This window comes from Bufo bufo, chromosome 2 (genome assembly GCF_905171765.1).
Source record: "Bufo bufo chromosome 2, aBufBuf1.1, whole genome shotgun sequence".
Taxonomy (NCBI): domain Eukaryota; kingdom Metazoa; phylum Chordata; class Amphibia; order Anura; family Bufonidae; genus Bufo; species Bufo bufo.
Window position 1 is genome coordinate 81,712,037 of NC_053390.1, and position 576,716 is coordinate 82,288,752.

At 43.1% G+C, this 576,716-nt stretch overlaps 1 protein-coding gene across 1 annotated transcript; it reads right to left on the reverse strand.

Moving 5' to 3' along the window:
• Positions 1 to 396,244: 396,244 nt before the first annotated feature.
• ISL1 (ISL LIM homeobox 1) lies at positions 396,245 to 404,478 on the reverse strand. The gene is made up of 6 exons (XM_040420168.1): positions 404,361 to 404,478; positions 403,016 to 403,205; positions 401,710 to 401,972; positions 399,023 to 399,309; positions 396,921 to 397,088; positions 396,245 to 396,487 (listed from the first exon to the last, which is right to left on the reverse strand). Exons 1-6 carry the CDS (start codon positions 404,386 to 404,388, stop codon positions 396,371 to 396,373), a joined length of 1,053 nt encoding a protein of 350 aa, XP_040276102.1. The 5' UTR covers positions 404,389 to 404,478; the 3' UTR covers positions 396,245 to 396,370.
• Positions 404,479 to 576,716: the final 172,238 nt, after the last annotated feature.

A 576,716-nucleotide genomic window follows, 5' to 3' on the forward strand; every position in this document is an offset into this window, starting at 1 on the left:
TCACTCATGTGTGCCAGGCTGCCCAGAGGTAAGGACCAGCTGTCCTCTGTGGGAGGCGTATCGTCATCGTCCTGTGTTTCCCCCCAGCCACGCACCAGTGATGGGCCCGAGCTGCTTTGGGTGCCACCCCGCTGTGAACATGCTTCATCCTCATCCTCCTCCACCTCCTCCTCATCCTCGTCCTCCAGTAGTGGGCCCTGTCTGGCCACATTTTTACCTGGCCTCTGGTGTTGCAAAAAACCTCCCTCTGAGTCACTTTGAAGAGACTGGCCTGAAAGTGCTAAAAATGACCCCTCTTCCTCCTCTTCCTCCTGGGCCACCTCCTCTTCCATCATCGCCCTAAGTGTTTTCTCAAGGAGACATAGAAGTGGTATTGTAACGCTGATAACGGCGTCATCGCCACTGGCCATGTTGGTGGAGTACTCGAAACAGCGCAACAGGGCACACAGGTCTCGCATGGAGGCCCAGTCATTGGTGGTGAAGTGGGTCTGATCCACAGTGCGACTGACCCGTGCGTGCTGCAGCTGAAACTCCACTATGGCCTGCTGCTGCTCGCACAGTCTGTCCAGCATATGCAAGGTGGAGTTCCACCTGGTGGGCACGTCGTTTATATGAGGCGGTGAGCGGGAAGGCCGAAGTTACGCTGTAGCGCAGACAGGCGAGCAGCGGCAGGGTGTGAACGCCGGAAGCGCGAACAGACGGCCCGCACTTTATGCAGCAGCTCTGACATGTCGGGGTAGTTGCGAATGAACTTCTGCACCACCAAATTCAGCACATGCGCCAGGCAAGGGATGTGCGTCAAACCGGCTAGTCCCAGAGCTGCAACGAGATTTCGCCCATTATCGCACACCACCAGGCCGGGCTTGAGGCTCACCGGCAGCAACCACTCGTCGGTCTGTTGTTCTATACCCCGCCACAACTCCTGTGCGGTGTGGGGCCTGTCCCCCAAACATTTGAGTTTCAGAATGGCCTGCTGACGTTTACCCCGTGCTGTGCTGAAGTTGGTGGTGAAGGTGTGTGGCTGACTGTATGAGCAGGTGGAAGAAGAGGAGGAGGAAGCTGAGGAGGAGGAGGAGACAGGAGGCAAAGAATGTTGCCCTGCGATCCTTGGCGGCGGAAGGACGTGCGCCAAACAGCTCTCCGCCTGGGGCCCAGCCGCCACTACATTTACCCAGTGTGCAGTTAGGGAGATATAGCGTCCCTGGCCGTGCTTACTGGTCCACGTATCTGTGGTTAGGTGGACCTTGCCACAGATGGCGTTGCGCAGTGCACACTTGATTTTATCGGACACTTGTTTGTGCAGGGAAGGCACGGCTCTCTTGGAGAAGTAGTGGCGGCTGGGAACAACATACTGTGGGACAGCAAGTGACATGAGCTGTTTGAAGCTGTGTGTGTCCACCAGCCTAAATGACAGCATTTCATAGGCCAGTAGTTTAGAAATTCTGGCATTCAGGGCCAGGGATCGAGGTTGGCTAGGTGGGAATTTACGCTTTCTCTCAAATGTTTGTGAGATGGAGAGCTGAATTCTGCCGTGTGACATGGTTGAGATGCTTGGTGACGCAGGTGGTGGTGTTGGTAGTACATCCCATGTTTGCTGGGCGGCAGGTGCCAACGTTCCTCCAGAGGCAGAGGAAGAGGCCGAGGCGGCGGCAGCAGCAGCAGAAGAGGCCGAGGCGGCAGCAGCAGAAGAGGTAGCAGGGGGAGCCTGAGTGAGTTCCTTGTTTTTAAGGTGTTTACTCCACTGCAGTTCATGCTTTGCATGCAGGTGCCTGGTCATGCAGGTTGTGCTAAGGTTCAGAACGTTAATGCCTCGCTTCAGGCTCTGATGGCACAGCGTGCAAACCACTCGGGTCTTGTCGTCAGCACATTGTTTGAAGAAGTGCCATGCCAGTGAACTCCTTGAAGCTGCCTTTGGGGTGCTCGGTCCCAGATGGCGGCGGTCAGTAGCAGGCGGAGTCTCTTGGCGGCGGGTGTTCTGATTTTGCCCACTGCTCCCTCTTTTGCTACGCTGTTGGCTCGGTCTCACCACTGCCTCTTCCTCCGAACTGTGAAAGTCAGTGGCACGACCTTCATTCCATGTGGGGTCTAGGACCTCATCGTCCACCCAGTCTTCATCCCTGACCTCCTGTTCAGTCTGCACACTGCAGAAAGACGCAGCAGTTGGCACCTGTGTTTCGTCATCATCAGAGACGTGCTGAGGTGGTATTCCCATGTCCTCATCATCAGGAAAAATAAGTGGTTGTGCGTTAGTGCATTCTATCTCTTCCACCCCTGGGGAAGGGCTAGGTGGATGCCCTTCGGAAACCCTGGCAGCAGAGTCTTCAAACAGCATAAGAGACTGCTGCATAACTTGAGGCTCAGACAGTTTCCCTGATATGCATGGGGGTGATGTGACAGACCGATGGGCTTGGTTTGCATGCGCCATCTGTGCGCTTTCTGCAAAAGACTGGGTGGGAGATAATGTGAACGTGCTGGATCCACTGTCGGCCACCCAATTGACTAATGCCTGTACCTGCTCAGGCCTTACCATCCTTAGAACGGCATTGGGCCCCACCAAATATCGCTGTAAATTCTGCTGGCTACTGGGACCTGAGGTAGTTGGTTCACTAGGACGTGTGGCTGTGGCAGAACGGCCACGTCCTCTCCCAGCACCAGAGGGTCCACTAACACCACCACGACCATGTCCACGTCCGCGTCCGCGTCCCTTATTAGATGTTTTCCTCATTGTTCCCGTTCACCACAATTTTGAGAATGGCAAATTTGGGAATGCTTTTTCAACCCAGAACAAAAAGTCTGCTTTGACGGTCACTACAAATAACTTGACCAGCTAAAACTGTGCAGATTTGGTTGAATAGAGATGTGAGACCTGTTTTTTTTTGCGCTGTGTGACAGTTATAGGTTTAATCACAGAATGACACTTCTATCAGCACGCTAGCGTGTGTCTTAGGTTTTTCTGAATGACACTATCAATAACTTCAATGTAAGATTTTCTTTTTGGGATAGATTTCAAGTAGGCCTGAAATACCACAAACTAGTTATTTTCAGAATGGCAAATTTGGGAATGCTTTTTCAACCCAGAACAAAAAGTCTGCTTTGACGGTCACTACAAATAACTTGACCAGCTAAAACTGTGCAGATTTGGTTGAATAGAGATGTGAGACCTGTTTTTTTTTGCGCTGTGTGACAGTTATAGGTTTAATCACAGAATGACACTTCTATCAGCACGCTAGCGTGTGTCTTAGGTTTTTTTGAATGACACTATCAATAACTTCAATGTAAGATTTTCTTTTTGGGATAGATTTCAAGTAGGCCTCAAATACCACAAACTAGTTATTTTCAGAATGGCAAATTTGGGAATGCTTTTTCAACCCAGAACAAAAAGTCTGCTTTTACGGTCACTACAAATAACTTGACCAGCTAAAACTGTGCAGATTTGGTTGAATAGAAATGTCAGGTCTATTTTTTAGGCGCTGGGTGACAGGCTCAACTTGCCCCTGATGTAATATATGGCCAAAAAATAACCAGACTGTTGATGGTTAAATGCACTTGGGTGACACAGGCTCAGCCTGCAGCTGATGTAGTATATGGCCAAAAAATAATCAGACTGTTGATGGTTAAATGCACTTGGGTGAAACAGGCTCAGCCTGCAGCTGATGTAGTATATGGCCAAAAAATAACCAGACTGTTGATGGTTAAATGCACTTCGGTGACACAGGCTCAGCCTGCAGCTGATGTAGGATATAGCACAAAATAACCACACTATCGATGGTTAAATACACTTGGTGATAGCTCGTGCTGGCGCACCACAAGTCACAAAATGGCCGCCGATCACCCCAGAAAAAAAGTGATCTAAAAACGCTCTGGGCAGCCTCAAAAAAGTGAGCAAGTCAATAATAGCACTTCAATGATCCACAGCTGCAGATCAATCACAGAATGAAGTCTTTTGGAGGAGTTAATCTGCCTAATCTCGCCTTAACGTCGCAGCTGCAACCTCTCCCTATGCTTGAATCAGCAGAGTGACGTGCAGCGCTACGTGACCCAAGCTTATATAGAGGATGGGTCACATGCTGCACTGGCCAATCACAGCCATGCCAATAGTAGGCAAGGCTGTGATGGCCTCTTGGGGCAAGTAGTATGACGCTTGTTGATTGGCTGCTTTGCAGCCTTTCAAAAAGCGCCAAGAAAGCGCCGAACACCGAACCCGAACCCGGACTTTTACGAAAATGTTCGGGTTCGGGTTCGTGTCACGGACACCCCAAAATTCGGTACGAACCCGAACTATACAGTTCGGGTTCGCTCATCCCTACTTACCAACAATCATTCATCCCTCTTACAGTTTGTATCATCCTGTGTAGATGCCGCAAGCCTCGGAGGAGCAGAGGGGAGGATGGGAATGGTAGTGGCTCTGATGGCAATAATTATTTACAGTGGCAATCCTCACACCGATGCTCCCAGGGCAGTGATAAGAGGGCACAACCTTTCTTCCCTCAGGGCACACCCTAATGTTAGGCTTCCAGCTTGGTGGTAGTTTGGGTGCCTTTGGTGTTGTGGGTTTGGTGCGGACGCAAGGTAGGAGATGTAGGTGCAGTGGCCAGCATATGGTGCTGGAGTCAGTAACCAGACCACTTGTAGAAGACACCGCGCAACAATGATTTTGCTACTGAGAGAAAAACATGTGATTTTTACTAAAATGAGCGCGCTGATTCCAAATATGAACTCGGAATTTGCCTGACACGTCTAGATTTTAACCCCTTAAGGACCCTGGTATTTTCCATTTTTGCGTTATCGTTTTTCACTCCCCGCCTTCCCATAGTCCTAACTTTTTTATTTTTCCATTCAAATAGCCTTATGAGGGATTATTTTTTGTGGGACAATCTGTTTGTTTCAGTGATACCAATTTGAAGTGTGTGCGACTTTTTGATTACTTTTTAATAAAAAAAAATATTGGGTAGTTGAAGTGACAAAAAATGGCAAATTGGCTGTTTTTATTTTTTCCCCGTTATGCCATTAATATTGTTATATTTTAATAGTATGGACATTTTCGCATGCGGCAATGCCTATGATGTTCATTTTTTTATTGTTTAAGTATTTTTATTTTTATTTTGAGGAAAGGGGGGTGATTTGAATTTTTTTTTTTTTTTTATATTTGCAAAAACTTTTTACTTTTAGTTTACTTTTTTTAAGTCACCTTGGGTGACAATAACTGTCAATCATTAGATTGCCTATTGTATTCATTGATGTCTATATAGACACCATTGAACACTTCATTTGCACTATACCAATACAATGCTGCCACCTAGTGGCCTGTATTGGTATAGTCATCTAATAGGCTTCGAAGCCCGCTTGAGGCTTCAGCCTATTAGATCAATGTAACAGGTTCCCCGATCTCAGCCGGGGAACGCTGTTACCAGAGCGGAAGTACGCAACTTCAGCTTCCGGACTGCGCAGATGCCGTGGTCACATTTGACCATGGCATCTGAAAGGGAAAATGTATGCGATCAGCCTTATGTGCCATGGGTCTCTGCTATTTAAAATAGCAGAAACCCGGCTGCTAAGGCGCCATGTTTGGGGACCGCATGTCCGCCATACATGTACGGCGGGGGTCCTTAAAGGGTTAAGTTATACATGCAAAGCCTATTCAGGTTTATTACTAATGCATTATGTTGGAGATATTCCAATGGACATTTCCAGACCTGTTCGGACAACTCAGGCTGATGTCAGCAGTAAGTATATAAGGCAAGCGGGACAGATTTTGATAAAGTGATCTGTCATAGTGCTATCAGCTTGGAAACTTAAGATGGATAAACGCAAATGTGTTATCGATCTAGACAATTTCTCCTACATATGTGGCAAATACACTAATTATGATCAGTGCAAGAATCTGACAAAGCGAGTGTGTCGCAAAGATCCGTTTTCTAATTGTGCCAGATTGTGTCAGTGAAAACAGATCTGTTCCCATTGACTTACATTGTGTGTCAGGACGGATCCGTTTGGCTCAGTTTCGTCAGACGGACACCAAAGCAGAATGGAGGCGAAAAGGAGCCAAACTGAGCCAAACTGATGCATTCTGAGCGGATCCTTATCCATTTAGAATGCATTAAGGGCAAAACTGATCAGTTTTGGACTGCTTGTGAGAGCCCTGAACGGATCTCACAAACGGAAACTAAAATGCCAGTGTGAAAGTAGCCTTACAGTGCCCTATTGACTATTACACTGGTCTCCTTATAAGGGACATAGAGTACTTAGGATACATAGGGTGCCTAGATATGATGGAAAACTCTGCACCTGCTAGGGTAACACCCCTGAGGTCTTGACTTCACAGGAATATCATGCACTGTGATTATCACACGGTCAGACTGAGATAGACTGCAGTAGAATATCACTCGTTATTAACTGTAATATTAGACTATCTTGGTCATGTGATGTTGCATTCATATGGGCGTCAACAAGTTTACGCTCACAAAAACTCTTGCAAGTAGACATTTCATGTATCCCCAACAGATTAATATTACAAGCAGTCATGCAGTGAGGAGAAATAGAGGACATGGGTCTCCCACTGTCATGATCGGTGGGGTACCAGCCGCCATCGAACACTATCCTGTAGATTAGATTAGAACTGCTAGCAGTTCATTAGATTAGTGATGAATTCAATTAGGCAACTTTGGCAAAGTTAGCCAAAAATTTGATTTATTGAAAATTAATTTGTCACAAATCGCTATAAATCAGGCATAATCAGGCCACTCTGCCTCAGGGTACCGCCACACAGAGTGGCTGTGCTGCGGGCTGGTTTCAACCATACCTTCTTAATTGTTAATAGCCGCGCGGCACCTTTAAACAGGGGCTGTTGCTGGTATAGGGTTTGACTGGTTAGGTGGGGGCACAATATGCATATTATTGCTGTTCTCGCCTGTAATCTCCTGCAGGTTATTTGACAGTAAATGCTGAATATTAATCAGCTCTGGCATACCCACTTCTCCAACCCCAGCACTCTCCTGTCCTACAGGTGGGAGCCCTTCTTCTGCCATCTGCTTCTCCTCCTTTTCCACATCTTCTGATATTGATGAGAATATGTCATCAGGAACATCCAGCTCCTCCTCTCTCTCCATTTTGCTGACTTTTCTAGGACATGGAGACTTTGAGGGATGATTTGGAAGAAGTAAAGCCAGTAAAAGATGAGGATGGTCATCATGAAGACCTGGCACTAAGGGGTGCAGACTCGATGGTATTGGCTGGCCCACAGGTACCCAAATAATAAAGGTTTCCATCTTATTTGCATTGAATTACATTTGCGGCTGATGTAGGAATAAGTAAATGTAGAAATAAATAAATAAAACTGACTCCCTGACATAAGTCTCCTTGCAGTCTCTCTCTCTCCAATATTCTTTTATCAATCATTTTCAGCAACATTGTCCTTAGCTCACATGACAATTGTGGAGACCACGGGGATGAGGGTTTTATAGGGCTGTGACATCACAGGGGCTGGCTATCTGCGGATTGGCTGGCTGCACGGCATTATGGGTGATCTCGCGTTCCCGGGTTTCTTACTTTCACTTTGTAACACATGCAACTGTTATTTTAGGAAAAACCCATTTGCTACCGCAAAGAGTGAGGAAATTCGAATTTTCCCTACTCTTCGGAACAAATTCTGCTTAGAATGCTTCACTTTGCTCAACAGCACTGTAGGTAGGTGATAAATTTTGATTCTGGTGAAAAATAGCCCTCCTTAATCCATGTGTAGAGTATCAGTAGCTGTGTGCAATGTGCTAGCTGTTTATGTTTTTGCTGGCTTCATATATGGAAAAGGCAGTGAAATAATGATTTCTTCCTATTCCTGATGGATTTGCCTATTGCAGATTCTATCTGTATGAACATAACCTGTGTTTTTTTCTTTTTACTCTGAGCAATGATTTTGTGAATGATTTTGTGAATAGTATGATGATTCTCTCCGTGCAAAAGGCCTTTACAAAATGCGAACTACAACAAACAAGTGAATTATTTATCATTTATCGCTTAATCGATGGACATGTTAGTTACAGTCAGCAATGAATGATCGTTTGAGTGATCATCACGACATGTCAAAGGCTAAGCAGCGCCCAGTGCCAAGCAGCAGCTGCAAAAGCTATGATTCTATTTTTGAGTTTTAAGGCACATTCAGCATTTGTGGGCATCACATGCTAAAATGGATAAGGATGACCTGAGTCTTAACCACCACAGGACCGCCGTACGCAGGATTGCGTCTTTGCGGCGGCCCTGTTATTCCGAGTGGACGCGCCGGCGTGTCATCTCGCGAGACGCGAGATTTCCTGTGAACGCGCGCACACAGGCGCGCGCGTTCACAGGAACTGCAGGTAATCGAGTGGATCTGCAGCCTGCCAGCGGCGATCATTCGCTGGCAGGCTGTAGATCCGATTTTTTTAACCCATTAAAGGTATATTAGAAGCTGTTTTGATAACAGCGTCTAATATACCTGCTACCTGGTCCTCTGGTGGTCCCATTTGCTTGGATCGACCACCAGAGGACACAGGCAGCTCTGTAAAGTAGCACCAAACATCACCACCCCCCTGTCACTTATTAACCCCTTATTAACCCCTGATCACCCCATATAGACTCCCTGATCACCCCCCTGTCACTGATCACCCCCTGTCATTGATCACCCCCCTGTAAGTCTCCATTCAGACGTCCATATGTGTTTTGCGGATCCACGGATCTGCGGATCCACAAAACACATACGGACGTCTGAATGGAGCCTGACAGGGGGGTGATCAATGACAGGGGGGTGATCACCCCATATTAGACTCCTTGATCACCCCCCCTGTCATTGATCACCCCCCTGTAAGGCTCCATTCAGACGTCCGTATGTGTTTTGCGCATCCACGGATCCGCGGATCCGCAAAACACATACGGACGTCTGAATGGAGCCTTACAGGGGGGTGATCACCCCATATAGACTCCCTGATCACCCCCATGTAAGGCTCCATTCAGACGTCCGTATGTGTTTTGCGGATCTGCGGATCCGCAAAACACATACGGACGTCTGAATGGAGCCTTACAGGGGGGTGATCACCCCATATAGACTCCCTGATCACCCCCATGTAAGGCTCCATTCAGACGTCCGTATGTGTTTTGCGGATCTGCGGATCCGCAAAACACATACGGACGTCTGAATGGAGCCTTACAGGGGGGTGATCACCCCATATAGACTCCCTGATCACCCCCATGTAAGGCTCCATTCAGACGTCCGTATGTGTTTTGCGGATCTGCGGATCCGCAAAACACATACGGACGTCTGAATGGAGCCTTACAGGGGGGTGATCAGGGAGTCTATATGGGGTGATCACCCCCCTGTAAGGCTCCATTCAGACGTCCGTATGTGTTTTGCGGATCCGCAGATCCGCAAAACACATACGGACGTCTGAATGGAGCCTTACATGGGGGTGATCAGGGAGTCTATATGGGGTGATCACCCCCCTGTAAGGCTCCATTCAGTAGATATATAAGTAGATATATGGGGAATGTAAAGTAATAACTATTTTTGGAGGTATTACTATGTATTATAAAAGTAGAGAAATTGAAACTTGGAAATTTGCAATTTTTTACAAATTTTTGTTAAATTTGGTATTTTTTTATGAATAAAAATGAACTTTTTTTACTTCATTTTACCAGTGTCATGAAGTACAATATGTGACGAAAAAACAAGTGACACTGGTCAGATTTGCAAAAAATGGCCAAGTCCTTAAGGTTAAATAGGGCTGAGTCCTTAAGGCGTTAAGCAACCGACAGGGTGAAATCTGCCGTGTTCGCATCAAGGATGTTCAGACTATTAGACTCCAGCCTGGAGCATAGACCCTGATATGGTGCGAGGCTTGCATCTGTGTCCGAGGTCAGGATTACCCGGCCCTCATGGAACCCCTGCATCTACAAGATCATCCCCTTGTCCTAGCCGCTAGGAGCTTGGTCACTGTGTCACACGGAAATGTACTTATACGCTTGGTCAATCTAAGTGATAAAAACTGTAGAATTAAATATAGTACTATTCAGTGGCGAGTCTATATCACGTAAGTCTGCAAGATGTCCTGGATCACCTTACTGCTGCTGCACAACAATCGCTTCAAACAGCAGATGCAGCCAAAGACCCACCTGAGCAGTCCTGGTGGGCCTAACTACATATTGGAGATGCCACAACCTCTTCCGAACAGATCAAAGGTGTGCTGGATTTAGCCAAGGAACACCACCAAGTCTTCAGCAAACACCCCCTGGACTATGGTCAAACTAGCCTAAAACAGCACACTATTCCAACCGGCACTCATCCTCCAATCAAAAAGAGATATAGGCCAGTGCCTCCAGCCCTATACAAGCAGGTGAAGAAGATGGTTCAGGATATGACAATTTTACTGTTGGCCAGTTAGATTACAGGCCCCAAAAATTATTAATTCACCGTACAGAAAAGAACAAGTGATTATGTGGCTGGAGGTATAGTAGACAGTCATTGGATATCAATTTTACTGCAGGCCAGTGGAGTACAGGCCCCAAACATTAGGCATTCACCTGACAGAAAAGATCAAGTGATTATGTGGCTGGATGTATATTAGGCGGTCACCATATAACAATTTTACTGTTGGCCAGTTAGATTACAGGCCCTAAAAATTATGCATTCACCGTACAGAAAAGATCAAGTGATTATGTGGCTGGAGGTATATTAGATGGTCATTGGATATCAATTTTACTGCAGGCCAGTGGAGTACCGGCCCCAAACATTAGGCATTCACCGGACAGAAACGATCAAGTAATTATGTGGCTGGAGGTATATTAGACAGTCATTGGATAACAATTTTACTGCAGGCCAGTGGAGTACAGGCCCCAAACATTGGTATTAACTAGGGATGAGCGAACCCGAACTGTATAGTTTTGGGGTGTTCGTGACAAGAACTCGAACCCGAACTTTTTCGTAAAAGTCCGGGTACGGGTTCGGTGTTCGGCGCTTTCTTGGCGCTTTTTGAAAGGCTACAAAGCAGCCAATCAACAAGCGTCATACTACTTGCCCCAAGAGGACATCACAGCCATGCCTGCTATTGGCATGGCTCTGATTGGCCAGTGCAGCATGTGACCCAGCCTCTATTTAAGCTGGAGTCACGTAGCGCCGCACGTCACTCTGCTCTGATCAGTGTAGGGATAGGATGCAGCTGCTGCTGTTAGGGCGAGATTAGGCAGTGATTTACTTACTGAAGTGATCGATGTACAGCTATGTATCATACAACCTCTGCTATTCAATTGCTCACTGTTTTAAGGCTGCCCAGAGCGTTTTTCAGTCACTTTTTTTTGGGGTGATCGGCAGCCATTTTGTGTATTGTGGTGCGCCAGCACAAGCTGCCACCAAGTCCATTTTTAACCATCAATAGTGTTGTTTTTTTTGTTGCTATATCCTACATCAGGGGCTTGGCTGTGCTTGCTATTTTATTGAGGGGTAAAATACAATTGCCAAAATAGCAGTACCCTAAATCTGGTGTTTCAGCTGTGGCTAGCCAATTGTAATACTGCCTGCTGTCTGCCGAAGCACAGTTTTTGTTCTGGGTTGAATACAATTCCCAACTTAGCAATTCCCTAAATAATAGTTTTCTGCTGTATCAGGCCAAGTTTAAATCTATCCATAAAAGGGTATATTAGATTGAAGGTGCGGATAGGGTCATTCTCAATAACTTCAAACGCTACCATGCATCACTAAGTCTAATTCTGTCCGTAAACGTATACCTGTCATCCACCACCTAAATACTTGGCCTAAAATTTATATTCAGCTAAATCTGTGGTTACTGCTGTGCCTGGCAAAGTTATTTAGTGTCTGCAAAAGCACAGTTTTTGTTCTGGGTTGAATACAATTCCCAACTTAGCAATTCCCTAAATAATTGTTTTCTGCTGTATCAGGCCAAGTTTAAATCTATCCATAAAAAAGTATATTAGATTGAAGGTGCGGATAGGGTCATTCTCAATAACTTCAAACACTACCGTGCATCACCAAGTCTAATTCTGTCCGTAAACGTATACCTGTCATCCACCGCCTAAATACTAGGCCTACAATTTATATTCAGCTAAATCTGTGGTTACTGCTGTGCCTGTATTAGTGTAATACGGTACCTAAGTAGATAGCTAGATAGATAGCTAGTGTTAGGTGCCTGTAAAAAAAAGGCCTGAATTTGAATTCAATACATTGGGCCAAATCATATTTTTCTTATTGTGGTGAACGGTAACAATGAGGAAAACATCTAGTAAGGGACGCGGACGCGGACATGGTCGTGGTGGTGTTAGTGGACCCTCTGGTGCTGGGAGAGGACGTGGCCGTTCTGCCACAGCCACGCGTCCTACTGAAGCTACTACCTCAGGTCCCAGTAGACGCCAGAATTTTACAGCGATATTTGGTGGGGCCCAATACCGTTCTAAGGATGGTAAGGCCTGAGCAAGTACAGGCATTAGTCAATTGGGTGGCCGACAGTGGATCCAGCACGTTCACATTATCTCCCACCCAGACTTCTGCAGAAAGATGGCGCCTGAAAGCCAAGCCCATCAGTCTGTCACATCACCCCCATGCATATCAGGGAAACTGTCTGACCCTCAACTTATGCAGCAGTCTCTTATGCTGTTTGAAGACTCTGCTGGCAGGGTTTCCCAAGGGCATCCACCTAGCCCTTCCCCAGCGGTGGAAGACATAGAATGCACTGACGCACAACCACTTATGTTTCCTGATGATGAGGACATGGGAATACCACCTCAGCACGTCTCTGATGATGAAACACAGGTGCCAACTGCTGCGTCTTTCTGCAGTGTGCAGACTGAACAGGAGGTCAGGGATGAAGACTGGGTGGACGATGAGGTCCTAGACCCCACATGGAATGAAGGTCGTGCCACTGACTTTCAGAGTTCGGAGGAAGAGGCAGTGGTGAGACCGAGCCAACAGCGTAGCAAAAGAGGGAGCAGTGGGCAAAAGCAGAACACCCGCCGCCAAGAGAGTCCGCCTGCTACTGGCCACCGCCATCTGGGACCGAGCACCCCAAAGGCAGCTTCAAGGAGTTCCCTGGCATGGCAGTTCTTCAAACAATGTGCTCACGACAAGACCCGAGTGGTTTGCACGCTGTGCCATCAGAGCCTGAAGCGAGGCATTAACGTTCTGAACCTTAGCACAACCTGCATGACCAGGCACCTGCATGCAAAGCATGAACTGCAGTGGAGTAAACACCGTAAAAACAAGGAACTCACTCAGGCTCCCCCTGCTACCTCTTCTGCTTCTGCCTCTTCCTCCGCCTCTGGAGGAACGTTGACGCCTGCCGCCCAGCAAACAGAGGATGTAGCACCAACACCACCACCTCCGTCACCAAGCATCTCCACCATGTCACACGGCAGCGTTCAGCTCTCCATCTCACAAACATTTGAGAGAAAGCGTAAATTCCCACCTAGCCACCCTCGATCCCTGGCCCTGAATGCCAGCATTTCTAAACTACTGGCCTATAAAATGCTGTCATTCAGGCTGGTGAACACAGACAGCTTCAAACAGCTCATGTCGCTTGCTGTCCCACAGTATGTTGTTCCCAGCCGCCACTACTTCTCCAAGAGAGCCGTGCCTTCCCTGCACAACCAAGTATCCGATAAAATCAAGTGTGCACTGCGCAACACCATCTGTGGCAAGGTCCACCTAACCACAGATATGTGGACCAGTAAGCACGGCCAGGGACGCTATATCTCCCTAACTGCACACTGGGTAAATGTAGTGGCGGCTGGGCCCCAGGCGGAGAGCAGTTTGGCGCACGTCCTTCCGCCGCCAAGGATCGCAGGGCAACATTCTTTGCCTCCTGTAGCCTCCTCCTCCTACTCGGCTTCCTCCTCCTCTTCTTCCACCTGCTCATCCAGTCAGCCACACACCTTCACCACCAACTTCAGCACAGCCCGGGGTAAACGTCAGCAGGCCATTCTGAAACTCATATGTTTGGGGGACATGCCCCACACCGCACAGGAGTTGTGGCGGGGTATAGAACAACAGACCGACGAGTGGTTGCTGCCGGTGAGCCTCAAGCCCGGCCTGGTGGTGTGCGATAATGGGCGAAATCTCATCGCAGCTCTGGGACTAGCCGGTTTGACGCACATCCCTTGCCTGGCGCATGTGCTGAATTTGGTGGTGCAGAAGTTCATTCACAACTACCCCGACATGTCAGAGCTGCGGCATAAAGTGCGGTCCGTCTGTGCGCGCTTCCGGCGTTCACATCCTGCCGCTGCTCGTCTGTCTGCGCTACAGCGTAACTTCGGCCTTCCCGCTCACCGCCTCATATGCGAAGTGCCCACCAGGTGGAACTCCACCTTGCACATGCTGGACAGACTGTGCGAGCAGCAGCAGGCCATAGTGGAGTTTCAGCTGTAGCACGCACGGGTCAGTCGCACTGCGGAACAGCATCACTTCACCACCAATGACTGGGCCTCCATGCGAGACCTGTGTGCCCTGTTGCGCTGTTTCGAGTACTCCACCAACATGGCCAGTGACGCCGTTATCAGCGTTACAATACCACTTCTATGTCTCCTTGAGAAAACACTTAGGGCGATGATGGAAGAGGAGGTGGCCCAGGAGGAGGAGGAGGAAGAGGGGTCATTTTTAGCACTTTCAGGCCAGTCTCTTAGAAGTGACTCAGAGTGAGGTTTTTTGCAACAGCAGAGGCCAGGTACAAATGTGGCCAGACAGGGCCCACTACTGGAGGACGAGGAGGACGAGGATGAGGAGGAGGTGGAGGAGGATGAGGATGAAGCATGTTCACAGCGGGGTGGCACCCAACGCAGCTTGGGCCCATCACTGGTGCGTGGCTGGGGGGAAACGCAGGAAGATGACTATACGCCTCCCACAGAGGACAGCTTGTCCTTACCTCTGGGCAGCCTGGCACACATGAGCGACTACATGCTACAGTGCCTGCGCAATGACAGCAGGGTTGCCCACATTTTAACGTGTGCGGACTACTGGGTTGCCACCCTGCTGGATCCCCGGTACAAAGACAATGTGCCCACCTTACTTCCTGCACTGGAGCGTGATAGGAAGATGCGCGAGTACAAGCGCACGTTGGTAGACGCGCTACTGAGAGCATTCCCAAATGTCACAGGGGAACAAGTGGAAGCCCAAGGCGAAGGCAGAGGAGGAGCGAGAGTTCGCCAACGCAGCTGTGTCACGGTCAGCTCCTCTGAGGGCAGGGTTAGCATGGCAGAGATGTGGAAAAGTTTGTCAACACACCACAGCTAACTGCACCACCACCTGATACGGAACGTGTTAGCAGGAGGCAACATTTCACTAACATGGTGGAACAGTACGTGTGCACACCTCTCCACGTACTGACTGATGGTTCGGCCCCATTCAACTTCTGGGTCTCCAAATTGTCCACGTGGCCAGAGCTAGCCTTTTATGCTTTGGAGGTGCTGGCCTGCCCGGCGGCCAGCATTTTGTCTGAACGTGTATTCAGCACGGCAGGGGCCGTCCTTACAGACAAACGCAGCTGCCTGTCTACAGCCAATGTGGACAAGCTGACGTTCATAAAAATGAACCAGGCATGGATCCCACAGGACCAGTCCATCCCTTGTGCAGATTAGACATTTATAACTACCTCCCCTTAACCATATATTATTGTACTCCAGGGCACTTCCTCATTCAATCCTCTTTTTTTAATTTTACCATTATATTGCGGGGCAACCCAAAGTTGAATGAACCTCTCCTCTGTCTGGGTGCCGGGGCCTAAAAATATCTGACAATGGCCTGTTCCAGTGGTGTGTGACATGAAGCCTGATTCTCTGCTATGACATGAAGCCTGATTCTCTGCTATGGGTCCTCTCTCCTCTGTCTGGGTGCTGGGGCCTAAAAATATCTGACAATGGCCTGTTCCAGTGGTGGGTGACATGAAGCCTGATTCTCTGCTATGACATGAGGCCTGAATCTCTGCTATGGGACCTCTCTCCTCTGTCTGGGTGCCGGGGCCTAAAAATATCTGACAATGGCCTGTTCCAGTGGTGGGTGACGTGAAGCCTGATTCTCTGCTATGACATGAAGCCTGAATCTCTGCTATGGGACCTCTCTCCTCTCTCTGGGTGCCGGGGCCTAAAAATATCTGACAATGGCCTGTTCCAGTGGTGGGTGACATGAAGCCTGATTCTCTGCTATGACATGAAGCGTGATTCTCTGCTATGGGACCTCTCTCCTCTGTCTGGGTGCCGGGGCCTAAAAATATCTGACAATGGCCTGTTCCAGTGGTGGGTGACATGAAGCATGATTCTCTACTATGACATGAAGCCTGATTCTCTGCTATGGGACCTCTCTCCTCTGTCTGGGTGCCGGGGCCTAAAAATATCTGACAATGGCCTGTTCCAGTGGTGGGTGACATGAAGCCTGATTCTCTGCTATGAAATGAAGCCTGATTCTCTGCTATGGGACCTCTCTCCTCTGTCTGGGTGCCGGGGCCTAAAAATATCTGACAATGGCCTGTTCCAGTGGTGGGTGATATGAAGCATGATTCTCTGCTATGACATGAAGCCTGATTCTCTGCTATGGGACCTCTCTCCTCTGTCTGGGTGCCGGGGCCTAAAAATATCTGACAATGGCCTGTTCCAGTGGTGGGTGACATGAAGCCTGATTCTCTGCTATGAAATGAAGCCTGAATCTCTGCTATGGGACCTCTCTCCTCTGTCTGGGTGCCGGGGCCTAAAAATATCTGACAATGGCCTGTTCCAGTGGTGGGTGACATGAAGCCTGATTCTCTGCTATGAAATGAAGCCTGATTCTCTGCTATGGGACCTCTCTCCTCTGTCTGGGTGCCGGGGCCTAAAAATATCTGACAATGGCCTGTTCCAGTGGTGGGTGATATGAAGCATGATTCTCTGCTATGACATGAAGCCTGATTCTCTGCTATGGGACCTCTCTCCTCTGTCTGGGTGCCGGGGCCTAAAAATATCTGACAGTGGCCTGTTCCAGTGGTGGGTGACATGAAGCATGATTCTCCGCTATGACATGAAGCCCGATTCTCTGCTATGGGACCTCTCTCCTCTGTCTGGGTGCCGGGGCCTAAAAATATCTGACAATGGCCTATTCCAGTGGTGGGCGACATGAAGCATGATTCTCTGCTATGACATGAAGCCTGATTCTCTGCTATGGGACCTCTCTCCTCCGTCTGGGTGACGGGGCCTATAAATATCTGACAATGGCCTGTTCCAGTGGTGGGTGACATGAAGCATGATTCTCTGCTATGACATGAAGCCTGATTCTCTGCTATGGGACCTCTCTCCAATTGATATTGGTTAATTTTTATTTATTTTATTTTTATTTTAATTCATTTCCCTATCCACATTTGTTTGCAGGGGATTTAACTACATTTTGCTGCCCTTTGCAGCCCTCTAGCCCTTTCCTGGGCTGTTTTACAGCCTTTTTAGTGCTGAAAAGTTTGTGTCCCCATTGACTGTTAATGGGGTTCGGGACGAAGTTCGGGTCGAGTTTGGATCCTGAACCCGAACATTTCCGGGAAGTTCGGCCGAACTTCTCGAACATCCAGGTGTTCGCTCAACTATAGTATTAACCGGACAAAAAAGATCAAGTGATTATGTGGCTAGAGGTATATTAAACGGTCATTGGATAACAATTTTACTGTAGGCCAGTACAAATACATGTCTTATACATATGTTTAAAAGCACTAAAAATATAAAATTGGATTAAAAACATGTCTAACAAAATCCCCCTTCTTGAATAAATTCCAAATGATAATAGGTGAAATTTAATAACACGTGGTCGTCACAGGTGTTGAATTTCTCCGAGGCCCCAACAATTGGGCATTCACCGTACAAAAAATATCAAGTGATTATGTGGCTGGAGGTATATTATATGGTCATTGGATAACAATTTTACTGCAGGCCAGAGGAGTACAGGCCCCAAACATTAGGCATTCACCGGACAGAAAAGGCCTTTTATGCCGCTATATTTACATAAGACAGGGACCATTTTTTGTTCTGTGTGGTGGCGGATATGTAAGGGCTGGCAGGAAATGTAATTAAACGTGGTCGTCACAGGTGTTGAATTCCTCCGAGATTCATGCCTCATTTTTAGAAATGTGAGGTAGTCCACACTATCGTGAGCTAGGCGAGTGCGCTTATCGGTCACAATCCCTCCTGCTGCGCTGAACGTCCTTTCGGACAGGACACCCAATGAGAAGCAAGCCAAGAGTTCCATGGCAAATTGTGCCAGCTCTGGCCACAGGTCAAGCCTGCACACCCAGTAGTCCAGGGGTTCCTTGCTTCTCAGAGTGTCCAAATCGTCCGTTAACCCGATGTAGTCGGACACCTGTCAGTTTAGGCGTTCCTTGAGGCTGGATCCGGAGGGTGGCTGTCGATGGGTTGGTTGCAAGAATGATCTCATATTCGAAGTGACCAACACATCTTCAAACCGCTCTCTTCTTGCATGCGCGGTAGTATTGGTACCCGCACCTGTTTCTCTGTGAATGGAAATTCCTCTGCCAGCGCCCGCAACAGCAAAATGCAGCATCTCTTGCAGCATGGCCTGGAAATGCTGCATTCTGACAGCCCTCTGTGATGCTGGTAACATGTTCACCATTTTTTGTATGTACCGGGGGTCTAAGTACGTTGCCATCCAGTACTGGTACTTGCCCTTTATGCTTTTTATACGGGGATCCCTCTTCAAACACTGGAGAATTAGGGCCCCAATTTGCACTAAATTGGAAGCGGTGGAGCGCTTGGCTCCTGCTCATCGCCTAGGAGAATGTCATCCTCGGTCTCCTCCCCCCAGCAACGGACAACACCAAGGATCCACGAAAAGTTTAATGCCTGCTCTTCTTGCTCCTCCTCCTCCCCCCAGCCACCATCCTCCTCTGACTCCTCTTCAGACTCCTGCTGACTTTACTCAGATGGAGTAGCCCCCCCTGGAAATTCAATCAGCATTGCGATTTCCTTATCTTCCAGCTCCAGCTCCTCGACGGCTTGATCAATAACACAATGCAATGCACGCTCCAGAAAGAAGGCGTAAGGTACGATGTTGCCTTAGCTGCGACTGACCGGTTTGGTGATTTCATTAAATGGCCACAGAAGTCTGCATGTGTCGCACATGAGCAGCCACTGCCGCGGTGAAAAGAAACCAAGCTCCCCATAACCTGTCCTGCTGCAGAGTTCGTACAGGTAGTCGTTAATGTCTGGTTGCTGCTGAAGCAGCCTATCAAGCATATACAAGGTGGAGTTTCAGCACGTCGGGCTGTCACAAATCAGACGTCTGACGGACAGGTGATGTCGCCGCTGAACGTCAGCAAGGCGAGCCATGGCCGTGTAAGATCTTCTAAAATGGCCAGAGATTTTCATGGCCTGCCGCAAGACTTCCTGGACACCGGGGTATTTGACAATGAATCGCTGCATGACTAAGTTCAGGACATGTGCCATGCACGGCACGTGTGTCATTTTACCCTGTTTCAGCGCGCTCAGCAGATTGGCACCATTGTCGCACACCACTTTACCAACTGTGAAATTAAGCAGGGTTAGCCACTTATCGGCCTTTGACCGCAGAGCTGAAAGCAGTGCAGGACCGGTGTTGCTCTTGACTTCCAGGTACAACAGCCGCAGCACAGCATGGCAACGTCTCACCTGGCATGTCGAATAGGTTCTGGGGAGCTTGGGGGGTGCAGCGGAAGAGGAGGTAGCAGTGCAAAAAGAAGGAGTCCGCCGAGGAGGAGACGGAGGATGGAGTAGGAGGGGGAGAAGAAGAGGCAGGCCTGCATGCAATACGTGGTGGTAACACCAAATCCACACGGGTGCCATGGGTTGCATGCTTGACAGCCAGTGGGCAGTAAAAGTTATGTGCCTTACCTGCCCATGTTTGCAAGACCACATGTCTGTGGTCAGATGTATCTTGGCATCGACACTGTGGGCCAGAGATACATTCACTTGCCGCTGAACGTGGCCATATAGCTCCGGGATGCCCTTCTGGGAGAAATATTTTCTTCTGTGTGCCTTCCATTGCGGTGTGCCAATGGCCACAAATTTTCTAAAGGCCTCCGAGTCCACCAATTTATATGGCAGTGTTACAACCAGAGGATGTGGATCCTCTGTGTCAGCTGATAGAGGACTGGGAATTAGTCCAATATTGCTGACTGCTGACTCTCAGAGACAGGACCCTGGTGTCTGCACTGGTTACCTTGAATGCAGCTACCTGCAGTAGTGTGAACAGAGTCCAACAAAGGCAGAATAAAGGAACAGATTGTCTTTACTGGCAGACAGTATTCAAAAGTCACTTGACAGATACAGGCAACACAAAGTTCAGAGCAATATAGCATGCAGATATAAGCAGTCTCATAGGCAGCGCAGGGTCTGGATCCAGGCAGACTTACAGGAGGAGATGGGCAGATGCGTAGTCAGGTAGTGCAGATATAAGCAGTCTCATAGGCAGTGCAGGATCTGGATCCAGGCAGACTTACAGGAGGAGATGGGCAGATGCGTAGTCAGGCAGTGCAGAGGTCTATAATCCAGGTGATCCAATAAACAGACAGCAGGCAGATGCGTAGTCAAACGAAGCAGAGGTCAGAATCCAGGAAATCCAATAAACAGACACAGAGGAATGCTTCAGCGGCAGTCAAGAGGTACAACAACCACGCTTGGGCACTTCATGATGAGTGAAGCTGCCTTAAATACAAATAGTCCCGCCTCCGGGTGGGGATGATAATCAGGAACCAGCTGCCTACTTCTATAAGAAAGGGAGAGGTGTGCGAGCGCATGCTATAGCACATCAGATGACACCTGGCAAAGAGGACGGATGCGGCGGTATGCTGGCGGGCACCTGCGTCTCCTACAAGGTAAGCCAGTACTGGGACCCATAGTGCTGCAATGTGTAGACAGCGATCTGCCACCCTGCAGTGGAGATGCAGATCCCATACTGACAGTACCCCCCTCTTACGCCCCCTCCTCCACACGGCTGACCTGGAGAGGAATTTCTTCAGCAACAGAGGGGCATGAATATTCTCTGCAGATTCCCATGACCTTTCTTCAGGCCCGTAGCCCTTCCAGTCCACCAAATAGAAGGTCTTACCTCTGATAATCCTCATGTCTAGAATGTCCTTAACTTCAAACTCATCATCCATAGTGACAGGAGGAGGGTTCTGTGAAGTGCCTTTGCAAAACCTGTTAAAGACAGCTGTCTTAAGTAACGAAACATGAAATGAGTTGGGAATCCGCAAGGTAGCAGGTAATTTGAGCTTGTAGGCAACAGGATTAATTTTCTTGATCACAGAAAAAGGTCCCAAGAATCGCAGAGCCAGTTTGTAAGAGGGAAGTCTGAGACGGATATTCTTAGAAGAAAGCCATGCCTTGTCTCCAATGGCAAACTGAGGAGGAGGTCTGCGCCTCTTATCCGCAGACCTTTTCATCTGGTCCGCTGCTCTCCGAAGCGATACTTTAGTGTCAGACCAGACCTGAGACAGCTGCTCCACACAGGAATCTGCCGCAGGAACTCCAGAAGAAGGCCGCACGGGAAGAGGAACACTTGGATGTCGTCCATAGACCACAAAAAATGGAGATTTACCTGTGGCTTGGTTGACTCTATTGTTATGAGCAAATTCCGCCTAGGGAAGATGCTTCACCCAGTCATCCTGATGGGCATTGGTGAAATGTCGCAGGAAGCTGACCAATATTTGGTTCATGCGTTCCACCTGGCCGTTAGACTGTGGATGATAGGCAGAGGAAAAGTCCAAAGAGACATTCAGAGACTTACATAAAGATCTCCAGAACCGGGAGGTGAATTGTACTCCTCTATCCGAGACGATATGGAGGGGAAATCCATGAAGGCGGAAGATATGTAAAATGAATAGCTCAGCCAGACGAGGAGCAGATGGCAGACCTGGAAGCGGAATAAAGTGCGACATCTTAGAAAAACGGTCAACGACAACCCAAATGACTGTACAGCCCTCTGAGACAGGTAAATCAGTTATGAAGTCTATACCAATATGCTGCCAGGGGACCTCAGGCACCGGAAGAGGCAATAATAAACCTGCAGGTTTCAGTCTGGGAGACTTATTCTGAGCACACAAGGTACAGAAAGCCACAAAGTCTACAATATCCGCGGTTATGGATGGCCACCAGTAATGTCTGGAGATGAGATTCAAGGTCCCCCATTGACCTGGATGGCCAGCAATCTTGGATGAATGCCCCCACCATAAAACCTTCCTTCGTTTAGATTCCGGAACAAAGATCTTACCTGGGGGAACCTTGGACAGGTTAACTGGAGCCACTGGGACTACTTTAGTTGGTTCAATGATGAACTGGGGTTCGTCTTCTGAATCTGTGGTTTCAAAGGACCTCGAGAGAGCGTCCGCTTTGATATTTTTGTCAGCGGACCGAAAATGCAATTGAAAATTAAATCGGGCAAAGAAGAGAGACCAACGGGCCTGACGAGGATTAAGTCGTTGAGCTATCTGCAAATAGGTGAGGTTCTTATGATCGGTGTAAATTATGACCGGTAGGCTAGAACCTTCCAGAAGATATCTCCATTCCTCTAGAACCAACTTAATTGCTAGGAGTTCCCTGTCCCCAATAGAATAGTTTTTTTCGGCAGTGGAAAATGACTTAGAAAAAAAACCACAAGGAGACATACGACCTGAGGCATTCTTCTGTGACAGGACTGCCCTGGCTCCCACGGAGGATGCGTCCACCTCCAAGAAGAACTGTTTGTTGGGTTCTGGGCGTCTAAGGACTGGAGCTGAAGAAAAGGCTTGCTTGAGGGAGGAAAATGCCGTCTCTGCTTCAGGGGACCATTGTTTGGGATTGGCACCCTTCTTGGTCAGACCAGAAATAGGAGCTGTCAGGGTAGAAAAATTACGGATGAATTGACGATAATAATTGGCAAAACCCAAGAACCTTTGTATTGCCTTCAGGCCTGAGGGACGGGGCTAGTCGAGCACTGCTGCCACCTTTCCAGGATCCATTTTGAGACCATGATCCGAGATGATGTACCCCAGGAAGGGCAGGGACGACTTTTCAAAGACACACTTTTCCAATTTAGCGTACAGACGATTCTCTCGTAAGCGTTGTAAGACCATCTGCACATGCCTGCGATGAGTTCTGATGTCACTGGAAAAAATAAGAATATCATCCAAATAGACAACAACACAAGAATAGAGGAGATCTCGAAAAATGTCATTGACAAACTCCTGGAAGACAGCAGGGGCATTACTGAGCCTGAAGGGCATCACGAGGTATTCATAGTGGCCATCCCTGGTATTAAAAGCTGTCTTCCATTCGTCACCCTCACGAATCCGTATTAAATTATATGCCCCCCGCAAGTCCAGCTTAGAGAAGATCCGAGCCCCACGGAGTCTATCAAATAATTCAGAAATTAACGGTAAAGGGTATTTATTCTTGATGGTGATCTTATTCAGACCACGGTAGTCTATGCAGGGGCGAAGAGACCCATCTTTCTTTTTCACAAAAAAGAATCCTGCCCCTGCAGGTGAGGAAGACTTCCTGATGAAACCCTTCTCAAGGTTATCCTTAATGTAATCTGCTGTTGCCTGCGATTCAGCAGGAGACAGAGGATAAACACGACCCCGAGGAGGAGAAGTCCCAGGTAGTAAATCAATTGGGCAGTCATAGGGGCGATGGGGAGGTAGTGTCTCAGCCTCTTTTTTATCGAACACATCCGCAAAGGAATGATAGACCACCGGCAAGGCCTCCAGGTTTTTAGGGAGGGATATAGAGACCCTTCGTTGAATAGAACATAAGCACTTGCCTTGGCACAGCTGACCCCATTGAAGAACCTCTCCAGAGCTCCATTCGATTACTGGATTGTGCATCCTAAGCCAGGGCAACCCCAGCAAAAGAGAATGGGACAGTTCAGGGAGCACATATAGAGAAATCTTTTCAACATGTAACCACCCTACCTGCAGTTCCAACGGCTCAGTGATGAACCGGACTGGATCCGTCAGTACTTGTCCACTGACGGCAGTCACCAGCAGGGGATTTTTAAGCATGCGTACAGGAATGTGGTATTGACTCACCATAGCTTGGTGTATGAAGCTCCCCGCAGACCCGGAATCTAAGGAAGCAGATATGGAGACCTTGATGCCCCCAAGAACCAGAGTCACAGGAATTTGGAGAGTGGAACAGTTTTCGCCTAGGGCCGCCTCTCCCAAAGACCCTAAGCATTGGAGTTTCCCGACTTCTGGGGACAGTTTCGGACACGGTGACCCGGACCACCACAGTAGAGGCAGAGTCCAGAAGACATGCGAAGACGACGTTCCTCATCCGAGAGCCGAGTGGAATTCACCTGCATGGGTTCAGGATCCGAAAAGGAGGTGCGTAATGGAGGTTGAGACGTATTAGACTTAAACAGTTGTTGTGGAAGTCTTTTTTCTCGACAGGCCTCCCGAGCTCGCTCCGAAAACCGTATGTCGATTTTAATAGCCAGAGAGATCAGAGCCTCAAGGGAGGTAGGCACATCACGACCTGCAAGTTCATCCTTAATACGTCCAGACAAACCTTCCCAAAAGGCCGCCACCAAAGCCTCCTCATTCCACAAAACTTCAGACGCTAAGGTGCGGAACTGAATCGCATATTGGCCCACCGACCAGCTTCCTTGACAGACGTGCAGCAGAGAGGAGGCCGCAGAAGAAGCTCGACCTGGCTCCTCAAACACCCTCTTAAAAGAGTCCATAAATAGTGCCACATTATTGGTGATAGGACCAGATCTCTCCCATATTGGATTCGCCCAGGCCAGAGCCTCACCCTCGAGATGAGAGATAATGAACGCCACTTTAGCGCGGTCTGATTGAAAGTGATGAGGAAGCAGTTAAAAGTGAATTGTACACTGGTTAAGAAACCCACGACAGACTTTCGGGTTGCCGCTGTAACGGGGCGGAGCAGATAATCGTGGTCCGGAAACGCTTGGCTGTGCTGCAGCCGCAACAGGGACAGCAGAAGCAGTAGGAGCCTGTGCAGACTGTGCTGTAGAAAGGGAGTCCAGGCGAGCAGCTACATGCTGCAAGTAATTTATCACTTGTTTCTGGGTGGTACGCTGTTGTTCAAGTTCATGTAGTAGTTCAGACATTCCTGGTTTAGAGCCAGCGGAATCCATGGCCCAAGCGTACTGTTACAACCAGAGGATGTGGATCCTCTGTGTCAGCTGATAGAGGACTGGGAATTAGTCCAATATTGCTGACTGCTGACTCTCAGAGACAGGACCCTGGTGTCTGCACTGGTTACCTTGAATGCAGCTACCTGCAGTAGTGTGAACAGAGTCCAACAAAGGCAGAATAAAGGAACAGATGGTCTTTACTGGCAGACAGTATTCAAAAGTCACTTGACAGATACAGGCAACACAAAGTTCAGAGCAATATAGCATGCAGATATAAGCAGTCTCATAGGCAGCGCAGGGTCTGGATCCAGGCAGACTTACAGGAGGAGATGGGCAGATGCGTAGTCAGGTAGTGCAGATATAAGCAGTCTCGTTGTCAGGCAGTGCAGATATAAGCAGTCTCATAGGCAGTGCAGGATCTGGATCCAGGCAGACTTACAGGAGGAGATGGGCAGATGCGTAGTCAGGCAGTGCAGAGGTCTATAATCCAGGTGATCCAATAAACAGACAGCAGGCAGATGCGTAGTCAAACGAAGCAGAGGTCAGAATCCAGGAAATCCAATAAACAGACACAGAGGAATGCTTCAGCGGCAGTCAAGAGGTACAACAACCACGCTTGGGCACTTCATGATGAGTGAAGCTGCCTTAAATACAAATAGTCCCGCCTCCGGGTGGGGATGGTAATCAGGAACCAGCTGCCTACTCCTATAAGAAAGGGAGAGGTGTGCGAGCGCATGCTATAGCACATCAGATGACACCTGGCAAAGAGGACGGATGCGGCGGTATGCTGGCGGGCACCTGCGTCTCCTACAAGGTAAGCCAGTACTGGGACCCATAGTGCTGCAATGTGTAGACAGCGATCTGCCACCCTGCAGTGGAGATGCAGATCCCATACTGACAGGCAGTAGTTGGGGGGCTAGCAGTTCCGACAAGCCGACGGTCAGCCGTTGGGCAACAGGGTTATCCAGCGTCATGATCTTTTTTCTCTCAAACAATTGGGCCACAGAAGCCTGCCTTTTGCCAGATGAACGACACAACAGCACTGTGGAAAGTGGAGTGGAGAACAAATGGGAGGAGAGAGGAGAAGGAGAAGAGGCAGGACGTGGAGCACCGGGAGTGTGGCTTTGTGGGTTCTGATGGTGTTGCTCCCAGTGGGCTCGGTAATGGGAGGCCAGGTGCCTTCTTAAGGCAGTCGACCCCTACCACCACTGCGGAATGTCCTGCCTCTTCCTCTGCCTGTCATTTTTAAAATGACCCCGTGGTCCCTATAAAAGAGCAGTATTTGTTTAAGCATGTATCTCGCAGGCCTCAATCAATATTTGGTGAAAGCTGGTATATCAATCCCCTCTATCAGTATTTTGTGGAAACAGGTATATAGAACCCCTTAATGAGTATTTGGTGGATGCTGGTATATCAAACCCCTTAATCAATATTTGGTGGAAGCTGTTGTATCGCAGGCCTCAATCAATATTTGGTGGAAGCCGGTATATCAATCCCCTCTATCAGTATTTTGTGGAAACAGGTATATAGAACCCCTTAATGAGTATTTGCTGGAAGCCGTTATATCAAACCTCTTAATCAATGTTTGGTGGAAGCCGGTGTATCGCAGGCCTCAATCAATATTTGGTGGAAGCAGGTATATCAATCCCCTCTATCATTATTTTGTGGAAAAAGGTATATAGAACTCCTTAATGAGTATTTGCTAGAAACTTTTATATCAAACCCCTTAATCAATATTTGGTGGAAGCTGTTGTATCGCAGGCCTCAATCAATATTTGGTGGAAGCCGGTATATCAATCCCCTCTATCAGTATTTTGTGGAAAAATTTATGTAGAACCCCTTAATGAAAATTTGCTGGAGGCTGGTATATCAAACCCCTTAATCAATATTTGGTGGCAGCTGGTGTATCGCAGGCCTCAATCAATAATTGGTGGAAGACGGTATATCAATCCCCTCTATCAGTACTTTGTGTGAACAGTTATATAGACCCCTTAAAAAGATTCTGTCATGACATTTGAGGCCTATAACCTAAACATATGGCCAGGTCCCTACTAATAACCTGTATCCGAAACTGTCCTTATTAAATGTGCCTGTGGCTCTATTAGCTCATAAAACAGGTTTTTATAACCTGTCATTCACCTACCTAAGGTGTCCAAGGGGACGTCGCTTCATACAGGGTGCCCGGCTGCAGCCATCCCCGTCTGGTGCCCAGAGCCGCCTTCCCACTAGAAATCGCCGCCCTCCCTTTCTATAGAGCCGATTTCCTCACCTCAGCGCCGCCTCCCTCACCTCAGCACCGCCTCTGAAATCGTCCGCTCCCTCAGCCAGATCCCGTGCGGCTGTGAGAGGATGGCTGCAATAGGGCGGTCAAGGCAGGTTTGAACGAAGTGCGCCGGACGGCGCATACGCACTTCGCTCAACGAGGCCGCTGCCAGGAGTCTGCACGGGGCGCATCAGGTTATACCTAGTGCGCACGCGCGGGATCTGGCTGAGGGAGGCGGCGCTGAGGTGAGCAAGGCGGCTCTATAGAAAGGGAGGGCGTCGATTTCTAGTGGGAAGGTGGCGCTGGACACCAGACAGGGATGGCTGCAGCCGGGCACCCTGTATGAAGCGACATCTCCTTGGACACCTTAGGTAGGTGAATGACAGGTTATAAAAACCTGTTTTATGAGCTAATAGAGCCACAGGCACATTTAATAAGGACAGTTTCGGATTCAGGTTATTAGTAGGGACCTGGCCATATGTTTAGGTTATAGGCCTCAAATATCATGACAGAATTTTTTTAAGGAGTATTAGGTGGAAACTGGTATATCAAACCCCTTAATCAATATTTGGTGAAAGCTGTTGTAACGCAGGCCTCAATCAATATTTGGTGGAAGCCGGTATATCAATCCCCTCTATCAGTATTTTGTAAAAATGGGTATATAGAACCCCTTAATGAGTATTTTCCGTAAGCTGTTATATCGAACCCCTTATTCGATATTTGGTGGAAGCCGGTGTATCGCAGGCCTCAATCAATATTTGGTGGAAGCCGGTATATCAATCCCCTCTATAAGTATTTTGTGGAAACAGGTATATAGAACCCCTTAATAAATATTTGCTGTAAGCCGTTATATCAAACCCCTTATTCAATATTTTATGGAAGCCGGTGTATCGCAGGCCTCAATCAATATTTGGTGGAAGCCAGTATATCAATCCCCTCTATCAGTATTTTGTCTAAACAGTTATATAGAACCCCTTAATTAGTATTTGGTGGAAGCTGGTATATCAAACCCCTTAATCAATATTTTGTGGAAGCCGCTGTATCGCAGTCCTCAATCAATATTTTGTGGAAGCCGGTGTATCACATCCCTCAATCAATATTTTGTGGAAGGTGGTGTATCACACCCTTCAATCAGTATTTTGTGGAAGCAGGTATAACAAACCCCTTAATCAGTTTTTTTGGGGGCAACAGATATATTACACCAGTTGCAATTAGTTTTTCCAATAGCGTTTTTCCCTTTGTATAGCTGCGGTATCTCAGCAGAACTGCACACAACTGCTTCACAATACAAATGCACTATAATATAATTTCTATGTTAGAAGGTATATTATAGGCATCTCACACCCCTCAATCATTTTTTTGGGGGGGGCAACAGGTATATCACACCAGTTGCAATTAGTTATTCCAATAGCGTTTGTCCCTCTATGTAGCTACGGTATCTCAGCAGAACCGCACACAACTGCTGCACAATACAAATGCACTATAATATACTTTCTATGTTAGAAAGTATATAATACGTATATCACATTTCGCAGTATGTCACACCTATCGATAGCATGCCTATACTAGTCCTTAAAAGGACTTTTGTGGCCTTACTAGCTAGCGTTTGGTGTCCCTAACAGTCTGTTCCTTCTCCACAAAGCAACCTCTCCCTTCAGTGGCAAAAAACAAAATGTAAAATGGATGCCAGATCGGGTTTATTTATAGGGTAAGGTGAGTCCATGTGCTGAAACGTCTCAATTGGCTGTCCTGTCACACCTGATGGATGTGTCATGGGTCAAAGTTGTGCACAATGCAAAAGAATATGGCGCCGGCGGACATCGCCATATGTTCGCATGTTCGTCGAACCTCAAAGTTTGTCGCGAAATGACCGCCGGGCGAACCACTAGGCCATCTCTATCTCCCACTAACTATCTGCATCATATATATAAGGTAACTAATAGGGTTGAGTGAACCCATGGTCAATGGAGACCCGAACTTCACTTAATTATAGGTCCTTCTATCTTTATTTAGCAGGATCTGCGGTGATGTCAGCGCAGGTCCTTTTGCAGGTCCTGAAGTAAAGAAGATACCGGCTGCACGAAGAAGTGGATGAGGTGAGTTTTTTGGTTTTTTTAACCCCTCAATAGACATTTTTTTTAGCATTCTGTTTTAAGAATGCTATTATTTTTTGTTATAACCATGTTTAACGGAAAATAATAAAATCAACCGAACACCGAACCCAAACCCGAACTTCAGTGAAAAAGTCCAGGTTCGGGGCCGGGTACCCAAACTCGCAAAGTTTGGTACGAACCCGAACTTTGCAGTTCGGGTTCGCTCAACCCTACTAACTATCTAATGTAATTAAACAGTAAAGCACAGAGCACAGCAATGACACTGCTGTCTCTCTCAGAACTCCATAAAACTATAGAAAATGGCTGCTGGGGAGGATCTTATATAGTAAGGGGTGGGCAACTTTCCTATTGGTTGCTAGGGATGTTGCTAAGCTCAGACAAAGACATTGTAGCCTTCTCATTGGCCCACAAGCAAGAAGGGAGGTTACTGAGGAAAACAAAATCTAGAATATTCGAGAATTAGAATATATAGCACTATATTCAAAACTTTTGCAAATTCTCGAAGTGGCGATATTCGCGATTAAAATTTGCGATTCGAATATTCGCGCCCAACACTAGTTATTACTGAGGGACAACTGTGAATGGACACCCTACTCATACGGGCAGAGACCTGTGGTAGCCATTGCTGTATGAGTCTACGTATACAGTAATAGTAAATAGTCTCATGCAGCATAAAGCAGAGTTGAGTGCAGCATAAAGAAGGAATAAAAGTTACTAAGCTAGTCTGTCAGTACAGCAGAAAGAAAGAGATAAAGCAGAGTTGAGTTTTCCTGCCAGTTCCTGCTAAAGCCTACTGGAACCAAGACAAAGCCTGAAAACTGTTTGAAGAAACGTTTATTCAAGTAAAGCTGCCATTGAACTTCATCTCAAGGTCTGGACTCAAGTAATTCTTTCAAATCCCTCAATTATTCCCTCTTTTTATTGCTACAGAGCCAAAGCCTGGTGTCCAGTGGTATCCAGGTAGGAGCACCGTGACACACATAAAGAGACATTTAGGCCGCACTACACCACTCAGCATTCCTGCTAAACCTGGGAGACGATATAGAGGGCCCTAGGGGGAGGCACACGTTTCACTTTTGCCCCAACTGCCACTGTCGCTGCCCCCACTGCCAATGCTGTTGCTACATGTACCACTATTATCACCACTATCAACACAGCTATGCATGCTGTCCCCAGCCTCCTCCTGAACATCAGGGCAGTCCAAACTATTGCTCCTCTCACACAAGTCATTATCAGTGAGACTCTATTGTCTGTCGTAGGGCATGGTGGGATTTTCTTGCTCCTTCTTAGAAAAAAGGTGCCCCACTAGGAAAGGACAGTGAAGACGGATAGGACTCCACCAAAAGCTTTCTTTGGGGCTGCAAGGAGGAGGAGCAGGAGGAAAGATTTGACCTCTGGCTCCATGGCAAGGTGTCAGACTCTGAATTCAATAAAACCCCCCAAAAAAATTGGAACTGTGTAGAGATAGAAATAAATGGATTTAGGCCTAATATTACTCCCTGGCATGGAGTTCAAATGAGTATTTCAAGTGTTTTCATTAAGATTTCAAATGCTACATTGATGGTAAAACATGTGTTGTACGGGTTTGCACTTATTATCCCCCTCCCACACCCTCCAAAAAAAAAAAAAGGATTTCTGTTAAAATGGGAAGCAAATGAAATAAATATCACAGCCCAGCACAGAATGCTAGGGCACCTCCCTGTCTGCTTCAGCACTGATTGGCTCATCCAGGCTGTTTGTCGACCTGTGAGCCAATCATGGAAGTCCTCCTCCATTTCCTATCAGGGTCATGTGAGCATCCTTCTTCTTCCTCCTTAATGCTTTTTCCATGAGCAGTAAAATGGTGCTACGTGCCATTTTACTGGATTTGTCCGAAATAAACCTAAACTATTATTTAAGGGGGATGTTTTTGTCAACTCATTGGAAGAAGTTATAGAAGATGCTGGAGTTTCAAGATACAATACTTTGTAAGTGCAGTAACATTTCCTACATTCAGCATTAAAAGGGTTGTCTATATATCACCGTAAATGGAGAATGTATACAACAGGGTAATAATTAACCAATTCACCATAATATTAATAACTCCCGCATTAAAACATAACTTTTACTAGGCTCATAAAAAGCACAACAATATATGTGACAAAATAATATATAAGATGATATAGTTCAAGTAGGCACAGAGGGGAAATTTATTTTGTAGCAGTTGGGGCCACTGTACTCAATCGTACATTGTCCGTCTTACGACCCATAATCATAGTAGGGATCGTCCATCGATTGCGGGTGGTGCAATAGAGAAGTGGGGACACAGATGTTGATTCCAAGAAGGGATCTCAAGACTATCCCCACAGTCCCACTTCCACTATCCCTGCCTACAGGGAAAGCACCCACCCCAAAAGTGCCAACCCCACCTCTCCATGGCTAAGCCCTCAACTGCTCCTCCAATGTCCCTACTCGTCTTCTCGGGTGTCCAGATACGTTTCCCCAACCATAATTCAGTTCATCGGGGACCAAAAAGATGAATTCCAAAATAGGAATGATGAGTCACTACAGTGCACAATGGCACACTTGATACAGGTGCTACATATGATTTGGAAGTGCATCTGGTTTCAAATCCTGCGCTCCTAAATACTCTTCCTGCCTACTTGGACACTACCACTTCCTATATTGTGCGTTCAACCATGGAATGTATGCCAAAATTTCGATTACAGCTAAGGATAGTGTATCCAAACACCCAGAACCGGGTGAAATCCTCCTCTCACTCAAGATCTGTTGTGTGACTCAAATCACGTGCATATGCCTACAGTTAAAGATTAAAATGTTGCCGTTAGGTTGAGCTTTGGAGCTTACTGCATACTGTTTACAAATTGAACTCAATTATAAAACAGTATGCAGTAGGCTCTTAAGCGCCCTCTTGTGGTGGCTGGCGGCAAATGGAATGTTTTGATTTAGCTCTGTGCCTAAATAGGGGATTTTGAGCTCTTTATGAAAATAGTGGAGTGAAAATATATTAGGAAATTAATGAGTAAAAGCAATAGATGTGAAAACAACGTGTTGTTAAAAAGTGGGCATTTATTTTAAAATGAATGCTATCCTTCCTTTACATCAGATTTGCTGCTACAAAACAAATAGAACTGTATTGAAAATAGTCAAATGCAATTCTAAGATTTTCCTTTCTTGTTTTTCTTAATTTTAATTCAATTTATTTTTCTTTTCTTCCTTGCCAATGCATTTGAGAAAATCTGACTGGCATAAAGCTGCCTACAGAAGGCTCTTGCCACTTCTTAATACACAATCATAATGCTGTGTTTCTATGGAAACTGAAGCTGCATAGATTTTAAGCTTGGCTAGCATTCCTAGGCAAGGTCAGGGCACAGACGTCGCCCAAAATGTGTTAGTGTTAGTGTGGGCATGAAAGTAAAATGCATTAAAAGTGCATTCAGCAAGGTTTATCCAATGTCTGAATATTTTCTGCCGCTTTAAAATTGCTCAGAATTGATTTATCAGATGTCTCTCGATATTTGAATAAATATTCTTTATTTTTGAGCGAATTATATCATTTCAGTGCTGTTTTTGTTCTAGTGACTTGAAATTCTGAATTTCAATAAGACAATACTCTCATATCTCTTCATGTTACTTTTGTGAAACCGCTACGATCCTACCTTATTATTCTGCAGTAACATAAGCACAATGCGTACCTACCTAGTAATTGACTACAATTTCATAATCCAGATCTTGAAGACTCTTTGAAAATGTCCTCCCTCTGAGTCAACGGAGCAGTACATTTATTCTGTCTTGTTTTGCATAAAAAATGATGCTCTCATTTTGCGTGTTTTTAGTTTGTATTCATTAATGAAAAAGCATTTAAAACATAAAAGGGAAATGACAATGCGATCAAGGTCAGTAGATTTATTACAGCGGGGATTGAATTATACAGAACACTCTTCAACAGTACTATTCATGGAATAAAAAAAAAACATGTTCATGAGCAAAATGGCCTTAAAATTATTTTCAAAAGTTTGTAAACTAATGAGCACAACAAGCTATTGTAGGTGAAATATATTAAATGGTACACCAAGAGTTCTACAAGGTCAGTTTGCTCCCTACCGGCTATTTTTGGTTTCACACCAGCTTTCAGGAGATCCGGCAGGCCAGTATTTGTCTGGCCGATTCTTGACATTTTTGCCGGGTTGCGGCCATATCTCTGCTGGTCCCCATTAGTGTTGAGCGTGAATATTCAAATCGCAAATTTTAATCGCGAATATCGCCACTTTGAGAATTTGCAAATATTTAGAATATTGTGCTATATATTGGAGATCACAAATTCTCTAATTTGGAAATTTATGGCGAATATTCGGCCAAAAATTTGTGAAATGTCGCGAATTTGAATATTGTCTATGCCTCTCATCACTAGTCCCATTATGGTTCATGGGGCCAGACAGCATTCATGTAGCTTCCTACAATGCTGGATACAGAGGGGTCAGGGAGCAGCCTCCTGGATCTTTGCCAACGCTGTGAAACTAGCCTTAGGCCTTTATCAGGAGTCCACGATGACACCTGTGACAAGATAGTCAGTGGTTCATCAGTCATGATGTCCATGAAGGATTCGTGTTTTGTCTGTGTGTCTGTTTTTTGCCCTCAGTGTGTCATCCATATTCCACGAACACTGCTAGGCTGAAAAATAATTTCCAAAGCATCTCCTAACAATGGTCCATAAAAAAAACACGGACCAAACACAGATTGTGTTTGTGTTGTGTGTGTTTTGTTTTCACAGACCTATAAGCTGTAATGTGCTTAAGGGACCCGTAATCTTGGACAAAAAAGGGCATGCTTCCATGTTGTCACCACTGACCCAAGGTCCATGAATGCACACATTAAAGTCAATGGATACATGAAAAGTCCTTGGAGATTACAGAAAGTGCATGTCCGCAATTCACTGATGTGTGAAAAAGGCCTTATTACTGTATATTTGATTTTGTGTATTCAGATTACTACCTAGGTGTAGAGTAAGTCATCTTGATAACTCCTTTCCATGTGCATATAGATATCATAAAGGATCCCCCTTTGGCATGGGATCTTAGTCATAGTCACTGACAAGCAGTGTTTCTCATTATGGCCAACCCAGTCCATCCATGTCATGCATGTACAGTGATTGGAATGGCAATATGTAATACCATATTAATCCTGTTCTGACCACCGCAGGGAAAAAGATGATACAGTGTCGGAAATTAACCATTTGCAGGTGGGCTCGGTGTATTGAGGTTCGTTATGATGAGACAATATATCACCGCCTTAAGCTGGTAGAATTAAAGGGAATCTGTCACCAGTTTTATGATGTCCTAACTAAGTGCAACATAAATCTAATTCTCCATTTATCCATACTATTCTATCTGCTCACTTACCTGTGAATACCTGCTTTCCAAGATATTCCGTGCTTCACAGTTGGGATGAGGTTTTTTTGTTGGTGTAAAGTGTTCTTTTTCCTCCGAGCATAGCATTGTCCAAAACTGAGATGGATTCAGTGTTTTGTTTTTTGGGGACAGCAGTGGCTTCCTTCATGATGCCCTTCCATAAACTTCATTGTTGGTCATTGTTTTTCTAGTAGTGGACAAGTAAATGAAGGGTTTTTACAGTTTGTAGTGCCTACTATAGGTCTTTTGCTGTTACTCTTGTGTTCTTTCTTACTGTACATCTTTCAGGATTGCCCATGTGCTCTTGAACAGATCTTAACAGAATGCCCACTCATAGAGAGAATAGCAACAGACTTGAGTTTCCTACTACATTTAAAGTTAAATTGTCTTACTGTGGATTGATGTTCACCAAGGTCTTTAGCAATATTTTTGTAGCTGTTTCTTGTTTCATGAGACTCTATAACACTACTGAAGTATTCTGAAAGTTTGAGACATGCTTCACACTATGGAAGCTTTCTTGAGAACAACAGATGTGTTAGTAAATAGGCTTTGTGTGCTTTCATGTCATGTACTTTGTTGGAACAGCTTTGGCCAGTTAGCTCTTGAAAAAGTCATTAACATAAAATCGTTCCTACATTATCCTAATAGATTATTTCAAAAACAAAAATTCTTTATATTTTTGAAATTTTTTGAATAATAAAGATACAACTCTTTTCTTTAGAAAATGAGGTTTCACCACAGTTGTTACTCTATCCACCAACAAATGTTAGCCAAAATAGAACTGCCAGTGACATTGCATGCCCATTGCCTGTGACACTGGCCTGTAAAGGCCTGTGCTCAGACCCACTAATTTATATAGTAGCTCTCCCCTGCCATAATGAATCCATAAAATTAAAATAAATCTATGAAATATCAAAAAATAATAAATAAAATTAATAAATGTAAATTATCGGTATTATAAAATAGTAATTCATTTTATTTGTAAAGGTAAATGCACCATTAATGAGCCACAAATATCAGGGGAAAGGTGGTGGGCAACAGCTCTTCTGAGCAGGAGATTCAGAGGGAAAGAGGAACTTCTATGATAAGATATTCACCATGTTAAAATGGGAAAACACAACCACTTATAACCAATAACCTGTGGGTCTCACCTCTCCCCCTAAATTAATCTATTCACCACATTCCCAGAAGATATAAAGCATCCAGGGCCGGTCTTAGGGGCGTGCGACCGCATCAGCCCGGACTCTAGAAGAGGGGCACCAGTCTGTCCCTTTTGTTAGGCACCAGGTCACCAGGTTAATTCACCTGGCTTCTGGGCACCCCTACATTCAATTGTATCTGAATCCACAGACTGCAGATATGATTAAGCAGTATGTTCAGGGCTGAGATGAGTGGTAGGCAAGCTAGCAGTGCAGAAAAGATACCAAGTGAAGAAGGACCTCAGTGATTTAATCATCACGTGATCAGTGCAGGAAGAGAGAGCTCAGCAGCACAGAAAAGAACTGGTGAAGGACCTGTAGGATGTCATGATGTGAGGTTGCAGAACTCTTGTGCTGGAGGTGAGGTTAGTGTTTTCTCTTTGTTCTGTCTTCATACACGTTCACACAGTGTGCAGTCTGACATTCAGCATAAACCATTCCAGTCTTCCAAATAAGAGGAATGTTCTTTGTAGTCTAACTTTTTTATTGGTAAAACAGAATTGTTTGATTGGTAAAACTACAAGAATACAGATAGCAGGTATAAGTATAAAGTATAGATAGCATGTACTCATCGCGTAGTAGGTAAAGAAAGAAGGGTAGCACTCACCGCTGTTGTAGCAAAACTACCGCCCCATTCATTTGACTCTATTTGGACATAGAGAGCATGTACTATACCATTTGCATTAACACTGAAGCACATAGTAAAATGGCTGTCTGTATATAAGATTAAATGTCTAGCTAACAGTAGTTACAGTTAGCTGAACAGATCTGCATAACACAATATCCCTGAAACAAAGGTAGATCTCTCACCAGATATGCATTTACAACGATGGTGTTGTAAGTTTAAGAAGGAGATTTGCAAAAAGACAGCTCTGCTGATGTGTTCTGGAGACTGGAGACTTCTCTTTCCCAGGATGCTTTGTACTCCCACAATGCAGTGCACCACCCACAATGCAGCAGTCTTTGTAACAGGAAAAACAATGTGTAATACAACTTGACACTGCTAGATGGTGCTATAACCACACCAAACACTTGAGAAATACCATGACTCTGGCAGAATGAACTTGTCACGACCGGCGTGCCGATCACATACGTGACGCAAAGGGAGGGAAAAGGAAGGCCCTGTCCAAAGGAGAGGAAAAGATGGTGACCCTTAACTCACCTTGAGGCTGGCACCTGACTGCCCTGACGTCCCTAGACGGGTTTCTCACCCGTACGCCGATCACGTGCCTAAACACTGGCTTTCCCTAAGATGAGCCCTATGTAGTGAATAGGGCGGTGGGAACACTAGTCCGCACCACTAACACTAAAGGGAGAAGACAGACAATACTGACAAAACATATAGTCCCAGGTGAGCGACAACAAACAACCAACAGGGATCCGGAGGGTAATGCTCTGGTACGACAACCAGGGATAACAGCTACACAGCTCCAGTGGGTCAGTATAGAAGTCCAGGCAGGAAGCTCTATATCTGGCAACCAGAGAAGTAGGAGAGGGGAATATAAGGAGGTTGGAAGTGCCGGACAAGAAACAGCTGAGGAGAAGAAGCTACGGATCCCTGAGTGAGACAAAAAGGATTGCAAGGCAAACCCAGAAAGCTATTGTCTGCTATTAAGTAACAGCGCTATCTTTAGACATAGAGCGCGCAGCCACCCGCTGCGACTTCCTGACCCCGGGTATAACGGAGTCAGACGTGGCTCTTGGGAAGAACACTCTTCCTTAATAAGTTGTCAAATACTAGATATTGTAGTTTGTTCCTTATATTGACTCCCTGTAATTTCCTCTGATAGCCCATAATAACATCCTAGAAATACTGGGAGTTGTAGTTATCTCCTATTATATCCCTCTTCATGTAATGTCCATTGATGCCTTATCATAGCAGTCTGTACATGCAAGTTGTAGTTCTCTCCTCTTTTACTCTTCTACATTTAATGTCCACTGGTAATCAGAGATGTAATCAAAGCCTTATGGGTTCTGGAGCATCAGATTATCGTGTTCTTCAGCAGCTGAGGTGTGTTTTATGACGTTCTGTAGCAGCTGTGATGTGTATTATGATATTCTGCAGCTGCTGAGGTGTGTATTACTATGCTGTTCTGCAGCTGATGTGTGTATTATGATGTTCTGCAGCAGTTGAGGTGTGTATTATGAGGTTCTGCAGCAGCTGAGGTGTGTATCATGGTGTTTTGCAGCGGCTGAGGTTTGTATTATGTTGCTCTGCATCAGTTGAGATGTGTATTATGATGCTCTGCAACAGGTGGGTTGTGTATTATATCAATATTCTGTGTCTGCAGCTTGTAAAATGTTTTATAATTATTTTTTAGCAAGTATGGTAGTTTTAATTAATTCTACAAAGGGGACACCACTTGCATAATCTGCTTAGGGCACCAAAATATCTTGTCCTGGTCCTGAGTATGAGTACTTTCACACTAACGTTAAAGTTTTCCGGTTTTGAGTTCCGTCCTAGGGGCTCAAAACCGGAAAAAAATGTTTCAGTTTTATCTTAATGCATTCTGAATGGAAAGAATTCCTTTCAGTATGCATCAGGGTGTCTTCAGTTCAGTCACTCTTACGGTATTTGGCGGGAGAAAATACCACAACATGCTGCGGTATTTTCTCCTGCCAAAATTCCGGAACACTTGCCGGAATGTCGGATCCGGCATTAATTTCCATTAAAATGTATTAATGCCGGATCTGGTACCAAGTGTTCCAGAAACCAGAGAGACGGATCCGGTGTTTCAATGCAGTTGTCAGCCGGATCCGCATCTGGATCCGGAAACAAATGCTATCCATTTCCATACAGATTTCCGGATCCAGCAGGCAGTTCCGCCAATGGAACTGCCTGCCGGAATTCTCTAACGCAAGTATGAAAGTACCCTTAGTTCCAATTTTGACTCTATCTGTGTCCTGATGACGCAGATGCAGTTGAAGGCTAGTGTGAATCATAGAGCCGTCTGCTTCCTGCTCCACCATTCACCTGGCTCTGCTCTCTCCAGCAGCAGAAGCATTGCAGTGACATTATCACACCTGCTGAACTGGGTCAGGCACAGAATCATTTCCCAGCCAGGGAATTAGCCTGTACGCTCTCAGCGCAATCAGCTTAGCAGGAGCGTTGACGTCACCACATTGCACCTGCTGCTGTCACAAGCATGATGTTCTCCATTCTCAATTATTACTTTTTTTTTTTAACTTATGAGCACTAAGGGACAAGCACTGCTGTTTGGGGGCACCATGTGGGCTTTCTACTATGTGGGGCATAACTACTGTGTCCGGGCATTATGGAGGCATTTTACTGTGACGGGGGCACAACTACTGTGTAGGGGTACTGTATGGGCATTTTACTGTGTAGAGGTACTATGGGGCCATTTTACTGTGAAGGAGGCACTAAATGAGCATTAACTGTGGGGTCACTAGGGAGGCATAGCTACTGTTTGAGGGCACAAATGAGGCATTACTGTGGGGACACCAACAGGGCATTCTTACAGAGCGCAAAGCATGAGGCACTATAGGGGGCACACAGTATAAGTCACTATAGGGGGCATAGAGCATGTGGCACTACACAGAGTCATAGAGCATATGGGGCTATAAGGGGCACATACAGTAGCATGAGACACTATAAGGAGCACTGAGGAAAAGGCAGAATATAGAGGCACCCAGATCTATGGCACTATATTAACCGCCTCAGGACCGCCGAATGCAGGATTGCGTCCTGGCGGCGGCCCTGTTATTCATCCTGGACGCGCTGATGCGTCCTCTCGCGAGATTTCCTGTGAACGCGCGCACACAGGAGCGCGCGTTCACAGGAACCGGAGATAAACGAGTGGATCTACAGCCTGCCTGTGGCGATCATTCGCTGGCAGGCTGTAGATGCGATTTTTTTAACCCCAAAAAGGTATATTAGACGTTGTTTTGTTAAAAGCGTCTAATATACCTGCTACCTGGTCCTCTGGTGGTTCCTTTTTCTTGGATCAACCACCAGAGGACACAGGCAGCTCTGTAAGTAGCACCAAACACCACTACACTACACCCCCCTGTCACTTATTAACCCCTTATTAACCCCTGATCACCCTATATAGACTCCCTGATCACCCCCCTGTCATTGATCACCCCCCTGTAAGGCTCCATTCAGATGTCCGTATGTGTTTTGCGGATCCACGGATCCGCGGATCCACGGATCCGCAAAACACATACGGACGTCTGAATGGACCCTTACAGGGGGGTGATCAATGACAGGGGGGTGATCACCCCATATAGACTCCCTGATCACCAGAGAGAGATTTCTCTCACCCAGCATGGGTATATGTAAAAATACACCCCAAAACACATTGCCCTACTTCTTCTGAGTATGGCGATACCACATGTGTGACACTTTTTTGCAGCCTAGGTGCCCAAAGGGGCCCAAATTCTAAAGAGCACCTTTAGGATTTCACAGGGCATTTTTTAGGCATTTGGATTCCAGACTTCTTCTCACGCTTTAGGTCCCCTAAAATGCCAGGGCAGTATAAATACCACACAAGTGACCCCATTTTGGAAAGAAGACACCCCAAGGTATTTTGTGATGGGCATAGTGAGTTCATGGAAGTATTTATTTTTTGTCGAAAGTTTGTGGAATATGAGACTTTGTAAGAAAAAATAAATAAATCATCATTTTCCGCTAACTTGTGACAAAAAATAAAAACTTCCATGAACTCACTATGCCCATCAGCGAATACCTTAGGGTGTCTACTTTCCGAAATGGGGTCATTTGTGGGGTGTTTCTACTGTCTGGGCATTGTAGAACCTCAGGAAACATGACAGGTGCTCAGAAAGTCAGAGCTGCTTCAAAATGCGGAAATTCACATTTTTGTACCATAGTTTGTAAACGCTATAACTTTTGTGCAAACCAATACATATACACTTATTGCATTTTTTTTTATCAAAGACATGTAGAACAATAAATGTAGAGAAAAAAATATATAGAAATGTAGTTTTATTTGAAAAATTTTACAACTGAAAGTGAAAAATTTCATTTTTTGCAAAAAATTCGGTCAATTTCGATTAATAGCAAAAAAAGTAAAAATGTCAGCAGCAATGAAATACCACCAAATTAAAGCTCTATTAGTGAAAAGAAAAGGAGGTAAAATTAATTTGGGTGGTAAGTTGTATGACCGAGCAATAAACCGTGAAAGTAGTGTAGTGCAGAATTGTAAAAAGTGGTCTGGTCATTAAGGGGGTTTAAACTAGGGGAGCTGAGGTGGTTAAAGAGGCACAGAATATGACACCATATTCAGAGGATCCAGAGCAAAAGGAGCTATTATATAGGGGACAAAGATCCTGGCACTAGTGATGAACAGCATAGGCAATATTCGTTTTTGCGATATTTAGCTAATTTTTGGCCTATATTCTCTATAAATACTCAAATTCTAGAATTCGTGGTCTCCAGTTATTATTTTCCTGATTGTGAAAATCAGCAATGTAATATGCACATATTGCGCGCGCAATACAGGCGTGGGTCACTTTTGCTACATTTTTCAAGCTGCTAGAAGTTTCCTGAGACTGGAGGAATCTAATCCATATGACAGCACAGTAATTCCTATCACACTACCTAACACCCTGCACTGGAACCTATCAGCTACACTATATCACTATCTAACCTACACTGACTATCTCCCACTAACTCTCTGTAATATATATAATATATATATATATAGAGAGAGAAAAATGGCGGCACTGGCTGCAAGGGAGAGGTACGGGTGCACGTCTCAAGGGGAATAGACTTGTAGCCCCGATGAATAAGTCCAGAAAAAAGAGCGGCACTCCGGTAGGTAAAAGCAAGTGAACCCTTTATTAATAAGTGGTATTTCTTGCCTTATAAATGGGGTTGGGATCATCAGTTGCGTTGAGGAGAAGTCAGGTGGATACACAGCTGATAGTCCTACTGAATAGACTGTTAGAATTTGTATTATGGCAAGAAAAAAGCAGCTAAGTAAAGAAAAACGAGTGGCCATCATTACGTTAAGAAATGAAGGTCAGTCAGTCAGCCGAAAAATTGGGAAAACTTTGAAAGTAAGGGCTATTTGACCATGAAGGAGAGTCATGGGGTGCTGCGCCAGATGACCTGGCCTCCACAGTCACCGGACCTGAACCCAATCGAGATGATTTGGGGTGAGCTGGACCGCAGAGTGAAGGCAAAAGGGCTAACAAGTGCTAAGCATCTCTGGGAACTCCTTCAAGACTGTTGGAGGACCATTTCAGGGGACTACCTCTTGAAGCTCATCAAGAGAATGCCAAGAGTGTGCAAAGCAGTAATCAAAGCAAAAGGTGGCTACTTTGAAGAACCTAGAATATGACATATTTTCAGTTGTTTCACACTTGTTTGTTATGTATATAATTCCACATGTGTTAATTCATAGTTTTGATGCCTTCATAGTCATGAAAATAAAGAAAACTCTTTGAATGAGAAGGTGTGTCCAAACTTTTGGTCTGTACTGTATATATATATATATATATATATATATATATATATATATATATACTAACTAACTAACTAAATATCTAATGTAATGACACAGGAAAGCACAGAGCACAGCAATGACACTGCTCTCTCTGTCAGAACTGCAAAAAACAGCAGAAAATGGTTATTGGTTGCTAGGGATGTTGCTAAGCTCAGACAAAGATATTGCAGCCTTCTCATTGGCCCACAAGCAAAAAGCAGGAGGGTACTGATGAAAAAAAAAACTTGAATATTTGCGATTACGAAGATATAGCACTATATTCTAGATCTTGGCGAATTCTCAAAGTACCGATATTCGCAATAAAAATTCATGATTAGAATATTCACAATCAACACTACCTGGCACTATATAACGGTTGCACAAAACCTAGTACTATATACAGTGGAAAAAAATGTGTGTGGTGCTAAATATAGGGGGCATAGAGCAAGAGGCTATATTTACATGGGGCATAGAGTAGTAGGCACTGTATATGGGTCACAGAGTTTGTGACAATTCCTGTAGGAAGCACTAACATTAAGAGCACTGTGTATGGGGGGCTTTATTTTCAGGACTCATAGTATGTGATCTGAGTGTATTGACTATACTATTATATTCAGGACAGAGTGTGTGGCACAAAACTAAGCTTGTGTTAGTATATAGGGTACTGATTTGTTGGTAAAACAAGAAGCTGTAGACATCTGGATGGAAAAATCTGCATAGACAAGTTGTCTCAGGGAGAAGCCATCATGGTGGTCTGAACAGAAGACTCAGGAAAAAACATAATCTGTAAGTCACTAAATCTAAATATTTAATTTGCCACTGACTGATGAGAGCATGAAGAACTAGTCACTTGTATGGTCTACACCGTGATAAGGGATGGTAGCTTTCTCTTTCATGGGACAACTCCCTGCATACCTTTATAACTGTTCAAGCCATACTGAGACAAATACAGTCACACTTTAGAAACTTCTGTGGAAGGGCTATCCTGACTATGCAAATGATATCTGTATTGAGTTGATTTTGAGCTGGTGATGTGTATATGTACCGTACTTAGTTATTATGCTTGCACTTATGTAATGGGCTTGGTTCTAGTGCTGTATGTATGTAATGAGCTTGGTTATGGTGCTATATTTATGTAACAAGTCTGCTTTTGGTGCTGCATTTATGTACCATTTGTGGTTCTGATGCTGGATTTATGTACTGTTCTTGGTTTTAGTGCTGTATTTATGTAATGAGCTTAATTCTTGATTTATGTTCTGTACTTGGTTCTGGTACTGTGTTTATGTAATGAGCTTGGTATGGCACGACTACTCAGTCATGTGCATGCACAACATCCTTTTCATTAACTGCTATATAACTTCTGAATATAGCCAAGTCAGCACTCGGCTAATATCGGAAGTCACATAGCAGTGAATGGAGGAGTGGTCGCACATGTGTGGCTTACTCTCCATTAACTTTTGGGCTCCATTCTTAAGGTAGGAGTGGCTCTCAGAGGCCGGACTTGCACTTTCAGACATTTATGACATATCCTATCAATATGCCATAAATGTACCAGGTGCCTGGGACAACCCCTTTAAGCATTAGCTGTGCATTCTTTTCTTCATAAAATTGTAATTGATGCCACAATTTAGTGTATTTCATGCCCTATAATGGTTGCAGAGATGTGAATGTGTGTGTTGGACGAGGTCCCGAAAAGACTTGTCGCACAGGGTGCCATGTAACCTGAGGCCGTCCCTAAAAGCATCCCACCAGTCAGGTGTGGCCCCATCACACTATGTACATGAAAGAGCATCAAATATTTCAAATTGAGCTTTGAATAAAAGAAGTAGAAAAAAAGCAGGAGAAATTTTCGGGATGTGAAAAAGCAGGAGGACTATTTGAAAGCAGGAAATCAAGAGAAATGTTGGGAAGTGGAAAAGTAGGAGAAATGTTGGGAAACATAACATGTTTTTGTGGAGAAATCTTTAGGAACATATTTACAAATTGAATATAGTTGAAAACATCTAATAATTACTTAATAAAACTTTGGAGTAGTATGAAACATTAAATTCTGTAGAGAAAAAACAATGAATCCAACAGGGATGATCTGGAAATTGAACTGGCGAACAAAAAAAGTGTCATTTTATGAGGCATGTCATGTTAGGAAAGAACGGTCATGCATCAAACTAAGAAATTACTGGTCTGCACCAGGTACAGACACCATATGTCATCGACATTTTACATTGTACAGAAGTTGTGAGTCATTTGGCAGTTTGCATTTATTAAAAAAAATATCCTTTTTTTTTTTCTTACTGAGTGGTTGAATTTTTGGATAAAATAGAAAAAGAACATCTAAAAAAAATACTCAGATCATACACTAATAAACAAATGAAGCACATGTTTCAGATGTTTTAAAATGACTCTTATCAATGTGGATCAGGCACATTGGATGAGTGTTAGTGACAAATGAGTTCAGGTCGTAGCTCATGTAATGAGCATAATGCTATTTTAACCACAAATGATCCATTAACAGGACAACCCTAGCCGAAGTTCCAAAAACTGAACAAAGCGCTGCATTGTGGTGAAAAAAAAAATGAATGAAGGCCAGAAGTCATTTCGTAAAGGTGAAAATTGGATCAGCCTGGCAAACCTTAACTTCCACATAAGAAGCTTCTGAATTAAAATAATATTATGAAAGGACACCGCAAGGCACAGCAAAAGAGTTTTATAACTTTTTATTGGATTTAACCATGTGCAACCATCAAGGCAGCTGCAATGAAAATTGACTAGTCTATGGCAAATTTTGGAATGAAAAGTTCAAAGCAATTTCCTCTGAAATTGTAGGTTCAGTGTACATCAAATCTTTTGGGGAACCCCCACTGTCCCATTGAGGTAGTATTTGACAAATATTTTAAAAAATATATATAAAAAGCCATAAAAATCTACCTAATACTGTTACAAAGGGTGTTCAAGTCATGCAACATCTGCTTGTAGTTGTTGGATACAACTTCCAAGAGAGCATGGCAGGTGACACAATAACAAGCCCCCAAGTTAATTTTTTGGTGTTACCCAATAATAAGAAAGGGCACAATTGTTTTTGTGTTTTTTTATGGTGCACTGACAGTAAAATGTCCAGAGCTTTAGCTTCTGGAATGTGGGTTGAAGGACATAAATACCAAAGAATCAGCCCTAATGACTGCCATGGAGGCATTAAAAATAGAGACCTAGTCTGGTTAGAACAGTCCATTTGGAAATCTGTAAAGCATTCATCTCCACATAAAATAGCAATGCTGGCAGTTGGACCAAGATTCATAAAAAGGGCATAGAGGAGAAGCAAGCACCAGGACCTTCTACTCAAAACCCTGTCCTATAATGATAGGCCCAGCTGGATTCTTCATATGGTGCCCCCATCTCTTCTGTGTACACCATTAATGGGGATAGGTTCTTTTTAATTCATTACCTGTAGAGCTGAGAAAATAAAAGATGATATAACTAGGGTTGAGCGAACCCGAACTGTAAAGTTCGGGTTCGGGTTCGATGTTCGCCGCTTCCTTGGCGCTTTTTGAAAGGCTGCACAGCAGCCAATCAACAAGCGTCATACTACTCGCCCCAAGAGGCCATCACAGCCATGCCTACTAATGGCATGGCTGTGATTGGCCAGAGCAGCATGTGACCCAGGCTGTATATAAGCTTAAGTCACGTAGCGCTGCACGTCACTCTGCTGTTACAAGTGTAGGGAGAGGATGCTGCTGGACTTGTGATTTCAGGGAAAGCATAGGAGAGAATCTAACTCAGCGATCTACAGACAAATAGTTGTGTGGGTGCAGGGCACTATCGTTTTACCCTGCCCTGAGCTCATTGACCAAAAATACTAACTTTTAGAATTCTGTTAGTTAGGTGGGTGGCGGCGGCCATTTTATGCATGCTCAGTGCACCAGCACTGCGTCTGAGCTTTTGGGACATTGCAAATCACTACAACATCTGGATTAGTCAGTGGGCAATTTAAGCTAGAAATACACCCATCATTTTCTGGGGTTTGAAAAACACATTTAAAAAAAAAACAAAAAACAGTATTTGCCAGATCTGCAAGTGTTAAATTCAAGTTAAATATATACAGCATTCATATTCTGTTAGCAAAAAAAGACTTTTTGGGCAATCTACAACATCTGTATTAGTCAGTGTGCAATTTAAGCTAGAAATACGCCCATCATTTTCTGGGGTTTGAAAAACACACTTATTTGACAAAAAACACTATTTTCAGGCCTTGCAGCATCAGCACGCGTGAAATTACAGGCTTATATACTGCTGTCAAATTCAGTTGTTAAACAAACAGTCGTTTGGGCTCCAAAAATTTAGTTGGCAGCCTTTGATGCAAATGTCATTGTGAGATACACCCTTAATACATTTGGGTTACATTCAGAGATTTAAATTTGAATTAGGCATTTGAAATACAGCCTTTTTGTGCAAAGATATATTTACTTCAGGCCTACACTGATTCAGGGCGTTTGTAAATCCCCACTATACATACAGGGGTTTTAATTAGGCATTTGAAATACAGTCATTTAAAATGCAGCCTTTTTGTGCAAAGATATATTTACTTCAGGCCTACACAGGTTCAGACCGTGTGAGATACCCCCTACATACAGGGGTTTGAATCAGGCATTTGAAATACAGCCATTTTAAATACTGACTTTTTGTGCAAAGATATATTTACTTCAGGCCTACACAGGTTCAGACCGTGTGAGATACCCCCCTATATACAGGGGTTTGAATCAGGCATTTGAAATACAGCCATTTGAAATACAGCCTTTTTGTGCAAAGATATATTTACTTCAGGCCTACACAGGTTCGGATCATGTGAGATCCCGTCTATACATACAAGGGTTTGAATTAGGCATTTGAAATGCAGCCATTTTAAATACCGCCTTTTTGTGCAAAGATATATTTACTTCAGGCCTACACTGATTCAGGACGTGTGTGATCCCCCCTATACATACAGGGTTTTGAATCAGGCATTTGAAATACAGCTATTTGAAATACTGCCATTTGGTGCAAATAAATCTTTAATTCAGGCCTACACTGATTCAGGGTGTGTGTGATCCCCCCTATACATACAGGGGTTTAAATTAGGCATTTGAAATACAGTCATTTGAAATACAGCCTTTTTGTGCACAGATATATTTACTTCAGGCCTTCACTGATTCAGGGTGTGTGTGATCCCCCTATACATACAGGGTTTTGAATCAGGCATTTGAAATACAGCCATTTGGTGCAAATACTTCTTTAATTCAGGCCTACACTGATTCAGGGCATGTGCGATCCCCCCTATACATACAGGGGTTTGATTCAGCCATTTGAAATACAGCCATTTGAAATACAGCCATTTTGTGCAAAGAAATCTTTAATTGAGGCCTAGTCTGGTTCAGGCCGTGTGAGATACACCCTTTACATACTGTCGTTTTTTTTTTACTATTAATTAAACACCCATTTAGGGCAAGATCCTAAATTAAAAAAATATGAGGAGAGCTTCAAATAAGGGACGTGGCCCAGGTCGTGGTGCTGCTGGTGGAGCTCCTGTTGCAGGGAGAGGACGTGGTCGATCTGTGCCAGCTACACGCACAAGTGAAACCCCTTCCTCAGGTGCGATTAGGCGACAAAACCTGCAGCGGTATTTGGTCGGGCCTAATGCTGCTCTACGAATGGTGAGACCTGAACAAGTACAGGCGATAGTAGATTGGGTTGCTGAAAGTGGATCCAGTTCCTTCACATTGTCTCCCACCCAGTCTCCTGCTGAAAGACCACAGTTGGCACCTGCAGCCGATGTCCATCAGTCTTTCACCTCACCCCCTTGCAAATCAGCCAAGCAGTCTGAGCCCCAAGTCATGCAGCAGTCTCTTCTGCTTTTTGATGACTCTGTTAGCAGGGTTTCCCAGGGCCATCCACCTAGCCCTGCCCCAGAAGTGGAAGAGATTGAGTGCACCGATGCCCAACCACTTATTTTTCAAGATGAGTACATAGGAGGACCATCGCAGCACGTCTCGGATGATGACGAAACACAGGTGCCAACTGGGGCTTTCAAAAGCTTGCAGACCGACAAGGAAGTCAGGGGTGAAGACTGGGTGGAAGATGATGTGGAGGACGATGAGGTCCTCGACCCCACATGGAATCAAGGTCATGCGAGTGACCGATGTAGTTCGGAGGAAGAGGCGGTGGTCGCACAGAGCCACCAGCACAGCAGAAGAGGGAGCATGGTGCAAAAGTGGAGCGGCCGTCCTCTAGACAGTATGCCTCCTACTGCCGACCGCAGCAAGGGACCGAGCACACCAAAGCCAGCTCCAAGGAGTTCCCTGGCGTGGCAGTTCTTCAGACAATGTGCTGACGACAAGACACGAGTAGTTTGCACGCTGTGCAATCAGAGCCTGAAGCGAGGCATAAACGTTCTCAACCTGAGCACAACCTGCATTACCAGGCATTTAAGTGCAAAGCACGAGCTGCAGTGGAGTAGACACCTCAAAAACCAAGAAAGGTCTCTGGCTTCCCCTGCTTCCTCTTCTGCTGCAGTCGCAGCCTCTTCATCCTCCTCTGGAGTGACAGTGCCACCTGGCACCCCACAAACAGAGGATCTGCCAGCAACACCAACACCTGGGTCACCAAGCATCTCCACTATGTCACACGGAAGCGTTCAGCTCTCCATATCCCAAACGCTGGAGAGGAAGAGGCAGTACCCTTCTACCCACCCGCCATCCCTAGCCCTGAATGCCAGCATTTCTAAATGCTGTCATTCCGTCTGGTGGAGACGGATAGTTTTAAAGGCCTTATGGTGGTGGCTGTCCCACAGTACGTCCTGCCCAGCCGCCACTACTTTTCAAGGCGAGCCACCCCTTCGCTTCACAACCAAGTAGGGGACAAAATCAGGTGTGCACTGTGCAACGACATCTGTGGCAAGGTGCACCTGACTATGGATACGTGGACCAGTAAGGGCCGTTATATCTCCATAACAGCACACTGGGTAAATGCAGTGGCGGCTGGGCCTGAGGCGGATAGCAGTTTGGCGCATGTCCTTCCACCACCGAGGATTGCAGGGCGCTTAAATTTGCCTCCTGTTGCTTCCTCCTCCTACTCCGCTTCCTCATCCTCTACCAGCTCCTCATCCGGTCAGCGTAACACCTTCATCACCAACTTCAGCACAGCCAGGGGTAAACGACAGCAGGCAGTTTTAAAACTTATCTGTTGTTGGACAAACCCCACACCGCGCAGGAGCTGTGAACGGGCCTTGAACAACAGACCGATGAGTGGTTTGTGCCAGTCAGCCTCAAGCCCGGCCTGGTGGTGTACGATAATGGGCGAAATCTCGTAGCAGGTCTGGGACTACCGGTTTGACGCACATCCCTTGCCTGCCGCATGTGCTGAATTTGGTGGTGCAGAGATTCCTTAAAAATTACCCCGACATGTTAGAGCTGCTGCATAAAGTGCGGGCCGTCTGTGCGCGCTTTCGGCGTTCTCACCCTGCTGCTGCTCGCTTGTCAGTGCTGCAGCATAACTTCGGCCTTCCCGCTCACCGCCTCATATGCGACGTGCCCACAAGGTGGAACTCCACCTTGCACATGCTGGCCAGACTGTGGAAGCAGCAGCAGGCGATAGTGGAGTTTCAGCTGCAGCACGCACGGGTGAGTCACTCGGCGGAACAGCACCACTTCACCACCAATGACTGGGCCTCTGTCACGGCTGAAGATGGGGGAAACCCTCAGCCGTGTGATGCCAGGAGATGGTAGATCGCTACTTGGCCAGGACCACAGAATTAGGGAGCAGGTCACCTCCTATCGCATCCCTAATCTGACCCTGACTCCTAGCTGCATGAGCCGACCTTGATAGTAGGAGGGCTCATGCTCCGGAACCTCAGATCCCTACTAACCCTCCGCAGATCCCTGAGCTAGGAGCTGGGTAGACAGCCCGTTCCTCCTGGACACGGAGAAACAGGAGTCTAAAGTGGCCAAGCTGCAAGGGGATAGGAACAAGAACAGCCTATGGATATGGCAGGAGAACTCTACACTAGTTCACACCTACCTGCCACAGCCTGGCTGTCTACCCAGCTCCTAGCTCAGGGATCTGCGGAGGGTTAGTAGGGATCCGAGGTTCCGGAGCATGAGCCCTCCTACCATCAAGGTCGGCTCATGCAGCTAGGAGTCAGGGTCAGATTAGGGATGCGATAGGAGGTGACCTGCGCCCTAATTCTGTGGTCCTGGCCAAGTAGCGACCTACCATTTCCTGGCATCGCACGGCTGAGGGTTTCCCCCACCCTCAGCCATGACAGTATGACCACAAGGGTGGCCCTCACTGGCAGATGGTATAAGGGACCAGGAGGGTGCCTCCAGCTTACAAACAAGGCTGGAGTACCCCTCAGACATCAGGTCTCAACTGAGGCTATATAGCCCAAAGTGGCCACACCCACACAGAGGAAAGGGAATTAACCCTTCCAACACCAAGGAGGGAAGTGAAACCACTTAAATGGAAAGTGCATACATAACTAAACCTCACACACCATAAAGGAAAGTGCACACATAAAAATCACACCGCACCAGTTACCGCTGGCAACGGCATGCGTGGCAATCATGTCCTGGGAATCAGCCAGCAGGCCGAGACACTGCCACACACGCACACAATACTACACGTTGCCACGGGCAACCACAAGTGACGGAAGGTGTAACAGTGCATACCATACAACCAAACCAGGAGCAACCACATGCACTTGGCAGCAAGCTGCCTAGCAACCGCTCAGGATGCTATACCGCCAAACACAACCTTGTTGCCAGTGGCAACCACACGTGAGGCAACAAACAAGTAGCCCTCACCATGTAGTTGACAACTACCAAACCGCAGGCAACCACATGCGGGTCCAGAGTCACGACCATGAGACCATGACCATGGTCGTGACAGCCTCCATGCGAGACCTGTGTTCCTTGTTGCGCTGTTTCGAGTACTCCACCAACATGGCCAGTGCCAATAACGCTGTTCTCAGCGTTACTATCCCACTTCTATGCCTCCTTGAAAAAACGCTCCTAACGATGATGGAAGAGGATGTGGCACAGGAGGAGGAGGAAAAGGGATCATTTCGTAGGGTTTCCGGCCAGTCATTCCCAAGTGGCTCCGAGGGTGGGTTCCTGCACCCACAAACCCAAGGTACACAATTGTCCAGCTAGGGCACAGTTCATGAGGATGAGGAGGTGGAGGATGAGGAGGAGGAGATGCAGGAGGAGGAACCATGTTCACAGCAGGGTGGCACCCAGACCAGCTCATGGCCATCACTGGTGCCTGGATGGGGGGATACAGAGGACACAGACGATACACCTCTCACAGAGGACAGATTTTGGTTGCCTCTGGGCAGCCTTGCACACATGAGCGATTACATGCTGCAGTGTCTCCGCAACGACCGCAGAGTTTCCCACATTCTAACTTGTGCTGATTACTGGGTGGCCACGCTGCTGGATCCCTGTTACAAGGACAACGTACCATCCTTAATTCCGTCACTGGAGCGTGATCGTAAGATGAGCGAGTACAAGCGCACGCTGGTAGATGCGCTGCTGGTGGCATTCGCACCTGACAGCGGGGGCACAGTGTAAGCACAAGGCGAAGGCAGAGGAAGAGGTCGCCAACGCAGCTGGGGCACCGCCAGCACCTCAGAAGGCAGGGTTAGCATGGCCGACATGTGGAAAAGCTTTGTCAGCATGCCACAACAACCAGCACCACCAGCTAATATGGAACGTCTTAGCAGGAGGCAGCATTTCACCAACATGGTGGAGCATTATGTGTGCACACGCCTACACGTACTGAATGATGGGTCTGCCCCCTTCAGCTTCTGGGTCTCCAAATTGGCCACATGGCCTGAGCTTGCCCTTTACGCCTTGGAGGTGCTGGCCTGCCCTGCAGTCAGTGTATTATCTGAACGTGTGTTCAGCACGGCAGGGGGCGTCATCACAGACAAGCGCAGCCGCCTATCCACAGCCAACGTGGACAAGCTCACGTTCATTAAAATGAACGAGGATTGGATCCCACAAGACTTGTCTGTACCTTGTGCAGAATAGACATTTATACCACCATCAAACATACATTCTTGTACTCAAGTCAAGTGCAATGATTCTTTGTTTTCTTTCTTTTTTTTTTTCACAATATTTTGGGGGCTACCTACCCCAATAAAAAAATTAAAAAAACATTGTTGGCTACCTCCTCCTCCTCCATTGCTGCCTCCACCTACAACACCACATTCACCGCCTCCTCAACCTCTGACTCCATATCCACCTCCTTCTCTGAGTTGCAGGTTAATAATTTGTAATTTTTTGTTATTTTATTTCATTTTAAGTTATTTCCCTATCCACATTTGTTTGCAGAGCAGTTGCCATGCTCTTAAGCACATTTTACTGCCTTTTACATCCTTCTAGCCAAGGACTATTTTATAGCCATTTTAATGCAAAAAAGTGCCAATTTTAGTGCCCTAAATTGAAAAAAATCTTATTTTCAATTGTCGGGTGATATTTTACCATTTTTGGCGTGCCTGGTTGACAGGGGCCTAAATCTCTCAAAATCCTCTGTTCTATTGCTGGGTGACATGTACTCCCTTTTGCCGTGAATAAACCCCTGATGTGCCTGGGTGACAGGGGCCTAAATCTCTCAAAATCCTCTGATCTATTGCTGGGTGACATGAACCCCCTTTTGCCGTGAATGAAGCCCTGCTGTGCCTGGTTGACAGGGGCCTAAATCTCTCAAAATCCTCTGTTCTATTGCTAGGTGACATGAATCCCCTTTTGCCGTGAATAAACCCCTGATGTGCCTGGGTGACAGGGGCCTAAATCTCTCAAAATCCTCTTGTCACGAGTTGGAGGTCCCAGGAGAGACCACCGCGTCGTCAAGCAATAAACAAACAGAAATCAGGTACAGACACATAAGAGTTTATTGCACAAACAAAAACCAGGGAAGGCAGCACAGACAAAACATGAGCTCTATGTACCGTCAGCACAGTGGGAGAAAACCCCCACTGCGCCACTGTCTAGTAATACTCCAGAGGGGCGTGACTAAGCAACTCCTGGTATTCACTAGGGCCCCAGAAGGTAGGGTTAGGCTTTGCCGCAGGAAGTTGCCAGGGTCCACTCTGGAGCGTGAACTAGACAGTGACAGCAGGAACGAATGGACAACAGGTACCAGAAGGTACCGACGGCACATAGGCAAACATAACAGACAGGCAAATACAAAACAGGGCAACTAATAACACAAGCAGAAATACATAGCAAGGAAACAGGAGTGACAATGAGCAGAGAAGGACTTGCTCCACCAGTGGTATACTGCGTGGCCTTGCGCATAGCACTCTGCAGCTAGGCGCTTGCTGAACCGAGACATATGAATACACACAAAGTAACTAAAACATAACTGGCAGAACAGATAACAGAAAGACAGGAAAGAGGACGTCAATGAACAAGTAGGGAAACCCACAGAGCACAGACAGACACGGACCCCATGGGTCAGCAGCATGGGAGAGAGAGTACAAACCAGGAGCAGGACAGGACAAGACAACACACACCTGGAGAGCTGACCCAGAACTGAGGAAACCTCAGCCTTAGGCTTATTGCACACGACAGTATATTTTCACGGTCCGCAAAACGGGGTCCCGTTTTTCCGTGATCCGTGACCGTTTTTTCGTCCGTGGGTCTTCCTTGATTTTTGGAGGATCCACGGACATGAAAAAAAGTCGTTTTGGTGTCCGCCTGGCCGTGCGGAGCCAAACGGATCCGTCCTGAATTACAATGCAAGTCAATGGGGACGGATCCGTTTGACGTTGACACAATATGGTGCCATTTCAAACGGATCCGTCCCTATTGACTTTCAATGTAAAGTCTGGAGTCCCTTTTATACCATCGGATCGGAGTTTTCTCCAATCCGATGGTATATTTTAACTTGAAGCGTCCCCATCACCATGGGAACGCCTCTATGTTAGAATATACTGTCGGATATGAGTTAGATCGTGAAACCTCATTTCCGACAGTATATTCTAACACAGAGGCATTCCCATGGTGATGGGGACGCTTCTAGTTAGAATATACTACAAACTGTATACATGACTGCATCCGATCTCTTACAGGGGGCCGTGATCAGCACAATTAACCCCTCAGGTGCTGCACCTGAAGGGGTTAATTGTACTATCATATCCCCGTGTAAGAGATCAGGGCTGCCAGGCAGCAGGGGGCAGACCCCCCCCCTCCCCAGTTTGAATATCATTGGTGGCCAGTGCGGCCCCCCCCCTTCCTCCCTCTATTGTAATAATTCGTTGGTGGCACAGTGTGCGCCCCCCCCTTCCTCCCTCTATTGTAATAATTCGTTGGTGGCACAGTGTGCGCTCCCCCCCCTTCCTCCCTCTATTGTAATAATTCGTTGGTGGCACAGTGTGCGCCCCCCCTTCCTCCCTCTATTGTAATAATTCGTTGGTGGCACAGTGTGCGCCCCCCCCTTCCTCCCTCTATTGTAATAAATCGTTGGTGGCACAGTGTGCGCCCCCCATCGGCCCCCCCTCCCTCTATAGCATTAACAACATTGGTGGCCAGTGTGCGGCCTCCTATCTCCCCCCCCCCCCCGATCATTGGTGGCAGCGGGTTACTAGCAATAGTACAATAGTAAAAGATTCATACTTACCTGGGAGCTGCGATGTCTGTGTCCGGCCGGGAGCTCCTCCTACTGGTAAGTGACAGTTCATTTAGCAATGCGCCGCACAGACCTGTCACTTACCAGTAGGTGGAGCTCCCGGCCGGTCACGAACATCGCAGCAGCCACCAGCAGGTAAGTATGAATCTTCTACTATTGTACTATTGCTAAGTAACCATGGCAACCAGGACTGTAGTAGCGTCCTGGTTGCCATGGTTACCGATAGGAGCCCCAGCGATTAAACTGGGACTCCGATCGGAACTCCGCTGCCACCAATGATGGGGGGGGGGAGATGGGAGGCCGCACACTGGCCACCAATGTTGTTAATGCTATAGAGGGAGGGGGGGCCGATGGGGGGCGCACACTGTGCCACCAACGAATTATTACAATAGAGGGAGGGGGGGGGCGCACACTGTGCCACCAACGAATAATTACAATAGAGGGAGGGGGGGCGCACTGGCCACCAACCTATTATTACAATAGAGGGGGGGGGGGGCCGCACTGGCCACCAATGATATTCAAACTGGGGAGGGGGGGAGGGTCTGCCCCCTGCTGCCTGGCAGCCCTGATCTCTTACAGGGGGATATGATAGTACAATTAACCCCTTCAGGTGCCGCACCTGAAGGGGTTAATTGTGCTGATCACGGCCCCCTGTAAGAGATCGGGTGCTGCCAGGCAGCAGGGGGCAGTCTTGTACACAGTTTGTAGTGTATTCTAACTAGAAGCGTCCCCATCACCATGGGGACGCCTCTGTGTTAGAATATACTGTCGGTTCTGAGTTTTCACGAAGTGAAAACTCAGCTATGAAAAAGCTTTTATGCAGACGGATCTTCGGATCCGTCTGTATAAAAAGTAACCTACGGACACGGATGCCAATCTTGTGTGCATCCGTGTTCTTTCACGGACCCATTGACTTGGATGGGTCCGTGAACCGTTGGCCGTGAAAAAAATAGGACAGGTCATATTTTTTTCACGGCCAGGAAACACGGATCTCGGATGCGGCTGCAAAACGGTACATTTTCCGTTTTTTCCAAGGACCCATTGAAAGTCAATGGGTCCGGGAAAAAAAAAGGAAAACGGCACAACGGCCACAGGTGCACACAACGGTCGTGTGAAAGAGGCCTTATATACAGGTTCCATGGGTGCAGCAGAGAGACCACACCCATGGAGCAGACAGAGAGGATTAACTCCTAATAGACACACAGGGGAGTTAACCCATAAAGAACCACAAATGACACACAGGAACGGAGCTGCAGCGAGAGCATAGACAGAAGGTCACAGCCAGCGGTAATGACTGTGACACCTCTGTTCTATTGCTGGGTGACATGAACCCCCTTTTGCCGTGAATAAACCCCTGCTGTGCCTGGTTGACAGGGGCCTAAATCTCTCAAAATCCTCTGTTCTATTGCTGGGTGACATGATCCCCCTTTTGCCGTGAATGAACCCCTGCTGTGCCTGGGTGACAGGGGCCTAAATCTCTCAAAATCCTCTGTTCTATTACTGGGTGACATGATCCCCCTTTTGCCGTGAATGAACCCCTGCTGTGCCTGGGTGACAGGGGCCTAAATCTCTCCAAATCCTCTGTTCTATTGCTGGGTGACATGAACCCCCTTTTGCCGTGAATAAACCCCTGATGTGCCTGGGTGACAGGGGCCTAAATCTCTCAAAATCCTCTGTTCTATTGCTGGGTGACATGAATCCCCTTTTGCCGTGAATGAACCCCTGCTGTGCCTGGGTGACAGGGGCCTAAATCTCTCAAAATCCTCTGTTCTATTGCTGGGTGACATGAACCCCCTTTTGCCGTGAATAAACCCCTGATGTGCCTGGGTGACAGGGGCCTAAATCTCTCAAAATCCTCTGTTCTATTGCTGGGTGACATGAATCCCCTTTTGCCGTGAATGAACCCCTGCTGTGCCTGGGTGACAGGGGCCTAAATCTCTCAAAATCCTCTGTTCTGTTGCTGGGTGACATGAACCCCCTTTTGCCGTGAATGAACCCCTGCTGTGCCTGGGTGACAGGGGCCTAAATCTCTCCAAATCCTCTGTTCTATTGCTGGGTGACATAAACCCCCTTTCGCCATGAATAAACCCCTGCTGTGCCTGGGTGACAGGGGCCTAAATCTCTCAAAATCCTCTGTTCTATTGCTGGGTGACATGAACCCCCTTTTGCCGTGAATGAACCCCTGCTGTGCCTGGGTGACAGGGGCCTAAATCTCTCAAAATCCTCTGTTCTATTGCTGGGTGACATGAACCCCCTTTTGCCGTGAATGAACCCCTGCTGTGCCTGGGTGACAAGGGCCTAAATCTCTCAAAATCCTCTGTTCTATTGCTGGGTGACATGGACCCCCTTTTGCCGTGAATGAACCCCTGCTCTGCATTGCTGACAGGGGCCTAAATCTCTCAAAATCCTCTGTTCTATTGCTGGGTGACATGAAACCCCTTTTGCCGTGAATGAACCCCTGCTCTGCATTGCTGACAGGGGCCTAAATCTCTCAAAATCCTCTGTTCTATTGCTGGGTGACATGAACCCCCTTTTGCTGTGAATGAACCCCTGCTGTGCTTGGGGGACAGGGGCCTAAATCTCTCAAAATCCTCTGTTGTATTGCTGGGTGACATGAACCCCCATTTGCCGTGAATGAACCCCTGCTCTGCATTGCTGACAGGGAACTAAATTTAGTGAAAACATCTTTTACTGATCGGAAGATGCGCGACTACAAGCGCACGCTGATGATAGCATTCTTACCTGACAGCGGGGGCACAGTGGAAGCGCAAAGCGAAGGCAGAGGAGGAGGAAGAGGTCGCCAACGCAGCTGGGGCACCACCAGCACCTGAGAAGGCAGGGTTAGCATGGCCAAAATGTGGAAAAGCTTTGTCAGCCTTGGAGGTGCTGACCTGCACTGCAGCCAGTGTATGGTGTGAACGTGTGTTTAGCATGGCAGAGAGCATTATCACAGGCCACAGCCAATGTGGACAAGCTTACGTTTATTAAAATGAACCAGGCATGGATCCCACAGGACTTGTCCGTACCTTGTGCAGAATAGACATTTATACCAGCCTCAACCATCCATTCTTGTACTCAAGTGCACTTATTCTTTGTTTTATTTTGTTATATGTCCCAATATTTTGGGGGATACCCCAATTTAAAAATAAAAAATAACACAAATCAGTGTTGGCTACCTATTCCTCCTTCACCGCCGCTTCCACCTACACCGCCACGTCAACCTACACCGCGACATCCACCCATCCACTGCCTCCTCAACCTCCTACTCCTAGACCCAGATTGTTATTTTTAATTTTTCTGTATTTTATGTTATTTTAAGTCATTTCCCTATCCACATTTGTTTGCAGAACAGTTGCCATGCCTTTGATGCCTTTTGCAGCCCTCTAGCCCTTCCCGGGACTATTTTAAAGCCATTTTAGTGCCCAAAAGTTCGGGTCCCCATTGACTTCAAGTTCGGGTCAAGTTTCGGTCCCGAACCTGAACTTTTTTTTCACGTTCGGCCGAACTCGTCGAACCCGAACATCCAGGTGTCCGCTCAACTCTAGATATAACGCATAAAGAGATCGAAAATATACCTGAATTAGTATTTCTCTAAAGGTTCAATAGTCTATATAAAAGTAATTTAACACTGACAATGGATTATTAATGATAGACTCTCTTAAGGGGAATCTGTCACCAGTTTTAGGCTGCCCTAACTCCTAAATACAAACAGCTCCAGTGCAAACCGATGAGTTCTTATATTCATATTTAGTGTTGATCACGAATATTCAAATTTAGAATTTTTATCGCGAATATAGGTACTTCGAAAATTTGCGAATATTTCGAATATAGTGGTATATACCGTATTTTTTGCCCCATAAGACGCACTTTTTCCTCCCCAAAAATGGGAGGAAAATGCCCCTGCGTCTTATGGGGCGAATGCTGGCAGTTTAGCATCGCTGGACGCGATGTACGGAGCGGGGGCCGGGGGAGGGACTGGGAGGAGGAGCTGGGGGCCGGCAATAGCGGTGGGGCGGTGCGGTCACTGTACTTTAGCCCCGCCCCACCGTATATCCTAATTTCTCCTGTATAATGCCGGCAGGCAGGACGGGCGGGCGGCAGCGTAACTCCCTGATGTCACGTGCCTGCGCCGCCTGCTTTATGAATGAAGCAGGCGGCGCAGACAAGTGACGTCACTGAGGGACGCGCCGGCCGCCCGGCCCGCCTGCCGGCATTATACAGAAGAAATTCGGATATACGGTACTATTAGGAGTGAGGGGGGCATGTTTAATAACTTTTAATCCAATAATACATTTTATATTTGTATGCGGCGGCGGCGGCGGGGGGGGGGGCACACGGAATCTGTGGATGGCACAGTTAAGGGGTGGGGGTCTGTGGATGGCACTGTTATGGGCTGGGGGGGCACTGTGGATGGCACTGTTATGGGGTGGGGGGTCTGTGGATGGCACATATATAACAGTGCCATCCACAGATCCCCCCCCTGTAATAGTGCCAGCCACAGATCCCCCACCTGTAACAGTGTCCGTCATCCACAGATCCCCCCATAAGTGTCCGTCATCCACAGATCCCCCCCATTAGTGTCCGTCATCCACAGATCCCCCATAAGTGTCCGTCATCCACAGATCCCCCCATAAGTGTCTGTCATCCACAGATCCCCCCATAAGTGTCCATCATCCACAGATCCCCCCATAAGTGTCCGTCATCCACAGATCCCCCCCATAAGTGTCCGTCATCCACAGATCCCCCCCATAAGTGTCCGTCATCCACAGATCCCCCCCATAAGTGTCCGTCATCCACAGATCCCCCCCATAAGTGTCCGTCATCCACAGATCCCCCCATAAGTGTCCGTCATCCACAGATCCCCCCCATAAGTGTCCGTCATCCACAGATCCCCCCCATAAGTGTCCGTCATCCACAGATCCCCCCATACCAGTGTCCGTCATCCACAGATCCCCCCATAACAGTGTCCGTCATCCACAGATCCCCCCATAAGTGTCCGTCATCCACAAATCCCCCCATAAGTGTCCGTCATCCACAGATCCCCCCCAAAAGTGTCCGTCATCCACAGATCCCCCCATAAGTGTCCGTCATCCACAGATCCCTCCATAACAGTGTCCGTCATCCACAGATCCCCCCATAACAGTGTCCATCATCCACAGACCACCATTAGTTCCAAACCCACCAAAAGCATACCTTTTGGGTAAAAAAAAATTTTTTCTTATTTTCCTCCCCAAAAACCTAGGTGCGTCTTATGGGCCGGTGCCTCTTATAGGGCGAAAAATACGGTATAAAATTTTTTATTTTTTTATTTTTTTATATTCGATTTTTTTTTTTTTAATCAGTACACATGATCCCTCCCTGCTTCTAACTTGTGGGCCAATAAGAAGGCTGCAATATACTTGACTTTAGGAGTAGTGTTGTTTGCGAATTTTGCTCTATATTCTTTTTTTTTCGAATATTCGCTATATTGCTATATATTCTTGTTTTAGCAATATAGCGAATATTTTTAAAAAAAAACGAATATAGAGCAATTTAGCTAATATAGTGCTATAATCTTTTTTTTTATAGTTGTAATTTTTTTCCAATCTGAACTTCAGATGAAAAAAAAATTACAACTATTAGACAAAGAAGATTATAGCACTATATTAGCTAAATTGCTCTATATTCATTTTTTTCGAATATTCGTTATATTGCTATATATTCTTGTTTTAGAATATTACGAATATTCGAAAAAATGAAGTTATAGCAATATAGTAAATATTCGAGAGAAAAAACTAATATAGAGCAATTTAGCTAATATAGTGCTATAATATTCTTTGTCTAAAAGTTGAAAAATTCGCAATAAAAATTTGAAAATTCGCATATTACACGATCATTAATTTGCTGATTTTTGGAGTAAAAAAAATCATAGAATATAACGAATATTCGAATTTGCGAATATTCAACGAATATTCTACGAAATATTCGCGAAATATCGCGAATTCGAATATGACCCCTGCCGCTCATCACTATTCATATTCATGAGGCTCTTCCCCACTGTTGATTGACAGTTTCCCACTGCAATCCACGGACGGGGGTGCAGAGAGAATCATCAGCTCATGAATATTGTTATGGATCAGTGATTATGGACCCACTGTGCCAACCCTCCGGTTTGACTTTGGGCTAAACTTCAAAGGGTGTTATTCTGGTGCTCCCCTAGTATTCAACCTTTAAACTCTGTACAGGGATCTGGACTTATCTGTGGGGGAGCAACCAGACCGCTACCTCCTGGGATAGTCCCAGAGGGACTCTGGTGCAAGCATAAGGAGCTCAGCATACAGAAAACACAGCAAAACAGCAGGAAAACCAAACAAGCAGTAGGAACAGGCACCAAGGCGTGAATACAGGATTAGAGATCCAGATTGCAGTCTTGTAGCCTAGCTGGTAGGAGATATGCCATAAGCTGGCAGGCAGGGTGATAGTGGAGACACAGATGAGGTAAGAAAGCTGGATGCTTGACAAAAATACAGACAAGAAAGGCAGACATGGTTCAACTTAAACATGAATAGAGCTGAAACTGAAGCTGAAAGTGCAGGCAGCGCGGGTACAGGACTGGGGGACAAACAGAAACAAAGGAAGGAATAACACAGGATAAACACAGGTAAAACATAGGAGGATTGCACATGTATAAGACGTCAAACACCTTTGCTGATCACCAGGGAATCATAAAGTTCAAACACCTTCTCCCTGGAGAGGGTGCCTTATTTACCCAAGGGCCCCTAACCATTGGCTAGGGAAGGATTCTGAAGCACCCACAGTGGTCACTTACATAGTCTCTGTCACCAGGATCAACCCTATTAGGGCAGTCATGTACACAGTTCGTAGTATATTCTAACTAGAAGCGTCCCCATCACTATGGGAACGCCTCTGTGTTAGAATATACTGTCGGTTCTGAGTTTTCACGAAGTGAAAACTCAGCTCTGAAAAAGCTTTTATGCAGACGGATCTTCGGATCCGTCTGTATGAAAGTAACCTACGGCCACGGATCACGGACGCGGATGCCAATCTTGTGTGCATCCGTGTTCTTTCACGGACCCATTGACTTGAATGGGTCCGTGAACCGTTGTCCGTCAAAAAAAATAGGATAGGTCCTATTTTTTTGACGGACAGGAAACACGGATCACGGATGCGGTTGCATTTTCCGATTTTTCCACGGACCCATTGAAAGTCAATGGGTCCGCGAAAAAAAAAACGGAAAATGGCACAACGGCCACGGATGCACACAACGGGCGTGTGCATGAGGCCTAAGTAGCACGGATTCCATGTCCACAAAGGAAATCAGAACAGCAGCCGTCATGGACAGCTGTCCCAACAAATATCACCCCTCGTGCTTCGTGGTAGTGAATTGATTTTCCCTGAATGGCGGTAAAAATTATTTAAAACTCATACTTACCTCATCCATTTGAGACCGAAGAGACGGTTGCTGCCACCTTGATTAAAGATCTCGCACAAAATCCCTTGAGTGGTGAAGTATGATGTCACCACACCGGCTGACGTGATGACGTCATCAAGGGCTGAATGAGATTTTGTGCTAATTCTTCAATCAAGATGGTGGCAGCTGGCTCTTCGCGATCAGATAGATAAAGTAAGTATTATTTTTTTTGTTGATGTTACACTGTAATATTGCTGTCAGATGCCACGATCAGCTATGAACATGGCATCTGAGGGGTACAATGACGGGGGATGGGCGAAGTAATTCGTCACAAAGCAAATTTTTTTGTAAAATTCAGCAAAGTAGCCGAATAGAATTTTTTAATACTTCTCTTATCTTTACTTATTAGTATGTGCTGCAGCTGGTCAATACAAGATTTTAGCCAAAGATCGAGGTCAATTAAAGAAAGTGACATTTTACAAGGAAATTCTGGCACTAGTTTATGCTGCCCTTAGAAGGAACTCCAATGAACATTTTATTCTCTTAGAAAGGTAAATTATGTAAATTACAATAGAGGTAATCTTCTTACCGGTGGCTGTGAGTTATCTCCTCCCTTCTGACTCTCAACTGTGCCATGTGGGCAGGAAGTCAGTTTCTCTATTCATTCCTATGAGTAGGGGCGTTGCTAGGTTAAAACATTTGGGGCCTGGGCCCCTGATGTTTTGGCCAGGCCCCGAATGTACTGCCTGCCAGATAGATCCAACTGTATTGCCGTCCTCAGGACGGCAATACAATTGAATCTAATGCCTTGCAAGAGCTGAAGGACCTGTGATGACATCACAGTCCATGTGATCGGTCCTAAATGCAGTAGCTGAAAAGGACCTGCGTTGATGTCACCATCATGTGACCAGTGCAGCAGAGGATGGCTCAGCAGTGAAGAGAAGTCCTGGGAAGAAGCTGTGGTGAGGTCTGCTACATGAGGAGAGGTAAGTTAAGGAGTAGATTACTCAGTGTGAGAGGTAGAGCAATGTTGGGAGTTGTAGTTATTTAACTGGGACTGTATGTTAGGGCTGAAGTTATTTACGTGGGACAGTGGGGTGAAGAGATGTTAGTTATTTGGGACTGAATATTGAGTGGTGATGTTATTTACATGGGACTGTATGTTGAAGGGGGCTGGGAATGGGGTGATGTTATTTACGTGGGACTGTATTTTGGAGGGGGCTGTAGATAGAGAGTAATGTTATTTACATGGGACAGTATATTGGAGGGGGCTAAGAAGATGGTGTGATGGTATTTACATGGGACTCTATGGCGGAGGAGGGAAATAATATTATTTACTGTATGGTGGAGGGGCTAAGGAATTATATATTCTGAGGACAGTAAACTGAGGAATATAACTACAGGGGGCACTTCAGGGGGCATTATAAATACTGGGGGCACTGTGTGGGCATTATAACAGTAGGGGGCGATATAAATACTGGGGATCTTCAGGGTGAGCATTATAACAGTAGGGGGAATTATAAATACTAGGGGCACTGTGAGGACATTTTAAATCCAGGGGACATTAAGCGTTCTTAGTACTACTGGGGGCTCTATAGGAGAGACTTATACATCCACATTATTTCTATTAAGAGCATTGTGGGGGGCCTTATTACTACTGAGGGGTCTGTAGAGAGCTTTATTACCACTGGGATAACAATAGGGGGGCCTTATTTCTACTAGGGGCTCTGTAAGGACATTATTAATAGCAATATAGTGAATATTCAAAAAAAACACGAATTTAGAGCAATTTAGCTAATAGCTAATAGCTAATATAGTACTATAATCTTTTTTTTTTAATAGTTGTCATTTTTTTGACTGAACTTCAGATGAGAAAAAAATTACAACTATTAGACAAAGAAGATTATAGCACTATATTAGCTAAATTGCTCTAAATTCGTTTTTTTTTCGAATATTCACTATATTGCTATATATTCTTGTTTTAGAATATTACGAATATTCGAAAAAACAAAGTTATAGCCATATAGCAAATATTCGGAAAAAAAACGAATATAGAGCAATTTAGCTAATATAGTGCTATAATCTTCTTTGTCTAATAGTTGTAAGTTGAAAAAAATCGCAATAAAAATTTCGAAAATTCGCAAACAACACTACTCCTAAAGTCAAATATACTGCAGCCTTCTCATTGGCCCACAAGCTAGAAGCAGGGAGGGATCATGTGTACTGATTTAAAAAAAAATTGAATATTTGAAATTACGAATATATATCACTATATTCGAAATATTCGCGAATTTTCGAAGTACCTATATTCGCAATAAAAATTTGAAATTTGAATATTCGTGATCAACACTATTGGTCACATGACACAACTGAGAACCATAAGATTCATTAATTTTTATCTATCTTTAGTGCAAGACAATTTACCAAAATTACGCTACTTTCACGTTAGCGTTTTTTGCGTATCAATCATGGATCTGCAAAAACGCTTTTGTTACCATAATACAACCGCATGCATCCGTCATGAACGGTTCCGGTTGTATTATGTCTTCTATAGTCATGACGAATCCGTCTTAAACACCATTGAAAGTCAATGGGGACGGATCCGTTTTCTATTGACTAACATTGTGTGTAAGGACGGATCCATCTTGCTATGCACCACATCACGGACAGAAAACGCTGCTTGCAGCGTTTTTCTGTCCGTGATGGGGACGCTACAAAATGGAACAGAATGCATTTTGGTGCAATACGTTTCGTTCAGTTCAGTTTTGTCCCCATTGACAATGAATGGGGACAAAACTAAAGCGTTTTCTTCTGCTATTGAGATCCTATGACGGATCTCAATAGCAGAATTGAAAACGCTAGTGTGAAAGTAGCCTTAGACTAAAATGTACAGAACTTAAAGAGGACCTTTCACCAGAAGAAAGTATGTAAACTGACTATACAGACGTGTAGAGCGGCGCCCAGGGATCCCCCTGCACTTACTGTTATCCCCGGGCGCCGCTCCGTTCTCCGGTTATAGCCTCCGGTATGTTCGTAGTTAGGCTCCACCCAGTTGAGCCTGCCGCAGTCTCCTTCTCCTATGCTGTAGCGCTGGCCAATCGCAGCGCTCAGCTCATAGCCGGGCTATGGAGCCTAACTGGGTGGAGCCTAACTACGAACATACCGGAGGCTATAACCGGAGAACGGAGCGGCGCCCGGGGATAACAGTAAGTGCAGGGGGATCCCTGGGCGCCGCTCTACACGTCTGTATAGTCAGTTTACATACTTTCTTCTGGTGAAAGGTCCTCTTTAAAGAGGAGGTGAAGGTTTTCATTTTTAGAAACAGGTTGCACTTTGATATCAATGAAATACCTGTCAGTAATGAATAGGAAAAAAAAAATGCCAAGTCCTAATAAAAATAAGACATGAGCCTAGCCTTCAGTAGTTTTTTTTAATTCTGTTTATGTTCCTTTTTTTGCGTTCCGTATACGGAACCATTCATTTCAATGGATCCGCAAAAAACACTGAAGGAAATCCGTATGCCTTCCGTTTCCGTATTTCCGTTCCGTTCCATTCAAAGATAGAACATGACCTTATATTGTCCGCATAACGGACAAGGATAGTACTGTTCTATCAGGGGCCAGCTGTTCCGTTCAGCAAAATACTGAAAAAGCCATACGGTCGTGTGCAAGAGGACTGAGAGACATGTGACCCCAGAGTGAACTTCCTGTCTGCCAGAAGAACTGGGGACAAGGGCCTTGGTGGTGGAATAGAGTAGAACCCAATAAGGAAAAATTATATTTTTTTCCTCTCTTTCAGTTTTTCTGTCTTTATTAGATTTTTTGAGGTTGGAAACCCCTCAAAGGACCAAGATTTTTTTTTTGTTTTCCCTGCTTGCATTTCAAGACATTTTCCAGGGTTGTTATTTCCCCATCTGTTGCTGCACTCTCTCACAGAGCTTGTCACTAGTGTTGAACGAATCGAAGCTGATGAAGCAGAATTCAATACAAATTTCAGGAAAATTTTGATTTGCCGCGAAGCCTAATTTCCTCATGCTTCATGGTACCGAATCAATTTTCCCTGAAATAATGGTAAAAAAAAAATCTTCCTCATCCATTTCAGAGCAAAGAGGATGCTGCTGCCATCTTGCTTGAAGATCCCGCTCCAAATCTTGTGCACCGTGACGTATGACGTCACCACGCTGGCCGACGTGATGTCATCATGTGCAGTGCGAGCTTTCACGCTGGATCTTCAAGCAAGATGGCTGCGGCGCCCTCTTCACACTCAAATGGATGAGGGTAAGTATGATTTAATTATTTATTTATTTATTTTTTGCTGATCAACTCCTGAAAGGTCTTAATATTAATCTCAGATGCCGCTATCGATGATGAATGCGGCATCTGAGAGGTTCAAAGACGGGGGGCGGCACAATCACCGCTCCCTGTCATTGCACCCGCTATTTACAAAGAAATGCACTTCGTGGCGAAATAATTAATCACGAAGCAAACTTTTTTGTAAAATTCAGCAAAGCAGCCAAATCAAATTTTCTGAGAACTTTGCTCATCTCTAGTCACAGCACCTGTCCCTCACACTGACTCAGAGGCCTCCCAGCTAGAGGGGTAGAACCAGTCATGCCCAATTACTGTAACTAGGGCCCTTTCATTAACCCTCTACTCTCCTCTACACAACCCCTGAGTCACATTGCATTAACCCCTTTTGCAGTATGCTTCCAGGACACTGCATGGTGACTTACTGATTGGCAGTCCATCATGTACAGGTACATCATGGTGCACTAATGACTTAAAGGGGTTGCTTGCTTCCAAAAACCCTTTATTTATTTTTTTAAATCAGAAGGGATGTCATACTATAGTCAGCTGTAATATACTGTATAAGGAACTCTAACAGCAAGTGGTCAATGTCTCCTCAGTTTTTACGGATATGAAAGGTTTACAATACACAGATGAATTGGGGCTTTCTAAGTGAGAGATGCTCCTTGTAACTTCTTTCCATCTTGTCTAATATAAAAATGTGCATGCTTGAGAATTTAAAAAATGATCCTTCTTGTGTTGTAATGTGAAATAGTCCAGTTCCAAAATGCATTATTTGCCATAACAAAATAAAAAATTGGTCTTCAAAAAGATTACTGCCAGTAATTTGGGAGCTACTCCAGAAAAGATCAACTTTGTGTTTTTCAAAACCAGAACTAGTTTTGAGAAATAAGGTAATTAGATTGTAAGCCCCCGGGAGAGGGAGTCAGAGATTAACCTAAGTGACGGCGATCTCTGTACATTTCTGCAGAACGTGCTGGTGCATAATAAGCAAAAATAAAAGAGGACCTGTCACCACAAAATATAGTTCAATCTTCAGGCAGCATTTTATAGAGCAGGAGGAGCTGAGCAGATTAATATATGTTTTTATGGGAGAAAATTCTATAAAACTTGCGATTTATACATTGATATATCTGCTATTAAGTTAGTCCACCCCCGTGAACAACCCTCAGGACATATGGGAGATGTTATCAGTGATTGATAGCATTCTTTGTGTAAGTATGTATACAGAGATAGCTGTCAGTCACTGATAGCTATACACGGGACTGGTCTTAAGTTGAGAAAAGGTAGAGATATAAATGTATAAATCACAAGTTTTACTGAATCTTTTACAACAAAACTATATATCAATCTACTCACCTTCTTCTGCTCTATATCATACTGCACATTGCATTGTACTTTGAGGTCCTCTTTAACCCCTTAAAGACTGGGCCTATTTTCTTTTTTGCTTTTTTTATTTTTCCTACCCACGTTCCAATAGCCATAAGTTTTTTATTTTTCATTTCACATAGCCATATGAGGGCTTATTTTTTGTGGGGCAAGATGCATTTTTTAATGCCACCATTTAATTTAACATGTCTTGTATTGGAAAACAGGAAAAAAAAAATTGTGGGGTAAAATTGAAAACAAAAAACACATTTACAACAAGGTTTTTGGGGTTTTGACATCATGGTGTACATTGTGGTCTAAAAATGACATATATTCTGCAGCTCAATACAATTACGGCTTGTATAGTTTTTATTTTGTTTAATTTTTTTTTTTTTAAACTAAAAACCTTTGAAAAAAAATAAAAATTTTCTTTGGATCTAAAAATGACATATATTCTGCAGCTCAATACAATTACGGCTTGTATAGTTTTTATTTTGTTTAATTTTTTTTTTTTTAAACTAAAAACCTTTGAAAAAAAATAAAAATTTTCTTTGGATCAACATTTTCTGACAGCCATAACTTTTTTATTTATTTTTCAGTCCACAGAGCTGTATGAGTAACAAACTTTATTTTTTATTGGTACCATTTTTGTTGTATGTACGACTTTTTGATCAGCGTTATTCAATTTTTTGGGGAACAAGATGACTAAAAATTGGCAAATGGCGTGTTTTTCTTTTTTGTCCATTATGGAGTTCACCGCATAGGAAATTTTTTTAAATATTTTAATAGTTCTGACATTTTTGGACATTAGGATACCTAATATGTTTATTTTTTTTATTGTTCGTATTTTTATATACAAAATTGGGAAAAGGGGTGAGTTAAATTTTTTATATTTCAGTGTGGGGGTGTGAATAGGATTCTAACTCTCTCACTGCTGAGCTGTGTCTCATGCGCAGTGCTGCAAGGGAACTTACCATGGCTGGCTTGAAAGGCTTCAGCAGCATCCAGGCTGCCATGGTAACCGATCAGAGCCCCTCAATTTCACTGCGGGTGCTTCGATCAGAAGGCAGTGGGAGCCACATCCCTTTGCCTTACCTCACAGTTGCCACAATCGGCATTGAACGCGACATCTGAGGGGTTAAATGGCTCGGTTCAGCGGGTTTGCCACCTCTTGTCATTGCGGCCAGGTGCCTGTTGTATTATACAGCCAGCACCCGCCGCATATGGAGCTGGCTCACTGCAGTAGTCCACTCCATACAAATGGGAGCTCATAATGCTGTGTATATACAGCTTTATGCATTAATGGGTTAAGGTTATAGGCGGAGCCAATAGGATTGCTGGTTTGCAAACTAGTTGACATCTTTAAAGGGATCCTGTCATCAGGGGCTGGGTGGTAACAGCAATTTTTAACAGAATTGTCACCATGTCCCTGTTATTTTCCCTTGATTTTACTTTGTTTAGAAAAATAAATGTTATCCCTGTGTGTGATGAAAAATAAATGTGATACCTGGAGTGATGTGAGTGGGGCAAAAGCAATTCTTGTAGGCTTGCCTATGCCTTCTTGATTGACATACCCCTTGGTAGGATTCAAGAGCCATTACCACTGTTGTCAAAGGTGAGGGGGTATCAATTATTAGGAACACTTCATCACTGCCCACTTGACTCCTGATTTTGAGTTTTCTATACACCACAGAATTAAAATTATTTTTCCAAACAAAGGGAAATCAACAGGAAGTAACGGGCATACCCAAAAGCCTGATGACAGGTTCCCTTCAAGTAAAAAAAAAAAAAGTAAATGAAAAGTAGCAATAAGTAATAGAAAGTAGTACTTCTAAAGCCCCCTATAGACATAGAAAGCAATGATCTTGCCAATGACTGCAGACCAGGTGACTATATAGTGTGTATGGAGGGTCTCCTAGTTCCTCCTTCATTGATAATGTTGGGGAAAAGAAGGCATTTGGAATTTTTGCACCAATCCTTTTGTTTTCTGGGCAGATAAGCCACTGCCTTAGGTATCCTGCAGCGGATTACTCCCCTCCCCTCTTTGACAACACATTCACGCTCAGGCAAACTGAGTATTGATTTATATGGGTAGTCAGGAGAACCAACTGATGTTGAAGGTATATGGGTACCTTAACAGTAGAAATAAAAGTCGACCACATTCAGCTTTTAATATTTGATCAATATTTTTCATTAATCCAAATCAGGAGAACATTCCCAATTATATTTTCTCCTAATTTTTATTCCTGATTTTGAAGGATAAAAAAATACTGATTATATACTAGGTAAATAAGCTTGTATACAATTACACTTCTCTAAAAGTTCACCTATTTGAGAAGACCATTTCTTATCCCAATCAAATCTTTTCTACATCTATTGGCTTCTTCTTTGTGAAGTTCAGCCCCTTAAAAGACCATTCTTCAATGTAATTTTCAGATCTTTCACTGTATATCTGTTGATAGCACAAATACACTGCTGTTTTTTATTTTATTTTAGTGGGTAGATATTTTGTGCCATTTAGTGACACAATGCTCTAAATTCTTGTTGACCACTGAACAGTTGAGTATCTGGAGACAGCAGAATTTCTTCTCATTACAAGACTGTGCCCTGTTGCCTCCAGAGGTAGCCTGCATTTTATTGGCAGCAATTACGGTGACTGAGCAGCAGACCAGTGATCCTCTTTTACGTTACACTCAGTTAAACAGAGCAGTTCCATAAAAGAAACACAATAGGCAGACCAGTAAAGGCAATTCACTGTTTATGGTTTAGTGTGCTCTCTATGAAACCTGTCATCCTTTTGATCTATAAAGTTGGAGACAGGACCCGTTTCTCAGGGAGCTATGGGTGATTAAATTTATAGCAATATCATAAAGTTAATTCTCATAGCATAAACTAGCTATACTCTCGTCTCTATCGTTTACCATTTCACCAGCGAGCAAGTGGATTTAGACTTCTCCAGTGAAACCATAATTATACCCTCTAAATGAGCTGAGGAGCCAAACCTTGTTATTAACTTTCCTGACATCCATGGGCTGATGATGCTGCAAAATAAATTGTTCTGCAAGTCCTACTGTTGTATCTATGCAATTACAAGAGGTAAATGTATGTTATTACAAATTATTCTGCACCGGCACAGAGTCAGGTACTGTTGGTCCACTATACGTAGCCAAATCAGTAGGATGAAAAAAGTCCAGAAAGTGGGGTCTTCACAAAGAGATGTTACATTGTCTACTTGTCTAGAGGATATTTTTAAGACAAGGGCCTAGATCAGTGTTCTCCAACCTGTAGTTCTCTGTCTGCTACATAACAACGACTACCCTGACAGCTACATGCTGGGAGTTGTAGTTTTGCAACAGTTGGAGAGCCTCGGGTTGAGATGCAATGGTCTTAATAAGCATTTTTTTGATTGATAGTAAGGGCTCATGCACATGAACATATTTTATGTTCGTGTCCGTTTTATTTTCTTTGCGGCCCATATGGGGAACCATTCACTTCTATGGGGCCGCAAAAAAAAAGGAAATGATTCTGTGTGTATTCTGTGTCCATATGTCCGCATGGCCGTTCCACCAAAAAATAGAACATGTCCTATTATTGTCCACATTACATTCAAGGATAGAACTGTTCTATTAGGGCCCGGCTGTTCCGTTCCACAAAATGCAAAAATGAACACAACCGGTATCCGTGTTTTGCGGATCTGCAATTTGCGGACTGCAAAACACCAACAGTTGGGTGCTTGAGCCCTAAAAAGGAGTAGTTAGGGCTGACTGTATGTGGGTAAGTAACTGGCTCAGTGATGAAAAACAGATGGTGGTTAGTAATGGTACACACTCAGATTGGGTCACTGTCACAAATAGGGTACCACAGGGATCCGTATTGGGCCCTATTCTTTTCAATATATTTATTAATGATCTTGTAGAAGGCTTGCACAGTAAAATATCAATTTTTGCAGATGACACTAAACTGTGTAAAGTAATTAACGCGGAAGAGGACAGTATACTGCTATAAATAGATCTGGATAGATTGGACACTTGGGCAGATAAGTGGCAGATGAGGTTTAACACTAACAAATGTAAGGTTATGGGAAGGAATAATGCAATTCACCAGTACATACTAAATGGTAAACACTGGTTAACACTGACATGGAAAAGGATCTAGGAATTTTAGTGGACAGGAAAACTGTAGAAAAAAGTGTCAGGCAGCTGCTGCCAAGGCCAATAAGATAATAGGTTGCATCAAAAGGGGCATAGATGCCCGTGATGAGAACATAGTGTCACGGTAAGTGGAGATAAGAGGACCCCCAAATAAACAAACAGCAACAGGAAAACAGATTAGGCCCCAAAGCTAGGGAGGAGGGAATTGTAACCTCCTAACAATCCCTGAGCCTCTCCCTAAATGCTGACAGTATTAGCAAGTCCTGATGGTGAACAAATTCATATGTTGGAACCTAAGCCCTGCTGACACTGTCGTAAACCCTAACTAAGGGAGCGGGGAATAAGACAGCTGGTACCCTGAGACCTAGAAGCAACACACACACACACACACCAAGGAGAAAACAGGAGAACTTAGCTTGAGACGAGCAGGAAGTATAAGATCCACAAACAACCAGTATTGAACTCCAGAAGGAAAATATCAACCGCAAAGTCAGCAGTAAGAGGCAGACTAAAATAGAGCCTCTTAACAGCTAACGAGCAGAACCTGTGGAGAGGTAGGATCCTGCCCACAACAACAAACAGAAAGTAAACACAGAAAGACCTGTCAGATAGACTCACGTGCTGCAAGTCTATCCAATCTTCTCAAATCTCTCACAGGGCAGGCAGTGACACATAGTCCTGCCACTTTACAAATCACTAGTCAGACCACACATGGAGTACTGTGTACAGTTATGGGCTCCTGTGAACAAAGCAGACATTGCAGAGCTGAAGAGGGTTCAGAGGAGGGCAACTAAAGTAATAACTGGAATGGGTGGACTACAGTACTGAGGGGCAATTTAATAACCATGTATAAATATATCAGGGGTCAGTACAGAGATCTCTCCCATCATCTATTTAACCCCAGGACTGACGAGGAGACATCCTCTGCGTTGAAAGAAGGTTTGTACACAAACATAGAAGAGCATTCTTCATGGTAAGAGAAGTGAGACTGCTGATGCTGATGGTGAATTCACTAAGGCCCCTTTCACATGGGCGAGTATTCCACGCGGATGCGATGCGTGAGTTGAACGCATTGCACCCGCACTGAATACCGACCCATTCATTTCTATGGGGCTGTTCACATGAGCGGTGATTTTCACGCATCACTTGTGCGTTGCGTGAAAATCGCAGCATGCTCTATATTCAGCGTTTTTCACGCAACGCAGGCCCCATAGAAATGAATGGGGTTGCGTGAAAATCGCAAGCATCCGCAAGCAAGTGCGGATGCGGTGCGATTTTCACGCATGGTTGCTAGGAGACAATCGGGATGGAGACCCGATCATTATTATTTTCCCTTATAACATGGTTATAAGGGAAAATAATAGCATTCTAAATACAGAATGCTTAGTAAAACAGAGCTGGAGGGGTTAAAAAAAAATAAAAAATCATTTAACTCACCTTAATCCACTTGATCGCGTAGCCCGGCATCTGCTTCTTTCCCCTTTACTGAATCCCTTTACTGAATTACCATGGTAAAAGATCATGTGACGTACCATGTGATGACCGGAGTGATGTCATCACAGGTCCTTGAACTATAATTAATGCTCACCACAGGTCCTATTCAGTAAAGGGGAAAGAAGCAGATGCCGGGCTACGCGATCAAGTGGATTAAGGTGAGTTAAATGATTTTTAATTTTTTTTAACACCTCCAGCGCTGTTTTACTATGCATTCTGTATTTAGAATGCTATTATTTTCCCTTATAACCATGTTATAAGGGAAAATAATACAATTTACAGAACACCGATCCCAAGCCCGAACCTCTGTGAAGAGGTTTGGGTACCAAACATGTGCGATTTTTCTCACGCGAGTGCAAAACGCATTACAATGTTTTGCACTCGCGCGGAAAAATCGCGGGTGTTCCCGCAACGCACCCGCACATTTTCCCGCAACGCCCGTGTGAAAGGGGCCTAAAAGAGTTCAAGAGAGGCCTGGATGTATTTATGGAGAGTGATAATATTACAGGCTATAGTTAGATTAGATTTCTGGAGAAGGGTTGTTGATCCCGGGAGTTATTCTGATTGCCTGATTGGAATGTACGGAACTTATATCCCCTAAATTGAAGAATATTGGCTTCTACCTTATGGGGGGTTTGTCTTCCTCTGGATCAACTTTCAGGATAACAGGCTGAACTAGATGGAGAGATGTCTTTTTTTAGCCTAACAAATTATGTTACTATGTATTTGTATATGTAAAATTGTAAAAAAATATTTTTTTATTTAAAAAATGTTTTAATTCTCTTAGAGGATTTGAGCATGCAATCATTTGATTGCTTTTACCATAGACTGCAATAGTATACTATTCCAGTCTATCAGATTTCTGCTGGCTTAATAGGCAGCTTGCTATGGCAGACCTGGGAGCTTTCACATAACCCAGGCTGCCATAACAATTGATGGTTATCCTGTGATGTGACATGAGGGTGCCAAGCAGGGGGTATGAAGGAGCCTCCTCCATCTGACTAACTTTTCTGATGGTTACTATTGATCACAGCAGTGTAGGGGTTAAAGGACTGGGATCTTGGATGACAGGAGAGGAGCCCTGGAATTGACAGATCTGCAGATAAAGAGAATAAAAATAGGGCACCATGTAAGTGTTCTGTCTGTTCCCCAGCAAATATGTTTTGTTTTTTTCTTAAAATAGTTTTTTCATGACTTGCATTTTAGTCTTCTTTTTATCTAGGTAATTATGTACCCCCTGTAATGTAACTTCCCCCTTAGAGCAATAGGCAAAAATGCATAAAAGGTACACCAATTTGCCATAACATTAAAACCGACATAGTGAATATTAGCATTGATTATCTGATGACAATGGGGTATTTTGAGGGCTGGAATATATAAACCACTTGCCACTTGCCATACTGGGCTCTTCTAATGTGGCAGAGGGGCCTTTGGACCCCCTTAGAAACTACCATTGGATCAGACCGTTACCCCTGCAATCCCTATAGCTGCGCCCCCTGAGTGTAGCATCTACTGTAGCTACATTCAGCTTTGAATAAATGAATGTGTAATATGACAAGGTGAATTTACTACAAACCTTTACGGCCCATTAGTAATTTATGTTAACGACATAACTTACGGAGCAGGAAAACTGCTTTTCCACGAACCCAGTAATATTAAGCGAAAGATATATCTACAAGTTCAAAAAATAACACTAATAAAACATATCAGGAATCTAACACAGGCTTAGAGCGGTGAATGCTGGATGCGTGTGATATCTTCTTGACACTTTTATTTGGTTCAAAGATTTTCAAGTAAGTGTGTTAACCAAAATAGTGGCTGCTATCGTGTTACACAGTACAGGTCTGAAACTTTAGCTTATTCATACATTCAGTTAGGCCTGCAACCGCAGCGGTATCTACCTTCGATCTATACAAACATATCTTTAACATTCCAAACAAACAATTATCTGCAGTTTTATCTACACGCCATACTTGCTCACTTCATGAGAGACTTCATGTTATTTTAATTACTGGATTATACTATCCCGCCTTCCATATGTCATTAAGTGCAGTTTCTGCTCCACGATTTTGGCTATATCTTTATTTTGCATAAATTTTAACTCAATTTTTTCTTTTTTTTTTATCCCTGCCTTCCAAGAGCCACTTCATTTTTGTTTATACTTCAATGTAGCTGTATATTTATATATATTTTTTGTAAATAACTAGAGATGAGCGAATCGAATCCTACGAAGTGGAATTCAATCCGAATTTCAGGATAAATTAGATTCTCCTCGAAGCTGAATTTCCTCGTGCTTCGTTTTAGCAAATGGATTTAACCTGAAATAGTGTTAAAAAAAAATATATATATATATTTTGCGCCAGATCTTCAAGCAAGATGGCGGCGGCCGGCCCGTCGCAAGCAAATGGAGGCGTTAAGTTTGATTTAATTTTTTTATGTCAATTTTACACTGTTTTTAAACTCAGATGCTGTGATCATGTATGAATGAGGCATCTGAGGGGTACAACGACGGGGGCAGTGTTATCGCAGCTCCCTGTCATTGCACCCGCTACTTGCAAAAATTTGTAAAATTTGGCGAATCAGCCGAATCAAACTTTTCAATAATTCGCTTATCTCTATAAATAACACATTTATATTTTGTGTCTATATACTTACAAGTTTTATCTTTTAATGGCTCCACATATTGTTTTGAGAAACTTGGATAAATTTTTTGGGTGGAGGGGGTAATAAAACAGCAATTCTGCACATTTTTAGAGTCTTCCTTTTGAATTTTGTTTCATAGCATTTACAGTAAATAAGTTATTATTTTTATTTAAAATAACATGTTAATTTTATTCTGTGGATCACTATGTTTATGGAAGTGCCAAACATATAGAACTTTTTATGTTTTTCGACTTTCGCTAACCACTGAGCACACTGGGGTCCTGAGTTTAAATCCGACCAGGGACAACATCTGCATGGAGTTTGCCAAAACAATGAAGATGGCAGCTATTCTTCTGCACTGAAGTGCTGCCTTCTTTGTTGTTTTTGTGGAGTAGTGAGAATTTGGATCTGATCTCCCTGGAGGCGTGCATCCATTTTTCTATATCTTTGAAAGTTTTTTTCACAGTGCTGCTTCACATGTTGTTTGTTAATTTTATTCTGTGGATCATTATGTTTATGGAAGTGCCAAACATATAGAACTTTTTATGTTTTTTGACTTTTGCTAACCACTGAGCACACTGGGTTCCTGGGTTTAAATCCGACCAGGGACAACATCTGCATGGAGTTTGCCAAAACAATAAAGAAGGCAGCTATTCTTCTACACTGGAGTGCTGCCTTCTTTGTTGTTTTTGTGGAGTAGTGAGAATTTGGATCTGATCTCCCTGGAGGCGTGCATCCATTTTTCTATATCTTTGAAAGTTTTTTTCACAGTGCTGCTTCACGTGTTGTTTGTTACATGGAGTTTGTATGTTCTCCTTATGTTTGCGTGGCTTTCCCCTGGGTACTTTGGTTTCCTCCCTCACTCCAAAAACATGCAAATTCACTTCCTACTAAATTGACTCTGGTGTGCATTGGAAATTGTGTGCCTATATGGCTGCCACTGACTTCCCAGGTAGTTGCCACACAACTATCCCTGCACTTTGAGTCTTTTTTTTTTTTTTCAGGAAGAGTTGACATTTTTATTGATACTATTTTGGAGTTCATAAAACTTTTTGATAATTATTTTTTACATTTTTTCTGGGAGATGAAGAGACCAAAAAACATAGGAACTAATGTGCAGTAGCCTCTTATTACTCAGGAATACAAAAGATGCCTTACATACACTCCGGCTACCTCAATCCCGGTTTTTGTGCTCTCGGATGCCGTGGTCACATGTGACCATGAAATTTGAGGGGTTAAGCATATGCAATTGATATTATCATCGTTCACTTACATTAGTCCTGGGTGTCTGCTGTATAAAACAGCAGGCACCCAGCAGCTATGGCACCCCCATGCTCGCCAGTGGGTGCCTTCTTTAAAGTTTCAACGAGCACTGTACATGTATGGCGCTGGTCGGGAAGGGATTAAGATGCATCTCTTAACAGTTGTAGTGCATATTGGGTGCTCTGTGTGCCAGAACTGAAATCTACTGTAGCCAGAAGCTGAAGCAGACTTCTAGTGTAATATTGGTCATTTTTCTGGAGCATATGTTGCTAACCCCTTACTGACATCATTTGTAAATGTATCGTGGATATTGGCTCCCGATGGCACCTGCTCAGTGGCGTAGCGTGGGGGGTGATGGGGGGTCCTTTGCCCCAGGCGCAAAATTTTAAGGGGCACTTTTTACTGGCACATTTTTGGGTAGCACTATGGGGGCACTTCTTACTGGTACATTATTGGGGGCCTCTACTGAGGCCACAAAGAAGGAGTATTTTATATGGTGGGCTCTGTATAGGGGCATTTTATACTGGGACACATTATGGTGGGTACTATGGAGAAGGGGGAGAGGAGTACTATGGGGTCATCTTTGGGGCACTAAGAAGGGGTGTTTTATACTTGCAAATTATGGGGGAAACTGAGGGAATCTACTGGGGCACTATATATGGGGAATTTTATACTGGTACATTATTGGGGGCAAAAGAAGGAAGGGGGAGAGGAGCATTATGAGGGCATTTACTAGGGGCACTATATAGGGATATTTTATACTGGCACACTATGGGGGCACTATGGGGACATTAGCTCAACTGGGGAATTAAAAGGGGGTATTTTTTTGCACTGTCACATTATAAGGAGAATTATTACTACTGGGGGGCATTATGGTGGGCTTTATTACTACTGGGGGTCTAGGGGGAACATGATTACTAGTATGGGCACTATGGGAGCATTGTTACTTCTGGAGCACAGTGGGGACATGTTGGGGGCACTGTAGGAGCACTATTACTATCATGTGTGCTCTAGTAGAGAATTATTCCTATTGGTGGGACTTTTGGGAGCACTATTACTGTGGGGCCAGCTTGGCACAGTACAAGCTTACCACAATTATTTTTGGGGGACGTTATGTTTACACTATTATTGTTATTTTAGGGCACTGTGTGCCAATAATTATTGAAGGGCACTATCTGCATGGTACTAGTATTACCAGGAATTTAATCTGTTTCTGCAGTATAGTATTGGGGAGCACAGTAGGCAGAGTATTGGGGATGGTAGGATGATTTGTCCAGAAGATGGGAGGATGATAGAAAAGTAGTAAACTAAGATTTTTTTTTGTCAAACTGCAGAGATGAAAAATGGCTGAAAAATGGTGGTCTGCTCTGAAGGTCTGAAAGGAGAAGAAAAAAGAAAACCCATAAAACTGTGGCCGAATTATATTTTTATCCTATTCTACCCCATTTGGAATTTTCTTTTCTGCTTCCCAGTTGTGCTGGTCCAATCATGAAATGAAAGAGAGAACATTTTTGATGGAGAGCCATCGCCTTATAGGAATGGGCAGCCATAGCAATACCTAGGGATGACAATTTTCACAGGCATATAATAAGTCAGGCGCCATTCAGAACTTTCATAAGACAAATCCAACACAGCATTATAGCTTCCATCATAAATTGAAACCATAGCTGAGGGGAACAGGGATTACATTTACCATTAATTAACCATTGAGTATGCACACTGTATGCAAGGTAACAAACTGAGCTCTTTAATATTGACTAATTCAATTCTGCAACAACAACAAGAAATCCCCCATTGATCCCATGAACCACAAACGTTCATATGAAACAGTGAATATTTTATTGCAAAAGATACCAGATGATTTATTTTTTCATTTTAAATACCAGGCGGCATTTCTTTGTGAAGAGCAAAACCGTGAATAAGTCTATTTTGTTAAATATCGATGAATGATTCATTAAGAAAAGGAAAAGAGATCAAACAAAAACACACAATCAGTAACCCCAAATGAATCTATTACGTTAATACTTTAATGCTACCTGCAGTGGTAGTGCAATTAGTTGGGTACCTAATTATTTCGGTGATTACTTCGAAACTCTGGAATTACCGCTGTTACTTACAAAGAGCTCTCATTCAATGATTTTTTTTATTGCTGGATTAGAGCAGCGGCGATACAGCGAACATGACAGGTATTTAAAAAGAAATTGCTTTGTTAAAAAATAGTATAAAAAAGGAAAGCTGAATTCTTCGCGCTTGTACAAGAATAATTCTGTGTTTGTATTCGCGGCTGAAGTGAAAACTTGTTAATTAAAAATGGAACTGCATGAATGGGACACCAAAAAACACAAAATTATGCATAGACTTCCTTTTTCATTTTTTAGAGTTCGGTGCACTGGTCTGTCCCCTTGTGAAGAATGTGCCTGATTCTGGCAATACACTGTGGTAGGCTTCTCAAGTGTGTGGAGCATAATTCTATAGAAAGTATATTGGGCTTCCACACGCTCAAAAAAGCCAAGGAGAACTGATTAAAGTAGAAGGGAAAGAGAAGCACTTCTGCCCCATTTATTTTGTTTCAACAAACGTTTAATTACCCTTTACAACAAGGCCAGGTCTGGTCTGACTTGGTTAGTCTCTGTAGCTACATTTTTGAAGACATTTATGTGTGTTTAAAAAGGTTGTGAGAAGCTTCAAAAATACACCTCACATTGCCATACATTGAAGCAGTTGTGCAGCCAGTAATATTGGTCATATCAGGATAGGTCATCAATATCTGATCAGTGGGGCACAACACCTGATACCCATCAGCTGTATGGGTCATCATCAATATTTCTGGCTGCACACGTTTTACAACAGAAAACTGTGTTAAATTACCCTAGTGTCTTTTTGTTTGTTGGACCCTTTGGACTCTGTGGCATTTTTCCCAAACTTTTCATAAATTTGGAGCAGGTGCTCAGCACAAATCCAATCTAAAAACTAACCTAAAATACACTGCGTGCAGAATTATTAGGCAAATGAGTATTTTGACCACATCATCCTCTTTATGCATGTTGTCTTACTCCAAGCTGTATAGGCTCGAAAGCCTACTACCAATTAAGCATATTAGGTGATGTGCATCTCTGTAATGAGAAGGGGTGTGGTCTAATGACATCAACACCCTATATTAGGTGTGCATAATTATTAGGCAACTTCCTTTCCTTTGGCAAAATGGGTCAAAAGAAGGACTTGACAGGCTCAGAAAAGTCAAAAATAGTGAGATATCTTGCAGAGGGATGCAGCACTCTTAAAATTGCAAAGCTTCTGAAGCGTGATCATCGAACAATCAAGCGTTTCATTCAAAATAGTCAACAGGGTCGCAAGAAGCGTGTGGAAAAACCAAGGCGCAAAATATATGCCCATGAACTGAGAAAAGTCAAGCGTGCAGCTGCCAAGATGCCACTTGCCACCAGTTTGGCCATATTTCAGAGCTGCAACATCACTGGAGTGCCCAAAAGCACAAGGTGTGCAATACTCAGAGACATGGCCAAGGTAAGAAAGGCTGAAAGACGACCACCACTGAACAAGACACACAAGCTGAAACGTCAAGACTGGGCCAAGAAATATCTCAAGACTGATTTTTCTAAGGTTTTATGGACTGATGAAATGAGAGTGAGTCTTGATGGGCCAGATGGATGGGCCCGTGGCTGGATTGGTAAAGGGCAGAGAGCTCCAGTCCGACTCAGACGTCAGCAAGGTGGAGGTGGAGTACTGGTTTTGGCTGGTATCATCAAAGATGAGCTTGTGGGGCCTTTTCGGGTTGAGGATGGAGTCAAGCTCAACTCCCAGTCCTACTGCCAGTTTCTGGAAGACACCTTCTTCAAGCAGTGGTACAGGAAGAAGTCTGCATCGTTCAAGAAAAACATGATTTTCATGCAGGACAATGCTCCATCACACGCGTCCAAGTACTCCACAGCGTGGCTGGCAAGAAAGGGTATAAAAGAAGAAAATCGAATGACATGGCCTCCTTGTTCACTGATCTGAACCCCATTGAGAACCTGTGGTCCATCATCAAATGTGAGATTTACAAGGAGGGAAAACAGTACACCTCTCTGAACAGTGTCTGGGAGGCTGTGGTTGCTGCTGCACGCAATGTTGATGGTGAACAGATCAAAACACTGACAGAATCCATGGATAGCAGGCTTTTGAGTGTCCTTGCAAAGAAAGGTGGCTATCTTGGTCACTGATTTGTTTTTGTTTTGTTTTTGAATGTCAGAAATGTATATTTGTGAATGTTGAGATGTTATATTGGTTTCACTGGTAAAAATAAATAATTGAAATGGGTATATATTTGTTTTTTGTTAAGTTACCTAATAATTATGCACAGTAATAGTCACCTGCACACACAGATATCCCCCTAAAATAGCTAAAACTAAAAACTACTTCCAAAAATATTCAGCTTTGATATTAATGAGTTTTTTGGGTTCATTGAGAACATGGTTGTTGTTCAATAATAAAATTAATCCTCAAAAATACAACTTGCCTAATAATTCTGCACTCCCTGTATACCTACAATGATAAATTCCCCCCACAGTTTGCATATCTACATTTCATTCAATGAGCTGTCCATGTGTACATTTTGATCAAACAATTTTAACCAACTTGTCAATCTCTCAGAGACTTCTATCAAGTGGATCCCTGTGCTATTAGGTGCATCATGGTATGGTGACCACAGCTGCCACAACACAGCACCCACAAAGGGAGCATGCCTTAGCCCAAGAGCATCTCTGCTGCGAGGCTAAGGCCCTGTTCATAGGGCATCTTTTGCAATTGGATAGCTTGGATCAGGCACCAAAAGTCAGAATCTGCCTTGCATTGTTTTCAATGGGGGACAGTGCTGCTGTTCATGCATCCATAATTGACGGTGGCTTTTTGGTGTGGAAGCCACACCAAAATTCTGATGACAAAAGCCATAGTAAAAGAGGTCTAAGTCTTCTTGGCTTGGAACTGAAAAACATCCCACAGGCACAGCACCACAGCAACAGCTGCCATGCAGCACTGTACCATTTGAAGAGATCACAAAAGCTGAACTTTCCATGTGGTCCCAGACAGCAAAACAAGACCAAGTAGGTGTTAACACTTTGGGTGATTGCACGTGGTGAGGTAAACAAATCTGGGTTATCAAAAATGAGTGGGTTGCACCTGTACTTAAACCATTGAAAGTACAGATTCAGCCTAGCAAGTAACAGTAAACCACATGTGGTCACCCATGTTACACCCTTGGGCACCATTTCCTGCTAATTAAAAACATCTGAGCCAAAAGTGATGGCATGCTGGTACCAAGAAGTGAATAAAATGAGGTTCTTTTCTTAGTATACATTTTGGTCAAATTTTTTAGCCATAGACTTTCAGCAAAGACGCACTTCAAGTACTTTAAGGCAAAAAATGGAAATACAGTAACTTCAGGTTAAGTGCATTTCATTACTGAACCATATTGTGAAACATATTTAAAGGGGTTGTCTCGCTAAGACAACCCCTTTTCATATGTCCAAATAGGGCACAGATAGTGAAGAATTGTTCCTCTATGAGCCAGAGTGGAGAGACCAGGTGGAGCTGGATCATTTACCTATCACAAGAGTAGCTATTCAGATTCAATAACCACTTGGCAACAACCAATAAGGTCACTATCATCCCATATTTTTGGGGTATCTGGCTCAAAAATCCAAAGGTGAACTACAGTGGTGACCATAGTGGTTGTCCCCTAGATTTCTTAGTAGGCCATATAGGTTTGATCAGAACTGAATAATACATAATTATTTTTACAATTTGACAATTCTTTTTTTATTTAAAGAGAAATAAATTTAAAACGCTTAAAAAAAATATAAGATTTAGATTCACCTGGAGTTTTCTATGTAATAGTACATGCCGCAAGTTTTCATAACTTTTTATTTGTGACATTTTGTTCCTTTTGTCTATGATTTTTTTTTATCTCTAAACATATTCACTCACAGATGCTTCTTACTGACCTCACACTATGTTTAAATTGTAATTGTAAATCTTGCACTTATTTAGAAGTCCCAGTATATTTTTCACTTTTGTTCCACTTTTCTATCACAGGTTGGGAACTTCTATCTGGAAGATTTAACCTCAATTTATTTATTGGTAACTTCATATTTTCTAATTTTTCCCCCCTTTATAAGATGTGAAAACATTTGGGAAACATTTATTATGATATTTATGCCACTATTATACACTATTGTGGTGTAAAAAAAGTCTCAAAATCTGTTAAGGGTGGGAGGGCGCAGCACCAGCAGGCCAAGCATATTTAATATTTATCTGCATTCACGCCAGTTTCTGCCATGAATTAAGACATAAATCTATAGCACTTAGGAGGCTGCCATAGATTCGGTCTGTCATATGAAGAGGCCTGCACGTCTCAATAAATTTGGTGCATCCTTTGTCTGTAAAGGGGAAATCAAGAGGGGAATCAAGACCAACCATAAAAACACAGGTCTTGATAAATGTCCCCTTTAGGGTTTTTAACTCTCAGATTTCTGCCTGCCATGTTGGCCTCAGATGATCTTCTTACATCGCTGTAACTTAGGGACATAATTTAGGAACATAAAATCAACCATTTTGTTGGGAAGAGGAAGTACAGGTTTCCTGTAAGGATAATCAGGTGTGGCTAATTATGAAACACATTTGTGGATTTTCAATATACTGTAACTTTAATAGCTTGATGTAAAATATCATGAATATTAATGAACATCAGTTAAAATGATATGTTTAGTAGAGTTGAAGAGTTTAAATGAGCAAAAAATACTAAACTATAAAGTAATCTTATATTTTATATTCAAAATGTAAAATAATTATATTAACTGGAAAGAAAAATTTAAGACAGAATCAGAGTTCATCTTTCTGATGAAAATATTGGTTTGTGAAAGTGTAGGCTACTAGGCTAGATGACTTTTACTACATTATAGTCCAAAGCAAAAGCAAGGATTGCAGAAGTAGCATTCATATTCATGCCCTGGATGTCAAGGGGGTCTACAGGTGCCTTTGCTAACTAGAAAGAGAACATTATTATAAATGGCACATGGTAGGTAGTGGCCCTGCTAAATAAGAAGACACCCGTGTCATAAATGACACATGGTAGGTGGGTAGGCGCTTCCAATCATTGGTACCCAAGAGATTTAAATCACACCTCTGGGAAAGGGCTATTACCAGAGATGGACTAATTATTCTGTATTTTCCATTTCCCACAGTTGACAGGGCTCTATCAATAATAATGGGGAATATACCCAACACAACATCTCACCATCCCAGTTGGGGAGCAATGCGATACAATACATTTAGGAGATTTTCAAAGCAACTTTAGAGATAAATCCCTTGCTCATTCCAAGCTTTCATCTGCCTCCTATATTTTCAATTCTGCAGAAATAGATATTATGTTCAATGGCATTTAGTCTTTTATTTGTAACAGAATTAGTCAGTCTAATTGTAAAATCCATGTGCTGCTAAATGAAACCAATGAGTTGTCTGTCATCATATAGATAATTGTCCTACAGGCAGACCTGGGATCGGCTAGAGAAGGATTGTAGTTACCACAAACATAGTTAAGGAGCACTTAAGTTGAGTTTGAGACTTCAGCTAATTATCCAGTGATTGCTATGTTGAATTTTTACAAAAGGCACAGGTTGTTGCGGTGACAAATTGTTTAAGCTAAGGTGACCAGACTTGCTCTTTTAATGCGGTGAGCTTACAGCAAAGCACATTACTTATGGGAGTACTTTTCTTGAAATTCTTTTCCTAATCATGAAACATTGCAAAAACACAATGGAAAAATGTTAACAATGGTGATTAAAAGGCACCCATAGACAAAGCATAATAAAACAAGCTATGTTTGTATTTAGCTAAAAATAACTTCATGAATAAATGTGTAAATAACTAAATAAAATTATAAAATAATAGAGTTGAGCGAACCCGAACTGTAAAGTTCGGGTTCGTACTGAACTTTAGGGTTTTTGGCACCCGGACCCGAACCCGAACATTTCCGTAAAAGTTTGGGTTCGGGTTAGGTGTTCGGCGATTTTTATGGCGCTTTTTGAAGGGCTGCAAAGCAGCCAATCAACAAGCGTCATACTACTTGCCCCAAAAGGCCATCACAGCCATGCCTACTATTGGCATGGCTGTGATTGGCCAACTGCAGCATGTGACCCAGCCTCTATTTAAGCTGGAGTCACGTAGCGCCGCCCGTCACTCTGCTCGGATTAGTGTAGGGAGAGGCTGCAGCTGCTGTGAGGGAGAGATCAGGGAGAAATCTCATCAAGAACTGGTTTATGTACTCAGCGATCTACAGAAAAAGTGTTTTGTGGGTGCAGTGCACCATTTTTTTAAGCCTGCACTGAGCCAACTACTGCTGAAAACGAACTTTTTTTTCTTCAGTTAGTCAATATCAATACATGATCGGCAGCCATTTTATGCAACGATAGTGCACCAGCATAGGCTATCTGCAAGTCCAGAAATACAGCTTTGGCATACTGGGGTGAAAAAACCCTCTAATATACTGCACATCTGGGATTAGACAAGCATAAGTGACTGTCACATTTAGGCCATAAATACGGCTTTTTGGTTAGGGTGAAAAAACCCTCTAATATACTGCACATCTAGGATTACACGTGCATAAGTGACTGTCACATTTAGGCCATAAATACGGCTTTTTGGTTAGGGTGAAAAAACCCTCTAATATACTGCACATCTGGGATTACACGTGCATAAGTGACTGTCACATTTAGGCCATAAATACGACTTTTTGGGTACTGGGGTGAAAAAATCCTCTAATATATTGCACATCTGGGATTACACGTGCATAAGTGACTGTCACATTTAGGACAGAAATACAGCTTTTTGGTTAGGGTGAAAAAACCCTCTAATATACTGCACATCTGGTATTAGACAAGCATAAGTGACTGTCACATTTAGGCCATAAATACGGCTTTTTGGTTACTGGGGTGAAAAAAGCCTCTAATATACTGCACATCTGGAATTACACATGCATAAGTGACTGTCACATTTAGCCCATAAATATAGCTTTTTGGTTACTGGGGTGAAAAAAGCCTCTGATATACTGCACATCTGGGATAAGACATGCATATGTGAGTGTCACATTCAGGACACAAATACTGCTGTCATATAGAGTTAAAAAAAAATAGAGTGCAGTACCCTACATCAGGGTTTATATTTGCGGTTAATTATTTTTAACATACTTAACCTTTTTTTTACTTTGCTTTGTGAATGCTAACTATGAGGCAAACATCTAATAAGGGACGCGGTCATGGTCGTGGTGGTGGTGTTGGTGGAGCCTCTGGTGCAGGGAGAGGACGTGGCCGTTCCTCCACAGCTACACGTCCTACTGAACCTACTACCTCAGGTCCCAGTAGCCGCCAGAATCTACAGCGATATTTGTTCGGGCCTAATGCCGTTCTAAGGATGGTAAAGCCTGAGCAAGTACAGGCGCTAGTCAATTGGGTGGCCGACAGTGGATCCAGCACGTTCACATTATCTCCCACCAGGTCTTCTGCAGAAAGTGCACATGTGGCGTCTGAAACCTATGCCCATCAGTCTGTCACATCACCCCCGTGCATATCGGGGAACCTGTCTGAGCCTCAAGTCATGCAGCAGTCTCTTATGCTGTTTGAAGACTCTGCTGGCAGGGTTTCCCAAGGGCATCCACCTAGCCCTTCCCCAGGGGTGGAAGACATAGAATGCACTGACGCACAAGCACTTATGTTTCCTGATGAGGACATGGGAATACCACCTCAGCACGTCTCTGATGATGACGAAACACAGGTGCCAACTGCTGCATCTTTCTGCAGTGTGCAGACCAAAAAGGAGGTCAGGGAGGAAGACTGGGTTGAAGACGATGCAGGAAACGATGAGGTCCTAGACCCCACATGGAATGAAGGTCGTGCCAGTGACTTTCAGAGTTCGGAGGAAGAGGCAGTGGTGAGACCGAGCCAACAGCGTAGCAAAAGTGGGAGCAGGGTGCAAAAGCAGAGCAGCCGTCGCCAAAACAGTTCGCCTGCTACTGGCCACTGTCACCAGGGACCGAGCACACCAAAGGCAGCTTCAAGGAGTTCCCTGGCATGGCACTTCTTCACACAATCTGCTGACGACGAGACCCGAGTGGTTTGCACGCTGTGCCATCAGAGCCTGAAGCGAGGCATTAACGTTCTGAATCTTAGCACAACCTGCATGGCCAGGCATCTACAGGGTGGGCCATTTATATGGATACACCTTAATAAAATGGGAATGGTTGGTGATATTAACTTCCTGTTTGTGGCACATTAGTATATGTGAGGGGGGAAACTTTTCAAGATGGATGGTGACCATGGTGGCCATTTTAAAGTCGGACATTTTGAATTCAACTTTAGTTTTTTCAATAGGAAGAGGGTCATGTGACACATCAAACTTATTGGGAATTGCACAATGGTGTGCTTGGTTTTAACGTAACTTTATTATTTTTTGAGTTATTTACAAGTTTCTGACCACTTATAAAATGTGTTCAATGTGCTGCCCATTGTGTTGGATTATCAATGTAACCCTCTTCTCCCACTCTTCACAGACTGATAGCAACACCGCAGGAGAAATGCTAGCACAGGCTTCCAGTATCCGTAGTTTCAGGTGCTGCACATCTAGTATATTCACAGCATAGACGATTGCCTTCCGATGATACAAGATGTGCAGCACCTGAAACTACGGATACTGGAAGCCACTGCTAGCATTTCTCCTGCGGTGTTGCTATCAGTCTGTGAAGAGTGGGAGAAGAGGGTTGCATTGACAATCCAACACAATGGGCAGCACATTGAACACATTTTATAAGTGGTCAGAAATGACCCTCTTCCTATTGAAAAAACAAAAGTTGGATTCAAAATGGCCGACTTCAAAATGGCCACCATGGTCACCACCCTTCTTGAAAAGTTTCCCCCCTCACATATACTAATGTGCCACAAACAGGAAGTTAATATCACCAACCATTCCCATTTTATTAAGGTGTATCCATATAAATGGCCCACCCTGTACATGCGAGACACGGGCTGCAGTGGTGTAAGCACCTTCAAAACCAAGAAAGGGCTCAGGCCCCTCCTGCTCCCTCTTCTGCTGCGGCCTTGGCCTCTTCCTCCGCCTCTGGAGGAACGTTGGTACCTGCCGCCCAGCAAACAAAGGATGTGCCACCAACAACACCCCCTCCGTCACCAAGCATCTCCACCATGTCACACGGAAGCGTTCAGCTCTCCATCTCACAAACATTTGAGAGAAAGTGTAAATTCCCACCTAGCCACCCTTGATCCCTGGCCCTGAATGCCAGAATTTCTAAACTGCTGGCCTTTGAAATGCTGTCATTCAGGCTGGTGGAGACGGACAGCTTGAAACAGCTCATGTCACTTGCTGTCCCACAGTACGTCGTTCCCAGCCGCCACTACTTTTCCAGGAGAGCCGTGCCCTCCCTGCACAACCAAGTATCGGATAAAATCAAGTGTGCACTGCGCAACGCCATCTGTGGCAAGGTCCACCTAACCACAGATATGTGGACCAGTAAGCACGGCCAGGGACGCTATATCTCCCTAACTGCACACTGGGTAAATGTAGTGGCGGCTGGGCCCCAGGCGGAGAGCTGTTTGGCGCACGTCCTTCCGCCGCCAAGGATCGCAGGGCATCATTCTTTGCCTCCTGTTGCCTCCTCTTCCTACTCGGCTTCCTCCTCCTCTTCTACCACCTCCTCATCCGGTCAGCGACAGACCTTCACCACCAACTTTAGCACAGCCAGGGGTAAACGTCAGCAGGCCATTCTGAAACTGATGTGTTTGGGGGACAGGCCCCAGACCGCGTAGGAGTTGTGGCGGGGTATAGAACAACAGACCAACGAGTGGTTGCTGCCAGTGGACCTTAAGCCCGGCCTGGTGGTGTGCGATAATGGGCGAAATCTCGTTGCAGCTCTGGGACTAGCTGGTTTGACGCACATCCCATGCCTGGCGCATGTGCTGAATTTGGTGGTGCAGAAATTCATTCACAACTACCCCAACATGTCTAAGCTGCTGCATAAAGTGCGGGCCGTCTGTGCGCGCTTCCAGCGCTCTCATCCTGCCGCCGCTCGGCTGTCTGCTCTACAGCGTAACTTCTGCCTTCCCGCTCACCGCCTCATATGCGACGTGCCCACCAGGTGGAACTCCACCTTGCACATGCTGGAGAGACTGTGCGAGCAGCAGCAAGTTATAGTGGAGTTTCAGCTGCAGAACGCACGGGTGAGTCGCACTGCGGAACAGCACCACTTCATCACCAATGACTGGGCCTCCATGCGAGACCTGTGTGCCCTGTTGCGCTTCGAGTACTCCACCAACATGGCCAGTGGCGATGACGCCGTTATCAGCGTTACAATCAGGGCCGTCTTTACCAAGGGGCAAAAGGGGCAGCTGCCCCGTGCCCAGTTGCTCCTGGGGGGCCCAAGGCAGCTGCCTCTTGAGTCCTGCTAGCCACTGCCCCGGGTGTCAGGCTGTCAGCTGTGATCTAAGACCTTAGCTGTGATCTAGGACCTTAGATGACATCATCACCATGTGACCAGTAACCTAGCAATATTACTGGTCACATGGCTATGAGGTCATCAAGGTCCTATCAGGAGTGTTGCAGGAGAAGTTTGCCTTAACTGTGGAGCTTTTTTGTGAAGATTACATCAGAAAAAGGTGACAGGGGCTGTTATGCTAATATACAGTAAACTACTGTATAGTGGGGTGCTGTATACTGTGGGGGGCTGTATACTGTGTGGGGCTGTATACTGTGGGGGGCCTGTATACTGTGGGGGGCCTTAATACTGTTGGGGAGCCTGTATACTGTGGGGGTGATGTATACTGTGGTGAGCCTGTATAGTGTGGGGGGCCTGTATAGTGTGGGGGGCCTGTATACTGTGGGGGGGGGCTGTATACTGTGGGGAGGGCTGAATACTGTGTGGGGGGGCTGTATACTGTGTGGGGGGGCTGTATACTATGTGGGAGGGGATGTATACTGTGTGGGGGGACTGTATACTGTGTGGGGGGGCTGTATACTGTGTGGGGGGGCTGTATACTGTGTGGGGGCCTGTATACTGTAGGGGCTTGTATACAGTGTGGGGGCCTGTATAGTGTGGGGGGCTGTATAGTGTGGGGGGCTGTATACTGTATACTGTGGGTGCTGTATAGTGTGGAGTGCTATACTGCTGTACTGTATAGTGTGGGGGGCTGTATAGTGTGGGGTGCTGTATCGTGTATAGTTCGGGGTGCTGTATACGGTGAGGTGCTATACTGCTCTACTGTATACTGTGAGGTGTTGTATACTGTGGGGTGCTGTATACTGTGGACTGCTATACTGTTCTACTATATACTGTGGGGTACTGTATAGTGTAAGGTGCTATACTGCATACTGTGTGGTGCTGTATACTATAGGGTGCTATACTGCACACTGTGGGTTGCTGTATACTATAGGGTGCTATACTGCATACTGTGGGGTGCTGGGGTGCACTGTAACATTAGGGTGAGCTGAGCCCTGGTCTCCTTCCTGCAGAGCGGTGCCCACTTCCAGCCTGAGCCCAGCTGCCCAGAGCACTGATCCTGAGCTGCTGGAGTCTTCAGAACTGGAAGTATTTACAGTCATGTGTGGATTTTTTCTGTGTGTGTTGTGGTGGAGTGCGTGATTGCCTGCTAAGGTGTGGGAAGGCGGGATCCAGGGGGCCCAAGTAAATTTTTGCCCGGGGTCCAATCAATATTAAAGACGGCCCTGGTTACAATACCACTTCTATGTCTCCTTGAGAAAACACTTAGGGCGATGATGGAAGAGGCTGTGGCCCAGGATGAGGAGGAGGAAGAGGGGTCATCTCTAACACTTTCAGGCCAGTCTTTTAGAAGTGGCTCAGAAAGAGGATTTTTGCAACAGCAGAGGCCAGGTAAAAATTTGGCCAGCCAGGGCCCACTACTGAAGGACGAGGAGGAGGCGAATGAGGAGGAGGAGGAGGATGGGATGAAGCATGTTCACAGTGGGGTGGTATCCAACGCAGCTCGGGCCCATCACTGGTGCGTGTCTGGGGGGATACGGAGGACGCAGACGATATGCCTCCCACAGAGGACAGCTTGTCCTTACCTCTGGGCAGCCTGGCACACATGAGTGACTACATGCTGCAGTGCCTGCGCAACGACTGCAGAGTTGCCCACATTTTAACGTGTGGTGACTACTGGGTGGCCATCCTGCTGGATCCCCGTTACAAAGACAATGTGCCATCCTTAATTCCCTCACTGGAGCGTGATCAGAAGATGCGCGACTACAGGCGCACGCTGGTAGACGCACTCCTAAGAGCATTCCTGACTGACGCCGGGGGACAAGTGGAATCACAAGGTGAGGGCAGGGGAGGAGGAAGAGGTCGCCAACGCAGCTGTGTCAGCGCCAGCACCTCAGAAGGCAGGGTTAGCATGGCCGACATGTGGAAAAGCTTTGTCACCTCGCCGCAACAACCAGCCCCAACTGCTGATGTGGAGCGTGTTAGCAGGAGGCAGCATTTGAACAACATGGCGGAACAGTACCTGTGCACAGGCCTACACGTACTGACTGATGGTTCTGCCCCATTCAACTTCTGGGTCTCCAAATTGTCCACATGGGCAGAGTTTGCTCTGCATGCCTTGGAGGTGCTGGCCTGCCCTTCAGCCAGTGTACTCTCTGAACGTGTATTTAGCACGGCAGGAGGCGTCATTACAGACAGACGCAGCTGCCTGTCCACAGCCAACGTGGACAAGCTCACGTTCATTAAAATGAACCAGGCTTGGATCCCACAAGACTTGTCTGTACCTTGTGCAGAATAGACATTTATACCACCATCAAACATACATTCTTGTACTCAAGTCAAGTGCAATGATTCTTTGTTTTAATTTTTTTTAATTTGTCCCAAAATTTTGGGGGCTACCTACCCCAATAGAAAATAAAAAAAAACATTGTTGGCTACCTGTTCCTCCTCCATTGCTGCCTCCACCTACAACACCACATTCACCGCCTCCTCAACCTCCGACTCCATATCCACCTCCTTCTCTGAGTTGCAGGTTAATAATTTGTAATTTTTAGTTATTTTATTTCATTTTAAGTTATTTCCCTATCTACATTTGTTTGCAGAGCAGTTGCCATGCTCTTAAGCACATTTTACTGCCTTTTACATCCCTCTAGCCTTTTCAAGGACTATTTTAGAGCCATTTTAATAAAAAAAAAGTGCCAATTTTAGTGCCCTAAATTGAAAAAATTCTTATTTTCAATTGTCGGGTGACATTTTACCATTTTTGGCGTAAACAAACCCCTGCTGTGCCTGGGTGACAGGGGCCTAAATCTCTCAAAATCCTCTGTTCTATTGCTGGGTGACAAGATCTCCCTTTTGCCGTGAATGAACCCCTGCTGTGCCTGGATGACAGGGGCCTAAATCTCTCAAAATCCACTGTTCTATTGCTGGGTGACATGAACCCCGTTTTGCCGTGAATGAACCCCTGCTCTGCATTGCTGACAGGGGCTTAAATCTCTCAAAAACCTCAGTTCTATTGCTGGGTGACATGAACCCCCCTTTGCCGTGAATGAACCCCTGCTCTGCATTGCTGACAGGGGCCTAAATCTCTCAAAATCCTCTGTTCTATTGCTGGGTGACATGAACCCCCTTTTGCCGTGAATGAACCCCTGCTCTGCATTGCTGACAGGGGCCTAAATCTCTCAAAATCCTCTGTTCTATTGCTGGGTGACATGATCCCCCTTTTGCCGTGAATGAACCCCTGCTGTGCCTGGGTGACAGGGGCCTAAATCTCTTAAAATCGTCTGTTCTATTGCTGGGTGACATGGACCCCCTTTCGCCGTGAATGAACCCCTGCTCTGCATTGCTGACAGGGGCCTAAATCTCTCAAAATCCTCTGTTCTATTGCTGGGTGACATGAACCCCCTTTTGCCGTGAATGAACCCCTGCTGTGCCTGGGTGACAGGGGCCTAAATCTCTCAAATGCCTCTATTGTATTGCTGGGTGACATGAACCCCCTTTTGCCGTGAATGAACCCCTGCTGTGCCTGGGTGACAGGGGCCTAAATCTCTCAAAATCGTCTGTTCTATTGCTGGGTGACATGGACCCCCTTTTGCCGTGAATGAACCCCTGCTCTGCATTGCTGACAGGGGCCTAAATCTCTCAAAATCCTCTGTTCTATTGCTGGGTGACATGAACCCCCTTTTGCCGTGAATGAACCCCTGCTGTGCCTGGGTGACAGGGGCCTAAATCTCTCAAAATCCTCTGTTCTATTGCTGGGTGACATGAACCCCCTTTTGCCGTGAATGAACCCCTGCTCTGCATTGCTGACAGGGAACTAAATTTAGTGAAAACATCTGTTACTGATCAGAAGATGCGCGACTACAAGCGCACGCTGATGATAGCATTCCCATCTGACAGCGGGGGCACAGTGGAAGCACAAGGTGAAGGCAGAGGAGGAGGGAGAGGTCGCCAACGCAGCTGGGGCACCACCAGCACCTGAGAAGACAGGGTTAGCATGGCCAAAATGTGGAAAAGCTATGTCAGCCTTGGAGGTGCTGACCTGCCCTGCAGCCAGTGTATTGTGTGAACGTGTGTTTAGCATGGCAGAGAGCATTATCACAGGCCGCAGCCAATGTGGACAAGCTTACGTTTATTAAAATGCACCAGGCATGGATCCCACAGGACTTGTCCGTACCTTGTGCAGAATAGACATTTATACCAGCCTCAACCATCCATTCTTGTACTCAAGTGGACTTATTCTTTGTTTTAAAAATAAAAAATAACAAAAATCAGTGTTGGCTACCTACTCCTCCTTCACCGCCGCTTCCACCTACATCGCCACATCAACCTACACCGCCACATCCACCCATCCACCGCCTCCTCAACCTCCTACTCCTATATCCAGATTGTTATTTTTTTTCTTCTGTATTTTATGTTATTTTAAGTCATTTCCCTATCCACATTTGTTTGCAGAACAGTTGTCATGCTCTTAAGCACATTTTGATGCCTTTTGCAGCCCTCTAGCCCTTTCCAGGACTATTTTAGTGCCATTTTAGTGCTTAAAAGTTCGGGTCCCCATTGACTTCAATGGTGTTCAGGTTTGGGGTGAAGTTCGGGTCAAGTTCGGGTCCCGAACCCGAACTTTTTTTTCAAGTTCGGCCGAACCTGCCAAACCCAAACATCCAGGTGTCCGCTCAACTGTATTAAATAAATAAAGTTACATTAAAGGAGTTGCGCACCTTTGGTGGGGTTTTTGAACCCACCATCCTCCTGGGCAGACCTGCAAAGAGAATCATAGTTAACTGTTTCCCGAGGCCAGCTCCCAGCATCTTTACTTCCCAGCTTTGGCTGCTCCACTGCTCCAATGAATGCTTCAATTTAAACTTCCTGTTTGACGCCTCTGCATCCAATTGCTGGGATGACTAGCTATCCTTATGTCACATGATCATTTGTCATAATGCAAGGGGCACAGATCACTGCTGAAGACAGTTATTGAGATCCCAACAGAGAAGCAGAGGTCAAGTAGGGAAGGAACTGGGGGCCATTGCTGGGCAGGTTGGTATGCTTCACTTGAAGGTCTGCTCAGCTTCTGTGGTCCAGTATTTGAGCCTTGTTAAATCAAAATTGTCCTATGTTTGAGCCTTGTTTAATCAAAATTTCCAACTAAAGAAATTAAAAACTTGACAAAAATTTGACAGACAGATTTTTTGGTACATAATTTGTATAGAATTTTCAGCATAAAAGTTGCAAGTAGATGACTTGACAAATAAATAAAACAGGTATTGGTATAGCGATCTCATGTATTACTCATCTTCATAAAACATATGAACCAGTAAAGAACTTTCAAAAAGGGGATAACCAGGAAAACTTTATGTGAAAACAAGAAAAAGTGCAGCCATATTGACTGTTACTTTTGAATTAGCCTTTGAGAAACTGAAATGTATGATTTACTGACAATATCTGTAAGCAAAAAATACATAATGGTTACTGGTACCAGGTACCAGGGTGCACTCCTAAGGCCTGAAGCAACTATACATGTGTACTGCACACTGAAGACCTTTAGGAGGGACTAGGAGGAGACTAGAAGCTAGAAAACATCTAGGCATTTAACAAAGAGGTTATCTCCACTGATGTCAATGATCAGGTAAGATGTCTTGTTATTACCACCTTTTTTTGTACCATTTGAGCTTCAGCCAGATGCCATGTTGGAAACTGGGCTATGGGGAGCTCGCTCATTTGTTCTCAGCATAGGTAACCATTACTTACTTTACTATATATATATATATATATATACACTGCTCAAAAAAATAAAGGGAACACTTAAACAACATAATGTAACTACAAGTCAATCACACTTCTGTGAAATCAAACTGTCCACTTAGGAAAAAACACTGAGTGACAATCAATTTCACATGCTGGTGTGCAAATGGGATAGACAACAGGTGGAAACTATAGGCAAATAGCAAGACACCCTCAATAAAGGAGTAGTTCTGCAGGCGGTGACCACAGACCACTTCTCAGTTCCTATGCTTCCTGGCTGATGTTTTGGTCACTTTTGAATGCTGGCGGCGCTTTCACTCTAGTGGTAGCATGAGACGGAGTCTACAACCCACACAAGTGGCTCAGGTAGTGCAGCTTATCCAGGATGGCACATCAATGCGAGCTGTGGCAAGAAGGTTTGCTGTGTCTGTCAGCGTAGTGTCCAGAGCATGGAGGCGCTACCAGGAGACATGCCAGTACATCAGGAGATGTGGAGGAGGCCCTAGGAGGGCAATAACCCAGCAGCAGGACCGCTACTTCTGCCTTTGTGCAAGGAGGAACAGGAGGAGCACTGCCAGAGCCCTGCAAAATGACCTCCAGCAGGCCACAAATGTGCATGTGTCTGCTCAAATGGTCAGAAACAGACTCCATGAGGGTGGTATGAGGGCCCGACGTCCACAGGTGGGGGTTGTGCTTACAGCCCAACACTGTGCAGGACGTTTGGCATTTGCCAGAGAACACCAAGATTGGCAAATTCGCCACTGGCGCCCCGTGCTCTTCACAGATGAAAGCAGGTTCACACTGAGCACATGTGACAGACGTGACAGAGTCTTGAGACACCGTGGAGAACGTTCTGCTGCCTGCAACATCCTCCAGCATGACCGGTTTGGCATTGGGTCAGTAATGGTGTGGGGTGGCATTTCTTTGGAGGGCCGCACAGCCCTCCATGTGCTCACCAGAGGTAGCCTGACTGCCATTAGGTACCGAGATGAGATCCTGAGACCCCTTGTGAGACCATATGCTGGTGCGGTTGGCCCTGGGCGCCAGGCTCCGTAAAGGGGGGCTCGTTCAGGGCCGGCCTTTGGGGTGTGCGAATTTCTTCTGTATAATGCCGGCAGGCAGGCGGGCGGCCGGCGCGTCCCTCAGTGATGTCACGTGCCTGCGCCGCCTGCTTTATGAATGAAGCAGGCGGCGCAGACAAGTGACGTCACTGAGGGACGCGCCGGCCGCCTGGCCCGCCTGCCGGCATTATACAGAAGAAATTCGGATATACGGTACTATTAGGAGTGAGGGGGGCATGTTTAATAACTTTAAATGGCGGCGGCGGGCATACGGAATCTGTGGATGGCACAGTTAAGGGGTGGGTGTCTGTGGATGGCACTGTTATGGGCTGGGGGGGCACTGTGGATGGCACTGTTATGGGGTGGGGGGTCTGTGGATGGACATATATAACAGTGCAGTGGCGTTGCTAGGGCTGGTGTCACCCGGTGCGGTAGAAAATGGTGTCACCCCAACCTGCCCCGCAGCTCACCTGGTGTCACCCCAACCTGCCAACCGCAGCTCACCTGGTCCTGGTTCTGTCTGCAGCAGCTGTCTTCTCCTCTGTGTGGTCCTGATATCTTCTCTCTGCTTCAATCTGGTTTGAGGACTGTACTTTTCGCCCTATAAGATGCACATAGGTTTTAGAGGAGTATAATAAGAAACAAAATTTTCCATTATACCTCAGGTCAGACCCCCATATCAGCCGTCAGCACCCCATCCATCATGCCCATGTCAGCCGTCAGCACCCCATCATGCCCATGTCAGCCCCCATCCATCATTACCCCCCATGTCAGCCATCAGCCCCCCATGTCAGCCATCATGCCCCCCATGTCAGCCATCATGCCCCCATGTCAGCCGTCAGCACCCCATCCATCATGCCCATGTCAGCCGTCAGCCACCATCCATCATGCCCCCCATGTCAGCCATCATGACCTTATGTCAGCCGTCAGCACCCCATGTCAGCAGTCAGCCATCAGCCCCCCATGTCAGCACCCCATCCATCATGCCCATGTCAGCCGTCAGCACCCATCCATCATTACTCCCATGTCAGCCATCAGCCCCCCATGTCAGCCATCATGCCCCCCATGACAGCCGTCAGCCCCCATCCATTATGCTCCCTAATGGGGGACAATGTTGGAGTCTGCACCATCAGGGGGGGGTGACATGATGAGGGACAATGTTGGAGTCGGTGGCACAGACATTTCTTCTCTTCCCCTCCAGGCTCCATGGCACAGACATGTTTGTACATTTTGTCCCCCATCTCCCCCTCTCTGTTACAATTACAATACATTTACAGTGTCAGTACCTGATATATCACTGGGGTCTGGCTGGAGTGGGGTCAGTCTGGTCCTGGCTCCAATCTCAGCTGGCTCTGCCTTAAGGTGTCTTCTCCAACAGTCGTGCCACTGTGTTCTTCTGCTGCCAGCCTGGAGGGGCAGCTTTTACAGGCCACAGCAGACAGAGGCAGAGCAGCTCCGCCTCCTCTCCTCCCTCCGCCGCGGCCCCACTGACAGTCAGTGACGCCTCCTTTGGCCTGAGCCGGCACACATGTAGGCAGGATAGCCGCAGGCCCGCTGCCGCTGCCCGCACTGTAAGTAAAATTTAAATAGTATGTAAGGCCCCCGGACTTACTGCCGAAGTGCAATTTCAATGTGTTACACAAGCATGTCAAACTCAAAGGCTAACATGGGCCAAAAAAACAAAATTTTAGTTTATGTGGGCCGCATAAAAAAAATAATAATTTTTTTTTACAATATAATGCAGACGGATCCGTTCTGAACGGATCCACCGTCTGCATTATATGAGCGGATCCGTCTCAGACGGATCCGCTTTGAACGCAAGTGTGAAAGTAGCCTTAGGGGCGAGAACCTGGGATCTTTCATCCCTTGTCCTATTCAGCTCTATCAGGGTGAATAGGACTTCACACTGTCCCTGCTGCTCTGTGCCTTGTGCACACAGCATCAGGGATGTTACCATGGCAACCAGGGCTTCTGTAGCGTCCTGGCTGCCATGGTAACTGATCGGAGCCCCAGGCTTACACAGCTGGGGCTCCGATCAGAAGCTGCCACTGCACCACCAATGAGGGGGAGGGGAGAGGTCCCTGTGGCCACTGCCACCAATGATTTTAATACTGGGGGGGGGGGGGTTGAGAGGGGCTGGCGCACTGTGCCACCAATGATTTTAATGGGATGGGGGGTTGAGGGGGGGGGGGCACACTGCACCACCAATGATAAATTACCCCTTTATACAGGAGGCTGGTACTGGCAGATCAGCAGTTAACCCCTCAGGTGCGGCACCTAAGGGGTTAACTGCCTCTGATCGCAGCTCCCTGTCAGCGGAAGGGTGCCGGCAATGCGATTCTGCTGCCGGCACCCGCCTCCTGTATTGTGTTAAAGACTGACTTTCACTATCAGGCCACACAGAGCGGTGCCCAGCGATGTCTCAGCACTCACCATTAGTCCTGGGCGCCGCTCCGTTCGCCTTCAGTGCTCCATTACTGTCTCCTCTCCTGCTCCACATGCTGCTGATTACTATCGGAGCGATGGGAGGAGACATCAGCTTCACTAGTGGGCGTTCCTTCTTCCTGGCTGTAGCGCTGTCCAATCGCAGCGCAGGGAGAAGGAACGCCCACTAGTGAAGCTGATGTCTCCTCCCATCGCTCCGATAGTAATCAGCAGCATGTGGAGCAGGAGAGGAGACAGTAATGGAGCACTGCAGGCGAACGGAGCGGCGCCCAGGACTAATGGTGAGTGCTGAGACATCGCTGGGCGCCGCTCTGTGTGGGAAATGGGAATAGTCCTATCATTGGTGGCTCAGTGCGCCCGCCCCTCCTCCCCCCCCTCTCTTCTCATTGGTGGCAGCGGCAGCAGCACAGGGGGAGGGAGGACAGCTTCCTTCTCCCCGTGCTGCTGAGAGAACATGAGCGCGCCGATAGTAGCGCGCTCATGTTCAGAGATACTAGACTGCCGGGCCGCAAAGATATTCATTGCGGGCCGCATGTTTGACACCCATGGCAGCCAGACCTACCAAGGTGATTAATGAAATGATGTAACACATTGAAATTGCACTTCGGCAGTAAGTCAGTCCGGGCCTCAGGCGGCCGGGTGACACCCCATCAGACTGGTGTCACCCGGTGCGGCCCGCACCCCCCTTGCAACGCCACTGTATAACAGTGCCAGCCACAGATCCCCCCTCATAAGTGTCCGTCATCCACAGATCCCCCCATAAGTGTCCGTCATCCACAGATCCCCCCATAAGTGTCCGTCATCCACAGATCCCCCCATAAGTGTCCGTCATCCACAGATCCCCCCATAAGTGTCCGTCATCCACAGATCCCCCATAAGTGTCCGTCATCCACAGATCCCCCCATAAGTGTGTGTCCGATCCACATTTCTTTCTTTTTTTATTCTCTTATACGTTAATAAGGATACAGTGTTATGCAGAGGTGTACTTATAACAATTTTATAGACAAATGATGCTATTTACAGTCGCGCGGGGGGCGCGAAATGTTTTCTTCTTCCTAGGGGGGGCATGACAGAAAATAATTGAGAAGCACTGTCCTAATGCAAGACAATGCTAGACCTCATGTGGCTGGAGTGTGTCAGCAGTTCCTGCAAGACGAAGGCATTGATGCTATGGACTGGCCCGCCCGTTCCCCAGACCTGAATCCAATTGAGCACATCTGGGACATCATGTCTCGCTCTATCCACCAAAATGACATTCACACAGAAATGAAGTGGCAATTCTAGAGGAGCTGCTCAGCCCCTGACACTGTGGCGTGTCTTTTATTGGGGGAGCAGCCCCACCGCATGTGGACCGCAATAATCGACTAACCCCAGCAAAATATGCATACAATGGAGGATGTCGACGCGGTCCACATGCACCACAAGATTCGTCATATTCGCTAATTCTACCAAGCCAACCATAGTAAACCAGGTCCAAGTTGAAATAGCAATTCGATTAATTCAAGTTATAATAATCAAATTTCGATTTTAACTTAGCACTGCTATATTCCATATTCGTTAATTCTAGCCTAATATGGAATATAGCAGTGCTAAGTTAAAATCGAAATTCGATTATTATAACTTGAATTAATCGAATTGCTATTTCAATTTGGACCTGGTTTACTATGGTTGGCTTGGTAGAATTAGCGAATATGACGAATGTATTCGTCATATTCCTCAAAACGAAGTTAACAAAGTATTCTACATCTTCGTTTTAGCTACCTATTCGTCAACTTCGCTAATTCTAGCAATCAAATAGGAAGGTTGACTATAGAGACAGCTGTGTTTAATTCGCTATGCGATTATATTACTTTGCTTTTTTTTATTTTTTATAAATAGAATCATTATAATAATCAAGTATTTAACTATTCAATAAAAAAAAGCAAAGTAATATAATCGCATAGCGAATTAAACTTAGCTGTCTCTATAGTCAACTTTCCTATTTGATTGCTAGAATTAGCGAAGTTGACGAATAGGTAGCTAAAACGAAGATGTAGAATACTTCGTTATCTTCGTTTTGAGGAATATGACGAATACATTCGTCATATTCGTCATCTTCGCTAATTCTAGATATCAAACCAATAGGAAAGTAGACTTAAGTTAAAATCGCAATACGCGATTATTTAAATCGCATAATAATCGCGATAACTAGAATAATGACGAATATTCGATTTCGACGAATATTAAAACTAATATTCTAACGAATATTCGCGAATTTCGTCGAAATCGAATATGGCACCTGCCTCTCATCACTATACATAACAAACAAGTGTGAAACAACTGAAAATATGTCATATTCTAGGTTCTTCAAAGTAGCCACCTTTTGCTTTGATTACTGCTTTGCACACTCTTGGCATTCTCTTGATGAGCTTCAAGAGGTAGTCCCCTGAAATGGTTTTCACTTCACAGGTGTGCCCTGTCAGGTTTAATAAGTTGGATTTCTTGCCTTATAAATGGGGTTGGGAACATCAGTTGTGTTGAGGAGAAGTCAGGTGGATACACAGCTGATAGTCCTACTGAATAGACTGTTAGAATTGGTATTATGGCAAGAAAAAAGCAGCTAAGTAAAGAAAAACGAGTGGCCATCATTACTTTAAGAAATGAAGGTCAGTTAGTCAGCCGAAAAATTGGGAAAACTTTGAAAGTAAGGGCTATTTGACCATGAAGGAGAGTGATGGGGTGCTGCGCCAGATGACCTGGCCTCCACAGTCACCGGACCTGAACCCAATCGAGATGGTTTGGGGTGAGCTGGACCGCAGAGTGAAGGCAAAAGGGCCAACAAGTGCTAAGCATCTCTGGGAACTCCTTCAAGACTGTTGGAAGACCATTTCAGGTGACTACCTCTTGAAGCTCATCAAGAGAATGCCAAGAGTGTGCAAAGCAGTAATCAAAGCAAAAGGTGGCTACTTTGAAGAACCTAGAATATGACATATTTTCAGTTGTTTCACACTTGTTTGTGGGTTCAGGTCCGGTGACTGTGGAGGCCAGGTCATCTGGCGCAGCACCCCATCACTCTCCTTCATGGTCAAATAGCCCTTACTTTCAAAGTTTTCCCAATTTTTCGGCTGACTAACTGACCTTCATTTCTTAAAGTAATGATGGCCACTCGTTTTTCTTTACTTAGCTGCTTTTTTCTTGCCATAATACAAATTCTAACAGTCTAGTCAGTAGGACTATCAGCTGTGTATCCACCTGACTTCTCCTCAACACAACTGATGGTCCCAACCCCATTTATAAGGCAAGAAATCCAACTTATTAAACCTGACAGGGCACACCTGTGAAGTGAAAAACATTTCAGGGGACTACCTCTTGAAGCTCATCAAGAGAATGCCAAGAGTGTGCAAAGCAGTAATCAAAGCAAAAGGTGGCTACTTTGAAGAACCTAGAATATGACATATTTTCAGTTGTTTCACACTTGTTTGTTATGTATATAATTCCACATGTGTTGATTCATAGTTTTGATGCCTTCATAGTCATGAAAATAACGAAAACTCTTTGAATGAGAAGGTGTGTCCAAACTTTTGGTCTGTACTGTATATTTTATGTATTTTATCATAGTGTAGTAACGTTTTTATGCACTTAAGCCTTGTCAAGCCTATTTTATTCCTGGATCTCAGAATTAATTGTAAAACAATAACCTTTATAGGCTGATCTCTACAGCCATCTATCTATATCCATCTATCTATTCTCACATTCACATACCTAGCAGCTATAAACCACTGACAAAGATATAGAAATAAAATAAAATAAATGTATCTACAGACTTTAAGGTGCTTTCATGTCTATGACATTTGTTATGCCTATTGGTGTCATAAACACCTTGAGACCAATTGTCCTCAGGGAAAACCATGATTGTCCAATAAGTGATTTACTTTTGGCCAAACACCAAACGATTAAAGGGGTTCTGCACTTTGTTTAAAGTGATGATCTATCCTCTGGATAGATCATCAGCATCTGATCGGCGGGGGTCCAACACCTGGGACCCCCGCTGATCAGCTGTTGGAGAAGGCAGCGGCGCTCCAGCAGCGCCGCAGCCTTCTGACTGTTTACCGCAGGCCCAGTGACGTCACGACTAGTATCACTGGCCTGGGCGGGGCTAAGCTCCATCTAAGTGAACAGTGAGAAGGCAGCAGCACTGCTGGAGTGCCGCTGCCTTCTCAAACAGCTGATCGGCGGGGGTCCCGAGTGTCGGACCCCCGCCGATCAGATGCTGATGATCTATCCAGAGGATAGATCATCACTTTAAACAAAGTGCAGAACCCCTTTAATGAAACATTAATGTTCAAGAGCTCTTTCACTATGCACACCTGCATAGACCTGAAAATGTATGTTCATGCTTATGGTTGGAGCATGGAGCATATAGAGACCACTAATGGATGCGACTGATCACATAGTCCTCAAATAGAAACCATCAAGAGCAAGTAGGTAACACAGACATGCAAGCAAACATAAATAAGTCTTTCATTGATTTGTCATTTTTAATGGATTAAATAAATGCTCACGATTTTAGCAGCTGGATTTGGACTTTACTTGTTATTGTCATTGTTATTGATTTATTGTCATAAATCAATCTTATTAAGCCATCGAACATTGTCACCAATGGTTTAATTATGCCTATTACTAGTTGCATATTTGTGCACCAAATATAGGCATTTTAGTGCTTATTACAAATTTAGAAAGCCCCTACCAGGGCTGGAATGACCAGTGGAAGTGGCAGTAAGATTAAAATAAAATACAATAAAATGGAATCCACTGGGGTCGTGGTGAAGAGTAGTGATGAGCGGCAGGGGCAATATTCGAATTCGCGATATTTCGCGAATATTTGAGTGAATATTCGCCATATATTCGAGAATTTGCGAATTTGTGAAAATTCGCATAAAATTAGCATAAACATTTTCGCATAAAAATTCACATTAACTGGTATTTAAAAAAAAAAAAGAATATTCGCAATTACGAATATATTTTGCAATATTCTAAATATTCGCGAATTCTCGAAGTGCCGATATTCGCAATTAAAATTCGCAATTCGAATATTCGTGAACAACACTAGTGAAGAGGACTTTTCTGGTAACCCCACAGATGTTACCTTTGTCAGAGGTTTTATACCAATTAAGGAACACACAAGGATGGAATTACTGCCACAGCAGCCATAGCGACTGCTATGGAGTCTGCAGTGGCAGGGGGCCCCAAGCCTTAATGGATGTCTGTCATCCATTACAGCCTGGGAAGGGGCATAGCTATAAGGGAAGTAGGGAAAGCGGCTGTTTTTGGGCCTGAACTTAGAAGGGGCTCACCCAGAAGGAGGACTAAAAGACTTTAACTTCAGTATTATAAAATTACATTATATATAGTGTTGAGCATGAATATTGTAATCGCAGATTTTTATCGCGAATATCAGCACTTCGAGAATATGTGCGAAGATCTAGAATATATTGCTATATCTTCATAAAAGCAAATATTCTAGATTTTTTTATCACTAGATAAACCTATAATCTTTTATCACTTATTGTATATAACTACTCTTAAATCTTTATTTTTATTTTTTTTTACATATCATCAATTAACTTTTATTATAAGTATTTTCCGACCTATCATTAATAATTGTATTTTTTTATAGGTGCTATATTATTTTAAAAATAAATAATTACCTATAACTCGCAATAAAAAACATTTAACAGACAATTACACAAAGGCTGTATGCCAAAAGCCAGGTATGTGCAAGCCAACAACCTATTCATAAGACAGGTACAGTCAACATACATTACAATGGCAGCCTTGTGTGCAATGAGACATTCAAAACAAGCTTCTTTTTTTTGTCTTCAGAACATTGCTTGATTTTTGTTGGATGGCTTGGGGGCCTGCGCACCTAGATCATTATCATTAGGGTGACAAAAAAATTATATATATTTTTTTTAATGCAAGCTAACTTTTCTTTCACTGCTTAGGAGGGCTTCATAAAAATTTTCAGTTTTCTAATTGTCCTAACATTTATATTCAATAACCTTTCCATACTGTTTTGTCATGTAAACTCATTTGCATAAACATGGGAATATGGGAAAGACATGCAAATAGTGTTTCAGCCGGAAAACAAGGCAGATTCTGCAAATTTGCATGTCTTTCCCATATGCCCATGTTTATGTAAATGAGTTTACATGATAAAACAGTATAGAAAGGTTATTGAATATAAATGTTAGGACAATTAGAAAACTGAAATTTTTTTATGCAGCCCTCCTAAGCAGTGAGAGAAGAGTTAGCTGGCATCCCAATTTTTTATTTTTTTTGTCACCCTAATTATAATGATCTAGGTGCACAGGTCCCCCAAGCCATCCAACAAAAGTCAAGTAACTTTGAGGCTCATTGGCTCTCAAGTCTGTGTGAATAGAGTGTTGGTCTTGAATGTGTCATGGATAGGTTGTCAGCTTGCACAAACCCAGCTTTTGGCATATAGCCTTTGTATGATTGTTTGTTATAGGTACTGAAATTGCAATACGTGAATATAACTTTGGCAATTTTTGCAATTGCAAATTTATGGAATATTGCCTATGCTGCTCATCACTAATTATATACAGTGACACTGTAGGAAACGGACAGAGCAGCTGACGGGCCTTGTCTGAGAGAGCTATCTTGACTAGCCACAAGAGTGGGGGTTGCATGGGAGGAGGAGGTTGCCAAGAAGTTGCTTGGGGGGAGGACAGTTCAAAAATCTGCCATGGGACCCAGTCATTTCTAGCTACACCACTGGGCATGGGCCTTATTCTCCATCCATGTTTTTCCCAGCAGGCACAATGCAGTGACATAAGTGCACTTGCTTTGCTACCAGGGACAGGCTGGGGAATTATCTTTGCCCCATGCACTCTTCTATTTATTACCTGATCTTTCGCCGGCCCATCTGGTCTCTCAGCACAGAAAATGCAATGACATCACTGCATCACGCCTGCAGGTGAGAGTGGAATGTTCTCTGTTCAGGGGCAAGGTGAGTTTTTATTTTATTTTATTAATATAAATGGGGCAGAACTACTGTAAGGGGGGCACTAAGGGAGAGCATTACTGTGTGGGGGCACTAAATGAGGCCAAGCTACTGTGAAGGGGGCAGTAAGTGGACAAAACTGCTGTGAAGGGGACACTAATTGGGAATGCTACTGTGAAGGGGGCATCACTACTTATGGGCACACTAAGGGGCATAACTATGGTGAAGGGGCACTAAGCGGGCAAAACTACGGTGAAAGGGCAAAACTGCTGTTAAGGGGGCAAGCTACTGAGAAGGGGATACCAAGGGGAACATTACTACTGTGTTGGGGAACTAAGGTGGCAAAGCTACTGTGAAGGGAGCAGTAAGTGGACAAAACTACTGTGAAGGGGACACTAATGGGGAATGCTACTGTGAAGGGGGCATCACTACTTATGGGCACACTAAGGGGCATAACTATGGTGAAGGGGCACTAAGGGGGAAAAACTACGGTGAAAGGGCAAAAATGCTGTTAAGGGGGCAAGCTACTGTGAAGGATACCAAGGGGGACATTACTACTGTGTTGGGGAACTAAGGGGGCAAAGCTACTGTAAAGAGGGCACTAAGGAAGCATAACTACTGTGAATAGGCACTAAGGGGGCATTACTACTATGAAGGGGCACTAAGGGGGCTTCATTACTTTGTGCATGCAGTAGGGGGGCATAACTACTGTGAATGGGCACTAAGGTGCATAGCTACTGTGAAGAAGGCACTAAGGGGACATAACTATTGTGTGGGGACACAAAAGCAGCATGACTACTGTGTGGAGGCACTAATAGGACATAACTGCTGTGAAGGGGGCACTATGAGGGCAAAGCTACTGTGAAGGGGCACTAAGGTGGCATAACTGCTGTAAAGGGGGCAGTAAAAAGCATAACTACTGTGAACGTTCAGCACAGTGGCTCGCACTGGTGCCTTGCAGCACTGGGGTCCTAGGTTCAATTCCGCCCAAGGACAACATCTGCATGGAGTTTGTATGTTCTCCCCATGTTTGCTATGGTTTCCACCAGGCACTCTGGTTTCCTCCCAAACTTCAAAGACATAGTGATAGGGAACTTAGATTGTGATGAGGACAGCTTAATGCTAATGTCTGTAAGGAGTTACGAAATATAGTAGCGCTATATAAGTGAGCTGAATAAATAGCTACTGTAAGAGGGCATAAAGAGGGCATAACTACTGTGTGCAAGCACTAAGGGAGCATAACTACTGTAAAGGGAGCACCAAGGTGTCATCACTAGTGTTGATCACGAATATTCAAATTGCGATATTTTATCGCGAATATCGGAACTTCGAGAATTCATAAATATTTAGAATATAGTGATATATATTCGTAATTTCGAATATTCGAGATTTTTTTTTAATCAGTACACATTATCCCTCCCTGCTTTTAGCTTGTGGGCCAATGAGAAGGCTGCAATAACTTTGACTTTAGGAGTAGTGTTGATTGCGAATTTTCGTAATGGCGAATTTTCGTAATGAGAATTTTCGGAATGCGAATTTGCGGAATGAAAATCAATGAGTTTGTGAAAACTCAGATCGGATGGTATATTCTAACCCCCAGGCGTTCCCATGGTGACGGGGACTCTTGTCGTGGATGAGTATGTCAAAGTGGAACAACTGTACAGTTTTTTCTTTAAAAGACGAATATTCTAGAAAACGAATATATTTGTTTTTTAGAATATTCGTAATATTCAAAAATAAGAATATATAGCAATATAGCGAATATTCGAAAAAAAACGAATATAGAGCAATTTAGCTAATATACTGCTATAATCTTTGTCTAATAGTTGTAATTTTTTCCTCATCTGAAGTTCAGATTGGAAAAAAATTACAACTATTAAAAAAAATGATTATAGCACTATATTAGCTAAATTGTTCTACATTCGTTTTTTTTTTATATTCGCTATATTGCTATATATTCTTGTTTTAGAATATTATGAATATTCGAAAAAACGAATATATAGCACTATATCGAATATACAAAACGGATTACAAAAAAGTTGGGACACTAAACAAATTGTGAATAAAAACTGAATGCAATGATGTGGAGATGGCAAATGTCAATATTTTATTTGTAATAGAACGTAGATGACAGATCAAACGTTTAATCCGAGTAAATGTATCATTTTAAAGGAAAAATACGTTGATTCAAAATTTCACGGTGTCAACAAATCCCAAAAAAGTTGGGACAAGTAGTAATAAGAGGCTGGAAAAAGTGAATTTGAGCATAACGAAGAGCTGGAAGACCAATTAACACTAATTAGGTCAATTGGCAACATGATTGGGTATAAAAAGAGCTTCTCAGAGTGGCAGTGTCTCTAAGAAGCCAAGATGGGTAGAGGATCACCAATTCCCACAATGTTGCGCAGAAAGATAGTGGAGCAATATCAGAAAGGTGTTACCCAGCGAAAAATTGCAAAGACTTTGCATCTATTATCATCAACTGTGCATAACATCATCCGAAGATTCAGAGAATCTGGAACAATCTCTGTGCGTAAGGGTCAAGGCCGTAAAACCATACTGGATGCCCGTGATCTCCGGGCCCTTAAACGACACTGCACCACAAACAGGAATGCTACTGTAAAGGAAATCACAGAATGGGCTCAGGAATACTTCCAGAAACCATTGTCAGTGAACACAATCCACCGTGCCATCCGCAGTTGCCAGCTGAAACTCTACAGTGCAAAGAAGAAGCCATTTCTAAGCAAGATCCACAAGCTCAGGCGTTTTCACTGCGCCAGGGATCATTTAAAATGGAGTGTGGCAAAATGGAAGACTGTTCTGTGGTCAGACGAGTCACGATTCAAAGTTCTTTTTGGAAATCTGGGGCGCCATGTCATCCGGACCAAAGAGGACAAGGACAACTCAAGTTGTTATCAACGCTCAGTTCAGAAGCCTGCATCTCTGATGGTATGGGGTTGCATGAGTGCATGTGGCATGGGCAGCTTGCATGTCTGGAAAGGTACCATCAATGCAGAAAAATATATTCAGGTTCTAGAACAACATATGCTCCCATCCAGACGTCATCTCTTTCAGGGAAGACCCTGCATTTTTCAACAAGATAATGCCAGACCACATTCTGCATCAATCACAACATCATGGCTGAGTAGGAGAAGGATCCGGGTACTGAAATGGCCAGTCTGCAGTCCAGATCTTTCACCTATAGAGAACATTTGGCGCATCATAAAGAGGAAAGTGCAACAAAGAAGGCCCAAGACAATTGAACAGTTAGAGGCCTGTATTAGACAAGAATGGGAGAGCATTCCTATTTCTAAACTTGAGAAACTGGTCTCCTCGGTCCCCAGACGTCTGTTGAGTGTTGTAAGAAGAAGGGGAGATGCCACACAGTGGTGAAAATGGCCTTGTCCCAACTTTTTGGGGATTTGTTGACACCATGAAATTCTGATTCAACATATTTTTCCCTTAAAATGGTACATTTTCTCAGTTTAAACTTTTGTTCCGTGATTTATGTTCTATTCTGTATAAAATATTAGAAGTTGGCACCTCCACATCATTGCATTCAGTTTTTATTCACGATTTGTATAGTGTCCCAACTTTTTTGGAATCCGGTTTGTATTAGTTTTTTAGAATATTCGTCTTTTTTTGATCCAAGCAGGGAGGAATCATGACTTCAGATGGAAAAAAAGACAAATATCCTAAAAAATGAATATATTTGATATAGTGCAATATATTCGTTTTTCGAATATTCGTAATATTCTGAATTGAATTTTCACAATGTCATTGATTCTCATTACGAAAATTCTCATTACAAAAATTTGCATTACGAAAATTCGCAATCAGCACTACTCCTAACGAATATTCTAATTTGCGAATATTCGACGAATGTTCTACAAAATATTGCGAATTCGAATATGACCCCTGCCGCTCATCACTAGTCATCACTACTGTGTGTGGTAGTAAGGGGGCATAACTACTGTGTGGGGTTGTATGGAGGCGGTTGCGGCGGTCTTGACTAGTCGGGGAGAGTGCAGGGAAGTTACTAGACATGGGGTATAAACACTACAAAATAAATTATTTGCATTTTCAGCTGGAGTATTCCTCTAAACGAATTAAAGGGTTTCTATCACTTCGTTTCACCTATTTAGCTTTCAGACACTAGCGATCCGCTAGTGTCTGCTTTATCTAACCATCCTAATATAAGAGCTTATTGTCCTGCCGTTTAGCTAAAAAAATAACTTATATAGATATGCAAATGAGCCTCTAGGTGCTATGGGGGCGTGATTAGCACCTAGAGGCTCCGTCTACCTTAACAAACTGCCGCCGCCCAGCGCGTCCCTCCAGCCCGCCTATCTCCTCCGGAATGCGATGCTCCTCGTATTCGGCGCATGCGCAGTGAATGTCTGATCGCTTCCCTGCTCAGACATCTCCACTGCGCCTGCGCCGATGACGTCATAGTGCTCCGAGGAACAGGCGCAGTGGAGATGTCTGAGCAGGGAAGCGATCAGACATTCACTGCGCATGCGCAGAACAGAGACGCGCACGGAGAGGATCGCTTCAGCTGGAGATGGGCGGGCTGGAGGGACGCGCTGGGCGGCGGCAGTTTGTTAAGGTAGACGGAGCCTCTAGGTGCTAATCACGCCCCCATAGCACCTAGAGGCTCATTTGCATATCTATATAAGTTATTTTTTTAGCTAAACGGCAGGACAATAAGCTCTTATATTAGGATGGTTAGATAAAGCAGACACTAGCGGATCGCTAGTGTCTGAAAGCTAAATAGGTGAAACAAAGTGATAGAAACCCTTTAACAAAATTATTCCTCATTCCCTAATTAAAATGTTGCAAAAAAATATTTCACATCCCTCTATAGAGCTTAACAACCTGATAGGCTGAACTGGAAAGCAAGTTGGTCTGGTACATAAAATGTCTTCTTTCACTCCATGATAGTGTTATTTTAATTTATAATATTATAAAGTGAATATTCTGTTATTTTGCCATACCATGTTTAAACGTCTAGTAGAAAAACAAATGACGGCATCTCTGTTATATCCTGTGCATTAACAGTCATGTTATTGGGGGAAAATGAAGTTCCTTACATAGTTTAGGTAGAAATAAAGTGGAGGATTAAAGATTTTACTTGGTTACAGTCTAGAATAAACTTAGGTCCAGAAATAAAACTAGACCTGTGGATGGCTGCCAAAAAGTTGTGGTTGAGGTAAAAGTAAGGTTATCACACCATAAAATTTATAGAGAAAGAGCAACCGCTCTCATCTGCTACACATTACAGAAAAAAATAAAAATTAATAATTGTGTTTTCTAATATATTTACATAATTGTAATAAAAATGCATTACAATAATATTAAACAAATTATATAATTATTACATTTAGAAATAAATGTAACAGATTTACAGAAAAATTTACATAATTTGCACTATATTTATTATTACTATTATTATTATTATATTAATTATTATCATTTTAATCTACAAAGTATTTATACAGCACCAGAATATTCATTTTACAGAGATTGCTCTCACTTACTTTGGTACTTTCAGTATTGGGGCTCACAACCTAACCTAAATTAATCCTATCAGTATGTTTTGGAGTGTGGGAGGAAACGAGTTCCTAGAGGAAACCCACGCAAATACAGGGAGAACATACAGTCCATACAGATGTTTTATTTGGTTGGTGACCAAAAGTGCCAATTTGGACCATTTTCTGCTAATTGTTGGTACCTTCACATGACACAAACATAGATATTTGTGGAAACCTCCAAAATCTTGTTGGATTTATCAGTCATTGCCAAAATTGATGGTTCATTCATGAAAAGCAACAGATTACACCTTGGAGTATGCTCAAGTCAACTGCGTCATGGACCAGGTCACGCTGCAAAGCCCAGACTGAACTTCAAATAATAAGTGATATGTTATTGTACATTATGGCATTGTCATCCAGTGGTATTGCAACAGTCCCATTTAAGTGACTGAGTACCTAAATGCTAATTGGTTGTAGCTCTGACCTTATGTCTGATCATATTTTCATGGACCGACCCAAAGTTAGGCCATCAATATTGAAGCCCTTTCATAAAGTTCTAAAGTTAAGACTGTGAAGTTCGGGTTCAGACTGAACTTTAGAATTTCAGTAAAAGTTTGGGTTCAGGTTCGGTGTTCGCCGCTTTCTTGGTGCTTTTTGAAAGGCTGCAGAGCAGCCAATCAACAAGCGGTTAACTGTCTGACCTTAGAAGCCATCACAGCCATGCCTACTAATGGCATGGCTGTGATTGGCCAGTGTAGCATGTGACCCAGCCTCTACAGTATATAAGCTGGAGTCACGTAGCGCTGCACGTCACTCTGCTGTGCTTAGTGTAGGCGAGGATGCTGCTAGTGATTTCAGGGAGAGAATAGGAGAGAGTCTTTGCTCAAAATCTGAATCTAACTCAGCGATATTCATATATTGTGTTTTGTGGGTGCAGGGCACACATTTTTTATCCTGCCCTGAGCCCAGTGACCGAAAAAAAAAAAACTTTAATAAGTCAGTTAGGTGGGCGGCAGCAGCGGCCATTTTATGCAAGCTCAGTGCACCAGCACTGCATCTGAGCTTTTGGGACATTGAAAATCCCAATTTTTTGGGCAATTTACAACATCTGGTGCATTTGCAGGCTTAGTCAGTGTGCAATTTAAGCTAGAAATACAGACATCATTTTCTGGGGTTTTAAAAACACACTTTTTTTTGCCAAAAAACACTATTTTCCTGATCTGCAAGTGTTAAATTCAAGTTTAATATATACAGCTTTCATATTCTGTTACCAAAAAAACACTTTTTTGGCAATATACAACATCTGGATTAGTCAGTGTGCAATTTAAGCTAGAAATACAGGCATCATTTTCTGGAGTTTTAAAAACACTTTTTTGCCAATAAACAATATTTTCCTGATCTGCAAGTGTTAAATTCAAGTTTAATATATACAGCTTTCATATTCTGTTACCAAAAAAATACTTTTTGGCAATATACAACATCTGGATTAGTCAGTGTGCAATTTAAGCTAGAAATACAGCCATCATTTTCTGGGGTATTAAAAACACACTTCTTTGCCAAAAAACACTATTTTCCTGATCTGCAAGTGTTAAATTCAAGTTTAATATGTACAGCTTTCATATTCTGGTACCAAAAAAACACTTTTTTGGCAATATACAACATCTTGATTAGTCAGTGTGCAATTTAAGCTAGAAATACAGCCATCATTTTCTGGGGTTTTAAAAACACACTTTTTTTTTGCCAAAAAACACTATTTTCCTGATCTGCAAGTGTTAAATTCAAGTGTAATATATACAGCTTTCATATTCTGTTAAAAAAAAAAACTTTTTGGGCAATATGCAACATCTGGATTAGTCAGTGTGAAATTTAACCTAGAAATACAGCCATCATTTTCTGGGGTTTTAAAAACACACTTTTTTGCCAAAAACCAAAATTTTCAGGCCTTGCAGCATCAGCACGAGTAAAATTACAGGCTTATATACTGCTGTCAAATTCGGTAATTAAACAAACACCCGTTTGGGCAAAAAAAATGTAGTTGCCAGCCTTTGATGCAGATGTCATTGTAAGATACACCCTTTATACATTTGGGTTAGATTCAGATATTTGAAATACCGCCATTTGGTGCACAAATCTTTAATTGAGGCCTACTGTGGGTCAGGCCGTGTGAGATACACCATGTATATACAGGGCTTATATTCTATCATTAATAAAACACCCTTTTTGGGGCAAAATACACAATATTTCAGGCCTTGCAGCATCTTGACGTTTGAAATTCCTGGTTTATATACTGCTGCCATATTGAGTTATTAAACAAACACCCGTTTGGGCAAAAAAAGTTTATTTGTCAGCCTTTGCTGCATATATCATTGGGAGATACACCCTTTATACATTTGGGTTATATTCAGATATTTGAAATACCGCCATTTGGTGCACAAATCTTTAATTCAGGCCTACTGTGGGTCAGGCCGTGTGAGATAAACCCTTTACATACAGGGGTTTGATTCAGGTATTTGAAATACATCCATTTTGGGCAAAGAAATCTTTAATTGAGGCCTACTGTGGGTCAGGCCGTGTGAGATACACGCTTTAAATACAGGGGTTTGATTCAGGTATTTGAAATACAGCCATTCTGGGCAAACAAATGTTTAATTGAGGCCTAATGTGGGCCAGGCCGTGTGAGATACACCCTTTACATACTAAGGTTTGATTCAGGTATTTGAATTACAGCCATTTTGGGCAAAAAAATCTTTAATTGAGGCCTACTGTGGGTCAGGCCGTGTGAGATACACCCTTTACATACAGGGGTTTGATTCAGGTATTTGAAATACAGCCATTTTGTGCAAAGCAATCTTTAATTGAGGCCTACTGTGGGTCAAGCCGTGTGAGATACACCCTTTACATACAGGGGTTTGATTCAGGTATTTAAAATACAGCCATTTTGGGCAAAGAAATCTTTAATTGAGGCCTACTGTGGGTCAGGCCTTGTGAGATACACCCTTCAAATACAGGGGTTTGATTCAGGTATTGAAAATACATCCATTTTGGGCAAAGAAATCTTTAATTGAGGCCTACTGTGGGTCAGGCCGTGTGAGATACACCCTTTAAATACAGGGTTTTAATTCAGGTATTTGAAATACAGCCATTTTGGGCAAAAACATCTTTAATTGAGGCCTACTGTGGGTCAGGCCGTGTGAGATACACGCTTTAAAAACAGGGGTTTGATTCAGGTATTTGAAATACAGCCATTTTGGGCAAACAAATGTTTAATTGAGGCCTAATGTGGGCCAGGCCGTGTGAGATACACCCTTTACATACTGGGGTTTGATTCAGGTATTTGAATTACAGCCATTTTGGGCAAAGAAATCTTTAATTGAGGCCTACTGTGGGTCAGGCCGTGTGAGATACACGCTTTAAATACAGGGGTTTGATTCAGGTATTTGAAATACAGCCATTTTGGGCAAACAAATGTTTAATTGAGGCCTAATGTGGGCCAGGCCGTGTGAGATACACCCTTTACATACTAAGGTTTGATTCAGGTATTTGAATTACAGCCATTTTGGGTAAAAAAAATCTTTAATTGAGGCCTACTGTGGGTCAGGCCGTGTGAGATACACCCTTTACATACAGGGGTTTGATTCAGGTATTTGAAATACAGCCATTTTGTGCAAAGCAATCTTTAATTGAGGCCTACTGTGGGTCAAGCCGTGTGAGATACACCCTTTACATACAGGGGTTTGATTCAGGTATTTAAAATACAGCCATTTTGGGCAAAGAAATCTTTAATTGAGGCCTACTGTGGGTCAGGCCTTGTGAGATACACCCTTCAAATACAGGGGTTTGATTCAGGTATTTAAAATACATCCATTTTGGGCAAAGAAATCTTTAATTGAGGCCTACTGTGGGTCAGGCCGTGTGAGATACACCCTTTAAATACAGGGTTTTAATTCAGGTATTTGAAATACAGCCATTTTGGGCAAAAACATTTTTAATTGAGGCCTACTGTGGGTCAGGCCGTGTGAGATACACACTTTAAAAACAGGGGTTTGATTCAGGTATTTGAAATACAGCCATTTTGGGCAAACAAATGTTTAATTGAGGCCTAATGTGGGCCAGGCCGTGTGAGATACACCCTTTACATACTGGGGTTTGATTCAGGTATTTGAATTACAGCCATTTTGGGCAAATAAATCTTTAATTGAGGCCTACTGTGGGTCAGGCCGTGTGAGATACACCCTTTACATACAGGGGTTTGATTCAGGTATTTGAAATACAGCCATTTTGTGCAAGGCAATCTTTAATTGAGGCCTACTGTGGGTCAAGCCGTGTGAGATACACCCTTTACATACAGGGGTTTGATTCAGGTATTTAAAATACAGCCATTTTGGGAAAAGAAATCTTTAATTGAGGCCTACTGTGGGTCAGGCCTTGTGAGATACACCCTTCAAATACAGGGGTTTGATTCAGGTATTTATAATACAGCCATTTTGGGCAAACAAATCTTTAATTGAGGCCTACTGTGGGTCAGGTCGTGTGAGATACAACCTTTAAATACAGGGGTTTGATTCAGGTATTTGGAAAACAGCCATTTTGGGCAAAGAAATCTTTAATTGAGGCCTACTGTGGGTCAGGCCGTGTGAGATACACCCTTTAAATACAGGGGTTTGATTCAGGTATTTGAAATACAGCCATTTTGGGCAAACAAATGTTTAATTGAGGCCTAATGTGGGCCAGGCCGTGTGAGATACACCATTTACATACTGGGGTTTGATTCAGGTATTTGAATTACAGCCATTTTGGGCAAAAAAATCTTTAATTGAGGCCTACTGTGGGTCAGGCCGTGTGAGATACACACTTTACATACAGGGGTTTGATTCAGGTATTTGAAATACAGCCATTTTGGGCAAACAAATGTTTAATTGAGGCCTACTGTGGGTCAGGCCTTGTGAGATACACCCTTCAAATACAGGGGTTTGATTCAGGTATTTGAAATACAGCCATTTTGTGCAAAAAAATCTTTAATTTAGGCCTACTGTGGGTCAGGCCGTGTGAGATACAACCTTTAAATACAGGGGTTTGATTCAGGTATTTGGAATACAGCCATTTTGGGCAAACAAAAGTTTAATTGAGGCCTACTGTGGGTCAGGCCTTGTGAGATACACCCTTTAAATACAGGGGTTTGATTTAGGTATTTGAAATACAGCCATTTTGGGCAAAGAAATCTTTAATTCAGGCCTACTGTGGGTCAGTCCGTGTGAGATACACCCTTTACATACTGTCGTTATATTCTACTATTAATTAAACACCTATTTTGGGCAAGATCCTAAATTCGAGAAATATAAGGAGAGCGTCAAATATGGGACGTGGCCCAGGTCGTGGTGTTGCTGGTGGAGCTTCTGTTGCAGGAGAGGACGTGGTCGTTCTGTGCCAACTACACGCACAAGTGAAAACCCTAGCTCAGGTGCGAGTAGGCGACAGAACCTGCAGCGGTATTTAGTCGGGCCTAATGCGTCTCTACGAATGGTGAGGCCTGAACAAGTACAGGCGATAGTAGATTGGGTTGCTGACAGTGGATCCAGTTCCTTCACATTGTCTTCCACCCAGTCTCCTGCTGAAAGACCACAGTTGGCACCTGCAGCCGATGTCCATCAGTCTTTTACCTCACCCCCTTGCAAATCAGCCAAGCAGTCTGAGCCCCAAGTCATGCAGCAGTCTCTTCTGCTTTTTGATGACTCTGTTAGCAGGGTTTCCCAGGGCCATCCACCTAGCCCTGCCCCAGAAGTGGAAGAGATTGAGTGCACCGATGCCCAACCACTAATTTTTTAAGATGAGTACATGGGAGGACCATCGCAGCACGTCTCGGATGATGACGAAACACAGGTGCCAACTTCTGGGGCTTTTGAAAGTGTGAAGACCGACAATGAAGGCAGGGGTGAAGACTGGGTGGAAGATGATGTAGGGGACGATGAGGTCCTCGACCCCACATGGAATCAAGGTCATGCGAGTGACCTATGTAGTTCAGAGGAAGAGGCGGTGGTCGCACAGAGCCACTAGCACAGCAGAAGAGGGAGCAGGGTGCAAAAGCGGAGCGTCCGTCCTCTAGACAGTTTGCCTGCTACTGCCGACCGCAGCACGGGACCGAGCACACCAAAGCCAGCTCCAAGGAGTTCCCTGCCGTGGCGGTTCTGTAGTCAATGTGCTGACGACAAGACAGAGTGGTTTGCATGCTGTGCAATCAGAGCCTGAAGCGAGGCATAAACGTTCTCAACCTGAGCACAACCTGCATGACCAGGCATTTAAGTGCAAAGCACAAGCTGCAGTGGAGTAGACACCTCAAAAACCAAGAAAGGTCTCTTTTTCCTCCTGCTTCCTCTTGTGCTGCAGTCTCGGCCTCTTCATCCACCTCTGGAGTGACAGTGCCACCTGCCACTCTGAAAACAGAGGATCTGCCAGCAACACCAACACCTGGGTCACCAAGTATCTCCACAATGCTCCACGGAAGCGTTCAGCCCGCCATCTCCCAAACGCTGGAGAGGAAGAGGAAGTTCCCTTCTACTCACCTGCGATCCCTAGCCCTGAATGCCAGCATTTCTAAATTACTGGCCTTTGAAATGCTGTCATTCCGTCTAGTGGAGACGGATAATTTCAAAGGCCTTATGGCAGTGGCTACCCCACAGTACGTTGTGCCCAGCCGCTACTACTTTTCCAGGAGAGCCATCCCTTCCCTGCACAACCAAGTAGGGGACAAAATCAGGTGTGCACTGTGCAACGCCATCTGTGGCAAGGTGCACCTCACTACGGACACGTGGACCAGTAAGCACGGTCAGGGACATTATATATCTCCATAACAGCACCCTGGGTAAATGCAGTGGCGGCTGGGCCTGAGGCGGATAGCAGTTTGGCGCATGTCCTTCCACCACCGAGGATTGCAGGGCGCTTCAGTTTGCCTCCTGTTGCTTGCTCCTCCTAATCTGCTTCCTCATCCTCTACCAGCTCCTCATCCGGTCAGCGTAACAGCTTCACCACCAACCTCAGCACAGCCAGGGGTAAACGACAGCAGGCAGTTTTAAAACTTATCTGTTTGGGGGACAAACCCCACACCACGCAGGAGCTGTGGACGGGCCTTGAACAACAGACCGATTAGTGGTTTGTGACAGTCAGCCTCAAGCCTGGCCTGGTGGTGTGCTATAATGGGCAAAATCTCGTAGCAGCTCTGGGACTAGCCGGTTTGACGCACATCCCTTGCCTGGCGCATGTGCTGAATTTGGTGGTGCAGAGATTCCTTAAAAATTACCCTGATATGTCAGAGCTGCTGCATAAAGTGCGTGCCGTCTGTGCGCGGTTTCGGCGTTCTCACTCTGCTGATGCTCGCCTGTCAGTGCTGCAGCGTAACTTCGGCCTTCCCGCTCACCGCCTCATATGCGACGTGCCCACAAGGTGGAACTCCACCTTGCACATGCTGGCCAGACTGTGCGAGCAGCAGCAGGCGATAGTGGCGTTTCAGCTGCAGCACGCACAGGTGAGTCGCTCGGCGGAACAGCACCACTTCACCATCAATGACTGGGCCTCCATGCGAGACCTGTGTTCCTTGTTGCACTGTTTTGAGTACTCCACCAACATGGCCATTGCCGATAATGACGTTCTCAGCCTAACCATCCCACTTCTATGCCTCCTTGAAAAAACGCTGCTGGCGAGGATGGAAGAGGATGTGGCACAGGAGGAGGAAGAGGGATAATTTCATAAGGTTTCCGGCCAGTCATTCCCAAGTGGCTCGGAGGGGTGGTTCCTGCACCCACAAACTCCAGGTACACAATTGTCCAGCCAGGGCACAGTTCTGGAGGATGAGGAGAAGGAGATGGAGGAGGAGGAACCATGTTCACAGCAGGCTGGCACCCAGACCAGCTCATGGCCATCATTGTTGCGTGGATAGGGGGATACAGAGGACACAGACGATACACTTCCCACAGAGGACAGCTTTTCGTTGCCTCTGGGGAGCCTGGCACACATGAGCGATGTAAAATTTGTCTGATACATTTTTGGGTGAAATTCACAAATTTTTGGTTGTAACATACCCCTCCTCTACCTAGTTGACAGCTTAATAAATTTCAATAATTTTTTTTTACATTTTAGGGTAACAATAAACTAATTTTTTTCTGTCATAGAACCCTACTCTACCAAGTAGACAGGTTAATACATTTCTGTAATTTTTCTGTTACATTCTTGGGTTGACATTATACAATTTTTGACGTGAATAAACCCCTGCTCGGCATAGGTGACAGGGAATAAAATTTCTGAAATGCTTCTTTAATTGATGCGCGCCACCTCCTCCTCAACCTCCTACTCCATATGGACCTCGTCCTCCTAGATTATTATTTTTTATTTTTACGTACAGTACAGACCAAAAGTTTGGACACACCTTCTCATTCAAAGAGTTTTCTTTATTTTCATGACTTCACACCTGTAAAATGAAAACCATTTCAGGGGACTACCTCTTGAAGCTCATCAAGAGAATGCCAAGAGTGTGCAAAGCAGTAATCAAAGCAAAAGGGGGCTACTTTAAAGAACCTTGAATATTACATATTTTCAGTTGTTTCACACTTGTTTGTTATGTATATAATTCCACATGTGTTAATTCATAGTTTTGATGCCTTCATAGTCATGAAAATAAAGAAAACTCTTTGAATGAGAAGGTGTGTCCAAACTTTTGGTCTGTACTGTATTTTATGTTATTTAAAGTCATTTCCCTATCCACATTTGTTTGCAGAGCACTTGCCATGCTCTTAACCACATTTTGATGCCATTTGCAGCCCTCTAGCCCTTTCCATGACATTTTTACAGCCATTTTAGTGCTCAAAAGTTCGGGTCCCCATTGACTTCAGTCTGGTTCAGGTTCGGGGTCAAGTTCGGGTCCCGAACTCGAACTTTTTTTTGAAGTTCGGCCGAACCCATCGAACCCGAACATCCAGGTGTCCGCTTAACTCTACTGGTGATCTATCCTCTGGAAAGATCATCAGCATCTGATCGGCGGGCTTCCGACACCTGGCGACCCCCGCCGCTCAGCTGTTTGAGAAGTCAGCGGCGCTCCAGCAGCGCCGTGGCCTTCTCACTGTTTACCGCTGGCCCAGTGACGTTACGACTAGTATCAACTGGCCTGGGCGGGGCTAAGCTCCATTCAAGTGAACGGAGCTTGGCCGCGCACAGGCCAGTGATACTAGTCGTGACGGTAAACAGTGAGAAGGCCGCGCCGCTGCTGGAGCGCCGCTGACTTCTCAAACAGCTGAGTGGCGGGTGTCCCAGGTGTCGGACCCCCGCCAATCAGATGCTGATGATCTATTCAGAGGATAGATCATCAGTTTAAACAAACTGCAGAACCCCTTTAAAGATGGCGCCTACTCCAGAATGGAATGGGCACCATAGCATCCAGGTGCCTGCTATTTCATACAACAGAAACCCATGGCTAATGTCTGTAACCGGCAGTAATGCCGATCGCAGACAATTTAACTCTAAAATGCCTTGGTCAAACCTGATCACGGCATCTGATAGTGTGAAAACTTCCAGGTTTGATCCAGCTCCCCCATGTGGCAATCGTAGGAGCCGGAGCATGTATGCGGCAACCCCTGTCATTCAGAATGACAGTAAGCTGCTGCATAGTAGTTTCTATGGAGCCCCTGCCTGTTGCAGGACTCCATAGAAACATATTAAATTTCTCTAATGCATTGGAGTCTATGAGAATAACAATTCAATGATTGCCTGTTATAGTTCCTTATGGAACGGATAGTGTATTACCCCCCTTTCCCCAAAAAGAAAATAAGAAAAAATGAAAAAAAAGCATCATGGGTATTGCCGCATGCGAAAAACGCCTGTACTATAAAAATAAAATATATATTTATCCCATACAGAAAAAGGCAAAATGAGAGAAAGTGTCAAAATGGACAATTTGCTGTTTTTCCTCCCACAAAAATTTAAATAATAAGTGATCAGAAAGTTGGACGCACCCCAGAATGTTATAAATGAAAACTACAAAAAAAGTTATAGGGTTAGAAAATGACAATGAAAACAAAATCATAAAAAGGTATTGTCTCATCTAAGGCATTAGTGCCATATTGCTAGGATATGCTACCAAGATCAGGTTTGGTTCCCACTATCTTCAGAATGGGACCCCCAAAGTGAGCAGAGAGCAGCCATGCATTCGCTGCCGCTCTCCATTCATTTCTATGGTACTGCTAAAATGAACTGAGCGCCAGCACAGCTATCTTTGGCAGTCCCATAGAAGAAAATGGAATGGTGGCCTCGCTTGCGCATTGTTCTCTTCATTTATTTTTATGGGACTTCCAAAAATAGCAGAGTGCATTCGGAATTAAATAAATGGAGAGCACACCACACAGAAATGAATGAAGAGCATGCCGTGAATGTACGGTTTCCTCTCCATCTATTTCGGGAGCCATTCTGGAGATAGTTGCAGATCTCAGAGGTAGAACCTGCACATACAGTACTGATCAAAAGTTTAAAACCACTTGAAAAATGGCAAAAAATCATATTTTACATTGTTGGATCTTAACAAGGTTCCAAGTAGAGCTTCAACGTGCAACAAGAAGAAATGAGAGTGAGACAAAACATTTTTTGAGCATTCAATTAACTTAAAATAACGATTAAACTGAAACAGGCTGTTTTTCAGCTGATCCAAATTTTAGGACCACATGCCTTTAAAAGGCCAAATCTGTGCAAAGATGTGTATTTATTGTCATTCTCTGTCAGGTAGTCACACGTTGTGATGGCAAAGGCAAAAAAACTTTCCCTTTTTAAACGTGGTTGTTGAACTGCATAAGCAGGGTCTCTCACAGCGCGCCATCGCTGCTGAGGTGGGACGCAGTAAGACAGTCATTTGGAATTTCTTAAATGATCCTGAGGGTTATGGAACAAAAAAGTCAAGTGGAAGACCCAAAACAATTTCATCAGCACTGAGCCGGAGGATTCAATTGGCTGTCCGTCAAGACACGGGACCTCGACCCAAATGAAGGCCCTTACTGGTGTTGACTGCAGCCCCATAACCATCAGACGGCATCTGAGACTGAAGGGCTTCAAAAACAAAAAACTTCTTCAAAGACCTCGTCTCCTACCACTTCTGCAGGAAGGCTATTCCATGCACCCACTACTCTCTCAGTAAAGTAATACTTCCTGATATTACTTTTAAACCTTTGCCCCTCTAATTTAAAACTATGTCCTCTTGAAGAAGTTTTTCTTCTTTTAAATATTCTCTCCTCTTTTACCTTGTTGATTCCCTTTATGTATTTAAAATTTTCTATCATATCCCCTCTGTCTCGTCTTTCTTCCAAGCTATACATGTTAAGGTCCTTTAATCTTTCCTGGTAAGTTTTATCCTGCAATCCATGTACTAGTTTAGTAGCTCTTCTCTGAACTTTCTCCAAAGTATCAATATCCTTCTGGAGATATAGTCTCCAGTACTGAGCACAATACTCCAAATGAGGTCTCACTAGTGCTCTGTAGAGCAGCATGAGCACCTCCCTCTTTCTACTGGTAATGCCTCTCCCTATACACCCAAGCATTCTGCTAGCATTTCCTGCTGCTCTATGACATTGTCTGCCTACCTTTAAGTCTTCTGAAATAATGACCCCTAAATCCCTTTCCTCAGATACTGAGGTTAGGACTGTATCACTGATTTTATATTCTGCTCTTGGGTTTTTACGCCCCAGGTGCATTATTTTGCACTTATCCACATTAAATTTTAGTTGCCAGATTTTTGACCATTCCTCTAGTTTTCCTAAATCCTTTTCCATTTGGTGTATCCCTCCAGGAACATCAACCCTGTTACAAATCTTTGTGTCATCAGCAAAAAGACACACCTTACCATCGAGGCCTTCTGCAATTTCGCTGATAAAGATATTAAACAATATGGGTCCCAGAACAGATCCCTGAGGTACCCCACTGGTAACAAGACCTTGGTCTGAATATACTCCATTGACTACAACCCTCTGTTGCCTGTCCCTCAGCCACTGCCTAATCCATTCAACATTACGTGCCTGTCCCTACGCGCCACAGTGGAGGGGGTGCCATAATGGTCTGGGGTGCTTTTTCCTTCAGTGGAACAATGGAGCTTCAGGAAGTGCAGGGGCGTCAAACGGCCACTGGTCATGTTCAGATGTTGCAGAGAGCATTTCTCATGACTGAGGGCCCTCGTCTGTGTGGTAACGACTTGGTTTTTCAACAGGACAACGCTACAGTACACAATATATGCAAACAAGAGTAGAATACGGCGGCACTGCATATATCTGGTAATCAAAGCGGTCCTGGGTACTGGCTCAAATAGCGGCACTGCAGCAAACATGTACTTCATACGTGGTGCTCAGCATGAAAAGGAGAAGCTGGATCAGATGCAACAATGTAGAGATAACAAAAAAAGTATGCGGCACTCACCGAAGTATCAAACATGTTGCTCTTTATTAATCCTGCATTCAGGACAGATGAGTGGGGTGCTGGGGTGGACGGGCTCCTGCAGATGACCAAAGCCACTGGCGCGGCAGGACTGAACGATAGGAACGACATGTCCGTGTTCCTTTAAGAGTGGGATGTCAAGAAACTCAGTCTTAGGTGTGAGCCAGCTTTTTTGATAATAGGCCTTAGGTCCCTTTAAGAGATTATCCCCTTCACGCCCTGTTCTCCTCTTCTCAGCCCCGTATTGAATAAGATTGTTAATATATGAATATTGCATGTTGAATAGCTGCTCTGCCAGCGTGATTAACCCAACCTCTGTTGCTTATCCATATGTCTGTGTGTTTCGCTTGTCTCCCCTCTGTCATGTGTATGTTTTTAAGTCACTCACTGGCGGCGCACAGCTGCTGCACATGATGCCGGCTGTAGGGCGTCGCCTATATATGGCACAGTATTGCGCTTTGACGAGTAGAGCGGCCAGAAGAAGCGCAATATACTGCGCGAAACGGCCGTAGCCGCCAATCATCTGCAGAAGCCCGTCCGCCCCAGCACCCCACTCATCTGTCCTGAATGAAGGATTAATAAAGAGCAACATTTTTGATACTTCGGTGAGTGCCGCATACTTTTTTTTGTTATCTCTACATTGTTGCATCTGCTACAGTACACAATGCCCGCAGGACAAGAGACTTCTTCCAGGAGAATAACATCACTCTTTTGGCCCATCCTGCGTGTTCCCGTGATCTAAATCCAATTGAGAACCTTTGGGGATGGATGGCAAGGGAAGTTTACAGCCTGTTTCAGTTTATTCATTGTTTTCATTAAATTTAATGCTCAAAAAATGTTTTGTCTCACTCCCATTTCTTCTTGTTGCATGTTGAAGCTTTACTTGGAACCTTGTTAAGATCCAGCCATGCTAAATATGATTTTTGAGTGGTCTTAAACTTTTGATCAGGACTGTATCTGACTTTGATAGCATATCCTAATGATATGCTATCAAAGCTTGAGATGACACAACCCCTTTAATTGTGTTTTTTTTGTAGTTTTATTTATGCAATTTTTTTAAGGTATGTTCATAATTTATAATACAGTTTCCACATGATACTTATGTTCCAGACTAGAGATGAGCGAATCGAAGTTGACGAAGTGGAATTCAATCCAAATTTCAGGAAAAAATTAAATTTGCAATAAATTCAAATTTCCTCACGCTTCGTGGTAACGAATCACATTTTTCCTAAAATGGCTGCTGCACATGTTAGGACATGGAGCAAAGAACTCTGGGAACGAGGGATCACCCACAATGCCATGCATGCAGCCAATCAGCAGCCAGCCAGCTCTGTGATGTCACAGCTCTATAAATAGCCTCAGCCATCTTGGATTTAGCCATTTTCCAGAGTACTTAGTGCAGGGAGAGACGTCAGCAGGCACTAGGGACAGAGCTAGGAAAGACTTAATTGTGCTGAAAAAATGATTTACAAGTTCAGGGAAAGATTAGTCAATATGTAGGGAAAGGATAGGGAGGCATCATCTACACTATAATAGGAGAACAGGGTGCAATAAGATAGTGTACAGCCTGGGTAATAGAAGCGATTCTATTACACCTTGCTGCACTTATTGGGGATCCAAAGTGCTTTTAGGATGTTTGTACTATATGATGCATCACTAATTCTAGCAAACCTTGCTTGGTATTGGGGTGCAAGTTCTGTTATACAGTCATTTACGGGGTGTATTAATAGGAAAGATATGTACGTCCTATTAGCCGGTCTACGTTGATTTTACATTGTTTTACTTTTTTGGGGGGGTGGGTGTATTAATAGTTTGGCATGGAAGTTACATTGTACTACAACCATTTACGTAGTGTATTAATATGGAAGATACTTACGTCCCATTAGCCATTCTGCGTTGATTTCACATAGCTTTTTTTGGGGGGGTGTATTAATCGGAAAAAAGGGAAAACTATATGTCATAATTGGCATTGAGCGGTGAAGTTACATTGTACTGAAGACATTTACGTGGTGTAGAAAAATTAAATATACAGTGCCTTGCAAGAGTATTCACCCCCTTCACTTTTTTCGTGTTTTGATGCCTCACAACCTGGAATTAACATGGATTGTTTAAGGATTTGCATCATTTAATTTACAGAACTTGCCCACAATTTTAAAGATGTTTTTTTTTTTTTATTGTGAAGCAAACAACAAATACGACAAAATAACATAAAAAGTCAATGTGCATAACTATTTACCCCCCTAAAGTCAATACTTTGTAGAGCCACCTTTTGCAGCAATAACACCTCCAAGTCGCTTTGGATAAGTCTCTATGAGCTTGCCACATCTTACCACTGGGATTTTTGCCCATTCCTCCTTGCAAAACTGCTCAAGCTCCTTCAAGTTGGATGGTTTGTACTTGTGAACAGTAATCTTTAAGCCTGACCACAGATTTTCTATTGGATTGAGATCTGGGCTTTGACTAGGCCATTCCAACACATTTACATGTTTCCCTTAAACCCCTGTGTTTGGGGTCATTGTCCTGCTGGAAGGTGAACCTCCATCCCAGCCTGAAATCACTCACAGAGTGCTACAGGTTTTGCTCAAGAATATACCTGTATTTAGCACCATCCATCTTTCCCTCAACTCTGACCAGTTTCTCAGTCCCGGCTGCTGAAAAACATCCCCACAGCCTGATGCTGCCACCACCATGTTTCACTATGGGGATGGTGATCTTTGGGTGATGTGATGTTTTGGGTTTGCGCCAGACATAGCGTTTTCTTTGATGGCCGAAATGTTCAATTTTAGTCTCATTAGTCCAGAACACCTTCCTCCATACATTTTGGGAGTCTACCACATGCCTTTTCGCAAACTCACAACGTGCCTTTTTGTTTTTTGCTAAAAGTAATGGCTTTCTTCTGGCCACTCTGCCATAAAGCCCAACTCTATGGAGTGTACCGCTTATTATCGTCCTAGGTACAGATACTCCAGTCGCTGCTGTGGAACTCTGCAGCTCCTCCAGGGTTACCTTAGGTCTCTGTGCTGCCTCTCTGATTAATGCACTTCTTGCCCGGTCCGTGAGTTTTGGTGGGCGGCCGTCTCTTGGCAGGTTTGCTGTTGTGCCATCTTCTTTCTATTTGGTTATGATAGATTTGATGGTGCTCCTGAGGATCATCAAAGATTTGGATATTTTTTTATAACCTAACCCTGACTTGTACTTCTCAACAACATTGTCCCTTACTAGTTTGGATAGTTCCTTGGTCTTCATGGCAGTGTTTGGTTAGTGATGCCTCTTGCTTAGGTGTTGCAGCCTCTGGGGCCTTTCAAAAAAAGGTGTGTATACAGGTATGTAATGACAGATTATGTGAAACTTAGACTGCACACAGGTGGACATCATTTCACTAATTGTTTGACTTCTGAAGGTAATTGGTTGCCCCAGAGCTTTTTATTTGCTTCCTAACAAAGGGGGTGAATGCATACGCACATGCAAATTTTCTGTTTTCTATTTTTAAACAATAGTTTTATTTATATATTTTTCTCATTTTGCTTCACCAACTTAGACTATTGTGTTCTGATCCATCACATAAAATTCAGATTAACAAAACATTGAACTTAAGGCTGTAATGTAACAAAACGCGAAAAAAGTCAAGGGGGTGAATTATTTTGCAAGGCACTGTACGTACGTCCCATCATTCGTTCTGCAGTGAATTGTGATTGTTATTTTTTTTGTGTTGTAGAAGTAGGGGAAAAAAAGGAGAAAATATATATCATAATTGCAGTTCAGCGGTAAAGTAACACTGTACTATAGCCATTTATGTGGTGTAGAAAAATAAAATATAAATACGTCCCATCGCCCGTTCTGCGGTAAATTGTGATTATTTATTGTTTTTGCAGTGTAGAAATAGCAAAAAAAGGAGCAAATATATGTCATAATTGGCATTCAGCTGTGAAGTTACATTGTACTACAGCCATTTACGTTGTGTAGAAAAAAATATATACGTACGTCCCATCACCCGTTCTGCGGTGAATTGTGATTGTTATATGTCTTTTTTTGGGGTGTAGAAATAGGGAAAAAAAGGAGAAAATATATGTCATAATTGCCTTTCAGCGGTGAAGTAAAATTGTACTATAGCCATTTACGTGGTGTAGAAAAAGAAAATATACGTACGTCCTATCACACGTTCTGCAGTGAATAGTGATTGTTATATGTCTTATTTTGGGGTTTAGAAATAGGAAAAATAATATGTCTTAATTGCCATTCAGCAGTGAAGTTATATTGTACTACAGCAATTTAAGTGGTGTAGAAAAAGGAAATAAAGGTACGTCTCATTAGCCGTTCTGTGGTGAATTGTGATTGTTATATTTCTTTTTCTGGAGTGTAGAAATAGGAAAAAGAATACATCTTCATTGCTGTTTGGGGTGAATTGTGATTATTATTTTTTTTTGGGCGGGTCATTAATCAGAAAAAATATATATATATACAGTGTATATAAAAAGTCTACACACCCCTGTTAAAATGTCAGGTTTCTGTGCTGTCCAAAAAATGAGACAAAGATAAATCATATCAGAACTTTTTCCACCTTTAATGTGATCTATGATCTGTACCACTCAATTGAAAAACAAACTGAAATCTATTAGGTTGAGGAAAGAAAACAAAAAAAACCTCAAATAACGTGGTTGCATAAGTGTGCACACCCTCTTATAACTGGGGATGTAGCTGTGTTCAGAATTAAGCAATTGCATTCAAAATCATGTTAAATAGGAGTCAGCATAAACCTGCCATCATTTAAAGTGCCTCTGATTAACCCCAAATAAAGTTCAGCTGCTCTAGTTGGTCTTTCCTGAAATTTTCTTAGTCGCATCCCACAGCAAAAGCCATGGTCCACAGAGAGCTTCCAAAGCATCAGAGGGATCCTTTTGTTAAAAGGTATCAGTCAGAAGAAGGGTAAAAAAGAATTTCCAAGGCATTAGATATACCATGGAACACAGTGAAGACTGTGAACTTCATCTTTCAGCATGACAACGACCCAAAGCATACATCCAAATCAAAAAATGAATGGCTTCACTAGAAGAAGATCAAAGTTTTGGAATGGCCCAGCCAGAGCCCAGAGCTGAATCCGATTGAAAATCTGTGGGGTGATCTGAAGAGGGCTGTGCACAGGAGATGCCCTCGCAATCTGACAGATTTGGAGTGTTTTTGCAAAGAAGAGTGGGTAAATCTTCCCAAGTCAAAATGTGCCATGATAGACTCATACCCAAAAAGACTGAGTGCTGTAATAAAATCAAAAGGTGCTTCAACAAAGTATTAGTTTAAGGATATGCACACTTATGCAACCATATTATTTTATTTTTATATTTTTTCTTCCCTCTACTAAAATATTTCAGTTTGTTTTTCAATTGAGTTGTACAGTTTATAGATGACATTAAAGGTGGAAAAAGTTCTGAAATGATTTGTCTTTGTCTCACTTTTTTTTACATCACAGAAACCTGCCATTTAAACAGGGGTGTGTAGACTTTTTATATACACTGTATATATGCCTTAAATGCCTTTCAGCAGTGAAGTAACATTGTACTCCAGCCTTTTTTGGGGGATATTATTTTATTTTAATTCTTTTATTATACAGTTTGTCAGACAGACAGGTTACTAGCCCTTCAAAGGGAACAGGAAGAGGCCAAAATGTTTCTGTCGCAGGCAGCAGAAGAAGGGGGGGTGGCAGCAGGAGTTGCAGTGAGAGGCCTGAGCTCCCAGTATCATCAAGCATTTTGTGTCTTGACCAGCAACCCAGCGGTGCTTGAATAGTTAACTCTGTCTTCGACTTCGTCGCCAGTGACATGAATGGAGAGCATCCTCTGACATGACGCTTAGTTGGCATTGCACAGGAGCAGGCCCTGTGCCCCCACCTGTCTTGAACCTTCCTCTGTCATTTTCAGTTCCCTCACCGCAAGAAGTATTATATGCCGTAGGCTCGGCTCCACTTTTCAGTGAGGATGGGGTACTAAAGGACAGTCATCAGCTACTGCCCAGCCAAAATCTGGAGGAGACATCCGCCGTGGCAATTTTTTGTTAGGCAGCCGGGGGAAGGTGAACATGGCCATTTGCCGAATTTGTGAGCAGAAGGTGAAGCATTGCCAAGGTGCCAATGTTGGCAACACGGCCCTGCGTCAACACATGCAGAGTCACCATAAAGTGGCCTGGGAGAACCGTGGCCTCGATGTGGTAGTCCAGCCTGCCACAGCAACCGCTGCATCACTGTCACGGCTGATGCTGGGGGAAACCCTCAGCCGTGCGATGCCAGAAGATGATGGTCGCTACTAGGCCAGGACAGGAATCAGGGAGCAGGTCACCTCCTATTACGTCCCTAATTCTGACCCTGACTCCTAGCTGTATGAGCCGACCCTGATGGTAGGAGGGCTCATACTCCGGAACCTTGGGGTCCCTACTAGCCCTCAGGGTGGCCCTGAACTAGGAGCAGGGTAAGACGACCTGTTCCTCCTAGGCACAGACGAACAGGAGTCTCACTGGCCAAGCTGCAAGGAGAAGGGGAACATAAACAGACATATGGATATGACAGCTGAACCAAGCAGTTCCACACTAGCCTGCCACAGCCTTGCTGACTGGAACCCGTGCTCAAATGCGCTGTCCACACAAACACTAGGGAGACAGCACACACATCAAAACACACAGGTAACCAGGACATCCATAGCTGCAATAAATATCAAGAGCATAAAAACATCAACTTAACATCAGACATTCTTAGTATGACCGCAATGGCTCCTTACTTGGATCCTACCTTCGGAAGAGGGTGCAGCATGCATCGCCATCAGTTTTGGGGTGCATGCGCGTTCTCCGGAGGGAGAGAGTTTTAGGGATCACTGTTAACGGCGCGGTTGGTGGCTTTTTCCCCGCCACCTTACCTTCCGTGTCCGTGTTGGTGATCCCTTGTCCCTCTCTATGTTCCTATCTCTGGTCGTCTGCTGGCAGCATTCCGTTAGTGTTCCGGCTTTGTGCTGGTTTGTAGTGTCTGTTGGCAGTGATTGGAGTGGGAACGTTAGTAGAGAGTAGTGATGAGCGGGAGGTGCCATATTCGATTTCGCGATATTTCGCGAATATTCGAATGAATATTCGTATTATTTTCGTCGAAATCGAATATTCGTCATTATTTTATTTTTCACGAATAATATGCGATTAAATTAATCGTACGATTTTATTTTTATTTTTTCCTGTATAAGGCAACGTTCCTATGACTATGGCTAGGCTATGTGTATTTTACGAAATTTCTTAATATTGCTCTAACTTCGTCTTTTAGAATATTCGTAATATTCTAAAAGACGGAGTTAGAGCAATATTACGAATATTCTAAAAGATGAAGTTAGAGCAATATTAAGAAATTTCGTAAAATACACATATAGATTGTAATTTAGCTAATATACTGCTAAAGTAATTTTTTTAATAGTGTACATATTTTCCAAAACTGAAGTTCAGAAGAGGCAAAAAAAAATTGACAAAAAAAAAAGGATTATAGCACTATATTAGCTAAATTACAATCTATGTGTATTATACAAAATTTCTTAATATTGCTCTAACTTCGTCTTTTAGAATATTCGTAATATTGCTCTAACTCCGTCTTTTAGAATATTACGAATATTCTAAAAGACGAAGTTAGAGCAATATTAAGAAATTTCGTAAAATACGAAGTTAGAGGAATAATATTCCACTTTGGCATACTGCTCCCCGACAAGCATCCCCGTCACCATAGGAACGCCTGTGGGTTAGAATATACCATCGGATCTGAGGTTTTACGATCTCAGGGAAAACTCTAATCCGATGGTATTTTCTAACCCACAGGCGTTCCCATGGTGATGGGGACGCTTGTCAGGGTGTTTGTTGTATGCTGAAGTTGATTAAATAACGATTTTGTCATGCGCTCGGGCACACATATTAACCATTACGATTTTTCTGTTGTAATATTCGTGAACTCGAATATTATAACCGAGATTATTGGTTTCGATTAGAATAGGACGGATATTCAAAAATTGAATATACAGCAATATATTCTTTATATCTGAAAACGTGATTCCTTCCAGCTTCAATTCAGTTGCTTGTGGGCTCATTGACCCACAAGCAAGAAGCAGGGAGGAATCATATATTTTCAGATGAAAAAAATAAATAAAATATATACGAATATTCGATTTCGCGAATATATGGAACTATATTCAAAATATTCGCGAAATCTCGAAATTGCGATATTCGAGAAAAAAATTCGAAAATCGAATATTCGCGCTCAACACTAGTAGAGAGTGGATGCAGTGTCAGAGCCTGGCAGTCGGATCCATGGTTCCTGTGTGTTGCTCCAGGGTCCGGCAGCAGTCCTGGGGAGACTCGCATTTACTGGCGCTGATTCCCCAATTTTTTTCCTTCTCCCATACCTTTTTTGAGTTCTTCATTTGTTTCCCCTTTTTTTTTTGGTGGGGGGCTTTGAGGGGTGGGAGTGTCACGCCGATGTTTATGGTCGTGACTCCTGATCCGCATGCTGTTGCCTGCGGTTTGGTTTTATTGTCAACCACATGGTGAGGGCTGCTTGTATGTTGCCTCACGTGTGGTTGCCGCTGGCAATATGATTGTACTTAGCAGTATAGCAACCTGAGCTGTTGCTAGGCAGCTTGCTGTCAAATGCATGCGGTTACACCTGGTTGGGTGTGTGTGTGTGTATGTATGCACTTTCTATGTCTGGTGTGCACGAGTTTTATTTATGTGTGCACTGTGACACTTCCCTTTACTTGTGGCTGCCCGTGGCAATGTGTGGTATTGTGTACATGTGGTGACAGTGTCTCTGCCTTCTGGCTGACTCCCAGGACATGGTTGCCACGCATGTCGTTGCCTGCAGTAACAGCTGCAGTGTAATTGTTTATTGTACACTTCCCCTTTAAGTGGCTTTCTTCCCTTGCCTGGTGTAGGAAGGGTTAACTCCCTTCCTTGTGTGTGAACACTGGGTGTGTCTGTGTGTGGATGTGGCCACTTGGGGCTATTTAGCTCCTGCTGGAAGCCATAAGTCTGAGGGGTACTTCAGCCATGGTTAGCTGGAGTCATCCTCCTGATTAGTGTATATACCATCTGCCAGTGAGGGCCACCCTTGTGGTCATAAGTTTATGTATGATGTTTTGAAGATGTTTCTGTGGTCTCTTTGTTTATTGCAGCTATGGTTTCCTGGGTTCCTGTGTGATGTTGGTGTGTGCTGCGTCCGTTTGTGTTGTTGTGGACAGCAGCACTTGTACATGGGTTCCAGGCTGTGTGTCTGTGGCAGGTAGGTGTTGTACTTGTTTCATTTACCTGCCATTGCCATATGCTGTTTATGTTCCCCTTCCTTTGCAGTCTGGCCAGTGAGATTCCTGTTCGTCCGTGTCTTGGAGGAACAGGTCGTCTTACCCTGCTCCTAGTCCAGGGCCACCCTGAGGGCTAGTAGGGATTATAGGTTCCGGAGTATGAGCCCCCCTACCATCAGGGTCGGCTCATACAGCTAGGAGTCAGGGTTAGAATTAGGGACGTAATAGGAGGTGACCTGCTCCCTGATTCCTGTCCTGGCCTAGCAGCGACCATCATCTTCAGGCATCGCACGGCTGAGGGTTTCCCCCATCCTCAGCCGTAGTGTTGAGCGCGAATATTCGAATTGCGAATTTTTTTCTCGAATATCGCAATTTCGAGATTTCGCGAATATTTAGAATATCGTTCTATATATTCGCGAAATAGAATATTCGTTTTTTTTTCTTCTTTTTTTTTATTATATTTTTTTCTTTCCCACTTCCCTAAAGTTGTTCTTACCTGTCCTTTGGATTCCTGGCTTCCTGGCTGCTCCAGTCAGTGGCGTTTTCAACTTACTGCTATATTCCATATTAGCTAAATTACAATCTAATCTATATGTGTATTTTACGAAATTTTGCAATAGTCGCAATTGCGATGCGAGTAATATAACACGAAATATTCGCATGAAGATTTCAACTTAGCACTGCTATACTCCATATTCTAGCCTAATATGGAATATAGCTGTGCTAAGTTAGCACTGCTATATTCCATATTAGGCTAGAATATGGAGTATAGCTGTGCTAAGTTGAAATCTTCATGCGAATATTTCGTGTTATATTAGTCGCATCGCAATTTTGACTTTTTCAAATGTTCTTAATATTGCTCTAACTTCGTCTTTTAGAAATTTCGTAATATTGCTCTAACTTCGTCTCTTAGAATATTACGAATATTCTAAAAGACGAAGTTAGAGCAATATTACGAAATTTCGTAAAATACACATATAGATTGTAATTTAGCTAATATAGTGCTATAATCCCTTTTTTTTCCTGTAATTTTTTTTGCCTCTTCTGAACTTAAGTTTTGTAAAATATGTACACTATTAAAAATTATTACTATAGCAGTATATTAGCTTAAATACAATCTATGTGTATTTTACGAAATTTCGTAATATTGCTCTAACTTCATCTTTTAGAATATTCCGAATATTCTAAAAGACGAAGTTAGAGCAATATTAAGAACATTTGCAAAAGTCGAAATTGCGATGCGAGTAATATAACACGAAATAGTCGCATGAAGATTTCAACTTAGCACAGCTATATTCCATATTCTAGCCTAATATGGAATATAGCAGTGCTAACTTAACACAGCTATATTCCATATTAGGCTAGAATATGGAATATAGCAGTGCTAAGTTTAAATCTTCATGCGACTATTTCGTGTTATATTACTCGCATCGCAATTTCGACTTTTGCAAATGTTCTTAATATTGCTCTAACTTCGTCTTTTAGAATATTCGTAATATTCTAAGAGACGAAGTTAGAGCAATATTACGAAATTTCGTAATATACACATATTAGCCTAGCCATAGTCATTAGCATAGGAACGTTGCCTTATACTATCAAGATAAATTTTCGCAATATGCGAAAAATAATTTCGCGATAATTGGAATAATTGCGAATATTCGATTTCGACGAATATAACACGAATATTCATGCGAATATTCGCGAAATATCGCGAAACCGAATATGGCACCTCCCGCTCATCACTACTCAGCCGTGACAATCACCCAGTGGCATGCACCGAATTTCATGCAGGCAAGGCTCCACCACCTCAGCTGAAGGTCGCTGTCTGTCCTTCCCAACATCTGCTGGTTCTGATGCTCCTGCTCCTCCTCCTCTTCGTCAGTCATTCTGTCAGCAATAGTGATGTGTGTCAGGAGCAATATTCGAATTCACGATATTTCGCGAATATTCATCATAAATTTTCAAATTGGAGAATTTGCCATTATTTTCTTGATTGCGAAAATCGGCAATGTAATATGCGCCTATTGCGTGCGCAATACAGGCGTGGGTCACTTTTGCTAAATTTTTCAAGCTGCTAGAAGTTTCCTGAGACTGGAGAAAATAGTTGGCATGGCAGAACATTACAATAGCTTTATATGAAGATAGAGTGCTCCAATATATTAGCAATTGCGTAAATCGGCAATTAATAATGCGCATATTTTTGCGCAATACGTGCAACTTCACATTTTAGCAGATCTGACTACATATTACTGATTGGTGCACTAAGTATTGTTGTGAACTTGTGACATTTAGGGTTGAGCGAACCCGAACTGTAAAGTTCGGGTTCGTACCAAACTTTACGGTGTTCGGCACCCGATCCCGAACATTTCAGTAAAATATTAATATTAATATACATATATTAATATACCATCAGATCAGAGTTTTCTCCAATCCGATGGTATATTTTAACTTGAAGCATCCCCATCACCATGGGAACGCCTCTATGTTAGAATATACTATCAGATTTGAGTTAGATCGTGAAAACTCAGATCCGACAGTATATTCTAACACAGAGGCGTTCCCATAGTGATGGGGATGCTTCAAGTTAGAATATACTGAGAACTGTGGACATAACGGCCCCCTGCTGCCTGGCAGCACCTGATCACTTACAGAGGGCTGTGATCCGCACAATTAACCCCTCAGGTGCCGCACCGGAGGGGTTAATTGTGCAGATCACAGCCCTCTGTAAGAGATCAGGTGCTGCCAGGCAGCAGGGGCCAGACCCCCCTCCCTCCTCAGTATTAAAATCATTGGTGGCTAGTGCGGCCCCCCCTCCCTCCCCAGTATTAAAATCATTGGTGGCCAGTGCGGCCCCCCACTCTCTCCCTATTAAAATCATTGGTGGCTAGTGCGGCCCCCCCCGCTGGCACTCCGATCGGAACTGCAGCTCCGCTGCCACCAATGATGGGGGGGGGAGGGGGGTTGTTAACCAAAGATTTTAATTAGGCGGGGGAGAGGGGAGGCTGCACTGGACACCAATGATTTTAATAGGGGGGGCCGCACTAACCACCAATGATTTTAATAGGGGGCGAGGGGATGGGGGGGCCGCACTGGCCACAATGATTTTAATACTGGGGAGGGAGGGAGGGAGGAGGAGGGCCACACTGGCCACCAATGATTTTAATACTGGGGAGGGAGAGGGTCTCCCTGTAAGAGATTGGGTGCTGCCACTCAGCAGGGGGCAGTTATGTACACAGTTCTTAGTATATTCTAACTTGAAGTGTTCCCATCACCATGGGAACGCCTCTGTGTTAGAATATACTGTCGGATCTGAGTTTTCACGATCGTGAAAACTCAGATCTGAAAAAGCTAATACTATTATTTTCCGTTATAACCATGTTATAACGGAAAATAATAAAGTGAAGTTCGGGTCCCCATTGACTTCAATGGGGTTCGGGTCCAAGTTCGGATCAAGTTCTGGTCCCGAACCCAAACTTTTTTTTAAAGTTCGGCCGAACTCCCCCAACATCTAGGTGTTCGCTCAACTCTAGTCACATTACAGCACTATGTCTGTAGCATGTACTGTATGTATGGACAGCAAAACCACTACCTAACACCCTGCACTGGAACCTATCAGCTACACTATATCACTATCTAACCTACACTGACTATCTCCCACTAACTATCTGTATTATATATATAAGCTAACTAACTAACTATCTCCTGTAATGACACAGTAATGACACTGCTGTCTATCTCAGAACTGCAAAAAACTGCAGAAAATGGCTGCTGGGGAGGTTCTTATATAGTAAGGGGTAGGCAACTTTCCTATTGGTTGCCAGGGATGTTGCTAAGCTCAGACAAAGACATTGCAGCCTTCTAATTGGCCCACAAGCAAGAGGCAGGGAGGGATCATGGGTTCAGATGAAAAAAAATCTAGAATATTCGCGAATATGAATATATAGCACTATATTCTAAATCTTCGCGAATTCTCAAAGTAGCGATATTCGTGATTAAAATTTGTGATTCAAATATTCGCGCCCAACACTATTGGTTTCTTGGGATGTTGCTAAGCTCAGACAAATACATTGCAGCCTTCTCATTGGCCCACAAGCAAGAAGCAGAGAGGGATCATGGATTCAGATGAAAAAAATATCTAGAATATTCCCAAATACGAATATATAGCACTATATACAAAATCTTCCCGAATTTTCAAAGTGGCAATATTCGTGATTAAATTTGCGATTCGAATATTCGTGCCCAACACTAATCAGCAATCGATCACCGAAGTGATTGCCAATAGACAACAGTATGCGTGCACTCATCCAATGGTGCAGAAGCTGAACGTGCTCCTGGCCAAGTTGCTGGTGCTGCAGTGCTTTCAGAGAACTGATGGCTTGTGCCGAGCCGAGGTTGAGAGTCCCAAACCGTAATTTCTTTGCGAAAAAGGCAGTACCAGCCCTGCAAACATACGTAGAACAGAAGGTGGGCCAGTCCTTGAGCCTGTCGGTGTCTTCCAAAGTACACGGCAGAGCCGACGTGTGGAGCTGTAAGTAGTAGCAAGTATAATATATGTCCTTTACGGCCCACTAGGTAAATGTGGTTCCTGCCCAGCCACACCAGCAACTTGGCCAGGTGACTCCGCTTCCGCCTCTGTGTTCTTATGTCGTTGGTCCTGCGACAATGTCTGTCTCTACCCAGGGCCGTCTTTAATATTGATTGGACCCTGGGCAAGAATTTACTTGGGCCCCCTGGATCCCGCCTTCCCACACCTTAAAAAAAAGCGAAAATCTTATACTCACCTGTTTCCTTTCACTGGCGCTCACTAGCTGCTGGTACGGCGAGGGATGGTGCAACGCAGACGCGCACACCTCACCGCGTCCTGGCACAGGCGGGCGTGATGACATCATCACGCCTGCCTGCGCTGGGATTTCACTACCAAATAGACCTCAGGCCTGTAGTCTATGACAAGTCTTGTCGCCATCTGCAAATTTTAAGGCACATTGGCAACCATTTTGCTCGCCATCTGGAGCGCTGTATTGCATCAGTGACATGAACACTCTCCACATATAATGTTATATTACATCAGTGACATCACCGCTCTCCACATATAAGTGATATATTACATCAGTGACATTACCGCTGTCCACATATAGGCGATATATTACATCAGTGACATCACCGCTCTCCACATATATGTGATGAGCGGTGATGTCACTGATGTAATATATTACTTACTGGTATATGTGGACAGCAGTGATGTCACTGATGTAATATATTACTTATGTGTGGAGAGTGGTGATGTCACTGATGTAATATATCACTTATAAGTAATATATTACATCAGTGACATCACCGCTGTCCATATATAGGTGATATATTACATCTGTGACATCACCGCTCTCCACATATAAGAGGCATATTACATCAGTGACGTCATCCCTTGGTGCTGGGGTGCGCAGCCAGGGCCGGCCTTAGGTGTTCAGGCGCCCTGTGCGAGCTAACCTTGTGGTAGTGTTACCTGCAGTCCTATGTAAAACCACAGATAACACTAGTGCTAAATAATGTAGTAGTGTTACCTGCAGTCCTATGTAAAACCACAGATAACACTAGTGCAGATCATGTGGTAGTGTTACCTGCAGTCCTATGTAAAACCACAGATAACACTAGTGTAGATCATGTGGAAGTGTTACCTTCGTCCTTAGTGTGCATCCCTGTGTCTATCGCACGGACTCCATGCTGGCGCTGCCTCCTCTTCCATCTTCTTCCTCTTGTCCCGCACAGAACGTTCTGAAGCAGCTGCGTCAAGACATAGGAACACTGTGGGCATGGTGATACACACAGGGAGAGACACACACAGGGACGGACACACACACACACACACACAGGGACAGACACACACACACAGGGACGGACACACACACACAAGGACGGGCACACACACAGGGACGGACACACACACACACACAGGGACGGACACACACACACACACACACACAAGGACGGACACACACACACAGGGACGGACACACACACAGGGACGGACACACACATGGCCGGACACACACACTGGCACACTCAACATCAGCATCAAGGAGTTAAAGTCCAACCCTTAATGCCCCCAAGATCCCGGGGGGGGGGGGGGTTGATGTAGTAGCAGGAAAGCACACACTGTCCCCCTGTCCTATATGAGCCCCCCCCTGTCCTATATGAGCCCCCCCCCCATCCTATATGAGCCCCCCTGTCCTATATGAGCCCCCCCTGTCCTATATGAGCCCCCCCCTGTCCTATATGAGCCCCCCTGTCCTATATGAGCCCCCCCTGTCCTATATGAGCCCCCCCCTGTCCTATATGAGCCCCCCCATGGCTACCACATACCTGTAAGTTCTGTTAGTTGAACTTGCTTGGCTGGCTCAGGCTGTGTCTGTTGTGGCTGCCGGCTGGGGCTCCGCCTCCTTCTTCTCTCTGCCTGTGCGGCAGCTGCGTCATGCTCCAGCAGCCACTGGTCTGCTCTGTTAAAGAGACAGGCAGGCCAGGCAGCAGAGCGGAGCACAGAGCGGCCCCGGGCCCCGCCCCCTCCTCACTCTCTCTTTCTATAGTCCGGACCATGACTTTATTATGTTACAGGGCCGGCGGGCGGCGGCGGCGGCAACAAAATATAGGGGGCCCAAGTAAAATCCAAGTAAAATGCTGCTTGGGCCCCCCAGGAGCAACTGGGCCCGGGGCAGCTGCCCCTTTTGCCCTGCGGTAAAGACGGCCCTGTCTCTACCTCCTCATCCACCACCGTGTCCTCAGCCTCCACTGCTGGGACAATTCACAGTGCCCCTCCAGCATACCACATGTGCAGGGCTGTTCTGCACCTGGTTTACTTGGGCGAATGGAATCACACAGGGGAGGAACTGCTCCGCCTCCTTCATCAAGAAATCGAATCCTGGCTTTCTCCTCGACAACTCAAAATCGGAACCATGGTGACCGACAATGGGAAGAACATGGTGTCGGCGCCGCGTCAAGGAGGGCTGAGCCATGTTCAATCTGGTTGTAAGGCGGTTCCTGAAGTCTTCTGCCCACCTGCAAGACATCCCGCAAAACTTTGAGTAACAGCAGCTGCTGTGCGCCGCTGTTCCCCTGCTTACCACAGTGGTCCCGTGCGCCTCGTTCTGCAGTGATCTGCTGCCAGTGTTTCCTTTCAGCCCTGGCCACTGCATGCTTGCTGCTTGCTTCCTTCAGCATTTCCTTAACGGCCAGGGCACGTCACTTCCTGTGTTCCCATCACTACCAATCCTCGCCCTCCTGCACATATATAAGTGGTTCAGTGTCAAGGTCCTTTTGTCCTGCTAAGGTTCCTTATATCCCCTTTTGTTCCTGTGTTCCTTACTCGTACTTGTGTTCCTGGACTCTGCTACCTGTTTGATCCCTGCCTGCTTGCCTTGACTCTCCTGTTGCCGATCCGGATTGCCCGACCTGTATCTGTGCTGCCTGCCCTGACCTATTGCTTGTCTGACTTATCCTCTGCCTTATCCTTTTTGTCCAGCACTGTTGCTCCTGGTAGCGACCTGGTGTTCCTCTCGGGAAAGTCTATCGCCACCATCAGCGGTACTGTGAAGATTAAGGGGTTCACTTAGACAATGTCCTTAGAGGAGGTGGGACACGTGGCACAGTGGGTTCACACCCGCTGGTTCGTGACACTTTGCATGCACTTCAGCTACTCATACAACGCAAAGCACACACTCCTTGAGATGCAGTGGAATTCCCCAACATAGGCTGATATGCGACATTTCCACCCATTGGAATTCCACCCTTCATATGTTGGACTGATTATATGAACATAAACGATTTCTTGATGATACAGGCGGACAGAGGTACTCCCCTGTGTAACTTTGATGATAGCCAGTGGCAGCTCATGCGTGACACCTTCCGTTTGCTCGGGCCTTTTGAGGAGGCCACTTTATTTGTCAGTCGCCAGGACTATGGAATGAACAACATCATTCCACTGATTCATCTCCTGGAACATATGTTTTTAAATCTGGCTGGCCAGGGGACAGAAGACATGGTGACTATATCTCAAGGCCATGTGAGCCTTGTGGGGGCTGAACTAGAGGAGGAGGACATTCAAGCACAGGCAATGTGTAGAGAAATGGGTGGTTATTTTACAGAGGGGACAGGAGAGGAGGAGCAGGAGCAGCCAGAGGAGCTACAGGGCGATGAGCACGTTGAGGCAGAGGACCCAGACACACTGTGGCAGTATGCAGTGGAGATGGAGACAGGGTGTCCCTTCGAGTCACTTGCGCAAATGGCCCGATGCATGCTCACTTGCTTGCGTAGTGACAGCTGAATTGTCACCATTTGGCAGAGGGATGACTACTGGCTCTCCACCATGTTAGATCCTTGGTACCGGTCCAAAATGGGGGGCTTTTTTACACCTGCTGAGAGGGAGGACAAACTGAACTACTATAGAGACATCCTATGTAGTCAGTTGGCCGCTGCCTATGAGCGCCATCGCCCATCCTCACGCAGGTCTGCCCAGGGGGCCATATGTACTTAAATTCCACTGCCATGGATGCTGTAGGGGGGCAGGCGCAGTACCGACTCCATCAGCTAAGTCTGGAGTTGCTGATGAGCAGTATTCTACACCCGCCTACTGAAGAAACTACTCACCAGCAGCAGCAGCTAGAAATTGAGCAGAACCTGAACCAGCAGTTTGTGGCATACTTGGAGTGCACCCCCATGTGGCATCAGAGTGGGTGTTTAGTACGGCATGGGCCATAGTTAACCCAAGGAGAGCTTGCCTGTCCACCCAAAATGTGGAGAAACTGACCTTTGCGAAAATGAATCAGGCATGATTTTCAAACACCAGTGCCTGATGCATCAGACTAGATCATCCATGGTGCCACACAAACACTTTAACAAAAGAGACCTGTTTCTTCTGGCTACCTACTTTAGCTATTCTGATGCTTCCACCCGCCTGATGCCACCCCTGCTGCCAGGTGCTCCTACTGCCAGCCACCATCTTCAGCTGGTACTGGTATTGCCCCCCACCTCCCCACTCTGTCACTGGGCTACTCTGTGGTCTCCCCATGCTGCTGCTGCTATCTCAACCCTATGTCAATGGGCCACTCTGTGGTCTCCTCATGCTGCTGCTACCTCAACACTATGTCACTGAGCCACTCTGTGTTTTCCTCATGCGGCTGCCACCTCAACACTATGTTACTGGGCCACTCTGTGGTCTCCTTATGCTGCTGCCAAATCACTACTCTGTGGTTTCCTCATGCTGTTGCCACCTCCACACTATGTCACTGGGCCACTCTGTGGTCTCCTCATGCTGCTACTACCTCGACACTATGTTACTGAGCCACTCTGTAGTCTCATCATGCTGCTGAGACCTCACCACTCTTTGGTCTCATCAAGCTGCTGCCGCATCACTACTCTGTGGTCTCTTCATGCTGCTGCCACCTCAACAATATGCCACTGGGCCTCTCTGTGGTTTCCTTATACTGCTGCTGCTATCTTAACACTATGTCAATGGGCCACTCTGTAGTCTCCTCATGCTTCTGCCACATCATTACTCTGTGGTCTCCTCATTCTGCTGCCACTTCTCCACTCTGTGGTCTTCTTATGCTGCTGCCACCTCAATACTATGTCAATGGGCCACTCTGTTGTCTCCTCATGCTGATTCCACATCACTACTCTGTGGTCTCCTCATGCTGCTGCCACATCACTACTCTGTGGTCTCCTCATGCTCCTGCCACTTCACCACTCTGTGGTCTCCTCATGCTGCTGTCAGATCATTACTCTGTTGTCTCTTCATGCTGCTGCCACCTCCACACTATGTCAATGGGATACTCTGTGGTCGCCTCATGCTGCTGCTACCTCAACACTATGTCACTTTGCCACTCTGTGGTCTCCTCATGCTGCTGCTACCTCAACACTATTCAATGGGCCATGCTGTGGTCTCCTCATGCTGCTGCCACATCACTACTCTGTGGTCTCCTAATGCTGCTGACACTTCACCACTCTGTGGTCTGCTTATGCTGCTGCTACCTCCACACTATATCACTGGGCCACTCTGTGGTCTCCTCATGCTGTTCCCACCCTCCCCTCCCCACTTCATGACTGGGCCACTATTTTGCCTGGCTGACATCATCATTTATTTGACCATTCTTCTGATCTGTCAGAAGGAAGGAAAAATGAGACGCTAAACGGATCCTGTCTATGTAGCAGCTGTAAAACCAGTATGACATGGTCCCTATTTTGCATCAGAATTTGTTGATGATTTAGTAACCAAAAGCAGGGGTGGGTAGAAAGCACAGAAGACATGCAAATATTCCATTCACGTGTCATCTCTGTTTTGGATCCACTCCTGTTTTTTTTTGGCTTTAGCAATACTGATGGATTACTGACCAAATACTGACTGAGTGGAGGCGTATGCTCAACAGACTGAATCCATTTTTGGGGGGGTTATTGTTCTGATGGATTAGAGGAAGGGCAAAATAATCAGTGACGACAACACAAGCTTACTGCTGATACCCTCTCCACTCTGGAAAATTTGGCAAACTGGCCAAATCGAATTTTTTTTTAAATTTGCTCATCTTTATTCCAGACCCTCTAGAAAAACAGAAACACCTCTACAGATGGGTGTCATAGCACGATTAAAGTAGTATAATTAAAGTGCCCACACCGGTCACATTATGATGTGATTGTGTATTTGTGCTGATTATGACTTGAACGCACATAAAATGTATCTTTTTGTATTTAGCTACTTTATCTATCTACTAATACAACTTTTTTTTTCTTTCTCCCATAGGTGTCTGACTCCTGATACAAGATGTGAATCGGTTTCCATGTTTTTACTTTATAAGACAACTCAGTACATGCCTTGTTGTTGAGCTGAGATGATTTCTACGCCTCATTTTCTGCTTCTTGACTGATGAGCAGTTTAAGTATTCCATTGCCTTGTGGCTAAATACTGTGGCTCAGGGTGTCATCAATGAAAGTCTGTGCTTGCAGATATAACTAGAGCAATGATATGTTATACACATCCATAAGTGGATTTTTTTCACATTGCATATGTTTCAGCTGGTCCACGCATATAATACTTTCCAGACATTAGCAATTTACCCTGACATACTCGGTGGATGAATTGTTACAAGTAAAACTAGTAGCTTTCCATGGAAAACATTTAAATCTTTAAATTATCATTTAATTTTGATTTATACCGATTTGTTATAGATTTTTTAGCCAGCTTTATAGCTCCAAGAATAGTATGTAGCCTAAGAGAATTAAAAAGTATTCTAAGCTTTAACAATATACATTGTATAATACATTAATCTAATACTGATATATTAAGAATAGCTTTTCAACCTTCATTGTTGCCTCATCATTTCACGAAGCCAATTATCAAATTAAATATTTGCCTCAATGTAACTTTTATTTGCATCTAGTATAACCTTAGAATAATTACTAAAGGCATACATTATTTTACTAAACTGTGTACTCATGTCTGTAGCACTACTGGTACAAAGCTACACCATTACTTGGGTGCTGAGGGCTAACTTCTTAGACCCCTTCTTCCCACCAGTTTGGACTACAGCACCTCTATTGAACTACAACATACTTGAGCATGTCCTTTAAGTACACATGTAACAGGTCAGCCAGTTTCATAGATACGAATCTGCTGACAGATGCCTTTAATATCATTCAATGAAAGAATATGCACATACAGAACCTTATTTCCTTGAGAATTTATATAGAATCAAATTCATAACAGAGAAAAATCGAATTTACCAAGTACTCAGTGGAGCCTAAGACTGCTTGAAAAACGAACACTTGCTTGTATTGAATACTGCACCAATGCAGATTAATTAATTATAAGGTTAAGGATAACATCAATGAATGACAAGGGATAGAAAGTTTTCAAGGAGAAGACCAGTTTATTACCCTGGACTTGGTCTTTGGAATGAAAGGTTGAAGAGGACACTTTCAGCACCAGTTTTCTTCAAGTGAACATCAAGAAGGTTCTTAAGCTTCTTCAAGTAGAATTAATATTTCTGCAACTTCTCAGCTTAGTTCTTCACACTCACTTCGTAGACAAGTATATTGTAACATCTAGAGTGTCCTCTTCATCATCACATTCCAAACGGCTTTGGATTTTCTGTGTCTTACTTTGGGCCGATGACAGACAACTGAAGACTTTTGAGTGAACCTTAAAAAAAAATCAGCATGTCATCTAACACTTGGGCTGTAAATTTAGCTAACCCAAGCACAAAGGCTTTGAAACCTTGGAATTTCTATGATAATTTTGGGAGGTACAAGATACCTGAGGATAAAGTATGTCATTTTCAAATGTGTGACCTCTTGCTACCAGCACTTTTAACGTGTGCCTTTTTTTTTACATGGCTTTACCAAACAGCAAGGAAAGCATTAATCATTGTGACATTTGTAGGAAATGTGAATGACATTCACCACCTCTATTTCTGTTACTCTGTACTGTCTTTTAGAATGATTTTGTAAGTTTAGGAAAATTACAAAACGTACTTTAATATAAAAAATAAAAAATAAGGAACTACTTTGGGCTGTTTCTTATTTTTTACAACTGTACCTAAAATCATAAAAGTAATAATACAGCAGACAATAATTAAAACCAATTAAAGCAAATCCGTCACTGATAAACCAGGCACAGTGTCTTGTAGGTCTAGCGCAATTTAATGTAATGATACCTGTCAGTTAGCTATCTGTTGCTTCATTCTGGAGAAAAATTCTTTAAATCCACATGCAAATGAGTGATTAATTTTCTCAAGGGTGGGCCCAATTTACTCTGTACATCCTTGCTTCTCCTGCTTACCCTGCCCTCTACTTGCATTGACCTACTGATGTACTAGTCATGTGACCATTATAGGACATGGTGGTTGTCATAATATCAGTATTTCATTCCAGGCTAGAATTCTTATAAACATGCCCATCTCATAATGGCTGAGTCTGAAAAGCGTAAGAATTTTTAGTCTTTTCTGCACATGGATTTTTTTTATGGATCTCAAGAAATGCTCAAGATTTTACTTATATTGGATGCTGAATTTGCACTTCTTTTTAGTCACTTAAACGTTAGTACATTTTTGTGACTTTCAGTTTACATTGATTCTTGGTTGACCAGTAAAGATGACCGAATTTATTCTACTAGTATGGAATTCATGGCAAAAAGTTGGGATTCTTACAAACCCATATTTGTGTGATTTGAGAGAGAGATTTTCCCCTGGTGGTGGCCTCAAATTGTTTAATCATTGCTTTTTTCATCTATTGTTGTGCTTTTTGTCTGTGTGCCAAAAATACTTGTCAGTGAGCCAAAAATATCTTTCTGTGAGCAAAAAAAGTGTTTGTTGGTCAAACAACTGTCTATTCTAAGTTTACAACACCTATAAGTTGGCATAGTTTTCTCCAAAAATGCACCTAAATTTCAGTCCATTTTTTTGCATATGGTGCCGCAATTAATCTATGCCTCTTTCCCACAAAGCCCCGCCCCTTGTCGGACAAGGCATAAAAACCTTTGAAAAGTGTAAAAACAATTGGTAAATGTGGTGTAAAGCATCCACGCAGTTTTTTTGGTGCAAAATGCAAAAAATCCCCAAAATTTGCCATATTTTTAATAGTAACTCTATCCCACAGTTTTGTTCAACAGGTCCTGAAATCTCAAAATAGTTCAAAGGAAAACTGGCTTAGTTGCCCATAATAACCAATCAGAAAAATTTAAGACAGTTTTCATATGCTCTTTGATAATTCTACACCCTAGATGTTTTTTCCTGTCTCTCTGTATGCTCATCAATGGACAAGTCAAGAGGGTTATCTAAGTTCCTAAAATTTCAAAATAGGTCAATAGTACGTACTCGTTTTACATTCCAGACTCATTTTCAACTTTCCTGCTCCCGTGTAGTTTTCTTGTTCACAGATAGTTCTGAGAGGGCGGTCCGGCTGCATTTATCAAAGGCTATAAACGGCTTTTCCCATAACTATTTTCCCCTCTGACATTCATATCAGGGGTTGATATTTACGGCCCAGGAAAATTCACATGACCTATAGCATGTCCTGTAGGGGGTTGTCAACATAGACCAAATTGTCACATGACATGTGACACTTTGTTAAGGCATTAGCTTGCATTTCATTTTGTTGCCGCTGGGAGTGCTGGGAAATCAGCACATGACCCTAGTATGAAACGTCACTGATCAGTAAGAAAATACGGTAAGGGCCCAATCCTGTAACAGCATCATGGAGACAACTATTATACAGGTTCTTCTAAAAAAAATTGCATATTGTGATAAAGTTCATTATTTTCTGTAATGTACTGATAAACATTAGACTTTCATATATTTTAGATTCATTACACACAACTGAAGTAGTTCAAGCCTTTTCTTGTTTTAATATTGATGATTTTGGCATACAGCTCATGAAAACCCAAAATTCCTATCTCAAAAAATTAGCATATCATGAAAAGGTTCTCTAAACGAGCTATTAACCTAATCATCTGAATCAACAAATTAACTCTAAACACCTGCAAAAGATTCCTGAGGCTTTTAAAAACTCCCAGCCTGGTTTATTACTCAAAACCGCAATCATGGGTAAGACTGCCGACCTGACTGCTGTCCAGAAGGCCATCATTGACACCCTCAAGCAAGAGGGTAAGACACAGAAAGAAATTTCTGAACGAATAGGCTGTTCCCAGAGTGCTGTATCAAGGGACCTCAGTGGGAACTCTGTGGAAAGGAAAAAGTGTGGCAGAAAACGCTGCACAACGAGAAGAGGTGACCGGACCCTGAGGAAGATTGTGGAGAAGGACCGATTCCAGACCTTGGGGGACCTGCGGAAGCAGTGGACTGAGTCTGGAGTAGAAACATCCAGAGCCACCGTGTACAGGCGTGTGCAGGAAATGGGCTACAGGTGCCGCATTCCCCAGGTCAAGCCACTTTTGAACCAGAAACAGCGGCAGAAGCGCCTGACCTGGGCTACTGAGAAGCAGCACTGGACTGTTGCTCAGTGGTCCAAAGTACTTTTTTCGGATGAAAGCAAATTTTGCATGTCATTCGGAAATCAAGGTGCCAGAGTCTGGAGGAAGACTGGGGAGAGGGAAATGCCAAAATGCCTGAAGTCCAGTGTCAAGTACCCACAGTCAGTGATGGTCTGGGGTGCCATGTCAGCTGCTGGTGTTGGTCCACTGTGTTTTATCAAGGGCAGGGTCAATGCAGCTAGCTATCAGGAGATTTTGGAGCACTTCATGCTTCCATCTGCTGAAAAGCTTTATGGAGATGAAGATTTCATTTTTCAGCACGACCTGGCACCTGCTCACAGTGCCAAAACCACTGGTAAATGGTTTACTGACCATGGTATTACTGTGCTCAATTGGCCTGCCAACTCTCCTGACCTGAACCCCATAGAGAATCTGTGGGATATTGGGAAGAGAAAGTTGAGAGACGCAAGACCCAACACTCTGGATGAGCTTAAGGCCGCTATCGAAGCATCCTGGGCCTCCATAACACCTCAGCAGTGCCACAGGCTGATTGCCTCCATGCCACGCCGCATTGAAGCAGTCATTTCTGCAAAAGGATTCCCTACCAAGTATTGAGTGCATAACTGAACTTAATTATTTGAAGGTTGACTTTTTTTGTATTAAAAACACTTTTCTTTTATTGGTCGGATGAAATATGCTAATTTTTTTAGATAGGAATTTGGGGTTTTCATGAGCTGTATGCCAAAATCATCAATATTAAAACAAGAAAAGGCTTGAACTACTTCAGTTGTGTGTAATGAATCTAAAATATATGAAAGTCTAATGTTTATCAGTGCATTACAGAAAATAATGAACTTTATCACAATATGCTAATTTTTTGAGAAGAACCTGTATTTGTAAGTGTAATAAAATAGTGATTGATTTAAATATACTTTTTAGGAACTCAATAAAGAGTTATTGCCCCCTTCCTTCGTAAATGTGCTGGTATAGATAGTCAATTGAGAGACTTAAGAAACGTATATACAAATTAGGGAGGAGCAAATCAATTCTGAAATTTAGAAATTTTATCTAAATTTTTCAAAAAGTTGTGATTTTAACAAACCAGAATGTTGTATGATTCGATTTGGGGGAGTGAGATAGATTTTTTCAGACAATCAGAGCACTTTTTATTTGAGTTGAATTTATTCAGACAGGAATCAAAACGGACTGTCAATTCATCTGAAACTAACTCAAATCAAATTTTAAGATATTTGCTCATCTCCAGTTTGATCATGTAACCCTTGATGAGATTTGGATGCCACAGTGTTTGCCATGTGGACAGCGAGTCAGTTTCTCTATTCATTCCTGAGACTGACATTTAGAGGCTGTCAAAGGAATGAATAGAGAAACTGACTTCCTGTCTGCACAGAATCCGTCTAATCAGGGGTCACATGATTAAACTACAAAAATTTATGGAGGCTGAAAATACAATCAATAAATCAATGCATAGCATTAGTAATAAGTTAGAGCAACTGGACTTTTGTGTTTTTTTGTTTTTATTTTTATGATATTTCGCTAGTTATCCAATTGCCTTTCTCAATTAGGCTTGCACTAGAATTCTCCTGCATGAAAAACTGGTGACTCATGCTTCAGTCATAGAGGTAAGTTCTTGCATGATTGAAGCTAGTAGGTGTGCTTAAACTGTCTTGGTAGAGGTGTCAGATCTCCATTGTAAGTGGCAGACAATAGATGTCACACCTCTCCACCTTTATTCAAGCTTGGTTTCTCCAACTTAACATAAATAGCTTCTTTCACACCTACAAACCTACAAACCTCACAATATTGACATTCTTTTCATTCTTTTCTCAGTTTTAACAAAAGCCCAGTCTGGATACCAGCAAGTTCCAAGGCCCAGTGGCTATGACTTATTAATACTGTTGTGTATACCATCCCACTTAGAAATGGGAAGCAACATTTTTGTCTCTTTAAATATCGCATGTTAAATTAAATTAATCATGGTAACTTTAAATCACAAATTTTTTAAGTATATATCTGCTTTATTGTGCATACAAACAAGATTCATACAATGGGGACATTGTTGATCATTTGAACTCACTATAGGTCTGTTTCCCAGGGAGTACAAGGCCATTGTCACCTGCCCTTGAAAACAAACAAACGGCAGCCAGTTGTTAGTACTATAACAGACATGTAGCAACAACAATATAAATTAGTAATCCCAATGACATGTTATGCTTCATGGCAAATTAAAAATGATATGGTGAGAACCGTCCCACTGGGAGATGTTGTATTCCCTAATTAGTGGAATCGCAGTTTTTGTCTGTGTGTAGAGGATGTTTGTTAATTAGATGTTTACAAAATATTCAGAAACGCAATTGGCAATGAGGAGACGCCTGTCCCAGATATTTTGTCCAGAAGTTTTTCACAGAGAGTTGTTCACATGAATGTGCTTCCCATGGTCTTCCAAAATTAATCAACATGCATTGTTTCTATAACCGCATAAAAATTTATATTTTAGAAAGGGATGGGTGGATTCTAGGATGAAGCTGAAAAAAACTACAAAAAACTTCAAAACATGAATCATGCAGTACTTCCAATTGATTATTCCCTATTGTTTAATTACTCTGGAATTACATGTAGTAAAAACACTTTCACTTTTTTTAACAATAGATTACCGTTTAAATAGAAAAAAAATACAATTATTGTCTCCTATTTTTGATTTTATTTTATTTTTTACATTTTCATCAGGAGAAAAAAATCTTGACTGGCTGAAACTGGCCTAAAAAAAACTCTATGAGGCATCTTCAACAGTGATGAGGGACAGTGCTCAGCTTCTAGCTCCACTTTTTAGTGATCTGCTAGAATTACTCAAATACCCACTGATAAACTAAACTATATACAGTATGTCATGCCATGATATGTCACTATGACATGTTAAAAGTTTTTACAAAAAGATTTTTATTAAAATTCAACATCAATTAAGACCATTAAAGGAACCTATTGAAGATCCCTAAAACATTACAGCCCTTCATACATGGGCCATATAGTTCTGCCTTGGGTGATATCTGCAATTATTAATGCAGATTTCACATAAAAAGATCTCCATATACTGTAGGTTTCCCAAGACGTTTCCAATATAATGTTAAAACAAGTCTATATATAGTTAAATGTAAAATAAGCAAGATACAATAAAATCAAGTGTAAAATAGATATGTGCTAGAGATGAGCAAATTATTTAAAGTTCGATTCGACGAATTCTACAAAAAACTTTGTGATGAATTACTTCATTAAGCGCATTTTTTTGTAAGTAGCAGGTGCAATGACAGGGAGCAGCGTTAGCGCCGTTTCCCATCATTGTACCCCTCAGATGCTGCATTCATACATGATCGTGGGATCTGAGAGTAATAATACAGTGTAAAATTAACATAAAAAAATGAAATCAAACTTACCACCTCCATTTGCTCGCGACAGGCTGGCCGCCACCATTCTGCTTGAAGATCTGGCCGTCATACATCACCACGCACGGGATTTCGGCCAAGATCTTCAATCCAGAAGGCGGCTGGCGGTCGCGAGCAAATGGAGGCGGTAAGTTTGAGTTTTTTACACAATTTCAGGTTAAATCGATTCGCTAACACAAGGCACGAGGAAATTTGAATTTATCCTGAAATTAGGATCGAATTCCACTTTGTGGGATTCGATTTGCTCATCTGTAGTGCTAAACTTCAATGCGGGACCCTTGTGCTGTTTGATCAATAAATATCACCCCTCTGGAATATGTAGTAATTTTAATCCGTCATATGATTAACTGTGATATATATCCCCTAAAGGTGATATTGTAGTGAATGAAGGCTGCATATGCCTATTTTGACCACAAGAGTTAATCCAATTACCACAGGTATAATGTGAGCTTCCTGTAGTTATAATAGTAATTAAAGGGAGTCTGTCACCTCCATATGGCCATATACAGCGCTTACATGGCTCTGTAGCACACCTATACAGGATTGTAACGGTACCTTTGTTCTTTTCTTTAAACTTCCACCAGCAGGAAAAAATGAAGTTTAATTCATATGCAAATGAGCACTCGCAAGTGCCCAGGGGCGGCGTTCAGTGTGTAGGTGCCCAGGGGCGGAGTTCAGTGTGTAGGTGCCCAGGTGGCGGAGTTCAGTGTGTAGGTGCCCAGGCTGCTATGCCTTCTTTTCACTTTACTCCTCCCCAGTCTCTACCTTTGCCCGCCCTCCAAGTCTGGACCTATCGATGAGGCAAGAGATCTACTCTGGGTATTAGCTGTTGTATATATATATATATATATATATATATATTAAAAAAAGGGACACGATGGCGGCACTGGACAATGAAAGTTGGCGGGTGCAAGGTCCAGGGATATAGCTGCTTACCCCGTGATGATAAAGAAGAAAGCCGGACAGCACTCCAAGTAAAAAAGCAAGTGGTGTTTATTCACCCATGTGGAAGGCAACGTTTCAGCTCATACAAAGAGCCTTTTTACGAGGCCCGGCAACCGCTCAGTCCGTTTCATACAGTGTCACTGTATATAATGTCATTGTATAATACTGTTGAGAGGGCCCTGACAATAAAATCTTTTAGTCCTCCTCCAGTAATGGTGCCCTTCTGAGTTTTGATGCCAAAGCAGCCCCTTCCCCTGCTTCACCTATAGCTACGTCCTTGAAATAGATATGCTATGCCAGGCTTTAGTGGAGTGGGCACAGGAAGGAGCAGCGATGTGCTATGCAGAGCTCCTGCCTGTGATCGCTGCGCTCTGCTCAAAGCCTGGACCAATCTGTTATGAAAGACTTTTAGCAGAGTGGAGTCTCTGGTATGCTAAAAACCTTCCATGCCAGGCCATGCATCCTGACTGAATCCCGACCCATTTCAATGGGTCTGTGCACATTTTTCAGGCATCATCTCTGCTTTCAATAAAAATTTGAGCATGCATATTGTGTGTTATTAATGCAGCTCTGGCTCCAGGCAGCACAGTGGCTCAGTGATTAGCACTGGTGCCTTGCAGCGCTGGGGTCCTGGGTTCAAATCTGACCAAGGACAACATCTGCATGGAGTTTTATGTTCTCCCTGTGTTTGCGTCGGTTTCCTCCAGGTACTCTGATACAAAGACATACTGATAGGGAACTTAGGTTGTGAGCCCCATAGGGGACACCTTGATGCTAATGTCTGTAAAGCGCTGCGGAATGTGTCAGTGCTATATAAATGCGTAAAATGAATAAATAAATAAAAATAGAAGTAAATGGGGCTTGCGTGAAAAACGGAAGACATCCAGATGTGTTGTGTGTTTTCACTGATGGTGGCTAGGAGATGTAGATTGTTATTCTTCAGTTTTTCTTCACGCGCGTGAAAAACGCATGCAATCTGTACGAAAAAAATGCACAAACTGAACACAATCGCTGAAAAACTGATTGAGCTTGCATGCAAAACGGACCTTTTTTCCTGAACAGAATCTGACACAATCCGTATCATTTGCATGAAAGAGGTCAAAAGGGTTTTCCCAGCTTTGTGCACATTTTACATTTCAAGCCCAGCCTGCTTCACCTGTCGAAAAAATAATACATAATATTGCCACTCCATTCTAGCTTTGTGGCTCCCTTTCAGTCCCCATCCTGTAAACTTCCAGATGGAGAGTGTCAAGTGGACCACTGCAGTCAAGTATAGTCCTCAGTGATGAAGTGTCCTCAATCAAGCAGCACATGACCTAGTAGTGATGTGCCACTTGGAGACATGTCACTTCTCTGAGGTCAGGTTTTGGTTGAAGTGGTGCACGTGACCCTGACCTTCCAGAGGTTTACAGTAGACTCTGAATGAACAGCTAAAAGCCCCAAACCGTTCCACATACTATTGTATCGAAAAAGGTGGTTAGTAATATGGTTTGCACATAGTGCGCGCATCCAGGGAAGGCGTCCAACTAGTTTATAGCGAAGAAGGACCGGCACTCACTATCTGTGAGTGCTGGTCCTTCTTTGCCACATACTAATGTGTCATCAGCAACACCAGTAACACTCTTTGTTCTGGTCTTTATCTTCACAGTTTATTTAGACTGATGGTCCTATTAATTCCCATGATGACAGCACAGTCACTGTGTGTCTAGGGCCCACAATGGGGTACAGAATAACCTAGGAGCAATTTAGTCGGTCTACGGGATCCGTAGATCTTTGGTGTCCGCTCAGAAGCTCAAAGGCTATATTATATGGAATCTCTGGGAAAATGTGATAAATCAGCAATGCCAAACACTGACAAGACAATATAATTATAAAACGGAAGGATGTGCAAGAGCTCTACATTTTATGAAACCGGCAATTCAGTTGTATCACATTATCTGTGTTCATCCTTCCCTTTCATCCATGTAAATATTAGCTTAGAGGAGCAAAGAAAACGAGACATTTGACAATAAGACAGAAAGGCCGAAGCACGGGATCATAATAGTCTTGTGTGGCTCTTTTTAAGTATGAAATGTTCTCAATAGTCAAATATCAACATCTCATTTTTCTTGTTTGAAGAGTCTTTGGTTATTTTGAACTGCTTTACTTTTTTTAATCCTTAATATGTCTGACACAAAGGGGTTAGAATGAAAGAACAAAGAAGAAGACCACAACAAACAAGACGGTATAAAGATAGACCTGAGGGTAAACCAGGAGAACATGTCAACACTTCTCTTACATGCCAAGACCTAGCAGAGACCACAGATCTGAAACCGGAATAGCAAAGAGGAAAACAGTGAGATGGATTGTTACTGTAATACAAGAATGTGGCTCTTAGAGGTCCTGCACAATTGTGCTATTTTAAAGCACTTTTATTTTAATTGTAATTATTTTTGTAACAAATTTATTAACATCTTGTAGGACAAGTAACATATCAGTCAGTTGTAATTTTTACATTACTCTATAGGACGGATTTAGTCTCTTGCACATAAACACCTTTATTTTGTTCATTACAACATACATATGGGAGAAAAGGGATGCAAATGAGCTCTTAACAAGCTCTGCCTCTAATGCCACCAGATGTAAGGCTGCTATTCTACAAGTCAATGTTCAGCTCTTTACCTAAGCCTTGAGACATGACTTGGATACTTAATAAGCCAACACCTCATCTGCAGACAGCTGTTTCAGGGTGATTGCCCCTCATCAGTGCAGAGCAGAGTACTGGCTTGCTTGATGAGAGGCCTGTCAGGGTTAGGGGGGTACTATCTCTTTTTAGGGAGAGAGCGCCTTAATCAGCGTGAGGAGACTTATAGGCCATACATGGTCCTCTGGAATTCTTGGAGGAAAAGGGTTGCAAATGAGCTTTTAACAAGCTCTGCACTGATGAGGGGCAATCACCCCAAAACAGCTGTCTGCAGATGAGGTGCTGGGTTATTTAATATCCAAGTCATGTCTCAAGGCTTAGTTAAAGAGCTGAATATTGACTTATAGGATAGCTGCCTTAAATCTGGTGGCATTAGAGGCAGAGCTTGTTAAGAGCTCATTTGCATCCCTTTCCTCCCAGAATTACAGAGGAGCATGGATGGCCTATAAGTCTCCTCACGCTGATTAAAGCGCTCTCTCCCTAAGGAGAGATAGTACACCCCTAACATACATATGTTCATAGATAGGTAGGTATATAACAGCCTGCATTATAACAACTATGGTTATTGGCAGATATTTCCTACATCCAGACTGAAACATATATGTCTTAGTGATTGCATGGATACAGTGTTGCAACTATTGCCCAAGGATTGACCCTGTGATTGCCAACAGAAGTCTTGCACTATTGACTGGGATAGCCGAAAGATGAGAATTTTTAACCCCTTTATCATCTCAATCAATGTTCATTGCCAAAAGAGGAAGGGGGACACCTTTATCACTTACTTGTGAACCCCTTCTATGAACCTCACCTCTTCACTTATCTGGGAAACTCTTAAATAAAGCTATAGGGCTACCCTGTAGCAATATCTGTTAATAGATGCTTTTGACATGTGAATTATTATGTATAAACTATAAACTAAAGTCTTCAGACCCTTTTACCTTTTCACATTTTGTTATGTTATGGCCTTCTGCTAAAATAAAAATAAAAAATCAAGATTTCCCCATCAATCTGCATTCAGTTCCCCATAATGACAAAGTGAAAACATAAATTTAGAGATGTTTGCATATTTATTGCAAAGGAAAAACTATGGACATAAGTATTCAGACTCTATACTATACAACAACAACCAAATGGGTATATATAATTCCTTACATATAAAATATATATTTATTAGTAATTAAAAGAGTGTACAAAACACTATCATTAATGACATACACTCACCTAAAGAATTATTAGGAACACCTGTTCTATTTCTCATTAATGCAATTATCTAGTCAACCAATCACATGGCAGTTGCTTCAATGCATTTAGGGGTGTGGTCCTGGTCAATACAATCTCCTGAACTTCAAACTGAATGTCAGAAAGGGAAAGAAAGGTGATTTAAGCAATTTTGAGTGTGGCATGGTTGTTGGTGCCAGACCGGCCGGTCTGAGTATTTCACAATCTTCTCAGTTACTGGGATTTTCACTCACAACCATTTCTAGGGTTTACAAAGAATGGTGTGAAAAGGGAAAAACATCCAGTATGTGGCAGTCCTATGGGCAAAAATGCCTTGTGGATGCTAGAGGTCAGAGGAGAATGGGCCAACTGATTTAAGCTGATAGAAGAGCAACGTTGACTGAAATAACCACTCGTTACAACCGAGGTATGCAGCAAAGCATTTGTGAAGCCACAACACGCACAACCTTGAGGCGGATGGGCTACAACAGCAGAAGACCCCACCGGGTACCACTCATCTCCACTACAAATAGGAAAAAGAGGCTACAATTTGCACGAGCTCACAAAATTGGACTGTTGAAGACTGGAAAAATGTTGCCTGGTCGGATGAGTCTCGATTTCTGTTGAGACATTCAAATGGTAGAGTCCGAATTTAGCATAAACAGAATGAGAACATGTATCCATCCTCTGATGGCTACTTCCAGCAGGATAATGCACCATGTCACAAAGCTCGAATCATTTCAAATTGGTTTCTTGAACATGACAATGAGTTCACTGTACTAAAATGGCCCCCACAGTCACCAGATCTCAACCCAATAGAGCATCTTTGGGATGTGGTGGAACGGGAGCTTCGTGCCCTGGATGTGCATCCCTCAAATCTCCATCAACTGCAAGATGCTATCCTATCAATATGGGCCAACATTTCTAAAGAATGCTATCAGCACCTTGTTGAATCAATGCCACGTAGAATTAAGGCAGTTCTGAAGGCAAAAGGGGGTCCAACACCGTATTAAATTGGTGTTCCTAATAATTCTTTAGGTGAGTGTATAGTACGAGTTTCCAAAGTTTTAAAGGGAATCTGTCACCTGCTTTTACCATTTTAAGCTGGCACCATCGCTATGTTCACTAAAGTACCTTATTTCCAGCAGTCTTCTTTTTACTTTATTTTGTTTTGTCATTTTAATATAAAAGCCTTTTTTATGATATGCTAATGAGGCTCCAAGGTGCCCAGAGGGGCGTTTTTTTCCCTCTCCGGTGCCCAGTGACGCCCCCCTGCAGTGCCCATGAACGCCTCCTGATCCTGAAATTACCTCCCACAGCCCGGCAAACGGTTCCGCCCCCTCCCCACGCTATAGTCTACCTTCTAGAAATTTCCCGTCCTTCTTCCTGTCGGCGGCCAGAAAACTCGCGCAGGTGCAGTACCGCCTGCGGCCTGCACCTGCGCGATCATCAACCTCCTGAGGGCAACAGCATCAAAAGTCTCACTGGGCATGCGCCGATCCCAGTGATGTAACCTGAGCGCTGTTGCCCTGAGGAGGTTGATGATCGCGCAGGCGCAGGCCGCAGGCGGTACTGCACCTGCGCAAGTTTTCTGGCCGCCAACAGGAAGAAGGAAGGGGCATTTTTAGAAGGTAGACTATGATGTGGGGAGGGGGCGGAACCGTTTGCCGGGCTGTGGGAGGTTATTTCAGGATCAGGAGGCGTTCATGGGCACTGCAGGGGAGCGTCACTGGGCACCGGAGAGGGAATAAAACGCCCCTCTGGGCACCTTGGAGCCTCATTAGCATATCATAAAAAAGGCTTTTATATCAAAATGACAAAACGAAATAACGAAATAAGGTACTTTAGTGAACATGGCGATGGTGCCAGCTTAAAATGGTAAAAGCAGGTGACAGATTCCCTTTAAATACTGCATCTATAGCGTCCAATTACTTGTATAATACATCCACGTGGGTGACAATTCAGTATGGGAGGTAAACACAATGTGCGTAACTTAATGAACTGCAAGGTATGGTAATCCCTGCTAAACTAAAGTGCAAGTGTGTCCCAATATCTGTCTCATGCAATGTAAAGTGACTAATGCATAATGATGGGCAAGATCTGTGATCTGTCAATACCTGTGTGGTGACGATATAGACGAAGGTGCCGCTCCTCGACGCGCGTTTCGTCGTCAGTGACTTCCTCAGGAGGAGTGAACTTTTAATGGGGAGTGGTGTATTTAAATTACGTGTTGTCCTATCACGGGCCTGAACCGGGGTCATGTGTGCGGTCATGTGTTAGATGTGATTACCTTATGCTGCCCAGGTAATGAACGCGGCGCATGACCCGCCTCTTCCCACTACGTAAAGCGTCTTCCGCCCTCACCCTGAGTCGAGTGTCAGAGAGGGCAATCTCTCGTGACGTGGATTGAGCTCACCGACACCCGATCTCGGTGGATGACGGCTCAAGAATATATTCTCGTGTTCTTCCACAGGAGTCGTCTATTATGCTATGTGCCCCAGCGAAAACATATACATAGGGCTCACCACGAGGGAATTAAGAAAAAGAGTCAGGGAACATGCCAGAGATATTGAAAAAGCAAAAGATGAGACTGATATTAACTGTCTAAAGACTATCCCCAAACACTTTAAACTTTTTCATGATAACAACCCCAATTTACTGATATTCAGGGGAATTGATATGATCCATCCAGGAATCAGAGGTGGTGACAAGGGGAAAAAATTGGCCCAATTAGAAAGTAGATGGATCTTTAGACTTAATACCTTGGCACCCAAAGGGTTAAATAAAAAATTTGGGATTCAGCTCTTTCCTGTGACTGTAGTATCTTCTAATTTGATGGGGATCCGTCATTTAAGGCCTCTTTCACACTTGCGTTGTTGGGATCCGGCAGGCACTTCCGTTGCCGGAGGTGCCTGCCGGATCCGGAAAAACGCAAGTGTACTGAAAGCATTTGAAGGCGGAACCGTCTTCCAAATGCTTTCAGTGTTACTATGGCACCCAGGACGCTATTAAAGTCCTGGTTGCCATAGTAGGAGCGGGGAGCGGGGGAGCGGTATACTTACAGTCCGTGCGGCTCCCGGGGCGCTCCAGAATGACGTCAGAGCGCCCCATGCGCATGGATGACGTGATCCATGCGATCACGTGATCCATGCTCTTGGGGCGCCCTGACGTCACTCTGGAGCGCCCGGGGAGCCGCACGGACGGTAAGTACACTGCTCCCCCGCTCCCCGCTACACTTACCATGGCTGTCAGGACTTTAGCGTCCCGGCAGCCATGGTAACCACTCTGAAAAAGCTAAATGTCGGCTCCGGCAATGCGCCGAAACGACGTTTAGCTTAAGGACGGATCCGGATCAATGCCTTCCAATGGGCATTAATTCCGGATCCGGCCTTGCGGCAAGTGTTCCGGATTTTTGGCCGGAGCAAAAAGCGCAGCATGCTGCGGTATTTTCTCCGGCCAACAAACTGAAGACATCCTGATGCATCCTGAACGGATTACTCTCCATTCAGAATGCATTAGGATAATCCTGATCAGGATTCTTCCGGCATAGAGCCCCGACGACGGAACTCTATGCCGGAAGACAATAACGCAGGTGTGAAAGAGCCCTTAATTATGATATTAAATAGGTTTTATGTCTGTTGTGAATTATTATTGAAACATTTCTCTTGTTCAGAAATAAATTCTGTTGTTCAACATTGCACGAAAATGGGCTTACCATCTTTAATCACTTTATTTGGTCAGTGGAAAATACTATCAACATAAAAGCTGAGGGTAACTACAAGCAAGATAATTTTAATCATCAATGGAAAGACAGTAATTGACTTTTTATCCAATCATTTCCGTATTGATAATTATTGTCGTTTTTTAGACCGTGGGAAGATTGGATTAGACTATTCTCCATAATAATGTATTAACGTCATGATTGTTAGATAGCATGTATTTATTAAATATTTGTAGAACACTATTTTATATCATGTCATATTTATAATTCAATTAATTTTTATAGTCTATTAAGTTAATTGTAATATAATATTCATTATCATGTTTCAAATTATCACTTATATTAACATGTCAGGGCACTAGTCCCTATTAATTGGTCTATCTATACAATGAGCTATCACATTTATTAATTGGGTTGCTTTATTAGTAGTTTGATTAAGGCCTCATGCACACGACCGTTGTGTGCACCCGTGGCCGTTGTGCCGTTTTCCGTTTTTTTTTTCGCGGACCCATTGACTTTCAATGGGTCCGTGGAAAAATCGGAAAATGCACCGTTTTGCAGCCGCATCCGTGATCCGTGTTTCCTGGCCGTGAAAAAAATATGACCTGTCCTATTTTTTTCACGGCCAACGGTTCACGGACCCATTCAAGTCAATGGGTCCGTGAAAGAACACGGATGCACACAAGATTGGCATCCGTGTCCGTGATCCGTGGCCGTAGGTTACTTTTTATACAGACGGATCCGAAGATCCGTCTGCATAAAAGCTTTTTCAAAGCTGAGTTTTCACTTCGTGAAAACTCAGAACCGACAGTATATTCTGACACAGAAGCGTTCCCATGGTGATGGGGACGCTTCTAGTTAGAATACACTACAAACTGTGTACAAGACTGCCCCCTGCTGCCTGGCAGCACCCGATCTCTTACAGGGGGCCGTGATCAGCACCTGAAGGGGTTAATTGTGCTGATCACGGCCCCCTGTAAGAGATCAGGGCTGCCAGGCAGCAGGGGGCAGACCCTCCCCCCCCTCCCCAGTTTGAATATCATTGGTGGCCAGTGCGGCCCCCCCCCCCTCCCTCTATTGTAATAATTCGTTGGTGGCACAGTGTGCGCCCCCCCCCCCCCCTCCCTCCCTCTATTGTAATAATTTGTTGGTGGCACAGTGTGCGCCCCCCCCCTTCCTCCCTCTATTGTAATAAATCGTTGGTGGCACAGTGTGCGCCCCCCATTTGCCCCCCCCTCCCTCTATAGCATTAACAACGTTGGTGGCCAGTGTGCGGCCTCCCATCTCCCCCCCCCCCCCATCATTGGTGGCAGCGGAGTTCCGATCGGAGTCCCAGTTTAATCGCTGGGGCTCCGATCGGTAACCATGGCAACCAGGACGCTACTACAGTCCTCGTTGCCATGGTTACTTAGCAATAGTACAATAGTAGAAGATTCATACTTACCTGCTGCTGCGATGTTCGTGTCCGGCCGGGAGCTCCACCTACTGGTAAGTGACAGTGACAGGTCTGTGCGGCGCATTGCTAAATGAACCGTCACTTACCAGTAGGAGGAGCTCCCGGCCGGACACGAACATCGCAGCTCCCAGGTAAGTATGAATCTTTTACTATTGTACTATTGCTAGTAACCCGCTGCCACCAATGATCGGGGGGGGGGAGATGGGAGGCCGCACACTGGCCACCAATGTTGTTAATGCTATAGAGGGAGGGGGGCCAATGGGGGGCGCACACTGTGCCACCAACAAATTATTACAATAGAGGGAGGAAGGGGGGGGCGCACACTGTGCCACCAATGATTTATTACAATAGAGGGAGGAAGGGGGGGGGGGCGCACACTGTGCCACCAACGATTTATTACAATAGAGGAAGGGGGGGGCCGCACTGGCCACCAATGATAATTAAACTGGGGAGGGGGGGGGTCTGCCCCCTGCTGCCTGGCAGCCCTGATCTCTTACAGGGGGATATGATAGTACAATTAACCCCTTCAGGTGCGGCACCTGAGGGGTTAATTGTGCTGATCACGGCCCCCTGTAAGAGATCGGATGCTGCTAGGCAGCAGGGGGCAGTCATGTACACAGTTTGTAGTATATTCTAACTAGAAGCGTCCCCATCACCATGGGAACGCCTCTGTGTTAGAATATACTGTCGGAAATGAGGTTTCACGATCTAACTCATATCCGACAGTATATTCTAACATAGAGGCGTTCCCATGGTGATGGGGACGCTTCAAGTTAAAATATACCATCGGATTGGAGAAAACTCCGATCCGATGGTATAAAAGGGACTCCGGACTTTACATTGAAAGTCAATGGGGACGGATCCGTTTGAAATGGCACCATATTGTGTCAACGTCAAACGGATCCGTCCCCATTGACTTGCATTGTAATTCAGGACGGATCCGTTTGGCTCCGCACGGCCAGGCGGACACCAAAACGACTTTTTTTTCATGTCCGTGGATCCTCCAAAAATCAAGGAAGACCCACGGACGAAAAAACGGTCACGGATCACGGAAAAACGGGACCCGTTTTTGCGGACCGCAAAAAAATACGTTCGTGTGCAGGAGGCCTAATTTTTAACATTCACAATGTATTAATTGTTTATTAGCACAGTTTATCACATTTTTCACTTACACATTGTAACAACCCACTGATTATACCAGGTCCGCAATACGGACAGCTTCAGTGTGCACAATAGATGTAAACACATAGATGTGAACATAACATAATATACTTATACTTCCCCCTTCTTCTGACAATAGACAATTCTAGTACATGGTTTTCCATAGTGTGGATCATATGCCACATATAACCAACATATCCCCCGTAATGCTGTGGGTTTTGGTGCGCATGACAGTCTCACCACGCGTGCGCTTGCGCCGTCATCCACCGAGATCGGGTGTCGGTGAGCTCAATCCACGTCACGAGTGACGTCAGTGATTGCCCTCTCCGACACTCGACTCAGGGTGAGGGCGGAAGACGCTTTACGTAGTAGGAAGAGGCGGGTCATGCGCCGCGTTCATTACCTGGGCAGCATAAGGTAATCACATCTAACACATGACCGCACACATGACCCCGGTTCAGGCCCGTGATAGGACAACACGTAATTTAAATACACCACTATTCTCCCCATTAAAAGTTCACTCCTCCTGAGGAAGTCACTGACGAAGAAACGCGCGTCGAGGAGCGGCACCTTCGTCTATATCGTCACCACACAGGTATTGACAGATCACAGATCTTGCCCATCATTATGCATTAGTCACTTTACACTGCATGAGACAGATATTGGGACACACTTGCACTTCAGTTTAGCAGGGATTACCGTACACTGCAGTTCATTAAGTTACGCAAATTGTGTTTCCCTCCCATACTGAATTGTCGCCCATGTGGATGTATTATACAAGTAATTGGACACTATAGATGCAGTATTTAAAACTTTGGAAACTCGTACTATATGTCATTAATGATAGTGTTTTGTACACGCTTTTAATTACTAATAAATATATATTTTATATGCAAGGAATTATATATACTCCTTTGGTTGTTGTTGTATTGAATTTTTGAGTATTCCGGTCACGTAGGACCACATAAGCTGCAGACCTTGTTGTGAAGTAATAGACTCTATACTATGACACTTTGCATTTTGCTCTGGGGCTTCCTATTTCTCTTGATCCTCTTTGGGATGTTTCTACACCTTGACTCATCCTACAGTTGCCGCCCCACTAAACTAAGTAATTGGGGGAAAAGGACCTTGGTAACAGAGGTTGCCAAGAACCCAATGGTCACTCTGGCTGACCTCCAAATATCCTGTGTGCAGATGGGAGAAACTTCCAGAAGGTAAGCCGTCACTGCGGCATTCCTCTAATTTGGGCTTTATGGGTGAGTGACCAGAAAGAAGCCTCTCCCCAATAAAATACAAAGGTTTGCAAAAAAAGCATCTAAAGGACTCTTAGGGTCCATTCACACGTCCGTAAGTGTTTTGCGGATCCGCAGATCTGCAAAACACGGACACCGGCAATGTGTGTTCCGCATTTTGCAGACCGCACATCGCCGGCACTTAATAGAAAATGTCTAATCTTGTCCGCAAGAATAGGACATGTTCTATTTTTTTCGGGAACGGAATTGCGGACCCGGAAGTGCGGGTCCGCAATTCCGGATCCGGGCAGCACATCGTGTGGCCCCATAGAAATGAATGGGTCCGCAATTGGAACAAAATTGCGGACGTGTGAATGGAGCCCTAGAATGTGAGAAACAAGAATCTCTGGTCTGAAGAAAACAAGATTGAACTTTTAGGCCTCAATTCTAAACTTAATTTTTGTAAGAAACCAGAAACTGCCTAATACCATCCCTAAAGTAGAGCATAGTGGTGGCAGCGTCATACTGTGGAGTGTTTTTCAGCAGATGGGACATGAAGACTGGTAAATGTTAAGAAAAAGCTGAATGGAGGAAAAGAAAGTACAGAGATATTACTAATGAAAACCTGATTTAGAGTGCTCTGTCTACCAACGGTCCTCATCTAACCTGAAAGAGCTTGAAAGTGTCTGCAGAGAAGAATAGCAGAAAAATCCCCAAATCCAAATGAGCAAACCTTGTGGCATCATACCCAAGAAGCCTAGATGCTGTAATCTCTGCCAAAGGTGCTTCAACTAACTAAGTCCTGAGTAAAGGGTCTGAATACTTATGTCAATGCAAGATTTTAGTGTTGCCTTTTCAACAAATTAGCAAAGATTTTGAAAAATCCGTTTTCCCTTTGGGACAAAAAAAATAAATATATATATATATACACACATCTTAACAAACACTTTACTGATTTGAATAAGTCACTTATGCCTCGTTTCCACTGAGCGGATCGGTTTGGGTCGGTACGGTACGGTTCGCTATTTTGGGTTTTTCCACTATGAAAGCGATCCATACAAAAGAACCGTACCGCACCATTCAGGGTCCTGCTTCAGATGTAGGGCCATAGAAAAATGGAACGGTTCGGTTAGGGCGAAGCTACTTGCGTCACACAATACATTCTCCTGATTGGCGGCCTGAATAACGTCAAACGTAAGCGCAACATAAACACCACGCCGCCATTACTACATATAATAGGAGAAGGATGCCTGCAAACAACAGCAAGCTGTGGTCGTCTCAGGAACTATCCACTTTTTTAACTATTCTTGGGGATGGCGCTATTCAGAGTGAGCTTGATGGATCAGTGAGAAATGAAAAGGTGTACAAAGATATTTCTCAGCGGATGGCGGCCGAAGGATTTGAACGGACGTCGGGTCAGTGTAGGGCAAAGCTTAAGAAGCTTAAAATACAATATAAAAAAATTAAGGATGCCAACGGCCGTAGACCCGGCGGCCCGAGTTGCAGTGGAAACGCTCACCTAAATAGACCGGACCATTAAAAATCTTCCAAACTGTGCCGACCCGAACCGATCCTCTCAGTGGAAACGAGGCATTAGAGGGTCAAGTGAATTTGGCCCACTAATCTCACACTACCAACACACAGAGGGCTATGCACCGCATCATGTGCAGTTATGTTCAGTCTGGCCTGAACAATATTTTGACACATTATTTAACCCTTTAAAAAAATTATTGTCAATTCTTTTGCCCATAACCTGTTCGGGCCAGGCTGAATATGATGTGTGGCACCACCCTCTAATTCAATTAACCCTTTAAATTACACTCTTATGTGTCTACCGTGATGCCCATTTGTGTGCAAGTTATTTCATACAGCTTTCAGCTGATTTTTATCTCAGAACAGCTCAGTGCAACTTATTTTATTACTGGGAAAAAGTTCAAAATTTTTAGGAGTAAATTCAAAAAATGATATGCACAAAACCATCCACTTGTTTTTGAAACATATATGAAAAATCATTAAATATTTACATATACAGTAGATTGTTAATATAGATTTTTTTAAAAAATTTTATTGATGGAAGTGTCCCTTTAAAGGGACTCTCCAGCATTGTGGATGTTTTTAATTTTGAAGTACAGTCTGTTCTACTTCTATAAAAAAAAACATGTTCACCTGTTCCCTGCCACTCCGTTCCAGCTTCCTGGGTCCCAGATTCTTTTCTGCGGTGTTCTGTTCCATGTCCTATCAACTTCTGAATGGACAAAGTGGCGTCTCTACCACATCTTACAACATGATGCAGGAACAGAGCTGAATTGCGCATGTTGTAATAAATGATGCAGATGCAAGATTTCAGGGCTAGGCAAGATAACGATACAGAAGCTTGGCCCTGTCAATCAAGAAGTATAGAGAGGGACTGGCAGAGGAAAGTGGCAGAGCTAGGGTGCACTAAAGGACTAAGGCGCACCTTCGGTGCACTTAACAGCTAATTGACCTATGAATAAATAGATATTTCTAGGCAATGCATTATCAGATTTACGAATAAAAGGTATGATTACATAATGCTAAGCCAGGCCTATCAGGCATTGTGCCTTGTTCAGAGGCAATAATGCTGATGGCCAATTCCCTTTAATTGCAGTGTTGTGGGCACTTAAGGCTGTATTAGACAGCCAGATCAGACAGGCGATTGTCGGGAGGAAAGAGTTCCTTCCCGGCAATCGCCCGATCATTAGCGGAGGATGGTGCTGCTTTTTCATGCAGTGATCTCCTCCTCAGGAGAGGAACGATCGTTATGCCATTGTTCTTCCCTATACTAAATCATTGTGATTTTTAAACCTGTTGAAAGATTCGGATTGCCCGATGAACGAGCGTTTGCGCGTTCATTGGGTAATCAGCCGCAGCATTACACTGCCAGATCATCGCTAACGAGCGGTACTATGAACACTTGATAGTGATCATCTGGCAGAAAATCTACTTGTGTAATACAGCCTTTAGTTGGTAATAAATGTTTTACATGACGAAAAATTCCTGTTGTCTAATATTATAAGGTAAATACAACAGTTATGGGGGGCTCACCAAAAAAGTGCTCGGCCTGCTATAACCACTTACCTAATATTGAAACCATATACACAAATGGCTGGCTCACAAATAAAAATAATAATGAGCAATTTATTAAAACATTTCAATAATTCATGCCAACCAAATGAATACATATATAAAAAATACCTAAAGCTATAGGTCTAATTAATACATGCAAAACTGTTCACAGTCTTGGTCCCTTTTATATACCCGATTGCGGAGCTCATGCAAAGGGAGACTAGATTTAGTTCCCACAGTGCGATATAAATTATATTTTCCCAAAGTTATTAGTTCATCTCTAAATATATTGGTTATTCATGACCATATCAGTAACCAGATCTGCCAATTCAGTCGCACGGCCTGTTGGCAGTGTCAGGTAAGTTGGAGTGGGTAGTTGGTGCGATCCTGGTTTGGTTAGCTTTAGCTGTGCTTCTTTCTTCTCTGCTATTTGCTAACTGCTGGGATTTGCAGTTCGCGCTTGTGCCGGCACAATCCCTTGAGCATGCAGGCTCACGATGTCTGAATGCCAATCTTTATCCTTGCTGTACAGAGGAAGATTTTATCCTCTCGATATCTCTGTATCAAAGTTGCATTGGGTAAATCGATATCGCACCTTGCTTCTTCTCCAGACGTGTTTTGAAACTATACGTTTCCTCCTCAGTGGTAAAAAATAATTACTATTATTATTAATGAGACATATGGCTTTAGGTATTTTTTTATATATGTATTTATTTGGATGACTTGAATTATTGAAATGTTTTAATAAATTGCTAATATTATAAGTTGCTCAAACTTTCTGGAGTAAAAAGTCAATTTTGGTGCATGGTGACGTTTGCAATTTTGTACCGCTCTTGCTACATTTTAATATAGTAACTACTATAGGGCTTAGTAGGAGGCGTGGGACCTCCCCGGCTAGTGATGAGCAAAGTTCTCAAAAGATTCGATTCGGCTGCTTCACCGAATTTCACAAAGAAATTTGCTTTGTGACGAATTATGATGGGGAATAGTGATTGCGTTACCCTGTCATTGAACCCCTCAGATGCTGTGTTCATTGCTAATCACAGCATCTGAGATGACCATTGAGGGCTGTAGGGGTTAATCCGTTTAAAAAAATTAAAAATACTCACCTTATCCATTTGATCGCGAAGAGTCCACCGCAGCCATCTTGATTGAAGACCCAGCATAAAATCTCATGCAGTGCTTGATGACGCATCACACTGGCTGGAGTGGTGACGTCATACGTCACCGTACACGAGATTTTGCGTGGGATCTTCAATCAAGATGGCCTCAGCGGACTGTTTGTGGGCAAATGGATTAGGTGATTTTTTTTTTTTTTTTTTATTCACGGCGATTCAAATTTTCCCTGAAATTTGGATCAAAGTCCACCGCGTGAACTTTGATTCACTCAACACAATTCTTGGTCCAACATATTTGCTATGATTTATACCAGAAACTGGCATAAATTTCAACACAAATCTGTGCCAACTAGCTGGTACATAAACTCCCAGAAGAAGTGTTGAATTTATTAAGAGACTTGCTCCCCTTAAGAGGTTGGCCCACAAAAAATATTCTACATTTTTCAAACCAGCGCATGGACCTGAATACTTTTGCAATTGCACGTAATTACCAATTTAGTATAGCAGCTGAGTTATTCAATTAAATCTATCTATATAGCGCCACCTGCTGTTTGCTATTTTTCTGAATTCTTTGTCCAGCTCACTAAGATAGAAGCACATGCTCAGTTCCATTCTTCAACTGAGTAGAAAGGACACACCCTCTGAGAAAGTACACGCCTCCTGAGCTGCCACCTTAAAATAAATCTAGAAGGGCAATTGGAGCAATGGATGGGAAAATCTTTGGATCCATGTGAGATACAGGGCTGGTTCTAGCTTTGTTGGAAGGAGATTGTCATGTACTATTTGATGTCTCATTTTCATTTTTTACATCATTCATGGGATAACCCCTTTAATAAAAAGGCTCATCTTACTCCTGCACACTTCTAATAAAGACCTGCTTTCTAAAACCCCAGTCTTAATAAATTGCCTCTATGTTTTGTTACGATCATTCATTGGGACAAACAAATATTAGGATATATCTTGAAGGGCGCAGATACCTTTTCACCATGTATGTCCAGGATCATATTCACAAATGAATTTAGCCAAAAATTAGATTGTGAGAAAGAGTCTGCTCGTTATAATTTTATTTTATTTTTTTTGAGGTGACAAAGACGAGAAGACATAAATAGAGCAGATAGCTGGGCTTGGGAACAATGTGAAGACAAGATAAGCAACGAGACATAAATGCTCATAAAATTCCCCTTGGAGATAATTGCTTGTCTTCCGTGCCTGCACAGTGAGACACTTCATGATCTGCCTGTGAAGCTTGAGAGACAAAACTATTTATTCAGTATCTATTTCCCCAGGGTGACAATTATGAAAAATATGTCACATTACATAATGAAGCTTCCAACATGTATGTTCTTAGGAGAGTATGTTCCTGAATTACCATAAAGTTGTAAAGATCATATAAGCACTTTCAAATTTTGTCAAACCTCTAAAGTGGGATCTTCGATCAGACCTTGGTTACTGCTTTCTCTAACCTTCACTCAGACGTTACCTTCCTACAAATCAAAATTTGCTATAAATGTTTTCGATCGGGTAGGTAGTGCATGAATTCTAGAACGTATATACGGTATAGTCTTCAAATTAAAATGTTTTCTAGTTTGTATTTGTCTTTTTTATTCCTAATTTTGAGTAGGTCAGATGAAAAGATTAAAGTGGTAATGGACCCTAATAAGGGTACTTTTTCCAGTTAACATTTTAGTAATATTTAATTTTGCCTTGAGTTAAGGTAGGTCCAGTTCTCTTTTTTCGGTAATTAACCAATAACGTACCACCAGAGATTTAAAGCATGAGGTACTGGTCTCTTAAGTCCATGCCATATTATATTTACAGTGGAGGTAAATTAACTTGTTGAACGTCAAGGAGGCCTTCTGAAAGTCAGGCATTCCCCTTCCGCACCCCTCCCCCTGCAGCTTGATTGACATTTTCCATGCGCCGGAAGTGAAGAAGAACGGAGTCTGCACAGGATCTTGTGAGAACAGGAGATGATGTTACCAGGTTCAGAGAACGTCAATCAAGATGCAGCGGGAGTGAAAGTCTGATTTATAGAAGGTTTGTGCTGGTACTGTGGGCAGTTTCAAACACATATAAACGAGATGTCAGGTTCTGAGTGTTATGTATAAAATATAAGCAACAATGCTTTTGCTGCCTATGTCTCACATGATCAATGATGATGGTGATGAATGCCAATTCTAGGGGGTTGCTGGAGGGTCTAACTAGGACAGCCTTGAGAGGTACAATGGTGCAGCCCTATATACAGAGAAAAAGGATAGAGTAAAAAAAAATATAATATTCCCCTGATGGTCTTTTCTGACCTTTGATGGACAAACCATAAAAATAAAGTGAAAAGTAGGTAAATAACCCACCTGAAACTAAAACTATTCCCGGGTAAATTGTTGTGAAATTGGACATATAATATACACTGCTCAAAAAAATAAAGGGAACACTTAAACAACACAATGTAACTCCAAGTCAATCACACTTCTGTGAAATCAAACTGTCCACTTAGGAAGCAACACTGAGTGACAATCAATTTCACATGCTGTTGTGCAAATGGGATAGACAACAGGTGGAAATTATAGGCAATTAGCAAGACACCCCCAATAAAGGAGTGGTTCTGCAGGTGGTGACCACAGACACTTCTCAGTTCCTATGCTTCCTGGCTGATGTTTTGGTCACTTTTGAATGCTGGCGGTGCTTTCACTCTAGTGGTAGCATGAGACGGAGTCTACAACCCACACAAGTGGCTCAGGTAGTGCAGCTTATCCAGGATGGCACATCAATGCGAGCTGTGGAAAGAAGGTTTGCTGTGTCTGTCAGCGTAGTGTCCAGAGCATGGAGGCGCTATCAGGAGACAGGCCAGTACATCAGGAGACGTGGAGGAGGCCGTAGGAGGGCAACAACCCAGCAGCAGGACCGCTATCTCCGCCTTTGTGCAAGGAGGAACAGGAGGAGCACTGCCAGAGCCCTGCAAAATGACCTCCAGCAGGCCAGAAATGTGCATGTGTCTGCTCAAATGGTCATAAACAGACTCCATGAGGGTGATATGAGGGCCCGACGTCCACAGGTGGGGGTTGTGCTTACAGCCCAACACCGTGCAGGACGTTTGGCATTTGCCAGAGAACACCAAGATTGGCAAATTCGCCATTGGCGCCCTGTGCTCTTCACAGATGAAAGCAGGTTCACACTGAGCACATGTGACAGACGTGACAGAGTCTGGAGATGCCGTGGAGAACGTTCTGCTGCCTGCAACATCCTCCAGCATGACCGGTTTGGCATTGGGTCAGTAATGGTGTGGGGTGGCATTTCTTTGGAGGGCCGCACAGCCCTCCATGTGCTCGCCAGAGGTAGCCTGACTGCCATTAGGTACCGAGATGAGATCCTCAGACCCCTTGTGAGACCATATGCTGGTGCGGTTGGCCCTGGGTTCCTCCTAATGCAAGACAATGCTAGACCTCATGTGGCTGGAGTGTGTCAGCAGTTCCTTCAAGATGAAGGCATTGATGCTATGCACTGGCCCGCCCGTTCCCCAGACCTGAATCCAATTTAGCACATCTGGGACATCATGTCTCGCTCTATCCACCAACATCACGTTGCACCACAGACTGTCCAGGAGTTGGCAGATGCTTTAGTCCAGGTCTGGGAGGAGATCCCTCAGGAGACCGTCCGCCACCTCATCAGGAGCATGCACAGGAGTTGTAGGGAGGTCATACAGGCACGTGGAGGCCACACACACTACTGAGCCTCATTTTGACTTGTTTTAAGGACATTACATCAAAGTTGGATCAGCCTGTAGTGTGTTTTTCCACTTTAATTTTGAGTGTGACTCCAAATCCAGACCTCCATGGGTTGAAAAATTTGATTTCCATTTTTTTATTTTTGTGTGATTTTGTTGTCAGCACATTCAACTATGTAAAGAACAAAGTATTTCAGAAGAATAATTAATTAATTCAGATCTAGGATGTGTTATTTTTGTGTTCCCTTTATTTTTTTGAGCAGTGTATTAAAAGTAGACAGTGATGAATGCAAACATAAAGTATATTTTAGGGCAATACTATATTATTACCAGAAAAAATGCTAAAATTGCTAAAATGTAAAAAGCATACGGGCACAATTCTATAGACAGTTTTTTTAGATGCTGGTCTTAATAAGGTCCTGCGCTAGCAGAGGATCCACCGAAGTTATAAAGAGGTGCCAGTTCCAGTTTTAAATGTAAGACACACAATGCCCACAATCTTAGACCTGGTGTGAGCCAGGAGAAGTCGCAGATAGCAGCGCAACTAACTGTTGTTCCGCATTCTGCACCTGAAATACACCTAGTTTAGGGTTCATTCAGACGTCCGTAGTGTTTTGCGGTCTGCAAATTGCGGACCGCAAAACACTGATGCCGCACATCACCGGCACTTAATAGATTATTCCTATTCTTGTCCACAGCTGCGGACAAGAATAGGACATGGTCTATTTTTTTCCAGAGCCGCGGACAGGAAGTTCGGGTCCGCAGACCGGAAATGCGGATGTGGACAGCACACTGTGTGCTGTTGGCATCCTTTCTGTCCCCATTAAAAATTTATTGGTCCGGATCCATTCCGCAACGTTGCGGAACTGATCCAAACCCATTCTATGGACGTCTGAATGGACCCTTAGTTGTATTTCAGATTAATAAATGAACCCCATAGTTTTTCAATTTATAAGCCTAAAAATTCTTTAAAAAAAAGGCTAAATTACCTTGGATCTGACCTGTTAGGGATGGACGAAGAGATGAATCTCCAATTGTAAGTGTACATACAGCCAAAGGCCCCATTCAGAAGGAGTTTAGATTTAAGAAATACAAAAGAAAAAAAAAAAAAACATCTCTACACGCATCAAATATTTAATTTTTATTTTTGATTGGAAAACAACCTTACTACTGGTTTTGGCTCACAATAACTGATGGAAATAACTGACCAGATAACTGATGTGTGAACTCACCCGTATATGTATGGACAGCTCAAGCAAATTAGCCCCAATGAGTCACCATAATTACATTAATAATGCGACTTAAAATAAACCATATCCTTACCATAATTGGTACCAAAAATAAAAATAAAAAAACAATATAAAACATGTATTTCTCATGTCAACCTGTTACCTCAAACGCAAACACTATGAAATATCGGACTTTTCTAATAATACATAAAACTAAGAAAAATCTAAGAAAAAGCAAAAAATTCTCCATGAAAGAAAACTTTCTACCATCCCCCTTGCTTAACGCAATTTTGTACCAGCTATTTCTTTTGACCTTTTGTGAAGCAATGAAGAGGAAGCATGTACCTATTTGCAGAAGGGATGTATTAAACAACCTGGCAGTACAGTCATTCTCTCTGTGCCCTTTTGTACATTTTTGTTTGTCATTGTCATTTGAGAATGTACGCCTGCTGGGTACCGGGCGGTGGAGGCTCTTCTTTTAAGAACGCAGAACAGCTAGGCACAGAGAAATATCTGACAGAATAGGCCTCATAGAGACTAGACTAACAACGTGTCTATTTTACAAGAGCTGTGTAAAAAAAAAACTATTTATTCTACGGAATAAATAGATTTATCCTACAAGCATAATGTTCTCTCTGGCTGTTTCTCATGTATCTCATGCAATGCCTAGTATTCATCTGTACCCTGACAATATGAATATACTGGTTGCTCTACTGATTTTTTGTGTCATGTTGTTCTGTCTTCATCTGGTGATATTGATTTGTTCCATAATTTTTCCCCTTTCTTTTCACCTTTGAACCAATCTCTTATTGCTCCACTGCACCTAAATAAAATAAAACTTTGCCAAAAGTCTTAACTAGAAACATCTAATCATTTTGTATATACAGCCCCTACGAAATCTATGTTTCTCCAAGTTAAAAACCATGGTGGAAATTTATCATGAGGGAAATTTTTAACTCACTTGAGTCTCTGGAGTCTGTATTGCCATAGTTTGTTCCAACTTTATTGTTGAAGCTTTAAATATGTCTAAAAATTAAAGTAGCAATGCAACATTTTTGCAAATGAAAAAAAAAAACACATTTCTTACATCTGAGATAAATCTAGTCCCCTAGCTAACCATGCCCAGTTTCCAAAATTCATCACAAAATCACAAAAAATGGCCTGAGCCAAAATGCGTAACCTTTTTATGCCACAAAGCTGTCAGACAAGGCTTCATAAATTCTTTGACAAATCTTCATATGTGTGTAATCTGATCCTACAGTCTTTTCTTAAAGGGCTGTCCCCTCCTTTTATATTGATGGCCAATCTTTTTGAAGTGAATGGGAACAGCACTATAACCAGCATCATTCACTATCACAATAGGCAGAGATGTGTAGATTAAGCGCCTACCTCCAGTGCTGGAAATACTCCCAAAAAGCTGATGTCGGGGCACCCAATATAAAGAAGGAGTGGACAGCATATTGAATCTCTTTCATCTACCTCCTCTTTCATTGCCTGTAGATTAGCTAGAAAACATAGGATCTTTAACCTGCACAATCTGCAAATATGCATCGTTATTTCTTAATAGACCATTTTGTTTTAAGAATATTGTACCCTTAAGAATGAGGTCTTGTGTCCTCTATTGAGCACATCATTAGATGAGCAGAAGGTAATAGACTTCAGAGAGAGTGACTGATTTCTGTTTGGTCCAGGTGCGGACTACACTGCGTGCAGAATTATTAGGCAAATGAGTATTTTGACCACATCATCCTCTTTATGCATGTTGTCTTACTCCAAGCTGTATAGGCTCGAAAGCCTACTACCAATTAAGCATATTAGGTGATGTGCATCTCTGTAATGAGAAGGGGTGTGGTCTAATGACATCAACACCCTATATTAGGTGTGCATAATTATTAGGCAACTTCCTTTCCTTTGGCAAAATGGGTCAAAAGAAGGACTTGACAGGCTCAGAAAAGTCAAAAATAGTGAGATATCTTGCAGAGGGATGCAGCACTTTTTTTAAAATTGCAAAGCTTCTGAAGCGTGATCATCGAAAAATCAAGCGTTTCATTCAAAATAGTCAACAGGGTCACAAGAAGCGTGTGGAAAAACCAATGCGCAAAATAACTGCCCATGAACTGAGAAAAGTCAAGCGTGCAGCTGCCAAGATACCACTTGACACCAGTTTGGCCATATTTCAGAGCTGCAACATTACTGTAGTGCCCAAAAGCACAAGGTGTGCAATACTCAGAGACATGGCCAAGGTAAGAAAGGCTGAAAGACGACCACCACTGAACAAGACACACAAGCTGAAACGTCAAGACTGGGCCAAGAAATATCTCAAGACTGATTTTTCTAAGGTTTTATGGACTTATGAAATGAGAGTGAGTCTTGATGGGCCAGATGGATGGGCCCGTGGCTGGATTGGTAAAGGGCAGAGAGCTCCAGTCCGACTCAGACGCCAGCAAGGTAGAGGTGGAGTACTGGTTTGGGCTGGTATCATCAAAGATGAGCTTGTGGGGCCTTTTCGGGTTGAGGATGGAGTCAAGCTCAACTCCCAGTCCTACTGCCAGTTTCTGGAAAACACCTTCTTCAAGCAGTGGTACAGGAAGAAGTCTGCATCCTTCAAGAAAAACATGATTTTCATGCAGGACAATGCTCCATCACACGCGTCCAAGTACTCCACAGCGTGGCTGGCAAGAAAGGGTATAAAAGAAGAAAATCTAATGACATGGCCTCCTTGTTCACCTGATCTGAACCCCATTGAGAACCTGTGGTCCATCATCAAATGTGAGATTTACAAGGAGGGAAAACAGTACACCTCTCTGAACAGTGTCTGGGAGGCTGTGGTTGCTGCTGCACGCAATGTTGATGGTGAACAGATCAAAACACTGACAGAATCCATGGATGGCAGGCTTTTGAGTGTCCTTGCAAAGAAAGGTGGCTATATTGGTCACTGATTTGTTTTTGTTTTGTTTTTGAATGTCAGAAATGTATATTTGTGAATGTTGAGATGTTATATTGGTTTCACTGGTAAAAATAAATAATTGAAATGGGTATATATTTGTTTTTTGTTAAGTTGCCTAATAATTATGCACAGTAATAGTCACCTGCACACACAGATATCCCCCTAAAATAGCTAAAACTAAAAACAAACTAAAAACTACTTCCAAAAATATTCAGCTTTGATATTAATGAGTTTTTTGGGTTCATTGAGAACATGGTTGTTGTTCAATAATAAAATTAATCCTCAAAAATACAACTTGCCTAATAATTCTGCACTCCCTGTAGGAACTTAAAGTGGCCCTGGAAAAAGCCTAAAAGTGGGCCCATGTTGTAGGAGAACATTGACAGAATGCTGGACAAGAGAGGTAGGCGGGACCAGCAATACCATAGCATAACCAAATACCACAGTGCAGCACAAAATACTGCTAACCGTGCCACAGTATTGGGCTGCATCATTGTCCTGAGGAGAGCAATGCAGTTGAATTGAGGAGGGCCTGGTGCATAAGTGCCTGATGCTCATACATTATTTAATGCTATGCGCATCTGATCTTTCTGTGCTTGGCTGACGACCAGAAAGGGGGCTTCGGCGACCCTCTGGCTATCGGCCCACTGACAAATTTCCATGTATGGTCAATGGCCAGTCCACCCATGGTTGGGTCCCACATGTTTAGCTTTCCTATTCTACTACAGGTTGATCTCGACTTGCTGTCGCATCTATCTTGGTATTATCCAGAATGATCTCCACCAGTTCTCATGTCTGCCTTGGATTTACCTTCATATACAACTCTACCTTCTCTGACTATAGCAAGAGCTAACTATGAGTCATCTATATTGCTCATCAACTTCCATCTACAGGTATGTAGGGGTACCCTAGACTCAACAACCTGGACAAATTCCTCATGGTTTAAGGTTAAATAAAAAGGACTATGTGACTGAACTTCTGCCTGAAACAGTTGTGTTGAGTAGGGCTTTGTCAAGACAGATCGCTTTAAGCTGGTCATACACATTACAGAACTGTTGATTAAATGCTCAGTCAGTCACCAATTTCTCTTGCCTTCCCAATAAACATGTCTACTTGGGCAAGCATGCATCTTTTTCCCATAGATGGAGCAAAAGAAGACTCTGCTAGACATTAGCTTATATCCGGTTGGAACAAAGAATATGGCAAGTTGAAATCAAACATGTTCAATCCTTCTTTCGCCTGATATTTGCCATCAGGGGAGAGTTGCATGCCTGCCACAAACATTATATTGTCAGGTATCCCACTAAAATCTGCATGTTTGTTTTGTGTAATGTGTAAGAGCACCTTAATTGGCAAGAATGAGGTAACATAAAAACTAAAAACTATGGTAGAGATTTTTCTCTATATATATTGGTAGAATTCATTAACCTCTATGGAAAGAATGTTGATCCTTGGTGAATTATAAATTATTCTGAGTAAAGGCTGTATAAGATTAAAAGATTCTGCAGGCAATTGTCTGCTTGCTAGTGGAGTAGATCGCTGCATGTAATAGCTGCAAGTGATTGCTAATGCCACTGCTCATCTTCATACAGAATCATTATTTGCCGGCAGCAGATCGTAATTACACAGCACGATTTCCCCGGCAAACGATTATTTTTAAACCTTATTCATTGAGTAATCGGTGGCAGTATTAAACTGCCAGATCATCACTAATGAGCATTCCTACGAACATTTGTTAACAATGAACTGGCTGAATAAGATGATTTTATATCCTCATATGAAGGCATTACATGGGCAGATTAACAGCCCTTAAACAGCTCCCTATTGATTCTATATCATGATTTTTTACATTTAAATATATGAGGATACAATGATCCCATTGTAGGGGGATGAATGATCGTTAGTATGATCATTCCTACCTGTACCGTTTGCATACTGTCGGCAGCAGGAGTTTTGCCGGATTCTCTTTTGCAGGAGTGTGCATTGATTTTATTTGGGTCGAATTCCCCTTAACTGGAGTAAGATTGACACCATTATTTTTGACTTTTCAAAACTGTTAGTTGAGAAATTTGGCTTAAGTCGGCTAACCACATCCACTTTTCCACCTACTTTTCAAAATTGGAGTGGGTGGAGTAAAAATAGAAAATATCAAACTTTTGAGGATGTAAGCCCAAAAAAGTCTCAAAGTCCTATTTTGACTCCAGAAATCTTGATATATTTAATCTGCCCCATGTTTCTGGCCTGCTGATACAAATGTATTTACATTATCAGGAGTATACCCTGAAGAACATATACTAAAGGTTGAGACAATTTGAGTTTTTGAGACAATGAAAATAAAATGAAGATGCTGTTGTTTGGACAAGAAAAATATAATAATAATAATAATAATAATAATAATAATAATAATAATAAACAATGAAAATTTCTGCTCAAATGTTATTTGGCATAAATGCAGTATGCAACATTACTGAATTCATCTACAGTCTTCATATCTGTCTTTAGACTGTACACTTCTGTAGTAGTTAGGGAATCCCTAGGATTATGAGTTTTAAGTTCTTTGCTCCCATTTATTATGATTGTGACTGAGAGCCCTCGTGATCTGTTGCAGGGCCATTAACAACCATTTTCCACTATTAGGAAAATAATGGAGTACAACTGTGAGAAGAACACAGATGAATACATTCTGCTTCATCCAGGTATTTTCATGTCAATCAATCATGCAACCAAAGCTGTATAGACCTACAAACCAACAGACATCAATGAATCAAGTAGAGCAGGTAATTAAACTGATGTGAATTACATGCCTACTCATTATACCTGGATATTAGAAGTGTAGGGAAAAGGTACAAAAAATTTTGTCCCTCTTAATGGAATGGGATGGCTACATGTGGCTTTTAGTTTTCAGATGCCTCCTCCAGTGGGGGTCAAGCCTAGACATTCAGCTCTAGAAGATGCTTGGATGACAGAATAGATCAAAGATTCATCTCCTTTTGGATGGTACTTGGGTGAATATATGTGCGCTCTGGATCGTGTATATTGGTGTCATGTTGCTGCACTGTCCAAATAAAATTGTCTACTGATTAATGATGAGTCATTGTGGATTTGGATGGATGCATAACGTCAAAGGTGTTTGGCCAGTAGGGTAATGTTTACTTCAGGACATTGTGCTTAATAAGGGCCCATTACAAAGTATGGTAGGCAAGGGTCCACTGTGACTCTGTCTGGAGCCGATTCTGAGTCTAGGACGTATATACCAATCAGCTAGTTCAATATCAACAGTACAGTATTAGAAATCTACTGAGAAACCTTACATTGCTGGTAGTGATGAGCGGAATAATGGCAATACAGATCCATATTTTTTCCCATTAAAATCAATAGAATCTCAAATAGACCAATATTTGAAACTCTGTGGGGAGGACAGGGATCCAAATTATGAATCTATAATTTTAGACTTCTAAGAGCCTCTTTTAGCATGATCAACCCTATTAAACCCCCCCTACTACCTGGTAGGGTTGATCATTCTGATTAAAACAATACTTTTCTTTTGTCCGTATGCCAAACCACTTCAGAGATATGTGTTTTTATTTATATGCAAATTAGCACATTGGAGCACCATGGAGTGAAACTGAATCCTTGGAGCACTGCTTTTGTAACACCCCTGTCCTCTGCACACTCCTCCCTCCCCTTAAGTGACAGAGCTAGGCATCAGCATTATGAGGGCAGAGCTGTGTCCTAGCATGTACACATCATATACACTACTTACTACAGCCTTAATATGTTGAGAATTGAGGTTTTCTATGCTTAGAAAGCTAATACATAGCGCTGGTTTATCCACAGGCACAATATATTATTATAAAGACACCATTAATATGTATTTACTCTCTAAGTATAAAAAACTACTTTTATTCATGCTAACATGATTTTTGATCCTCTGTAAAGGTTTTTTCTGGGTGCCTACTAAGACCATATCATGTCAATTTGATCTTGTTTATCCTATTTAAATGTATGAGCATACAATGATCCAACTGTATGGGGATGAATGATCATTAGTACGATCTTTCCTCCCTATACAGTTTGCATATTTAAATTTTTATGTCCACTTAAAAGATGCATTCAACTTTAAAAGAGCATTTGTACATCTAATCATTAGCCTATGTAAAAGGGTCCTAATTGTTAGTGACCAGATGAATCCCTTTATGGTCTTTCTGTTTCCTAAACAAAAGGGATACTTCCAGCAAGACATTGCATTAAAAAAAATCTAACTTATTTTGGATCAATGAATAGAGTATTATTATTTTGTCCCTCTGAAATTCATGAAGAAATCAGCATGAAATTAAGGTAAACAGACTATTGCAATATCTACTATGCATAACTATAGGATGCCAGTTTCGGCATATCTGCATTACTGTCCATAAACTGGTGAGGGATTCAGAACCAACAATAGCATACCTGTTCTGGTGGAAACCGTGACCTGCATGTAGCACAATGAAGACCTATAGTATGAAGCTTTCTTTCATTCAAACGCATAAATAAGGACTGAGTGCGGTCAAGAAAAGGCACTAATGGCATGTCAGCGATCTACAGCATTCTTAGTCAAGGTTATCCTCAATGCATTTTTGAAAGGAATCATAAACACATGACTTTCTATTCTAAAGATTGCACAACAAAGGAACATAAAGCATAAAGCTAAGGAGTACTTAGCAAAAAATAATGTAGTAGTATACAAAGCATAACAAGTTGCGGTGGGAGGGTCGGCCACACACAATATAACCTTTATTGTACGTACTATGGATTCAGAATTTTAATAGTGGCATTTACAACAATTAAAATTACTTTGATTTCTTAATTGATCATCTATCCAGGTTTACTTGGCATGATCAGAGCTATAATAACACATTCTCAGGGGTGATTCAAGCCTTTCTTCTGATTCAGGTGGAAAATAACATGGCAATTCAAATTTTCTATACTCGGAAACAAATATATTCTTGGTTGATCATTTGGTTGCTTCTTGGCTTCTTCTCTAATTAGTGCTCTCCTTGCCTGGGCTGTCAGTTTAGGAGGACAGCTATGTCTTGGCAGGTTTGCAGGTGTACCATACCCCTGACATTTTCAGATGATGAATTGAAGAGTGTTCCATGAGATGATCAGAGCTTGGGATATTTTTTATAATCTAAAACTTATTTGCACTTCTCCACAACTTTATCCCTGACCTGTCTGGTGTGATCCTTAGTTTTCATGATGCTGTTTGTTCACTAACAAACCTCTGAGGCATTCACAGAACAGCTTTATTTATAATAAGAATAAATTAGACACAGGTGGACTCTATTTACTAATTAGGTGACTTCTGAAGGAAATTGGTCACACATTTTATTTAGGGGTATCAGAGTAAAGGGGGTTAAATACAGATGCATTTTCTTTTCACTTTACACATACTTGCTATTTTGTGTTGGTCTATCACATAAAATCCCAATATAATACATTTAGGTTTGTGGGTATAACATGAAAACATACCTTTTCAAGGCTATATATATATATATACAGTCAGGTCCATAAATATTGGGACATCAACACAATTGTAACATTTTTGGCTCTATACACCATCACAATGGATTTGAAATGAAACGAACAAGATGTGCTTTAACTGCAGACTGTCAGCTTTAATTTGAGGGTATTTACATCCAAATCAGGTGAACAGTGTAGGAATTACAACAGTTTGCATATGTGCCTCCCACTTGTTAAGGAAACAAAAGTAATGAGACAATTGGCTTCTCAGCTGTTCCATGGCCAGGTGTGTGTTATTCCCTCATTATCCCAATTACAATGAGCAGATAAAAGGTCCAGAGTTCATTTCAAGTGTGCTATTTGCATTTGGAATCTGTTGCTGTCAACTCTCAAGATGAGATCCAAAGAGCTGTCACTATCAGTGAAGCAAGCCATCATTAGGCTGAAAAAACTAAACAAACCTATCAGAGAGATAGCAAAAACATTAGGTGTGGCCAAAACAACAGTTTGGAACATTCATAAAAAGAAGGAACGCATCGGTGAGCTCAGCAACACCAAAAGACCCAGAAGACCACGGAAAACAACTGTGGTGGATGACCGAAGAATTCTTTCCCTGGTGAAGAAAACACCCTTCACAACAGTTGGTCAGATCAAGAACACTCTCCAGGAGGTAGATGTATGTGTGTCAAAGTCAACAATCAAGAGAAGATTTCACCAGAGTGAATACAGAGGGTTTACCACATGATGTAAACCATTGGCGAGTCTCAAAAACAGGAAGGCCAGATTAGAGTTTGCCAAAAGACATCTAAAAAAGCCTTCACAGTTCTGGAACAACATCCTATGGACAGATCAACTTGTACGAGAGTGATGGGAAGAGAAGAGTATGGAAAAGGAAAGGAACTGCTAATGATCCTAAGCATACCACCTCATCAGTAAAACATGGTGGTGGTATTGTCATGGCGTGGGCATGTATGGCTGCCAATGGAACTGGTTATCTTGTATTTATTGATGATGTGACTGCTGACAAAAGCAGCAGGATGAATTCTGAAGTGTTTCGGGCAATATTATCTGCTCATATTCAGCCAAATGCTTCAGAACTCATTGGACGGCACTTCACAGTGCAGATGGACAATGACCCAAAGCATACTGCAAAAGCAACCAAGGAGTTTTTTAAGGGAAAGAAGTGGAATGTTATGCAATGGCCAAGTCAATCACCTGAGCAGAATCCGATTGAGCATGCATTTCACTTGCTGAAGACAAAACTGAAGGGAAAATGCCCCAAGAACAAGCAGGAACTGAAGGCAGTTGCAATAGAGGGCTGGCAGAGCATCATCAGGGATGAAACCCAGGATCTGGTGATGTCTATGCGTTCCAGACTTCAGGCTGTAATTGACTGCAAAGGATTTGCAACCAAGTATTAAAAAGTGAAAGTTTGATTTATGATTATTATTGTGTCCCATTATTTTTGGTTCCTTAACAAGTGGGAGGCACATATGCAAACTGTTGTAATTCCTACACCGTTCACCTGATTTGGATATAAATACCCTCAAATTAAAGCTGACAGTCTGCAGTTAAAGCACATCTTGTTCGTTTCATTTCAAATCCATTGTGGTGGTGTATAGAGCCAAAATTGTGTCGATGTCCCAATATTTATGGACCTGACTGTATATATGTATATATATATATATATATCAACTTTAATGCAATGCAATTTTTTCAGTTTTAAGCCTTATCTCGTTAAATTGGGTGGCTATTGTTCTTCCTTTAAAACATAATAAAAAGTCAAAAGTAGAAATATATCAAGCAATGTCTAGTATTTTTCTAATAAACTATAAATCTCAAGGCACAATCAAATTTTAAGGTCCAATATCTGCATCTAATTCTCACGAAGAATCAATGAAACTGAGAATTTTACTGAAATCTACTGAAGATTTACTGAAATATATATAAATAGCACCTAAATTTAGCAAACTGATATTTAGAAGTCTTAATCAATTTTAATATATTTTTATTTTATATTCAAAAGGCCCCTTTAAATAGCCAGAAGAAGCTGACGATTGTCAGGAACTTCTGTTCCTTGCAGATAATTGTCTGCTCATCAGTGAAGGATACCTCTGCTGCAGTGATCTCCTCTACAGTATGGAGAGGAGGGGTCACTAATGCCATTGCTTGTCCCCAAACAGAATCATTGTTAGTGGCACCTTTACACTGGCAGATTATTGCTGTACGAATGCTAGTTAGCGATAATCTGCCTTAACATTGGGCAGTCTAATTTACCAATATCACTAGGCAATGGAGTGAGCATACATATCATTGGCTTTCCATTTATCTGCGTTTACTAAAGGGGGGAATATGCTTATTAAGATATAACTTTTAATTACATATACAATAAAATACACCACAAAGATGCATCAACATGACAAACATAAAAGGAGGGGTCCAATCCTGGTATCCCAATGCTGGTAGTTAGAAAAAGGAGTCTGCAGCACCTGTGAGGGTGCAAGCAGTCTTACCAGACCAACCAAACGACTAGGATCAGTACGGAGAGGTGATCTGCTTTACTTTGGTGATGCCCGGACAGGAGGACGTCCCGTGGCGGCGTGGTGTCTGTGGAGGCAGTAAAGGAGCTGTTCCCTATCTGACCCTAGGAAAGGGGGAAGGGGACTGTTTCCATACTGCCTATCTATACAGAGCACCCGCCCCGAAAGGGGCGACCCTGTCCGGATACCTGTCCCTATCTAGGACCTGATCTCTAGTGCTTAAAGTAAAAGTTCCTTCAGACCTCCCGACGTGGCACATTTCTGTCGTGTCGACTCTTCAGGGGAAGACGGTACACAGAAGAAAAACCAAAATATGAAACCGCAGGTGAAAAGAGGGGGAGACCCCACAGCAAGAAGCTCTTGCAAGTTAAAAAGAGCCTATAGGCTGTCACCCCACGATATTAGGATGCAGTCTGCAGAGGGATTGATGCTCCTCTGCTGGTCGGTGTATGAGTGTATGGTGTTCCTCATTAATGGAAGTGTCCCTATAGTTTTGGGGAATACAATAACCATCTACCAGCCATTTATCTGCGTTTACAAGCAGCAATTCCTGAACCAGTATGAGGATAAACGATCACTACTATAATCAGTTGTCCTCATAAAGTATCATTGAATTTTGGTGCCGTATAAACAATTTGAAAAAAATGAATGTGCATTTTGATCATTCATTGGGTAATCGCTGGCACGTTCATACAAGGTGACTGTCAGTAATAAGTGCTCATATAATTTTTTTCCCCATGTTTGCCATGTAAATGGACCTTTAAACTCCACCCATAAAGTAGATGACACCTTAAGGGGAATTTGTCACCAGGAAAATCCTGTCCAGTAGGCGTCATGTTACATAGCAGGAGGCAGTGGCATGCTGGAAACTTAAATTGGCCCTGGAAAAAAAAAAATCTAAGTGGCCCCATTTGTAGCCTGGTCTAAATTCACAAAAGGCAGGGCCAACACAAGTAGGTGGGGGCCCACAATACCAACAGAGCCAAATATCACAGTGCATCACAAATACTGCCCCAGTAGCACAAAATACCTCACCAAAAACTGCCCCTCTTTGGTAGCCAGTGCCAGCTGCTACGTTCTGTCCTCCTACTCCAGTTGCCTCAGGATAGCAATATAGTTGAATTCAGGAGTCAGGGCGGGAGCGTCAGATCATTATTTACCATGGCTGGCGGCCAGGAGGAGGGCTCAAGTAGCCCACTGGACATCTGCCCATCGAGAAGTTTCCTGGTAGGGTCTATGGCCAGTCCACGCCTGGCAGGAGGAGGTGAGCATTTTCAATATATAATCTGAGGGGAAAGATTCAGTTTAATTAGCTTTTTATTAATTGTAATCCCTGCTCATTTCATGCATAACAATACAGGGGGCGGTCCTACTCCGATGACAATCGGAGTCAAATGTCAATCACTGATTAGACCGCCCACTGGAATCCTATGTGTACAATATGCAAAGATTTCAATCAATAAAATACATTATATACTGAACTTTCTCCCATAAAATGATATATCAATCTGCCCAGCTCCTCCTGCTCTATAGCATGCTGTTCACAGAGAGGAAGGCAAGCACTATGTGTCAGCTTCACATGTAGTTTTAAAATAATTCTCAAGTACAAGTAAACCAAATTACATTTGGAAGGGAGAAGTCATATTTCTACAATAAATACATGAGAACAAAGTGCCTAGTGCAATATGTCATATACAGAGTTCATCAAGGAGTACATAATGAAACAAGTAATACTGACCAGTGTGGTTCTGACCCCGAGTCGCGTTTCGCATATCGCTTCCTCAGGATGTACTCCTTGATGAACTCTGTATATGACATATTGCACTAGGCACTTTGTTCTGATGTATTTATTGCAGAAATGTGACGTCTCCCTTCCAAATGTAATTTGGTTTACTTGTATGAAAGGGTTGCACTATGCAATTTTTAAATATCTTTCCAATCCCTTGTAATGGTGAGGATGGGCACTACATATTAGTACTACTCATCGATGGGTCTTTCCTTTGGTATATGACATATCCATTGTGGTTCGATTTCTCTGCTGTTTATTTATGCCGCTGCTACTGGTTTTTAAATGTTACCTGATATGTAATTAAAAAAATATTTATTTAGTTTGATCATTAGTTATTCGCGGCAGAGGCAATATTCGAATTCGCTATATTTCGCGAATATTTGGGCGAATATTCGTTATAAATTTGCGAATCCGAGAATTCGCCATTATTTTCTTTATTGTGAAAATCGGCAATGTAATATGCGCCTATTGCGTGCGCAATACAGGCGTGGGTCACTTTTGCTAAATTTTTCAAGCTGCTAGAACTTTCCCGAGACTGGAGAAAATGGTTGGCACGGCAGAACATTACAATAGCTTTATATGCTGATAGAGTGCTCCAATATATTCGCGATTGCACAAAACGGCAATTAATGATGCGCATATTTTGGCGCAATACGTGCAACTTCACATTTTAGCAGGTCTGACTACATATTACTGATTGGTGCACTAAGTATTGTTGTGAACTTGTGACATCACAGCACTATGTCTGTAGCATGTACAGGTGAAACTTGAAAAAATTAGAATATTGTGCAAAGTTCATTTATTTCAGTAATCCAACTTAAAAGGTGAAACTAACATATGAGACTCATTACATGCAAAGCGAGATATTTCAAGCCTTTATTTGTTATAATTTGGATGATTATGGCTTACAGCTTATGAAACCCCTAAAGTCACAATTTTTAGGTCCCCTTTGCTCAGGGGGTATGGATTAATCAGCTGACTAGAGTGCGACATTTTGAGCCTAGAATATTGAACCTTTTCCCAAAATTCAAATTTTAAGCTGCATTAATGCAATTCCTTTTAATTTGCATTACTGAAATAAATGGACTTTTGCACGATATTCAAATTTTTCGAGTTTCACCTGTATATAAGCTAACTAACTAACTAACTATCTAATGTAATGACACAGTAAAGCAGAGATCACAGCAATGACACTGCTCTCTCTCTCAGAACTGCAAAAAACTGCAGAAAATGGCTGCTGGCGAGGTTCTTATATAGTAAGGGGTAGGCAACTTTCCTATTGGTTGCTAGGGATGTTGCTAAGCTCTGACAAAGACATTGCAGCCTTCTCATTGGCCCACAAGCAAGAAGGGAGGTTACTGAGGAAATAAATCTAGAATATTCGCGAATACGAATATATAGCACTATATTCTAAATCTTCGCAAATTCTCGAAGTGGCGATACTCGCGATTCAAATTTGTGATTCGAATATTCGCGCCCAACACTATTGATCATGTGCTGTGTATCTATTATGTTTGTTTTGGTGTGGGGATTCATATTACCTATTTGGAGCTAGTGTATTTTTGGGGTACAGTAGATATCACCAGATCTCCATATTGAGGTCATTGTACATACCTTACCTGCACTCATCTATTACAGTTATTATCCTAGCCGATTTGATCAAGCAGAAAGCACAACCTGTTCTTTGACAGCATTAGCTTACTTTCTAGGTATTTCCATGCATGTTACTTAGTGATACATTCTTGGAAACAGTCATCATTTCATTTACAATAATTACACAGATGGATCATGAATACCTTTGTGCCACATACAGTGGAGACCTCATAAGGACAGCTGTAGAAAGGCATTTTTTTATTTATTATTATACATGCTGTTCCCCTCGCATTAATATGCTATATCTGCCCAAGACAAGAGAGCTATTTTTATGATTGTGCAATGTACTAAGTCCACTGTATCTCAGTGTCACAAATGAGACTTGTTAGAATGAGCACAACTATCTCAAAGATGCAACCAGTACCCCTGTGTCTAACACTCCGAGCCATAAGCACTGTCTGACACTTACCAGAACACTGCTGATAAGGACATAGCATATTGCTACCAGTCACTCATTTCACTCTACTGGATGTCGCACTGGTAGTTGTTGGATTTGACAATGCTTTGCTGTACCATATAGGAAATACACCTTTGCCACTGTCAAGAAATGTTATCAGCTACTGACAAGAATGTCCATCTCCATTTCTTACTTCCATCTGTAGCGCTCCATGTAAGTGACAAATGTCCTGTGGTTCTCAAACCACTTTATCAAAGATAGGTAACCATAAAGAAAATCATTAAGCGGGGCTGGTAAGCCATGGGTGGTGCTAGGGATCCTAGTAATGACCCAGTGTTTTATCTGCACTTACAGGATTTCTTCCTGCCCTGGATGGCACCGCAGGGTCCAGTAATGCAGCTGTCTCTGAAGGTGTCCATACACCTTAGATAGCCGGCATTTATAAAGTCACAGAAAATAATGCACTATAGTAATAAATGCAAACATAACATATGGACTAAGCCCTCACTCTAATGATAAAATCTGAGACTCTTAGCCAATATATTTTGATCAAAACACATCTGTGCTCGCCTATCCAGCGCCAAGGTGGTCTCAGTTCAGGCAGGTTTTATGCTAAACCTACCTATGCCGTTATGCATTTACGTTCAGGAGTGCAGGCCCCGCACATATGGTGTGTTTCTCCTAGTTACCTCTATGTGCATCAGCAACTAATGAGTAGCCCACCTATATGTACCACCTAATCAAGGTCGCCTCTTAGATAGGTGGGGCAAAAGTGCACATGAATGCTACTCCCAGAATAGAAGTGCATTCAATAGAAACTACAACGTCTAGTTGCTCTGACCTATTATTACTGATATGTCAGTCCAACAGCTATTCCCCCTGACCACTCCATACATATACAAGCTCAGCTCAGAAGTAGATAAACCGCTGCCGAGACCACTGGAAGCAGCTTATCTCCTGTGAAATCCAACACTCCTGACCTTTCTTTGCTCCATCATATATGCCATTGGGGAAAAGTCGTGACACCCTTTAACCCCTTAAGGACTTAGGGCGTACCGGTAGGTCCTAAGTTTAAATCGCGATTGCAGCGTGGCGGGGGTTAATCGCAACAGAATGTCCGCTGAAATCATTCAGCGGGCATCCTGTCACAACGCCGGGGGGGTCCCGTGACCTCCCCGTGTCGGCGATTGCCGCAAACCGCAGGTCAATTCAGACCTGCGGTTTGCGGCCTTTACCTGGTGCGGCGGGCAGCGGGCGGCGGTGCCATCGGGTCCCCATGCGGCTGTAGGGGAGACCCGATGGCATGGATGCAGCGTGATGTCTAAGGAAGGCATCGCGCTGCCTTCCGGTGACGAGCCTGTGAGATCCAGCCCCCTGGATCTCACAGGCCGGAAGCTGTATGAGTAATACACACAGTATTACTCATACAGCCAATGCATTCCAATACAGAAGTATTGGAATGCATTGTAAAAGGGATTAGACCCCCAAAAGTTGAAGTCCCAAAGTGGGACAAAAAATAAAGTAAAAAAAAAGTTGAAAAAATAAAGTTCCCCCTCAAAAAATTAAAAGTTTCAAGTAAAAATAAACAAAAACGTAATTTTCCCCAAATAAAGTAAAAAAAAATTGGTAAAAAATAGGGAGAAAAAAAAAGTGTACATATTAGGTATCGCCGCGTCCGTATAGACCAGCTCTATAAACATATTACATGACCTAACCCCTCAGATGAACACCGTAAAAAAATAAAAAATAAAATCTGTGCTAAATAAACAATTTTTTTGTCACCTTACATCACAAAAGTACAACAGCAAGCGATCAAAAAGACGTTTTCCCACCAAAATAGTACCAATCTAACCATGACCTCATCCAGCAAAAAATGAGCCCCTACCTGAGAAAATCGCCCAAAAAAAAAAACTATGGCAGAATATGAGACACTAAAACATGATTTTTTTTGTTTCAAAAAAGATATTATTGTGTAAAACTTACATAAATAAATAAAAAGTATACATATTAGGTATCGCCGCGTCCGTATCGACCGGCTCTATAAAAATATCACATGACCTAACCCCTAAAATGAACACCGTAAAAAATAAAATAAGATAACTGTGCTGAATAAACCATTTTCTGTCACCTTACATCACAAAAAGTGTAATAGCAAGCGATCAAAAAGTCATATGCACCCCAAAATAGCGCCAATAAAACCGTCATCTCATCCCGCAAAAATCATACACTACCCAAGGTAATCGCCCAAAAACTGAAAAAATTATGGCTCTCAGACTATGGAAACACTAAAACATGATTTTTTTTGTTTCAAAGAAGAAATCATTGTGTAAAACTTACATAAATAAAAAAAAAGTATACATATTAGGTATCGCCGCATCCGTGACAACCTGGTCTATAAAAATATCACATGATCTAACCTGGCAGATGAATGTTGTAAATAAAAAAAATAAAAACTGTGCCAAAACAGCTATTTCTTGTTACCTTGCCTCACAAAAAGTGTAATATAGAGCAACCAAAAATCATATGTACCCTAAACAAGTACCAACAAAACTGCCACCCTATCCCAGAGTTTCTAAAATGGGGTCACTTTTTTGGAGTTTCTACTCTAGGGGTGCATCAGAGGGGCTTCAAATGGGACATGGTGTCAAAAAAAACAGTCCAGCAAAATCTGCCTTCCAAAAACCGCATGGCATTCCTTTCCTTCTGTGCCCTGCCGTGTGCCCGTACAGCGGTTTACGGCCACATATGGGGTGTTTCTGTAAACTACAGAATCAGGGCCATAAATATTGAGTTTGGTTTGGCTGTTAACCCTTGCTTTCTTACTGGGAAAAATTTATTAAAATGGAAAATTTGCACAAAAATTTCAATTCTGAAATTTCATCTCCATTTGCCAATAACTCTTGTGGAACACCTAAAGAGTTAACGACGTTTGTAAAATCTGTTTTGAATACCTTGAGGGTGTAGTTTCTTAGATGGGGTCACTTTTATGGAGTTTCTACTCTAGGGGTGCATCAGGGGGGCTTCAAATGGGACATGGTGTCAAAAAAAACAGTCCAGCAAAACCTGCCTTCCAAAAACCTTATGGCATTCCTTTCCTTCTGCGCCCTGCTGTGTGCTATTACAGCGGTTTACTACTACATATGGGGTGCTTCTGTAAACTACAGAATCAGGGCCATAAATATTTAGTTTGGTTTGGCTGTTAACCCTTGCTTTGTAACTGGAAAAAAATTATTAAAATGGAAAATCTGCCAAAAAATTGAAATTTTTAAATTGTATCTCTATTTTTCATTAATTCTTGTGGAACATCTAAAGGGTTAACGATGTTTTTTAAAAATCAGTTTTGAATACCTTGAGGGATGTAGTTTCTAGAATGGGGTCATTTTTGGGTGGTTTCTATTATGTAAGCCTCGCAAAGTGACTTCAGACCTGAACTGGTCCCTAAAAATTGGGTTTTTTAAAATTTCTGAAAAATTTCAAGATTTGCTTATAAACTTCTAAGCCTTGTAACATCCCAAAAAATAAAATATCATTCCCAAAATTATCCAAACATGAAGTAGACATATGGGGAATGTAAAGTAATAACTATTTTTGGAGGTATTACTATGTATTATAAAAGTAGAGAAATTGAAACTTGAAAATTTGCAATTTTTTTACAAATTTTTGGTAAATTTGGTATTTTTTTATAAATAAAAATGAATTTTTTCGACTTGATTTTACCATTGTCATGAAGTACAATATGTGACGAAAAAACAATCTCAGAATGGCCTGGATAAGTCAAAGCGTTTTAAAGTTATCAGCACTTAAAGTGACACTGGTCAGATTCGCAAAAAATGCCTTAAGGTGAAATAGGGCTGAGTCCTTAAGGGGTTTAAGGGGTTATCCAATGATTATTGTAAAATTTGATAATCAGACATCATATAGTACATGTCAATCTCTTTCTAACAACGCTAGAACCAGCCCTGTACCTCATATGGATCCAGAGATCTCTCCATTCATTGCTCTGCTAGATTTATATCAAGCTGACAACTCAGGAGACGTGGCTTTTCTGCTGCAGCTCAGGAGGTGTGTTCATACTGCTGCAGCTCTCCGAATCACAGCTCAGGAGGCAGGATGAAACTGAGCATGTGCGGCCTTCTCAGTGAGGCGGACAAAGGAATCAGGAAAAAAACAAAATAGCTCACTGGCTATACTAAAATTACATGCAATTACAAAAGTATTCAAATCCAGGTGCTGGTTTGAAAACTGTAGAATAGTTTTCATGGCACAAGCCCTTTAAACATAAACCGTTTGGCTGATGCTGTTGAAATTAGCCAGTCGATCAACATTTGTCTGATGTGTGTAGCCACTTTTACTCAGTATCAGTTCAAGATAGATAATTTAATATTCTGAAAGGTGCATGTTTAAACGTAATACTCCTGGAAACGTTTTTTTTTAGACTCTTGGTTGTTGTTCCTTTCATTTTGGCCAGAGTATGCCATTGAAAATGAAACACAAAATGCTGTCCTCCTGTAGCAGTCATCACATAGAGATAAAACTCCTGTATAGATAGGTAATCCCTTATCAGTTTACTGCTGCTGTGAGAGGAATATATCTGTCATATAATAGTAGGTTAGTAGATTTGGAATGGCAGTTTGAGAGTTCCCTTTTCTCGTGAGAGGCCTAGATAAAGATTTCCACAGAAGAGGATTGCATTGATTAGTGTAATGGGTGATGCTCTAAGTGAGTCACTATGGGGGGGGGGCTCTCTCTCTGTGGGTCTGACAGAGAAAGTCAAGAGAGACTGTTTACTATGATAAATGTCCAAACAAAGGGGGGAGTTAAAGAGCCAGGACAGGAAGTAGAATACATGGAGTGACTTCAAAAAATTCTATCCAGAAAACAAAGTAAATGTAAAACAAATTACATAGAATACTCACATATAGGCTGCTAATATGTGAGAAAAAAATACACTACATAAGCTGTAAAGTATTGTTCAGGTGGACATATGCCTTAAGCATTGAATGGCAACAGTATTAGGTCACATTGTGATGTTATTATTTGGGCACTGTATGGCAGTATTATATGAGCCATCATCTTCCATACTATGGTTGTGGCCTTCACAACACAGTGGAGCAAGCATTTTCCGCCGAAACATATGAACCGTCAATTGGCATGAAGGAGATATCCAACATGGTGTCACTGCCTAGGCTTCAGTAACAAGTGGAAAAGCATGTTCAGTTTTTGCAGTTTGATTTACATATGTGGTACAAAAATTGTGACAATAGTTTTTTTTTAAAATATCTTTTTAACAATGCAATCTTCCTTGAACAGTCGAGACCATTCGAAGTGCTGTTAATCCTTTTAGAAGGCAGTTGAATGCAGATAGATAGTACAGTTTATCTTCTGATTGCATTTAAGATCACGCCTGATAATAATCTAATCTAAAGCTTGAACATTTGTTTCTTCTTGGAGACAACAACCAAGCACTGACCTCACTAAACAGGATCTCTGCACATTCTCATCCTGGGTCATCTTTTCTAGTTTCTAATTTCCATATTGTGTATATTTAAAGAATTTTGCAGAAATGTCCAGATTGATCGATGCAGTGTTTAGAATTTGTTCCCTATTTTAACTTCAATTTGAAGGAAATGCATCTACAGAGGGTCGGCAGGGTCCAAACTTCCTCATGGACATTAAATTATGCCATTGCCTGGATCTGCCAACAGTCACATGTCGATGGAAACTTCCTGTCATCTGCTGTTTGGGGAACCAATTTACTTCAGAGATAACTGGCAGGAGAAGGGTCAGGGGTCAGTTATCTTCTCTTTCGCTATTGAAATAATATGCAAATGTGGGTAAGGCTAGGTTCACCTTACAGTTTTGTTTTCCATTCTTCTGATCCATCAGAAGAACAGAAAAAAAGGACCCTTTATTTTGTGCTTCCGTTATGCTCAGTTATGCTCACATTTTAGACAGAAGAAGTCCCCCATAAAGTACTTTTCTTTCTTCTAAAATAATGGATCTCAGATGGAAATGGCTAAAACAGATGAAAAATTAGCATAATGGAAGCACAAAATAAAGGGTCCTTTTTTTTCTCTGTTCTTCTGACAGATCAGAAGAACGGAAAACAAAACTGTGATGTGAACCTGGCCTAAGCTTAATATGCATGGTAATGAAGGAATCCAGGCTGATAACTGGGGGAATAATCATTTGGACCAAAATCTATTGTGTATTGTCATCTTTAAAGTCTGTATTAATTAAGTGATTATCGGGAGGCAACAATCGCTTGTTAGGTAACATAGTAACATAGCAACATAGTAACATAGTACATAAGGCCGAAAAAAGACATTTGTCCATCCAGTTCGGCCTGTCATCCTGCAAGTTGATCCAGAGGAAGGCAAAAAAAACTCTGTGAGGTAGAAGCCAATTTTCCTCACTTTAGGGGAATAAAAAATTCCTTCCCGACTCCAATCAGGCAATCAGAATATCTCCCTGGATCAACGACCCCTCTCTAGTAGCTATAGCCTGTAATATTATTACGCTCTAGAAACACATCCAGGCCCCTTTTGAATTCCTTTATTGTACTCACCATCAACACCTCCTCAGGCAGAGAGTTCCATAGTCTCACTGCTCTTACCGTAAAGAATCCTCTTCTATGTTTGTGTACAAACCTTCTTTCCTCCAGACGCAGAGGATGTCCCCTCGTCACAGTCACAGTCCTGGGGATAAATAGATGATGGGATAGATCTCTGTACTGACCCCTGATATATTTATACATATTAATTAGATCTCCCCTCAGTCGTCTTTTTTCTAACGTGAATAACCCTAATTTTGATAGTCTTTCAGGGTACTGTAGTTGCCCCATTCCAGTTATTACTTTAGTTGCCCTCCTCTGGACCCTCTCCAGCTCTGCTATGTCTGCCTTGTTCACTGGAGCCCAGAACTGTACACAGTACTCCATGTGTGGTCTGACCATGTGATTTGTAAAGTGGTAGGAATATGTTCTCATCACGGGCATCTATGCCCCTTTTGATGCAACCCATTATCTTATTAGCCTTGGCAGCAGCTGCCTGAAACTGGTTTTTGCAGCTTAGTTTGCTGTTTATTAAAATTTCTAGATCCTTTTCCATGTCAGTGTTACCCAGTGTTTTATCATTTAGTATGTACGGGTGACTTGCATTATTCCTTCCCATGTGCATAACTTTACATTTCTCAGTGTTAAACCTCATCTGCCACTTATCTGCCCAAGCCTGCAATCTATCCAGATCCCTCTGTAGTAGTATACTGTCCTCTTCAGTGTTAATTACTTTACACAGTTTAGTGTCATCTGCGAAAATTGATATTTTACTATGCAAGCCTTCTACAAGATCATTAATAAATATATTGAAGAGAATAGGGCCCAATACTGACCCCTGAGGTACCCCACTAGTGACAGTGACCCAATCTGAGTATGTACCGTTAATAACCACCCTCTGTTTTCTATCATTGAGCCAGTTACTTACCCACTTACAGACGTTTTCTCCCAGTCCGAGCATTCTCATTTTATATACTAACCTTTTCTGTGGTACAGTGTCAAATGCTTTGGAGAAGTCCAGATATACGACATCCAGGCTCTGTTTTTGGACCCTTTTTGAATATTGGCACCACATTTGCCATGCGCCAATCCTGTGGGACATTCCCTGTCAGTATAGAGTCCGCAAATATCAGAAATAAGGGTCTGGCTATGACATTACTTAATTCCCTTAGGATACGGGGGTGTATGCCATCCGGTCCTGGCGATTTGTCTATTTTGATCTTTTTAAGTCGCTGTTGTACTTCTTCCTGGGTCAGACAGGAAACTTTTAATGGCGAATTTATTTCAACATTCAGCATTTCATCTGACAGTTTATATTCCTCAGTGAATACACTGGAGAAAAAAATATTTAACAGCTTTGCTTTCTCCTCGTCGCTCTCTGCGAATCCCCCCTCATTACTCTTTAAAGGGCCGACACCTTCAGAGTTATACTTTTTAACATTTATATAATTGAAGAACATTTTAGGGTTAGTTTTACTCTCTTTGGCAATTAATCTCTCGGTCTAGCTAGCTATTACATGCAGCGATCTCTGCAGGATCAGGAGGAGAGATCGCTATGCCATCACTGGTCCCCATGCTGTATAGTTGTTAGGCACCACGATCTGCTGTCTGCAAATAATAATTTTTTAACAAGTCAAAAGATTTGGATATTTGGAGATTCTTCGAGCAATTGGCAGCAGTTTTACACTGCAATATGATCACTTACGAACGCTCGTTAAAGATTATCGGCCAAAATTTTGGCCAGTGTCATACAGCCTTAAAATGGCCTAAAACGTGAGCTAGAAGCTGGCCAAATGTTCCTTTTCTCCTGACTCCACCATAAACATAGATTCTGGACTTGGAAAAGCCTGAATGTTTTCTGTACAGAAGAATGAGTGGTAAGAACGGGATTGTACATGCTTGACCTACTGCTCTTTTGATCTCAGGGAGATCTGAGGGTTGCGGGGTCCCCATTTTCAAGATCATTGGAGGTCTCAGCAGCGGGACTCCCACCAATCTTATGTAACAACTGGAATACCCCTATAAACATCTTTCAGAAAGTTCTGGAAAGGACTTGCACATCTCACTGTGTCACTGAACAGATTTGACTCTTTAAAAAGAAAATTCACTTTAAACAGAAGAGTGAAGAAGTAAAAGATATTATTTACTACACCCAACATCACCAAGAACTGTTTTAGGGATAGCGATGCATTTTAACTTTTAATGGGTGGTAGATTAACAGTAAATTAAATTTTCAATAACAAACATATTAATAGCAGGCAATAAGTCTTTATCTACTCTATTGAGACACTGGCCTCCACTTATCACCTTCTTAGAGGCTTATCAGCTTTTACTAGGTTTACTGGGTATGAATAGTCTACACTTGGATTCAAGAAACAGCTAAAAATACTATAAGGATTTCCTATATTTAAAGATATATTATCTGTGTCAGAGGCAAACATATATTTTTTTCAAATGAAAATGTCTCCTTGTATCTAGTTAAAACGCTTATGTGACTTTCCAGTCTTTGTGTAAGGGTCTTCAGGGAAAGCCAATTTTACCACATTATAGAGCCCACTTAAAGGTAATAATAGGGGAGAAAAAAACACATTATTTAAAGGGATTTAGACTGTAACAATAAATGATTGGACAAGAAGGACAATCTCGTATTATTTAATGGGAGATTGGAACCTTGGTGACACAATATTTTTTAAGAAAAATCATCAAACTTGATGCAAGGGCTTAAAAATTTCAATTATGACGATAAGTTATCAAAAGTAAATGTATTTACCCTAGAGAAGAGACTGATGAGACATATTGCATATGAGCTGATGATAATGAGATGACTACTCTAAAGTTACCTCTACAGAATAGTAAGGCTGGGTTCACATCTGTGCTGTGAACTCCGGCAGTCTGGATCCCACCATGCACCACCGGATCCCCATTCACTGTAATGTGATCCAGCGGTAATCCAGACGCTTTCCTGCATATATGCTGACTTTCAGCCAGACAAAAAATGTTGTGTGCAGTATATTTTGTCCAGCTGAAGGCCGGCATGTACACCGGATCCAGTAACCGAATTACAGTGCCATAGTTCACAATGCAGATGTTAACCCAGCCTAAGGTCTAGTAACTAGTTGCAAGATTTTAGATGTTTTGATAGCCAGAAAGATAAATAGCTAGATATCATGGACGGACTGGCCATAGACCCTACATGAAAATTTCCTGGTGGGCCGATGCCCAGAAGGCTGCCCAAGCCCTCCATTTTGCTGCCAGCCAGGTACATAATGATCTGATGATCTCAGCATTAAAGGGGTTCCCCGGGCTTTTGAATATCAGATCGGTGGGGATCCGGCACCTAGCACCCTTGTCAATCAGCTGTACGGTGAGATGGAGCGCAGTGTGCACGTGCCGTCTCAATTCTCTCTTCCTGTCTGCTGCTGCTGTCCCATATACATATAGCAGGGAACAGGAATAGAGAAGGGATGTGTGCACCATCTCCCTGTACAGCTGATCGGCGGGAGTGCCAGGTATCGGACCCCTGCTGATCTGCTATTGATGATCTATCTTGAGGATAGTTCATCAATACAAAAAAGCCTGGCCAACCTCTTTTATTAATGTAGGAGTATCAGGCACCTATGTACCTGGCACCCTGTATTCAACTGTATTGCCTTCCTCAGGAGGATGATAAGGTTTCTTATAGTGACGTGGGTGACAGTATTTTGTGCTGCACTCTGGTATCTGGTTCTGCACTGTGGTATTGCTGCCCCTCACCTACTTCTATTGTCCTGCCTTATGTCAGTTTGGACCCACCTACAACATAGGGTTATTTATTTTATTTTTTCCAGTGCCACTTTAAGTTCCTAGTCCGCCACGATAGATAGATCAAAGTCTAATGTTTTAGGTAGAAGTCAGCCTCCATGTGCATGAACAGTTATGGTAGCCATAAGTAATAAATGTTGGCAGATCCCACCAAAATTGTTGATGGCATTTAAAATATTCATAGACATAGACAGTAGCGAGGGAAGCGTGCATATTACAAGTATTTTCATGAATAAAGCACAGTCTCTGAATGCAGTTGCATTAAATATTCTATATGAAATATAAATGAGGCTTTAAAATATGAATAAGCTTGTTTTCTTCATTATGAGCCCCATTTCATTCCAGTCTGATGCCATGTTTTGCTCATTGGCATAACAGGCACGGTAAACACATAGGACCGTCTCTGGATGCAGGAGCATGAAATACATCCGTATTCATCACCCGATTTCTTGGCCATGAGCCAGGGTAACATTAATCAGTGGCTGACACCATGTGGCTTTAAGAAAAGACTTGTCACAGTGCACAATAGCTCATATGTGATTACAGCCACCGCTCTACCAGCCGGAGTGAGTCATACGCTTTAAATGCTTTAGCAAGCAGGCTTTTGACAGCATCACTTCAAATATTTCAAACGTGCAGCTACTAATCCATCATAATGGGGACTCTGGCGAAGGCGTCTCCCTACTTGGGATGATTATGACTCTGCAAAATATATATCTTTAAATCTTAATGGTTTTGTTCCTTTTTGTTAGTTTGTGTTTTCATGGCATTGGTGGCCCACGTTGACTACTGAAGAAATGATTCTCAGACCTGTTTAACTTATTGTAACCTAAACAGCCAAGAACTTAGATACAAGCACCAAATATCTGAAGATGAGCATCATAGGAAAGGAGGCATTTCTCGGGCCCAGGAGCATTCTCCTAAGATTATCAGGAGCATCCTCCTAAGATTATGTGGTTGTGCTGGATGTAAAATCTACCATCACACTGGTTTAACCAACCATTGTAAAATCCATCAATGTCTCCTTGTAGACCATTAAGGTCATATACTTACTAGATCTTCACTACATACTAAATCTTAATGTATTTTAATGGGCATTGAGATTGGTTCCTGAGTGCTCCTACACTACTGCACACCGGGATTTCACAAACTGATAGTGATTAAAAAAATTAAAGAGGAAGGAAGTAAAAAAGGAGAAAGGGAGGGATGAAAGGATGAATGAAAGGAAGGAAAAAGTATGTAGAAAGAACTACACTGCATGCAGAATTATTAGGCAAATGAGTATTTTGACCACATCATCCTCTTTATGCACGTTGTCTTACTCCAAGCTGTATAGGCTCGAAAGCCTACTACCAATTAAGCATATTAGGTGATGTGCATCTCTGTAATGAGAAGGGGTGTGGTCTAATGACATCAACACCCTATATTAGGTGTGCATAATTATTAGGCAACTTCCTTTCCTTTGGCAAAATGGGTCAAAAGAAGGACTTGACAGGCTCAGAAAAGTCAAAAATAGTGAGATATCTTGCAGAGGGATGCAGCACTCTTAAAATTGCAAAGCTTCTGAAGCGTGATCATCGAACAATCAAGCGTTTCATTCAAAATAGTCAACAGGGTCGCAAGAAGCGTGTGGAAAAACCAAGGCGCAAAATAACTGCCCATGAACTGAGAAAAGTCAAGCGTGCAGCTGCCAAGATGCCACTTGCCACCAGTTTGGCCATATTTCAGAGCTGCAACATCACTGGAGTGCCCAAAAGCACAAGGTGTGCAATACTCAGAGACATGGCCAAGGTAAGAAAGGCTGAAAGACGACCACCACTGAACAAGACACACAAGCTGAAACGTCAAGACTGGGCCAAGAAATATCTCAAGACTGATTTTTCTAAGGTTTTATGGACTGATGAAATGAGAGTGAGTCTTGATGGGCCAGATGGATGGGCCCGTGGCTGGATTGGTAAAGGGCAGAGAGCTCCAGTCCGACTCAGACGCCAGCAAGGTGGAGGTGGAGTACTGGTTTGGGCTGGTATCATCAAAGATGAGCTTGTGGGGCCTTTTCGGGTTGAGGATGGAGTCAAGCTCAACTCCCAGTCCTACTGCCAGTTTCTGAAAGACACCTTCTTCAATCAGTGGTACAGGAAGAAGTCTGCATCCTTCAAGAAAAACATGATTTTCATGCAGGACAATGCTCCATCACATGCGTCCAAGTACTCCACAGCGTGGCTGGCAAGAAAGGGTATAAAAGAAGAAAATCTAATGACATGGCCTCCTTGTTCACTTGATCTGAACCCCATTGAGAACCTGTGGTCCATCATCAAATGTGAGATTTACAAGGAGGGAAAACAGTACACCTCTCTGAACAGTGTCTGGGAGGCTGTGGTTGCTGCTGCACGCAATGTTGATGGTGAACAGATCAAAACACTGACAGAATCCATGGATGGCAGGCTTTTGAGTGTCCTTGCAAAGAAAGGTGGCTATATTGGTCACTGATTTGTTTTTGTTTTGTTTTTGAATGTCAGAAATGTATATTTGTGAATGTTGAGATGTTATATTGGTTTCACTGGTAAAAATAAATAATTGAAATGGGTATATATTAGTTTTTTGTTAAGTTGCCTAATAATTATGCACAGTAATAGTCACCTGCACACACAGATATCCCCCTAAAATAGCTAAAATTAAAAACAAACTAAAAACTACTTCCAAAAATATTCAGCTTTGATATTAATGAGTTTTTTGGGTTCATTGAGAACATGGTTGTTGTTCAATAATAAAATTAATCCTCAAAAATACAACTTGCCTAATAATTCTGCACTCCCTGTAAAGGATGGAGGCAAGGAAGAAAGAAAGGAAGGAGGAAAGGAAGGAAGGAGAGCTGGAAGGAAAAGAAGGAGGAAGAAAGGAAGGAAAAGAGAAGGAAGGAAAGATGGAAAGAAGAAAGGATTGAAGGAAGGAAGGAAGGAAGGAAGGAAGGAAGGAAAAAAGATGATGCAAGGAAAAAACAAGAAAGGGGAGAATGGAGGGGAAATATGACAGAAAGATAAATTGGAAGGGAAGAAGGAAGGAAGGATGATGATAATGAAGGAAAAAGAAAAGGAAGGAAGGAGAATAAAAGAGAAGGTAAATTTGAAAATTGAAAGGAAGAAAGGACAGAGAGTTGGAAGGAAGGGCAGAAGGAAGAAAGGAAGGAAAAAGGAAAGGAGAGTAAGAAAGATGAATGGAGAGCTAGAAGGAAGGGAAGAAGGAAGAAAGGAAGGAAAAAGGGAAGGAAGGAAGGAAGGAAGGAAGGAAGGCAGGAAGGAAGGAAGAAGAATGCTGAAAAATAAAAGGAAGGAAGGAGAATAAAAATGAAGGTAAATTGGAAAATTGAAAGGAAGGAAGGAAATAAGGAAGGTAATGACAGAGAGCTGGAAGGAAGTGAAGAAGGAAGAAAAAAAGGGAAGGAAGGAAGGAGGAAAGGAAGGAAGAAGGGTGATGATAAGGAAAAGGAAGGAAGGAGAATAAAAATTAAGGTAAATTGGAAAATGGAAAGAAAAGGAAGGAAAAAGGGAAAGAATGAAGGAAAAAAGGATTGAGAGCTGGAAGGAATGGAAGAAGGAAGAAAGGAAGGAAAATGGAAAGAAGGAGGATGATGATTAGGAAGGAAAAATAAAAGGAAGAAAAAATAATAAAAAGGAAGGTAAATTAGAAAATTTAAAGATAAGGAAGGAAAAAAGGAGAGCTGGAAGGAAGGGAAGAAGGAAGGAAAAAGGATGATGATGAGGAAGGAAAAATAAAAGGAAGGAAGAAGAATAAAAAGAAAGCTAAATTTCAAAAATGGAAAGTAAAGGAAGGAAAAAGGGAAGGAAGGAAGGAAAGAAGGATGAAAAGCTGGAAGGAAGGTAAGAAGGAAGAAAGGAAGGAAAAAGGCTAAGAAGGAAGGAAGAAAGAAAATCGGATGATGATAAGGAAGGAAAAATAAAAGGAAGTAAGGAGAATAATAAGGAGGGTAAATTGGAAAATGGAAAGAAAGGAAGGAAGGAAGGAAGAAGAATGGTGATAAGGAAGGAAAAACAAAAGAAAGGAAGGAGAATAAAACGGAAGGAAAATTGGAAAATTAAAAGGAAGGAAGGACAGAGAGCTGGAAGCATAGGCAGAAGGAAGAAAGGAAGGAAAAAGGAGAGAAAGAAAGAAGGACAGAGAGCTAGAAGGAAGAGAAGAAGGGAGAAAGGAAGGAAAAAGGGAAGGAAGACGGATAATGTTAAGGGAAAAAAAGAAAGGAAGGAGAATAAAAATGAAGGTAAATTGGAAAATGGAAAGAAAGGTAGGAAGGAAAGAAGGAATGACAGAGAGCTGGAATGAAGCGAAGAAGGAAGAAAGGAAGGAAAAATGGAAGGAAGGAAGAATGAAGAGCTGGAAGGAAGGGGAAAAGGAAGGAAAGAGGGAACAAAGGAAGGAAGGAAGGAAGGAAGGAGGATAATGATAAGGAAAAGGAAGGAAGGAGAATAAAAATTAAGGTAAATTGGAAAATGGAAAGAAAAGGAAGGAAAAAGGGAAGGAAAGAAGGACGGAGAGCTGGAAATAAGGGAATAAGGAAGAAAGGAAGGAAAAAGGGAGGGAAGGAAGGAAGGAAGACAGATGATGATAAGAAAGGAAAAAGAAAAGAAATAAAAAAGAATAAAAAGGAAGGTAAATTTGAAAATTTTAAGATAAGGAAGGGAGGAAGGAGAGCTGGAAGGAAAGGAAGAAGAAAAGAACAAAGGAAAGGAAAAAGGAAGGAAGGAAGAAGGATAATGATGAGGAAGGAAAAAAGAAAAGGAAGGAAATAGAATAAAAATGAAGGTAAATTGGAAAATGGAAAGAAAAGGATGGAAAAAGGGATGGAAGGAAGGAAGGAAGGAAAGAAGGCCAAAGATCTGGAAGGAAGGGAAGAAGGAAGAAAGGAAGGGAAAAGGGAAGGAAGAAGGATGACGATAAGGAAGGAAAAAGAAAAGGAAGGAAGGAATCAAGGTAGGATGGAAGGATTTATTGGTAAAGACTGAGATTCACTTTGAAAGAAATTCCAAAAGCTGGAACCAACACAATAATATATTGTCTCATTTTTTCCAGTCATAGGAATAGCTATTATACAGTTATGCTGGTATGAGCACCTTTGGCTAATGAACTGTTGGCTGAAGATCTGTTATTCAGCCATTATTTTATGACTGCCCCCTCTGTCACCTCTGTATCCCTTATAGCCGTGCTCTACAATGCAATATGTTTTATACTTAACCACTTTCCATCTGGGCCATTTGCCCCCTTCCTGACCAGGCCAAATTTTTCAAAACTGACATATCTCACTTTATGTGGTAATAACTTTGGAACGCCTTTATTTATCCAAGTCATTCAGAGATTGTTTTCTCGTGACACATTGTACTTCATGATAATCATAAATTTGAGTCAAAATATTTCACCTTTATTTATGAAAAAATCCCAAATTTACCCAAAAATTAGAAAAATTTGCAATTTTCTAAATTTCGATTTCTCTGCTTTTAAAACAGAAAGTGATACCTCATAAAATATTTATTATTTAACATTCCCCATATGTCTACTTTATGTTGGCATCATTTTGGAAATGTCATTTTATTTTTTTAGGACGTTAGAAGGCTTAGAAGTTTAGAAGCAATTCTTCAAATTTATAAGAAAATTGCCAAAACCCACTTTATAAGGACCAGTTCAGGTCTGAAGTCACTTTGTGGGGCCTACATAGTGGATACCCCCATAAATGACCCCATTGTAGAAACTACACCCCTCAAGGTATTCAAAACCGATTTTACAAACTTTGTTAACCCTTTAGGCGTTCCACAAGAATTAAAGGAAAATGGAGATCAAATTTTTAAATTTCACTTTTTTGGCAGATTTTCAATTTTTTTCTTTAACACATCAATGGTTAACAGCCAAACAAAACTCAATATTTATTACCCAGATTCTGCGGTTTACAGAAACACCCCACATGTGGTCATAAACTGCTGTATGGGCACACGGCAGGGCACATAAGAAAAGGAACTCCACATGGTTTTTAGATGCCATGTCCCATTTGAAGCCCCCTGGTGCACCCTTACAGTAGAAACTCCCAAGAAGTGACCCCATTTTGGAAACTAGGGGATAAGGTGCCAGTTTTATTAGTACTATTTTTGGGTACATATGATTTTTTGATCATTCATTATAACACTTTATGGGGCGAGGTGACCAAAAAATTGGTTGTTTTAGCACAGTTTCTATTTATTTATTTTTACAGCGTTCACCTGAGGGGTTCATTCAAGTGACATTTTTATAGAGCAGATCGTTACGGACGTGGCGATACCTAATATGTATACTTTTTCTCATTTATTAAAGTTTTACACAATAATAGCATTTTTGAAACAAAAAAATTATGTTTTAATGTGTCCATGTTCTGAGAGCTATAGTTTTTTTATTTTTTAAAAGATTTTCTTATGTAGGGGCTCATTTTTTGCGGGATGAGGTGATGGTTTTATTGGTACTATTTTGTGGGACATACACGTTTTTGATCACTTGGTGTTGCACCTTTTGTGATGCAAGGTGACAAAAATTGCTTGTTTTGACACAGTTTTTTTTTTTTTTTTTTTTTTTACGGTGTTCACCCGAGGGGTTAGGTCATGTGATATTTTTATAGAGCTGGTTTTTACGGACGCGGCAATACCTAATATGTATACTTTTTTTTATTTGTTTCACTTTAACACAATAATAGCATTTTTGAAACCAAAAAAATGATGTTTTAGTGTCTCCATGTTCTAAGAGCTATATTTTTTTTATTTTTTGAGAGATTTTCTTATGTAGGGGCTCATATTTTGCGGGATGAGGTGACGGTTTTATTGGTACTATTTTGTGGGACATACGCGTTTTTGATCACTTGGTGTTGCACTTTTTGTGATGCAAGGTGACAAAAATTGCTTGTTTTGACACATTTTTTTTTTTTTTTTTTTTTTTTACGGTGTTCATCCGAGGGGTTAGGTCATGTGATATATTTATAGAGCTGGTTTTTACGGACGCGGCAATACCTAATATGTATACTTTTTTAAATTTTTTCTATTTTTAATTATTTTTTTTTTCATTCCTTACTTGGGGACTTTTTTTTTTTTAAATGTGAAACTTTTTTTTTATTTTTTTATTTTCAACCTTTTATTTTTATTTTTTTTATTTTACACTTTTCGTCCCCCATAAGGTCATACAAGACCTCTGGGGGACATTTACTTCACTTTTTTTTTTTTTTTCACAGTTGATTTCTCCTGTAACTGGGGCTGACATAGTAGCCCCAGTTACAGGACAAATGCACCCCTATAGAGGCTGTACAGCAGCAATCCTGCGCTGTACAGCCTCACAGCAGGGCTGATCGAGGTCTCTGAGAGACCTCACACAGCCCCTGCACTCTCCGGTCCCGGCGGTCACATGACCGCCGGGCCGGAACAGGAAGCGCACAGCGCTTCCTTCTCTGCAGACACAGCGCTCGGTGAGCGCTGTGTCTGCAGCGATCTATAAGGCAGGGACACCTGGGCACTGTCTCTGCCTTGTCTTAGGGTTGCCCTGCTGTCACTGACAGCGGGCAACCCGATCAGCAGCTGCACGATTAGCGTGCAGCTGCTATTTCTGAAAGGACGTTCTAAAACGTGCTTTCAGAAATAGACGTCCACCCATAGGACGTTTATATCCTATGGGCGGACGTGAAGCGGTTAATAAATTATTTCAGATTTGCTACCATCCAGGTTCAGAATATGCCCATGTAAGTCATCTGCGACCACTAAGTACCTATATGCAGATCCTGACAGTGGCCCATTGTCCAACTGCTCCACCACCCAGCATTAGCATCTAAAAAAAAGTATTTTATGGGGATAGTTCACTGCAGAGCTCTGACATGTATGGAGACCATAGAACAAAACATACAATGCAACAGCACTCTGCAAACCAAATAAAGTACAAAAATGTATTATATTGCTAATGTTATGCTTATAAATTAGAGATGCTTGGCAAATGCATTTTGAACAAAATTATCTGAGCCCATCTGCCACACGTCAAGGCGATCTCTGTAAGACGGGAACTTAACACTAAGTTCACCTGTTATGTGCCATGACAGCGACCATTAAGTTCAGGGGGTGTTGGTTCCACATGCATGCTGGACCCCCTTTGGTTTTTATCTTTTTTTTGGTGCCAAATGGCCTCCATTGAATCTAAGGACTACAAGGGGGTCCAGCATGCATGCGGAACCTATCCCCCCTGAACTTTATAATCACTGTCATGGCACATAACAGGTGAACTTAGTGTTAAGTTCCCGTCTTACAGAGCAAGCATCTCTAATTTCATAAGCATAACATTAGCAATATAATACATTTTTGTACTTTATTTGGTTTGCAGAGTGCTGTTGCATTGTATGTTTTGTTCTATGTTGTGTTTTCAGCCATAGCAACGTGCACCTGCGCATTGGGATGTGCTGACTAACCCCCCTTTTTTTTTTTACAGTTTGTGCCGGAGGTGTGGCTCACTCTATTTGGTCGTGCACTCCTGATCAGCCTGTTTTCCTTATAGGCTGATTTTAATTAGCATGAGTATAAAGCTTAGTTTGCTCTGCATGCATGTTGGTACTTGTAGTCCCTGGATTCAATGGAGGCCATTTGGCACCAAAAAAGATAAAAACCAAAGGGGGTCCAGCATGCATGCGGAACCTACACCCCTGGTGGCTGTCATGGCCCATAACAGGCGAACTTAGTGTTAGGTTCCCGTCTTACAGAGATAGCCTTGACGTGTTGCAGACGGGCTACAAAATGTATTTGCCAAGCATCTCTATTTTATAAGCATAGTATTAGCAATATAATACATTTTTGTACTTTATTTGCTTTGCAGAGTGCTGTTGCATTGTATGTTTTGTTCTATGTTGTGTTTTCAGCCATAGCAACGTGCACCTGCGCATTGGGATGTGCTGACTAACCCCCCTTTTTTTCTTTGCAGTTTGTGCCGGAGGTGTGGCTCACTCTATTTGGTCGTGCACTCCTGATCAGCCTGTTTTTCTTATAGACTGATTTTAATTAGCATGAGTATAAAGCTTTGCTCTATGTTGTGTTTTCAGCCATAGCAACATGCACCTGCGTATTGGGATGTATGGAGACCATAGCGCAGTGGACTAGATAGTAGACGTGCCAATGCACATCAATGATCAAATCAGTGCATAGTAATACGGACAGGGAGTTGTTGTGTGCAGAACCAGTGTGGACACTGAACACCACCAGACTATGTGACTACACTAATTTGCTTTGTTTCCAGGTTGACACAAGGAGATTGCTGGAGCTATCACCTATCATTGTCTTTGTGAAATCACTTCACAATTAGTAGTTGTCACATCGTCATTGTCTCTTGTCAAATTTAACACAATGGGAGATTTAGCTGAACTAACAGGAGGGGCAGGAGTAATTGACACCACTTTAAGGACAGGTTTGTATTTTTTTCCCATGTATTCAAAAACTGACCTACAGTCAGTATACAAGTGAGACTTCTAGTCTAGCAAGTATTTCCACAGTTGCCCATATATACTTATGTATGTATCTATCTATCTATCTATCTATCTAATATTTAATCTATCTATCTATCTATCATCTATATCATATAATATCTATCTATCTATTTATTTATCTAATATTTAATCTATCTATCTATCTATCTATCTATCTATCTATCTATCTATCTATCTATCTATCTATCTATCTATCGTAGCTACCAGTTTCGCAGGCATAGCAGCTGCTGTGGACCTCCAATAACGAAAGGAGTCCATCTCCACTCAGACACATGTGCAGTTAATGATGTATGTGGACGATGGAAGAGTTCCTTAATTTTACATTATTTCTGTGCTGTTACATCACTGATTTATTTCTGTACATTGCCATGCATATTGTTGTACTATTGTGATATCGCTGTGAGCCTGATTGCTGTACTGTGACATCACTGTGAACATTACCTCACCTTAGTGACATTACTAGGTGCATTGTCCTTGTGCATTTGGAAAATTAGCGTAATCATAAGTAGTGTTGAGCAAAGGGAGCTTTGGATGCTTTCAAAACTTCGGAATAATACTGTACGGAGATCCGCCTCCGTACAGTATTAGAATGTATGGGCTCCGATGAGCCGAAGTAAGTTATTCGCAAAGTCGGTTGGTTCCGATTACCACCTCGGAACCGAAGCCGAGTTCAGTTTCAAGTTGTAAAGTGTTTTTCCACTTTAAAGATCAACTACCGAAGTGAATCAACAAAGTCACGTGCGACTTCGCAAATAACTAACCGGCTCATCATAAGCTTTTCATAGTCATGCTATGGAAGCTGGTTATGGTGGTGTGGGGCCCCATTTTAACTTTTTCTGTGCGGCCCCATGGGTCCTTGTTATGCCCCTGCTATCAATCCAAATAAGAAAAAAGAGCAGCAAAATAAATGAAAAAGAATACAATATAGGTGCAAGTCCTGTACAGGTCTTTAGACAGAGGCCGTCATGGAAAATGCAAAAAATAAGGCAGTGCTCATAGTGGAAAGAGAAGTGGATGCCCTTTATTAGGCCTTACTGTTATGCTTCAGCCCAGCACAATAAAGCCTTCTCTATCTATTCATTTTATTATATTCTTTCTTTCTTTCTTTCTTTCTTTCTTTCTTTCTTTCTTTCTTTCTTTCTTTCTTTCTTTCTTTCTTTCTTTCTTTCTTTCTTTCTTTCTTTCTTTCTTTCTTTCTTTCTTTCTTTCTTTCTTTCTTTCTTTCTTTCTTTCTTTCTTTCTTCATACATCTTCCATGCACATTTCCTGGTCAGAATCAAACCCAGTGCCCCAGTTCTATTACACAGCAGAGCCAAATCCTGAGCCTCCATCCCACTTTTAAAGATCTTAAAAAAAACTGAAGACATAAAAAAAAAAGTAAATTATTATCTGGAAATGTAAAATGTTATCAGTTCTGAATTTTTGCTGAGTCCAGATAATATTTCCATGACATTGAAATACTTTATTTCACAACTATATAATCTACTGATATTAAATTCTGAAAGCTGAGGTATCACATAGGGACTAAGTGTGTGCTTTTAAAGTGTATATATTATCACTTTTGGCGGAGCAAAGCAAGAATGTCAAGGAAACAGAGACTTGGACAAGAGCCCACAGACCTGCATGTTTTTATTCATATATACAGTATATGCATTTCAAGTATAATTTTTGGCAAAATTAAATATAGAATTTCTAAATTTCTTCAGGGAAGATGACAATGACAATTTGTTTCACTCCAGAGGAAGGCAACACATTAAGAAAATGTATGTACATCACATCCATGCAAATTCATAATGTGTTCATTTTCTCGGTGGTCATATTAGTAGTATATGTGACACGAGTAGCACCCTAGGAAGTATTACATGCGCCCATCATGACCTTTAATGATTAGCTATCTACCTATCTATCTACACTTTCCTGACATTTGTAAAGTATTCTTTCTACATACTGTGAATTTGTGATATTATTTTATGGTGATTTCTAATGGATAATTCTTCCTGTATTCTTTGCAGTTCCTTTGATACAGTATCTCACAAAAGTGAGTACACCCCTCACACTTTTGTAAATATTTTATTATATATTTTCATGGGACAACTCTGAAGATCTGACACTTTGACACAATGTAAAGTATATGTATAACAGTGTAAATGTGCTGTGCCCTCAAAATTCCTCAACACACAGCCATTAATGTCTAAACCACTGGCAACAAAAATGAGTACACCCCTAAGTAAAAATTGGGCAAATTGTGCCCACAGCGTCAATATTTTGGGGGTCATTCACTATGCAGAAATACACCTAAATCTGCAACTTCGCCCGTTCATGCCAGTTCAAAATTTGTGGGCGTGGTGTGGACGGGGAAGGAGACGGGTCTGTAGGCCAGTCTCATGCACTATTTTCTACACCTGTTTTAAGAGTAGAAAAAGGTCTAAATGTAAGACCGCTCCGAAGCTGTCTTACATTTAGAACTGGCACTGGATGCTCCGAAGTTATGGAGAGGTTGGCGCCTTTTCATAACTCCGGCGGATCCATCACCAGTTTAACTCTTTAATAAGATCGGCATCTTAATAAATGTGCCCCTTTGTGTGGCCACCATTATTTTCCAGCACTGCCTCTCTTTGGCATGGAGTTCACTAGAGCTTCACAGGGTGCCACTGGAATCTTCTTCCACTCCTCCATGACGACATCGCGGAGTTGGTGGATGTTAGGCTGGGTTCAGACCTGAGTGTTTTACAGCGCGTTTCCCTATGGGCATGGTTTTCACCTGAGCGTTTTACAGCGCGTACGAACGTGCTGTAAAACGCCCTATGCCTCAAGAAGTACAGGAGCTTCTTTGGGGCGTATTGTCGCGCGTTCCCGCCCGACTTCAGCGGGAACGCACCTAAATGGCCGTTTGCTTGTTTCCGCCCATTAAAAACGCCCGATACAAATTAGGTCTGGAGACATGTTGGCCAGTCCAGCACCTTTACCCTCAGTTTCTTTAGCAAGGCACTGGTCATCTTGGAGGTGCGTTTGGGGTCGTTATCATGTTGAAATACTGCCCTGCGGCCCAGTTTCTGAAGGGAGGGGATCATGCTCTGCTTCAGTATGTCACAGTCAGTGGCGGATCCAGAGCCAGGTCTCGGGAGGGGCACTTCCAGATTATTTTCTGTCCGCCGCCACAAAACAATGGTGCTTATAGAACAGACTACACAGTGTAGAGGTTTACTGTATATTGTGTGGCACAGTGTAGAGGTATACTGTATATTATGGGGCACAGTGTATGCTATATGTGTATAACAAACATATTCCACATGAAAACTTACAATTACTTGGCTTGGCCCTTGGGGTTCTTGGACACCACTTCAACACTTGGCTGGGGGGCTCGGCGGAGCTGATGTTGTGTTATGCTAATGAGAAAGATTTCATAATAAGGATTTGGAGAAGGGGCAGAGGGATAGCAGAGCAGGGAGAGGATGGTGCTGCTACTAGGGGGTCATACCATGGGGGCGCACCATAATGCCCCCCCAGTAGAAATAATTCTCCTTATAATGTGCAAAAAATACCCCCTTGTAATGCCCCAGGTGAGCTAATGTCCCCATAGTGCCCCCATAATGTGCCAGTATAAAATACCCATATATAGTGCCCCCAGTAAATGCCCCCATAGTGCTCCACACCCTCCTTCCTCCTAGTGCTCCCCATAATGTACCAGTATAAAATTCTCCAGTAGTGTCCCCCATAATCTGCAAGTATAAAATACCCCTTCTTAGTTAATAACAGCCCCCCCATGTGCCAGTATTATTAACAGCCCCCCATGTGCCAGCAGTAACAGCCCCCCCATGTGCCAGCAATAACAGCCCCCCCATGTGCCAGCAATAACAGCCCCCCCATGTGCCAGCAATAACAGCCCCCCCCCATGTGCCAGCAATAACAGCCCCCCATGTGCCAGCAATAAAAGCCCCCCCATGTGCCAGCAATAACAGACCCCCCGTGTGCCAGTATTAATAACAGCCCCCCATGTGCCAGTATTAATAACAGCCCCCCCATGTGCCAGCAATAACAGACCCCCATGTGCCAGCAATAACAGCCCCCCATGTGCCAGCAATAACAGCCCCCCCATGTGCCAGCAATAACAGCCCCCCCATGTGCCAGCAATAACAGCCCCCCCATGTGCCAGCAATAACAGCCCCCCCATATGCCAGTATTAATAACAGCCTCCCCATGTGCCAGTATTAATAACAGCCCCCCATGTGCCAGTATTAATAACAGCCCCCCCATGTGCCAGCAATAACAGACCCCCATGTGCCAGCAATAACAGACCCCCATGTGCCAGCAATAACAGCCCCCCTATGTGCCAGCAATAACAGCCCCCCATGTGCCAGCAATAACAGCCCCCCCATGTGCCAGCAATAACAGCCCCCCATGTGCCAGCAATAACAGCCCCCCCATGTGCCAGCAATAACAGCCCCCCCATGTGCCAGCAATAACAGCCCCCCCCCCCCATGTGCCAGTAAAAGTATTGTATATATAAAATAAAAAAAACAACATACTTACTTTCATGTCAGCGATGCGATGCAGGCCTCTTCCGGCCTGTGTCCCGCGCTGTACGGCTCAGGCGGTGCGATGATGTCATCGCGCCGCCCTCTGATAGGCTGCAGGCACTAGTGCCTGCCCTGCAGCCTATCAGAGGAAGGGAAAGAAACACGCCTCTCCCTCCCCTGCCTCAGCACAGCCATCTGTATCGCTGTCCTCAGCACAGCCATCTGTATATCTGCAAGTATAAAATACCCCTTCTTAGTTAATAACAGCCCCCCCATGTGCCAGTATTAATAACAGCCCCCCCATGTGCCAGCAGTAACAGCCCCCCATGTGCCAGCAATAACAGCCCTTCCATGTGCCAGCAATAAAAGCCCCCCCATGTGCCAGCAATAACAGACCCCCCGTGTGCCAGTATTAATAACAGCCCCCCATGTGCCAGTATTAATAACAGCCCCCCCATGTGCCAGCAATAACAGACCCCCATGTGCCAGCAATAACAGCCCCCCATGTGCCAGCAATAACAGCCCCCCCATGTGCCAGCAATAACAGCCCCCCCATGTGCCAGCAATAACAGCCCCCCCATGTGCCAGCAATAACAGCCCCCCCATATGCCAGTATTAATAACAGCCTCCCCATGTGCCAGTATTAATAACAGCCCCCCATGTGCCAGTATTAATAACAGCCCCCCCCATGTGCCAGCAATAACAGACCCCCATGTGCCAGCAATAACAGACCCCCATGTGCCAGCAATAACAGCCCCCCTATGTGCCAGCAATAACAGCCCCCCATGTGCCAGCAATAACAGCCCCCCCATGTGCCAGCAATAACAGCCCCCCATGTGCCAGCAATAACAGCCCCCCCATGTGCCAGCAATAACAGCCCCCCCATGTGCCAGCAATAACAGCCCCCCCCCCCCCCATGTGCCAGTAAAAGTATTGTATATATAAAATAAAAAAAACAACATACTTACTTTCATGTCAGCGATGCGATGCAGGCCTCTTCCGGCCTGTGTCCCGCGCTGTACGGCTCAGGCGGTGCGATGATGTCATCGCGCCGCCCTCTGATAGGCTGCAGGCACTAGTGCCTGCCCTGCAGCCTATCAGAGGAAGGGAAAGAAACACGCCTCTCCCTCCCCTGCCTCAGCACAGCCATCTGTATCGCTGTCCTCAGCACAGCCATCTGTATATCTGCAAGTATAAAATACCCCTTCTTAGTTAATAACAGCCCCCCCATGTGCCAGTATTAATAACAGCCCCCCCATGTGCCAGCAGTAACAGCCCCCCATGTGCCAGCAATAACAGCCCTTCCATGTGCCAGCAATAACAGCCCCCCCATGTGCCAGTATTAATAACAGCCTCCCCATGTGCCAGCAATAACAGCCCCCCATGTGCCAGCAATAACAGCCCCCCATGTGCCAGTATTAATAACATCCCCCCCATATGCCAGTATTAATAACAGCCTCCCCATGTGCCAGCAATAACAGCCCCCCCATGTGCCAGTAAAAGTATTGTATATATATATAAAAAACAAAACAACATACTTACCTTCATGTCAGCGATGCAATGCAGGCCTCTTCCGGCCTGTGTCCCGCGCTGTACGGCTCAGGCGGCGCGATGATGTCATCGCGCCGCCCTCTGATAGGCTGCAGGCACTAGTGCCTGCCCTGTAGCCTATCAGGGGAAGGGAAAGGGACACGCCTCTCCCTCCCCTGCCTCAGCACAGCCATCTGTATCGCTGTCCTCAGCACAGCCATCTGTATATCTGCAAGTATAAAATACCCCTTCTTAGTTAATAACAGCCCCCCCATGTGCCAGTATTAATAACAGCCCCCCCCATGTGCCAGCAGTAACAGCCCCCCATGTGCCAGCAATAACAGCCCTTCCATGTGCCAGCAATAACAGCCCCCCCATGTGCCAGTATTAATAACAGCCTCCCCATGTGCCAGCAATAACAGCCCCCCATGTGCCAGTATTAATAACATCCCCCCCATATGCCAGTATTAATAACAGCCTCCCCATGTGCCAGCAATAACAGCCCCCCCATGTGCCAGTAAAAGTATTGTATATATATAAAAAAAAAAAAACAACATACTTACCTTCATGTCAGCGATGCAATGCAGGCCTCTTCCGGCCTGTGTCCCGCGCTGTACGGCTCAGGCGGCGCGATGATGTCATCGCGCCGCCCTCTGATAGGCTGCAGGCACTAGTGCCTGCCCTGCAGCCTATCAGGGGAAGGGAAAGGGACACGCCTCTCCCTCCCCTGCCTCAGCACAGCCATCTGTATCGCTGTCCTGAGGACTGGGATACAGATGACTATGGAGATGAGCGCTTCTACAATGGAAGCGCTCATCTCCCTGTGCCCCGCCGCCGCCAGCTCGGGGAGGGCAATTGCCCCGTTGCCCCCCCACTGGATCCGCCACTGGTCACAGTACATGTTGGAATTCATGGTTCCCTCAATGAACTGTAGCTCCCCACAGCCAACAGCTCTTATGCAGCTCCAAACCATGACACCCCCACCACCATGCTTGACTGTAGGCAAGACACACCTGTCTGTGTACTCACCTGGTTGCTGCCACACATGATTGACACTATTTGAACCAAATAAGTTTATATTGATCTCATCAGACCACAGGACATGGTTCCAGTAATCCAAGCCCTTAGTCTGCTTGTCTTCAGCAAACTGTTTGCTGGCTTTCTTGTGCATCATCTGTAGAAGAGGCTTCCTTCTAGGGGCGACTGAGTGGAACCTCTCTTGTGAAACCGCTGTATGGTCTTGGCCACCATGCTGCAGCTCAGTTTCAGGGTGCTGGCAATCTTCTTATAGCCTCGGCTGTCTTCATGTAGAGCAACAAGTCTTTTTTTCAGATCCTCAGAGAGTTCTTTGCCATGAGGTGCCATGTTGAACTTCCAGTGACCAGTATAAGAGAGTGTGAGAGCGATAACACCAAATTTAACACACCTACGCCCCATTCACGCCTGAGACCTTGTAACACTAATGAGTCACATGACCCCCAGGGTGGGAAAATGCCTAATTGGGCACAATTTGGCCCTTTTTACTTAGGGGTGTACTCACTTTTGTTGCCAGCGAGTTAGACATTAATGGCTGTGTGTTGAGTTATTTTGAGGGCACAGCAAATTTACACTGTTATACAAGCAGTACACTGACTGCTTTACATTGTATCAAAGTGTCATGTGTTTAGTGTTGTCCCATGAAAAGACAGAATAAAATATTTACAAAAATGTGAGGTGTTAGAAACTGTGAATATCGGAGAAAGTTGGATGTCGACAGAAACAGATATTACCAAGAAGTCACTGAATAAAATGCTTGGTATTATCAATTATCAATATCAGGTCTTTATTATAGGTGGTGACAATGCATGGTATCTGGTGGAGTCATAGCTAGGCTTTTCTTCTAACAGGACAAAACTTTTGTTCATGTTCCTAACTCTGTATCTAAATGCCCTGATTAAGGTGGAGGGGATTGGTGGTGTGGCCAATGAATGCCCAGTCTGCCTCTCTTTAGCTATCCTTGTGTGGCAATGATCAACCTGTCATCATTATATAGAACAATATGATAAGCCTCCATTACACTCATTCATTCACTTTTGGTTATTCTAATAATTTGAAGGAGAGGAGTCCTCTGTGAATAACATGGCTGGCCTGTGCATGGAATTACAATGCAATTATAATGTTACATCTAGCCAAAGATCTTACATTCTTTTAGCACTCGCTGTGTCGCTGAGTGAAAAGCTTTTTTTTTTCTAAATGATCAGGTATTTCAGGATGGGAGAAGCTGACTGCAGTTTGTTTTTCAGTAGGATTACTGGTCAGGAAGTCTGCGGGGTAGGAAAATATCCCCTTCCATAGTCACAGCTTCACTGCAAACATCTCCAGTTCTTGTAAGCTACATAAACTTACAGACATGTCCACAAACACCACACATGCCTACATATAGACATGTACACATTATACTGTACATAAACAGACATACACATACAGAGGCATACTAAAGGAATGCATGTAGCACATACACAGATATTCATACTGTATATGATATATAGGCATGAACACACATAAGCCTACAATTACAAAGAATTTATATATATATATATATATATATATATTACATTTTCATTTATTTTTGCTGTCTCACAGTGAGAAAATACAATCTACACTTGATTTCTGCCAAAGTTAACACAATTTCTACTTATTCCACTTAAAGGGCTTCTGTCACCAGAATCATTGTAGTGAAACATGGTGATCTGCAACAAATGTTAGTGTTAGTGTTGAGCGATGCGAGCTTCGGATCATTGATCAAAACTTTGAATGCTGTACGGAGATCCGTCTCCGTACAGCATTGAAATGTTTGGGCTTCGCAGAGGTGAAATTCGTTATCTCCAAAGTTGCGCAAGACTTCATTGAATGACGGCATTTGATTCTTCAACTTAAAAATAATTTTAAAACTGGGATCCGAAGTCAGCTTTGGTACCCAGGTACCATTAGGTACTGAAGCTGACTTCGGATCCCACTTTCTTAAATGTTTATAAGTTAAAAAATCAAAGTCGGAAGTTATTCACTGAAGTCTCACAAGACTTCGGAGATAACGTGCTTCACCTCGGCAGAGCCTATACATTTGAATGCTGTACAGACGGATTTCCGTACAGCATTCAAACAAAGTTTTGACCAAAACAACTTCAAATCTATGATCCGAGGTGCGCTTCTCTCAACCCTAGTGATGATGTTTACACTGCCTAGCCCTGTACACAAAAGTGCAGATCTCTTCAGTGATAACTAGTGCGCAACAAAGCATTCAGTGTACCATACCATGTTCTCACCACAATTAATACTGTAAAGGTATGGCCACACCGTCATAATGAATGCAGTTTTGGAAGCCAAAATCAGGAATGGATCATAAAAGGAGAGAAAGTGTAAAGGATATATATGACTTCTCCTCTTTTTTTTTATTCACTCCTGGCTTGGACTTCCAAGACTGCATGAAGAAACCTGATGTGGCCATACCCTTATGGGGGAATCTAGACTTTATTCAATGTAAATGTCACGAGGGTGTCAAGAACCACGCCTGACTCCGTTATACCCGGGGTCAGGAAGTCGCAGCGGTTGGCTGCACGCTCTATGTAGATAGGGCTGTTTTCTTATGGTAGCTTTCTGGGTTTGCTTTGCAAACCCTTTTGGCTCACTCAGGGATCCGTAGCTCCTTCTCCTCAGCTGTTCCTTGTCCAGCACTCCCAACCTCCTTATATTCCCCTCTCACACTTCTCTGGTTGCCAGATATAGAGCTTCCTGCCTGGACATCTATTCTGACCCTCTGGAGCTGTGTTGCTGCGTTCTCTGGTAGTTGGTCCAGAACGCTACCCTCCGGATCCCTGTTGGACCTTTGTGGTCTATTGTGGTCGCCCACCTGGGTGTATGTGTATGTCTGTTTTGTCTGTCCTCTCCCTGGTGTTTCCCTCTTAGTGACAGTGGTGCGGACTAGCGATCCCACCGGCCCGTTCACTATCTAGGGCTCATTTTAGGGAAAGCCAGGGTTTAGGCATGTGATCGCCACATGGGTGAGGAACCCGTCTAGGGACGTCAGGGCAGTCAGGTGCCAGCCGCAAGGTGAGTTAGGGGTCACCACCTTTCCCTCTCCCTTGGGCAGGGCTTTCCCTTTTCCCTCCCTGTGTGTGACGCCGGTCATTACAGTAAAGTTATTTATTCTGCCTTGGGTACCACTTATGGATTTCCAGATCTCTGCTTGCAAGTATTCTTACTGCAGTAATTGAATGTGAACCTTCAATCTCTTCTGATGGTGTGATATTAGTGAACAAGAGAGGACTACATGGGCTTCGTAGACATTCCGGCGTATCGTTACGTCCCCATCTTTACTTTCAGACCCAAGCTTATCCGTTACTCTGTAGCTGGCACACCCCGTCTCCGCCTATCGACCCTTCCTGCTGTAAGAGGAACCTTCAAATTAGTAGAGACTCGGTGGTGCGGCACCTATACAACCCACATAGACATTGCTGTCATCAGGGCCACCACCACCCAGATTATTTTGTCTCTGCTGACTACCATTTCCTGCCCATGAAGAAGGGAAGGGACACACCAATAACATAGATCCCCCTTGTATAAATTCTGTATGCTGCATTTCCAAGGATTATATTTGTATTCCCTTTTTCTTATGAACACAAATGGAAACCTGGCCGATGTATTTTCAATCTTTTTTTTCCCCCAACATCAGATAAGAATTACCATACGAAGGAACATGAGACGGCTCGAAGAAACACAGTGACTGTCGTGTTATCATCAGTAGGCATGTCCATCAATAGCCAGAGTCCGTCTGGAGAGGAATTCCTCTTCCTTACCAGTCTGAATCAACAACTAGTGTTAATAGCTGAGCATGCGATGGCGTCTTTCCCAGCATGAACAATCAGCTGCTGATCAGCTGTTAATGCGGCCGACCTTTCATGTGTCCATTGTTTTTACATTGGCCCCGTTTTGCACCTGTGAGGCGGCTACGTATTGGCAAAAGACAGAAAGTGACCCCTTTCTCGGTGGTTCGCACATATTTACATACATTAAAGGTGTTTGCAGAATATGAATGTTCGACTTGAGACGCTTTTAATAAAATAGCCTTGGTCAATAGCCGCAGCTTGTCAAAATGAAAGCCTTGTAGCTATCTCAACCAGACCGTCGAGACTTTGAAATTTCTGAATTCCAATATTATTTGCCTGCTGAGAATTACAGTGTTAAACGTTGCAGACTTTTTTCTTTTTTTCTCTTCCTCTCTGGCTCGCACAATCCTTTTTAAAATCAATGGATGGTGAGAAACCTTGCAAGTGAAACAAACCTTAGGGTTTTTTTTTCTTTCCCTTGCATTTGCTCGAATCAATAATGTGAACTTGTAACCTTCCTACTGTGGCTGGTAATATTTTGATAGTATTAAGCAGCATTGAGTCAAAATGCTATAATATGCATATTTCTGAGCTGTAGTTTTTATTTAAATGGTAAATCTGTCATGTGTGTATGTTCGCTTAATGCACTGAGCAATTTATAAACCTGAGTCGTATTAAATCTTTTCACATTCGGCGCTGACTTTTCTTCTGCAGTTAACCATGGCTGCCAACTATCGGTGTATTTACTGACACATCATAAAATTTAAGTCAAATTTTTGTCTATCCCTGGAATAAATTTAGTATTCAGCCTTTTTATTTTATTTTCTTTATAAAATATGCCGTAAGATTGTCTTTTTATGGCCCTTTCTATAATCTGTTTTAAAGGCTAGAACAACTTTTGCAAAGGAAATGTTTCTTTTGTTCCAATGCAGCTAGATTTTATAATGTCCTCCGACCACTTTGTCTCCACGGCTCCTACGCAGGCCTATGTGTCTCCATAGTAACAGACAACAAACAATCCTGCTGTAGTCGGATCCAACAGTCCTGCTCCCTTTTATCTGCCCACTACTATGAATTTGTATGTAGGGGGATAGCTGGTAGCAAGTATCAGACTACACAGGATTTCTGTTGCTTTATTTTTCAGTTTAGGAAAATAGAAAAAAATGGCTGTATAAGTATGTGTTCATAGCCTTTAAATTTCAGCTGATGGGCACCATGTGTGGTGGATAAATAATAACATCACTGAGAGACCTTAGGGTACGACCACGCGGCGTGGTTGTGAGCCATTCGGGGCGTGGCTGGCTGCAGTCAAGAACCACGTGGTCTCTTAGGCCAAAGCTGCCTTTTATTTAACTAATGAAAATCGCACTGCATAGCCGGTCTTCATTGTTATTGGCCATGCAGTATTGAAGGTTGCGAGCGGCCATTAACAATGAAGACCGGCTATGCAGTGCTTTCTTCATTAGTTAAAAAGGCAGCTGCGGCTTAATTGGCTGCAGGGTTCTCGACCGCAGCCGGCCGCAGCTTGAACAGCTCACGACCGTGCCATTGTGGTCATACCCTTAGCAGCAGTGGCATGCCTAAGGTGTTCTGCACCTGGGGCACATCCATTTTCAGGTACACCCCCACATACTTTAAAACACTGTGCCCCCTCACAGTAGTTATGCCTTCGATTTTCCCCTTCACAGTAGTTTTTCCCACACTGAGCCCCCACAATAGTTATGGCCACATTGTGCCCCCTCACGGTAGTTATGCCCACAGTGTGCCTTCTCATAGTAATTATGCCTTCATTGCACCCCTTCACAGTAGTTATGCCAACATCATGCCTCCACACAGTAGTTATGCCCTCATTCTGCACTGTCACAGTAGTTATCCCTTCATTGTTCCCCTTCATAGTAGTTATTGTGCCCCCTTCATATTAGTTATGCCCACATTGTGCACCCTTATGGTAGTTATGCCCATAGTGTGACGTATCACAGTAGTTATGCCCTCATTACGCCCCTTCACAGTAGTGATATCCACATTGTGCCCTAATTGACAGTAGTTATACCCACATTGTGCCCTCTCACAAAAGTAATCCTTTTAATGTGCCCCCTCACAGTAGTTATGCTTTCCTTGTGACCCCTTTAGAATAGTAATGCCCTCATTGTGCCACCTTCACAGTAGTGAAGTTTCTCTGTGCACCCCCTCCCCAGTGTTAATAATATGGAAAAGAACAGTAAATACTCACCTTGTCCCATTCCTGATGATCAGATCTCTTCCAGCACTCCCCTGCAGGCACAGATCACGCTGAAGCACTGTGTGAGAGGAGTGCACAAGCAAATTTCCGGGCTCATTTTACACTGTTCGGCAGAGTAATCTGTGCTTGCAGGGCTGAATGGGGAAGCAGGGAGTGCTGGCCTGGAGGAGGAAAGGAGCTGAGTGGTCTTTAAGTGAAAGGACAGCCATCTCCCAGCACCATAAAATGAGCGCTTCCATCTGTACCTAGGATGTATGTACCTTAGGGTACGGCCACACGGTCAGGCTTCCAAATCCAGTTTTGGAAGCCAAACCAGGAGTGAATTCAAAACAAGAGAAGTCATCTGTCCTTCTTACATCCTTTTATGAAACACTCCTGATTTTGACTTCCAAAACTGCATCAGGAAACCTGACCATGTGGCCGTACCCTTACATATTTGCTGAGTTGTCATTGATCTGCATGAAATGTGCAGCACCATGACAAACAGAAATTAAGGATTGCTGGGTTCCAATTTAAAAGAATAGGATGTCTGTGTAAGGCTACTTTCACACTAGCGTTTTGGCTTTCCGTTTCTGAGATCTGTCATGGGCTCTCACAAGCGGTCCAAAACGGATCAGTTCTGCCCTAATGCATTCTGAATGGAAAAGGATCCGCTCAGAATGCATCCGTTTGCCTCCGTTCAGTCACCATTCCCCTCTGGAGGCGGACACCAAAACGCTGCTTGCAGCGTTTTTCTGTCCACGATGTGGTGCAGAGCAAGACGGATCCATCCTGGCACACAATGTAAGTCAATGGGGACGGATCCATTTTCTCTGACACCATAAAAAAGGGATCCGTCCCTCATTCACTTTCATTTGTGTTCAAGACGGATCATGGCTATAGAAGACATAATAGAACTGGATCCGTTCATGGCGGATGCATGCGGTTGTATTATTGTAATGGAAACGTTTTTGCAGATCCATGACGGATCTGGAAAAAAAAAGTTAATGTGAATGTAGCCTAAGGTATGGATGTGTTGGTTCCTCCACAGACGAAAAATGCACATTGCTTTTTAATAGGTGAGGGTTTCCCCCAGAAATCCCTAACCAGGGTATTTGAAAATAGATTTCCCAAATGACACAACCTCTTTAAAGGGGTTGTGCAAGAATGGGGGGGGATCCAATGCAATCCAATGTAAAATTTTAAAAAAATCCAATGCATATCTCTACAGTGAGCCTTTTTGGTTTGACAAAACCCTTACAAATTCCTCCAAAACTCCTTACCGAAGTTGTCAAGTTATGAAAATGATTCATGATACCAAGACAAATCTGATGACATCATCAAGATAATTCTAATTTTAGATAGTCTTCAGGTATACAGTATAGCCTAAAGCATGTATATAAAAGGTTTGTTTTAAAGGGTACTACCTTGTGGAAACATTTGTCTGTGTAGCATTACTGTGCCTCTCATGTTTAATGCCTTCAATCAATACAGCCTACAGCATACCTGCAGCAAACTGTCATCAGTGAGGCGGTGTTACTAAGTTTTCGGGTTCATTCACGCACTGTGCTAAGCGGAGCAGCTGCTCATTCCCTGCCTCTGAAGGAACTTATTAGGAAGTTGCAAAACGTTCAATCATTACCAACCCCATTGTCCTTAAATGCTGAAATATCACTACAATTGTGAGTAAAAAATAGAAGTTAATTATATAGAAAGATTAAATAAATGATAGGACGTTAAGCATGCAGAATCTATACTTAGAACTGTAGTACTTTCCTACCATGCAATCAACCTGCAGCCATTGGCTCATGAAGCTCCTCGACCTGATATCCTCCAATGGAAAATGAACTGCAGTAACCCACCACGGCCATTACACTTTAAATGGATCTCACTCCATTCAAGGAGCTAACTCTGGGACAACTGATAGGTGGGGTACGAATTGTCGGGCTCCCACCAATCTGATCTTAATGACCTATCATGAGGATAAGTCATCAATATCAGTTCCCCTTTGACCAATAAAGGTGCTCCACTTCAATAGCTGTCAAACAAATTCTCATTCGGCAGTCGGCTATCTATTCTGACTCCAACATGGAATATTCTACTGTGTCATTATTCAGTTAAAAAAAAATAGGCCAAATTGTTAAAGTCACGTGTCAAATACTCAGTACATCCCATGAATCAATAGCACCGTTTCTGTATGACTTTGGCCACTTTCACATCTGCGTTTTCAATTCCGCTATTGAGATCCATCCTACCATCTCAATAGCGGAAGAAAACGCTTCCGTTTTGTCTCAAATGCATTCTGCTCAGTTTGGCTGCAAGTAGCGTTTTTCTGTCCGTGATGTGGTGAGGAGCAGGACGGATCCGTCCTGACACACAATATAAGTCAATAGGGATGGATCCGTTTTCTCTGACACAATAGAAAACGGATCCGTCCCCCATTGACTTTCAATCGTGTTCATGACGTCATCGCTATAGAAGACATAATACAAACGGATCCATTCATGACGGATGCATGCGGTTGTATTATTGTAACGGAAGCGTTTTTGCAGATCCATGACGGATCCGCAAAAAACGCTAATGTGAAAGCAGCCTTTATCTGTCTTTCACATCGTTCTGGAGGGATTCTGGTCCAATCTTCTTTAAAACTTTAACTTTCAGCCTTTTGGAGATAATTTCATCTTCAACTTGCTTAACTGTTCACAGTAACAGTAATTTTGACCATGGGTGCCTAAACTTTTGCATGCCACTATATTCAACATGAAGTGCCTTTCTGGTGCTAGTTTACACCACCTTACTCCAAGCCTTTTGCTCATCTCCTTTTTGTGGTCCTTTGGCTGATTTCCCACACCCGTTTTTGCTGCCATTCCAGATCCTTTAAAGAGGTGATCCTGTAGTTTCTCACCAATAAAACAAAGGGTAAGGTCAACCTGAGAAGGGACTCATCTCTTCAGGGGCCCTATGTTAGCTGCATGGGTTCCTGTATAATACCCTTGCTGACTATGAACACATAACAAAGAGCAAAGATCATTCAGATAATTAGATGCCTCCATGGACATCAGCACTTATTTCAGAGGGAACAGTAGGAGTAACTCAATTCAACATGTCAATTTTTTTCTCCTTGCATAAGTAATCTGGAAATATAGGGGTGGATTCCAGAGCTGGTCTTATAGAAAACAAGGCCTTGGATATGTTCCTGATGGTCTAGGCCAGTGAAGAGGTCATTGTTAAAGTCTGTGATGACCCTGGTTAATGAAAATTTGCATGCTTGGTTAGTGAAAGTTTACATCTTGGTTTTCTCTTGTGGTCTATTTCTTGGGACCCCTAGGAAACTGTTGACAACTGCCAAGATTGCCCTTCTTTAAAACTGACCCTGTTGGACAATATAGACAGTGAAATCAATTCCTACGGACATTTTAAGAGGAGACCAAAATTGCAAAAATGTAAAAAAAAAAATTTCAAAGCTTGCTTTATATGAAAATTAGATCCAAGAAGCTAGCAACAGGCTGTGTGAACAGGGCTATAAAAATGGATGATAGAAAGACCTTCAAATATTGTCAAGCATGAATCCAGACATTCTTTGTTGTTTGATGTGAAAGCGACTCAGAGTAATTCATCCACTTTAGAGAACAAATTGACATTTTTTGACAGCTTATAGCCATAAGTTTAATAAAATAAGAGAGAAATTTTTAAGTACTTGCCAGTGCTTAACCGGGGTGAGATAAACTGCTGCAATTTGTAGCTAGGAAAGGCAAAAGCCTAGCCAATATTTTGTCACCCAGTCTATTTAACTCCAGACCTTCCAATAGAACTTGACTATCGCAAAAGGGATTTTTTCCATGTGGGCGATCTGGTAACAATTGTAATTTTGCAACAAAAAAAAAATACTGCTGATTTTAAATACTTTTATCATAGTTTTTCATATTAAATCTTTCATCAATTGTGATAGTACTTTTATAGTTTATGCAGCTCACTGCAAACAATGTGATTCACTTTATATAGGACGTACAACTAGGAAGTTTACGCATAGACCATCATATAGCATATATCAGTAAATATCAAAGTGAGACCTCAGGAGTTGCCAAACATTTTCTGACACATCATTGAAGTGCTTTGGATTATTTTTATTTTTTTGGTATTGAAAGTGTGACAGGGCAGGGATTGGCAGCAACTCTTATATAAAAGAGAGGCTTTTTTCGATACATGCTTTAAATACCAGGTTTACAAAAGACATGAATCGAAAAATGTATTTAAAGGGTTTGTCCCAAGAAAAATAGTCTACAGTTTTCAAACCAGCACCTGGATCTGAATACTTTTGTAATTGCATGTAATTAAAAATGTAGCATAGCCACTGAGTTATTCAATAAAATGTATCTGTATAGCGCCACCTGCTGTTTGTTTTTTTCTAATTTCTTTGACCTGCTCACTGAGATGGTCGCACATGCTCAGTTTTATCCTTCAACTGCCTCCTGAGCTGTGATAGGGAGAGCATGGACACACCCCCTAGGCTGCAGCAGAAAAGACACTCCCCTTGAGCTGTCAGCTTGATATAAATCTAGCAGAGAAATGAATGTGAGGTCCAGGGCTGGTTCTAGCTTTGTTAGAAAGAGATTGTTATGTACTATATGATGGCTGATTTTAATTTTTTACACTAGTCACAGTAGAACCCTTTTAATGTATTTTTTGCAATTATTCATCTATTATTGATAATTTTGCGTTATTCTGCTCCTGCGTTCAGGTGTTCACTATTATATGCTTCGCATGTCATCATTTCCAATTTGTCCTGTGATTGGTCCACTGTGTATTTTGAACTCATCATGATGTCCAATGTAAGTCATGCTATGAGTAAGCACACAACTGTGGAAAACACATAAGCAATATTATGGACTTTTTATGATCATGAACCCGATATCTGTTATTATTTTTTTAATTTTGCATTAATAAAGTATCAAGGATTTTTTAAGAGACTGGATCTACCATTATTGTTTGTTAGAAAAAACTTTGTTTAAAATACTAACATTCATAAAGTCAGCTTTTTCTCTCTCACACCCCCTTCAGACCTCTTCAGGAATTTTTCTATGGTCAAAAATTGCATGGAATGTTTTCGTTGATGTTGGGTCTGGAGATATGAGACTTAACCATGAATGATCCACTGTTTAAACCTAATTTTGACAGCACTGCAGACGATCGAATAGTTACTACTGTGCAGTGGCAATGACCACTCATGGGAATAAGACAGAGGGAAACATATTCCTTCAAACTGGTTAAAAAAAATCACACTAACTGGTTAGTGAATGGAAATAAAAAAAACGAAAGCTCTTAACATTTGCTATCAAAAATATCTATGGGCCAGGAAATTGGTTTTGAGTTCTGACACAAATTGCCAACTTGTTTTCAGTGTTAAATTTCAAAAATTCTCATCACTTAAAGCAAACCATGATTTTGTATATTTTCTGTATTGTCTAGTAGTTCAACTGAATTGAATGTACGGTACCAAAACTTTGGTTCAGGACATTTGCAGGTTCTAGGTAGGCAAATTAGCACACTTTCCAAAAAGAAAGCTGAACCTCTAATGCCACTAGATGTAAGATAGCTATGCTATCTCAATGTTCAACCTTTTAAACAGGACTTGAGACATAACTTAGGATTGCAGCCAGCTGTTTTGGGGTGATTGTCCCTCATCAGTGCCGAGCAGAGAGCCCTGGTTTAACAGGTTAGAGGCCTTTGTCAGGATTCAAAAGCTACTATTTCTCCTTGTGGACAGCACCTAGTACAGGGGTCAGCAACCTCCGGCACTCCAGGTGTTGTGAAACTACATTTCCCATCATGCACACTTGCATGGCTGTTCTCTGAACTCTCACAGAAGTGAAAGGAGCATGCTGGGAGTTGTAGTTTCACAACAGCTGGAGTTCCGATCCCCGGCCTAGTAGATGTAAGAAGTATAGGCCTGGCAATGCTCCTCTAGGAAAAAGGTATGCAAATTAGCACTTAGACTGCTAAGCTTTGGTACAATAATGACTGGATAAGATGTGCATCACATGGCATAATGTGTCAGCATCACCATCATCATCAACTATGTAGAAATAATTTCATATCTGCCAAGTAACTCAAGACTCTCCGATTTCTAAAATTAGAAATGTCCAAAAATGTATATACAAAGCATTTAAAGGGGTTTTATCTGAGTTTACTATTGATGACCTATTCTTAATACAGGTCTTTAATATCAGATAAGTGGGGGTTTGACTCCCTACACCCCTGCTAATCAGCTGCTTGTATTGGCTATAAAGCCTGAATGAGGATCCAGAACTAAATAGCTCCATACCTGGTTACTGCAGATGAATGGAAGCTGCACTGCAGAAACCAGGCACTATACACTATACAGCTTATGGAGCTGTGTAGTTTTGGTTACTTCATTACAGCTAGAAAAAAAAAGCCGATTGGGGGGTGTTGGGAGTCGGATCCCTGGCTGATCTGATATTGATTACTTATCCTAAGGATAGGTTATAACTAAGTTAGTCTTGCCCAGTGTAGAAAACCCATGTGCATATACAATATGTAAGATTTCTGAGTGAATAGAGAGGGGTATCCTCTGTTTAGGATTCTCATCTACTGACCAGAGTGGACAAACAGCATCTCTTGCTTTGGGGATATTGTTCTGCACTGAATTACACAAAGAACATTGACTTAAAGGAGTTATCCCACAAAAAATAATCTACAATTTTCAAACCAGCACCTGGATCTGAATACTTTTGTATTTGCATGTAATTAAAAATTTAGCATAGCCAGTGAGTTATTGAATAAAATGTATCTGTATAGCGCCACCTGCTGTTTGTTCTTTTTCTGATTTCTTTGTCCTGCTCACCGAGATGACCGCACATGCTCAGTTTCATCCTTCAACTGCCTCCTGAGCTGTGATAGGGAGAGCATGGACACGCCCCCTGAGCTTCAGCAGAAAAGACACTCCCCTTGAGCTGCATCAAAAAAGACACTCCCATTGATCTGTCAGCTTGATATAAATCTAGCAGAGCAATGAATGGGGAGATCTCTGGATCCATGTGAGGTACAGGGCTGGTTCTAGCTTTGTTAGAAAGAGGTTGTCATGTATTATATGATATCTGATTTTCATTTTTTACATTAATCATGGGATTTCCCCTTTAAATAGGTGCGGTGTAATATTTAATATCCTCTATAAGAGTGCAGCAGAAAAACAGAATACTTACTTCCAGATAATTACAGCTGATCACTGGGCAGGAGTGGACTGGCCATAGACTCTACAGGGAAATTTCCCAGTGGGCCAATGACATCCTGCTGCTCTCAGCATTAATAAATGTTAGGAGCATCAGGTACTTATGCACCTAGCCAGCAGCCGCAGGTGTCCTCCTGAATTCAACTATATTAATGTCCTCAGGATGTTGAAACAGTTGAATACCGCAGCAGGGGCAATAGTGTTTTGTGCTGCACTGTGGTATTTAGTTCTGCTAGGGCAGAACTTTGTGCTGCTCTAAGGTACTCCTCTTATCCATGCCTGTCTTCTGTCAATTAGGACCTGCCTACAACATGGTGCCACATTTAGTGTTTTTATACCTGTCACTTGTGATCCCTGTAGAAAAACACTTTGTGATCTACTTATTGTCAAGAGACTCTTCTAAGCAGTAGGGATTGTCCATATATGAGAACCCCTGAAATTTAAAGCCTAAACTAAAAAAAAATCTGGAAAATTCTGGTTTAATTGTAGTTATTACCAACATCCTATTGTCTTCAGATGACATGGGATTCATGAAACCACAATGTACAGGTTTTTTTGAAGATCCCTGCTGCAATAACGCATATACAGCACACCATTCAGCAGTGATGAGATCCCAACTCAAGGCTTGAATTCGGGTATAAGGTAAATAAGTAAAATTAGTTTTGTCATGCACATTTGAATGAAAAAACATTATCTGAACATCTATGTCTTACATAACATATTGTACCATACATTGCAGAGAGGTTGCATGCATATTGGAAGAAGAGCTGCATCAATGGTCTCCAACCTTTGGTTTCCAGCAATTGCTAAACTACAATTCTGTTGCTGACATACAAACGCACAATGTTTGTGGAACCACTGTGCTAAGTAACCGGTTTGATGTTAGACTAAACTCTAAGGGCATTATTCTGGCACTGCAACTGGCCCACTGTCAGGGTGTCTGTGGTATCCCTTGCCTCTTAGGATGTTTCTACGAAATATGTCCCTCTTATAGAGCAAGTAAATGTGATGCCAGTTGCAGTTAAGCAATTAGTCCCCTTTGTAGATGGTAGTGTTGATACCCAGGGTAGGATTGCCAGAGTGGTGTAAAGTGACCTACAATGTCTGTTGCATACACATGTAACGGTGCTCCTACCTGGATATCCTTGGATCCCAGACGTGAAGTGGTCAGAAGCAGTAAAAAAGGGTAGTTGAAGTTGGATGATGAATAAGTAGAATAATTGGAGTCCAGACTTGTATGAACGTAGAATACAGCTTTACTTGGCATAAAACAGTAATCCAAACAGTTTCCAAACGTTATCTTGGTCATCAGCATGTATTGGCTTATTCTGGCAGGCAAACACTTCTGCAACAATCTCAGCTCTGCTAGCTGGAGTAAATAGGAACTTATCCTCTTCTGCTGGAACTTAGTTTAGCTGTCTGTAGTCTGTCTCTTACTTTAATCCTAGGAACTTCTTGTCCTGGCTTTAAGTACCTCAAGCTCTAGCTTCAGCTTGGATGAAGGCAATGCAAGCCAAGGAGGGGACAAGCAACCATGAAGACTTCAGATGCAGGGCCTTTGGGCACAGCAGATCAGGCAGAGCTCTGCTGGCCGACACACACAACCTCTCTCTGAGGAGGGTAGGCTAGACTGGACAATAACTAACTCCTCCCTCTCTAGAGAGGGGAATAAAATGGAAGAAGGGTTCCATTCTATCTAACATAGCTCTGCGCAGATTGCCGCCACCTGCTGGTAAACCAGGCACATTACATATAAACAGTAGTTTAATAGGAAATATGAATACACACATTGCAGGAATTTACATTAAATATCAGAAATGACACAAGATGCACCAACCAAGATAGTGGGGGTACAAAGGAGTTGGTAATGCCCAAGAATCATCTGCACGCATCATATGTCCTAGGGCTCAGCCATTTGCTTAGAAGTACCGGAGTGTACTTGTATAGTAGATCATAGACTATGTACTGCATGCAATATTGTATGCAGTATGCAATGTCAGCTGGGTATTGTCATGTCATAAATGAAGCATGCACTTGCAGAGTAAGGACGTAATATTACCAGTTTGTGTGGCATTGTGTGGCAAGTGTGGCATCATCTGGAATATGCAGTTCAGTTCTGGGCCCAGTTCATAGAAAGCACTGGAGATATAAAAGGTATGAAGAAGAGGCATAGAGGATCTTATCTGTGAGAAAATAACATAAGAATAACATTTATTTAGTCTTGAGAAGAGGCATCTAAGAGGGGCATAATTAACCTATACAAATATATAAGTGGCCCATGCAAAAAACACATTGAAAAGCTGTTCCATATAAAGTTCACTCAAAAGACAACGTGGCACTGCCTCTATCTGTAGAAAGAAATGTTTAGTCTCTTAAGGAATGTGTCATCAGAAAATGGCCTATTGTTTAAAAATCACATTTTTATTTCCTTTTTAGATGTCATTTTAATTTTTTTATGTCAATATCTACCGTATATTTAGATAAAAAACATAAAATTTAGCAGTTTTCACACTGGCCACTAAGCCCATTATAGGTACTACTTCTTGGTCTGTACTTTACTGCAGTTGTCTGCTTATCATTACAAGTGAGGCTACAATGACAGATGTCACCTATATATGCAGATAACACATGATCCACCATTCACAATAGGTGATTGTCAAAGCTTATCTATTTTTTCCTTGTACAATGACCTCCTCACAGGGCACAGAGCATGCCTAGAAACATCTCCCATAGCAGGCAATGAGGTCACCCCCAGACCATTGTGTCGATGGACCATGTGGTTGCCGTAAAGCAATTTTCTTAATGATTTCTAAATGCTGTTAAGGACAGCTCAGGCATGATGACCGCCCCCATCATCATGTTCATGAAATAGAATTATTAACAATATCTGCAATCAGAAAATAAAAACAAATTAGAGAAAAAGATTGTCTGTATAACTGGCAGAAACAACAACAATTGGTGACACATTCCCTTTAAAGAACTATTGACATTATTATTTTTTAATTTTTTTTACATTCCATATATACACCAGAAAATGCTCCTGGCTTATGTGTTAAATGGAGACTGTGATGGTTTTATCTGTTGCTCATGGCTGTAGTGGCATCCATTTACCTCATACACCATGAAAAGCTAACCGATAGCTGTGACAGATGCCAGACCATGTCATCTGTCACCTATGGACTACTGTGTTAAAAAAGTATACTGGGATGGAATAGTGCAGTCTATTACACTACTCAATACCCTTTTTGTGTTGCTTTTGTGTTGCTGATGTATAATGGCCAGACTGAGGCCAACAGGATTGCACTTCTGACTAATGGACCCCTATGGAGCTTTCCTAGTGTACATGCTAAATATAATGGGACCTTACATTCCCTTCATCCACAATGTCTGCCATCATTTGGTTAAATGTAATGGGCATGTGCCTTTTTTAAACTGTAATAACATTAAAAAAAATGTTTTTTAGAACCCATCAACCCACCTTAATCATATGGTTCAATCCCGCTGGCATCTTCCTCTTCATCCCCGGCGGTTCCCAACCCCCAGAGTAGTGATGCTACTTCAATGAGGCCTGCTTTCTGCCTGTAATGTCTACCTATGTCCATAGGGCCCATGCATGTGCTCTTTCTGTCTCTTTAAGGGCCATATGCATGCACCCTAATCTTCCCCAGCCAATGCGTGGTTACCCTGGGGTACTTTAGGCACCATCCCTGTGGGAGGGTGCCTGAGTAATACGTTTTTGTTTGCTAGTTTCCGACTATCATGCCATCTGTGCCATCTTTGCTTACCTGTATGGTGTATCTGACCTCCGCCTGTTATGTGTTCTGACCCTAAACTACCCACCCTTACTTTTTGAATGGATTGCATGTCCTCTGCCTGCCATGACCTGGGCCTGTCCCTTACTGCTGTTATTGCCAGATCCCTCGGCACCCTGCTCTGCTGTTCCTTGCACCCAGTGGGTCAGCTGTCACTTTATTTAAGACTACTCCAGGAGGTAGTGGCCTGATAGTTCTCCCGTATAACAGTTAAAGGGTGAACACCTAAGGAAAAGCCCATAGGAGTAGCCCCAAGGCAAATTTGTTCAAGTGACACAGTGGGTTCACACCCACTTGATTAAAGTTCCCAATATACTTATCATCGCGGAGTTGCATAGAACAGCCGCTCTGGAACCCAGCCATATGAGAGTCACCAATTTTAAACTTCAACCTCCACGAACGTCACATACTTCACCAGGTTTTAAGTTTGTCCTACGAACGGGATATCGCTTCCACCACCCGAAACGGAAGTGGTGCTGCGAATGGGGCCAGAACTCTTCATCTACCTGGCACATGCAGAAACACCTGAATACTACTCATCTGCTCTTGCGCCTGAGAAGAATAGTCCACAGGACCTCCTCATCCTGGGCTGTGGAAGTGACCTCCTCATTCATAGACTATGATATAAGCAAATATAGGATTTTCTAAAAAGAGGTGTCACTTGACCAAGGTTCCAGAGTGGCTGATCCACACAGATGGTAACTTTATTGGAAACTTATTTTTTTGCAGACAAGATATGATTAATTAAAATGGGTTCCTGGGTCCTGGAAACCGCCCATTAAACACTAGAAAACCTTTACTCAACATAGGCCTCAATTTTTTCATTTTTAATACACCATGATATGACATACTTGAGCATCATTGACTGGTTCCTGTTTTATTGACTGTTTTATTACCTTTAATGATGTTGACACTCTTGTTTGCCACTTGTTGTACAATTGTCCTGAACACATCCAGTAGAAGTGGTCTGTTCCTCTGTTTCTACTTGTGATAACAACAATGTCAGCAGGAGGTGGGGGATGTGAATTCCTGTGTCCGGCCCAGACTATACTGCTGCTCTTATCCAGTGTCATTCACACAGATACAATGGGGGGTGGTGGGGGGGATCTTTCCATTTTATCGCATTAAGCAGCCAACACATCTCCATTATCGCATCCAAATCCAACCCAACAAATCAAATGCCAACCTGCACTACATGGACAGTGGAGCAATGTACTAAACGTAATTTATTTTTTAGTAAATGGCTGATTTTGGAGGGGGCAGAATTGGGCAAGTCTTATCTGCTAATTACTGTTTTGCTTAGTGCCGGTCTGCTGATGTGTTATCTGAACACAATTTCTACATTCCAAGTTCAGCTTATCAGATTTCTGGAAAGGTAATTTGAGTAGGAAGTGTCAACATGGCTGAAGATTATAGACCACACGATAAACAAAACAAAGGTATTTTCATGCAATTTGCTTAGAGGATAGCAAGTACATGATAAATCTCGTGACCATTCTGCTGAAAGACTTTGCAATCACAAATAAAATCTAGCCGTTCACAGATTTTCTTAGCTGTACTTGTTATACCAGAATGCAGGAATGTAAAGGTTAAATATGTTGCGTCCCGGGAATGGATATAAAAGTAAAACATTTACAAACGAGAACGAAGACCTGGAAAAAATATTTTAAACTGAATTGATTAAATATATGTCCATTTTTTCAGATGTAGCAGAGCTGAATCTATCACTTGGCACCGCATGTATATTAGATTTTTTACACAGGGCTATAGGTACTCTAAAAATTCCCACAAAGACTCAGATTTACTAATTGATCGGCTTCAAAAAAATGTCTAAAAAACATGGTGCAAATAGGCATAATTTGGCGCAACCCGCACCCCACTCTTATCACGACCTTTTTTAGGAATTGACTGGGATGACGTAAAATCACCAGTTGCAACTAGATTTAGTTCCAAAAATCCAAAATGATGGAATAGTTGGTATGGGATATGGCATAGATGATAGATGTGGTATCTGATGAAGCACAGTAAGGAGTTTTTGGAATCTGACACCTGAGTAGGAAATAGGAGGAATAGGAAGGTAGAGTGTCAAAGATGCCAATGTGTACAGCATTATGGCTTCATACAGAACTGATCCTTAAAAGTGGGTTTCTGGGAATTAACCCTTTCTACCCCGTGACAGTTTTCGCCCTCCTGTCCAGGCCATTTTTTTGCAAATCTGACATGTGTCACTTTATGTGGTAAGAAATTTGGAACACTTTTACTTATCCAAGCCATTCTGAGATTGTTTTCTCGTGACACATTGCACTTCATGATAGTCATAAATTTGAGTCAATATATGTCACCTTTATTTATGAAAGAAAATCCCAAATTTACCAAAAATTTTGAAAAATTCACAATGGCACCATTTTTTTTTTTTTTTACAACATTCATCTGACAGGATAGATCATGTGCTATTTTTATAGAGCAGGTTATGGACGCAGTCAAATATGTCTATTTTCTTTGTTTGTTTGTTTCAGTTTTACAAAAAACTCCCTGAAAAAAGTGGCCTAAAGGGGTGAAAATGCTCCAAACCCAGACACTGTAGCGTGTCTATAACCAGGGGAGCAATTCCTCCGCATGCGGTCCGCAGAGAACGGCAATCCCCAGCAAAAAATGCGTACAATGGAGGATGCCGGGGCGGACCGCATGCACCACAAGAACATCTTACACAAAATGATACATTCTGCAGATGAAAAAATATACATACAAAAATCACTGCAAAAAATGCATCAAAATGATACGCAACTGACAACACTAGCTAATTCCTCAGGCCGATGTTAAAAGCTGAGAACTTTGGCAATATCTTCCAGTCAGGAACATATCGGAGCCCCTCATGCACCACGTCACGGTGTCTCAGCACGCATGGGGTCCTTCCACTCAACTGCCCGTGGTGTGTGAACAGGGTCTGATCAGTGCTAGAAACCAACTCACAGCCAGGCTCTCACATGCCTCCATAGTGGTATCACCAATGCACTGTGAGGTAGAATAAAGCTGTGAGCCGCACCCACAACAGACCATGTGACACAGAAGCCACCAGGTGCAAAAGAAGGTTACCAACAAAATAAAGTGGCACATTCCATACACATAAAGACAAAAACTCACTGAAAAAAGGCCTAACGGGTGAAGATGCTCCAAACTTTTAACATTGGCCTGAGGAAAAATGCGTACAATGGAGGATTCCGGGGCGGACCGCATGCACCACAAGAACATCTTACACAAAATGATACATTGTGCAGATGAAAATATACATACAAAAATCACTGCAAAAAATGTATCAAAATGATACGCAACTGACAACACTAGCTAATTCCTTAGGCCGATGTTAAAAGTTTGGAGCATTTTCATCCTACCTCACAGTGCATTGGTGATACCACTATGGAGGCATGTGAGAGCCTGGCTGTGAGTTGGTTTCTAGCACTGATCAGACCCTGTTCACACACCACGGGCAGTTGAGTGGAAGGACCCCATGCGTGCTGAGACACCGTGACGTGGTGCATGAGGGGCTCCGATATGTTCCTGACTGGAAGATATTGGCAAAGCTCTCAGCTTTTAACATTGGCCTGAGGAATTAGCTAGTATTGTCAGTTGCGTATCATTTTGGTGCATTTTTTGCAGTGATTTCAGTTTTACATAATATTATTTTTTTTATTAGGTTTTTGTGTCTTCATTTTCTGAACGCCATATTTTTTTATTTTTCTGCCAATCGTCTTGTGCAGGGGCCCATTTTTTGCAGGAAGAGTTAACATTTTTATTGGTACCATTTTTGGGTACATATGATTTTTTGATCATTCATTATTACACTTTATGGGGCAAGGTGTCCAAAAAATTGGTTGTTTTGGCACAGTTATTATTTATTTATTTTTACAGTGTTTACCTGAGGGGTTAGGTCATGTGACATTTATGTAGAGCAGATCGTCACGGACGTGGCAATTAGAGATGTCGCGAACATAAAATTTTCCGTTCGCGAACGGGCGAACCGGGCAACCGCCATTGACTTCAATGGGCAGTCGAATTTTTAAAACCCACAGGGACTCTTTCTGGCCACAATAGTGAGGGGAAAAGTTGTTTCAAGGGGACTAACACCTGGACTGTGGCATGCCGGAGGGGGATCCATGGCAAAACTCCCATGGAAAATTACATAGTTGACGCAGAGTCGGGTTTTAATCCATAAAGGGCATAAATCACCTAACATTCCTAAATTGTTTGTAATAACGTGCTTTAAAACATCAGGTATGATGTTGTATCGATCAGGTAGTGTAACGGTTACGCCCGCTTCACAGTGACAGACCAAACTCCCTGTTTAACGCACCTCAAACAACCGCAAACAGTCCATTTGCACAAGGTTGGATACCAAGCTAGCCATGTCCCGTACCTTGTCCTCACTGATGTCATTAAAGGTCTCTTCCTCCACCCAGCCACGTACAACACCAAGGGTCCCCGAAAGGTGACAACAAGCCCCCTGGGACGCCTGCTGTGGTTGGTCTTCCACCATCTCAAAGCCACCTTCCTCCTCTGACTCCTCTTCTTCAGACTCCTCTCTCTGCGTTATTATAAGGTGTGTTAAGTAGTACTATTCCTATCAGTTTAATCCCTGTTACGTCCCCTATCAGGGGACGTGTATATGGCATCGATTTTAGTAACGGGGAGATGGAAAAAGATGCTTGGTCGGTCCTCCTACTTAAAATTTGGGGCACTGCGCGTGCAATCAAATGTGCCGCCAGATAGTTGTGGTGTGTTATGTTGTTCTATTCTTATCAGTTTAATCCCTGTTACGTCCCCTATCAGGGGACGTGTATATGGCATCGATTTTAGTAACGGGGAGATGGAAAAGATGCTTGGTCGGTCCTCCTACTTCAAATTTGGGGCACTGCGCGTTCAATCTAATGTGCCGCCAGATAGTTGTGGTATGTTATGTTGTTCTATTCTTATCAATTTAATCCCTGTTACGTCCCCCTGGAACGCCTCAGACTCCACCAGCTTGTATGGTAAAAGCTGGCGGGCTAAGAGTTCAGACAAGCCAGCTGTCAGACGCCGGGCAAGGGGGTGACTTTGTGACATTGGCTTCTTACGCTCAAACATGTCCTTGACAGACACCTGACTGTGGACAGATGAGCAGGAACTGCTCAAGGCGAGAGACGGAGTGGCTGATGGTTGAGAGGGGGCAAGGAGGACAGCAGTGGTTGATGTGGCTGAAGATGCTGGACCAGGAGGAGGATGGCGGCTTTAAGTTTGTGTGCTGCTTGTACTCATGTGTTGTGATGTGTGATCATGTGCCTTTGCAAAGCAGTTGTACCTAGGTGGGTGTTGGACTTCCCACGACTCAGTTTCTTTTGGCACAGGTTGCAAATGGCATCGCTGTTGTCAGAGGCAGACACACAAAAACAATGCCACACTGCTGAGCTCTGCAATGACGGCATTCTGGTGGTGGCAACAGCATGTGTTGATTGGCGTGCTGTCTGGCTGACTCCGGGTGCCGTTGCATGCTGTCTGACTGTGCCACTAGCTCCTTGCGACGACCTCCCCCTGCTTCCAACTCGTCTCCTCCTCCTCTCTGTCTCCCCATCAGAACTTTCCCCCTGTTCTTCTTCTCTTCGAGCAGGCACCCACGTGACATCCATGGACACATCGTCATCATCAACAGCTTCACTTGTATCTGACAACTCAGCAAAGGAAGCAGCAGCGGGTACAACATCATCATTATCACACCGTACGTCCATGTGTGTAATGCTGCCTGACTGAGACATATCCCTGTTATCTACATCCTCTGGCAATAATGGTTGCGCATCACTCATTTCTTTCAACTGATGTGTAAATAACTCCTCTGACAGATCAAGTGAAGCGGCTGTGGTGCTAGTGTTGGTGGTGGCGGCAGGCGGGCAAGTGGTAACTTGAGAGGCGCCCAAAGCTGAGCTGGAGGAGGATGGTGCGTCAAGGTTCCGAGCGGAAGCTGTAGAAGATTGGGTGTCCTGTGTTAGCCAGTCAACTATGTCCTCAGAACTTTTCGAGTTCAGGGTACGTGGCCTCTGAACACTGGGCATTAGTCTAGGGCCAAAGGGAATCACAGCACCACGACCACGACGGCCCCTGCGGGGTGGCCTGCCTCTGCCTGTCATTTTTTTTAGATTAGTTAAGTTGTACTATGCGTGCAAGCTACTGTGACACAAGATATGAGTTGCGCTGAAGTGACACTATGCACTGCACTGGGCCTTAAACACACAAACACGTGTGTGCAACTGACTGCTATTTATTCAGTCAAAATTGTTGTTTTTCTTTAAATGTAATCGAATGTGACACCAGATATGAATGGCGCTGGTGACACTATGCACTTGCAGGGCTGTGAGCCTGACACACACGCTGGCAGGCAGGCAACTGCAATTTGATTACACAGGGGAAAAAAATAAAAAATCAGACTGATGTTCTAGCCCTAAAAAGTGCTTTTTGGGGTGCTGTCCTTACAGCAGAGATCAGATGAGTCCTTCAGGACTGCAGTGGACACTGAATGCACTAGCCTAGCTATCGATTTCCCTATTAAATCAGCAGCAGCTACACTGTCCCTCCTCTCACTAAGAATGCAGCTTCCGAATGAATCTAAAATGGATGCTGTCCAGGAGGTGGGAGGGTCTGGGAGGGAGGGTCTGCTGCTGATTGGCTGGAATGTGTCTGCTGACTGTGAGGTACAGGGTCAAAGTTTACTCAATGATAATGTATAGGAGGCGGTCCGAACATCGCATATGTTCGCCCGCCGCGGCGAACGCGAACAAGCTATGTTCGCCGGGAACTATTCGCCGGCTAACTATTCGGGACATCGCTAGTGGCAATACCTAATATGTATACTTTTTCTTGTTTATTTAAGTTTTACACAATAATAGCAATTTTAAAACAAACAAAAAAATGTTTTAGTGTCTCCATAGTTTGAGAGCCAAATCTTTTTTATTTTTGACTGATTGTCTTAGGTAGGGTCTAATTTTTTGTGGGATGAGGTGACGGTTGATATTGTACTTTATGTGATGTTAGGTGACAAAAGAATGGCTTTTTTTGCACTGTTTCTATTTTCTTTTCTTTTCTTTACGGTGTTCACCTGAGGGGTTAGGTAATGTGATATTTTTATAGAGTAGGTTGTTACGAATGTGGCAATACCTATTATGTATACTTTTTTTTATTTATTTCACTTTAACACAATAATAGCATTTTTGAAACCAAAAAAAATATGTTTTAATGTCTCCATGTTCTGAGAGCTGTAGTCATTAAATTTTTTGAGAGATTATACTTATGTTGGGGCTCATTTTTGTGGGATGAGGTGACAGTTTTATTGGTACCATTTTGTGGGACATACGCCTTTTTGATCACTTGGTGTTGAACTTTTTGTGATGTAAGGTGACAAAATGTTTTTTTAACACAGTTTTTTTTTTATGGTGTTTTACCGGACGGGGTGGATCATGTGATATATTTATAGAGCCGTTCGTTACGTATACGGTGATACCTAATATATGTGTTTTTTTTTTTCCTTTTTTTTTTCAATTTTTTATTACAAAATCAGGAGAAAAGGGCGTTTTTTTTTTCTTTTTTTACTTTGAAACTTAATATATTTTTTAAATACTTTTTTTTTGCTTTTTTTTTTAACTTTATTTCTGTCCCACCACTAGGACTTCATATTTTGAGGGTCTGATCCGCTCTTTAATGCATTACAATACATCTGTATGGTAATGCATTGCCTGTTAGTGTATTACACTGAGTAATACACTAGACAGGTTGCCTAGGACAGTGTTTTCCCAACTATGTGCCTCCAGCTGTTGCAAAAAAACAACTCCCAGCATGCCCCGCACAGCCAAAGCCCTTTGGCTGTCCGGGCATGCTGGGAGTTGTAGTTTTGCAACAGCTGGAGGCACACTGGTTGGGAAACACTGGCCTAGGAGACCCAGCCTGGTGCTGCATCTCCTCGGCCTCCGTAGAAGGCAGGTCTCGATGCCGTGCAAGACATTGGGCAGCCTGTGCATGGCATTGGGCTGCAATGTCACCCATCGGGTCCCCGCCACTGACTGTGGCATAGAAGGGATTAATCCGTCGGCATCGGCTTTTTACAGTGAGCCGGCAGTAACAGCAGGACCCCGGCAATTAGGAAGCCGGGGCCCCTGCAGTGATCAGGCGCACACCGCTCCGGTGCCCCGCCCGATCACTATTCTGTAATAGTATGTCAAAATGCGGCAAGTCACTTGTCGCCATGACATACTATTACGTCATATGTCGGGAAGGGATTAAATATTGATGATCTATACTCAGGATTAGGCCTCATGCACACGACCATTGTTTATTCCGTGTCTGTAGCGCCACTTTTCGTGATTTTCTTGCGGACCCATTGATTTAACAATGGGTCCGTTTGAAATCTCAGCTAATGCACCGTTTGCCCATCCGCGTTCCGTGATCCGTGGTTCCAGTCCGTCCAAAAAATATAACCTGTCCTATTATTTTTGCGGAAAATGGTTTCCAGACCCATTCAAGTCAATGGGACCGCTAAAAAACGCGGAGGCACACAAGATTGTCATCCGCGTTCGCGCGTCCGCGCGTCTGCGTCCTTTTTTTCCTATCATTTGCATGGCAAACCTGTCTTAGACTTTTTTTTTTACATTCCTTTATGTCTGGTCATCCTCCAAAAATAAAGAAGACACACAGAAACAAAAAACGGAAACGGATCACGGAACAACGGAACCCCCATTTTGCGGACTGATAAAAAACAACTGTCGTGGTGCATGAGGCCTTTGAGATGAATGAACTTTTTGAGATTCAATTCCTATTCGCCTCCTTAAACTGTAAATGTCATTTTTTATTTTTTTTTGTAATGTGTTGGGGCAGTGATACTGACCATTTTTGAAATATTATTAACCCTTTCAAGAACCAAGGGTCATTGATGCCCAGTGTCCAGGTCAAAATTTACAAATTTGACATGCGTCACTTTATGTGGTAATAGGAACACTTTTATTTATCCAAGCTATTCTGAGATTGTTTTCTCGTGACACATTCTACTTCATGACAGTCATAAATTTGAGTCAATAATTTACCCTTTATTTATGAAAAAATCCCAAATTTACCAAAAATTTTGAAAAATTTGCAATTTTCAAAATTTTTATTTCTCTGCTTTTAAAACAGAAAGTGATAACCTCATAAAATAGTTATTACTTAACATTCCCAACATGTCTAGCTTTATGTTGGCATCATTTTGGAAATGTCATTTTATTTTTTATAGACATTAGAAGGCTTAGAAGTTTAGAAGCCTGTCTAAAAAATTTAAGAAAAATTTCCAAAACCCACTTTTTAACCTCTTAAGGACACATGACGTACCGGTACGTCATGATGTCCTGGTACTTAAGGACACATGACGTACCGGTACGTCATGTGTTGTTCCGATCACTGCCGCCTGGCCGGCAGTGATCGGAACCCCGGTGCCTGCTCAAATCATCAAGCAGGCACCTAGGCTAAATGCGCGGGGGGGTCCCGTGGACCCCCCGCCATGTCGGCGATCGCGGCAAAACCGCAGGTCAATTCAGACCTGCGGTTTGCTGCGATTTCTGCAGTTTCTGATCCCTGCGGTCCCTGACCGCGGGGATCAGAAACTTTAGAATTCCTAAAATAGATCTGTATCCCTCCTCCTGCACCCCCGAGTGATTTTAGCCCGGGTGGGAGGTGCAGGGGGAGGGTTGCGGGCAGTGTGGGCGGTGGCGGGAGGCGGGCGGTGCGGCAGGCGGGATCGCGATCCCCCGCCCGCCTCCCCTTGAATAATCGTTGGTTTCTAGTGGGGATACCAGGGTGCCAGCACATGCTGGCACCCTGTATAAACGGGCTGACATCTGCGATGCGATGTCAGCCGTTAACCCTTTCCATACAGCGGTCCGTACGGACCGCTGTATGGAAATGGTTAACAGCGCAGGGAGCTTCCCTCCCCTCTCCCATCGGGGGGCTTGCTGTGCCTTTGCAGCCCCCCGATGGGAAGAGGGAGAGAGCCCCAGACAGCCCCCCGAGAGATCAGCTCGTACCCGTACCCGTCGGCGAAGTTCTGAGCAGACGGGGAGGTTCCCATTGCAACAGACGCCTCTCAGGCGTCCTGCTGTCCAAGTTGCTGAACAGATCTGTGCTAAAAGCATAGATCTGTTCAGTGTAAGTAAAATACAGTACAGAACAAATATATATAGGACAGGTACAGTATTATACAGACATCAGACACCACTGGATCTTCATAGAACCAAGTGGGTCTGTGGTCAAAAAAAAGTTAAAAAAAAGTGAAAAAAAAGTAAAAATCAAAAAACACATTATCACTGATTAATAAAGTAAATATTAATATTCCCTACACATGATTTGGTATCGCCCGCGTCCGTAACGACGGATATAAAAACGTTTATGGTTCCTTTACCCGAACGGAGAACGCCATAAAAATAAACTATAATAATCTAGGATGGATATTGAAATGTTTGCCCACCTTTACTTCCTAAACCTAGGTAATAATAGTGATCAAAAAAGTCGCATGGTACGCCAATATAGTACCAATCAAACCGTCATCCTCATCCCGCATAAATCATATACCCTACCCAAGATATCGCCTCATAAACTGAAAAACTAATATGGCTCTGAGACGAGGGAAACACTTATATCATGTTTAGTTTTGGTTACTAAAATGAATATCATTGTTGTAAATACTTACATGATATATATAAAAATATGTATTACAGTGAGTTGGATCGCCGCGTCGAGGAGAGCGACGGCTCTATAAAAATATCACATGATCTAACCCCCTCAGATGACCTCCGTAAAAAAATAAAAAAATAAACACGGGAGTAAACTAAAAAGCCATTTTTGTCATCTTACGTCACAAAAAGTGTAATAGCAAGCAATCAAAAAGTCATATGCACCCCAATATAGATGCCAATCAAACCGTCATTTCATCCCGCAAAAAATGAGACCCTACTTTAAGATAATCGCCCAAAAAAACTGAAAAAACTATGGCTCTTAGACTATGGAGACACTAAAACATTTTTTTTTGTTTTAAAAAATGAAATCATTGTGTAAAACTTACATAAATAAAAAAAATAGTATACATATTAGGTATCGCCGCGTCCGTGACAACCTGCTCTATAAAATTACCACATGATCTAACCTGTCAGATGAATGTTGTAAATAACAAAAAAAAAACGTGCCAAAAAAGCTATTTCTTGTTACCTTGCCGCACAAAAAGTGTAATATAGAGCAACCAAAAATCATATGTACCCTAAACTAGTACCAACAAAACTGCCACCCTATCCCGTAGTTTCTAAAATGGGGTCACTTTTTTGGAGTTTCTACTCTAGGGGTGCATCAGGGGGGCTTCAAATGGGACATGGTGTAAAAAAAAACTGTCCAGCAAAATCTGCCTTCCAAAAACCGTATGGCAGTTCCTTTCCTTCTGCGCCCTGCCGTGTGCCCGTACAGCAGTTTACGACCACATATGGGGTGTTTTCTGTAAACTACAGAATCAGGGCCATAAATAATGAGTTTTGTTTGGCTGTTAACCCTTGCTTTGTAACTGGAAAAAAAATATTAAAATGGAAAATCTGCCAAAAAAGTGAAATTTTGAAATTGTATCTCTATTTTCCATTAAATCTTGTGCAACACCTAAAGGGTTAACAAAGTTTGTAAAATCAGTTTTTGAATACCTTGAGGGTGTTGTAGTTTCTTAGATGGGGGTCACTTATATGGAGTTTCTACTCCAGGGGTGCATCAGGGGGGCTTCAAATGGGACATGGTGTCCAAAAAAACAGTCCAGCAAAATCAGCCTCTCCAAAAACCAAACGGCGCACCTTTCACTCTACGCCCCGCTGTGTGCCGCCTACAGTAGTTTACGGCCACATATGGGGTGTTTCTGTAAACAGCAGAGTCAGGGCAATAAAGATACAGTCTTGTTTGGCTGTTAAACCCTTGCTTTGTTAGTGGAAAAAAAAATGAGGTTAAATGGAAAATTAGGCAAAAAAATGAAATTCTCAAAATTTCATCGCCATTTGCCAATAACTCCTGTGCAACACATAAAGGATGTTAAACGGATGTATGTAAAATCAGTTTTGAATAGCTTGAGGGGTGTAGTTTCTTAGATGGGGTCACTTTTAGGGAGTTTCTCCTCTAGGGGTGCATCAGGGGGCTTCAAATGGACATGGTGAAAATAAACCAGTCCATAAAAATCAGCCCTCCAAAAACCATACGGCGCACCTTTCACTCTACGCCCCGCTGTGTGCCCGTACAGTAGTTTACGGCCACATATTGGGTGTTTCTGTAAACGGCAGAGTCAGGGCAATAAAGATACAGTCTTGTTTGGCTGTTAACCCTAGATTTGTTAGTGGAAAAAATGGGTTAAAATGAAAAATTAGACAAAAAAATGAAATTCTCAAATTTCCTCCCCATTTGCCAATAACTCTTGTGCAACACCTAAAGGGTTAACAACGTATGCAAAATCAGTTTTGAATACCTTGAGAGGTGTAGTTTCTTAGATGGGGTCATTTTTGGGTGGTTTCTATAATGTAAGCCTCGCAAAGTGACTTGAGACCTGAACTGGTCCCTAAAAATTGAGTTTTTGTAAATTTCTGAAAAATTTCAAGATTTGCTTCTAAACTTCTAAGCCTTATAACATCCCCAAAAAATAAAATAATCATTCCCAAATCAATTCTAACAAGAAGTAGACATATGGGGAATGTAAAAGTCATCACAATTTTTTGGGGTAATACTATGTATTACAGAAGTAGAGAAACTGAAACTTTGAAATTTGCAAATTTTTCCAAATTTTTTGTTAAATTAGGTATTTTTTGGTGCAAATAAAATAATTTTTTTGACTTCATTTTACCAGTGTCATGAAAGTACATTATGTGACGAAAAAACAATCTCAGAACGGCCTGGATAAGTCAAAGCGTTTTAAAGTTATCAGCTTCTTAAAGGGACTCTGGTCAGATTTTCAAAAAATGGCCTGGTCCTAAGGGTGTAAAAAGGCTGTGTCATAAGGGGTTAAGGACCAGTTCAGGTCTGAAGTCACTTTTGTGGGGCTTACATAGTGGAAACACTACCATAAATGACCCAATTGTAGAAACTAAACCCCTCAAGTTACTCAAAACTGATTTTAAAAAACTTTGTTAACCCTCTAGGTCAAGTGATGGCTAACCTTGGCACTCCAGCTGTGGTAAAACTACAACTCCCAAGTTGCCCCACCCGCCCCCCCCCACCCTTGCTTGCTGCTCTCAGACTCTATAGAAATAAATGGAGCATGCTGGGAGTCGATTTTCCATTTTATTACATTTTTTTCTTTAACACAATGAAGGTTAACAGCCAAACAAAACTCAATATTTATTACCCTGATTCTGTGGATTTACAGAAACACCCCACATGTGGTCGTAAACTGATGTAAGGCGCACGGCAGGGAGCAGAAGGAAAGGACTGCTGCATGGTTTTTGGAAGGCAGATTTTGCTGGACTGGTTTTTAGATACCATGTCCCATTTAAAGCCCCCCTGATGCACCCTTACAGTAGAAACTCCCAAAAAGTGAACCTATTTTGGAAACTAGAGGATAAGGTTTTATTGGTACTATTTTGGGGTACCTATGATTTTTTATTGCTCTATATGTGGTTTACTATAAGTACAGTGACTGAGTCACACCACACGAAAACAAAAGTTTTAGATTTTAGAAAACTGAATTTTCTAAAATTAGATAGTGGTATACGAGTCCCTATCAGATTGAAACTAGTTTTAATAGAGTCCAGGAGAAATGAGACTACTTAACCCCTTATTTAGCACCTGATCGCCCATATTAGACTCCCTGATCACCCTGATCACCCCCTTGTCACCCCCTGTCACTGATCACCCCCCCTGTAAGGGTCCCTTATCACTGCCAGTTAGTTAGCCACTTGTTAGGTAGTTTAGCGCCCACCGCACCGCACCGCAGTCACCGATTAGTCGCTGATTAGCGTCATCGCTGTCGCTAATCAGCACTAGTACTATATAGTATCTGTAAGTGATCAATACTGATCGCAATCAGATCTATATAAGTACATTAGGGTCACCTTAGGTTCTACAAAAAACGCAGTGTTCGCCGATCAGGCCTGATCTTGTGCCCACACTTGCGTTCAGTCCGCCCCACCGCAGTGACCGAATTTTTTTTTTCTGATCACTGCAAAAACACCGTAAAATCGCTGCGCCGCTATAAAGATCACTTTTGAGCTTTTTGGATCTTTATTAGCGGTCGCAGCTTTACTTCGCAAGCACTCCTTTTTTGCTAGGTAGGTTTGCTCTTTTTCCTGGGTAGTCTCAGAGGAATACCCCCTAAATTTAGTGAACCCAAAATGTCAAACAAGGGGTATTCCGCTGAAGAGGCCTACAGGATTCTGGCCCTGATGGATGAAAGCGATGGGGACGACTCACCCGCTGAATCCAGTGGTTCAGAATATGAACCTGTAGACAGCAGTGGCACTCTAACCGCTAGTGAGGATGACGAGGTAGAGGTCCCTGCTACGGCCAGACGTACCCGATCCCATGTCAGGGTTCTGCCTACCCTGCATGATGACCCTCATTTGCAGCAGAGTGGTGCTAGCGCTGATCTTGTTTATGGTGCGGCATACACCAGCAGCGCAGCACATCCTGGACCTTCTACCAGCACTGCCGTATTCCCTGGTGAAGTGGCGAGCACCAGAAGGGCAGTTCCAGCTGGTACGGTGGCACGTGCAGTAACTCCCCTGTCGCAGCCACCGCGTTCACAGGCCCGTAGAACCCTTAGTCTCCCAGAGGTGCTGGCAAATCCCAATTGGCACTCCCCTGCTTCCGCCGCACCCGTATTGCCCCCTTTCACCGCCCAGTCTGGAGTTCGCGTGGAGACGGCTCATTTAGGATTGGCCCTTCAGTTTTTTGAGCTGTTCTTCACCGCGGATCTCTATGATCTAGTTGTGGCAGAAACCAACCGCTACGCCACACAGTTTATTACCGCCAATCCGGAAAGCTTCTATGCCCAGCCTTTCCGGTGGAAACCAGTCACCGTTTCCGAGTTAAAAATTTTTTTGGGCCTTCTCCTCAGCATGGGTCTAACAAAAAAAAATGTATTGCGGTCATATTGGTCTAAAGACCCAATACATTACATGCCCATGTTCTCTGCTGCAATGTCTAGGGCACGTTTTGAGGCCATCATGCGCTTTATGCATTTTACGGACAATAGCACCTGTCATCCAAGAGGCCACCCTGCTTATGACCGGCTCCATAAAATTCGGCCCCTCATAGACCATTTGTCATCCAGATTTGCAGATGCATATACCCCTAATCAAAACATCTGCATAGACGAGTCCCTAGTACATTTTACCGGGCGCCTTGGCATAAAACAGTACATCCCCAGCAAGCGCGCCCGTTATGGGGTCAAACTGTATAAGCTCTGTGAAAGGGCCACAGGCTATACATATCGTTTTAGGGTCTATGAGGGAAAAGACTCAAAACTGGAGCCGGTCGGATGTCCTGACTACCTGGGGAGCAGTGGCAAGATTGTTTGGGACTTGGTGTCACCCTTACTCCACAAGGGGTACCACTTATACGTGGACAATTTTTACTCAAGCGTGGCCCTCTTTCGGCACTTACATCTAGTCGGAATTCAATGCTGTGGCACCGCGCGACCTAGTCGCCGGGCTTCCCCCAACGGCTCGTTAGTACCCGACTAGCACGGGGGAGAGGGCTGCCTTGTGTGACCAAGAACTGCTCGCGGTGAAGTGGAGGGACAAGAGGGACGTTTACCTTCTGTCCACCATTCACGCAGACACGACTGTCCAAATTGAACGGGCAACTGGAGTCATTGTGAAACCCTCTCTGTCCATGAGTATAACCTTCACATGGGAGGGGTGGACTTCAATGACCAGATGTTGGCTCCCTATTTAGTTTCCCGACGCACCAGACGCTGGTATAAAAAGGTGTCTGTATATTTAATTCAATTGGCGATGTATAATAGTTTTGTTCTCTACAGTAAGGCTGGGAGAACAAGATCCTTCCTAAAATTCCAGGAAGAGATCATTTCGGAACTCCTGTATCCAGGAGGGTCCGTGCCCCAAGGCCCTGATGTAGTGAGCCGGCTACATGGCAGACACTTCCCGTCTGTCTATCCTGGTACCCCAACTCAACGTTCCCCAAGAAAAAGATGTCGTGTCTGCAGCAGGGCTGGAATAAGGCGTGACACCACCGTTTTTTGTCCTGACTGTCCTGACCAGCCTGCCCTATGCATAGGGGAGTGTTTCCGCAAGTTCCACACTCAGGTACACTATTAGTGTAGGGATCGCGTGACACAGGACAGGCACACAGGGCTATTAGGGCCCTTTCACACAGAGCTGCCACAAACCTCTCCTTTCACCTGGGACAAAGTGCATAATGTACTTCGCCACATCTCTGGGCGATTTCCGCTTTGCACATTGTCCCATGGGGAAGGAGAGGTTTGTCCTATAAAGGTAACAAAACAAAAAAAAAATCACCGGTAAGCAAAAAAGTTTATTGTTCTGTTTCAAAAGTTTATAAAAGTTAATGTTCTCTAAAGTTAATGTTAATAAATTTATTGCGTTGCGGCCTGTTTTTTTTTTTTTTTTTTTTTTTACCTTCTAGGTGGACCAAGCGATCGACTAGCTGCAGCACTGAAGTGCATTCGGACAGAGCATTGCGCTGCTGTCAGATTACACGCAAGTCGGTGTATGCGGCGCTGCAAGACGAGATTTCTCCTCTGCAGTAAAAGATACGTTTGCCGAGGCATATGAGCTGAGGAGGTGGCGGTGTTCATATACTTTGGCAAACACTTTGTATATATAAAAAAAAATTAAAAAATCCCGGCAATGATTTATTCATCCACATCAATCGATGTGGATGAATAAATCTGGTTTGCCAGGGCATACGAGCTAAGTGGGTATGGATGTTGGGCGGAGCTCCTATGTCCTGGCAGACGCCTTTCCCCTCCTTTTTCTTTTTTTGGCAGAGATTTTTCCATCCACATTGATCGATGCGAATGAAGAAATCTGTGCCGTTCATTTTTCTTTCAGCCCAGAGGCTGAACGGAAAAAAAAAATCTCATTACCCGTATGCTCAATATAAGGAGAATAGCAGAAACTCCTAATGCTGGCCATACATGTAATGATTGCGGAGACCCTCAAATGCCAGGGCAGTACAAACACCCCACAAATGACCCCATTTTGGAAAGAAGACACCCCAAGGTATTCGCTGAGGGGCATATTGAGTCCAGGAAAGATTAAAATTTTTGTCCCAAGTTAGCGGAAAGGGAGACTTTGTGAGAAAAAACGAAAAAAAAAAATCAATTTCCGCTAACTTGTGCCAAAAAAAAAAAAATTCTTTGAACTCACCATGCCCCTCATTGAATACCTTGGGGTGTCTTCTTTCCAAAATGGGGTCACATGTGGGGTATTTATACTGCCCTGGCATTTTAGGGGCCGTAAAGCGTGAGAAGAAGTCTGGGATCCAAATGTCTAAAAATGCCCTCCTAAAAGGAATGTGGGCCCCTTTGCGCATCTAGGCTGCAAAAAGTGTCACACATGGGGTATCTCCGTTCTCAGGAGAAGTTGGGGAATGTGTTTTGGGGTGTCATTTTACATATACCCATGCTGGGTGAGAGAAATATCTTGGCAAAAGACAACTTTGTATAAAAAAAATGGGAAAAGTTGTCTTTTGCCAAGATATTTCTCTCACCCAGCATGGGTATATGTAAAATGACACCCCAAAACACATTCCCCAACTTCTCCTGAGAACGGAGATACCACATGTGTGACACTTTTTTGCAGCCTAGGTGGGCAAAGGTGCCCACATTCCAAAGAGCTCCTTTCGGATTTCACAGGTCATTTACCTACTTACCACACATTAGGGCCCCTGGAAAATGCCAGGGCAGTATAACTACCCCACAAGCGACCCCATTTTGGAAAGAAGACACCCCAAGTATTCCGTGAGGGGCATGGCGAGTTCCTAGAATTTTTTTTTTTGTCACAAGTTAGTGGAAAATGATGATTTTTTTTTTTTTTTTTTTTTTTTCATACAACGTCTCATATTCCACTAACTTGTGACAAAAAAATAAAAACTTCCATGAACTCACTATGCCCATCACGAAATACCTTGGGGTGTCTTCTTTCCAAAATGGGGTCACTTGTGGGGTAGTTATACTGCCCTGGCATTCTAGGGGCCCAAATGTGTGGTAACAAGTTTGAAATCAAAATGTGTAAAAAAATGCCCTGTGAAATCCGAAAGGTGCTCTTTGGAATGTGGGCCCCTTTGCCCACCTAGGCTGCAAAAAAGTGTCACACATCTGGTATCTCCGTACTCGGGAAAGTTGGGGAATGTGTTTTGGGGTGTCATTTTACATATACCCATGCTGGGTGAGAGAAATATCTTGGCAAAAGACAACTTTTCCCATTTTTTTATACAAAGTTGGCATTTGGCCAAGATATTTCTCTCACCCAGCATGGGTATATGTAAAATGACACCCCAAAACACATTCCCCACCTTCTCCTGAGTACGGAGATACCAGATGTGTGACACTTTTTTGCAACCTAGGTGGGCAAAGGGGCCCATATTCCAAAGAGCACCTTTCGGATTTCACTGGTCATTTTTTACAGAATTTGATTTCAAACTCCTTACCACACATTTGGGCCCCTAGAATGCCAGGGCAGTATAACTACCCCACAAGTGACCCCATTTTGGAAAGAAGACACCCCAAGGTATTCCGTGAGGGGCATGGCGAGTTCCTAGAATTTTTTATTTTTTGTCACAAGTTAGTGGAAAATGATGATTTTTTATTTTTTATTTTTTTTCATACAAAGTCTCATATTCCACAACTAACTTGTGACAAAAAATAAAAACTTCCATGAACTCACTATGCCCATCAGCAAATACCTTGGGGTCTCTTCTTTCCAAAATGGGGTCACTTTTGGGTAGTTATACTGCCCTGGCATTCTAGGGGCCCAAATGTGTGGTAAGGAGTTTGAAATCAAATTCAGTAAAAAATGACGAGTGAAATCCGAAAGGTGCTCTTTGGAATATGGGCCCCTTTGCCCACCTAGGCTGCAAAAAGTGTCACACATCTGGTATCTCTGTATTCAGGAGAAGTTGAGGAATGCGTTTTGGGGTGTCTTTTCACATATACCCATGCTGGTGAGATAAATATCTTGGTCAAATGCCAACTTTGTATAAAAAAAATGGGAAAAGTTGTCTTTTGCCAAGATATTTCTCTCACCCAGCATGGGTATATGTAAAATGACACCCCAAAACACATTCCCCACCTTCTCCTGAGTACGGAGATACCAGATGTGTGACACTTTTTTGCAGCCTAGGTGGGCAAAGGGGCCCATATTCCAAAGAGCACCTTTCGGATTTAACAGGTCATTTTTTACAGAATTTGATTTCAAACTCCTTACCACACATTTGGGCCCCTAGAATGCCAGGGCAGTATAACTACCCCACAAGTGACCCCATTTTGGAAAGAAGAGACCCCAAGGTATTTCGTGATGGGCATAGTGAGTTCATAGAACTTTTTATTTTTTGTCACAAGTTAGTGGAATATGAGACTTTGTAAGAAAAAAAAAAAAAAAAAAAAATCATCATTTTCCACTAACTTGTGACAAAAAATAAAAAATTCTAGGAACTTGCCATGCCCCTCATTGAATACCTTGGGGTGTCTTCTTTCCAAATGGGGTCACTTGTGGGGTAGTTATACTGCCCTGGCATTCTAGGGGCCCAAATGTGTGGTAACAAGTTTGAAATCAAAATGTGTAAAAAATGCCCTGTGAAATCCGAAAGGTGCTCTTTGGAATGTGGGCCCCTTTGCCCACCTAGGCTGCAAAAAAGTGTCACACATGTGGTATCTCCGTACTCGGGAGAAGTTGGGGAATGTGTTTTGGGGTGTCATTTTACATATACCCATGCTGGGTGAGAGAAATATCTTGGCAAAAGACAACTTTTCCCCATTTTTTTTATACAAAGTTGGCATTTGGCCAAGATTTCTCTCACCCAGCATGGGTATATGTAAAATGACACCCCAAAACACATTCCCCAACTTCTCCTGAGTACGGAGATACCAGATGTGTGACACTTTTTTGCAGCCTAGGTGGGCAAAGGGGCCCATATTCCAAAGAGCACCTTTCGGATTTCACTGGTCAGTTTTTACAGAATTTGATTTCAAACTCCTTACCACACATTTGGGCCCCTAGAATGCCAGGGCAGTATAACTACCCCACAAGTGACCCCATTTTGGAAAGAAGACACCCCAAGGTATTCCGTGAGGGGCATGGCGAGTTCATGGAAGTTTTTATTTTTTGTCACAAGTTAGTGGAATATGAGACTTTGTAAGAAAAAAAAAAAAAAAAAAATCATCATTTTCCGCTAACTTGTGACAAAAAAAAAAAAGTTCTATGAACTCACTATGCCCATCAGCGAATACCTTAGGGTGTGTACTTTCCGAAATGGGGTCATTTGTGGGGTGTTTGTACTGTCTGGCCATTGTAGAACCTCAGGAAACATGACAGGTGCTCAGAAAGTCAGAGCTGCTTCAAAAAGCGGAAATTCACATTTTTGTACCATAGTTTGTAAACGCTATAACTTTTACGCAAACCATTTTTTTTTACCCAAACATTTTTTTTTTATCAAAGACATGTAGAACAATAAATTTAGAGCAAAATTTACATATGGATGTCGTCTTTTTTGCAAAATTTTACAACTGAAAGTGAAAAATGTCATTTTTTTGCAAAAAAAATCGTTAAATTTCGATTAATATAAAAGTGGCACTATTGAAGGCAACAGATAACTGCATTTGGCTTGTCAGTAAAAGCAAAAAAAAGAGACCACTGTGGTACTCAGCAGAAGTGGCCAAAATCATTAAAAACAAAAATATAACATTTAGGAATTTGAAAGAACAAACAAAAAAAAACGAGGATGACAGGCAAATTTATAAGATTAGGCAGAGAGAGGCCAAACAAGTTATAAGAGCTTCTAAAGAACAGGCAGAAGAGAAATTAGCTCAGTCAGAAAAAAAAGGCGATAAGACATTCTTCAGATACATAAATCAAAAAAGGAAACTAAAACAAGGAATTACCAAATTAAAAACAAAAGAAGGAAGGTATATGGAAGAAGATAAAGAACTAGCTGACTTCCTCAATGAATACTTATGTTCAGTTTTACAAAGGAAAATGAAGGAAAAGGACCTTAGTTAGGAAAGAAGACTAATGCATCTTTTGATGCATGTGTCTTTACAGAGGAAGAGGTTCTAAGTAAGCTGTCTAAAATGAATACAAATAAGTCACAGGGGCCTCATAGGATACACCCAAAGCTATTAAAAGAGCTTATTTAACCAATCACTGGTAACAGGAGTCATCCCAGGAGATTGTAAATTAGAAAATGTTGCGCCCATTACAAGAAAGGTAGTAGGGAGGAATTGGGCAACTATAGGCCAGTAAGCCTGACATCAATAGTGGGGAAATTAATGGAAACCATACTTAAGGAGAGGATTGTGGAACATCTAAAATCCCATTGATTGAAAGATGAAAAACAGCATGGGTTTACTTCAGGGAGATCATGTCAAACTAATCTTATTGATTTTTTTGATTGGGTGACTAAATTAATAGATGGCGGAGGTGCAGTAGACATCGCTTATCTAGACTTTAGTAAGGCTTTTGATACTGTCCCACATAGAAGGCTTATCAATAAATTGCAGTCTTTGTGCTTGGACTCCCATATTGTTGAATGGATTAGGCAGTGGCTGAGGGACAGACAACAGAGGGTTGTAGTCAATGGAGTATATTCAGACCATGGTCTGGTTACCAGTAGGGTACCTCAGGGATCTGTTCTGGGACCCATATTGTTTAATATCTTTATCAGAGAAATTGCAGAAAGCCTCGATGGTAAGGTGTGTCTTTTTGCTGATGACACAAAGATTTGTAGCAGGGTTGATGTTCCTGGAGGGATACACCAAATGGAAAAGGATTTAGGAAAACTAGAGGAATGGTCAAAAATCTGGCAACTAAAATATAATGTTGATAAGTGCAAGATAATGCACCTTGGGCGTAAAAACCCAAGAGCAGAAAATAAATTCAGTGATACAGTCCTAACCTCAGTATCTGTAATGACCGGCGTCACGCACAGGGAGGGAAAAGGGAAAGCCCTGCCCAAGGAAGAGGGAAAGGTGGTGACCCCTGATTCACCTTGCGGCTGACACCTGACTTCCCTAGACGGGTTCCTCACCCGTGCGGCGATCATGTGCCTAAACCCTGGCTTTCCCTAGAATGAGCCCTAGATAGGGAACGGGCCGGTGGGATCGCTAGTCCGCACCACTGACACTAAGAGAGAAACACCAGGGAGAGGACAGACAATACAGACAAACACATACACCCAGGAGGGCGACCACAGCAGACCAACAAAGGTCCAACAGGGATCCGGAGGGTAACGTTCTGGACCAACTACCAGAGAACGCAGCAACACAGCTCCAGAGGGTCAGTATAGAAGTCCAGGCAGGAAGCTCTATATCTGGCAACCAGAGAAGTGTGAGAGGGGAGTATAAGGAGGTTGGGAGTGCTGGACAAGGAACAGCTGAGGAGAAGGAGCTACGGATCCCTGAGTGAGCCAAAAAGGGTTGCAAAGCAAACCCAGAAAGCCACCATAAGGAAACAGCCCTATCTTACATAGAGCGCGCAGCCAACCGCTGTGACTTCCTGACCCCGGGTATAACGGAGTCAGGCGTGGGTCTTGACACCCTCGTGACAGTATCTGAGGAAAGGGATTTAGGGGTCATTATTTCAGAAGACTTAAAGGTAGGCAGACAATACCATAGGGCAGCAGGAAATGCTAGCAGAATGCTTGGGTGTATAGGGAGAGGCATTACCAGTAGAAAGAGGGAGGTGCTCATGCAGCTCTACAGAGCACTAGTGAGACCTCATTTGGAGTATTGTGCTCAGTACTGGAGACCATATCTCTAGAAGGATATTGATACTTTGGAGAGAGTTCAGAGAAGAGCTATTAAACTAGTACATGGATTGCAGGATAAAACTTACCAGGAAAGATTAAAGGACCTTAACATGTATAGCTTGGAAGAAAGACGAGACAGAGGGGATATGATAGAAACTTTTAAATACATGAAGGGAATCTCAGTCTCTTCATGCCATAGCAAAGAATCTGGCTTCATGTCAGCAGAGAATCAGTCTCTTCATGCCATAGCAGAGAATCTGGCTTCATGTCACCCACCACTGGAACAGGCCACTGTCACATATTTAGGCCCCGGCACCCAGACAGAGGAGAGAGGTCCCGTAACAGAGAATCTGGCCTTATATCAGCACAGAATCTGGCTTCATGTCATAGCAGAGAATCTGGCTTCATGTCACCCACCACTGGAACAGGCCACTGTCACATATTTAGGCCCCGGCACCCAGACAGAGGAGAGAGGTCCCGTAACAGAGAATCTGGCCTTATGTCAGCGCAGAATCAGTCTTCATGTCATAGCAGAGAATCAGGCTTCACGTCACCCACCACTGGAAGAGGCCACTGTCACATATTTAGGCCCAGGCACCCAGGCAGAGGAGAGAGGTCCCGTAACAGAGAATCTGGCCTTATGTCAGCACAGAATCTGTCTTCATGTCATAGCAGAGAATCAGGCTTCACGTCACCCACCACTGGAACAGGCCACTGTCACATATTTAGGCCCCGGCACCCAGACAGAGGAGAGAGGTCCCGTAACAGAGAATCTGGCCTTATGTCAGCACAGAATCTGTCTTCATGTCATAGCAGAGAATCAGGCTTCACGTCACCCACCACTGGAACAGGCCACTGTCACACATTTAGGCCCAGGCACCCAGGCAGAGGAGAGAGGTCCCGTAACAGAGAATCTGGCCTTATGTCAGCGCAGAATCAGTCTTCAATGCATAGCAGAGAATCAGGCTTCACGTCACCCACCACTGGACCAGGCCACTGTCACATATTTAGGCCCAGGCACCCAGGCAGAGGAGAGAGGTCCCGTAACAGAGAATCTGGCCTTATGTCAGCACAGAATCTGTCTTCATGTCATAGCAGAGAATCAGGCTTCACGTCACCCACCACTGGAACAGGCCACTGTCACACATTTAGGCCCAGGCACCCAGGCAGAGGAGAGAGGTCCCGTAACAGAGAATCTGGCCTTATGTCAGCACAGAATCAGTCTTCATGTCATAGCAGAGAATTAGGCTTCACGTCACCCACCACTGGAACAGGCCACTGTCACATATTTAGGCCCCGGCACCCAGACAGAGGAGAGAGGTCCCGTAACAGAGAATCTGGCCTTATGTCAGCACAGAATCAGTCTTCATGTCATAGCAGAGAATCAGGCTTCACGTCACCCACCACTGGAACAGGCCACTGTCACATATTTAGGCCCCGACACCCAGACAGAGGAGAGAGGTCCCGTAACAGAGAATCTGGCCTTATGTCAGCAAAGAATCTGTCTTCATGTCATAGCAGAGAATCAGGCTACACGTCACCCACCACTGGAACAGGCCACTGTCACACATTTAGGCCCAGGCACCCAGGTAGAGGAGAGAGGTCCCGTAAAAGAGAATCTGGCCTTATGTCATTGCAGAATCAGTCTTCATGTCATAGCAGAGAATCAGGCTTCACGTCACCCACCACTGGAACAGGCCACTGTCACATATTTAGGCCCAGGCACCCAGGCAGAGGAGAGAGGTCCCGTAACAGAGAATCTGGCCTTATGTCAGCACAGAATCTGTCTTCATGTCATAGCAGAGAATCAGGCTTCACGTCACCCACCACTGGAACAGGCCACTGTCACACATTTAGGCCCAGGCACCCAGGCAGAGGAGAGAGGTCCCGTAACAGAGAATCTGGCCTTATGTCAGCGCAGAATCAGTCTTCATGTCATAGCAGAGAATCAGGCTTCACGTCACCCACCACTGGAACAGGCCACTGTCACATATTTAGGCCCAGGCACCCAGGCAGAGGAGAGAGGTCCCGTAACAGAGAATCTGGCCTTATGTCAGCACAGAATCTGTCTTCATGTCATAGCAGAGAATCAGGCTTCACGTCACCCACTACTGGAACAGGCCACTGTCACACATTTAGGCCCAGGCACACAGGCAGAGGAGAGAGGTCCCGTAACAGAGAATCTGGCCTTATGTCAGCGCAGAATCAGTCTTCATGTCATAGCAGAGAATCAGGCTTCACGTCACCCACCACTGGAACAGGCCACTGTCACACATTTAGGCCCAGGCACCCAGGCAGAGGAGAGAGGTCCCGTAACAGAGAATCTGGCCTTATGTCAGCACAGAATCTGTCTTCATGTCATAGCAGAGAATCAGGCTTCACGTCACCCACCACTGGAACAGGCCACTGTCACACATTTAGGCCCAGGCACACAGGCAGAGGAGAGAGGTCCCGTAACAGAGAATCTGGCCTTATGTCAGCACAGAATCTGTCTTCATGTCATAGCAGAGAATCAGGCTTCACGTCACCCACCACTGGAACAGGCCACTGTCACACATTTAGGCCCAGGCACACAGGCAGAGGAGAGAGGTCCCGTAACAGAGAATCTGGCCTTATGTCAGCGCAGAATCAGTCTTCGTGTCATAGCAGAGAATCAGGCTTCACGTCACCCACCACTGGAACAGGCCACTGTCACATATTTAGGCCCAGGCACCCAGGCAGAAGAGAGAGGTCCCGTAACAGAGAATCTGGCCTTATGTCAGCACAGAATCTGTCTTCATGTCATAGCAGAGAATCAGGCTTCACGTCACCCACCACTGGAACAGGCCACTGTCACACATTTAGGCCCAGGCACACAGGCAGAGGAGAGAGGTCCCGTAACAGAGAATCTGGCCTTATGTCAGCGCAGAATCAGTCTTCATGTCATAGCAGAGAATCAGGCTTCACGTCACCCACCACTGGAACAGGCCACTGTCACATATTTAGGCCCAGGCACCCAGGCAGAGGAGAGAGGTCCCGTAACAGAGAATCTGGCCTTATGTCAGCACAGAATCTGTCTTCATGTCATAGCAGAGAATCAGGCTTCACGTCACCCACCACTGGAACAGGCCACTGTCACACATTTAGGCCCAGGCACACAGGCAGAGGAGAGAGGTCCCGTAACAGAGAATCTGGCCTTATGTCAGCACAGAATCAGTCTTCATGTACTAGCAGAGAATCAGGCTTCACGTCACCCACCACTGGAACAGGCCACTGTCACATATTTAGGCCCCGACACCCAGACAGAGGAGAGAGGTCCCGTAACAGAGAATCTGGCCTTATGTCAGCGCAGTATCAGTCTTCATGTCATAGCAGAGAATCAGGCTACACGTCACCCACCACTGGAACAGGCCACTTTCACACATTTAGGCCCAGGCACCCAGGCAGAGGAGAGAGGTACCGTAACAGAGAATCTGGCCTTATGTCATTGCAGAATCAGTCTTCATGTCATAGCAGAGAATCAGGCTTCACGTCACCCACCACTGGAACAGGCCACTGTCACATATTTAGGCCCAGGCACCCAGGCAGAGGAGAGAGGTCCCGTAACAGAGAATCTGGCCTTATGTCAGCACAGAATCTGTCTTCATGTCATAGCAGAGAATCAGGCTTCACGTCACCCACCACTGGAACAGGCCACTGTCACACATTTAGGCCCAGGCACCCAGGCAGAGGAGAGAGGTCCCGTAACAGAGAATCTGGCCTTATGTCAGCGCAGAATCAGTCTTCATGTCATAGCAGAGAATCAGGCTTCACGTCACCCACCACTGGAACAGGCCACTGTCACATATTTAGGCCCAGGCACCCAGGCAGAGGAGAGAGGTCCCGTAACAGAGAATCTGGCCTTATGTCAGCGCAGAATCTGTCTTCATGTCATAGCAGAGAATCAGGCTTCACGTCACCCACCACTGGAACAGGCCACTGTCACATATTTAGGCCCAGGCACCCAGGCAGAGGAGAGAGGTCCCGTAACAGAGAATCTGGCCTTATGTCAGCGCAGAATCAGTCTTCATGTCATAGCAGAGAATCAGGCTTCACGTCACCCACCACTGGAACAGGCCACTGTCACATATTTAGGCCCAGGCACCCAGGCAGAGGAGAGAGGTCCCTTAACAGAGAATCTGGCCTTATGTCAGCGCAGAATCTTTCTTCATGTTATTGCAGAGAATCAGGCTTCACGTCACCCACCACTGGAACAGGCCACTGTCACATATTTAGGCCCAGGCACCCAGACAGAGGAGAGAGGCCCCGTAACAGAGAATCTGGCCTTATGTCAGCACAGAATCTGTCTTCATGTCATAGCAGAGAATCAGGCTTCACAACACCCACCACTGGAACAGGCCACTGTCACACATTTAGGCCCAGGCACCCAGGCAGAGGAGAGAGGTCCCGTAACAGAGAATCTGGCCTTATGTCAGCGCAGAATCAGTCTTCATGTCATAGCAGAGAATCAGGCTTCACGTCACCCACCACTGGAACAGGCCACTGTGACATATTTAGGCCCAGGCACCCAGGCAGAGGAGAGAGGTCCCGTAACAGAGAATCTGGCCTTATGTCAGCGCAGAATCTGTCTTCATGTCATAGCAGAGAATCAGGCTTCACGTCACCCACCACTGGAACAGGCCACTGTCACACATTTAGGCCCCGGCTCCCAGACAGAGGAGAGGTTCTTTCAACTTTGGGTTGCCCCGCAATACAATGGTAAAATGAAATTAAAAATAGTATTGAATGAGGAAGTGCCCTGTAGTAGAATAATATATTGTTAAGGGGAGGGAGTTAATATCTAATCTGCACAAGGGATGGACAGGTCCTGTGGGATCCATGCCTGGTTCATTTTTATGAACGTCAGCTTGTCCACATTGGCTGTAGACAGGCGGCTGCGTTTGTCTGTAATGACGCCCCCTGCCGTGCTGAATACACGTTCAGACAAAACGCTCGCCGCCGGGCAGGCCAGCACCTCCAAGGCATAAAAGGCTAGCTCTGGCCACGTGGACAATTTGGAGACCCAGAAGTTGAATGTGGCCGAACCATCAGTCAGTACGTGGAGGGGTGTGCACAGGTACTGTTCCACCATGTTAGTGAAATGTTGCCTCCTGCTAACACGTTCCGTATCAGGTGGTGGTGCAGTTAGCTGTGTCGTTGTGACAAAACTTTTCCACATCTCTGCCATGCTAACCCTGCCCTCAGAGGAGCTGGCCGTGACACAGCTGCGTTGGCGACCTCTTGCTCCTCCTCTGCCTTCGCCTTGGGCTTCCACTGGTTCCCCTGTGACATTTGGGAATGCTCTCAGTAGCGCGTCTACCAACGTGCGCTTGTATTTGCGCATCTTCCTATCACGCTCCAGTGTAGGAAGTAAGGTGGGCACATTGTCTTTGTACCGGGGATCCAGCAGGGTGGCAACCCAGTAGTCCTCACACGTTAAAATGTGGGCAACTCTGCTGTCGTTGCGCAGGCACTGCAGCATGTAGTCGCTCATGTGTGCCAGGCTGCCCAGAGGTAAGGACAAGCTGTCCTCTGTGGGAGGCGTATCGTCATCGTCCTGTGTTTCCCCCCAGCCACGCACCAGTGATGGGCCAGAGCTGCTTTGGGTGCCACCCCGCTGTGAACATGCTTCATCCTCATCCTCCTCCACCTCCTCCTCATCCTCGTCCTCCTCGTCCTCCAGTAGTGGGCCATGTCTGGCCACATTTGTACCTGGCCTCTGCTGTTGCAAAAAAACTCCCTCTGAGTCACTTCGAAGAGACTGGCCTGAAAGTGATACAAATGACCCCTCTTCCTCCTCTTCCTCCTGGGCCACCTCCTCTTCCATCATCGCCCTAAGTGTTTTCTCAAGGAGACATAGAAGTGGTATTGTAACGCTGATAACGGCGTCATCGCCACTGGCCATGTTGGTGGAGTACTCGAAACAACGCAACAGGGCACACAGGTCTCGCATGGAGGCCCAGTCATTGGTGGTGAAGTGTGCCTGATCCGCAGTGCGACTGACCCGTGTGTGCTGCAGCTGAAACTCCACTATGGCCTGCTGCTGCTTGCACAGTCTGTCCAGCATATGCAAGGTGGAGTTCCACCTGGTGGGTACGTCGCATATGAGGCGGTGAGCGGGAAGGCCGAAGTTACGCTGTAGCGCAGACAGGCGAGCAGCGGCAGGGTGTGAACGCCGGAAGCGCGAACAGACGGCCCGCACTTTATGCAGCAGCTCTGACATGTCGGGGTAGTTGCGAATGAACTTCTGCACCACCAAATTCAGCACATGCTCCAGACAAGGGATGTGCGTCAAACCGGCTAGTCCCAGAGCTGCAACGAGATTTCGCCCATTATCGCACACCACCAGGCCGGGCTTGAGGCTCACCGGCAGCAACCACTCGTCGGTCTGTTGTTCTATACCCCGCCACAACTCCTGTGCGGTGTGGGGCCTGTCCCCCAAACATATGAGTTTCAGAATGGCCTGCTGACGTTTACCCCGGGCTGTGCTGAAGTTGGTGGTGAAGGTGTGTGCCTGACTGGATGAGCAGGTGGAAGAAGAGGAGGAGGAAGCTGAGTAGGAGGAGGAGGAGACAGGAGGCAAAGAATGTTGCCCTGCGATCCTTGGCGGCGGAAGGACGTGCGCCAAACAGCTCTCCGCCTGGGGCCCAGCCGCCACTACATTTACCCAGTGTGCAGTTAGGGAGATATAGCGTCCCTGGCCGTGCTTACTCGTCCACGTATCTGTGGTTAGGTGGACCTTGCTACAGATGGCGTTGCGCAGTGCACACTTGATTTTATCGGACACTTGTTTGTGCAGGGAAGGCACGGCTCTCTTGGAGAAGTAGTGGCGGCTGGGAATAACATACTGTGGGACAGCAAGTGACATGAGCTATTTGAAGCTGTGTGTGTCCACCAGCCTAAATGACAGCATTTCATAGGCCAGTAGTTTAGAAATGCTGGCATTCAGGGCCAGGGATCGAGGGTGGCTAGGTGGGAATTTACGCTTTCTCTCAAATGTTTGTGAGATGGAGAGCTGAACGCTGCCGTGTGACATGGTTGAGATGCTTGGTGACGCAGGTGGTGGTGTTGGTGGTACATCCCATGTTTGCTGGGCGGCAGGTGCCAATGTTCCTCCAGAGGCAGAGGAAGAGGCCGAGGCGGCGGCAGCAGAAGAGGCCGAGGCGGCAGCAGCAGAAGTGGTAGCAGGGGGAGCCTGAGTGAGTTCCTTGTTTTTAAGGTGTTTACTCCACTGCAGTTCATGCTTTGCATGCAGGTGCCTGGTCATGCAGGTTGTGCTAAGGTTCAGAACGTTAATGCCTCGCTTCAGGCTCTGATGGCACAGCGTGCAAACCACTCGGGTCTTGTCGTCAGCACATTGTTTGAAGAAGTGCAATGCCAGGGAACTCCTTGAAGCTGCCTTTGGGGTGCTCGGTCCCAGATGGCGGCTGTCAGTAGCAGGCGGAGTCTCTTGGCGGTGGGTGTTCTGATTTTGCCCACTGCTCCCTCTTTTGCTACGCTGTTGGCTCGGTCTCACCACTGCCTCTTCCTCCTAACTGTGAAAGTCAGTGGCACGACCTTCATTCCATGTGGGGTCTAGGACCTCATCGTCCCCTGCATCGTCTTCCACCCAGTCTTGATCCCTGACCTCCTGTTCAGTCTGCACACTGCAGAAAGACGCAGCAGTTGGCACCTGTGTTTCGTCATCATCAGAGACGTGCTGAGGTGGTATTCCCATGTCCTCATCATCAGGAAAAATAAGTGGTTGTGCGTTAGTGCATTCTATCTCTTCCACCCCTGGGGAAGGGCTAGGTGGATGCCCTTGGGAAACCCTGGCAGCAGAGTCTTCAAACAGCATAAGAGACTGCTGCATAACTTGAGGCTCAGACAGTTTCCCTGATATGCATGGGGGTGATGTGACAGACCGATGGGCTTGGTTTTCATGCGCCATCTGTGCGCTTTCTGCAGAAGACTGGGTGGGAGATAATGTGAACGTGCTGGATCCACTGTCGGCCACCCAATTGACTAATGCCTGTACCTGCTCAGGCCTTACCATCCTTAGAACGGCATTGGGCCCCACCAAATATCGCTGTAAATTCTGCTGGCTACTGGGACCTGAGGTAGTTGGTTCACTAGGACGTGTGGCTGTGGCAGAACGGCCACGTCCTCTCCCAGCACCAGAGGGTCCACTAACACCACCACGACCATGTCCACGTCCGCGTCCCTTATTAGATGTTTTCCTCATTGTTCCCGTTCACCACAATTTTGAGAATGGCAAATTTGGGAATAGTTTTTCAACCCAGAACAAAAAGTGTGCTTTTACGGTCACTACAAATAACTTGACCAGCTAAAACACTACAGATTTGGTTGAATAGAAATGTGAGGCCTGTTTTTTTTTGCGCTGTGTGACAGGTATAGGTTTAATCACAGAATTAGACTTGTATTTGCACGGTAGCATGTGTGTTAGGTTTTTCTGAATGACACTATCAGCACCTTCAATGTAAGATATCCTTTTTGGGATAGATTTCAAGTAGGCCTCATATAGCAGAAACTAGTTATTTTGAGAATGGCAAATTTGGGAATAGTTTTTCAACCCAGAACAAAAAATGTGCTTTTACGGTCACTACAAATAACTTGACCAGCTAAAACAGTACAGATTTGGTTGAATAGAAATGTGAGGCCTGTTTTTTTTTTTGCGCTGTGTGACAGGTATAGGTTTAATAACAGAATTAGACTTCCATCTGCACGGTAGCGTGTGTCTTAGGTTTTTCTGAATGACACTATCAGCACCTTCAATGTAAGATATCCTTTTTGGGATAGATTTCAAGTAGGCCTCATATGGCAGAAACTAGTTATTTTGAGAATGGCAAATTTGGGAATAGTTTTTCAACCCAGAACAAAAAATGTGCTTTTACGGTCACTACAAATAACTTGACCAGCTAAAACAGTACAGATTTGGTTGAATAGAAATGTGAGGCCTGTTTTTTTTTTTGCGCTGTGTGACAGGTATAGGTTTAATCACAGAATTAGACTTCTATCTGCACGGTAGCGTGTGTCTTAGGTTTTTCTGAATGACACTATCAGCACCTTCAATGTAAGATATCCTTTTTGGGATAGATTTCAAGTAGGCCTCATATAGCAGAAACTAGTTATTTTGAGAATGGCAAATTTGGGAATAGTTTTTCAACCCAGAACAAAAAATGTGCTTTTACGGTCACTACAAATAACTTGACCAGCTAAAACAGTACAGATTTGGTTGAATAGAAATGTGAGGCCTGTTTTTTTTTTGCGCTGTGTGACAGGTATAGGTTTAATCACAGAATTAGACTACTATCTGCACGGTAGCGTGTGTCTTAGGTTTTTCTGAATGACACTATCAGCACCTTCAATGTAAGATATCCTTTTTGGGATAGATTTCAAGTAGGCCTCATATATCAGAAACTAGTTATTTTGAGAATGGCAAATTTGGGAATAGTTTTTCAACCCAGAACAAAAAATGTGCTTTTACGGTCACTACAAATAACTTGACCAGCTAAAACAGTACAGATTTGGTTGAATAGAAATGTGAGGCCTGTTTTTTTTTTGCGCTGTGTGACAGGTATAGGTTTAATCACAGAATCAGACTTCTATCTGCACGGTAGAGTGTGTCTTAGGTTTTTCTGAATGACACTATCAGCACCTTCAATGTAAGATATCCTTTTTTGGGATAGATTTCAAGTAGGCCTCATATAGCAGAAACTAGTTATTTTGAGAATGGCAAATTTGGGAATAGTTTTTCAACCCAGAACAAAAAATGTGCTTTTACGGTCACTACAAATAACTTGACCAGCTAAAACAGTACAGATTTGGTTGAATAGAAATGTGAGGCCTGTTTTTTTTTTTGCGCTGTGTGACAGGTATAGGTTTAATCACAGAATTAGACTTCTATCTGCACGGTAGCGTGTGTCTTAGGTTTTTCTGAATGACACTATCAGCACCTAATATGTAAGATATCCTTTTTGGGATAGATTTCAAGTAGGCCTCATATAGCAGAAACTAGTTATTTTGAGAATGGCAAATTTGGGAATAGTTTTTCAACCCAGAACAAAAAATGTGCTTTTACGGTCACTACAAATAACTTGACCAGCTAAAACAGTACAAATTTGGTTGAATAGAAATGTCAGGTCTATTTTTTTGGCGCTGAGTGACAGGCTCAACTTGCCCCTGATGTAGTATATGGCCAAAAAATAACCACACTATTGATGGTTAAATGCACTTTGGTGACACAGGCTCAGCCTGCACCAGATGTAGTATATGGCCAAAAAATAACCAGACTGTTGATGGTTAAATGCACTTCGGTGACACAGGCTCAGCCTGCAGCTGATGTAGTATATTGGCAAAAAATAACCAGACTGTTGATGGTTAAATGCACTTCGGTGACACAGGCTCAGCCTGCAGCTGATGTAGGATATAGCACAAAATAACCACACTATTGATGGTTAAATACACTTGGTGATAGCTTGTGCTGGCGCTCCATAAGTCACAAAATGGCCGCCGATCACCCCAGAAAAAAGTGATCTAAAAACGCTCTGGGCAGCCTCAAAAAAGTGAGCAAGTCGATATTAGCACTTCAATGATCCACAGCTGCAGATCGATCACAGAATGAAGTCTTTTGGAGGAGTTAATCTGCCTAATCTCGCCCTAACGTCGCAGCTGCAACCTCTCCCTATGCTTGAATCAGCAGAGTGACGTGCAGCGCTACATGACCCAAGCTTATATAGAGGCTGGGTCACATGCTGCACTGGCCAATCACAGCCATGCCAATAGTAGGCAAGGCTGTGATGGCCTCTTGGGGCAAGTAGTATGACGCTTGTTGATTGGCTGCTTTGCAGCCTTTCAAAAAGCGCCAAGAAAGCGCCGAACACCGAACCCCAACCCAGACTTTTACGAAAATGTTCGGGTTCGGGTCCGTGTCACGGACACCCCAAAATTTGGTACGAACCCGAACTATACAGTTCGGGTTCGCTCATCCCTAATTAGAGGGGCAAAGGTTTAAAAGTAATATCAGGAAGTATTACTTTACTGAGAGAGTAGTGGATGCATGGAATAGCCTTCCTGCAGAAGTGGTAGTTGCAAATACAGTGAAGGAGTTTAAGCATGCATGGGATAGGCATAAGGCCATCCTTCATATAAGATAGGGCCAAGGGCTATTCTTAGTATTCAGTATATTGGGCAGACTAGATGGGCCAAATGGTGATGAAGCATGATGTAAGCACGTAGGCGTGCCGCGGCCCTCCCACCCCCCTCCCTTTACCCGTCTCCTGGATCTCGGGGATGCGAACACTGTGATGGGGCGTGAGCGCACGGTGACTCGTTGACTTGGCCGCGCTTCTTCACCCTTGGTTTCGTGCCGACGCCCTCCTCCTGCTTGCCGCTTCGTCCTCTGCCTGCTGCCTCACCTCGTTCTGCTCCTGGCCTTGGTATTGCTGCTTTTCTCCTGCCTGCCGCCTGCTGCATCATCTTTACCTGCCAATCCGCTCCATCTCCAGCTATGTGTCGGGGTCTTCCTCCGGTTCGTAGCTCTGCTGTCTTAACCCCGGCCCTGCATCAGTGTCTCCCCTCATTGCCACTGTAACTACAACGGATTGGTAAGAGGAAGATTTGGGGTGCGATTTGGTGGAGACTGTCTGTTGGAGAGGGAGGAGAGAGGAAGAAAGGAAGAAAGGAAAAAGAGGGAAAGAAAAGAAAGGAGAAAGAAGGGAGGGAGAAGGAAAGAGAAAAGAAGAGGTCTCATCTGGCAGGGTGGCGGCGATAGTTTTTTTTGAGTGGGCGCTCCTTATTAGTATATATTTCGCACAGATATTGGTGTGTTTAGTTGGGGCACAGCCCAACCTAATAGAACTTATGTATCTCTGACCGCTGTGCATGTCTGAACTGTACGGATTATGCGAATAAGCCTGCTTCTTCCTATGGAAGGGTTATGATGCGGGTAAATTAAATGATAAATACTAATGTCTGCTAATACCTGTGAAGACCGGTTTTAATATCTCTTCTGGTGAATGAAACTTGGCTTAAATTGCGCAACACACTAAGGTGCATAAAACCAGCGGGAGTGTTTCTAATATAGCACCTGTAGCACCTGAACCTCCTGTGGTGCTCAGTGTGGCCGTTTTGTTGGTGTGTAGCAATTTGTACATTTGGCGGACTGGATACGCTTCTCTCTGTGCTATTTGGGGGTTTGGACCAGGCCGGGGTTCTGCGGATGAATGCGAGAGTGACTGCTTTGAGGGTTGATTCCCAAGTATTAGCAAGTTGTAACCCTCCTGGAAGATTAACATTCTCTAATAATTTTGGTCGCTTGTGGAGCTCTAACCTACTAACTTTATTCAGCTAACTAGGATGGACTAATCTCCGCTGTGACTTCTTTGAGGGTTGACTCCCAAGTATTAGCAAATTGGAACTCTCCTGGAAGATCAATACTCTCTAACAATTTTTGTTGCTTGTGGAACTCTAACCTACTAACTTTATTCAACTAACTAGGATGGACTAATCTCCGCCGTAAAAACGCCAGTCGTAATGCACAGTGTGTGTGGCGGTATCATCTGTCTAAAAGGAATGTGTAATTGTTGGGAGTAAAAATATATGTGAGACGGACTGTGGTATACAGAAACTTGAGACTCTGCCCGGCGCGTGGGGACAGGTTGTCGGCTTTTTCCCCATTCTCCCTTTTTTTTTGGGATGTCTCTTTTGTATTATTTTTTTTTATTATTATTATTTTTTTCCCTCTTCCTTTCTTTCCTGTCTATATACCCAGGGTTTCTTCCTGATAATATTATGCCCCCAAAGGTACCAAATAGGAAGTCTCTGGGTATAAGTGGAGGTAGCCCAATTTCAAAAATGGATACATTTCTGAAATCACCACAATATAAGACCAGAACAAATCAGAAGTGTAATAAAGAAAATAAAGTTGCTCTGAAAGAAAGCACTACAGGAAAGAGTTACTGAAATAGAGGATAGATCCCGTAGAGCGAATATACGCCTGGTTGGGTTTCCTGAAGGGGCTGAGGGAGAAGACCCGAGTGGGTTTGTCCAGCAATGGTTGCTGGAAGTGTTTGGCGCGGATCGATTTTCTGTGTGGTTCTCGGCGGAGAGAGCCCACCGGACACCAAACAAACAGTTACCGGTCGGGAGCCCGCCGAGAGCAATTCTGGCCAAAATTATAAATACCCGAGATAGGGAAATTATTATGAAAAATAAAAGAAATCTCCAACCTTTAGAATATAATGGAAGGAAAATAGAAATCTACCCGGATTATTCGAGGGCAACCCAAGCTAAACGTCGAGAATATAGAGAGGTCAAGAAGAGAATGGCGGTAGCTAAGATCAAATATTCTTTGTTCTATCCTACTAAATTGAGAGTGATCTATCAGGATCAAGCATATTTTTTCACTCAACCAGAGGAATTTCGAGAGTGGTTGGATGGTAAGGGGATAGGCTCTTGATTATATAAATGTGATATAAGTAAAATCATATTTCAAGGGGTTGGGTGTGGTGGTGGGAGAAAGGGGCGAAGTATAAGAGGTTGGCGAACTGTCGGGTTTGTTTGGCCAGGATGGGGACGGGGGGGTGAGGGGGAAGGGGGGGTGAGTGGGAAGGGAGGGTAGCTGGGTGGGGGATGGGGAGGTTGGGGGGATTGGGTCTTGGTGGTCACTATGGGGTGCTCTCTCTCTCTTCCCTCTCCCTTTCCCCCCGGCGCGGAGGGTGCGGCGGATGCATTGTTGAGTATGAAGACACATGAATAGAATATTTACGTGGAATATACGGGGATGGCCGAGAGAGCGAAGCGGGTGGTCATGTTTGACGTAGTGGCGAGACATCTTCCCGTGATTATATGCCTCCTTGAAATGCATCTTACATATGAGAATATCAGCATTACAAAAAGGAAATGGGCAAAATATGACTACCATGCTTGCTGCTTGGCCTACTCCCGGGGTGTTAGTGTTTATGTCCACAGGAGTGTGGACTATATTCCAATAGCCCACAGAACTGATAGAGAAGGTAGATTTGTTTTTCTGCATTGTCAGTTAAACAGTACTGTTTGTATATTGGCATTTGTGTATGTTCCTCCACCATTTTCTATGTCTGTCATGTCATACCTGGCGGACTTTATTGGCTTTAGAGCAAGGTGCCCGGTTTTAGTAACCGGGGACTTTAATGATGTAATGAACCTAGAGAAAGATAGATTTTCTAAGGACCATGTACAGTCAAGTCCATAAATATTGGGACATCGACACAATTCTAACATTTTCTGGCTCTATACACCACCACAATGGATTTGAAATGAAACAAACAAGATGTACTTTAACTGCAGACTGTCAGCTTTAATTTGAGGGTATTTACATCCAAATCAGGTGAACGGTGTAGGAATTACAACAGTTTGCATATGTGCCTCCCACTTGTTAAGGGACCAAAAGTAATGGGACATAATAATAATCATAAATCAAACTTTCACTTTTTAATACTTGGTTACAAATCCTTTGCAGTCAATTACAGCCTGAAGTCTGGAACGCATAGACATCACCAGACACTGGGTTTCATCCCTGGTGATGCTCTGCCAAGCCTCTACTGCAACAGTCTTCAATTCCTGCTTGTTCTTGGTGCATTTTCCCTTCAGTTTTGTCTTCAGCAAGTGAAATACATGCTCAATCGGGCTTAGGTCAGGTGATTGACTTGGCCATTGCATAACATTCCACTTCTTTCCCTTAAAAAACTCTTTGGTTGCTTTTGCAGTATGCTTTGGGTCATTGTCCATCTGCACTGTGAAGCGCCGTCCAATGAGTTCTAAAGCATTTGGCTGAATATGAGCAGATAATATTGCCCGAAACACTTCAAAATTCATCCTGCTACTTTTGTCAGCAGTCACATTATCAATAAATACAAGAGAACCAGTTCCATTGGCAGCCAAACATGCCCACGTCATGACATTACCACCACCATGCTTCACTGATGAGGTGGTATGCTTAGGATCATGAGCAGTTCCTTTCCTTCTCCATACTCTTCTCTTCCCATCAGTCTGGTACAAGTTGATCTTGGTCTCATCTGTCTATAGGATGTTGTTCCAGAACTGTGAAGGCTTTTTTAGATGTCGTTTGGCAAACTCTAATCTGGTCTTCCTGTTTTTGAGGCTCACCAATGGTTTACATCTTGTGGTGAACCCTCTGTATTCACTCTGGTGAAGTCTTCTCTTGATTGTTGACTTTGACACACATACACCTACCTCCTGGAGAGTGTTCTAAATCTGGCCAACTGTTGTGAAGGGTGTTTTCTTCACCAGGGAAAGAATTATTCGGTCATCCACCACAGTTGTTTTCCGTGGTCTTCCGGGTCTTTTGGTGTTGCTGAGCTCACCGGTGTGTTCCTTCTTTTTAAGAATGTTCCAAACAGTTGTTTTGGCCATGCCTAATGTTTTTGCTATCTCTCTGATGGGTTTGTTTAGTTTTTTCAGCCTAGTGATGGCTTGCTTCACTGATAGTGACAGCTCTTTGGATTTCATCTTGAGAGTTGACAGCAACAGATTCCAAATGCAAATAGCACACTTGAAATGAACTCTGGACCTTTTATCTGCTCATTGTAATTGGGATAATGATGGAATAACACACACCTGGCCATGGAACAGCTGAGAAGCCAATTGTCCCATTACTTTTGTGCTTCCCTAACAAGTGGGAGGCACATATGCAAACTGTTGTAATTCCTACACTGTTCACCTGATTTGGATGTAAATACCCTCAAATTAAAGCTGACAGTCTGCAGTTAAACCACATCTTGTTCGTTTCATTTCAAATCCATTGTGGTGGTGTATAGAGCCAAAAATGTTAGAATTGTGTCGATGTCCCAATATTTATGGACCTGACTGTATATAAATCAAATAAAGATAAATTAACACCAATAAGAAGGGTCTGCCGGGAAATGGCATTGACAGACATTTGGCGATACCTGTATGGAGAAAAGAGTATTTTCTTGTTTTAGTCGAGGAAATACAGTGATGTCTAGAATAGATCTAGCTTTAGCTAACCTTAACTTTTTAGATGTGGTAACGAAAATTAAGTATGAAATACATACGATCTCCGACCATTCTCCAATAGTGGTAACGATTAAAATGGGGTATCATAAGAAGAAAACTAGAAGTTTCAGACTAAACCCCCCACTGGATTAAGTTGGTTAAGGAGCAGGAAAATATAATAAATGAGATCCGGGAATTTTGGCTATTGAATGCTCTGTCGGCACCTATGCAATTTGTATGGGATTCCTTTAAAAGATTCTTGCGTGGAGTTTATATAGCTAAAATTTACTGGAAAAAAAAAGAATATGCGGCAAAAGAACTAGCCTTAAAAAGAAGGGTCCAGTCCCTACAGGGAGAGATAGTCAATAATACGAATTCTGTTGTACAATTACAGTTTGAAGAGTACAAAAATTATTTATTAGAAAAATCACAACATAGGGTGTTTTTTAAAGGAGCTAAATACTTCTCTCAGGCAGGGAAACCTGGAAATCTTTTATCATCTTTGATCCAAAAAATATATAAAAATTGTAGTATAAAAAACATCAGATTGGAAAATGGGGTGGTTACTACTCGCCCAGAGGAGATTGAGCGGGAGTTCGTTAAGAACTATAAAACCTTAAATACAAATAATAATAGGCAGCAGGATGGAGTCGTTGAAAAGTTCTTGGAGAACATCAATCTCCCTAAATTAACAGAGGAGGAATGTAAAATGCTAAATTGGCCTATAGAGTTAAAGGAATTATCTGAGGCTGTCAAGACCATCCGGGGAAATTCTTCTCCAGGGACTGACGGGCTCCCGTTTGAAATCTACCGCCAGTATGGAGACATAATCCTGCCAATGTTACTACAGGTTTTAAACAAAACCTATCAGACTGTGAACTCCCTTCATCTCCATCTGAAGCTGTGATTACACTTATTCTAAAAAAGGGTAAGGATGAAAGAGAGACAGGGGCATACTGCCCAATCTCTCTGTTAAATACAGACTATAAAATCTGCGCAAAAATATTCGCTAATAGACTAAAGGGAGTTCTTGACAGGCTAATTCATCCAGATCAGACTGGGTTTATACCCAAGAGATTGGTACAATCCCGTATACATAGAGCTTTTTTGAATATGCAGGTTGAAGAAGGGAGGGGCTCCCGCTCCATCCTGTCATTAGAAGCGGAGAAGGCGTTTGACAGGGTGAAGTGAAAATATCTCTGGAAAGTAATGCATAGGATGAATCTAGGCCAATAATTTATTAAGTGGGTCCAGATTCTATATAACCACCCCAAAGCTAGAATAAACATTAATGGAGTATGGTCTGAGCAAATAGAGTTGCATAGAGGAACAAGACAGGGATGCCCCCTCTCCCCTTTATTGTTTGCTCTATTTATAGAACTGTTCGCAGCTAAAATCAGATCGGATGAAACGATTAAAGGCTTTGGTATGAATGGGACCTCCGATAAGATAAGTATGTATGCAGATGATATTTTAATCTTCTTAGAGAATCCAACATCTCAGCTGTCTCATCTTATGGAAATAATAAATAAGTTTAGTGATATTTCGGGATATAAAATCAATTGGGCCAAATCAGTACTGTTGCCGCTCGATCAGGCACCTCTATTGAACTGCGCAGAAATTAGGGTATTAAAGCCTATGGAATCCTTTGACTATTTGGGTGTAAAGCTGAGTGCAAGTATCCTAGATTTTATGAAATTAAATCTCTCTCCTTTGTTGATTATATGTAAAAGTAAAATAAGTGTTTGGCAGAAATTATTGATAGGACAAGAGGACAGAATTGCATTAATAAAAATGGTGTTACTTCCCCAGATTTTGTATATTTTGGAAGCTTGTCCAGTTTGGATAGAAGATCGTTTCTTCAACCATCTGGAACGGCTGCTGAATGACTTAACCTGGGGAAGAAAAAGGGTAAAACTAAAACTAAAATATCTTTGGTTAGCGGAAGAGGATGGACGGCTATCGGTTCCCTTTTTCCGCGGATATTATTTGGCCTCTCAAGTCCAGTGGCTAAAATCCGGGGGAAATAATATAAAAGAATATCTAGAAAGGGGCTTTAATGACCCAAAGTATAATATAATTAGCATATTAGAGATGGGATATATTAAAAATAAAGGGAAAAAGTGCCCAATATGTCGAATGGTTGACTTGGCCTGGGGAAAAATCAAAAGAATACTAGGAATCTTGAACACTTCACAGTTTTCATCTTTGTGGTGTAATAGAAATTTGAGAGAATTTCAGTCAATCGCAGAATACAAGTATTGGGAAAAGTATGGTATCATTTATGTATCACAGTTAGTTAAGAATGGGGAAATAAGAGCACTAAAAGAGTTATGCCCGGGAACAAATTTAGACTCAATGAGTCGGTTTCGGTATCACCAATTAAAACATGCTTTTGAAGCTACACAAAATAAAGAATACTTTATCACAACTGAACATAAATTTAAAGATTTTTGCTATCAATGCGCGACAATTAGGGTCACTATCTCTCAAGTGATTAAACACATTAGAATGGGGGAATATATATAAAAATATAAAAAGGGCAACGATTTCTAGTAACTTTAGGATAATTTACTTTAATATTATACATAGAATATATATGACTCTATTACTGCTAAGTTAGGGCTCTTTCACACTTGCGTTATTGTCTTCCGGCATAGAGTTCCGTCGTCGGGGCTCTATGCCGGAAGAATACTGATCAGGATTATCCTAATGCATTCTGAATGGAGAGTAATCCGTTCAGGATGCATCAGGATGTCTTCAGTTCCGGTACGGAACGTTTTTTGGCCGGAGAAAATACCGCAGCATGCTGCGCTTTTTGCTCCGGCCAAAAATCCTGAAGACTTGCCGCAAGGCCGGATCCGGGATCAATGCCCATTGAAAGGCATTGATCCGGATCCGGCCTTAAGCTAAACGTCGTTTCGGCGCATTGCCGGACCCGACGTTTAGCTTTTTCTGAATAGTTACCATGGCTGCCGGGACGCTAAAGTCCTGACAGCCATGGTAAGTGTAGCGGGGAGCAGGGGAGCAGCATACTTACCGTCCGTGCGGCTCCCCGGGCGCTCCAGAGTGACGTCAGGGCGCCCCAAGCGCATGGATCACGTGATCACATGGATCACGTCATCCATGCGCATGGGGCGCTCTGACGTCATTCTGGAGCGCCCGGGGAGCCGCACGGACTGTAAGTATACCGCTCCCCCGCTCCCCGCTCCTACTATGGCAACCAGGACTTTAATAGCGTCCTGGGTGCCATAGTAACACTGAAAGCATTTGGAAGACGGTTCCGTCTTCAAATGCTTTCAGTTCACTTGCGTTGTTACGGATCCGGCAGGCACCTCCGGCAACGGAAGTGCATGCCGGATCCCAACAACGCAAGTGTGAAAGAGGCCTAAGATCTACAAAGAACGAAAATCAAATTGTTGGAAATGTAGAGAAGAGGCTGCCGATTATATGCATCTGATATGGAGTTGTTTAAAAATGCAATCCTTTTGGAGAGAGGTTTTTGGTCTCCTAAGGGCAGAGTCCCTAGTATCCCTCCCACTGAAACCGGAAGTGGCTGTCTTGGGCAGTATCCCACTATCTATTAGGGGAAAAAGGAAAAAAAGGTCTGGATAAGAGGTCTTATGGTGGCAAGAGTTATTATTGCAAGAGAGTGGGGCTCCGAAAGAGCAGCTAATATTATCGAGTGGAAAAATCTATTGGTCAGGATTGAGAGGTTTGAGGAATATGCAATAAGTAGTACAATCAGTCGCTGATGGGCGGTGCCTTCGTACAGCCGGGGGTGGGGTGGTGGGGGGGGGGAGAGAGAGAGATGAAAAAAAATGTATACCCCTTAGGGGGGATCGATTATGGTGCCCACCGAGACAGCCATCAAAGGGCGGGGGGATTTGGGGGGTGGTTGATTTAAGGTGGGGATAAATTAATTTGAACAGACAATGAGAGGTCTGAGTGAAAGAAATGTGGAGCTTAGAGGGGAGTTTGGTAATCCCCCAAAATAGAATAGATTGCTTACTATTTTTGTACTGATTTATAATTTATTATGACAGCTGTATTTTTTTAGAGTGTATATTGATGAACTCAGATTTTGTATTGTCAAATTGCATTTTAATTTTGTATTCTGAAAGGCATAAAAAAAAAAAAAAGATGGGCCAAATAGTTCTTATCTGCCGACACATGCTATGTTTCTATGTTTCTATATTATGTTTTTTGTGAGGCAAGGTAACCAAAAAATGGCTGTTTTGGCACCGATTTGTTATTTAAATTTTTTTAAAAGATTCATCTGACAGGGTATATCATGTGCTATTTTTATAGAGCAGGTTGTTATGGACACAATGATATCAAATACAGTTGCAAGAAAAAGTATGTGAACCCTTTGGAATGATGGATTTCTGCTGAACTGAAACAGTTCTGTAAAGAGGAATGGTCAAGAATTACTCCTGACCGTTGTGCACGTCTTATCTGCAACTACAGGACACATTTGGTTGAAGTTATTGCTGCCAAAGGAGGTTCAACCAGTTATTAAATCCAAGGGTTCACATACTTTTTCCACCTGCACTGTGAATGTTTACATGGTGTGTTCAATAAAAAAAATGGTAACATTTAATTCTTTGTGTGTTATTAGTTTAAGCAGACTGTGATTGTCTAAGATCTAAGGAATTCAAGAGGGGCCTGGATGTATTTCTGGAGTGTAATAATATTACAGGCTATAGCTACTAGAGAGGGGTCGTTGATCCAGGGAGTTATTCTGATGCCTGATTAGAGTCGGGAAGGAATTTTTTATTTCCCTAAAGTGGGGAAAATTGGCTTCTACCTCACAGGGTTTTTTTTTTGCCTTCCTCTGGATCAACTTGCAGGATTGACAGGCCGAACTGGATGGACAAATGTCTTTTTTGGCCTTATGTACCATGTTACTATGTTACATTTTATGACCAATTTGTGCAGAAATCCATATCATTCCAAAGGGTTCACATACTTTTTCTTGCAACTGTATGTCTACTTTCTTTGTTTCAGGTTTACAAAATAAAGCATTTTTGAAAAAGAAATTATGCTTTTGTGTGTCCATTTTCTGAATGCCATATATTTTTTATTTTTCTGCCGATCGTCTTGTGCAGGGGCTCCTTTTTTGCAGAAAGTGTTCAGGTTTTTATTGGTACCATTTTTGGGTACATAGGATTTTTTGATCATTCATTATTACACTTTATGGGGCAAGGTGACCAAAAAATTGGCTGTTTTGGAACAGTTTTTATTTATTTATTTTTACAGCGTTCATCTGAGGGGTTAGGTCATGTGACAGTTTTATAGAGCAGATCGTTATGGACGTGGCAATACCTAATTTGTATACTTTTTCTTATTTATTTAAGTTTTACACAATAATAGCATTTTTGAAACAAAAACAATTATGTTTTAGTGTCTCCATAGTCTGAGAGCCATAGCTTTTTTATTTTTTGGGAGATTGTCTTAAATAGGGTATCATTTTTTTGCGGGATGAGGTGATGACTTGATTGGTACTATTTTGGGGGGCATACACCTTTTTGATCGCTTGGTGTTGCACTTTTTGTGATGTAAGGTGACAAAAATGGCTTTTTTGGCACTGTTTTTATATATATTTATTTTTTTACGGTGTTCATCTGAGGGGTTAGGTCATGTGATATTTTTATCGAGCATGTTGTTACGGACGTGGCGATGCCTAATATGTACACTTTTTTTTATTTATTTCACTTTAACACAAAAATAGCATATATGAAATAAAAAAATGTTTTAGTGTCTCCATGTTCTGAGAGCTATAGTATTTTTATTTTTTGAACTTTTATCTTATGTAGGGTCTAATTTTTTGCGGGATGAGATGACGGTTTTATTGGTACCATTCTGTTTGACATACGCCTTTTTGATTGCTCGGTGTTGCACTTTTTGTGATGTAAGGTGACAAAAATGTCTTTTTTTGACACTGTTTTTTTTAATGGTGTTTATCAGACTTGGTTGATCATGTGATATATTTATATAGACGGTCGTTGCGGACGTGGTGTTACCTAATATGTCAAGTTTTTTTTTTCAATTTTTCTTTCATTTTTTATAGGAAAAGGCAATTTATTTTTTTCATTTACACTTTTATTTATTTATTTTTACATTTATTATTTTCACATTTTTGTTTATCAAGTCTCACGTGGATCTAGAAGATCCAGTGGGGCTGATGGCTGTACTATACTTTGCAATGCTCTTGCATTGCAAAGTATAATACTATCAGATTTCCTGTAGATGGCAACACTGGACGCCTTTGAAAAGCGTCCGGTTGCCATGGCAACCCTATCGGGTGCTGACACTCGCTGCTGATGGCGGCGGCTCAGGACGGAGCCGCCGCCATCAAATACAGCAGGGGGACCGCATCGGGGGCAGACGGGGACAGATGGCGGAGGCAGGGCTCACAGGGGGGGTTGGAGGCACACAGGGGGGGCCCAGATCGGGGGGGTACCAGGATACATTACCTGATTTCAGGCTCTGATCTGCAGAGCGCAGATCAGAGCCTGGAACTGGCACTTTTACACTGCTGCGATCCGATTGGTTAGTCTGCACAGACTAACCAATCGGATCGATTGCCGGTAAGGGACCACTCTGATTGGTCCCTTGCCTGCATTACTACACTCTTTGCTGTCGGTGACAGTAGCAGTGCAGGGGCAGAAGCTTTAATCCAAGCATTTTGCAGCGCTTGGATTAAAGAGCTGCCATGACGTCTGTACACGTGCTAGCTGCACGGGATATGTGCAGCTAGCACGTATATAGCTGTATGGCAGTTGGGAAGGGGTTAATTACTGAAATCATACATTTTTATTAAAAAAATAGCTCTAAAGTGGCCCATTCAACGTTCCTCTGTCTTCTGTTTACATAACAGTGGAGACTTGCTCAGCATTGACTGTGCTATGTAAACAGAAGACAGAGGAGCGTTGCTAACGCTCAAAATGGGCCACTTTAGAGCTATTTTTCTAATAGAAATTTATGATTTCAGTATTTAAAGTATATTACAAAAATGGTGGTAGGTTGTGGTGGCTCACTAGCAAGTAGTTATGGTATGGTGCTACAAGCTCATATAGAGGGAATCACCCCACCCTCTCTTAAAAGGCAAATGTAACAATAGGGAGACAGCAGACGCTAGACGGTAAGCCAAATATCGATTTATTCTTCGATTCAAAGCTTATATCGACTTTAAAAGGATATGCTATAAGAGACTTTTCACATTATCAGGATTCCGGTGGACACTTTATGAACATATTGCGCTCCTAGTGAATACACCTACAACATTTTCAGTGACATTCAGTTTCCCAAATTGGGATAGAGCTCTAGAAGAAAATACCTTCTCTTTCCCAAATAACAGCATATATAAAATCTGGACAATACTTGAAGTTTCTGGTGTGATATATATTATTGAGTGGTATCAAATATTCTATCGAATATTCCAACATTGAATTTTCTACCATTCAATCTATCGAATATTTTTATCGAATATACTTTTATCGAATATATCTACCACATATATCTACCACAATATATGTGATTGTAATGTTGTATATTATTGCTACATTGTTCTTATAAATGTTATTACTTGTATTTTATGGGGATTTAACCTCCCTGACGGTATTCCCGAGCGTGACTCGGGGTTAATTTTCGCTGCCAGAAGCGGTAACCCCGAGTCACGCTCGGGGTACATTGCAGAGGGAGCGGCGGGTGTCTTTACCTAATCCCGGCGATCCAGCGATGTTCCCCGCTGTGATCGCCGGTGAGAGCCCCGGCGGATGTCTCATCTCTCTTCCTGGTTTCGTCTCTGTGAGCCGCAGCGCCTCACAGAGGCGGAACTGGGCGGGAGATTCAAAAAAAATACATTGTATAAAAGTCAAAGACACACATAAAGTTAGGTGATACAGTGGAATCCTGTCAGATTACACTATCACCTCAGATTTGACAGATTTGACATCTGATCATTCTACACTGCCCTGGCTGCCCTTTTAGCTGTTTTTTCTAAGCAAATAAAATATATATTTTTTACCATGGCATCAAAGCGTCACTTTAGCATCACCAAAGCGGGTTTGGATCAGATAATTGACAGCGACAGCGACACAGAGCCCCTCGCAGAATTGAGCGACAGCGATAGCGATTCGTGGAAAGATTCGTCATCCGACTCTGACACTGACCAGAGAAGTGGCGACAGCGACGAATCTGCACTTGAGCTCAGTGAGGTGCGCTCTTGGTGCCCTATTGATTGCGGTATGGATGCAGTACCACCGCCAAGATTCCCGTTTACAGGATCGCCTGGGATGAAGGTAGACGTTGATCACAATGATCCTTTGGCGTACCTAAAATTATTTCTGACGGATGACGTCATTGAAAAGATTGTCACGGAGACAAACTGCTACAAAGAGCAGCAATCCACTACTCTGCACAGCAGATTTTCCAGAACCAGAAAATGGGAACCGGTGAGTAAGGAGGACATATGGAAATTTCTGGGGCTAATACTTCTTCAGGGGGTGGTGGGGAAACCCCTGCAGAAATGGTACTGGACTACCAATAAATTGCTGGCAACCCCATTTTTTGGCACCATCATGTCCGAGTACCGATTTTCCCTCATAATGAAGAATTTACACTTCACCAACAATGAGGAATTTGACGAAGCCACACATCCAGCGCCAAAACTGAAGAAGATCTGGGAAGTATTCCAAATGATCATAACCAATTTCCAGCAGGCCTATGTGCCAGACAGAGACATTAGCATTGATGAAAGTCTGATGGCTTACAAAGGACGCCTCAGCTGGATTCAATACATCGCATCCAAGAGAGCGCGGTTTGGAATAAAATCCTATATGCTCTGCGAGTCTACAACTGGCTATATATGGAATTCCATCATATACACCGGCAAAGGAACACAATTCAACCCCAGGTACAGCGGCTATGGGATGGCAACATCATCAGTCCTTTCACTGCTTGAACCATTGCTCAATCAGGGGTATTGTGTGACAACAGACAACTTTTACACGTCGCCTGAGCTGTACGAGTTTCTACTAAAAAACAAGACTGACGCATATTGAACCGTTAGGGCCAACCGACGTGGCCTGCCATGTATGTTTTCCAAGAAAAAACTGAAAACAGGAGAAATGGTGGCCTGGCAGAAAGGAAAGATGATGGCAATGCGTTGGCGTGACAAAAAAGACGTGTGCCTAATGAGTACAGTACATAACACCTCCACTACCACGGTCCACACAAGAGGTGGGAAAGATGTCATAAAGCCACAACTTGTGATCGACTATAATAACACCATGGGAGGAGTCGATAGAGCCGATCAGGCGATGACATTCTATCCAGCTATGCGGAAGCAACAAAAAAAATACTACAAAAAAATATTCAGGCATCTCCTGGAACAATGTCTGTGGAATGCCTATATACTGCACAGAGGAAAGAGTGACAAGCCTCTTGTTCACTCTGACTTCATCTGGAAGGTGGCGGAGCAGATTTTTGTGAACTACCAAACGCCATCAGTGGCCGTGAACAGATCTGGACGTCGCGCTGTTGACGTTGTAAACCCAGAGAGGCTGACTGGTCGTCACTTTATGGATTACATCCCGCCAAGCGCAAAAAAGGCAGCACCTACAAGGATGTGTGTAGTTTGCTGCTCAAAGCGAGATGGAAATGGAAAAAAAATCCGAAAGGAAACCAGGTTCCATTGCCCTGATTGTGACGTTGGTCTATGTGCAGTCCCATGTTTCAAAATTTACCACACCCAGGATGTTTACTGAATTTTCTTTTGTTTGACAAATTTCATTATTTATTACATTACTGAATAAAATTATATTATTTATTAGATTATAACTCATGATTTTATTTTTTCGAACTTTATCACATCTGAGAGGTCTACTAGAGTCTTTATTGGTCAGGTTTAAGTAAGTAATTACTAAGAATTGCAGGCCTACAATACATAACACCAAATTTCCATGCAAAAAATGGTACCGCTTTTGGAACAAAATTCCTGACATAATCATACCGCCAGGGAGGTTAATAAATATTTTCTGCATATGTCAATTTGGTTGCCAAGTGTATGAGTGCCCGCTCATTATTCAATTGTTACATATTACAAAAATGGTCAGCATCACTGCCCCTATACATTACAAAAATTAAAAAAGAATGACAGTTACACTTTAAGCTTTGTAACGCAATGACAGCAATAGTAAATGATGTGTTAGTGACACTGACATACATACTGTAGCTATGAGTAAATTCATGTTTGACAGTGTTTAAAGGGAACCTGTCATCAACTTTATGCTGACTCCACTGAGGGCAGAATAGAATAGTGACAGAAATGCTGATTTCAGCGGTGTGTCACTCATGAACTAAAAGTAAGTGGTTGCTGAGAACCAGCATCATAATCATTGCATAACCATGACTCTTCTCAGAAGAGTCAAATCTACTGAGAAGAGTCATGGTTATTCAGAATCTCCTGCTCTCTCGCTCATCTGCTGATGATTGGCAGTTCTCTTCTAGAAAGAAAGGAAGAAAACTAGATAGAAGCCTGTTAATCATCAGCATGTGGGCAGGGAGAGTAGGAATTGATGAATAACTATGACTCTTCTCAGGTGGCCTTGACTCTTCTCCAGGCCCAGTCTGCAATGTTTGTGATGTTGGTTCTCGGCAACCACTTACTTTTAACTTTTAAATGACAGACCGCTGAAATCAACTTACCTGTCTCTACTTTATGCTGCCGTTAGTATGGGCAACATAAAGTTGATGACAGGTTCCCTTTAACCACTTGCCATCTGGGCCATTTGCCCCCTTCCTGACCAGGCCTAATTTTGCAAAACTGACATATCTCACTTTATGTGGTAATAACTTTGGAACGCATTTATTTATCCAAGTCATTCAGAGATTGTTTTCTCGTGACACATTGTACTTCATGATAGTCATAAATTTGAGTCAAAATATTTCACCTTTATTTATGAAAAAATCCCAAATTTACCCAAAAATTTGAAAAATTTGCAATTTTCTAAATTTCAATTTCTCTGCTTTTAAAACAGAAAGTGATACCTCATAAAATATTTATTATTTAACATTCCCCATATGTCCACTTTATGTTGGCATCATTTTGGAAATGTCATTTTATTTTTTTAGGACGTTAGAAGGCTTAGAAGTTTAGAAGCAATTCTTCAAATTTTTAAGAAAATTGCCAAAACCCACTTTTTAAGGACCAGTTCAGGTATGAAGTCACTTTGTGGGGCCTACATAGTGGATACCCCCATAAATGACCCCATTGTAGAAACTACACCCCTCAAGGTATTCAAAACCGATTTTACAAACTTTGTTAACCCTTTAGGCGTTCCACAAGAATTAAAGGAAAATGGAGATTAAATTTTAAAATTTCGCTTTTTTGGCAGATTTTCCATTTTAATCAATTTTTTTCTTTAACACATCGATGGTTAACAGCAAAGCAAAACTCAATATTTATTACCCAGATTCTGCGGTTTACAGAAACACCCCACATGTGGTCATAAACTGCTGTATGGGCACACGGCAGGGCGCAGAAGAAAAGGAACTCCACATGGTTTTTAGATGCCATGTCCCATTTGAAGCCCCCTGATGCACCCTTACAGTAGAAACTCCCAAGAAGTGACCCCATTTTGGAAACTAGGGGATAAGGTGCCAGTTTTATTATTACTATTTTTGGGTACATATGATTTTTTGATCATTCATTATAACACTTTATAATTACTTTACGGACGTGGCGATACCTAATATGTATACTTTTTCTCATTTATTAAAGTTTTACACAATAATAGCATTTTTGAAACAAAAAAATTATGTTTTAATGTGTCCATGTTCTGAGAGCTATAGTTTTTTTTTATTTTTTGAGATTTTCTTATGTAGGGGCTCATTTTTTGCCGGATGAGGTGACGGTTTTATTGGTACTATTTTGTGGGACATACGCGTTTTTGATCACTTGGTGTTGCACCTTTTGTGATGCAAGGTGACAAAAATTGCTTGTTTTGACACAGTTTTTTTTTTTTTTTTTTTTACGGTGTTCACCCGAGGGGTTAGGTCATGTGATATTTTTATAGAGCTGGTTTTTACGGACGCGGCAATACCAAATATGTCTATTTTATTTTATTTTTTCTATTTTTAAATATTTTTTTTTATTCTTTACTTGGGAACTTTTTTTTTTTTTTACATGTGAAACTTTATTTTATTTTATTTTTTCAACCCTTTATTTTTTTATTTTATTTTACACTTTTCATCCCCCATAAGGTCATACAAGACCTCTGGGGGACATTTGCTTCACTTTTTCTTTTTTTTTTCACTGTTGATTTCTCCTGTAACTGGGGCTGATATATTAGCCCCAGTTACAGGACAAATGCACCCCTAGACAGGCTGTACAGCAGCAATCCAGCGCTGTACAGCCTCAGAGCAGGGCTTATCGAGGTCTCTGAGAGACCTCACACAGCTCCTGCACTCTCCGGTCCCGGTGGTCACATGACCGCTGGGCCGGAACAGGAAGCGCACTGTGTCTGCAGCGATCGTGAAGGCAGGGACACCTGGGAACTGTCCCTGCCTTGTCTTAGGGTTGCCCTGCTGTCACTGACAGCGGGCAACCCGATCAGCAGCTGCACGATTAGCGTGCAGCTGCTATTTCTGAAAGGACGTTCTAAAACGTGCTTTCAGAAATAGACGTCCACCCATAGGACGTTTATATCCTATGGGCGGACGGGAAGTGGTTAAGAACACACTGCACCAGCACATGTCTCATGCTTTTTCATATTCCAAAGCTTCCAAAAATTGTCCTTTATCACGGGGCACATGTTTTTTAAACACACATGGTGTTAAAGGTGTTGTCTAAGCTATTTTTTTGTTCTTTGTATGTTTCTAACTAAGCAAATGTACTGGGTTTTCACTTACTTCAATTACTTAATTCACTTACTGTAATTCACTTACTTAATCTGCAGTGTCCCCTTACTCATATTTCACATGACCTGTGATGTCAGCTTCTTTCCCTGCTCTGATGACGTCCCGTGCACAATCTTGAGGAAGCAGGATAAGCAGGTCTGTGTCGGTGCACGGAACGTCACTGTGAAGGCTGTGCTTGCTAGAGCAACAAGCCAAATCCCCCCTGCACTGCCAATCTACTGGCCATGTCCCCTTCACTGCCCAATCTGCTGGCTGAGCTGTCTGCCCTGTGTCTCCCCTCCCATTGGATTCCTTTAACCCCTTCTACCATCAGCAGCACAGACTCAGGGCTGGAGGCTTTGCCTCAGGTACTGTGCAGCTGCCTGATTTTCTATTCTCCAGGAACTGTAGAGACAAATGCATTGCACAGGATGTTCCCTCCCTCCTCACCCTGCAGACACAGAGCTAAGATCAGAGGAGTTATCTCCTCTTTACTCTTTTGCTGGCTGCGAAGAAGTGCCTATAGAGCATTGTACAAGAACAGGTAGGGGGAATATCCTGTGTGTATTAGCAATGTCATTGTACTGTACAGCTGGGACTTGTAGTCCTACATATACAACATGGGTATCCCAGCAGTCAGACTGTAGGCAGGGAAGCATTTTTATTTGCTCCCTTTGCAGAGCAGAGGGAGGTAAAAGTCAAACTTTGTTGACACCCGCAAATATTCATAAGGAACACTTCCGAGATTTTTGCTACATGCCCCCACAGCACTGCAACTGCATGTCAACAAAGGGTCAGAACCGAACTAAGGAAATTAGGAAATATATTTTTTTTTGCCTAAAACTTGCTTATCCTATATATATATATATATATACACTCACCTAAAGAATTATTAGGAACACCATACTAATACGGTGTTGGACCCCCTTTTGCCTTCAGAACTGCCTTAATTCTACGTGGCATTGATTCAACAAGGTGCTGATAGCATTCTTTAGAAATGTTGGCCCATATTGATAGGATAGCATCTTGCAGTTGATGGAGATTTGAGGGATGCACATCCAGGGCACGAAGCTCCCGTTCCACCACATCCCAAAGATGCTCTATTGGGTTGAGATCTGGTGACTGTGGGGGACCATTTTAGTACAGTGAACTCATTGTCATGTTCAAGAAACCAATTTGAAATGATTCGAGCTTTGTGACATGGTACATTATCCTGCTGGAAGTAGCCATCAGAGGATGGATACATGTTCTCATTCTGTTTACGCCAAATTCGGACTCTACCATTTGAATGTCTCAATAGAAATCGAGACTCATCAGACCAGGCAACATTTTTCCAGTCTTCAACAGTCCAATTTTGGTGAGCTCGTGCAAATTGTAGCCTCTTTTTCCTATTTTTAGTGGAGATGAGTGGTACCCGGTGGGGTCTTCTGCTGTTGTAGCCCATCCGCCTCAAGGTTGTGCGTGTTGTGGCTTCACAAATGCTTTGCTGCATACCTCGGTTGTAACGAGTGGTTATTTCAGTCAACGTTGCTCTTCTATCAGCTTGAATCAGTCGGCCCATTCTCCTCTGACCTCTAGTATCCACAAGGCATTTTTGCCCACAGGACTGCCGCATACTGGATGTTTTCCCTTTTCACACCATTCTTTGTAAACCTTAGAAATGGTTGTGCGTGAAAATCCCAGTAACTGAGCAGATTGTGAAATACTCAGACCGGCCCGTCTGGCACCAACAACCATGCCACGCTCAAAATTGCTTAAATCACCTTTCTTTCCCATTCTGACATTCAGTTTGGAGTTCAGGAGATTGTCTTGACCAGGAGCACACCCCTACATGCATTGAAGCAACTGCCATGTGATTGGTTGACTAGATAATTGCATTAATGAGAAATAGAACAGGTGTTGCTAATAATTCTTTAGGTGAGTGTATATTGCAGACCATTCGATTTACAGTGCTTAATTTGATTTTACATAACTCTGACAACCCCTTTAAGGAAAATAAATATTAGCTTCACTTCACAGGGGCAGAATGCCTGTCCATATGACACACATAAGTATTACTTCTCAGAAGAAAAATTGGCTTGTTGGGACCAAGCCTCCAAAAATTATGCCTTAATTGAGGGCAGAATGCATACACAATTGATAATTAAGGAAAAAGTTTCTAATTCTGAATAAGACTAGAAAAATTATTTATTTTAATTGAGAGTTACAGGAGTACAGTGTGGAAAGGGTTAGGTAATAGCAGCATGTGGCCGAAACAGTAGTGACAGCAGTAGCAGCATTGCATGGAACACACAAGGCAGTAGATCAGTTGTTTATGGGTAGTAGTGATATTAGTAGTAGGAGTTGTGGCAGATGTGTAGCGTTAATAGTGGTGACAGTAGTAAATTTGCAGCAAAAGGTAGCAGGTGCAGTGGTGGCAGCAGCAGCTGCCATATGGTATATGTTGGCAGGCAGGCAGCAGCAGTGGCATGATAGCAAAAGCAGAAAACATATGGAATATATAGGCAGGCAGACAGCAACAGTGGCACCGTCAGACAGGCTAGATCTATTTATCGGCTTTAGCTGGAGGAATGTGAAATTCCTCCAAAACCCATGCTTGGTTCATTTTAAAAAAAGTGATGTTTTGGACACGGCTATGGGACAACTTGGTCTGTTTGGGTGCCACCACGTCCCCTGCCAGGCTGAAAATCCTCTACAAGATGAAACTGGAAGCTGGACAAGAAAGTAGACAGAGCATACTGGGTTAGTTGGGGCCAATGTTCAAGTCTGCCTGTCCAGAAGCCCATGGGATCCGGGAACAAGGTATGTGCCGGAGACACGACAGAGTCCTGGTAAGAATGAACCTGGTCATTGAGGCACTAGGTCTCTGTTTGCTGATTTGCCTCAGCCTGAAAAAACTGTTCCATCATATTGAGCAGACTGAAGTGGCTGCTGCTGCAGCTTCTGCTGCTTGTGGCAGCGGAGAGGTCGGTGACTCTTCCCAGGAGGGGGTGTTTGGCCTCCCTTTTGTAGGGAGAAAAACATTCCCCCATTTTGCTTTGATAGCAAGGGGCTAAAAGCAGGGGTATTCAGTAATCATCAGACTGCTTGATGTGGATGATACTCCTTTCAGTGCATAAGCAAGCAAGCATACAGCTCATCATTATGGCCAGCTTGCCAGAGGAGCCACTTCTTCCCAGCTCCACCTCCCATGGAGATGATTGGGCGTTGTGGCCGGTGTCATCATCATGATCATTTTCCTGCTCGTCCACCTCTGACTCCTCCATTGGCAGCACCTCATCCTCCTCCTCCATGGGAGTTTCTTCTGTGGGTCCTACAGCTACAGGGCAGACAGCAAGATGTGTTAGCTGTTTTTCTTTCGCCATCATCCCTTGATAGATGATCGCGAGCGTCTGTTCTAAGATAAATATAAGGGGATGATGTTGTTCATGCCACAGTTGTCCCTGCTGACAAATTATTTACTTCTTCTAAGGGATTCAGCATGCGACATGTGTCTCTGATGGGCTACCACTGCCTGACCACAAAACAACACACGTTCCCTGCTAAGGCAGTCAGGTGCATGACAAAATCATTTACGGTTTTATGCTGCTTATACTGACGCTTTAGCAAATGCAAAGTGGAATCCCAGCGAGTTAGAATGTCATGGATTAAGCAGTGTAACTGCAGACCATTCTGTTGCTGCAAATCTAGAAGAGTGTTCGTTACCATGTAAGAATGGTTGAAATGCGAGGACAGTCTCCTGGACATTGCCAGCACTTTCCATAGACAAGTATACTTTTTTTAAAAGCATGGCACAACTAAGTTAATGATGTTCACTTTGCAGGGAGCATGTATTATTTTACCTAGGTTCAGCACAGCCACTATGTTGCAACTATTGTCGTCTACCACCTTGTAGTGATGAGCGGATGGGGCAATATTCGAATTCGCGATATTTTGCGAATATTTGGGCGAATATTTTATTGATTGCGAAATAAATGATCGCCTAAAATATTCGCATAAAAATTTGCATGAACTGGTATTTTAAAAAAATTGAATATTCGCGATTACGAATATATTTTGCAATATTCTAAATATTCGCGAATTCTCAAAGTGCCGATATTCGCAATTAAAATTCGCAATTCGAATATTCATGATCAACACTACCACCTTGCACAGTTGGGGTTGGCATGGAGACAGCCAGTGAGATGTTTGCTGCTTGATGCACTTTATCAACTGATCCCCTGTGGGGTTACTCTCACCCAGCTCCAACACTGCATGGCAACTGCAAGAAAAAAAAAATTGGGGTTAGTCAGCACATCTCAATGCGCAGGTGCACATCGCCATGACTCAAAGCACAAAATCAAAAACAAGCAATGCAACAGCACTCTGCAAACGCAATTAATCAAGTAAATACAATAGTGCCATATTCACTATAGAAAATGTACTAATGTTAATGCTACATTATAAATGTGAAATTCCTGGCAAATACATTTTGTACAAAATCATTTGTACCTGTCCGCCAACGGCAGGATGATCTCTTTAGGACAGGAACCTAAACTAAATACTATATCTTCTGATGCCATACCAGTTTCCAAAAAATTCAGGGAATGCAGGTTACACATGTATGTTGCACAACCAGTGGAGTCAGCCACACCTTCAATGCAGACTGCAAAATAGAAAAAAATGGGGCTTAATCAGTACATTACAGTGAGCAGGCACACATTGCTATGGCTGAAGGCACAAAAGCAAAAAAACAAACAATGCAACAGCACTCTGCAAACACTAATAATAAAGTAATAATTGCATACCTCTTGGATAGCACTCATTGAACCATACATCTTATCATTTATTGGGTTTTTCCCCTTATCAATAAGGATTCCCTCACATGGAGTTTACTCCATTTCTTCTGGATCAACTAAAAGTTATATAGACATTCTTTGGTCTGACTTGTGAGCCTGTAAAATTTGATATAAGATATACATTTGACAGTCCTTCCTTTCTTACCAGCCGCTTTGTATCATGTGTAAGTAATATGCTTCCTTTTCAGTTTGTTTCTTATAGGCCATTTCTGCATCAGGTTAGCAATTCATAAAAAAACACATTCTTGTGAGCTATATAACAAATGACATCACCTACATCAAACAGAAAAGTTCTGAAAAGTTGTAAAATCCTGATGTTTCTGAGGTTTCAAAGAGAATCTATGAAATTTAAGACATGGGAGATTATGAAAGATTATAACATGTCACTGGTATAAAATATGGGTGTGTAGATTCCGCCGTGATCTATGGCGTTTTCTGCTACGTCTTATTAAGGTCAAAGCATTTTTTATAATTTTAAGGAATATCTTTTAGCATTTGGATCGAAATGTGTGACAATTCAGTGCACATTTCACCTATAGTGAACTAACTGCTGAAATGATGTATAAATCCCAGGAACCGAAAGTGTGAAGATGCCAACAACTGCAATGTTTAGAATATGTTCTTTGCTGATTAATGATGTGCTGGTGGAATCTTCCTTTACTTTTTAACCTCTTCCAGACCGGGCCATTTATCTCCCTTAGGGCTCTTTCACACGAGCGGATCCCGTGTGTAGAATCCACTGCGTGAAAGACAGCCAAGCCCCGTCCCAGACAGCAGAGACACGAAGCATTAACATGATTTATAATGCTCCATGCCTCTCTGTGATCTTTTTACTACAAAATCACAGTGAGAACTTTATCTATCAATCATGTTAATGCTCCGTGTCTGTGCTGTCCCGAGCAGGGTTTGGCTGTCTTTCACGCAGCGGATTCCACGTGCGGCATCCGCTTGTGTGAAAGAGCCCTTACCCCCCCACCTGACCAAGCCTAATTGTACAAATCTGACATGTATCACTTTATGTGGTAATAACTTTGGAACGCTTCTACTTATCCAATACATTCTGAGATTATTATTCGTGACACATTGTACTTCATGTTAGTGGCAAATTTGAACCGATATAGTTTACTTTTTATTATAAAAAAATCCCAAATTTTAAAAAAATGTGGAAAAATTAGCAATTTTTAACATTTTAATTCCTATGCCTTTAACCACCTCCGGACCGCCTAACGCAGGATCGCGTTCCGGAGGTGGCAGCCCTGCGCACAGTCACGCATATACGCGAGACGCGAGACTTCCTGTGAACGCGCGCACACAGGCGCGCGCGCTCACAGGAACGGAAGGTAAGAGAGTTGATCTCCAGCCTGCCAGCGGCGATCGTTCGCTGGCAGGCTGGAGATGTGTTTTTTTTAACCCCTAACAGGTATATTAGACGCTGTTTTGATAACAGCGTCTAATATACCTGCTACCTGGTCCTCTGGTGGTCCCCTTTGTTTGGATCGACCACCAGAGGACACAGGTAGCTCAGTAAAGTAGCACCAAGCACCACTACACTACACTACACCCCCCCCCCGTCACTTATTAACCCCTTATTAGCCCCTGATCACCCCTAATCACCCCTGATCACCCCATATAGACTCCCTGATCACCCCCCTGTCATTGATTACCCCCCTGTCATTGATCAACCCCCTGTAAAGCTCCATTAAGACGTCCGCATGATTTTTACGGATCCACTGATAGATGGATCGGATCCGCAAAACGCATCCGGACGTCTGAATGAAGCCTTACAGGGGCGTGATCAATGACTGTGGTGATCACCCCATATAGACTCCCTGATCACCCCCCTGTCATTGATTACCCCCCTGTCATTGATTACCCCCCTGTAAAGCTCCATTCAGACGTCCGCATGATTTTTACGGATCCACTGATAGATGGATCGGATCCGCAAAACGCATCCGGACGTCTGAATGAAGCCTTACAGGGGCATGATCAATGACTGTGGTGATCACCCCATATAGACTCCCTGATCACCCCCCTGTAAAGCTCCATTCAGATGTCCGCATGATTTTTACGGATGCACTGATACATGGATCGGATCCGCAAAACGCATCCGGTCGTCTGAATGAAGCCTTACAGGGGCATGATCAATGACTGTGGTGATCACCCCCCTGTCATTGATTACCCCCCTGTAAAGCTCCATTCAGATGTCCGCATGATTTTTACGGATGCACTGATAGATGGATCGGATCCGCAAAACGCATCCGGACGTCTGAATGAAGCCTTACAGGGGCATGATCAATGACTGTGGTGATCACCCCATATAGACTCCCTGATCACCCCCCTGTCATTGATTACCCCCCTGTCATTGATTACCCCCCTGTAAAGCTCCATTCAGACGTCCGCATGATTTTTACGGATGCACTGATAGATGGATCGGATCCGCAAAACGCATCCGGACGTCTGAATGAAGCCTTACAGGGGCGTGATCAATGACTGTGGTGATCACCCCATATAGACTCCCTGATCACCCCCCTGTCATTGATTACCCCCCTGTAAAGCTCCATTCAGACGTCCGCATGATTTTTACGGATGCACTGATAGATGGATCGGATCCGCAAAACGCATCCGGACGTCTGAATGAAGCCTTACAGGGGCATGATCAATGACTGTGGTGATCACCCCATATAGACTCCCTGATCACCCCCCTGTCATTGATTACCCCCCTGTCATTGATTACCCCCCTGTCATTGATTACCCCCCTGTAAAGCTCCATTCAGATGTCCGCATGATTTTTACGGATGCACTGATAGATGGATCGGATCCGCAAAACGCATCCGGACGTCTGAATGAAGCCTTACACGGGCGTGATCAATGACTGTGGTTATCACCCCATATAGACTCCCTGATCACCCCCCGGTCATTGATCACCCCCCTGTCATTGATCAACCCCCCTGTCATTGATCAACCCCCCTGTCATTGATCAACCCCCCTGTCATTGATCACCCCTCTGTAAGGCTCCATTCAGATATTTTTTTGGCCCAAGTTAGCGGAATTTATTTTTTTTTTTCTTACAAAGTCTCATATTCCACTAACTTGTGTCAAAAAATAAAATCTCACATGAACTCACCATACCCCTCACGGAATCCAAATGCGTAAAATTTTTTAGACATTTACAGGGAGTGCAGAATTATTAGGCAAGTTGTATTTTTGAGGATTAATTTTATTATTGAACAACAACCATGTTCTCAATGAACCCAAAAAACTCATTAATATCAAAGCTGAATATTTTTGGAAGTAGTTTTTAGTTTGTTTTTAGTTTTAGCTATTTTAGGGGGATATCTGTGTGTGCAGGTGACTATTACTGTGCATAATTATTAGGCAACTTAACAAAAAACAAATATATACCCATTTCAATTATTTATTTTTACCAGTGAAACCAATATAACATCTCAACATTCACAAATATACATTTCTGACATTCAAAAACAAAACAAAAACAAATCAGTGACCAATATAGCCACCTTTCTTTGCAAGGACACTCAAAAGCCTGCCATCCATGGATTCTGTCAGTGTTTTGATCTGTTCACCATCAACATTGCGTGCAGCAGCAACCACAGCCTCCCAGACACTGTTCAGAGAGGTGTACTGTTTTCCCTCCTTGTAAATATCACATTTGATGATGGACCACAGGTTCTCAATGGGGTTCAGATCAGGTGAACAAGGAGGCCATGTCATTAGATTTTCTTCTTTTATACCCTTTCTTGCCAGCCACGCTGTGGAGTATTTGGACGCGTGTGATGGAGCATTGTCCTGCATGAAAATCATGTTTTTCTTGAAGGATGCAGACTTCTTCCTGTACCACTGCTTGAAGAAGGTGTCTTCCAGAAACTGGCAGTAGGACTGGGAGTTGAGCTTGACTCCATCCTCAACCCGAAAAGGCCCCACAAGCTCATCTTTGATGATACCAGCCCAAACCAGTACTCCACCTCCACCTTGCTGGCGTCTGAGTCGGACTGGAGCTCTCTGCCCTTTACCAATCCAGCCACGGGCCCATCCATCTGGCCCATCAAGACTCACTCTCATTTCATCAGTCCATAAAACCTTAGAAAAATCAGTCTTGAGATATTTCTTGGCCCAGTCTTGACGTTTCAGCTTGTGTGTCTTGTTCAGTGGTGGTCGTCTTTCAGCCTTTCTTACCTTGGCCATGTCTCTGAGTATTGCACACCTTGTGCTTTTGGGCACTCCAGTGATGTTGCAGCTCTGAAATATGGCCAAACTGGTGGCAAGTGGCATCTTGGCAGCTGCACGCTTGACTTTTCTCAGTTCATGGGCAGTTATTTTGCGCCTTGGTTTTTCCACACGCTTCTTGCGACCCTGTTGACTATTTTGAATGAAACGCTTGATTGTTCGATGATCACGCTTCAGAAGCTTTGCAATTTTAAGAGTGCTGCATCCCTTTACAAGATATCTCACTATTTTTGACTTTTCTGAGCCTGTCAAGTCCTTCTTTTGACCCATTTTGCCAAAGGAAAGGAAGTTGCCTAATAATTATGCACACCTAATATAGGGTGTTGATGTCATTAGACCACACCCCTTCTCATTACAGAGATGCACATCACCTAATATGCTTAATTGGTAGTAGGCTTTCGAGCCTACACAGCTTGGAGAAAGACAACATGGATAAAGAGGATGATGTGGTCAAAATACTAATTTGCCTAATAATTCTGCACGCAGTGTATATTCCAGACTTCTTCTCACGCTTTAGGGCCCCTAGAATGCCAGGGCAGTATAAATACCCCACATGTGACCCCATTTCGGAAAGAAGACACCCCCAGGTATTCCGTGAGGGGCATATTGAGTCCATGAAAGATTGAAATTTTTGTCCCAAGTTAGCGGAACGGGAGACTTTGTGAGAAAAAAATTAAAAATATCAATTTCCGCTAACTTGTGCCAAAAAAAAAAAATTTCTATGAACTCGCCATGCCCCTCATTGAATACCTTGGGGTGTCTTCTTTCCAAAATGGGGTCACATGTGGGGTATTTATACTGCCCTGGCATTCTAGGGGCCCCAAAGCGTGAGAAGAAGTCTGGTATCCAAATGTCTGAAAATGCCCTCCTAAAAGGAATTTGGGCACCTTTGCGCATCTAGGCTGCAAAAAAGTGTCACACATCTGGTATCGCCGTACTCAGGAGAAGTTGGGGAATGTGTTTTGGGGTGTCATTTTACATATACCCATGCTGGGTGAGAGAAATATCTTGGTCAAATGCCAACTTTGTATAAAAAAATGGGAAAAGTTGTCTTTTGCCAAGATATTTCTCTCACCCAGCATGGGTATATGTAAAATGACACCCCAAAACACATTCCCCAACTTCTCCTGAATACGGCGATACCACATGTGTGACACTTTTTTGCAGCCTAGGTGGGCAAAGGGGCCCATATTCCAAAGAGCACCTTTAGGATTTCACAGGTCATTTACCTACTTACCACACATTAGGGCCCCTGGAAAATGCCAGGGCAGTATAACTACCCCACAAGTGACCCCATTTTGGAAAGAAGACACCCCAAGGTATTCCGTGAGGGGCATGGCGAGTTCCTAGAATTTTTTATTTTTTGTCACAAGTTAGTGGAAAATGCTTATTTTTTTTTTTATTTTTTTTTTCATACAAAGTCTCATATTCCACTAACTTGTGACAAAAAAATAAAAAGTTCCATGAACTCACTATGCCCATCAGCGAATACCTTGGGGTCTCTTCTTTCCAAAATAGGGTCACTTGTGGGGTAGTTATACTGCCCTGGCATTCTAGGGGCCCAAATGTGTGGTAAGGAGTTTGAAATCAAATTCTGTAAAAAATGACCTGTGAAATCCGAAAGGTGCTCTTTTGAATATGGGCCCCTTTGCCCACCTAGGCTGCAAAAAAGTGTCACACATCTGGTATCTCCGTAATCGGGAGAAGTTGGGGAATGTGTTTTGGGGTGTCATTTTACATATACCCATGCTGGGTGAGAGAAATATCTTGGCAAAAGACAACTTTTCCCATTTTTTTATACAAAGTTGGCATTTGACCAAGATATTTATCTCACCCAGCATGGGTATATGTAAAAAGACACCCCAAAACACATTCCTCAACTTCTCCTGAATACAGAGATACCAGATGTGTGACACTTTTTTGCAGCCTAGGTGGGCAAAGGGGCCCACATTCCAAAGAGCACCTTTCGGATTTCACAGGTCATTTACCTACTTACCACACATTTGGGCCCCTAGAATGCCAGGGCAGTATAACTACCCCACAAGTGACCCCATTTTGGAAAGAAGAGACCCCAAGGTATTCGCTGATGGGCATAGTGAGTTCATGGAAGTTTTTATTTTTTGTCACAAGTTTGTGGAATATGAGACTTTGTATGAAAAAAAAAAAAAATGAAAAAAATCATCATTTTCCACTAACTTGTGACAAAAAATAAAAAATTCTAGGAACTCGCCATGCCCCTCACGGAATACCTTGGGGTGTCTTCTTTCCAAAATGGGGTCACTTGTGGGGTAGTTATACTGCCCTGGTATTCTAGGGGCCCAAATGTGTGGTAAGGAGTTTGAAATCAAATTCTGTAAAAAATGACCTGTGAAATCCGAAAGGTGCTCTTTTGAATATGGGCCCCTTTGCCCACCTAGGCTGCAAAAAAGTGTCACACATCTGGTATCCCCGTACTCAGGAGAAGTTGAGGAATGTGTTTTGGGGTGTCTTTTTACATATACCCATGCTGGGTGAGATAAATATCTTGGTCAAATGACAACTTTGTATAAAAAAATGGGAAAAGTTGTCTTTTGCCAAGATATTTCTCTCACCCAGCATGGGTATATATAAAATGACACCCCAAAACACATTCCCCACCTTCTCCTGAGTACGGAGATACCAGATGTGTGACACTTTTTTGCAGCCTAGGTGGGCAAAGGGGCCCATATTCCAAAGAGCACCTTTCGGATTTCACAGGTCATTTTTTACAGAATTTGATTTCAAACTCCTTACCACACATTTGGGCCCCTAGAATGCCAGGGCAGTATAACTACCCCACAAGTGACCCCATTTTGGAAAGAAGAGACCCCAAGGTATTCGCTGATGGGCATAGTGAGTTCATAAAACTTTTTATTTTTTGTCACAAGTTAGTGGAATATGAGACTTTGTAAGAAAAAAAAAATAAAAAAAAATCATCATTTTCCGCTAACTTGTGACAAAAAATAAAAAGTTCTATGAACTCACTCTGCCCATCAGCGAATACCTTAGGGTGTGTACTTTCAGAAATGGGGTCATTTGTGGGGTGTTTGCACTGTCTGGGCATTGTAGAACCTCAGGAAACATGACAGGTGCTCAGAAAGTCAGAGCTGCTTCAAAAAGCGGAAATTCACATTTTTGTACCATAGTTTGTAAACGCTATAACTTTTACCCAAACCATTTTTTTTTTACCCAAACATTTTTTTTTTATCAAAGACATGTAGAACTATAAATTTAGAGCAAAATTTCTATATGGATGTCGTTTTTTTTGCAAAATTTTACAACTGAAAGTGAAAAATGTCATTTTTTTGCAAAAAAATCGTTAAATTTCGATTAATAACAAAAAAAGTAAAAATGTCAGCAGCAATGAAATACCACCAAATGAAAGCTCTATTAGTGAGAAGAAAAGGAGGTAAAATTCATTTGGGTGGTAAGTTGCATGACCGAGCAATAAACGGTGAAAGTAGTGTAGGTCAGAAGTGTAAAAAGTGGCCTGGTCTTTCAGGGTGTTTAAGCACTGGGGGCTGAGGTGGTTAAAACAGATAGTGATGCCTCACCAAATAGTTATTTATTTAACATTCTCCACATGTCTACTTTATGTTGGTATCGTTTTGTAAATGTTATTTAAATTTTTTTAGGAAATTAGAAGGCTTAGAATTTTATAAACAATTTTTCAAATTTTCTAAAAAAAATTCCAAAGAAAACCATTTCAGTTCTAAACTGACTTTGAGGGATGTACATAGTAAAAACTATCCATAAATGACTACATTTTAGAAACTACACCCTTCAAATTATTTAAGAAGTTATTTGAAATTTTATTAACCCTTTAAAGGTTCCATAGGTATAAAACCAAAATATAGGTACAATTTAAAATTTATTTTTTTGTGCAGATTTTCCATTTGAATCAATTTTTTCTGTAACACAGCAAGGTTTAACATGAAAATTAAACTCAATATTGATAATCTTGATTCTGTGGTTTCCAGAAACACAATTCAAAGTACTTATTACCACACCAGCTATCTCAACAACCTCAATTCTCACTGTTCCTTTTATGGAATGTTGAGGATGGAGGTTGCTGAGATAGTTGATGCGGTAACAAGTACTTTGAATCGTGTTGGCATTTATTGGCAGCAGTAGCGGTACTGTTGTGTTATCGCAGCGCTGTTGCATTGGTGGTGCAGGAATGAGGGAGCTAGTCACTATAGCAAGTTTACAGAAACACCCCATATGCAGTCAAAAACTACTGTATGGGCATACGGTAGGTCTCAGAAGGGAAGGAGCACCATATGGTTTTTGGAGGACTGATTTTACTAGAATTGTTTTTGGCTGCCATGCCACATTTGAAGAGACCCTGAGGTACCCCTACAGTGAACTCCCCCCCCCCAAAAGTGACCCCATTTTTCGAAACTACAACCCTCAAGGAATTTATCAAGGGGTCTTTCATAGAACTAAGAAACGCTTGACTGTAAAAATGAAAAAGTACATGTTTTACAATAAAATTCCTATATTTTTCATTTTCACAAGGTATAACAGGAGAAAATGCGCCCCATATTTGTTACAGATTTCTCCTGATATGACAACACCCCACATGTGTCTTAAACTGCTGTTTGTGGACATGGTAGAATGGAAGGAGCAGCATCTGGATTTCCTAATATGGAATTTTCAGAAATGGTTCTTAAGCCATAGTTTTTATTGGAATTTATTCTGAGATACATTTGTCTTTTTGATAAATTTTTATCTCATTATTTTGGGATGAAAAGTTGAGGTGGGCAAAAATTGCAATTCTGTCAGTGTTTCTTTTTTATTTTTTACGGGGTATATTAAGTTGTATATCTGATATAATTTTAATCTGCGGCTTGATACAATTATGACAATACCTAATGTGTCTACAGAGGTTTTTTCATGTTTTACTACTTTTGCATCGTAAAATCACTTTTTATTAGAAATGTATTATATTTTACAAACATAGGTGTCTGAGGGCTTGCCTTTTGCGGGACAGACTGTAGTTTGTATTGGTACCATTTTGGGGTATTTTTTATTGCTTTATATGTTTCTTGGAAGACGAGATGACCCCAAAAAAAGCTATTCTGGCACAGTTTTTATTTTATTCGTTTTATCAAGACATTCATCTAATGGGGTAGATAATGTGATATTTTTATAGAGCAGGTAGTTACAGATGCAGCGATACCAAATATGTCTATTTTTATATTTTTTTCAGTTTTGCACAGTAAAAGCATTTTTGAAAAGAATCGATTTTGATTTGCCATTTTCTGACAGCCAATTTTTTTCCTTGTGTGAGTGCTCGTTATTTGTATAATGAGGTGACTTTTTCATTGCCATCATTTTGGGGTATATAGTACCTTTTGATCGCTCACTATTATTATTTTTTACGTTCACCTGATAGGGGAAATTTCTTTTTTCTATTTTTTTACAATAATAAATGGCTTGCTGAGGAGAAACCTTTTATATTTTTTATTTTTTTTGTTTACACTTTGTGCCCCCCCCTAAAAGGTCATACAAGACCTTTGGGGAACATTTAACATTACATTTTATTATTATTATTATTATTACTGATTCTCCTATAACTGGCACTAATATAGTAGCTCCAGTTAATTGGGGAATACAGCCTCACTGCAGAGATGATCTGGGTCTAGTTAGCTCCTTCAGACTTCTGGCACCGGCCGTCACATGACCGTTGGGGCCAGGAGCAGACTGGCCATACACCTTACCGGGAAATTCCCCATTGGGCCGATGCCCAGGGGGGTCACACAAGCCCTCCTCATGACCGCCGGCCAGGTACATAATGTTCTAATGCTCTCATCATTAATTAATGCTGGGAGTCTCAGGAACTTATGCACCTGGTTAAAGGGCACAGGTGCCCTCCTGAACTCAACTGTATCACCATCCTCAGGACAATGAGGGTTGCAGTGTTTTCTATTGTGCTGTGATATTTGGTTCTGCTGGGAAGGGGTATTTTGTGCTGCAACATGGTATCGCAGGCCCTGCCTACTTCTGTTGTCTCTGCCTACATGTGCTGCCCCATTAATTATGTTAATCTGGACCTGCCTACAACGTAGGGCCACTCTTAGATTTTATACAGGGCCACCCCACTCTGGCTGGGGCCGTAACAGGAAGCGGCATAACACATAGCGCTCATTCATTGCTGTGTATACAGTGATCCAGAAGGCAATGACACCTAGGAACGGTCCCTGCTTTCTCTCTGGGGTGCCCTGCTGTCACTGACAGCAGGCCCCTGGCAGAGCAGCTGCACAATTAGCGTTCAGCTGTAATCTCTGAAAATACATTTTAAAAGTCTGTTCAGAGATAAATCCCGATCGCCCAGGCCAGGACGTTTATATTCTATGGGCGGTCAGGAACTGGTTAAAGAGAAATTTGGGGAGATTTATAAAAACTGGCTTAGATGCCAATAGCAACCAATCAGATTCTGCCAATCAGCTCTGAAAAATAATAAGTATAATCTGTTTGGTTGTTAAGGGCAACTAAGCCGGTTTTCATTAGAACTAGTTTTGATACATCTCCAACATTGTACTTTGTACATTGAATTTCAGCTATTTCAGACTATAGAGCTCTACATCAGAAATATATCTGCTCTAGGCGGGGGCGGACTGAGAACTTAAAGTGGCCCTGAAAAAAAAAAAAGGTAGCCTCAAGTTGTATGAAAGTTCAGATTGACAGAAGGTGGGACCAACACAAGTAGGCAGAGTCAGCAATACCATATTGCAGCAAAAATACAACTCCATATTATACTGCCCAAGCAGAACCAAATACTTTGTCAATGTGTCACCACGTTTGCTGCTTTCTGGAGTGGATGGTAAGGCCAAATAAGTCCAGAGAGTCAGGGTTTGCAGTAAGCCAGTGTGCTTCTTTACTGGGGGAATTCAAGTGCAAAACAATACAGGAAATGCACTGAGCTGGCTTCTCTAGTATCCTCCCTGGCAGAAGAAGGTTTGATGATGAGGAAAAGCATGAACTAGCTGTCTGTCCCTCTCTCTCTAAGAAGGCTGATACCCTGGTCAAAGGGCTGGTGGCCCATGGACTGTGGCTCAGTCATCTGTCTGGCTCCCTGGTAAAAGGGTTGGTGACCCAGGGTCTGTGGCAGAGTATCCCCTTCTCAGCATCTTCTTCTAGTCACTCGTGCAGTCTGGCAGAGTTTCTTCCACTAAACAGTAATCCCACTCCTCATCTACAGACCACTATGGGCTCAGACTGCCCATATTTTATAAAGTTTATACCCATAACGTTCTAGTGGGAGGGGTGGCAGGAGAAGCACAGCCTAAGAGGAACATTGTGCTTAAATACAAGTCGATGGGAATGACTATTATACAGACTTAAACACCAACTGACAGAATAAACCAGATAATCAAAAGTTCACTGTGTCTGTTTCACCTATAGGACCCACACCTATCTCTAGAATGGGGCTTCTAAAGTGAATAAGAGCATATTATGCAAGCACAGACATACTCCATTCACTTCTATGGGAGTGGCAAAAATAGGCGAGCGCTGGCTCGGCTTTTTCCAGAACTCCATAGAGGTAAATGTAGAGGTGACGTTGCTTGTGCATGGCACTCTTCATTCACTTCTACGGGAGTTTTAGAAAAAGAAGAGTACACTTGCTCCCATAGAAGTGAATCGTAAGCACTCCGCATAGGAGCGGTGCACTCTCCTTCGCTTTGGAGGCTCCATTCTAGAGATAGGTTTGGGACTCATACCTATCTGACATTGGTGGCATATCCCAATGATATGCCACCAGTGTGTGAGGGGCCAACACCTTTAAGCCTTCAAAATTCAAAGGGAGAGAGCTGCAGCTTCTGGCAGTAAATACAGCTGCTGACAGTTGAAGGATGGAACTGAGCATGTGAAACCACCTCAGTTATGTTTCTAAGGTGGACAGAGAAGTAAGCAAAAAAAGAAACAGTAGGTGGCTCTACACCGATACATTTTGCTGAATAGCTCACTGGCTATACTAATTTTTTTATTTCATGCAATTACAAAAGTATTCAGATCCAGGTGCTGGATTGACAAATGTAAAATCTTTTTCATGGGACAACCCTGTTAAGGAAAGTTACATAAAATACCTAGGTATTAAAATAACAGCATTTCGGTCTGGCTTCTACAGGTGGAAACTATGGAGGGATGTTTATAAGATTAAGGAAGAATTTATTAAAGTAGGACAGTTAAAATATTCAATTTTTGCTTTAGATAAACGTAGTTAAGATGAATGTACTCCCAAGATTATTCTATCTTTTTACATACTTTTAAAAATCAAGAAAAAAAAGAAATACATGATATACATGGTATAGTGATGCGTTTTGAGCGGAGAGAGAAGAGTCCCAGACAGAGGCGTAGCTATAGGCTCATGGGCCCTGGTGCAAGAGTTCAATTTGGCCCCCCCTACCCTCCAACTGTGTCACCATGGCCCGCCGTAGGCACTATCTGTGGCAGCATAGTGACTTCTGTGTTACAAGGGGGCTGTCCTCGCTGCCAAAGAATCTCTCCCTGGCACTTGATTGACAGGGACGGATATCTCGCCGTACCAGGACGATTGCACGCCTGCGCTGCTGCTCTGAGTAGTGGCGCATGTGCTCAGAGTCAGAGGCTCTGCTAGAACAGAGACTGTGTATTCACTGCAACCCAGAAGTAGCAGCACATGTACTCTGCTCTTCTACCATTGTAGCAGCAGTGCAGGAGGGAGATTTTCAGGGCCCCACAACATGTCCAGAGACTCCAGCCTCCAGGCTGTGGGTCCAGTGGAAGCTGTCCAAGCATCACATAGAGGAACTGCAGTTTGGCATTACATTTGCTGTAGTTGCTCATTGTAGATGTAGCAGAGCTGAGTTTGTCACTTGCCTAAGACTGAGGGGCGGAGGGGCAGTTTGTCACTTGCCTAAGGGGGGGCCTCCCACTGTGCACATTAATCCTGGATGATCAATCGCTGCTGGCCTGCTGCAGTCACATCTGATGAGACTGAGATTTCCTAAGGGGGTATTGACTGGTCTGGCAGTTTATCATGATCTCACCGGCGCTCTGGGTCAGCCACCAGGCGGGTCAGGGGACTCACTCAGGGACAGTCACTCACTGGACCGGACCAGGACCACAGTCGGACGGTCCAGTTAATCATGCCACCAGTGCCGGGCTCACTTCAGTATATCAATCAACAGTGTCTCGCAGTCGCAGAGTCGCAAGACAGGAGTCACTCCCTCGCAAGTTCGCTAACAATCCGGGGGTCAGCACACAGCTTCCTCTTCCTGAGACTTGAACTGAAGTCACTCCCCCTCCTCACTTCGCCTGCCCTGCACAGTGCACGTGACGCAGGGCTCGCCTCTCAGCCTCCGCTCTCCGCCCCCTATGATTTTAGGCAGGCCGCGCCGCCTGCTTTACTGTGGCTCTCCTGGCTTGAGGGGGCCCCATGAGCCCCCCTGACTTAGGGGCCCGGTTGCAATTGCGACCGCTGCGACCCCTATAGCTACGCCAGTGGTCCCAGAGCTGGAAGGAGTATTGCTTTTTTACATAAGAGAAGAGATGGTCTTTCAGTCCCACCAATATGCTCTTCATTCATCGCTATGGGAGTTCAGAAAATAGCAGAGAGAGTGCTTTATTTTCAGAAATCCCATAGCGGTGAATAGAGAGCATACCACACAAGAGTGGCCACCTCTCCATTCAAAATTATTGGACTGTCAGAGATTGCCAAGCTAGTGCTCGGCTATTTTCGGAACTCCCATAACGGTGAACGGAGGGTGGTCTCGCATGTGTGGCTGCTCTCTTTTTCTCTTCAGGGGTCCCATGGGACCTGCACCTATCTGACATTGATGGTGTATTCTAGCAATATGCCATTAATGTCCCAGATGATAATACTCCTTTAAATTTTGTTAGGTTTAAAGCTAAGGAGCAGCACTTGAGGACAACTAGCTTTGAAAGATTATATATAGATAATAAAGATTTAACATAGAGTTAAAAAAGTAAAGACAATTAAGTGTTAAGTTAGGTGAGGCAAGTAAATTGAAATTTATGGTTGATTGAGAAAATGTTGCGTATATACGTAGATATATGTAGATACGTACAGCCAGGTCCATAAATATTGGGACACAATTCTAACATTTTTGGCTCTTTACATCACCACAATGGATTTGAAATGAAATGAACAAGATGTGCTTTAACTGCAGACTGTCAGCTTTAATTTGAGGGTATTTACATCAAAATCCGGTGAACAGTGTAGGAATTACAACAGTTTGCATATGTGCCTCCCACTTTTTAAGGGACCAAAAGTAATGGGACAGAATAATAAGCATAAATCAAACTTTCACTTTTTAATAATTGGTTGTAAATCCTTTGCAGTCAATTACATCCTGAAGTCTGGAAGGCATAGACATCACCAGACGCTGGGTTTCATCCCTGGTGATGCTCTGCCAGGCCTCTACTGCAACTGTCTTCAGTTCCTGCTTGTTCTTGGGGCATTTTCCCTTCAGTTTTGTCTTCAGCAAGTGAAATACATGCTCAATCGGATTCAGGTCAGGGGATTGACTTGGCCATTGCATAACATTTCATTTCTTTCCCTTAAAAAACTCTTTGTTTACTTTTGCAGTTTGTTTACATTGTCCATCTGCACTGTGAAGCGCCGTCCAATGAGTTCTGAAGCATTTGGCTGAATATGAGAAGATAATATTGCCCGAAACACTTCAGAATTCACCCTGCTGCTTTTGTCAGCAGTCACATCATCAATAAATACAAGAGAACCAGTTCCATTGGCAGCCATACATGCCCACGCCATGACACTACCACCACCATGCTTCACTGATGAGGTGGTATGCTTAGGATCATGAGCAGTTCCTTTCCTTCTCCATACACTTCTCTTCCCATCACTCTGGTACAAGTTGATCTTGGTCTCATCTGTCCATAGGATGTTGTTCCAGAACTGTGAAGGCTGTTTTAGATGTCGTTTGGCAAACTCTAATCTGGCCTTCCTGTTTTTGAGGCTCACCAATGGTTTACATCTTGTGGTGAACCCTCTGTATTCACTCTGGTATAGTCTTCTCTTGATTGTTGACTTTGACACACATACACCTACCTCCTGGAGAGTGTTCTTGATATGGCCAACTGTTGTGAAGAGTGTTTTCTTCACCAGGGAAAGAATTCTTCGGTCATCCACCGCAGTTGTTTTCCGTGGTCCTCCAGGTCTTTTGGTGTTGCTGAGCTCACCGATGCATTCCTTCTTTTTAAGAAAGTTCCAAACAGTTGTTTTGGCCACGCCTAATGTTTGTTTTGTTTTTTTCAGCCTAATGATGGCTTGCTTCACTGATAGTGACAGCTCTTTGGATCTCATCTTGAGAGTTGACAGCAACAGATTCCAAATGCAAATAGCACACTTGAAATGAACTCCCGAATTAGGGAATAATGCACACCTGGCCATGGAACAGCTGAGAAGTCAATTGTCCCATTACCTTTGGTCCCTTAACAAGTGGGAGACACATATGCAAACTGTTGTAATTTCTACACCGTTCACCTGATTTGGATGTAAATACCCTCAAATTAAAGCTGACAGTCTGCAGTTAAAGCACATCTTGTTCGTTTCATGGTTTGTGTTGGTGTATAGAGCCAAAAATGTTAGAATTGTGTCGATGTCCCAATATTTATGCACCTGACTGTATATCTTTAGAACATTGGTATAATTGGTTCAGTAAAGGTTATAGAAAAGTGCAGGAAACAAAATTGCAAATGTAACTGTTATAGAAGCTAAAGGGCCCTTTACACAGGCCGAGAATCACACAGATTATCACTAACGAGCGTTCAGAGCAATTCTCGTTAACTATGATCGGGCGGTATAAGGCCACTTGCACACGAACATATCTTCATTTCGTGTCTGTTCCGTTCAATTCATTTCAATGGGTCTGCAAAAAGGAAGGTACTACATGTGCATTCCATTTCCGTTCCGCAAAAAAGTGGAACATGTCCTATTTTCTGAATTACGGACAAGGATAGTACTGTTCTATTAGGGGACAGCTGTTCCTTTCCGCAAAATACGGAATGCACACGGATGTCATCCATATTTTTTATGCAAAATACATACGGTCATGTGCAAGAGGCCTAAATGTGCTGCGATTACCTGATGAGCAAGTGAAATGCTGATTTACCAGGTTATCCGATCATTTGTTTGCATGCAGAAATGATCGTTTACAGGCAACAGATCGTGCTGTGTAAACAGTATCATGGCATTAGCGATCACTTCTCCCTATACTCTGGAGGAGTTCTCCTCCACCAGCGATCAGCAGATTGTCGGGAAGGAACGCTTCCTTCCCGGCTATCTGCTGCAATATCGTCCCGTGTTTGGCATATTTGATAGGCGTGTACAATGTTTAAAGGCTTTTGGTCCAAGGTTGGTCAATTGACAGTTGATATTTTTTTAAACTATAAAATTAGGATGTCACCAGCAATATATTTATTGGACAATAGGGTTAAAAATGTATCAAAAGCATAAATAATTCAGAATATCTTATTGGCTGCCATAGTATATATTGCATACAGTTGAAAAGCAGGGGAATTAAGAGCAGAAAAAAAATAATGGATAAGATGAATATTATTTTGGCAGACAATAAGATTGGAGCTATAAAAAGAGATAATACTTAATTTTGTGACAAAATGGGGCATTCATTGGACATCATGAACATTAAGGGACCATGGAAAGCAGTGAAATAAGCATCATAAGCAGAATTAATGAGAGGGATTAATTAATTTATTTATTTCTCTTTTTTTTCATCAGTGTAATAAATGTTTTTTTTCCCCCTATTATATCTTATTGTTTGTTTCATTGTTTTTGCCTTGTAACATGTTATAAAATAATAAGAAGAAGATATGAAACAAAAAAAAAAAACATTAGAGGCACCTCTACCCATTGTGTTTTATATGTTCTTTGAGGACTGTAATCTAATAGTCGTATAGGAATATAAAAAGTCTTAAAATACATAGGGGGGAATTTATCATTTGCAGGGGTTTTTGTGTTAGTTTTAGAGGGAATCTGTCATCAGAACCTGCATACTGAGCAATTTACATGCTTGTACTGGTCAAGCTGCCACATTTCAGAAACTGGTTTTGTTGAAACAATAATGGTGTTTTTGAAAAATTATGTTTTAAAAAGTACCTGAAAACAGCTCCAGTAGAGTCAGTGGGACTTGTCGCTGCCTGAGGCGAGTCACACTTGCTCTCCCGCCCATGTCACTGCCTGGCCATTCTAAATCTCACGCAGGTGCACAAGCATTCTGACATGAGCAGTGAGCGGAGGTGTATACTGTATACACCTCGTCTCCAAGGGCTCACTGCCCATGCACCTGTGTTACAAAACTGGCATAGCAGATTTGATAAATGACCCCCATAGTCATTTTATGATGTCATCCTTTAATTGAACCCACATGAATATCAACTATAAGTTAAAATATAACCAGCCTGATAGAATCTGTTATGTGCAGGTCTTCTTCCATAGTCCTCACCACCTCCATGAACACTGCAACACTTGAGATAGTTGTCAGTCAGCCTAGGTGATGGCCGGAGCACAGATTTGGCGTACCCTCGGCCTCGGCTGAGGGTTGCCTGGGCGTACTCCCGACTTCGGCTGGGAGTGGTCTATTTTGCCTCAGTCCCTTGCAGGAGGAATTCTGGCCCGGAGGGACTGGGGAAAGTTTATGGGGGACCCTTCTCTTATGGAGAGGGCCTGTGATGGACCGTAACCTTGTGCACATTTTTGTGTTGCACGCTGCACGATTTTGTTGCACGGGTGTAGAAAACTGTGTGGCACGCTGCACGATTTTGTTGCTCCTCAAGCTTTAAATTTTTTAAAAAAATATGTCATTCTGTTGCAAAATACAATATTCACATAAAATATAAGGGATACATTTATAATTTGCAGTGGTTTTAGTGTCAGTTCTTGCTTTGTGAGGTTGTGCCAAATTTATGAAATGGAGCGCATTAATTATATATTTGGCACAAGAGCAATCTGGTGTATGCCTATGTCTGTAAAAGTACATCAGAAGGTGGCCTGGTGTAAAGATGTGACCTTTTTGCGACTTTTGCAAACGTTGCACATAGTAAATGCGGCACGGGATAGGAGATAATTAACTGATCAGTGGCGGTCTGAAAGCTGGGACACTCACCGATTCAGAAAATGGAGGACCTGTTCCCCCGATCTAAGGGAGCTGCAGATCAAGCATACCCCCATAAATGTATTAACATAGAAACATAGAATGTGTCGGCAGATAAGAACCATTTGGCCCATCTAGTCTGCCCAATATACTGAATACTATGGATAGCCCCCGGCCCTATCTTATATGAAGGATGGCCTTATGCCTATCCCATGCATGCTTAAACCCCTTCACTGTATTTGCAGCTACCACTTCTGCAGGAAGGCTATTCCACTTCAGCTACCACTTCTGCAGGAAGGCTATTCTCTATTGGATGGCCGGAAAGAGCTGAGAACTGTACCCTGCTATCTGTCAGATCCATAGAGAACGAATGGAAGTGCAGGGCACAAAACTGACTCACCGCTCCATCAGATCGGGGGAACAGGCACCCCCGTTCTTGGTATTAGTGATGAGCGGCATAGGCAATATTCAAATTTGCAATATTTCGCGAAATTTTTGGACGACTATTCGCCATAAATTCGCAAATTCGAGAATTCGTGATCTCCAGTCATTGTTTACTTGATTGCAAAAATTGGCAATGTAATATATTCGTGATAAATTTGCTATAAATTTGCGATAAATTTGCAATTAGAATATTCAACACTATTCACGAATACGAATATACAGCACTATATTCTAAATATTCGAGAATTCTCGAAGTGGGGATATTAGCGATTAAAATTCGCGATTTGAATATTCACGCTCAACACTACTTGGGATCAGTGGGGGTCCTAGCTGTTGGACACCAATCAGTTAGTTATATTCTATCCATAACTTCAAAACTTGGGAAAACCCGTTTAATGATATATGAAAATAATATTTATTATATATACTTATTATGATAATCTATTATATAAAGCTGAGTGTATGTATGTATCTATGTCCGCTAAAGGAATCCGCACCGTCGCATTTACAATCACGACATTTTGCACAGTCGCCTGCTGTGACTCAGGGAACGTCATAGTCTATGTTTTGAGTGGAAATTTTCACCCTGCGCTTTCCACTTATTTGCCAAAAAATAAGCCTAGTAACCTAACCGCCAAACTACAGGAGTCATTGTCTGCTGGCTGTTGTTGCAGTTAGTCTGAATATTCATACGGTTGAATATAGCAACTAGAGATGAGCGAATAAAAAAAAAATTCAATTCGCCGGATGGCCGAATAATTCGGAACAATTTGCTTCAATCCGAATAAATTTGTGGTGAATTACGTAAAATTCCTGGCTGCAGAGAGCCTTTATAGTGGTATAGAACACTGTGCCTTGCAGTAACACACATAGGGAGTCTGCTGTGGTAGTGAAATAATACTGTGAGTCTGTATGACATGCAGATGACAGGCGTTGCTCTGCACACTTCACTTATTTGGGCAGTCACGGAGCAAAAAATGACCTGAAGTATCAACTCAGCCTAAGGGTCCATTCACACATCTGTAGAATGGGTCTGGATCCGTTCCGCAACGTTGCGGAATGATCCCAGACCCATTCATTCTCTATGGGGCCGGAAGAGATGCGGACAGCACACAGTGTGCTGTCTGCATACGCATTTTTGGAGAGCGGCCCCGATCTTCTGGTCCGCAGCTCCCAAAAATAATAGAACATGAATGGGCAGTTCTATGGGGGTGCCGGCCGGGTGTATTGCGGATCCGCAAAACACTACGGACGTGTGAATGGACCCTTACAGGTCAATGTTAGCGTCAAGAAGAAGCACAGTCCTTTTACACCCTCGTCACCTGATTCCACATAGATGCCTACAGAACCTGTTCTATTAAACGCTTATACATGTAGAGCCCCCCGGACAGAGTGGAGAGGGTGTCAGCAGTAAGTTTGTGTTGACATCACTGATTAATTTGCCTTTCCTCTGATCTGTCAGAACAATAAACCACAAAAAACGGATCCTGTCTGTGGAGCATCCGCCTTTACTCGGTCAGCATTTGCTCAATAATCCATCAGTACTTCTAATGCCAAAAAAACAGGAGTGGATCTAAAACTGAGTGAATGGAATATTTGCATGTCTTCTGTGTTTTGTACCCACTCCTGCTTTTGGCTACCAAATCATAAGCCAATTCTGATGGAACCATACAGGCCTTACATCTGCTACACAGACAGGATCCGTTGTGCGTCTAATTTTTCCTTTTTTCTGACAGATCAGAACAAAGGTCAAATAAATGATGATGTCAGCCAGGCCAAAAGCCAATAGTGGACCAGTCATGAATTGGGGAGGTTGGGAACAACATGAGAAGTCCACAGAGTGGACCTATGACATAGTGGTGAGGTGGAAGCAGCATGAGGAGACCACAGAGTGGCCTTAAGACAGATTGTGGAGGTGGCGGCAACAACAGCAGCGTCAGGAGGATACCACAGAGTGGCAAGGTGACATAGTGTGGAGATGGCAGCAAGGTACCACAGAGTGGCAAGGTGACATAGTGTGGAGATGGCAACAGCAGCATCATCACACCACAGAGTGGCAAGGTCATATAATGTGGATATGGCAGCAGTTTAATCAGACCACAGAGTGGTAAGGTGACATAATTTGGATCTGACAGCAGCAGTAGCAGGAGGATACCACAGAGTGGAAAGGTGACATAATGTTGATATTGCAGCAGCAGTAGCAGCAGGAGGATGCCACAGAGTGGCAAGGTGACATAGTGTGGATATGTCAGCAGCAGAAGCAGCAGGAGAATACCATACAGTGGCAAGGTGACATAGTGTGGAGATGGAAGTAGCAGCAGCAGCAGGAGACCACAGAGCAGCAAGGTGACATAGTTTGGAGATGGCACCAGCATCAGCATCATCAGACCACAGAGTGGCAAGGTGACAGTGTGGAGATGGCAGAAGCAGCAGCATCAGGAGACCACAAAGTGAACCGGTAACAGAGTGGGGCGGTGGGTGGCAATACCAGTACCCGCTAATGAAGGTGGATGAAAGAAGGAGCACTTGGCATTAGATGTGTGGCATCAGGCGGGTGGCAGCAACAGAGTTGCAGCTGAGGCAGGTAGTCAGAAGAAACTGGTCTCTTTAATCAAAGTGTTGGTGTGGCACCATGGATGATCTAGTCTGATGCATCCAGAATTGGTGGTTGAAAATCTTGGCTGATCCACTTCTGATTCATCTTGAAAAAGGTCAGTCTCTCCACATTTTGGCTGGACAGGCGAGTTCTCCTTAGGTTAACTATTGCCCCCGGCGCAATAAACACCTGCTCTGAAGCCACACTACTGGCCAGGCAGGACAGCTTTTCAATGGCAAACTCTGTTAGTTGTGCCCACAAATTCAGTTTGGCTACCCAGTAGTCCAGCGAATCTTCAATGTGGGGTGGCAGGGTGCTGTCCAAGTATGCCACCACCTGCAGGTTCAGGTCCTGCTTCAGGTCTAACAAAATAATAATATTAGCAAAGACAGGTGCACTCTGCGGTCTTCCTAAACCCTCAAACTGATGTTAAAATTTAGAGATTAGCCAACATATCCTACTGTGGAGAACATGTCTGAGCCCGAGCACCGTGCCAAGGTTTCTTAAGTAGCTTGGGTCCTAACAATCACTTGCTGTATGGGCAATACCAGGGGCCAGTGGGCGAATTACAGGAGCCTTGCAGGTGCACCTAAATGTAGCATGTGGATAGAAAACAAGCTCATTTAAATTGGAGTTTATACACCTTCAAGCCTCTCTATATACAAACAAATAAAAAAATGGCGTGGTGTTACACAGGCAGGAAGTGCTCAAACCCATATGCAGTTGTGCATGTATATACAGGGGAGCAAATCCTGCACTTGTGGCCCGTTGCTAATGGCGATCCCCAGCAAAAATGCATATAGTGGAGGATGCACGCAACAGGCCACAAGTATCACAATAAACATCCTACACAAGATAGCAATTATGTGGATGTGATAACCAATATAACAATATAAATATAAAATTATATTAGCAAAGACAGGTGCACTCTGCGGTCTTCCTGCTGCTGCTGGTGAGTCTTAAAGGGAAACTGTCAAAAATGTGCCCTGCTGGAGCCTAGAAAAATTTTATTTTAGACCACGGGAGTACGTGTCCCAAACATTAGGCATTCGCCGGACAGAAAACTTCAAGTGATTATGTGGCTGGAGGTATATTAGACAGTCATTGGATATTAATTTTACTCCAGTCCAGTGGAGTACGTGTCCCAAACATTAGGCATTCACCGGACAGAAAACATCAAGTATTGGCTGGAGGTATATTAGACGGTCAATGGATATAAATTTTACTGCAGGCATGTGGACTACAGGCCCCAAAAATTAATTATTTATCGTACAAAAAAGAACAATTCATAATGTGGCTGGAGGTACATTAGGCGATCACTGTATAACAATTTTATTGTTGGCCAGTTAGATTACAGGCCCCAAACATTATGCATTCACCGTACATAAAAGATCAAGTGATTATGTGGCTGGAGGTATATTAGACGGTCAATGGATATCAATTTTATATGCATTCACCGTATATAAAAGATCATCATCGTCACCATCACCACCACTGACATTAAAGATCTCGGAATAGGCAGCAACAGCCTCCTTGGGCTGATCTGGGTATTGTTGTCAGACCTCTGGGTGGCAGCCGTTGCTACCTCCTCTTCCTCATCCGATGCCAAGAATTGCTGCGCATCGGTAAGGTCTGGGAATGGATGGGACAATAATTCCTCTGACTCGAGTGGAGGGGCTATGGTGGTGGAGGTGGTGTCTTTGGGGGTGCACACAGCAGAGAGTAAGGAGGTTGCTGATACAGAGGATGAGGAGGGTGCAGAAGCTAAAGGCTAAGTGAGCCACTCAACCAACTCTGGTGCGTCCTTTGTCGTAATCGCACACACCTTCTCCAACTTCCCACTTAGTCTCCAGCCTGGTGCACCTGCCCGACCCCTACCACCCCTGCGGAATGGCCTGCCTCTTCCTCTGCCTGTCATTTTCAAAATGACCCTGTGACAAAGTCCCTATGGAAGAGCAGTATTTGTGGAAGCAGGTATATCAAACCCCTTAATCATTTTTTGGGGGGACCACAGGTATATCACACCAGTTGCAATTACTTGTTCAAATAGCGGTTGTCCCTCTGCATAGCTGCAGTATCGCAGCAGAAGCGCACACAACTGCTGCACAATACAAATGCACTATATAGAAAGTATATTATAGGTATATCACACCCCTGCCTCAATCAGTTTTTTTGGGGGGCAACTCGTATATCACATCAGTTGCAATTAGTTGTTCAAATAGCGTTTGTCCCTCTGTATAGCTGGGGTATCACATTAGAACCGCACACAACTGCTGCACAATACAAATACACCATATAGAAAGCATAATATAGGTATATCACACCCCTGCCTCAATCAGTTTTTTGGGGGGGCAACTGGTATATCACACCAGTTGCAATTAGTTGTTCCAATATCGTTTGTCCCTCTGTATAGCTGCTGTATTGCAGCAGAACCGCACACAACTGCTTCACAATACAAATGCACTATATAGAAATTATATTATAGGTATATCACATCCCTGCCTCAATCAGTTTTTTTTGGGGGCAACTGGTATATCACACCAGTTGCAATTAGTTGTTCCAACAGCGTTTGTCCCTCTGTATAGCCGCAGTATCTCAGCAGAACCGCACACAACTGCTGCACAATACAAATACACTATAAAGAAATTATATTATAGGTATATCACACCCCTGACTTAATCAGATTTTTGGGGGGGGCAACTGGTATATCACACCAGTTGCAATTAGTTATTCCAATAGCATTTGTCCCTCTGTATAGCTGCAGTATCTCAGCAGAACCGCACACAACTGCTGCACAATACAAATGCACTATTATAATATACTTTCTAACATAGAAAGTATATAAGTATATTACACCCCTCAGTATGTCACACCTATCGATAGAACACTTATACCAGTCCTTAACAGGACTTTTGTGGCACTATTAGCTAGCGTTTGATGTCCCTAACAGCCTTTCCCTGCTCCACACAGCAACCTCTCCGCCACCGCAGAACGAGGAGACCGGGCCCGGCCACCTCGCAGGCTCCGCCTACTATTTGGATTCCTCCCACGCCGGGGGGTACTGGAGGAAGCGTTCCCCGCCGACCCCCGGCCTGGAGGGTCCCTTGAGGGGCTCCGCTTGCGGCGCTGAGCCTTGGAAGGGGGCTGGGCAGACTGAGAAGCCTGCGGGCTATAGCGCGCCGGCGGCCTGGCCCGCCGCGGCCGGATTAACACTGGCTGAGGCCCAGCCAGAGCCTCAGCCGCCCCCTGGAGCATCTGCTGTACCTGCGCCTGGATCCAGTCGGCGCCACAGACCTCCGCTGCTGCCCTTAATCGAGCGATGGTTTCCTCTAGCTGCTCCATCCCGGTTACCAGCCACACTGCGCAAGGTACCAGCTCTTATCGGATCCTGACAAAATGGCCCCCGGTCTCCCCTCAGCTACCCTATTTAACCCCATAGCCACACCCCTACACTTAAACCACCCAATCCCCCCACTTCCAAAGATTCCTCCTCCCATCCCCTCTAACTCCACCTAACCTACACACTGGGGTCTCCCTAAACCAAACCACCGTCATGATGCCCTCCCCTAAGGCTGCGCCCCCAGTCCGGCCATGACTGTTCGCCGGCGAATAGTTCGGGACATCTCTACTGTAGACTCAGGCTGCTGCTGATGGAGCTGGTACTGCTCCTGCCACCCCACCCCTCCCTAGAAGCCATGGCAGTGGAACGTGAGCGCAGAGGGCCCCCCGGTCAGACCTTCGAGAGGATGGACGATGACGCAGATAGGCAGCGGCCAACTGACTACATAGGATGTCGCTGTAGTAGTTCAGTTTGTCCTTCCTCTCGGTGGGTGTAAAAAAGGCCCCCATTCTGGACAGGTAGCGAGGCTCCAACAAGGTTGAGAGCCAGAAGTCATCCCTCTGCCGAATGGTGACAATTCGGCTGTCACTACACAAGCAAGTGAGCATACATCGGGCCATTTGTGCAAGTGACTCGGAGTGACTCCATGCCTCCATCTCCACTGCATACTGCCACGGTATGTCCGGGTCTTCTGTCTCATCTTCCTCATCGCCCTGTACCTCCTCTGGCTGCTCCTGCTCCTCCTGTCCTGTCAGCTGAGTAGAAAAAACACCCATTTCCCTACACATTGCCTGTGCTCCAATGTCCTCTCCTCCTCCTCTTCCAGTTCAGTCCCCACAGGGCTCATGTGGCCATAAGATCTAGGTGCCACGTCTCCTGTCCCCTGACCAGCGATTGTTACCAGAATTTGTTCCAGGACATGAAGCAGTGGAATGACGTCGTTCAGCCCGTGGTTCTGGCGACTGACAAATAACTTGCCGTCTTCAAAGGGCCTGAGCAAACGGCAGGTGTCACGCATGAGCTGCCACTGGCTAATATCGAAGTTACACAGGGGAGTACTCCTATCCACTTGCATCATCAAGAAATCGTTAATGACCTTTCTCTGTTCATATAGTCGGTACAACATATGGAGGGTGGAATTCCAATGTGTGGAAACATCACATTTCAACCTATGTTGGGGGATGATGTTCTGCCGCTGCAGCTCAAGGAGGGTGTCCTTTGCGGTGTACGAGTGGCTGAAGTGCATGCAAAGTTTCCTGGCCATTTTTAGGATGTCTTGCAGATGGGTGGAAGACTTCAGGAACCGCTTGACAACCAGATTGAACACTTGTGCCAAGCAGGGCGCATGGCTCAGCCTTCCTTGATGCAGAGCCGACACTATGTTCTTGGCGTTGTCGAACGACCATGGTTCATGATTTTCATTTGTCGCAGAGAAAGTCAGGATTCGATTTCTTGATGAATCACACGGAGCAGTTCCTCCCCCGTGTGACTCCATTCGTCCAGGGAAATGAGGTGCAAAACTGTGTGACACCGCCATGCCCTGCACGTGTGGTATGCTGGAGGAGCACTGTGACTTGTCCCTGCAATGGAGGCTGAGGACATGGCGGAGAATAATTTTCGCTGGACCAACGGCGTGACAACGTGTAGGCGGAAGCAGCATGATCTGGCCAAGTTGCTGGTGTGGTTGTGAAGGAACCACATTCACCCAGTGGGCTGTAAAGGACATCTACTGTCCCTGACTGCAGTTACAGCTCCACACATCGGCACTGCCGTGCACTTTGGCATACACCGACAGGCTCAAGGACTGGCCCACCTTCTGTTCTACATATTTGTGCAGGGCTGGTACTGCCTTTTTTACAAAGCAACGATGACTTGGGACTCTCCATCTCGGCTCAGCTCAAGCAATCAGTTCTCTAAAAGGTGCAGAGTCCAACATTTTAAAAGGGTGGGACTACAGCACCAGCAACTTGGAAAGGAGCATGTTCAGCTTCTGCGCTGTTGGATGCATGCATGCATACTGCTGTCTCTTAGCAATCGCTTCGGTGATCAATTGCTGACAGAATGACTGACGAGGAGTAGGAGCAGGAGCATCTGGACTAGCAGAAGAACGGAATGACAGACAGCTCCCTTCGTCTGAGGTGGTGGAGCCTTGACTGGCTGAAACCCGATGCGTGCCACTGGGTGATGAAGCGGTTGCTGCGGCAGGCTGGACCTCCACTTGCAGCGTTCAGGTGTCTGTCTGCTGAGCGGAGCGGAGGCTGAACGCTGCCAGACTGATGCATTCTGAGCGGATCCGCATCCACTCAGAATGCATTAGGGCAGTGCGGATGCGTTCGGGGCTGCTTGTGAGCCCCTTCAAACGGAGCTCACAAGCGGAGCCCCGAACGGTAGTGTGAAAGTAGCCTAATGCGTATATATTTTTCATTTTTTATTGAAATATGCCCCTATACGCTTTCACCAGAAATAACTGCAACAGTGCAGTGTGTATATATTTTTCTTTTTTTTACTGTAATACACCCCTATATGCTTTCACCTGAAATAAGTGCAACAGCACAGTGCGTATATATTTTCCTTTTTTTACTGTAAAACGCCCCTATATGCTTTCACCTGAAATATCTGCAACAGTGCAGTGTGTATATAATTTAATTTTTTTACTGAAATACACCGCTATATGCATTCAACAGAAATAACTGCAACAGTGCAGTGCGTATATATTTTCCTTTTTTACTGTAATACGCCCCTATACGCTTTCAACAGAAATAACTGCAACAGTGCAGTGCTTATATATTTTTATTTTTTTAATGAAATACGCCCCTATAGGCTTTCACCAGAAATAACTGCAACAGTGCAGTGCGCATATATATATTCCTTTTTTTACTGTAATACGCCCCTATACGCTTCCACCTGAAATAACAGCAACAGTGCAGTGCGTATATATTTTTCTTTTTTTGCTGTAATACGCCCCTATACGCTTTCACCTGAAATAACTGCAACAGTGCAGTGCATAGATATTTTCATTTTTTTACTGTAATAGGCCCCTATACGCTTTTACCTGAAATAACTGCAAAAGTGCAGTGCGTATATAGTTTTTTACTGAAATACACCACTTTAAGCTTTCAACAGAAATAACTGCAACAGTGCAGTGTGTATATATTTTTCTTGTTTTACAGTAATACACCCCTATACACTTTCACCAGAAAAAAATGCAACCGAGCAGTGCGTATATATTTTCCTTTTTTTAAATGCAATACGCCCCTATACGCTTTCACCTAAAATAACTGCAACAGTGCAGTGCGTATATATTTTCTTTTTTTTACTGTAATAGGCCCCTATACGCTATTACCTGAAATAACTGTAACAGTGCAGTGCATATATATTTTTCTTTTTTTACTGAAATACACCACTATACGCTTTTTAACAGAAATAACTGCAACAGTGCAGTGCATATATATTTTCATTTTTTTTTACTGTAATACACCACTATTTGCTTTCACCTGAAATAACTGTAACAGTGCAGTGCATATATATTTTCATTTTTTTTTACTGTAATACACCACTATTTGCTTTCACCTGAAATAACTGTAACAGTGCAGTGCGTATATATTTTCTTTTTTTTACTGTAATAGGCCCCTATACGCTTTCAACAGAAATAACTGCAACAGTGCAGTTCATATACAGTACAGACCAAAAGTTTGGACACACCTTCTCATTCAAAGAGTTTTCTTTATTTTCATGACTATGAAAATTGTAGATTCACACTGAAGGCATCAAAACTATGAATTAACACATGTGGAATTATATACATAACAAACAAGTATGAAACAACTGAAAATATGTAATATTCTAGGTTCTTCAAAGTAGCCACCTTTTGCTTTGATTACTGCTTTGCACACTCTTGGCATTCTCTTGATGAGCTTCAAGAGGTAGTCCCCTGAAATGTTTTTCACTTCACAGGTGTGCCCTGTCAGGTTTAATAAGTGGGATTTCTTGCCTTATAAATGGGGTTGGGACCATCAGTTGCGTTGAGGAGAAGTCAGGTGGATACACAGCTGATAGTCCTACTGAATAGACTGTTAGAATTTGTATTATGGCAAGAAAAAAGCAGCTAAGTAAAGGAAAACGAGTGGCCATCATTACTTTAAGAAATGAAGGTCAGTCAGTCAGTTGAAAAATTGGGAAAACGTTGAAAGTAAGGGCTATTTGACCATGAAGGAGAGTGATGGGCTGCTGCGCCAGATGACTTGGCCTCCACAGTCACCGGACCTGAACCCAATCGAGATGGTTTGGGGTGAGCTGGACCGCAGAGTGAAGGCAAAAGGGCCAACAAGTGCTAAGCATCTCTGGGAACTCCTTCAAGACTGTTGGAAGACCATTTCAGGGGACTACCTCTTGAAGCTCATCAAGAGAATGCCAAGAGTGTGCAAAGCAGTAATCAAAGCAAAAGGTGGCTACTTTAAAGAACCTAGAATATGACATATTTTCAGTTGTTTCACACTTGTTTGTTATGTATATAATTCCACATGTGTTAATTCATAGTTTTGATGCCTTCGTAGTCATGAAAATAAAGAAAACTCTTTGAATGAGAAGGTGTGTCTAAACTTTTGGTCTGTACTGTACACTAAAGGCTTTTTAACATAACACTTGCAGCCCAATAACAAAAATCTGGAATGACAGAGCTATTTAATGGCTATTTTGATCCCCAAATAATCGTCCCCTGCCCTTGTCAATCGCTTTCCTATCAATGTCCCTAGCACCTTCTAACGTCTCTCCCTGCACTAAGATGCTGTAATCCCTACCCTTTCCCTGCACTTATAAATAGTTTTTTTTCTGTCTTTCTTTTCCACAATTGTTTTTCCAATTGCTGTCCCTAGAGCCTTAACACGTCTGTCCCTGCACTCGGAACACTGGAAAATGTCTGACTCTAAAATGGCCGCCATATTTATAGGGCTGTGACATCACAGGGCTGGCTGCTGATTGGCTGCATGCAGGCATGTTAATCTGGGTGATCCCGCTTTCCCAGAGTTTCTTGCCCTATGTCCTCAGTCCTCACACGTGTAGCCGCCATTGTAGGAAAAATTTAATTCGTTACCACGAAGCGCGAGGAAATTCCTGAAATTCAAAACAAATTCCACTTCTTCATCTTCGATTCGCTCATCTCTAATAGCAACCAATCACAGCTCAGCTTCTATTTTTCTACAGGTCATTAATATAAGCTCTGATTGGTTGCTATAGGCAGCAAAAGACATTCTTAGTATAAGAAGCTAATGTGTAAGTTAATATGATTTTGATTGCGACGGTTAGCCAACGTTGTTGTAACTCACATGACCTTAAGTGCATACTAAATCTGTGAGGTTTTATATGATGTCAATGAAAGACAAAAATGCTCCGTAAGAAAAGGAATTCGATTGTCAGGCCGCTGTGGAGGTCACTGTTAAAGGGGCGTGCACTGTGGAGGTCACTGTTAAAGGGGCGGGCACTGTGGAGGTCACTGTTAAAGGAGCAGACTGATGTGAAGGTCAAAGTTAAGGGATGGGCTGCTGTGGTGGTCACATTTTAAGGAGGCAGGCACAGTGGGGGGGTTATTGTTAAGGGGTTGGGGGCTGTGGAGTTCTCTGTTAAGGGAGCGGGGTGCTGTAGAGGGCACTGTTATGGGGGATACTGTCCATATCTTTTAACGACACACACAAACATTAAATGAAATAGATGAAATATACCCGTGCAAAGGCGGGTCCTTCTGCTAGTACTATAATATAATTAAAATATTTCAAATACTGAGGAGAAGTAATGAAGAAATATGATGCAATGCATAACAAAGTAAACTATATACAGGGTGGGCCATTTATATGGATACACCTTAATAAAATGGGAATGGTTGGTGATATTAACTTCCTGTTTGTGGCACATTAGTATATGTGAGGGGGGAAACTTTTCAAGATGGGTGGTGACCATGGCGGCCATTTTGAAGTTGGCCATTTTGAATCCAACTTTTGTTTTTTCAATAGGAAGAGGGTCATGTGACACATCAAACTTATTGGGAATTTCACAAGAAAAACAATGGTGTGCTTGGTTTTAACGTAACTTTATTCTTTCATGAGTTATTTACAAGTTTCTGACCACTTATAAAATGTGTTCAATGTGCTGCCCATTGTGTTGGATTGTCAATGCAACCCTCTTCTCCCACTCTTCACACACTGATAGCAACACCGCAGGAGAAATGCTAGCACAGCCTTCCAGTATCCGTAGTTTCAGGTGCTGCACATCTCGTATCTTCACAGCATAGACAATTGCCCTCAGATGACCCCGAAGATAAAAGTCTAAGGGGGTCAGATCGGGAGACCTTGGGGGCCATTCAACTGGCCCACGACGACCAATCCACTTTCCAGGAAACTGTTCATCTAGGAATGCTCGGACCTGACACCCATAATGTGATGGTGCACAATGGCCACCATGGTCACCACCCATCTTGAAAAGTTTCCCCCCTCACATATACTAATGTGCCACAAACAGGAAGTTAATATCACCAACCATTCCCATTTTATTAAGGTGTATCCATATAAATGGCCCACCCTGTATATTTTAATTACATAATATAATTAGGCTTCAGCAAATCGGCCTTCGGGTCATAGACCTTTGCTGGCTTGGTTCATTTTTCCATCACATTATACACTGTTTGTATCCATGGTTACGACCACCTTGTAATCCAGCAGTGATGGCCGTGCTTGCACACTATAGGAAAAAGTGTCAGCCTCACTGGTGGCTGGGACCGTGGGAGCTCACGTAAGCTGGTGCTTCTTTCTATAGTGTACAAGCACGGCCATGCTGCTGGACTGCAGGGTGGTCGTAACCATGGAAACTTTCTCTGCATAATAAATGTTATTTGCTGAAGTGGCAAAACCCCTTTAATGCTGTTTTCTTACAGCATTAAAATGTATTGGCTCCGTGGAGCCAAAGTTTGTCTTGCCCGAAGTTGCACGATACTTCAGTGAATTACTACTGTATTTATATCTGCGTACTTAAAAACAATTCAAAATAGCAATCCGAAGTGGACTTTTGTACTGGCTGGTACTTCGGTAACAAAGCCACCTTCGGATTGCTATTTTAAATTGTTTTTAAATACGCAGATATGAATACAGTAGTAATTCACCGAACTTCGGGCGAGACGAACTTTGGCTTCCCAGAGCCAACACATTTGAACAAATCAACTTCAGATCTATGATCCGAAGGTCGATTGGCTCAAGCCTAAATATAATATTTACTAGATATAGAATATTTTTTTGAAATGTGTTACACGAGTCATCTAAAAACCATGCATCAAGTCAAAACCATAGGTGGAAAATAAGGACGGATTTGCCGCTTCCTCCTCCACTTAAGATTGTCTTAAACACTTTAGGATGTAACTGAATCCTCATTACCACACATTTGATGTCAGATTAGTTTAAATAGACATTTGATCATCTCTACTATGTCAAGTGGGGTGGGGATTTTATTACAAATAGTTTGTAGAGACATCTGATCCGGCCATCAAACAGAATTTACTGGCCACAAAATGTGTGAGTGACTTACCTAACCAGCCCGGGAAGCAATTAACAAAGAAATCGGGACAATGATATGGATGCAACGTGTAATATCACAGACAATATGTTGGTGTGAAACCAGGAGGTTCGTCATTTATATGTTTTTCTTTTCTTTTACAGAGAGCGCTAACATATTCCAGAGCGGTGTACAACGCAGAAGGTGTGGTTATCCACACCACTTCCTACTCTCATAGGCGCTAATAATGAAATTCCCTTTAATGGTGATCAGTAGAAATGAGCGAAATTTAGTAAAAATCGATTTGGCTTCTTGGCCGAATTTTACCAAAAAATCAGCTTCATGACCAATTGCTTCATCATGAAGCGCATTTTTTTGTAAGTAGTGGGTGCAATGACAGGGGCCGGCCATTGCACCGCCACCCTTTATTGTACCCCTCAGATGCTGCGCTCATAGCTGATTGCAGGGTCTGATAGGAATAATACAGTGTAAAATAAATAAAATAATAATAATAATACTTACCTGATCCATTTGTTCGCAACTGGCCGGACGCCGCCATCTTGGTTGAAGGTCTGGAAATCTCGCGCGGCCCAGGATGACATCATCCCTTCGGCCGGCATGGTGACATCATGCGTCACCGCATACAGGATTTCGGCTGAGATCTTCAAGCAAGAACAAATGGATCAGGTAAGTATTATTTTTTTTTGTTTTTTACATCAAGGAAATTTGGCATCGCGGCGAATCAAATTTATCCTGAAATTCGGAGCCAAATTCGGAGCACAAGTGATGAGTTATCGATATATTGATTTAATGACTGAACTGTCAAAATTTCGGAGACGAGGACGTCTCTTTTATGATTGACCTCTACTTTTCTATGGCTAGCTTATCCATTACAGAGGAGCTGTCACCTCTCCTGACATGGCAGTTTTAAAAGTAGGCAGGACTCCAGCGCAAATGATGCAGTTTATTCACCTATAGTTCACACAGCAACGTTTCAGCTGCCCTATGCAACCATTTTCAAGCATAAAAGGGGTCATTTATTAAGACCAGCATTTTAGACGTCGGTCTTAATGACCCCTACACCTGGCGGTGGACGCACCAAAGTTATGAAAATGGTAAATGACACAGGCCCTTCCCCTCCCACGTAAGACTTTTTTAGACCTGGTGTGAGCGGGGAAAAGTTGCAGATTGTGGCCCAAATAACCTTTGCGCATTTCTGATGGTAAATGACCCCCAAAGTATTCACATACAGTACAACATGGTATATAAAGGGTAGCTATCAATCAATGATCATTGTCCAATTATCGCCAAAAATATATAATATCCAATATATAATATTCCTATAAAACTGGTGTAAAGGAAAACTGGCTTACTAGCTTATAGCAACCAATCAGATTCCACCTTTCATTTTCCAAAAGGGGCTGTACTAAATGAAAGGTGGAATCTGATTGGTGGCTATGGGCTACTAAGCCAGTTCTACTTTACACCAGTTTTGATAAATGGCCCCCTTAGTCCATAAAAAAAAATCACACAATTTTTGAACACAATCATGAAAAAAATTAATATAAATCCAGTGCATGATTCATAAAATAAGAAAGCGCCAAAGTGGCCAAAGTTCATAAATCATTGTGATTATATGAATATTAGAAACATTTACTGAAGCGCTCGCCAACTGATTATGTAAAAAAGTGGGAGGAGATGTGTATAGAGTCTTGACCACACTGCATCACTTGAAAGTAGCGCGCGCATCCGGTGAGACACCATTGTTCCGGCGGTATCACTGCACACGCCCACGCACAATGCTCCGCTTTGTCTAATCGAAGGAGGACCCTCACGTGCGCCGTGTCATCGCGTACCAGTAAAAATGCCAAACTGCCGGATTAGATCTTGGCAAAATCAGAATAGTCATGTATATATATATATACAGTATGTATATAAGGCCCAAACCCGTGCCTCCGTTCCGCATCTCCGTGATTGCGGACCCATTCAAGTGAATGGGTCCGCGATCCGTGATACGGAATGCACACGGCCGGTGCCCATGTATTGCGGACCCGCTGTATGCAGGCCGCAATACGGCCACGGGGGGCACACAGTCGTGTGTATGTAGCCTTAGTCACACATTTTTGCAGAAGTGACCCCCAAAAATTTGAAGAATTCTGGTGTGCTTGATAAATTTACCCCAGAGTTTTTACATTCAAATTTTGAAGACAACCCTTCGTTATAAATATATTCTGTAGTTTTGTTCCAGGCTGCCCATAGACAGCCGGCCTCTTTTCTCTATTACTGGGTTATTTTCTTACATTTCATATAACTCCTTTATTTGGGCTCCTATTGAGTTATGAAAGAGAGAGGAGAGAAATCCCAGCCCCTGCTCAGCTTATCACAATGCGCCTTTTCATCGGATCAGATTCTTCTCTCTATAAGATTGATGGGACTTCACCAGTGCAGCGGTTGATCTCCGGCGCAGCATAATGGGCGTTCCCCTCAGTGTGAATCAGCCATACAGAGGCGAGTGTATTCATGCAGTGAGAATATCATTCCTTCTGAAAAAATTTCACCTAATCTGATCTGTTTCTTTGGCTACGTACTGTGCATATAAATATAGTGATGAACAAAGTTCTTAAAAACAAAATTCGGCTGCTTCGCCCAATTTCTGCAATTGCATTCCATTGTATGGAGCGGGCGCAATGATGGGGAACAGCGATCATGTCTCCCCTCCCCCCCGTCATTGAACCCCTAAGATGCCACATTCAATGCTGATTGCCGCATCTGAGAGTCACATTGAGACCTTTCAGAGGTTAATCAGAGGTTAAAAAAAATACATACCTCATCCACTTGATCGTGGAGAAGACGTCGCGGCCATCTTGATTGAAGAAAACACGCCAAATCTCATGCCTGCTGACGTGATGTCATCACGCTGTCCGGGTGTGGTGGCGTTATCACTGATGACATCACCGTGCCCATCCAGCGTGTTGATGTCACATGTCAGCGCGCGAGATTTGGCACATTTTCTTCAATCAAAATGTCCACGATGGCCTCTCTGTGCAATTAAATGGATAAGGTGAGTAAGGCCTCTTGCACACAAACGATATGGATTAGGTCCGGATGCGTTCAGGGTGCGTTCAGTGAAACTCGCACCATTTTGCAAGCAAGTTCAGTCAGTTTTGTCTGCGATTGCGTTCAGTTGTTCAGTTTTTTGTTCACGCGGGTGAAATGCGTTTTGATGCATTTTGTACTAAACGGTCTGTAGACCCAAAAAATCCCTTATGGGGTCTCTAGCTAATAGTAAAATATACCTTTATTTAATCAATATTAAAACCTAAGTGTGATAAGGAAAAATTAATATTAAAATTATCAGAAAACAGTAAGGCGTAATATATAATGGACTGTTAGCTGCTGATGGTTGCTGACAGCAACTAAGGGATTTTGTCCCATTCAGGGAGGGGTGTTATAGTGTAGCGCTCAAGTTTTAGACAGAGGACAGTAAGGAGTATTAAAGGAGCAAAAGGATTAGCCGAGGGCAAGTTAGGCCTCATGCACACGACCGTTGTTTTATTCCGTGTCTGTTGTTCCGTTTTTCGTGATTTTCTGTGGACCCATTGACTTTCAATGGGTCCGTTGAAAACTCGGCTAATGCAGCGTTTGCCATCCGCGTCCATGATCCGTGGTTCCAGTCCGTCCAAAAAATATAACCTGTCCTATTTTCTTCACGGAAAATGGTTCGCGGACCCATTCAAGTCAATGGGACCGTGAAAAAACGCGGAGGCACACAAGATTGTCATCCGCGTCCGTTTTTTTCCTATCATTTGCATGGCAAAGATTTTTTTTTACTTTCCTTCATGTCTGGTGATCCTCCAAAAATAAAGGAAGACACACGGAAACGGATCACGGAACAACGGAACCCCATTTTGCGGAACGGAACACAACAACGATCGTATGCATGAGGCCTTAGAAGCATGTGTCCGGTTGGCAATTAGTCATATAGTATTCAAGTAGTTAGGCCTCTTTCACACTTGCGTTGTCCGGATCCGGCGTGTACTCCACTTGCCGGAATTACACGCCGGATCCGGAAAAACGCAAGTGTACTGAAAGCATTTGAAGACGGAACCGCCTTCCAAATGCGTTCAGTGTTACTATGGCACCCAGGACGCTATTAAAGTCCTGGTTGCCATAGTAGGAGCGGGGAGCAGGGGAGCGGTATACTTACAGTCCGTGCGGCTCCCCGGGCGCTCCAGAATGACGTCAGAGCGCCCCATGCGCATGGATGACGTGATTCATGTGATCACATGATCCATGCGCTTGGGGCGCCCTGACGTCATTCTGGAGCGCCCGGGGAGCCGCACGGACGGTAAGTATGCTGCTCCCCCGCTCCCCGCTACACTTTACCATGGCTGCCAGGACTTTAGCGTCTTGGCAGCCATGGTAACCACTCTGAAAAAGCTAAATGTCGGCTCCGGCAATGCGCCGAAACGACGTTTAGCTTAAGGCCGGATCCGGATCAATGCCTTTCAATGGGCATTAATTCCGGATCCGGCCTTGCGGCAAGTGTTCCGGATTTTTGGCCGGAGCAAAAAGCGCAGCATGCTGCGGTATTTTCTCCGGCCAAAAAACGTTCCGTTCCGGAACTGAAGACATCCTGATGCATCCTGATGCATCCTGAACGGATTTCTCTCCATTCAGAATGCATTAGGATAATCCTGATCAGGATTCTTCCGGCATAGAGCCCCGACGACGGAACTCTATGCCGGAAGACAAGAACGCAAGTGTGAAAGAGCCCTTAGCCGCAGTAGGAGTGAATGGCAGAGGAACGGGCAAACAGAGTCAAATAGTGGTTACAATTTTCAGCCACACTGTTGCAAATCGAGCGTCAGTACGCAGAGTTCAATGCAATACATCAGGGGCAGCCTGAAAGGACTACAAATTGTTGCACATTGTAGTATCAATTTCGGAATTACTGGATATAATGCGTACTGAGCTGTCTAGCCAGCCGCGCATTAATAGATTGCTGGGCTGAGCGTGTATTTCCACTGTGAATAAAGCTATATACCCACATCCTTGCCAACACCCCATTTAGGTTTAGGATACAGAGGTAGCAAAACTACCACTGCCAACACTAGCGGCAAATCATTCATACACACTCCGTGTGCTGTCCGCATCAGTTGCTCCATTACATGGCCCTGCAAAAAAATAGAACATGTCCTATTCTTGTCCGTTTTGCGGACAAGAATAGGCATTTCTATAATATGCCGCCCGTTCCATTCTGCAAATTGTAGAACGCACACAGCCACGTATCCGCAAAACATGGCACGGTCGTGGTGCATGTAGCCTAATACATATATATATATTTATTTATTTATTCATATATGAATTGCCGAGTGCTGAGGTTTGCTTTGCTGGCTTTCTGTATAAGCTCGGCATGCTTAACTCCAAGTTTACGATTTGTGTATTTTGCGGACACTTAACTAAACTGCTTCAGATCAGTTATTATTAGCAACACAAACATTGCTTTCAGAGAAAAGATAGAAAACGAGGCAAATTCAAAAACAACTGCAAAACGGACAGAAAACTGATGCAAAAATGGTTGAAAAATGGCCAATGAAAAACTGACGGTGTGTCCGTTGTTTATGACCATTTTTTTGACTTGTGTGAATGTAGCCTCACTAATGTCATCTAAAATTTAGACAGCATAAACCTAGATGAGATTCGTAAGTGGCTCATGGGGTGGGATAGATTTTGGACATCTTGGCACGTCTTGAAGTTTGACAAAAGGTTATAAACCTCTGGACCTCCAGCTTTTGGAAAACTACAACACATGCATGTTTCCTTCTTTGGGAGTTCCAAGAACAGCCGAGCAAGCTTACATGCGGGGAGTTGTAGTGTCATAACAGCTGGAGTGCTGCAGGTTGCTGACCCCTGAGTTATACACTCACTGATCGTGAATCTGCAAAACACGGATACCGGCCCAAGTGCATGGCGCCAGAAATGTCCTATCCTTGTCTGCCAAATGGACAGGAATAGGACATGGTCAATTGTTTTACAGGGCCGCGGAACAGACTTCCAGATGCTGACAGCACACGGGGTCCTGTCCACATCTTTTGCGGCCCCGTTGAGATGAATGGGTCCACAAAGAATGCGGATCAGATGCGGACCAAAACTACAGCCGTGTGCACGAGCTCTTAAGCTAGATTTTTTTTTTTTCGGTCAAAATTGGTGACTTTACAAATCCCTCTTTTCTAGACACTATACAGTACACAATGGGGGGTTATCAGGAGGGTAATTGTTTAATGTAAGTTTTGCTGGAGTGTGCATTGCCATAATTTGCACTAAATTTAATCAAATAGATTTGGTGCCTCATTAACCTTTTCAGGACACAGCCTAATTTCAGAAAATTTTGTTTTTCCTTTCCCCACCTTTGAAGAGACACCATTTGTTTTTGCTGTTTTCTGTTCAAATAGCCATACAAAGGCTTGTTTTTTGCAGGCCAAGTTGTAATTTTTAACGCCACTGTTTATTGCACCATAGCTTGTATTGGAACATTGGGAAAAAGTTCTGCATGTGGGGTGGAGTTAAATATTTTTTTTTTGCATTGCAATAATCTAAGAGCAATATATTGCTGTCTACAAACCTATGTGAGGGCTTGTTTTTTGTGAGGTGAGCTACAGTTTTTAATGGTACCTTTTTTGATCACTTTTTATTCAGGCAAGGAAATAAGCCATTTTTATTTAGTTATTTATTTATTTTTGCTGTTACAGCATTTTATATTTGAATAGCGCTGACATGGCACTACCAATGATGTTTTTTTTATTGTTATTTATTTTTAACTTTTTGTTTATACTAATAATTTTAGTCCTCTAGGGACACTTGAGCATACAATCTTCTGATCTCTTGTCTCATAGACTGCAGAAGAATAATATTGCAATCTACAATCGTGGCCAAAAGTTTTGAGAATTACATAAATATTGGAAATTGGAAAAGTTGCTGCTTAAGTTTTTATAATAGCAATTTGCATATACTCCATAATATTATGAAGAATGATCAGATGAATTGCATAGTCCTTCTTTGCCATGAAAATTAACTTAATCCCAAAAAAACCTTTCCACTGCATTTCATTGCTGTCATTAAAGGACCTGCTGAGATCATTTCAGTAATCGTCTTGTTAACTCAGGTGAGAATGTTGACGAGCACAAGGCTGGAGATCATTATGTCAGGCTGATTGGGTTAAAATGGCAGACTTGACATGTTAAAAGGAGGGTGCAAGTGCCAGCATCGTCTCCTAAAGAGGATTTAGCTGCGGGATCGGAGTGCCACCAGTGCAGAGCTTGCTCAGGAATGGCAGCAGGCAGGTGTGAGCGCATCTGCACGCACAGTGAGGCGAAGACTTTTGGAAGATGGCCTGGTGTCAAGAAGGCCAGCAAAGAAGCCACTTCTCTCCAAAAAAAACATCAGGGACAGATTGATCTTCTGCAGAAAGTATGGTGAATGGACTGCTGAGGACTGGGGCAAAGTCATATTCTCCGATGAAGCCTCTTTCCGATTGTTTGGGGCATCTGGAAATAGGCTTGTCCAGAGAAGAAAAGGTGAGCGCTACCATCAGTCCTGTGTCATGCTAACAGTAAAGCATCATGAGACCATTCATGTGTGGGGTTGCTTCTCATCCAAGGGAGTGGGCTCACTCACAATTTTGCCCAAAAACACAGCCATGAATAAAGAATGGTACCAAAACACCCTCCAACAGCAACTTCTTCCAACAATCCAACAACAGTTTGGTGAAGAACAATGCATTTTCCAGCACGATGGAGCACCGTGCCATAAGGCAAAAGTGATAACTAAGTGGCTCGGGGACCAAAACGTTGACATTTTGGGTCCATGGCCTGGAAACTCCCCAGATCTTAATCCCATTGAGAACTTGTGGTCAATCCTCAAGAGGCGGGTGGACAAACAAAAACCCACTAATTCTGACAAACTCCAAGAAGTGATTATGAAAGAATGGTTTGCTATCAGTCAGGAATTGGCCCAGAAGTTGATTGAGAGCATGCCCAGTCGAATTGCAGAGGTCCTGAAAAAGAAGGGCCAACACTGCAAATACTGACTCTTTGCATAAATGTCATGTAATTGTCGATAAAAGCCTTTGAAACGTATGAAGTGCGTGTAATTATATTTCACTACATCACAGAAACAACTGAAACAAAGATCTAAAAGCAGTTTAGCAGCAAACTTTGTGAAAACGAATATTTGTGTCATTCTCAAAACTTTTGGCCACGACTGTATGAATGTCTGACAAGCTGCCTTTAAAGCCTTTCCTTGGGCATTGCTTTTCAAGCAGTTAGCCATGACAGGCCTGGGAACCTTCACAAGACCCCAGGCTGTCAAAGCAGCAGATCGGAGCCCCACGATTTCACATAAGGGCTCCAATTGTAGGACAGAGGTAGCCCCCTTATATTGTCTCACCCTTCAGATTCTGTGATCGCTATTGACCTTGGCATCTGAGGGATAAAATGACAAGGATGAGTTTAATCTCATTGTGGCCTGGTGCCTGCGTATTACATAGCTGCCACCCGCTGCGTACGGAGTGGGCTTATTGTGTGAGCCCAGACCATACACTTTACACTGCAACACAACATACAGGTACACTGTGGTGCTTGTACGGGTTAAACATAATATTATAAATATCTACAGATGTCTCCCAATTTTTTTACGTAACTCTCTAAAGGAGTAAGGTTGCGGCTTTTTAAAAAATCTCAGTTTATCAATCTTGTGCACCTGATAAACATAGTTAACCACGCCAACTTTTCTACCACTTTTAACGGTAAGAGTGAAGTAAAATCACAAAAAGTCCAACTTTTTTGCTAAAAAATGACGTGCCCGAAAATGTCCTACTTTTTTTCTCCAGAATTTTGGTGCAAATAAAATGATAAATTCCCCTCAAAGCACCTTAAACACTTAGTAAATTAATAGTAAATCTGCCCAATTGTGCAAACTAAATAATTCTACAGATTTTAGCAATGAATCTTAAAAGTGTCATCCAGTATTGGGGCTCAAGCACACGATCGTATGTATTTTGCAGTCTACAAAAAACGGATCTGCAAAAATATATATGATGTCTGTGTGCATTCCGTATTTTGCGGAACAGGACAGCTGTCCCTTAATAAAACAGTCCTATCCTTGTCCGTAATGCGGACAATAATAGGTAATGTTCTATTTTTTTGCGGAATAGACATATGGAAACGGAAACAGAATGCACACAGAGTTAACTTCTGGGTTTTTTTCTGCATGCAGTCCGCAAAAAAAACGGAACAGACACAGAAAAGAAAATATATTTGTGTGCATAAGCCCTTATTCATTGGCTGGGTATGATATTGCAGCTTATAACCAAATAAATGGGGCTGAGATTGTATGTCGTAACCCTTTAAATTGTAAGACCTGTATAACAAGGATTCACTATCTTTAAATCAGTTTGATTTTTTTGATAATCTTTTTTTTATTTACCACGTCACTATCACTATTAGGGATGAGCGAATCAACTTCGGATAAAACATCCGAAGTCGATTCGCATAAAACTTAGTTTCAATACTGTATGAAGCGAGCGCTCCGTAGAGTATTAGAATGTATTGGCCCAGATTAGCCGAAGTTATTACTTCGCGAAGTCTCGTGAGACTTCGCATAATAACTTCAGAAATTGATTTAGACTGTAAAAAAACAGTTCCCGAACCAGAGCAAATCCACTTTGGATGTTTCATCCGAAGTCGATTCAATCAACCCTAATCACTATTTTAAAAAAATTCTTCAATCCTGAGCCTGACAACTCCTGTTTTGTACAGATGACTTCTCGGCAGTCTTCTCATTATAATCACAGACATGATAACACATGATACAATGACAGAAAAAACCTATAGATAGATAATACAGCATTTACCAGTCACAGTTGGCGATGTTCACAGCTCAATTTCTCTCCCTCCCTGCACAATGACCCCTGCACAGAACATGCCCACAACAGAAGTCGATGAACATCTCGAGTCTATGCTCCATGCGGCTGCTCTAAAGCATATATCAGAATGTTCTCGCCGTAATCATAAACAGAAAACAGAAGAACTACAATCAGAAAACAAAAACTGATTATAAAATATAATATGTATCAGTATATAGTTTAGTTTTAATTAGTAAAATGATACATTTCCTTTAACAATCATTGAAATAAGTATGGTGACTCCCTGGACCAACTCCTCTCTCTTCATGGGCCTCATAGCAGCAACACGATTGTCTCTATGGTACATATAACCTTCCTGCTGGGTCAGGGTACAGTTTTTGTTTTTACATTAGAGGATAAGAAATTAATATCATATACTGTATTTGCTGCTCATTAAAATGACTTTATACAATGGCACAACAGCACCTTGTGTGAAACGCCCTTGAAATAAACTCATTTGAACACATTTGCATACATTGCAATTTCCCAAATGCAAACCAGACACTTTGTCATCCACAACCTTGACCACAGCCGCCGCCTGACTTCGCAGCGCTGCAAAACTTTCCGCTCCGAAGTTCTACAAGTTTTTGTACAATTACAGCTAGAGTTGCAAATACAATCATCACAAAAAGCACAATTAGCTTTGTGTCTCATAGAAAAGGCTTGTGCATTTCAGCAGAAAAGTTCAAAATATGAGATCATAAAGACATAATAAATGAATAGATATTGACTGAATTATGATCTAATTTCATTAAAATGCATTAAACTATTCTCCATAGAACTGTGCACAAACCCGACTAAGAATTACATGCCTTATTCTTACATCCTTCAAATCAGCATATTACACAGGAAGATACAAAGTGTATGTGAGGAATGATCGCTACCGCAGTTGTTCTTCCCCATTCAGTTCTATTGATTATCAGCAACACATCCCTGATTACACACAGATATGTGCTGCCGGGAGTCATGCATTTTTCATCCTAATGAAAGATGCCAATCAGCCAAAAGCCGTTTGCTCGTTCATTGGATGATCAGACGTTCCAAATATTTGGGCCGAAAATTTACTGGTCAAATATGGCCTTAAAGGGAACCTGTCATGTTGATTATGGTGTCTGAGCTGAGGGCAGTATATTATAGAGCAGAAGGAGCTGAGCAGATTGATATATGGTTTTATGGAAAAAGATTCAGTAAACCATGTAATTTATACATTTAAATTCCTGCCTATTCTGGGCTTTGAATTCAAGTAGTCGGTCCCATCAGTGACTGACAGCCTTCCCTCTATGACTGTGTATACAGAGATAGCTGTCAATCACTGATAGGACCGCCTCCTGGACCTCAAAGCCCAGAATGAGCAGGAATTTATATGAATAAAACACAGGTCTTACTCAATATTTTCTCATAAAACTATATGTTAATCTGCTCAGCTCCTCCTGCTCTACAACACAATTTCTGGACCTTGCATTGCATTTTCATGGTGACAGGTTCCCTATAAGACAAGCATGTATGTTAATTCCTGCTGAAAAGTTAGTGGTTGCAAGAGAGATAGGGTGTAAAGATGCCTCATACATATTAACGTATTGGTAGCCAAAACCATTGGTTTTGGTGAGACTGGACAACAGTCCATTGTGAATGGGGAGCACCCGACTCTCCCCTGACAGATCATGTAGAGGGAAAGAACTATCAGGTCCATTGAATTTCAACCCACAGTCCTTTATTTCTCTGTGAGATAAGCTGCCATCAGAAGTGTCTGGCAGTGGCTTTCTCTTCTCTCCTGAGTGAAAACACATACACGCTAGGCCAAATCGGGCATGTATGTGGGAGTCGGGAGAGATAGCTGATGGTGGAACAAGTGTTCATCCACCTGAAAGGGGTTGTCCAGATTTTTCTACTTTTTAAATTTCAACCCTAGCCTAAAGTATCTGTGGGGAAAAAAACATACTCACCTGCTCCCTATTACTCCACTCCTGCTCCCTGGATCTTTTAACAGCTGTCTAGCAGTTACCCCTTACACATTAGACCATGAACAGAACATTGGCAGCATGGTGGCTCACTGGTTGGCACTGGTGCCTTGAAGCACTGGGGTCCTAGATTCAAATCCGACCAAGGGGAACATCTGCATGGAGTTTGTATATTCTCCTTCTGTTTGTGTGGGTTTCCTCCCACACTCCAAAGACATACTGATAGGGAATTTAGATTGTGGACCCCATTTTGGACTGTTGGATTGTAATGTTTGTAAAGCGCTGCGGAATATAGTAGCGCTATATAAGTGCATAAAATAAATACAGTACATAATCTAATAGGTAGGAAAGGAGTTTTATATAGGTAAAAATGTTTTTAGTATTTTGGTATTTGTCTTATTATATCCTAGTACAAACGTACTATATGTTCATACGAGTCCATATGGTTTAGGCCTCATGCACACGGCCGTGCCGTTTTTTTGTGGTCCGCAAACCGCGGATCCGCAAAAAATGGAAGCCGCCAGTGTTGCCTTCCACAATTTGCGGAATGGAACGGGCGCCGGCAATATAAATGCATATACTTGTCCGCAAAGCGCAGACAAGAATAGGACATGTTATATTTTTTTAGCGGGGCCGCGGAACGGAGCCACGGATGCGGACAGCACACACGGAGTGAACGGGTCTGCATCCGAGCCGCCAAAACGGCGGCTCGGATGCGGACCCAAACAACGGTCGTGTACATGAGGCCTTAGATGGCTTGGATTCTTCACCACGTGAACAGCAAATTAAACATTTGGATTGGAATGTCTCCAAATTTGATTGATTTGTTTGCCCCATGACCATTTTTGCATATACAGGGAGTGCAGAATTATTAGGCAAGTTGTATTTTTGAGGATTAATTTTATTATTGAACAACAACCATGTTCTCAATGAACCCAAAAAACTCATTAATATCAAAGCTGAATATTTTTGGAAGTAGTTTTTAGTTTGTTTTTAGTTTTAGCTATTTTAGGGGGATATCTGTGTGTGCAGGTGACTATTACTGTGCATAATTATTAGGCAACTTAACAAAAAACAAATATATACCCATTTCAATTATTTATTTTTACCAGTGAAACCATTATAACATCTCAACATTCACAAATATACATTTCTGACATTCAAAAACAAAACAAAACAAATCAGTGACCAATATAGCCACCTTTCTTTGCAAGGACACTCAAAAGCCTGCCATCCATGGATTCTGTCAGTGTTTTGATCTGTTCACCATCAACATTGCGTGCAGCAGCAACCACAGCCTCCCAGACACTGTTCAGAGAGGTGTACTGTTTTCCCTCCTTGTAAATCTCACATTTGATGATGGACCACAGGTTCTCAATGGGGTTCAGATCAGGTGAACAAGGAGGCCATGTCATTAGATTTTCTTCTTTTATACCCTTTCTTGCCAGCCACGCTGTGGAGTACTTGGACGCGTGTGATGGAGCATTGTCCTGCATGAAAATCATGTTTTTCTTGAAGGATGCAGACTTCTTCCTGTACCACTGCTTGAAGAAGGTGTCTTCCAGAAACTGGCAGTAGGACTGGGAGTTGAGCTTGACTCCATCCTCAACCCGAAAAGGCCCCACAAGCTCATCTTTGATGATACCAGCCCAAACCAGTACTCCACCTCCACCTTGCTGGCGTCTGAGTCGGACTGGAGCTCTCTGCCCTTTACCAATCCAGCCACGGGCCCATCCATCTGGCCCATCAAGACTCACTCTCATTTCATCAGTCCATAAAACCTTAGAAAAATCAGTCTTGAGATATTTCTTGGCCCAGTCTTGACGTTTCAGCTTGTGTGTCTTGTTCAGTGGTGGTCGTCTTTCAGCCTTTCTTACCTTGGCCATGTCTCTGAGTATTGCACACCTTGTGCTTTTGGGCACTCCAGTGATGTTGCAGCTCTGAAATATGGCCAAACTGGTGGCAAGTGGCATCTTGGCAGCTGCACGCTTGACTTTTCTCAGTTCATGGGCAGTTATTTTGCGCCTTGGTTTTTCCACACGCTTCTTGCGACCCTGTTGACTATTTTGAATGAAACGCTTGATTGTTCGATGATCACGCTTCAGAAGCTTTGCAATTTTAAGAGTGCTGCATCCCTCTGCAAGATATCTCACTATTTTTGACTTTTCTGAGCCTGTCAAGTCCTTCTTTTGACCCATTTTGCCAAAGGAAAGGAAGTTGCCTAATAATTATGCACACCTAATATAGGGTGTTGATGTCATTAGACCACACCCCTTCTCATTACAGAGATGCACATCACCTAATATGCTTAATTGGTAGTAGGCTTTCGAGCCTATACAGCTTGGAGTAAGACAACATGCATAAAGAGGATGATGTGGTCAAAATACTCATTTGCCTAATAATTCTGCACGCAGTGTATGATTTGAGAATGTTTATTTTTGATGAAGACTAAATAGGATTTATGGTGTATATATATATATATATATATATATATATATAGTGGGGATTCGCTCTGGTAGGCAGATTAGCGGACGCAGTACAGAGGCAAAAACAAAGTCTTTGACTTAAATAGTGCAGTGTTTATTCACAAATAAACAAAAATGACAGTTTGTTTTCTTGGTGTTCATTCATACCATGGCAAGTCCACAGAACAAAAAGCAATCACCTTGTCAGCGGTTTTGGCAGTAGCAGTCCCCAACAGGCTTTAGGGCCTGCTTCCCAGCAAAACGACTCTCAGCCCTTTAGTACGGCACACAATATGCAGATCCCAAACCACAGAGACTCCACAGATATTCACTGTGAAATGGAGGATGATCCACTCAGCTGAGACTGCTGGTTGGGTTTTATATCCCTAGGCCAAAACCGGGCCTGGAACGTGGGGAACAGCCACCCACCCTGCACTTTGGCTGCTCCCAGTAAGAGCCGGCCCGAATCGGCTTTACAGTCACACTAAATAACCAATAGTGTCAGTCAACACTAGCTGCCGCTGACACTTAAAATTACCGTCTCTTACCTCACCGAGGCCAGGAACCTCAGTGACACATATCTTCCGTTAATGACGGTCCCTTGCGCTTTCCTACAATATACACTGCTCAAAAAAATAAAGGGAACACAAAAATAACACATCCTAGATCTGAGTTAATTAAATATTCTTCTGAAATACTTTGTTCTTTACATAGTTGAATGTGCTGACAACAAAATCACACAAAAATTTAAAAATGGAAATCTAATTTTTCAACCCGAGGTCTGGATTTGGAGTCACACTCAAAATTAAAGTGGAAAAACACACTACAGGCTGATCCAACTTTGATGTAATGTCCTTAAAACAAGTAAAAATGAGGCTCAGTAGTGTGTGTGGCCTCCACGTGCCTGTATGACCTCCCTACAACGCCTGTGCATGCTCCTGATGAGGTGGCGGACGGTCTCCTGAGGGATCTCCTCCCAGACCTGGACTAAAGCATCTGCCAACTACTGGACAGTCTGTGGTGCAACGTCACGTTGGTGGATAGAGCGAGACATGATGTCACAGATGTGCTCAATTGGATTCAGGTCTGGGGAACGGACGGGCCAGTCCATAGCATCAATGCCTTCGTCTTGCAGGAACTGCTGACACACTCCAGCCACATGAGGTCTAGCATTGTCTTGCATTAGGAGGAACCCAGGGCTAACTGCACCAGCATATGGTCTCACAAGGGGTCTGAGGATCTCATCTCGGTACCTAATGGCAGTCAGGCTACCTCTGGCGAGCACATGGAGGGCTGTGCGGCCCTCCAAAAAAATACCACCCCACACCATTACTGACCCAATGTCAATCCGGTCATGCTGGAGGATGTTGCAGGCAGCAGAACGTTCTCCACGGCGTCTCAAGACTCTGTCAGGTCTGTCACATGTGCTCAGTGTGAGCCTGCTTTCATCTGTGAAGAGCACAGGGCGCCAGTGGCGAATTTGCCAATTTTGGTGTTCTCTGGCTGTCACGGAACCATGAACCAGACGTACAACAAGGGATAAGTGAAAATAAGAAGGCTTTATTGAAAATAAAGCTGTAAAGCAAAAGTCCAAACGGATGGCGAAACCGAAGCAGAGTCTTTGCGAAGCCAGAGGTCAGGAACCAGAAGGGTAGTCAGACGAAGCCAGGATCAGGAACCAGCAGGGTAGTCAGACGAAGCCAGGATCAGGAACCAGCAGGGTAGTCGGACGAAACCAGGATCAGGAACCAGAAGCAGCAGCAGTCTAGAAGCATGTGAACACAGGAGGACCAAGCAAGGAACTGAAGCCACAGACCTCCTATATATATGAGCTAGGCATCCAGCTCCTCCCAGTGGGAAGGAGGAGCCGCAGGGTGGGAGGCTACAAGAAACCCAGAAACCAAGATGGCCGCCAGCACATGTCAAACGAAGGAAAACAGCAAGAAGGTAAGACCATGACAGTACCTCCCCCTCAAGGGCCCCTCCTCCGCGGAGTAAAGAACGGTTTCTGAGGGAAGCGTGCGTGGAAGGCTCGGAGCAAGGCAGGAGCATGGACATCTGCGGAGGGAACCCAGGAACGCTCCTCTGGACCATAACCACGCCAATGGACCAAAAACTGCACCCGACCGCGGACCAGGCGTGAGTCCAGGATATTGCTCACCTCATACTCCTCACGATTACCCACTTGGACCGGACGAGGCCGAGGAACCGAGGAAGTGAAATGATTACACACCAGTGGCTTCAACAGGGAGACATGAAACACGTTGGAGATCCGCATGCCAGGAGGAAGCGCAAGGGCATAGGCTACCGGGTTTACCCTGCGAAGCACTCGGAAGGGACCAACAAAGCGAGGCGCCAGCTTGGGAGTGGGCACTCGAAGGTTGAGGTTGCGGGTGGACAACCATACACGGTCTCCGACCTAGTAGGAAGGAGCAGGCGCTCGTCTGCGATCAGCCTGGAGTCTCTGGCGCTGCGCAGAGACCTCAAGGGACTTCTGGATCAGTACCCAAGAAGCACGTAGGACGGAAAGGTGATCCTCCACAGCCGGAATATCCTGGGGAGAGAATACCTCCGGTAACACGGCAGGTTGGAACCCATAATTGGCCATGAAGGGAGACGTCCCAGAGGAAGAGTTCACCGCCGTGTTTCTGGCAAACTCAGCCCAAGGCAGGAGGTCAACCCAATTGTCTTGGTGATCGGAGACATAGCAACGAAGGAATTGCTCCAAGGCCTGATTGGATCGTTCTGCGGCCCCATTGGACTGAGGGTGGTAGGCCGAGGAGAAGGAGAGATGAATCCCCAACTGGGAGCAAAAGGCGCGCCAGAACCTGGACACAAACTGACTCCCCCGATCCGACACAATCTCCTTGGGCAAACCGTGCAACCGGAAGACCTCCCTGGCAAAAATCGTGGCCAACTCTTGTGCAGAGGGTAACTTCTTGAGAGGAACACAGTGGCACATTTTGGAAAACCGATCCACAATCATGAGAATGACCGTATGGCCTCGGGATGCAGGGAGGTCCACAATGAAATCCATCCCCAGGTGTGACCATGGGCGCTCCCCGGTGGCTATGGGTTGCAGAAGGCCCAACGGAAGGTGCCGAGGGGACTTACTCTGGGCACAAACGGAGCATGCCGCTACATATGCGGCGATGTCGGAACGTAGGGAAGGCCACCAGAACAGACGTGAAACAGCCCAGGACAGCTGATTCTTTCCAGGATGCCCCGCGGTCTTGGAGTTATGGTAGGTTCGCAACAACCGAGTGCGCAACTCCTCAGGCACAAAACATCTGCCGTTGGGTCTCCCAGAGGGAGCACCAGATTGAGCCGCCAAAATCTGCTCACCCAGGGGAGAGGTCAGGCTGGTGCGAATGGCGGCCAAGATCTGATTCGGAGGTATGACCGAAGTCGGAATCGACTCCTCCCTGGACAGCTCGGAGTACTGCCGTGATAAGGCATCCGCTCTGATGTTCTTGGAACCGGGTAGGTAGGAGACCACGTAATTAAAACGTGACAAGAACAGAGCCCATCTGGCCTGACGTGGTGTCAATCTCTTGGCCTCAGAAAGGTAGGTCAGATTCTTGTGGTCCGTCAGGATGAGGACCGGAACCACCGAACCCTCGAGCAAGTGCCTCCATTCTTTAAGGGCCTGCACGATGGCCAATAACTCCCTGTCACCAATCTGATAGTTGCACTCCGCGGAAGACAGTTTCCGGGAGTAAAACCCACAAGGAAGCAGAGGACCCTCTGGTGTTCTACGCTGAGACAGAAGGGCGCCTACTCCCGTCTCAGACGCGTCCACCTCGAGGACAAAGGGCAACCCAGGGTTGGGATGCGACAGAATCAGAGCCGACACAAAGGCGGACTTTAGAGCCTCAAAAGCTCGGATGGCCTCGAGCGGCCAGACCTGGGAATTACTGCCCTTCCTGGTCAGATCCGTGAGAGGCTTGGCTAGCATGGAAAAGTCCCTGATGAACTTCCGATAATAATTGGCGAAGCCCAAAAAGCGCTGCAGGGAACGAAGACCACTGGGCTGGGGCCACTGTAAGACAGCCGAAACCTTCTCAGGATCCATGGAGAACCCCTCAGCGGAAATGATGTAACCTAAGAAGGTTACCTGGGATCGGTGAAATTCGCATTTCTCAAGCTTACCGAACAGCTTGTTCTCTCGTAACCGTTGCAACACTCGTCTGACATCCAGAATGTGGGCCTCCATGGATTCAGAATATACCAAGATGTCATCCAAATAGACCACCACACACTGCTGCAACAGGTCACGGAAAACATCGTTGATGAATTCCTGAAAGACTGCGGGCGCATTGCACAACCCAAAGGGCATAACCAAGGATTCATAATGACCGGTCCTGGTGTTAAACGCGGTCTTCCACTCATCGCCCGCCTTGATCCTTACCAGGTTATATGCCGCCCTCAGGTCGAGTTTGGTAAAGACCGTGGCCCCTTTAAGGCGATCGAACAGCTCGGAAATCAAGGGTATCGGGTAAGCGTTCTTGATCGTGATGCGATTGAGACCCCTGTAATCGATGCAAGGCCTCAACTCACCGCCCTTCTTTTTCACAAAGAAAAATCCAGCCCCTGCCGGGGACGAGGATTTGCGAATGTGTCCGCGTGAAAGCGCCTCCCTCACGTACTCCTCCATGGCCTCATTCTCCGCTACCGACAGTGGATAGACTTTGCCACGAGGAGGAACGGCACCAGATTGTAACTCTATGGCACAATCGTATGGGCGGTGCGGAGGTAGGGCAACCGCGCGCACCTTATCGAATACATCCCGGTACTCCTCGTATTCAGGAGGCAACAGAGAGTCCGAGGAAGTACACAGCAACTTGACAGACCCATGGATGCAACTAGCCCCACACTGCGGTGACCACGAGAGGATCTCGGCCGATCTCCAATCGAAAGTCGGATTATGCTTCCGGAGCCAGGGGTACCCCAAGACCACCGAGTAGTGTGGAGACGAAATAACCTGGAGGCAGACCGACTCTCTGTGAACGGCACCAATGGCTATCCCCACTGGAAGGGTCTCATGAGTCACGTGTGGCGGCAGAAGGGGTCTGCCGTCTATCGCCTCAAGAGCCAGTGGGGAACCTCGAGCCTGCAGAGGAATGGAATTGGCGGCAGCGAACACATTATCAATGAACAAACCACCGGCACCAGAGTCCACCAACGCCTGGGTTGTCACCGAGCCCCCGACCCAGGAGAGGACAACAGTGATCAGTGGTTTGTCAACACGGGAAACCGGGGACGAGGAGACTCCACCCAAGATCTGCCCCCGACAGGATCTCAGGAGCAAGCGTTTCCCGGACGGTTCGGACATGCCAACCGAAAATGCCCACCGAGACCACAGTACATGCATCGGCCCTCGCGTCTCCGGAGTACCCTCTCCCCCTCGGACAGGCGAGCAAACCCCAGCTGCATGGGTTCACCCCCAGACAAGTCATCCCCAGGAGGCGTGGGAGGAGAGGGAGGCACGGGTGGGACAACAAACGTAGGCGCCAATCTGTTAGAAAACCTCCGCAGGCTCTCCTTAAAGGAAGGTCTCTCCCTGAGTCTGGTGTCAATCAAAATCAGGAAAGAAATAAGAGACTCGAGCTCCACTGGTAGGTCCTTAGCTGCAACCTCATCCTTCAAGGCATCCAAGAGACCATGAGAGAAAGCAGCGACCAGAGCCTCATTATTCCAGCCCACCTCTGCTGCCAGGGTACGAAACTCAATGGCGTATTCAGCTACGGATCGTGAACCCTGTCTGATGGACATAAGGAGCTTCGCAGCAGAGGCAGCACGAGCCGGCACATCGAATACCTTCCGAAGAGAAGCAACAAAACCGGAAAACTCGGCAACCACCGGATTGTTGTTCTCCCATAAAGTGCTGGCCCAGGCCAAGGCCTTGTCCGAGAGCAGCGAGATCAAGAAGCCCACCTTTGATCTCTCAGTGGGAAAGGCATGTGGCAGCAACTCAAAATAAATGCCCACCTGGTTAAGGAAACCTCGGCACTGAGTTGGCTCTCCCCCAAAGCGCTGTGGAAGAGGGGCAGAACCGGTCATACCCCGAAACACCGCAGGTGCAACAACAGGTGTCGGGGTAGACTCTGGCGCAACAACCGGAGCGGCAGTAGGAGCGGGCCCAGGAGCGACAACCGACCCATCGGCAACGGGAGCGAAATGAGCCGTGCGTTCAAGCAGGGTTTGCAACGCCACAGCGAACCGACCCAACAGGTGATCCTGCTGATCAAGTCTGGCAACCAGCGTGGGTAGCGAGGATGGCCCTGTACCGTCAGAATTCATGGCTTGGTCCTAATGTCACGGAACCATGAACCAGACGTACAACAAGGGATAAGTGAAAATAAGAAGGCTTTATTGAAAATAAAGCTGTAAAGCAAAAGTCCAAACGGATGGCGAAACCGAAGCAGAGTCTTTGCGAAGCCAGAGGTCAGGAACCAGAAGGGTAGTCAGACGAAGCCAGGATCAGGAACCAGCAGGGTAGTCAGACGAAGCCAGGATCAGGAACCAGCAGGGTAGTCAGACGAAGCCAGGATCAGGAACCAGAAGCAGCAGCAGTCTAGAAGCATGTGAACACAGGAGGACCAAGCAAGGAACTGAAGCCACAGACCTCCTATATATATGAGCTAGGCATCCAGCTCCTCCCAGTGGGAAGGAGGAGCCGCTGGGTGGGAGGCTACAAGAAACCCAGAAACCAAGATGGCCGCCAGCACATGTCAAACGAAGGAGAACAGCAAGAAGGTAAGACCATGACACTGGCAAATGCCAAACATCCTGCACGGTGTTGGGCTGTAAGCACAACCCCCACCTGTGGACGTCGGGCCCTCATATCACCCTCATAGATTCTGTTTCTGACCGTTTGAGCAGACACATGCACATTTGTGGCCTGCTGGAGGTCATTTTGCAGGGCTCTGGCAGTGCTCCTCCTGTTCCTCCTTGCACAAAGGCGGAAGTAGCGCTCCTGCTGCTGGGTTGTGGCCCTCCTACGGCCTCCTCCACGTCTCCTGATGTACTGGCCTGTCTCCTGGTAGAGCCTCATGCTCTGGACACTACGCTGACAGACACAGCTCGCATTGATGCGAGCTGTGAGCCAGGAAGCATAGGAACTGAGAAGTGGTCTGTGGTCACCACCTGCAGAACCACTCCTTTATTTGGGGTGTCTTGCTAATTGCCTATAATTTCCACCTGTTGTCTATCCCATTTGCACAACAGCATGTGAAATTGATTGTCACTCAGTGTTGCTTCCAAAGTGGACAGTTTGATTTCCCAGAAGTGTGATTGACTTGGAGTTACATTGTGTTGTTTAAGTGTTCCCTTTATTTTTTTGAGCAGTGTATATACAGTCCTGATCAAAAGTTTAAGACCACTTGAAAAATGGCAAAAAAACATATTTTACATTGTTGGATCTTAACAAGGTTCCAAGTAGAGCTTTAACATGCAACAAGAAGAAATGAGAGTGAGACAAAACATTTTTTGAGCATTCAATTAATTGAAAACAACAAATAAACTGAAACAGGCTGTTTTTCAGCTGATCCAAATTTTAGGACCACATGCCTTTAAAAGGCCAAATCTGTGCAAAGATTTGGATTCATTGTCATTTTCTGTCAGGTAGTCACACGTTGTGATGGCAAAGGCAAAAAAACTCTCCCTTTTTGAATGTGGTCGGGTTGTTGAACTACATAAGCAGGGTCTCTCACAGCGCGCCATCGCTGCTGAGGTCGGACGCAGTAAGACAGTCATTTGGAATTTCTTAAATGATCCTGAGAGTTATGGAACAAAAAAGTCAAGTGGAAGACCCAAAAAAATGTCATCAGCACTGAGCCGGAGGATCCAATTGGCTGTCCGTCAAGACACTGGACGATCCTCGACCCAAATTAAGGCCCTTACTGGTGCTGACTGCAGCCCCATAACCAGGGCCGGACTGCTTGTTGCTGGCATCATGGCATAGGCTGGCTGACTATCCAACCAAGTAGTTTCCAGCCCGCACACCCCAAAGGCCGGTGTAATGCTATACTTCCCTACTTCGTGAGATTTCCCTACCCTTGTCACTTCCAGTCGCACCGGACATGACGTAAGGAGGTGTGCAGCGCCGCGCAGGCGCACAACGACAGGTTAGGGAAATTTCACAGCAGAGTGCGCATGCGCCGGGAGCCTCGCCGGCGGTTAGGGTAGGGAAAAACTATGGGCCAGTGCGCAGGCGCAGTGATCGGATGGATGTTCTCAGCTGGACACCGGCGACACTGCGCATGCACCGGGAGCCTCACCAGCGGTTAGGGAAGGGAAAAATTACGTACGGGCCAGTGCTTTTTCCCTACCCTAACCGCTGGTGAGGCTCCCAGCGCATGCGCAGTGTCGGCTGGTGTCCAGCTGAGAACATCCATCCGATCACCGCACCTGTGCACTGGCCCATAGTGCGCCCCCCCCAGTACCCCAGTATAATAAACATTGGTGGCGCAGTGGGCCCCCCCAATATAACAAACATTGGTGGCGCAGTGCGCCCCCCCCAACACCCCAGTATGATAAACATTGGTGGCGCAGTGCGCCCCCCCCCCAACACCCCAGTATAATAAACATTGGTGGCGCAGTGGGCCCCCCCAACACCCCAGTATAATAAACATTGGTGGCGCAGTGCGCCCCCCCCATATAATACACATTGGTGGCGCAATATAATAAACATTGGTGGTGCAGTGCGCCCCCCCTCAATATAATAAACATTGGTGGTGCAGTGCGTCCCCCCTCAATATAATAAACATTGGTGGTGCAGTGGGCAGTGCCAATGAGGGTTAAAAAATAAAAAAATAATTAACTCACCTCCTCCAATTGATCGTCTCCTGTTCTTTCTTCATGACCTGTCAAAGGACCTGTGGTGACATCACTGTTCTCATCACATGATACATCACATGATCCATCACCATGGGAATGGACCATGTGATGAGCTCAGTGACGTCACCACAGGTCCTGAAGAAAGAACAGGAGACCGGCAGCTACGCGATCAACTGGAGGAGGTGAGTTAATTATTTTTTTATTTTTTTTTAACCCTCATTGGCACTTCCCACTGCGCCACCAATGTTTCTTATACTGGGGTGTTGGGGAGGAGGGGAGGGGGGCGCACTGTGCCACCAACGTTTCTTATAAAGTTATACAAATACAGGAGGCGGGTGCCGGAATCAAATAGCCGGCACCCGACCTCTGTGACAGGGAGCTGCGATCAGAGGCAGTTAATCCCTCAGGTACCGCACCTGAAGGGTTAACTCAACTGCCGCTGATCGCAGCTCCCTGTCACAGAGGTCGGGTGCCGGCTATTTGATTCCGGCACCCGCCTCCTGTATTTGTATAACTTTATAAGAAACGTTAGTGGCACAGTGGCCACAGCCCCTCCTCCCCAACACCCCAGTATAAGAAACGTTGGTGGCACAGTGGCCACAGCCCCTCCCCTCCTCCTCCCGTCTCTCTTCTTATTGGCAGCGGCGGGGGCAGCAGGCAGGTCAGACACAGGGGAGGAGGAATCAGGTCAGACAGAGGAGGGGGAGATGGAGGGGGCGCCCCGAGGGAGAACACAAGTGCAGCCTCGCCTGCCGCATATTACATTGCGAGCTGTCGGCCGCCCAGCGCCCCTGTTGCTATGGCGCCCTGTGCGGCCGCACAGCCCGCACACCCCAAAGGCCGGCCCTGCCCATAACCATCAGACGGCATCTGAGACTGAAGGGCTTCAAAAACAAAAAATGTCTTCAAAGACCTCGTCTCCTTGAACGCCACAGAACTGCTCGTTTGGACTTTGCAAGAGAGCACCAAACATGGGACATTCAGAGGTGGAAGAAAGTTTTATTCTCTGATGAGAAAAAATTTAACCTTGATGGTCCTGATGGTTTCCAACGTTACTGGCATGACAAGCAGATCCCACCTGAGATGTTTTCTACACGCCACAGTGGAGGGGGCGCCATAATGGTCTGGGGTGCTTTTTCCTTCAGTGGAACAATGGAGCTTCAGGATGTGCAGGGGCGTCAAACGGCCGCTGGCTATGTCTAGATGTTGCAGAGAGCATTCCTCATGACTGAGGGCCCTCGTCTGTGTGATAACGACTAGGTTTTCAACAGGACAACGCTACAGTACACAATGCCCGCAGGACAAGGGACTTCTTCCAGGAGAATAACATCACTCTTTTGGCCCATCCTGCATGTTCCCCTGATCTAAATCCAATTGAGAACCTTTGGGGATGGATGGCAAGGGAAGTTTACAAAAATGGACAACAGTTCCAGACATTAGATGGCCGTCACCTCTTGGAGAAATGTTCCCACTCACCTCATGGAAACGCTTGCATCAAGCATGCCGAAACGAATTTTTGAAGTGATAAACAATAATGGCGGAGCTACTCATTACTGAGTTCATGTTTGGAAGTTGGATTTCTGTTTTGGGGGGGTTTAGTTTTTTTTGGGAGGTGTGGTCCTAAACTTTTGATCAGCTGAAAAACAGCCTGTTTCAGTTTATTTGTTGTTTTCATTAAATTGAATGCTCAAAAAATGTTTTGTTTCACTTCCATTTCTTCTTGTTGCATGTTGAAGCTCTACTTGTAACCTTGTTAAGATCCAGCCATGCTAAATATGATTTTTTGCCATTTTTCAAGTGGTCTTAAACTTTTTATCAGGACTGTATATATATATATATATATATATATATATATATATATATATCATAACTGAAAGGGAAACAACAACTGGGAAAGGAACAAGGGATATTGCAAATTTGATTGCGGCAATCAATTTCTGAGAAAATTCTGGTGATCTTTGATATGCTTCATGACCCCCTTCCCATTGGAAAAAATTGCCCTTGATCCAATATAGCAGCTTTCAAGATGGCGGTCATGTTCCAGAAATAGCAAAAAAATAGGCCCCCTCATTCATTACTTGCTGAGGTATTCAGATATTTCATTTTCCCTTTCATTAATATAAAAGGTTGTCCTGAGACTTTTGAGTCACCCTGTTTATATATATATATATATATATGTACTGCACTAAAATTTATATATTCCTATTAACCCCCATGTTTTTCTAAATTGCCTACCTGAATAAAATAAAATAAAAGTAACAAACTGAGCAATCATTTTCACAGTTGTGATTAAATCTGGATTGTTTGTGATTGGATTGGATTCTATAGGTCTTAAATACATATAGCACATATAGACATAAATGCCAACCGTCCCACAAAACAAGAACATAAATGATGGAGCTTATGAAAATGTAGATAAACTGTCATTTCTATTTGTAGGACTTTTCTTGTGCTACACTCATTCTGGGGAACTCACTGCCTTGGACTACTCTCTTCCAGTAGACCTGTGTCTCATTACTATAGTCAGGGCAGTATTTGGAATTTCTTGGGCCCCAAGGAAAAATATGTTTAGGGTCTCTGTCTCTGGCAAAGCTTCTCCCTTGGACCCTACTTTGCTTTACTAGGCTCCACCCCAGCCTGCCTGCAGAGCCCCACACTCACCTTGACAGTGCAGACTGGCCATTTCTGCAACTGCTCCGGGAAGGGGAAACAGGACTTTTTTTTTCCATCATGCATAACGGGGAAAATTGTGCCCATGGAAATATATCAGGATGGAGAAAACGGAATGCCTCTTAAAGGGTTCCGTTTTGCATTCTCTACAAAAATTCCATTATATTTTGTTATAACTCTGTTATAATTGAGCTCTATAATGGAATGCCTAACGCTGGTGAAAACCCGCTCTAAGGTGTAACACACACTGGTCACTAAATGCTTATTTCAACTACAACTGAATATAAGAAATTTTATAATATATCTTATCATAGAAACATAGAAACATAGAATGTGTCGGCAGATAAGAACCATTTGGCCCATCTAGTCTGCCCAATATACTGAATACTATGGATAGCCCCTGGCCCTATCTTATATGAAGGATGGCCTTATGCCTATCCCATGCATGCTTAAACCCCTTCACTGTATTTGCAGCTACCACTTCTGCAGGAAGGCTATTCCATGCATCCACTACTCTCTCAGTAAAGTAATACTTCCTTATATTACTTTTAAACCTTTGCCCCTCTAATTTAAAACTGTGTCCTCTTGTGGTAGTTTTTCTTCTTTTAAATATGCTCTCTTCCTTTACCGAGTTGATTCCCTTTATGTATTTAAAAGTTTCTATCATATCCCCTCTGTCTCTTCTTTCTTCCAAGCTATACATATTAAGGTCCTTTAACCTTTCCTGGTAAGTTTTATCCTGCAATCCATGTACTAGTTTAGTAGCTCTTCTCTGAACTCTCTCTAGAGTATCTATATCCTTCTGGAGATATGGCCTCCAGTACTGCGCACAATACTCCAAGTGAGGTCTCACCAGTGTTCTGTACAGCGGCATAAGCACTTCACTCTTTCTACTGCTTATACCTCTCCCTATACATCCAAGCATTCTGCTGGCATTTCGTGCTGCTCTATTACATTGTCTTCCCACCTTTAAGTCTTCTGAAATAATTACTCCTAAATCCCTTTCCTCAGATACTGAGGTCAGGACTGTGTCAAATATTCTATATTCTGCCCTTGGGTTTTTACGCCCCAGGTGCATTATCTTGCACTTATCCACATTAAATTTCAGTTTCCAGAGTTCTGACCATTCTCCTAGTTTTCCTAAATCCTTTTCCATTTGGCGTTTCCCTCCAGGAACATCAACCCTGTTACATATCTTTGTGTCATCAGCAAAAAGACAAACCTTACCAGCGAGGCCTTTTGCAATATCACTTATGAAGATATTAAACAAAATCGGTCCCAGTACAGATCCCTGTGGAACCCCACTGGTAACATTACCTTGTTTTGAATGTTCTCCATTGACTACAACCCTCTGTTGTCTGTCACTCAGCCACTGCCTAATCCACTCAACAATATGGGAGTCCATGCTCAATGACTGCAGTTTATTGATAAGTCTTCTATGTGGGACAGTGTCAAAAGCCTTACTAAAATCTAGATATGCGATGTCTACTGCACCTCCACCGTCTATTATTTTATTCACCCAGTCAAAAAAATCTATAAGATTTGTTTGACATGATCTCCCTGAAGTAAACCCATGTTGTTTTTCATCTTGCAATCCATGGGATTTTAGATGTTCCACAATCCTATCCTTTAATAGGGTTTCCATTAATTTGCCTACTATTGATGTCAGACTCACTGGTCTATAGTTGCTCGATTCCTCCCTACTACCTTTCTTGTGAATGGGCACGACATTTGCCAATTTCCAATCTTCCGGGACGACTCCTGTTACTAATGAGAAAATTGTCTCCCCCCCTCCTTAACTAACATTCTCTGTTAAGTTTTGGGAGACAAGACCATCTTTCAGCTCACTGAAGGATCAGATTACATGCAATCCATAGACGCTTATGGAGAGGAAAGGATGGAGGAGGAGAAAGACAGTGCAGACACAGACAGATATGCTGCCCATAGAAGTCTATAGAGAGGGGAGGGGCAAGAAGGAGGGAGGAAGTGCATAGAGACTCACACAGACATGCTGCCCACAGAAGTCTATAGAGAGGAGAGGAGTGAGGAGTAGAGAAAAAGTTCAGAGAGACTCACAAAGATATGCTGGTCATAGAAGGCTACAGAGAGGAGGACCAAGAAAGAGGGAGGAAGTGCGGAGACAGACACATACATACATTTAGCCCATAGAACTTTATATAGAGGGGGGAGTGAGGAGGAGGGAGGAAGGGCATAGAGACTCATACAAACATGTAGTTCATAGAATTCTATAGAGTGGGGAGGAAGGGAGGAAGTTCAGAGAGACTCACACAGACATGCTACCCATAGACGTTTACCGAGAGGGGAAAGTGAGCAGGAGGGAGGACGTGCAGAGAGGGACACACACAGACATGTAACCCATAGAAGTCTATGGAGAGTCAAGAGATGAGGAGGAGTGAACTGCTAGGGGGGAAAAAAGGCATTTTTCTGTACTATGCAGTTATGCAATGTTGTATGAAAGTAAACTGACCATTTAATAGTCCAGGCTTTAAACATAAGCCTTACTGTTCTATGGCGCTTTAATTTAGGTTCAATGAAATTGCAGAGGTCCGGAAGTTACATGCAAAATACAAATAGTTGAACACAGGTACCATAGGGGTGTATGAGATGAGATTCTGGATAAGGGGAGCAGCAAGAATTCTTCACTATATAGTAAATCATCATCCGCATCATCTTCATCATCAAAGATAGCTTGGTCGGTCAATTAAGGTGTAAACTGCACAATATCACAGTCCACATCAAACATAAAAAAATGCATATAAAAACCTCCTACATCCAGGCTTTATGCCAAAGCACACATGTCAAACTCCCCGCACAGAGGCCTATATCTCTGTTATATTAGTCACCCTGAATGTTTTTGTGATATATTCTGCTTGCTTAGTAAAATATTATGGCCAGAAAAGTATCCGTGCAACTGAAATATTGGTTAAAAGTTTAAACAACTTTATCTACCTCATTCATTGGCAGACTTCCTTTGTGCATTTGTAAAATAATATCCAGCCGTATGTAGCATCATCAGTATGAGGAAAATTCCCAGCTTACGCCAAGAAATAAATATGGCCAGGTCTGACTCAGCTACTCCTAAACCTTTCACTTCATGAAGCTAAGATTTGTGACCAGCACAATCCTATAAACTTAATTGCTACTTCCTAAGAAATATTCTGGTTCCCAAGTTTGCAAATAAAATTCTGAAGTGAGCTGAAGTATGTGTCATATCCAAAACGTTATTCATATACAGAGTGCCTTACGACCCTTGGAGCGTTACATAATATTACAGTTTGTGAATGAGATAAGCAGAAAGGGCTAATTCCGTAATTAGCAAAAACATTACTGCATTTACTTTTGACCACATGATGTAGAATATCTGCCTATTACCTGGATGAGTGTTATGTTGGCCATACACGTTAGGTTAAAGTCATCCAAATCCACCAGTTTTGGTGGGAGTGGGACCATCTATTAGATGTTCAGCCATCATTCTGTCTGCAAATGTCTGGGGAAAAAGGGATCGGGGATACTGAATTTCTACATGCTCTCAAAAGACATAAGTCACCACTAGAGGTGTCTGACAGTCATTTATTCTCCTTTAGGCTGGGTTCACACCTGAGCGCTTTACAGCGCGTTCCTACGCGCTGTAAAACGCTCAACAGGCAAGAACCAATGATTCCCTATTGGCATGGTTCTCACCTGAGCGTTTTACGCCCTACGCCCCAAGAAGTACAGGAGCTTCTTTGGGGTGTATGATCGCTCGTTCCCGTACACATACGCTCATGTGTGAACCCAGCGTTATTCTCCTCTGCCCACTGAGAACACATCCATGCTTGGTCAAACTGAGCAAACACGTGTATGGTGTGGTCGGAAGGAAAATCTGTTGGCCAAATGAGTGTTCGACCAATGGCTATTGAACATGTTTGGGCAGTTGCATGCTTGCATTGGAATCTATGAGAGAAGCAATCTGATGATTGCTTGTTAGGCTGAGTTCAGACTTCAGTTATTTGGTCAGTTATTTCCATCAGTCATTGTGAGCCAAAACCAGTAGTAAAGCCTACTCAGAGATAAGATATAATGGCAAGATTTGCACCCGTTTTTTTTTTTTTACCCGAACGTGTAAAAAAAGAAAGCTTTTTAAAAATATTTAAAAAATAAAAAAATATATAAAAATTTAAACCCCTCCCTTTCCCCAAAATGAAAATAAAAATACATAAACAATAAAAATAATTAATGGCATGGCCGCATGCAAAAATGGCTGTACTATTAAGATCTAAAACTATTAATCTCATATGGCAAGTGGAAAAAAGGAAAAAAATTGGCCGATTCGCCATTTTTTGGTCGCTTCACCTCACGCAGAAAAATTAATAAAAAGTGATCAAAAAGTCATACACAACCAAAAGTACAATAAAAGTACAATAAAAAGTACAGATCACCCCACAAAAAATGAGCCCTCACACAGCTCCGTACACATAACTACAAAAAAGTTATAGGGGTTAGAATATGTAAAAAAAATGTAATTATTTTTTTTTCAGTATTAACCTCTTCCGGACATAGGGCATACAGGTACGCCCTGTGTATTTTCGATCACCGCCGCGCGGCGGGCGGTGATCGGAACCCGGTGCCTGCTCAAATCATTGAGCAGACACCTGGGGCAAATGCGCCGGGGGGGTCCTGTGACCCCCCCGTGTATGCGATCACAGAAAACCGCAATTCAGACCTGCAGTTTTCTGCGTTTCCGGGTTATTCGGGTCTCTGAGGACCCGATAACCCGGAACAGGATAGTGATCGTTGGTGTGATTTTACCCCACCAATCACCATCCTGCGATCCTGAGTGGTGATGGTGACATCACCTCTCAGGATCGCTTCTAAATGGTAGGAGGGCGGGTCGGCGGCAGTTTCAAATTATAGCAGCGCTCCTCTCCTCCTCCTTTTGTGTCCGCAGCCCGAGGAGAGAGGAGCGTTGCTGCTGCACATGCCATCTGTGCCCTAGCACCCATCCTTGCCCCCAGGACCCGATCTGTGCCCCAGCACCCCCATCTTTATCATCAGGTAATTAGGGAAAGTATAGGGAAAGGTTGGGCTAGGCAGGGATATAAAAGGGAAAGTTAGTGGTAAAAAAAAGTTTAGTTGCATCACCCTAAGTAGGGTGTCTGGGGTCCACAGCACAGCTTTGTGACCCTAGACCCCCCCAGGGGTGCTGCTGCTTGCCCCCCTGCCCCCCACAACTTTTTTGGGGCGCAAGCATTTATTTATTTATTTTTTTGTGCATACGCTGACTGTGGCCGGCACTCTTAGCGTCCGGCCACTGTTAGCGCATCGCACACCCCACCGCTGATCAACTTCGGACGGTTGATCAGCGGTTTTGAATTTTTTTTTACTTTTTTATCACATTTTCCCCCTTTTTTTAGTTAGTCTTTTTTTTTTTCTGTTAGTTTTAGGGATAAGTCCGCGAACACCCGTGCCCCCACACACACGCACACCAAATAAAGATTTACACACACGCACATACACACGCAGACACACACTCCCCTATGGCCCGCCGGACGTTCTCGGGCCGAGGAGGCATACGCCCAGCTTGCCTCCGACTCCGAGAGTCCCAGTGAGGACGAGGATGACCCCACTTTCCTGTTGTCATCCGCGTCCTCCTCATCATCTATCGATGATGATGAGCCCACAAGGCGGCGTAAACGCCGCCAGGTGGAGCAAGGGGGCCACCATGCTAGGGACCCTGTGGCCCACCCTAGTACGAGCAGCGCTGGGGCTCGTACTAGTTTTCCGGCCCACCAGTTAAATCAACTGGAGCACCCTGCCGGTGAACCTGTCTGTGCCCCAGAGCGAGACACCCAAAAAAACTAAAATAATTTTTAAAAAAGTATACAAATTAGGTATCGCTGCATCGGTAATAATCTCCTCTATAGAAATACCCCATAACCTAACCCCCCAGATTAACACGGTCCAAAAAAAACAAAACACGGTGCAAAAAAAGAATTTTAATAGCAAGCGATCAAAAAGTCCTATAGCCCCCAAAATAGTGCCAATAAAACCGTCCTCTCATCCCACAAAAAATGAGCCCCTACATAAGATAATCGACTAAAAAACAAAAAAAAATGACTCTTAGACTTTAGAGATACAAAAACATTTTTTTTGTATCAAAAAGGATAATATAATCTAAAACCTAAATAATTGTAAAAAAGTAGACTTATTAGGTATCGCCGCGTCCGTAAGAATCTCCTCTATAAAAATACCCCATGACCTAACCCCCCAGATTAACACGGTCAAAAAAAAAAAAAACGGTGCCAAAACAGCTATTTTTGGCACTTTTCCATTTCAATCCGTTTTTTCCGGTAACAAAGCAAGGGTTAACAACCAAACAAAACTTAATATTTATTACCCTGATACTGCAGTTTACAAAAACGCCACATTTGTGGTCGTAAACTGCTGTATCACTAAAAGGCAGGGCGCAAAAGGAAAGGACCGACATGGTTTCTGGAAGGCCAATTTTTTTATTGACACTATGTCCCTTTTGAAGCCCCCCTGATGCCCCCCCTTGAGTAAAAACTCCACAAAAGTGACCCCATCTAATAAACTACACCCCTCAAGGTATTCAAAACTGATTTTACAAACTTTATTAACCCTTTAGGTGTTCCTCAACAGATAATGGCAAATGAAGATGAAATTTCAGAATTTCAATTTTTGGTAACCTTGCCTCACAAAAATGTAATATAGAGCAACCAAAAATCATATGTACCCTAAAAATAATCCCAACAAAACCGCCACCTTATCCCGTAGTTTCCAAAATGGGGTCACTTTTAGGGAGTTTCTACTCCAGGGGTGCATCAGGGGGGTTGAAACAGGACACAATTTAAATAAACCGGTCCATAAAAATCAGCCCTCCAAAAACCAAACGGCGCACCTTTCCCTCTACGCCCCGTTGTGTGGCCGTACAGTAGTGTACGGCCACATATGGGGTGTTTCTGTAAACTACAGAGTCAGGGAAATAAAGATACAGTCTTGTTTGGATGTTAAACCTTGTTTTATTAGTGGAAAAAATGGGTTAAAATGGAAAATTCGGCAAAAATAATTTTTTTTCAAATTTCATCCCCATTTGCCAATAACTTTTGTGCAACACCTGAAGGGTTAACAACGTTTGTAAAATCAGTTTTGAATACCTTGAGGGGGGTCGTTTCTTAGATGGGGTCACTTTTAGAGAATTTCTACTCCAGGGGTGCATCAGGGGGGTTAAAACAGGACACGGTGTAAATAAACCGGTCCATAAAAATCAGCCCTCCAAAAACCAAACGGCGCACCTTTCCTTCTACGCCCGCGGTGTGGCCGTACAGTAGTGTACGGCCACATATGGGGTGTTTCTGTAAACTGCAGAGTCAGGGCAATAAAGATACAGTCTTGTTTGGCTGTTAACCCTTGCTTTGTTAGTGGAAAAAATGGAAAATGTGGCAAAAAAATAAAATTTTCAAATTTCATCCCCATTTGCCAATAACTTTTGTGCAACACCTAAAGGGTTGACAAAGTATGAAAAATCAGTTTTGAATACCTTGAGGGGTGTAGTTTCTAGAATGGGGTCATTTTTGGGCGGTTTCTATTATATAAGCCTCACAAAGGGATTTCAGGCCTGAACTGGTGCAAAAAAATTGGGTTTTTGAACATTTCTAAAAAAAAATTCAAGATTTGCTTCCAAACTTCTAAGCCTTGTAACATCCCCAAAATATAAAATATCATTCCCAAAATGATCCAAACATGAAGTAGACATATGGGGAATGTAAAGTAATAACTATGTTTGAAGGTATTACTATGTATTATAGAAGTAGAGAAATTTACACTTCGAAATTAGCAATTTTTTTCAAATTTTTGGTCAATTTAGTATTTTTTTAGAAATAAAAATGATTTTTTTTTTACTTCATTTTACCAGTGTCATGAAGTACAATATGTGACAAAAAAAAACAATCTCAGAATGGCCTGGATAAGTCAAAGCGTTTTAAAGTTATCTGCACTTAAAGTGACACTAGTCAGATTTGCAAAAAATGGCCTGGTCCTTAAGGTGAAATAAGGCTGTGTCCTTAAGGAGTTAAAACGCAAGACAAACTATACATATGTGGTATCACCATAATCATACTGACCTGGAGAATAAAGGTAACACCGTTTTACCGCATAGCGAACGTTGTAATACAAAAAAATAAAACTGTTGCGGAATTGCTTTTCTTTCCCCAATTTCATCCCATCTATATGTATGGAATGTTAAATGGTGGCATTAGAAAGTGCAACTTGTCCCGCAAAAAATACGCCCACATATGGCTGCGGAATAATAAAAAAGTGACACTGGAAAGGCAGATGAAGTGAAAAACGAGCTTGGCCTAGGTCTGGCACATTTTGAGCCTGCGCCCACAGTATTAGCAGCATCACCAGTACCCAAGTTGACCACAAGAGAAACAGATCTGTCCTATATATATATATACACTGCTCAAAAAAATAAAGGGAACACTTAAACAACACAATGTAACTCCAAGTCAATCACACTTCTGTGAAATCAAACTGTCCACTTAGGAAGCAACACTGAGTGACAATCAATTTCACATGCTGTTGTGCAAATGGGATAGACAACAGGTGGAAATTATAGGCAATTAGCAAGACACCCCCAATAAAGAAGTGGTTCTGCAGGTGGTGATCGCAGACCACTTCTCAGTTCCTATGCTTCCTGGCTGATGTTTTGGTCACTTTTGAATGCTGGTGGTGCTTTCACTCTAGTGGTAGCATGAGACGGAGTCTACAACCCACACAAGTGGCTCAGGTAGTGCAGCTTATCTAGGATGGCACATCAATGCGAGCTGTGGCAAGAAGGTTTGCTGTGTCTGTCAGCGTAGTGTCCAGAGCATGGAGGCGCTACCAGGAGACAGGCCAGTACATCGGGAGACGTGGAGGAGGCCGTAGGAGGGCAACAACCCAGCAGCAGGACCGCTACCTCCGCCTTTGTACAAGGAGGAACAGGAGGAGCACTGCCAGAGCCCTGCAAAATGACCTCCAGCAGGCCACAAATGTGCATGTGTCTGCTCAAACGGTCAGAAACAGACTCCATGAGGGTGATATGAGGGCCCGACGTCCACAGGTGGGGGTTGTGCTTACAGCCCAACACCGTGCAGGACGTTTGGCATCTGCCAGAGAACACCAAGATTGGCAAATTCGCCACTGGCGCCCTGTGCTCTTCACAGATGAAAGCAGGTTCACACTGAGCACATGTGACAGACGTGACAGAGTCTGGAGACGCCGTGGAGAGCTTTATGCTGCCTGCAACATCCTCCAGCATGACCGGTTTGGCATTGGGTCAGTAATGGTGTGGGGTGGCATTTCTTTGGAGGGCCGCACAGCCCTCCATGTGCTCGCCAGAGGTAGCCTGACTGCCATTAGGTACCGAGATGAGATCCTCAGACCCCTTGTGAGACCATATGCTGGTGCAGTTAGCCCTGGGTTCCTCCTAATGCAAGACAATGCTAGACCTCATGTGGCTGGAGTGTGTCAGCAGTTCCTGCAAGACGAAGGCATTGATGCTATGGACTGGCCCGTCCGTTCCCCAGACCTGAATCCAATTGAGCACATCTGGGACATCATGTCTCGCTCTATCCACCAACGTGACGTTGCACCACAGACTGTCCAGGAGTTGGCAGATGCTTTAGTCCAGGTCTGGGAGGAGATCCCTCAGGAGACCGTCCGCCACCTCATCAGGAGCATGCACAGGCGTTGTAGGGAGGTCATACAGGCACGTGGAGGCCACACACACTACTGAGCCTCATTTTTACTTCTTTTAAGGACATTACATCAAAGTTGGATCAGCCTGTAGTGTGTTTTTCCACTTTAATTTTGAGTGTGACTCCAAATCCAGACCTCGGGTTGAAAAATTAGATTTCCATTTTTAAATTTTTGTGTGATTTTGTTGTCAGCACATTCAACTATGTAAAGAACAAAGTATTTCAGAAGAATATTTAATTAACTCAGATCTAGGATGTGTTATTTTTGTGTTCCCTTTATTTTTTTGAGCAGTGTACATTGCCATCATTATTTATTGCTACTGCAGCCACCACCCTTTTCCTCTGATGTCTCCTCCTACTTGTCAGCACCTTAATCCAGCTCCCAGATCCTGTCCAACAAACAATCATCTCCATAGTTCTCACCCTCCCAGTCTCACTTTTATCAGCTGTGATATCTCATGGTGGTATCCTCCCCCCCACCCCCAATTCCCTGCTCTGTATTTGCTAATGGTGCCACTGTCACTACCACTGCCCCTACTACCACCACCATGGCAACAAATGCCATCAGCACTACCACTAACACAGATATACATGAGGTATACATGGAACCTCCTCCTTTTGGTAGTCCAAACACTGACTGCTCTCACACAAGTCATCAACAGGGAGACTCTTTTGACTATCTGCCAAAGTGCCTGTGGGGTTTTGTTGCCTCTTCTTAGGAGGGGGCAGTGAAGACAGAGAGGGCGCCACTGAAAGGATTCTCTGAGGCTGCAAGGAAGAGGAGCAGGAGAAATGCTGTGACCACTGGCTTCGAGGCATTGTGTCAGACTTCGAAGTGACTGGGAGGAGTGAGCCATCCCGTCCACAATCTCATCTTCCTTGTTTTCAGTAATAATGTTGTGCCTTTATGAAGCAACGTATTTAACTGGAACACTGGAATAGATATAATGCATTTTTTTTAAATGTGCATTTGCTCAGCAGCAGAATGCTATTGGGATGCTGTGCTGGCAATAATAATATGTAGAAACCTGAGTTTTTTGGGGGGAAAAACACCTGTCTCTTTGTTCAAATAAGAAAAAAACAATATTTTTTTCTTGTAGGTGGCTGATTTTCTAGCATAGAAGAGAAATAATGATATATTGCAGCAGCTATATTATTAAGCACTGTGCCCCAGCCCCTCAGTCCCTTATTGCCTCAAACTGCTTTCCCTGATCGAAGTCTTTAGTATTCTACAGAATTATTAATTTCTATCCTGTTCCCACACTGGCCTTGTTACACTATAAGGGATGTTTGCTTGTGAATCTGTATACTAAGATCAATTTCTGTCGGACTCCGCATAGACACTTCCACCATCATTAACAGTTCAACACAAAATGACGTTCTGCTCATTCTGCAAGGGAACATCCCTGCCTGCTGCAGCACTTATTGCCTCAACCAGGCAAGTAGCCTTCTTATTCCTTCCTAGTGGTTTTGCCCTCCAACATGTGCAGTAAAATGGCGCTGTGCGAAGCGTACCTGAAAAGTTTAAGATTTGTTTGGCAGACATAGTTTTGTGAAATTCTTGATGAACCTGGCTCATTACAAATGGATTTGCTCGTTCCTACTACAAGGAGTTTTGCCTATAACAGTCTATCACCTGGTGACAATTTTTCTTTAAGGACGACAATCAAAAGATGTCTGTCTCCCAATGAGGATTGTGCAATTAGTTTCTTTAGGGATCATTGTCATATTGCGCATGACATGAAAGAAGGATGCGGTGCCCAGTGAAAAATATATGGACCCATGTAGCAGTTTCTGTGAGAATTTGATCTTGACATGCAGCATCTTGTACAATAAGAAGATATTTTTCCCTTGGAGCAATGCTTCTAAGGGTAAATATGGTGCCTCGTGGATTGACATGCAGAGTACCTGAAGATTCATATTATGGATGAGTAATGTACTCCATGCACCAATGCACAGTGGTGGCATCCATGTGCATAAGGTATTATTCTCAAACTAGCATCATTTGTATTCCTTTGTCCAGATGGAATTCCCAAAGGTCTTTCAGCTCACATATGGATCAGACTTGGTGCACTGTGCTGTCTATGTTCTGCAACCTATAGTAAATTACAACTAAAGTAGCTATATTAAAGGTATATTCTGTGACAGCCTAGCCTCGGATTCCTGCCAAAGGAAAAATCCACTGGCCCACATTTCACATTTCCAAGGGCGTACCAACTACCATTATATGAATCCAGGAACACGGCTGAGAAAAACTATGTAGTGTTCTCCAAAAACGCTTGACGCAAGTCAGCTGGATCACCCTGCTAACAGATGTGTTCATAACAGCATTAGTGGCTGATTTATATCCTAGGAAGACAACAATGGGTTCAGAAATGGTCAATCTGCACTGTAGGAAGAAATGAACCAGAGCAAATCCCGAGAAGAAATCACTCTGTGTTTCTACATGTTTATTAAGATCCGCAACCACAGCTACCTTCATGAACAGCATTCTGGTCCAGCATTCTCAAAAAAAAAAACACCATTTACTTAACTCTTTAAAAGTAGGTAGGAAAGTGGACATTGTTAACCTGTCAAGCTGATTTAAGCCAGATCTATCAAGCCCGACTACTTTTGCTAAACTTGTTGCCATCCTACCCCAGTAAAATGGATGGCATAGAACATGGAAGATAGAAGTGTTAGAGTTAAAGGGGGTTTTCTAGTGTGCATTCACATCCTTTAAAAAAATCATTTATGAAGCTAGCTGTAATTTTGTAATGTATTTATCTTTCTGGGCTGTGGTCACATGACCATGTCCATGCAGCTCTTTCTTATTTCCTGTTGTGTTATGTCCATGGGCGGGGCAGTTATAGGGGAGCGCCTACATGATTAGCTGGGTGGGAGGAACTATAATCTATCTAGACGTTGTCAGGGGCGGTGCTGGAGCTGTGGTAGAGAAAGGAGAAGTGCATCATGGGTTTGGTTGGATACAGCAACAGGAAGCGCTACCTACAGGATGGAGACAAACTGGAGCGATTGGTTTACATGGTGAAAATGGGTCAGGAGAGTCCACGCTGAAAAAGAAAAAGTATGGTAAAAATGTACATGAGGTATTACAAGAGCACATCTGATAAAATCATAGTAATATCCTTGGAAATGAATTTAAACATGCACCAAATTTAGCAAACTTCTTGAGACATTTTTACAATTTGACACAAATTAGGGCAATGCAGACTCCTGTAAGCTGACCTTGAAAATAAACCTCATGACAAATCCCCGCAATGTGTTTTAATTAGTGATGATCGAGCATGTGGTGTTCGGCCGAATACTGCATGTGCTCAAGCACGATGCTCGAGTCTCCTCCCCGCACATTTGTTGGCAGCTATGCCGCCAATAAATGTGCAGGTAAGTACTGCCATTCACTGTAATGCCATAGCAGACATCCCAACCTGCAAAAACTTATTTCAGGGAGGTGCACTTCTCATTTCAGGGAGTTTTTTTTTTTTTTCTCAAACTTTTTATTACATTTTCCAAACATATGCAGTATCTGCACACTGCTCTATGGTGTGGAGGACTAGGCTCATTATCCTGCCCCAAATTATCATATTTATGTATATGTAAGGGGTTCTGTCACCACCTATAAGTCCTGTGAGCTAAACATCTGCTCATGTCCAGGGTAGCATTCTGATTTCTAAGGTGGCCTTATAAAAGCTATTTGTGGCTTTATTCTGCGGAAAAACAGGTTTTACTAACCTGTCAATCATTCAATTAAGGTGCCCAAGCAGGGGAGGTCTGTGGATGCATGGTGCCCAGTGCCGCCTTCTACTCCTCAATGCCGCCTTCTACTCCTCAGTGCCGCCTCTCCCTCCCTCCCCCTCCTCCCGCTTTGAGATCCCACGCGTGCGCACAGGCTTAGCCTGATGCGCCGTTGCGGACTGCTGGCATCGGCTTCTTCTTGCACTGTGCGCACACGCCGAGAAGGGGACACTGCTACAGGTTGCCGGAAAGGTTTACTGCGAGTAAACTAGAGATGGGAAGTTCAGATCTTTCAAATGAACCGATTCATGAATTGAATCTACGGTTCACTCGCTGAGCTGACAAGAAGCAAGTGAACCGAAGTTTAGGTTGCGCAATGCGCATGCGCGGATGCTTCGATTCACTTGCTGACTCGCTGAGTCGGCTCTTGGTCTGAGTCTGGAAGTTTGTTCTTTAAAACCCTGTGTGTAATTATCTACCCCACTGTAGGAAAAAACAAGCATACAGGGGGTGTGAATTTAACACTGGGGTAAATAATATCATTAAAATGGAGGGTTAAATGTGTAAATGTATTTAAAAAAAAATACATCTCTCTCAATAGTTCTATAGCTACTGAATGAGACAGAAGAAGGGATGCCTTTAACATATATCTCTCCTTGAGAAGCCAATTTGACCCTAAAGGGTTAATTCAACCTGTAATCTAAACTCTGTCCTGTCACTTCTCTTATCTCTCTGCTCTGCTATCAGTAAACCTTTCCAGGATATATTGTTTCACATGTGGGTGTCAGGGAGCCGCTATCTAATAGCGGGAGACTCCCTGAACCTCCGGGAGACTTGAGATCCCTGCCATAGCCATGTTGGTTACTGGCATTACAGTGATTGGCTGGCCGGAACGCGTCATCGGGTGCTATAATGCACCCGATGACACGTGGTTCAGCCAGTCTTAGTCAGGCAGAGCTGTTCTGTAGAAGGGACAGATAGTGTGGGGAATTTTATTTTATTTTTTGGTTAGGCAGGGTTGGTGCTAGAGACCCAAAAGTCCTTTTAAGGACTATTGTTGTATCTAGTAGCAAAATATATTATTAGCGCAACCTGCGCTAAATTGCGTGTAATTGTTAGAGACCCAAAAGTCCTTTTACGGACTATTGTTGTATCTGGTAGCAATATATATTTTTAGTGCAACCTGCGCTAAATAGCTTGCAATTGTTTGGCTGCTGCAGACAGCGACATTATCTGCGCTACATCTCCTGTGTAACGTGTGCGCAGCCTAAAAATATCTGACATCCAGTGTAATTTTTCCGTAGACGGTGTCCGCTGCGGACAGTTACATTACCTGCACTACATCTCCTGTATAACGTTTGCGCATCCTAAATATTAGTGCCATTTTTTTGCTACTGGCTGCAGCGACATTACCTGTGCTACATCTCCTGTATAGCGTTTGCGCATCATAAATATCAGTGATATTCCCTGTCATTTTTTATTAGCCGCTTGTGACAGCGACATTACCTGCGCTACATTTTCTGTATAATGTTTGCGCATCATAAATATCAGTGACATTCAGTTAAATTTTTTTGCCACTGGTGACAGCGACATTACCTGCGCTAAATCTCCTGTATAAGGTTTGCGCATCATGAATATCAGTGACATTCAGTCTAATTTTTTCTCTGCTGGTGGCAGCGACATTACATGCGCTACATCTCCTGTATAATGTTTGCACATCCTAAATATCAGTGACATTCAGTTTAATTTATTTGCACATACACTTACAAAACCTGTGCTACTGTACGTGTGACATACTTGCAAGCATATATACCATTTAATATGCAGAAGGCGAGCCGTAAGAGACGGGGAAGTGGCCGTGCTGCTGATGGTGCACGCAGAGGCCGTGGCCCTGGGCGCAATGAAACTGTGCCTGCTGCCAGAGCACAAGAAACACAATCATCCACGATACCTAGCTTCTTTTCCCAGTTTGCAGGGCGGCGCAGGACACCACTCTCGAAGTCAGACCAGTGGGACCAGGTGGTCGGTTGGATTGTAGCAGATAATGCTTCCAGTCAGTTAATCACCACCCTGTCTTCCACAAAGTCCAGTCTCAGTAGCCAAGAGTCTGGCTTGATTTGGGCCTCTCACCAAGGCCGCTTGAAGAGGGACATGAGGAGATTGTGTGCACTGATGCCCAAACTCTTGAGCATCCAGAGTCACAAGAAGATGATGGTGGGGAACAGCAATTAGTGTGTCACGGTAGGTAAGATAAGGGAAGGAAACAGAACACGACAAGGCAAACAAAACTGACTAGGCCCCAAATGCTAGGGAACAAAAGGGGTAACCTCCTAGCAATCCCTAAAACACTTTCCTTAAGCTGCTAAGCCCATGTGCATATCTCGATGGTAGATATGCAAATGCCCATGTACCTAAGACTATAACACACTGAACCAAACCCTCAGCTGTAGGGAAGAGGGAAAGAGACACCCAGCTCCTTCAACAACCAAAGTAGCTAGCGTCACCCTAGAGGCCTAGCAAAAAAAGACACAGAAGGAAAAAGGGAAAAGGAACTATCTAGAGATGTGTTGGCGCAGACGATCCACCAAACTTCCAGAGCTCACACAAGGCAGAAATATAACCCGCAAAGGCTATAGGGAGAGTGAGGAATAAATAGCCTCACCAATTACCTAAAGAACAACACCTGAGAGGAGGTGGGATTCAGTTCAAACCCACAACAAAACAAACTGTAAGATCTAGTCACATGCAGCAACTCTGACAGATCTCCTCAGAACACCCACAGGGCAGGGTGTGACATAGTGTTTCACGAGGTGGATGATGATGATGAGACACAGTTGCCAAAAAGTCAACGACAATTAGTGTCTCAAGTGGTTAATGATGAGGATGAGACACAGTTGTCAATTAGTGAGGTTGTTGTTAGGCCAACAAGTCAGGAGGATGACTAGAGTGAGGAAGCGGAAGAGGAGGTGGTGGACGATGAAATCACTGACCAAACCTGGGAAGGTGGCAAGCCGAGCGAGGACAGCAGTACAGAGGGGGAGGGATCTGCAGCACCGCAACAGGCTGGAAGAGGCAGTGGGGTGGCAAAAGGGAGAAGGCGGGCCACACCAAACAGGCCCGCAACTGTTCCCCGGAGCACCCCCTTGCGGCAATATCCCTTGCCAATGGCAAAGTGTTCTGCAGTCTGGCGCTTTTTTTTTGTAAATTATTTATTTATGAGATTTTCAATAAAGAAAAAGTGGACAACAAATTAGTACATTTATCCAAATACAAATAAGGCAAATAGTACATTTACAGGAGCTCAAGTGGACAATCCCCACTTAAATCACCCCATGAAAAGTTTCCAAAATTGCTGGAATTTCTTAATAAGATAACTGAACGATGTCTGCAGAAAACTCCAACAAATCACAAAATATTCTTGAGGAGTGTTATAAACCTATGAAGTACAGGCATTGCTATTAGTGAGGAATAGTTAGACTATCAGCCTTAGGTCTCCAGTATTGATTGTACTATCAACTAATAAAAGAAAAGAAAAGAAAGACGGGAGGGTCTGAGACAGATCTTTATGACCTCGATGTATAAACATTTTCAGATAATATATCAGTTCTCACTGGTACACAACCACTGGTATATGAGTATTAGATATGACTGGATATATATGTTCCATGTATGGACCCTATATGAAGCGGAATCAGAAGAGATGAATGTTCCAATAGTGGTTCACCTAAAGGAGGAGAGGAGGTGTCAAATCTGCTCCCTATAAAGTCAAAAGTTAATGAACAAACCCCAAAAACATATGATCAAGAACGTGTGGACAAGGATTAAATCTTTCTGTGATCTCTATAGAAATTCAACCACGGCTGCCAAGTTTTTAAAAAACCTTTCCTGTTGGCCCTTTCCCACCCCAGCATTTCCTCCATAAGACATATTTGGTGGACCATTCTTTAATGGTGGGAGGTTCAGAGTTTTTCCACTTGGTAGGGACAATGTACTTGGCAGCTGAGATCATATGCGTGGTCAAATCCCCAGTTGAAGGTCTGAGATCTCTCTGTGGAAGCCATAACAGAACTAGTGTTGGGGTCAATGAGATGTGAGAGCCACAGACCTTATTGATGGTATGTTCTACCTCTGACCAGAATTTTGAGATAATTTTACAAGACCACCATATGTGGGAGATGGAACCCCGTTCTTCCTGGCATCTCCAACACTTATCTGAAGGGGAGAGGTGTGCTCTGTATAGGAAGTCTGGGGTTTTGTACCACCTAGAAAGTATAACTCTAACTTCTTCCCTTGAGAAGGAAGTCTGTAGCTCTCCCTCCCATGCACTTAGATATGTTGGCTTCTCAGGCGCAGAGTTCAATATTAGTTGGGAATATAGTTTTGAGAGAATCTTAGGGGGGGGTTCGGTAATAGGGTGTAATTTTCAAGCCAAGTGGGGTCAACATGAGCATTAGTGTGTAGGTTCTTATACTTTTTACAGCAGATTTTGACATCTAACTCAGACAGAACTGATCTCAAATGTCCAGGTATGAGGCTTTGGGCTTTTTTAAGGAATTCTGAAAGATCTGTGGATTTAATCAGGTCAGATATACTTAAGTTCAGTTAGATAATACCATGCTCTATGAGAGTCACTTTTGTCTGAATTAAGGAAGAAGGGAAGAACAGATAGGGGGGCTATAGGTGATAATTTGGAAGTAGACATTGAAAGGGCCTCGGATTTTCCACAGTATTGGAATAAGCACCGTGTTAGGGCACTGATGGGGGATTTACCTTTTTTAATACGTGTGTTAACCCAAAGACGATGACAGGCGTCTTCACCTAGCAGAGCTTTCTCCAATTCAACATGTAAGGCCTTATTATGGGGTCTAGCTAACTTAATCCACCGAACTTCCCACTGAATAGCATGGAGGTAAGATTGTAAATCCGGCAGGGATAAACCTCCAGTGTTAGTTTTCCTAATAAGCAAAGAGTATGCTAAACGTGGTTTTCTATTAGACCAAAGGAAATTGCTAAATAAAGTGCGAAAATCCGAGAAATATCTGCATGATAAAGGGATTGGTACACATCTTAAAATATATAAAATCTGTGGCAGGACATAGGTTGAAATAAGGTTTTTCTTTAGTCTGGTGCTTTTTTGAGGAAAGTGCGTACGATAAAAGAATTGTCATTTGCAACCTGTGCCATACCAAAATGAGCAGGGACGTGAACTCTAGCAATCTTACCACCACCAGCATGATCTGCCACATGGCATCCTAATACGTGGGCCGAAACCCTGGGTCCACAGTCAGTGTCTGCGGGTCTTCCCATGTGTACGTGCTGGCCAATCCCCTATCCAAGACGCAGGCCCGGATGCCTCTCACCCAGCACCTGGACCTTCGCAAGCACCATCAGCTAGCACGTCCACTACTGTGTCCCAGTGCAGCGTACAGATGTCCATACACCAGGCCGTTGAACGAAAGTGCAAATACCAAGCCACCCATCCACAGGCCATAGCACTAAATGCAACCCTTTCCAAATTGCTGGCCCTGGAAATTTTGACATTTATGCTTGTGGACACTGAGGCTTTCCGCAGCTGCCATTTTTTTTCCGGGTGTGCCATGCCCGCCTTACACCAGCATGTGTCCCGTAACATCACCCGTGCCCTGACCAACACAGTTATTGGGAAGGTCCACTTAACGACTGACACATGGACAAGTGCTTGTGGCCAGGGACACTACATTTTCATGACGGCACACTGGGTGAACGTTGTGGAGGCCGGGAGTGAGTCGTACCCTGGGATGGCACAGGTGCTACCGACGCCAAGGATTGCGGGCCCTACTTCCATCAGGATTTCTGCCAACACCTACATTAGTGGCTGCAACCCCCCCTTCTCCTCCTCCACCAATTTCTCCACTTCCACCTCTGAATTATCATCTTGCAGCACCAGTCAGCCATCAGTCAGTAGCTGGAAGCAGTGTAGCACTTCAGTGGGGAAGCGGCAACAGGCCGGCTTAAACTAATATGTTCAGGTGACAAACAGCACATCGCCGCAGAGCTGTGACTGGGTATAAGGGGCCAGACTGAGCTGTGGCTCTCGCCACTCAACCTACAACCAGGCATTGTTGTGTCTAATAATGGCCGTAACTTGGTGGCGGCTTTGGAGCTCGGCAAGCTCACACACATACCATGCCTAGCCCACGTGTTCAATTTAGTGGTTCAGTGGTTTTTCAAAACCTACCCCAATTTGCCTGAGTTACTGGTAAAGGTGCGCCGCGTGTGTGTCCATTTCTGAAAGTCATCTACAGCTGCCACTAGTCTGGCAATGCTGCAGCAGCGCTTGCAATTGCCAGCTCACCGACTGTTGTGCGGCGTGAGCACGCTGGAACTCCATGTTCCACATGTTGGCCAGGCTTTGTGAGCAGCAGAGGGCAGTAGTGGAATACCAGCTGCAACATGGTCATCGCTTTTACAGTCAGCTTCCGCTATTGACAAGCGAGGAGTGGGCATGGATGTCTGACCTCTGTGAGGTTTTACGCAACTTTGAGGAATCAACACAGATAGTGAGCAACAATGCCGCTGTTATTAGCGTCACCATCCCACTTGTGTGTCTACTGAAAAGATCGCTGCTCACAATGAAGGCTGACACTTTGCATGTGGAAGAGGTGGAAATGGGGGAAGACAGTACACAGGGTGATAGCCAGACCACCCTCCGTTCGTCTTCTCAGCGCAAATTGGATGATTGATGATGAGGAGTAGGAGGAGGAGCAGGAGACGGTTGCCTCCGCTACAGAGTGTAGTACCCACAGCAGGTTTATTCCATCTGTTGAGCGTGGATGGGCCCAAGAGGAGGAAGAGAATGAGGAGATTTAAAGTCATCCTCCTAATGAGGACAGCGAAGTCTTGTCTGTTGGGACTCTGGCACACATGGCTGACTTTATGTTATGCTGCCTTTCATGTGACCCTCGCGTTATACACATTTTGGCCAACACCGATTACTGGTTGTTCACCCTTTCGACCTCCACTACAAAGAGAACTTCTCATCTCTGTGGTGGAGAGGACAAGCAAAATGGTGCAATAACAGAAGGTCCTTGTGGAAAACTTGCTCCAAAAATTTCCAGCTGAGTACGTAGTTCCTTGGGCAACCGAGGAGGGGAGATGAGGGGAACACACAGCAGTTCCAACAGAGGCAAGGCAACACTCTCCAAGGCCTGGGACAGTTTCATGACACCCCGCTAGCAACCTCACCCTGATGCACGGCCTAGTGTCACAAGGAGAAAAAAGTTTTGGAAGATGGGGAAGGAGTACGTAGAAGACTGTGTCAGCGTCCTCAATGATCCCTCTGTGCCTTACAACTATTGGGTGTCCAAGCTGGACACGTGGCATGAACTGGCACTCTACGCCTTGGAGGTGCTGGCCTGCCCTGCCTCCAGCGTTTTGTCAGAGCGGGTATTTAGTGCTGCTGGGGGCATAATAACTGATAAGCGCATCCGGCTGGCAACTGAAAATGCTGACAGGTTGACTCTTATCAAAATTAACAAGGCCTGGATTACCCCTGACTAGAGATAGCCTTGCAGTTCGCCTGGCGGTCATTTTGCACGAACTTTGCTTGTTCGCGATTTGCCGAACATGCGAACATATGGCGATTTTCGCACGCGCCATATGTTTTTTTCTATAGCGCCGAACTTTGACCCATGACACATCCATCAGGTGGGACAGGACAGCCAATTGAGAAGTTTCAGCACATGGACACACCCCCTACCCTATAAATAAACCCAATCTGGCAGCCATTTTACATTCTGTTTTTTGCCAGTATAGGGAGAGGTTGCTGTGTGGAGCATGGACAGACTGTTAGGGACGCTAGCTAACAGGGCCACAAAAGTCCTTTTAAGGACTGGTAAAGGTGTGCTATTGATAGGTGTGACATACTGAGAGGTGTGTTATACTTATAATATACGCTATAACAGAAAGTATATTATAGTGCAAATGTGCAGCAGTTGTATACGGTTCTTCTGCGATACTGCAGCTAGATAGAGGGACAAACGCTATTGGAATAACTAATTGCAACTGGTGTGATATACCTGTTGCCCCCCCCCCCCCCCCAAAAAAAAAAAAACTGATTGAGGGGTGTGAAATACTTATAATATACCTTCTAACATAGAAAGTATATTATAGTGCATTTGTATTGTGCAGCAGTTGTGTTCGGTTCTGCTGAGATACCGCAGCTAGATAGAGGGACAAATTTTATTGGAATAACTAATTGCAACTGGTGTGATATACCTGTTGCCCCCCAACAAAAAATGATTGAGGGGTGTGATATACCTAGTATATACCATATACCTTCTAACATAGAAAATACGTTATAGTGCATTTGTATTGTGCAGCAGTTCTGTGCGGTTCTGCGGAGATACCGCAGCTAGATAGAGGGACAAACGCTATTGGAATAACTAATTTCAACTGGTGTGATATACCTGTTGCCCCCCAAAAAAACTGATTTAGGGGTGAAATATACCTGCTTCCACAAAATACTGATTAAGGGGTTTGATATACCTGCTTCCACAAAATACTGATTGAGGGGTGTGATACACCGGCTTCCACAAAATATTGATTGAGGGATGTGATACATCGGCTTCCACAAAATATTGATTGAGACCTGTGATACACCGGCTTCCACCAAATATTGATTAAGGGGTTTGATATACCAGCTTCCAGCAAATATTCATTAAGGGGTTCTATATACCTGTTTCCATAAAATACTGATAGAGGGGATAGATATACCGGCTTCCACCAAATATTGATTGAGGCCTGCGATACATCGGCTTCCACTAAATATTAATTAAGGGGTTTGATTTACCGGCTTCCAGCAAATACTCATTAAGGGGTTCTATATACCTTTTTCCACAAAATACTCACAGAGGGGATTGATATACCAGCTTTCACCAAAAATTGATTAAGGGGTTTGACATACCAGCTTCCAACAAATACTCATTAAGGGCTTTTATATATATGTTTACACAAAATACTGATAGAGCGGATTGATATACCGGTTTCCACCAAATATAGATTGAGGCCTGCGATACACCGGCTTACACCAAATATTAATTAAGGGGTTTGATATACCAGTTTCTACCAAATATTGATTGAGGCATATGATATACCTTCTTCCACAAATACTGCTCTTCTATAGGGACTTTGTCACAGGGTCATTTTGAAAATGACAGGCAGAGGAAGAGGCAGGCCATTCCACAGGGGTGGTAGGGGTCGAGCAGGTGCACCAGGCAGGAGCCTAAATGGGAAGTTGGAGAAGTTGCGTGCGATTACGTCAAAGGACACACCAGAGTTGGTTGAGTGGCTTACTCAGCCTTCCGCTTCTGCACCCTCCCCATCCTCTGTATCTGCACCCTCCTCACTCTCTGCTGTGTGCACCCCCAAAGACACTACCACCACCACCACCATAGCTCCTCCACTTGAGTCAGAGGAATTATTTTCCCATCCATTCCCAGACCATACCGATGCGCAGCTATTCTTGGCATCGGATTAGGAAAAGGAAGTAGCAACGGCAGCCACCCAGCGGTCTGACGGCAGTACCCAGATCAGCCCAAGGGCCGAGGTCCCCGCTGTTGCTGCCTACTCCGAGATCTTTAATGTCAGTGGTGGTGAAGGTGATGGTCATGACGTGTCGATGGATGTCACGTGGGTGCCCACAAGAGAGGAAGAGGAGGGGAGTTCAGAGGGAGACACAAAGCAGCAGATAGAGGGGTAGAAGGAGGAGAAGCAGGCAGAACTCGCAGTGCACAGGAGGCAAAAAGCAGACTGCAAATGTATCTGGAGCGAGTCATCCACCATGCACAGTCACATCTGGCGCTCCCAGGACACCAGCACGTGGCTCCGCAGTGTGGGCTTTTTTTAACGTGTCAGCTGCTGACAATAAAATTGCCATCTTCAGCCTGTGCTGTCAACGCATAAGTCGCAGTAAGCCCAACACTCACCTAGGGAGGACCACCTTAAAAAGGCTCCTGGCTTCCCATCACCGAGCCCAGTGGAAGCAACTCTGTCAGAACCCACAAAGCCACACTCCTGGTGCTCCACGTCCTGCCTCTTCTCCTCTCTCCTCTCATTTGTCCTGCACTTCACCTTCCACCGTGCCGTCGTCACGTTCATCTGGAAAAAGGCAAGCTTCAGTGGCCCAAATGTTCAAATGTAAAAAGTTGATGACGCCGGATAACCCTCTTACCCAACGGCTGACTGGCATGTCGGAACTGCTAGCCCGTCAACTACTGCCATATAAACTGATGGACTCGAAGGCCTTTAGAAAATTTGTTTCCATTGGCACACCGCAATGGAAGGTTGCCAGAAGGAAATATTTCTCCCAGAAGGGCATCCGAGAGCTATATGGCCATGTTCAGCGGCAAGTGAATGTATCTCTGGCACACAGTGTCGGTGCAAAGATACATCTGACCAAAGAAACGTGGTCTAGCAAAGACGGGCAGGGAAGGTACATAACTTTTACTGCCCACTGGGTGAACCTTCTGACGGCTGTCAAGCATGAAACCCGTCGCACCCGTGTGGATTTGGTGTTACCACCACGGATTGCATGCAGGCCTGCCTCTTCTTCTCCTCCTCCTCCTCCTACTCCATCCTCCATCTCCTTCTCGGCTGACTCCTTCTTTTCCACTGCAACCGCCTCTTCCTCTGCACCCCCAAGCTCCCAGAACCTATTCGACGTGCCAGGTGAGACGTTGCCATGCTGTGCTGCGGCTGTTGTGCCTGGAAGCCAAGAGCCACGCCATTCCTGCACTGCTTTCAGTACTGCGGTCACAGGTCGATCAGTTCACTAACCCCACTCAATTTGACAGTTGGTAAAGTGGTGTGCGACAACGGTGCCAATCTGCTAAGCGCGCTGAAACAGGGAAAAATGACACATGTGCCGTGCATGGCACACGTCCTGAACTTAGTCGTGCTGCGATTCATTGCCAAATACCCCGGGTCCAGGACGTCTTGCGGCATACCAGGAAAATCTCTGGCCATTTTAGAAGATCTTACACTGACATGGCTCGCCTTGCTAATGATCAGCGGCGACACCACCTGCCTGTCAGATGTCTGATTTGTGACAGCCTGACACGCTGGAATTCTACCTTGTATATGCTTGATAGTCTGCTCCAGCAGCAACGTGCCGTTAATGACTACCTATACGAACTCTGCAGCAGGACAGGTTCTGGGGAGCTTGGTTTCTTTTCACCGCGCCAGTGGCTGCTTATGCGCGATGCATGCAGACTTCTGCGGCCATTTGATGAGATCACCAAACTGGTCAGTCGCAGCCATGGCACCATCAGTGACATCGTACCTTACGCCTTCTTTCGGGAGCGTGCATTGCGTTGTGTCTTTGATCAAGCCGTCGAGGAGCAGGAGCTGGAAGATGAGGAAGTTACAATGCTAAATTAATTCCTAGGGGGAGCTACTCCATCTGAGACAAGTCAGCAGGAGTCTGAAGAGGAGTCAGAGGGGGATGGTGGCTGGGGGGAGGAGGAGGAGCAAGAAGAGCAGGCTTTACATTTTTCGGGGATCCCTGGTATTGTCCGTGGCTGGGGGAGGAGACCGAGGATGACATTCTCCTGGGCGATAAGCAGGAGCCAGGGCGCTCCACCGCTTCCAATTTAGTGCAAATGGGGGCCTTCATGTTCCAGAGTTTGAAGAGGGACCCCTGTATAAAAAGCATAAGGGGCAAGGACCAGTACTGGGTGGCAACGTACTTAGACCCCCAGTACAAACACAAAATGGCGGACATGTTACCAGCATCACAGACGGCTGTCAGAATGCAGCATTTCCAGGCCTTGCTGCGAGAGATGCTGCATTCTGCTGTTGCTGGCGCTGGTAGAGGAATTTCCACCCACAGCCAAACAGGTGCGGGTAACAATCCTACCACGCCTGCAAGAAGAGGGCGGTTTGAAGATGTGTTGATATCTTTCTTGCAGCCAACCCATCGACAGCCGCCCTCCGGATCCACTTTTGGTTTGCCCCTCATCGAATGTCCTGTCCGAAACGACGTTCAGCGCAGCAGGGGGATCGTGACCGATAAGCGCACTCGCCTAGCTCACGACAGTGTGGACTACCTCACATTTCTAAAAATGAATGAGGCATGAATCTCGTAGGAATTTGAAACCTGTGAGGGCCTGTACTCCACTGATCTGCATTAAAATTGTTACCCAATGACCGTCTAATATACTTCCAGCCACATAATCACTTGATCTTTTCTGTCCGGTGAATGCTTAATGTTTGGGGCCTGTACTCCACTGGCCTGCAGTAAAATTGATATCCAATTAACATCTAATATACCTTTCCAGCCACATAATCACTTAATCTTTTCTGTACTGTAAATGCATAATTTTTGGGGCCTGTAATCTAACTGGCCAACAGTAAAATTGTTATACGGTGACCGCCTAATGTACCTCCAGCCACATTATCAATTGTTCTTTTCTGTACGGTGAATGAATAATTTTTGGGGCCTGTACTCCACTGGCCTGCAGTAAAATCTTTATCCACTGACTGTCTAATATACAGTACCTCCAGCCACATAATCACTTGTTCTTTTCTGTCAGGTGAATGCCTAATGTTTGGGGCCTGTACTCCACTGGCCTGCAGTAAAATTGTTATTTAATGACTGTCTACTATACCTCCAGCCACATAATCACTTGATATTTTCTGTCCAGTGAATGCTTAATGTTTTGGGCCTATTCTCCACTGGCCTGCAGTAAAATTAATATCCAATGACCGTCTAATATACCTCAAGCCACGTATTCACTTGATCTTTTATATACGTTGAATGCATAATTTTTGGAGCCTGTAATCTAACTGGCAAACAGTAAATGCTATACAGTGACCGCCTAATGTACCTCCAGCCACATAATTACTTGTTCTTTTCTGTATGATGAATGGGTATTTGTTTTGCAATGACCGTCTAATATACCTCCAGTCACATAATCACTTGATATTTTCTGTACGGTGAATGCATAATGTTTGGGGCCTGTACTCCACTGACCTGCAGTTAAATTGATATCCAATGACCGTCTAATATACCTCCTGTGGCTTTTATGGTGTATGGAATACACTGTATTCCATTCACCGCTTCCACCACAAAAAAGGATATATAGTTCAATCTTTCTTTTCTCATCCTCCTCCTCCATCATATCAACATGCTTATTAGGCTGCCCTCTCTCCTAATGTTTTAGAGGGTCAGCTCAGCAGCAGGCCCTCAACCATAATTTTTTCGATGGTCAGCTCAGCAGCAGGAAAGAGAAAGTGCGCTGGAGTACAACAATGGCTGGGTGAGGCCGGTATACATGTCCATTCTGCACAAGGTATGGACAAGTCCTGTGGGATCCCTGCCTGGTTCATTTTAATGAATGTGAGCTTGTCCACATTGGCTGTGGACAGGTGGCTGCGCTTCTCTTTGATGACCCCCTCCAGCCGTGCTAAACAAATGTTCAGACAATACACTGGCTGCAGGGCAGGCCAGCACCTACAAGGCGTAAAGGGCAAGCTCAGGCCATGTGCCCAATTTGGAGACCCAGAAGTTGAAGGGGGCAGACCCATCAGTTAGTACATGTAGGCGTGTGCACACATACTGCTCCACCATGTCGCACGTCCCCGTGATGTCCACGATCCAATTGGATATCTTCCCTATCAACTTTCGATGTTCTTTTTTGCACCTATTATGGTGATCACAGGTAACGGGCAATCAGGGTTCCATGCCAGAGAGGGAGCTTGAGAAAGGGATACCACATCCAAGGGAGGTCAATGGCTGAAATGTGATTGAGCGGAAATGTCGGACAAGTTATTGAAGCAGAAGCATCCAAGTAAAGGAGGGGGCGCACGGCAATTACCTACTCCCGACTCGGGGAGGTAGTGACGATAAATAACTATACAGGACTCTTAAGATGCCCTGTTATTGGAATGATTAATAAAAAATTACAGGGAATGTCACTGGGGTATTTTGGATTTGAAAAAGTTAGACAGGAAAGGCCCTGTTGCTGCTTTGTTGACTCTAGATAACTTCTGCCTGATCGCACGTCCCCGTGACATCCACGATCCAATTGGATATCTTCTCTATCAACTTTTGATGTTCTTTTATGCGTCTACCATGGTGATCAAGGGTAACAGGGAATCAGGGTTCCATGCCAGAGAGGGAGTGTGAGAAAGGGATACCACATCCAAGGGAGGTCAATGGCTGAAATGTGATCGAGCGGAAATGTGGGACAAGTTGTTAAAGCAGAAGGATCGAATGAAAGGAGGGGGCACGCGTCAATTAAAGATGAATTTTAAATATTTAAGTCACTGCCACCTGTGCAGAGCAGGGGTTTTTCATTGGCAAAAATGTGTTAAAGTCACCGACCAATGGAACCAACGATTTTCAAAAAATCGGTCCCTGTCAACTATGCAGAGCAGGTGTTTATTCACGGCAAAACTGGGTTCATGTCACCCACCAATTGAACAGACGATTTTACAAAAATTAGTTCCCTGTCACCTATGCAGAGCAGTGGTTTGTATACGGCAAAAATTGTAAAATGTCACCTGAGAATGTAACAGACGATTTTTAGAAATGTATGTCCCTGTCACCTATGCAGAGCAGGGGTTTATTCACGGCAAAAATGGTAAAATGTCACCCAAGAATATAACAGATGCTTTTGCACCCTGCTCCCTCTTTTGCTGTGCTGGTGCATCTGTGCGACCACCGCCTCTTCCTCCGACCTAGACAGGTCACTCGCATGACCTTGATTCCATGTGGGGTCTAGTACCTCATCATCCTCCACATCATCTTCCACCCACTCTTTACCCCTGCCCTCCTTGTCGGTCTGCAGACTGCAGAAAGCCACAGCAGTTGGCACCTGTGTTTCATCATTATCAGAGACGTGCTGCGGTGGTCTTCCCATGTCCTCATCCTGAAACATAAGTGGTTGGGCATCAGTGCACTCAATGTCTTCCACTTCTGGTGCAGGGCTATGTGGATGGCCCACAGAAACCCTGCCAGCAGAGTCATCAAAAATCATAAGAGTCTGCTGCATGACTTGGGGCTCAGACTGCTTGCCTGATTTGCAAGGGGGTGAGTTGAAAGACAGATGGCCATGGGCTGTAGGTGCCAACTCTGATCTTTCAGTAGGAGACTGGGTGGGAGACAATGTGAAGGAACTGGAGGCACTGTCAGCCACCCAATCTACTATCGCCTGTAATTGTTCTGGCCTCACCATTTATAGAGCCGCATTCGGCCCGACCAAATAACGCTGAAGGTTTTGTCGCCTACTCGCACCTGAGGAAGGTGTTTCACTTGTGCGTGTAGCTGGCACAGATCGACCACGTCCTCTCCCTGCAACAGGAGCTCCACCAGCAGCATTATGACCGGGGCCACGTCCCTTATTTGACGCTTTCCTCATTCTTTGCGTTCACCAACCAAACTAACAGATGGTTTATGTCAGGAGACAATGTAATCGCCAATATTCAACAATTCAGTTCACTGACAGAAAGGCAGTGCCGGTGTCATAAAGAGGAAAAATTTCTTGAGGTCACACAACAGTGTGACAGGCAAATTTTATACAATTACTTCACGGTCACAAAAAATGTTAATTTGTCAACCAACAATGTAACAGCAGTATTGACTCGTTGTATTGGACTGTCAGAAATGCAGCAAAGGCTGCAGATGTAGTATCCTGCACAAAATGGGTGTTTTTTTAAAACCAGAATATAACAGCAGTATATAACGCTTGTACTAGACTGTCACAAATGCAGCAAAGGCTGCAAATGTAGTGTCTTGTACAAAATGGGTGTTTTTTTTTAAACCAGAATATAACAGCAGTATTTAACGCTTGTATTGGACTGTTATAGATGCAGCAAAGGCTGCAAATGTAGTATCCAACACAAAATGGGTGTTTTTTTAAAACCAGAATATAACAGTAGTATCTAATGCTTGTATTGGACTGTAACAAATGCAGCAAAGGCCGCAAAGGTACTATATGGAAAAGAATATATGATTTTTTTCACCCACAGTTAAACAGATGAATTTACTGATTTTATTTCACTATCACAAATGCAGTGTAGGGTGCAAATGTACTTTTTAGCAAAAAAATAATAATATTTGTCCCCACAGAATCTAACAGATGGATTTACTTGGATTTACTTTACAGAAAAAAAATTGAATTTGTCACCCCCTGGGTCCCTGAACTCACAGATGGATTCCCTATATTATTTTCCCTTCCCCTGGCACATATGCAGTGCAGGTGCACTTAAAAATGGGTATATGTTGCCCACTGAACTAAAAGAACAGGATTAAATTATTGTCCCTGGCACATATGCAGTGCTGGTGCACTGAACTTGCACAAAATGGCCGCCGACTCCCCACCTAACTAACACTTTTTTTTTCTGTGTCACTAGGCTCAGGGCAGGGTACAAAAATGTTGCTATGCACCCACACAAAAAATCGCTGTAGAGTTAACAATAAGTTTTGATATCAGATAGATTCTTTCCTATTCTCTCCCTCACAGCAGCAGCATCCTATCCCTACACTAGTAACAGCAGAGTGATGTGCAGCGCTACGTGACTCCAGCTTTTCAAAAAGCGCCATTAAATCGCTGAACACCGAACTCAAACCCAAACTTTTACTGAACTGAAAAGTTCGGGTTCGGGTCCGGGGTCCAAAAATCCTAAAGTTCAGTACGAACCCGAACTTTACAGTTCGGGTTCGCTCAACCCTAGTCACTGTCACTAGTGGGGTACCTCAGGGGTCAGTACTGGGCCCTATTCTCTACAATATATTTATTAATGATCTTGTAGAAGGCTTGCACAGTAAAATGTCATTTTTTGCAGATGACACTAAACTGTGTAAAGTAATTAACACGGAAGAGGACAGTATACTACTACAGAGAGATCTGGATAGATTGGAGGCTTGGGCAGATAAGTGGCAGATGAGGTTTAACACTGACAAATGTAAGGTTATGCACATGGGAAGGAATAATGCAAGTCACCCGTACATACTATGGAAAAGGACATGGAAAAGGAGTTAGGAATATTAGTGGACAGCAAACTGAGCACGCATCTGACGAGAACATAGTCCTGCCACTTTACAAATCACTAGTCAGACCACACATGGAGTACTGTGTACATTTCTGGGCTCCTGTGAACAAGGCAGACATAGCAGAGCTGGAGAGGGTTCAGAGGAGGGCAACTAAAGTAATCAGAATGGGTGGACATGGGTGTGACTGTAACAAGGGGACATCATCTGCGTCTGGAGGAAAGAAGGTTTCTGCACAAACATAGAAGATTATTTACAGTAAGAGCAGTGAGACTATGGAACTCTCTGCCTGAGGAGGGGGTGATAGTGAATTCACTGGAGTTCAAGAGGGGCCTGGATGTATTTCTGGAGTATAATAATATTACAAGTTATAGTTTTTAGATTTCTAAGGGTTGTTGATGCAGGGAGTTATTTAGTCAGAAAATTAGGAAAATTAGCCCTATAATGAGGAGAATTGGCTTCTACCAGCCTTACAAACTATGGAGGAAAGTTTTCAAAACTGGTGTAAAGAAGAACTGGCTTAGTTGCCCACAGCAAACGATTAGATTCCACCTTTCATTTTCCTAATTTTTTTGGAATCTGATTGGCTGCTATAAACAAATAAACCAGTTTTCCTTTACACCAGTTTTGATAAATCTGCCCCTATGTTACTATGTGCCACTCATTGTTAAAAAAAAAAACATCATTAAGAAATGGTAACACAAATTGTACAGAAACACCAATAGATGTCTGTGGCAGAGAAACACCACACTGTAAGCATGCTGTGGTTTGAAAAAAAAACACCAAAAAAAACTCACAAGGATGAAAAATTGCCATAAAAAAAACACTTTTTTTGCCCTGTGTTTAACACCTTAAGGATTTTTTGTTTATTCCTCCTCACCTTCCAAAATTCATAGCTTTTTAAAGTGTTCAACCTATATAGCCATATGATGGCTTATTTTATGTAGGACAAGTTATATTTTTTTGTGGTGCAATTTAATTTACCATAGGTTGTATTGGAAAATGGGGAAAAAAATTCCTTGTGGGGTGAAACTGAAAAAAAAAAAACTATTCTGCCATGGGTTTTGGGGATTTTGTGTTTACATCTTTGGCAGATTTTAGTTCTTGAAAGAAGTCACGCGTGGTAAATTGGCTTGGTATATAGGGTGTGCGATAGGCTGTCTGCACAAAGATCCCTCGTTGGTGTCATAGGTAAAAGGGGCAACTTATCAAAGTTGCAAAAAGGGTGGCCATATTCCTAAAACTGCACAGTTTTTTAACTGTTCAGGTGCTGCTGTGGTGAAAGTGTGTCGTGAGTGGACAAATGGCACCATTGAGAATAAGTAATGTGGAAACTGTGGAGCACCATGTGCCAGTGATGTAAGAAGGGAAAATCGGCTACAATGGTGCATGAGGGTGGACCAACATGCTACAGTGGAACTGCTCACCAACAAAATGAACCAAGGGGATACTAGACGTGTGCCTAAAACAACAGTTCAGCGAATACTACTGTGTATGGGGCTCCGAAGCAGACAAATAGTCATTGTACCTCTGCTACTGAAGTTGCATCAGCAGAAAGGGTTTCAATTTTGCTGCAGTACCAGAACTGGACCTCCACTGATTGGCAAAGGGTTGCCTTCCCTGGTGAGTCACATTTTCTGCATCATTGAACGGATGGATGTTGGCTTGTCAGGCAAGAAACATCAGAGAACAAATACCCTGCAACCATTCCTGGAAGAACACACGCTGTTGGTGGCAGCGTTATGGTCTAGGAAATGTTTTCATGAGATTCTCTGGTCCGCTTATCCACCTGGAAGACTTCCATGTCCTACGCTGATTCCCTAATTCCTCAGACATGAATTGAGCATCTGTGTTGCCTTCTCAACTGTCGTTTTCACTCTATGGATCCTCCCCCACGCCCCCTCCAGCAGCCGTGGGATGCACTGCAGTCAGCATACCTGTGACAACCCACCAGGACCTTACTGAGTCATAATAAAGCTGCTGGTCATAATAATGTGACTCGACTGTCTCTCTCTCTCTCTCTATTTATATATATATATATATACACTCACCTAAAGAATTATTAGGAACACCTGTTCTATTTCTCATTAATGCAATTATCTAGTCAACCAATCACATGGCAGTTGCTTCAATGCCTTTAGGGGTGTGGTCCTGGTCAAGACAATCTCCTGAACTCCAAACTGAATGTCAGAATGGGAAAGAAAGGTGATTTAAGCAATTTTGAGCGTGGCATGGTTGTTGGTGCCAGACGGGCCGGTCTGAGTATTTCACAATCTGCTCAGTTACTGGGATTTTCACGCACAACCATTTCTAGGGTTTACAAAGAATGGTGTGAAAAGGGAAAAACATCCAGTGTGCGGCAGTCCTGTGGGCAAAAATGCCTTGTGGATGCTAGAGGTCAGAGGAGAATGGACCGACTGATTCAAGCTGATAGATGAGCAACGTTGACTGAAATAATCACTCGTTACAACCGAGGTATGCAGCAAAGCATTTGTGAAGCCACAACACGCACAACCTTGAGGCGGATGGGCTACAACAGCAGAAGACCCCATCGGGTGCTACTTATCTCCACTACAAATAGGAAAAAGAGGCTACAATTTGCACAAGCTCACCAAAATTGGACTGTTGAAGACTGGAAAAATGTTGCCTGGTCTGATGAGTCTCGATTTCTGTTGAGACATTCAAATGGTAGAGTCCGAATTTGTCGTAAACAGAATGAGAACATGTATCCATCATCTGATGGCTACTTCCAGCAGGATAATGCACTATGTCACAAAGCTTGAATCATTTCAAATTGGTTTCTTGAACATGACAATGAGTTCACTGTACTAAAATGGCCCCCACAGTCACCAGATCTCAACCCAATAGAGCATCTTTGGGATGTGGTGGTACGGGAGCTTCGTGCCCTGGATGTGCATCCCTCAAATCTCCATCAACTGCAAGATGCTATCCTATCAATATGGGCCAACATTTCTAAGGAATGCTATCAGCACCTTGTGGAATCAATTCCACGTAGAATTAAGGCAGTTCTGAAGGCAAAAGGGGGTCCAACACCTTATTAGTATGGTGTTCCTAATAATACTTTAGGTGAGTGTATATATATATATATATATATATATATAAATATATGTTTGAATTGTAATCGTACATGTGATAATAACGAGATGACTGCTAAAAAGTGATATCTACAGAAAAAGTATCAGCCTATTATTAGACATTAGAGGCCATTTTGAAAACTGCAGGATTTTAGGATTTTTTTTAAACATAATGACATGGAAAAAGTATTTTCTTCTCTCAATCTATATCTCATATCTATCTTTCTATATATTGTATTTTTTTCTTTATAAGAGCCATTTTCCCCTAAAAGTGAAGGAAATATGGAAATTCATCTTATAAAACGAATACTGATGAGCGTTTTCATTATGGAAGTACTCATTAGTATGCTGGAAGTGCGGGGAGCAGTGAGTTTAGTGCTGCTAGCACTGGCTGTACTCACCGCTCCCTGGTCTTCTTCAGAAGTACTTCTATGCTGTGTCCTGACTGTGTGTAGTGTCAAGATATAGTGCACGTAGGCGCACACTATGACCTGATACTGTGCGATGTCAGGTCGCAGTGCAGCACGGGGCTGGCAGAAGACCAGGGAACGGTTACTTTTTTCAGATTTTTCTCCTCTAAAACCTAGATGTGTCTTAAAAAGCAAAAAATACTGTATCTATTTCTCACACCTGTTATCTATCTATTTATCTATCTTTCATATCTACCTATTATCTATCTATTTATATCTATCCATATCTATCCATATCTATCTGTCATTTATCTCTATAGCTCTAATATATATATATATATATATATATATATTTCAATATACTCCAGAAGACAGTACTTCCCTTTCCTCCTAAGATTTCTGTAAGGCTACATGCACACGACCGTATGTGTTTTGTGGTCCGCAAATTGCGGATCTGCAAAAAAAAAAAAACGGATGAACCTTTTTTTTTTTTTTGGGCGGATCCATTGTAACAATGCCTAAAACGGACAAGAATAGGGCATGTTCTATTTTTTTTTTTTTTGCGGGGGTACGGAACGGACGTACTGATGTGAAATACATTGAAATGAATGGGTCCACATCCTATACGCAAAAAAAAAAAAACGGAACGGACACGGAAACAAACAACGTTCGTGTGCATGTAGCCTAAAGGCGCACTTACACGTGCCGACGGAGCAGGCAGTTCCCAAGAAGGGAGCGTTTCTCCCTGATAACTGGCTGCTCGTCAGTGGAGGAAAGAGCAGCATTTACAGGCAGCGATCCCCTCCATTGTACGGGAATAAGCGATGGCTACTGCAGATTTCTCATCCTCAAACTGATTCATTGTGCCTGATCAGCAGATTGCTGTTTACACAGTACGATCTGCTGCCCAAATATGATGATTTTGGTGTGCGCATGAAAGATGATATGACTTGACGGACTATAGTTTTTCCTATTACACGGGCTGAGATCAGGAATGAGTGTTCCGATAATTACCCCAACATTTGCCCCCTGTAAATGCACCTTTTGTGTTCAGACTCCTTCTAAGTAACCAAAAGTCCATCTAGTGTAGAATATTAACTAGAAGCCATGGAGAAGGGGGCGCAGTGGCCATGACTCTGTCTCAGTGTGATTGGTCAGAATAAAAATGTACAGAGCTTTCATCCTACCATGAAGTCCCCGACCACTAAGCAAATATAAAAAGAGAGGATGTACATTTACAGAAACCATCAGAAGGAAGGAAGATAAGAAAAAAAAAGACCCCAAATCTTCACATTATACACATTTCTGGCCGTGCTGCATCCAATACACATCTACAGCTGACTAAAGGAGGTGTCTGTATTATTTTTATTGTATTGCCCAACTAAATGTGAAATAACATATGCCTCTCTATATGCAAATGTAGTAGTTTATGTCCTTCCAACGCAGCTACCTCATAAGGCACAGATTCCATGGTGTAGAAGATCTTCCTTCAGTCGTGGACAGGAACCTAGGCTGTAAGTGCCCTGGGTGACAGAGCTGGCAAAGCTGGCATATAGCGCTACTATATTCCGCAGCGCTTTCTAGACATTAGCATCCAACTGTCCCCAATGGGGCCCACAATCTAAGGTCCCTATCAGTATGTCTTTGGAGTATAGTGTTAAAAACGTATCCCTTACCGCCAATGCGCTGTATAATAAATGCTGGAGTGACGCAGCCTTGACGGTGGGGAGCTACAAAGTAAACAGCTCTCTATAGGATGTGACCCTTTATATTTATTCTGCAGACGCTTCCTTTCTTACTAAATCCATCTGTTCCACAGAAGAAAATAAGTTTCTTGCAGAATGAATGTACTTGCAGTGCAATCAGTGAATGAGCCGACCCTTTTCATCCGTTTTTGTTTCCCTTTAGGAGAAATATTGCTGCACTTTCATATCAGGAAGCACAGTAAATGGACTGGGCCCGTATAGCACCAGAACAATATGGCGGAACTACATGTCACGCATGGTTCTGTACCGCTACATAGGTGTAGTAAAAAAAAACTGCATAAATGAGCACCACAGAGACCTTGTAGTGACTTCATAGGAAAGAGGATCTGTCTCCTAATAGGATTATTGTAGTAAATGCTGGTTCTCCCCTATGAAATTACATAGTTGGATCCTCATTTCTTGAGATTCTGCATTGTGCTGTTCCTCGGTTTGAATAAATTGACAACATGGTGTTACCATTGCCCCAACATTGACGTGAGTCACTATGCAATCCATGAAGGGGAAAGCCAATGGTCAGGTATAGTAATTGGCAAGTTGTTCGAAATGTAGTAATATGACCTGTTGCTGATTGAGATTGACCCGTGACCTCGGCCTGGGTTCTGGTGATGGGTGCAGCACACAACATGGTCCAATATAAAATCCAATACAGAAGATGGTAATATTGGACCCCAGTCAGTGTCAAGAGAGGAGCCAAGAGTTCCTAGAGAATGGTGCATTAAAGGGGTATTCCCACCTAAGACAGTTAAGGTGTGTATCTAATCCTGTCATGTGTGATACTGTCTGCTGAGCTGTGTATCTAATCCTATCCTGTGTGCTACTGCCTGCTAATCTGTGTATCTAATCCTGTCATGTGTGATACTGTCTGATGAGCTGTGTATCTAATCCTATCCTGTGTGATACTGTCTGCTGAGCTGTGTATCTAACCCTATCTTTTATGATACTGTCTGCTGAGCTATGTATCTAATATCCTATCCTGTGTGATACTGTCTGCAGAGCTGTGTATCTAATCCTATCCTGTGTGATACTGTCTGCTGAGCTATGTATCTAATATCCTATCCTGTGTGATACTGCCTGCTGAATTGTGTATCTAATCATGTCATGTGTGGCACTGTCTGCTGAACTGTGTATCTAACCCTATCATGTGTGGTACTGTCTGCAGAGCTTTGCATCTAATCCTATCCTGTGTGATACTGTCTGCAGAGCTTTGCATCTAATCCTATCCTGTGTGATACTGTCTGCTGAGCTATGTATCTAATCCTATCCTGTGTAATACTGTCTGCTGAGCTTTGTATCTAACCCTATCTTTTGTGATACTGTCTGCTGAGCTATGTATCTAGAGATGGGACGAATCCAATTTTTTTCTAATCTCGAATCCTACGAATCCTGTACATAATTGTGTGAACGCACGGTGTAAGAAACAAAGTCAGACCGCGTCAGTTTGTCTGAACCTCCACCTCCCAGTCACGGTCGCACCCTATATGACCGCGATGACCCCTGCTATGACCCCTGCTCCTATCACTACAGAACATACAGGGTAATACAGCCCCATACCTCTTTCATCCAGTGACGTCTCTTGTAGATGTTCTCTTTCCTCATCTTCTCCTTTCAGACCTTCAGACCAGACACCATTTTTCGTCTCTGCAGCTTGACAAAAAAAAACTTAGTTTACTACTTTTCCATCATCCTCCCATCTTCTGGACAAATCATCCTAACACCCCCAATACTGTGCCGCTGTGCTCCCCAATACTATACTGCAGAAACAGATAATACCCCTGATAATACTAGTACCACACAGAGCCCCCCATATAAAATACCCCTTCTTTGTGGCCTCAGTAGATGCCCCCATAGTGCCCCCCAATAATGTGCCAATAAGAAGTAGCCCCACAGTGCCACCCAATAATGTGCCAGTAAGTGTCCCCATAGATGCCCCCCTAATTATGTGCCAGTATCAAGTGCGGAGTGCCTCTTTCCCCCCCCCCCCCATATGCCGGTATCATAGTTCCATCTCCCCCCCAATGTGCCAGTATCATAACAGTGCCATCCACAGACCCCCCCCACCCCATAACAGTGCCATCCACAGACCCCCCCCACCCCATAACAGTGCCATCCACAGACCCACCCCCCACCCCTTAACAGTGTCATCCACAGACCCCCCCATTGCCACTCCAGTATTTATAAAATGTGTAATTGTGATTAATAATCATGCTGCTCCCTCTGTCTGTAGTATAACATTCAATGAATCTTACTCACAGGGCTACTGCTATCGTAATGCAGGCCGGCCGGGCAGACGAACGGCAGCGTCACTGACTGACGTCACCTGCCTGCACCGCCTGCTTTATGAATGAAGCAGGCGGCTCAGGCAGGTGACGTCAGACAGTGACGCCTCCGCTCGTCTGCCCGGCCGGCCTGCATTACGATAGCAGTAGCCCTGTGAGTAAGATTCATTGAATGTTATACTACAGACAGAGGGGGCAGCATGATTATTAATCACAATTACACATTCTGCAACTGTACTGGAGCGGCGGGGCCGGAGCACAGTGAACGCACCGGCCCCCAGCTCCTCCTCCCAGTCCCTCCCACCGGGATTCGTCGGATTCGTTTCAGGCAAATTACGTCGGGATTCGAGTCCACGAATCCCACGAATCCAGCAAGATTCGAGGGATTTGTGGATTCAACGAATCCCCCGTCCCATCTCTGTATGTATCTAATATCCTTTCATATGTGATACTGCCTGCTGAACTGTGCATCTAATCATGTCATGTGTGGTACTGTCTGCTAAGCTGTGTATCTAATCCTATCCTGTGTGATACTGTCTGCTGAACTGTGTATCTAACCATATTCTGTGTGATATTCTCTGCTGAGCTATGTATCTAATCCTATCCTGTGTGATACTGTCTGCTGAGCTATGTATCTAATCCTATCCTGTGTGATACTGTCTGCTGAGCTTTGTATCTAATATCCTATCTTGTGTGATACTGTCTGCTGATCTGTGTATTTAATCCTATCCTGTATGATACTGTCTGCTAAGCTGTGTATCTAATCCTATCCTGTGTGATACTGTCTGCTGAGCTTTGTATCTAATTCTATCCTGTGTGATACTGTCTGCTGATCTGTGTATCTAAATATATCCTATGTGATACTGTCTGCTAAGCTATGTATCTAATCCTATCCTGTGTTATACTGTCTGTTGAGCTTTGTATCTAATTCTATCCTGTGTGATACTGTCTGCTGAGCTTTGTATCTAATCCTATCCTGTGTTTACTGTCTGCTGAGCTGTGCATGTCGTTGTGTAGCCCTAGCCTAAGGATTCGTTCACACAAACGTATTTTGCGTTCCGTATATGGGCCGTTTTCTGTGTTCTGCGTACGGTCTGTATACGGAACCATTCATTTCAATGGGTCCGCAAAAGATGTGGACAGCACTTTGTGTGCTGTCCACATCAGTAGCTCCATTCTGTGGTCCCGCAAAAATTTTGCGGACAAGATTAGGCATTTCTATAATAGGCCTCCTGTTCCGTTCCGCAAATTGCGGAAGGCACACGGGTGCCCTACGTGTTTTGTGGATCCGCAATTTGTGGACTGCAAAAAAAGGCACGGTCGTGTGAATGAGCCCTTAAGCTGATTAACAGCAGTGAAGAAAAATGGCTGGGTTGTTATGGAAACCTGGAGTAGAATTGTGTGTATGTGGAGACTAAGGCCCCTTTCACACGGGCGGGACTTCTGCGCGGGTGCAATGCGTGAGGTGATTGCATTGCACCCGCACTGAATCGGACCCATTCAATTCTATGGGGCTGTGCACATGAGCGGTGATTTTCACGCATCACTTGTGCGTTGCGTTAAAAAATCGCAGCATGCTCCTCTTTGTGCGTTTTCCACGCAACGCAGGCCCCATAGAAGTGAATGGGGCTGCGTGAAAATCGCAAGCATCCGCAAGCAAGTGCGGATGCGGTGCGATTTTCACGCACGGTTGTTAGGAGACGAATGGGATGGGGACCCGATCTTTATTATTTTCCCTTATAACATGGTTATAAGGGAAAATAATAGCATTCTGAATACAGAATGCATAGTACAATAGGGCTGGAGGGGTTTAAAAAAATAAACAATAATTTAGCTCACCTTAATCCACTTGTTCGCGCAGCTCGGCTTCTTTTCTGTCTTCTTTCTTCAGGATCTGGGTAAGGGACCTGTGGTGACGTCACTGCGCTCATCACATGGTCCGTCACATAATCCATCACCATGGTGATGGATCATGTGACGGACCATGTGATGAGCGCAGTGACGTCATCACAGGTCCTATTCCTACTGCACAGCAAAGATGAAGACAGAAGAGAAGCCGGGCTGCGCAAACAAGTGGATTAAGGTGAGTTAAATTTTTTTTTTTTAACCCCTCCAGCCCTATTGTACTAAGCATTCTGTATTAAGAATGCTATTATTTTCCCTTATAACCATGTTATAAGGGAAAATAATACAATTTACACAACGCCTAACTCAAACCCGAACTTCTGTGAAGAAGTTCAGGTTTGGGTACCAAACATGCCGATTTTTCTCACGCTCGTGCAAAACGCATTAAAATGTTTTGCACTCGTGCGGAAAAATCGTGCATTTTCCCACGATGCACCCGCATCTTATCCGGGCCAAAAACATGACGCCCGTGTTAAAGAGGCCTAAGAGCCTGCGAGCTACTATTGGCTGATAAGGGACATGTGACCATGTGCATGGCTGTTGGGGGCTTTTATTGGCTAATGCAGGCTCATTTTTGGGGAATATCTCAGAAATGGTACGTCCTAGAGAGCCGAGAGCCGCTCTAAAACCTTCCCGGACACCTGATGTACCTGTGTGCCAAATTTGGTGAAGATCAGTCCAGTTGTTTGGTCGCGCATAAAGAAGAGATAGACATACGTCCAGAAAGACAGACGGACAGACAGAAACTAAATTTTATATATATAACAGATATCTCAATGTATACGTTAAATATATAGGGTAGAATGCTTCCTATATATACCAGAAGAGGGTCCTAGTTTATTAGGAGACCTTTATTTTAACTGTATTGGAAAATGAATCTAAGAACATATTCCAATACAGGGGGATCCCAGAAAAAATGCTGCCCAGTGTACCAGTATATACTGGGTTATATGTTCGCAGTATATATCAGAAGATTTTCCCAGTGTATACTAAGAATGTACACTATGCGGTGCATACAAAACCTTAGGCATTCACATGCCCAGTGTTGCCATTTTACTACATGCAATGTGTAATTAATCAGAAGATGAATTAATCAGTGATTTTGATACATTTTTAGGGCCCCTTCACATATGTCCAACAATTCGGCTCAGTTTCCCTCTGGCGTGGTGCAGAACCTGAACCCAGAACTCATCCTATAGTTTTCTAGGGGATCATTCATATACATCCAGTGATGCCCAATGTCAAATAGCACCAGCAGGAAGAAGGCTGCATGTTGCATTTTTCTGTCCGCCGCTATCGGCCTATAGACATCAGACCTGCACCGAATGCATAAACCACATATCAGTGGTGGACACAGCTAATGTATGGGTGCATCCAGCCTTAGCAGCTTTTGGAGTAAAATGGTCCAAAGTTTTAATTTTGCAATTTTTTTGCAAAGTTAATTTATCATTGCATTTCTATTCTGTAACGTATGTCATGTTAGTCTGTATTTTATTATATAAAACATATAAATATATAAACTATTTAAAAAAAAAAAAATATATATATATATATATATATACATACACTATATATATACTAGAATATACAGTACATACACTATATATATATATATACTAGAATATACATACACTATATATATATATATACTAGAATATACATACACTATATATATACTAGAATATACATACATTATATATATACTAGAATATACATACACTATATATATATACAGTATATATACTAGAATATACATACACTATATATATATACTAGAATATACATACACTATATATATATATATATATACTAGAATATACTATATATATATATATTGTACGCACACACATGTACACATTTACATGGGGTAGCCTTCATCATCTCATTTCTTATCATGTACAGCAATGACTCTCCTTACTCCCCTTATACCTACTGCCTGGGCTCCTGGCTTTTCAAGCAACACCCTGTAGTAGTGACATTCCAAAATAGACAAATAAACACTTTACCCTGCGAAGTAATGAAAGTATTCTGCAAAAAATAAATAAATATACAATACAGAAAAAAATATATGAAACGACAAAAAAATAAACAAACAAAAATAAAAAAGTTATATATATATATATATATATATATATATATATATATATATATATTAGTAATAAGAATTAGTAATAAGAATGTAGATGCATAGATCCTGTATGTATGTAGCTGCTCTCTGCAACCACATTAATTATATATAAGGCAGTTAAAAGCATTTTGAAGCTCCAGTGTATATACAAATAACAGGACCATAAAAATGTTTATGATATGAATATATCACTGAGGATAGAAAGTGTGTGGGGGAGGGGTGGTGCAGTAAATATTGCAATTATTGTGCAGGTAACTTGGGTGTAAAGGGCGGGGGGTCACATAAGGCAGGGCAGGTTCTATAAGTGACTGTGATTTATGGGTTTGGCCTGGAAGCACACATCAGATATTGAGACACCAGCATTAGACTGTTCACTAATTGGTGGAGTTCACTATTAGCATGATTTACTGTTATTAAAGTGATGATGTAGTCACTGTCTGCCCCTGACACCAGGAGGGGCCTCCAAAGTTGGTGTTAATTTTGGAAGATTAAGGGCCACTTCCCCTTAATGGTAACATAATAAAGCCATACAGCCCAAGCATACTTCATGGAAGGTGTCATGGATTCTGGTGGGATCCAAGGAGAGCTCCTGTGTGTACAGGTTCTTGTCTTCCTATATCAGTGTGATGTTTAGGGCTGTGTTGTGTGTATGGTTGTTGTGTGAGGTTTGGGAGTGGTGTCCCCAGGCCCCCTGGTCCAGGCACATATTATAGCTGTGGGCAGTAAGAGAGACTCTTTAGGCTGATCCCAGAGATAGATAAGGAGCCGCCTAAGCCCCAGCTCTGTCTAGACTGTGGACCTCACAAGTCAAACTTGTTTGGATTAGCCTTCAAGATCTCCCAACTGATCAGCAGCTCCTTCAGGAAGGGACAAGACACAGGCTGACACCCTATTTTCCTCTCCCCAGGGACTAGATTACTGGTACTGAATCCAGAGCCCTGGTGATTTAGGATGAAGACATTTCATGTGTGGGAATCAGGAGCTGATGACACTATCTCTTCAACTAAAGAGACCAGGGATTAAAGTCTAGTGAGTTATATACATGCACTGTATAGTGAGGCTGAAATGTGTGTGTATACAGGGTAGGAGAAGTGTGGAGGAGATATAGAAGTATTACATAGAGTATAGAGGCTGGAAGGTGCAGGCCTGAATTATATATAAAGTACAGCAGCAGTGAGGAGCAATTATAGACGTACATAGTGCATTGAGGCAGAGTGCAGAATTGTAACATATATATATATATATATATATATATATATATATATATATATAAAATGAAAAAAGAGATAGCAACACTCCAAAATTGCCAGGGGCAAAGTCCTTTAGTTGGATATGTACCCACAAGGTAAAAATAAAAAATGAACAAGGCATCACTCCAGTCTTGATGGCTGGATGGATCTTTAATACACCCAATGGGCATCAAGACTGGAGTGATGCCTTGTTAATTTTTTTATAATATATATATATATATCACTGCTATCTTTAATAGACTCTCTGTATGTGTCTGCGTATCTAACTATAAATGTATTGTTAATTTAACTAAAATTGAACTTGCAGTACATTGTATACATGACTTACTGCACAATGCACTGTATTGTTATAATCCCTACACTGAACTCTATCCATATAGCTTCTGTATATATATATATATCTAAAATCCACTAGACCTCAACAGTTTCTGCTCAGGGCACTTGTACTGGACTGCATACCTATAATTTAAGATCTGTAGTAAATATATCCATCAGTATTAGCCAGTGCCTTAGCTATATCTATATATCTACCTATATACCTATCTATACCTATATAGAGAGAGAGAGACAGAGAGATACAGACAGACATGTGTGTATATATATTACAGTATGACAGATAGATTATATATATATATATATATATATATATATATAGATGAGATACATGTATAGATAATAGATAGATTACACAGCCCTGCTCCTACTCTTCCTATAGTACAGTGAGACATATACCTATAATCTCCACATTATATATAATAATCCTGCACCTGCTTTATTTATCGGGAAACAAGGGAATAACACACAAAACACAACTAGATCTCTAGTCACACACAAGATTATGAACTAGAAGGAGAAATGCACAGATGATGATCAGGATGATGCGGATGATGGTTTTCCTATACAAAGCATATATGAACAGAACTGCAATTTGGAAAGCTTTTAGGTTATTCTTGTTAGTTGTATTATTCATGCGGCGCCCTGTATTGTAGGAGGAAAAGTAATAAATAAAAACCATCATAAATAAATAAATAAATAAAGTAATCCTCCCGGCAGAAGCCCACCTCACATAATGCGGGCCCCTGAAGCCAGGGAGGTGCAGAGCCCCCCCAGTACTGTGGCGCCTGTCACTCAGCTCTTATCTGCAGAGCTCCAATCTGCCACCATCAGTAAACAGGATTTACTTCCAGTCCTGGCAGCCCGGATTAACCCCTTCCCTGCTGCATCACAACACATCCGTTCCGGGGGAGGGGAGGGGGGGGGGGGGGGGGCGCAGACCCTCTAAACACTGCCCCAAGTCTTGTGTCACTGATGGATGGTCATATATGTAACGACTAGAACCAGAGTTTTCATTGTAATGCACACTATACTTATCCCTTGCAAAGAAACGCAGCTGCTGTGGAACTACAAGACCCAGCCGTCTGCACAAGACCTCTGTCCCCTAGCGGAAAATATCGTTTTTCAAATAAAATACTGAAACTACGGAATGCTATTGTTTTCACAGACAACACAAATGCTGATAATAATTGTGGACTGAAACAACCTATGTCGCTTCCGGTTGTAATAAAAAGCTCCTCTGCGCCAAACTTGAAATGTGGCAGAAAATAACGCATTTGTGGCAGATTTTCGGGCAGATATATATTTTTTTTTTACAGAAATAGGAGCCGAACACTAAATACATGTCATCTACTATACTGATGTTTTTTTTTTTTTGTTTTTTTGTTTTTTACTGGATATGTCGCATTAGAAGGCGAAAGTCTCACCATGCCCGCTGAGAACAAAAGGCTAAAAAATGTAGTAGAAGTAAATTGGTAAAATGACTATAAAAAAACAGTGCAAGTATTTTTACCGCAGCTGCGTCATTTTAGAAAGCAGGAAGGTTCGGGTTGGCCATATGGGCGCCTCTATTATTACAGGATAACGTTGTACCTAGCTATGTACAACAGGCTTCCAGAAAGGCGAGAACAAAATAGATGAAAATGAAAGAATCCTATTAGAAATAGCATGAAAATCTGGAGGAAATACGGCACTGACACGCACCCCTCTCTGCTAGGTCACTGCGGCTACATGTCTACCTTTCTACCTGATGCATTTGCATTGAATAAAACATAACAAAAAGAAAGCAAATCCTTACAGAAAAGCGGAGGGAGAAATATTCTATTATGAAAACACAAGAACGTTTCTAAATAAACAAGAAAAACATTGTATCCGGGAGAAAACCTGGAAAAACCTGAGAACCGCAGCCATGAAGAGGAACAGCAACTAAAGTCTAGCTGAAGAATATTTACAAGTACACCAGTACTATCTATCTATTATCTATCTATCTATCTATCTATCTATCTATCTATCTATCTATCTATCTATCTATCTATCTATCTATCTATTATCTATCTATCTATCTATCTATTATCTATCCATCTATTATCTATCTATCTGTCTATCTATCTATTATCTATCTATCTATTATCTATCTATCTATTATCTATCTATCATCTCATATTTATCTAATATCTGTCATATCTATTTAGCTATCTAATATATATTTATCCATCTTACATCTATCTATTTAATATCTATCATTCTATTTATCTAACATCTATGTATCTAACTTATATCTATTTATCTATCTATCTAGCTATCGATCTAATTAGGGAAGACAAATAGATAGATAATATATAGATAGATAGATAGATAGATAGATAGATAATAGATAAATAGATAGATAGATAGATAGATAGATAGATAGATAGATAGATAGATAGATAGATAGGTGCCATAATAAATAGGTGTATCTTTGTTTCTACATTTTTATCACCCACTTATCTTTCTTGTACTGATATTTCTCTCTCTATATACAGTAACTATCATCTATCTATCTTTGAATAATGGTCTGAAAAGGGAATTTGGGAGAAACATTTCCTGTTCCTGCACCTATTTTTGAACTAATCACAGAATAAAAGAGAAAATACATTTGGCAATAAAACTCCTATCTAGATATATTTCTAATTGTGCTTTTCTCTGCAATAGATTTAGGCAATTGATAGTTCTCCAGATACTGCAAAACTACAAGTCATAGCTTGTGCTGCCAAACTACACCAAGCTGAAACTGTACAACAGGAGGAACCAAGACTGAGCAGAAGCCAGAGATCTACTGGAGAAGAGAGGAAAAACCGAAATACAGCTGAGGGGAAGAATGGTGAGCACACACTGTGACGAAGACACCTGACTCTGCTGTGACCAGTAACCACACTGTGGTCTATACACAGTGCTAGAACAAATAGCAGCTCAATGGCTGCTTTACCCATTCTTTACTGAAATAACATAAATATACAGAGGTAACAAAGCTCCAGATTGTCCAATTGGCATATGGAAATGTGTACACACGCACAGTACAAGATAGATGAATAGATAGATAGATAGATGATTGATAGATAGATAATAGATAGATAGATAATAGATAGATAATAGATAGATAGATAGATAAATAATACATAGATATCAGATGGTTTGAACTATTTTCTTCAAGAAAAAAAGAAAAAGAATAGCTAAATATATATATATAATATATATGTAAACAAGAGATGGATGGATGAAGGATGGATAGATAGATAGATTAGATAGATAGATAGATAGATAGATAGATATATTAGATAGATAATACATAGATATCAGATGGTTTGAGCTATTTTCTTCAAGAAAAAAAATAAAGAAAATAGCTAAAAATATCTGGATATTAGAATAAGAGATGGATTCGTGGATTAAGGATGGAAAGATAGAAAATACATCAGATGATTTGAACTATTTTCTTCAAGAAAAAAAGAAAAAGAATAGCTAAATATATATCATATATATGTAAACAAGAAATGGATGGAAGGATGGATGGCATAAGTATAGATAGATAGATAGATAGATAGATAGATAGATAGATAGATAGATAGATAGACAGACAGATAATATGTTATATGACCCACAAAAAATCCACCTTGATATATGGAAGACAGAACAGACTCATTGCTGGGGAGATGTCTAGCAGGGTCACCACCATTGAACACACCCTGTACATGGCAGTTTCTACATGTGGCCATTTTATTTTCCACAATGTTAAATAGGAAGAGACAACAACAAACACACAAGACAACACGTAATTCATAGAGACCACCATACAAACAGGATTTTCTTGGTTTTCTTTCTTTTACTTCAGCAAACCAAAAAATATATTCAAATAACATGAAAAGTGGCAAAAGTCTTTCGACAATAAATAATAAATTATTTTATAATTTCTGCAATGCAATAATAGCAAACAAAAAAAATTCCCTTTCTCATCATTTCCAGAGAGAGAACAGTCTTTTAGAACCAATAATAATAATAATAACTATACACATCTTTGGGGATGGGGGGAGAAATAAGTTCATGTCTCTTTCAGAATCACACACGATCCAGAGAGGCCTGTGGCAGAATAGAGGTATACCTTGTTGTTGCTGCAATGCTTCCAAGAGTTGGATGTTGGAAAAATAAAATAAGAGTAATATTAAAAGGCAAGTAAAAAAAAAAAAAAAGTAAGCAATGCTTTTGTTGTATTTTTGGACTTCTTGTTATGAGGAGGGGCATCTCAGAAACAGTTACATGCTATGTGAGGCCTGCATACAGCTCCTCTGGTTATAGTCAGTTGAGAACACTGCAACCCAATGGCTCCACCTGTAATCCTCCATGATGATCCCTCCAAGTCATCCTCCATGGTCTGCAGCCTCATCCTCCACTGGAGCTCCTGTTTGGCAAGGCAAATAATAAAGTGATGTTCCACAGATAAGCAGCACCATTTAGATCTTCTCTGCTATCTTCCCATCTTGGTCTCTTGTTGTGAGATGTAAGACTACATTATTCACATATGTTGTTGGAGATCCACAGATATAAATCCTCTAGGCCTTGGTCCTGGACTGGTGGTGGTAATGCTCCTATGCAACCATTTTTTTTGGATACTGTTCAATCCTAGTAAGATCCCATGATTGTCTTCACAGTGTTGCTACCATGCCATCTTCACCAGATGGTCTCTATGCATCAGATGGACTATCCTGGGTGCTCTGGTGCATTAAGCTGGGTCATCAAATACTTTATTGAAGTCCAAGCCAATATATGTCCCTTTTTTTTTGGTAATACAAAAAAAGAGGGGTTGGGTTGGGAGACCATAGAGTTCATTCCCAGATCTCATGCCTCGATTGGGCTTGCTACCATGCTGTTTGGGGTATCTGGGAGCTGGGAGGACATGGAGGCCACTTCACTTCCAGTAGAATTGGAACCTGGACCACCTTCTGAAAAATTAACCTGCGAGAAACAGGTCTTCAATTAGAAGCAGGACAAAAGAAAAAGAGTGTGAAAGGCATTTCCAGACACAAAATCATAACATCAACATCTACAGATAGATATTCTGTATGAGGAGTACTGGCCTGTAACATGGAACTACAAGGACCAGCATGCAGGTCTATGGCTACATGGCTATGCAGTAGGTATGACTACTATACATTTTTTGCTGTAGTATGATGGAAGACACAGGTAATGCAATTTGAAATAATTGTATATTCTGTGTGTATATGCATTTTGGCCTAATTATTTCAAATGCAAAATCTTTTTTTATTAAGCAATGCATTATAATATAATGTAATATTACACAAGATCCCATATGGTATTTTACTGTATGTCTATGTAGGACAATTCTCCCACAAATGTCCTCAGCCTGAGAAAAATGAGCAGCACTCACCAGTTGCTGGAAGGCCGGCTGATCAATGTCACTCTGCAGGGCAAAGTCACTGAGGACCTTCCAAGGGGGCTGGTAACTTTGCACTTCTACTGGGTTTGCTTGTAATCCACCGTCGTGTCTTTCGGGACTGGAAGCCACCATAGGGGTCCCTGTCATCCCTTGAATATTCTGTAATGACAGGACATTGCATTGTAATTACTGCACAGTCAGAACAATAAAACAATAGAGACCGTCTGGCAGTCCATGCAGGCATCAAAGAAAGGCACAAACCTCACTGACCAGGGCCAACCAACCATTCTAGATCATGTACAACTTATAGGATAATTCACTGACCAGGACCAACCATTCTAGATCATGTACAACTTATAGGATAATTCACTGACCAGGACCAACCATTCTAGATCATGTACAACCTATAGAATAATTCACAGCCACTGTAACCTGCAACTTACAGAAAGGCTCTGCAATATCAAGCTTTTTGTCTATTCTACATTGAATAGGAAGCAAAAGGTAATATAATACACTAAAATACACTGTAAAGGCTATAGCATACCAAAGATAAAATGCAGCACCATACTAAGAATATCATATGCTGGGTATTATATAATCCCCACGTCATATGTGTACTACTGAAAATGCTGCACTGTGTCAAACAGCAGAGATACTATGCAATATGAGGCCTCCTGCACACAACCGTATGGCTTTTTCAGTGTTTTGCGGTCTGTTTTAAACGGATCCGTTGTTTCATTTTTTGTTTCTGTTCTGTTTCCGTTTCCATTCAGTTTTTCCATATGGCATATACAGTATACAGTAATTACATAGAAAAAATTGGGCCGGGCATAAAATTTTCAATAGATGGTTCCGCAAAAACGGACGGAAGACATACAGATGCATTTCCGTATGTGTTCTGTTTTTTTGGCTTGAATGGAGCAACGGAACGTGATTTGCGGGCAATAATAGGACATGTTCTATCTTTCAAAGGAACGTAAAAACGGAAATACGGAAATGGAATGCATACGGAGGACATTACGTTTTTTTTGCAGAACCATTGAAATGAAAGCTTCCGTACACGGACCGTATACGGAACTAAAAAAACGGCCCGTAAACAGAAAAAAAAAACGTTTGTGTGCAGGAGGCCTAAGGTTATACTGTCTATCTATTATCTATCTCATATCTATTATCTATCTATCTAATATCATCTATATAATATAATATCTATCTATCTAATATTTAATCTATCTATTTATCTATCTATCACATGCATATGGTAATACCATGCTGCCCTATACAACATTTATGGGTGCTATGGCATGCACTGTTATGTTATACAATAATACAATTCTTCCACATACAACCATATGCCATATAATACCAAATCACATAATGAACTATACTGGTATAAAATGCATTCAATAATGAACACTCTTTGGTAACGCAACACAAAATACCAAACTATAATATACAAAACTGTATTTGCTAAATAATGGAGCAGTGGGGATAATTTTAATATGGAGCTGTAATGACCAACAATAGAAGATTCTATTAGAAATATAATAACAGTAGAAGTATTAGTATTAGTAAAAGAATAAGTAGTAGTAGTAGTAATAGAAGTAGTAATAAAAGTAGTAGTAGTAGTAGTAGTAGTAGTAGTAGTAATAATAATAATAATAATAATAATAATAATAATAATAATAATATCATGCATTTATTGTGGAAATTAAAATTAGAAAAAATATAAAGGTGCAGATAAAATGTTAAAAATGTATATCTTGCCATACACAGCTCAGCATGCTAGAACACAAGGAAACAGACAGGCACAGGTCACATCTCTTCAGCTCTTTTTACAGTTCATATCACCAAGAAAGGAAATATTTTAATATCATATCAATGATCATTTTGCAGCAATGCAAAAAATAAAAATAAATAAACTCTATCCTTTTATATAATGCAAATAATTTTTGTTTGTTTGTTTGTTGCTTTGTATGCTAAGAATAAAGCAGTTAATAAGAAGTTCCACTATTGCCTTGTACAATGAGACCTGACTACACACTACGAATGACACATTGTGGGGAGCGCCCCCTGTGGGTGAGGTCTCCACTTACCGTTTTGTCGTTGGGTTGCTGTTGCGAGAGCTGTTTCATCAGTATGCTTCTCTTCTTGTCTTTACATCTTTTATTTTGGAACCAAACCCTGATGACTCTGGGGCTGAGGCCGGTCATCTCCACTAACTGTTCCTTCATGAGGGCATCAGGCCTGGGGTTGGCAGCATAGCAGGTCCTCAAGGTGTGAAGCTGTTTCTCATTAAGAACTGTCCTGACCCGGGTGGTCTTTTCTGGCTGTTTGTGGACGTGGGGTCGGAGGGCTGGCTGCCGGGCAGAAATGGGCTCTGCTGTAAAAGGAAAGAAGGAATCGGTCTTAAGATAACTCAAAAAATATTAGTAAGATTACTGTTATTTCATGCCTTTTATTTTCTAAGCCCATATTAAAAGCAAATACTGTGCTCCCCATTGGCAGTGCCATACAGGGGTATGTGACGCTAAAAAATACATGTAAGAATGTATCTGGATGAAATAATGTATAAATGTAGGAAACAATGTTTCAATACGAAATACACTGCAGTATATATCAACGGCAAGTCATCTAAAAAGTTTCCTAATAAAACATCTGTAGAATATTACATTCTGTCCATGTGTCATCTATGAGAATCCACCAAAATACAGCAAATAACTATCTGCCTGTATGTAATACACTGCACTATCTCAACCTGAAATTTAGAATGTAAAGCATAGCAATATGCAATATACACCTCTCATGTATCAGTATACAGCATGTGTCCATGTGCAAAACGAAAGCTATCTGTGTAATAGAAGCGATGTGCAATCTGACAATACAGAATACACTACAATGCATCTACCTGTAATACAGCACATTATATCTATGGGAAATCTAGCAGAAATCACCAATAAACAGCAAATAACCACGTGTCTTTATGTCATGGACTGCCCTATTACAAATGTATCAGTTTAGAATGTAAAGTGTATCAATATGCAATATACACCTCTCATGTATCAGTATACAGCATGTGTCCATGAGCAGTCAATTATAAATGTGCAACTATACAACTATAATATATTAGGACAATATGCAATCTAGTAAAGTGTAACAACACAGAATACACTACAATGTATCTACCTGTAATATAGCACATTATGTCTATATGAAATCTACCAGAATCCATCCATATACAGCAAATAACCATGTGTCTGTATGTAATATAGCATATAGGAAATCTATCAGAATAACCATGTGTCTGTATGTTATAGACTGCAATATCACAAGTGTATAACATGCAATATATGCAATGCAATATGCAATATCTACCTCTCATGTACAGCAAGAATCCATATGCAATCATTTAAAAAGGTGCAAAAAAGAAAGTGCAATATTAGTGCAATAAAGTGTCATAAAGTGTAGCAATACAGAATGCACTACAGTCTATGCAGTGTATCCAGCTGTAATGTAGCACATTATGTCCAGGAGTAAAGTACAAGAAATAAGGTATCAGTAATGGACTGCAATGTAAAGTATATCAATCTGCAATATACTTCAGCATGTGTCCATATGCAATCATGCTGCAAAAAAAAAAAAAACTGAAATAATGTGCAATATTACAGCAATATGCCAGGTACAGAATCCTCTACAATGTCTCCCCGTGTAATACAGGTCACACTACATGGATATGGAAATGAAGCACAATACATTCCCAGGTATTCTGCCTGTACCCTTGACTTATGGTTGGCTGCAGCAGAGAAGCCCAGGCCTCCACATGAGTGTAATTATTGACTCTGGAGGCACATACTTTCACAAAACCTTCTCTGTGGAGCATGCCTAAATAAATAGGACATCAGACATGAGTGTGTGCCCCTGGTGCTGCTATCAGAGGTGCTATTCACAGGACTGCTACAAGCTGATAGAAAATACAATAACTATAGGCAAACACTGGGTCTCCTTCAATATTGTGCTAAGCTGATAAGATCCGACCATAAAGTGCAGCACATGTGCAGTGTTTGCTGGAGATACAGTGACTTTCAGCTCAGTAGAGCAGAGCTGGATGTGACTTTCAGCTCAGGGCCGGGTGCATGCAGTGCCAGGCAGGTAGGGCAGGGGCCTCCCCCCACCCACTCCTGAGGTATTTAGTAGATTTGGTTAAATGTATCCAATCTCCCTTCAATTAGTCAGAAATGGGCTGGAAAATGTCCTTTTCGGATTATAACAAGCAGTTTATCCAGACTCTGCTATGTGATCCTTGTGCTGGAGTGTGCACCCAGGAGCCCCCCTGCAGGCACAAGGTACCCCCATGTCATGAAGAAGAAGAAGATGATGAAGAAGAAGAAGAAGAAGACTGCTCCATCACTTGAGCTGCTGCAATTACTGGAGATTAGCTTGTTGACAGTTTAAAATTACAGTCTAAGGATCTGCATTCATTCCTCAAGTCCATCCTGATATACAGCTGCTGGGGGAGGGGGTGACCCCACCCCTAAATATAACCCGACCCAACAGGGGGGGCATCAGGGCTGCTGGGTTATTAGCATGGGGGGTAATGATGAGGCCAAACCTGCACTTAAATAATAATTATATACATGTGAGAGAAAGAAGAAAAGAAAGAAAGATAAATAAATAAATAAAAAGAGAGAAATAAAAATAAATAAGATAGATAGACTCGATGATAGGTAGATATAGAATGTCTCCATTCTAGGTTCTCTGTGCAGCACAGTGGGGGGCTCAGTACCTGCCATCTGCAGGGGTCGGCCGGCGGGGTGCAGCGGGCTGAGCGGGTCGCTGGCCCCGAGGCTGGCCCGCTCCACTACATCATGGTCCGCCCGGCAGAACAGTCCGTCCTCCCGCAGAGCGAACTCGTCCCCGGGGATGAGCTGGCGGCTGCAGGCCACGCAGCGGAAACACTCGATGTGGTAGACCTTGGAGCGGGCGCGCATCACGAAGTCGTTCTTACTGAAGCCCAGCGAGCACTTGGCGCACTTGATGCCATACAACCTGCGGGCACAGGAGGGGTCAGTCACATGGGAGACAGTGGGCACCACAGGACAACACACACACAGTACCTGGATCTATCTGTCCATCCACCTACCTTCCTCCCAGGCACACCTACCTCATGTACAACAGATCTACAGATAATATTACACATAGAACATTAAGGATCCAGGATTAAACTTTAGTCTAAAATCTCGATGAATCCTAAAAACCTATATTATTATTAATTTATGGAGAAGGGTATAGTGTCTGGACCATAAAATACATAGGGTTTATAGATATATATATATATATATATATATATATATATATATATTACTTATTATTATTATTATTATTTTCCTGGATGCGCTCTAATTCTAACTTTTGCCATTTACTATTATTTCTTACATTTTTTTCTTACTAACCCGACAGAGAAATGTCAGGGATCTATTCTACAAATCAGAAACTCGCCCGATTCGTTAACATTGCAATCGTGAATTAGATCTGGCAGAAAGCTATTATTTTGGGGCTTTTCTTGTTATCGCTAAAAATACAGGATAATTAAAAAAACAAACAAAAAACAAAACAAAACTGCGGCTCCTCCTCGGTGACACAGAAGGGACACAACCAGTTCTGTCTCTTTATCAGTTCGCAGATTTTCAGGGGAGGAAGGAAGCAGTTCCCCATTATCTAAATATCCCAATTGTTTGTCGGCAGATGATGAGCAATTTGATCTGTTCTGTCAAATTCATCAGCCGAGATAAGATAAGAGATAAGGGGGAGGGGGAGGGGGGCATCCACTAATTACCTGCATCTATATATATAATGTATGTATAGTATAAAGTATATATAGCATAATATATATAGTATAATATAGGGACGGTATATATAGTATCTATATTATGGTAAAGTTTTTATTAAATACAATATTTTATGAATATAAAATATCGATTAGATTAATTCAGAAGCAAAAAATAATAAATGTATGATCATCAAAAAGTAAATATTGTGAAAATGCCAGACACATGCAATCCAATAATGTCTGGCTGCCGGGCCCCACCTACCTGATGTAGTCCCGTTTACAGTAAGTCTTCCCGTCCCTGACGAAGCAGGTGCAGGTCTCGTCCAGGTACTGGTTGCACTCGGCGCACTTCAGGCAGGCGGCGTGCCACTCCAGGTCCGGGGACACCCGCAGGATGTACTGGTCGTGGATCTGATTGCCGCAGCCGACACACAGCGACATCAGCCGCTTCTCTGCAAGGGAAGGTACAGGTGTGAACGGCGGCTGACGGTGCGGTATGTCAGGTATAATCAGGGGGTGCACATGAGGGGTCTCCTCTTCTGGAGGCTGCAGTGTGAGGACGGCGGCGGAGATTATAGCAATAAATGTCAAATAAGCTTCAATGTTAAGTTTTATAGGAAATAATAATAATAATGATAATACTAAAAATAATAATAAATGACAGTCATATTATGACACCAATATTGGCGGTGCACTGGATGATATATATATAGTATATTTCTAGGTATACAGTTCTAAACAATATAAAAAACTAAATATGTAAATATACACTGCACATAGACTTAAACATACACACACACTACACATAAACATATACACCACACATATATACTACAGATATACACTGCACATATAAACTACACATTTACACTGCACATATACACTACACATATATACTACACATATACACTGCACATAAACTTAAACATACACACACACACTACACATAAACATATACACCACACATATATACTACAGATATACACTGCACATATAAACTACACATTTACACTGCACATATATACTACACATATACACTGCACATATACACTGCACATATAAACTACACATATACACTGCACATAAACTTAAACATACACACATACACTACACATAAACATATACACCACACTTATATATATTACACATATACACTGCACATATAAACTACACATATACACTGCATATAAACTTAAACATACACACACACACTACACATAAACATATACACCACACTTATATATACTACACATATACACACACACAAACAAACATACACACATGCACTACACATATATACAATACACACAAATACATACACTACACATAAACACACACATACACACAATAACACATACACTACACACACATACACATAGAGTACACACACTGCACTTGGATCTGCCCTTTGCCCTCACTACAATCAGTGGCTACCACTTGCCAGGCAGAGGAGGGCACACTTCCACAGCAGACATGCAGGGCAGCCCCTGCCCACTGGCCAGGCTGAGAGGCTCTGCACACAGCACCCAGGCACAGTGACAGCGGGCAGAGTGCACACATGGGGAAGCAGACAGGCATGGTATAATAATAGTAGATGGTGTTCTTACTTTTTGGAGGGTCTCCCATGTCTCCCATGTCTGTGAGTGGGTGCAGGGTCCACAGTGTGATGGTGTCAGCTTGCAGGGCACCCAGGCTTAGGTGGAGGAGGGGTGCTGGGTGCAGGAGCCCCGGCTGCAGTGCTGCCTCTGATGCTGCTGGACTCAGTGCTGATCACACACTCTCTTCCTTATCTCTTTACTCAAACTTCTCTGCTCCAACTCAGCTCAATCTCCATTGGTGTGACGTAGGGCGAGGTGACGTCAGCGCTGCCCGCGGCTGATTGGCTGAGCCCAGCACCCAGCAGCTGGCCTTATTATCACATTACAGGTCCTGGAGCCACTACGGGACCCCTCCCCTCCACTCACAGCCGGCGAAAGGGTTAACGGCCACCCCCCTGAATGAAAGCAGCTTTACAACACGGCACCTAAGGAGTTAACCCCGTATACTCCACACACATAGTATCCGACATCACAGGCAGATATGGAGGTCTCCTACTGACAGATGTACATCACTGCTGAGTCTATCTGTATCTATTATCTATGTATCTGTTTTATCTGACATTTCTTTCTTTCCTTCATCTATCTATCTATTATCTATCTATCTATCTATCTATCTATCTATCTATCTATTATCTATCTATCTATCTATTATCTATCTATCTATTATCTATTATCTATCTAATATCAATCTATCTATCTATAATCTATCTATCTATCTATCTATTATCTATCTATCTATCTATCTATCTATTATCTATCAATCATCTATCCATTATCTATCTATTATGTAATATCCATTATCTATCTATCTATCTATCTATTATCTATCTATCTATCTATCTATCTATCTATCTATCTATCTATCTATTATCTATCTATCTATCTATTATCTATCTATCTATTATCTATTATCTATCTAATATCAATCTATCTATCTATAATCTATCTATCTATCTATCTATTATCTATCTATCTATCTATCTATCTATCTATCTATTATCTATCAATCATCTATCCATTATCTATCTATTATGTAATATCCATTATCTATCTATCTATCTATCTATCTATCTATCTATCTATCTATCTATCTATCTATCCATCCCATATTTATCTATCTATTATCTATCTATCTATCTATCTATCTATCTATCTATCTATCTATCTATCATACACGGAGGTCATCTGCAGTCCTTCTGTCTGTGTCCATCAGTCTAGGTGGCCAGTCTCAGGAGCAGACAGCAGGTCCCTGACAAGTCTTTGTGGACTTTAGGCCATGAACTGCTTCCGTCTTACTTCTCCCACAGACAATAGAGGTGACCACTGACCTCTTCAGCGTTTGTTTGCTCAAGATTTTCACAGTCGGTTATATGAAAAGTCTGAGAATTAAAATGTTCCTAAAAATAAATAATAACAAACTGGAACATTTGTGTCTTTTAATAAAATAGTGTCCAGGAGCAGAGGCTGCACATGTGTGATACATTGTGTGGACCATACTGTCCACTACATATGAAGCTCCAAGACATAGAAAATGATTTCTGCCTGACCTTAGAGGAGATAGATAGATTATGTACAAATATAGATATTAGATTGATTGATTTGATATAAAAAAGATAAGTTATATACATAGATAGATATTAGATAGATAGATGGATATAATTTTAGTATCCATGTAGAAATGATCTTTTTTTTTAATCTATCTATCTATCTATCTATCTATCTATCCATCTATTTACTAAATATCTATCTGTATCTATCTATCTATCTATCTATTATCTATTTGTATCTATCTATTATCTATTATCTATCTATCTATCTATCTATCTATCTATCTATCTATCTATCTATCTATCTATCTATCTACCTGTCTTTCTATCCATCATCTGTGATACCCTGCTTCTGCTGAGGCCCTGGCAGTCTATTGCTGCCCATGTGTCTGCTCTCTTTTTGGAAGCCACTCCAGATTGGGATTCTTGTGGTGAACATCAACCTGGTGATTAACAATTTAGACAATATTTCCAGGATTGGATCACAACAGCGACCTCTTGTGTTCACTTTGGAAATGAGCCAATTATGATAATGCGGACACGTTCTCCGGCCTTTGTGTAGTTCTCAGATGTCTCCTCATACAATACTTTCACTGTGATCAAAGCTGCTCCCCCTCGTTTTAAAACCTAAGACTACACAATTGGAGCCATTGCATGGTAGCAACCAGTGAGGCATCATGTGATCTGTTGTCTCTCTGAAGCTGTAGGACTACAAATCACAGTATGACTGGCACATAGAAAATGGGAGTCAATTTTAAAATCAATATTGATTTTGTTTTAATTCTCCATACACTTAATAGTAATGCATATACACTGGACCACATATCCTAAAGACTGTATAGAAGCTCAGGTCCACCTGATATACTGCTGTTAGGGGGGGCTTCAGTAATAGTCATTATCTATCTATCATCTATCTATTACTTATCTAGCATTATATATCTAACTTATCGTTATATGTGTACATATAGATCATCTGTATCTAATCTAACTTTTCTATGTCTATCTGCATATCAAATATCTATCTATCTACTATCTATCTATCTATCTATCTATCTATTATCTATCTTCTATCTCTCTATCTATTTATCTATCTATCTATCTATCTATCTATCTATCTATCTATCTATCTATCTATCTATCTATCTATCTATCTATCTAATCATGGATGACTAGAAGTAACTAGCACACCTACTGCACACTTACTACCATGGGCACACAGTTGCCAGTCTGCAGTACAAGTTATGTTATTAGACTGCAGATCACAAGGACAAATGCTTGGCACTGGGCTGGCAGTGGTGTTGGCATTGGTGAGTGTGATGCAGTCTCAGAGAGGGAGGGGGTAGTAGTTCCCGCCCAGCCTGTCTTGTATTAGGAGGGGAGGGCAGCCGGTATAGTCCCCAGCTCCCCTGTGCATGTACAGGAGGCACTGCCATCAGTCTGAGCTGAGTAGGAAGGAGCCAGAACCCAGGGATGACTGCTACATTCGGGATCACTGGAAGCAATGGTCATGAAGTGGGATCTGGACTGGGATATGCAGCTCATCATGTGCAGGAGACCGCGGGCATCAATGATCTGACCCCAGTAGGAGACCAGGCACAGCTTCATACATGTACAGTGTGCAGGGGGTGTATGTAAAGTACACCTCCTCTAGTATTACTATTAGGAGCATTAGCTGTAGTAATAATAAACACAATACAAGAGAGATGTGGAGAGAAAGAAAAGGGGTAGAGAGTGAATACATGTGAAAACTATAGAGGAGAGAAAGAAACAAAGAAAAGAGAGAAATGGAGAGAGCATGACAGAAATAGAGAGGAGAGAAAGAAACAGAACTGTAGATAGAATGCGAGAGAAAAATATAGGGGAGGAAGAGAAGAAAGAATGGAGAGAAATACAGATAGTGAATGACAGAGAAATATAAAGGAGAGGAAAATAGTGAGAGACAGAGCGTAAACAAAAGAATAAGAAAAGAAAGAAGGAAAGAAAAGAGAGAAATATAGAGAGCAAATAATAGAGATAGAGAGGAGGGAAAGAGAGAGCAAGAAAGAAAGATAAAAATTGTAGATAGAATGAGAGAAAAAAAATATAGAGGGAGAAGGAGAGGGGAGAGAAAGATACAATGAAAGATAGGGAAAAAGAAAGAAAGAATAAAAGAGAGAAAGAAAAAAAAGGGAAAGGTAGAGATTAAATGATGACAGAAATATGGAGGAGAGAGAGATGAAAGAAAGAAGGAAAGAAAGAAAGAGAATAGAAATGCAGATAGTGAATGGCAGAAATATAAAGGAGAGGAAAATAGTGAGAGACAGAGCATAAACAAAAGAGTAAGAAAAGAAAGAAAGAAAAAATCATAAGTGATTAAAGAGAAACATGTAAAAGCAACAAGAGCAGCAATACTGATCATAGAAATAATAAGAGAAGGAAGAAGAATAAAAAAAAAATACAAAAAAGAGGAGGAAATGAAATACAAACAGGGAGGGAAACAATACAAGGGAAAGAGCGGGGACAATAGAGGAGCTACAGAGATAGACTCTGTTCACACTCAGGATTCTGTCAGGACTTCTCAGTGGATTTGTGCTTAAATTCGGATAAAGTTCTCTCTCCATTTTGCAGCCCATAGAAGTGAACGTTGTGTTCCCCAGTCACATGTTCTGGACACAATAGTAATAATAAATGTGAGACATATTACACAGTCTGCCGCTCATCACTTCTATGGATTCCACGTGGAATATCCATGGCCTTAATTCACACTTGGATCTGCGGATTTCTGCTCCTGGTAAAATACCAGTTGGATTTGCAACAGGCAAACGCTGAACATGTGAAGAAGCCTCCAGAGATGCAGGAGGAGATAGAAATAATACCCGTGTCCATCCCTGACCAGAAGAAGGAGAAGTTCAGCCTCCTCCTCCCTGCACCGACCATCAGCCCGGACAGGACATCAGTCACCGGCCATTACTCAGGTGTCCGGCCTTAATCTCATGATCGGAGGAATGGACCTCATCAGCAGCAGCAGCAGCAGCACATGTATCAGCAGGACCTGCTCTTTAGAATATTGAGAACTAAATCTGCTCAGTCTGAAAGGATTACACCAAGTCCAGAAGAAGGAGAAGCCCCGACTAATCTCAGCCATTCCCCCAACTAAATATATCAGTATATATATATATGTGTCTCCAGCCATCTGATGTCTACATATCTTCTATCTGCTTATCTATCTATTATCTATCTATCTATCTATCTATCTATCTATCTATCTATCTATCTATCTATCTATCTATCTATCAATCTATCTATCTATCAATATATCTATCTATTATCTATCTATCTATTATCTATCTATCTGCTTATCTATCTATTATCTATCTATCTATCAATATATCTATCTATTATCTATCTATCTATTATCTATCTATCTATCTATCTATCTATCTATCTATCTATCTATCTATCTATTATCTACCTATCTATCTATTATCTATCTATTATCTACCTATCTATCTATCTATCTATCTATCTATCTATCTATCTATCTATCTATCTTCTATCCATCTATTATCTATCTATAATCTATCTATTATCTATCTATCTATCTATCTATCTATCTATCTATCTATCTATCTATCTATCCATCTATTATCTATCTATCTATAATCTATCTATTATCTATCTATCTATCTATCTATCTATCTATCTATCTATCTATCTATCTATCTATCTATTATCTATCTATCTATAATCTATCTATTATCTATCTATCTATCTATCTATCTATCTATCTATCTTCGATCTATCTATTATCTTTCTATTATCTATCTATCTATCTATCTATCTATCTATCTATCTATCTATCTATCTATCTATCTATCTATCTTCTATCCATCTATAATCTATCTATCTATCTATCTATCTATCTATCTATCTATCTATCTATCTATCTATCTATCTATTATCTATCTATTATCTATCTTCTATCTATCTATCTATCTATCTATCTATCTATCTATCTATCTATCTATCTATCTATCTATCTATCTATCTATCTATCTATCAATCTTTATTCACATCTACTCCTTGGGAGATTTCCTCCAGAAGTGCCCCCCAGATATACATGTCCATGCACATGAGGTAGCTCACAGTCTGGAGGCCACCATACACATCAGATGTCAGTTAAACCTGCCTACATTGGTGGTTTCTACCAATTCCTGTCTAATGTGTGTGACCAACCTTAGACTGTGAGCCGCAGGAGGGACAGACACCTATATGAGTATTGGCCTTCTCCGTCTACTGTCAGAGTTCCCCACATATTGGGAATAACCTGGTTCAACCAGCAGAAGGCTTCTCTTTTCTTCCAGGAGATAAGTGTTTCACAGTCCATTTGGCCAATCCCAATATGTATGTTTATGGGTGAGTCCTGCAGGTCATGTTAAAGGAATGCGTATACATGCTGACTCTATCAGTGTAGACTGTCATACCTGCGGCTGGATAACATCACCACTTTAGATTGTAAGCCCTTTTGGCAAACACCTTTTTGACCTTTTGATTTTGTGGTCGAGTACCATGGTCCTTGTCCCTGTTGGTGTAGGTATAGTTACAAACATGTGGTGAAGGTGACCTAGACAATTCAGTACAGTTTGTTAATAATGTTACAGCGCCACTTGTGGTTAGACACAGATCACAAGCTCCTGAGGACAGCATCATGGGCTGAGGGCTAGAAGACTACATTGGGGGATGTGTGGAATGGTCCTGTTCAGGTAAGTTAAACTTTTGGAATACATGAAGCTCCCGCTACATAGTCTGTTAGAACGTCACATCTCGTGGACCATTTCTATCCATGTTATAAACCAGATTTTTTAGGATAGTTGTAAATGTGACCCGTTGTACCCGAACAAAATGTGGGAGATCCGATAGCCCGAATAGCACAGAAGGGAATTAAAGGGGTATTTCCATGTGGGACATTGACAGCATATTGGTAGGATATGCCATGAATGCCAGATGTAAGACCTGTTCCTATCACCAAAATGGGACCCCCGAAGTGAAGAGGTAGCAGCCGCACATGCACAGCCACCCTCGGTTCACTGCTATGGGAGTTCTGAAAAAACAAACAAACAGCTATTTCTGGCAATCCCATAGAGGTGAATGGAGAGGTGGGAGAACGGAGCCTCTAGGAGCAGGAACAACGCCCCTCCCTCCTATTAGCATATTATAAAAGTTTGATTTCTGGCATAACGGGGGCATAGATACAAGTAGGAATAGGCTACTTAGGTTTAGCTGATATTAGCACATCGCTAATGTCAGCCAGCTTAATAGGGTTAAATCTGGTGACAGAAACCTTTTAAGTTCCCATATTTATGGAGCTGCTCTCTTACTGGTGATGTGGGCACTCTTTAACTTCCCCTGTTTATGGCGGTGCTCTCTGACTGGCATGAGTAATGTGGGCACTCTTTAACTTCCCCTGTTTATGGCGGTGCTCTCTGACTGGCACTGTTGATGTGGGCACGCTTTATCTTGCCCTGTTTATGGAGCTGCTCTCTGCCTGGTACTGGTAATATGGGCGCTCTTTAACTTCCCCTGTTTATAGAGCTGCTCTCTGACTGGCATGAGTTATGTGGGCGCTCTTTAACTTCCCCTGTTTATGGGGCTGCTCTCTGGCTGGCACCGTTGATGGCTGTACCCTAGTCGGCCCTGTCAATGTCAGCACACTCTAGCTGACCCAATTAGTGTTTTTGATCTCCGGCTGGCACTGTAATGGGGGCACTCTTTGATCATCATTGAATTTCTGTGCGCTCTCTAACTCCTGCTGCTTGTGGAGGCATTCTTTGGCCGACACTGTTACTGTTATGGTGGCACTGCCCAGCGGACGCTGTTAGTGGGTGCACTCTGACACTATAATAGAGTCGTAACCAGTATTGGAGGGCAGAGTTTAGGTGCAAAATAATTTCCTCAGTGCACTGCATCTAAAATCTAATTTGCCAATGATGTCTTCATATAATTCAAAGGGCGCCTGAGAGATGAGAGCCGGTGTCTGATTGGTTGCTATTGGAGACTGCTTCACTTTCCTAAATGGGGCTTGTCCCCTTCACAATTCCAGATACATCATTACAACTGTATGGTGGCCCCAGGTTACTTGGTGGCAGCACCTTCTGCCTAGTGATATCTGTCCCATAAACTTGTGTTCCCTGCTGGGAATGGAGCAAATCATTTACCAGTACGGAACCAGGAAGGACACGTTACAATGGAAAGAACACCCCCTGGATATACACAGATGTACTTCTGTCACCTCATGGCTGTTGGAACCAAAGTCACCTTCTGATGAAGGACTTTTGTCGGAGAAGATATTTTTTCTAATAAATTAATAAATGTGGTCAGGGGTGCATCTAGTTTCCTGCCTGAGGCGAAAACTGAAATGACGTGTCCCTTCCCCCAATGCCAAATTCTCAACCTAACCCCTTCCATCCAGCCTTACTGTTATAGGCATTACTTGTAAAACATTACATATAGCTCTACAAAACATACTGGTTAATATAGCGATACAGTTAATTATGCAGAAGCCCAAGGCCTTTCCGCTGCCCCCCACTTGTCCCTATCTGGTGCTGCCTCACCCCGCCTCATTGGCAGTGCACCCCTGAATGTGGTGAATATTTGTTTTCTTAATGCACAGTTACACCTATATTCCTGAGCATTTTATTTTAGAAATGTACCCCATTGTGGAATTTTACATTGCAATTTGTACCATCAAGAAACCATGGGAGAAAACCCAGCTTCAAAGAAGATGTCCCTCTCTCTCCCTGAAGAATTGGAACATCCATGCGGTACATGGACAGCACATCAATTTAAATGTAGGACCAAGGGTACTTTCTCACTAGCGTTTTTCTTTTCCGGTATTGAGTTCCGTCCTAGGAGCTCAATACCGGAAAAGAACTGATCAGTTTTATCCCCATGCATTCTGAATGGAGAGCAATCCGTCCAGGATGCATCAGGATGTCTTCAGTTCAGTCCAAAATTCCAAAACACTTGCCGGAATGACGGATCCGGCATTATTTTACATTGAAATGAATTGACGCCGGATCCGACCCTGAGTGTTCTGGAAAAAAACGGATCCGGTTTTGCGGTCTGCGTATGCGGATCTGTTTTTCCAGATGACAACAGGAGAGATCTGGTATTTGAATACATTTGTGAGACGGATCCGCATCCAGATCCGTCTACAAATGGTATCCGTTTGTATACAGATTGCCGGCGACGGAACTGCCTGCTGGAATCCAGCGACGCTAGTGTAAAAGTACCCTTAGTTTATATCACCGTGCAACTTTCTGTCAGAAGAAGAGAAAAAAAACAGCAACTGGATCTTGTAAAAAAACGTGTCATGTTGCATCAGTTATGCATAGGATCCGTCTTTTTAGGATCCTGTTTTTTTTCCCCCTCTTCTTCTGACGTATCAGAAGAACGGAAAGCTGAAGGTAATATTAACTCAGCCTAATCTGTGTAATGCTCCTTTTATCCTGTGGTGGCACTGTAGGAGAATGAAACACTTGTTACCAGGTTCCCCTGCAGATCACAACTGATCACTGCTGTAGACAGTAGGAAACCTAGCAATTGTCTAATCCCTGTAACCATAATGGCATATTACCAGGGATGAGCAAACCTGGCGTTTTCAGGTTCGGGTTTGGCGTTTGGGTTCTGGTGGAATTCCGTTATCACGGAATATAATGGAATTCTATAACGGAAGGCAAAATGGAAGCCTTTAAGAGGCATTCCGTTTTGCATTCCGTCATAGAATTCTGTTATATTCCGTGATAACGGAATTCCACCAGAACCTGAAAACGTTTGGTTCGCTCATCTCTAGATATTACATATGTTACCTTACTGAGATAACTTAGTCATGTCCCTTTCACTAGGGGGAAAAAAAAAAACTGCTGTGAGGCCCCTTTAACACGAGCGTGACGGATTAGGTCCGGATGCGTTCAGGGTGCGTTCAGGAAAACCCGCACCATTTCGCAAGCAAGTTCAGTCAGCTTTGTCTGCGATTGCGTTCAGTGGTTCAGTGTTTTCTGCGCGGGTGCAGTGCTTTTTGATTCGTTTTTCACGCGCGTGATAAAAAAGTGAACATCAAAACGCATCACACTCGCGCTTCCTTCCGGATGCAATGCGTTTTTTTCCGCGCAGCGCCATTCACTTCTATGGGGCCAGGGCTGCGTGAAAAACGCAGAACATAGAGCATGCTGCGTTTTTGACGCAACAAAGAACTGATGCCCGTGTGAAAGGGGCCTAAGAGTTTGGGGAGGGGGGTGAGTTTGCCACAATGAAGGGAATTTACCATGAGCGGAATGTCTGAAGTCTCTTTTGCCTGAGTCTGTGTTGCCCTAATTTGCGCCACACTCTATCTGATGAATTTGGTGCATAACACTTGGGTCTAGCAATGTTACTCCAGTTTCTATGCTCCTCTCCTACTGGAGAAAGTTTGTGACATTCTTTACGACTTTTTAAAAGGCCACATTTAATGAATCTGGTCTACAATCAGGGTCAGACTGGCCCACCAGGGCACCAGCGTATCCTCCTGTGGGCCCAGACTCTGGTCCCATAATGGGCCCCATAGATCCAGGAGAAAAAAAAGCCTTTGGATATAATCACTGATGGCTTATTTCTTAACCCTTACTGATGAATCATTTTTTCTGGTGGGCCCCAGAAACCCTAATCCGACCAGCTTCAAACTACTCTTCCACTTTATTACTCACTTTTCAAAAGTGGACAGAGTAGCGTACAAATCACAAAAAGTTGAAATTTTTGGTGCAAAAAACGGCATGTACCAAAATTTGCCACTTTTTCCACATCAGTTATAAATTCCTCTCGTTATGTTCCTAAATAAGGCTTCATCTGTGACCTGTTTGAAATAATTTTTCTGCCACAACCCTCAGTTCTATAACCCCCAGTCTAGCAGAGGCAGCTGCGCATTCATGACATTGGGCTCCCATGTCCCATCCTTTAATATTTTGGCTTGAATTGCTGCTGCAATTAGGGGCTGCCGTAAAGTTACCCCTAGAGCCTTCCCTTTCATATGAAAGATGGTGGTTTGGTATGTAAATTATACCACTATTCATAAGACCTCCGCTGCATGCACCAGCTAGTTCAAGTCCAGGCTACAATGTGAATGCATTTAATTGAGCCTTTGCAGAAAAAGAAGCTAATATGATGAACCGTATGGGCTCCAGAACAAGCAGGTGCCCTTAGACAATCTGAACACACTCGGAGTGCGTAGAATATGAAGATATTATCTAAAATTGACCTTTGCGGCACAGCCTCACACTTGGCAGATTATTATAGCCAATTCAAGATTTCCCACATTCGAGTTCATTGAAATAATACAATGAGTTCCTCTCCCCATGATGCTGTACTTAAGAGCAATTCAGCTTTATAGCAACCTGAACATTTTCAGATTTTTTTTCGGAATCTGCATGGTAATTATGCTCCTATAACTTTCTTTAGCAGATTTCAGTCGTCTCTTTAGCTATAATTAAGAACTGGATGTTTTCAAAATATGTAATTATGAAATGAAATTTGATTTTTGTAAAACTGTTTGGTAAAACAACAGAGGCTACAGTTATATTCTCCTAAATTACAAGAGCGGTGATAGGATGCGATGGAAATTCAAGTTTTAGTTACGTAATTGCAGGACAGAGATGAACAGCCTCATCCAATGGATTTTATTGGGTTATCTAAACGGCCTTTCCTTACATTAAATTTTTTTGAAAAAGTTGAAAGCAATAATATGTGAAAGTAACAATATGTGAAAAAATAGCAAAAACTGATATTGAAGAGGTTTTCCAAGATTTTTTTGAACCGATGACCTATCCTCAGGATCGGTCATTAGTATCTGATTGGTGGGGGTCCGACACCCAGGACCCCCACTGATCAGCTGTTTAAGAAGGCAGCAGTGCTCCTGTTGGTTCAGCATCCTCTTATCTATCAGGCCCCGGCGCTGCCCTACTAGTATTCTCAAATCACTAATGAAGTGGGCGCAGTCTGCTTAACATCAAAATAGGCTCTGCCCACCTGTGTCATTAGTGAATATAACTAGTAGGGCATCTCTGGGGCCTGATGCCGGACCGACGGGATGTGATGCTGCTGTGATGAGCGCTATGACGGGGGCCCGGCATGAAGTACAGTGACACTTCCAGGCCCCATTACCAGTGAGTGCATATGGGGGGGGGGGGGGGGGGGGGAGGGGTGTCATTAATGTGGGTACTATAGGGAGATTACTGGGGGTAATGGGGGATGAACATTATTGGTGGCAGTCAGTGGGGGCAACATTACTGCGGGCAATATAGGGATATTACTATGGGCGCTACAAGGATATTACACTGGGGGCTGTGGGGAAACATTACTGTGGGCACTATAGTGATATTACTGGGGGCAGGGAGTCATTACTGTGGGCACTATAGGGACATTACTGGGGGCAGTGGGCAGATGAAGATTATTGGGGGCAGTTGGGGGACGTTACTGTGTGTGATATAGGGACATTATTGGGGGCAGTGGGAGATATTACTGGGCCAGTGGAAGGATATTACTGGGGGCACTGTGGGAACATTATTATTACACAATAGGGAGCATTTATATAACTTGGGCACAATAGCAGGTATGATTACTGGGGGCACTGTGGGAGCATTATTATTACTGGGGCACAACAGGGGTTATTTTTTTATTACCGGGGTCACTAAGGGTGCGTTTTTAATACTGGGGCACTATGGGGTCATTTTTATTACTGGGAGCACACTATGGGCATAATTATTACTGGGGAATATAGTGGGCACTATAGGGACCTTATTACTGGGAGAATTATGGGTGACATTAAAATTACTGGAGGCACTGTCAGGAGCATTATAAATACTGGTAGCACAATCAGGGCATTGTTATTGCTGGGGCCACTATGAGGGGACATTTTAACTACTAGGACACTGTAGGAGGCATTACAGGGGCCTTATAACTACAAGGGCACTATAGGGATGCATTAGACAGTAACCACTGTAGGTTCAATAGGGGACATTCTAACTACTGGGGACACTATAAAGTTAGATAAATACTACTGGAGGTACTACAGGGGGGCCTTATTAATACTATAGAGAATCATATTAGCACAATATGGAGTGCACTATCACTAACAGGGGCACTGTTAGGGAGCAGCAACATTATTGGGGGCATTGTAGGGGCACTATTACTAATATGGGCACTCTGGGAGAGAATTATTGCTACTGGTAGGAATCTTTTATCACTATAGGGGTCTGTATGGCAATATAATGTCTGCATTATAGTATGGTTCACTGTATGAGAGCACAACCTTTTTGTGCTCATAGAATTAATGAAAGAAATAATATTCAAGTCTTCTAAAGAAAATGTATTAAATAAACATTCTGCTATAAGAAATCTGAAGATGATTAGGTGATCATTCAGAAGGACCTCCATTTTTGGGATAATTCGCTTATCTCCTTTTATTTATGCCAAAATTGTCGACAAAATGACATTGAGTCATGGACTCCACATCCACATGTTATAAATTGATCTATTGCTGGCAAATAAATTTTATATTAAAGTACATGAGGTTTTTATCCCTTTCAAGACCAGGTACATTTTTTTTTTTTGCATTTCTGTTTTTCACTCCCAGCCTTCCAGGAGCCATAACTTTTTTACTTTTCCATTCACATCTCTCATGATTTTTATGAGGAAGGACAGTCACAGACTCTATGCCAAAGACTGGAAAATGGGATATGACTTTTGGGGCATGCCATATTCATACCTTTAAATTTGTCTACATACCGTACCATACAAAAGTGAGCACACCCCTCATATTTTTGTAAATATTTTGTTATATCTTTTCAACTCTGATGATCTGACACTTTGATACAATGTAAAGTAGTCCGTGAACAGCTTGTATAGCAGTGTAAGTTCGCTGTGCCCTCAAAATAACTCAACACACAGCCATTAATGTCTAAACTGCTGGCAACAAAAGTGAGTACACCCCTAAGGGAAAATGGCCAAATTGTCAATATTTTGTGTGGCCACCATTATTTTCCAGCACTGCCTTAACTCTCTTGGAAATGGAGTTCACAGGTTGCGACTGGAATCCTCTTCCACTCCTCCACGACAAATTGTGCCACATTGGTCATTTTCTCTCCCTGGTGTCATATGAATTGTTAGTGTTATAAGGTCTCAGGTGTGAATGGGGAGCAAGGTGTGTTAAATAAATAAGCGGTACCTTGGAACGAAACCGAGTTCGGAAAAGGTTTTTCACAGTAGAAATTAATTTTTGAAGTTATTACCCGAAGTCTCGGGTAACTTCGGCTCATAGGAGCCAATACATTCTAATACTGTATGGAGCGCTCGCTCTGTACAGTATTCTAACAAAGTTTTGTGTGAATCGACTTTGGATGTTTTATCCGAAGTCGATTCGCTCATCCCTAGTCAAGACCATACAGCGGTTTAACAAGACAGATTCCACTCAGAACAAAGTACGCCATGGTCGGCCAAAGAGGTTGAGTACACATAGTCATTAATGTGGGTACTATAGGGAGATTACTGGGGGTAATGGGGGATGAACATTATTGGTGGCAGTCAGTGGGGGCAACATTACTGCGGGCAATATAGGGATATTACTATGGGCGCTACAAGGATATTACACTGGGGGCTGTGGGGAAACATTACTGTGGGCACTATAGTGATATTACTGGGGGCAGGGAGTCATTACTGTGGGCACTATAGGGACATTACTGGGGGCAGTGGGCAGATGAAGATTATTGGGGGCAGTTGGGGGACGTTACTGTGTGTGATATAGGGACATTATTGGGGGCAGTGGGAGATATTACTGGGCCAGTGGAAGGATATTACTGGGGGCACTGTGGGAACATTATTATTACACAATAGGGAGCATTTATATAACTTGGGCACAATAGCAGGTATGATTACTGGGGGCACTGTGGGAGCATTATTATTACTGGGGCACAACAGGGGTTATTTTTTTATTACCGGGGTCACTAAGGGTGCGTTTTTAATACTGGGGCACTATGGGGTCATTTTTATTACTGGGAGCACACTATGGGCATAATTATTACTGGGGAATATAGTGGGCACTATAGGGACCTTATTACTGGGAGAATTATGGGTGACATTAAAATTACTGGAGGCACTGTCAGGAGCATTATAAATACTGGTAGCACAATCAGGGCATTGTTATTGCTGGGGCCACTATGAGGGGACATTTTAACTACTAGGACACTGTAGGAGGCATTACAGGGGCCTTATAACTACAAGGGCACTATAGGGATGCATTAGACAGTAACCACTGTAGGTTCAATAGGGGACATTCTAACTACTGGGGACACTATAAAGTTAGATAAATACTACTGGAGGTACTACAGGGGGGCCTTATTAATACTATAGAGAATCATATTAGCACAATATGGAGTGCACTATCACTAACAGGGGCACTGTTAGGGAGCAGCAACATTATTGGGGGCATTGTAGGGGCACTATTACTAATATGGGCACTCTGGGAGAGAATTATTGCTACTGGTAGGAATCTTTTATCACTATAGGGGTCTGTATGGCAATATAATGTCTGCATTATAGTATGGTTCACTGTATGAGAGCACAACCTTTTTGTGCTCATAGAATTAATGAAAGAAATAATATTCAAGTCTTCTAAAGAAAATGTATTAAATAAACATTCTGCTATAAGAAATCTGAAGATGATTAGGTGATCATTCAGAAGGACCTCCATTTTTGGGATAATTCGCTTATCTCCTTTTATTTATGCCAAAATTGTCGACAAAATGACATTGAGTCATGGACTCCACATCCACATGTTATAAATTGATCTATTGCTGGCAAATAAATTTTATATTAAAGTACATGAGGTTTTTATCCCTTTCAAGACCAGGTACATTTTTTTTTTTTGCATTTCTGTTTTTCACTCCCAGCCTTCCAGGAGCCATAACTTTTTTACTTTTCCATTCACATCTCTCATGATTTTTATGAGGAAGGACAGTCACAGACTCTATGCCAAAGACTGGAAAATGGGATATGACTTTTGGGGCATGCCATATTCATACCTTTAAATTTGTCTACATACCGTACCATACAAAAGTGAGCACACCCCTCATATTTTTGTAAATATTTTGTTATATCTTTTCAACTCTGATGATCTGACACTTTGATACAATGTAAAGTAGTCCGTGAACAGCTTGTATAGCAGTGTAAGTTCGCTGTGCCCTCAAAATAACTCAACACACAGCCATTAATGTCTAAACTGCTGGCAACAAAAGTGAGTACACCCCTAAGGGAAAATGGCCAAATTGTCAATATTTTGTGTGGCCACCATTATTTTCCAGCACTGCCTTAACTCTCTTGGAAATGGAGTTCACAGGTTGCGACTGGAATCCTCTTCCACTCCTCCACGACAAATTGTGCCACATTGGTCATTTTCTCTCCCTGGTGTCATATGAATTGTTAGTGTTATAAGGTCTCAGGTGTGAATGGGGAGCAAGGTGTGTTAAATAAATAAGCGGTACCTTGGAACGAAACCGAGTTCGGAAAAGGTTTTTCACAGTAGAAATTAATTTTTGAAGTTATTACCCGAAGTCTCGGGTAACTTCGGCTCATAGGAGCCAATACATTCTAATACTGTATGGAGCGCTCGCTCTGTACAGTATTCTAACAAAGTTTTGTGTGAATCGACTTTGGATGTTTTATCCGAAGTCGATTCGCTCATCCCTAGTCAAGACCATACAGCGGTTTAACAAGACAGATTCCACTCAGAACAAAGTACGCCATGGTCGGCCAAAGAGGTTGAGTACACATAGTCTGTGTCATATCCAGAGGTTGTATGAGTTGTGCCAGCATCGCTGCAGAGGTTAAAGGGGAATGGGGTCAGCCTGTCAATACCCAGACTATACGCCGCACACTGCATTAAATTGGTCTGCATGGCTGTCGTCCCAGAAGGAAGCCTCTTCTAAAGATGATGCACAAGAAACCCTGCAGACAGTTTGCTGAAGACAAGCAGACTAAGGATATGGATTACTGGAACCATATCCTGTATTCTGATGAGAACAAGATAAACCTTTTTGGTTCATATAGTGTCAAGTGTGTGTGGCGGCAACCAGGTGAGGAGGACAAAGACAAGTGTGCCTTGCCTACAGTCAAGCATGGTGGTGGGAGTATCATGGTTTCGGGCTGCCTGAGTGCTACCAGCTGTGGGGATCTACAGTTCATTGAGGGAACTATGAATGCCAACATGTACTGAAGCAGAGCATGATCCCCTTCCATCGGAAACTGGGCCGCAGGACAGTATTCCAACATGATAACGACTCAGAACACACCTACAAGACAACCACTGACTTGCTAAAGAAACTGAGGGTAAAGGTGCTGGACTGGAAAAGCATGTCTCCAGATCTAAACCCTATTGAGCATCTGTGGGGCATCCTCAAACATAAGGTGGAGGAGGACAAGGTCTCTAACATCCACCAGCTCTGTGATGTCGTCATGAAGGAGTGGAAGAGGATTCGAGTGGCAACCTGTGAAGCTCTAGTGAACTCCATGCCCAAGAGAGTTAAGGCAGTGCTGGAAAATAATGGTGGCCACACAAAATATTGACACTTTGGGCACAAATTGGTCATTTTCACTTAGGGGTGTACTCATTTTTGTTGCCAGAGGTTTAGACACTAATTGCTGTCTTTTGAGTTATTTTGAGGGCACACCAAATGTACACTGTTATAGAAGCTGTACACTGACTACTTTACATTGTATCAAAGTGTTATCTTCAGTGTTGTCACATGAACAGATATAATACAATATTTACAAAAATGTTAGGGGTGCACTCACTTTTGTGAGATAAAGTATACGAGTAAGTGATAAGTAGGATAGTGTGACTGCAAATTCACTTCTTGGCCTTCTCTCTGAGAAGCAGAGAAGACTTTGCAGCTTCAGAGGCTGCTGCTTTTATTGTGGCGGACACAGAAAGGCTGTTCAACAGGTGGAGCTATACCAACATCTCCAATATCTGGAGAAATTTAACAATAAAAAATATTTTTCAAAGGATAATTACTTAAATTAATTGCTTTGCTATTAGTTACTTTAGTACTTTAGTTACTTTTTAGTACTTTAGTCTAATAGAGAGATTTATAATGAATGAATGAATATCCTTAGAAGCCATAAACAGTACACATATTGACGGGTAGCCCGGACATACAGTATATCACCCAACTATTCTTGAATATTTTTGCCTGCCCCCCTCCCCACCAAACCCCTGGACAACTGAAAAACATAATGTCCTCTAGTTTGTAATCCCGTTGGCTCTCTTTATAACATAAAATTTTTGAGCTCTTTATTACTGTAATAAGGATTACCATCAGTTAATAAGTTTAGGAGATTAGGAGTAGCAGAGAAATACTTGAAATCTGTTGACCATATGAATAAATGCCAGCCAATAAATAATCTTGTACTGCAGTCCGAAAAGCGCATTAAACAGTTTTACATAACAGATAGAAATATTAACCCTAAAGAATCAGGATCTGGTTAGACAGATGTAGTACAAGACACTTCTACCTGGGCCCTGGCCATGGACTTCCAATGTGCGTTCTATTATACCAGTGTGTGGTACTAAACGTTGAGCCACCTAACCTGCTTTTGGATTTCTTGGAGGGTTCACCAATCCCAATAGAGATGTACCCTGTTAAACATTGATATAAGTTATATCTTATACACATGGCCATATCACAGTTCTGTGCTCTGTAATAGAGCACTCATAGTGGTGCATGGGGCCCTACTGTATCTTTGATTGTCTCCAGTTTAATGAAGGCAAGCAGAGGTGCGTTCATGGTGGATTCCATTGCCTGATCTCTTCTACCATAAAAGAATTACTGTGGAAAATGGCACTTCACCATATGGCACCATGCTCTCGGGCTCTGTAGTATGGAGCCCCATTAGACTCCAGGTGCTTTAGAAAAGCCTCCCACACATCTCCGCTATGTGCACAAGGTCTATGCCCGATAATGACTATCATATCTTGTTCAAAGGCACAATAAATATTTGTTCCTGTCCATTGCCTTCAGATGCCTTCAGTTCCTTTGCCAGTTGTCTCCGGTCTTAAAATAATTCTTCTTAAATATGTCTTCTGTCCTTCATCCACATTGATTGGAAAAGATTGAACAGGGGAAACCAATTAGGGATCACAGCGTTCTACTGGTAGGTCTGTTTGAAAGAAGGAGCAGTCATCATGGATGTTTTGCATGCTCTGTCCATGCTAATGTAATTGCTGGTATATTAGAAGAGATTTACCAATAGTGTTGTAGCGATTTACAAAAATTTACTAAAATTGTAAACACAATGTATTATATTGGTAAAAAAGCATGAGTGTTAGACACCCAGGGAAATTTGTTAAGCAAAATTTTCCAAATTTCCAAATTTGTAATGTAAATTGTTCAAAAATTGCACATGACCAGCACCAAATTTACTATTCTTATTAATGTTTTAAAGGGAATCTGTCACCAGGATCTTGGACTATTATCTGTGGTCATACATGAGTAGTGCTGCACATAAGGAGTCCAGGTCACTATTTTTTATTTTCCTTCTGCCTCCAGTTCCCTTGCAGTCAGCACTTATATCTGCACTGAAATACATTGTCAGGACTGCAGCGCATGCGCACAGGAGTTCTCTGCATTGTGTCAGTATAACACAGCAGTCTTCAGAGCAGCTTTCAGTGCTGATAGCGGGGAAATGGACTCCTTATCGATAGCACCACTCATGTATTATTGCTAGGGTGGGGCTAATCGAAGTATCCGAAGTGGACTTCAATCCGAATTTCAGGGAAAATTCGATTCACTGCAAAGCCGAAGTTCCTTGTGCTTCATGGTAGCGAGTAAATTTTCCCTGAAATGGCGGTAAAAGACAAACCAAAACATACTCACTTTATCTATTTGAGTGAGATGAGGCCACCGCGGCCATCTTGTTTGAAGATCCCAAGGGAAATATCGTGCGCGATGACGTATGACGTCACGGTGCTGGCCAGTGGGATGATGTCATCATGTACCACATGAGATTTCGTGCGGGATCTTCAATCAAGATGGCCGCAGCGTCCTCTTTGCACTCAAATGGATAAGGTGAGTATTATTTTACTTTTTTAAATGGATTAACCCCTGAAAGTTCTCACTATTATTCTCAGATGCCGCGATCAGCAATGAACGCAGCATCTGAGGGATTCAATGATGGGGGCAGTGCGATCGCCGTTCCCTGTCATTGCGCCCTCAACTTACCAAGAAATGCGCTTTGTGACTAAGCAAATTTCTTTGTGAAATTCGGCGAACCAGCCGAATTGAATTTTTCAAAACTTTGCTCAGCACTAAATACTGCAGATAATAGTCCAATATCCTGGTGACAGATTTCCTTTAAAACATAAATAAGGCCTCATGCACACGACCGTTGTGTGCATCCGTGGCCGTTGTGCCATTTTAATTTTTTTTTCGCGGACCCATTGACTTTTTTGCAGCCGCATCCGTCATCCGTGTTTCCTGTCCGTCAAAAAAATATGACCTGTCCTATTTTTTTGACGGACAACGGTTCACGGACCCATTCAAGTCAATGGGTCCGTGAAAAAACACGGATGCACACAAGATTGGCGTCCGTGGTCCGTGGCCGTAGGCTACTTTCACACAGACGGATCCGCAGATCCGTCTGCATTAAAGCTTTTTCAGAGCTGAGTTTTCACTTCGTGAAAACTCAGATCCGACAGTATATTCTAACACAGAGGCGTTCCCATAGTGATGGGGACGTTTCTAGTTAGAATATACTTTGAACTGTGTACATGACTGCCCCCTGCTGCCTGGCAGCACCCGATCTCTTACAGGGGGCTGTGATCCGCACAATTAACCCCTCAGGTGCTGTACCTGAGGGGTTAATTGTGCGTATCATAGCCCCCTGTAAGAGATCAGGTGCTGCCAGGCAGGAGGGGGCAAACCCCCCTCCCTCCCCAGTTTTAAATTCATTGGTGGCCAGTGGGTCCCCCCTCCCTTCCCTGTAGTTAACACATTGGTGGCAAGTGGGCCCCCTCCCTCCCCTGTAGTTAACACATTGGTGGCCAGTGCGGCCGGCCCCCCCTCCCTACCCTGTAATTAAAACATTGGTGGCCAGTGCGGCCGGCCCCCCCTCCCTCCCCTGTAGTACTGTAGATTCATTGGTGGCCAGTGGGCCCCCCCTCCCTCCCCCTCCTAATTAAAATCTCCCCCCCCTATCATTGGTGGCACCGGAGAGTACCGATCGGAGTCCCAGTTTAATCGCTGGGGCTCCGATCGGTAACCATGGCAACCAGGACGCTACTGCAGTCCTGGTTGCCATGGTTACTTATCAATTTTTAGAAGCATTATACTTACCTGCGAGCTGCGATGTCTGTGACCGGCCGGGCGCTCCTCCTACTGGTAAGTGACAGGTCTGTGCTATAAGCAATGCCCCGCACAGACCTTTCACTTACCAGTAGGAGGAGCGCCCGGCTGGTCACAGACATCGTAGCTCGCAGGTAAGTATAATGCTTCTAAAAATTGCTAAGTAACCATGGCAACCAGGACTGCAGTAGCGTCCTGGTTGCCATGGTTACCGATCGGAGCCCCAGCGATTAAACTGGGACTCCAATCGGTACTCTCCGCTGCCACCAATGATAGGGGGGAAGATTTTAACTAGGAGGGGGAGGGAGGGGGGGCCCACTGGCCACCAATGAATCTACAGTACTACAGGGGAGTGAGGGGGGGCCGGCCGCACTGGCCACCAATGTGTTAACTACAGGGGAGGGAGGGGGGGCCAGCCGCACTGGCCACCAATGTGTTAACTAAAGGGGAGGGAGGGGGGGCCGGCCGCACTGGCAGCACCTGAGGGGTTAATTGTGCGGATCACAGCCCCCTGTAAGAGATCGGGTGCTGCCAGGCAGCAGGGGGCAGTCATGTACACAGTCCTTTTAGTATTTTCTAATTTGAAGCGTTCCCATCACCATGGGAACGCCTCTGTGTTAGAATATACTGTCGGATCTGAGTTTCACGATCTAACTCAAATCCGATGGTATTTTCTAACATAGAGGCGTTCCCATGGTGATGGGGACGCTTCAAGTTAAAATATACCATCGGATTGGAGAAAACTCTGATCCGATGGTATAAAAGGGACTCCTGACTTTACATTGAAAGTCAATGGGGGACGGATCCGTTTGCAATTGCACCATATTGTGTCAACGTCAAATGGATCCGTCCTCATTGACTTGCATTGTAATTCAGGACGGATCCGTTTGGCTCCGCACGGCCAGGCGGACACCAAAACGACTTTTTTTTCATGTCCGTGGATCCTCCAAAAATCAAGGAAGACCCACGGACGAAAAAACGGTCACGGATCATGGACCTACGGACCCTGTTTTTGCGGACCTTAAAAAAAACCGCTTGTGTGCATGAGGCCTAAGGCTAATGAATTTGATGCTGGGCATGTGCATTTACTTTAGAAATTTAGAAACTTTTTCTTCCTGAGTGTCTAACATTTACGCCTTGCCAATATGATGATGATAATAGTTAAAGATCATGGTGACAAATTCCTTTGAATATCTACCTTGACATGGTTATAGTCTGTAACACATTTCTTATGTATCATGGCTCGGCTTATTAGTTACACCAATTTTTGTAAAAACGCAGAATAAATTTGGTTCACAACATATATTCCATTTTACAAAGTTAGAAAAAAATTCTGAAACATTTGGTTTAAAAAAACCTCCCAATGTCCCTATGTCTTACAGGAGTAAATATAACATTGAATGCAGACACATTAGAAAGGGTGAGAGATGCTCTGACCTCCCAACAAAGAGTGTGTCACACTCATAGCATCAAAGGAATGTTCCTAGAAAACAACCTAGAGTTTAAATCATGTTCTTATGTTAAACATATTTTTTTAGAAGTTTTGGTGATTTTTTGGTTTTCATCCTGCATGTGACTATCTACCGTATATTAAAAAAACACTAAAATTGTGCATCACAGGCAGGATTAGTGATCAGTGTGAAATTCACATGATATTAGCATTTATTAAGTAGAGACATGGGAAATAAACAAAAAAATGACAAAAAAATTCAAAAAAATATGTATTGCATAAAAACTTGATTAAGAAAATAGATCATTTTCTGATTACACATTCTCTCTAAGGGGATAGTCTGAGATTAGAAAAAGAGGGTCTACTATTTTCAAACGGTGGCACTGCAATGCCAGACACAACCCATAGAGTGGAAAAGAAAAGCAAACCGTTTTCTAATTTCAGGCAACTCTAAGGCCCCTTTCACACGGGCGTTGCGGGAAAATGTGCGGGTGCGTTGCGGGAACACCCGCGATTTTTCCACGCGAGTGCAAAACATTGTAATGCGTTTTGCACTCGCGTGAGAAAAATCGCGCGTGTTTGGTACCCAAACCCGAACTTCTTCACAGAAGTTCGGGCTTGGGATCGGTGTTCTGTAAATAGTATTATTTTCCCTTATAACATGGTTATAAGGGAAAATAATAGCATTCTGAATACAGAATGCATAGTAAAACAGCACTGGAGGGGTTAAAAAAAAAATTAAAAATCATTTAACTCACCTTAATCCACTTGCTCGCGTAGCCGGCATCTCCGTCTGTCTTTTTTTACTGTATAGGACCTGTGGTGAGCATTAACTATAGTTCAAGGACCTGGGATGACGTCACTCCGGTCATCACATGGTACGTCACATGATCTTTTACCATGGTGAATCACCATGGTAAAAGATCATGTGACGTACCATGTGATGACCGGAGTGACGTCATCCCAGGTCCTTGAACTATAGTTAATGCTCACCACAGGTCCTATACAGTAAAAGAGACAGACGGAGATGCCGGCTACGCGAGCAAGTGGATTAAGGTGAGTTAAATGATTTTTTTATTTTTTTTTAACCCCTCCAGTACTGTTTTACTATGCATTCTGTATTCAGAATGCTATTATTTTCCCTTATAACCATGTTATAAGGGAAAATAATAATGATCGGGTCTCCATCCCGATCGTCTCCTAGCAACCGTGCGTGAAAATCGCACCGCATCCGCACTTGCTTGCGGATGCTTGCGATTTTCACGCAACCCCATTCATTTCTATGGGGCCTGCGTTACGTGAAAAACGCACAAAGAGGAGCATGCTGCGATTTTCACGCAACGCAAAAGTGATGCGTGAAAATCACCGCTCGTGTGCACAGCCCCATAGAAATGAATGGGTCGGTATTCAGTGCGGGTGCAATGCGTTCACCTCCTGCATCGCATCCGCGCGGAATACTCGCTCGAGTGAAATGGGCCTAAGGCCTCTTTCACACGGGCGTTGCGGGAAAATGTGCGGGGGCGTTGCGGGTACACCCGCGATTTTGCCACGCGAGTGCAATACATTGTAATGCGTTTTGCACTCGCGTGAGAAAAATCACGGATGTTTGGTACGTTCGGGCTTGGGATCGGTGTTGTGTAGATGTATTTATTTTCCCTTATAACATGGTTATAAGGGAAAATAATAGCATTCTGAATACAGAATGCTTAGTAGGTGATCAATTGAGGGTTAAAAAAAAATAAAAAAATTAACTCACCTTCTCCTCTTGTTCGCGTAGTTCCCGGTCTCTTCTTTACTTCTTTAATGATGAGCTGTGGGCTAAAGGACCTTTGGTGACGTCAGATCACATGCTCCAATCACATGGTCCATCACCGTGGTGATGGACTATTTGATTGGAGCATGTGATCTGACGTCACCACAGGTCCTAACCGGTAGTTCATCATTAAAGAAGTAAAGAAGAGACCGGGAACTACGTGAACAAGAGGAGAAGGTGAGTTAATTATTATTTTTTTTAACCCTCAATTGATCACCTACTAAGCATTCTTTATTCAGAATGCTATTATTTTCCCTTATAACCATGTTATAAGGGAAAATAATACAGTGAATAGACTGTAACCTAGCAACCATGCGTGAAAATCGCACCGCATCCGCACTTGCTTGCGGATGCTTGCGATTTTCACGTAGCCCCATTCACTTCTATGGGGCCTGCGTTGCGTGAAAAACGCAGAATATAGAGCATGCTGCGATTTTCACGCAACGTACAAGTGATGAGTGAAAATCACCGCTCATGTGAACAGCCCCATAGAAATGAATGGGTCGGTATTCAGTGCGGGTGCAATGCGGTCACCTCACGCATCGCATCGCATCCGCGCGGAATACTCGCCCGTGTGAAAGAGGCCTAAATGTATGACTAAATTGATAAATGGGTGTGACACAGACTCTGATACACTCTATTGCCAATTTATTCATAGATTTCTAGGAGGAATTAACTGAGGAACTGCACAAAGTTCTAAAAATGATGTTCCAGATTTTTTTTTTATCACCTCTGCCTTATATATATATAAAAAAATCTGCAACATCATTTTTAGAACTTTGTGCAGTTCCTCAGTTAATTCCTCCTAGAAATCTATGAATAAATTGGCAATAGAGTGTATCAGAGTCTGTGTCAGACTCTGTATGGCCCCCCCCCCCCCCAACTGGTCACACCCATTTATCAATTTAGTCATACACTTCATACAGGAATAACAGAGGAAATTCACAATGCAGCATTATAAGAAACAATCCTCCAGAATTTTTATTTTATTGGGAACACAATTCTAACTAAGACATGTTGGGAGAGCTGGCAGGTCCTCGTTAACTAGGTACAATGAGGTGTTCTGTTAGAATTTTATATTTTGTGATATATTGTCCTAGAATTGCTAGTCACCAGTTACTGTTTATAAAAAAAAGTCAGAAAAGGTATTTCCAACAGTTCCCAAATGTTTATCTTGTATGGCTTTGATCATGAATATCCGCATACTCGCAACATCTCTTTATGCAATGGTGGAGAGCGTGTAATTGGTAGAAAACAGTTCTGGAAATAGAAGGATCAAAATAAAAATTCTCCCCAGAAATCATTTTGTAGGTTTAAATATTTTAAATATGAAAAACTATTTATTATCTATAAAATAATACAAATATTATTATTAATAATAATTATAGCAACAATAGCAAACATGTGAATAATCCAATAAAATAATAATAAGGCTAGTAAATAAAAGCACATAACTCCCAAACCATAGATATAAATGCTTGTGAAATAAATTCTAGCCATACGGACAAATATGAAAAACTTCAATAGTGAATTTATAGGTTTTTGAGTATAACAACATATGTAGGAAATTACAGAAAGAGTGGGAATAAACATGGAACAGACAAGGAGACAGGAAGGAACTAGTTTAATTGGAGAGACAGTTTTGAGGATACTATTGACCAGCTATGCTAATAATAGGGACGGGGTCTTGTCAAGCTTTCAGGGCTTCTCCTTGAAAAGAATGGCTGTCACAATTAGAGACATGGCCAGTGATGCTGTGTAATTGCTGTGGGAGTAAAGATACCTGATCCAAAATGTCTATTGGTCATTGGGTGAAATAAGCAGAGGCTAAATTATAGGTTGTGAGCAGATGGTTACTTACTAACATTTTAACACACTTTTTCCTTAAAATTATAGATCTGCAGGACTTGGGCATCGGCCTATCAAAAAGGCTGAAATATATATATTTTTACTATGTATTAGTACAATATATCTACTATATATTTCTGATTATGCTGCTGTATAGTATAAAATGCATTAATTCTATTCTTTCTTTTTTTTAAAAGTACAATTAGCAATAAAAGTTGCAGAAGAGAATTTGGGCAAATATTAGACTAGGTAAACACGTGTTTGAGCCTTATGTTCGGAGGCAAAATTAGACCAATTCCCTTACAGTATACCCAAAGTGTATGCGGTTGTATTAATACATCTGCCATTGTCTTTCATGGGAACAAAAAAAATGCAATAAAGATGTTTTTCACACAATTGTCCTGAATGATGTACAGTTGCAAGAAAAAGTATGTGAACCCTTTGGAATGATATGTATTTCTGCACAAATAGGCCATAAAATGTGATCTGATCTTCATCTAAGTCAAGACAATAGGCAATCACAGTCTGCTTAAACTATTAACACACAAAGAATTAAATGTTACCATGTATTTATTGAACACACCATGTAAACATTCACAGTGCAGGTGGAAAAAGTATGTGAACCCCTAGACTAATGACATCTCCAAGAGTTAATTGGAGTGAGGTGTCAGCCAACTGGAGTCCAATCAATGAGATGAGATTGGAGGTGTTTGTTACAGCTGCCCTGCCGTATAAAAAACACACACCAGTTCTTGGTTTGCTTTTCACAAGAAGCATTGCCTGATGTGAATGATGCCTCGCACAAAAGAGCTCTCAGAAGACCTACGATTAAGAATTGTTGACTTACATAAAGCTGGAAAGGGTTATAAAAGTATCTCCAAAAGCCTTGCTGTTCATCAGTCCACAGTAAGACAAATTGTCTATAAATGGAGAAAGTTCAGCACTGCTGCTACTCTCCCTAGGAGTGGCCGTCCTGTAAAGATGACTGCAAGAGCACAGCGCAGACTGCTCAATGAGGTGAAGAAGAATCCTAGAGTGTCAGCTAAAGACTTACAAAATTCTCTGGCATATGTTAACATCCCTGTTAGTGAATCTGCGATACGTAAAACACTAAACAAGAATGGATTTCATGGTAGGATACAACAGAGGAAGCCACTGCTGTCCAAAAAAACATTGCTGCACGTTTACAGTTTGCACAAGAGCACCTGGATGTTCCATAGCAGTACTGGCAAAATATTCTGTGGACAGATGAAACCAAAGTTGAGTTGTTTGGAAGAAACACACAACACTATGTGTGGAGAAAAAGAGGCACAGCACACCAACATCAAAACCTCATCCCAACTGTGAAGCATGGTGGTGGGGGCATCATGGTTTGGGGCTGCTTTGCTGTGTCAGGGCCTGGATGGATTGCTATCATCGAAGGAAAAATGAATTCATAAGTTTATCAAGACATTTTGCAGGAGAACTTAAGGCCATCTGTCCACCAGCTGAAGCTCAACAGAAGATGGGTGTTGCAACAGGACAACGACTTAAAGCATAGAAGTAAATCAACAACAGAATGGCTTAACCCCTTAACCCCTTAAGGACTCAGCCCTATTTCACCTTAAGGACTTTATTTTTTGGCAAATCTGACCAGTGTCACTTTAAGTGCTGATAACTTTAAAACGCTTTGACTTATCCAGGCCATTCTGAGATTGTTTTTTCGTCACATATTGTACTTCATGACACTGGTAAAATGAAGTTAAAAAAAAATCATTTTTATTTATAAAAAAATACCAAATTTCTCTACTTCTATAATACATAGTAATACCTCCAAAAATAGTTATTACTTTACATTCCCCATATGTCTACTTCATGTTTGGATCATTTTGGGAATGATATTTTATTTTTTGGGGATGTTACAAGGCTTAGAAGTTTAGAAGCAAATCTTGAAATTTTTCAGAAATTTTCAAAAACCCAGTTTTTAGGGACCAGTTCAGGTCTGAAGTCACTTTGCGAGACTTACATAATAGAAACCACCCAAAAATGACCCCATTCTATAAACTACACCCCTCAAGGTATTCAAAACGATTACAAACTTTGTTAACCCTTTAGGTGTTCCACAAGAATTAATGGAAAATAGAGATACAATTTCAAAATTTCACTTTTTGGGCAGATTTTCCATTTTAATATTTTTTTTCCAGTTACAAAGCAAGGGTTAACAGCCAAACCAAACTCAATATTTATGTCCCTGATTCTGTAGTTTACAGAAACACCCCATATGTGGTCGTAAACAGCTGTACGGGCACATGGCAGGGCGCAGAAGGAAAGAAATGCCATACGGTTTTTGGAAGGCAGATTTTGCTGGACTTGTTTTTTTGACACCATGTCCCATTTGAAGTCCCCCTGATGCACCCCTAGAGTAGAAACTCCAAAAAAGTGGCCCCATTTTAGAAACTATGGGATAGGGTGGCAGTATTGTTTGTACTAGTTTAGGGTACATATGATTTTTGGTTGCTCTATATTACACTTTTTGTGAGGCAAGATAACAAGAAATAGCTGTTTTGGCACCGTTTTTATTTTTTATTATTTACAACATTCATTTGACAGGTTATATCATGTGATATTTTTATAGACCAGGTTGTCACGGTTGCGGCGATACCTAATATGTATACTTTTTATTTATTTATGTAAGTTTTACACAATGATTTCATTTTTGAAGCAAAAAAAATAATGTTTTAGTGTTTCAATAGTCTGAGAGCCATAATTTTTTCAGTTTTTGGGCGATTACCTTGGGTAGGGTATGATTTTTGCGGGATGAGATGACGGTTTTATTGGCATTATTTTGGGGTGCGTGTGACTTTTTGATTGATTGCTATTACACTTTTTGTGATGTAAGGTGACAAAAAATTGTTTATTTAGCACAGTTTTTATTTAAAAATTTTTACGGTGTTCATCTGAGGGGTTAGGTCATGTGATATTTTTATAGAGCCGGTTGATACGGACGCGTCGATACCTAATATGTATACTTTTTTTTAATTTATGTAAGTTTATGTTTAATTTATGTTTTAGTGTCTCCATATTCTGAGAGCCATAGTTTTTTCTGTTTTTGGGCGATTATCTTAGGTAGGGTCTAATTTTTTGCGGGATGAGATGACGGTTTTATTGGCACTATTTTGGGGTGCATATGACTTATGTGTTATATGAACTTTCCATTGTGTGTTAATTAACACCAAGACTGAAAAGTTACGAGCTGTTTTGTGCAATTGCCTCAAGTGTGAATAAACACTGGCGCTATGAGTTAAGAACTTGCATTTTGCCTCTGTACTGCGCCCGCTTACCCTATCTACCAGAGCGAAACCCCACAATTGGTGGAGGATGCGGGCAAGAACAGTGAGGCTGGCGTGAACGCTGATATTTTTGGTTTCTGCATTTTTCAGGCACGGTTGAATGTCGTACATTAAACCAGCTGTATTACAACCAGTGCCGCATGACAAAATCGAGGCTGTTGTGAAGGCCCCCATGGAGGCTAATCTGCAGCAGCGAGAGACAAACCTGCAGCAACGCGAGGCTAATAAGCAGCAGCAGGAGACTAACCAGTTGCTGCTACAACACGTGATGGCTTTGCAGACAGCAGGAGCAACCCCGAGCGTCCTAAGATGACCCTCGCAGATGACATCGAAACCTACCTGGCGATGTACGAGAAAGTGGCCATCAGGGAAAAGTTACCCCGTGAACAGTGGGCTGAGATCGTCGCTCAATTCCTGGCATCCGATTCCCAGCGGGTGTATTTCGACTTGCCGGATGATCAAGCGGCCGACTACCAAAAAGTAAAGTGTGAGATTTTGGCAAGACTGGGGGTGAATGTGTTTGTCTGGGCCCAGCGGGTACATCAGTGGGGGTTTAAGCTGGCTGAGCCAGTGAGGACCCAGTATGATGACTTACTCCACCTCTTGCAAAAGTGTCTACAGCCTGATGCGCTGAGTCCCACAGCTATGCTGGATAGACTATTGGCTGATATGTTGTGGAGGGCTTTGCCACCCTCTTTCCAGCACTGGATCGTCCAGGTGTCTCCTAGAAATGGTGGACCTGGTGGAGCACTACGAGGCTACTAAGACTGTTACAGGGGGTTCTTTTGGGCGGAGGGCAGTCAAACCCCATAAATCTCCATCCCAGACCCGGCGACTTGTACCAACCAAACCCACCCGGGGTGTACCCTCTATGGACCTGGCTACGATAGTCTGCTGGTGATGTCAGGAGCTGGGCCATGTAAGAGCTGACTGTCCCCATCAGGTGGAGCCCATGGATGCTAACTATGGCTACCGTCAGTCGCTATATGCCAGGAAGCTGTGTGCAGCAGGTACCCCAAAAATTCTAAACCACCTGTGCCAGGTGGAGGTAGGAGAAACTCCAATGGAGGCTCTGCTGGACTTAGGGTGTCTGGTGTTGTCACGGCCTTTGGTTTGCGCTGTGACACTGTTGCCACACTTGCAGTTGCCCGCGGCAACGTGTTGCTGTGAGAGCATGCGGTGGCAGGTGTCTCGGCCTTCTGGGTGATTGCCGTGACATGGTTGCCACGCATGCTGTTGCCGGTGGTAACGTGTCGTTTAGTATGCTTGTGTGTGCACTTCCCCTTTAGGTTGTAGCCTCCCTCTGTCTGGTGCTGTAAGGGTTAACTCCTTGACTGGGTGTGGTCACTTAGCTTTTATCTTCTGTGGTTTCCTGGCTGGAGTCAGTTGTACTTCAACTGTTGTTGGTGCTGGAGCTCTGCTCCAGTCCAGGGTGTTCCATCTGTCCAGTGAGGGCCACCCTTGTGGTCAGCAATGTCATCCCAGTGTCTCCTTCTCTTCCTGTCCCTATTTGTATGGAGTGGGTTATGTTCAGGGTGTTTGTATGTCTAGTGTGGTGTTACATGTCTGGTGGTGTTTGGTGTCATGTTTGCTAGAAATTGCCCTGCCTCATGTTTATTGCAGCTATGGGTGTCCTGGGTTCCTGTGTGGTTTGTGGTGTGTGCTGTGTCCTTCAATGTTGGTGTGGACAGCATCACTTGTACACGGGTTCCAGTCAGTGTGTCTGTGGCAGGTAAGTGTGTTATTGGTTTCGCTTACCTGCCATCTCGTTAAGGTGTATGTGTTTCCCTTTCCCTGCTTCTAGGCCTTTAGAGACTCCTGTTCCTCCGTGTTGTGGATGAACAGGTCGTCTCTCCCCTGCTCCTAAGTGAGGGATTTCCAGGGCGACTCAGGATATTAGGTATCCAGGGTATGAGCCGTCCCACCATCAGGGTCCGCTCATACGGTTAGGAGTTAGGGAGAGGATTAGGGATGCAATAGGAGGTGACCTGCTCCCTGATCCCGGCGTCCTGGCCTAGTTTCTACCATTATCCTTCTTACATTGTATGGTGGGGGACAATGTAAGAAGGATAATGGTGTCCCAAGTAAGGGCTCCCCTGGTACGGTCAGCAGAGTATACTGGCTGGAAAGTCGGGTCATGTGCATCCATGGAGACTTAAAAGACTATCCCACCGCCCTGGTGTCTCTAACCCCAGGGGCTGGCAGAATGACTCACGAAGTGGCAGTTACCCCAAATTTACACTGTGGCCTGTTATGAGAGTGACTGATACCCATGAGACAGGGGTAACCCTAGCAGAGTGGCCCGGCTCAGGGGGAGACCGGAACCCTGGGAACCTGAGACCGAAGGGCCAGCAGTAGGGGTGACCACCACTTCGATGGAAGAGAGGGAGACAACCCCACTAAGTGTGATGGTGGGAGATGTGAAGGACTTGCCGCCAGGTCCTGAATTGGCAGACCTCAATGTCTCCAGGGATAATTTTGATACCGCCCAACATCGGGACCAAAACCTATCCCTCACCTGGATAGGTGTGTAATAGTAGATGGTGAACCATAACAAAATGAAGCAGAGTCAGTGTTTCCCCATTTTGTGGTTCATCAGTATATGCTGTATCGGGTAAACCAACTACGGGGTGAGCCTATTGAACAGTTGGGCCCCAAGGCTTATCGCAAGCTTGTGTTAGATCTAGCCCACAAACACATTCTCGGGGGTCACCTGGGGCTGCAGAAAACTCAGGATCGTGTTCTACAGCGGTTTTACTGGCCCAGCATATTCAAAGAAGTGGAAGAGTCTTGTAAGTCTTGCCCGACCTGCCAGATAACTAGCCCCCAGCCAGGGATAAGGGGAGAAAAAGAGGCTATCAAATATATGGTGTGCTCACAAAAATTTTTGTTCACTGTAATCTTTTTGATATACTAATAAAGAGACTAAATTGAAAAAAAAAAAAAGAAGCAATTTATCCTCAGAAAATGACATATTATTTAGCATTGTTGGATTGTTTTAATTATTCATGTCTCCATGTATATTGAAAAAATATAGAAAAAATTCAGAAGCATTTTTACATTGTCCACTATCACTTCTTAGATATCACTTGTCAGCATTCATCTCATTATTACCACAGGCAGGATTCAAATAATAGATAACACCTCAGTTTTAAAGCTGGGTGCAGATATCTACCACTGACAATTCAGAGCCATGCCCCTTTCTTTTTGCCAATAATCGGGTGGTCTCATCAGACTTTGGTGGCATATGGTAGCCATGCGCCACCAATATCTATTCTGAGACCACCTCTGTAGCTCATTATACATTGCACAATACTTTTAATTTATTTAAGGCAATACGACTATTATTCTGTAAAGAAATGTATTGGCCGAGATGCAGTAATTAAGGGTTACTCAGTATTATAATACTTTCTGGTGATACTTTTAACAGACCATTTCACTGAATTCTGTATGGCAATATTCCCAAGTGTGGACATTTTTCACGATGAAAACCTTGTATTTCATGTATTCACAGATACTACAGTACAGAGTGTGCATCTTCTCATACTTCTTTCCCCTTCTAATAATTAAATTTTGGACAGTTTTCAAATGGAAATGCATTCTCACACTATGCTGAACGCCCCTAAGAGCTATGAGAAATGAAGATCTCCCCGTCACACTGTACACTGAGAGGCTATTCCCAGTTAAATCTAAGATTTCTCCCTCCTCCGTATTGTTCCATCTCAATATTTTCTGGTATCTATGTAACATCTATAGTTAGAAGTAGAAAATGGTGGTAATGGAAACCTAATAGTAGCAGGCTTGAAATTCCCATTGAATGCCCATTCTCTCTGCCAATGTTCATTCATAATATCTTATTTTAGAGAAAATAAAATATACAAACTCTTTTTTCACATAACCCTGCATATTAGCTGATATTAGGAAAAGAGATAGTCGGGTGGATAAAGGCTTTGTACAATGTTATAGTATATAGTATTGTGTATACAGCTCTCCTACAGACTTCTATAACTCCATGGCTGAAGACTACTGACAAACCCTGATTCAGCACTCTTGTTCTTTTCACTTATACCAAAGCTTCTTTATTCATAAACAGAAAGGACAAAACATGAAATAACACAACAAAGTACAAAAGCAAAAAAAGTGGAGAAATCCTTTTGGGTCGTCATTGGTTTTGTTATTCTTGATTCTCGTCTACTCATAAGATTGAGTTCAGCCTATTATACTGCCGTGTTTATCCAGTAGAAGGCTGGATCCTCATCGTAGGAATAAATTCCTTCCCAAATCCATATCTGGCATCAAAATAAATCTCTGGATCAATGACCCTTCTCCAGAAATCCAATACCTATAACCTGTAATATTATTACACCCCAGAAATACATCCAGGCCCCTCTTGAACTCTTTTATTGTACTCACCATCACCACCTCCTCAGGCAGAGAGTTCCATAGTCTCACTGCTCTTACCTTAAAGAATACTCTTATCTGTTGGTGTAGAAACCTTCTCACCTCTAGACACTGAGGATGTCCCCTCGTCACAGTCACAGTCTTGAGTATAAACGGATCATGGGAGAGATCTCTGTATTAGCCTTTGATCTATTACACATATTTATTAGTTGATACTTTTGCTGTCTGTTTTCAAATTGAGATAGCCCACTGTACTCCATCTATTTCATTTATTACTTTAGTTGTCCACCTTTGAACTCACTCAAGCTCTGCTATGTCTTTCTCGTGCACAGGAACCCAGAATTATGCACAATATTCCATGTGCGGTCTGACTATTGTAGGCCGCATATATTGTAAAGCGTTCGAACTATCTTCTCATAATGAGCATCTACCCCCCTTACACTGGTTGTAACAGTTAAAGGGGTTTTCCAAGATTTTAATATTGATGGCCTATACTCAAGATAGATCATCAATATCTGATAGTGGGGGTCTGAGTCCAGCCGATCAGCTGTTTCAAGAGACTGTGGTGCTCCGATCAGCACCTGAGGCTACCTGACTGTGCAAGCGTAACCCATGTACATTGTGGGTTGAAACCAGGCTAGGATTACATGCTCAATGTACGGCAGGTGATCCCAGAAGTGCCCACAACCTAATTAGACCGGGGTGAGCAGCTCTTGCCCAGTAGGGCAATGTAAATCTTCTTAAGACCATACTTGCAATAGTAAGGTGAGATTATAAAATTAAAACTTGCATAAATCCTTTAATTACTTTACATTTTCTTTGAAGCTATGCAAACTTGCCGAAAAGTGAATATAAAGCAAAAAAAAAACAAAAAAAAACTCTGGAGCTTTAATTGGATAGTGTTGCTTATTGAATTAAAAGCAATCTATCCTCAGAAAATGATATATTGTTTAGCATTTCATGTTAAATGTCCTTAAAAAATGTTGGATTGTTTTAATTTTTCATGTCTCCATGTATATTGAAATAAATGAAAAAATATTGAAAAAATTCAGAAGCATTTTGTCATTGTCCACTAGCACTTCCTAAATATCATTTGTCAGCAGGCATCTCATTATTACCACAGGCAGGATTCAAATAATAGATAACACCTCAGTTGTAAAGCTGGGTGCAGATATCTACCACTGACAATAGATGATGGAAACAGTTAACCCCACTTGCAGACTGACTTTTGTCACAAAGCAGGCCCTACAATAAAATACTATTTCTGCATGACACCAAATCTTGGTGTCTATGACATTACTATCATGGACACACCATTTAATTGGTTGTAAAATTTAAAGGCAGTTCCTTTTTGATCCCATAAATTTCACCCCCCCCCCTCCATTTATAGTGCAGAAGTTAGCTCCCTCTTTAACTCATTCTTATTCCCAGCTTGAATCAAGAGGATTGTTGTTCGAAGATGACCCCAACAGTTCCATATTCGACTATTTAAAGAACGAGGGTCAATGAAATCAGTAGGAGATGTTGAATGGCTACACAGTGCATTTAGACCCTTTCACTTTTTCACATTGTTAAGTTGGAGCCTTGTGCTAAAATAATTTAAAAAATCTAGTTTTCCCCATCAATCTGCACTCATTCCCCCTTAAGGAGAAAGTAAAAACTGGATTTTAGAAATGCTTGCAAACTTAGTAGAAAGGAAAAACTAAAATTTTGTTTGGACAGAAGTATTCAGACCCTGTGCTATTACACTTGAAATGCAGCTCTGGGGACCCCCCATTTCTCTTTATCATCTTTGGGATGTTTCTACAAATTGATTGGTGTCCACCTGTGGTATATTCAGTTGATTGGACATGATTTGGAAAGATATAGCCCTGTCTACAGTTGCAAGAAAATGTATGTGAACCCTTTGGAATGATATGGATTTCTGCACAAATTGGTCAGAAAATGTGATCTGATCTTCATCTAAGTCACAACACTAGACAATCACAGTCAGCTTAAACTAAAAACACACAAAGAATTAAATGTTACCATGTTTTATTGAAAACACCATGTAAACATTCACAGTGCAGGTGGAAAAAGTATGTGAACCTCTAGACTAATGACATATCCAAGAGCTAATTGGAGTGAGGTGTCAGCCAACTGGAGTCCAATCAATAAGATGAGATTGGAGGTGTTGGTTACAGCTGCCCTGCCGTATAAAAAACACACACCAGTTCTGGGTTTGCTTTTCACAAGAAGCCTTGCCTGATTTGAATGATGCCTCGCACAAAAGAGCTCTCAGAAGACTTACGATTAAGAATTGTTGACTTGCATAAAGCTAGAAAGGGTTATAAAGGTATTTCCAAAAGCCTTGCTGTTCATCAGTCCACGGTAAGACAAATTGTCTATAAATGGAGAAAGTTCCTCACTGCTGCTACTCTCCCTAGGAGTGGCCATCCTGTAAAGATGACTGCAAGAGCACAGCGCAGACTGCTCAATGAGGTGAAGAAGAATCCTAGAGTGTCAGCTGAAGACTTACAAAAGTCTCTGGCATATGCTAACATCCCTGTTAGCGAATCTACGATAATAAAAAAAACACTAAACAAGAATGGATTTCATGGGAGGATACCACAAAGGAAGCCACTGCTGGCCAAAAAAAAACCATTGCTGCATGTTTACAGTTTGCTCAAGAGCACCTGGATGTTCCACAGCAGTACTGGCAAAATATTCTGTGGACAGATGAAGCCAAAGTTGAGTTGTTTGGAAGAAACACACAACACTATGTGTGGAGAAAAAGAGGCACAGCACACCAACATCAAAGGAGGTTCAGACAGTTATTAAATGCAAGGGTTCTCATACTTTTTCCACCTGCACTGTGAATGTTTACATGGTGTGTTCAATAAAAACATGGTAACCTTTAATTCTTGGTGTATTATTAGTTCAAGCAGTCTATTGTTGTGACTTAGATGAAGATCAGATCACATTTTATGACCAATTTGTGCAGAAATCCATATCATTCCAAAGGGTTCACATACTTTTTCTTGCAACTGTATATAAGGTCTCACAGCTGAAAATGCATATCAGAGCAAAAACCAAGCCATGAGGAGGAAAGAACTGCCTATAGAGCTCAGACTAGTTTAATGCTCTCATTAAGAGAAACAAAATAAGAGTATTGCAGGTTTGATACCTTTTGATGGCTAACAAAAATAGAAGTAATGATTTTACATAGTGAGCTTTCGAGATATCACCAGTCCCTTCATCATCTACCTATAGAGCTCAGATACATGATTATGTGGAGGTACTGATCTAGAAGAGGGTTACAAAAAATTATGTTCCATTGATAGTTCCCAAGAGCACAGTGGCCTCCATAATTCTTAAATGGTAGACATTTGGAACAACCAGGACCCTTCCTAGAGCTGACTGTTCCATCAAAGTAATTGGTGGAAAATGGCCTTGGTAAGAGGCATGACCAAGAAGAAAATGGTCACTTTGGCTGAGTCTCAAAGATCATGTGTGCAGACGGGTCAACCATCACCATGGCATTCCACAAACCTGTGCTTTATGGCAGAGGGACCCTAAAGATGCCTCTCCTCAGTAAAAGAAACATGAAAATTTTCAAAAAAAATAGCACCTACAGGATTCTCAAACTGTGAGAAACCTGATTGAACTTTTTGGCCTCAATTCTAAATGTCTGGAGTTTGGAGTAAACCAGGCACTGCACAATACCTTCCCTACAGTGAAGCACAGTGGTCGCAACATCATGCTGTGGGGGTGTTTTTCAGCAACTGAGACAGAGACTGGTACAAAGATATTCTTAAAGAAAACATGATCCTGAGTGATCTAGACCTCAGACTGGGTTAGGGCGGGTTCACATCACCATTATGGATTCAGTTTTTGTTTTCCATTATAACATGGTTATAACGGAAAATAATGGAATCCATAAGATGGAAGTAAAAACGGAAGCCTTTAAGAGGCATTTCGTTTTGATACGTCATAATAGAAGTTGATGGGAATCATAACGGATCCGTCTGGTTCCCGGTATACAAGACGGAAAACAAAGTCCTGTCGACTGGACTTTTTTTCCTTTCTGCATAATGAAAACCAGATGGATCCGTTATGATTGCCCATAGACTTCTATAAGAAACTCCCCAGCAGCCATTTTCTGCAGTTTTTTGCAGTTCTGAGAGAGAGAGAGCAGTGTCATTGCTGTGCTCTGTGCTTTGCAGACTCATCTGGATCCTTATTTAATTACATTAGATAGTTAGTTAGCTCATATATATATAGTTAATGGGAGATAGTCAGTGTAGGTTAGATAGTGATATAGTGTAGCTGATAGTTTCCAGTACAGGGTGTTAGGTAGTGTGATAGGAATTACTGTGCTGTGATAGGGATTAGTGTCTCTGTTAGACACAGTGCTGTGATGTCACAACAATACTTGTGCACCAATCAGTAATATCTACTCAGACCTGATCAAATGTGAAGTTGCTTGTATTGTGCAAAAAAATGTGCATAATTATTGCCGATTTGCGCAATTGTAAAAATAATAACTGGAGATCGTGAATTCTAGAATTCGCTAATTTATTGGGTATATTATGCGAAAAACAAAAATGCAAAAAACGAATATTGCCTATGCCGCTCATCACTACTAGGGATGTTGCTAAGCTCAGACAAAGATATTGCAGTCTTCTCACTGGCCCACAAGCAAGAAGGGAAGTTACTGATGAAAAAAAATCTAGAATATTTGCGATTACGAATATAAAGCACTATATTCTAAATATTCTCAAATTCTTGAAGTGCCGATATTCGCGAAAAAATTAGCGATTAGAATATTTGCGATCAACACTATTTGTCATTATGGTAAACCTGTGTGCAGAATGTTGGGAAAAAATGTTAACTTTTGTTTTATTTTGTCTGAAGACTTTCCGAATGAATTGTACATGTAATAGCCCATTTGGATAATCATCATATCTGATGAAGAGAGAGAGAAATTGAATAAGGACAGCTTCAACAAATTCACTAAAGAAAATTTTAAATCAGTTTGGTCCGACTGTCACTTGAGTTAGTTTTAATTCCTTAGAGATTTTGTAGACCAAAAAAAATCCAGACTTTTAAGTGTTTCAAATATTTTTATAACTTGTACTTATGGTTGTTATTTATGTTGTGCTTCTTTTTGTTAGATGTCTCTCTATTTACTCTGTCAGTCCAGATGAAATACTTTATAATTACTAGGGATAAGTGAATCGTTTCATCAAAAACACTGAAATGTTTATGAATAAGAAAACTTTATTAGATGATAAAAATGCTTCTTTATGACACAACTTTAATATTTGGCATAACTTACATTACTTTTGCTGCTAAGTGCTTTGTTAAAGGGGTTGTCCGAGTTATTTTTGTGTTTTTTGTATGTTTCTAACTAATCAAATGTAAAGGCTTTACCATGCACTTACAATATCTGCAGTTGCTGGTTTCTCAGATTCCACTGAGGGTCACATGCACAAGCCTGAGAGAGAAGATATGTGTTACAATCCTACAGGCTCACCTGAGTCAGAGGATAGCTGGCTGGAGGTGGAGCCCAGTGGCAAGGACCGCAGGCAGGTTGTAGTTGCAGCGTAGTCAGACAGAGGCGTAATCGGTTAGCAGGCGGTGGGTCAGGGCAGGCGGCAGTGAGCGTGGTCAGACAATCCGGATCGGGAACGGTGGAAGCAGGTCAGTTGGTAGGGACAAGCAGAAGAGTAGTCGGGGACAATTCCAAGGTTGGCAGCAGTCAAGTTGGTAGCAGTAGCAGCAGAGGAACAGCAGTAGATGCAGCAGGATCAAGTCCAGAAGAACAATAACCAGCAGGGATCTGGTGCAAGAGGCTGGGCTTATAAAGAGGAAGTAGCAGGTGCAAGGAATCACAGAGATTAACAAGGCAAGGCTGGAACAATGTAGATCAAAGAGTTCAGTAGAAGGAAATGTCCAGAAGGGTTGGTAGTCTAGAGCTACTGCCTGGGACATGGCTGGTCACTGGTTCGAATCCCGACAATATGTGTCTGTACAGGACAGGAGACGTCACTGTGCTGCCACGCCCCCCTGAAATGCCGTCTGCTGCTGTCTGCCCTCTCCCTGGATTCTTCAGGAAAAACATTACCCCTTCAGCAGCACAGACTCAGGGCTGGAGGCTTTGCTGAAAAGCTGCAGGCAGCGAGGAGACAAATGCTTGGCACAGGAGCTGACAGACTAGAGGAGTTCTGCAGAGCATTGCACAAAAACAGGTAGGCGGAAGATCCTGTGTGTATCAGCAGTATCATTGTACAGCTGGGAGTTGTATTCCTACACACATAACATGCTGCTGAGTCTCCCAACAGTCAGACATGTCACTCAGGGCAGCACTTGTATTCACTCCCTTTGCAGATCAGGGAAAGGGGCAGAGATTGCTGTTATTGCAGGTAATCAAATGGCCAGAAGAGAACCAGGGAAATGAGGAAATACAGTCAGGTCCATAAATATTGGGACATCGACACAATTCTAACCTTTTTGGCTCTATACACCACCACAATGGATTTGAAATGAAACGAACAATGCTTTAACTGAAGACTGTCAGCTTTAATTTGAGGGTATTTACATCCAAATCAGGTGAACGGTGTATGAATTACAACAGTTTGCATATGTGCCTCACACTTTTTAAGGGATCAAAGGCAATGGGACAATTGGCTTCTCAGCTGTTCCATGGCCAGGTGTGTGTTATTCCCTCAATTAACCCAATGAGCAGATAAAAGGTCCAGAGTTCATTTCAAGTGTGCTATTTGCATTTGGAATCTGTTGCTGTCAACTCTCAAGACGAGATCCATCAGTGAAGCAAGCCATCATTAGGCTGAAAAAACAAAACAAACCCATCAGAGAGATAGCAAAAATATTAGGCGTGGCCAAAACAACTGTTTGGAACATTCTTAAATAGAAAGAACGCACCGGTGAGAGCAACACCAAAAGACCCGGAAGACCATGAAAAACAACTGTGGCGGATGACCGAATAATTCTTTCCCTGGTGAAGAAAACACCCTTCACAACAGTTGGCCAGATCAAGAACTCTCTCCAGGAGATAGGTGTATGTGTGTCAAAGTCAACAATCAAGAGAAGACTTCACCAGAGTGAATACAGAGGGTTCACCACAAGATGTAAACCATTGGTGAGCTTAAAAAACAGGAAGGCCAGATTAGAGTTTGCCAAACGACATCTAAAAAAGCCTTCACAGTTCTGGAACAACATCCTATGGACAGATGAGTCTAAGATCAACTTGTACCAGAGTGATGGAAAGAGAAGAGTATGGAGAAGGAAAGGAACTGCTCATGATCCTAAGCATGCCACCTCATCAGTGAAGCATTGTGGTGGTAGTGTCATGGCGTGGGCATGTATGGCTGCCAATGGAACTGGTTCTCTTGTATTTATTGATGATGTGACAGCAGGATGAATTCTGAAGTGTTTTGGGCAATATTATCTGCTCATATTCAGCCAAATGCTTCAGACCTCATTGGACGGCGCTTCACAGTGCAGATGGACAATGACCCAAAGCATACTGCAAAAGCAACCAAAGGGAAAGAAGTGGAATGTTATGCAATGGCCAAGTCAATTACCTGACGTGAATCCAATTTAGCATGCATTTCACTTGCTGGAGACAAAACTGAAGGGAAAATGCCCCAAGAACAAGCAGGAACTGAAGACAGTTGCAGTAGAGGCCTGGCAGAGCATCACCAGGGATGAAACCCAGTGTTTGGTGATGTCTATGCATTCCAGACTTCAGGCTGTAATTGACTGCAAAGGATTTGCAACCAAGTATTAAAAAGTGAAAGTTTGATTTATGATTATTATTGTGTCCTATTACTTTTGGCCCCTTAACAAGTGGGAGGCACATATGCAAACTATTGTAGTTCCTACACCGTTCACCTGATTTGGATGTAAATACCCTCAAATTAAAGCTGACAGTCCGCAATTAAAGCACGTCTTGTTTGTTTCATTTCAAATCCATTGTGGTGGTGTACAGAGCCAAAAAGGTAAGAAATGTGTCGATTTCCCAATATTTATGCACTTGACTGTATATATTTTTTTACCTAAAACTTGCTTAACTTAGTTATATATTGCTGCTAATCAGCTTTACAGTGCTATATATTTTTTTTTCCATAACTCAAACAACCCCTTTAAATGTTGGATTACATTATAAGGGTGTAGAAAAAGTATGTTCACACTTCACAATGTTGTCATTGTATAGTTGTTACAATGAATGTTTCTAATCTTTAAAGGGGTTCTCCAGGAATTAAGAAAATGAAAATACCTAAATATTACTTTATTATAAATATATTCCCAAATACATTTATTTTATTATAATGGCTCGTTTTGTCTGGGGAGCAATCATTAGGAAAAAAAAAATGGCCGCCGTACTATTAATACACACAAAACCTGTCCTTATTACACAGGAGGACAAGTTACTTCCGAACACTGAACTAAAAAGCTGCCTCATCCTCCTCTCTGCTCATCGGGAATTATGATCCTGAATACAGCTGATAAGATCTTTAGCTGAATCTCTGTGGAGGCGAATGAGGAGACCTAAGTAAAGACAGGATAGACAAGACAGACTGTGGTAATGTGGTGCTGTGGTAATGGAGACTGCATACAAGTGCTGCAGCTCATTAGCCTCTTCCCTGCTCTTCTCTCTGTACTTCATGTCTCCTCATGAACTCCATTCCCACAATTAGCTGATCTTATCAGCTGTATTCAGGATCATAATCCCTGACAAGCAGAGAGGAGCCTGAGGCAGCTTTTTTGCTCAGTGTTCTGAAGTAACTTGTCCTGTGTGATTAGGACACATTTTGTTTGTACTAATAGGACAGTGGCCATTTTATTTCCGCTAATGATTGCTCCCTAGAAAACAAGGCAGTATGACTAATGTTAGGTGTTTGGTAATATATTTATAATAAAGTAATATTTAAAGGGGTTATCCAAGACCTATAATGCCCCCCCACCATATGACTGAGCCCCTCACACAGACTGCACTTACCTCGCTCGCCGCCACTCGCGTCACTTCTGATGCCCGCATGGTCACCGCTGCATCTCCCCGTCGCGTGGATGAAAACATCCGCCGATGGGGGGGGGGGGGTCAGCCAATAGCAGGCCACGATGGGGATGAGCCTTCCTAGTGTCACCCGGGACAGTCATGCTAGCATCAGAATCGACGTGGGTGCCGGGGAGTGAGATAAGTACCAACTGTGTGAGGGGCCCAGGCATTTTGGGAGGCATTATAGGTCTTGGATAACCCCTTTAAGTGTTTTCAGTAATTTTATTTTCTTAATTCCTTGAGAAACCCCTTTAAAGGAGTTTCTGAGACTTGAATATAGGGTATGATTTTTTTTCCCAGAAAGAACACCACTCTTTTCATCGGCTGTGCCTAGTATTACAGTAGTTCAAGACAGGTGCTACCTCTGGAGAAAACAGGCAGTTTTTTCTCTCTGCCATGCCGGTGTTCCCTCTACTACAAGCCTGTGCACCACAGAGCCCATGCCGGCTCTTCTTTCCTCAGGCTGGCATGGGTGCTGGTCTCTTGCTGTGCAGTGGTGTCCACTGCTATCATTCTTTTTCGTGCCTTGTGTGGTTCATGATGACAGCATCTTCTGCATGTGCTGTCGGAGCTTGTGCTCCATGCTCAGAGTCTCTGCAGTCTGTGTTTAGGGCATGTGGGCGTGCCTCTCCTCCTTTTGTGAGGCATCGTGCGGACACCCTCAATATTTGCCATTGTTGAGGACCAGTATGTATTTAAAGGTGTGTTCTTCTCCAGGAAGGCACCTGAGCCATTTAGTTTCCTAGCTTGTCTTGTTCTTGTGAGCATAAGGTGTTACTGCGATTCTTGCCATTTCTGTGTATTGGACCTTGCGTCTTGAGGAAAGGACTTAGTCTTACTGCTGCCTGCCCTGACCTAGGATCTTGTTTAACAGACTTTACCAGTTCTGATCTCAAACCTAGTACTTTGTCCTTGCCTCGCCACCGCCTGATCAGCCTCTGGCCTCCTAGCACCTTTTGGGTGTCCTGTACCATCTGGAGGTTAATCCAATGGGTTTACACCCAGGTTACTTTCCCTCATGTGCCAATGAGGTAGCACCTGGTATACCTGGCGTAGATTATAATACATGTGACAGACCATCTACTCTGGCCCCTCACTGCTTGCCAGTTGCCACTTTCAAAAATGGTGAGCCGTGAGTAAAACCCGCAAAACGCTACAAAATTGTGAGCAACAGCAGCACGCGGCAAAATTTTCTGGCTGAGAGAGGATGATATATGCTCCAACAGCTCCTAATGTACAATTTGATGAAGGAGGGATAATAATATGGGGTTGTTTATGGATACATGAAGTACTGCATGACTGAAGTACTTGCACATAACACAATTGTTGCACATATGATAAATGCAATCTTACGGTGTAGACATTGATTTATGTTCTAATGAAGGAACATTTCTGTAAGAACATAAAAAAAAACATTCTTATTAGCATAAGGACAACGAAGATTAAGTCTGACAAAACTAGTAATTTGATTTGCGGCTGAATTATTTTCTTAATTAATATTGAACTGCTGGTGAACCTCTTATGAAAACATGGTGTATTTGTTGTTTGACACAGTCATTTCTGAAATATAAGGAACCACACATTTAATATTGAGATTCATGAATACTCTGATTTCCTGGGCAGTGTGCACTTGTGTTTTTTATGTCGTAATTAACTTTCTTTTTTTTTTTTCTCTTCATGTCACAGTAGTAATTTTCTAGAGTTTTGTTAAAGGTGTGAGTATACCACTTCTTTCTTATTTTGCAGAAAAGCAAATAGAATTTTTTTTATTTTAGAGAAATAAAACTTGTAATTATCCCCATGCTTGGCTTAAATTACTGTGGGGTCATCCAAATTTTATCTGGTTTATGCGGATAACGTGCTACGTGACAAATAGAAAACTCTTGAAATATAAAGTATTAGGGTATAGAATTCTTGCAGCCCATTATTATCACTGTCACAATAGGCACATTGTTCTGCCAAACTGTTATTGGAAGTACAGCAGATACTGAATCAACTACATACATATTTGTCTCTCATAATAAGAAGTTGTCCTTGAGGTTTGAATCTGAGATCAGCAACTAAAACCAAAGTTCAAGCAATGTTCTCCGCTGAAGTGATACCTTCAGGACAATAGTTTTTGTTGTAACGATAAAAAAAAACGCCTACTGTTTTGGTTCTTACAGGTTTCTAATAGTTTTTTTTTAAAATCTATATTATGATAATGTCAGAAAATCAGAGGTCAACATTTAATGTCTCCTTTATGAATTGCAGGCTAGCAATTTGTAATTAACTATATCAAGGTATAAAGAAAAGTGCCTTAATGTAGTACCTTGCAACCGAACCCGAGTTCGGCAAATGTTTTTTTACAGTACAAATAAATTTATGAAGTTACTAGAAATTAAGCCGATTACAATAACGGGCGCTAGAACAGTAGTGCATAAACATTAGTAGGAACAGTCTATGTTAAATAGTAAGATAATTTAACTACATTGCATTTCTTGTTTTATTTTTTTGGGTCGAAAATAGTTTGCAAAGAAGTCAAAAGTAAATTAATAATAAAATTAAAATGGAAACATATATATCACAATACAGTAAGTATAGTTTGTACCAATCTGCAATATACAATACATGAAGCAGACATTCATTTTGTATTTTTTACCTCTTGAATTTTTTTAAATAAAATTTCTTTATACACAACATTTCTTGTAAATATTCTATCAAAATTTGGCAACAGGTTGCCTTGTTCAGGACCATCTACTGTAATATGCGTCACTGGCACTGACTTTTGGCAGAGATTGCGCGCACTGTGACTGGTGGTTTATATGATTGCCACTGACTGGTAGTGCAGAGACCACTGGCACTGTGACTGGTGACTGATAGGGCTAACACTGACTGGTGGTGCTAAGACCACTGGCACTGTGACTGGTGGCTGATACGTCTGGCACTGACTGGTGGTGCTGAGACCACTGGCACTGTGACCGGTGGCTGATACAGCTGTCACTGACTGCTGTCACTGGTGGCACTGAATGGTGGTGCTGAAACAGCGGGCACTGTGACTGGTGGCTGATAGAGCTGGCACTAACTGGTAGTGCTGAGATCACTGTCACTGTGACTGGTGGCTAATATGGCTGACACTGACTGGTGGTGCTGAAACCACTGGCACTGTGACTGGTGGCTGATTCAGCTGGCACAGACTGCTGGCACTGACTGGTGGTGCTGAGACAGCGGGCACTGTGACTGGTGGTTGATAGAGCTGGCACTAAATGGTGGTGCTGAAAACACTGCCACTGTGACTGGTGACTAATACGCTTGGCACTGACTGGTGGTGCTGAGACTGCTGTCAATGGTGGCTAATACGGCTGGCACTAACTGCTGGCACTGACTGGTGGTGCTGAGATGGCGGGCACTGTGACTGGTGGCTGATAGAGCTGGCACTAATTGGTAGTGCTAAGACCACTGGCACTGTGACTAGTGGCTAATATGGCTGACACTGACTGGTGGTGCTGAGACTGCTGTCACTGTGACTGGTGGCTGATATGCCTGGCACTGACTGCTGTCACTGTGACTGGTGGCAATGACTGCTGGCTGGCACTGACTGCTGGCTGATACGGCTGGCACTGACTGGTGGTGCTGAGAGCACTGGCACTGTGACTGGTGGCTGATACAGCTGGCACTGGCTGGTAGTGCTGAAACCACTGTCACTGTGAATGGTGACTAATACACTTGGCACTGACTGGTGGTGCTGAGACTGCTGTCACTGGTGGCTAATATAGCTGACACTGACTGCTGGCACTGACTGGTGGTGCTGAGACCACTGGCACTGTGACTGGTGGCTAATATGGCTGACACTGAGTGGTGGTGCTGAGACCACTGGCACTGTGACTGGTGGCTGATAGGACTGGCACTGACTGCTGTCACTGTGACTGGTGACAATGACTGCTGGCTGGCAATGACTGCTGGTGCTGGCTAATTCTGTAATTTATGTCACTCAGTGCATGTAATGGCGGCGCTTGTTATGCACAAAATGACTCTACTCCAACTGAGACAGCACAACAATGGGGACGGTTATTGGCCAGCGGCGCAGTTGTGGGGATGTTGTGATTGGACGGCTCAGTGCTGTGGGCGGTGCGTACGGCATGTGCGTATGGCATGTGTGTTAATTGGCTGGCACAATTTTGGGCGGCCCAGGCGGCGACTGATTGGACGGCCGCGCTGCTGTGGGCTGTCCGGGCTGCATGTGTTGAATCGTGTTTTAATTAGCCGGCGTCGCAGTGCTTTGGGCGGTCCATGGAGTGTGTGGCAATTTGTCTGTGCGCGATTGGACGGCTCTGTGCTGTGGGCAGTCTGTACGGCGTGTGGTGCGCCGTGTGTTAATTGGGCAGCACAATTGTGGGCGGTCCAGGTGGCGACTGATTGGACGGCCGCGCTTCTGTGGGCTGTATGTGTTGCGCCGTGTTTTCATTTGCCAGTGGCGCAGTGCTTTGGGTGGTCCCTGGAGTGTGTACCGATTGGTCTGTGCGCTGCGCATGCGCACTTCAATAATCAGCACACACACACGGACACCAGCCCTGAGCACTTACACAGGACTTTTATTAGTATTGATTACCCAAAGTCTCGTGAGTCTTTGCGAAGCAATAACTTTGGCTCATCGGAGCCAATACATTCTAATACTGTACGGAGCTTGCTCATCCCTAGTCGTAATCATAGTACATGTAGTTTATACTTTGTCTAAAAAATGAAGATCATCAAGTTAAGTCAGAAAATATGTAGTACTACAAATTAGTATATTAACTTAGGCATTGAAATCTAAAGAACACCTTCTTATGTAGCGAGATCTAAACAATGGGTAGAACAACCTGTCTGTGTATGTATTGGTGAGGTGAGATCTCAACAGGTGAGGACTTGGAAGGGCATCTGTTCCTCAGTGGTAATAAGATTTTTTTTGAGGATAGTTTGGTGCATATTTTGGTCAAGTAGCCATTTTGGTGGGCCGTTAATAAGTCATAGAGCATAGAAAACATCCTGACATATTACTTGGATGAAAACCTCAGAACAGAGTCCTATGAATACTGTTTTGATTAATGATAGTAATAATAGTTATGCATTCCCTCCTGTTCTGGGAGATTGGAGGAACCCCCTCCACGACGTTCATATGGCCTAATAGGGATTATGGACAATCAATTTTGGATCAGACGAGTGAATTTCTCAAAATTTGATTTGTGTCCAATTTGACCAAATCGGTAGTCCAATTCAGGCCCAAATGAATTTAATTCAAATCCAAAGTGCCCCAGTTGCTTGGCAAAGTGTCTCTGTCAGGTTCGTTAGAGTCAGAACTTTTAGAAAATTCAGATTGAATTTCTGGATTTTCGAATCCATTTGTTCAACTCTAATTGGTATAACTCAAGTAGTCAGTGGCAGATGTATAGGTATAAAGGTGTCGGATTGCTGCAAAACTCGACATGTAGTTATCTCTCATGCTGATATGTAAATGATTACAGATGTAGTCTGATTGACACTGGGTCTTGCTACAAGAGGGTGTAAAAGTGCTTTCTCCGCTTCTCTATAAAATAGCTCTTAGAGGCCACTTTTGGGTAGAGTACCTCTTGGTGAGAGATCGTTCACTGCTAGACATGCCTCTCAAAGACATATGCCCAGTTCACAGACAGAGAGGGGATGCATAATTAGACTGAGAGAAGCAGGATGGTTGTTTTGATTACTTGTCGATCATCTAGGCCATTCTGCATAAGCTGTTTAGTGGTGTTGGGAGCAGTGGTTATATAAGGGTACACACAAACAGTGAAGAGGCTCTGGATGGCTAAGCACGAGCAGCTTCCATAGGTTCAGTGTCCACCATCCAGACACAGGTGACACCTTGATTACACACCACTGTCAATGTCCAGACTATTTCCAGTCAGGAAAGAGAAGGTAAAAGAACAATATGGCTGTCATGGGTCACCATCATCTTTGTTTGAATTGGTGTGATGAACTAAAAACCTAGACTGCTGTGGACTGGAACACATTGTCTTTAGCAATGAATCCAGGTTCTGTGTGGGATCTGATGATGGTCAGGTTCTAGTATGAAGGCCTGGTGGGGAGCCCTTCAATCCTGCCTTTGCTGTGGAGTGACAAACTATTCCAACTGCGGGTGTGATAATCTAGGAGCCATCGCCTACAGCAGTTGGTCACCTCTAGTAGTGATCTGAATGACCCTACCAGCTCAGCAACATGTGCAGGACAACTGGCGGCCACATGTGTTGCCTCTGATGGCATGGCTTCAAGAAGTTCTTTTTTAAGCAGGATAATGCTCACCCACAAACACCAACGGTTTTGCAGGAATATCTCCACCAGATTGTAAGACTTCCGGCAACCAGATTTATCGCCAGTTGAGCATTTATGAGACCAGTTGGAATGCCAGCTTCAGCAACCTATCGGTGTGCAGGATCTACCAATCCAGCTGCAACATTTGTGGGCAAATGTGTCGCAAGATACTGTACGGAACCTGTATGTCTCTATGGCCAACAACCATATCTCATCTTGTATCCAGATGAGGCACTAGAGCCTACTTTCTATTGCACAGTTTTCCCCAATAATCTTATCCTCTTGTTCAGTATTCTACTCACTAACATTAGAGATGAGCAAATTTCTCAAAAATTTGATTTGGTCGGTTCGCCGAATTTTCCCAAAAATCGATTTGATCTGAACTTATTTGTGGCGAATCGCGTTAAAGACAGCTATTTCCTGGCTGCAGAGAGACTGTATAGTGGTGTAGAACACCGTGCCTTGCAGTAACACGCATAGGGAGTCTGCTGTGTTAGTGAAACAGTGCTGTCAGTCAGTATGACACACAGATGACAAGCGTCGCTCTTAGAATCACTGCACACTTCATGGGGCCAAAACTGACCAAATAACTCAAATGTGAACTCAGCCTTAAAGGTCAATGTTAGCGCCAGGTATAAAGAACTGTGCAGAGGCCCAAGATCCTACTATAGCTTGAAAGAGCGCACTCCTTTAACACCATCGTCAGCTGATTCCACATAGATGTCTAAAGAGCCTGTTCTATTAAACGCTTATACAAGTAGACACTCCCTGACAGAGTGGAGATGGTGTAAGCAGTAAGTTTGTGTTTATGTCACTGATTATTTTGCCCTTCCTCTGATCAGTCAGAACAATAACCCACAAAAAACGGATCCTGTCTGTTGAGCATCCGCCTTCACTCGATCAGCATTTGGTCAGAAATCCATCAGTATTGCTAAAGCAAAAAAAAACAACAGAGGTGGATCCAAAACAGAGATGACACGTGAATGGAATCTTTGCTTGTCTTCTGTGTTTTGTACCCACTCCTGCTTTTGGCTACCAAACCATAAGCCAATTCTGATGCAAAATAGGGACCATGTCATACAGGCCTTACAGCTGCTACATAGACAGGATCCTTTGCGCGTCAAATTTTTCCTTCCTTCAGATCAGAAGAAGGCATGAGGAGACCACAGAGTGGACCAGTGACATAGTGGACCAGTGACATAGTGGTCCTCATGCTGCTGCCACCTCACCACTATGTCACTGGGCCACTTTGTGGTCATCTTATGCTGCTGCCACCTCACCCAGTGACATAGTGGTGATCTGGCAGCAGCATGAGAAGACCACAGAGTGGTGAGGTGGCAGCAGAATGAGGAGACCACAGAGTGGCCCAGTGATAGAGTGTTGAGGTGGCAGCTGCATCAGGAGACCACAGAGTGTTGAAGTGGCAGCAGCATGAGGAGACCACAGAGTGGCCCAGTGACATAGTGGTGAGGTGGAGGGCAATACCAGTACCAGCTGAAGATGTTGGGTGGCAGTAGGAGCACCTGGCAGCAGGTGGGTGGCATCAGGTGGGTGGCAGCATCAGAAGAGTAGCTGAAGCAGGTAGCCAGAAAAAACAGGTCTCTTTTGACAAAGTTTAGGTGTAGCACCATGGATGATCTAGTCTGATGCATCAGGCACTGGTGTGTGGAAATCCTGGCTGATCCAAGCCTGATTCATCTTAACAAAGGTGAGTTTCTCCACATTTTGGGTGGACAAGCGACTTCTCCTTGGGGTAACTATGGTCCCCGCCGCACTAAACACCCGCTCTGATGCCACACTGCTGGCTAGGCAGGAAAGCTTGTCCAGGGCAAACTTGGCCAGTTGTGGCCACAAATTGAGTTTGGCTGCTCAGTAGTCCAGGTGATCTTCAATGTGGGGTGTCAGGGTACACTCCAAGTATGCCACAACCTGCTGGTTCAGATTCTGCTCTATGTCTACCTGCTGCTGCTGGTGAGTAGTTTCTTAGGTAGGCGGGTGAAGAAAACTGCTCATCAGCGACTCTAGACTTACGCTGCTGATGGAGCTGGTACTGCACCTGCCCCCCCAACCAGCCATGGCAGTGGAATGTGAGCACTGAGGGCCCCCAAGTCAGACCTGCGTGCGGATGGGTGATGGTGCACATAGGCAGTGGCCAACTCACAACATAGGATGTCTTGATAGTGGTTCAATTTGTCCTCACTCTCAGCGGGTGTAAAAAAGGCCCCCATTTTGGACTGGTAGCGAGGGTCTAACATGGTGGAGAGCCAGTAGTCATCCCTCTGCCGAATGGTGACAATTTGGCTGTCACTATGCAAGCAACTGAGCATGCATCGGGCCATTTATGCAAGTGACTCGGAGGGACTCAATGCCTCCACCTCCACTGCATACTGCCACAATGTGTTTGGGTCATCTGCCTCATCTTCCTCATCGCCCTGTAACTCCTCCGGCTGCTCCTGCTACTCCTGATCCTCCTCCCCTGTCACCTTTGTAGAATAACCACCCATTTCTCTATGCGTTGCTTGTGCTCAAATGTCCTCTTCCTCCTCTAGGTCATCCCCCACAGGGCTCATATAGCCGTGAGATGTAGTTGCCACGTCTTCTGTCCCCTGGCCAGCCAGATTTAGCAGCATCTGTTCCAGGACATGAAGCAGTGGAATGACGTTATTCATCCCTGGTGACTGAAAAACAAAGTGGCCTCCTCAAAGGGCAGGAGCAAACGGCACGCATGAACTGCCACTGGCTAACATCAAAGTTACACAGGAGAGTACCTCTGTCTGCCTGTATCATCAAGAAATCGTTTATGTTCTTTCTCTGTTCATATAGTCGTTACAACATATGGAGGGTGGAATTCCAACGGGTGGAAACGTCGCATATCAGCCTATATTGGGGGATGCCCTCTTCTCCTGATGATGAAGCCCCTTGTTCACCCGGCTCCCAAGTGTGATAAGCTTCATCATCTGCTACTGTCTGCACGTCACTGATGTCTCCCTCAACGGTCTCAGGGCCAGAAGCCTGACTGCTAGCAACACCTGCTCCCACGTGACTCTCATCATCACTACTGTCCCGACTACTGTAAGAAGTGGAGGATGTTTCCTACAGATCTTGGCTGGGCAGAAGCTGCTGACTGTCCTCTAGCAGCTCGTCCTTCCTGAAAAGTGGAGCCGAGCCTACGGCATATAATACTTCCCATGCTGAAGGATCAGAAAATTACAGAGGCAGGTTGAGGACAGTTGGGGGCACATGGCCTACTCCCAGGCCATGCCAACTAAGCATTGTGTCAGAGGAACCCACCGACTCTTGTCTAGGGGTGTCTGATGTCACTTGCGATGAAGTCAAAGAGTAAGTCAACCATTCCCGCTGGGATTGCTGGTCAAGACACGACCGCTAGATGACACTGGGAGCTCAGGCCTCTTGCTGCCACCCCTCCTACTTCTGCTGCTTCTTCTGCCTGCGACAGAAATATTTTGGACACTGACCATTCCCTTTGAAGGGCCTATCACTTGTCTGTCTGTCATACTGTATAATAAAATAATTAAAATTAAATAAAAATAATGCAACCCAAAAAAGGCTGTAGTACAATGTAACTTCACCGCAGAACGGCAATTAAAACGTATTCTTTTTCTATTAATACACCCCCCAAAAAAAATCAAAATCAAAATTCACAGCAAAATGGCTAATAGGACGTACCTAAATTTCCTATTAATACACCCCGTAAATGGCTGTAGTGCAATGTAACTCCACCGCAGAACAGCAATTAAGATGTATTCTTTTTCCAATAATACACCCCCCAAAAAAAGTTTAAAGATTAGTGATGATTGAGCACCAAAGTATTCAGGTGTTCGGGTGTTCGGCCCAAACACATTGCTATATTCTTGTGCTCGCCCAAGCACCCAAGTATAATGGAAGTCAATGGGAGACAACCAGGCACCCCCTGCTCTGAAGAAGGGAGGGTGCCTGGTCCATTGGAAAAGGTCAGAAAGTGACAGAAACACCACCAAAATGGATCGGAAACACCATGGGGATGATGTCTGGATGCATCTTGGACTCCCAGGTCGCTGCTGGGAACCATGTTGTCTGAGTTGTACTCCACTTTTACAGACTGACAAAAATACGCACAAAACCCCCCAAAAAAATCAATTTTACAGGAAAAATTGTTAGGAAACATTCTTTCCTGTATATTCAATTGTATATAAAGTGCAAGTTCTGCAAAAAATTACAAGCAAGAGGCACTCTGAAACAGCCTGTATATTACATAAAGGAGGGCCTCATTCACATTGTGGTAGAATTGTTCAGGTAGTGGGACTCCTACACTGATAAAGCCTATGCACTAAGTGAAAGGGCTGCCAAAAATTACAAGGAACCGGCACTCCAAAACTCCCTTTGTTACACATAAAGGAGGGCATCATACACACCCTTGAAAAATTATGATTGATGGTCTGCTGGTGACCCTCAAAAACATTTGGAGCAAGGGCTTGCTGATCTGACCATCTAAAACCTTAGGGGCGAGGGCCTGCTGCTGCATTGGTGACTCTAGATAACCTTTGGGCGATTGCACGTCCCCGTGATGGCAACGATCCATTTGTGATCACGGGTAACAGGGAATCAGGATTCGATGCCGGAGAGGGAGCTTGAGAAAGGGATACCACATCCAAGGGAGGTCAATGGCTGAAATCTGATTGGCTGTTGTGGCCTTGCCCCTTTTTTTTCCTAATTGTGAACCACCCAGAGAGGGTGGGACAAGTTATTAAAGCTCAAGCATCCAAGGAAGGCAGCAGGCGCACGGCAATTACATACTCCCGACTCAGGGAGGTAGTGACGATAAATAACAATACAGGACTCTTAAGATGCCCTGTTATTGGAATGAGTAATAAAAAATTACAGGGAATGTTGCTGCGGTATTTTGGATGAGGAAACTTTATACAGGAGAGGCCCTGCTGCCGCTTTGTTGACTTTAGATAACTTCAGCCTGATCGCACGTCCCTGTGACGTCCACGATCCATTTGGATATCTTCCCTATAAACTTTCGATGCTCTTTTATGCGCCTAACATGGTGACCACCTGTAATGGGAATCATTGTTCGATTTCGGAGAGGGAGCTTGATAAACGTCTACGGCTACTACTTCAAAGCAAGGCAGCATGAGTTGCGGGCCTGCAGGTGAGCTGACCCTGTAAAAGATTTGAGTTGAGGGCCTGACGGTGAGCTGACCTTGTTAAAGATTTTAGGTTCGGGCCTGCTGGTGAGCTAACCCTGTTAAACATTATATGCTAGTGCCTGCAGGTGAGCTGACCCTCTAAAACATTGTATGCGAGGGCCTGCAGCTGAGCTGACCCTCTAAAAGGTTCTATGCGAGGGCCTGCATGTGAGCTGACCCTGTAAAAGATTTCAGTTGCGGGCCTGCATGTGAGCTGACCCAGTAAAAGATTTGAGTTGCGGGTCTGCAGGTGAGCTGACCCAGTAAAAGATTTTAGGTGCGGGCCTGCTGGTGAGCTGAGGTAGAACCGACAAACCCAACTTGATTTTGATGGCTGCATTAATCTGCAGGTGGCCGTGATACAGCTACATAGATTGTTTCCATCTGCATCTTTCTAAGCAATCTGTGGCCTTAGTCCTTTATCCAGACTCAGTCATAGTGCCACTATGTGGCCTCCTCATGCTGCCATCTCCATAGTATGTCACCTTGCCACTCATTTTTATCACCATGTTGCTGCAGATGCAGCTTAAAAGGCCTTAAAGTGATCACCAGGCCCACAATTTAATTATTGTTTTGTAATCGATAAACCCAACTTGCTTTTGTCGGCTGCATCAGTGGCGTAGCTAGAAATGACTGGGCCCCACAGCAAATTTTTGAATGGGGCTCCATCCTACAGTAATTTTTTAGCGACCCCTTCCTTTCATGCCGCCCCCATTCCTGTGGCTAGTAAAGATCGCTCTCTCAGACCAGGGCCGGCAGCTGTTCCATCCATTTTATACACTGTCTATACTGTCACTGTATATAATTTCATTGTGTAATACTGTTAAGGGGGCCCTGACCAAATCCTTTAGACCTCCTCTTCCTGGATGGGCCCCTTCTGGGTCAGGGCCCCAAATCTGCAGCTTCCCCTGCTTCCCCTATAGCTACGGCCCTGGTCTGCATTAATCTGCAGATGACTGTGATACAGCTCCAGAGATTGTTTCCATCTGCATTTTTCTAAGCAATCTGTGGCCTTAGTCTTTTATCCAGACTCAGTCATTGTGCCACTGTGTGGCCTCCTCATGCTGCCATCTCCACACCATGTCACCTTGCCACTTATTTTAATCACCATGCTGCTGCTGATGCAGCTTAAAAGGGCTTAAAGTGATCACCAGGCCCACAATCTAATTAAGGTTTTACGCACAAAACCAAAGTAAAAAATCGATTTTATAGAGAAAATTGATTGAAAACATTCTTTCCTGTATATTTACTTGTATATAAAGTGCAACTGCTGCCACAAAATACAAGGAAGAGGCACTCCAATACAACCTGTATATCACATAAAGGAGGGCCTCATTCACATTGAGTTGAAGGCCTGCAGGTGAGCTGACCTTGTAAAATATTTTAGGTTTGGGCCTGCAGGTGAGTGGACCCTCTAAAAAATTTGATGTGGGGGCCTGCTGGTGAGCGGACTCTCTAAAAAATTTGATGTGAGGGCCTGCTTGTGAGCGGACCCTCTAAAAAATTATATTTGAAGGCCATATATGCGAGGGCATTATATGTGACGAATATGCAATGCATGTTGATATGACGGAAGAGGAGGAGGAGGAGGAGAAAAGGAAGATTCAACCATATACCCTTGTTTGTGGTGGAAGGGGTGCATGGGAATACAGTCTATTAACTACATTAAAAAAAACACATGTAAAGTTCCTTTATGTTCATCAGCATTCCTCTGGTGGAGTCGAGAAGTCATGGTCAATCCAGGCCTTGTTCATTTTTATATGAGTCAACCTGTCAGCATTTTCAGTTGACAGGCGGATACGCTTATCTGTTATAATGCCACCAGCAGCACTAAATACACGCACAGACAAAACGCTGGCGGCAGGGCAGGCCAGCACCTCCAAAGCGTAGAGCGCCAGTTCGTGCCACGTGTCCAGCTTGGACACCCAGTAGTTGTAAGGCACTAAGGGATCATTGAGGACGCTGACATGGTCTGCTATGTACTCCTTCACCATCTTCCAAAATGTTTCTCTCCTTGTGGCAGTAGGCCGCAAATCAGGGTGAGGGTGCTGGCGGGGTGTCATGAAACTGTCCCAGGCTTTGGAGAGTGTTTCCCTGCCTTTGTTGGAATTGCTGTGTGTTCCCCTTGTCTCCCCTCCTTGGTTGGCCAAAGAAGTAACTCTGTCGCCAGCGTTATCAGATGGAATATTTTGGAGCAATTTTCCAACAAGGACCTTCTGGTATTGCACCATTTTGCTCGTCCTCTCCACCACAGGAAAGGCAGCCTAACATGAAGTCAGCCATGTATGCCAGAGTGCCAACAGGCAAGACTTCGATGTCAACATCAGGATGACTCTCCATCTCCTCATTGTCCTCCTCCTCTTCTGCCCATCCACCCTGAAAAGATGGAATTAAAGTTCCATGGGTATTACCCTCTGTAGCAGAGGCAACTGTCTCCAGCTCCTCCTCCTCCTTCTCTTCATGGTCCAATTCGCGATGAGAAGACGAACTGAGGGTGGGCTGGCTATCACCCTGCGTAATGTCCTCCCCAGTTTCCTCCCCTGCCACATTCAGAGCGTCGTCCTTAATTGTGAGCAGCGATCGTTTGAGTAGACACAGCAGTGGGATGGGTAGGGTACGCTGATAATAGCGTTATCGAGACTAACCATCTGTGTGGATTCATCAAAGTTTTTTAAAACCTCACAGTGGTCTGACATCAATGCCCACTCCTCGCTTGTGAATAGTGGCAGTTGACTTGAAAGGCGACGACCATGTTGCCGCTGGCATTCCACAACTGCCCTCTGGTGCTCACAAAGCCTGGCCAACATGTGGAACTAACTATCTGTGTGGATTCATCAAAGTTTTTTGAAACCTCACAGTGGTCTGACATCAATGCCCACTCCTCGCTTGTGAATAGTGGCAGTTGACTTGAAAGGTGACAACCATGTTGCAGTTGGCATTTCACAACTGAGAGTAGAGTTCCAGCGCGTGCTCACGTTGCACAACAGTCGGTGAGCTGGAAGCCGCAAGCGCTGCTGCAGCGTTGATAGAATGGCTGAAGCTGTGGACGACTTGCGGAAATGGGCACACACGTGGTGCGCCTTCACTAGTAGCTCTGGCAAATTGCTGAACCACTAAGTTTAAGACGTGGGCTAGGCATGGGATGTGTGTCAGGTTGCCAAGCTCCAAAGCGGCTACCAAGTTACGGCCATTGTCAGACACAACCATGCCTGGTTTTAGGTTGAGTGGCGAGAGACACAGCTCAGACTGGTCCCTTATACCCTGCCACAGTGCTGCCACGGTGTGCTGTTTGTCCACTAAACAGATCAACTTCAGCACGGCCTGTTGACGCTTACCCACAGCAGTGCTACACTGCTTCCAGCTAGAGACTGATAGCTGACTGCTGCTGGAGGTGGAAGTGGAAGAGGAGGCGGCAGAGGAGGAGAAGGGGGGGTTGGAGCCAGTAACATAGCTGCTGGCGGAGACCCTGATGAATGTAGAGCCCGCAATCCTGGACGTGGGTAGCACCTGTGCCATCCCAGGGTACGACTCACTCCCGTCCTCCACAATATTCACTGATTGTGTGATCAGGGAAATGTAGCATCCCTGGCCACCAGCACTTGTCCATGTGTCCGTGGTTAAGTGGACCACGGGTGATGTTCTGGGACACATGCTGGTGTAAGGCGGGCAAGGCACACCGTGGAAAATAGTGGCGGCTGGGGACTGTGTAACGAGGGACGGCCGCCGACATCAGGCTGCGGAAGGCCTCAGTGTCCACAAGCCTAAGTGGCAACTTTTCAAGGGCCAGTAATTTAGAAAGTTGCGCATTTAGTGCTATGGCCTGTGGGTGGGTGGGTGTTTGCGCTTGCGTTCAAATGACTGTGTTATGGACATTTGGACGCTGCGCTGGGACAGGGAAGTAGATGTTGTTGCTGATGGTTCATGCAAAGGTCCAGGTGCAGGGCGAGGGGCATCCGGGCCTGAGCCTTCGACAGGGGATTGGCCAGAAGTGCGTAACACAGGGGAAGAGGAGGCAGTGGTCTGACCCGCAGACTTAGATTGTGGACCCAGGCGTTCGGCCCACTTGTTAGGGTGCTTGGATGCCATGTGGCGGATCATGCTGGTGAGGTTGCTAGTGTTCACGCCCCAGCTCATTTTGGTACGGCACAGGTTGCAAACTACCACTCTTTTGTCGTCTGCACTTTCCTCAAAAAAGCGCCATACTGCGGAACACCTACCCCTTGGCAAGGTAGATTTATGCATAAGGGTGCTCGGTGTAACGGTTGCGGGCCTGTTTGGTGTGGGACGACTTCTCCCTTTTGCAATCCCACTGCCTCTTCCAGCCTGTTGCGGTGCTGCGGATGCCTCCCCCTCTGTACTGCTGTCCTCGCTCAGATTTTTACCTTCCCTTGTTGGGTCAGTGACCTCATCGTCAACCACCTCCGCTTCCACTTCCTCACTCTGCTCATCCTCCTGACTTGACCTAACCACAACCTCAGTGATTGAAAACTGCGTCTCATCATCATCCACCTCGTGAACGAATGATTGCCGTTCACCACCGTCATCTTCTTGAGACTGTGAAGGCTCAAGAGGTTGAGAATCAGGGCACAATATCTCAGGTCCCTCTTCAAACGTGCTGGGCGCGAGGGCCAAATGTAATAGTGGCGCTGAAAAGAGCTCCTCGTAATATCCGAGTGTGGGAATACTCGTTTGGCAAGCCTCTCCATGGTGGGACGAAGGATGATCGGAGTGAGGATTCGGTTGACCAGACTCTTGGCTACAGAGACAGGACTTGTTGGAAGAGAGGGTGGTGCTTAACTGACTGGAAGCATCATCTTCAGCAATCCAACCGACCAACTGTTCGCACTGGTCCGACTTGGACAGTGTTGTCCTGCGCCGCCCAGCTAAGTTGCATATGAAGCTGGGTACGGTGGATGTTTTTTTTTTTTTCTGGTGCACTGGCAGCAGGCACAGTTTCATTGCTCCCAGGGCCATGGCCTCTGCGTGCACCATCAGCATCACGCCCACTTCCCCGTCCCTTCGTACTCGCCTTCTTCATATTAATGGTTTTGTCACTAGATGTGGCACAGATTTTTTTACAGCCCGCTAAAGACAGAGTTTTCGGATGCAGGACAGTATATGTCACAGAAACACACAAAATATGGACACTATATTAGGCCCAGATTAATGGAATTTGCTCTAAAGAAAGAGTTTTCGGATGCAGGACAGTATATGTCAAAGTAACACACAGAATATGGACACTATATTAGGCCCAGATTAATGTAATTTGCCCTAAAGAAAGAGTTTTCGGATGCAGGACAGTATATGTCACAGAAACACACAGAATATGGACACTATTTTAGGCACATATTATTGGAATCTGCGGTACAGACACTGTTTTCTGTTGTAGTTTATATTTATATTTTTCACTATATCTGGGCCTGACAACCACACAAAGTGTTGAAGCGCAGATCACACAATTCACGGATTACACCATTGACAGCAAAAATGTGGATAGATTATGGGAGAAAAATAGTTTTCTGTATATAATCTTTTTTCCCCTATATCTAGGCCTGACAACCACACAAGGTATTGAAGCGCAGATCACACAATTCACGGATTACACCGTTAACAGCAAAAATGTGGATTATGGGAAACAAATTATTGTTTTCACTAAAATTCTTCCTATCTCTGCCCCTGACACACAGAAGGTATTGCTGCACAGATGTCATAAGTCACTGCAGACACCTTCTATATAGCAAAAGAATTGCTATTTCGCAAAGTATAAAAATAAATATTTGAGTACAACTTTGCACAATTAAATTGCTGCCACCACACACAATAGTCCTTAGGCCTCTTTCAGACGGGCGTTGCGGGAAAATGTGCGGGTGCATTGCGGGAACACCCGCAATTTTTCCGCGCGACTGCAAAACATTGTAATGCGTTTTGCACTCGCGTGAGAAAAATAGTGCATGTTAATACTCCCCGTAAATGGCTGTAGTACAATGTAACTTCATGGCAGAATGGCAATTAAGACGTATTATTTTTCCTATTAATACACCCCCAAAATTTTTTTTTATATACCAATCAAAATTCACTGCAGAACGGCTAATAGGACGTACGTATGTTTACTATTAATACACCCTGTAAATGGCCGTAGTACAATGTAACTTAACCGCAGAACGGCAATTAAGACATATTCTTTTTCCAATTAATTCCCCCCCTAAAAAAACGCAACAATTAAAATTCACTGCAGAACGGCTAATAGGACGTACTTATCATTCCTATTAATGCACCCTATTAATGGCTGTAGTACAATGTAACTTTTCTGCAGAACAGCAATTAAGACGTATTCTTTTTCCTATTAATACACCCCCAAAAAAATGTGACAATCAAAATTCACCACAGAACGGCTAATAGATCGTACTTATCTTTCCTATTAATACACCCCGTAAATGGTTGTAGTACAATGTAACTTTATTGCAGAACGGCAATTATGATCTATTCTTTTTCCTATTAATAAACCCCCCCAAAAAAGTATAATAATCAAAATTCACTGCAGAACGGCTAATAGGACGTACGTATCTTTCCTATTAATACACCCCGTAAATGGCTGTAGTACAATGTAACTTCACCGCAGAACGGCAATTAAGACGTATTCTTTTTCCTACTAATGCACCCCTCAAAAAAATATAACAATCAAAATTCACCGCAGAACAGCAAATAGAACATACGTATATTTCCTATTTATACAACCCGTAAATGGCTGTATCACACAGCACTTGCATTCCAATAACAAGCAAGATTTGCTGGAATTACTAAGCTATCATTTAGTGCAATGTGGATCCCCAATTAGTGCAGCAAGGTATAATAGTAATCGCTCCTATTACCCAGGCTGTAGACTCCGCTATTGGACCCCGTTCTCCTTTTATATTGTGGATAATGCCTCCCTATCCTTTCCCTACACTATGAATATTCTTTCCCTACACTTATAAATTGCTTTTTCAGCACAATGAAGTCTTTCCTAGCACTGTCCCTAGCACCTGTCACATCTCTCCCTGCACTAAGTACACTGGAAAATGGCAGAATCCAAGATGGCTGAGGCTATGTATAGGGCTGTGGCATCACAGGGCTGGCTGGCTGCTGATTGGCTGCATGCATGGAATTGTGGGTGATCCCTCGTTCCCAGAGTTCTTTGCTCCATGTCCTAACATGTGCATCAGGAATTTTAGGAAAAAATGTGATTCGTTACCACAAAGCGTGAGGAAATTCGGCTTCGCTGCGAATCAAATTTTTCCTGAAATTCAGATCGAATTCCACTTCGTCAACTTCGATTCGCTCATCTCTAACTAACTTATATCAGAATTACATTCACACATAGAACGTTTCATTCCATTCCAACAACTCCTTTTTGGTGCAGTATTTTTTTGGTCAATGAGTGTATATTTTACAAATCTAAAGACAATATATAAACCAAGCACGTAGCATGACTGATAGTAGCAGTGAAGTATAAAATATTGAACAGAAATTATATCAAATAGAAATGTTGTAATCTATTAGGCACAGAAAGTTTAGCAGCAGCACAGTGACAGTGAGAGTGAAAAGTTAAGCAGAGAACATAATGCATATCAAGTATAATTTATGTAGGGTAAATGGAAGGAAAAGGGGATTAGAGTGTTTTTAGGCATGACTCAAGCATGGACAGCAAATCAGACTTATCCCAATACCAGGCTGATTGGATAATGTCAGGGTTATCTTAGCTGTGCTCAAAGAAGCATCTGTCATCTGTAGCACACGGCAGATGGAGGACTCTTATCAGATTTTTCTAAACCTGAAATTCTTTTTTAATTTAGAAATTGAATTGATGTTTAGACATTAGAAAGCCTAATACAATCTTCACAGTTTACAACAGTCGACTCCAATTTCTTGTACCAGGACTGCCTATGTTTAACGTTATAATAGGGAAATGAGTAGTGTTGAGCGAGCATGCTCGGCCGAACAGCAGTTCAGCTCAAGCATCACTATCGACACATCGCAGTGTTCGGCCAAATACTGTGTATGCTCGAGCACAATTGAACACAATGAAAATCAATGGGAGACCCGAGCATTAAACCAGGCACCCCCTGCTCTGAAGAAGAGAGGGTGTTTGGTTCACAGAAAAAGGTCAGAAATTGATGGAAACACCACCAAAATGGTTTGGAAACAGCATGGGAAGGATGTCTGGATGCATCTTGGACTCCAATTACCTATGACATACAATCAGAAAACTTTTTGTCACCCTAATGATAATCATCTAGATGCGCAGGTCCACCCAAGCCATCCAACAGATATGAAGCAACTTTGAGTATTATTGGCTCTCAGTCAGATGAGAGCTGGTTTTGAATGTCTCATAGTCAGGGCCGGCCTTTGGGGTGTGCGGGCTGTGCGGCCGCACAGGGCGCCATAGTAACAGGGGCGCTGGGCGGCCGACAGCTCGCAATGTAATCTGCGGCAGGCGAGGCTGCACTTGTGTTCTCCCTCGGGGCGCCCCCTCCATCTCCCCCTCCCCTGTCTGACCTGCCTGCTGCCCCCGCCGCTGCCAATAAGAAGAGAGACAGGAGGAGGAGGGGAGGGGCTGTGGCCACTGCGCCACCAATGAAGAAAACTGACCTGAATACAAATACAGGAGGCGGGTGCCGGAATCAAATAGCCGGCACCCGACCTTTGTGACAGGGAGCTGCGATCAGCTGCAGTTGAGTTAACCCTTCAGGTGCGGTACCTGAGGGGTTAACTGCCGCTGATCGCAGCTCCCTGTCACAAAGGTCGGGTGCCGGCTATTTGATTCCGGCACCCGCCTCCTGTATTTGTATAAGAAACGTTGGTGGCACAGTGCGCCCCCCCCCCCCAAACACCCCAGTATAAGAAACATAATTGGTGGCTCAGTGCGCCCCCCCCCCCCTAGTATAAGAAACGTTGGTGGCTCAGTGGGAAGTGCCAATGAGGGTTAAAAAATAATTTTAAAAAATTAACTCACCTCCTCCAGTTGATCGCGTAGCTGCCGGTCTTTCTTCAGGACCTGTGGTGACGTCACTGAGCTCATCACATGACCCATTACCATGGTGATGGATCATGTGATGTATCATGTGATGAGCACAGTGATGTCACCACAGGTCCTTTGACAGGTCATGAAGAAAGAACAGAAGACGATCAATTGGAGGAGGTGAGTTAATTTTTTTATTTTTTTTTAACCCTCATTGGCACTGCCCACTGCGCCACCAATGTTTATTATATTGAGGGGGGCGCACTGCGCCACCAATGTTTATTATATTGAGGGGGGGGGCGCACTGCGCCACCAATGTTTATTATATTGAGGGGGGGAGCACTGCGCCAATGTTTATTATACTGGGGTGTTGGGGGGGCGCACTGCGCCACCAATGTTTATTATACTGGGGTGTTGGGGGGGCGCACTGCGCCACCAATGTTTATTATACTGGGGTGTTGGGGGGGCGCACTGCGCCACCAATGTTTATTATACTGGGGTGTTGGGGGGCGCACTGCGCCACCAATGTTTATTATACTGGGGTGTTGGGGGGGCGCACTGCGCCACCAATGTTTATTATACTGGGGTGTTGGGGGGGCGCACTGCGCCACCAATGTTTATCATACTGGGGTGTTGGGAGGGGTGCACTGTGCCACCAATGTTTATTATATTGGGGGGGCGCACTGCGCACAACGATGGGTTAGGGAAATTTCACAGCAGAGTGCGCATGCGCTGGGAGCCTCGCCGGCGGTTAGGGTAGGGAAAAATTATGGGCCAGTGCACAGGTGCGGTGATCGGATGGATGTTCTCAGCAGGACACCGGCCGACACTGCGCATGCGCTGGGAGCCTCACCAGCGGTTAGGGTAGGGAAAAAGCAGTGGCCCGTACGTAATTTTTCCCTTCCCTAACCGCTGGTGAGGCTCCCGGTGCATGCGCAGTGTCGGCCGGTGTTCAGCTGAGAACATCCATCCGATCACTGCGCCTGCGCACTGGCCCATAGTTTTTCCCTACCCTAACCGCAGGCGAGACTCCTGGCGCATGCGCACTCTGCTGTGAAACTTCCCTAACCTGACGTTGTGCGCCTGCGCGGCGCTGCACACCTCCTCACGTCATGTCCGGTGCGACCGGAAGTGACGAGGGTAGGGAAATCTCACGAAGTAGGGAAGTATAACATTACACCGGCCTTTGGGGTGTGCGGGCTGGTAACTACTTGGTTGGATAGTCAGCCAGCCTATGCCATGATGCCAGCAACAAGCAGTGTTTTTTTTTTTTTTGGGGGGGGGGGCACCACAAGGTTAGCTCGCACAGGGCGCCTGGACACCTAAGGCCGGCCCTGCTCATAGTGCACAAGGCTGCCATTGTAAGGTGTGCTTACTGTATCTGTCTCATGGATAGATTGTTGGCTTGCACATACCCAGCTTTTGGCATATAGCCTTTGTGTGGTTGTCTATTGTATGCGATAGGTAATAGGAGTCCAAGATGCATCTAGAGATGCATCTGATGTGTTTGGCCCGAGCACTTTGGTGCTCGGTGAACACTAGAAATGAGCAAACAACAATGTGCAGTAACCAAATTGAAGAGATTCTCTTCTTCTGTTAGATTGTTATTACATTTATATATCATTCAGAATCTTTACATAATATCCACCTGTCTATCCAATGTGAAGCAGCCGGACCCAGGAAGATCTAAAACTAAATGCCCATTTACGCAGGCCAGTTATTGGCAATTACAGGTATAATCCCCCAATGTGAATGTAGAAAAGATGAACAACAAATGATAAACCATTTCTGGTGGTTCCTAAACAGAAGTGTGGATATATTAACAATGGCCATGATGACCAGACACTATTTCATGATGACGAAGGCACGCCGAAACGCGCGTTGGGGTAGCGCCACCCTGGGTCTCTTTACACACGGTCTGTTCAGGTGAGCTCCGGTCTCCTGCTGCCCCCCTCTGGCTGTGTGATCCTTCGGTCCACTTGCACTTTGCTTTTCCTAAAGCAACATACTTCCATCTCTCATGTGTCTGCATTTTCTGCCATTGGGGGTGCATGAGATGACCTTGCTTTACCTGGCATTTTATGGTTTGATCATCTTTTCACTTATTTCATGGGTTGGGCACTGTACCCAGTATTTACTGTTCCCATGTTATACATTATTTTATTACCATATTTCTCCATCTCCATATCCGTGTGTTTTTCTTCCCAGGGTGGCGCTCTTTTTTGTTCTCCGCTCTCATCACCTTGCTTTACGGCATCTTATGTACTAATTTTACTTATCTTCTGTTATTTTTAACATGCTTCAATAAAATTTATATATTTTTGGTACTATGAGCTCTCTTTCTATTTGTTTCTACTATTTCATGATGATCACATGTGGTCGTTAACTTCATTTGTTCTACTATCAACATTTTTTTTTTTCAAAATATACAAACTTTTTGTATAAACGTGGTGATAAAGACAATGGTTTTCGCTGGCAAGGGTGCTTTTGTTTTAATTTTTTTACGTTTTATTTGTATTTTATTATATTGACACAAGCTCATAAAAAAAAAACTGGCACATTTTTTATTTGTATTTTCCCACTGTAATTGGGGCATGTAAAGGGACCCCGGTTGCAGGGGAAAACAGCCCACTGTGGGGGCTTTGCACACAAAAAGAGCTGATCAGGATCAGCTAAGACCCATTCTTTATTGTGTCATTCCAGAAGATATACAATACATACTGAATAATATATAAAGAGCAGTGCAGATAAGAGCTGTGAAGACTAATGCCCCTACCGGACTCCACGCCTTTATACATAAATTGGTCACACCTGGAAATATATAAAACTAAGTACCAAATAGTACAAATAATCCAATAAATGGTCCACAGGTGTGAACTATACTACTAACTATCACCAGTGCTATAAATACTATCGAGATCCAATCCCCAACATATTACAATATTGTCTTAAACATCAGTTTATCAATGGGGATATGATCCAACAAAAATACAAATATTATCATCCAGATATCAAAATAACCCTCCTAATAAGAATAATAAAGGAGGGAACAAGGGAGCAATAAAAAAAAGACACTGAATAGATGAGTCATACAGAACAGGAGCCAGGAGGGGCAGAAAACTCTGACGTACATTTCGCCTACCTTCCTCTTGGGGGCGTGTTTCTCTGAGCCATACCCTTGCCATATATACCCTCTGGGGTGTAAAGTACACCCACTTCCAAATTGTCAAGCAATAATCACCTGTGAAATGTCTGGAGCAGCGACCATCCTCGTGCAGTTGGGGATGGGGTCCAGCAACATGGCAGCAAAATCCTGCGATATGATACAGAACCATGCTCCAAATCCAGAACATGTGGTCCGATCAAGTGATGCGGGAGAATGGGACAGACACCACAGAACACCATGTGGCTGTCGATCCCACCCCCTTCTGCCCCCCGGGCGCCATCTTTAAAAAGGGCGAACTGCCCATATCTCAGCACAATACAGCCGCATCGATACTCCATCATTACAAAATAGCCACCCGCATATAGCCACCTGCATTGTCATCGAGTATCGATGCGGCTGTATTGTGCTATGATATGGGCAGTACTTAAAGGGGATCTCTGGGATTTTCATATTGATGGTATAAATATAAACAGGTTAGGTCATCAATATGAGATTGACTCCCGGCACCCCCGCTAATCAGCTGTTTGAAGAGGCTGCAAGGCTCTTCAAACAGATTGTTTGGCTAAAACTGTGTCTTTGGATTCCTCTTACACATACACCTAGCCAAGCGTCAATGTGTTGTCAGTGGAGAGAGAGAGGAGAAAGATACTGCCAGAGACTTCTAGCAGTGTCTTATCACCTGGGAGAACAAAAGGATAGGGCGTAAAAAATTTGTTTCCCCGATCCTTGTTCCCCCAACATCAACTGTTTGGGGAAGGTCAGGGGGTGCTCCTGGAGGGTTCCACTGACACTAATGAGTATGGGGACCTTTTACACTATTGATACTGACCAATCAACCCTCTGTTGGTAACCAGCAGGAAATTGAACACATTTTTCTGTTGCATACCCTCTTATATATCTTATCTACTTAATTAGCCTAAAATCCAAACATTGCAGCTTCCTTATCAGTTGTCTGCATGCTACAGTGTCAAACACCTTATAAAGCGATAGATAAGCCATATTTACTTGTTCTACTATGATCTATCACCTTAATCACACAAATAAATAAGACATAGATAGACACAGTTTACTTTTGCTAGGATCTAGCTGTCCTCGGTAAACCCAGGCCATGGTTTATGTTGGAGATTAACTCGTCACAGTTTTTGAGCTGATTTATTTCATACAGAAGTCAAACTTGGTTTACCTCTACTTCTTTGGTCTTTTCATGGTGTGGGATCAGTAACTAGTGGAATAATTATAAAATGACATTACCACCAGGAATCTGTGTTGTTTCATCTTCCTCATCTTTGTGTTGGTTCTTTCCATACTGATAGGTAAATTGACCTTGAGTTTCTGAGGACAGTGTCTAAGAATATATTAGCAAGATATAAGCAACCGGATAAAAATTCATTTATGACCACAGATTAGCTTTTCCATTCCACCTACATGAATAAAATAAAATATTAAAAAAAACATGTCGCTAGCCATAATTCATATTGTAAAATACAAATGTGATAGCACTCTGCAACCAGCATTCTGCCCTGCCTCTATGCTGGATGAGGCATTGGTGTACATTTTGGCCAAAGCGTAATAAGCCATTCACCACGTCAAGGTCGCCTCTATGGAGTGGTCCCTAACACTAGTTCCTACCTGTTTATGGGCCATGACAGCCACACAAAGTCCAGGGAATGCAGGTCAGCGTGCACGCCAAGCACACTCTGCTTTTAATCCCGTCCGGTGCCATTACAGCTTTCATCGGATCCAGGGATGCAAGTACCAACATGCACGCTGAGCCCACCATATACTTCTCCTGGAGCCAAATGGCTACTGGTAGGTTCTATATAAGCAGACTCAGTTTTATACTGACTTTAAAACCAGCCTCCAGGACAGATTGACTGGTCAGGTGTGCATGACTGCATGGAGATCGCCACGCCTCCAGGAGAAGTATATGGTGGGCTCAGCATGCATGTTGGTACTTGCATCCCTGGATCCGATGAAAGCTGTAATGGCACCGGACGGGGTTAAAAGCAGAGTGTGCTTGGCGTGCATGCTGACCTGCATTCCCTGGACTTTGTGTGGCTGTCATGGCCCATAAACAGGTAGGAACTAGTGTTAGGGACCACTCCATAGAGGCGACCTTGACGTGGTGAGTGGCTTATTACGCTTTGGCCAAAATGTACACCAATGCCTTATCCAGCATAGAGGCAGGGCAGAATGCTGGTTGCAGAGTGCTATCACATTTCTATTTTGCGTTTGTATATGTATTTCGCCATAGTGATATGCACCTACATGCAGGGTTGTGCTGACTCAATCACCCACATAATTCATATTGTGTCTATTCTAAAACTGGTATAGGAGGATTCCCATTTAGAACAGGGCCCATGGAAAGAGGAGGCCTAGCTTTGGTTATTCTCATCCTCTTTATAGCTTTATTAGCTAACATGAAGGTAGAGAATTGCCTGAAGCCTAAGAGTTTGAAACTGTTGGACTGGTTTTTTTTGTGCCCACCAGAAGAATTTTTCTTGGGGCCCAATCCCCATATCATTGATAAAGTCTAATAGGTTGCAAATTGTAGAAATAGACCCTAGTGGCAAGTGATTAGCTCCAAAGTCAGCTCCAAATATTTATTTGTCTCCTGAACCTTTGGGGCCCACTATTGTATTGGAGTCTGGGCCACCAGAGGATGGGCTAGTCCAACCCTGGATAGAAACTAGGCTGTCCCGTCCTGGTGTGCAAAACCCAGCAACATAATTGAAAACCCATTCCAAAAAACAGCACTACATCTGATGATACACTGTGTATCATCAAAATAGTTGCGAACTAGCTCCATTGAAATAAATGTAACTGAGTTACACTACTACAACCAACCTGTGGACAGGTGTGACACTGTTTTTGAATGAAAGCAGTCATGTTTTCTAATTCTGTACAAAACCTTGAGGCTAAGCTCCAAGCCAACTACGGCAATATACGTGCGCGTTTTGCCTGCGACTCTCTATATATCACAACTACTGTAGAAAACGACCAAATGACAGACAGGTCGCAAGCAAGTCTCAGTTGCTTATGACTTACATTGTAATCTATGATGACAAAGTCCGGTAATAGTTATTTCACAGTGACAATCATTAGGCACAGTGGTGTAATGAAACATTGTGATATTCATATTCTGTAACTAATGTGTCAAGAATTTCACCTTAAAGGAGTTGTTTCGCTGTGAGAACCTATCCACTCTACTCATTCTCCTGGATCTCTCTGCAGCATTTGGCACTTTATACCACCGTCTCCTACTCAGCATGCTCCAGTCTAGAGGTCTTAAGAACATTGCTCTCTCCTGGTTTTCTTCCCATCTCTCTGCCTGTTCTTTCAATTTGCTGGCTCTATTTCTTCTCCTCTTCCTCTTGCTTTTGGGGTTTCTCAGTGTTTAGTACTAGTTCTTTTATTTTTTTTTACTCTACACAGCCCCTTTTGGACAGTATATTTGGTTTTCAGTACCATCTCTATGACACCCAACTATACACTTCATCACTAGTGTTGAGCGCGAATATTCGAATAGCAAATATTAATCGCGAATATTGCAACTTCGCTAATTTGCGAATATTTCGAATATAGTGCTACATATTCGCTATATCGAATATTCGTCATTTTTTTACATCTGAAAACATGATTCCTCCCTGCTTCTTTCTTGTGGGTCAATGAGTCATTGGCCCACAAGCAACTTAAGCAGGAAGGAATCATGTTTTCATATGGAAAAAAAATATAGGAAATATATTCGTTATTTAGAATATTCAATTTTTTTTCCCAATCTGTACAGTTGTTCGCATACTCCTCCCCGACAAGCGTCCCCGTCACCATGGGAACGCCTGTGGGTGAGAAAATACCAACGGATCTGAGTTTTCCCTGAGATCGTGAAAACTCAGATCCGATGGTAAATTCTAACCCACAGGCGTTCCCATGGTGACGGGGACGCTTGTCGGGGAGGAGTATGCCAAAGTGGAATAAAAGTACACATTATATAAAAAAAGGCGAATATTCGAAATAACAAATATATTCGCTATATTGCTATAACTTTGTTTTTTAGAATATTCATCATATTCGCTATATTGCTATAACTTCGTTTTTTAGAATATTCATCATATTCTAAGACAAGAATATATAGCAATATAGCGAATATTCGTAAAATACACATATAGACTGTAATTTAGCTAATATAGTGCTATAGTATTTTTTTTTTTAATAGTGTAAATTTTTTCCAAATATAAAGTTCAGAAGAGACAAAACAAATTAGACAAAAAAAAAAAAGATTAAAGCACTATATTAGCTAAATTGCAGTCTTTATGTGTAGGCTGTGGGTCCAGTGGAAGCTGTCCAAGGCATCACATAGAGGAACTGCAATTTGGCATTACATTTGCTGTAGTTGCTCATTGTAGATGTAGCAGAGCTGAGTTTGTCACTTGCCTAAGACTGAGGGGCGGTGGGGCAGTTTGTCACTTGCCTAAGGGGGGGCCTCCCACTGTGCACATTAATCCTGGATGATCAATCGCTGCTGGCCTGCTGCAGTCACATCTGATGAGACTGAGATTTCCTAAGGGGGTATTGACTGGTCTGGCAGTTTATTACGATCTCACCGGCGCTCTGGGTCAGCCACCAGGCGGGTCAGGGGACTCACTCAGGGACAGTCACTCACTGGACCGGACCAGGACCACAGTCGGACGGTCCAGTTAATCACGCTGCCAGCGCCGGGCTCACCTCAGTATATCAATCAACAGTGTCTCGCAGTCGCAGAGTCACTCCCTCGCAAGTTCGCTAACAATCCGGGGGTCAGCACACAGCTTCCTCTTCCTGAGACTTGAACTGAAGCCACTCCCCCTCCTCACTTCGCCTGCCCTGCACAGTGCACGTGACGCAGGGCTCGCCTCTCAGCCTCCGCTCTCCGCCCCCTATGATTTTAGTTATCAGCTGGAGGCCGCGCCGCCCGCTTTACTGTGGCTCTCCTGGCTTGAGGGGGCCCCATGGGCCCCCCTAACTTAGAGGCCCGGTCGCAATTGCGACCGCTGCGACCCCTATAGCTACGCCAGTGCCTGGTGGCTGGCCCATGCAGCTTTATATATACACCCCTATCTCCTCATAGATTGTAAGCTCTTGCAAACAGAGCCCTCATTCCTCTTTTTGAATTGTTGACTTGTTTGTTGCTATGTAATGTATGATTTTGTTTGTACATGTAACCCCCTGATTATAAAGAGCTGTGTAATATGTTGCCGTTATATAAATAAAGATTATTATTAATATTATTCACAAGATAGTTGACAATTGTCTTATTAGTGGTGGTCCAACTGACACCACCACAATCAAGAATACAGGGTCCAAAAGGGAATGGTACAACAGTAGCTTATATGTGGCGATCATTTAATTCACTCAGGTGGCCCTGAATTCCTGTTCTCATGATCAGTCGGTGTCCCAGCAGTCACATTGGCACTTATCAGATACCATACTTATCACTAGGAGTGGACTGGAAACTTAAAGGGAACCTGTCACCGTGATTTTGTGTATAGAGCTGAGGACATGGGTTGCTAGATGGTCGCTAGCACATCAGCAATACCCAGTCCCCATAGCTCTGTGTGCTTTTATTGTGTAGAAAAAACGATTTGATACATATGCAAATTAACATAAAACAGTCCTATCTTACTTGTGTGACCAGAGAAGAGTCATATTTTCAAGCTCTGACTCATCTCAAGTTAATTTGCATATGTATCAAATCAGTTTTTTTACGCAATAAAAGCACACAAAGCTATGGGGACTGGGTATAGCGGCCATCTAGCAACCCATGTCCTCAGCTCTATACACAAAATCCCGGTGACAGGTTCCCTTTAATGTGTCCCTGGAAAGAAACCTGAAAGTGGCCCTATGTTGTAGGTTGGTCTAAATTTACAAACGGTGGGGCAACACAATTAGGCAGGGCCAACATAGGTATGTGAGGCCAACAATACTATAGTGCAGGACACCTCAGCAGAACAAAATACCACAATGCAGCAAAACATACCTCCCCAGGAGCAGATCTGTGGAGGCCAGCACCAGCTGCCAATGTTCGGTCTTTTTTCTCCAGTTGGCTCTATTTAAGATATGGAGAATGGGGCTGAGATGAGACCTGGGCCATCGCACTAAGCCAGCCGTACCAAAATCATACTGCTTGGCTGTTAAAAGCTACCAAACATATAGGAGAATACAGCACTACATACATATTACATCTAGTGATGTCTCCTCTGATGTAGATGTTCTCTTTCCTCATCTTCTCCATTCAGACCATGACAACTTCTTTTAGCCTTGTCTTGACTATGCACAGAGGCATCTTGATACCTTAATTTTTCATAATTCTCCCCTCCTCAACACAAATAGTGTCATTCTGCTGCCATCACAATACTGTGCCCGCTGTGCTCTCTAATGTCCCTAAGTACTATATTGTAAAACAAATAGTGCCCCTAGTAGTCATAATGACCTATAGTATCCACAATTATAATAGTGTGCCCTATAGTGCCCCCAGTAATTAAAATGCCTCTACATGAATAAAGATTCCCTGTATTGGGACCCCAGTAATAGTGGCCTCTACTTCCAGTATTAAATATTCCCCATAATGGGCCATATAGCGGCCCTAGTAATGACCCCTAGAATGCCCTCACTAGTATGTTCCCCAAGTGGCCGAGGAAAGAAAAAAAATGGTCCTATTCTATGCCACCATCTGCAGTGCAGACCACAGGCCTCTTTCAGCCTGGAGCCTGAGATGCCTGCATACCTGCACAATTTGTACACTGCCTGATATAGTGGCCTGTGCCTTGCCTCAGTATTCAACTACTTCACCATTCTGAGGACTACAGTACAGTGAATTCAGGGGGTCACCTGTGGCCGCCAGCCACATACATAAGTAACTGATGCTCCCACTGTTAATTAATGCTGAGAACATCAGATCATTATGTACTCAGCCGGCGGCTGTGAGGAGAGCTTGGGCAACCCCCTTGGCATCGGCCCACCAGGAAATTTCCCTGTAGGGTCTATAGACAGTCCACCCTTCTTACAGGTGACAGTTTTTAATGGTGAGAAAATGCTTAACTTTTCTAAACTCCTCTGCAGCAGCTGAGGTGTATTACAAGGATGGTGTACCCTTACTGTCAATTTTAGCATCCTCTGACACTACTGCTGTTGGGAAACTAGAACTCCAAGCATGCTATAGTTACCTCTACGGTCTAAAAACAATCGAGCAAGGGCGCTTGATGGCAGCTGCAGTTTCAAACCAGGTAGTGTGTCAGAGGTTGCTGACCCCTGTTCTATACACAACACTCCTAGGTGACCTGTAATATTCTTATAATTTACAACCAGGTGGGAATTTTCCAATGCTATTATTTATTGTCATTTTGTATCCAGGATTATATTTTTTTATTTTTTACTTTTTTTGTTATTTTTTTAAATTATAATTTACAATATACAATTATATTTAACAGATGAAGATGAAACTTTTTAGGGATTTATTGAACTGTTTTGTAACAATGCAGGAAGAGACGTTATTCTGTGAGAAGCCGTCCTAATAACTGTGAGGTGTCCTGTCGAAAAAACACAGCTAGCGCCTGACTGGTGAGAATATTCCGACATCTTAACAAGACTTTATTTTAGCTTTGCACATTGTTGTTATTTAGAAAATCAGTCAGCTTTTTTTGTCTTCAGTACAAGCCTGCCCTAATTCAACCATGAAAGTGCTGCATACCAAAAATGGTTTATGTCACCAGATTCTAGAGCATTGGATATCCGTTAATCTTTTAGCAGCTTTTTGCAGTATTCTACGCCTTTGACTAGAAATTCCAATTTCCAGAGGGCCTATGATTTGTGTAGGAGAGGTCTATCTGTGAATTTATTCACGACATCAGATTTATTGCCCCTTCTCATTTTAAATGGACCATGTAATCGTTAATCCCTGGAAAACTTTGTTTTAACATATCTTCTAAGAGATATCGTTGCATTGTTATATCCGGCAACTTTTATGGCATGTGAGGTTTCCTGGTACATGGAGAGGGTCCAAAAGTTCCAGACAGGAATAAATGTGATCTGCTGACACAGAGGTTGGTTGGCTGTTAAACTTCTGCTAGAATGTCACTGGATGCAATAAATTACTAATAGTCAACATAACGCATGCCCTAGTGATGGAATATTACATGGGCAGATGCAAAAAAAAATCCCTATACATACAACCATAATGATATTGTATTGTTAAGTCTTTATTAGAGCAGTGGTGTGCACCCGGTAGCTCTACGGCTGTTATAAAAGTACAACTCCCAGCTAGTGCAGGCTGGGCGTTGTAGCTTCACAACAGCATATGGGCTACAGGTTAGAGATCACTGTAACAGAGTCTGAAAAGACTAGATGTGCTACAGTTGGCCAACAGTTCTGGAATTTCTGGTCATTATTAAAGGGGTTATCTGGAAATTGATATTAGGTCACCAATGTCACATCGGCAGGGGTGACCTCCACCGATCAGCCATTTCAGGAAGCTGCGGTACTCACAGGTAGCTGAAAAAACATGTACATTAGGGTATGGTTAAAGTGTCTATATTACCTTATACCAATGGCATATTCCACCAAACTGCCAGTTATAAACGTAACTCCCTGAACTTGGCTTGACTATTGTTCTTGCGAAATCAGGATGCGAAACTCCCTGGACCACCCCAAGAACATGCTTTAGAATATTTGTTGTTTGACCTGGCCTGTTGGTTGGCACTTATGATTAGTGATGAGCAGCAGGGGTCATATTTGAATTTGAGATATTCGCGAATTCGAATATTCATTATATTCTACATTCTTTTTTTTTTACTTGATAATTGGCAAGGTAATGATCGCGTAATATGCGAATATTACGCGATCAATACAGGCGTGGGTCAAAAACTAATATATAGCACTATAGAATATAGTGCTATATATTTGTTTTTTATAATATTCAGCATTTTTTTCCATCTGAAGTTATGTTTCCTCCCTGCTTAATTTACTTGTCAAGCAACTTAAGCAGGGAGGAATCATGACTTCAGATGGAAAAAAAAGACCAATATTCTAATATTTAGATATTGGAACAGATTTGCTAATCTTGCAGATGGCATAAACATGGACAGGCTGTCTACATGCACCATCACAGGTGCTCAGGCTGGATGATAAATCTGGTGCACAACTGGGCACTTTTGTCTAACTTTACACCACCTATTGGTTGGCTTACTTTGAAACAGAATGTTATGCAAAAATCGTAGGGCATAATTATGGTTCAAAACTGAATCTCATAGTCCAGGACCCTTTCTCACCAAGTTATGCCCATTCCTCATAAGTCATCCTCCCTTTGGAAAGCTAGAAAAAATGGAGTTTGATAAAATTTATGTGCCAAATTGCTCTAGAAAGGTACCAAATTGCACCAAATTTTGCCACTATTTATGATAATGTACAGTATGAGTGCATTGACATTAGTAAATATGGGCCACCAATTAAACAGTCTGTGTGAACACAAAAGAACACATTGGCTCATCCAGTGGCGTAACTAGAAATGACCAGGCCCACAGCAAATTTTTGAATGGCCCTCCTCCCCTAGCAAATTCTTTGCAACACCCGACTCATGTGCAACCCCCACTCCTGAGGCTACTCAAGATTGCTCTCTCAGACGAGGCCTGACAGCTGCTCCATCCATTTTCTACAGTGTCACTGTATATAATGTAATTGTATAATACTGTTGGGGGTCCCTGACAATAAAATCTTTTAGTCCTCCTCCTTCTGAGTTTAGGGCCCAAAGCAGCCACTTCCACTGCTTCCCCTATAGCTACTCCCCCGGGCTCACCCTTCTTAATAATGGCATATTTCCCCCAATGAAATTGGGGAGTGTAGTTGTCAAGAATTGCGCCTAATAAATAAATTAATCATTTTCATTTAAAATGGTCCTGCCATTAGCCGCCATATATTGTGCCTTTGCTAAACTTTGCTAAATGAGGCTACAAGTACATTAAGGCCTCTTTCACACGGGCGTCGCGGGTGAGGGCCGGATGCGTTCATGGTGCATTGCGGGAAACCCGCGCGAGTAAGCACGCAATTTCAGTCAGTTTTGTCTGCGATTGCGTTCCGTTGTTCAGTGTATTCCGCGTGAGTGCAATGCGCTTTGCACGCAGTTGATAAAAAACTGAATCTTGTACCCAGACCTGAACCCGGACTTCTTCACTGAAGTTCGGGTTTAGGTTCGGTGTTCTGTTGATTGTATTATTTTCCCTTCTAACATGGTTATAAGGGAAAATAATAGCATTGTTAATACAGAATGCTAACTAAAATATCCATTGAGGGGTTAAAAATAAATAAATAAACTCACCTCATCCACTTGATATCGCAGCTGGTATCGTCTTCTTTCTTCTTCCTGCAGGACCTGCAAAAGGACCTGCGCTGACGTCACCACGCTCACTACGTGGTGAGTGCGATTACGTCAGCGCAGGTCCTTTTGCAGGTCCTGCAGGAAGAAGAAAGAAGACGATACCAGCTGCGATATCAAGTGGATGAGGTGAGTTTATTTATTTATTTTTAACCCCTCAATGGATATTTTAGTTAGCATTCTGTATTAACAATGCTATTATTTTCCCTTATAACCATGTTAGAAGGGAAACTAATACAGTGAATTTACTTTATTGGGGTCCGGGGTTGCTCATCCCTATCATCTCCTAACAACCATGCGTGAAAAATCTCACCGCATCCGCACTTGCTTGCGGATGATATGCGATTTTCACGCAGCCCCTAATATTTATATGCATAAAAAATGCGTAAAAAACACAGAATATAGAACATGCTGCAATTTTCACGCAACGCACAAGTGATGCGTGAAAAGCATCGCTCATGTACACAGCCCCCAATGAATAGGTCAGGATTCAGTGTGGATGCAATGCGTTCACGTCACGCATTGCACCCACGCAGAATACTCGCCCGTGTGAAAGGGGCCTTGCAGCTTTACCACATGCTCTTTTCTTGCCTTTTAGTTTCAAGTTGGAAGACAACTGTGTGCAATTTTTTTGTGCAACTTCATTGCAAATTTGGCACAAATTTAGATGTGACTTTTTAACCTGTGCAATATCCACCAAAATCATGCTGTGTGTCAATGTATTTAGAGCAAAGAGATGTAAGACTGCTAATTCGCTTTAAAGAACCCTGCTCAGTCAGCTACTTTTGGTGCTTTTAATTTGAGAAACTGCAAATTCTCTGAAATAAAATACAGTCGGCGAAGGAATTTTTGAGTGCAATAAGATTAGATTTCATTCTACAATATCTGAGGTTCCATAAGCACAAATTTGTAACAGTTTTAGTCACATGAATTTCAAAGAACCAACTTCATTAGGAGCTCATACGCGGCTTGTTCTTGCATGTCCACTTTTGCAAAATAATAGTAAAAAGTCCTAAAAGCTTAAGGGATCGTGTTTTACTGGAAGGTCATCCCAAGGTTATTTATGCTTTGAATATGTGACGGATGGGACAACATGGAAGAAAGTTGCAGATACACGAACGTTTATGTCTGGAGCTGAAGGGCTCAAGGTTATTTTCAGAGGCTCTGTCAAGTCTTCGCTCTCATTTTCATTACCTAGGAAAATTTATTTATGCACTAATGTCATCTAAAATAAAAAAGAAAAGTGTTTAGACTGACTTGAAAAATAGATCCTGACAACACCTGTCTCACTCCTACAAATCAATGCAACTGTTGATTCTATAATCAGACAAAAGATTATTGTTGCTTGTCATCTGCAAGACAATTTAGGAGGTTATATATCAAGCTCTCCGGGCCATGGCTTCCACAATGTTATTAGGAAAGATTCATTAAGTGTGCAGCATTTCTCTCCCCTTTTTTTTTTTTTTTTTTGCTCAAAAAATATCCATATTCAATGCAGTTTATTAACAAAACAATATTCCATTAATTTTTTTTTTATTATTTTTTTTTCAAATTTAGTTAATTAGGATGTGGAGTTACCTACTCGAGGTCCCAGGCTGATTTACATGATGAAAGTAATTTCTGGATTATTATTTTGCATATGTTTATTATTTAACTTTAATTATTGCCATAAACTGCACCATGTATCATAAACTTGATGGAAAATAGCAGATCATAGATCATAATGTATCACCTTAGGCAACCCCTTTAATATCAGCTGTTGGTGGCTGGATGCTTACGTTGTTGTACATAAGGGTCTTTTAAATATTTTAATTGACCCACTGCTTCTCCATAAAAGTTTTACATTGAAGGGTTTGTGCATCTTTGAGGGGGATTGTTTGGCAACCCTCCTTACTGAGAAGACCTGCAAAGGGACACACAATGACGTGTGTCCAGTGCAGGCTCTTGGCTCCTTCACTTCATGGCCTTGGCTACTCCTCTAGGCTCCCTGGATCTGGATATAACCTTGCTGTTTGACGCCACCTCAGCCAATTGTTGGCCTCAGCAGTGTCTTGCTTCCCTTGCGTCATGACAAAAGGTTACAAGACGCAAAGGGAACAGGTCACCGCTGTGGCAGAAGATTGGCTAAGGTGGTGTCAAATAAGAAGTTTACATCAAGGAAGCGCAGTGTAGCCACTGAGGCCACTGGGCGAAGGAGCCAGGAGCAAGTACTAGGAAGCAGGCAAGTATTTTTCCCAAACTTTGGATCGAATTCCACTTCGGATGCTTCAATTTGCTCAACACTAAGCTTTACAACTGGTCCATCTAAGAGCAGAGGGAGTGTCTCAAACGAATGAAGCACACTATACATTGGGTAGTCTTGGTAGCTGGTAGCTATTTTACCTAAATAAAGAGGGGATATCAAAACGAAGTAACCACAGAATGACATAAAAACGACACCAGTTATTTCACTGGTACATTCAGAGAACCAAAGGGTCACTTGAAGCTTGTCGACAGGCAAGCTTTAATACTGTATTGCACATTTGCCCTTTTGACTTCTGCATAAGCAGGAGAGAAGTAAAAAACATAGGCATTAGGGCAGTGACGGAGGACTTGAGGCATGATAGATGCTTTGTCAGGGGTGTAGCTACAGGGGGTACAGAGACAACATTTGCACCCAGACCCACAGCTCCACATATGAAGACAGTGTTATAAATGGCACATGCTAAGTTTTGCAGTGGGGAGCAGAATCTTCAAGTTACATCTCTTAATTAAAGATTAAGCAAAAAGAAACAAAAAAAAAGAAAAAAAGAAAAAAAAGAAACATGAAATAGATGTTGCTTAAAGGTGTAAAATGTATAACCTGGCTCAAGTATAACTATAACTATGGCAGTTGGTAAAGGGCCCATGGCTATTATTGCTGGGGTGCCCAGACCGTGCTGTCTGATCCTGCTTAGTGTGTATATGTTGTTTTACTCTCCTGAGTAAAACTTTAAATTTACAACAAAAAAAAGGCCATTAAAAAAAATAAAAATCAAGATTTATACAATTTTTCAGTTGTGAAGCTAATTACGTTTATGCAAACGTTCAAGCAGCACCTTGAGAATCAAGTCAAGTCTAAAGGTGATATATATTGTTACTATATTATTATAAATATTATTAACAGGCTAAATCCCAGAAAATCCCAGGATAATTTGCTCTTCTGTAAGATTACTTTAAATTCTAAACAGCATAATTAGAAGGCTTGCATTGCTCTGGAGGTGCACGCAAAGTTTGTGTTATGAGTTATGAGTCTCTAATTTACAAAGCACTATATACTTCAAGCCCAATTGAGAAAGTTATTCATTTGTGGCGCTCATTAAAAAGCTGGCTGCCGGATCGAGTTTTAGTTTTGCATGTCTGGGTTATTAATATCAGTAATGTTAGAATTATGATAGATGAATAACGTTCATTGTTGTTGTGTTAACTAATGCATTAAAATGAAAATAATGTCAGTTTCATGTAGGATTACGCAAGGGCTATTTGGATAAATGTTTGATATATGAAGTTTCATACATGGAGCCTTGTAGAATTAGTGGATTCCCCCTATGTTCCAAAATATACTAGCTTCCTATGAAATGGTTCCTGCTGTGTATATGTACATATTTGAAATGGAAAAGGAATAGTGAATGAAAGCAAACTAGCTCTCCTCCAGAAGGAAGTAAACTGCCTCTACTTCCACCTGTAGGTAACTACCCTACAAGCCAATGTTTGACCCATGATAGAAGCCCCTAGACATGATTAGGGTTATCATCTAAACCACAGACACCCATCTGTAGATGGCACAGTTTTTATTCCTTATCCATACAGCACTAAGGCAATATTTCTACTTCCTATTTGCCCTAGTGCGGTGCTGTCATATGTTCTAAAGCATTTTTTGGCTTGTATTAGTCTCCTTCAGTGGGGAGAATAGATGCCGGATGACCTGGACGCTCCGTGACCTTTCCAGGAGCTTCTGTCAGGAGCAGTGGTTCATTTTTGAGACGTCCATATAGTGTGGGGGGAATCCGAAGACCCTCTCCATCTCTGTGCACAACAGGATGTCCTCCTTCCCATCCATGATGACTGGGAACTCGTGATTTTTTCCCTGGCGAAGAGACCAGGGGCTGGTAGTTATGGTTTGAATCTTGATGAACTTCGCTACTCTTCCGGGCTCCAATGCTTTCTCCATCGCAACCACGCTCTCGAATAACCAGAAGACTGGTCGATTCCCTCCTGTCCTAGGCAACACTTTATTGAGTAATCGTGGAAAGTCAAAAAACAGTTGTCCACTGCCCCCATAAAGGCCTTTCCGGTGCAGGTTAACCACAGATAAGCCAAAACAAGGACTGCCACCTATTATCAGATCGAATTGTCCCCATTCTTCAATCTGTTAAATTAAATTTTAAATATTAAATTGAACCAAAACTTGATTAAAATTATAAGAAACTCAACTTCACCGATATATTATCCCAATCTTAGAGGGAAATTCCCGGATAATCAATTTGCCAAGCCTTTTGTCCCAGGGAACGTGTATTATTAAATCGTGTTTTAAGCAACACTTTATAAAGTTGAGAAATTTGAACCTTCTGTCCCATATTCCCTATTAATGAATAGACGAAGCGGGGAGATCGAGAAAATTATTACATGGCATGGGGGACGAGGGGTCAAACATGGAGGCAGAGGATGACACGAAGCAACATATATTCTATATTTCAAACTTCACACCTGTAACAGAGGTCCCAGCCAAAACCGAAGATCCAGGGAGGGGGTGGCAGGAAGTAGCGGAGACCGAAACATCAGAAGGAGGGTGACCGCCCTGTCTGCAAGCGAGGCAGCAAGCAGACACCGCCAGACAAGGCGTACAAATGCAAGGGATCCGTCGAGAGTCCGGTCCAGCAGAACGCAAAGGGCCCAGAGGTGGGGGCGTCCCGCGGTTCAGATAGAGAGGCTCGTGTCTTGCATAGTGCAGCAGGATAGAACGGTCAAAGGGAGGAGCGACATAGCAAACCTACGTCATCACGTCTTTACCCCCTCTTACGAAGGGGCTTCAGCATCAGGAGAAGAGGCTGGCAGCTTGCCCGTGAGGCAGCGACGGAGCCAGCAAGTCGCTAGCGTGGCCGGGAGTCAGTAAGGTGGCAGCAGTAGGAGCCAAACGTCCCCAGGATAGACCACCCGCTTTGCAGGAGCCTACCTGCCCAGGAAGTAGCGGTGCACGGGTTTACGGAGGCAGAGGCGGTAACAGTCAGTCAGTGCATAGTGTTGGAGGTAAAATCACCTTCTCGGCGGTGTGGTAGTTTTTTGTTAAGCCGCCAGAGGAGGTGAACATAGCCATATGTAGAATCTGTGGGCAGAAGGTGAAGCGTGGCCAGGGTGCCAATATTGGCACCACGACCCTGCATCAACATATGCAGCGTCATCATAATGTGGCCTGGAAGAACCGTGGTTTCGATGTGGTGGTCTAGCCTACCACTGAGGAAGGAGTCCAGTTAACTCCGAAACGCGTCTGGTGAAGCATAACCCCATGAGACTAAATATACATTGAATCGCTTCAAATCGACCAGGAGTAGTGGGATCGGTATCTAAAAAATTTGGTAAAGAAAAAACCTCAAATCAACAGCCGCAGTGACATCTGACCTGCTTGCTTGATTGAGCACCTGTGCAGGAACTAAACCACACAAAACCACTGAGACGGCACTCCTACAGTTGATTGCTGCAGATCCCTGAATCTATCTCCTGGAAACTACATCGCAGCCTGTAAGCGTATTACACATGGGACGCCACGTTAACCGCAGTACAGCCGGCACAAATCTACAGAACTGTAAGTCAAACCAATGCCGTATGGATGTATACACAGGCAAAGTGATTGGATGTATTGCTAAACTTGTAGCAAAAGAAATGTGAGTGACTCAACCACACATCCTCACTTCGGCTACATTGAAACTAACCTGTGAACTTCCTAAAATCCTGATTACTACGGACTGCGTCCAAACAGCGTGGATATCAGGTCCACTGGACAATTACTGTAACACGGACTTTCAGAGTAATAGAAAGGAACAAAAAAATCTATAAGACTCTATTAGGACATTTCTTCCCTAGGATTTTCTACATGATTTTAGATTTTAGTGTGGCTTTTTATGGATGTTTGCAATTTTAATAATTTGAAAGCGATTATAAGTCTATATAGCATGCAAATATATGTTTAATAATATTTTATGTATCACTATATTTTTTCTGGTATAAATAAATTCATTGTCTAGAAAACTCTCCCATGTGTATCTGAATGTAGGTGTGCCCTACTCCTTCAATTTATATATATATATATATATAACACTGTTTCTGCTCCTCATTCATACAGAGTTGGGTTGTGGTTGGTGGGTAAGATGCCTTTGAAGCACATCTTGGAAGGTACATATTCTTCTTTCAGAGACCAAGCTGGAGTAGAACATTCGTCATATTCGTCATATTCGCTAATTCTACCAAGCCAACCATAGTAAACCAGGTCTAAGTTGAAATCGCAATGCGATTACTTCAAGTTATATTAATCGCATTGCGATTTCAACTTAGCACTGCTATATTCCATATTTGTTAACTTTGTTAATTCTAGCAAGCTGACCCATTAGAAACCCAGCTCTAAGTTGAAATCGCAATGCGATTACTTCAAGTTATATTAATCGCATTGCGATTTCAACTTAATTCTCACATCCGACAGTACATTCTAGTATGGAGGCGTTCCCATGGTGATGGGGACGCTCCATGAGCACGGAAGTCGTCAGAAGCGGCAACGGGCACTGACTGGAGCAGCCAGGAAGCCAGGAAGCCTCAGAACAGGTAAGAACTACTTTTGGGAAGTGGGAAAGAAAAAAATATAACAATAAAAAAAACTTTAAAAAAAAGAATTTTCGAAATAACGTATTTATAGCGCTATATTCGAAATATTCGTGAATTAGCGAAGTGCCGATATTCACTAAAAAAATTCGCTATTCGAATATTCGCGCTCAACACTATTTGTCAACTTTAAACTTTGCGCTGGGGGGACAACAGCTACTTCATGCGTGTAGTGACACTCCCTCCAGATGGCACTTGGCAGCAGCCAGTAATTAGAAGAGCAGAATAAGACGGATTGCATCAGCGAAGTGACCAAGATAAGTGAGTCTTCACTAGTTAAAGGGGTTTTCCGAGACTTAAAGGGCTTCAGTCATCAGAAACACGATTATAAAACTGGCTGACTTTAGACATGTGCGAATGTCAGCTGAATCTAACAGTCTTTGTCCCTTCTTTCTATGTGCCACATGGCATAGGCTTGTGGCACATTCACATAGAAGTGAATGGGGCTGAGCTGCAATACCAAGCCCAGCCACTATACTAGTTTCGGTACTGTGCTTGGAGAGCAGGGAGAAAGTTGTCGCGCTCACCGTACACCACTGTCTTCTCAATCAGCTGATCAGTGGGGGTCCTGGGTGTCGGACCCCCACCGATCAGATACTGATGACCTATCCAGAGAATAGGTAATCAGTATTTAAGTCTCTAAAAACCCTTCTAAGCTTTAAACAGTTATATACTATTGTATATCTATTTGTTTGTTTATTTATCTATTATTTATTTATTTATCTATTATCCCTCTGAAGTTCTTGCAAAAATAATATGTTTGCCTCAAATACATACATATCCCCTCCACCTGTTGTTTTACCATCAAAAACGTCTCTTTAAATCTCAGTTATTTAGCTGTGTATGGCAAAGTTCTGTGGGTTACTTGAACACAAAAGACTCACTTACCAGGGTAGTGCCACTGCTGCATCCCATCTTCTCCTGCTCTTCTAAAAATAAAAAGAAGCATTTTCAGGATTAGAGGGCTAAATTTTCAGAAGAAATGTATGGTTATATTTCGGGGCACCCACCCTACATGGTGGTATGCTTAGTTTGAAACAGATTTTAGAGGTGACTAGTGTTGAGTGCGAATATTCGAATAACGAATTTTAATTACGAATATCGGCACTTCGAGAATTTTTTTCCATCTGAAGTCATGATTCCTCCCTGCTTCTTGCTTGTGGGCCAATGAGTCATTAGCCCACAAGCAACTTAAGCAGGGAGGAATCCTGACTTCAGATGGAAAAAATGACGAATATTCTAAAAAACAAATATATAACACTATATTCTATAGTTCTATATAGTAGTTTTTGACCCACGACTGTATTGAGCGTGCAATATTTGCATATTACGTGATTATTACCTTGCTGATTTTCGCGTAAAAAAAATAATGTAGAATATAACGAATATACGAATTTGCGAATATATTACGAATATTCTACAAAATATTAGCGAAATATCACAAATTCAAATATGACCCCTGCCGCTCATCACTAGAGGTGACTCCCTTTAATCAGTGCAGAATATGGAAAATATTTTTGAGCCCATGTTGTAGTCCAGTTCATAATTAGTGTTGAGCGAAGCTGAATTTCCTCATGCTTTGTGGGCGAACAAATTGATTTGACCTGAAATGGTATTTGAGCGCGAAGAGCCAACCACCACTATCTTGATTGAAGATCTTGCACGAAATCCGGTGTACGGTGATATATGCCGACGTGATAACGTCATCACGGCATGAACGAGATTCCGTGCTAGATCTTCAGTCAAGATGGCGGTGGCCGGCTTTTCGCGATCAAATGGATGAGGGTAAGTATGATTTTGTTGTATTTTTTTTTTATATTTTACACCAGATTATTGCTATCATATGCGGCAATCATGTATGAATGCAGCATCTGAGGGGTACAATGACAGGAAGCACGTAATCGCCGCTCTCTGTCATTGCACCCACCATTTATAAATAAATGCGATTTTTTTAAAATAATTCAGCGAGGCAGCCGAATCTAATTTTCCAATACTTCGCTCATCTCTATTCATAATCATTCAGTCCTGCTTGTCCGGAACAATCACATTCTCATTTATAATCCAGAATTATGAGATGTTGAATAAAAATGACAGCTGACCCGTTAGCCATGGGGAATATGGAGAATTTTGGGAAGACCTGTGGCCCATTTCCCAGCCTTTTGACAGGACAATAAAAATGTCTAATAGCTGTCTGACACCCTTGGCCCTGAGCATGCGAGGTTACTGCAGTTTGCTGTAACTTTATACCTAGAACTGTTCATCTGATCTAGGGAATTAATTTTCTGCTTTTCCTTTCTGATGCTGTAAAGTGAATTTGAAGGACGTTTCTAGCAATTCAGCTAGATAACAATTTCATAATCAAGAGTAAAACCGCATGTGAATAAGTAACTAGCTTACCTGTATTATTCGATGAGAAACACACTTGCCTACTGGCTCCTGTATTATTCAAATGTCACAAAATGCTTGAGTAGTACAGATGGAAATAATAACTGTCTTCAATTACCTCATCTACAGCGCTTGCCAAAAAGTACATGCAGTCGCATGTTTAATTCATCATGTTTTGTTTGTGCATTAATAAAAGGAAATTGCACAGACAGGATCTGCCAGTACTACACAGAAGTATTGAATAGACAGTAAAGTGCCTGCTCTGAAACTTTGCGCTAATTTTGAACCTTATAAATATGTTATAATTGAAGCTTAAAATGCTGCAGTCTATTGTATGATCGCATTTTATGTGTGCTATATAACTTTAACTTTTTAACTTTTGCAACCATAAAGTCTTGATTGGGTTTATAAAAATTCATGCTGTAATTCTCATTTCATCCACTGGGGGAGCTAATGAATTACATTGTACTACTACAATAGTCCTCTTTTTGACATTGTCCCAATGTAAAGTAGTATTATTTTCCTACTGCTGAATCTTAGTCCACTAAAAGGGGGTGTTCCATTAAGCCCTTTTCATATGTTTGATTACTATTGAAGAATTGCTTTGCTATAACCTATTTTCTCTGCAGTGCCTCTACAGGGAGAGCAAGGCATGACAAGGTACATATTGAAATCCATGGACCATTTGACATCCATTGTTTTCAAGAAGGTCTATGAATACCTCCACTAGGTACATCAGTCATCTTATTATCATTGCTGCCAGGATTACAGTGAAAAATGGAAAATAAAAATCTATTGTGCAGCAATCTGCGACTTAATTCCTAGCTCACGCCAGGTCCAAAAAGAGGGTGTGGCATGGGTGGGAAAGGGGACGGGCTGGAAGGTCCTTCTCATTTACCATTTTCTACACCTGTTAGGTTGTTATGATCTACATGTAGACAGCTAGGAAGTTGTCTTACATTTAGAAGTGGAGGAGGATCCTCCAAAGTTATGTAGAGGCCAGCTCCTCTTCATATCTCTTGTGCTTAAAAAAAACCACATCAATGCATAGCAAGAAAAGTAAAAAAGTAGACAAAACTGCCAGAAAAAATACTATGGGACAGATTTATCAAAGCTATAGATGACATACACTTAGACAGGTGCATGGCTAGACACTTATGTCTAACTTTATACCAACTATTGTTTGGCTTGGTTTTATGCCAGAATTGTGGCACAATTTTGACACAAGATGTTGCATATTAGGTCACCATCCTTCCCTGTAAAATTGCACCCCTTTTCTGTTAAGCTACACCCCTTTGACAGCCTAGGCACAGATAATATCTGTAAACCACTATTAACTGCAAAATTTGATCCCTGACTTAGGCAATACTTTAGAAGAACTGGTGCATGACAGATTTGGGGGAAATGTTAGGCCCTGACTGCCGTGGCAGACCATCAGTACCCTGCAATTGCATTGAGCCCTTCTCTATACTTCCACATGGGTGTGGTTGTTAACATTGATTTACCACTCTAGGACTAAGCAGTGGTGGTGGTTACCACCATAAAAAAACAACACCAAAAACAACATAATAAAAAAGTTCTATGAAAAACTAGTTAATTTACAGTGGATATAAAAAGTCTACACACCCCTGTTAAAATGTCAGGTTTCTGAGATGTAAAAAAATGAGACAAAGATAAATCATTTCAGAACTTTTTCCACCTTTAATGTGACCTATAAACTGTACAACTATATTGAAAAACAAACTGAAATCTCTTGGGTAGAGGGAAGAAAAAATATAAAAATAAAATAATATGGTTTCATAAGTGTGCACACCCTTAAACTAATACTTTGTTGAAGCACCTTTTGATTTTATTACAGCACTCAGTATTTTTGGGTATGGGTCTATCAGCATGGCACATTTTGACTTGGCAAGATTTACCCACTCTTCTTTGCAAAAACACTCCAAATCTGTCAGATTGTGAGGGCATCTCCTGTGCACAGCCCTCTTGAGATCACCCCACAGATTTTTAATTGGATTCAGGTCTGGGCTCTGGCTGGGCCATTCCAAAACTTTAATCTTCTTCTGGTGAAGCCATTCCTTTGTTGATTTGGATGTATGCTTTGGGTCGTTGTCATGCTGAAATATGAAGTTCCTCTTCATGTTCAGCTTTCTAGCAGAAGCCTGAAGATAATTAAGATAATTCCCTCTAGCTTAACTAAGGCCCCAGTTCCAGCTGAAGAAAAACAGCCCCAAAGCATGATGCTGCCACCACCATGCTTCACTGTGGGTATGGTGTTCTTTTGGTGATGTGCAGTGTTGCTTTTGCGCCAAACATATCTTTTGGAATTATGGCCAAAAAGTTCAACCTTGGTTTCATCAGACCATAACACCTTTTCCCACATGCTTTTGGGAGACTTCTTGGTAGCCTTCCAGACCAGTTTTCTTCTCGTCTTTTCATCAATTTTGGAGGGACGTCCAGTTCTTGGTAATGTCACTGTTGTGCCATATTTTCTCCACTTGATGATGACTGTCTTCACTGTGTTCCATGGTATATGTAATGCCTTGGAAATTCTTTGGTACCCTTCTCCTGACTGATACCTTTTAACAATGAGATCCCTCTGATGCTTTAGAAGCTCTCTGTGGACCATGGCTTTTTCTGTGGAATGCGACTAAGAAAATTTCAGGAAAGACCAACTAGAGCAGCTGAACTTTATTTGGGGTTAATCAGAGGCACTTTAAATGATGGCAGGTGTATGCTGACTCCTATTTAACATGATTTTGAATGTGATTGCCTAATTCTGAACACAGCTACATCCCCAGTTATACTGTGCACACTTATGCAACCACATTATTTTAGTTTTTTTGTTTTCTTCCCTCCACCTAAAAGATTTCAGTTAAGTGGTACAGTTTATAGGTCACATTAAAGGTGGAAAAAGTTCTGAAATGATTTATCTTTGTCTAATTTTTTTACATCACAGAAACCTGACATTTTAACAGGGGTGTGTAGACTTTTTATATCCACTGTATAGCTCTAATATATATAATTTTTTAGTTGACAGAACTACACAGTGTAAAACAAATTAAGGAGCCAAAGGGCCAAGCTATACTTATGTAATGTCTAAATTGTGTATATTACTTTGTTCTTTGTTGTAAATCTACACCTTCCTGGTGGTCTTTATATTCTTTTTTTTCAGTGAAACAAAGTTTGTAATAAAGCTACAATTGACGTTTTCACCTTTTGAAACTATTTCCCCCCAAAAGTTGTTAATTTTATAAATTTACTTAATAAATCACCTTGTCCAATTAAACATGTGGTTAAAACATTGCTTTTCCAACTGATGCTTGAGTCTACAAAGGCTTTGGGGGTTCCCCTTTGGTTTTTTGTATATGCTGATATGAAATAAATCTGATTCTTGGTCCATTGACTGGTTTAGTATATTTGTAACCATAAGTAGTAATGTATGAAATTTCCCAGACCTTTTCTTAAGTTCCAAAAAAGTCTTTTGTTTTCCTCTGAGACCAATTAAAATGTAACTTACCTAAAAATGAAAGGATCACCACGGACTCTCTTATATTTGTAAGTGCTTATAAAGTACTCCATTATGTTTCCGAATGCTTATCAAGAAGTCCTCAAGTCTCTCATATTAGGAAATGCCTCTTTTATTGTATATGAATTTAATAAAATATGTAGACAACTGTAGTAAAAAATATAGGGCGACATAATTGTTTCCTGTTACTTCACCCAGCTCTTTTTCACAGTTATCAGCCAACCTTATTGCCTGTCTCAATCAGCATCTTATCAGTCTGGATTACATCAGAATGCCCCATGTAACAAATAACTATTGGCATATATCTGTCGGCTAGGTATGGTTTTAAGCAAGCTTTACCAAACAGCTTCCTGGTATTGATTAGGAAAATTAAGCCTATGTAAAATGGAAAGTCTACTTTTTACAACCATTTTACTAAATGTACTGATCTGTACAAACATGGTGTCATAAAGACTAGTGTTGGGCGCGAATATTTGAATCGTAAATTTTAATTGCGAATATTGCCACTTTGAGAATTCACGAAGATTTTTTTTGTTTCATCTGTAACCCATGATTCCTCCCTTCTTCTTGCTTGTAGGCCAATGAGAAGGCTGCAATGTCTTTGTCTGAGCTTAGCAACATCCCTAGCAACCAATAGGAAAGTTTCCTACCCCTTCCTATATAAGAACCATTTTCTGCAGTTTTTTGCAGTTCTGAGAGAGACAGCAGTGTTATTGCTGTGCTCTGTGCTTTGCTGTTTCATTACATTAGATAGTTAGTTAGTTATCTTATATATATAATACAGATAGTTAGTGGGAGATAGTCAGTGTAGGTTATATCCTGATATAGCGTAGCTGTTCCAGTACAGGGTGTTAGGTAGTGTGATAGGTTCTGCTGTCCATACATACATGCTACAGACATAGTGCTGTGATGTCACAACAATACTTAGTGCACCAATCAGTAATATGTAGTCAGACCTACTAAAATGTGAAGTTGCACGTATTGCGCCAAAATATGCGCATCATTAATTGCCGATTTGCGCAACCGCAAATATATTGGAGCACTCTATCTGCATATAAAGCTATAATGTTCTACTGTGCCAACCATTTTCTCCAGTCTCAATAAGCGCATATTACATTGCCGATTTTCGCAATCAAGAAAATAATTGCGAATTCACAAATTTGCGAATTTAGGACGATTATTCGCCAAAATATTCGCAAAATATCACGAATTCGAATATTGCCTATGCCGCTCATTACTAATACAGACAAGAATTCCAGTTGTCGCTAGACAACATGAGCTAAAATTTTCAACAGAGGCTATAATATGAGCCATAAACATAAAGGAGGTCATTTACTAACCAATTTGCACCATAAATAGGTTGCTTGTTTTGTCGCACGCCATGTGGCAAAATAAGCAACATTTACCCCTTCATGCCCCTTTTCAAAAGTGAGAGAAAAAGGGATGTACCATGGGTGGGGGGAGCAGGCAGTGCCGCAGGCCCACCACATTTATCTTTCTTCACGCCAGTCTTCTGCCATAGATTTAAGTGTGTTGCATGGCACAGCGTGAAGATGCACCACATATATGAGAGGCGTGCGCCTCTGCATAAACAGCCCAGGGGGAATCAAGACCAATGTACAATAAATGTCCCCCAAAGTTGCTAAGATAATGTACTAGTAGTAGTAGTAGTAGTAGATAGTGTACTAATAATGATGAGAGGAATGTTCTTCTATATACAAAGTTTCTACATACTTAAACTCTGTATGCACAAAACTGAGCCCCAACGTCTAGATAGAAACTGCATCACATCAATCAGTACAACATTTTGGACCTAGGTACAATGAAATAAGAAAAAAAGATGGCATTCACAGAAGCCATCTTTTTGTATCAAGTTAAAAATGGTCCACCATTACAACTCCCAAAGGATGTCCAAGTTACCTAGTCATTTTGTGAGATGGGAAAAACAGTGAAACCTCTTTGAGACAAGCATCTGGCCTAGAAATACAGTGAAAAATGGTCTTGTAGAAGGTGGTCCTCACAAAGGACAGGGCAGATATGCAAAATATGATGAAAATGAAATGTTCTGCTCCAGAGTCCCAATGCACTGCAAATTGTAGAAGAATTTATTTCGGTGTAAAATATGTATTTATTGTATGCAGAGATAACCTGTCTAACAAGGACTTATTGACACCTCCCAAGGAGAATTTTTTGGAAGTGTACTGTAAGTGAAGCGACTGGTTCAAAGAATGGAGCACTAGAGTTTGCCTGCCGTCAGGGAGAACAGCACTGTGAGTTGCATTGCATTGCTTTACAAGAAGTATTACACCTCATGCCTGGATGCTTATGTGTACAAGTCATCTAGAGAAGCCTAGAGTAAGGAAGATTACTTTAAAGGGACACTTTGGCCTATAAACTACCTGTACAGCTATAAAAAATTTAACATCTATGGAAAGTGCATTTGTGAACATTTTCAGTCCATTGTACACAAAGAACTGTCCTGATCTGTTTGCTTTTGAATTCTTCAATAAAAACTGTTCTGCTGCACAATTGTCTCGTCATATCTTCCTGCAATAATTTTACACTGCAAAGTGGTGGCATTATGACAACCAGGACTCTGCCTTGCACCTCAAAACCTTCACCACCATGGGCACCTTGAATGTCATCAGCCAGAAGGACCCCAGAAAGGGAGTGTGCCCTGAAGAGAAGAACAGTGGCGCCCTTCCCATCACTGTACACTGGCCCGGGAGCTTCAGGACCATGAGTACAACAACTACTACACCCATCGTACCCCTCACTAGCACATACACCCTTGCGACCTGGTTGCTGCATTAGCTTGAGAGGTTTTCCCACTTAAAAAAATCTGTACCATCCTTATCAAAACCCTTAATTGAAGGGATTGTTGCCTTAAGAAAATGCTACATTAATCTGTTAGATATTGCAAAACATAATTTTTCAATTGAAATACATTTTTCCCTACTGGCTGGATCTAGGAGATGTGAGCGTGTTACTGGGCATGTGTGACCATCTGGGCTGGAAACATTAGGTAGATGTTCTACGAGGCAAATAAAAGAACATCAGAAGGGGCACTAAAGCAGGTATGTACATGTAAAATCTAGAAACTTTTTTTTTACAAATATTTATTTTGTAATGCAATTTTTAATTATGGGACAATCCCATTAGTATTAAATACAATAGGCATAAACAGATAAATAAATGAGTCAATGAGATTGGCAAATTTATGTTTCTTGTCTGTGACAACACTCACTTTTTACCACTAATAAAAACAGAGAATTTTTTGGTACACTGAACGTTTTTCCTTGAATATGGTTTGCAATTATAGCAATTGAAATGCCAATCTTTTAGTTATTTCACAGTAAAAAAAAAAAATTTTTAGAAGTAAGAAAAAATATCAATATGGACCTAAACTTGATATTTCAATTTCAGTCTGCAGCACTATCATAACTCCTGTGCAACATGCCCACTGTCTTGGGGCCACATTTGACTCTGATCTTTCCTTTGTTCCCCATATTCAATCACTTACATGCTCTTATCATCTGCATCTCCAGAATCCACCCTTTTCGTTGTTGCCTTGATTCATTCTCGTCTTGACTACTGCAATGCATTACTAATCGGTCTCCCTCTCACTAAACTCTCCCCTCTTTAGTCTGTCCTAAATGCTGCAGCCAAGCTCATCTATCCATCCACCCGCTACACTGGTGCTACTTGTCTGTGCCAGTCACATTACTAGTTGCCCATCCACCACAGAATACAGCTCAAGCTTCTCACCCTCACCCACAAAGCTCTCCACAGTGCTGCACCTCCATACATCTTCTCCCTCAGTTCCGCCTACCACCCTACTCGTGCTCTCCATTCTGTTAGCGACCTAAGATTAATATCCTCCATAATTCGTACCTCTCAGTCCCGTCTTCAAGACTTTTCTCAAGCTGCATCTACTCTCTGGAATGCTCTGGCCCAGAATATCAGGTCAATTCACAACTTCTCCACCTTCAATCGTGACTTAAAAACACATCTTTTCAGGCAGTCTTTTCAAGCTACCTAAAATGATTTTTCCCCGAATAACCTCTCCCCCACACAACTCTTCAGACGTGAACTCGATCTTCTAACAGTCCCAAACCTGAAGCAGATCGGCCGGCACCACTCCTTTCAGTTCAATAATGGCTCAAATCCTACTTATTACAATCAACTACCTTATGTGTCACCCCCAATTCTTCATAGATTGTAAGTTCTTGCGAGCAGGGCCCTCACTCCTAGTGTTTCAGTTGTATATTAGCCAGTTACTTTTGTTTTGTACATGAACCCTATGAATTTAAAAAGCGTTGCAGAATATAGTGGATCTATGTAAATAAATATTATTATTATCTGCACTGATACAATGTTTTTGAATGATCCTTCTGATTCCCTGCACCTTGAAACAGTGGGAAATTTTTATGTCTGTGTCAAGCTCCACTAATAAATACATTACTTCTGGTTATATTATCTCTTACTGTGTTTAATACAATAAAAAGAGAACATTTGTCCATCTTAAATTTATAACGATCGTGAAAATGGCAAAAAAAATTAGCAAAGGAGAGAGCAAAATAATAAAGAGGTAATTTTGTAAAGATATTGACAGTTACAGACAGCGTGAAGAGAAATAATTAGGAGCAATCATCACACCACTTGATATCTCAAGACGAACTGTGTCAAATTCAGTATCTTAATTGCCATTACCCATTCTCATCTATTCACTTGCATCATGAGGTATTCTTGTGGACTTGCTGAGCCTGACATTGTGCCATTGTGATAGGAATATGTTTGCAACCTTCTGCAAATTGCTTTGAAAATGGCAGTGATTCATCGTTGTATCCCATTTATCCAAAAAAATTACACTTGAGATTCAGGATAAGACACACAAAAAGCTACAATTGATAGCATGCAGTATATATCATATTTGTGTAACTTGTTTACTAGTTTTATATAGTACTATTTGTATGTAATTTAACAGCGTTTTCCTTTCTATTGTTTGTTTAATAGTTTTAGTTTTTACCTGGGACATATAGAGATAAATCAACTTATTAAAGGTCCAAAGATGTCAATCCTCTGTTTAGGCTAGGATCTGCACATGGGGGCCTCTACATAATTTCGGCGCATCCACTGCCGCTTCTAAATGTAAGCCAGCTTTCTAGCTGGCTTACATTTGACCGGTTTCTATGCCTAAACCACGGGTAGAAAATGATGAATGAGACAGGCCTGCCAGCCCCGCCCATGCCCACTTTTTTAGACCTGGGGTGAGCGGGGAAAAGTCACAGAATGTGGCACAACTAACCGCCTGAAATATGCCCAATATAGGTGTGTTTCAGGGTAATAAAAGACCCCCATGATTTTTCTAATGTTAGGTAACCAGAACCTATGCATCCCACATATCAAAATGTCTATTATGGAAAGGGGATATAATCTAATATTTTAGTTGTACGTTGTGCTATAAGAAAAAAAAATTATATTTTTTTTTCCCCAATTTCCTTTTTCTAAAAAATAAAAACAAAATAAAGCCACATAATTTAATAAAAAATATTTAGATAACCAAACAGAAAAAAGTTATGGCTCTCAAAGACAAAAAGATGGAAAATGCACCTGGTCAGGAGGGATTTAAATGACCTGGTCTTGAACTGGTTAAAATGTTTCATACGCCAAATTCACAAATGCAGGTTTGTCGCTATTTTTTGCACAGTTTTTGGCACAGTTTTTAAGCCAAAGCCAGAAATGCATGCAAATGTAGGGATAAAATTAAGTGCTGCTTAAAAGAGAGACAGCAATGTCTCTTCTCTTCGGAATCTACTCTCATGCCTGACTTGTACGTTGGGAAAGCAACACACAAGTGAATTTGGCCCAATTACCTTTAAGAAAAAAATCATTAAAAGAAAGTCTGTCCTTGTAAACTCTTCTGGTCAGACCTCAGGGCACAGACATTTTGATAGATCTCTGACCTTGTGTATCTAGTTATTAGTAAAATGTTGCTTAAATGGTAAAACTGTATCCCTGTACAGTATATAGAGAACTGTAACATAAAATGACATTGCAAAATTGAACTCAATTTTCAAAAAATCTCCACAGTCAGATAACATAGTGGGGCAGATCTTGTTCTGGGGACAGATATTTATGTTATTTGGCCTTTCTTAAATATTTCTTGAACCATGGGCATTCAATGGTGATTCTAATTTGTGCAGGAGTCTGCATTGATGTAATATGTTCTAAATTGATTAAATTTTGCAGATATTGATGAGCTATCCTGAGGATTTGTCATCGATATTAAACACAAGGAAAAGCCCTGTAAGACTAACTTAAAGGAGTTATTTGAAGTCTAAAAGATCCCCCAATGCCCCTGGTATACATTATACTTACCTGCTCCCTGGCAGTCAATGGTGTCGCTTCGGATGCCGGGATCTGGAGCAACGACAGTGGTGGTGATTGGTGTAAGTATAACCTACGTGAGGAGCCTGGGCATTGGGGGGATCCTTTAGACTTCAGATAGCCTCTTTTAGTATAAGTCAAAGCCAAATCTATTACTCCATTTTCTATGCCAAGCCCAAGACTATGACAATTTTTGCAACTTTTTAAAAAGTCATAGTTGATAAATCTGTTTTGAATTCCACCCAATAGTAAAAGAATGATCTATTGTCCATGAGCAGCCACCACTAGAGGGAGCTAGGAGCTTACTGCCTATTTATTATACTGTACATTGTAATCAGTAATATAACAGTATGCAGTAAACTCATGTCCTCAACTAGTGGCAGCTTCTGGTCATTATTTATAATTATATTATGCGCCTTGATGTCATATATACACACACTTATAAAAAATGGACTTGCAGCCACCAGTGGGGTTGCTAGCATTGAGTACCAGGGACATATGTCCTCTGCCACTGATCTCCTGGTGTCAGCAATTACCATATTCATTTTTACGTCTTGGGAAGGGGGGGGGGGGGAGAATGGTAGATTCATAGGATTTCATACAACTTCATGCCTAAGCTTTATGATATTTCTGGCTAAAGTGTCTTCTCACAATTGCTGATTTCCAGAACTTCTCAAGCAACCTGTGAACCTCTTCGATTTTTAGGTATATTATTCTTAAAGAAAAACTATGCAAGCAAAGACGTGTGCAAGTTAAATAAAAGGAATTAGATGGCTGACTTGTAGGCTGATCTCCCTTCAGAGGGCATAATAAATTTCTGTGTTAGAACAAACCCAATGAAACATGGAGATGATTAAGAGAAGACAGTCAGATGCTAAGGAGAGGATATGCGGAATGGAAATCTAACTCAGAGTAACTACTTTGCAGGAGCATATGAAAGAGATCAATTTACTACAAAGCGTCCATAGTGAAGAAAGCGCAGTAAATTGTGTGCATTTTTAACCTTTGACAGTTTCATGTAAATCAAAATATTCAAGTATATGCAATAAATCTCAGAACCTTTCAGCATCGCACCCTCGGATTAAAGCAGAGGACACTCTGCTTCTACATTTCAATCTCATTTTTGTGAAGACTTTGGCTGATAACTTAAAGGTGTTTATATGACATCATGCAATAATTCGGACTCTCGTAACATTGGCAGGGAAGTTTAGTGCTACTAAGGCTACATTCACATCTGCGTTGTGAAATCTGGTGAAACAATCTGCTGGAGTTCACCGTATCTGGCATAGCCGGATGATGCCATGAACTACTGGATAGATATTGACTACAATGGGATCCAACAGGGAGCCAGCAGAAATGGCAGCTTTTGGCTGAACAAAAAGTCCTGTATGCATGCTTTTTGTCCGGCCGAAAGCCAGTATTATGACAGAATGTGGTTGTGTCCCTGTCTGATCCTATTGTAGTCATGTAGCTATGCTGGATGAACTCAGGCAGGTTGTTTCTCTGCCGGAATAGTCTGCCGGATTATAAAATTTTTGAAAACGTTTGGTTCGGACCCGAATTGGTTTCGGGCCGAACCAAAGTTTCTCCAATTGCCCTGAAAGTTGGTATATAACCCCCTCTAGCCTTATAGGACTCATAATTTTTTTTAGGAAAAGTTGGTATCTCTTTTCATTTATTTTTTTATGAATTTTTCACCTCCCCCTCCTCAAGCTCTGGAACACAATGAAGCCTATAGTAAATGATATCTTAGTGACACTAATATTGTCCCTTATCCGGGGGTGGGGTGGGGGGGGGCAGATGATATTCAAACATAAATAGATAAAATAGATAAATAGATAAAAATTAAAAAGTAGCTTGAGGGAACATGATGGTTGGCAAGTGGCATCATGCAGGCCACAGCAGCAGCCATACGGAATGTGATGGAAGTTAGGCAGACAGCCAGACTGCAAAAGTGGTAAGATGGGGCACCGGCAGCCAGGCAAGATTTATTCATCGGCATCATATGTTGGTTAATGAAATTTAACATCCTCAAAAAGAAAATATTCAATTGCAACTGTGTGGAAAATATAGAAGAATATAAGTAAACGGATGATTGAGGCTCGACGCTCAGTTTCTCGTTAATACACACTAGTAGTTTGCTACCACATCATGGGTATTGTAGCAGTAATCATGTATATAGGCAGCTTAATTAAATTGAAAGCCATCAAAAAAAATTATAAAGATTTCTGTGAAAATGGGGGGAAAAAATTGAAGTATTTGCTTGCAGGTAGCTGGTTTTGAGGTGCACCTGCACTCCTGATAGCAGGCACAGCCACAGGCCCTGTCTCCTCTCTCCCTGTCTGTCAGCTGTCCTGCTTCTCTCTATTGTACACAACACACACAATTCTTTTTTGGAATCCTAGCCTTTCCCTTCACTATCCCTGGCAATAAGCTTGACTGATTTCTGACTGTCCCTGATTGATTTTTCACTCTCCCTGACTCCCTAAGATTGTTTCCCTGGCAGACGCTGTCACACCCAACCACCCTCATTCACAGCCCAACACAGAATGGAGTTCTGCTCATTCTGCTAGGGCACCTCCCTGCCTGCTGCAGCACTGATTGTCTATCAGCCTGGGAGCAAATCAGGACAAGCCCTCTCCCCTACTTACTCTCAAGGTCATGTGTGAACCCTTTTTCTTCCCCCCCCCAGTGCTTTTTTCACCACTGACATGTGCACAAAAATGGCGCTATGTGCAGTTTTAGTGGATTGGTCCGAAATGAACCTGAAAAAATTCTGGTTCGTCTGCGATCAGAAAAATATCCTAGTTTGGGCCAAACTGGTTCACTCTTCCTTAATATCAATTTTTTAAAAAATGCTGCTCTGCAACATAATGTTCACCTTTTTCTCTTTTTCTCATTATTTGGAGGACTGTCTTTCTTTTCTGTAGGTGAGCAGTACTTGGGCATCAAGCACCTGCATCTCCCAGCAGTGCATTGCAATCAGCTCTTGTTAACCCCTTTCTCTTCTGCATAGAAAATAGTCTCTCAAATTTAGCCTCAGAGATGTCTATAGTCTATAGTAGGTAATGTTTGTAGATTGCAAGCCCTTGTGGGCAGGATCCTCTCTCCTTCTGTACCAGGTTGTACTGTAACTTGTCTTGTTCATGCTTATTGCACTTGTTTTTATTATGTATGTATACCCCTAATCATATGTACAGCGCCATAGAAATAATGATGCTTTAATAATAATAAATAATAATAATAATAATAATAATAATGCGCAAAGTACACCAGCAAAAAGAAAACTGATTTAACTATAACCCTCGTGATAATTTTCCCTAACTATATTACAACATTGATAATGTAAGGTTGGATAGTACTCCAATCTGATTGTGTGGGCAACAGGAGATGGTTCCCAGACCAGATAATAATATAAATCCAGACTCCTGTACTCCACTTTGCTGTTTGGATAAATGCTTTTATTTCAAAGAGCGGTTCCAGTCCAAAAACGTTTTTCGGCATATAGCCTTCTTCAGTACAACTGGAAGGGCATATAGAAATATCTCAGTGAATACATGACATTGGTCTTAGATACAAATAAAATAAAATAAACATAAAGAGATGTCAATACAACATGTAGATAGAAGAACAAAAGAGGCAATATAAATGTACTAGATTGCACAGAAAACATGACCATCCGGTTGATCCAGACTCAGACAAAAATATTCTCAACAGAGGCATCACAGGAAGTCCGGGAAAGGGGATTTGAATGCAAAATCACGAGGAAGGACATGAAAAGTGTATTGATCCACATGGATGGCCGGTCTGGGGTCAGCGTCACAAATCACTGTAGCGGGGAGGCCCAGGATGGGGTGGATGGTGTTAATGAGGGCAAATGACATGTAGATCATCTAGTATACATCAGTTTCCAGATTCATATGCTGAGTGGGATACACCTTATATAATACACATGTACATTATCTAGTAGGCTATATGGTAATACTAGAATAGGCTGTATAGTAATACTAGAATATGATGTTGTACAGGCTGAATCGTATATATAGGAGGTACACAGCAGATCTTACCTGGTTGAGCCGCATAGGTGGAGAAAAAGCGTAGAGTTAAAGTTAAAGTTAAAGTTTTGAGGATATGTTTATAACCAGTGATTGTGAGGTTGCATCCATTACCTGTGATCTGGTTGTCCTCCCGGTATTGGTTCCTGAAGTGTCCCTATATACCAATACCAAATTCCAACAGCATTCCCTAATTTGGAAGAGATATATCGACGACGTCTTCTGTATATGGAATGGCACAATAGAATCCTTACAGGATTTCTCTACCTACATCAATTCCATCTGGCCTGAACTGCAATTCACCCTGCACCATAGTAGCACATCCATTAATTTCCTTGATACCATTGTTTCCAAAGATTTGAACGGTTATCTACATACTGACCTGTATACCAAACCAACGAACCGCAATAGTTTGCTACACTATTCTAGTTTCCACCCTACTAGTATGAAAAAGTCCCTCCCACGCTCTCAATTCCAAAGAATTTCCAGGATTGTTGACAGCACCAATATAAAAAATTTTTGATTAAACGAAATGTCGACCCGTTTCCACAATAGGGGTTATCCCGACATTGTCATTAAGGAAGGCCTAACCCCCAACCAGAAGGTCAGAACACAACAGGCCCAGAGGGTGCCTTTTGTACATACTTTTCACCCTTTTGCATCTAAGATCCAGCATATTCTACACAAACATTGGTACCTCCTACATCAGGCATATCTGCATATTGAAGTATTTTCCTCCCCTTTTCTACCATGCAATAGACGCCCTAAGAATCTTAGGGACATTCTAGTACGAGCAGATGAAGGCTCAAATATCAAAATTCCACGACAAATGTTCCTAAAGACACAACGAAAAGGTACATTCCCTTGCCTTCACTGTACACAATGTTCCCACGTCACAAAAGGAGATAGGATTTACCATCCATTAACTGGCAAAGGGCTCCCTGTACGGGGTTTTTTCACGTGTGACTCTACCAACGTTGTGTATATAATGAAATGTCCCTGTGGTCTAGCGTACGTTGGCGAAACCACACAGACCATTAGAGACAGGATATGCCAACACAAATCCAATATACGTTGTCAAAACAACCATCTACCTATCCCGCACACTTTGCAGCTAAACGACATACCATTGCCCAATTGCGTTTCCAGGTGGTGGAACAAATATCAGTCCCTAGAAGAGGCGGGGACATATCCGAGAATATGAAGTTGGCAGCTTTGTCTGATTCCTATATAAGCATAATCTATTGCATGTGTAATAAAAACTATATGTCATTGTTTACATGCTCATACTGATACTAGATGTGATTTAAATGCATAGCATCATAAATCAATATAATGCTATGTGACCACCACCACTGTAACGGATCTCCTGCCAACCCGACTGGGTACCTCTGTTGATGGATGCTCCTAGTGCTTCCCGAGGACTACAAGCACTCCACTTGACACCATAAGCACTGCCAATCCCACGAACCGCCACAGCTTGGTTGGGATCTCGCCGTCTTCTACCCACCCTTGACCTACGACAAGGTTTCCAGGTTCCAGTGGGTGACCCTCCCTTCTTTCAGAGAGTGATGCAGGAATAATCTCTTACAAGAGCTAGGGATTATACTCTGAAGAGTATAATAATTATAGCAATCCCCAGAGTGTAGTTCTCCAATCCCCCAAACATGAGCCCAGACTTCATGAAGGGTAGAACAGGACACTTTAATGAGGCTACATGCAAACCTTTTATGCAGGTATTCCAGCAAGGGACACTCCCCATGGGGACCTTGTGGAAGACTAAGACAGTTTTTACATAAACCAATCACATGCAGTTACAGACAGAAAACAAACACATGTGATATAAGTAATCAACACAATGGGATAACGTAATCACTCACAGGCAGACAACACCCACCTATGATACAATTAACCAACACAATGGGATAACGTAATCACTCACAGGTAGAAACTACCCATTTTTCCCTTTATAGAATGATGAGCCAGGAGGGGGGGGTCTCCATAGTTCTGGGTCCTTAGTCCATAGGAAGGAGGCTAGACCTCAGGCCTCTCCAGCAGCCCCAGTGACGGTTCAGTCCATTAAATTTCTCCCCTCCCAACAGTAGATTAACTGGGTACCAGGCCCGCAACTGGTCTGGACCTGTGTTAGTCGGACAAGATGAATTCCGCTTGACTCTTCTGCAGGAGAGTGATGCCACCCATATCATCTCCTGGGTAAACACACTTCCGCTGGGGAGAGATGTTGACTACCTCTTCTCCCTGGAACGCCCTCTGCCGCTGGGGAGATCGATCGATTGTCTCCTCTCCCTGGAACGCTGCTGGGTGCTGGGTAGGGGTAGCAACCATCTCGACCCCCAATGATGCTTGCTGCTGAGATGAGGGACCCACAGTCTCCTCTCTCTGTGACATGGTTATCTCTTCTCCCTTTATAATACACTGCCGCCGGGGATCTGGGCCGGCTGCCCAGCTTCCCTGCAGGGCCGGTAGAGAGACCTCGGTCCCATCTCCACCTGCCAACTGTGGGTCCTCCCATAGTGCCTGGTATTCATCATCCAGCCAGGTCTCCTGCCATACCAGGGTCTCGCGCTCCGACACCTACCCCTTCAGGGGCTTCTCTCCCAGTAAAGGCATTCACAGCTCCCATCGCATACGCAACCTCTGCTTCTCACTGGGGAGACTCTCACCCCGCCGATGCTGCACATCCTCCAGGGCCTTGTGCCATACGCTTTTCCGGACTGCATCCCTGTAATAGAAACATAGAAACATAGAAACATAGAATGTGTCGGCAGATAAGAACCATTTGGCCCATCTAGTCTGCCCGTTATACTGAGTACTATGGATAGCCCCTGGCCCTATCTTATATGAAGGATGGCCTTATGCCTATCCCATGCATGCTTAAACCCCTTCACTGTATTTGCAGCTACCACTTCTGCAGGAAGGCTATTCCATGCATCCACTACTCTCTCAGTAAAGTAATACTTCCTTATATTACTTTTAAACCTTTGCCCCTCTAATTTAAAACTGTGTCCTCTTGTGGTAGTTTTTCTTCTTTTAAATATGCTCTCCTCCTTAACCGAGTTGATTCCCTTTATGTATTTAAAAGTTTCTATCATATCCCCTCTGTCTCTTCTTTCTTCCAAGCTATACATATTAAGGTCCTTTAACCTTTCCTGGTAAGTTTTATCCTGCAATCCATGTACTAGTTTAGTAGCTCTTCTCTGAACTCTCTCTAGAGTATCTATATCCTTCTGGAGATATGGCCTCCAGTACTGCGCACAATACTCCAAGTGAGGTCTCACCAGTGTTCTGTACAGCGGCATAAGCACTTCACTCTTTCTACTGCTTATACCTCTCCCTATACATCCAAGCATTCTGCTGGCATTTCGTGCTGCTCTATTACATTGTCTTCCCACCTTTAAGTCTTCTGAAATAATTACTCCTAAATCCCTTTCCTCAGATACTGAGGTCAGGACTGTGTCAAATATTCTATATTCTGCCCTTGGGTTTTTACGCCCCAAGTGCATTATCTTGCACTTATCCACATTAAATTTCAGTTGCCAGAGTTCTGACCATTCTTCTAGTTTTCCTAAATCCTTTTCCATTTGGCGTTTCCCTCCAGGAACATCAACCCTGTTACCTATCTTTGTGTCATCAGCAAAAAGACAAACCTTACCATCGAGGCCTTTTGCAATATCACTTATGAAGATATTAAACAAAATCGGTCCCAGTACAGATCCCTGTGGAACCCCACTGGTAACATGACCTTGTTTTGAATGTTCTCCATTGACTACCACCCTCTGTTGTCTGTCACTCAGCCACTGCCTAATCCACTCAACAATATGGGAGTCCATGCTCAATGACTGCAGTTTATTGATAAGTCTTCTATGTGGGACAGTGTCAAAAGCCTTACTAAAATCTAGATATGCGATGTCTACTGCACCTCCACCGTCTATTATTTTATTCACCCAGTCAAAAAAATCTATAAGATTTGTTTGACATGATCTCCCTGAAGTAAATCCATGTTGTTTTTCATCTTGCAATCCATGGGATTTTAGATGTTCCACAATCCTATCCTTTAATAGGGTTTCCATTAATTTGCCTACTATTGATGTCAGACTCACTGGTCTATAGTTGCTCGATTTCTCCCTACTACCTTTCTTGTGAATGGGCACGACATTTGCCAATTTCCAATCTTCCGGGACGACTCCTGTTACTAATGATTGGTTAAATAAATCTGTTAACGGTTTTGCCAGCTCACCACTAAGCTCTTTTAATAATTTTGGGTGTATCTCATCAGGCCCCTGTGACTTATTTGTCTTCACCTTAGACAGCAAACTTAGAACATCTTCCTCTGTAAAGATACATGCATCAAACGATTTATTAGTCATTCTTTCTAGTGGAGGTCCTTCTCCTTTTTCTTTTGTAAAAACTGAACAGAAGTATTCATTAAGGCAGTCGGCTAGCCCTTTATTCTCTTCTACATACCTTCCGTCCTTTGTTTTTAATTTAGTTATTCCTTGTTTAATTTCCTTTTTTCATTTATATATCTGAAGAATGTCTTATCCCCTTTTTTCATAGACTGAGCTAGTTTTTCTTCTGCCTGCGCTTTAGAAGTTCTTATAACTTGCTTGGCCTCTCTCTGCCTAATCTTGTAGATTTCCTTATCTTCATTGCTCTGGGTTTTTTTATAATTACAAAATGCTAGCTTTTTATTTTTAATGATTTGGGCCACTTCTGCTGAGTACCACAGTGGTCTCCTCCTTTTTTTGTTTTTACTGACAAGTCTAATGCAATTTTCTGTTGCCTTCAATAATGCACCTTTTAAGTAGTCCCATTTCTCCTGGACTCCATGTAATCCGTTCAAGTCTGATAAGGACTCATTTATGACTAATTTCATTTTTGAAAAGTCTGTTTTTCTAAAATCTAAAACTTTTGTTTTTGTGTGGTGGGACTCTTTCACAGTTCTTATATTAAACCACACTGACTGGTGATCACTAGATCCCAAGGTTTCGCCTACAATGACATCATATACCGAATCCCCATTTGTGAATACCAAATCCAAAATGGCCTCCCTCCGGGTTGGCTCCTCAACCACTTGTTGTAGAGATAACCCCAGTAGGGAATTTAGAATATCTGTACTCCTGGTAGAACTTGCTATTTTGGTTTTCCAGTTTATATCTGGAAGATTGAAATCTCCCATAATGATAACTTCTCCTTTCATTGTCATTTTAGCTATTTCTTCAACTAGTAGATCATCTAGTTCTTTAACTTGACCAGGTGGTCTATATATCACACCTACACGAGTTACTGCATGGTTAGCAAACTGCAACGTAACCCAAACTGACTCTATGTTGGCCTCACCAACTTGTATTAGGTTAGATTTAATGCTATCTTTCACATACAGGGCCACTCCTCCTCCTTTCTTGCCTTCTCTGTCTCTTCTGTATAAAGAGTACCCTGGTATGGTTATGTCCCAGTCATTTCTTTCATTAAACCATGTCTCCGTAACAGCCACTAAATCTACATTCTCAGATGCCATTATTGACCCAAGTTCATTGATTTTTTTACCTAAACTGCGAGCATTTGTAGACAGGACTCTGAGCTTATCATTTCTTAACCTCTGTGCTTCTGACCTGTTCTGGCATTGTTTCGGGGGGCAATTGGACTCTTTTATTTTCACTCTTTTGCCCCCCCTTCCTAGTTTAAATACTCTTCCGCAAATTCTTGGAGTTGTTCACTAAGTACATTTGTTCCTTTGAGAGAAAGATGCAAACCATCTTTTTTGTACAGTTCCTTTCTATTCCAAGTAGAGCTATCATGAGAAACAAAGCCAAATCCTTGCTCTTGACACCATTTACCAAGCCATATGTTGAACTCCTTTATGCGCCTCTGCCTATCATTCTGAACATTATGCACAGGCAGAACTTCAGAAAATGAAATGCTGGATGCAAAATCCTGTACGTCATTACCAAGTGTGATAAAAGTTTTTTTCACCTCTGACACTTCATTGCAAGCCAGGTCATTTGTCCCTAGATGGACAAGAACATCCACGTCCCCTTCCTGCTTTGCTTGCTTAACAATATTAATAATACGTCTTCTATCTCTTCTAGCAGTAGCCCCAGGGAGACATCTCACAAAACCATTTTCTTTAAGCTCCACACTTCTTATGATTGAATCACCCAGCAACAGCTGCTTCCTTTGAGACTTCACTTTATCTTTTTTGTTGCATACATTAGACATAGGAGTCGATGGTTTCACACCCTCTGTGCTTGAGTCCATATCCATGTTGTCCTTACATTCTGAGAGTGCTGCAAATGAATTATGGAGAACCACCGACTGTGGGACATGTCTTCTATCCACCACTCTAAGACTTCCAGAACCTACAGTAACCCATCTGCCATTTCTGGGGGTCTTCTGTGGCAGTGGCATTGCAGCAGTCCTAGCTGGAGTTTGTTTAACAGATAATTTAAATATTTCAGCTTTCAAAAATGCAATTTCCTGCTGCAGTAAGGAGAACTGGAGGGATCCGAGGGATCCTTCTCTTCCTCATGGAACGCTTCCCAAGCACTAGCTGATTCCATGCTGCTGTTGCCAGGGGTGCTGTACGAGTACTAGCGTTGTCCTAATTATAAATCCACAAACGGTATCTTCGAGCTGCTTCTCCTCGCACTAGGATGCCATCCCATAGCTGTCACCACTGTAACGGATCATCTGATGTATGCTCCTAGTGCTTCTCGAGCACTCCAAGCACTCCACTTGACGCCGTAAGCACTGCCGACCCCACGAACCGCCGTAGCTTGGTTTGGATCTCGCCGTCTTCTACCCACCCTGGACCTACAACAAGGTTTCCAGGTTCCAGTGGGTGACGCTCTCTTCTTTCAGAGAGCGATGCAGGAACAAGCTCTTACAAGAGCTAGGGATTATACTCTGGAGAGTATAATAATTATACCAATCCCCGGAGTGTAGTTCTCCAATCCCCCAAACATGAGCCCAGACTTCATGAAGGGTAGAACAGGACACTTTAATGAGGCTACATGCAAGCCTTTTATGCAGGTCTTCCAGCAAGGGACACTCCCTATGGGGACCTTGTGGAATACTGAGACAGTTTTTACATAAACCAATCACAGGCAGTTACAGACAGAAAACACACACATGTGATACAATTGATCAACACAATGAGATAATGTAATCACTCACAGGCAGACAACACCCACCTGTGATACAATTAACCAACTTCAAAGAAAAAGACTTCCAGCACATAGTAGATTAGAAAATTGCATCCTCTTTATTCCAAAAACGACATTGTGACTAAAGTAAAATGGACACTTTAGTCGCGATGTCGTTTTTGGAATAAAGAGGATGCAATTTTCGAATCTACTACGTGCTAGGAGTCTTTTTCTTTGAAGTTTACTACATAGAGCTGGCCTTGGCTTTTCCGCTGCACAATGGATATTTGGTGAGCTGGACTTTTTTCTTTTTATGTTCGGGCAATTAACCAACACAATGGGATAACGTAATCACTCACAGGCAGAAGCCTCCTATTTTCCCTTTGTAGAATAATGAGCCAGGGGTGGGGGGGGTCTCCATAGTTCTAGGTCCATAGTCCATAGGAAGGAGACTAGCCCTCAGGCCTCTCCAGCAGCCCCAGTAACGGTTCAGTCCGTCACAAAGGGTTACTGTAACGGAACGCCTAGCACCCCGACCGGGTACCTCCGTCGATATATGCTCCTAGTGCTTCCAGAGGACTCCAAGCACTCCACTTGACACCGTACGCACTGCAGACTGTCACGGAACCATGAACCAGACGTACAACAAGAGATAAGTGAAAATAAGAAGGCTTTATTGAAAATAAAGCTGTAAAGCAAAAGTCCAAACGAATGGTGAAACCGAAGCAGAGTCTTTGAGAGGCCAGAGATCAGGAACCAGAAGGGTAGTCAGACGAAGCCAGGATCAGGAACCAGCAGGGTAGTCAGACGAAGCCAGGATCAGGAACCAGCAGGGTAGTCAGACGAAGCCAGGATCAGGAACCAGAAGCAGCAGCAGTCTGAGAAGCATGTGAACACAGGAGGACCAAGCAAGGAACTGAAGCCACAGACCTCCTATATATATGAGCTAGGCATCCAGCTCCTCCCAGTGAGAAGGAGGAGCCGCAGGGTGGAAGGCTACAAGAAACCCAGAAACCAAGATGGCCGCCAGCACATGTCAAACGAAGGAGAACAGCAAGAAGGTAAGACCATGACAGTACCTCCCCCTCAAGGGCCCCTCCTCCGCGGAGCAGAAAACGGTTTCTGAGGGAAGCGTGCGTGGAAGGCTCGGAGCAAGGCAGGAGCATGGACATCTGCGGAGGGAACCCAGGAACGCTCCTCTGGACCATAACCACGCCAATGGACCAAAAACTGCACCCGACCGCGGACCAGGCGTGAGTCCAGGATATTGCTCACCTCATACTCCTCATGATTGCCCACTCGGACCGGACGAGGCCGAGGAACCGAGGAAGTGAAACGATTACACACCAGTGGCTTCAACAGGGAGACATGAAACACGTTAGAGATCCGCATGCCAGGAGGAAGCGCAAGGGCATAGGCTACCGGGTTTACCCTGCGAAGCACTCGGAAGGGACCAACAAAGCGAGGCGCCAGCTTGGGAGTGGGCACTCGAAGGTTGAGGTTGCGGGTGGACAACCATACACGGTCTCCGACCTGGTAGGAAGGAGCAGGCGCTCGTCTGCGATCAGCCTCGAGTCTCTGGCGCTGCGCAGAGGCCTCAAGGGACTTCTGGATCTGTACCCAAGAAGCACGTAGGACGGAAAGGTGATCCTCCACAGCCGGAATATCCTGGGGAGAGAATACCTCCGGTAACACGGCAGGTTGGAACCCATAATTGGCCATGAAGGGAGACGTCCCAGAGGAAGAGTTCACCGCCGTGTTCCTGGCAAACTCAGCCCAAGGCAGAAGGTCAACCCAATTGTCTTGGTGATCGGAGACATAGCAACGAAGGAATTGCTCCAAGGCCTGATTGGATCGTTCTGCGGCCCCATTGGACTGAGGGTGGTAGGCCGAGGAAAAGGAGAGATGAATCCCCAACTGGGAGCAAAAGGCGCGCCAGAACCTGGACACAAACTGACTCCCCCGATCCGACACAATCTCCTTGGGCAAACCGTGCAACCGGAAGACCTCCCTGGCAAAAATCGTGGCCAACTCTTGTGCAGAGGGTAACTTCTTGAGAGGAACACAGTGGCACATTTTGGAAAACCGATCCACAATCATGAGAATGACCGTATGGCCTCGGGATGCAGGGAGGTCCACAATGAAATCCATCCCCAGGTGTGACCATGGGCGCTCCCCGGTGGCTATGGGTTGCAGAAGGCCCAACGGAAGGTGCCGAGGGGACTTACTCTGGGCACAAACGGAGCATGCCGCTACATATGCGGCGATGTCGGAACGTAGGGAAGGCCACCAGAACAGACGTGAAACAGCCCAGGACAGCTGATTCTTTCCAGGATGCCCCGTGGTCTTGGAGTTATGGTAGGTTCGCAACAACCGAGTGCGCAACTCCTCAGGCACAAAACATCTGCCGTTGGGTCTCCCAGAGGGAGCACCAGATTGAGCCGCCAAAATCTGCTCACCCAGGGGAGAGGTCAGGCTGGTGCGAATGGCGGCCAGGATCTGATTCGGAGGTATGACCGAAGTCGGAATCGACTCCTCCCTGGACAGCTCGGAGTACTGCCGTGATAGGGCATCCGCCCTGATGTTCTTGGAACCGGGTAGGTAGGAGACCACGTAATTAAAACGTGACAAGAACAGAGCCCATCTGGCCTGACGTGGTGTCAATCTCTTGGCCTCAGAAAGGTAGGTCAGATTCTTATGGTCCGTCAGGATGAGAACCTGAACCACCGAACCCTCGAGCAAGTGCCTCCATTCTTTAAGGGCCTGCACGATGGCCAATAACTCCCTGTCACCAATCTGATAGTTGCACTCCGCGGAAGACAGTTTCCGGGAGTAAAACCCACAAGGAAGCAGAGGACCCTCTGGTGTTCTACGCTGAGACAGAAGGGCGCCTACTCCCGTCTCAGACGCGTCCACCTCGAGGACAAAGGGCAACCCAGGGTTGGGATGCGACAGAATCGGAGCCGACACAAAAGCGGACTTTAGGGCCTCAAAAGCTCGGATGGCCTCGAGCGGCCAGACCTGGGAATTACTGCCCTTCCTGGTCAGATCCGTGAGAGGCTTGGCCAGCATGGAAAAGTCCCTGATGAACTTCCGATAATAATTGGCGAAGCCCAAAAAGCGCTGCAGGGAACGAAGACCACTGGGCTGGGGCCACTGTAAGACAGCCGAAACCTTCTCAGGATCCATGGAGAACCCCTCAGCGGAAATGATGTAACCTAAGAAGGTTACCTGGGATCGGTGAAATTCGCATTTCTCAAGCTTACCGAACAGCTTGTTCTCTCGTAACCGTTGCAACACTCGTCTGACATCCAGAATGTGGGCCTCCATGGATTCAGAATATACCAAGATGTCATCCAAATAGACCACCACACACTGCTGCAACAGGTCACGGAAAACATCGTTGATGAATTCCTGAAAGACTGCGGGCGCATTGCACAACCCAAAGGGCATAACCAAGGATTCATAATGACCGGTCCTGGTGTTAAACGCGGTCTTCCACTCATCGCCCGCCTTGATCCTTACCAGGTTATATGCCGCCCTCAGGTCGAGTTTGGTAAAGACCGTGGCCCCTTTAAGGCGATCGAACAGCTCGGAAATCAAGGGTATCGGGTAAGCGTTCTTGATCGTGATGCGATTGAGACCCCTGTAATCGATGCAAGGCCTCAACTCACCGCCCTTCTTTTTCACAAAGAAAAATCCAGCCCCTGCCGGGGACGAGGATTTGCGAATGTGTCCGCGTGAAAGCACCTCCCTCACGTACTCCTCCATGGCCTCATTCTCCGCTACCGACAGTGGATAGACTTTGCCACGAGGAGGAACGGCACCAGGTTGTAACTCTATGGCACAATCGTATGGGCGGTGCGGAGGTAGGGCAACCGCGCGCACCTTATCGAATACATCCCGGTACTCCTCGTATTCAGGAGGCAACAGAGAGTCCGAGGAAGTACACAGCAACTTGACAGACCCATGGATGCAACTAGCCCCACACTGCGGTGACCACGAGAGGATCTCGGCCGATCTCCAATCGAAAGTCGGATTATGCTTCTGGAGCCAGGGGTACCCCAAGACCACCGAGTAGTGTGGAGACGAAATAACCTGGAGGCAGACCGACTCTCTGTGAACGGCACCAATGGCTATCCCCACTGGAAGGGTCTCATGAGTCACGTGTGACGACAGAAGGGGTCTGCCGTCTATCGCCTCAAGAGCCAGTGGGGAACCTCGAGCCTGCAGAGGAATGGAATTGGCGGCAGCGAACACACTATCAATGAACAAACCACCAGCACCAGAGTCCACCAACGCCTGGGTCGTCACCGAGCCCCCGACCCAGGAGAGGACAACAGTGATCAGTGGTTTGTCAACACGGGAAACCGGGGACGAGGAGACTCCACCCAAGATCTGCCCCCGACAGGATCTCAGGTACGAGCGTTTCCCGGACGGTTCGGACATGCCAACCGAAAATGCCCACCGAGACCACAGTACATGCATCGACCCTCGCGTCTCCGGAGTACCCTCTCCCCCTCGGACAGGCGAGCAAACCCCAGCTGCATGGGTTCACCCCCAGACAAGTCATCCCCAGGAGGCGTGGGAGGAGAGGGAGGCACGGGTGGGACAGCAAACGTAGGCGCCAATCTGTTAGAAGACCTCCGCAGGCTCTCCTTAAAGGAAGGTCTCTCCCTGAGTCTGGTGTCAATCAAAATCAGGAAAGAAATAAGAGACTCGAGCTCCACTGGTAGGTCCTTAGCTGCAACCTCATCCTTCAAGGCATCCGAGAGACCATGAGAGAAAGCAGCGACCAGAGCCTCATTATTCCAGCCCACCTCTGCTGCCAGGGTACGAAACTCAATGGCGTATTCAGCTACGGATCGTGAACCCTGTCTGATGGACATAAGGAGCTTCGCAGCAGAGGCAGCACGAGCCGGCACATCGAATACCTTCCGAAGAGAAGCAACAAAACCGGAAAACTCGGCAACCACCGGATTGTTGTTCTCCCATAAAGGGCTGGCCCAGGCCAAGGCCTTGTCCGAGAGCAGCGAGATCAAGAAGCCCACCTTTGATCTCTCAGTAGGAAAGGCATGTGGCAGCAACTCAAAATAAATGCCCACCTGGTTAAGGAAACCTCGCCACTGAGTTGGCTCTCCCCCAAAGCGCTGTGGAAGAGGGGCAGAACCGGTCATACCCCGAAACACCGCAGGCGCAACAACAGGTGTCGGGGTAGACTCTGGCGCAACAACCGGAGCGGCAGTAGGAGCGACAACCGACCCATCGGCAACGGGAGCGAAATGAGCCGTGCGTTCAAGCAGGGTTTGCAACGCCACAGCGAACCGACCCAACAGGTGATCCTGCTGATCAAGTCTGGCAACCAGCATGGGTAGCGAGGATGGCCCTGTACCGTCAGAACTCATGGCTTGGTCCTAATGTCACGGAACCATGAACCAGACGTACAACAAGAGATAAGTGAAAATAAGAAGGCTTTATTGAAAATAAAGCTGTAAAGCAAAAGTCCAAACGAATGGTGAAACCGAAGCAGAGTCTTTGAGAGGCCAGAGATCAGGAACCAGAAGGGTAGTCAGACGAAGCCAGGATCAGGAACCAGCAGGGTAGTCAGACGAAGCCAGGATCAGGAACCAGCAGGGTAGTCAGACGAAGCCAGGATCAGGAACCAGAAGCAGCAGCAGTCTGAGAAGCATGTGAACACAGGAGGACCAAGCAAGGAACTGAAGCCACAGACCTCCTATATATATGAGCTAGGCATCCAGCTCCTCCCAGTGAGAAGGAGGAGCCGCAGGGTGGAAGGCTACAAGAAACCCAGAAACCAAGATGGCCGCCAGCACATGTCAAACGAAGGAGAACAGCAAGAAGGTAAGACCATGACACAGACCCCACGAACCGTCGCAGCTTGGTTGGGGTCTCACCGTCCTCCACCCACGCTGGACCCAAGACTGGGCTTCAGCTTCCAGTGGGTGAACCTCTCCTACATCCAGAGAGCAGGAACCATGAACAAGCTCTTACAAGAGCTTATACTCAGGGGAGTATTGTGATATAGCAATCCCCAAGAGTGTAGTTATCGCATTCCCCAAACATGAGCCAAAACTTCATGAAGGTATAAAAGCAACCCCTTTATTCTAACACACAAGCATTTTATACACATCTTCCAACAAGGCCACCACCCACAGGGTTTTGTAAAAACAGCCAATCACATGCATTTACAGTATTCAAACCTCCCCAGCAATTGTACACAAAATCCCCTTCCCTCTGTCTGTAACGCAATAAACAAAATACAATGAGCATTGTCTGAGATGCAATTAACTAACACAATGAGCATTGTTCTGAGACGCAATCCACAAAATACAATTACCAAATGTAATGGACTAACTTGAACCCTGGTCTAATTCGTGGGGGTGAGAGTTCAAGTTAGTCCAAGTCCTTTGTGAACAAATGAGGCCTGGCTGATGAGAGGGCCCATAATCCTGGGGCAAGAGGCTAGTAGCCAGGCCCCTCCAAAACCCAGTGGCGAGGTTGGTTTCGCCACAGTTACATAGCATCATAAATCAATATAATGCTATGTGACCCCGTCAGTGCTGGGAGTTCAGGCCTGAAGCTGCGCTGTGGACTTGCAGCGTGACACACCCTCGTCTGCAAGGGTCCTTACCCATGAATTGGCTGTAATCACACCAATATCCTTCTCTCACTTTATTTGTACTTTATACTATACCCCGACATTTTAGACGCCAGTCTTAATAAAGTTATGTACAGGCGCCAGCCTGTACATAACTTCGGCGCATGCAGCGCCGCTTCTAAATGTAAGCCATCTTCCTGGCTGGCTTACATTTAGACCGTTTTCTGCGGCTAATCCATGCCATGCCCACTTTTTAGACCTGGCGTGAGTGGGGAAAAGTCACAGATTGCTGCGCAACTAACCGTTGCGCCGCAATCTGTGCCTGAAATACGCCTAATATAGGCGGATTTTAAGTTAATAAATGACCCACTTAGAGTCTATAGATTTTAATAAATTAACCAGTTGAAAAGATTCTATAATAAAACACAAATTAGTTCTCATTGATTTAACAGTGTTTCCGTTTTGGGACATTTTGGAACTTTTTCTGTACAGCCTCAAAGGTCTTTAATTTACTTATTTTGAAAAAGGTGTGTCACTCGTTCTACTTGTAACAATAATTATACTTATGCATCATATATTTCATTAAAACATGAGTTTCACCACAGCAAAGTAATATCTAAAGATCCCTTTAAGCCTGTTTTATTTATAATTTATTTTATGCAGTTACAGGTGAAACTCGAAAAATTTGAATATTGTGCAAAAGTTAATTGATTTCAGAAATGCAACTTAAAATTAGAATCTTGTGAAAAGGTTCAATATTCTAGGCTCAAAGTGTCACACTCTAGTCAGCTAATTAATCCATACCCCCTCAGCAAAGGGGACCTGAGATTGAGATTTTGGGGTTTTATAAGCTGTAAGCCATAATCATCCAAATTATAACAAATAAAAGCTTGAAATATCTCGCTTTGCATGTAATGAGTCTATCTCATATATTAGTTTCACCTTTTAAGCTGCATTACTGAAATAAATGAACTTTGCACAATATTCTAATTTTTTGAGTTTCACCTGTATATGGCACTACTATTTTCTACAGTTCTTTACAGACATTAGCATCAAGCTGTCCACAGTGGGGCTCACACCCGGAGGAAACCAATAGAACCCACATACGTGTTTGGTTGAGCTAGAGATAGCTGTCAGCTGAACGATCATCTGTCCGATAATGTGTATGCCCAGCTTTACAGTTATGAAGTCATATCTGCCAATTGCTATGGGGCTGGGGATAGACACATGCATAACGACGCAGTATTGCCATTGAAAAGTCTGGGAAAGGAAAAATTACATTTTTTTAAATTTAGAACTACTAAATTTAAATTGAAACTATTCAGCACCTCAACTATGGAGCGCACACATACCTGACGGTATTGCTCAGGTGCCTAGGACATTTGTGGGAGAATGTCATTTCTTTTTCACAGCAGCTCCAACTTTGTCATGTTAGTACAATTCAGTCTAAGTAAATACACAGTTAGACTAATGTTTACAGTATCCGCTCTCTTCCTATTTGTACTGAGTCACGTAAACATGAACTATATTGGGATATGGGCTTAAGGGGTCACTGATGTTTTAAAAACAGTTGTCACTCTCAAGTGAAACACCTGGTATATGGTTTTATTCTTAAGATTTCATCACTGCAAAGACATTAGGATATGTAAAGAGAGGTCTGTTCCAGGCAAAAAAAAAGATTTCCTGTGCAGAAAAATAAACTTAATTGAATGCTTCCTTTTGTGCAAAAGGACATTATATACAAATAGAAAAAATAATAATAATAATGATAATAATAATAATAATAATAATCATGAAAATAAACAAAAAAACATAAAAGTTCTAATAAAATCAATAGTAACAACGATGGTGGTAATAATAATAATAATAATAATAATAATAATCAAAAAGGGTAAATAATCTTTTGCAGACAGCTGAACAACTTAAAACATCCACTTGGTTTGCATATGGTTTATTACCATCCCTTTCCAAATCCCTTTCCAAATCCCTTTCCAAATCGCTGTATACAAGATGCTCAGCGAACATCATGTATGCAGTTCAGGGAATGGCCATGTTACTTCCTGCTCCTGTTCTGTTGATTACTGGGCGTCGGGAGTTTCTGCAAAATAATACCTAAACAAGACAAAAAGCTTCTAAATAAGCAATCAACAGCTTATAAAATGGGCTTAAAGGGGTTGTCTGAGAAATTTAAAATCTCTGACAAGTCCTGCAATAACCTTAAATAGTTCTCTGCGCTGCTGATCCAGTCCTTGTGTCTCTGCTTAGTTGGAAAAAGGCAACAGGGACATGTCGGTGTAAAGCACATGACTGATGCAGCCACTCACTGTCCTAAGTGCTTTATCCCTGAGGAAAGTGATTGGCTGCAGCGGTGATGTTCCATTCACCTGCATGTCACTGTCATTTTTTTTTATTTTAGGGTATTGCAGGTTTTGTCCAAAATTTTTAATTCTCTCAGACATCCCTGAGAGATGGAAATAATGGAAAGAGGGCCCAAAAATTATTTTAGCGGAACATTGTGGCTATTTAAAAAACAAATTTTCCCCGATGTCACAAAAAATAACTAATATACTGTTCAGCGCACAGTATTAGAATGTTCGGGCTCCGATGAGCCGAAGTTAGTTATTCACAAAGTTGCGTTAGGCCCCTTTCACACGGGCGTTGCGGGAAAATGTGCGGGTGCGTTACGGGAACACCAGCGATTTTTCCGCACGAGTGCAAAACATTGTAATGTGTTTTGCACTCGCGTGAGAAAAATCGCGCGTGTTTGGTACCCAAACCCAAACTTCTTCACAGAAGTTCGGGCTTGGGATCGGTGTTCTGTAAATAGTATTATTTTCCATTATAACCTGGTTATAAGGGAAAATAATAGCATTCTGAATACAGAATGCATACTACAATGTGGCTGGAGGGGTTAAAAAAAAATAAAACAATTTTTAACTCACCTTAGTCCACTTGTTCGCGGCCCGGCATCTCCTTCTGGCTTCATCTGATCTCTGTGCAGCAACAGGGTCTGTGGCGACGTCATTCCGGTCATCACATGGTACGTCACATGATTTTTTACCATGGTGATGGCTCATGTGATGACCGGAATAATGTCACCAAAGGTCCTGTTGCTGCACAGAGATCAGATGAGGCCAGAAGGAGATGCTGGGCTACGCGAACAAGTGGATTAAGGTGAGTTACATTTTTTATTTTTATTTTTAACCCCTCCAGCGACGTTTTACTATCCATTCTGTATTCAGAATGCTATTGTTTTCCCTTATAACCATGTTATAAGGGAAAATAATAATGATCGGGTCTCCATCCCAATCGTCTCCTAGCAACCGTGCGTGAAAATCGCACTTCATCCGCACTTGCTTGCGGATGCTTGCGATTTTCACGCAACCCCATTCATTTCTATGGGGCCTGCGTTACGAGAAAAACGCACAAAGAGGAGCATGCTACGATTTTCACGCAACGCACAAGTGATGCGTGAAAATCACCGCTCATGTGAACAGCCCCATAGAAATAAATGGGTCGGTATTCAGTGCGGGTGCAATGCGTTCACCTCCCGCATCGCATCCGCGCGGAATACTCGCTCGTGTGAAAGGGGCCTTAGACTTTGTTGAATAACTTCGGTAGTTAATTTTTAAAGTGGAAGGCCATATTAAAACTTGAAACCGAACTCGTTTTAAAGTGGTTTTCCACTTTAAAAATGAACTATTGAAGTTATTCAACAAAGTCTTGCGCGACTTCGTGAATAACTAACTTCAGCTCATTGGAGCCCATACATTCTAATACTGTACGGAGACGGATCTCCATACAGTATTAGAATGAATCAATTCTACCTAAATAGAAAGTGCTTTACATGCCTGGAAACTGTCCATCTGTGGAAAAATTGTACCCAAACAAATCTGGGGAAATTCTGAATTTGGGTCGAATATAAATTCTAAAGAATCGATTTGATTATCTCTACTATGCATCAGAGAAAGATGCAATAATTATTTGAATAACTGGGCAAGATAAAACTTTATAGTGTATAAACCCAAACACATTCATACATAATTGGGGTAAAATGTTCTTGAACTACAGTATTTAAAGAACATTTGAATTTTACATGTTTTCATAAAAATAATAATAATTCTCATAATTATGATGATTAAAATAATAATACATTTTCATTATTATTGTTATAGATAAATGCTTAATGGATAGTAAAGCAAATTTTTGTCACTTAATAAAAACATTTTTATTACTATTTCAATTAGATTTCTAGGGTCCTTATCAAGTCTAACTTGTCTACAATAGTTAATAATGATAATAATAACAGCCATAATAATTATGTTAATAATCATAAGAAATAATTATAATAAAAACAGCAACAACAATAGGACAAACAATAATAACATTTTTTTCTGATAAAAAATAATTATTGTACAATTTTGCAATTAAATTAATGTGCATCTATAAAGATTTTTCTAAAATGAGAACAGCAGAGATGATTTTGTAAGGTCAGGCTATTGTCTACTTTTAGAGAACTTTTAAAATACTTGCTCCAAAAACTAAATGAATATAAAAATAAAAATCGCTATATATACGTGTACGTTATCGGATTTGGGCAAATCATTAACAGTTCTACTTAACCATTTTCTAATCTGTTTTTCTGTGATAATGAATCTACGAGTCAAAAATTATCCGCAATTTGGCTGTAGAATTTCTTTTAACCAACTTTCAGAAAAGACAAATCTTTTTGAGATAATCTCCTTAGTCAGTGTTGTGCAGGTTTGAACGTGTTGCATCAGTTCATTTGTGACTTGCGGTGCGAGACGCAATGGCTGCCCCACTTGTGATTTCCATGAAAGAAGAGCAGCGTGCAGTGATTTATATTTTTGTGGTATGAAAGTGTGTCTGGTGCCGAGATTTATCGATGGCTTTGTGCAAGTAAGAAGAAAGTGTGTATGAATCAATAGAGAAGTTCAAGGAAGGTCGCTCAAGTATCTGCCATGAAGAAGCAGCGGGGGCGCCTGACCACATCCACGACTGCTGGCAACGCAGACTGTGCACATGAACTGATTCTGTTGGATGGGAAAGTGACAGTGGATTATGTGGCAAATCATTTGCAAACCAGAAATGGACAGCGGACAGGGAACATATTGCCGGATGTTTCTAATAACAGTATTTTTAAACCGAAGAATTATGGCAGAGATATTAGACGTAGTCATGACGGACGAAAATTGGGCATCTATCAGCAGATTTGAAAACTGTCTGACCTGTTACATGTGTGCTTGGCAGCTGAAGGCATCTGTATGCATATATGTGCAAATGAGCCTCTAGGAGCAATGGGGGCGTTGCCATTACTCCTAGAGACTCTGCTCTCTCTGCAACTGTCACCCTCTGCACTTCCATTGACAGGACGAGATGTGATGATGTTTTCACACAGGTTACTAACAATTAAGCTTAGTAACGGCCCAGAACCAATGATGGGCCACATCATAACCCCTCAAAAAATCCCACTCAACATGGAACAGATACACCTATATATAGAAAAAGCTGAGTCTAAACAGGCTTAAAATAAATAATAATCTTTATTAAATATATATAAAATATAAAAAGTAGAGACAAGAATACATCAAGACAAAAAGTGCGGTATACCCCTGAGGTATTTCACATCATTACAACTGTCATACTGAAAAGAAGTGAAATAAAATAATAGGGTGCAGGTAGTAATAAGCATCCTTTATCCATAGGTAAAGGGACAAATAATATGTGTTCAGTGTATAGTCAATGTACATACTAGAGATGAGCATATCGAAGCCAAATCTTCTCGTGCTTCGTGGTAACGAATCGCATTTTTTCCTAAAATGGCTGCTGCACATGTGATGACATGGAGAAAGTAACTCTGGGAAGGCGGGATCACCCATAATGCCATGTATGCAGCCAATCAGCAGCCAGCTATAAATAGCTGCAGCCATCTTAGATTCTGCCATTTTCCAGTGTACTTAGTGCAGGGAGAGACATCTACAGACGCTAGGGACAGTGCTAGGAAAGACTTCATTGTGCTAAAAAAAAAAAATTATTTACAAGTGTAGGGAAACATTATTCAAGGTGTAGGAAAAGGATAGGGAGGAATAAATCCACAGCATTTATGTTGAAAAGGGTTCTGTAGGGGAGGTTACAGCCTGAGTAATAGGAACATTCCTATTACACCTTGCTTCATTGACTGGGGATCCAAATTGCCATTATACAGCTCTTTAATTCCAGCAAACCGTTGTTATTAGGGTGCAAGTGCTGTTTGATACAGCCATTAACAGGGTTTATTACAAGGAAATATTTCTATGTCTTATTTGCCATTGTGCGGTGCAGTTATATCTTCTAAAGCATTTTTTGGCTTGTATTTGTGGGGAAAAAGGGCTTATTAGCCGTTGTGTGGTGAAGTGCTAAAATTACAGCCCTTTTCGTCATGTATTAGTGGCAAAGTAAAATATATTTGCCGCTCAGCGATGCAGTTGTCTGTTCTAAAACCTTTTGTGTCATGTATTAGCAGAAAAAGAAAAAATTGATTTGACGCTCAGCGGTGCAGTTATATATTCTAAAGCCTTTTGTGACGTGTATTAGAGGAAAAAGAAAAATATATTCGCCGTTCAGCGTTGCACTTATATGTTGAAAAGCTTTCTGTAGTGTAAAAGTGGAAAAATAAGGGCCTATTTGCCATTCAGCGGTGCAGTTATATGTGGTAAAGCCTTTTTTGTCTGTATGGACCGAATTACGTAGTGGTGATATTTTTTTATGTGAAACAGGCTTTTTTGGGGAAAATTGATGGGTGATTGTAGACTTTCTTCTGTATGAACCGAATTCCATTATCCTTTCATTGGGGGGTTATTGTTCTGATGGATCAGAGGAAGGGCAAAATAATCAGTGACGTCGATACAAACTTACTGCTGACACCTACTGCTCTACTTGTATAAGCATGTAATAGAACAGGTTCTGTAGACATCTATGTGGAATCAGCTGATGACGGTGTAAAAGGTGTGCACTTCTTCTTCACAGCTGAGGACATGGGTTGTTAGATGGCCGCTAGCACATCCACAATACCCAGTCCCCATAGCTCTGTGTGCTTTTATTGTGTATAAAAAACGATTTAATACATATGCAAATTAACCTGAGATGAATCAGAGCTTGAAAAAATGACTCTTCTCTGGTCACACAAGTAAGATATGACTCTTAAGTTAATTTGCATATGTATCAAATCGTTTTTTTTTTTTTACACAATAAAAGTACACAGAGCTATGGGGACTGGGTATTGCGGATGTGCTAGCGGCCATCTAACAACCCATGTCCTCAGCTCTATACACAAAATCCCGGTGACCGGTTCCCTTTAAAGAGAGTAGTCCTATATGAAGACTTACTGGAAGTACTCCATGGCAAATGAATATGCAAAGAAGTATCACCTAAGAAACTGTCTCACTATTGATTCTACTTAGGTGGCACTGGCAAGATGGTTCTCTTTCTTGAAAGATACCTATATGCATATTACCTAGTTATTGCAATGGAGTTTTTTTTAAACTCCTCCCCACATATATCTAGCGCCTGTATCATTGCTGGAGTCAGTGGCAGTACTTGTGTGTATAACTTAAAGCACCATAAGTAAGGGAGTAGGCTATATCTGTAGACTGTCCCATGGTTCGAGAAGATGGAGACAGGCAAAGATTGTGAACTGCTCCAGAAGTATCCAGAGGAATCAAGGCTTTCTATTCCCCCCCCTCTATTATTTATTGCAAGTTTGTATTTTATGTTGTCATAAAGGACCAAATAGTTTTGTAGCTAAAACGTTTGCCCACTAGAGACTCAATATCCCTGGAGACTTTTTGACTTGGCCAAATAGGGTATTGTATCATTAGTATAAATTACAGGGCATATATATTTTGACAGTGATGACCCAGAATCTGTAATATCTTTATAAAAATGCTGGGAGTCTGGGACACTTCATAGATTTTTTGCAAACTGAACTTGAGAGAAAGCCTCTGAACTGAGCCAAATTAAGGATATAACTGTTGTGGCATGTAATGACTACTTAGCCTTGCCTCTAAGGCAGGGGTGCACAACCTTTTCTGGTTGGGGGCCACATTGTCAGCCTAAACCAATTCCAAGGGCCAAAAATAAAACTTAAAGAGGTACTACCAATGGAAATACTATATTTTTGGCATATTGAACATAGAGTATATATCATAAATGTCTAGTTACACTTCTAGTACTCCTATCTAATGGGAGAATACATGAAAGATACAGGTGAGCAGCCACAAAACATAGAAATACATATTTCTACCAGATGGTTGGGGGCCACACAGAATGGTATCGAGGGCCGCATGTGGCCCCTGGGCCGCAGGTTGTGAACCCCTGCTCTGAGGGGTTTTCCAAGTGTTTAATACTGATGACCTATCCTCAGGATAGGTCATCAGCAGTGTCGGACTGGGGTACCTAGGGCCCACCAGTAAAATTTATTTTGGGGCCCACCGTACGGATACATTCCAATATAATAAATAATCTAACACTTTTTTTTATGAACATAGGCTGGTTGAGGTGCTGTACATTGAATATATGTTTGTAGTGCAGTAAATCTAATGTGTTATGTGCCACTTGTGCAGGGGTTTGGAGACTAGGGGCCCACCTTGCTCAGGGGCCCACTGGGGGATTCCCCTGTACCCCTGTGGGCCAGTCCGAGCCTGGTCATCAGTATCTCATTGATGGGGGTCCGACACCCGGGACCACCACTAATCAGTTGTTTAAAGAGGTGTGGTCCTCACCAGCACCTTATTGTTGGAGCTTGGTATGGCAGCTCAGCCCATACACTTCAATAGGAGTGAAGTACGCCAAGGCCATGAGACCAATGAGCATGATATCACTGGCTTAGGAAGAGGCCACAGCATTCACTGGAGCACTGTGCATCTTCAAACAGCTGATCGAAGGGGGATGTCGGGAGTTGGACACCGACCAATCAGATACTAATGACCTATCCTGAGGATAAGTCATCAGTATTAAACAGTCGGACATATTTAACATGGGTCTGTTAGTGTACACAATTATTACAGTGATATGTTGATAAATATGACATACAGACTGTCCACCATATTCTGAGACATATGTACTACTCCACTTTCAGTCCTATGACAATCCATTAAGCTACTTGTTCAGTAGAGGGTATCATATAGTGAGGCACAAAAAAACTATTATTTTTTATAGACATTTCTTGCCAGACACCATTGGCATCACTTCATCTCTACAGCATACCCAACACTTTTTTCTCCCTATCATCTGGGGAAAGACAGGACCACCCTATACACATTAGATGGTTATCTGGTCAGACAAAAGTCGGAAGGCTCAGCTGACATTCAAGTAAAGTGTAGGGCCACCTTTATATCTGTACTCAGGGCCCAAGTACCACGAAGTACCAGTGCTAACCAATTTTTAAAGCAACATTTCATGGTAAGCAGTGGTTGTTTCACCCCAAGGATCTCCACTGATTGAAGGAACCAATGGAGTGTAACCTACTTTTCAATGAGAACAGCATCCATAGAACCCCGCCCCCCCCTATTCTCTGAATATATAAAGACAATAGTAGGAAAGAATTGATAAAGTTTAGGCCTGAGTAGAGGTTTAGGGCACACAAACAAACCAGTGATCGGCATCATTTAGACTTCCTTGAACAAAATCACAGAATTGTGCAGAAATTGTGCACATACCCAGTCCCTGACTATGACGTATTAAGGCATTCTTTAGGAGAGCTCCCAAATTTTCTTCTAAGGTCATGGCTTTAGCATGAGCAAACAGGCATTTTATTTATCAATGTTTACCCAAGTTTTGTGCTGTAAAGGATGGAGTGCCCTGCGACAGGCTAGACCTGCTCTGCAGGTTTTCCTCCAGCTCAACACTAAAGTGCCGCACAACTTTTAAAAAAAATATTTCCCAGATCTGCCAAAGCTTTGTAGAGAAGACAACAGCTCTTTTCTCCTTGTCCATATTATTTAATGCTTGATATTTAGCATTGTAGTGGAAATAATTTTAAGGATTTGACTAAGGGTAGATTCACATTACTCCTCCGTCATTGAGGACTTTTTATCCAATCGAAAATAACAGATCTCAGATGGAACTGACTAATATGGATGATCAAAATAAAGGATCCTTTTTTTTTCTTTTTTTTTCTGTTCTTCAGAAGATCAGAAAACTCAATGGTGATGTGAACCTTCCCTAAATAAGGAACAAATTGATTAGATTGGTCAAATTTGACAACATTTTTAGAGTGTAGGGTCATCTTAGGGTTTGTTCACATCTGCATTGAGCTTTCCATTAGGCCTCATGCACACAAACGTATTTTGTTTCTGTGTCCGTTCCGTTTTTTTTGCGAATAGGATGCAAACCCATTCATTTCAATGGGTCCGCCAAAAATGCGGACAGCACACCGTGTGCTATCCGCATACGTATGTCCGTTCCTTAGCACCGCAAAAAAAATAGAACATGTCCTATTCTTGTCCGTTTTAGGCATTGTTACAATGGATCCACACAAAAAAACGGATGACATACAGACCTCAGAGCACATACGGTCATGTGTATGTAGTCTTATTCTGATAGATTAAAAGAACAGAATTTTTTTTTATGAGAAATCAGAAGAATCGAAAAAAGATGTTGAAAAAGTACATCAGATAGGATTTTTTGCTCCAGTCCAAAATAACTGATGTCTAACGGAACTGACAAAAAAAAATCATAACTGATGCTCAAAATAAAATAGATCTTTTTTTTTTGTTCTTCTGACTGATAAGAGCAATGGAAAGCTAAGTGCAGATATGAACTCAGCCTTAACCCCTTTGCTTGTTATAGTTCTCTATGGGAACTTTAAAATAGAGTAAAGCATGTTTAAAAAAAATAATAATAATTCAACCGCCCTTTCCCCAAAATGTAAATAAAAAAATGTAAACAATAATAAAAACACATCATGTGTATTGCTACATGTGAAAACGCACTATTAAAATATAAAAGTATTTTTCCCATACAGTGGAATGGAAAAAAAAGTCAAAATGGCCGATTCAATATTTTTGGGACGCTTTACCTCCCAGAAAAAATTTAATAAAAAATGATCAAAAAGTCTTTCTTCCCTAGAATGGTATCAATGAAAATTTCCATGAAGAATATGCCCTCATACAGCTCCATAAACATAACTACAAAAAAGTTATAGGGGTCAGAATATGGCGATAAAAAGAAAAAATGTTTTTTCAAAGTAAAAAAATTTTTTCACTATTAAAATGCAAGAAAAACTGTCAGTTTTACCATATATTGAACGCCATAAAAACAAAACCCATAAAACTGTAGCGGAAAGTGGAATAGCATTTTTTTATATTGGGAACGGAGCCCCGTAAAGTGCTGGCTAGTGGACTCTGGTCCAGCCAACACCAAGCGCTCTCCCCATAGAAGTGAATGGGAGCGCACTGCGCATGACCAGCCACCACTCCCATTCACCCCTATTGGCCCGAGGGAAATAGCCGAGACTGTGCACGGCGGCCCCACAGAGAATAAATGGAGGGTGGCTGCCCTCCACCACTTTTGGGGCTCTGTTCTCAATATAGGTGCAGGTCCCAGCCGTGGGACCACACCTATCAGACAATGGGGGCATATCCTAGCGATAAACCCCCATTGTCTGAGATGAGAATAACCCTTTAACAAAGATTACATTAATTGTGGACACGTATAGATGGAGGATGGGCCCTCCGAATAATTTCTTTTGGTGGATCCAATGAATTCCTTTATAAATCTGCTGATTTACCTGCATTTAATCACTGATAGGAAAGTCTTCTTGTAGTTTCCGTAAGAAATCTCCATGATGATGTCATCCTCATGGTGATGTCATGACTGACATATATCTAATTTTATATAACTTTAGATTTTGTATTTGGATAAGGCCTCTTTCACATGGGCGTCAAGGATTTGGGCCGGATAAGATGCAGGTGCGTCGCGGGAAAATGCACGATTTTTCCGCGCGAGTGCAAAACATTTTAATGCATTTTGCACGCGCGTGAGAAAAATCTGCATGTTTGGTACCCAAACTCGAACCCGTATTTCTTCTCAGAAGTTCGGGTTTGGGTTAGGTGTTGTGTAGATTTTATTATTTTCCCTTATAACATGAAGGGTTGTGGAACCGCGCTGCTCTGGACTGTGTCTCCCGATAAAAGTGGATGGCATAGGGTGAGCCCCTTTTCCAAAGGATCCAATCCTCCACAGATCTCCTCTTCTAAGGGTTCAAATGGGATAGGCAGAATAGTGAAGCACCCTTTGCAATCTTTTGTTAAAAGGTTTTATTATACTCACAAGAGTTGGTAGACAAAAAGCATGTAATACAAATATCAGAACGTCAGGTTCCTGCCCGACCCGGGTTTCGCTGCCTCGCTTCTTCAGGGGCAATAACTGCGCATGCTTACACTCAGGCCCTTAAATAGCCCAGCTGATCTCAATCAATAAGCCGGTGTGATTCCGGACCATGCAGCAGTTTACAAAACACAATTATCTATCTTACATTTTCAGTTTATCATTAACAATCCTTTATGTATTCACATCCGCATTAAATATACAAAATAAATAAAAAGGGAAATGACTCCCTCTGTTACAAAATCATCCACATATATATCCTTTTGGTTACCGCAATATTGCACATTATATTTCAGCCTTATTCCACATTAAAACTATACCATCAAATACCCAAAATTTCCTACAGCATACAGTATCTATATTGCCGTCCCTTATGCTCCACCCACTCCTAAAGCATAGTACCGGTGTCCTCCACCCACTCCTATAACGTCATCCCGGTATCCTTGACCCCGCCTCCCTCCTCTGTCGTGCACAGCATGTGGCAACACCGTCCAATTAAACGGTCCGGCCACCATGACGTCACCCACAGGTCCTTAAGAGGCCAGGTAAAGGAAAGCCAGCTGCCGCTAACGGTAAGGACAAACTTCTATAGCATATAATATATTGCCGTCCCTTATGCTGCCCACTCCTGGATCTTAAATCAAATAATCTCCACCTGCTTCTATAACGTCATCCGGGTATCCTCGACCCCGCCTCCCTCCCCCGACGTGCGCATCATGGGGCATCACCGCCCAGCCCCCATGACGTCACCCACAGGTCCTTAGGAGGCCAGGTAGAGGAAAGCCAGACGACGCTAATGGTAAGAACAAATTACAGTATACATGGTTTCAAGTCAAATTCAATGTTTAGCCCGCCTGGTTGTAGGGTTCCTAGTTGATAGATCCACTCTACCTCTTTTCTATTAATCTGTGCCAAAGCATCCCCTCCTCGCCAATGTTGTTTAACGCTTTCTACTCCGACAAATTTTAAGCCCCGCGGTTTTTTTTCGTGCTTTAATTTAAAATGAGCTGATACACTATGGGTCATCAGGCCTTTTCTTATGTTACGCAGATGCTCTTGTATTCTGACTTTCAGCTTCCTGACCGTCCTGCCCACGTACTGGAGCCCACAAGGGCACTCCAGCACGTATACAATGCCCTCTTTTTCACATGAGCAATCTCCTCTTATGCGAAGATCAGCCTCATTCTTTTTGGATGTTACGGAATTAGTGTATCTCTGCCGTTCTTTCAAATTCCGATTCTTACACCCTGTGCAAAATCCGCACCAGGTAAATTTTCCTCCTTCTTTATGCGTCTTTAGATTTATTGGGGGGATGGCACTATGTACAAGTTTTGTTCTAATGCTTGCTGCTTTCTTAAAAATAAAAGAGGGATTCGTAGGTATCGTTTTTCCTAGTATCGGATCATTCTTTAATATTCCCCAGTTCTTTTTTACCATTTTCTTAATGTTATCGGACATAGAACAGAATTTAGTTACAAAGGAGAATCTATAGTCCCTATCCACCTTTTTGCTTATCCCTTTCATATGTTCCTTTCCTCCCCCTTTTTCTAACTCCACATTCTGTATACACTCATCCAGACTAGCCTCATCGTAACCTCTTTCCAAAAACCTATCCTTTAATACCTCGCATTGTGTCCTATAGTCACTCGTCACTGTGCAATTACGGGCCATCCTCTTGAACTGACCTTTCGGTATGTTCTTGAGCCATGGGCCGTAGTGACAGCTCTTTGTATCGATGTAGGAGTTCACATCTGTTTCTTTGAAGTATGACTTAGTCATGAAACGGCCATCTTCTATCCGTATACACAGGTCTAAAAAGTTGACACTCACATTACTGATGTCCCCCACAAATCGCAGGTTCCAATCATTGTTGTTCAGCTGGCCAATAAACAGCTCAAGTCCCTCTCTTCCTCCTTCCCACACTAGGAGACAGTCATCGATATACCTCCTCCAGAAGGTCAATTTTCCTCCTGGGGTGTCCGCTCCTAGTGTGGAAAAGGATGGCACTCTCCTCCCAGGCACCCATAAAAATATTGGCAAAACTGGGGGCGAATTTCGCCCCCATCGCCGTGCCAATGCACTGTACGTAGTGCGAGTCTTTAAACCAAAAATAATTGTAGTCAAGGCAGTAACTGAGGCACCCTAAAATAAAATTTCTTTGTTGATCCCCTATTCTTTCATCATTCCTGATCCTGCTTTCTACCGCCTCCATTCCTAATTTCTTTGGGATAACTGTGTACAGGGATGCCACATCAATTGTGGCCATCCATGTATTCACAGTTGGAGGACTAAGTTCTTTAATGAGGTGTAACACAGATCCAGTGTCTTTCAAATGCGAAGGGTTCTGTAGCACATATCCCTGCAGATAAAAGTCAATGTATTCCGTGATCCTGCACGTCAGCGAGTTAAGCCCCGAAATAATTGGCCTCCCCGGGGGGTCTGTTGGATTTTTATGCACCTTGGGCAGGTGGTAAATCACCGGCACCAAGGGAAATGGAATGGAAAGGTATTCATATTCCTTCTTATTCAGTATCCCTTTCTTAAAGCCCTCTGATAAAATATTATCAAGGATCCGTTTGTACTCCTGGGTGGGGTTACTTTTCAGTTTTTTGTACGTTGTTGCAATAAATATAAAGACGCATAAAGAAGGAGGAAAATTTACCTGGTGCGGATTTTGCGCAGGGTGTAAGAATCGGAATTTGAAAGAACGGCAGAGATACACTAATTCCGTAACATCCAAAAAGAATGGGGCTGATTTTCGCATAAGAGGAGATTGCTCATGTGAAAAAGAGGGCATTGTATACGTGCTGGAGTGCCCTTGTGGGCTCCAGTACGTGGGCAGGACGGTCAGGAAGCTGAAAGTCAGAATACAAGAGCATCTGCGTAACATAAGAAAAGGCCTGATGACCCATAGTGTATCAGCTCATTTAAAATTAAAGCACGAAAAAAATCTGCGGGGCTTAAAATTTGTCGGAGTAGAAAGCGTTAAACAACATTGGCGAGGAGGGGATGCTTTGGCACAGATTAATAGAAAAGAGGTAGAGTGGATCTATCAACTAGGAACCTTACAACCAGGCGGGCTAAACATTGAATTTGACTTGAAACCATGTATACTGTAATTTGTTCTTACCATTAGCATCGTCTGGCTTTCCTCTACCTGGCCTCCTAAGGACCTGTGGGTGATGGGGGCTGGGCGGTGATGCCCCATGATGCGCACGTCGGGGGAGGGAGGCGGGGTCGAGGATACCCGGATGACGTTACAGGAGCAGGTGGAGATTATTTGATTTAAGATCCAGGAGTGGGCAGCATAAGGGACGGCAATATATTATATGCTATAGAAGTTTGTCCTTACCGTTAGCGGCAGCTGGCTTTCCTTTACCTGGCCTCTTAAGGACCTGTGGGTGACGTCATGGTGGCCGGACCGTTTAATTGGACGGTGTTGCCACATTCTGTGCACGACAGAGGAGGGAGGCGGGGTCAAGGATACCCGGATGACGTTATAGGAGTGGGTGGAGGACACCGGTACTATGCTTTAGGAGTGGGTGGAGCATAAGGGACGGTAATATAGATACTGTATGCTGTAGGAAATTTTGGGTATTTGATGGTATAGTTTTAATGTGGAATAAGGCTGAAATATAATGTGCAATATTGCGGTAACCAAAAGGATATATATGTGGATGATTTTGTAACAGAGGGAGTCATTTCCCTTTTTATTTATTTTGTATATTTAATGCGGATGTGAATACATAAAGGATTGTTAATGATAAACTGAAAATGTAAGATAGATAATTGTGTTTTGTAAACTGCTGCATGGTCCGGAATCACACCGGCTTATTGATTGAGATCAGCTGGGCTATTTAAGGGCCTGAGTGTAAGCATGCGCAGTTATTGCCCCTGAAGAAGCGAGGCAGCGAAACCCGGGTCGGGCAGGAACCTGACGTTCTGATATTTGTATTACCTGCTTTTTGTCTACCAACTCTTGTGAGTATAATAAAACCTTTTAACAAAAGATTGCAAAGGGTGCTTCACTATTCTGCCTATCCCATTCTAACCCTTAGAAGAGGAGATCTGTGGAGGATTGGATCCTTTGGGTGCTGGGAAAAGGGGCTCACCCTATGCCATCCACTTTTATCGGGAGACACAGTCCAGAGCAGCGCGGTTCCACAACCCTTCATATTGTACCTATCAGTGTGCACGACCTACCACACTACTCCGGGACCAGCAGCAGCGCAAGTAATTGTCCGTGTTGGGACACAGGACTGACTTTTCTTTTTTGCAACTTCCCTTATAACATGGTTATAAGGGGAAATAATAGCATTCTTAATTTAGAATGCTAAGTAAAATAGTGATGGAGGGGTTAAAAAAAATAAAAAATTATTTAGCTCACTTTAATCCACTTGTTAGCGCAGCCCGGATTCTCTTCTTTCTACTTCTTTGAGGAAAAGGACCTGTGGTGATGTCACTGCGCTCATCACATGGTCCGTCACCATGGTGATGGATCATGTGATGGACCATGTGATGAGCGCAGTGACGTCACCACAGGTCCTTTTCCTCAAAGAAGTAGAAAGAAATTTCACCCAGAAAGATAGCTGCAGGGAAAGTGTTGGGTTGGTTGTGGATTCCCCTTGTAAAATCAAATGTTTGCCAGAGCTCTTCACAACATTTTCCTTTTTTGCATTTTCATTTTTTACTCCCTGCCTTCTCGGAGCTTCAACTTTTTTAATATTTCCAATCACATGTATGTATATGGGGTATATGTATAGTATCCAAAAGAGATAGAATTGGAAGAAAAAAAAAACACAATTAGGCCACAGTTTTGTGGGTTTTGTTTTCATGGCGTTCCTTATGCAGTAAAACTGACCATTGTCCTTCATTCTCTAGGTCAGTATGATTACAATGCATTTATATAGTTTTTCTTGTGTTTTAATACTGAAAAAAAAAAAAAACTTTGGAGAAAAAAGTAATGTTTTCTTTTCAACACCATATTCTGACCCAAATAACTTTTTTTTTTATAGTTATGTGTCCAGAGCTGTATCAGGGCTCATCTTGTAGTTTTTATTTATACAATTTTGGAGTGTGTATGACTTTTTGATCACTTTTTATTGAATTTTGTTATGGGAGGTCAAGTAACCAGAAAATGGTGAATCTTTAATTTTTTTAAAATCCGTTATGATGTTCATTGTATGGATGCATTGTTGAAATATTTTAATAGTACAGGCGTTTTCGGATTCCGCAATGCCCATGATGTTTAATTTTTTTATTGTTTATTTATTATTTTATTCTAGGGAAAGGGGGTGATCTGAATTTTTACTTTTTTAAGTTACTCTAGGTGATCACATGCAATCATTTGATTGCCACTTGCATTCTGTAATGGATTTCTATCCATTACACAATACAGGATACATTATATTCCAATGCAGTGGTGCCAACTAGAGATGAGCGAAGTTATGGAAAATTCAATTCGACTGCTTTGCCGAATTTCCCAAGGAAATTTGCTTCGTGACAAATTACTTCATCATGATGAGCATTTCTTTGTATGTAGCGGGCGCAATGAAGGTAAATGGCGATGGTGCTGCCTTCCCCCCCCCATCATTGAACCCCTCAAACCCCCAAAAACTCACTTTATCCATTGGATCACGTAGAGACCGCCGCGGCCATCTTGATTGACATCCTGTGTGATGACATCATCAAGCCGGCCAGCGTGGTAATGCCATACATCACCGCGCACAAGATTTTGTGTGGTATCTTCAATCAAGATGGCCACGGCAGCATCTTTTTGCGCAAATGGATGAGGTATTTTTTTTTTTTTTTTTTACCACCATTTCAGGGAAAATTGATTCGTTATCACGAAGCGTAAGGAAATTTTGCTTCGCGGTGAGTCAAATTTGTCCTGAAATTCGGATTGAAGGTCAATCAGATAATTCAAATCACTTTGGATAATTCGATTCGCTCAAAACTAGTGCCAACTGCAGGCCAGCATTGGAATATACTAGTAATCAGCCTGGAAGCCTTGTACAGGTTCATGCCTATTACTAGTGCAGAACGCCTTCCCCAATCGCAGCCAGGAGAAGGCATCCTGGAGCCAGGAAGCACGCAGCTTCGGATTTGAGTGTTCTCAGATGCTGTGGTCACATTTGACCACAGCGTCTGAGGGGTTAAACGTCTGCGATCAGCATTATCGCAGATATTATCCCCTGGCTACTGCTGTTTAAAATAAGCGGGTATCATCTTGCACATGACATGGGCCCTATTACAGCTCCGAATAAAACAGAGCTGTAATCTGGGCATGTGATTGAGGCTTTCGTTAAAGCTTCATGCACACGACAGTAAAAATTGGCTGTGTAACGGCAATTTTTTTTTAATGGCCGTCACATGACCATTTTTAGAACCATTGCAGTCTATGGAACTATTCACATGGCCGTTTTTGAAAATGCCACTAAATAGAGACCATCAAAATTGGACATGGCTGTTTTCATGGCCAGACGGTCCTCATTAAAATCAATGGAACTATTTTTAAAGGCCACTTAGATGGGAGTGCAGGAGTGCACCCATGTAAAAACATGTACACTGGGACAATATGACCTTTTAGGGGTTAAAAAAAATGGGAGAGAGTGGTGACGTCATCATGCTGAGTGCAGGTCCTTTGGCGGGTCCTTTTCAATCAAGAGAGGAATGACTTGCTCTGCGCGTGCAAGTGGATGAAGTGAGTGATTTTTTATTTATTTTTTGCTAAAATGAAACATTACAGCTGGGGCCACTATGAGTGGTATTATCATTGCAGGTGGTGTCACTATGGGAACATTATGGGGCACCATAGGGGACATTATTACAGCTGGGGGCCACTATGGAGGACATTATTACTGCTCAGACACTATGGTGGACATTATTTCAGATAGGGAACCACTATTAGGGAAATTATTAGATGGAGGCCACTATGGGAGACATTATGTGTACTGAGGGCACTGCAAGGGTTGGAATGTTTATTAAAAAAAAAAAAGCCAATGAAATTCATCAGTTTTTATGGCCATTTTTAATGGCCATGAAAAATGGATGCAAAACAGCCCTTAAATGGATGGCAAATGACCATGAAAAACTGACGGTGTGTTAATTTTTTATGGATGTTTTTTTATATGCATGTAGCCTAAACCCATAGCCCCAGCACATTAGATTTAATCGGTTACCTTCGTTATAGAGATCCACTGATCCAAATGTCTGTAATGCTTCCCACACAATCCCACAATGTCTGCTCTCACCAGTGTCTTCCCCATCAGTCGGGCTGACTAATGCCCCTCTATGAACTCTTATGTGGAATTTAGTCAGCTCCGGATTTGCCTCTACCCTCAGAGCCATCTGATCCCTACATGGTGAGCTCCTAAATATTTCTAATCCCAAGGTCAGGAAGATTTGGCAGAATTCCTGCTGCTTCTGACTGCTTCCATGGGATACTTTCTGCTGGAGTTAGAATGACTATTTTTAGTTTTACATTGAGAGTGAAAGTAATGATGAATTATGAATTTTCAGCTAAGATGGAAAAAAAATGTGAAATTTTTTGCCTTAGTAAAAATTCTTTTTAGCCACTTCTTAGTGATATCTGTTTCTGGAAGAGAAGGTGGGGATAAAGCTCTAGGTGGTGCAGAGCAGGGGCGTAGCTATTCAGCTTGGGCCCACCTTCCCTCAGAGCTTTGTGGCCAGGGGCAGGGAAGCAGGGAGGCACATAGCCTTCAGGAGGAAAAAATTGTAGCAGCACCCCCCCATACCAAATTCTTGACCTAACCTCTTCCCTCCAACCAGAGGTGTAACTTGACCAGCATGCATTTTCTATAATACCGGTGTCTTCTTATGTAACACAAGGGTCTTTTGACACCCTCAGGCTCCTGGGCCCGATACTAGTGTTCAGCAAGCATGCTCGTCTGAACACCAGTTTGGTTCAAGCATCACGACGCCCGGCTGAATTCCTTGTGTGTAATGCTCAAGTTAGTGTATTTAAATCCAATTTAGTCTCTATTTCTGAAAAGTTTCTGCTAGGATCATTCAGCTTTATAGATGAGTGGTTAAAGTCCTTGCCTCTAATGTAGAAGGTTGTGAGTTCAAATCCCGGCAGAACATTTTCAGAAATAAAGGCTAAATTAGATTTAAATACACTGGGTGTCCCCAAGCACTGACTCCATATATGGACATAGCTATATATGGAGTAAGAGCAGGGACTCCTAAGCCACGGACTCACACTGGGGGATTCCCTCACTGTACAGCAATCTTCTGCATAGACCTCAGTGGGACCTGGCACCCTCCCCTCTTCAGAACAGGGGGTGCCTGGTTTAATGTTCGGTTTCTCCCATTGCCTTCCATTGTGCTCGGGTGCTCTGTAGAGCACCTGAGCATCGCAAAGTGTTCTACCCAAGCACTTTTGTGCTCGATCAACACTATCTGCTACCTCTGTACCCACTATAGCTACGCCCCTGGTGCAGAGATAACGTATGCACCAAGGTCTTGGTTTCTTGGGAAAATCTGTGGTTTCACTGCCATATTAGAGGAAGTAGGGCACAGGGTTTTTGAAGGCTCTGTTAAAGATTTTGTACTGGGGTTCAAGATATTAAAGGGAGCTTGTCAGCAGCTTCATGCTGCGCAAACCATGGCAGCAGGAGATCCCAACAGGGTCCTTTTTTTCTGAGAAACATGTTTTATCCTGAGAAGCTGGAGCAGGGAGAGATTTATCAAAACTGGTGTAAAGTAGAACTGGCCTAGCTGTCCTTAGCAACCAATCAGATTCTGCCTTTCATTTTCCAAAGGAGCTCTGAAAAATGGAAACTGATTGGCTGCTATGGGCAACCAAGCCAATTTTCTTTACACCAATTTTTATAAATCTCCCCTATAGTTTCTCAAAGCAGATCAGGTGGGGATAAGCCACAGGGGAACCTCCTTCTCCCCATGCCCATCTCCAACTCCAAGTAAAACATATGGCTGTCATTTATCAAACTTGTGTGAAGTAGAACTGGCTTAGTTGCTCATAGCAACCAATCATTTTCCCAAAAGAGCTGTCAAAAATGAAAGATGGAATCTGATTGGTTTCTATGGGCAAGTAAGCCAGTTCTACTTTACAGAAGTTTGATAAAAGGCCCCCATGGTTTTCTGTAATGAGGAAGCCTATTGGGATTTCAGGCTGCCAATGGTTCGGGTTGCATGAAACCACTTGACAGCTTCTCATTAAAGCATGAATTCAGTGACAAGCTGTGGTTGCTATTTCTGCTCTTTTTGTGGACGTTCACACAATGAATTTTACATTGGAGATTTGGCCGCGTCCTTTCTGTCTCCCCTTCTTTTCAATGGCACAGAGGGCTGAGCATGGACATGTCCCTTCTCTGTGCAGCTGCGGCTATAAGGCACCTCTCCGCGATCATCGACTCCCATTGAGATGTGTGGGAGGCAGAAAGGAAGCAGCCACAAGCAGGTTCTCGGCGGAATTTTGGCGTGGCTGTCCAGGCTAAAAATTCCGCTATAAAATCCATTATGTAAATGTGTCATCTAGTTTTCCTAGAGTCCTGTCCCTAGGATGTATAACTGCAGAACTAAGCAGATGACATTCAATCATGTTATGGTTGCCAGTCTCTCATTCTGCGGTGGGTTCGAAAGCACGCACAGTATTCCATTTGTGGCACCTCCCGGACTGATTGGCAGAGAGGCACCATGTGATCTTAACCGCGGCAATCCAGAGTGAAAGCTGGCACCATGTGTAGGCAAATCTCTCCCGGTATGTTACTGAAGGGATCTGTTTGTTCGATGAACTGTACATGTAGAAATCTGCAATCTGCACTCACACACAGACAGACATTTCAATTATAACCCCCCTGGAACATAAACCGCGGTAATGCAGAATTCATCCCGACATTAGGAAATGAGCTGGAAAGTTTGAGCATCAAGGTAAAAAATGAAGCTGGTGACCTTCAGGAAAAGCAAAGATCATTTATCTGTCCCAACTGTTTCTTTAAACTTTTATGTATAATATGTAAATATTTGCCTAGGATGTATATAGAAATTTGGAATTAACAAAAAAATGTACAATAGGAAAACTCACAAAGACCTTACATAAACCTGTTCTGAATCTAATACCAAATGATTTTTTAAGATATAATTGCGTAAAGTTGACTACACGACTACTAAAAGCTTACACCAAAGAATATTAGATGGAAGAGTATACAGGTTTAAAAGTGGCTTACAGATCACCACTGAGCGCCATTTGATAGTTTATACGTAGAACAAAGGAACATAAAAAGTTGTGTAGCTTTGTAAATACATGTAAAACATACAGGGGAAGATTTGTCAAACTGGAGTAAAGTAGAACTGGCCTAGTTGCCCATAACAACCAATCAGATTCCTCCTTTCATTTTCCAAAGGAGCTCTCCAAAATGAAAGGTGGAATCTGATTGGTTTCTATGGGCAACTAGGTCAGTTCTACTTTACACCAATTAGAAAAATGACCCCCATAGTCCATTGTCAATACATCTGTATGCAAAAAAATGTATACCACCATATTGTATGTTATATATATATATATGTAATATTAAAGGTCTACTATTTTAGTTCTTGTCTATTGCCATCCCATCCTTTCTGCTGGGAAGGGTACAATGGACTAGCTTACGAAAAAGAAAACCAAACGACATTACATAAGGAAAGGTTGTTATGGCAGCGGCCTGAGCCCGCTACCGTCTCACTCTTCTCCAGGGGCACGGCTTCCGCATCGCTCGCTTGTCTCTCTGCCGGTCTATTCCAACCATAGTCCTGCCTCTTCTTTAGGGCTCATGCACACGACCGTGTGCTGGCCGTTCCGTGCATTGGGGACCGCAATTTCCGGTCCCAAATGCACGGCAACATCCATGCGGCGGCCGCAGACAGATCCAGACCCATTCAACTTGAATGGGTCTGTGATCTGTCCGCACCGCAAAAAGGTAGTGCATGCACTACTTTTTTGCGGTGCGGAGGCTTGGACAGAAAACCCACGGAAGTACTCCGTAGTGCTTCCGTTCCGTGCCTCCATTTTGCATCTCCCAGATTGCGGACCTATTGAAGTGAATGGGTCTGCGATCCATGATGCAGGATGCACACGGCCGGTAACCGTGTATTGCGGACCTGCCGTATGAGGACCGTAATACGGCCACGGGCAGCACGCGGTCGTGTGCATGAGCCCTTACAGTGCTGCAGACTCAGTGAGGCTGAGGTCTACACTGCCAATCTCTGCCTGCAGGGTAGTGTGTGTGTGCGTCCTCTGTCTCTTAAAGGGCCAGCACACACCCTATTCTTCCGCAGCCAATGACCGGTCACCTTAGGGTATTTAGGGAACCTTCCCCTGTGGGCTTTGGGTGAATAAAACACCATTTTACATATTTTGGACTGCTGCTCTTCCTTCTTTTTTCTATTGGGATTGTGAGTTTAGACCACTTTGGGATTTGTGCTCAAACTGAATTTCATTGTGCTGCTTCATTTTTTGGGGACTTCCCCTCTGGGAAGGTACCTAGGCAATAGTTTCTATTTATCAAGTGTTCTGTAAAGGTGTGTTGCTAACGTGTTGCTCTGTCTGTCTACTGACTATTTATTTTTAGGTTTAAGCTTTTGATTCCTGACCTGACCTCTGCTTGTTTCTCGTGTTTACCCTGTGCTGCTCACTCTGACCTTGGACTATTTACTGTATTGCCCATACTCTGCCTTCTTCGACTTCGGCCTGTCCCTGACTACAGCCTTGCCTGGTCCCTCAGTGATTCGCAACGGTGTCTCTTTACCCCCATGGGTTAAAAATCTACTGAACAGAGACTACTCCAGGAGTTAGTGGCCTGGTAGATCCCCTGCAGGGTTAATAAGTCTAATCTCTTCAGTAGGCACAGAGGATCCATATTTGCTTTGTAACTCAGGTAAACTGAGTTAGGCTACCTGTACACGAGCGTTGTCTGTTTCCGTGTCCGTTCCGTTTTTCTGCGGATAGAATGCGGACCCATTCATTTCAATGGGTTCGCAAAAAACGCAAACACCGTGTGCTGTCCGCATCAGTATGTCCGTTTTGTTGCCCCGCGAAAAAAATTGTGCATGTCCTATTTTTTTCTAGTTTGCGGACAAGTATAGGCATTATTACAATGGATCCGCAAAAAAAACTGATCGCCAAAAAAATGGATGCCATACAGAACGTCGTCCGTTTTTTTTTTTTGGAAGATCCGCAATTTGCGGACCGCAAAACACATACGGTCGTGTGCATGTAGCCTTAGTCAGGAATAAATTAGGGAGGTTTACCTTTAAACCTTGTGCTACAAAGGATATAAATATTGGAAGAGTGCCGCTAGTGTTGTCTTGCTTGAACACACACTATATACCTCAGAAGGGATCATATATCCAACGGTGCATGGAAACCATAATTGGTGTCCCTCAGCCATAAATTTAATGAGTCCTCAAGAAATCCATGATAAACTAGAGTGATAACAATTGAAATCCAATCCTCTTTCAATTCAGTGAGAATCTGATTAAAGTACCTTCTAAACACCTCTGATTAAAGTTATTTTTAAAACATCTGGCACGTGGAGCATGGATGCTAGCAGTTAGTGCCTCAAAAGAAACTGAGCCAACGAAACTTGAGTTGGGTTCTGCCACGTAATAAACTATTTCTTTATCCTTGTGGTCTTGTGAGTATATTGAAAGAGGTTGCAGGGATTCTTCACCATTGGAGTCCGGTATTTTATTTTCTCTCATAGTGGAAGTGTGGTGGTAGAAAGCTTCAGAGAGGTGTGGCGACTGCTAGCAATTGTGGTTCATGTGTGGTTCATAGACTGCTAGGGCCTTATATTTTATCTCCTTGTGGCTCCCATTTCATACAGAGGCAATTGCTCCATGTTCCATGCTGATTACATTAGTATTTAAGAGTAAACTTTTGATATAAAGTAATACAGTAAAAACCAATCTGATGTCACATTTAGATGTCACCTTTCATTTTTCAGAGGAAATGAAAGGTGGAATCTGATTGGTTGCTGTGGGCAACTAAGCCAGTTCTACTTTACACTAGTTTGATAAATGACCCCAATAGTTTGTTAGGTCGAAAAAAGACATCTGTCCATCCAGTTCAGCCTGTTATCCTGCAAGTTGATCCAGAGGAAGGCAAAAAATAAAAACATGTAAGGTAGAGTATTCTCATTTCCTCATTTAAAAAGGCTCTGTCACCAGGATCAACCCTATTAAGCAGACATACTGCCTGGTAGGGCTCATCATGCTGATTAAAACAATACCTTTCTTTTGTCTGTATAAACAACTGCAGAGAAATCTGCATTTTTATTTATATGCAAAGAAGCAATTAGAGCACCAGGGAGCGGGGCTGAAGCCTTTGAGCACTGCTTCGTAGCACTCCCTGTGCTCTGCACCCTCCCCCCTCCCCTTGAGGGCATAGCTGTGTCCTAGAGCTGTGTGCTTGCATTAGTAACACTATGTACTATAGCTTCACCAAACTGTGATCTGCTCAGAAAACTAATCTACATATCACTGTTTTATTCCCACACAATATATTATTAGAAAGACGCCAGTATTATGTGTTAGCTTATAAGCAAGGCAAAAACCAATATATTCGTGTGGTAACGTTATAGCTAGTGTTGATCGTGAATATTCTATTCGCGAATTTTTTTCGCGAATATCGGCAGTTCGAGAATTCGCGAAGATTTCGAATATAGTGCTATATACTATTCGTAATCGCGAATATTCTAGTTTTTTTTAATCATTAGCCTCCCTTCCTGCTTGTGGGTCAATGAGAAGGCTGTAATGTCTTTGTCAGAGCTTAGCAACATCCCTAGCAACCAATAGGAAAGTTGCTTACCCTTTACTATATAAGAACCTCCCCAGCAGCCATTTTCTGCTTTTTTTTTGGCGGTTTTGAGAGGGAGAGCAGTGACATTGCTGTGCTCTGTGCTTTCATCTGGATCCTATTCCTTATCCAATTACATTAGTTAGTTAGTGGGAGATAGTCAGTGTAGGTTAGATAGTGATATAGTGTAGCTGATAGGTTCCAGTGCAGGGTGTTAGGTAGTGTGATAGGAATTACTGTTTCTCTGCTGTCCATACATACATGCTACAGACATAGTGCTATGATGTCACAACAATACTTAGTGCACCAATCAGTAATACAGTCAGACCTGATAAACTGTGAAGTTGCATGTATTGCGCAAAAAATATGCGCATCATTAGTGCCGATTTGCGCAATCACAAAAAAAAATGACTGGAGATCACGAATTCTAGAATTTGCGAATTTATTGTTAAGTGATTGGTTTTGCATGTAGAGATCTGAGATTTGAATTTTATGAATTATATTATATGAAAATATAGTTTTTTGTTTTTTTTTAAAGCTAAGAAATGTTACTGGTGTCTTTTTAATCATATATTGTGTCTATAAATAAATCAGTAATAGGTTTTAGCAAAACAACTCACTATTCTTAATATAGTAAGGCCTTATTATTTAATGATTATATATTATTTATTATAGTATATCCTTTTATTGTAGTTTTAAATAAGAGAGAAAAAATATAACAGAAAGAAAACTTCTCTCCTGGGACTTGAACCTAACTGAATAACCCTAATTTTGCTAAGCGTTCTGGGTGCTGCAGTCCACCTATTCCAGTTATTACTTTAGTCGCCCTCCTCTGGACCCTCTCCAGCTCTGCTATGTCTGCCTTGTTTATAGGAGCCCAGAACTATACACAGTACTCCATGTGTGGTCTGACTAGTGATTTGTAAAGTGGTAGGACTATGTTCTCATCACGTGCACCTATGCTACTTTTGATGCACCCCATTATTGGCCTTGGCAGCAGCTGCCTGACACTGGTTTCTACAGCTTAGTTTGCCGTTCACTAAAATTCCTAAGTCCTTTTGCATGTCAGTGTTAGGGCTCATGCACACGACCGTTGTTGTTTTGCTGTCCGTTTTTCACTGATCCGTTGTTTCATATCTGAGGTTTTTTTTTCTCTGATTTAAGTCCTCTTTCGTTCCGTTATTGCACAAAACATATCCGTATGGTTTCCGTATTTGATCTGTTTTTTGCGGATCGTATACAGAAACAGTAACTTATTAATCACCAAACACATGAACAATATGGGCTGGGCATAGCATTTCTACAGTATGGATCTGCAAAATACGGATGACATACGGATGTGTTCCATGTGTGTTCCGTATTTTTTGCGGACCCATTGACTTGAATGGGGCCTCGGACCATGATGGATAATAATAGGACATGCACAACTTTTTTGTTGGACGGCCATGCGGACAAATGGAAACGGAATGCACACGGAGTAACTTCTGTATTTTCTACAGCCCCATTGAAGTGATTGGTTCCGCATACGGTCCTAAAAAAAAACCAGAACGGAAGTGAAAAGAAAATACGTTCATGTGCATGAGCCCTTAGTATGTACTGGTGACTTGCATTATTCCTTCCCATGTGCATAACCTTACCTTTGTCAGTGTTAAACCTCATCTGCCACTTCTCTGCCCAAGCCTGCAATCTATCCAGATCCCTCTGTAGTAGTATACTGTCCTCTTCAGTGTTAATTACTTTACACAGTTTAGTGTCATCTGACAAGATTATTAATAAATATATTGAAGAGAATAGGGCCCAATACTGACCCCTGAGGTACCCCACTAGTGACAGTGACCCAATCTGAGTATGTAGTTAAACTTACCGGCCTATAGTTTCCGGGCTCTGTTTTTGACCCCTTTTTTGAATATAGGCACCACATTTGCCATGTGCCAGTCCTGTGGAACACTCCCTGTCAGTATAGAGTCCTTTAATATCAGAAATAAGGGTCTGCCTATGACTTTTACTTAATTTCCTTAGGATATGAAGGTGTATGCCATCCGGTCCTGGCGATTTGTCTATTTTAATCTTTTTAAGGCTACTTTCACACTAGCGTTCGGGTGTCCGCCTGTGAGCTCCGTTTGAAGGGTCTCACAAGCGGCCCCGAACGCATCCGTCCAGCTACCAATGCATTCTGAGTGGATGTGGATCCGCTCAGAATGCATCAGTCTGGCAGCGTTCAGCCTCCGCTCCGCTCAGCAAGCGGACATCAGAACGCTGCTTGCAGCGTTCGGGTGTCCGCCTGGCCGTGCGGAGGCAAATGGATCCGTCCAGACTTACAATGTAAGTCAATGGGGACGGATCCGTTTGAAGTTGACACAGTATGGCTCAATTTTCAAACGGATCGTCCCCCATTGACTTTCAATGTAAAGTCTGGACGGATCCGTCTGAACAACTTTCAGACTTAGAATTGTTTCTCAACTATAATGCAGACGGATCCGTTCTGAACGGATCCAAACGTCTGCATTATAGGAGCGGATCCGTCTGTGCAGACATCAGACGGATCCTCTCTGAACGCTAGTCTGAAAGTAGCCTAAGACGTCGTTGCACTTCTTCTGCATTTCATCTGACAATTTATTTTCCTCAGTAAATACAGTGGAGAAAAAAGAATTCATAGATTTGCTTTCTCCTCATTGATCTTTACAACTTCTCCCTCATCACTCTGTGAAGGGCCAACACTTTGAGGTTTAAACTTTTTACCATTTATATAACTGAAGAACATTTTTGGGCTAGTTTTAGGCCCCTTTCACACGAGCGAGTATTCCGCACGGGTGCAATGCGTGACGTGAACGCATTGCACCCGCACTGAATCCGGACCCATTCACTTCAATGGGGCTGTGCAGATAAGCGGTGATTTTCACCCATCACTTGTGCGTTGCGTGAAAATCGCAGCATGCTCTGTTTTGTGCGTTTTTCACGCAACGCAGGCCCCATAGAAGTGAATGGGGCTGCGTGAAAATCGCAAGCATCCGCAAGCAAGTGGGGATGCGGTGCGATTTTCACGCACGGTTGCTAGGAGACGATCGGGATGGGGACCGATCATTATTATTTTCCCTTATAACATGGTGCACAGCTAGGCAGTCTGAAGCTATCACTGGCAAAGGTGTATGGCCAGTAAGGGGTTTAAATAGAGCACCGAATCCCAGGATCAGAACCTGATAAAAAGCCTGCTCCATTAGTCAGAACACAGCGCATAGGAACAGAACAGCTGAATAATCAAGCACTGCTAGTGTCCTCCAGCACACGCCCTCTGTTGACAGAAACAAAGTATTGCATCCTGTTGGTAGGGATGTTGTTGCATCACCAGGGGGAGTGGCTTCACAGCGCAAAGCTGGATATCTTGCCGCTGGAGCCCAGAAATGAAAGTTTGTAACATGCATTTGTATTTTTGAGGACATTATCCCAGTTAGTGAGGCTAATCTCCCCTCTTAGCTTTTTTGAAGTTTGGTATTTTTGTGCCTCCTTGATTAAACACTCTTTTAAAAAGTTATTATTTCATGGTCGCTTTTACCAGGTGTCCCTCAACCTGCACATCTGTTGTTCTGTCAGGTCTATTGGTTAGTACTAAGTCCAATATAGCCGTCCCTCTAGTCGAATCCTGAAGCAATTGGGCAAGGTAATTAATTCTCTTTGGTTATTGCCAAGAACCTGTTTCCTTTACAAGATTTAGAGGTCTTAGTTTCCCAGTCTATATCCATGAAGTTGAAGTCCCCCCATAATAATGACCTCATTATGATTTGCCGCCTCATCATCAGATGTTTAGCTTCTGCAATCAGCATTGTTACTGATTCTAGCACCATTCGCTGGCCATTTCATCTTACGCCACCTGCACCAACCCTATAACTTTAAGGGTACCCCAGTCAGGAGCCCTGACATCAGAATGTGCCCCAAGGGAACAAAGGGTGCACCCTCCTATAACTGCCCTACCCTAGGGAGCATTAGTGTGAGGATTGCCACTGTGAATGGTTATTGCAGCCAGAACCATTACCACTCCCATCCTCTGTTCCCTCTCCTCCGGGGCTTGTGGCACATTTAAAACATGGAGACTGCGTAACTAACAAAAGGAAGCTATACACCTTTAATAGCTGTTGACTAAGCACTCACTTGGCTGACAACTATTCCACCCAACCCTCTCATACACATGCATGCTCAGCTCGGCATGTGTTCTCAATTGGGAGAGGGGAATAAGTTACTGCCAATCTCCTATGGATAACCTACCTTAATAACAATTTTTTTTGGCCCAAGTTGGGACGCCAATACAAATCGGATCCATCTCATCCAATCTCATCAAAATCAGCAGGTTCAGATGATAATCTACTGGCCATCTTTAGGACAGTACATGCTCCATGTATAGCCTTAGTGAAAATTTTGGTCCTGGGATAGTTTTGCTGTAATAATCCAAACAAAGGACACCAAAGGTTTATGGCTGGTGACCTGGAGACATAACAAAAAAGTTTGGACATGGTTAATTGGCTATGGACATAATTGAAGCAAACAGGAGTCCTGACTTAATAGACCTTCAACAAACACAGCTCTCCTTTGATACCTCGGTATGAATAGCACATTCAAATAGAAAAAGTCCTGCATTATTTTTTTTTATATTTCTTTCACCAAATCTGCCACTTCAGTTTTTCTTAAACCTGGCAAAACATTTCGCACTGAGCTTCTCATCTCATTTACAGTCTTAACTTTACTGAAAACAGAGAGATTAAACAGAAACAGCGAGTCGACAGATGGGATATTCGAAGGGGATACTTGTGTAAATAATTTATCTACACAAGTCCCCAGTGACCTCAGGGAAAAGAACCACATGTACATTATATCTGAGATCTGTGGGTATGAGGGGAAATGAAGGGTGTGTCTTTTTTCTGTTTTTTTTCTGTTTTATAAATAAAGTATTTTAGAAATGTATTTTCTTTTTGTTTCTTGTCTTATTTGCATGGGATATATTTTCTTCTTCTTTTTTTTTTTTTTTTTTACTTTTAATAGCCCGCAATCATATAAATAAACAAGGCATGCAGAGATTTAATTAATATCTAAAAAACATGAAAATGTTTGGAATAATAGGGACCTAATCAAGTCAGATCCCAAAAAGTCAGAAAATAATAATAATAAAGGCTCAATAACAACTGTACACACAATATACTCTTAAAATGATTGATCATATCCTTGAGCATTAAAGGGGTTCTCCAGGAATGATTTAGAATAGCTGCCAGCAACCTGTCCTGTGAGCATGACTGGTTGCCTCCACTTGCAAGGCTGCCTAGGGGGTTGAGGGTCAGGGCCGGCGTCATAACCCGGCATCCCCGGGCAAGTGCCGGGGCCCAATGCTCCTGGGGGGGCCCACTGACCTGCTATGAGCACTTCCATCAATACAGATGGGAGCTCTCACTGCTGTCATTTCACATACGCAGTACCCCTTTGGTGGGCCCTCTGAGCTGCAGAGACTCAGGACACGCCCCCTCTACACAGGACACGCCCCCTCTACACAGGACACACGCTGCCTGAGGAGACTGGAGAGAGACCGCACGGCTGGAGCTGGAGCAGAGAAGTGTGGAGACAGTCTGTGAGTGAGTCTGCACTGTGACTGTCTCTTCTCTGTGGGACAGAAGGAAAGGGGGGGACACTGCTGCTTCATTCTATTTAGTTGTGTTACTGTTTTATTAAGCTGATTGTCTCCATGACACCTGCCCCCCCCCCCCCCCCATATCCTGTCCTATATCACCCTTATGGAGCCCCTGCTGTCTCCTTTCCTCCCTCATGTATCCAGGGCTCCTGTTCCACCCTCCTATCTCCTATTGCTGCCCTGCACAGACCTCCTGCCACTACTTGTATGAATCCCCCTCAGAGCCCCTTCAACCTACTTGCTGTGTCCACCCCTCCTGTCCATCCAGGGCCCCGGGCCCCTGTCTCACTCCTCTGCCTCTCATTATGGTGGCATCTGAACCGCATTCACCATAAGGACCTTCTAACATCACAGGGTCATGTGACTGTGCCCCCCACCCCGTACTGTGCCCCTTTATACCCTGCATTGTGCCCTCCTACCACACCCTGTGCAGTGCCCATAGTCATTACCTGTACTGTGCCCTCTTATACCCTTTTATCCGGTCACTGTATGGTGGTTTTATCCTTGTATGGCGGTGTTATCACTATATGGCGGTGTTATCACTATATGGCGGTGTTATCACTATATGGCGGTGGTATCCAATAACTGGATGGCCATAACTGTATCCCTTTCTGCCCACACCACTTTTTTTAGACCTGGCATGAGCGGGAAAAGATACAGATTGCAGTGTTAAGGACCTTTGCGCCACATCTGTGTCAGAAATACGCCTAATATAGACGTATTTCTATATAATAAATGACCCCCTAATCGTATGATTATTCGGGGGGTGGGGCTAATATCTTTATATTATATAGATTCTAGTGTATTATACTGTGCCCTGTATTTTCCAGTAGAAAATGATCCTTGGGAAGCACAGTCCTCATCCCTGACCACCAGGACCAGGCAGCGCTCTGTCAGTACATGGCGGCCTCCCCTCTCCTCCATGCTGCTCCGCTGTGTACTGGGGTCTATTCTGACACTAGGGCTGGGTTCACATCACATTTTTGCCATCCATTTAATGCATACTGAAAATGTATGCATTGACAGATGCCTCAGACTGATGCCGTACAGTGGCGTCCGTTCACCATACAGTTCCATGGTAAAAAAACATATACGTTAACGTATGCATTTTTTACTTGACTCTGCAGGATACAAAAACGTGGAGTGCTGCACATGTGTATACATCAAACCGATAGGAAAAACGTAATGTGAACACACATTGGGGGGGAGGGGGGCGTACTAAATTTCGCTGTGAGGCCCAGTCAGTTCTAGCTACATCACTGCACATCTCCTTCTCTCCTCCAGGCCTGGCTCACTGCTGCAGCGGGCCGGAGGAGAGAAGGAGCGCAGGGAGCTGCGGTTAGTGAATGACAGGACCACCAGCTCCCCTGCAATGATAGGTATGTGAGGGGGCCACTGGGGGGTCATTCATCACACTGTGAGGGCCCCTTACACAGTATAATGACTCCCAGTGCCCCCCATTTAGTATAATGATCCCCATTGACCCTCCATTTAGCATAATGACCACCAGATCCCCCATTAAATATAATAACCCCTCGTGCCCCCTCCATACAGTATAACCCCCAGTGTGGGGGCGACTGGGGGTCATTATTCTGAATGGAGGGTCACTGTGGGGTCATTATACTGTGAGGGCCCTTTACATAGTATAATGACCCCCAGTGTCCCCCATTTAGTATAATGATCACCAATGACCCTCCATTCAGTATAATGACCCCCAGAGCCCCCTCCATACAGTATTCCCCCCGTGTGGGGGCTACTGGGGGTCATTCAGGGCCGGCTCCAGGTTCATGTGGGGAGCTGGGAGCTGCGGTTAGTGAATGACAGGACCACCAGCTCCCCTGCAATGATAGGTATGTGAGGGGGCCACTGGGGGGTCATTCATCACACTGTGAGGGTCCCTTACACAGTATAATGACTCCCAGTGCCCCCCATTTAGTATAATGATCCCCATTGACCCTCCATTTAGCATAATGACCACCAGAGCCCCCATTAAATATAATAACCCCTCGTGCCCCCTCCATACAGTATAACCCCCAGTGTGGGGGCGACTGGGGGTCATTATTCTGAATGGAGGGCCACTGTGGGGTCATTATACTGTGAGGGCCCTTTACATAGTATAATGACCCCCAGTGTCCCCCATTTAGTAATGATCACCAATGACCCCCCATTCAGTATAAATACCCCCAGAGCCCCCTCCATACAGTATTCCCCCAGTGTGGGGGCTACTGGGGGTCATTATTCTAAATGGGGGCGACTGGGGGTTATTATTCTGAATGCAGGGCCACAGGTGGTCATTATACAGTGGGGGGGAATTGGGGGTTCATTATACTGTGTGAAGGGCCACTAGTAGTCATTATACTGTATAGGGGCCACTGGGGGTCATTATACCGTGTAGGAGCCACAGGGGGACATGTCAATGTAAAAAAATGCCTCATGGGGGCCCACTGGGATTTATCGCCCAAGGGCCCACATGAACCTGGAGCCGGCCCTGTTGAGGGTGCAGGCCTTACTACATGCTGGCATATACTAGACATTGGTGAGTTTACTGTCAGGCTACTCAGCCATGATGACATATCATAGATAGGATCACATTATTACCATCTATTGTACAGAAGTGTTGCGAGGCCTTGCCCACTCACTTCCCAGGGCAGCTCTGCACATGGTGGAAACCAGGCCTGCCCACATTCTAGGACAGGTTGCTGGCAGCCATTTTACATAATTACTGGAGAACCGCTACAAGCAGCACATCACCACTGAAGGCAGTCGTTGGCTGAAGCGGCGCATGTGACCATGTCCATGGCCAAGCACATGTAAATAGTATGGGGACTAGAAGATGGAGGCAGCGTGGAGGACCAGAGCGACATAGAGCAAGTAATTATGAAACTTCTGTTTTAGGAGGCAGGCTGCAGGTACTTGATAAGTAATCATTATTTCCAGAAAATGACCTTAAACATATAGATATTGATGGACATTCTTTTACTATTATCCCCTTTCATACCTTGCCAGAATATTTCTATTAGACTTAGGTTTTTAATAGACTGACTCAGTGGTGTACCTAGAACTGACTGGGCTCCACAGCAAATTTTTGAACAGGCCTACTCCCCCAGAAACCCCTTCCTCCTGTGGCTAAATGGATGATGAAAAACCCACGAACACCAACAATGTATCTATAGGGGACACAGAGGTACCAGTTGTGTGGTGGGTCAAAACCACACATACACAAGTAGTATACATGACACATGGTCTGTGGAATCCTGTTGCAAATTTTGCATAAGGTCACTGGTGCTGTAGATTATGCCTCTAATAAACACTGACCAATGCAGATCCATAGACACTCGAAGGAAGAAATCCCACAGAAGACTTCTTTGTTTGATCCAAAAGTCTTATTGCTGCACTCAACCTACCCCGCTGCTGACTAGCAGACAGTAGAAGAGGTGGTTACATAGTAAGTGTACTTTCACACTTGCGTTGTTGGATTCCGGCAGGCAGTTCCGTCGCCGGAACTGCCTGCCGGATCCGGAAATCCGTATGCAAACGGATTGCATTTGCATCCGGATCCGGATGTAGATCCACCTGACAAATGCATTAAAATACCAGATCCGTCTCTCCGGTGTCATCCGGAAAAACTGTATTAATGTATTTCAAAGGATAATAATTCGAGCAAGTGTTCCGGAATTTTGGACGGAGAAAATACCGCAGCATGCTGCAGTATTTTCTCCGGCCAAATACCTTAACAGTGACTGAACTGAAGACATCTTGATGCATACTGAACGGATTGCTCTCCATTCAGAATGCATTAGGATAAAACTGAAGCGTTTTTTTCCGGTATTGAGCCCCTAGGACGGAACTCAATACTGGAAAACTTTAAGGCTAGTGTGAAAGTACCCTTACATAGTTAATACGGTTGAAAAAAGTCCATCAGGTTCAACCAAGGGATAGACGTGGAAGCTTATTTTAGAAAAAGGGTAATGAAACCCAGATTTTTTACACATTTTCATAAGCATTAATGCCATTTACATTTAAGCATTCATCTAAGCTTTTTTTTTAAAACTGTCCACTATTCCTGCTGAGACCACGTCCTGAGGTAGACTATTCCACAGATTCACAGTTCCTAGTTCTTACAGTAAAGAGCTGGTTGATTAATAGGCTTCAGCCTTAATGCTTTGTATTTATCAGGCAGTTTTAGGAGATTAGAGTATTTCTGTACTATATAGTGGGACCAGAACTGGACCAGATTGCTAGAACAATGTTGTGTATCAGGGGACAATAATGGCACCAGAATTAATGAGGTAAAAGAAGAACTGACATCAAATGTAAACAGATGTTTCATGAAGGACCATATCAACATGGTCCCAGGCAGCAGCTGCTTCGCCTGACTGTAGGGTCACACTGCAATCTGTCATACCCACCATTTTCACCATTGTTGATGTCTTTGATATGATCTGACAGAAACTCATGTGCAGTTTAACATCTTGGCCATGTAACCTGATAGTGGCTCCATTTGCTCTCATGGAATCACTCCTGACAGTGCTGTACAATGGGTGACAGTCTATAATTTCCTGCCACGGAATAAGCTTGGTTTGATATTTCTGCTAGTATTCTGTAATTTCCCTATAATTACTGATCACTATCATACATGTTCCTTGGTATTTGCAGATCACAAGAAAAGAGCTGGAAATAATTTGTCTTCTTCTTTTATTCCACCAACTTCACCTAAATCTGGGGGTGGACATAACATATATGCAGCCTATGCAGCCATACATTGACCCTGCAGGCAGAGGGGCCCAGTGCTAATAAAAGTGCCCCCCTACTATTAGATCATTTGTAGGGGACTGTGGTCATTCAGGAGGAGAGCATGGAGAACATCAAAGCCAAATCAGATTATGACAGTAAGATAGGAAATTGTGAAGGCACAGCCTTCCCCTGTTTGTCCTTCAGGCATCTAGAAAGGGTGCATAGGCTTTCCTGGATCTATTAGCAGATAACATATCCATAAGGTAAAATGTAAAAACCAGGCACTCCAACGTAAAGAAGGAGTACTTTATTTGTTCAGGTTAAAAAAGTTACAGATTGCTAGGTGTCATCGTTGAGCATTTCATTGTTGCAAAAGATTCAAAGACATGATTGACCAGTAATGAGCGCTAGCATGTTTTTTATGTCCCTATAGGACATGCAAGAGTTGTCGGCTCATTTAAGTAGGTAAATATTTTTGGAAGAGGGGTCTAGTAACAACTCATCCTCTTCATATTTCATGGTGAAATTGAAACCTTCTATGTTATACTATAATCACAGTTAAGTATTGTGTAGATAAATCGACCCATTGCCTAACCACTCAAGTCTATGAATGTCCATGTGTCTGTACTAGTTTCCAACCAGCATGTGAAGATTTTTATACTGATGACCTTCTCTATACTCATCAAGCACAGCACCATACATTGTATAGTGACTGTGCTTGGTATTGCATCTCCACCTTATTCACTTCATTAAGGCTGTGCTATGCCTAGGCATTGTGAGCGATGAGCATGACATCACTTGGACAAGGCAAAGCTGCGAGAAGGCCGCTGCGCTACTGCGAGCAGAGAGCCGATGCCTTCACAAAAAGCTGATTGGTGGAGGTCATGGGTTTCAGAAAACCCTTTTAACCACACAGGCTTTTTCACCACTGCACCACTTGCTTTGACTTTGAGTTGATGAAAATTGCACCAAATTTATCAAAAGTTTTGTGATGTTTGTTAAACTTGGCATATATTTAACCCATTTAGATACAGTCCGTTTTCACCTTCATGACACGGCCTAATTTTGCAAATCTGATTAAATTGGGTCTAAATGTTTTACCTTTACTAATAAACCTGACCCCCAAAATTTGCTGAAAAATTGGAAACATTCTCAATTTGATTTTCTCTGTTTTTAAGACAGTGATACCTCACAAAATAGCTATTAACATTCACCATTTGTTTCATATTTTTTGCATATTTTCCATTTTAATAAACTTTTCCTGTAACACAGCAAGAGTTAACAGCAAAACAAACCTTAATATTTATTACCCTGACTCTTCAGTTTGCAGAAACACCCCATATGTGCTCATAAACTGCTGTATGGCCAAATGGCAGGGCTCAGAAGGAAAGGAGCGCCACATCGTTTTTGGAGGGCAGATTTTGCTGGAATAGTTTTTGGGTCACATTTGAAGAGACCCTGATGTACCCCTACAGTGTAAACCCCCAGTGTAAACTACAACCTTCAAGGTATTTATTAAGTGGTGGAGCAGAAATTATGGTGCAGCGGACCATGCAAAATGAAAACTGAAATTTTTACACAGAGTTGGCATTTCAGTGCCCAGTATACTGTGTCCAGCTGGTGCCATCTGAGACTCACACCACACTTCCTGAATTGATAAGCAGATTCTACTGGGTACAGAAATGCCATAACTGTAGATGTAAACTAAACGGCAGGTCTCAGAAAGGAAGGAGCACTCTTTGGCTTTTAGAGTGTGGATTTTGCTGGAATGGTTTTCGGATGCTTCATCAAATTTGCAAATTTGTTAGAGGGGTTACACTGGTTATGGAAATGCCATAAATACCCAAACTGATGTTAGGTTATGTTGCAGAAGGGAAAGACCATATTTTGGCTTTTGCAGTGAAGATTTTGATGGATTGGTTTATGGGTAATATGTTGCTTTTGAAAATCATGTTTTTGTGTCGCCATTTCCTGAGAGACATTTTTTCTTTTCTGGTGATTGTCTTCTCTGAGGGCTTGTTTTTTGCAGGATGATTTGGCATTTTCATTAGTAATATTTTTGGGTACATAAAACTACTTTTTTCCCACTAGGTGAAAAACTTTTGAGGGTCTGATCGCTTCTACAATGTATTACAATACATACCATATTGTAATGCATTGTAACTGTCAGTTTCACACTGACAGTTTGCATATGAGACCCTGCCTGTGGCAGGGCTTCAAAAGGCTTCCATAGCTGGCAGACCCAGATGCTATAGCAATCATCAGCACCGAAAAATCGCATCACAGATACTAGCCCCCTCCCTCTCCAAACTTCTTAGATGCGGAGGTCAGCATCTAAGCTGACTGCGCATCTAAGACCGACATTGGAGTTATCTCTGATGTTAACAGTTACTGCAGTTATAAGTGTCAGTAAAAGCCAGGCTCCTGTACTGATCAAGCACAATTTGCGAATGCTTTGTTCACTGTGCCATACATGTACTGTGCAGGTCCATGAGGGGTTAACCATCATTAAACATTTTAAAATGTTTTGAAGATGGTGTAAAATGTCCAAAAGTTGCCCATCTTTGCACAAAATGGCACTTGTACCAAAATGTGTGACTTTCGTATGCCAGAAAACTGGCATACAAACTTGATACATTCCCCCATATGTATCAGTCAGTCTGGGGTTAAATTAGTACAAAGTAGCAAAGAAGGTAATCCAGAAAAGTGGTCAAGTGAAAGGTAAGTCTAATACATGAAAATTACTCAGACATAGAATAAACGCATCCGGCAGTAAACACAATGGGGAAATATATAATTTATTGAGAAAAAACCCCCCACCAATTTTGGCACATATCATTTTTGCACAAAAATGTGTGAGTTTGGAGATATGTGGGGGAGGGGGTGTGGTTATTTATGTTAAATAGTGTGAGGCAGTGACAGGCCTCATAGCTGCTAGGGGAGATATATGGCAGGAGTTTCCATGTCTTCCCTGTCAGTCATCAGGTCTGAGGCAGCACCAGGTGACACAATCAGTCTGGGATAAGAGCCCAGCCCAGACTGTCAGTCAGAGGGAGAGATTCTTTGTGCAACAGAGTCCTGCTAGAGGCTCTGTAAGTGTGGTATCAGCCGGGCTGGCTGAGGGGCCACAGGGCTAGGTGATAGCCTGAACTTAGGGGACTCCGTGAGTTCTGGGAAACGACGGTCGCAATGTCACAGTTGGCAGGACAGCTAGACCCCATATTACCAAAGGTACTGGACTGACTTTGTTACATTCTGGATGAGTTGGACTATTGGCTGGAAAAGCAGCATGCTATTACCGTGTGTGGACGGTGCTTTAAGTGAGGTAGGGATATTTCATGTTTAGTTAGAGCCCAGACGGGCAAGGTGTTACTTTATGTTTTGTTGTTGTGAAAATAAACCTCACGTTTGGACCTGCAATCTGGCTGTTGTGAAGATAATTGTGAGAATGACCCCCGAAAAAGAGCTAATCCCTCACAATAGGCACACTCAAGGTTTATCAACTGCAACTTTTTGAAAAGTCGTAAAAAATAAGTAATCTTGCTGGCTCTCTGATTGGTCCTATCCTCCTAAATGGCTGGTCAGGCAGATGGCTATGGGTTGTGCAAACGCATTGCCCAGCAATCCCACCAGTGAAGAAGGGACAGACGGTGCTTGAGCACATTTAGGTAAGTGCCTTACAACACATTTATGGCTGATAACAGAGAACAATAAAAGACATTTGACTTAAAGAGGACCTTTCACCATAATAAAACCTCTAAACTAACTATACAGACGCGTAGAGTGGCGCCCAGGGATCCCCCTGCACTTACTGTTATACCTAGGCGCCGCTCCGTTCTCCGGTTATAGCCTCCGGTATCTTCATAGTTAGGCTCCACCCAGGGGAACCTGCCGGCGTCTCATTCTTCCATGCTGTAGCGCTGGCCAATCGCAGCGCTCAGCTCATAGCCTGAGAGAGAAAAAAACTCTCAGGCTATGAGCTGAGAGCTGCGATTGGCCAGCGCTACAGCATAGGAAAAAGAGACGGCGTCAGGTTCCCCTGGGTGGAGCCTAACTATGAAGATACCGGAGGCTATAACCGGAGAACGGAGCGGCGCCCGGGGATAACAGTAAGTGCAGGGAGATCCCTGTGCGCCGCTCTACACGTCTGTATAGTTAGTTTAGAGGTTTTATTATGGTGAAAGGTCCTCTTTAAACACACACATTAGCTACTTTTACATCTGAGATCTGGCCTCCTGATCCGGCAAAACTCTCGAGAATCGGCTGGACTAAAACCGCAGCATGCAGCGGTTTGTATCCGGCCGCTTTTTGACATTTTTGCCAGAATGTAGCCGAATCTTTTCTGGACTCCATTATACTTAATGGGGCCGGAGGTCATTCGGTTTGCATCCAGCAGTGCCGGATCTGGAGCATTCCGGCAGGCTGTTTTCTGCCAAAACAGCCTGCCGAAATCGCTGCCGCAGATGTGAAAGTAACCTTAGAAACAACACAATTCCTTATTTCACTTGTGAGAAGTCTACACAAGAGCCTCATTATACCCATGGATGAAACCCCCCCCCCCTAACAAATGTGTATAAGTCAATGTAACAATTGCAAAGCCAAATTTAACATGACAAATTCTAAGTAGGAGGTCAAAACGATCTGCGTTTCATTCAGACTCCATTCCTGTTTAGAAATAGGTGCAAATCTTCTAAAAGCCAGATGCCTCCTGAATAATATTGTATCACAAATCTCTAAAATGTAATACATTGTATAAATACGGCCATTATACCTTCAGCAGGTTCATCTGCTTCTCATTTCCAGGGTATGGTACGGTAGCATCATTAGTTAAGCTGGGTATTGTGCCTTTATGATCTTCCAGAAAACAGCAGAAAATAGAAAAAGACTAGATCTATGGACACAAATTACAAGAGTTTTCTTAAAAAAAAAAAGAGAGAATTAGAAGTGCATACAATAGGGTCAAATGAAAAAAACCTGCCCTCTCCAGCAGTGTGCCTCGCTGAGTTATGAATATTCGGACCCTTTAGTCCAGACACATATAACAGTTTTCCTGTTTGGATTTTTGAAAGCTTCAATATGCTAAAAATTATGTAATAAAACCGCCAAACCGTATTTCTGGAGACTATAGGGGGATAAACAGGCCTGCTCATTGCCTTGGATTAAACAGAAACAGTTAAAACACTGGATGCTTTAAAGCTTAAATCAAAGCAGAAAAGAGAAAATAGAGACGGCAAAACAGGAAAGAGAGACTTGTTCTTAGTTCCTCCGAGTCAAGGATTAATGTTTTACTATACTATTTAACTGTTTCGAGTAAAGCATTTTACTCCTCATTGATCCTTATAACATTGGCTGCTTGCGAAATTATAAAAAAAAAGAGTTCATTTTATCAATTATGTATTAACAGGACACATCCATCAGGAAGAAGTATTTTTTTTAGACTCAATATAAAAATAAAAAAAATGTGTCTGTTTTTAAATTTGGCAGGGGTTTGCCATTGTATAAAATATTGGTTATATTTTATACAATGGTTATATTGGATATCCGGATGTAGCAGCCAGCACATAGAGATAAAACTTAGTTGACTGCTGCTGCAAAAGGTAGATGTTATCCACTAGTATAATAGTAGATATAGAATTGGTATGACAGTACAAAAGCTCTATTGCTCTCTACATAGGCCTAAGTAAAGATGCCTACAGAAGAAGACTGCATTTATTAGTGTAACGTGCCATGCTCTAAAGGTTTAACTGAGAGAGTTAAGCGAGACTGTTTGCTGTGCTAAAACTCCAAACAGGAAGTTAAGAGCAATGACAGGAAGTACATGGAGTGACTATAAAAAATTACATCCAAAAAAACATCTGCCTGTTTTTTGTAAAACAAATTACATGGAATATTCACATGTAGTCTGCTTATATTGATTAAAAAAAATATGTAAGTGTCCCTTTGAGAACCAAGAAATCAAAAAGATTTTATGTTGGAATTGTTGGAGGGTACAACCTATAAAATCAGATTCAAAATGACATACAGGTGAAACTCGAAAAATTAGAATATCGTGCAAAGTTCATTTATTTTTATAATCCAACTTAAAAGGTGAAACTTACATATGAGGTAGACTCGTTACATGCAAAGCGAGATATTTCAAGCCTTTATTTGTTATAATTTGGATGATTATGGCTTACAGCTTATGAAACCCCAAAGTCACAATGTTGAGGTACCCTTTGCTCAGAGGATATGGATTAATTAGCTGACTAGAGTGTGAGACTTTGAGCCTAGAATATTGAACCTTTTCACAAAATTCTAATTTTAAGCTGCATTAATGCAATTCCTTTTAATTTGCATTACTAAAATAAATGGGCTTTTGCACGATATTCTAATTTTTCGAGTTTCACCTGTATACAGTGTATACAGTATGCTCATGTACATGATGTGACTTCTAGATGAGATGTAACTAATATATATGGTATTTAGGCTAGTTTCACACTAGCGGCAGCCTTCTCCGACAGGCTGTTCCGGCGGGTGAACAGCTTGCCGTATCCGTGCTGCCGCTAGTGCATGCGTGCTGCCGGAGGTCCGCTCCGGCCCCATTGACTATAATGGGGGTGGGCCGGAGTTCCGGCGGCAGCATGGCAAACATGCCGAGAGGCGGCCAGAATAACAATACCACACCCGCCGAATCAGCCTGCCGGAGAGGGCTGCTGCTAGTGTGAAAGTAGCATAATACATATGTCATTTTGAGGGATATGTCATAAATGTCTGACAGATGTGGGTCTCACCTCTGGGACCTGCATCTATGTCAAGAACAGGGGTATTCCCTGCCCCACCTGTTGAGGTGACCACATACATGTGTGAGGGTCTCTCCATTTAATCTCTATTTGGAAACAGCAGAACAGGTAAGGATGGACCCTTTTTTGGACTGGACTTCAGTACTGTACTGTCCTGATGGAAACCTTAGCTACTTTGTAACACCTAGGGTAGAATCCAATGAAGGCCAACATCTGCATACAGTTTGTAAGATCTAAATAGGGACAACTTTAGAATTACTGCAAAATATGCTGCTATACGGTTTACTTGCTTTCTAGATTGTTTTTCTTTTGCTAGTAAAAATGCCTTGTTATTTTATTATTCTTAGCATTTTAATGGCTTTTTAAAATTGTAATTGTAAATGTGTTTACAGGAAATGTGTCATTATTGTATGTTTAACATATTTCACATATTTATAAAGAATTTTTGGTGGTTATTTTTAAAACATAAATTCCTGCATTTTTCACACTGGCCTAACAATAGGCACCACCTCTTGTTTACTGCAGTTACCTGCTTATCAATACACAGAGGTGATATCATTACAGGCAGGATTAGAATGACAGATACGACAGGATCCACCATTCACAATGGGTGATTGTCAAATATTATCTATTCTTTCCTTGTACAATGACCTCTGCACAGGTCACAGATCATACAAGTCAATGAGGTCTCCTCCTGACCATTGTGTCTATGGAGCATGAGGCTGCCGTAAAGCAATTTTCTTAATGCTATCTAAATGCTGTTAAAAACAACCCAGGCAAGATGGCCACCCAATAATTATAAACAGAAAATAGAATGAAAAAAACAGAAAATAAAAAGATTTTTTTTTTTAAAAAAGGGATATGTGTGGCTATCTGTTTTTTTCTGTAGTCCCACAGAGAAGCCTATGGGAAAAACACCAGAAATAAAAAGTATTTTGGGCATGCTGCATTTTGAAAAACAAAAAACGTCTAAACAAGTGTTGAATGAAGCGAAGCATCCAAAGTGGAATTCAGTCCTAATTTTAGGAAAAATTCAATTCTAAATGAAGCTAAATTTCCTTGCGCTTCGTGGTAACAAATGATTTTTCCTAAAATGGCTTTTGGAGTTGTCTTAGAAAAAACGCAAAAAAGAAAAATCACACACCTCATCAACTTGCTTGCACTGAGGCAGTCTGGGAGTGCGAGGTGACATCATCATACTCAGCGCAGGTTCTTCAGCAGATCTTTTTCAATCAAGAGGGGAGCGGACTGCCTCTGCGTGAGCATGTGGATGAGGTGATTATTTTTTTTTACTCAAAAGGCCATATTGCACTAGCGTACTACCGTCTTTAACGGCTGTTAGACGGGTGCACTTCTGTCTAAGTGGGCATTAAAAACAGTACCATTGATTGATAGGCTGAATGGGGTTTTAACAAAGCAATTCGTTATTAATTAATTCCTAACAAATCAAATTTCTTGTCAAACTTCAACAAAGCTGCTGAATCAAATTTAAAAATGTTTAAATATATTTTCAAAAACGGATCTGTTCTGAAGCAGGAAAGTGTTGTATAAGACACAGGGAGCATGGCTGGTGTAGGTCATCTGGGAGTGAATGAACAGGTTCTTCCTGTTTTCATTGTGTTGGCCTTAGGGTCAGTAAACTCGGAGGATAAGGTAAGTGATATCACCCTGAACAACTAAAAATCAATGACGTGTTTTCGAATAGGCCTAAAGTAAAATACCAGGTATAATGATACCATCCCTTCACCACTGCTACTAGACCTGAAAATGACAGAAATTCATCAGGGTCAATGAATAAGTTTATTACGTGTCTAGTGAACAAACCTTGTCACTTGACAAAATGTCCAAAATTGCTTCTTTATGGGTAATTTCATGCTTTAATAGCCTATAACCACGCTGGTCAATAACACAGGTTTCTTCTTTAAATACTTGCCACATACGCTGCAAAGCAGATACATCACCATTACTATCATTTCCAAAAATGTTTTCTTGCGGGTATTTATCAGAAATTCCGAAAAATCAATTCAGAAGTCATCATCATATTAGCGCCACAATGGAGTAATGGAAAATTGAGAAATCATATACAAAATTTGAACCAAAATTTGTGTCCATGTTAATTTAATAGAAAGACGTAGGAAATGTCCGATTAAGAAAATGTATTATAAATGCAAAGAGCACATGCAGGTCTACAGTTGGCTGAAAGGTTTAAGCAATGGGAATTGGGAGTTTAATATTCCTGCAGTTTCCAAAATTGCAAACGAAAACAAAAAAAAGATTGTTCAAATAATTTCTTAAAGAAATTGAGTTTTTATTGTCTGCTTATTTTAATATATAACAAGGAAAAGACAGAATTATGTCGTGGCTACTGCTTCAAACATGTGGCCATTAGTATTAGAGATGAACAAATTATTGGGAAAACTGCTTCGGCTGCCTCGATGAATTATGAAAAAATCCATGTTCTTGCGATGGGCCAGCCGCCATTTTGCTTGAAGATCTATCACGAAATCTTGCATGGCCTAAGATGACGTCACCACGCAAGGGATTTAATGCGAGATCTTCATGCAAGATGGCGGTGGCTGGCCCATCGCGAACAAATGGATCAGGTAAGTTTAATTTATTTGTTTTTTTTTTACACTATTTTAGGTTAAATCGATTCGCTACCATGAACCACAAGGAAATTCAGCTTCATAGCGAATTTTATTTATCCTGAGTGGACTTCGATTTTCTCAAAACTAATTAGTATGTACAGTATTAGATTATTACTGTCACGACTGTGACTGATCCAGACAGGTCTGGGAGGAGAAGGTCGCAGCGACTTGCTACTCGCGATAGCTTGTGAGTTTGCTCCGTGGTTCAGGGTATGTCATCTGGGTTTTGCCTTGTGAACCTTTTTGTCCTGACTGGGAGTTTGTAGGCATCCTTCTCAGGTGAGTCCTGTCTGCCACTCCCAGCTACTATATTAGTTTCACTTTCACTTGCAGTCATTGCCAGATATAGTCCTTACTTCCAGTTCTATTCTGACCTTTGAAGGAGATCGTTTGATGGTGTTGCTGTGGAGCTCTTGTCCGGCGTGGACTGTCATGATTGGGATCGCCTTCTCTGCTCGTGACTGGATAAGTCTATCTCTGATATAGTTTGTTTGTTGCTGTCTTCCCCTGCTGTTCTCCTAGACATGAGTGATGGTGACTAGTGCTCCCATCGGCCTTTCCCCACTCTAGGCTTTTTTTAGGGTGACTGAGGGTTTAGGCATCCTGCTCGCCGCACGGGTTCACACCCCGTCTAGGGTATCAGGGCAGACAGGTGCCAGCTTAGGGTTAGTCAGGGGTGGCCATACTATTCCCATCCGTAGATAAGGGTCCCCCTTCCCCTCCGTCTGGTGCGACACGACTGCTGCTGGGGTAGCGGTCGTGACAGTATATCTGGCCTTTTAAAAAAAAAAGTGACATTTCCTTTTTTTTTTTTTTGCTTGCTGTTTTGCTTTGTATTTTTCTGTTCCACTATGGATCCGGTTACGGTTTTGGCGAAACAATTACAGGGATTATCCCTTGAAGTGGCAGGATTAAAAGCAACAGTGCTGCAGCAGCAGCAGCCATCCTTGGGTTCCACCGTTGCTACGGGAAACCAAGGTACTCCTGAGCCAAAAGTGGCTTTACCTGATAGGTTCTCAGGAGGGAGAGACCAATTTGTAACCTTCAGAGAAGCTTGCAAATTGTTCTTCAGGTTACGCCCTAGATCCTCCAGCGGTGAGGAACAACGGGTGGGTATTGTAATTTCTCTCCTGCAAGGAGATCCGCAGGCTTGGGCTTTCTCCCTACCATCAGACTCTTTGGCCTTACGATCAGTGGAGGAGTTTTTTGAAGCCCTGGGTCTCGTATATGATGACCCGGACAGGGTCTCACTGGCTGAGTCTAAGCTACGTAGACTTCGGCAAGAGAACCGGTCTGCTGAACTATATTGTTCCGAATTCCGTAGGTGGGCTACTGATACGTTATGGAACGACTCGGCCCTTAGGAGTCAGTTCTGCCAGGGGTTGTCTGAAAAATTAAAAGACGCGCTGGCGGTATACGAGGTCCCTGGGTCTCTGGAGGCTGCTATGTCTCTGTCCATAAGAATCGACAGACGACTCAGGGAGAGACTATTAAATTTTACGGAGGCCTCTATAGGGCAGGGATTGGTTTGTTATGATCCAGTCGAACCAATGCAAATAGGGGGCGCCACTAGACGGGTGAATCCTCCTAAGTTCCGCTGTAGGTCAGAGGTTTGTTTTCGTTGTGGGGGAGGGGTCATTTTGTAAAGGTTTGTCCCTCAGAACCCAAGAGACCACAAACAAAGGAGCCGCCGGAAAACTAGAGTCCCCAGATTGTGCGGAGGATAACAGTCTGGGCGTATTCGTTTCCTCCATACGCATGTCTCCGTTTTTGTTGTCCGCTACCGTTGAGGCGGGCAATAAGACTGAGATCTGTTCCGTCTTTTTGGACAGTGGGGCAGGGGTCAACTTGGTGGATTCACGGTTTGCTCAGGCTCTGGGTTTTACTCCAGAACCGATACGCAGAACTATTCCTGTTTTTGCCATCGACTCCTCCCCTCTTACTCAGAAAGAGTTAACTCAGATCATTCATAATATCCATCTGCAGGTAGGGGACCTCCATAAAGAGCATATCTCGTGTTATGTCCTGGACGGTCTTCCGGCTCCTATGGTATTGGGGCTTCCCTGGCTGGTGACTCACAATCCAGTGGTGGATTGGCAGGCCAGGGAGATTGTGGAGTGGAGTGAACATTGTAAGGACAACTGCTTGAGTAGTAGATGCTCTACACTCTCTGTAACATCTTTACCTGCCTTTCTGTCAGATTTTATGGATGTGTTCTCTGAGAAGGGTTGTCAGGGGTTACCACCTCATCGTCCATATGATTGCCCGATTAATCTACTACCTGGGGCCAAACTACCTAAAACCCGGTTATACAATCTTTCCGGCCCGGAGAGGAAGGCTATGAAAGATTATATTTCGGAGAGTTTGGCTAAGGGACACATCAGACCCTCTTCTTCACCTGTGGCTGCAGGGTTCTTTTTCGTTAAAAAGAAAGATGGGGGCCTACGTTTTTGCCTGGATTTCCGGGAATTAAACCGGATAACTATCCGAGATCCCTATCCTCTTCCTCTCATTCCCGACCTCTTTAATCAGGTTGCTGGTGCTAAATGGTTCTCCAAAATGGATCTCAGAGGAGCCTATAACCTGGTTCGCATCAAAGAGGGGGATGAGTGGAAGACGGCTTTTAATACTCCGGAAGGCCATTATGAAAATCTGGTCATGCCATTTGGTCTTACTAATGCGCCTGCGGTATTACAACATTTTGTCAACTATATTTTTAGTCACATTATCGGGATATTTGTTGTGATATATCTTGATGACATCCTGGTCTATTCCCCGGGTCTGGATACACATAAGATCCATGTGAGACAAGTGCTGCAGATATTAAGGGCCAACAAATTGTTTGCTAAGTTAGAAAAATGTGTGTTCGCCGTAAAAGAACTGCCATTTCTGGGGTATGTGTTGTCAGATTCAGGTTTCCGCATGGATCCAGAGAAAGTCCAGGCGATTTTAGACTGGGATCTGCCTGAGAACCTGAAGGCATTGCAACGCTTCCTGGGGTTTGCCAATTTTTATAGAAAGTTTATAAAAAACTATTCCTTGGTGGTCAAACCACTGACGGACATGACCCGAAAGGGATCCGATTTTTCCAAATGGTCACATGCAGCCAAAACTGCCTTTGCATCTCTGAAGGAGAGATTCACCTCGGCCCCTATTCTCGTACAGCCAGATGTCTCGCTTCCTTTTATTGTAGAGGTTGACGCATCAGAGGTGGGGGTGGGAGCGGTACTATCTCAGGGCCCGTCCCCTGGTGAGTGGCGTCCGTGTGCTTTCTTTTCGAAGAAATTGTCTACTGCAGAAAGGAACTATGATATTGGCAACAGGGAACTTTTGGCTATTAAGTTGGCTTTTGAGGAGTGGCGTCATTTTTTGGAGGGGGCGGTTCATCCCGTCACGGTGATTACTGATCACAAAAACGTATTATATCTGGAGTCTGCTAAACGTCTCACCCCTAGACAGGCTCGGTGGTCGTTATTTTTTACTAGGTTTAATTTTGTAATAACCTATCGCCCGGGGGCAAAAAATACTAAGGCGGATGCATTGTCTCAAAGTTTTCCTGGAGGGGGTGATGTTGAGGTACCAGAGCTCATTTTGCAAAAGGGGGTGGTGGTCTCTGCATTACACTCAGGTTTGGAGGGGAGGGTGTTGGAAGCTCAGGGGGACGCCCCGGCCTCCTGCCCCTCGGGTAAACTGTTTGTGCCAGAAAATTTACGACTGGAGATACTAAAAGAACACCATAACTCCACACTGGCAGGACACCCAGGTAGTAGGGCAACCTCTGAGTTAGTGTCTCGTCGGTTCTGGTGGCCTAAATGGCGCCAGGAGGTGTTGAATTTTGTGTCTGCATGTGCTACCTGTGCTCGTTCTAAGGTAGATCATACTCGTCCGGCAGGGCGTCTTTTACCTCTGGCCATCCCCAACAGGCCTTGGACGCACCTGTCAATGGATTTCATTACAGATCTACCAGTATCAGCGGGGAAGACTGTTATCTTTGTAGTTGTTGACAGATTCAGTAAAATGGTGCACTTTATTGCTCTTGCCGCATTGCCTAATGCTAACACACTGGCTCAGGTTTTTATTGACCACATCGTGAAGCTTCACGGGGTCCCTTCCGATATTGCTTCGGATCGTGGTACCCAATTCGTTTCTAAATTTTGGAAAGCTTTTTGTTCTCGTTTAGGGGTTCATCTGTCGTTTTCTTCATCTTTCCATCCACAGTCCAACGGTCAGACTGAACGTACCAATCAAAACCTAGAGACATATTTGAGATGCTTTGTTTCCGAAAATCAGGAGGAATGGTCATCTTATTTACCGTTAGCCGAGTTTGCCATTAATAATCGTCGTCAAGAATCCACCGATAAGTCACCATTTTTTGGTGCGTATGGTTTCCATCCTCAGTTTTGTACGTTTAGTGAGGGGGGGGCCGTCTGGGATTCCCGAGGAGGAACGATTTGCGTCTTCACTTTCTTCAGTGTGGCAGAGTGTGCAAGAAAGTTTGAAGAGAATTGGTGGTAGATACAAACGTGCGGCTGATAGGAAGCGCTCTGAAGGTCCGGACCTTGGGGTGAATGACTTGAGGTGGTTGTCTACCAGAAATATCAAGTTGAAGGTTCCCTCGTGGAAATTAGGTCCGAGATTTATTGGTCCTTATAGGGTAATTAAGATCATTAACCCGGTGGCTTTTCGTCTGGAGCTACCTCAGACTCTAAGGATCCATAATGTCTTCCACAGATCTCTGCTTAAGAGATATGTAGAACCTCCTGAACCATTGCCACTACCGCCTCCACCGGTGGTTGTTGATGGCAGTCTTGAGTTTCAGGTAGAAAAGATTGTTGATTCACGATATGTTCGCCGCTCTCTTCAGTACCTGGTGCACTGGAAAGGTTATGGTTCCGAAGAGAGAATGTGGGTTCCAGCATCAGAGATAAAAGGGAACAGACTCATTCGGGCTTTTCATAGCTCCTATCCGGAGAGGCCTGGTCTTGAGGGTCCAGGGGCCCCTCGTAGAAAGGGGGGTACTGTCACGACTGTGACTGATCCAGACAGGTCTGGTTGGAGAAGGTCGCAGCGACTTGCTACTCGCGATAGCTTGTGAGTTTGCTCCGTGGTTCAGGGTATGTCATCTGGGTTTTGCCTTGTGAACCTTTTTGTCCTGACTGGGAGTTTGTAGGCATCCTTCTCAGGTGAGTCCTGTCTGCCACTCCCAGCTACTATATTAGTTTCACTTTCACTTGCAGTCATTGCCAGATATAGTCCTTACTTCCAGTTCTATTCTGACCTTTGAAGGAGATCGTTTGATGGTGTTGCTGTGGAGCTCTTGTCCGGCGTGGACTGTCGTGATTGGGATCGCCTTCTCTGCTCGTGACTGGATAAGTCTATCTCTGATATAGTTTGTTTGTTGCTGTCTTACCCTGCTGTTCTCCTAGACATGAGTGATGGTGACTAGTGCTCCCATCGGCCTTTCCCCACTCTAGGCCTTTTTTAGGGTGACTGAGGGTTTAGGCATCCTGCTCGCCGCACGGGTTCACACCCCGTCTAGGGTATCAGGGAAGACAGGTGCCAGCTTAGGGTTAGTCAGGGGTGGCCATACTATTCCCATCCGTAGATAAGGGTCCCCCTTCCCCTCCGTCTGGTGCGACACGACTGCTGCTGGGGTAGCGGTCGTGACAATTACATTTCTTTTCAGTTTCAGTCATGACAACCAGTTCCATTAAAGGTCAGAAAAGACCTTTAAGACACATTATACTATAATTTGTTGCAAAATGAATCTGAAGTGTTAGCATTTCTTCTAAGATGAATAACAAAAAAATAAAAAATAAAACAGAGCCCAGCACGATTTTATTATGGGGCGGGAAACCTAGAGGGATGAAGCACTTGACACTGGGAGAAAGTGGGGGGGGGGGCTTTTAGGGGAAATTGGCTGATCAGGATGTCTTTCGGCCTCTGAGCCAATCAGGGGGCAGTATTCATCCAGGTCCTTTTGCAGAGAAATAGGCATTGCCATTCTGTGTTCAACTTGCAACCTGAAAGGAAATGTTTGTGTCTGACAAAAAGCTATTACAGACACAAGCCACTAATCTAGTGTGATACGGGCATTATAAGCAGTGTATATGGAGAGAATAGGGAGATATAATTGGGTATATTTTTGGGACTTTGATAAGGGAAAGCATATAAAGAGTGTGTAGGAGTGAAGGACTGGTCACTCAGAGTCCATTACAAAATCCTCTAAGAAAATCATATTTTTCTGTGTGAACAGCCAACTTAAAAAAAAAAAAGCTTTTACAGCTCATAGACTTATTGCCAGCACCCCAATAGTTTTTATCTGCTTCAAATGCTGAGCAATTGCACATTTTTACTAATCACCAGCTTAAATTTATCATTTGTAATTATGTATTTTGGGGCATCATACCCTTATTACTGAACACGTTGTATATTACTTCAAGATAACAGGTAGGTACAGCAAACAGATTTTATGGCAGTACCAGAAATGATCATACCCATGTTAATGTTGAACACAATACAGTAACAGAATATGTAGTTCAAAGACAGCTCTTGTGAAACTACAATAATCTGTTGCTAGTTGTCTCTCCGCCAACTTCAACTGGAAAAAGTGATCATGGAGAATAGCAGGAACATTGTGGCTGAGCTGTATTTGGAGGAAATGGTACATGCTCCCTGCTTGTGGCATGTGATAAATTTAGTTGTGCAATGCTTTTTGAAAAAGTACAGTAGATTGCAGGCCATGTCCAAGATACTGTCCTCATATTTCAGCCATTCTAATGTGGCAGGGAATATAATCTTGGACTTGTAGTGACTGGACTTGGCCTCTGCACTGCTTGATCCGTGATGTTCCAACGTGCCGAAATTCCACCTTACATATGCTAGAGCAAGTGTACAACCAGTGTAAAGTGGTGAAATATTTTAATCAGGCAGCTCATCAGAGATACATGTCATGTATTCAGGCCCTTCTAAGAGGCCACCAGATTTGTCAGTAGTGACAACTGTGGCATCAATGATGCTCTGTAATAGTCTATGCTATCACTTTCTGATTGGTGGGGTCTGACCTCTGGGTCCCCTACCTACCATGATAATAAAGGTTTTGCAGTGAAAGTGTAGTTCTGCATCCCCTCTACATTTTCACTGAATGGCCCTCCAATTGAGTGGGGATGCATTGCAGCTCCTTGCACCGCCACATGGCTGGGGCACCAAAGTGCAGAGGAAACCTAAGAAGAGTTACGCTGAGCTACACCAGCATTGACTCTTTCATTCTCAGGATTGGTGGGAATCCCAGATGGCGGACTTCTGCCAATCATAAGCTAACGGCATATCCTGGCAATTTTCTAGCATTTTATGAGATGGGAATACCACTTTAGCAGCCAAATTGAGTTAGGTCCTAAAATTAATTGGTTTGTAGTAAGTGAGATAAATATCTGTACCTGCGGGGTACCACCCGCTATGCTGCCATCCTGCCAGTTTTTTTTAAAATAGCGCTCCTGCGCCCCGTTATGGCCCCCCTTCAAATTTTGCGCTCAGTATGCTAATACTGAGCTTCGAAACAATGGGGAGGAGACCCTGGCTGTAACGCTGTCCAATCGCAGCACAGAGCGTCACAGCTCTGCGCTGTGATTGGACAGCGCTACAGCCATGGGAGAATTAGACGCCCACAGAGAAAGACTGCATCTCCTCACCATTGCTCTGATGCTCAGTATTAGCATACCAAGCGTAAAATTTGCGGAGGGCCATAACGGGGCGCAGGAGCGCTATTTTAAAAAAAAGGCAGGGTGGCATCATCAGCACCCCGCAGGTACAGATATTTATCTCACTTACTGCAAACCAATGAAAGGTCCTCTTTAAACGACTAACCATTTTCGTTGCTGATTTATTTCATATTATTCTCCATTTGGTTAAAACGTACTTATAACATCACGCAACAAAAAAAAACTTTTCGTCTGCTACTGGGCAAAAAAAACATTTGTCCTATGCTAAATCGAAATGCTAAATGCTAAATTACAAATCCGAAGTCAGAATTGCTGTAACACGTCACAAAATTTTGCTATGCATAAGAACGCCTAAATGAATTAAGCACTTGAAAAGCATTGAATAATTTTGAACAAATCGAGTTTTTCTCCAAAAATTACCTGATCTACATCAAAGTTTACATAGTAAACAGTGTATGAAAATGTAATGGAATAACACAATTTCAAAAAGTCTTGTTTATCAGTTTAAAATTCTTACTTGAGCAAGGCCCAGTACTGCTAAAAGTACTTCAGGCATCTGCTTTTGCGTTTGTGAACGGTCATATTTTCCCGTTGCAAAAACCAGCAGTAGTGCCCCATCATGTTGTGATTCCAGCGGCCTTGATACCTGTTCTCCATTGTAGAAATATCTTTATGGAACCGCTCTCCATGTTCGTCACTTACATGTCCCAAATTGGGTGGGAAAAAGTCAAGATGGGAATGTAAGAAATGCACTTTCAATAACATTCGGCCGCCAAGTTGTTCATATGCTGTAAGCATGTTGTCTACTAATTCAGCATAGTTTGCAGCTCGTCTGTTCCCAAGAAAGTTCTGCACTACTAGCACAAATGCATCCCAAGCTGCAAGACGCACTCGCTTTGTCAGATTCTTGCGCTGATCATAAGTAGTGTATTTGCTACATATGTAGGAGAAATTGTTTGGATCGTTAATTCATTTTAAATTTCAAAACTGATAGCATTATAACAGATCACTTCATCAAAATCTGTCCATCTTGCCTTATATACTTAATGCTGACATCAGCCTGAGTCCGAACAGGTCTGGACATGTCCATTAGAATATCTCCAATATAATACATTAATATTATAACTGTACGGCGGAAGTCCGGTCCCCCAAACATGGCGCCCGTTCGCACGTGCAGCGGGCGCCATAGCCGCCGGGTTTCTGCTATTTTAAATAGCAGAGACCTGCGGCACATGTATACGATATTCCATAAGGCTGATCGCATACATTTTCCCTTTCAGATGTCGTGGTCAAATGTGACCACTGCATCTGCGCAGTCGGGAAGCGGAAGTCGTGCACTTCCGCTCCGATAACAGCGTTCCCCAGCTGAGATTGGGGAACCTGTAACATTGATCTAATAGGTTGAAGCCTCAAGCAGGCTTCGGTGCCTATTAGATGACTATACCAATACAAGCCACTAGGTGACAGCATAGTATTGGTATAGTGCAAATGAAGTCTTCAATGGTGACATCAATGTACACAATAGGCAATCTAATGATTGCCAGTTATTGTCACCCAAGGTGACTTAAAAAAAAGTAAAAATGAGTTTTTGAAAATATAAAAAAAAAAAAAAAAATTCAAATTACCCCCCTTTCCTTAAAATAAAAATACTTAAACAATAAAAAAATAAACATCATGGGCATCGCCGCGTGCGAAAATGCCCATACTATTAAAATATAACAATATTAATGGCATACGGCAAATGGCATAACGGGCAAAAAAATTAAAACAGCCAATTTGCCATTTTTGGCACTTCAACTACCCAAAAATTTTTTAATTAAAAAAAGGGACAAAAAGTCGCACACACTTCAAAATGGTATCACAGAAAAGAACAGATAGTTCCGTAAAAAATGACCCCTCATAAAGCCCCGTACACATAACTACAAAAAAGTTATAGGGGTCAGAATATGGTTATAAAATTATTTTTTTTTTTTCTTCAAAGGTTTTAATTTGCTTTTTTCAGTATTAAAACGCAAGAAAAATTATACAAGTGTGGTATCGTTGCAACTGTACTGACCTGGAGAATGAAGATAACAGGTCAATTTTGCCGCATAGTGTACAGTGTAAAAAAAAAAAAAAAAACTTTATCAGAATTGTGTTTTTTCCCAATTCTACCCCATTTGGATTTTTTTTCTAGCTTCCTACTACATGGTATGCAACCGTAAATGGTGCCATTAGAAAGTATCACTTGTACCGCAAAAAATAAGCCCTCATAAAGCTATGTGAATGTAAAAATAAAAAAGTTAGGACTATGGGAAAGCGGGGAGTGAAAAACGAAAACGCAAAAATGGAAAATCCCAAGGTCCTCAAGGGGTTAAAATCTAGATGTGTCAGGCAAATTCCGAGTTCATATTTGGAATCAGCCCACTCATTTTAGTATAAATCACATGTTTTTCTCTCAGTAGAAAAATCATTGTTGTGCGGTGTAATCAAAGTAGGTCAAACATTAGATCTTTATTGGGGTCCGAGCTCTATTTTTCTGATGCAGATCTGCTAGCGCCTTCCATAGAGATTGATGCTAACATTATTGGGGTCAATTATTAAGACTGGTGTTTTAGACGCCGGTCTTAATAAAGCCCCTGCACTGGCGGTGGATCGCCGAAGTTATGTATAGGCGCCGACCTCTACATAACTTCGGCGCATCCAGCACCGCTGCTTAATGTAAGCCAGCTTCAGAGCTGTCTTACATTGAGACCATTTTCTACGCCTAAGCCAATCTGCACCGCAATCTGCGCCTGAAATAAACCTAATATAGGCGGATTTCAGGTTAATTAATGACCCCGTATGAGTCACTGCAGCACCACTAGGGGAACAGTTGTGATTTTACTACCTACAAGTTATACACTTGATCTAAAAACAGTTGGACGTTCATTTTGAGCATCCTATTCCTAAAACACTCTTGTCGTTCAAATATTTTGATGATAGATTTGTGATGACCAGTGTCCAGGAGAACTATTTTAATGGAATATCTCAACAAGCAACAAGAAGGTACACTATGTGTACAACACCATACTTCAGCCTGTAGCTAGCTAATGCATGCAGCCACTTAATCTATGGGTGTATTATTGTTGAGTGTCCCCTCGTACATAGTATTCAAGCTCTTGAGTTGAAGTCAGACCTCTCTATGAATCTTACTTTATCTTTGAAGAGTAAATATTGTACTCTCAAGTAGTTCAGTGCTCAGAAAGAAATATGTCAATTTACAGATGGAAACTGGAGATTAGTGATGGACGAACATGGGCTGGGACGATTCGCAAACGAGCGTTCATGATCAAATGTTCGTGAACGGCCCGTTCGCATCGCGCCCTTTGACTTTAATAGCAGCCGAACCTGAAAAACCTTCAGGTAATATTTGCAGCCACCAAATACAAACTATGAGTGCACAAATAGTCCCACAACATGGACAGTAATATACCAAAGGGGATCATTGGCATAAATTCCCAGAAAAAATATGTATTTTAATCAGGGGCCATTTTTATGCGTCTTAAAAGGAAACTCTCAAAAATGTGCCCTGCTGGAGCCTAATATTTTTTTTTTTCCTATCGGTTTGATGTATACAAATGTGCAGCACTCCACATTTTTGTATCCTGCAGAGTCCATTTCAAAAAATGCATACGTTAACTTAATTTTTTTTTCTACCATGGAACTTTATGGTGAACGGACGCCACTGTACGGCATCAGTCTGAGGCATCTGTTTACGCATACATTTTTGGTATGCATTAAATGGAAGGAAAAAATATTATATTATATAGAAATACGTCTATGTTAGGCGTATTCCTGACACAGATTGTGGCGCAAAGGTCCTTCGCACCGCAATCTGCATATTTTTCCCGCTCATGCCAGGTCTAAAAAAGGATGGCGTGAGCAGGGAAAGGGATACAGTTATGGTCATCCAGTTTTTGGATACCACCGCCATACATTGACCGGATCTGTACTGTCACGACCGTAGGCAGAGACACGCACACACACAGTGAGCCCTAACTTGAACCCAGCCCACTGACCCTGCCTACTTGCAGAACAAGTCATAGGCGAAAAGTCCACAACTGGTCGACGTTCCCTATACTGGTAAGTGCAGAGATACAATCCAAGTGCCCGCAGAACTGCAGGTACCTGTTCACACACAGGACAGACAAACAAATGCCAAGGGAAGTCGTGCCAGAAACAGTCAATACAGTAGATCGATACCAACAGAATCACAAAACGGAAGGAGGGAGCAATAACAAACCAAGGGTCAATACCGGACAGGAAGAAGGTACAGAATCGCTAAGCAGAGAGAGAGGTCAAGGTATAGCCGAAGTCAAATCCAAAAGCAACAGTTCAAAACACACAGGTAGCAGAGCACAGAAAGGAAAACCTATAACTGGCAAAGGTGATTGCCAGTTGCTGCCTTAAATAGGGAACTAATCACCTGAGCGCTGACATCACCGGGGGGCGTAGCTCAGGTGTGAACTAAGGGGGCATGGCCAAAGCGGGCGTCCGAGAGGGGCGTGGCCTAAATGTCATGAGATGGGCATGGCCTAAACACAGAGTCACCAAGGGGCTTGGCATGACAGCACGTCTGGCACCGCGCTGCAGTGTCCGAGACCCAGACTGCGGCGCTGGAGCTCGGACAGGCAAGTTGGTGACATGTACAGTGA

Bases quoted from the DNA above. Each gene is read 5' to 3' on its own strand.
- ISL1 (XM_040420168.1), bottom strand. From the start codon at position 404,388: ATGGGAGACATGGGAGACCCTCCAAAAA. The intron at 403,206-404,360 runs GTAAGAACACCA...CTTCCCTTGCAG, and splicing joins CATGGGAGACCCTCCAAAAA to AGAAGCGGCTGATGTCGCTG. The intron at 397,089-399,022 runs GTAAGTGGAGAC...CTGTCATTACAG, and splicing joins AGCAACCCAACGACAAAACG to AATATTCAAGGGATGACAGG.